The sequence below is a fragment of the Eretmochelys imbricata genome, chromosome 5, assembly GCF_965152235.1.
Source record: "Eretmochelys imbricata isolate rEreImb1 chromosome 5, rEreImb1.hap1, whole genome shotgun sequence".
Classification (NCBI taxonomy): domain Eukaryota; kingdom Metazoa; phylum Chordata; order Testudines; family Cheloniidae; genus Eretmochelys; species Eretmochelys imbricata.
In genome coordinates this window covers 134341666-134915601 of record NC_135576.1, presented here as the reverse complement: position 1 = coordinate 134915601, position 573936 = coordinate 134341666, and the positions used below count along the sequence as shown (strand labels likewise).

General features: G+C 49.8%; 9 protein-coding genes, 1 long non-coding RNA gene and 1 pseudogene across 18 annotated transcripts; 6 read left to right on the top strand and 5 right to left on the bottom strand.

The window, feature by feature from the left end:
• The first annotated feature begins 18223 nt into the window (after nucleotides 1–18223).
• Nucleotides 18224–19186, top strand: FOXE1 (forkhead box E1). The gene has a single exon (XM_077816538.1). The coding sequence runs from the start codon at nucleotides 18224–18226 to the stop codon at nucleotides 19184–19186; it is 963 nt and encodes a 320-aa protein (XP_077672664.1).
• Nucleotides 19187–60982: 41796 nt separating this feature from the next.
• HEMGN (hemogen) lies at nucleotides 60983–70681 on the bottom strand. 2 transcript variants are annotated; one of them, XM_077817964.1, is made up of 4 exons: nucleotides 70386–70681; nucleotides 66190–66280; nucleotides 63329–63582; nucleotides 60983–61190 (listed from the first exon to the last, which is right to left on the bottom strand). In XM_077817964.1, the coding sequence occupies exons 1-4, from the start codon at nucleotides 70465–70467 to the stop codon at nucleotides 61081–61083; spliced, it is 537 nt and encodes a 178-aa protein (XP_077674090.1). In that variant the 5' UTR covers nucleotides 70468–70681; the 3' UTR covers nucleotides 60983–61080. The 2 variants fall into 2 exon arrangements, with proteins under 2 accessions (XP_077674090.1, XP_077674091.1); XM_077817965.1 differs by having other exon boundaries at nucleotides 66202–66280; nucleotides 70386–70675.
• Nucleotides 70682–85964: 15283 nt separating this feature from the next.
• LOC144265351 (uncharacterized) lies at nucleotides 85965–93213 on the bottom strand. Of its 2 annotated transcripts, none has more exons than XR_013346258.1 (3): nucleotides 92626–93213; nucleotides 87185–87295; nucleotides 85965–86142 (listed from the first exon to the last, which is right to left on the bottom strand). It is a non-coding gene; the product is annotated as an uncharacterized LOC144265351 (long non-coding RNA). The 2 variants fall into 2 exon arrangements; XR_013346259.1 differs by lacking the exon at nucleotides 92626–93213 and adding an exon at nucleotides 90007–90135.
• Nucleotides 93214–137754: 44541 nt separating this feature from the next.
• B4GALT1 (beta-1,4-galactosyltransferase 1) lies at nucleotides 137755–194000 on the top strand. The gene is made up of 6 exons (XM_077817960.1): nucleotides 137755–138111; nucleotides 170895–171130; nucleotides 183743–183930; nucleotides 185464–185586; nucleotides 189638–189742; nucleotides 190485–194000. The coding sequence occupies exons 1-6, from the start codon at nucleotides 137826–137828 to the stop codon at nucleotides 190618–190620; spliced, it is 1074 nt and encodes a 357-aa protein (XP_077674086.1). The 5' UTR covers nucleotides 137755–137825; the 3' UTR covers nucleotides 190621–194000.
• A 75009-nt stretch (nucleotides 194001–269009) lies between these two features.
• SMU1 (SMU1 DNA replication regulator and spliceosomal factor) lies at nucleotides 269010–298117 on the top strand. 2 transcript variants are annotated; one of them, XM_077817959.1, is made up of 12 exons: nucleotides 269010–269129; nucleotides 269953–270163; nucleotides 270884–271036; nucleotides 271772–271882; nucleotides 274764–274892; nucleotides 276609–276728; nucleotides 279928–280044; nucleotides 289092–289219; nucleotides 291119–291245; nucleotides 294225–294392; nucleotides 294671–294823; nucleotides 297712–298117. In XM_077817959.1, the coding sequence occupies exons 1-12, from the start codon at nucleotides 269104–269106 to the stop codon at nucleotides 297808–297810; spliced, it is 1542 nt and encodes a 513-aa protein (XP_077674085.1). In that variant the 5' UTR covers nucleotides 269010–269103; the 3' UTR covers nucleotides 297811–298117. The 2 variants fall into 2 exon arrangements, with proteins under 2 accessions (XP_077674085.1, XP_077674083.1); XM_077817957.1 differs by having other exon boundaries at nucleotides 269019–269200.
• Nucleotides 298118–305999: 7882 nt separating this feature from the next.
• On the bottom strand, nucleotides 306000–327574 carry DNAJA1 (DnaJ heat shock protein family (Hsp40) member A1). The gene is made up of 9 exons (XM_077817951.1): nucleotides 327443–327574; nucleotides 327000–327141; nucleotides 326609–326786; nucleotides 326267–326371; nucleotides 325824–326051; nucleotides 322135–322249; nucleotides 309971–310086; nucleotides 307929–308029; nucleotides 306000–307334 (listed from the first exon to the last, which is right to left on the bottom strand). The coding sequence occupies exons 2-9, from the start codon at nucleotides 327129–327131 to the stop codon at nucleotides 307116–307118; spliced, it is 1194 nt and encodes a 397-aa protein (XP_077674077.1). The 5' UTR covers nucleotides 327132–327141; nucleotides 327443–327574; the 3' UTR covers nucleotides 306000–307115.
• A 61-nt stretch (nucleotides 327575–327635) lies between these two features.
• APTX (aprataxin) lies at nucleotides 327636–365078 on the top strand. 5 transcript variants are annotated; one of them, XM_077817954.1, is made up of 10 exons: nucleotides 327697–327761; nucleotides 329638–329770; nucleotides 332079–332177; nucleotides 333759–333895; nucleotides 336187–336233; nucleotides 339427–339762; nucleotides 341703–341762; nucleotides 355879–356105; nucleotides 364279–364382; nucleotides 364738–365078. In XM_077817954.1, exons 4-10 carry the CDS (start codon nucleotides 333766–333768, stop codon nucleotides 364890–364892), a joined length of 1059 nt encoding a protein of 352 aa, XP_077674080.1. In that variant the 5' UTR covers nucleotides 327697–327761; nucleotides 329638–329770; nucleotides 332079–332177; nucleotides 333759–333765; the 3' UTR covers nucleotides 364893–365078. The 5 variants fall into 5 exon arrangements, with proteins under 5 accessions (XP_077674082.1, XP_077674080.1, XP_077674079.1 ...); XM_077817953.1 differs by lacking the exon at nucleotides 332079–332177 and adding an exon at nucleotides 330338–330465; XM_077817952.1 differs by lacking the exon at nucleotides 332079–332177.
• An 8375-nt stretch (nucleotides 365079–373453) lies between these two features.
• On the bottom strand, nucleotides 373454–375368 carry LOC144265424 (actin-like protein 7B; annotated as a pseudogene).
• A 1264-nt stretch (nucleotides 375369–376632) lies between these two features.
• Nucleotides 376633–377901, top strand: ACTL7A (actin like 7A). The gene has a single exon (XM_077816537.1). It carries the CDS (start codon nucleotides 376633–376635, stop codon nucleotides 377899–377901), a length of 1269 nt encoding a protein of 422 aa, XP_077672663.1.
• A 1579-nt stretch (nucleotides 377902–379480) lies between these two features.
• On the bottom strand, nucleotides 379481–491656 carry ELP1 (elongator acetyltransferase complex subunit 1). Of its 2 annotated transcripts, none has more exons than XM_077817961.1 (37): nucleotides 491582–491656; nucleotides 490532–490726; nucleotides 481487–481639; nucleotides 480099–480180; nucleotides 474131–474211; nucleotides 473667–473752; nucleotides 470202–470301; nucleotides 468730–468820; nucleotides 468069–468192; nucleotides 466864–466957; nucleotides 465837–466067; nucleotides 465289–465459; nucleotides 460620–460710; nucleotides 447200–447370; nucleotides 442709–442815; nucleotides 438367–438470; nucleotides 434015–434068; nucleotides 433804–433909; nucleotides 432641–432753; nucleotides 421461–421534; nucleotides 420167–420245; nucleotides 419198–419277; nucleotides 410527–410664; nucleotides 409367–409452; nucleotides 408532–408680; nucleotides 406985–407108; nucleotides 403584–403681; nucleotides 402578–402779; nucleotides 399927–399988; nucleotides 399142–399204; nucleotides 398974–399034; nucleotides 394690–394803; nucleotides 386237–386348; nucleotides 385450–385577; nucleotides 384827–384981; nucleotides 383236–383314; nucleotides 379481–380251 (listed from the first exon to the last, which is right to left on the bottom strand). In XM_077817961.1, exons 1-37 carry the CDS (start codon nucleotides 491654–491656, stop codon nucleotides 380184–380186), a joined length of 4101 nt encoding a protein of 1366 aa, XP_077674087.1. In that variant the 3' UTR covers nucleotides 379481–380183. The 2 variants fall into 2 exon arrangements, with proteins under 2 accessions (XP_077674087.1, XP_077674089.1); XM_077817963.1 differs by having other exon boundaries at nucleotides 490532–490700; nucleotides 491582–491619.
• An 11107-nt stretch (nucleotides 491657–502763) lies between these two features.
• Nucleotides 502764–531688, top strand: TBC1D2 (TBC1 domain family member 2). Its single transcript, XM_077818064.1, has 15 exons — nucleotides 502764–502825; nucleotides 502962–502995; nucleotides 506747–507182; nucleotides 508258–508402; nucleotides 510059–510200; nucleotides 512728–512864; nucleotides 513592–513779; nucleotides 515511–515897; nucleotides 516713–516823; nucleotides 518814–519001; nucleotides 521008–521484; nucleotides 524448–524568; nucleotides 528995–529180; nucleotides 530493–530614; nucleotides 531484–531688. Coding segments are annotated over exons 2-15 (2847 nt in total). The 5' UTR covers nucleotides 502764–502825; nucleotides 502962–502993.
• The last annotated feature ends 42248 nt before the right edge of the window (nucleotides 531689–573936 follow it).

The window sequence follows — 573936 nt, the reverse complement described above, 5'->3', positions numbered from 1 at the left end:
TTTAACAAGTTACTGATCCATGAGAGGACCTTCCCTCTTGTCCCATGACTGCTTACTTTGCTTAAGAGCCTTTTGTGAGGGACCTTGTCAAAGGCTTTCTGAAAGTCTAAGATGACTATATCCACTGGATCCCCCTTGTCCACATGTTTGTTGACAACCTCAAAGTATTCTAATAGATTAGTGGGGCATGATTTCCCTTCACAAAAGCCATATTGACTCTTCCCCCAACAAATTGTGTTCATCTATGTGTCTGATAATTCTGTTCTTTACTATAGTTTCAACAAATTTGCCTGGTCCTGAACTTAGGTTTACTGGCCGGTAATTGCCAGAATGACCTCTGGAGCCTTTTTAAAATATTAGCGTCACATTAACTATCCTCCAGTCACCTGGTAGAGAAGCTGATTTAAGTGATATGTTACATACCACAGTTAGTAGTTCTGCAATTTCACATTTGAGTTCCTTCAGAACTCTTGGGTGAATCCCACCTGGTCCTGTGATTTATTACTATTTAATTTATCAATTTGTTCCAAAACTTCCTCTACTCACACCACCGCCTGGGACAGTTCCTCAGATTTGTCACCTAATGAGAATGGCTCAGGTGTGGAAATCTCCCTCACATCCACTACAGTGAAGACTGATGCAAAGAATTCATTTAGCATCTCCACAATGGCCTTGAGTGCTCCTTTAGCCCCTCGACCATACAACGGCCCCACTGCTTGTTTAACCGGCTTCCTGCTTCTGATGTACTTACAAAAAATTGCTGTTAGTTTTTGTGACTTTTGCACGTTGTTCTTCACATTTTTTTCAGGCCTTCCTAATTATACTTTTGCATTTGACTTTCCGGAGTTTATTCTCCTTTATATTTTCCTCAATAGAATTTGACTTCCAATTTTTAAAGGATGCCTTTTTGCCTCTCACTGCCTTTCACTCCGTTGTTCAGCCATGGTGGCATTTTTTTGGTCTTCTTATTGTGTTTCTAAATGTTGGGTATACATTGAATTTGAACCTCTATTATGATGGTTTTTAAAAAGTCTCCATGCAGCTTGCAGGTATTTCCATTTAACTAGCTTCATTTTTGTGTAGTTCTCCTTTTCGAAATTAAATCCTACCATAGTGGGCTTCTTTGGTATTCCTCCCCCTCCCACTCCCCAAGGAAGTTAAATTGAATTACATTAGGGTCACTATTACCAAGCGGTTCATTTATATTCACCTCTTGGACCACACCCTGTGCTCCACCTAGGACTAAATCAAGAATTGCCTCCCCTTTTGGGTTCCAGGACTAGCTGCTCCAACAAGCAGTCATTAATGGTGTCTAGAAATCTCTGCATCCCGTTGATTCATTTAACATTTTTACTGTATTTGACGCTATGCTTTCTTTCACATATAGTGAAATACTATGAGGTGGGTGCAAAACTAGTTGGAAAACTATTCCCAGAGAGTAGTTATCAGTGATTCACAGTCATGCTGGAAGGGCATAATGAGTGGGGTCCCACAGAGATCAGTTCTGGGTCTCGTTCTGTTCAATATCTTCATCAATGATTTAGATAATGGCATAGAGAGTACACTTACAAAGTTTGTGGACTATGCCAAGCTGGGAGGCGTTAGGATTAAAATTCAAAATCATAGAATCATAGAATCATAGAATATCAGGGTTGGAAGGGACCCCTGAAGGTCATCTAGTCCAACCCCCTGCTCGAAGCAGGACCAATTCCCAGTTAAATCATCCCAGCCAGGGCTTTGTCAAGCCTGACCTTAAAAACCTCTAAGGAAGGAGATTCTACCACCTCCCTAGGTAACGCATTCTAGTGTTTCACCACCCTCTTAGTGAAAAAGTTTTTCCTAATATCCAGTCTAAACCTCCCCCACTGCAACTTGAGACCATTACTCCTCGTTCTGTCATCTGCTACCACTGAGAACAGTCTAGAGCCATCCTCTTTGGAACCCCCTTTCAGGTAGTTGAAAGCAGCTATCAAATCCCCCCTCATTCTTCTCTTCTGCAGGCTAAACGATCCCAGCTCCCTCAGCCTCTCCTCATAAGTCATGTGTTCTAGACCCCTAATCATTTTTGTTGCCCTTCGCTGGACTCTCTCCAATTTCTCCACATCCTTCTTGTAGTGTGGGGCCCAAAACTGGACACAGTACTCCAGATGAGGCCTCACCAATGTCGAATAGATCTGGACAAACTGGAGAAATGATGTGAAGTAAACAGGATTAAATGCAATAAGGACAAATGCAAAGTACTCCACTTAGGAAGGAACAATCAGTTGCACACATACAAAATAGGAAATGACTGCCTAGGAAGGAGTACTGCAGAAAGGGAGCTGGGGGTCATAGTGGATCACAAAAGCTAAATATGAGTCAACAATGTAACACTGTTGCAAAAAAAAGCGAACATCATTCTGGGATGTATTATCAGGAGGAGTGTTGTAAGCAAGACACAAAAAGTAATTCTTCCGCTCTACTCCATGTTGATTAGGCCTCAACTGGAGTATTGTGTCCAGTTCTGAGTGCCACATTTCAGGAAAGATGTGGACAAATTGGAGAAAGTCCAGAGAAGAGCAACAAAAATGATTAAAGGTCTAGAAAACATGACCTCTGAGGGAAGATTGAAAAAACTGGGTTTGTTTAGTCTGGAAAAGAGAAGACTGAAAGGGGACATGATAACAATTTTCAAGTACATAAAAGGATGTTACAAGGAGGAGGGAGCAGAATTGTTCTTCTTAACCTCTGAGGATAGGACAGGAAGCAATGGGCTTAAATTGCAGCAAGGGAGGTTTAGGTTGGACATTAGGAAAAAATTCCTAACAGTCAGGGCGGTTAAGCACTAGAGTAAATTGCCTGGGGAGGTTGTGGAATCTCCATCATTGGAGATTTTTAAGAGCAGGTTGGACAAACACCTGTCGGGAATGTTCTAGATAATACTTAGTCCTGCCATGAGGCAGGGGACTGGACTAGAGACCTCTCGAGGTCCCTTCCAGTTCTATGGTTCTATAAAGTATCATGCCCCCACCTACTCTGTCATTCCCATATATTTTGTACCCTGACATTACAAGGTCCCATTTTTGTAGATGACAATTGCACTACAAGTAACAGTTATGAGTTCCTAAATAAATTATTGCTGGAAGAAATAATTGTGAATAATGGTCTATCATCTGGCAAATCTATGATTTGCACTGAAAGAAACATAACCTGAATAAGCAAAACCACTGAAGCCAGGTGAGAAGAATGAGATCTGACCAGCTGGTATTTTTAGAAATAATTTTGCCTGCGTTCTTGGGTCATTTCCCTATTTCTTTGCTATGACAGATGTGAAATGACCAGACTGGAACTCATATGTGAACCATATGGTGAAGCTCACGGCAACAGATCCCTACTATAGCAATAAACCTGCTTAACAATGCATTTTCTTGCTCTACACCAAAAAATATGATGCAGTCTTTGAGAGACAAATATCAAAAATGAAAAGATGTTTAAATCCTAATGAAATGAAGGAGTGACAATAGAACTGATAAAATGGGGACGTTCAAAATTAAGGCAGACAGTCAGTCTCTTAAAACTCTCCTTGCTATTTAAAAATGCACCCAACACACAGAAGAACTCTTTCTAAAACATGTACTAATTGGATTATACACATATAGAGCATGTGCATACTAAAAGTAAAGAGGCAGATTCTCTGCTGGCATAAATTGTTACAGATCCATTGGCTTCAATAGAAGTCCTCAAAAACAATAAGGAGACCGGTGGCACCTTAAAGACTAACAGATTTATTGGGGCATAAGCTTTCGTGGGTAAAAACCCCCCTTCATCAATTGCATGGAGTGAAAATTACAGATACAGGCATAAATATATATTGGCACATGAAGAGAAGGGAGTTACCTTACAAGTGGAGAACCAGTGTTGAAGGCCGATATCAAGAGAGGAATGCCAGATGAAGATCTGGCCAAGAAGCTGTACAGTTGGTCAAAAGAAGAATAGTTACTGAGCATGTGCAATAACCCCTTTTCCTCGTTTAGGACCAAATGATGTGGTCCTTACTTAAGCAAACTGACTTCCATGGGAGCTCTGCTCCAGTAAGGATGGTGGGATTTGTCCATCATATCCCAGTATTTATAGAGCTGGCCAGAAAATGGTGACAAAACCACAATTTTTACACAAAAATTGAAATGAACTGTTTGTGAAAGTTTTCACGGTTTTTATTCCCCATTTTCCAACAAGCTCTAACCATTTCTGTTTTAAATTTTGTTTTCAAAATACCTAAAGGGGCTATTTAGCATATTCTGTCTTTGTAATTCCAGCTATTTTTAGTTCAATGGGCTTGAAGTCCCTAACCAATATCTTTCAGCCTGCCTCCCTGGTAATGCTTTTCCATCATGAGCAGCGTGACATTTGCTAGTGCGCTCTGCGTCGTGCTGCCCACACCATCACACACCGTCCCTCCCCCAAGCAGTTTCCTTTACCCCCAAGGGGAGAAGAGCCAGAGGCTCCATGAAGCCCATTTAGAACAGCACTGCCAATCGAGAGGGTGCTCAGAGACCGCGGTGGTGGGCACTAGCATTAAACCCTAACACATTACTGGAGGAGCACCGTCATGCTGCTGAGAAGTGCTTGGAGAGCGAAAACCTTTAGTCGCTCCCCAGCGTTTGCTAAAGTGGGATTAAGATTGTGGCGTCTCTAGTCTGTAAATTAAGGCAGGACAAGGCAGGTTTACAGTGAACTGATGTGGAACAGAAAGAGTGACAGGGAGGGTATTGTATGCATGTGTTGCAATCTCTTGGCAGAAGAAGGGATACGGCCTGGTTTTTGGCCTGCCTGTGGAGCATGGAAAGAAAGCAAGATGCTGTATCTGGTTCAGAAACAGGAGGGTGAAGTGCAGGAGATGCTTCGGTTCCGTAGCTGGCGAATGTGGAAAGCGTGGTTGGTTTGCACATAGGTAGCCAGAGTGTGAGATAGCTAAGTGGCGACACCTTGGTCACAGCAGAAGTGTAGCAGAGTTGCGCTGTGCGGGTGATGTGTCCCAGGACTTTGCTGGGAGGTGTCAGGTGGTCATGGGTGTGGGCCGAGTGAAGTTTGTTTCCTGACGTTCAAAGATTTTGGTGATTTTTTAATTGCAATATTCTAATGAACTTTTAAATATAAAATTGCATGTTGTACGCACAACAAACTGTGTTAAAAGAACATTATTTAGGTGGCAAAGTCAAGCACCCAAAAGTCAGGAAATGCCAGAATTAAGGTTGCCCATACCAAAATTATAATTTATTTTTTCTGTGAAAATTAAATTAAATTCTCATTATAAAACCAATTATTTTAATAATTCAAATTATTATTATTTGTAAAACTGGTATTAGTAATAAATTGTTCTTATCTTTGCTGATCAGTGTGTGTACCATCCAACCTGTGAAAGGAACATTTTGGTGTAATTTCAGACCGTGGATTTACATGGGTGCAGGGCTTGCCTTACGGGTGGGCGACCTCCCAGGGCTCTGTGATCAGGGGGCACCGTGGTCAACAGGGCGTTAACTCACCGTGGCAGTCACAGCAATGGTGGTCGCGGCTCCTTTGGCTCCCCGGAGTGTGGCGCAAGCTGCCGGGGTCTCATGCAGGGAGCAAGGAAGGGGGCTGCTATGCCCAGCCCAGCCCAGCTCCAGGGGTTTCAGGAGACGCAGGATTGCAGAGTTGCTGTGAGGCTCCCCACTGTGGCTTCTCCCGCTGCTGTGCACTCAGGCTGCCTGCCAGGGGCTGCATGTGCCCGCACATCCCTGCTCCCTCCCCGAGACATGCGGCAAGCGGGAGCCAGCAGGTAGTCCCGTGCCCTGCCCTGCCCTGTCCACTCACATCTCTCACCTGCTCCAGCCCAGATGGCAGCAAGGCAGAAGCAGCTTCCCAAGCCGAGAGCTGGGGTAATGCCTCCCTGCCTCCTCCCAGGAGATCTTCCCCCTCCATCCTCCCGCACAGAATCTGTCCCAAGGTGTGTCCCTGTGCCCACTCACCTAGGGCAGGGGTTCTCAAAGTGGGGGTCGGGACCCCTCAGGGGGTCGCGAGGTTATTACATGGGGGGTTGCGAGCTGTCAGCCTCCACCCCAACCCCCCCTTTGCCTCCAGCATTTATAATGGTGTTAAATGTATAATTTTTAATTTATAAGGGGGGGGGGGTCACCCTCAGAGGCTTGCTGTGTGAAAGGGGCCATCAGTATAAAAGTTTGAGAACCACTGACCTAGGGGATGGGTGACGGTGGGTGGGTGGGGGGCAGCTACATACCACGGCAGAGCAGGAGCTTGGGAGGGGAGGAGGAAGGAGAGAGCCCAGTTCGAGATCCAGAATCCCCTGGCTGTGACCCAGTCCTTGGGGGAGGATTCCTCTCTGTGGAACGGCACTGCACACCACTATGGGTAGGTGCAGCCAGCGGAAGGGTGCCAAAATACAGGTTCACACAGGGTGCCATTTGCCCTACACAGTTGTAATTGCAAACAGAATTTGGCCCAGAATGAGCCAGGGATCCCTGCCCCATTCATTACATACTCTTAGCTTCATTTATTATAACCCATTCACCCTGTGCAGTAAATGAGGCAAGGAACTGGCAGAAATAATTGTGTATGTTAATTAATGGCTGTATCTCAATGCATATGCACAAGGGAGCAGAATGTAGGGGTGAAGTGTCTAATTTCTATTACTTTGAGTCGACGTTATGAGAAAAAACAATTGGTGTGGGGCACAAAGTTTCCATCCTGATATCTACTTAGCCTTCCAGCTGGTGTGATATGTAGATGACCGGGGTTTCGACATTGTCAGCTGATTGTATATGAGGACCCATGGTTTAAGTTGCCTCAGAATCAGTCTCCAAATAAGACTATCAGAATCAGGGACAGATTTACACCTTACGGGCCCCTAGGGACAGGATCTTCAGCACCCGCCCTGCCTACAGCTGACCTTCTGTTGCACACAGTTTTGGAGAGGTAAGGAGCCCCTAGAACATCAGCGCCCCTAGACATGCCGATTTGGAAATCCAGCCCTGAACAGAATCTGGGAGGTCCCCAAGGTGTCTTGAAGGAAGAGGGGGAACTAAGGACGTTTCCTCGGAGACTGTCTCATATCATAGCTATTGACGTGACCCAAGATTATTCTGAACACAGAACTTCCAACTCAGCCCCTCCTGCAGGGCTCTCTCCACCCCATGGGAAAGCTTCAGCCTACCGGCAATTTTCAGAATTTCCAAGAACTCCCCTCTGATTGGCTTTTCTTTCCCTGGAGGTGGGAAAGTGGGGGAAGGCAGCCAATCAGAGCTACAGCAGGAGGCAAACAGAGAGATCTCCTCTACCCTCAGGACTGAAATGTTTTTAGGTAGGGCAGGGAGCAGCGGATGCCATTTTCAAAGGAGGGGAGGAGGGAGCAGAAAGAGCTCAGCAGCTCAGGGTGGCTCCCTTCCTCCTTCCCCTCCTGTGAGCAATGGGTCAGTCTGCTCCCTCCTCCCCTCTCCCTCCCTGCAACTTCAGGCCTGGTGGGACTGCAGCTGCAGGGGGCAGCAGATGTGGGGCTGGTGCCACGCAAGACTAACATGGGGCGACATGGGCAAGGTTGATGCAGGGCTGGAGGAAAGGGCAAATATGGAACTCTGTGGCACAATGTTAATTGAGGTAGGGCTAACAAAGCCTGGAACTTGGTTTAGTACATTTAAATGTCCAGAAAGCAGTCTTAATCTCAAATAAGATTAGTGCCAATGAGGGACTGGATCCCTCAGGGTGTTGCTAATGAGAGAGCTCCTGAGGCCAGAGCCAAAGTCTCCTTCCTGGGTACAAATCTGCCAGAGCCGGCTGCTCTGGAATGGTCTCACACAAGCAGGGGGTGGGAGGGTTTTTTCTTTTTTTTTCAAAAATCGAAAGACAACGAACATGATTTCATTGTTTTAAAATAAAATCTTATAATTGTTGGGCCACTCTCATGGTTTTGTGAAGGGCCTAACTCAAACTTTTGAGGTTGGCCATACTGATTATCTTACTTCTGTTCACCTCTCATTCCAATCAGTTTCTGCCTTCATTGTGTCACTGAGAAACCTATCCAACTTTGGCTTCCACCGTGTTTTCTTCCATCTGGCCTCCAGTCAATACTTGCTGTTAGGATCCGGCTTCTCTGCATGTATATGATGGAGCCAACCCTGAGACGGGTTTAGAACTTGTCTTCCCATTCCCAAGTCTCTCATCTCTGCTATCTAAAGGCCTTAGGTAAGTCTCCTGAGATATTTACTATCAAATCCATCAACTAACAGCATCTTAGCCTCTGTCAGTTCAATACACTTAGATAAATTGAAGTTTGTAAAGTGCTTTGAAAATATAAAGTGTTATGTAAGTGTTCAAGTGGGGGGCTCTTCTCTGAAAAGTTGCTCTGAAAATGGCCTGGGGGTGTTCCTTGTTTGTGAGGTGGAGGAAGCCCTATAAAGACTTCTCTATTCTCTTGTTCGTAGGAGATTTAGCCTCCATCATTGCCTGGGTCATTGCCTTTTCTTTCTGATCCATGAAAATACCCGAGAGATTTTATTTCTCTGTACCCTTAGCAATGTCTGTTTGGGTCCATACTCACACCTGTCATTAGCACCTCTTGAAACGCTGCTCATAAGTGCTCCAGAGGTTCCTTCCAAGCCTTCCTGAAAACCATCATGGTTTGCAGCACAGATTCCTAGATGCTCTTTCAGCAGACAGTCCATCAGTCTCTGGAAAGTGGCTGACGGATCTTGTAATCCAAAGGGTGTTGTTCTGGTCTAACAACCCCCCAGGAGCATAAGGAGATGGATTATGAATGCTGTCTCACTGTGTAAAGTTGGGTCCAAGGGTATCTATCAATAGCCTTTGTTAAGCTCTGTTATTGCAATGTTCTTTGCCCCGCTAAGCGGGACTGAAATGGCGTATAGGCTGGTACAGGCTCTCTGCGAAGTAGTGAATTTCAGCTACGGTGCTCAAGCCAGGCAGAACTTCCAAGTAAAGCTGGACTGGATCACTGATTTGTTAGTATTATTATGGAATTACACTTTACTAACCTGTAAACAGACAGAGCAAATTGGTGATTTGATAGGCAAAATATAAAGAGCCTGTTCTCATGCTGGCAGCCTAGGAGCTATTCAAAGATGCCGGCCTGGGGATTTTCATGAGGCGCTGACATATAGTGATGTGGGTGGAACAGCAGTGATGCAAAACTCACCAGGCCTGCAATCAAGCATAGCAAGCAACTTTCAGCTTCCAAAGAGAGCATTAAAATGCTTTGCCTATTCCCTGCCAGAGTCAGGTCTTCCTTTTTAATGGGCATGGTGGATTTGCATAGCTGCTGTTCGCAAAATAGCAACACTTGGCAAGACCCTGCCCTTGTCACTGTTCAGTGGTAAAAACTATATTAACAGAAGACAAAACCTAGTGTTAAATCTACACTCAGTGGGTTCCTCTCAATAAAGGGACATCACTCTAGGGCTGAGAGATGTGTTGATTCCTTAGCTCCTATTTATGCTGCCCATCCTGTTGTCTGTTGTGTTGTTTTGTTATTCAGCGTCTTTCGTAGTCATAGATAAAGCAATCACTGGTTGTGAGTTTCCATAGGTATTTAATACATTTAATCTGCTGCTTAAACGTGGTGATTTGAGTTACCAGGATAATGGATGAATGGTGTGTTGTCTAGGACTAATGAAGGATTAGTATGCACTATTACTAATCATGATGCCAACCTCTCTCAGTGTATTGCCTCAGAGTGAAGGCCATTTCACCCACACAGAGACCAAGCAATCAGGTTCTGGGCAGAGAGGAAGGGGGGAGGCGGTTGTTGAGGTGAAATCCACCTGACCTACCCAGAGCCAGGCTCTGGGCCTTCCACACAGCCAAACACCCCCGAATACAGGCACACACGCACACCGGGCAGACTCGGCATCATTGGTACGAGGCGCTAAAGCCACCGGATGCAGATAAATGGGCATCCTGTGAACCAGCTTCCAGCCTGTTCCCATCACAGTCCTTTGTGCTGGCCTACATGTAGCCATCTTACACAGCAAACAAGGCTTTCCATGCTCAGGGCTGCTAACGCTATGGCTCTCTCCTCCCACAGCCCTGAGGCAGGCCTTAGGTTGTGCACTAGGATGGATTTTCTTCCTCACTGAGCCTGCTTGAGAGGGTGAGAGGAGCAGGATTTGCCCTCTGTGGGTCCATATTTGTAGCCACTATTGGTAGACAGCAAAGGGACAGGAGAGTCTGCGACATTTTAGATTCTAAGCAATTTTTTTTAAAACCCTCAATAGCAAATATGGAGCCTGACTCCCCACCAGGTCACCACAGATTCACACCCACGTAACTCCGTGGATCTCAATGTCCTCGCTTGTAAAACTGGAATAGTGTAAGGGATATCGGACCCAAAGAGGTTAGAACCTTTCCATGTGTGGAAATTATGTCTAGGAGTTCCAAAAGTGTGTCGTTCTGGCTAGAATTATTCATTTACATGTAGTAGAACTAACGAGCACCCCGCTGCAGAGGCTGGGGAATGACAGCCAGTGGGGCAGACGCATATGGCTAAATTCTGCGGGGCCTGATCCTGAAAGTCAGTTCCAGCTTTGCTCAGTTGAGGACTGCAGATCTTAGCACACACAAAATTTAAACTGAGAAATTTGGATGTTGACCCAGAATTAATTTTTCAAAACTTTATTTGTCAAAGAGGCAGAATTAAATATGCTAGTGTGTTTATTGTGGCCAACACTGATCCAAATTTAGCACACTTTCTGTCACATTAAAAAAATGACCTCCAATTCTTTAATCAACAACAGATTGTTCATCCTGTTTGTTAAGTCAATAGACCTAGTGCAGATGAGGGATAGCTAAAAGCATCTGTCTTTTTGTTCTCTTTTTAAACAATTAATCTCTTCCCCCAAGACAATTACCGAGAGACAAGATTTTTTTTTAAATAAGGGCCCAATCCTCGGGTTGCAACCAATTGCACCCCCTTTATTGTTTGACAGATTTTAAGGCCTAAGACCCTCACCCACTGATTCCTGCATCAGCCTCAGAACTTACTGCTGAGCTAGAGCAGAGCCTTTAGAAAGAGGTCGCATCTTGATGCCCCGGCCTTTTCTCTCCTATCTCTGGCTATGTCCAACTGCAACAGCCCGCCAAGTAACTATGGAGGGGTGGAGGGGTGGATGGCTGGTGCATGCATATGTGTGTTTACCACTGAGTCATGTGGTGGTATTTTTGCTCCCTGACTGGACAATGAGAGTAGTGAACTGAGCACGTATTCCTGAACGCCCAGGAACACCCTTCTCCACACGTGACTGTTCATGCAAAGACCAGCCAGACATTTGTGCCAATCCAATTCTGTTCCCATGGGCAGTGAATAAGGAGGGGTAGGAACACAGCTTAGCTTTCCTAATGTGAATGGCAGTCGGCGAATGCCATTTTTGCAGTGTCCAGCCTGCTCTGTTTATGGCCCAAATCCTGCCCATAATGACCATAGGGAGCAGGAGCAGAGTGTCCTGCAGCTCAGGACAAGATCCTACAGGATAGCTCAGGGCAACATGCCGGGGCTTTGCTATCTCTCTGACCAGTGGCAGAGAGCTGGCATTTGCCAGTGATGACAGCGTGCAATTCTCACTAGAAGCTGAGGGCAACCAATTACCATGCTTCAAAAACCACATCCCCCTTGGGGAGAGGGATCCATTATGCAGGGCACAGCAGCCAGCCAGCTCTCCTAGAACTTTCTTGAGTGCTCATTGCGGCCTGTGCCCTGGCAGCCAAACCCCAGTGTAGTGCGGCCAATGCCCTTTTTCTACCTGCATGCCGGCAGGATTCAGCTAAAAATCTGGTCGAGGAGAAGGGGACACAGTGTGAAATGAAAATGCAATGGGGCTTAGAACAAAGGGAAGTTCTGCTCTACACAGGGCTGGATCCTTAGACTTAGCCAGCCAAGAAGAGACATGTGATAGACACAGCAAAAGACACTGCTGGGCCTGGGTATGAATGAAACATTGACCACATTTCCCAGAAGCAGTGACAGAGAACCCCTGCCCAAAGCCACGTTTATCTATGCACCCAGCTATGCAAAAGGCAGAAGGCAGATCCTTACTGATGCGCCCTCAGAACACAAAGATCAACTCCTATTTGTCTCTGGGTGTTTTATATTCCAAAGGAAAGGAAGCTGCCCTATATACAAAGTTATAATGTTACGGTTAAATGAGCCACCTAAGGACTTGATCTTGCTCCCATGGAAGGCAATGGCATGTTGCCCTTGACTTTCGTGTGCTCAGCATTGGGCCCTACAGGATCATGGTGGGCAGCAGGGCACATCAGTGTCAGGTGTTTCAAAGGTACCGGAGAGCTTCCTGCGTGCATTTGGGCTGACAATTGACGTCAATGGTAGTTTTGTCCTTAAATTTCAGCAGAACAAGGAGGGAGATGTTGGATACTCTAGGATAATATCTGAGCGCTTTCTGGAATCAGAAAGTTCGGATGGACTTTTCAGACCCAGATTTTCAGTAGAGAGAGGCCCAGAAGCATGTGTAAGAATTCATGCAAAACAGCACCACTTTTCCATGTGCAATTACTGTAATTGCATGCAGAGTTCTTGAAACTGTGTGTACTTGATTATTATTTATCATTGTTTGTGTTGTGGTTTGTGTTGTTGTTTCTAAGAGCTCTAGCCATGGACCATCCTCATTGTGCTAGGAGCTGTACAGAGACAGAACGAAAAGACTGTCAATGCCTCAAAGATCTACAATCTGAGTAGCAATTGGTTTATACCAAATGAGTATTTGGGTGTCTAGCCATTTGGGTATACAGCTGTGGTGAATGCATGAATGAATGTAGGTGTGCAATTGCATACACAACTTTGGGAATACACAAGGCTCACTGAAATATTAACCTTTCATATGCCATTATATTCTTACCAGTGACTTTGTCAAATCACCTGGCAGGGTCCCATATTTAATCTTGCTCAACGATTCCCGTATCAGATTTGCTCCACTTAAAAGTTATGAATTGCTGGGTTTTTTCCCTAACTGCCAACCTTGCAAAGACGGGCTCTGAGAGCCGGCAGAGCTCTTCCTCCTTTGTCTAATGGTGCCTTTCCTCAAGTCTCAGTGGTCAGCAGTTCTGGCTGCAGGCTGCGGCATTGGCCCCAGCACAGGTCCCCCAGGTGTCTTGTCCCCGCGCTGCTAGAGTCAATTCTAGCTTGTGGCAAAGCGAGTGACCGCCACAGCAGCAAATCGCTGGTGGCATGAGGAAGGTGCGTTATTCCAGTCCTTCCCCGGGACCTAACTGCCTTTTAAAACAGGAGCCAGGGTCTCCGAGGCTACAGGTCAGCAGCAGACTGTGTTACTGTGATTGTCCTCATGTTACAGGGCTACACATAACCCATTTCCTCCTGGAATTTCTGCCATTCCTGCTGTGATCCCAGAGGACACAGCATCTCCAAGTGATGTCCAGGCTACCCACTGAGAGAAGCGCATTCGTCCTTCCCAGGGGGACACGAGCGAAGCTAACTCCCTCCTCTCTCGGGTTTTAGGTTCTCTTCTCCCTGCTTGCTCTAGAACTGTTATTTACTCGCCTTGGAAGACTGGAAACGCTGTTACTGTAGCTGTGAAGAAACACTCACGTGTAACTTACTGAGCCACCAAATGTAAACAGGCAAAATAACCTGCCTGTGCCCCACCCCAGCGCCAGGGGAGAGCGCGCCCCGCTCCAGGCCTCCCAGCCCGGCCGCGGGATTACACCGCTAGCCCTCACGCAGGGCCAGACCACTTTCATTCCAGGCTTTGGCGGCGCTTCTCTCCTGCCTGCTGTCAGTCCCCATGATGGCGGGGCTTGGACAGTGCCGGAAACCTGGCTTCCTCAGCTCCGAAGTGCCGGGCTGCTGTTCCCTACCTCCTGCGCGCACCGAGCGCCGGGCTTAGCGCCTGGCTCCCCGCGGGGAGCAGGTGCCCGGGTGCTTTAGGAGCGGGGTTTGGTTTGCAGGCGCGCAGGCTGGCTGGGGCAATTCCCTAGGGTGCGGGCGAGGCAGTGCAAGCGGGGCACAGGGAGAGCCGGACAGTCAGCCTGCGGTTTAACAGTCTCTAAGGTGCCACAAGTACTCCCTTTCTTTCAGCTGACTGAGAAAATCCAAAAGCTGAACCCGAGGGAGCCGAGCCATTCTGCCCACTGAGCTAAACTGCAGCCGTGTCTGGCGTGGGAGCCATGGGCCTGGGCTGAGGGCAGCTGACAACTGACTCTCTCTGCCTGTGAATGGCAAAGACACTAACGGAATCATTGGAATCGGCCAGGCTCTGCGAGGACCCTTTCTACAGCTCCCCAGTCGAACCGGAGCATTGGGCGCTGTCCGTGCGAACGCGGCGCGCTCTTGCGCACAGAGGCACCGGGACGCAGAACGCTGCTCCGGACACGCGGCGCTGCGGGGAAGGGGCAATCGAACGGGAGCAGGTCTTGAAGAACTGGAATTAAACTAGTTCCTTGGGCAGTGTCCCTCCTTTCTCAGTACATGCGAACACTCAGGGTTGGAAATCGGAACCGCACCTGGGTTTTAGCCTGCAACCCTTTCCCTTTGCTGGCAAAACACAAACCTCCCCTGCCTACCTTCAGGCCGAGCCTGGGGACTGTGAATGGATCAGGAGCTGTTTCCACTACAGCCTCACCCTGGAATCACAGAATATCCAGTTGGAAGGGACCTCAGGAGGTCATCTAGTCCAATCCCCTGCTCAAAGCAGGACCAAGCCCCAACTGAATCATCCCAGCCAGGGCTTTGTCAAGCCTGACCTTAAAAACCTCCAAGGAAGGAGATTCCACCACCTCCCTAGGTAACGCAGTCCAGTGCTTCACCACCCTCCTAGTGAAATAGTGTTTCCTAATATCCAACCCAGACCTCCCCCACTGCAACTTGAGACCATTACTCCTGGTTCTGTCATTTGCCACTGCTGAGGCCAGCTGAGCTCCATCCTCTTTGCAACCCCCCTTCAGGTAGTTGAAGGCAGCTATCAAATCCCCCCTCACTCTTCTCTTCTACAGACTCCATCCCTCATACAGGCCGGTGGGCAGGAACCAACAAGGGAGGGATAGCTCAGTGGTTTGAGCATTGGCCTGTTAAACCCAGGGTTGTGAGTTCAATCCTTGAGGGGGCCATTTAGGGATCTGGGGCAAAAATTGGGGCTTGGTCCTGCTTTGAGCAGGGGGTTGGACTAGATGACCTCCTGAGGTCCCTTCCAACCCTGATATTCTACGATTCTAAGGATCCTTAGAGGGAAGGTTCTAATGTTGTCAGCTCTAAACGTGCTGGATCCAGGGCACTGTTTACAGGTTTGGGCGAGATCTAGATTATAGTGTATGTGAAACAGTGACTGTCCTGGGTCTGTAGGATCAGGCCCTTCATATCTGCGTTGTCCCTGTGAGTGGAAGGCGGCGGTTTGCCGCCCAGAATCACACCCCGCTTTCCCACCCGCTCAGGGTCTGCCCCCGGCTTTGCCCTGGGGCTTGGTGGCTCGTTTGGATACCCCAAGCGTTTATGGCAGGTGGCACCAACAGGGACTGATTTTGCTGGGCGGGGGGGGGGGGCAAGGGGGGAAGCAGGCTGCCTGCCTTTCTCCTGCTCTCCACTTGAAAAAATGTGTTTGCAATGCTGGAAGGAAAACCAACCCCCCACCAACAAACGGATGTCACCTCGCAGGGCAGTATTTATTCTTGTCCCTAACTCATAATGATCAGAATCCATCCGCAGCCCAGCACGCTCTGCGGAAGGAACCTGACACACGGTGCGTTTGTGTGCGAAGATACAGAGCCTCCCCGTTGGCATGCCCAAAGCCACGTTGCTTCAGTTTCGTTGGGAATAGCTTCCTCCTCCGGTACTGTACAGCACCGTGCCCCGGGGGTGTGTTAATGTCACCGTCTTGTTAACAAGGAAGAGACACAGACGCAGCGCTGGGAAATCGGAGGAGCAGAGGTAGGGCTGGGGTCGGGTTTTGCATGTGTTCACACCGCAGAGTTGGACCGGACTGTCTGTCTTTTGAAAGCATAAAAGGAAGGGGCGTGTTCGGTCGGGGTTGTTCTCTGGTTCATTACCTGGGGTTTTAAAATACACCGCAGGGGATGGCGCCTGTGCCTTATTTTTCATATTCAATTTACTAGCGAGAAGTCACTAAAAGCCACAGGTTGGCAAATCTCTGAGAAAGTGCAAAACCCGATAAAATGGTGCGAAAACCGGGATCCAAACCCAGATGTCCTGGCCGCAAGTCTAAAATGTAAGGTAAGAGAATGGAGCTGGAGACAGGAGCGGTGGCAGATGACAGAACAAGGAGTAATGGTCTCAAGTTGCAGTGGGGGAGGTCTAGGTTGGATATTAAGAAACACTATTTCACTAGGAGGGTGGTGAAGCACTGGAAGGGGTTACCTAGGGAGGTGGTGGAATCTCCTTCCTTGGCTGGGATGATTTAGTTGGGGTTGGTCCTGCTTTGAGCAGAGGGTTGGACTAGATGACCTCCTGAGGTCTCTTCCAACCCTGATATTCTATGACTCTGTGACATCAGAGAGATAGGGTGGGTGAGGTAATATCCGGGATTGGAGCAATATCTGCTAATTAACAAGACTAGAACAGAACAAAAGTTCGGAGGAGTAGGCTGGTTCAATAAAAGATCATTCCTCACCCAGCTCCTCTCTCTGGTGCCTACATCCGCTGTGCGCAGGAGTGAGAGATAGCCCTGTACACTCCCCCCCCCCCCCACGGCATATATATAGGGGGCATTTCAGCACTGCATGAAATAGGTTATGGCCTGCAGACAGAAAAGTTTAGGCTCTGGTCACTTTAACTCATTGCAATCGAAATGCACTGAGCTCAGGGAATCCGTTTGAACACGACCAGCCTGCTCCTCGTGTCGATCTTAAACCGTTCTCCCTGCTTGGACACGGGTTCGGCCCCGCTTTTCCGCAGTTCCGCGCTCCTCCTACTCCGCACAGGTCCCAGCCCAGCACCGAACGAATCAGATCGGGGGGGCCTGGCGCGGACGCGGATTTCGTTGCTGTGTGATTCGCTCGCCGCGGTTCTTATGGCGCCGGCAGAGTTTTACCGCTACCGGCCGGTGGGGCCCTGAGCCGAGTGAGGGGCGCTTCAGAAACGCGCATCCAGGCGATTATCATTCATACTCTGTTCACGCAGCTGTTGTGATTGGCCGCGGGGCCCCCGCCGTGCCAGGCGCTGCGCAAACCCAGGAGAACGCTCGGGCCCCTCTCTCCAAGGAGGCGCCGACCGCAGGGGATCCGAGGCCGATTGTAGGGGTCCGATCCCCGGCGGTGCAAACCCCGGACGGTTCGGGGACTGCGCTCCAGGACACAAGGCGCTATTTCAGAGTTACAGCCCCGGGGCCCCACTCTCGGGAGGCGCTGCCAGAGCAGTGGGGGAGCCCTGGGCACGATGTCCTGGCGCCGGGCGGGCTCCAGGTGCCTCTCCCCAGCCCAGGGGGCCCCTCTCCTGGCGCTTTGCGCTGACCCAGGGGAGAGCTAGGCGCCAACCCCGCCTGGCCACGCTCCAGCGCTTCTCCAGAGCGCAGCTGTCCACGGGGCTCCCGAGCCTGAGCGCGGGCATGGGCCCAGCTCCGGCCTTGGCAGGAGCCGGCGTGGCAGGTGATCTGCTTTGCGGGCTGCCGGCTCCTGTCCTGCGCCGCGCCCATTCCGGAGTCAGGCGTTACCTGGGAAGGTGCGGGAAGGGCTCGGGCATCCCCCCGGCTGCCAGGGCGCTGGGCAGGGCAGCGCCTTCCTGCAGGTGCGTCAGGGAGGCTGGGCCCGGGACCAGCCTGTCTCTTTAAGGCGCTGGGGGCGGAGGCCCGGGCAGGTGGGAGTGCCGGCTGCCAGGTACTGCAGGCGCAGAAGGAGCCGGAGGTCGCGGCTCAGCAGGAGACATAAAAGGAGGGAGTTCCGCCCCCACGCCTCCTTTGCCGGGCCGGCGGCGGTACCTGCGCGCCGGGGGCTGCGGCCATGGCATACCCCTAGTGCGGCGGCGCCCCTCCGCCCCGGGCTCCCTGCCCAGCGGCCAGCCGGGCACAAGTTCATGGTGATGGGGGCAGCGGCTCCCGCAGCCCTGGGTCTGGAGTCACCGTCCTCCCTGCCCCGGGCGGCGCGGGCACCGAGCCTCCGCCGCGCCCATCAGCAGTGAGTGCCCGCGCCCCTCCTGGACTGAGCGCGCCGGCTTCGGGAGCCCCGCGGGCGCAGCTGGGGCGCCAGGGGCAGGCGCCGGCCGGGGATGACGGCGGAGAGCCAGCAGCCCCTGTGCGGGGCCAGCCCAGCCGAGCCCGGTCTCCTGATCATGCCCCCGGCGAAGGCGCAGCCGGGGCCCCCCGAGGCGGGGCCGCGGGGCGCCGGCCGGCGGCGGAAGCGGCCGGCACAGCGGGGCAAGCCCCCGTACAGCTACATCGCGCTCATCGCCATGGCCATCGCGCACGCCCCGGAGCAGCGGCTCACGCTGGGCGGCATCTACCGCTTCATCACCGAGCGCTTCCCCTTCTACCGCGACGGGCCGCGCAAGTGGCAGAACAGCATCCGCCACAACCTGACGCTCAACGACTGCTTCGTCAAGGTGCCGCGGGAGCCGGGCCGCCCGGGCAAGGGCAACTACTGGGCGCTGGACCCGGCGGCCCGCCGCATGTTCGAGAGCGGCAGCTTCCTGCGCCGGAGGAAGCGCTTCAAGCGCAGCGACCTCTCCACCTACCCGGGCGCCGCGCCCGACGGGGCCTTCGGCGCCCCCGCCGCCTGCTACCCCGCCGCGCCGCCCGCCCCGCGCCGCCTCTTCGGCCTCGGGGGCCCGCCCGGCGCCCAGCTCGCCCCGCAGCCGGCCCGCCCGCTCAGCCCCGAGCTGGCCCCGGCCCCCGCCAGCTCCTGCGCCTTCGCTGGAGCCGCCTACGCCAGCCCGGGCTGCGCCGGGGGCCCCGGCCCCTACCCGTACCCGGGCCCCGGCGCGCCGCTGCCGCTCACCCAGGGGCCCTACGCGCAGGGCAGCGGCCAGCTGTACCCGCCCGGCCGCCTGGCCCTGTCCGCCTCGCCCCAGCTCGGCGGCGACAGCCGGGACTTCTACGGCCGCATGTCCCCCGGACCCTGCCCGGCGCTGGCCCACGGCTACAGCCCCGGCGCGCAGCTGGGCGGCCCCGGCGCCTACCTGCGCCATGCGCCCTACCCCGGCGCCGTGGAGAGGTTCGTCCCGGCCATGTGAGGGGGCCCGGGCTGGCGCTGGAGCGGCCGCGGAGGGACAGAGCCGCGCCCGCGGGAGTGAGGAGCAGCGTCCCCTGCGGCAGGGAGCCGGCCCCATGGGCTCCACGGGGTCCCCTCGGGGCCATGGCTAGCCCGGGCCGCGGGGCGGGGCGGGACACTGAGACCGAAGCCCCCGGCCGCGGCCCAGGACAAGGCGAGTAGTCAGCGCCCAGAACTGTGCTCCTGGACTCGCCCGGAGTGGGAAGCCATGGGGCGCGGGGCTGTTCCCCACATCGCCTGCCTCTCCCTGTCCTCGCTTCCCGCCGGGGCCCTGCGGGGTGCAGGGCAGCACCGAAAAGGGAGAGGGATCCGAGCTGTGCCTGCAGAAGACCCAATTCCGCATGAACCATAAAGTCATTCTGGCCCGGACTCATCGGTCCCTTGACTCCCGTTTCCTTCGGATCCCAAAGAGGGGGCGGGAGGGTCAGCGGTTCTGTTCCTAATGGCCTTGGACATGTCACTGCAATAAATGGCTCTGCCGGCAGCATCGCGTGGGGTTTTCATCTTTAAAGCCAAGTTGTCCACTTGTCTTCACTGGTTTTAGGCAAGTAGCTTAACCTCCCCATCCCCTGAGCTAATTTGTGACCTCTCCCTCATTAGTCAGGCGTGCCCCAGGTCAGCTTTCCGCTCCGCTCCTTCCAGGGCAGGGGCCGTGCGAGTTTCCAGAGCCGCTGCGCGATCAGATCACTCTGGGTTTGATTAATCTCCCGGATTAAGTTCGTGAGATCCTGTACCCTGACCGCAGACAGAGCCTTCTGCCCTCCAGTCCGGTTAGTGAATGGGAAATCAGGCCGGAGACAAAGCCCACTGAAATCAGCCTTTTGGAAACAGGGTTTTACTCACTCAGCGCTGTTTGGAGAGGCAGCCCAGACGGACTGGGTGTTTGCCTCAGTCAGTGGCGCACCTTTGTGCTAGGCGCTGCACAGACCGGTTGGGCTACACTACACAGAGACACCCCCCTCCCCCCCCCCCCCCCAGAACTCGCTGCCGTGTCTACATGGGGAAGGCCTACTGGTGCAAACGAAGGGAGGTGAATTAAAACGATGCCGCTATACCGGTGTCACCCCCAGATGGGTGCGCTTAGTAAGGTGTAAAAGTGCGGTTTCCGTTTACTTTGTTGTGTGGGAAGGGGCCTAAGTTAAATTGAAAAAAGCCACCCAGCCGGAATGGGTCCGAGTGTCCAGTCGGGGGGAGATGCCAGGAGTACTTTCCCTTCACAGATAGGGGAAGGAAAGCGAGGCCCAGAGTGGGAAAGAGACTTCCCGGGGTCACCGTCAGGATTAGACTGTCGGGCGCTGCCCGCCTGGCCAGGCTGCGGCTCTGTTTTTGTATTGCCCTCGTTCATTTTGCCGCAAGCCCACACCGGTCAATTGGTCTTGGGGGGCTTCCCCCGAATTGTCCCCAGCATCTAGCACTAGCCTGCTGGTTTGCAATGTCTGGGGCAGCAACGCGCTGTTTGGAAATGCCAATGAGTATTTGTGATGACTATGTACAGCCCCGAGTCTTTAGGAGCTGGCAGCAAATTGCTCTCCGCCCCACACAGCTGGATGTCTAAGGGCCTGATCCTGGTCCTAGGTGCGCAGCGGAGTTACTCTGTTCAGCTGAGCAGTCCCGCTGACGCCAGGCTCTTGCTCTAAGAGGGACGTGTACTGTGTCCTGCACCCAACGCGCCCCTTGAGTTCAGTGGGTGATCATTTGAGTGCACAAGGGATGCGGGCAGATTATGGACCCCACCCCACAAAACTCTTACTCACTGGAGTAGGCCCATTGATATGAATACCATAACTCCCTGAGCAAGGATTACTCACCTGAGCAACGAGTGCTGGATCCAGCCCTTTTCTGGTTTGGGAAATTTTTATCTGAAAATGATGTTTTCTGCCTGCCCAGCCGGAGACGCTGAAGTTCAGAGAGCAAGCGCTCCGCGGTGCTCTGAAAATCAGCCCCCTTTACCGCGCATCACAGTGGGCCCCCGCCACGCTTGAAAATCGTACCCATATTTGAAATGCTTCACTGCTAGAAACGTAACAATATAGTATAATCTGTCGGAGAAAACCCAGCCCTCCGAAAGAGAGAAGAAGGTTCCTTACCTGGATTTACCCAATATTTATACAAGCAAAATCCTGACCGTCTGTAGTATAGTCAGACAACTACAGGCCACTCAGCCATCGCGGATTAAGTGTGTTGAATTTGCATGGGAGTTGTGGGATACCGTTCGGGACGCTGAAGGGGAAGGGGTTTGAAATCCCGGTACAGTTGATCCCAAGGAGCGAGAGCTGCTGAAATTCCGGCTCAGGACATGAGCCACGCCCGACCGCTGTCACTGCATCCCTGCTAGGGCTGATGCCAGCACCGGCGGGAAGTGCGCCCCCCGCTGGAACTCCCGTGGGCTAGGGCAGCCGGACGGGTTTCAAACCCGGCGGAACGCAAAGCCGCAGGAGGAGACGGGAAGCAAACAGGGTGGCTACGTACCATGCTTTTTCACTTACAATAGGGAAACGCGGCCACTCAGTGGCATCTGAATTGTATGGTCCTGACTCAGGAAAAACTCTCGCTAGAAGCCGAGTACGCTACTAGCTAGAGAGCGGGGCAAACTTTTTGTACAAAACTGTTTGTTTCTCAAAAAAACAACCAAACAAAACAAAACAAAACAAAGAAACAACCAACCAAACAAAACCAAACCCCACCGCCCCAGCTGGGGCAGCCTGGCAGTATTCCCGGAAGTTCTCAGTTTTGCCAAATCATTTTGGTCAAAAATAATTTAAAAAATGTTTACAAAATAAATCAAAACGTTTGGTGTTTGACATTTTGGGACGCTATTTCGGGTTTCTGGTTCAGAAAGGCTCCAGTTAAATGTTTCTTTTAATTCTATTTTAAAAAGTCAACAACCTTTTCAAATGCTCAAAATTGAAGCAAAACGTTTTGGGTTGGGTTGAACAAAACGTTTCGTTTGGCCCGAAATGATTGGTTGAAATGATTATGTACTTTCCAGTCAACGGAAATTGGCAGTGAAATGAAAGTCTGTCTCTGTGCCGGCCGGGCATTCCCATGACCCCCCTCACCGGCGTGTCAGGGCTGCAGCCCCTGGCGATCCTCCCATTGACATGCGGGGCAGTAGGCCGGGCTGCAGGTGAATCCTGTGGCTTCCGGGGGCGCAAATCTGAATGAAACCGAGGGAGGTCTGAATCCTAGGGCCAGTTACACTGTGGGCTGCAGGGGTGGAAGGCAGGGGAAGAATTCGGCCAAGAGGGTTTAATGAAGTCAGGAAGGCCGGGCTCAGAAGGAGTGAACCCCTTGGCACTGCTTAGCATCACAGCAGCATCCTTCCAGGGGCCTGCTGCTTCAGCCACTCTGCTGAGTTTGTGATTGGTTGGTCATTAAACCCAGGCTGAAAGAGAATCGCCATTTCGGACAGACCCGGCATGCCAGGCCAGGCCATGGACTGTTCATTGGGTACATATGATGATGAGAGCCTTCACTTTGGGTACTTTGGATTGTTGGAAACATTGGAAAGGTTTTTCAGCTCCCGTGAGCCCCACTTGCACCTGTCTGTAAATTGCCTTAGTTTTGCATTAAAAGGCCCCAGGCTCCACGAGTGTGACTCCAGTAAAGTCAACTGCACTGTGCCCATTTACACCAGCTAAGGATCTGGCCCAAGGGCTTTAGAAAGCTGGGTTTGGTTGGATCAGACTTATAACCAAAGTCTTGCGGTTATAAAACAAAGGGTCCAACCTGCCAAGGGGACCCCTGGTGGCGCTGGAGGCTGAAGGTTGTGGCCCTTGGGTATGTGCCCATGAACTGGTGCCACGCCCACTGGCATCCGCCCTGTCACTACGGAGTGCCAGGAGGGGCCTCCCGCGCTGCCCTGCAGCCCTGGGTGGGGAGCTCTGGGGAGAGCCCCGCACCACTGAGCAAAGGTGGGCCCTGGCCTGCGGCAACTGCTCACTGGCGCCCTCACTGGCTGCCTGTTGCCCTGCCCTAGAGGAGCAGAAAGAAGCTGGCTGCCCCATGGTCTGCTCCCACTGGGCTTCAGAAACCTCTGGGAGAGCAGGACACAGGAGCTCCACGGGCTCTGCTTGAGCCTACCCCGAGTGCAGGCTGGCTCCCCTTCCCCACACAACTGCTCTGGGCAGCCCAGAGCAGTGGGAAAGAGAAGCTGAGAGCAAACAGACAGCTACACTCCCCAGTTCTCTGCCCAGACCGGGCTTGAGCTAGGGGCTGCTCTAACTTACTCCAGCTGGCCAGGGGCCACCTACCATCTGGAGACAGCTGAGCACAGCGCGCTCCAGGCCTCCTCCTCCTGCCCTGTCAGGGTTCCCTCCCCACTCTGAACTCTAGGGTACAGATGTGAGCACTCGCATGAAAGACCCCCCTAAACTTATTTCTAGCAGCTTAGGGTAAAAACATCCCCAAGGCACAAATCCTTTGTCCTTGGATGGTATGCTGCCACCAGAAAGTGATTTAGACAAAGAATTAGGGAAAGGACCACTTGGAATTCCTATTCCCCCAAAATATCCCCCCAAGCCCTACACCCCCTTCCTCGGAAGGCTTGAGAATAATATACCAACCAAATAGGTTAACCAGATTCTTAAAAAACAGAACTTTATTATAAAGGGGAAAAAAGTAAAAGAAGCACCTCTGTAAAATCAGGATGGAAGGTAACTTTACAGGGTAATCACATTCAAAACACAGAGGATTCCCCTCTAGGCAAAAATTTAAAGTTACAAAAAACAGGGATAAACCTCCCACTTAGCACAGGGAAAATTCACAAGCTAAAACCAAAAGATAATCTAAGGCATCTTGCCTTATTTACTTACTCTTTTTTGCACTATTGAGACTCATTTTAGTATGATTTTAGGAGAAGTTTTCTGACCTGATGCTTCTCTGCTTCCCCAGAGAACACACAACCAAAGAGCACAAACAATGTCTTCCCCCTCCCCCCCAGATTTGAAAGTATCTTTTTTCCCCTTTGGTCCTTTTAGTCAGGTGCCAACCAGGTTATCTGAGCTTCTTAATCCCTTATGAGCAAGGAGGAATTCTAGGCTACCCTTAGCTGTATGGTTATGACAGACCCCCCAAATCACAGATGGTGCTGCACAGCCTGTGCCACACTGGCTGTGATTTCTTCCTGGAGCTCTAGGAGAAAACAGAGTTAATAAGATGCATGCACCTCTGGATAGACTACTGATTACATAAAAACTAACAATAATTTCCACGTTTCAAGGACAATTTTAACCAGTGGATTCTGGGAAACTTTCATGGGAGAGTGCATCAGCCACCTTGTTAGAAGCTCCTGAGATGTGTTGTATGTCAAAATCAAAATCTTGGCGAGCTAAACTCCACCAAAGAAGTTTTTTGTTATTGTCCTTGACGGTGTGAAGCCACTTCAGCGCAGCATGGTCTGTTTGCAGGTTGAAATGCCGTCCTCAAACGTATGGGCGTAGTTTTTCCAGCGCGTAGACGATGGTGTAGCATTCCTTTTCGCTGATTGACAGGTGGCTTTCCTTCTCAGACAGCGTTTTGCTGAGAAACACGGCAGGATGGAACTCTTGATCCGGTCCTTCCTGCATTAAAACTGCTCCCACACCACGCTCGGATGCCTCTGTGGTTACTAGGAACGGTTTGTCAAAGTCTGGGGGCCTGAGCACAGGGTCAGACATAAGTGTCGCTTTAAGCTGGTTAAAGGCCTTCTGACATTCTTCAGTCCACTGAACTGCATTTGGCTGTTTCTTTCTGGTTAGGTTGGTCAGTGGGGCAGCGATCTGACTGTATTGCAGTACAAATCGCCTGTAATATCTGGCCAAGCCTAAGAAGGATTGGACCTGTTTCTTTGACTTTGGGATGGGCCACTTTTGGATAGCATTCACTCTGGCCTGTAGGGGGTTGATAGTTTCTTAACCCACCTGGTGTCCAAGGTAAGTCACTCTGTTTAGGCTGATTTGACACGTTTTTAGCCTTAACAATTAATCCTGCCTCTCGTATACACTCGAAGACCTTCCAGAGATGCTCCAGGTATTCTGCCCATGAGTCAGAAAATATGGCCACGTCGTCAAGATAGTCTCCTAGCAGGATTGGAAGAATCTGCAGTTGCCTATCTATAAGTTTCTAGAAGGTGGTGTGTGCATTTCACAGCCCGAAAGGGAATCCATTAAATTCATACAGCCCTACATGTGTGGTGAAGGCTGACCTTTCCTTAGCAGATTCATCTAGCGGTACCTGCCAGTACCCCTTGGTTAAGTCCAAGGTAGAGATGAACTGGGCCCGTCCCAGTTTCTCTAATAGTTCATCTGTGCGTGGCATTGGATAGTTGTCTGGGCGAGTTACAGCATTTAGCTTACGGTAGTCCACGCAAAAACGTATTTCCCCATCTGGTTTGGGAACTAGAACCACTGGAGATGCCCATGCACTTTCAGAGGGGCGGATTACACCCATCTGTAGCATGTCCTGGATCTCCCGTTCTAGAGCAGTTTTAGCTTGAGGAAACACCCGGTAAGGTTGGGCTCTAATTGGGTGAGCATTACCTGTGTCAATGGAATGGTACGCCCGTTCAGCCAGTCCTGGGGTGGCTGAGAACGTCGGCGCGTAGCTAGTGCACAGCTCCTGGATCTGCTGTCGCTGTATACACCCAAGGGTCATGGAGAGGTTCACCTCTTCCACATCACCAGCACTTTTCCCTTCGTAGTAGACACCTTCAGGCCACTCAGCGTCGTCTCCTCCCTGGGCTGTAAACTGACAAACCTTTAATTCTCTGGAATAAAAGGCTTTAGAGAATTAACATGGTACACTTTCGGCTTTAGGTTTGAGGTAGGGAATGCTATGAGATAATTAACAGCTCCCAGGCGCTCCTGAACCGTGAATGGCCCTTCCCACGTCGCTTCCATTTTATGGGCCTGGAGCACCTTCAAGACCATGATCTGGTCCCCTACTTTGAAGGAACGCTCTCTGGCATGTTTATCATACCAGGCTTTTTGCTCTTTTTGAGCATCTTTTAGATTTTCTTTAGCAAGGGCTAAAGAGGTTCAGAGGGTGTTTTGTAGGTTGTTTACAAAGTCCAGAATGTTAGTTCCTGGAGAAGGTGTAAAGCCCTCCCATTGCTGCTTCACCAACTGCAATGGCCCCTTAACGTCGCGGCCATATGCAAGTTCAAATGGTGAAAACCCTAAACTGGGATGTGGTACAGCTCTGTAGGCAAAGAGCAACTGCTGCAACACTAGATCCCAATCATTGGAGTGCGCATTTATAAATTTATGTATCATGGCCCCCAAAGTTCCATTAAACTTCTCCACCAAGCCATTTGTTTGATGGTGGTAAGGGGTGGCAACCAAGGGGTTCACCCCATGAGCTTCTCACAGGCTTTTCATGGTCCCTGCCAGGAAATTAGTTTCCAAATCCGTAAGGATGTCGGAGAGCCAACCTACCCTGGCAAAAATATCTGTTAGTGCCTAGCACACACTTTTAGCCCTGGTGTTGCTTAGAGCTACTGCTTCCGGCCATCGGGTGGCAAAATCCATGAAAGTCAGTATGTACTGCTTTCCTCTGGGTGTCTTTTTTGGAAAAGGACCCAGAATATCCACAGCTACTCGCTGAAATGGAACATCAATGATGGGGAGTGGCTGGAGAGGGGCTTTGACCTGGTCTTGGGGCTTTCCCACTCTTTGGCACACCTCACAAGACCGGACATAAGTAGAAATGTCCTTGCCCATTCCCTCCCAGTGGAATAACCTCCCCAAATGGTCTTTGGTCCTGTTCACCCCAGCATGGCCTCTAGGATGATCGTGGGCTAAGCTCAAGAGCTTTTCCCCGTACTTGGTTAGAACTACCAACTGTCTCTGAGGATGCCAGTCTTCCTGGTGCCCACCAGAAAGAGTTTCCTTGTATAAAAGTCCTCTTTCGATTAGAAGAGCTGAGAGGTGGTGGGTTGCTCCATGCTGCCATCCAAGCTCTCTGGAAGCTTTCATCTGCTTCCTGTTCAGCCTGGAACTGTTCCCTTGATGCTGGAGACATCAGTTCCTCACTGGATTGTGGACTTGGGCTTGGTCCCTCTGGAAGCGATGCAGGTGATGGGGCTGTTTCCATTGACTCTGAACCGCTCGCCGCTGGGACACTATGTTGGGGTTCAGGCTCCGGCTGAGTCTCCTGTGTAGGGTTATCGGCTGCTGTTGCCAGGGCAGGCTCGGTGGTACCCTCTGGTGTTGGAGCTGTAGACGGGGTTGCAAGCGCTGGACTCAGTGCTGGCAATGGTTCTGGTGCTGATTGCTTCGCCAGTTCCGGTTTTGGGACTGGCTCTGGCTGGGTCTCTGGGACTGGATCTACTACGGCTGTTGCAGCCGTTGGCAGGGGATCCGGTTCCACCACCTCCATCTGGGTCTCTAGTAACACAGATGGGGCCCTGGTGGAAGGATTAGGAACAGGGATAGGTGTGGAAGCTTGTTTAGCCTGGCTGCGGGTGACCATTCCCACCCTCTTGGCCAGCTTTACCTGGTTGGCCAAGTCTTCCCCCAGCAGTATGGGGATGGGATAATCATCATAGACTGCAAAAGTCCACGTTCCTGACCAGCCCTTGTACCGGACAGGCAACTCGACTGTAGGCAAGTTTAAAGATTTTGACATAAAGGGTTGAATCATCACTTGGGCCTCTGTGTTGATGAAATCGGGGTCCACTAAGGACTGGTGGATAGCTGACACTTGTGCTCCAGTGTCCCTCGACGCGGTGACCTTCTTCCCGCCCACACTCACAGTTTCCCTTTTCTCTGAGGGTACCTGGGAGGCATCTGGGCCTGAGGACCTTTGGTGGGACCCCGGTGCAATGAACTGTAATCTGTTGGGGTTCTTGGGGCAGTTGGGCTTCAAATGCCCCAGCTCATTACATTTAAAACATCGCCCAGCTGACGGGTCACTGGGGCGAGGTGGGTTGCTGGAGAACGGTGTGGTGGGACGATAAGGTGTCTGGGGTTTTCCTTGGGATGTAGGTGGGGCCTTGGGTGGCCCCCGGTGATAGGGTTTTGTTTCGGGTTGCCCCTTCTGATATCTGGTTCAACTGTGACCAGTTTTTTTTCTTTTCTGCCACCTCCACCCATTTGGCTCCAATCTTCCCCACCTCAGTTACAGTTTTGGGCTTCCATCTAGGATGTACCTTTCTATTTCCTCAGGAACACCCTCTGAGAACTGCTCCATTTGCATTAGGAAAGAAAGATCTTCCAGAGATTTAATGCTTGCTCCTGATATCCAGGCATCCCAATGTTTCACAGTGTAGTAGGCGTGTCGGCAAGATGCACATCTGGTTTCCACTTTAGGGCTCTGAACCGCTGACAGGCAAGCTTGGGTGTTCGTCCCATTCTGATTCTGGCCTGTTTTTTAAAAAGTTCATAACCATTCATGTGTTCCTTTGGCATTTCAGCCACCACCTCGGCTAAGGGTCCACTGAGCTGAGGCCTCAGCTCTACCATGTACTGGTCTGTATAGATGCTGGACCCAAGGCAGGCCCTTTTGAAGTTTTCTAAGAAGGCCTCGGTATCATCGCCTGCCTTGTAGGTGGGGAACTTTCTGGGATGGGAAGCGGTACCTGGAGAAGGATTGCTAGGGTTGTCTGGTATATTTTGCTTAGGCCTTGCCATCTCTAACTCCAGTTCATGCTTCCTCTCTCTTCCTTGTGACTCCAGGGCTCTCTTGTGGGCAGCTTCTTCTGCCTCCATAGTTCTCTTGTGGGCAGCCTCCTGTGCATTTATTTCTAGTTCTCTTAATTCCATCCGTCTCTTATGTTCGTTTTTTTTCTCTTGTGCTTCCAGTCTAGCCAGCTCTAGTTTATTCGCTGCTTCACTGGTAGTCATTTTTCTGCTTTCTTGTGATTAACTCTAGCTATACCTGAGAGTTAGAAAGAAAAAAAAAAAACACTTGTGAATTCCCCTGCAGGAAGTGAACTCAGGCAGAGAAAAAAACCTCCAGGTGCTCACAGCTTAAAAAAAAATCACCTCCCTGCTTTCCAAGCAGCCAAAAGGGGGAAAAAAATTGTCCTTTTAAAATCCTACTGTGCTTTTCGTTCAAAATGATCCTACCACTCTGCCACCAGAAAGTGATTTAGACAAAGAATCAGGGAAAGGACCACTTGGAATTCCTATTCCCCCAAAATATCCCCCCAAGCCCTACACCCCCTTCCTGGGAAGGCTTGAGAATAATATACCAACCAAACAGGTAAACCAGATTCTTAAAAAACAGAACTTTATTATAAAGAAAAAAAAGGAAAAGAAGCACCTCTGTAAAATCAGGATGGAAGGTAATCCTATACAGGGTAATCAGATTCAAAACACAGAGGATTCCCCTCTAGGCAAAACTTTTAAAGTTACAAAAAACAGGGATAAACCTCCCTCTAGCAAAGGGAAAATTCACAAATTGAAAACAAAAGGTAATCTAACGCACCTTGTCTTATTTACTTACTCTTTTTGCACTATTGAGACTCATTTTAGTATGATTTTAGGAGAAGGAGTTTTCTGACTTGATGCTTCTCTGCTTCCCCAGAGAACACACAACCAAAGAGCACAAACAAAGCGCCCCCCCGGATTTGAAAGTATCTTCTTTCCCCATTGGTCCTTTTGGTCAGGTGCCAACCAGGTTATTTGACTTCTGAAACCCTTACAGGTAAGGAGGAAGTCTAGGCTGCCCTTAGCTGTACGGTTATGACATGCCCAGTATGCCTCTGGCGCCAGGAGCTGCAGGGAAGGACATGTAGGGCCCAGCTACGTCGGTGGGGACTTCCCTACGCAGGCAGAATCCCACGCAGGGGCCTGTGCAGGGGGTTTCTGCAGCACCTGGGCAGCGCAAAGGGGGCAGGTCAGCCAGGGAATCTGCCCCAGAGCACTGACTGCGGCAACTCGGCTTTTGGAAACAACGGGCCTGGCCTCGCTCTGAACAGGTGGGACAGCACAAGTCTGAAGGGACAGTTCACGGCAGTGGTGACACTTGGAACCAAGAGGAAGTTTAGCAAAGGTAAAATGTTTGTGTGTGTGTGTGCGTGCATGTGGATTGTGTATACACATGCATGTATAGGTGAGCGTGTATGTGTGCACGTGAGAGCACATGTATGTACACACGCGTGAGAGAGCATGTGTGTGTGCTAATGTATGTGAGAGAACATGCATACATGTATGTACACACGCGTGAGAGAGCATGTGTGTGTACGTGTGTGTGCTAATGTATGTGAGAGAACATGCATACATGTGTGTATGAGCGTGTGTGCACGTGTGAGTGTGCATGTGTGTACGTGTGCATTGGTGTGTGTGCTTGTGTGAGAGTGCGCGTGTGTGCATACATGTGCACGGGCGTGAGAGAGAGCACGTGTGTGCACATGCATGTAGCGGTGCGTGTTTGTGTGCACGTCGAGGTGTGTGTATGTGAGAGAACGTGTGTGGGTCTGTGTGAGTGTGTGTGTGCATCAACTCAGCGCTCAGTGTCTCTGCACTGTGCCACGTCGAGACAGAGTGAGGTGGGGTTTATGCCAGTTGAACTAATCAAGCTTTCCCCCGGGTTACACATCTGCAGTCAGACAGCATTTCTTATTATTCTGTTCACTTGGAGCACATAGGGGATATACCCTGAATTTCCATTTGCCAACATGTCATGCAGCCTCGGACCTGCTTAACTAAGTTGTTAAATAAGGGTAAAATTCTGCTCCGTGCTAGCTAAGTGCATCCTTATTAGGCAACTTCTGAGTTGCTCCCCAGGTCCTTTTTCCTTGTCTGGCAGAGAGGTGCGGCACAGGAATTGTGGCAGCCTCCCCTGAGAATCGTGTTGTGTCTCTACCCTGCAGAAGGAAATTCCTAATTCCATGAGCTGAGCTGAACAGAAAATCATAGAATCATAGAATCATAGAATATCAGGGTTGGAAGGGACCCCTGAAGGTCATCTAGTCCAACCCCCTGCTCGAAGCAGGACCAATTCCCAGTTAAATCATCCCAGCCAGGGCTTTGTCAAGCCCGACCTTAAAAACTTCTAAGGAAGGAGATTCCACCACCTCCCTAGGTAACCCATTCCAGTGTTTCACCACCCTCCGAGTGAAAAAGTTTTTCCTAATATCCAACCTAAACCTCCCCCACTGCAACTTGAGACCATTACTCCTTGTCCTGTCCTCTTCCACCACTGAGAATAGTCTAGAACCATCCTCTCTGGAACCACCTCTCGGGTAGTTGAAAGCAGCTATCAAATCCCCCCTCATTCTTCTCTTCTGCAGACTAAACAATCCCAGTTCCCTCAGCCTCTCCTCATAAGTCATGTGTTCCAGACCCCTAATCATTTTTGTTGCCCTTCGCTGGACTCTCTCCAATTTATCCACATCCTTCTTGTAGTGTGGGGCCCAAAATTGGACACAGTACTCCAGATGAGGCCTCACCAATGTCGAATAGAGGGGGATGATCACATCCCTCGATCTGCTGGCAATGCCCCTACTTATACATCCCAAAATGCCATTGGCCTTCTTGGCAACAAGGGCACACTGCTGACTCATATCCAGCTTCTTGTCCACTGTCACCTCTAGGTCCTTTTCCGCAGAACTGCTGCCTAGCCATTCGGTCCCTAGTCTGTAGCTGTGCATTGGGTTCTTCCGTCCTAACTGCAGGATCCTGCACTTATCCTTATTGAACCTCATCAGATTTCTTTTGGCCCAATCCTCCAATTTGTATAGGTCCCTCTGTATCCTATCCCTGCCCTCCAGCGTATCTACCACTCCTCCCAGTTTAGTGTCATCTGCAAATTTGCTGAGAGTGCAATCCACACCATCCTCCAGATCATTTATGAAGATATTGAACAAAACCGGCCCCAGGACCAACCCTTGGGGCACTCCACTTGACACCGGCTGCCAACTAGACATGGAGCCATTGATCACTACCCGTTGAGCCCGACAATCTAGCCAACTTTCTACCCACCTTATAGTGCATTCATCCAGCCCATACTTCTTTAATACGCCAAGATTACCTGGAAACCCAAACTAACTAAAAGGAAAGTGACCAATTGCTTACCATTTGGGACAAATGTTCATCTCCCCTCTTAGGGTTTGCTTGTTTCTGTGTGATTGAGAGATCCAAGCCACATCACTCATTTGCCTGCGTAAGCTACCCTTAGGTTCAACATCCTGAGGTGAGCAGACACAATTAGCATCATGTAATGTAGATGAAAAGCACAGTGAGTGGCAGCAGCATATGCTCAGTCCCCTCCAAATACCCTGTCAGTAGAAGAATATCACTCTGGGGATGTCTACACTGTGATAAACACCCAGCAGCCCTGGGTCTCAAAGCCCCGGTCAGCTGACTCGGCCTTGTGGGGCTCCAGCAGGGCTATACAATTCCGATGCGGATGTTTGGGCTCTGGCTGGAGCCCAGCCTCCGAAGCCCTCCCCCCTTGCAGGGTCTCAGAGCCCCACTTGCAGCTGGAGCCAAACACCCATACGGCAATTTCATAGCCCTGCGAGCCCCCGTCAGGTGACCTGGATCAGCTGCAGCTGTGCCGTGGGCCTTTTATTGCACTGTAGACAGAGCCTAAGGCCCCGAGCCTGCACACATGTGGCTATTCGTGTGAGTGCCTTAGTGACTTCGAACACGGTAGGTGAAGGTGAAGCATTTGTGTAAGTGTTTGCAGGAGCAGGGCCTCCGTTTTCATAAAACTATTCTTATCTTCCTCAAGACTGATGGGAATACAAACTGGAAGAAACAAGGATCTCCCAGAAAGTCTCCATTCCATGTCAGGACCACCAAATAATCCCTAATTTGCATAACAGCAAATCCGTGCAAATTAGTAGCCTAGTGCTTCATCCTCAGGGGCCTGCGGTGACATTGCTAGTAAGGCAGGCAGCAACTTTGTAGGTGGCTGATAAAAAATAGCTCTGTTCTGTCACGGATGATTCAGCCCCACACTTGCCTGCCTTGTGTATTCCGCCTTGCACTTGCATGCCTTGTGTACTCAGCCCCGCACTTGCCTGCCTTGTGTACTCAGCCCCGCACTTGCCTGCCTTGTGTATTCCACCTTGCACTTGCATGGCTTGTGTATTCAGCCCCGCACTTGCCTGCCTTGTGTATTCAGCCCCGCACTTGCATGGCTTTTTAGTCTTTCATGCAGAAATGCAGCAGATCAACTCACCTGAAGAACTCAACAATGTTTCCATACAGCTATAGTCTAATTGATCTTATCTGCACATGTGGAGTTTTAGTAAATGCATGGTATCCAAATGCAAACCTCAAAGAACTAGGTTAAACATCTGTAGTGCGTTTAATCTAATCAACTGCCAGAATGTACAGCAGCATAATGTCTCAATAATAATTATTGAATTGTTGAGTCGTGCAGAAAGAGATGCTCCCTTCTGTACTTACATAATGGCAAGGCCCCATTAAAACCTGAGGTATTCAGTTCAACGCTTGCATGCCTGTTCAGTGACGTTCCACGAAATGGCATCCTGCATATGCCTTCGGGGGCCAGAGGGAATCATCCAAGGGGTTCAATCTGGCCTGCAGGCTGCCAGGTGAGCCATGTTTTAATTCTGGGCCATGCAATGCATGTGTTGCATACATCGATGGCATGCCCCTGCCCAGTTTATATGCATTAGCATTAAAGAATTATGTCAGAGTAGCAGCTAGAGGCCTGAATCAGGATCCATCACCTGCTGTGCTAGGTGCTGTACAAACACATATGGTACCATGGCCCCCGCCCCAAGAATCTTACAGTCAACATACCTGTGGTTTTTATGGGTTAACCTAGGTCCAACGCAGGATCTGATTCTAAGGGCCACATTAAAAAATAATAATTGTTGCCTAAATTGCCGTTGCAACCTCTAGAGGCAGAGGCAAGTCCTGCATCTGTGCCTTTACTTCTGCTTTTTGCCTGCAAGAGAAAATGCAGGTGTTGTGTCCCGCATGCGCCACACGTGTGGACGCGCAACAGGAGCGTATGCACATTTTACAAGGACACACTGCTAAGGCACCGGGGGGCCGGAGCCTGCGCCCTTTGAGCTCTCTGGCAAAGCTCCCGCTGACGACAGTAAGTGCGGGATCAGGCCCAGGAAAATGAGGCAGCCCCCTGAACTCCAGCATTAATTACATTTTTGCTTGGTGACAAATTGCCTCTGAGTGCAAATTAATAAAACTAGAAGCTAAAAAGCAAGCACCCTTCCCCCCTGCTGTCACAGTACTAGCCTGCTCGCTCCTCTGAACACAGAGCCGGGTAGAATTGCTAGAGAATCTTGCCTCAGCCCAGCAGGGACACATGACCTCGTGCAAGGGAGAGGAGCTTTGCCTTTCCCAGGGGAGGCCTGCCTGGGCCTGCAATTGTGCAGATATACTGACAAGAAACAGAAGGTCTAAACTTTTTTTCCCACTTAATAACAAACTGGCTTCAATTAATATAAACAACCTTCCTTAACCCCTCCACAAGGCAGGAGGACGGATGAGTCATGCACTTGAACAGAAATGCTTTTTAGCAAATGTGTTTTAGAGGAATTGAAGTAATTATCCTGCGAGTGAGAAAACACAACTCCAGGAATGTCACTGGATGTGCGCCAGCAGGTACCACCCAGCAAAGGTGCTGGCAGCTGTCCATCCATACGCTGATGGTTTTGAGCACTGCACTGGGATTCAGGAGATTGGATTCAGTTCCTGGTTCTACCACAGGCTCCTTGTGTGACCTTGGATAGACCTGTGACACCAGCAGGCTAGGTGCCAGCTCATGCCAAGGTCCCCCTGTCTCAGCTGGACACTGACAGATGCAGAGCAGGAATCTGCCTGGCTCACTCGTGGGTTCATATTGATAAAACAGGTATTATCGAGCGTTTCGTGATAGGCTCTATTGAGAGTTGGGAGTTGCTGCATGAATTAATCTCACTTGTAATACCTGTGTTCCATGTGGTCATGTAATATTGGAGTGAGTGTCATGTGAGCGTCTGTGACTATCTGAATTGCCATGCAGGAGAGGGACATTAATGAGCGTGAAGAGTGCTCTTCTGCAGAAATTGTTACGCCCCTTCCGAAAGCGGAGAGCCATCGATACCAGACAGGCTAGGGGTGCGGCTTACAACCGGAAACTCCCTCCATCTGGAGTGAGAAACCATCAGCAAAAGGACTAAAGACTCTTATTGTTGTTCCGCTCACCTCCCCGAACATGAGTCATGCAAGAGGACCCCTCTCATCCACTGAGTATGAGCACATGGCAGGAAGGGGATAAAAACCGCAGACCAAAGGAATTAAGGATCTCTGTGCTGCTGGAATTCTGGGGTGGGATGCAAGGTATTTCTAGGCATAAGCAGGAGATCCCCAGCCACTTAGCCTGGGTTAGCCCTAACGGTCAAATAGAGCTTGCAGGTGTGCCAGAAGCCTCTCTTACCTTTTGCAACCAAGCCAGAAGGAGGCACAGGAAGTTTATCTGAGCAACACGGTGGTTTCCTGTGGTGGCTGCATCAGACCCTGCTTGCGCCTGCCTCCCGCACCCAACCCTGTTCCTGCTTCACTCCTGGTTTCTGCCTCACCCCCTCCTTTGCTCCTGTTCCCACCATGCTCCTGCTCTGTGCTTGATCCTTGCCTCTCCTCCAGTTCCTGCCCTTACCCCTCGCCTCCAGTCATGTGTTGCGAGTCCCAGTTCTGACTCTGTCTCTGGCTTGACGCCTGGCTCCGGTAACTGGCAGGAGACTCCGGTGCTGACCCTTGGTTTCATTCCCCACCCTGGATGCCTGCTCTGCCCACTAGGTCAGACCCCCTACACTCCAGTCCATAACAGGTATGATCACAATTCCCGTGCTGCCTGATCTATTGATTAAGGTATTAATTTGGTTTCCCCAATTAACAGTCTGTAATTTGGTAGCCTCGTGTCCTAAGATCAAGGCCAGTGTTATCAGAATTACTGCTGAGGGAGCCCGGGGGGACACAGCCACAACAACAGTCACGCTCGGGGAAGTAACTAAAAGTTTATTTTTACAGTGATCAGGCCAATAAATCAAACAATCCAAACAAGTAAAGTGAGGTAACACAACTCTGTGAGAGCAACCCACACCATTACACATCTGTCCTCGCACTATCCGTGGGGAGCTCTAGAGATTGAGTCAGATCCTAGGCTGGCTACAGCATTGCCAGTGAAGAACTCCGAAGGCTGTACTAGAGACCAGATGGTTTATAGGCCTCGATGTCCCTCATGCAGATGTATGCATTGCTCTTCCCTCCTCACCATATCTTAACTTCCTCACCCTCATACTGTTGGGGTGTCCTTATCTTCTAGATTAGTGTATTCATTAGGTTAAGATCGTTAACATATACATCAATTGGATTACCATAGTTACTTGCAATTAAACATCTGCTAATATTCCCCTCCAAAAATACCCTGAACTGGTACAAACTGTCTTCTTGTGGTTACCTGTCAGCCATTTGCAACACTTCTAATGCCATCTTGTGACTTATAGTCACTTTAGTTTACTCACTTATCCTAACTTACTAAGTAACTACAGCTACTTAGGCTGTAAACCTTATATGTAGGCCTCTTGATTAATCGCAGTTAATTCACGCGATTAACTAAACAAACATTAATCGTGCTTAATAGCACTGTTAAACAATAGAATACAAACTGAAATTTATTAAATATTTTTGGATGTTTTTCTACATTTTCAAATATATTGGTTTCTATGACAACACAGAATACAAAGTGTACAGTGCTCACTTTATATTATTATTTTTATTACAAATACAGAAACTCCTCACTTAACGCTGTAGTTATGTTCCTGAAAAATGTGACTTTAAGCGAAACTATGTTAAGCGAATCCAATTTCCCCATAAGAATTAATGTAAATGGGGGGAGGGGGGGTCAGGTTCCAGGGAAATTTTTTTTGCCAGACAAAAGGCATTATACACATTTTAAACAAATTTAAACAAGCAATTTAATACAGGTATTAAACAGGCTGGCAGCTCCCCATCAGCTCCCCTACGCCCCCCTGCCAGTTCCTTTCGCCCACCAGCGGACCCCGTGGATCAGCGCCTTCCCCCTGATCCCCCCGCTCCTGCCCGCGGCAATCAACTGTCTTGTGGCATTCATGAGGCTGGGGGGAGGAGTGAGGACAGGGTGCGCAGCCTCCCCCCTCCCTCCCCTGCCTCCTTGCAGCATTCAGGAGGCTGGGGGAGAGCAAGAGGGGGCACGTAGGGGGCTGCCAGCCGTGGACAAAGCAAGCACGTAGGGGGCTGCCAGCCATGGACAAAGCAGTGGATGTTATAGGGGAGCATTGCACAACTTTAAAGAGCATATTCTGTAATGGAGCAGGGACGTAAGATCGAAACAACGTTAAGCGAGAGGACGTTAAGTGGGGAGTTACTGTATTTGCATTATAAAATGATAAAAGAAATAGTATTATTCAATTCACCTCATACAGGTACTGTGGCGCAATCTCTTTATTGTAAAAGCTTAATTTACAAATGTAGATTTTTTTGTTACATAACTGCACTCAAAAACAAAACAGTGTAAAACTTTACAGCCTACAAGTCCACTCAGTCCTACATCTTGTTCAGCCAATTGCTCAGACAAACAAGTTTGTTTACATTTATGGGAAATACTGCTGCCTGCTTCTTAATTACAATGTCACCTGAAAGTGAGAACAGGTGTTCGCCTGGCACTTTTGTAGCCGGCGTTGCGAGGTATTTACATGCCAGATGTGCTAAACATTCATATGCCCCTTCATGCTTTGGCCACCATTCCAGAGGACATGCTTCCATGCTAATGATGCTTGTTAAAAAAATAATGCGTTAATTAAATTTGTGACTGAACTCCTTGGGGGAGAATTGTCTGTCTCCTGTTCTGTTTTACCTGCATTCTGCCATACACTTCATGTTACAGCAGTCTCAGATGATGACCCAGCACATGTTCATTTTAAGAACAATTTCACAGCCGGTTTGACAAAATGCAAAGAAAATATCCCCCCCAAGCCTTTACACCCCCTTTCCTGGGGAGGCTTGAGAATAAACAAGATGAGCACAGACCAGCCTTGGATTTTTAACACCCAAAAAACCCAATCAGATTCTTAAAAAACGGAACTTTATTACAAGAACAAAAAAGATAAGAGAACAACTCTGTAAGATCAGAAAGGAAGATAATCTTACCGGTAGTCAGATTCAAAACATAGAGAATCCCTCTAGGCAAATCCTTAAGTTACAAAAAGACACAAAACCAGGAATACACATGTTATAAATATAAAGGGAAGGGTGAACACCTTTAAAATCCCTCCTGGCCAGAGGAAAAGCCCTTTCACCTGTAAAAGGTTAAGAAGCTAGGATAACCTCGCTGGTACCTGACCAAAATGACCAATGAGGAGACAAGATATTTTCAAAACTGGAGGGGGGAGAAACAAAGGCTCTCTCTGTCTGTGTGATGCTTTTGCTGGGAACAGAAAAGAAATGGAGTCTTAGAACTTAGTAAGTAATCTAGCTAGATATGTGTTAGATTCTGTTTTGTTTAAATGGCTGAGAAAATAAGCTGTGCTGAATGGAATGTATATTCCTGTTTTTGTGTCTTTTTGTAACTTAAGGTTTTGCCTAGAGGGATTCTCTAGGTTTTGAATCTGATTACCCTGTAAGGTATTTACCATCCTGATTTTACAGAGGTGATTCTTTTACTTTTTCTTCAATTAAAATTCTTCTTTTAAGAACCTGATTGCTTTTTCATTGTTCTTAAGATCCAAGGGTTTGGTTCTGTGTTCACCTATACAAATTGGTGAGGATTTTTATCAAGCCGGCCCCAGGAAAGGGCGTGTAGGGTTTGGGGAGGATTTTGGGGGGAAAGACGTTTCCAAGCTGGCACTTTCCCGGTTATATGTCTGTTAGATGCTTGGTGGTGGCAGTAACAAAGTCCAAGGGCAAAAGGAAAAATAGTTTGTACCTTGGGGAAGTTTTAACCTAAGCTGGTAAAAATAAGCTTGGGGGTTTTCATGCAGGTCCCCACATCTGTACCCTAGAGTTCAGAGTGGGGAAGGAACCTTGACAAATGCATATCTAGCTAGATTACTTACTAAGTTCTAAGACTCCATTCCTTTTCTGTTCCCAGCAAAAGCATCACACAGACAGAGAGAGCCTTTGTTTCTCCCCCCCTCCAGCTTTGAAAGTATCTTGTCTTCTCATTGGTCATTTTGGTCAGGTGCCAGCGAGTTTATCCTAGCTTCTTAACCCTTTACAGGTGAAAGGGTTTTTCCTCTGGCCAGGAGGGATTTTAAAGGTGTTTACCCTTCCCTTTATATTTATGACAGGTGTATTCCTGGTTTTGTGTCTTTTTGTAACTTAAGGTTTTGCAGAGAGGGATTCTCTATGTTTTGAATCTGATTACCCTGTAAGGTATTTATCATCCTGATTTTACAGAGGTGATTCTTTTACTTTTTTTTTTTCTTCAATAAAAATTCTTCTTTTAAGAACCTGATTGATTTTTCATTGTTCTTAAGATCCAAGGGTTTGGGTCTGTGTTCACCTATGGAAATTGGTGAGGATTTTTATCAAGCCTTCCCCAGGAAAGGGGGTGTAGGGTTTGGGGAGGATTTTGGGGGGAAAGACATTTCCAAGTGGGCTCTTTCCCGGTTATATATTTGTTAGACGCTTGGTGGTGGCAGCGATAAAGTCCAAGGGCAAAAGGTAAAATAGTTTGTACCTTGGGGAAGTTTAAACCTAAGCTGGTAAAAAAAGCTTAGGGGGTTTTCATGCAGGTCCCCACATCTGTACCCTAGAGTTCAGAGTGGGGAAGGAACCTTGACAGTACATTTCCTCCAGCACAGCGAATTTCACAAGCCAAAACAAAGAAAACCTAACGCATTTTCTAGCTAGATTACTTACTAACTTTACCGGAGTTCGAGGCTTGCATCCTTGATCTGTTCCTGGCAAAGGTATCACACAGATAGACAAAAGCCTCCCTCCCCTCCAGATTTTAAAGTATCTGGTCCCCTCATTGGTCATTTTGGGTCAGGTGCCAGCCAGGTTACCCGAGCTTCTTAACCCTTTACAGGTAAAAGGACTTTGCCTCTGGCCAAGAGGGATTTTATAGCACTGTATACAGAAAGGTGGATACCCTTCCCTTTATATTTATGACACCCCCCCCATATCACAGATAGTGTTGAACAGCCGGTTCCACACTGGCTGTGATTTCTTCCTGGAGCTCTAGGAGAAAACAGAGTTAATAAGATACATACACCTTTACTTATACCACTGACTATATAAAAACTAACAATATTTCCCACATCTCAAGGATGATTTTAACCAGTTGATTCTGGGAAACTTTCACGGGAGAGTGCATCAGCCACTTTGTTAGACATTCCTGAAATGTGTTGTATTTCAAAATCAAAATCTTGGAGAGCTAAACTCCATTGAAGGAGTTTTTTGTTATTGTCCTTGACGGTGTGAAGCCACTTCAGCGCACCATGGTCTGTTTGCAGGTGGAAATGCCGTCCCCAAACGTATGGGCATAGTTTTTCCAGCGCGTAGACGATGGTGTAGCATTCCTTTTCACTGATTGACCAGTGGCTTTCCCTCTCTGATAGTTTCTTGCTGAGAAACACGACAGAATGGAACTCTTGATCCGGTCCTTCCTGCATTAAAACTGCTCCCACACCACGCTCGGACACATCTGTGGTTACTAGGAACAGATTGTCAAAGTCTGGGGCCCTTAGGACAGGGTGAGACATGAGTGTCGCTTTAAGCTGGTTAAAGGCCTTTTGACACTCTTCAGTCCACTGAACTTGTCAAGGTTCCTTCCCCACTCTGAACTCTAGGGTACAGATGTGGGGACCTGCATGAAAGACCCCCAAAGCATATTCTTACCATCTTAGATTAAAAACTTCCCCAAGGTACAAACTTTGCCTTGAACCCTATGCTGCCACCACCAAGTGTTTTGAACAAAGAACAGGGAAAGAGCCCACTTGGAGACGTCTTCCCGCAAAATATCCCCCCAAGCCCTACACCTTCTTTCCTGGGGAAGGCTTGATAAGAATCCTTACCAATTTGTACAGGTGAACACAGAACACAGAGACAGGTTTCAGAGTAGCAGCCATGTTAGTCTGTATTCGCAAAAAGAAAAGGAGTACTCCTTTTCTTTTTACAGAACATAGAGAATCCCTCTCAGCAAAACCTCAAGTTACAAAAAGACGCAAAAACAGGAATATACATTCCCTCCAGCACAGCGAATTTCACAAGCCAAAACAAAGAAAACCTAATGCATTTTCTGGCTAGATTACTTACTAACTTTACTGGAGTTGGAGGGCTTGCATCCTTGATTTGTTCCTGGCAAAGGTATCACACAGACAGACGAACCCTTTGATTCCCACCCCTCCAGATTTGAAAGTCTCTTGTCCCTTCATTGGTCATTTTGGCTCAGGTGCCAGCCAGATTAGCTGAGCTTCTTAACCCTGTACACAGAAAGGTGGTTACCCTTCCCTTTAAATTTATGACACACGTCAATGGGCTGAAAGCCTCTCCCGACAGAGAAGCCATTGTAAATACGATGTGTTGTGTGCAGGAGGGTTCTGAGAGCGCACCCGCCTCGAGCCGTTGGCTGACTGCCATAAGGGCTCCCCGGGAGAGAGCAGTGTGATCGTGCAGAGTTCGCACAGACGGAAAGGGCAGGCATGTCGGCTGTGCCGCAAAGAAACAAGCAGGACTTCTCGAGCCAGTACCGGGTTTACAGTGGTTCCGGTGGTGCCGGGGCGCCAGGCCCACACTGGGAAGGGGCCCACAAAGGGTTAATCTAGCCTGGGCCACAGCCCAGCAACTCCCCAGCGCCTGCCGAACCCCTCAGGTTCAGTGCAAAGGTGCAGCAGGGACTGGGTGTTGCAGGGTGTGCTGGCCGCTGTGTTCCGCTCGGGCCCTGGGACCTGCGCGGTCAGCTGCACTACGAGTCCCAGCATGCCCCGCACCACGCTACCAGCCGCCCCAGCTGAAGTGGGTAGAGCGGGCCAAAAAGAAACCCCCTGCAAGGCGATGGCCTGGTGCAGGGAGAGGTTCCTGGCGCTCATCCCGCTGCACCCCCTCCCCCTCGGAGCTCCTGGCTCCCCCCCCCGAGTCTCCCCTCCTCTCCTGGGGTGGGGGGAGCTGGGGGCAGCCCCTGGGCACTGTCTCGACCCTGTGGGGGGGTGTTGTCTGGGGTCCCTGGGAGCAGGGGGGTGGGGACAACGGGGCCTGTCAGTGCTGGTTGCTGTGCCCCCTGCCCATGGCAATGCCCAGAAACGGCCCCCTGCCCTCCGGGGAGGGGAGGGGGCGCAGCCCAGTGTTGGGGGAAAGGGGCAGTTGTGGGGCAAGTCGGGGTGCGATGGGGGAGCTGGGGTGACTCCGTGTGGAGGGTGTAGGAGAAGCAGGGTGTTAAGGTGGGGCACGGGGCAGAGGGAGGGAGAGGAGAGTGGCTTGAAGGTGGGGGTTGGCTCAGTGTGTTTGTGTGGGGGGGGTAGTAGAAGAGAGGGAGGTGACTGCCCTGGGGTGAAGTGGGCGGGGGGGCAGTAGCAGGGAGATTGAGGAGAGCCTTTGTTAGGGAGTTAGTTGTGTGGGATGGGGACAGTAGGAGGGACGGGAGGGAGTGGCCAGGTGTGAAGTTTGGGGTAAGAGCTTGAGCCTGGATTGTGGTGACGTTCGTGGTAAAGCGTGTGTCTCTCAGTGGCCCTTTCTCCCTGCAAAAGATGGGCACCAGCAATTTTCCTCCCCACACTCCGCCCCAAAGTTTTGTAAACATTATTGTACCAAAGTAGAAAATGCAGCTTTCAAAAAATGTATTTATGAAACATAACTTTGGAATGAGGAGGTGGTGGTGGGGAGATGCAGGTGTAACACCACTTACTGCTTCGTCCAGGCTTAATATAGCTCATAAGTGTCCTAATTAAGCACTTGTGTTCAGGGCCCCAAGCAGGCCCTGAGTGTTTAAAGAAAAAAGACAAAACTAACAAACAACCCCCCTCCCACACAAACCAAATTCAGTGGTGTTCTGGGTACATTGATGTTAGTCCAGTTTGTTCTCTATGGGCTGAGTGGAGGTCTCAGTGTGGCTTCAAATATCTTATTTTGTTTTTGAATAAATGTTTTCATTCCCATCCTGGCAACACCACATTTACTATGCCATCAATGGTGCTGTCACGCTGGGCTCACACTTGGAAGGGGCTCATCACAACCACATGGGGGCCCACAAATATGTTTGGTGCCGGGCCCACAAAAAGTTAATCCGGCCCTGTCTCTAGCATGCCACGTTTGACTCAGAAGGTGGTCTCTCATTGGTACTGGGACCTCAGCCTGCCCCGAGTAGAGCCTCCCAAACCACTGAAGAAATGAGGGAGCAGGTTTGTAAAGAAATACACAGTATGTTGGAAATGGAGATATATTAGAGTTGGACAGTTCCTGTCCCTCACAAGTTATTATGGTTCCTACGGGAGCTGGGACTATAAGGTTTTGTGTTGATTATAGAAAGCTTAATGCTGTCGCAGTACCTGACAACTATCCTATGCCCAGAATCGCTATGTTAGATACTTTAGGCAAGGCAAAATACCTAGGTTGGTTAAAGGCTATTGAAAGTAGATTTTCTCCATGCTTTGCTGTCTAAAGGTATTTTCCATAACTGATATGGGACTTTGTGAGTACAAAGTGTTACCTTTTGGGTTCATTAATGCAGGAATCACTTTGCAGAGGCTCATTAATCAAGTGTTAAACAGATTACAAGACTTTGCATGGACTTAATATTGTTGATATTGCAATATGTAGCAATTTGTGGTGATATCATAAAAACCATTTGGGAATTGTGGGAAACTTTTGGGAAAGGGGCAGCCTATACAGGAAGGATGGGCTCCACCAAAATGGAACCAGAATTCTGGCACTTTAAAAACTGCTCTATGACCTTTTTAATTTTAACTAAGGGCTGGAGGAAAGCCGTCAAGGGCAGAGGAGCATGAGGTTCGGACAGAGACATCCCTTAGGGGAGGTTCTCTATGTCCTTGTAAGGAGGAGAGGATGGAAGATGATAAAATATGGGTAGGCTCTGATGAGAAACAGTCAAATGAAAAAGAGTCCCATTCAATTACATCATGTTATGGCAGACAGCTAAAAAGTGACAAATTTTTAAAGTGCTTTTATACAAATGCTAGAAGTCTAAATAATAAGATTGAGTGAACTAGAGTGCCTCGTATTAAATGAGGATATTGATATAATAGGTACCACAGAAACTTGGTGGAATGAGGATAATCAATGAGACACAGTGATACCAGGATACAAAATATATCGGAAGGACAGAACAGGTCGTGGGGGAGTGGCACTATATGTGAAAGAAAGCGTAGAATCAAGTGAAGTAAAAATCTTAAATGAAGCAAACTATACTGTCAAATCTCTGGATAGTAATTCTATGCTTAACAAAACTCAAAGACATCCGTCTCACTGTAAAGGTGTCAAAGTGCAAAATGGAAGCTGCCAAAGTTCCTTACGTAGGATACTGGGTGTGGGGGTGGCCAAATTTCTCCTTGAAAGTAGAAGCTTTGTTAACTGGCCCATACTCCAGAACAAAAATCAAGTCCAGTCTTTCATAGGTTTGGTTAACTATTACCAGAGATTGGCATGTAGGTTTAGTAATATTGTGTCTGCAATCACAGACTTGTGCAAAAAGCCAGACTCAAACAAAATAGTTTGGGCAAAGGCTTGTCAGGAAGGTTTTGATAAAGTAAAGAAAACCTTGTATGCAGTGGTGTTGTAGCCGTGTCGGTCCCAGGATATTAGAGAGACAGGGTGGATGAGGGAATATCTTTTATTGGACCAACTTTTGTTGGGGAGAGAGAGAAGCTTTTGAGTAACACAGAGCTCCTCTTCAGGTCAGGGAAAGTTACTCCAAGTGTCACAGCTAAAGGCCAAGTGGAACACATTGTTTAGCGTGAGAACTTAGCGTATAGTCGAAGGGACCAGTCAAGGTAGAGTGGCCCCATTAACGCCTGTGCAGCCATAGGACAAAAAGGGGGGTTAATAGGTTAGAGATTGTTGTAATAAGCTGTAAATCTAGTGGAGAGGAGAAGCAAAAAGCCTCCTGTAGGGCATGGGGATATTAATGAAAACTTGGATCCTAATTTTGACTGAGAACCAGCTGCTCTGTCAAAACCTGAATCCTTGGGAGAAAATCTACTTTATAAAATAGGAATGATGCCATTAGTAATAGATGTAGGTCTGCATTTTCTGTTTTGTGTTATATGTGGAACTACTTCTCTTTCCACTCATTATCCTTTCTCAGTAGTTCTTAAGCCTTAATCTTTGTTAATAAACTCATAGTTGTTTTCACGATAAGCAGATTCCAGTGCTGTGCTGTTATAAAGAGTCTGACCCTAAGTTGTTCCAGTCAAGCTGTGTGTACTTGGGCACAGCTTACCTGGTAATTACTGTGAGTGTCTGCTGACAGGCTGGGCCCTGAAGGGAGTGCTCTGAGGACCCGGCTTGGTGTGTACCTAGTGTTAGCTTGCATGCAGAGAGTGCGGCCTGCAGAGCACTGGAAGCCAGGTTTGTGGGGACAGAGGCTGGTGGTTTCGGGGAGCTGAACCACAGTAGACACAGACAAGACTGCTTCCCGCTAAGGGCAGGGGATGGCGTGGTGCCTGGGGACCCTGGGAAGTGTCACAGAGATATTCTGCAGCCCTCTTCCAAAGCGTTCCAGGGATACGCTGCTGGTCGTGTGGACCCCTACTACAGCGACGGCGGGCGGGGGGTTTGCATCACTGTAGTGAATCCACCCCTCAAGAGGCAATAGCAAAGTCGATGTAAGAATTCCTCCATTGACTTAATTGTGTCTACACTGGGGCTTAGGTTGGCTTGACTACATTTCTCAAGGGGGTGCTCAAGGGGGTGAAGGACATAGCTAGGTTGACCTACGTTTTAGGTGTAGACCAGGCCCTATAGTAAGACAGGGTTAGTGATCGTTGGAGAGTTCTACTACTGCCATCTGATGGCTGCGGGCTAAAATAGCAAGCCAGAGAATACATGATTAGCTAGTGGCTTCATCTTGGCTTGGTTTGTGGTTTGTATTAAGAAGAGAAAACCAATTAACAAATGCCTGGAGCAGCAAGGCAGTGAGGGTGGTGACTATGATGCAAACGTGCATAAAGAGAAGACTGGATTAGCTAGCAAAGCACAACAGACCCCCTCACTGATCTCCACTTCCTATTGTTTGTACAAATACACAGAATCCTTGTGCATTTGTCTGCAAAGATTTCATAGTTACATCACATGACACAGACCTGACCTAAACAGACAGCTGGGGCTGAGGGTTCCCCTGGCGTGGGTAAATCCCCAGATGGCATAAAGCTGCTGTAGCAAATCCTATACTCTCTCCCCAGGCCCAGCATACTGCAGGCCACTGGCAAGTACTATAATACAGAGCAGCCCCGAGGCCGCTCTACTTATGCAGCACAAAATGGCCTCATGACTGGGAAGCTCCCAAAGTGGCTTGGAGCCAGCTTTGCACCTCTCCCCACCTGTGCTGACTGGTAGGGCTGAGACCCCACCCGCTGAGTCAAAGAGTTTAGAAAACTTCAGACACTTATGGCCAGACTGTCCCTGCCCCTGGCCCACACGTGCAGGACAGGAGGGCACAAGGAGCCTTTCTACTCTCAGCACATCCTGTGCAAGGGCCGAGGACACGTACAGCCTCTCCCTGTCCCTCAGCATGCACGTCACCCCGAAGGAGTTTTTGTACCACCCCTTGCCTGAGTTTCTGCTGGGGCAGTGCCATGAGGAGATGGGATGTGGTTGCCCTGAGGGTCCCTAGAGATCTCTTTGTGAGGACAGGGAAACGGAGCCCACCCAGCATCCATGGGATGTCGAGAGCCTTGTTCAGACAGCTTCCTAAAACGGCAATGGGGTGTCGGGGGTGGAGCCTCAAACTGGGGCTGGGCTTCATGGATCCTGGGTCAGCAGGTGGAGGGCTGCAGCACGGCTGCTCCTGTGGACCCGGGTTCGAGGCCTGTGGGTCATGGCATCCCTGCAGGCCTGTTACATTCAACCCCAAGAAGCGGCACGTGGAGAGGAAAAGAGCAGTGAAGGTGGGTCCTCCAAGCGTGCCTAGAGAGGACTCTCCTGAGCAGCCATTTTGGAAACCACGGGGATCTGGTCTTCCAAGGGCTAGAGGGGCTAGCAACAGCCAATCCGGGCCCCGCTGGCGGGGGCAGGCCGGTGCCGGCTGGCGGAAGGGGCCTGTGCTCTCGGAGGCGGGCGGCGGGCGCCCTTGTGGCTGGCGGGCAGAGGGCAGGAGCCGGGGGGCTGGTGCGGAGGCCGGTCTGGAGAGCAGAGGGCTGGCAGGAAGAGGCCCGGGGAGATCGTCGCCAAGGGACGGAGATCGCCGAGCGCGGCGGCTGTGCCCAGGGTCCCCGGGCTGGAGCCCGGAGGCGCGAGCGGGCCCAGGTTCCCCTACCAGCCGCAGGCAGGGTGCTGCCAACCCCAAGAACGGGACAGGGCTTATTTGGGAGCCCGAACAAAGAGCTGAATTTAAAGGGCCTGGGTCTGGGTGATGCGAGTGATGGCAAATAGACTGTTTCTCTATCGGGCTCTTTAGTACCCGAGAAGGGTTCACTCGGCCAGGGGCCTAAGCTGCTGAATACCAGCCGAGGTCGGCCAGAGCCTTCGTGGGGCACCCGGGTGAGAACGGCGTGTGGAACTGCGCCCTGCCGCTCAGAGGCACTCGAGGTGCGTGCCCCGCTTCCTTGACACAGCCATGGGCGCCAAGTTTGTATAATTTTTGGTGGTGCCCAGAACGGGTCCAAGTCCTGCCCCCCCTCCACTGCCTTGTAAGCGGATATATATATTTTAAAATAATGTAAAAATGGACTGGAAACAGATTCCCTATATTGTACAATGTGGGGGGGGGGTGAGGAGTTTGGGGTGCAGGCAGGCTGCCTCAGGGCTGGGGCCAGAGGAGGACTCCCCCAGCCTTCTCCCCGCCGGCAGCAGTGAACTCTGGGGGAGGGGTCCCCTTCTTCCCGCCAGCCAGGCCCGCCAATTGGGTGTGGGAGGTAAAGGGGGCAATTGCCCAGGGGCCTGGGCGATTTAAAAGAGTCCAGGGGCCCTGGCCGCTGCCAAGGTAGCTCTTCCTGTTCTGGGGAAAAGCGTCTCTTGATTCAAAGATGCTTTGATATGCCCCGTGCAGGTTCTGGAGCAGCGGAGTTGGAAATACCACTGCCTCAGCCACCCCGAAACCTGCATGGGAAATAGAATCATCGAAGATCAGGGTTGGAGGAAACCTCAGGAGGTATCTAGTCCAATCCCCTGCTCAAAGCAGGGCCAATCCCCAACTAAATCATCCCACCCAAGACTTTGTCAAGCCAGGCCTTAAAAACCGCTAAGGATGGAGATTCCACCACCTCCCTAGGTAACGCATTCCAGTGCTTCACCACCCTCCTAGCAAAATAGTGTTTCCCAATATCCAGCCTAGACCTCCCCCACTGCAACTTGAGACCATTGCTCCTTGTTCTGTCATCTGCCACGGCTGAGAACAGCTGACCTCCATCCTCCTTGGCACCTCCCTTCAAGTAGTTGAAGGCTGCTATCAAATCCCCCCTCACTCTTCTCTTCTGTAGACTAAATAAGCCCAGTTCCCTCAGCCTCTCCTCATACGTCATGTGCCCCAGCCCCCTAATAATTTTTCTTGCTCTCCGCTGGACTCTCTCCAATTTGTCCACATCCCTTTTGTAGTGAGGGGACGCAATACTCCAGGTATGGCCTCACCAGTGTAGAGTAGAGGGGAATAATCACTTCCCTCCATCTGCTGGCAGTGCTCCTACTAATACAGCCCAATATGCCGTTGGACTTCTTGGCAACAAGGGCACTCTGCTGACTCATATCCAGCTTCTCGTCCACTGTAATCCCCAGGTCCGTTTTTGCTGAACTGCCTCTTAGCCAGTCAGTCCCCAGCCTCTAGCAGTGCATGGGATTCTTCCATCCTAAGTGCAGGACTCTGCACTTGTCCATGTTGAACCTCATCAGATTTCTTTTGGTCCATTCCTTTAATTTGTCTAGGTCACTTTGGACCCTATCCCTACCCTCCAGCATATCTACCTCTCCCCCCAGTTTAGTGTCATCTGCCAACTTGCTGAGGGTGCAATTAATCCCATCATCCAGATCATTGATGAAGATGTTGAACAAAACCAGCCCCAGGACCGACCCCTGGGGCACTCCACTTGATACCGGCTGCCAACTAGACATTGAGCCGTTGATCACTACCCGTTGAGCCCGACGATCTAGCCAGCTTTCTATCCACCTTATAGTCCATTCATTCAATCTATACTTTTTTAACTTGCTGGCAAGAATACTGTGGGAGACTGTATCAAAACCTTTTCCAAAATCAAGGTATATCGTGGCCACCCCTTTCCCATATCCACAGAGCCAGTTATCTCATCATAGAAGGCAATCAGGTTGGTTGGGCATGACTTGCCCTTGGTGAATCAAAAGGGTCTTTGAATCAAGAGATGCTGCAGCTTTTCCCCAGAGCAGGTTGACACAGCTTACGGTGACCAAATGCCCCGATTTTATAGGAACAGTCCCAATTTTGGCGGCTTTTCCTTATGTAAGCACCTATTACTCCCCACCCCGTCCTGATTTTTCACACTTTCTATCTGGTCACCTAGTCCAGCTGTCGCTGCCCTGGGGCTCCTCCAGGCACGTGGGGGATGGGACTGTGGCAGGCCCAGGGCTCCTCTGGCGGGGGGGAGAGGAGGGCAGCACTCGGGGCTTCTCTGGGCAGGGGGGCTTGTGGCCCTGACGGAGGGAGGCGGGCAGGGGGTCCCTTGATTGATCTGTCCTGGAGCCCAGAATAGCTGTCGGTGGGCTGCTGCTGACAACACGCTCACCCCGCACCTCACTGCATGTGCTCCTAGGGCCTCTCTCCACCGGCCCTGGTGGAGGAAGAGGATGCTCCCTGTCAGCGAGTGGCCTGACTGGTGAAGGGTCAGGGCGCAGGGGAGGGCTGCCATCACGTCTCATGTGCCTCCTTCCTCCACTGACTGCATCAGCAGCCGCCTCAGCCCACCCCACTCCCTTGTAGCCGGAGCGGTGGAGTGGCGCTGGTGGGCGCAGCGTGGAAGGAGCCAGCCAGCAGCCGGTGAGGGACGCTCTGCAGGAAGCACACAGGGGCGGGGCCAGGGGAGAGGCCCGGCCTGAACATTGGTGGAGCCAGGCCCTCGTGCTCTGAATATTGGTGGAGCACGGGCACCATGGGTCCATATGTACACAGCCACTCAGGCCAGTTAGTGTAGCTGAGTTCACTAGAGTTTCCTGCCAAGATTCAATGTGCCATACCAGGAGCAGAACCAAGCTGGCATAAAAAGCAGCACATGGACCAAGTATATCAGTGAGACCACCCTTAACTATGAGCAAACGCCCCATAGCCTCTTCCCCCACCCCCCCTCAAAATAGGGGCACAGCTAGCTAAAAGCGCAGAATACTAGGAACATTCACATTGCCCAGAATCTCTCACATTGTCAAATCATAGAATCATAGAATCATAGAATATCAGGGTTGGAAGGGACCTCAGGAGGTCATCTAGTCCAACCCCCTGCTCAAAGCAGGACCAATCCCCAACTAAATTATCCCAGCCAGGGCTTTGTCAAGCCTGACCTTAAAAATATCTAAGGAAGGAGATTCCACCACCTCCCTAGGTAACGCATTCCAGTGTTTCACCACCCTCCGAGTGAAAAAGTTTTTCCTAATATCCAACCTAAACCTCCCCCACTGCAACTTGAGACCATTACTCCTTGTTCTGTCATCAGCTACCACTGAGAACAGTCTAGATCCATCCTCTTTGGAACCCCCCTTCAGGTAGTTGAAAGCAGCTATCAAACCTCCCTCATTCTTCTCTTCTGCAGACTAAACAATCCCAGTTCCCTCAGCCTCTCCACATAACTCATGTGTTCCAGTCCCCTAATCATTTTTGTTGCCCTCCGCTGGACATTTTCAAATTTTTCCACATCCTTCTTGTAGCGTGGGGCCCAAAACTGGACACAGTACTCCAGATGAGGCCTCACCAATGTCAAATAGAGGGAAACGATCACGTCCCTCGATCTGCTCGCTATGCCCCTACTTATACATCCCAAAATGCCATTGGCCTTCTTGGCAACAAGGGCACACTGTTGACTCATATACAGCTTCTCATCCACTGTCACCCCTAGGTCCTTTTCTGCAGAACTGCCGACGAGCCATTCGGTCCCTAGTCTGTAGCAGTGCATGGGGTTCTTCCGTCCTAAGTGCAGGACTCTGCACCTGTCCTTGTTGAACCTCATCAGATTTCTTTTGGACCAATCCTCTAATTTGTCTAGGTTCCTGTGTATCCTATCTCTAACCTCCAGTGTATCTACCTCTCCTCCCAGTTTAGTGTCATCTGCAAACTTGCTGAGGGTGCAATCCACACCATCCTCCAGATCATTTATGAAGATATTGAACAAAATCAGCCCGAGGACCGACCCTTGGGGCACTCCACTTGATACCGGCTGCCAACTAGACATGGAGCCATTTATCACTACCCGTTGAGCCTGACAATCTAGCCAACTTTCTGTCCACCTTATAGTCCATTCATCCAGCCCATACTTCTTTAACTTACTGACAAGAATACTGTGGGAGACAGTGTCAAAAGCTTTGCTAAAGTCAAGGAACAACACGTCCACCACTTTCCCCTCATCCACAGAGTCAGTTATTTCGTCATAGAAGGCAATTAGATTAGTCAGGCATGACTTGCCCTTGGTGAATCCATGCTGACTGTTCCTGATCACTTTCCTCTAAGTGCTTCAAAATTGATTCCTTGAGGACCTGCTCCATGATTTTTCCAGGGACTTAGGTGAGGGTGACTGGCCTGTAGTTCCCAGGATCCTCCTTCCCTTTTTTAAAGATGGGCACTACATTAGCCTTTTTCCAGTCATCCGGGACTTCCCCGGGTCGCCATGAGTTTTCAAAGATAATGGCCAATGGCTCTGCAATCACATCCGCCAACTCCTTTAGCACTCTTGGATGCAGCACATCCGGCCCCATGGACTTGTGCTCGTCCAGCTTTTCTAAATAGTCCCGAACCACTTCTTTCTCCACAGAGGGCTGGTCACCTCCTCTCCATGCTGTGCTGCCCAGTGCAGCAGTCTGGGAGCTGACCTTGTTCGTGAAGACAGAGGCAAAAAAAGCATTGAGTACATTAGCTTTTTCCACATCCTCTGTCCCTAGGTTGTCTCCCCTCATTCATTAAGGGGCCCACACTTTCCTTGACTGTCTTCTTGTTGCTAACATACCTGAAGAAACCCTTCTTGTTACTCTTAACATCTCTTTTCAGAGTAACAGCCATGTTAGTCTGTATTCGCAAAAAGAAAAGGAGTACTTGTGGCACCTTAGAGACTAACCAATTTATTTGAGCATAAGCTTTCGTGAGCTACAGCTCACTTCATCGGATGCATAAAAGTTGAAAATGCAGTGAGGATGTTTTTATACCCACAGACCATGAAAAAATGGGTGTTTATCACTACAAAAGGTTTTCTCTCCCCCCACCCCACAATTGTAAGGAGAGTGATCACTTTACATAAGCTATTACCAGCAGGAGAGTGGGGTGGGGGGAGAGAAAACCTTTTGTAGTGATAAACACCTATTTTTTCATGGTTTGTGTGTATAAAAAGATCTACACTTTCCACAGTATGCATCTGATGAAATGAGCTGTAGCTCACGAAAGCTTATGCTCAAATAAATTGGTTAGTCTCTAAGGTGCCACAAGTACTCCTTTTCTTAACGTCTCTTGCTAGCTGCAACTCCAGGTGTGATTTGGCCTTCCTGATTTCACTCCTGCATCCCCGAGCAATATTTTTATTACTATGGCAAGCTGTGGTCTGAGTAGGTCTTTAAGGGATGGCTGTGTCGTACCAATAGCTACTGCAAGGTTGTTGCAAACACGGTGTTTTAGTTGTATGAACTCAAACATGGGGACTTACTATCACAATTATTGATGTTACCACGAGGTGTCGCTGCTGGCGTGGGTGCCAAATGCATTCACTAATTCAGAGCAAGAGGCTGGAGTGGATGTCACCCATAGCGCTGACCAGCATTATGCAATACTGCAAGAGACAGACATTTTGAAGGGCACTTCCTTCCTTTCAGAGTAGCAGCCGTGTTAGTCTGTATTCGCAAAAAGAAAAGGAGGACTTGTGGCACCTTAGAGACTAACCAATTTATTTGAGCATAAGCTTTCGTGAGCTACAGCTTGCATCCGATGAAGTGAGCTGTAGCTCACAACAGCTCATGCTCAAATAAATTGGTTAGTCTAAGGAGGCACAAGTCCTCCTTTTCTTTTTACTTCCTTCCTTGCGTGCCATGTGACATGAGTAGTACCAAAGCACCCCCAGACTGCACACAGGCTGCAGACACCCCCCCCCCCCACAGCAGTTAATTCAGAAGGGAGCCGGGCTGTTCTGGAGCAGCCAGTGTGTCCAGCCGGATGTATGGAAAGTGTTCTGTCAGGAAGTATTTCTGCTGTGGGATTTTACTGTGGCAAAGGCTGTCTGCATGTCCTCAAACAAGCCTCTCTCAGCCCAGTCCTTCCGCTGCCCTTGTTTGCCCCAGGAAGGGTCAAGCCCTTGTGTGGGAGGGAACTGGGCAGCAAGACTTGAGTGGACCGTTCCAGCCGTTAGGATTATGGGAGCTGTGTTCTCAGCAGGTCTGTACCATGAAAGGTGCTAGGAATGGAGGGGGCATGGTAAATCCCTGTCCATATGTACCCACCTTAGTGAGCAGGCAGCAGTAGCCTGGTTCCAAACCCCAGCCTCCTTCCACGGGGAAGAGCAAGAGTTCGTTTCAGACCTGGGGAGGCCAAAGCCTCTCAGGGAGCGGCACCCCAAACCACCAGTCACTTTTGAGAATCTTGGCCGGGGGGTGTGCACGTGTATGTGTGTGCCCATGTGCATTCCACCTCCCATTTCCAGCAGCTGCTGCTGAGCTTCACTGTGCCCCTAAGCTGCCTGTCCCACCCTTCGGCTGTCACCAAGCTGGACACCAGCCTAGTGCCTTTATCAGCCCCACTGTCTTGGGCAGGGCAGCAGAGTAAGAGTCCATCCCTGTGCAGTGTCCTCCTTCGCTGCACCCCGCGGGCTGAAGTCTCAGGAGATGGGGCTTCTCTGCTGCCCTCCTGCAGTGGTTCCAGCCCGCGGGCTCTCAGCGGGGAGGTGCTGGGCTGGGCGGTGGAGCCTATGCTGGTCACTGCTTGTGCTGGAGCTCCCTAGCTTGAGTGGCATGACCCCTGAGAGCACAGAGACACGGCGGGGGGGGGCGGGAGGAGGCGCCTGTGGGTTAAGCAGGGGTGTCAGGGGGTTGCATGCTCAGTGGGATGGGAGGCAGGGGATCAGGTTTTGGGGGGCTGCCTGCAGTTTGGATTCTGGCCAGGGCTGTCGTGTGGGGGTGGGTGGGTGGGCTGCAGGGCACCTCTCCCGCTCACTGTCCTCTAGAGAGAGCTACATGCAGGAGCCTGCATGTGCCACCACCGTCTCCTGCCCTGGGCTCATCCTGGGGCTTTGGAGATCTGGGGCTGGGAGGCCCCCAGGGACCTGGTGCAGATCTGCTCCTCCCACTGTCTCCTTGCTCCACCCATCGGTCTCTGGGGGCTCCACGTGTGCACACACTTAGCCCTGCTCCAGGAGCAGGCTGGTGAAGGCACCAGGCAATGGCGTGTGCACCAGTCTATCCCCCCTGCCACCCACATCTACCAGAGCCCCCAGATACAGTGCATCATGGCCCTGAGCACTCTGCCCCATCTGTGCCCACCCCACACTCCCCTCCTGCCACCAGCATAACGCCAGGGCTAGGAATCGTTCCCGAGTCCAAGATTTCCTGCCATTTAGTGCCTGCAGGCAGAGCAGTGTGTGGCTGCAGTTCCCCCAGTGGCCACTAGAGGCAGGTGCTCCCAGCGCACTGACCTGCCCCAGTCAGAGGCTGGCGCTCACCCGTGCCGAGGTGCCCATATAGAGCGATGATGTGCCGTGTCAGTCTCCTTGATGCCATGGTAGGGCCTGTGCACTGCTCCGGCTCCAAGCTGCTGCGCGTGGTGTGGAGCCTGTGCTGTGGTGAACGTGCCCCGCAGCCCTGGGCACTGCTAGCGGAAGCCGTGCCAAACTCAGGTGCTGAGAATCAGGGGACCAGATGAAAATCAAGAGATTTAAAAAAAAAAGAAATCTGGGTTCTTGCTATTTGCCGTCTGGTTTTGGAAGCTGCAGTGTACATTGGGGCCCTGGGTTCAAGCTTTTCTCTACAACCATAAGGCGAGAAACTTACTTTAAAAAAACAAGAATGTGATTTTCAGAAAATAAAATGACTTAAGGAGCTGGTGCTTGATGAAGAACATCCAGTCTCACTGTTCTCGTAATGAAATCACAACTGGCAACATTGCCGTTGTTAGTTATTAACAAAAATATATTTTTTCTACAAAATAACATACACCTTTACAAACAACGTCTTGGGAAAGGCGTTTGAACTAACTGCTACAGATATTTTTCTTGCAGTTCCTAAAACAATTGCATATAAAGTTTTAAATTACAGTGAAGGAACATCTTGACTAATGACATGAACACGTTGTGGTATTTTATCAGCATAAAAATTGGCAGCAGGTATTGTGTGTTTATTCAGAGCTCTCAGAGATCTCAGATTCTGTGGGACATGCCTCCTATGAATAGAATCAGTCTGTTCCACCAAGTCCATTAGCACTCAGCGGACATCCCATCCAAATACCCTCAGGCCTGGAGACCATTTCTGGTCTCACCTCTGCTGACTGCTGTGTGTTTCAAAGTCCTTATTAGTGAGCAAGGCTTCACACCATAACTCAGCACGCAGTTAAGTATCTTCCACTCCCCCATAGGTGCCGACTCCATGGGTGCTCCGGGGCTGGAGCACCCATAGGGAAAAATTAGTGGGTGCTCTGCCAGCCAAGCTCTCCGCCCCGCCCCACCTCACCTCCTCCTCCACCGCCTCCACCTCCTCCCCCCCACAGTGCGCCGCGTCCCCGCTCCTCCGCCTACCTCCCAGCCCTTGCCGCTGCTAAACAGCTGTAGCCAGCTCCAGGAGGGAGGGGGAGGAGCGGGAACGTGGTGCACTCAGGGGCAGAGGCGGGGCCGGGGCGGGGATTTGGGGAAGGGGTTAGAATGAGGGCTGGAGGGGGCGGAGTTGGGGCAGGGACTTTGGGGAAGGGGTTGGAATGGGGGTGGGGCAGGAGGTACAGGGGCGTTGAGCACCCTCCGGCACCACTAGAAGTCGGCGCCTGTGCCCTCCCCGCCCCCTTTAACAAATGAGGTACAAGGCTCCTTGCTAGTAGAACAAAGGTCTCCACTGGGAAGCATGCAAGACTCACTCACTCAACCTTGCAGAAAGGTTGTGCCAAATCTATGTGCTGGGCTACCCTTCCTCTAACCCACCACTGTTCTAACCACTAGGTCACACTCCTCTCCCAGGCAGCCAGGACTAGAGCTCGGGATTCCTGAGCTCCTACATCCTCCTTCTGTCCAGCAGTCGGGTATGCACGTCACTGGCAAAGTGTACGCACTCCCCCGATAGGGAGTGACCCAGACGAGAAACAAGTTGTTCCTTCGGCTCCAGTCACAGCGGTCTGTGCTAGGATGTGAAGGTCTAAACCCTTCTGCTGCCTGGGGAGGGGCTAATAGTTGCACGCGATGGCGTTTTCCCCTGTGCGCTGTCTTTTAAAATGGCTTATTTAATTCACACAGTGAGCGAACATCCTGCAAGACAGGCTTGATCATTCAAAATACTGCTGGATCAAAGGAAGGTATTCCGCTCTTGGTCACTTGTCCCCAGTTTTGATGGCTTGTGTCACTCACTGACCGCTGTGGAGCATGAGAGGTGTAAAATAACGGAGAAGATGAATTCCTGATGTCTGATCCTGGACATGCTGCTGGCTTTCACAAGGGACTTTTAAGGAGGGGGAAATTTTTGAAATTGAAATTTGAAATATATCAAATGACTAACTCCAGTCTCTTTGCCTTTGCCATTGTTTTCTTTGTGTTTGCTTATAGCCCAATCACTCTTCTCTGACCCAGCATTTACAGCTAGATTAATGAGGATTCTCTGAACAGACAATCACCAAACATTTTATAGTGACATGTCAGAACAAGCCAAAGCAAGATAATCCTGTTTACTGACTAGGTGAAAGCAGTTGTCTACACAACCTACATAGGAGGTGAACATTTTAGAGCCAGACTGTAAATCATTGTTAATAATTAATGTAACAGTTAAGAGAAAAGGCTTCCTCATGACAGACAATTAAAGGACAATATGTGTTCTGTCACTTCCTAAAACTGTCTGGTATGGAACTAGTAAATAATTTAGTTACAGCCATGAAGTCCTCTCTCCTGCTGCTCTTGTGGGAGGCTGGTTTGCACTGCAGCCTCCTGCACCAAGCCCAGTGGTGGAGGATTTCAGTGCTAAGGGGTGAGCCCAGCCTGGCTGGGATGCTCTGTAGTATAGTCCGACCCAGCCGGACTCCAGCCCCATTGCACGGGGTACTGTCTGTCTGCACAGGGCTATGGGCCAGAGTCCAAAGGGATGTAGACACTGAAGATGCAGAGAGGGGCTTCTGAAGACCCCACTAGGCGGCTAAGCAGACGGGGCACGTAACTCCCATTGAGGTCAAGCACCATCATCCCTCTGGCACAGCTGGGACGCTGAGGCAGAGAGAATGTCAGCGGTAGAGCAAGGGCCTGACTGCTGCTCTCCAGGGTCCCAGCCCAGTGCTCCCTGGCGACATGGACTTTCCTCCCCTAGTAACCTTAGCTCCTGCCTGGGAACGCACTGCTCACAGCAACGCACTAGAGCACCTGTTCAAAGCAAGATTTTGCTGATAGCGGGTTCAGTGTCGCTACTTCTCCAGGTCTCTCCAGCTCTGCACAGGTACAGTACGGCCAGCGCATTGCCCCCACCCCCGTGTGCTTGGCCCCCAGTCTGAGCTGAAGGGAGCCCCTCTCTCAGGAAGCTCAGCAGCCTTGCCAATCCTGCCTTGGGCTCTGCTCCGCGGAGCCATCTGTTCACAAACAACATGGCACCACACCACTAACACGTCACACAAGTCGCCAAACAGCCATCAGCTAGAGCGTCTTTCTGTCACCACATAGCTGGGCTGGAGAGAACCAACGATTCAGGGTAACAGGTCCATATCCTATACTAGTGCCAGCCTGGTACAACCCCCTGAGCCATGCAGCCCAGGCCAGCTAAACTCTCACATGGCACTGTGGGACCTAAATGGCCCGGTAGGACTGGGACTGTGGTTTTTAGTGATGTCTCTCTCTCTGTAGCACTCTCATTTTAATCACTCTAGAGGAGAAGCATGTTCTCCTGCAATCTGCAGGGACGTCAGAAAGCTCTCAGGGGGTGTCTGACATCAGGGCTGTGCTAGGTAATGGCTTCTTGGCATTTCCAACAGGAGTTTTGTGAAACAAGATCCCTTATATGGCGAATGCAAGAGACTGTGTCCTGCATTGCACATCCTAGCTCCCGTCAGCTTTGGGCACACATGTCAAAGCAAAAATATTACCGTCGGCTAGGTGGAAAGAAACCTGACGCATCTGACTCTTACAGATAAGCAAGGATTGTACCAGAGTTATCTCACCAGGTGACTCCATTAATAAGGCAGTGTGCCAAGGGGAAAGTGTGCTCCTTTCTAACCGCAGTCTGTGGCTAGCCATCGACCGCACTCAGTGATGTGATGGCAAAGTGGGAGCTTTCAGTTGGAAATGATCAGGAACAGCCACTTGGCTTCTGCTTTCGAACTTCTCGTCGGCTCCACCCTAGCACCGTGGCGATATTGTCACACTGGGGTTCAGGAGCCAGGGGATTGTAAAGCGGTTGCTGGCAGTGCAAGAGGACAGAGAGGGGAATACAAGGAAACACATTTCCACAACTAGGTCTCTTTGCACAGCAAATGTTTTGATTAATTTAGTAAAAGATCCATGCCCAGTGGAAACAGGCCACAGTTCTGCTAAGCTGAATGCAAGGGCCTGATCCGTGCTAATCACTCGGCTGCTAGGTGTATGGAGTCAATCCTCTGGGCCCACTAAGCTCTCTTTGTCCTGCCAGGGTAGAGGGATCTCAGACCAACCCTGCATGGCTCCACCTGCCATGGGGAACCAGGGACTGGCACACAGGAGTGGCAGGGGGTCCTGGGCATCCACAGAGCCCTGGCAGGGACCAGAAGGGAGGATTGTCCTTAACACAGAGACAGACTCAGGAGAGGGGCAGGAGAGATTGGTGTAATGTAATGTTAACTGGCCACTCACTCCTGCTCGCTCACACCAGAGTCTGTTTGCAAATGAGCTGGTAACAGTATCCAGAGCTGACTAGAAACCATGTATTTTAGCCAAAATCTCCTTGACCTTCTGAACACATCATTTGGCTACTAAGTTGCAGTCTCACTAAGGCACTGACAGGCTAACATTTTTAAACAAGGATACAGGTAGGTGCCCCTATAAACCCAGCCTGGTTCCAGACATGCTGAGACCCCACAGTTCCTGAGTAGATCAATGTGGCTGTAGAGGCTCCCATCTCTGAAAATTAGGCCAGTATCCAGTGAGCTCAGAAGAAGACTTTCCCCTGAGTTCAGTGGGAGCTGGAGGAGGCCCTCAAACTGGCTATCTCTGGGCACCCAAGTATGAAGATTTTGGCCACAGTGCCTGATTTCAGAGGTGCTGAGAACCTACAACTCCTGTTTAAGCCAACGTGCACCCTGGAGCTCAGCACCCCTGAGAACAGGGCCATTGTGCTAGGATATTCTGCAGCATCCACTTAGTTGAAGCCATTCTGGGCTCAGTCCTGCAAGGCACTGACCACCCTGCCTGGACAACCCCTTATCCCCATTATAACATGTAGGCATGGAATAAGAAATTGCCAGCCTCTAGCCTTCTTCCGCATAGCAATAAGCATGGAATCTATGGCTGTCTTTAGCCATGGGATGTGGTGATATGTGCCCAGCTTAATGCTTAGGGGGGTAAGCCACATCCTCCCTGTGATCCAGACACTGATTAAAGGGCACTGTTATGGTTTTGGTTGGCTAGAAACCCAGCATTGTCTCTCTGAAAGCCTTTGGGACACCTTCAGTGCATTCCTTGTCCTTTTCCTGGCCCTATCTGTGTGCTCCCAGCGCTGTCGACACAGGAAGCCATGTCCAGGGTCCACGGTTTGTGCAAAGCAGCTAAAGAGGGAGTGTCTGAGTGAGTTTGACAAGTGAAAGGTGAAAGTGCAACACAGCTTCCCACCCTCATAGTCCGTGAAGGGGCTGTGGGGAGCAGATGAGGGGCCACGAAGGAAAAGTACAAAATATAGATCAAAGTGACGAGACTTCGGAAAGGCCTAAGATTCGTTACCGCTAGAGAGGAATACCACAGCTGCCGGGGGCATTCGATGAAACTCAGGCAGCTCCCATCTCCTGGATCTGTCTGGGAGAGTCATGTGAAGCTAAGCTGTAGTTACCCATTCAGCAGCGGCTGGAAAGCTGGATAAAGAACGGGCTCCTCAGTGCTGCCTGAGATCTAAGTCTACATTGCAAGGCCCAATCCAGAAATGGGCTCTGCCATGGAAACCTCTGGCCTTCCGCGGGAGTAGGGGCTGCTGGGGAAGAGCAGCACAGGGAATCGGGTCAGGGCAGGGGGCTGGAAGAGAATCCCCAAGGTTTGCGGTATAGTCCTGAGCAAGCAGCTGCTGAGTTTTAGAGGTATAATATCTGGGGGGGGGAGGGGAATGAACAGATTTCCCCAGTATTCCTAGGTAGGCAAAATACCAGTGATGGTAGACGATGGTGTAAGTGTTTAGTTTTTATTTCTCACACAGGAATAGCAGATCTAAATCATTCTACAGTGCTTGGACTTTGACCAAAGCAATGGGAAGGAAAAAAAGATCAAAATAAAACTGAGGGGTAGTATCCATTATCTGTGTGGTCATTTTCCAGGGGGATATTCAAAGCCTCTGATATTCCCGCTTCTTCTGACTTTGGCACTTCCCCATGCTCTGTAAAAGAGAAAGAGCAAAGCCATTTCCATGTTGAGTGTCACAGTATTTTCCTTAACTCCCCAGCTGCTGGAATCATGTGATCACTTGAGAATCTCAGCTTTTATTAAGAAAGAAAGAAAGAAAGAAAGAAAGAAAGAAAGAAAGAAAGAAAGAAAGGTTCCTATCTCTTTGTGAGGAGGTGTCCTCCACACACAAAGCCTGAAGGGGTAAATTAGGCCAATTAAGTTGCTTCTGGAGGAAAGTCAGGGACTGCTAAAGCCTAATTGCTGATGAAGTCCTGCTGGGGGAGGAGCTGGGCCGGGTTAATAAAGCCAGGAAGTTGGCAGCAGAAAGGGGGCTGTGGGGAAAGTAGTCTGTAGTCCTGTTCTGGGAGAGGGGATGTGTGTTTGGGGCTATGGTGTTTAGTCTACAGTTACTGCCTGGGAGGAGGGGGTTTGGACTGGCAAACCCAGAAATTGGGGGAACCAGAAGGTCAAGATCAGAAGTAGGAAGGTGTCCAGGAAAAGAGCAACAGGGTCTGAGGGAAGGCAGACCACAGTTGCAGGTATAGTGTCCCTGGGCGGGAACCTGGAGAAGTGGATGGACCCAGGTTCTCCTGCCAGCTACTAGGGAAGTGGCATGGACCAGGCAGTGGAGCTCAGACTCCCTAGGACTGCTGTTGGGAGATCTTTTGTTACCCTGGAAGGGGGGGACTATAGTGACCTGACCAGAGGACTGAGTCCTGAAGAAGCAGCATCCTGTGTGCCAGAGAAAGAGGGAGACCATGGGCCAAGGAACCAACAGGAGGGAGTATCAGATCTGGAATTAGCTAATTCCCAGAGTAACCTGGTGGAGGTGCTCCAAGGGTGGGTGAATCCCATGACACCTTTTTGTTTCTATGTGCACTGATTTGGGGGGCCTGACTCAAGATTTTTAAATGTGTGGGTGGGTGACCCTGCATAGCAGTGGCAGATAAGATGCTGGCCTCTGGGTACATAGACATCTCCTTTGTATAGAAGGGTTACGTGCATGGGCCCAGCCTGCAATGAGCTCTGCATGGGGGGACTCCTGCCCCCGCACAGAGACCTGGGAGGTCAGTGGGGGCCTGTGAAGGCACATGGGATCTTGATGCAGGATTGGGCACTCAGGGCTTCTGGGCTCCAATGGAAGTTGATGGGCGTAGCAGGCACCCAGCACCTCTGACACGCTGGCCCTAAGGGGATGGTTTCAAAGCCCCAAGGGGAGGTGGATGTTCCATTTCTATCAATGTCAATGGGAAATGGGCACCCAAATCCCATAGCCAGTTCTAGGAATTTCAGCTCAAATCTCCAGGTAGCCCCCTGTGGAATAAATATGAAGGGCCTGATATCAACAGCCCGAAGTCCCAGTGAGTTCCTTGTGAGCCAGGAAGGGGCCCAGGTAATACAGGGACACTGTCATCTCTGTAGCTGTCCCACAGGGCACCTATGGGGAGAAGCCCTGGGCCCCAGAGTCTCCACACCTGCCATTTCCAGACTGCACTGGTGATGAATGGGTTCCTCTTGGGACTGGACTCGGCGGGATCCCCTTCTTGTTGCCCAGTCCCCGGCTCGGCTCAGCTCTGCACTGACTGTCTGGGACATCCCTGTTGGGGAGACCTGAAGGGTGGGGAAATTCCCCAAAGGCCTAGACAGAGCCATCAGCTCCACTCCCGCCTTGTGGCCAGGGAAGCAGGGCCTTCCCAGGGGCTGTCATTTGGAACAGACTGGCTCAGCAAGCGGGATGCCAGGAGCTTGCTGCAGCTTTGTCACTGTTGTGTACAAATGCAGGCTTGAGCAGGGAAGAGGCTCTGCAGCTAGCCAGAGGCAAAGACCCCATGCTGCTGAGTCACTGCTCCATTGCCTGGCTGGACAGTTCCTCTGCTCCCAAAGGATGCACCTAGGGGCGAGTTCTCTGGAAACGTGCTGTGATCTGAAGGGGGAGGGAGAGCTCAGTCGTTTGAGCATTGGCCTGCTAGCCCCAGGGTTGTGAGTTCAATCCTTGAGGGGGCCATTTAGGGATCTGGGGCAAAAATTAGGGATTGGACCTGCTTTGAGCAGGGGGTTGGACTAAATGACCTCCTCAGGTCCCTTCCAACCCTGATAATCTATGATCCCAGAGGGTCTCTAACCACTTACCTACTGGATGCAGAGTATCCTCGACTGGGGGGCCCTCCACGGCCTCCTGCTGAGTCCCACCAGACAGCTCTTGAGCCACAGATAAGGCGGGCTCCTCCTCATGGTGCCCTGGAGATCCCTGTGCTTTCTCTGGGGGTTCCTTCTCCACCTCCTCTTGCACTTCAGGCTGAGGCTCCGGCTCTGTATCCTGCTGTCGGCCTCTTCTTCTTCCAGCTCCTCGGCCCCTCTTTGGCCCTTTGCTCTTTCCCCGCTCTCTGTTGGAACAGTACAGCGTCTCGCACAGCACCGTGAACCGGGGACAGCCCTCGCGGGCACAAAGGAGAGGGAAGCCCCCAGCTGCCAAGCACTGTCAGTGGGAGCTGGGCGGTGGGTTCCCCTGTGCAGAGCGCTTTGTCGGTGTAGCTGTACTGCTGTGCTCTGCGAGCAAAGAGCTCCTGTTGTGGACACAGCTAGGCCAGTAGCCCTCAGCGCTGGTGCAGCTTATTCCAGCCACTCCTCTTCTCCCCCGGCCCACGCACCCCGAACTCTACTGCCAGAAGTGCACTTCTGCTGCTATAGCTGGCAGCACTAGGGGCTTTGGCTGGCACAGCTGCATCCCTCGCAGGCCACACAGAGCCGCGCTGGCCAAAGTCTGTCGCTAGACCTGGCCTGGGCCTTAGTGCCTCTCCCCTTTGTCTCTGTAACCTAGAAGTGGGCAAACTGGTGAATTCTGAGCTTGCCTGGGTAATAGGGGCTCACGCCTAAAGCCAAGTGTCTTGCCAGCAGTCTGACACAGGGGCTTGCCTGAAGCCTCTGCCTAGGTGGGTCCAGGGCTTAGCCCCTTCTGAGCGGGGCCTGAAGCCATGATGGAATGTTGGGAACAGCTGTTCAGATCTTAGAAGTGAACTGAGAGAGAGTGTGTGAGACAGGGCAATATCCTGGACAAATCTTATTGAATTACATTTATGTATCCATGTGGGCCAGGGATTGTCTGTAATTCCATGGGGGAGGGGGAATCGCAGCCCTCCAGGAACTAACCATGGGAGGTGAGTAGGCAAAATCACACCTCCAGAGCAGTACCACCAACTGGAGAGAGGCTTACACATACTGGTTCAAGCTGGATTCTCCAGGGACCAGCAGCCAAAGAAAGGACTTCAGGTTAAATATCCTGAGTTTAAACTGACTCGGGGCCTTCTTCCTGAACCAGTAAACGGACCAGATCTCTGGTCCCAAGGGGCCCCCAGTCCTTAGGGAAAAGTTGGAAGGAATTTAGCCTACTGAGACAGCATAAGACTGAGAGGGCTTGTTCTGAGCTGAAGCTGGGGTGAAGTTCTGACAGCAGGAAAATCCTTCAGTGGGGTTTGAAGGACTTGCTGGAGTCAAGGTGATCTCTGGTGAGCTCACTGGCATGTGTGTAGGTTCTTTTCCTGTTTTCCTGTTTTCTCTGGCATGCTTTCACCTTAAGAATAAATGTGCTTGCTTAGGCAGAGCCGTGTAGTAACTTAACTATGGCAACTACCCTGTTTGCCATCTCTGAGGAGAAAAGTCAAGCAGGCTGCATAGGCTGCCAGACGGCTGGGGATCTCCCAGTGTAGGCAGGGAGCTGTGCAGTCTGGTCAGGAGGGAGAAAGATGGCTGGGAAGCTGGGAGCCTACAGTGGGTGCCCTTGCTGGGCCACAGCAAGGGAAAACAGGGGCAGGTGCCATGAGCTGTGATGGTGTGGTCACCGGAGATAGGGCTAGATGGCCCAGTCCAGAGCAAAGGAGCAGGAGCAGCCCTGAGAGGCAGCATGACTCTCACCCACCCCGAATCACAATTCCTCCTTCCTGCCCAAGGTCTCCCACAGCTGCCAAGTTTTGTGTGGTGCCATGTCTGACCATTTATGCAAATTATTTAATGAGCTACTTTGCATATGCACAATCTGCATATCACAATAAGTGCCAGCTTACGGTCAACACACTCTGCCTGGAGCAGTGGTGGGAGATAGGACATGGAGCTGCACACCACTTGGAAGCTCTGAGGCTGGGGCAGGTGGAGGGGTGGATAGGCTGGAGGGTGTCTGGGGCACCAGAGGAGGTGGGGATGGTGCTGGGGTGTCTGGGTCAGTGGGGGCTAGAAGGTAGATGAGGAGGCTGATGTGTATCAAGTCCTACCTAGGGGCTGGCAGGGGACTAGGGCTGTCTCTGGGGGTTGGTGGGGGGATGTCTGCATGAGGGAGCCTGGGGCTAGTATTGAGACCCTTTACTTTCTGTCCACCAGCCTGGCCACCTGCTGCAGAATAGCCCCATTGCTCGTATGGCATGATCTGGAGCCCTACTATGCAGCACCCTAGGTAAAACCCCATGGCTGCGTTGGCCAGCGGGTTGGCTTTCCCCCATGTGCTCTGTCAGTGATCCCTGAGCTCACCAGGACGTGTGAATGTTTGACCAGCAGAAGATTTGGATCTGTGGGTCCTTTCTTTACTTGTGCTCCTCCCCTGGGCAGTAGTGCGTAGCGGCGTTCATTGCACTTACCACTGCACATGTTCAAAGGGACAGGGCTAGACGACTTGGCCTTCGGGGCCCCACCCTGAGCCGGGGTGGTGTGTAGGTGGCATCCCACGAGTAGCCCTTGGAGGAGAGTTACAGCCCTGCAGCTCTCAGTGGGGGCTCATCTCTCTCACCCAGCACCAGCTCAGCTGTGCTGGATCAGACCCAGGCTCTGCCCACTTCCCGCTCTGCCAGAGGGGACTCCCCATAACAGTGCAAAGGGGTTCTTCTGCCGCCCACCCCTATGTGAGCACATAGTCCAAGTCACAGTGTGGCAGGTGGCCATTCCCTGCATACAAGGGGTGCTTCCCTGTCGCTAAGATAAAATTTCCCCAGGGTGTAAGTATAATTTACCCCAGAACCCACTGGACAGTATCTTTCTCCTGTGCCTCCGCTTTCCTTTTCCTCAGCAGCTCTCGGTCTCTCAGGCGGCGTGTGATGGCCCCTACAAGAACAGACCAAGTGTAAATGTGGTGCCATGACTGAAGACTAACCTGTGATAAGTCTTCCTGGCGATGACAGGGACACAGCAAGGTGAGTCGAGTGGGAGCACCCTGGGGTGGGGCCTGCTAGTGGAAGGGAGTCACCTCAGCCAGACAGCGAGCTATCATGTAAATAACACCCGGGACAGAAGTGCACTAGAGGCCGGAGATAAGGGGCAAGTGATCACATCCTTCATGCTGCAAATAACACCTTAATGAAAGCAGATGGGCTTTGGGGATGGACTGGACATGCCCAGCTTCTTGGACAATAGCTCCCACCTGGCAGCAGTGGGTCCTGCATCCAGAACATTGTCTCCCATTAAATCATTGCATAGCAGCTAGTTGGAAAGCCTGCAGGCTGTTAACCCAAAGCCCATTGGATTGGCAGGGTGACATTCGGTCTCTCCCTTCCCTTGTCTGTTAGTTAGTCTCACCCTTGGCTCCCTTGGCTCTGAGTGGGCCTGGACATGTGGCGTTACCTCCCTCTGAGTTCAATTTGCTGCTATTTGAAGGCTCATGTATGTATTGCTCATCTGTACTTGGAGAACTGCCAGGTATTCATGAATCCCAAGGTTTACCCTGTTTTACCTACACGGAGTATTCATTGTGGCCTAGTGGATACACACTGGTGGCCTGGGACTCATCAGACCTGCATTCTAATCCCAGCTCTGCAACTGGCTGCTGGATGACCCTGGGGAAGTCTCTTTGAACTGCATTCAAAAAAGAATGAGAAGTTCGTGGAGGGTAGGTCCATCGGTGGCTATTAGCCAGGTGGTCAGGGATGTAATCCCATGCTCTGGGTGTCCCTAGCCTCTGGCTGCCAAAGCTGGGAGTAGACGACAGAGGATGGATCACTAGCTGATTGCCTGTTCTGTTCATTCCCTTTGGGGCACCTGGCACTGGCCACTGTCGGAAAACAGGATCCTAGGCTAGATGGACCTTTGGTCTGACCCAGTGTGGCCATTCTTTCTTCCTGTCAGTAATGACGCTGACCTCCTCTACAAAGTTCTTTGAGATCTACTAGTGAGAGGAGTCAGGGATCCCTATCTGACAATCTGCAGTAGGTGCTCACACGTGGCTCTTCTCACAGCTCCTCTCCTGTGGAAGGGCCAGATCCTGCGAGAGGCGATGCACCCTGGCCCGGATCTGGCAGTACGGGAACGCACTCAGAATGCTCAGTGGGCGAGCAGTCCTGATGGGGGCAGGGAGAGGCTCAGTCAGGAGTGAGTTCCTGGGCTTTGTTGGCACGGGGCCGGAGTGCTTGGCACCTGGCAGGACTGAGGCCTAATGAGTTTCAGCCAGTCAGGGAACAGGAACATTTCTGTCCGACAGGGCTGAGCACTCACTGCAGGGAATAATGACAGTCACAGGGTATGTCTGCACTGCGATTAGACACCTGCACTGGCTGGCCCATGCCAGCTGGCTCGAGCAAAGGGGCTATGTCATTGTGATGTTTAGGTTTGGTCTGGAGTCTGGGTTCTAGGACCCTGCAAGATGGGACCGTCTCAGAGCTCCGGCTGCAGCCTGAACCTGAATGTCTACACCACGATGAAACAGCCCACAGCCCAAGCCAGCCTGAGTCAGCTGGCACGGGCCAGCTGCAGGGTCTGATTGCACTGTAGATGCACCCAGAGTGACTCCATGGGCTGAAGGCTGTTTGCAGAAAGGACACAATTCCCCACTGTGCAGGGCCCAGCACAAGACCCCAGTTAAACCCTGTGTGAAAGGCTCCAGTGGGCACAGGGCCGGGCACATCACCCATTCATGAGTTACTCCTCACTGCCCCTGTGGTCTAGTGGTTTTGGGCTCAGTGACTTGCCCAGTGTCACATGGCTGGCCAGTGGTAGATCTGGGGACAGAATTCAGGGCTGAAACCCTAACGCCTGCTGTCCATGGCAAAACTCCTATTGACTTCACTGGGGCCAGGATTTCCACCCCAATCTCCTAACCCCCAGCCCCAAAGTTATCCTTGTGGTACGGACACCTGCCCACTAGGAACACCGAGTCACCGAGTTGTGGTAACTTGGTCCGTATGTACGTGCCTTGTTTCTCCCTTCCTATGCCTCATCTGCGAGTGCAACACAAACAAGGCTCATGGCAGAGCTGCTAGCATACTCCTTTGCTGAGACTCAGAGCAGCAGATGTGCCATGCAGGCAGGAAAAAATGCATCTCTAGCAAGGGACAGTGTGAAGTCAGGAGTAAGGAATGAGGCATGCAATATACATTTAAAAGAATAAATGAGTTGTGACTTTCATAATTTCAAACAGACCTGCACAACAGCATTCCTGAATACACACTAAACTAAAGACAGACAACTGTTCTAAATAATTACACCTTCCAGCCAACAGCCTCAAAGCTTTAATGCATTAAGCTTCCCAAACAAGCCCTGGGAGAACCAAGAAGGGCTGTTATCACCAAATGGAGAAACTGAGGCAAAGTGACTTGGTCACAAGGAATCTGACTATTCTGGGAATAGAGCCAGCATCTCTTGACTGCCCAGCTGGTGTGCTAAGCCAAGAATAGCCTTCTCTGGATCAGTATCTCTGAATAGGAGGGAATAACGGGAAATTAACTCTGGGAATGCTGCTTTCACGTGCTTTGGATCCCACCCTGAGCTGAGCACCAGGGTCCAGAATTACCATTACTACAGTAATGCCTGAATGCCTCCTCATGCTGGGCCCCAGAGAGACCCAGTAAGAGACAGTCCCCATCCATGAGAAGCTCACAATCCAAACAGACGATACGGAAGGGGTGGGAGATCACAATGTGATTCAAAATGTGTAATAGAAAGAGGACAATATGTAGTAAGGGGTGTGTGCCGTAGCCTGATCGTCGTATACAAGGGCAGAGGCTGCCGTTAATTCTCAGCACATGAACGTTGTGAAATATCCCCTTCTAAATGTATAAAATGCCATATTGACAATCCCTAATAACAATGCCCCTCCAAAGGAATTACTTTAGGGACATGCCATGGCTTTCAGTGATCAGTGGATAACCTGTTGTCTGCCAAATAGTAAAGCAGCAGGAGATTTGCTGAGAAGACTGGTTATGTCGAATGGTAGAAGGATGCTCGCAGGGCTGACGGGATGAATTCACTGATGGTTATTAAACCAGGATGCATTTAGCTGGTGATGCATGTTATACTTTGCATGTGTAACCGAGATCAATTCCTTATTTCTTTTTGCGAGCTAAGAGACTGTCAAAACTTGCTGAGAAACAAACTAAGAAAAATATTCTAGGCTAAGTGTAATAAAACCTGTGCCACCTTTACACACCAGCCTAAGCAAGTTGTTTTTGACTGATCAGTCCAAGACCTCCAGCCCATCTTTTGTTGCTCTAAGAGAGGACTGAACGGCTGATAAGCAGACTGACGAGGGTTTGCATGCATTCTATTATCCACAGTCCCCAGATGTTGGCATTTGAAGTCTGGTGTATGAAGTCCCCCTATTGCTTGTGAGAGGCCTGTTTAAACTGGAATGGCAAACTGTCTTGTTGCTTAAAATACCCTGGTATCTCTGATTTCAGCTGCATGCTTGCAAACCCTCCCCCTGCAGAGGTTTCACTACACACCTGATTCCAAGACCTGTGTGCAGGTAAAAGCAATAACTTAGATGGGTTTCACAGCACATGGCAGTGCTTTGCATTGACCACCTCACTCACAGGACAGAAACCTGATGCAAAATGCCCATATTCTTTAACAAAAGAACACTGATACACACAGTAAAGTTCAGATCAAAGAGGCATAAAATTCTATATAGCCCTACTGGGTATTTGTAATGGCACAGGATTCTGACCGCTCTGAGAAGCATTTCCAAATGCTTGTCCCCTTTGCAACAATGAGAAAAATAACCTGACTGTTGTTTTGTGCAGAGCAATCATCTGTTTCTTCCATACTCTGTATACCAAGCATCTACTGTAGCTTACATACATAGTTTTGATCATTTAAATCTTTTTTGGTATGCTATTAGTATGCAATTTTATCTCCTTTCTGCTAAGAAATCTAGTGACGCATTAGACTATAACAAGCTCCCGTTCCACCACTCATGACATTAACTTGGTAATGTTACCTGGCTCAGTGTGTTCCTCTCTGGCTGGTGGAGGCTGCTGGGAAGATTCCGAGTAAGGATGGTCCTTTTCTAAGCCCTCCATTTTTCTTTGCTGTTTGTTGCTGGGGTTCTGGGTTTTAACTAAAAAGCAGCTTAGCTGTGCAGTAAGGGCCTCGGGAGTTAGGCTACATACTGCAAAAGGAGTAGTTAGAGAAAAACACAGCCCGCCCACGCAACATGGCTTATCTGGCCTGGCCACTGGTCTGGTACTGCTGTTCTTCTTATCATGTCACAGAGCTGGGGGAGCCTGGGCTCATGTCCTGTCGTCTTGCTGCAAAGGAACATTAGTGTGCTTCTTCACGACTGGTGCTCCTCAAACAGGAAGTTAAGAGCGGCTGATGATGTTGTGTGTAGAGACCCTCTTGTTTAATAAGGAGTGGGGAGGGAACTAAGCAGTCCCTTCTACTTGCCCTTCTGCCTCTCACATCAAATGGCAGCAAGCCCAACACAAAGGAGGCATTGCCCCAGGCAGAGGGCTCTCGTTGAGGTCTTAAGTGGGACATAAGTGGCCATAGGCCTTCAGCACAGGGGTGAACTTCACTTTCAGAGGACACTGGTGCATCTCCAATCTCCGGGGTAGAGCATGTAAAGACAACCAGCTTTGCCCCCAGGGAAAGACTTTTGTGGCTGGGCATGGCCTCCCAGGCAGTTCCTGCTTTCTGAGCTGTCAGTTCTCCACAAGCCTGTGCATGGAGTGTCTCTCCCAGTCGGCGGCCCGCTTTGTGAGAATGTTGGTGACACCCGCTCAGCAGGCACCGTGCACACCCTTCTGTGCCCTCGGTGCTGCATTTTAAGCAGTCCTTCCCAGTCTTGCCCTTAATCAGATCATGTTAGTCCTCTTACTTGCAATACCAAGGCCCCAACCCAGCAAAACGCTTAGGCATGTGCAGAGGACGGGAGGAATGGTATCCCAGTGCAGACCTGACCTGGGTCCATCTGCCATTGGAGAGAGGAGAGACCCTGTGGGGTGGGGGGAACTGTCAGTAGGAAGTCCACGGTATGGTGCATGGGAGAACAGGCCCTCCGGAGCCACAGTTGTAGGCAACGAAAGTGAAGATGAACAAAGGCGGTAACATATGTGCAGGCCACTGTGAGGCCAAGAAGGGGAAGGTAAGCCCTGGCTGGAACAGAAGAACTGGCGGTGGAGACCATCCGTTCTTGTACAGTCTCTGGAACCTGTGCTCTGTAGATAGGCCCGTGCGAAGACTACATTGATGTGGGCCCCAATGAATTCTAGGGACTGTTTGGGATCCAAAGTCAATTTTCTGATGTTTATGCTCATCCTTAGGGAGGCGAAGAGTGTGAGCAGCTTGACTGGAGATTGAGGATTGAGCCTCCTCTTTGAATCATGCTGCTATCAGCCAGTTGCTGCGATAAGGGAATATAAAGACCCCTTGGTGCTGAAGGTAGGCCACCACTACCGAGGGAACTTTGGTGAAGACCCGTGGAGCAGCGGTGAAGCCAAAAGGTAGAACCATGTATTGGAAGTGTTGAGTTTCTGCCATGAAGCTCAAATGCCTGTGGATAGTCTGGATATCCATGTGAAAGTATGCATCCTGCACATCAAGAGCTGTAAACCGCTTTCATGTTCTCTCCACAGGTACCGTTGCGGAGAGTGGACCAGATGATATGTCTGGGGCGAGAAAGCAGAAGGAGACTCCGCTGGTTGGAAGGCATGAGATGGGATGTCCTGAAGTTGGGGGTTCCACAACCACCACTCCCAAGAGGAGAAGGCGGGTGGTGGTGGTCGGGGACTCTCTCCTCCGGGGGACTGAGTCATCTATCTGCCGCCCTGACCGGGAAAACCGAGAAGTCTGCTGCTTGCCGGGGGCTAAGATTCGCGATGTGACGGAGAGACTGCCGAGACTCATCAAGCCCTTGGATCGCTACCCCTTCCTGCTTCTCCACGTGGGCACCAATGATACTGCCAAGAATGACCTTGAGCGGATCACTGCGGACTACGTGGCTCTGGGAAGAAGGATAAAGGAGTTGGAGGCGCAAGTGGTGGTCTCGTCCATCCTTCCCGTGGAAGGAAAAGGCCTGGGTAGGGACCGTCGAATCGTCGAAGTCAACGAATGGCTACGCAGGTGGTGTCGGAGAGAAGGCTTTGGATTCTTTGACCATGGGATGGTGTTCCATGAAGGAGGAGTGCTGGGCAGAGACGGGCTCCATTTTACGAAGAGAGGGAAGAGCATCTTTGCCAGCAGGCTGGCTAACCTAGTGAGGAGGGCTTTAAACTAGGTTCACCGGGGGAAGGAGACCAAAGCCCTGAGGTAAGTGGGAAAGCGGGATACCGGGAGGAAGCACAGGCAGGAATGTCTGTGAGGGGAGGGCTCCTGCCTCATACTGGGAATGAGGGGCGATCAACAGGTTATCTCAAGTGCTTATATACGAATGCACAAAGCCTTGGAAACAAGCAGGGAGAACTGGAGGTCCTGGTGATGTCAAGGAACTATGACGTGATTGGAATAACAGACTTGGTGGGATAACTCACATGACTGGAGTACTGTCATGGATGGTTATAAACTGTTCAGGAAGGACAGGCAGGGCAGAAAAGGTGGGGGAGTAGCACTGTATGTAAGGGAGCAATATGACTGCTCAGAGCTCCGGTACAAAACTGTAGAAAAACCTGAGTGTCTCTGGATTAAGTTTAGAAGTGTGTGCAACAGGAGTGATGTAGTGGTGGGAGTCTGCTATAGACCACCGGACCAGGGGGATGAGGTAGATGAGGCTTTCTTCTGGCAGCTCACGGAAGCTACTAGATCGCATGCCCTGATTCTCATGGGTGACTTTAATTTTCCTGATATCTGCTGGGAGAGTAATACAGCGGTGCATAGACAATCCAGGAAGTTTTTGGAAAGCGTAGGGGACAATTTCCTGGTGCAAGTGCTAGAGGAGCCAACTAGGGGGAGAGCTTTTCTTGACCTGCTGCTCACAAACCGGGTAGAATTAGTGGGGGAAGCAAAAGTGGATGGGAATCTGGGAGGCAGTGACCATGAGTTGGTTGAGTTCAGAATCCTGACGCAGGGAAGAAAGGTAAGCAGCAGGATACGGACCCTGGACTTCAGGAAAGCAGACTTCGACTCCCTCAGGGAACGGATGGCCAGGATCCCCTGGGGGACTAACATGAAGGGGAAAGGAGTCCAGGAGAGCTGGCTGTATTTCAAGGAATCCCTGGTGAGGTTACAGGGACAAACCACCCCGATGAGTCGAAAGAATAGTAAATATGGCAGGCGACCAGCTTGGCTTAATGGTGAAATCCTAGCAGATCTTAAACATAAAAAAGAAGCTTACAAGAAGTGGAAGGTTGGACATATGACCAGGGAAGAGTATAAAAATATTGCTCGGGCATGTAGGAATGATATCAGGAGGGCCAAATCGCACCTGGAGCTGCAGCTAGCAAGAGATGTCAAGAGTAACAAGAAGGGTTTCTTCAGGTATGTTGGCAACAAGAAGAAAGCCAAAGAAAGTGTGGGCCCCTTACTGAATGAGGGAGGCAACCTAGTGACAGAGGATGTGGAAAAAGCTAATGTACTCAATGCTTTTTTTGCCTCTGTCTTCATTAACAAGGTCAGCTCCCAGGCTGCTGCGCTGGGCATCACAAAATGGGGAAGAGATGGCCAGCCCTCTGTGGAGATAGAGATGGTTAGGGACTATTTAGAAAAGCTGGACATGCACAAGTCCATGGGGCCGGACGAGTTGCATCCGAGAGTGCTGAAGGAATTGGCGGCTGTGATTGCAGAGCCATTGGCCATTATCTTTGAAAACTCGTGGCGAACGGGGGAAGTCCCGGATGACTGGAAAAAGGCTAATGTAGTGCCAATCTTTAAAAAAGGGAAGAAGGAGGATCCTGGGAACTACAGGCCAGTCAGCCTCACCTCAGTCCCTGGAAAAATCATGAAGCAGGTCCTCAAGGAATCAATCCTGAAGCACTTGCATGAGAGGAAAGTGATCAGGAACAGCCAGCATGGATTCACCAAGGGAAGGTCATGCCTGACTAATCTAATCGCCTTTTATCATGAGATTACTAGTTCTGTGGATGAAGGGAAAGCAGTGGATGTATTGTTTCTTGACTTTAGCAAAGCTTTTGACACGGTCTCCCACAGAATTCTTGTCAGCAAGATAGGGAAGTATGGGCTGGATGAATGCACTATAAGGTGGGTAGAAAGCTGGCTAGATTGTCGGGCTCAACGGGTAGTGATCATTGGCTCCATGTCTAGTTGGCAGCCGGTGTCAAGTGGAGTGCCCAAGGGGTCGGTCCTGGGGCCGGTTTTGTTCAATATCTTCATAAATGATCTGGAGGATGGTGTAGATTGCACTCTCAGCAAATTTGCGGATGATACTAAACTGGGAGGAGTGGTAGATACGCTGGAGGGGAGGGATAGGATACAGAAGGACCTAGACAAATTGGAGGATTGGGCCAAAAGAAATCTGATGAGGTTCAATAAGGATAAGTGCATGGTTCTGCACTTAGGACGGAAGAATCCAATGCACAGCTACAGACTAGGGACCGAATGGCTAGGCAGCAGTTCTGCGGAAAAGGACCTAGGGGTGACAGTGGATGAGAAGCTGGATATGAGTCAGCAGTGTGCCCTTGTTGCCAAGAAGGCCAATGGCATTTTGGGATGTATAAGTAGGGGCATAGCGAGCAGATCGAGGGACGTGATCGTTCCCCTCTATTCGACATTGGTGAGGCCTCATCTGGAGTACTGTGTCCAGTTTTGGGCCCCACACTACAAGAAGGATGTGGATAAATTGGAGAGAGTCCAGCGAAGGGCAACAAAAATGATTAGGGGTCTAGAACACATTACTTATGAGGAGAGGCTGAGGGAGCTGGGATTGTTTAGTCTGCAGAAGAGAAGAATGAGGGGGGATTTGATAGCTGCTTTCAACTACCTGAAAGGGGGTTCCAAAGAGGATGGCTCTAGAGTGTTCTCAATGGTAGCAGATGACAGAACGAGGAGTAATGGTCTCAAGTTGTAGTGGGGGAGGTTTAGATTGGATATTAGGAAAAACTTTTTCACTAGGAGGGTGGTGAAACACTGGAATGCGTTACCTAGGGAGGTGGTAGAATCTCCTTCCTTAGAGGTTTTTAAGGTCAGGCTTGACAAAGCCCTGGCTAGGATGATTTAACTGGGAATTGGTCCTGCTTCGAGCAGGGGGTTGGACTAGATGACCTTCTGGGATCCCTTCCAACCCTGATATTCTATGATTCTAAACCACATGCCTTTTTTCAAGCAAAGTTATGACAGTTGCTAGGGCGACCGTATTAAACTTTGGCTTGCATATGAAGTGGTTGAGATGACTGAGGTCTAAGATCGGTCTCCACCCACCCTTCTTCTTGGGAACTAGCTGGAATAGAACCCTTCACCCTGATAGGTTGTAGGAACAGGTTCTATCACTCAGCTTTGCAGCAGGGAGTCCACTTCTAAGGTGAGGACTGTGATGGGTTGGGTCACAGAAACCCCCTTGGGACTGCCACCTGATGTTCTGGGACTACCTCTGAGCCCTTTTTTTATGCCAGCTTGGGACTCCGGAACCCTGCCTTGTTGAGCCAGACACCCTAGCCTGCTGCAAACACAGACCCAGGTCTGAACCATGTCCCCCAAAGCTGCAGACTTAACTGAAAACAGCTTAAGAAGTGCTCCTGTCTCTAGCACCCAGATACCCAGCTCCCAATGGGATCAAACCCTAAATAAATCCATTTTACTCTGTATAAAGCTTATACAGGGTAAACTCATAAATTGTCGGCCCTCTATAACACTGGTAGAGAGATATGCATAGCTGTTTGCTCCCCCACATATTAATTACTTACTGTGGATTAATTAATAAGCAAAAAGTGTTTTTATTAAATATAAAAGGTAGGATTTAAGTGGCTCCAAGTAATAACGGACAGAACAAAGTAAGTTACCAAGCAAAATAAAACAAAAACCCGCAAGTCCAAGCCTAATACAGTAGAAAACTGAAAACAGATAAAATCTCACCCTCAGAGATGTTCCAATAAGCTTCTTTCGCAGCCTGGACTCCTTCCTAGTCTGGGCCCAATCATTTCCCCTGGTACAGTTCTTGTTAGCTCAGGTGGTAGTTAAGGGATTTCTCATGACTGCAGCCTCATTTGTTCTGTTCCACCCCCTTTTAGAGCTTTGGCACAAGGCGGGAATCTTTTGTCTCTCTAGGTCCCCACCCCTCCTTCTAAATGGAAAAGCACCAGGTTTAAGATGGATTCCAGTACCAGGTGACATGGTCACATGTCCTATGAGACCCCAAGCCTTCATTCTTCCCAGCCTGACTCACAGGAAGACTTGCAACTAAACAGAGCCATTTAACAGTCAATTGTCCTGGTTAATGGGAGCCATCAAGATTCCAAATCACCATTAATGGCCCACACTTTGCATAATTACAATAGGACCTCAGAGTTATATTTCATATTTCTATTTTCAGATACAAGAACAATACATTCATACAAATTGGATGACCACACTCAATAGATTATAAGCTTTGTAATGATACCTTACAAGAGATCTTTTGCATGAAGCATATTCCAGTTACATTATATTCACACTCATTAGATCATCGAGCTCAACGGGTAGTGATCAATGGTTCCATGTCTAGTTGGGAGTCGGTATCAAGTGAAGTGCCCCAAGGGTCGGTCCTGGGGCTGGTTTTGTTCAATATCTTATTAATGATCTGGAGAATGGTGTGGATTGCATCCTCAGCAAGTTTGCAGATGACACTAAACTGGGAGGAGAGAGAGGTTCGTTGGAGGGTAGGGATAGATACAGAGGGACCTGGGCAAATTAGAGGAATGGGCCAAAAGAAATCTGATGAGGTTCAACAAGGACAAGTGCAGAGTCCTGCATTTAGGAAGGAAGAATCCCATGCACCGCTACAGACTTGGGACCGAATGGCTCGTCAGCAGTTCTGCTGAAAAAGGACCTAAGGGTTACAGTGGATGAGAAGCTGGATATGAGTCAACAGTGTGCCCTTGTTGCCAAGAAGTCTAACGGCATTTTGGGCTGTATAAGTAGGGGCATTGCCAGCAGATCGAGGGACATGATCATTCCCTTCTATTCGGCATCGGTGAGGCCTCATCTGGAGTACTGTGTCCAGTTTTGGGCCCCACACTACAAGAAGGATGTGGAAAAACTGGAAAGCATCAGTGGAGGACAACAAAAATGATTAAGGGACTGGAACACATGACTTATGAGGAGAGGCTGAGAGAATTGGGATTGTTTAGTCTGCGGAAGAGAAGAATGAAGGGGGATTTGATAGCTGCTTTCAACTACCTGAAGGGGGGTTCCAAAGAGGATGGATCTAGACTGTTCTGAGTGGTAGCAGATGACAGAACGAGGAGTAATGGTCTCAAGTTGCAGTGGGGGAGGTTTAGGTTGGATATTGGGGAAAACTTTTCCACTAAGAGGGTGGTGAAGCATTGGAACGGGTTACCTAGGGAGGTGGTGGAATCTCCTTCCTTAGAGGTTTTTAAGGTCAGGCTTGACAAAGCCCTGGCTGGGATGATTTATTTGGGGCTTGGTCCTGCTTTGAGCAGGGGGTTGGACTAGATGACCTCCTGAGGTCCAACCCTGATATTCTATGTTTCTATGATTAGCATATTTTCATAAAATCATATGGAGTACAACATCACAAGGACGCTGCCCTGAGAGTGGTCCCTGAGGTGTGGCCAGGGGACATGAGTGAGGTAGCATTGTGAACTCGATCATAGGGCCATGTTGAATGACATCCAGGACCCACTTGCCCGTTACTGCACTCCAAACTGGTAAGAAGAGTGCTAGGTGCCCCCTGAAGGGGGTGAGATGGGCGTGTGGCATGAGGCAAGGTGGTTGGTGGCTCTCTAGATGCACTCAGAGATATCACTTCTGCGAAGACTGAGTATGAGATGCTAAAGGCTGCGGAGATGAACCTAGAGAAGGGGGCTGTTGGGTTTTCTGTTATTTGTGAGAGGCTCATAGGGCTGCTGATGGAAGAACTGAGGAGTTCTGAATCATTGTGTCAGTGGTGGGCGATAAAACTCCAGTTGCTTGCCTTCTTTGTCCACCGGGGTGGAGCATGAATGGTGTTATCAGGCTCACTCCATGGCTGCCTGTGAGATGAGGAAATTGAAAGGGGGGGTGAGGGGACAGAAGCTCAGACCCCTTTGCAGGGACAGCGTACCTCTTCTCCGCCCCCTCCAGGGTGGGTGCCCAAGTGCAGTGGCAATGGAACATTTTTAGCCTTGGGTGTGCTCAAAGGCGGCACCTTTACCCTGTCCGCGCCCCCCTGCCCCCAAGCGGAGGCTGGGAGTAGGGCCGTGTCTCTGGGATGGGGGGACCCAGACAGAGGTCAGGGGGCTGGGACTGTGGCCACAGCCGGGGGCGGGTGTGGAGCCAGGAGTGGAACCCTGGGCAGGGGCTGGCAGCCAGGACCCCACATGCAGGGCCGGGCGTGGGGCCCCAGGAGCAGGCCTGGGAGCAGCGGCCGGGACCCAAGCCCTAGGTACAGGGTTGGGGAGCGGAGGGCCGGGAGCAGGGCGCAGGGTCAGCTGGAGGGATGTGGGGATGAGGGCTGGGTCTTGTTTCACAGGGTCTGTGTCTGGTTTTAGGGTGATATGAAATCTGGAAAAGAGGGCAGGAATCCCCAGGTGTTTCAAGAGGATGTCTGTGCACCAGGGATTCCCCAGTGCCTCGCATCTAGCCCCTTTGTGTTGCTTCGGGGGGGGTGCACGGAAGAAAAGGGGCACCCTGTTGGCTAGAGGTGAGAACCAATGCCCGAGGAGCCCCGGGCACTGTGAGTGCCCTGATGAGGCCTGCCACAGGCCTGCCTAGGAACTAGCTGGCACAGTAGGAACAGAAGGGCAGGTGTGTGCAGCGTGCACCCAAGGAGACCCATCCCAAATGGCACCAGCAAGGGAAGATGAATGGCACGTGGGCCTGATGGGGGTCCCAAGTGAAAGACAAGGAGATCACACGACACACACGAGGGATTTCTCTGTTCCCCTAACCCTGAGACAAGCATTATGCTTCCTGGCCATTGCCCTAGTCACAGGGGCCTGGTCCAAAGCCCCCGACATTAGTCAACATTGGCTGCAATGGGTGCAGGCTCAGGCCTCTTCCTTGCAGTGGGGTCGTGCAAGCCCTCGGCCCCAATCCTGACAGGCACTGAGGTGCCCAACTCCTATTTATTTCGATGGGAGTTAGGTGGCCCAATACCTTCTGAGGGCCGACACAGCAGGGGTGGTGGTATTCTAGTCTAAAGCAGCCCTGCTGAAAACATAGCAGTAGGGAAGCTCTGCCTCGGGGCCCCACATACAGGACGGTACACGGAGAAGCGGTATCTGTGGGTTCCTGTCAGAATAATCGCGTTCAACAGTTTGCGGGGCTGGCTGTGCTGGCCGGCAGCTGAGGTGTGACTGAAGGCTCTGGAATAGTCTGTGTTGGAAAACTGCTGAGTAACCGAGAGGCTCGTATTCGGGCCTGCCTGGGCTTCCTTTTCGTGCATGGGGGGATGTGCTCGTTCTCCTGCAGCCTGCGGAAGCATGATAAACGAGCCTTGGCTCCACAAAATGTTACCGGATGACATTGCAAACCCAGGCGATAAAAACCTTTCTACCCCTGAGCCTTTGACTAGCTGCAAGAGTCCAATAGCATGCCCCTCCACCGACTTGGGGGCCCAGCCACCCAACAAGAGTCGCTGGAAGGCAGGAGAGGATGATGGAGGGACGAAGGAGGATCCGGGGAACCACAGGCCAGTCAGCCTCACCTCAGACCCTGGAAAAATCATGGAGCAGGTCCTCAAGGAATCAATTTTGAAGCACTTAGAGGAGAGGAAGGTGATCAGGAACAGTCAACATGGATTCACCAAGGGCAAGTCATGCCTGACTAATCTAATTGCTTTCTATGACGAGATAACTGGCTCTGTGGATGAGGGGAAAGCAGTGGATGTGTTATTCCTTGACTTTAGCAAAGCTTTTGATACGGTCTCCCACAGCATTCTTGCCAGCAAGTTAAAGAAGTACGGGCTGGATGAATGGACTACAGGGTGGATAGAAAGCTGGCTAGATTGTCGGGCTCAACGGGTAGTGATCAATGGCTCCATGTCTAGTTGGCAGCCGGTATCAAGCGGAGTAACCCAAGGGTCGGTCCTGGGGCCGGTTTTGTTCAATATCTTCATAAATGATCTGGAGGACGGCGTGGATTGCACCCTCAGCAAGTTTGCAGATGACACTAAACTGGGAGGAGAGGTAGATATGCTGGAGGCTAGGGGTAGGATACAGAGGGACCTAGACAAATTAGAGGATTGGGCCAAAAGAAATCTGATGAGGTTCAACAAGGACAGGTGCAGAGTCCTGCACTTAGGATGGAAGAACCCCATGCACCGCTACAGACTAGGGACCGAATGGCTCGGCAGCAGTTCTGCAGAAAAGGACCTAGGGGTGACAGTGGACGAGAAGCTGGATATGAGTCAACAGTGTGCCCTTGTTGCCAGGAAGGCTAATGGCGTTTTGGGCTTTATAAATAGGAGCATTGTTCGCAGATCGAGGGACGTGATCATTCCCCTCTATTCGGCATTGGTTAGGCCTCATCTGGAGTACCGTGTCCAGTTTTGGGCCCCACACTACAAGAAGGATGTGGAAAAATTGGAAAGCATCCAGCAGAGGGCAACAAAAATGATTAGGGGACTGGAACACATGACTTATGAGGAGAGGCTGAGGGAACTGGGATTGTTTAGTCTATGGAAGAGAAGAATGAGGGGGGATTTGATAGCTGCTTTTGACTACCTGAAAGGGGATTCCAAAGAGGATGGATCTAGACTGTTCTGAGTGGTAGCAGATGACAGAACGAGGAGTAATGGTCTCAAGTTGCAGTGGGGGAGGTTTAGGTTGGATATTGGGAAAAACTTTTCCACGAGGAGGGTGGTGAAGCATTGGAACGGGTTACCTAGGGAGGTGGTGAAATCTCCTTCCTTAGAGGTTTTTAAGGCCCAGCTTGACAAAGCCCTGGCTGGGATGATTTAGTTGGGGTTGGTCCGGCTTTGAGCAGGGGGTGGGACTAGATGACCTCCAGAGGTCCCTTCCAACCCCGATATTCTATGATTTTGTGACTGCAGCAACATCTCCTGCCGCCCCCCCCCCCACACACACACACTTAAGCAGCTGCATCCTGATTGGTAGCGTAACTACTGGGGTGGCCCTCCTGCCACATTGGGGTGAGAAGGAGGCCCCATGCCACTGCCTCTGTCTCTCTGGGCGGGAATGAGACCCTCACACCAAGGAGGATATGGTGTGGTGGTAGGACATAAGAACAGCCCTATTGGGTCAGACCAAAGGTCCATCTAGCCCAGTCTCCTGTCTGCCGACATGGCCAATGCCAGGTCCCCTAGAGGGAATGAACAGATCAGGTAATCATCGAGTGATCCATCCCCTGTCGCCCATTCCCAACTTCTGGCAAACAGAGGCTAGGAACACCATCCCTGTCCATCCTGGCTAATCGCCATCGATAGACCGATCTTCCATGAATTTATCTAGTTCTTTTTTGAACCCTGTTATGGTCTTAGCCTTCACAACATCCTCTGGCAAGGAGTTCCACAGGGTGACTGTGCGTTGTGTGAAGAAATACTTCCTTTTATTTGTTTTAAACCTGCTGCCTATTAATTTCATTGGGTGACCAACCCCTAGTTCTTGTGTTATGAGAAGTAGTAAACAACACTTCCTTATCTACTTTCTCTTCACCAGGACTAGGCATGGAGTAGGGCTAAAGAGGTAGAGCCTGGGTGTGTGGGTGGGGGGGCAGGGAAGACACTGGCATGGTGTTTAGGGCCCAGATTGCCTTAATCTAGCCCTGCTTTGCCAGCTCAGGGTGTGAATTGTCACAGTTCAGGGCAATTGCACCTGTATTCCCCCCTGCAGTCTGGCAAGGGCACCTACACTAGGCATCAGGCTTCTCAGCTGTTCTCTCTTGGGTGGAGATCTGTCTCTCTCTTCCTCCTGACCCAGGTAATTCCAGGCTGCACAGCTCCCTGCCTGCACTGTGAGTGACCAGCAAGCCAGATAGCCTAAGCCGGCCTGCTTTGCCTCCTCCCCCGCGTAACTGCCACAGTGCTAAGGCACCACACGGCTCTGCCTAAGCAAGCACATTTAGTCATAGGGTGAAAGTATTCTAGAGAAAATATGTTACGCACAATAAAAGAACCTACACAATGATCACCCCAATGCCAGCAAGGGCTCTGGCCCGAGAAAGGCCTTCAAACCCCACCCAGGGGTCTCCTGTGGTTACAGGTTCATAACCGTCTTGGCTCAGAACACATGCTCCATGAATCTGTGAGTCACTTCTTTATACCACCAGGGCCACTGCTCTGTCCTCATGGAACAGGTGATCAGTAGACAAAAGGGCCCGTCCTCAGGGCGAAGTGGCAGAAGGCAGCATTCTTGGATATCTGGAGGAGTTACATTTGCACACACTTCCCCCTAGCCACATCCTGGGACACTCACTGAACTTTAAACCTTCACAGTGGTTCAGCTGTTCCTTGCAGCTCATAGCACTTCCCAAGGGTTACGTTGGCCATGTCTCCCCCCACAGATGTTCCATACGATCCCACACCAGCACACAACCATTCACATTTTGATTACACTGAACGCCTAAGCTACTTAAACTTAATTCAATCAGTTTTACCTGAATTCAGTAAGGTTTGTCCTGGCTAGTGCAGCAAAGTGCCATGTCTGGCACACAGAAATCAGTGTAACTAGGTGCTGGGCAGGCATCCTTAGGGACCCCACGGTCCTATTGCCTGGATAGGGTTAGTCCCTGAATGGCGTGTCTGCCATTAGCTCACATTTCACCTGTGTGTATAACAAGCACTCTGCTAGCGAGCCAGCAGGCAGTCTTCAGCCGTACAGCATCACCTGACAACCATCGTGTGTCATTGCTCTCTTTAGAGCTAAGGGGCTGGTGCTCACACAACACACCTCCAGGGTGTGGGGTTCTGTCCCATCTAGTGGCACCGAGACCAGTTACGGAGCAATTGATGAGTCAGCTACAGCCTTAGCTAACAGTTAGCTCAGCTCATGGTGTAGAGGGTCATGCACTAAGCTCCAGAGACCCCAGGTTCAGTCCCACCTGCCGATGACTGGGGTGTGTCAGTGTTACACTCTCACATGCCCCTTGGGATCCCAGAACTTTTGGGTGTAAACTTGAGACCTGATCCTCCCACTCCCATCTAGTTCTAGGGTGTGTGTGGTGTCCCTCTCCCCTCCTCACCCCCAGAGTTGGCTGCCCCACACCCTGGATGTATGACCAGCAGCCAGCCTTCGGCCCAAAGGGAGAACTAAGGCTGGGCTGCCTCCCTGTGAAGCAGTGCTCAGCCATGCACGGCTTTCAACAGCAAAAGTGTCAGGCCAGGGCACTTCTTCAAACCTCCCCCATAGCCCAATTCTTTTCTCCACCCCACCACTCCAGAGATCAGGGCTTGGGGACGCTGGTGGCCTAACCCTCAGCTTCTCTAGGGCCAGGGTCTTGATCCTCCACCCCACTGGGGCACTGGTTGTTCCACACACACGGAGTCAAGGTGAGCAGAAGTCCCTCTCCGCCCCTGCCCAGCAGACCACCAGAGCCTGTGGGAAGAAGTTCCCCCTTCTCCCTGACTGTAGGCCCCACTCCCCCAGGCTGAGGGGTTTGTCAGCAGATGCAACATGGAGTCTTCCTGGCAGTCTCCAAGAGGACTCATCACCCCTCCCCCTCCCTCTCTGCTGCCCCATTTGCTTTTGGCTGGCACAGTCCCTTGCAGTTCAGGAGCTAACTGATGGGTTGCAGTCACCCCTTGTGCTTTCAAAGCTGTAATAGGATCCCCTGAAAGAAAAGACTCGAGCCTGTCCGACAACACCCCTACAGCCAGCACGCCGGCCCTTCCTGGGTCTGCCTAGGGAGCTCTGCCATAGGTAGCGTGAAGGCTTTTACGCCAGGAACCTGAACCCACAGTTCACACCAGGGAGCCTTTGATGGGGCAGCACCGCATTGGGGCCTAACTATAGCCTTAGCCGTCCTAGGCTGCTTGCAGCTGTGCTGAGACCACGGCCCATCATACTGGCCACTACTGTCTCCTTGTGCTCCCCACTGGGCTGGCTGTAGGCATCCATTGGCTTGTCTTATTCTTACACTGTCAGCTCTTTGAGGCAGAGCCTCTCTTTGTACGGCACACGGCACGTTGCTCTGCGCTGCTCCAGGAGTGGGGCTCCTAGGCGCTCAGGTAATATAGACAATAAATAACATACCACTGCCCTACGGCTGTCCTCTGACCTTTCCCATGGTGCAAACCCCATGGAGGGCAACGCAAGCCTTTCCATTGGTTGCAGGGAGCTCTTGGCCAGGCCTCTGGTGCAGTGACAGCCACATAGCAGTTTAGAATGACATCGCAGCCTTGTGACATGGGTTTATTTTGCTCTGTGTACAGATTGAGGTCCGAGCACCCGCAATTGGGAGGGAGAGGGGAAAGTGATGCAGAAAGTGTAGTGAGACCAGTAGGTACAGGAGGGAGAGAGTGTGTGTGTTTTCATTCTGAGTGGTGTTCAATTAAAGACAGGCCACAGCCAAAGCCCCAAATTCAAACCCCCTACACCCAGGAGCATTCAAATCTCAACACTGACTCAAGGTGAAATTTGATGCTTGGGCCCATCGCTATTGTAAATGGATCATTTTATTCTGCAACCTCTCAGCAGCAAGCGAGAGTGATTGCAGGAACACTTCAATGCACAAGCTGCTGTGGGAGAGTTGTTTCACTTTGGGAATGCTGTGTTGCCTCATGCTTTGAGCAGAGGACAGGGAATCAGGGGGTTATGGCCTTTGTTCCTGGCTCTCCTGCTGACTTGATGTGCTACTTGGTGCTTGTCAATCGCCCTCTCCTTGTCACCAGCTGTCGAATGGTGATACCTACCTCCTGGGGTGTCATAAGGGTCGACTGAAGTTTGTAAAGCAGTTTGAGATCCTTGGCTGAAAGGTGCTTTAATTATTACCTACAAAGCATTGTTACTATATATAATTTCCACCAATGGGGGGTGGCCCCTAGCAAAAGGAAAAAAGCCCACTTAAGGCCAAATTCTCCTTTCACACCCTTACTAGCATTCCTCTGTCTTCGACACACTGCAGAACTGTACTGCATTCCACGGAACAAGAATTGGTATTTCTGTAGTGCCTCCCATGCTTGGATCTCAGCGCCCTCTGTATTCTGGGCTAGTCCCTCCTGTGGCCCTCTTAGCAACAGAACATGGGAAGAAAACAATTCATATGATGGCTAAGAGATCCACACCGTGAATCTGAGACAAGAACTTACTTTAATTGGTCTTCTCGGGTAGGGTGACCAGATGTCCCAATTTTATAGGGACAGTCCCGATATTTGGGACTTTTTTTTATATGGTCTCCTATTACCCCCCCCCCACCCCCGTCCCAATTTTTCACACTTGCTATCTGGTCACCCTATTCTTGAGGAGATCATGTGTGTCTTTCCAGTACATAAAATTAAATGTTTCAAATAAGAATGCTTCTTGTGAATGCTTCCTATGCTAATTTTATTATTCAGAATAACAAGCTGAAATTATCGTTATTTGTACTTTTGAATCAACTTAGAGAGTAGAGCATCAATTATGGAGCTTTCTTGTGGTTCATAAGGTGTCCTGGAGGGCTCCAAATATTAACATATTTCATCCTTCACAATCTGGATATCTTGCCTGGTTAATCTAGAATACCAGAAGATAAGAAAATAAGAGTTTTAGAAAATATTCCTTAGGTGACATTTAGGATTTTTGTCTAGCAAATAGAAAAAGGGTTGATTTTCTAAAAACTGTTCAATTTTCCATTCAAAATGTGTGCATTATTACACATCTAAACTGCATACCAAATTAGCATAGTAGCCAGTTATACACATAATTGGTTATTTGTATGCACAATTATCCAATTTGAAGAGTTAATGCTGCTAATTTAATGTACAAATTAAGCATACAATGGCGCTTTTTGTGTGTCTGATTACATAGAAATCAGTCAAATTGCTGACATCCTGTTCAAAACTGGCGAAGCCAAGTCTGTTTGCTGTTGGCTTCCATGGGATGTAAACCAGGGCAGAATCTGGCCCAGTGAGACCGTAGAAAAATATTGGAGTGGGAAATACAAGGAAACTGCAGTGGGATTCACTCCGCTCTGAAAACATTCTGGCAAGCTGACCATTTCAGAAAGCGCAATTTCCCTCCTGGTGAAGGCCACTATCAGGCGGATGAGGTACGATGTCTACCCGTGTGCCAATGTCTAACTGACAAGGCATCCGATTGTGGTAACTGCAAAGGGCAATCCAAGCACAAGGCAGTATGTGGATTTTGCTAACTCAGCAAAAGACTCCCTGCTGATGCTCCCGTTACCTGCAGAGACTGGTCCAGCTCAGCTACTTGGGCAAGTGAGAGAGGGCTGGAGCCCACCTAGCCCAGGGGGAGAGAGCGGGAGGGAGCAGCCCCACTGGCTCCTATGTGGCTGGACCCGGCAGCCTGGATAGGGTACAAAGGGGGGTTCTTACCTGAGTCACAATCTACCATCAAGAGATGAAACTGCCCGTGTGCTAGAGAGGCCCCCTGACTCTGGAGCCACTCGGGAACATCACCGTTTGCCTTTACGTTGGGTTGGGACAGCCCGTGAACCCTGCCTCCTTCTCAGCCCTGACATCCTAAGGCAAAGCACTCTCCGCACCACCATGTAATCAGCTGTGCGTGAGCAATAGCCTGGGCGTGACCTTACCTTCGCCTGTTGCAGAGAAGGCACTCGCTGCTGTAGGGTTTCCATCAGTCCCGCAGACAGGCCTGTAATTCAAGGGGCACGCTGATCCAGGGCAGCGTGCTCACATGCCGGCTGGAAAGACAGAAGCCAAAGAGCAGTGATCTAATTCCTGCCGTGTTAGTGTTGCAGCAATCAGGGAGCCCCTGTGCTGGTGACAGCTTCCACTGTGCCAGGGATGTGGCTCAGAATTATTCCCGATCCCCGTGGGGATTCCCTGGGATGGCTGAGTGCCTGAGCTCTGGCAGGGGGTCCTGCATCAGCAGGGTAGCTGGAACTAATTGGGGGATGGGCAGCATGAACGGTGTCTGCAGTGGGAAAAGTGAATGGTGGTGGCAGGGTGGGGGCTGTATGAACTGAACTGATGGGGCAGCCTGGACAGGGAGCCCTCCTCCCTTCCTGAACCCCCTCGCTTGTGTCTTCTTGTGCTTTCAGCTCTGCCCGGGTCCTCTCTCTGCACGTAGGGCTGGCAGTGCTAGCCGCCCTTGTTCTCCCCACAGCCCCGTGGCAGAGGGCCCCTGTGCACGCTCTCTCCCCACTGCCCTGCCCAGCGCGTTGGCTAGCGCTTGGCCGTACACGAGCAAGGCAGACGAGAACAGCAGGATCCTACTTACCACTCTCGGAACCCCTCCTTCCTCCTGAGGCCCTGCCCCTGAAAGGGAAAGGAGCCCCATGGAAGCAAGAGCAGGACGCGGAGGAGCCAAGGGCCACCAGTGTAATGGACAGACTGGTCTCGCTCACAGAGAGCGGGGACCGGGCCAGGCACCGGGGAGAGAGCCACGCTAGCGAGCGCCCAAGGGGAAAGCTCGCCACCCCTCGGAGCAGAGCGCGAGCTCAGACCCAGCGAGTCCGCTCGCCTCCGTCGCATTCCATGCCTTCGGGTTCAGTCCTGCTCCAAGCCACTCACAAAAATTAACCCTTCAGTTACTGTCCCCAACTGGGTCCAATCAACTTTCAACCTTCGGAAAAGTAAATTCATTCCTGCTCTCCTCGCCCCCACCCCCTTCTCTCTCTCTGCTGCTCTGCTCACCGAGGCCACAGGGCAGGGCCAGCAGCGCCCCGGAGAGCTGTCACTGCAGCAGAAGTATACCCCGCTGCCTCCCAGACAGAATCGTAGAAGATCAGGGTTGGAAGGGACCTCAGGAGGTCATCTAGTCCAACCCCCTGCTCAAAGCAGGACCAACCCCAGCTAAATCATCCCAGCCAAGGGATGCTTAAAAACCCCTAAGGAAGGACATTCCACCACCTCCCTAGGTAACCCCTTCCAGTGCTTCACCACCCTCCTAGTGAAATAGTGTTTCCTGATATCCAACCTAGACCTCCCCCACTGGAACTTGAGACCATTACTCCTTGTTCTCTCATCTGCCACCACTGAGAACAGCCAAGCTCCATCCTCATAGAATCATAGACTATCAGGGTTGGAAGGAACCTCAGGAGGTCATCTAGTCCAACCCCCTGCTCAAAGCAGGACCAATCCCCAATTTTTGCCCCAGATCCCTAAATGGCCCCCTCAAAGATTGAACTCACAACCCTGGGTTTAGCAGGCCAATGCTCAAACCACTGAGCTATCCCTCCCCCCAACTGCCAAGGGTGCCTCCTTGGCACCCCCTTCAGGTAGTTGAAGGCTGCTATCAAATCCCCCCTCACTCTTCTCTTCTGTAAACTAAATAACCCCAGTTCCCTCAGCCTCTCCTCATAAGTCATGTGCCCCAGCCCCTTAATCATTTTTGTTTCCCTCCAATTTGTCCTTCTGTAGTGGGGGAGGCCAAAACTGGACGCAATACTCCAGATGAGGCCTCACCAGTGCCGAACAGAGGGGAATGATCACGTCCCTCGATCTGCTGGCAATGCCCCTACTTATACATCCCAAAATGCCATTGGCCTTCTTGGCAACAAGGGCACACTGTTGACTCATATCCAGCTTCTCGTCCACTGTAACCACTAGGTCCTTTTCTGCAGAACTGCTGCCGAGCCATTCGGTCCCTAGTCTGTAGCGGTGCCTGGGATTCTTCCGTCCTAAGGGCAGGACTCTGCCCTTGTCCTTGTTGAATCTCATCAGATTTCTTTTGGCCCAATCCTCCAATTTGTCTAAGTCACTCTGGACCCTATCCCTACCCTCCAGCGTATCTACCTCTCCCCTCATTTTAGTATCATCTGCAAACTTGCTGAGGGTGTAATTAATCCCATCATCCAGATCATTAATAAAGATGTTGAACAAAATCGGCCCCAGGACCAACCCCTGGGGCGCTTTGCTTGATACCAGCTGCCAACTAGACATGGAGCCATTGATCACAACCCGCTGAGCTTTGCTCTAATCTGAGCCTGCCACTGAGAGCCGGGTGGGGGAAGAGAAAAAACAGCTCCGGGTGGGGTGGGGATCAGGCAGTGCACCGGGCGGGTGGGAGGGGGTTGGGACTGAGACCTGCAGCTCACTTCAGTGGGGAGTGGGTTTGGAGCATGGCCCTGCCACATGTGGGCCAGATGGAGGGAGGAGCTTCCTAGGGGCTAGGGGCAGGGGGCTAAGGGGAGAAGGGCTGGGCAGCCTTTATCTCTGCCCTTGGGCTTGAAGGGGCCAGGGAGCAGCCCACCGAGGAGAGTCTCCGAGATGGTCCCTCTGTCTCTGGGGCCCCTGCTGGGTCCCAAACTTCCCCTCTCTCCTTCCTCTTGTAGGCTGGCCTCCCCCTGTCCTCATGCTCCTCTCACTAGACCAGGCTGGGCCTGTCTGGTAGCAATCCCAGGCCCATTTGTTACTCTGTTGGCTGGTTTTATAAGGTGAATATCAGAACCTTTGTTTGAACCCGTAGCCCTAATGTGTTTCAGTTCCAGTCCGGTTCAGGAGGCAGGACAAAAGTATGGGTCAGGTTCGGGTCCAGATCACGTAAAAACACCAGTTTGGACTGCTTCTCTGGTTCCAGTTCGGTTCTGGTTCGGCTCACGGCTCAGACTCCATCCCGCAGCCTTCCTGCCGGCGCTCCCACACTGCCACTTTCGGTTCCCTGTCCCACAAACTCAGCCTCCCTGCCTGCCTGCCTATAGACTGTGAGCTCCTCAGAGCCAGTGGGTTTGGAAAGTGCTAAGCACGTCATGGTCACCATTGCAACTAAGACACAAATCACCCCCTAGACTAACACAATAACGGCCACCCCAGGGCCAGTAATAGCTGCGCGGCTACAGGGCCACGGGCAGACATAGCCACTTGCATTTTTTAACCTTTGTTTTAACTAGCCAGTAAACAAAGCCAAGGACTTCCCATTCCTGGGCCCACTCTCCCTTCGCCCTTAGAGCTCTCCTTTAAACCCGCTCTCGGCAGAATCCTCCCCACCAGCAAGTGCTCCTCAGCTGCTGTGCTCGGCTGCAAGCCCAGTGACTTGAGGCTGGTGCTGTGTCTCCCGCCCTGGTCTCAAAGGTGCTGGGCACCTTCACAGCACCACACGGATGCTAAATGCTCTAAAAACGTCTGCTCAGTGCGCAGCGGCCGTCAGAACAGCGAACAGACTGTTGGGAACCGCTAGGAAAGGAAGAGAGAATGAGACAGGAAATATCACCACTGTATAAATCCCTGGTACGCCCACACCTTGAATACTGCGTGCAGCTCTGGTCACCCCATCTCAAAAAAGATGTATTAGAATTGGAAAAAGGATAGAGAAGGGCAACAAAAATGATTAAAGGTCTGGAGCAGCTTCCCTAGGAGAAGAGGTTAAACAGACTGGGGCTGCTCAGCTTAGAAAAGAGACAACTTTGGGGGGATCTGATAAAAGTCAATAAAATCATGACAGGTGCAGAGAAAGTAACCAGGGCAGTGTTATTTACCCCTTCACCTAACACAAGAACTAGAGGTCACCCAATAAAATGAATAGGCAGCAGGTTTAAAACAAACAGAAGGAAGTATTTCTTCACACAACGCACAGTCAACCTGTGGAACTGGTTGCCAGGGGATGTTGTGAAAGCCAAAAGTATAACTGGGTTAAAAAAAGAACAACATAGAAAATAGGTCCATCAATGGCTATTAGCCAAGATGGCCAGGGACACAAACTCATGCTCTGGGTGTCCCTAGTCTCTGACTGCCACAAGCTGGGACTGGACGACAGGGGATAGATCACTCTTCTATTAATTCCCTCTGAAGCATCTGGCATTGGCCACTGTCAGAGTACAGGACCTAGATGGACCCAGTATCTTATGTTCTTAAGCAACAGGAACAGCCCAACTAGGAGCTGACAAACAGATCATTCCAGGCCTGATCCCCCACATTACCCCAGTTCTACACTGAGTTACTGCTGAGTTCAGTGGCATGACATCCGCCTCAGACTGGCCCCAGGGCACAGTGCGCCAGGCCCTGCAATCATAGAATCATAGAATCATAGAATATCAGGGTTGGAAGGGACCCCTGAAGGTCATCTAGTCCAACCCCCTGCTCGAAGCAGGACCAATTCCCAGTTAAATCATCCCAGCTAGGGCTTTGTCAAGCCTGACCTTAAAAACCTCTAAGGAAGGAGATTCTACCACCTCCCTAGGTAACGCATTCCAGTGTTTCACCACCCTCTTAGTGAAAAAGTTTTTCCTAATATCCAACCTAGACCTCCCCCACTGCAACTTGAGACCATTACTCCTCGTTCTGTCATCTGCTACCATTGAGAACAGTCTAGAGCCATCCTCTTTGGAACCCCCTTTCAGGTAGTTGAAAGCAGCTACCAAATCCCCCCTCATTCTTCTCTTCTGCAGGCTAAACAATCCCAGCTCCCTCAGCCTCTCCTCGTAAGTCATGTGTTCTAGACCCCTAATCATTTTTGTCGCCCTTCGCTGGACTCTCTCCAATTTATCCACATCCTTCTTGTAGTGTGGGGCCCAAAACTGGACACAGTACTCCAGATGAGGCCTCACCAATGTTGAATAGAGGGGAACGATCACGTCCCTCGATCTGCTCGCTATGTCCCTACTTATACATCCCAAAAGTGGCCTTCTTGGCAACAAGGGCACACTGCTGACTCATATCCAGCTTCTCGTCCACTGTCACCCCTAGGTCCTTTTCCGCAGAACTGCTGCCTAGCCATTCGGTCCCTAGTCTGTAGCGGTGCATTGGATTCTTCCATCCTAAGTGCAGGACCCTGCACTTATCCTTATTGAACCTCATCAGATTTCTTTTGGCCCAATCCTCCAATTTGTCTAGGTCCTTCTGTATCCTATCCCTCCCCTCCAGCGTATCTACCACTCCTCCCAGTTTAGTATCATCCGCAAATTTGCTGAGAGTGCAATCCACACCATCCTCCAGATCATTTATGAAGATATTGAACAAAACCGGCCCCAGGACCGACCCTTGGGGCACTCCACTTGATACCGGCTGCCAACTAGACATGGAGCCATTGATCACTACCCGTTGAGCCCGACAATCTAGCCAACTTTCTACCCACCTTATAGTGCATTCATCCAGCCCATACTTCCTTAACTTGCTGACAAGAATACTGTGGGAGACCATGTCAAAAGCTTTGCTAAAGTCAAGAAACAATACATCCACTGCTTTCCCTTCATCCACAGAACCAGTAATCTCATCATAAAAGGCGATTAGATTAGTCAGGCATGACCTTCCCTTGGTGAATCCATGCTGGCTGTTCCTGATCCTCTCATGCAAGTGCTTCAGGATTGATTCTTTGAGGACCTGCTCCATGATTTTTCCAGGGACTGAGGTGAGGCTGACTGGCCTGTAGTTCCCAGGATCCTCCTTCTTCCCTTTTTTAAAGATGGGCACTACATTAGCCTTTTTCCAGTCATCTGGGACTTCCCCCGTTCGCCACGAGTTTTCAAAGATAATGGCCAATGGCTCTGCAATCACAGCCGCCAATTCCTTCAGCACTCTCGGAAGCAACTCGTCCGGCCCCATGGACTTGTGCACATCCAGCTTTTCTAAATAGTCCCTAACCACCTCTATCTCCAATCCTATTGTGCCACACATGGCAAGTGGCATAGAGGGCTCAACCTCCCTTGGCATATGGGGCTAGAGACCTAGCATACTTCCTACAGCAGGCCCTGAAAATCACAAATTTCAGCCGACAATTTTTTTAAAGTGGTGCCCATACCCCACTCCCTGGATCTTCCCCTCCCTCTCTGCTAATAGGAGTTCTACAAACTTTAGCTCCAGGAGAAATCCAAATGCCTCCACAGTGCCCTCTGCTGCCACACTGGTGTGATGCTCGTCCTTGTCCCACTCCCTGCCTGTTCCTCTGTGTCAAGTGCCAAGTTGCCCTGATCCCTCTGCTCCTCTGACATTCTCACCTCAACCACCATGAGCCAGCCACTCACCACCTGCTTCTAAGCGTATTCAGGGTACATCCCCATGAGCCCGTCCTCCTGGCCCCCGTGCACGGTACGTCCCTGTCATCCCATCTGCTTGGTCCCCGTGCATGGTATGGCTCCCATAGCCCATCTGCCTGGCCCCCGTGCACGGTATGGCTCCCATAGCCCGTCCGCCTGGCCCCCGTGCACGGTACGTCCCCCTGAGCCCGTCCGCCTGGCCCTTGTGCACGGTACGTCCCCATCAGCCTGGCCCCTGTGCACGGTATGTCCCCCTGAGCCCGTCCACCTGGCCTCTGTGCACGGTACGTCCCCATCAGCCTGGCCCCTGTGCACGGTACGTCCCCCTGAGCCCGTCTGCCTGGCCCTTGTGCACGGTACGTCCCCATCAGCCTGGCCCCTGTGCACGATACGTCCCCCTGAGCCCGTCCGCCTGGCCCTTGTGCACAGTACGTCCCCATCAGCCTGGCCCCTGTGCACGATACGTCCCCCTGAGCCCGTCCGCCTGGCCCCTGTGCACGGTATGTCCCCATCAGCCTGGCCCCTGTGCACGGTATGTCCCCCTGAGCCCGTCCACCTGGCCCTTGTGCACGGTACGTCCCCATCAGCCTGGCCCCTGTGCACGATACGTCCCCCTGAGCCCGTCCGCCTGGCCCCTGTGCACGGTATGTCCCCATCAGCCTGGCCCCTGTGCACGGTATGTCCCCCTGAGTCCGTCCACCTGGCCCTTGTGCACGGTACGTCCCCATCAGCCTGGCCCCTGTGCACGATACGTCCCCCTGAGCCCGTCCGCCTGGCCCCTGTGCACGGTATGTCCCTGTCATCCCATCTGCCTGGCCCCTGTGCACGGTATGGCTGCCATAGCCCGTCCGCATGACCCCTGTGCACGGTATGGCTGCCATAGCCTGTCCGCCTGGCCCCTGTGCACGGTATGGCTGCCATAGCCCGTCCGCCTGGCCCCCGTGCACGGTATGGCTGCCATAGCCCGTCCGCCTGGCCCCTGTGCACAGTACGTCCCCATCAGCCTGTCTGCCTGGCCCCGTTCCTGGTATGTCCCCCTGAGCCCGTCCGCCTGGCCCCTGTACGTCCCCCTGAGCCCATCCGCCTGGCCTCCAAGTTGTTATGCATTCGGATTATGTAATTAAAAAACCAGTATGATCCAGAGACACTTAACAGACTGCTACCTACTGATCTACAAAGGTAACGGAGATAGTGTAAATACTGAAATTGGCAGAAACGTAGAACCTAAAGGGGGAGAAGTAACGGAACGCTAATCTGTACGGTACTCTTTCACCACGAGGTGGCGCTGTGTGCACAAGACCTGATTTAAGCCCCCCTCCGTCCATTGAAGGATCTTCCAGTGCAGGCGTGGGGGGTGTCTCCCTCGGAGAAGTGCCCCCCGCAGGCATCCTCCATCTGACACAGAAGCCTGACCTGCTAGGAGCAACCCCGCAACCTACAGTGCACAAGAAGTCAAGACAGGCCCTGAGCAGGGTTTGGCCCACTGAACCTGTCCACATGGCACCTGTGCATAGTGTGCCCCCCCCCCGAGCCTCTCTCATTGCCGTGGGGCACAGTACACCCCCCGGAGCCCATCCGCATGGCCCCTGTGCGTGATAGCATAAGAACGGCCAGCCTGAGTCAGAACAATGGTCCATCCAGCCCAGTCTCCTGTCTGCCAACAGTGGCCAGTGCCAGGTGCCCCAGAGGGAATGAACAGAACAGATAGCATCAAGTCATCCATCCCCTGTCGCCCATTCCCAGCTTCTGGCAAACAGAGGCAAGGGACACCCTCCCTGCCCAGCCTGGCTAGTAGCCATTGATGAACCCATTCTCCATGAATGTATCTAGTTCTTTTTTGTACCCTGTTATAGTGTTGACCTTCACAACATCCTCTGGCAAGGACTTCCACAGGCTGACTGTGCGTTGTGTGAAGAAACACTTCTTTTTGTTTGTTTTAAACCTGCTGCCTATTAATTTCACTGGGTGTCCCCTAGTTCTTATGTTATGAGAAGGAGTAAATAACACTTCCTTATTTACTTTCTCCACACCTCGATCCTATCCCCCCTTAGTCGTCTCTTTCCCAAGCTGGTACTTCCCCCTCAGCAGGGCCCTGGGCACAGTGTGACCCCCTGAGACTGTGCACCTGGCCCTTGTGCATGGTCCGCCTCACTCAGCCCATTCATGATGACCAGCCTCGTCCACATGCAAATCTTTCAGGACCGGTCCCCGTAGGCATGTGACTTCCGCATTTGTGGAGGCTGGGCATGAGTGCCAGAAGCTCCTGGGGGAGCACCAGTGCCTGGACTGGGACCCTGCCCCCTGCTCCACCTCAAGGCTCACCCCCACTCGGCCTCCTCCCCCTGAGGCCCCGTCCTCACTTCACCCCCACTCTGCCCCAAGCCCTGCTCCCGCTGGGCCCCCTCCTCCAAGGCCCCCCCCGCCTGCCTCTCACTCCTCTGTGCCCCCGAGACCCCCAGCCTGCTCCTCTCCTCCCTGAGACCCCCCCCACCCTACTCTGCCCATGACTCTCTGCCACTCCCCCAAGGCCCCTCCCACCAGCTGCTCACACCTCTCCACCCCAAGGCCCCCCACATCCCCCTCCACCCATGACTCTTCACCCCTCTCTCGAGACCCCCTGCCAGCCGCACACGCCTCTAGTGCCTCCTTCTCCAGGCCCCCGCACCCCTGCTCATGCCTCTCCACCCCCAAGACCCCCTGGCCTGCTCCTCTCTCGGGGGAGGAGGCGGAGAGGAGGGAGCAGTGGGGGTCCCGGGGGAGGAGGCGGAGAGGCGGGAGCAGTGGGGCCCCCGGGGGAGGAGGCGGAGAGGCGGGAGCAGTGGGGGTTCCCGGGGGGGAGGCAGAGAGGCGGGAGCAGTGAGGGTTCCTGGGGGGGGAGCCGGAGAGGTGGGAGCAGTGGGGGTCCCGGGGGAGGAGGCGGAGAGGCGGGAGCAGTGGGGGTTCCTGGGTGGGGAGGCGGAGAGGAGGGAGCAATGGGGGTCCCGGGGGAGGGAGGCGGAGAGGCGGGAGCAGTGGGGGTCCCGGGGGAGGAGGCGGAGAGGCGGGAGCAGTGGGGGTTCCCGGGGGAGGAGGCGGAGAGGCGGGAGCAGTGGGGGTTCCTGGGGGGGAGGCGGAGAGGAGGGAGCAGTGGGGGTCCCGGGGGAGGGAGGCGGAGAGGCGGGAGCAGTGGGGGTTCCCGGGGGAGGAGGCGGAGAGGCGGGAGCAGTGGGGGTTCCCGGGGGAGGAGGCGGAGAGGCGGGAGCAGTGGGGGTTCCTGGGGGGGAGGCGGAGAGGAGGGAGCAGTGGGGGTCCCGGGGGAGGGAGGCGGAGAGGCGGGAGCAGTGGGGGTCCCGGGGGAGGGAGGCAGAGAGGCGGGAGCAGTGGGGGTTCCCGGGGGGGAGGCGGAGAGGCGGGAGCAGTGAGGGTTCCTGGGGGGGGAGCCGGAGAGGTGGGAGCAGTGGGGGTCCTGGGGGAGGAGGCGGAGAGGCGGGAGCAGTGGGGGTTCCTGGGGGGGAGGCGGAGAGGCGGGAGCAGTGGGGGTCCCGGGGGAGGAGGCGGAGAGGCGGGAGCAGAGGGGGTCCCGGGTGGGGAGGCGGAGAGGCGGGAGCAGTGGGGCCATCGGGGGAGGAGGCGGAGAGGCGGGAGCAGAGGGGGTCCCGGGGGGGGGGAGGCAGAGAGGCGGGAGCAGTGGGGTTGCTGGAGGGGAGGCGGAGAGGTGGGAGCACCGGGGGTCCCGGGGGGGGGGAGGCGGAGAGGCGGGAGCAGAGGGGCCCTCGGGGAGGAGGCGGAGAGGCGGGAGCAACGGGTTCCCCCGTGGGGGGGAGGCGGAGAGGCGGGAGCAGTGGGGGTCCCGGGGGAGTAGGCAGAGAGGCGGGAGCAGTGGGTTCCCCCGGGGGGGGAGGCGGAGAGGCGGGAGCAGTGGAGGTCCCGGGGGAGGAGGCGGAGAGGCAGGAGCAGCGGGGGTCCCGGGGGGAGAGGCGGAGAGGCGGGAGCAGCGGGGGTCCCAGGAGGGGAGGCGGAGAGGCGGGAGCACCGGGGGTCCGGGGGGGGAGGCGGAGAGGCGGGAGCAGTGGGGGTCCCGGGGGACGAGGCGGAGAGGCGGGAGCAGTGGGGCCCCTGGGGGGGAGGCGGAGAGGTGGGAGCAGTGAGGGTTCCTGGGGGGGGAGGCGGAGAGGAGGGAGCAGTGAGGGTTCCTGGGGGAGGAGGCGGAGAGGCGGGAGCAGTGGGGCCCCTGGGGGGGAGGCGGAGAGGTGGGAGCAGTGAGGGTTCCTGGGGGAGGAGGCGGAGAGGCGGGAGCAGTGGGGCCCCTGGGGGGGAGGCGGAGAGGCGGGAGCAGTGGGTTCCCCCGGGGGAGGGAGGCGGAGAGGCGGGAGCAGTGGGGGTCCCGGGGGAGTAGGCAGAGAGGCGGGAGCAGCGGGTTCCCCCGTGGGGGGGAGGCGGAGAGGCGGGAGCAGTGGGGGTTCCCGGGGGAGGAGGCGGAGAGGCGGGAGCAGTGGGGGTTCCCGGGGGGGGAGGCGCAGAGGCGGGAAGAGTGGGTTCCCCCGGGGGGGAGGCGGAGAGGCGGGAGCAGTGGGGCCCTCACGGGAGGAGGCGGAATGAGGGCAGGATCTCAGGGGGACGAGGCGGGAAGAGGAGGAGAACAGGCGGGGCCACGGGGGAAGAGAACGGGTGGGAGGAGGGCCTTGGGGTGCAGCGTGGGCGGGGCTGCAGCCCTGGTCCCCTTTCGGTGGCAACGTTCCAAAGGAGGTGGGCTGCATCCTGTTTGCAAAGGCCTCGCCTCTCCTTGCTTCTTAAACCCACCACCCATGGAGATCCACTTCTGCCAGACAACTACAGTGAATTTCCTTGACCTGTATAAAAAAATCCCTAATTGTTCCCCTTCCCCTAACATCTGTCTGCCAGTCTGCCTGTTTGTCTGTCTCAGACTGTGAGCTCCTCAGGTGAGGGAACATCCCTTGTTGAATGTCTGGAAAGCCCCCAACCCAGAAATCCAGCTATACCTAAAATTGTACACATGCTGAAAGTGTGTCTGAAAGTACCCAAAGTTCCCAGCAGATTTTCTCTTGTGTCCACTGGTGGATAGAGCACAGGCCAACGCGATGGTCCAGCGGTAAGACAGTATGTTTGCTGCTCAGTCTGCTGGGGGAAGTTGAGTTAGCCTCTGCTGGGTTTCTCCATTGCAGTCTTCCAGTCCACGTTAATTTAAAAGCATTGCTTTCAAGCATAGCTACAGACATCACACTAAACATGGGCTGGGCACCAGGAGCAGACTTACCGCCCTGAGCAAGGAGAAGGAACAAAGCTGTAAGGGCCCCCAGCATTCTGACAGACACGGCGATTCCAGCACAGCTGTGCATACTCTGATCTACTTACAGCTCCCTTTATAGGGAAGGCCTTGTGCTTATCTCTTGGGAGCTGGGAAAAGCAATGTGTCTCGTATATACTTAAACTTGGGGCTGATTCCTCAGCTGTGCCCAGGAAGTGTAAATATTTAACAGTGAATAATCAACCACTGGAATGATTTACGAAGAGTTCGTAGACTCATAGAATCTCAGGGTTGGAAGGGACCTCAGGAGGTCATCTAGTCCAACCCCCTGCTCAAAGCAGGACCAATCCCCAACAAAATCACCCCAGCCAGGGCTTTGTCAAGCCACGTCAGAGTTTTTTCTGTCCCTTTGCCTGGAGGCAGAGGCGTTCGTGGTTTTAACAAAAGGATTTCTCTGTAGGCTGGGAACAGCTATCAGAGACAAAGGTACCAGGTTTTGGCGGCTGGGGTTGATGTTCTGGGAGGCAGTGCAGGCATTCGCTGGGTGCTTCTGCTGACGGAGTCACTGACATTTAAATTGCCACCTTGAGGTTTCAGGCTGAAAACCGTAGTGAGGCGGCTTGGCCATTTCATCCCCCTCAGGGCTACTGCTTCAGTCAGGGTCACAGCCCCTGACTCCAGTTTGTGACCCCCAGGATCAATAATAGGGCTTGGTCCAAAGCCCATTGAAATCAATGGAAAGACTCCCAGTGCCTTAAGTGGGCTTTGGATTAGGGCCTTGGGGGCAGCCAAGCACTGCGAGGAGATGCACAGGGCACAGCGGTAGGAAGCTGTGCGACCTTGGGCAGTGCCCTGAGCCTCTGTGTGCCTCAGCTTCCTCACGTGTAAACAGAGGGGGCGACACCCATCGCCTCAGATGCTCAACTCTGGGGGAGGGAAGCTCCATCACTGCAAGTTATTGTTTATTAGTTATTAAATCTCTGTTCAAAACCCCCACCAATCAGCCAGGCATGTGTTCTGAGCTGGCAGCAGGAAGTGAGGGGTGAGTCAGGGACTTAGCATTATATGGGCCAGTGAATCCACCACTGTATCACTCTGGGCGGGCAGGGGCTGGGACTATCCCTGTTCACAGAGGAGCACAGAGGAAACCACAAGGGTTATGTTAAAGGAACCAGTGATAGATCCATTAACTGGTCAAACCTGCTGCCTACAGAACTAAAGCACAGATTCAGGACACAGCAATGGGCAGAACAAGCCATTCTGGCACTGCTGGGGAAACATTCTGAACCCACCCTGACTCCTCCACCAAAGTAAACCCCTAGCAACTCCGAGCAACATAAACTCTTTGAATAGTCTGTGAATCATGGAAACCAGAAGGAACCATTACAAACCTGCAGAGAATGTCGCCCAGTCGTGCCTGTATCCAGCCCATCATTTCTGGTTGAGCTAGAGCAGATTTTTTTTAAAAAATGACAATCCAATCTCCATAAAAAGACACCCAGTGAGGGAGAATCCGCCACATAGCTAGGTTCCAGTGGTTAGTGACCCTGTGTTAAAAATGGGCACCCTATTTCTAGTCTGGATTTTCCCAGCTTTGACTTCCAGCTGTTGGATCTTGTTATGCCTGTTACTGCTAGATTGAGTCCTGGTCTACACGTAAAATTTAGCTCTACCTAACTACATTACTCAGGGGCATGAAAATTTCAACCCCCTGAATGTCACAGTCACACTGACCTAAGGGCCCCATAGATGTGGCTAGGCTGACGGAAGAATGCTTCCATCCCCCTAACTACTGCAGTGCAAAGAGGTGGGTTATCTACATCAGCGTTCAGGTTCGGGTCAGGCTGCAAGGCTCTACCCCCCCGGAGGGGTTTGGTTTCTATTGATAGCCATTCTAGAAATGCCCGTCACCTGTGTATCTAAATTCTGTACTTGGATTACCAAAAACAGTTAGGGCTTAGCAAACACTAAGCCAAAGAACAAGATGAGGCGTGACCACCTTTGTGCCCGTTGTATTAATTAGGGTGAATTTGTAGGCCCAATTATCACGACACATCCCCTGCTGATGCGTCTCCAGGTCCTGTGCGTCTGGACTGCCCGAATAGCAAGTGGGTGAGAGTTCTTCTCTTCCTGGCCTGTCTGGGCTGAGAGGAGACAGAGAACTTTGCCTGCCGGGGTGTGGCTAGTGGAAGCAGGTGGGCCTCGTTACCCTGCCAGCCAGTTAAAGGATGTTTACATAGGTCTTGCCCTTCTCAGGAGGCTGTACTGCCTAGAAGCTCCAGAGGGGGAAGCATTGCTCTGGGGTGCTCTTTCTGACTTTGGGTCTAAGTGGCTATTAAGCTATATGAAGGGAACTCTGGCCAGAGACTTAGCTGCCTTGTTTTCTTTTTGTTGCAACAGGAACTAAAACCATAAATAACCACAAAACCCACATGAAAATTTTGGTTGATTGGTTTTGTTCAGCTGGGGCTCCCAGGGTCAGGTTCAGCCCCGGGGGAAGCAAGTGGAATGCTACAGAAAATAGTGGGGCTGTAATAGTGGGGGGGAAATAGTTTACACCAGGGCGAAATCTGTACCATAGTGTCCCCAGGATGCTCAGCAAAGGCCTCCCACACAGACCAGAAATGTGTGTTAAGCTTGTTGTGTGATTCTCCGACAATGTATGTGAACACCTCTGGCCAGCCCCACACTTCCTCCTTTGTTCACAGAGATTCAGCTGACCCCTCAAATCCTGAGCTCATGCTTCTCCACTGTGGCTCTAACATGCAACATTGTTCTTTGGGAGTACAGTGAGCTCAGCACTGTGAGTACCTGACCATCCCCACAAACCTACCATCAGCTGGTACAGCAGATGATGTTAAAACCCCTTCAATAACTCCCCCCCACAACATTGCAGGAGACAAGGAAATAGACACAGCCAAGAGGAGGTACATTTCCATATGGGTCCCCGTGTGCACAGAACAAGGGAATGTTCCACGCTGCAGGGAAGTCAGTGGAAACAGTCCCATTCATTTCAATTGACTTTGCACAGGCCCAAGACCTGCTCACCTTCCTCGCCGGAGTGCTTTCCCGGCTTGGTGGAACAGTTCAAGTGGGGAAAGCAAGCAGGATTTGGCTCTTTATACCAGAGCCTTCTGCCAAGAGCTACCACTGCTGGTCCTTTGATTCCACGCTGTGGCCTTCAACACAAAGTGTGGAGAAACAATTTCACAGAGTTCATGCTCAACAAAGCCCATCTTGAAAATGTCAAGCCCACTGGTCCCTTCAAGGGGCAGGAATCCCTCATGCTGTTGAGAACCCCCAGCCTTCTCCAGTCACCAGAGCACCTGTTTTCTCGCTGCACTGATGCGAATAGTGGTTTACCTGTCTACACCAGGAGTTTGAATTAGAGCAGCGAACCTGCAGCTGGCTGCTGATGAGTGAAATTGGGGAAATTTCCAGTGCTGACAAGGCCTAGGAATTCTATATTCACACAGGTTGAATACCCATCATCACCATGCCAAAAAAGTGCTTTGTCTAACCTTTCCCAGAGAGACAAAGGCCTCGCCTTTGTGCAGATCGAGATGAAACAAGCCAACTGTGCTGTCCCTGATGATGTCTTCCAAAACTCAGAGGTGTTTCTTTCCCTCCCACACTAATAATTACCTAAAAAACATCTTAGCTATTAAACCTGCAGCTGTAGGAGAGGTTGTTCAAGGTGCTTGCCTACTTTTACAACCTGCTAGGTAATTTTTTCTATCAGCTACCCCCAAGGCTGATGAGTCACATGGACAGACCAGATTTCAGAGTGGTAGCCGTGTTAGTCTGTATCAGCAAAAAAGAACGAGGAGTCCTTGTGGCACCTCAGAGACTAAGAAATTTATTTGGGCGTAAGCCTTCATGGCCTATAACCCACTTCATCGGATGCATGCAGTGGAAAATACAGTAGGAAGATATATATATATTTTTTCATGTTCTCTGTGTATATATATATCTTCCCACCGGGGGGAGGGAGAGCTCAGTGGTTTGAGCATTGGCCTGCTAACCCCAGGGTTGTGAGTTCAATCCTTGAGGGGGCCATTTAGGGATCTGGGGTGAAAATTGGGGATTGGCCCTGCTTTGAACAGGGGGTTGGACTAGATGACCTCCTCAGGTCCCTTCCCACCCTGATATTCTATGATTCTACTGTATTTTCCACTACATGCATCCGATGAAGTGGGTTTTAGCCCACGAAAGCTTAAGCCCAAATAAATTTCTTAGTCTCTAAGGTGCCACAAGGACTCCTGTTCTTTTTATGGACTGACCACTAGCTCTGGCATGGGTGAGACAGGCCAGAGATACAAGTTGGGAAAGTCAGAGTAGCACTCTGTTTGCAGTTACCCAGGCTGAGATTGTGGATTTGACTTGAATAAACAGTGGGTTCAGATCATCCTGAAATACCAGCACTTCCAGACAGCCAGAGGGATCCAGGAAACAGCCCATGCCTCATTAGTTGCTTCAGGCTTTCATTATGGACCAGGAGACCGCTCTGTCTCTGGAGTTTGGTTTCATAGCAGACAACATATTTTCCTCTAAAAAACATATTTTCATAGTTTTATAGAATTGAAGGCTTGAAGAGAACAGCGAATTTTACCAGTGATTCCTGCATGAAGGCCCTACCCTGTAGCTCAGCCAGACATTATCTGTTACACAGATGTCCAGCCTTGGCGATAGAGAATCCACCCTGCCCCTTGTACCAATAGTTAATCATCCTAGCTGTAAAATGTGCACCTTATTTCTAATCTGGTTGCGTGGGAGACTGCACAGCTCCTGCTTATGTCAGCCTTCACTGTTCCTGGGCTTGGGGTATTCTCCTTGCCCATTTACAGTCTCTAGCCGTCATCAGAGCAGCGCCAAGAAGTCAGAACGGGGGTCAGAGTGGGCCCCAGGCTCCATGAACACAGAGCTGGGACAGTCACCAAAGGGACAGAGAACTGGGGAATGGTTCCGACTTTATCAGTTTTAATCAATAAAAAAAATAATTCTTATTCCTCTTCAGTCTCCTTTCCGACTTTAATTCCTATTTCTATTAATGACTACTGAGTTTTTATGGAGAGATGTACAGAGAAGCAGTCCCACATAAAAGCACATTTCATTACTCAGGAAGTGCCTATTTCCCTTCAACACAGGTGGGCAGGTGTCTGACTGGGAGTTCAAGCTGTCAACTATGTCTGGTACTGTCATCTACTTCTTGTTTCCTTCTTCACACTCACACTGTCACACTCTCACCTCAGGGCTGAAAACCAACACCATAGAGAAAAAATGAAGAGACCCAGTTAGCCCAAGTAACCCAGCCAAACAAAGGACATGGGATAGTTTTATCTGGAGAAGGTTTGAGCCCCAAGCGATGTTTCTTTATGGAACCATATTGCCATAATCCTCCATTCTGAGCTGAATGCTTTCTGCTCGTCCTACAGATAACCCTGTCCTGAGAAATAGTAGCTAGGTGCAGGCATTTCCCGGGCATGTTTTATATGCTCCTGGTGCTAAATCTGGTCTCAGGGGATGGACTGCTGCTCTCAGCGATCAGCAGCAGGAGAGGCAGGCTGGGATACGAGGGTTGAGAGGGAAGGAGAAGGGCTGGTGTGTAAGCTCCTTGGGACAGGGAACACACTTGCTGGAAAGCCTGGAAACCACTTAATACATTATCCCATAAACAAACAGGGTTGATACATGTGTGGGGCAGTGTCAGATACCACTGATATTGTGGATGTCATATCACTGGCTGGAAACACCTTACACACCAAATATTTGGCAGGTCTATGCACAACAGGAAGTCTGTAGCCTGCAGCTGCAAACTTCCGTACCAGCTTCCCCCTTGGCATCTGTAGCACTGCAGATCCAAACCACAAGGCTATTCTGGGTTGAACATGCCTGCCACCACAGGGAAGCTGCCTGTTGTCTCAGCAGAACATTCTCTGTTGCTATTTCAGCTCCTTGAGGCAGCATGAAGGACAATGAGGCTCCAGCTGGTACAAGAGCAGACCCTTATGGTCAGGTTAATTCCTATACAAGATGAACATTCCCCCCCAAATTCTCCATCATCAAAGCAGTCTGGAAAGTCAGACCTGCCCGAAGGAACCACTGGCAAGGCAGGTACGTAGTTTGGTGGTGTGAAGGTTACCCTGAGGGAATTTTGCACCACGGTGCATGTGCAGAATTCATGTTCCTTGCAGATATTTTTTCTCTGCAGAAAATACATTCTGCTGGAGAGGCGCTGCAGTTATGCCTTTCATCCACCAGGTGCTGCTGTGTCACCAGAACAGAGAGGAGCTGGCTCACCGCTCACCAGCAGTAGCAGCCATCTGCGTTCCTCACAGTGGCCTGCCTGCAGGGCCAGGTTAGGAGGCATGGGGTATGGGAGGGGACAGAGTGGAGCACACAAGATTGCTGGCGGGGGGGGGTGTCACATAGCCTGGGGTTCAGAAGGGCTAATGGAGGGGACAGACTGGGGCAGGGGATGAATGGGAATGGGGGTGCAGTAACACCTAGGGACAAGGGATGCAGGGACACATGGGATTGGGAATTGGGGTTGGCTGAGTGGGGGTGCAAGGACACACAGGGACAGGGGCAGATGTGCCTGACTGAATGGGAGAGGCTAGAGGTCAGCCAGGGTCTGTATGGGGGAGGCTCCCCAACTCCCTAACAATCCCTCCCCCCAAAAAAACCTGTTCCATTCTTCTCCCACCCACACCCAACAACCTTCCAGGTTCACTCCCAGGGTCCTTCCCAGCAACTACTTCCCTCTCCCTCAGCTCCTCCATTACCCCCCGACTCCCGTAAGTCTTTGTACTGTTTCTAAGGGGTGCAGGAAATACGGTTCCATATTGTTTAAATGAACTATGTCTCAGATTTCTGTATTAACATGCCTGGTAAGGAATTTATTTGTCAAAATCATTTACTGAATCTTTTTCGTTGTCTGTATTGTTACAGACATACTTGCTGACAGGTATTTTGAAATAAACTACCAAAATAATTGAAACTGGTATGATTATATTGTGTGATTTTGACAAATAAAATATTCAAAATTTTGCAGAATTTTAAAATATTGTGCACGGAACTTTTAATTTTGTGGTGCAGAATTCCCCCAGGAGTAGATGGTTATATAGGGTTAATGTATTATTTATAGCTAACCTGTTAGAACGTCTGCCACTCAGGGGACTAGAACGTAGGCTCTGCTGGATCCCTAGGCATAACTAACAGCATGAACCAAAGGCTGTGAATCAGCCTAGGCCTGGCCTTGGCAGAGAAGTGTCACCAATGGCACTGGCTAACCAAGTAAGACATTTCTGACTGGAGAGGATGATACAAGAACAGCCAGATCTCTCAAGTAACTGCATAAACACATTCCCAAGAGACGGTACAGGAACACGCCTACCTCCTGTAAGACACGAATGGGATGGTAACAGGGCCGTCCTTAAGCATAAGCAGCATACACAGCTGCATAGGGCACCAGAAAATTTGGGGCACCCCTGGGTCTTAGTGTCCACATCCACACCCCCCTTCCCCCCCCACCCATCCCGGCCTCTTCCTATCCCTGTTCTGACCCTTCCTGCAGGCTCCCACAGCTGGCTGCTGCAGCCTGGTGACTCTTACTCCAGAGAGGATCTAGTAACTTAAAAGAGAAAAAGCCTCCAGCCTGCCAGCCCTATTAGCACAACATTGAAACTGTTAAAGAGCCACTCAGGTGGTAATGGCAATAAATTGGTTAGTCTCTAAGGTGCCAAAAGTACTCCTTTTCTTTTTGCGAATACAGACTGACACGGCTGTTACTCTGAAACCTATCAAGTGGTAATGAAGACCTTTAACAGGCATTTGCCAACCCCCAGGTATATACTGTCAGTTTCTGAATTTACTGCAAAACAGCTGTGCGTTATTGTAGTGCTTGGATCTTCAGACATATAGTTTTTTAAATAAATCCTTCAAAAGACCACCTGCATCTAAAATACACATTTTAATTTTAATTATTATAGTAGAAAAAACTTGCTTCCAAAGTCTTTGTATCCTTTCTGTCCATCCCTTTCTCCCTTCACCCCCTCCTGCCCTGTTAAAGAGAGCCCTTAAAGGGACAACACCCCTTTCCTTCCAGACAGCTGGACAAAGAGTTTCCCTTTCTTTACTTCTGACTATCTGATGAACTAGTTTTAAGAGAACCCTCCAGCAAAATCAGTTTCTAGTAAGATATAAAATCCTTTGTTATGCCTCAAATCTTTGGAAACATATTTTTTAAAATTGATGAAATTTCATAAACATGTCTATTGTTATGGAGATCACACAAAGTAAATTAGTGTCCCCTTTTTTTAAAAGCAGTAAACATTGTTATGAACACACTAAACCTCTGTGACTGATTAATTTAAAATGATGTCTTTGTTTCAGTGAGTTCAAGATGTAGTAATCTGGAATGATTACTTTATGAAGGCTTAAGAGTACATTTAAAATATCAAATCAGCTCAGAGATACTGATTCAGAAAATGTAAAACAGAGAAGAGCTGCCTCTTGTATTCCACAATATTTCATGTTGTGTTCAGCAGGACAGCTGACTATGCAACCCCCCCTGCTAACCTCCCCGTCCCCTGACTGCCCCCCCAGAACCCCCACCCCATCCAACCTCCCCTGCTCCTTATTTCCCCTTCCTGGACCCCACCCCCTATGCAACCCCCCTGCTCCCTGTCCCTGACCCCTATCCACACCCCCGGGACTCCACTCCCAACCCTCCCTGTTCCCCGTCCCCTGACTGCCCCCCCAGAACCCCCACCCCATCCAATCCCCCCCGCTCCTTATCCCCCCTGACCACCCCTTCCTGGACCCCACCCCCTATGCAACCCCCCTGCTCCCTGTCCCCGACCCCTATCCACACCCCCGGGACTCCACTCCCAACCCTCCCTGTTCCCCATCCCCTGACTGCCCTCCCCAGAACCCCCAACCCATCCAATCCCCCCCGCTCCTTATCCCCCCTGACCACCCCTTCCTGGACCCCACCCCCTATGCAACCCCCCTGCTCCCTGTCCCCGACCCCTATCCACACCCCCGGGACTCCACTCCCAACCCTCCCTGTTCCCCGTCCCCTGACTGCCCCCCCCAGAACCCCCACCCCATCCAACCCCCTCCGCTCCTTATCCCCCCTGACCACCCCTTCCTGGACCCCACCCCCTATGCAACCCCCCTGCTCCCTGTCCCTGACCCCTATCCACACCCCCGGGACTCCACTCCCAACCCTCCCTGTTCCCTGTCCCCTGACTGCCCCCACCCAGAACCCCCAACCCATCCAACCCCCCCTGCTCCTTATCTCCCCTGACCACCCCTTCCTGGACCCCACCCCCTATGCAACCCCCCTGCTCCCTGTCCACGACCCCTATCCACACCCCCGGGACTCCACTCCCAACCCTCCCTGTTCCCCGTCCCCTGACTGCCCCCCCCAGAACCCCCACCCCATCCAACCCCCCCCACTCCTTATCTCCCCTGACCACCCCTTCCTGGACCCCACCCCCTATGCAACCCCCCTGCTCCCTGTCCACGACCCCTATCCACACCCCCGGGACTCCACTCCCAACCCTCCCTGTTCCCCGTCCCCTGACTGCCCCCCCCCAGAACCCCCACCCCATCCAACCCCCCCCACTCCTTATCTCCCCTGACCACCCCTTCCTGGACCCCACCCCCTATGCAACCCCCCTGCTCCCTGTCCCTGACCCCTATCCACACCCCCGGGACTCCACTCCCAACCCTCCCTGTTCCCCGTCCCCTGACTGCCCCCCCCAGAACCCCCACCCCATCCAACCCCCCCCACTCCTTATCTCCCCTGACCACCCCTTCCTGGACCCCACCCCCTATGCAACCCCCCTGCTCCCTGTCCACGACCCCTATCCAAACCCCCGGGACTCCACTCCCAACCCTCCCTGTTCCCCGTCCCCTGACTGCCCCCCCCAGAACCCCCACCCCATCCAACCCCCCCCACTCCTTATCTCCCCTGACCACCCCTTCCTGGACCCCACCCCCTATGCAACACCCCTGCTCCCTGTCCCTGACCCCTATCCACACCCCCAGGACTCCACTCCCAACCCTCCCTGTTCCCCGTCCCCTGACTGCCCTCCCCAGAACCCCCAACCCATCCAACCCCCCCTGCTCCTTATCTCCCCTGACCACCCCTTCCTGGACCCCACCCCCTATGCAACACCCCTGCTCCCTGTCCCTGACCCCTATCCACACCCCCAGGACTCCACTCCCAACCCTCCCTGTTCCCCGTCCCCTGACTGCCCTCCCCAGAACCCCCAACCCATCCAACCCCCCCCCGCTCCTTATCTCCCCTGACCACCCCTTCCTGGACCCCACCCCCTATGCAACCCCCCTGCTCCCTGTCCCCGACCCCTATCCACACCCCCGGGACTCCACTCCCAACCCTCCCTGTTCCCCGTCCCCTGACTGCCCTCCCCAGAACCCCCAACCCATCCAACCCCCCCCACTCCTTATCTCCCCTGACCACCCCTTCCTGGACCCCACCCCCTATGCAACCCCCCTGCTCCCTGTCCCCGACCCCTATCCACACCCCCGGGACTCCACTCCCAACCCTCCCTGTTCCCCGTCCCCTGACTGCCCCCCCCAGAACCCCCACCCCATCCAACCCCCCCCACTCCTTATCTCCCCTGACCACCCCTTCCTGGACCCCACCCCCTATGCAACCCCCCTGCTCCCTGTCCCTGACCCCTATCCACACCCCCGGGACTCCACTCCCAACCCTCCCTGTTCCCCGTCCCCTGACTGCCCCCCCAGAACCCCCAACCCATCCAACCCCCCCTGCTCCTTATCCCCCCTGACCACCCCTTCCTGGACCCCACCCCCTATGCAACACCCCTGCTCCCTGTCCCTGACCCCTATCCACACCCCCGGGACTCCACTCCCAACCCTCCCTGTTCCCCGTCCCCTGACTGCCCCCCCCAGAACCCCCACCCCATCCAACCCCCCCCACTCCTTATCTCCCCTGACCACCCCTTCCTGGACCCCACCCCCTATGCAACCCCCCTGCTCCCTGTCCCCGACCCCTATCCACACCCCCAGGACTCCACTCCCAACCCTCCCTGTTCCCCGTCCCCTGACTGCCCCCCCCAGAACCCCCACCCCATCCAACCCCCCCTGCTCCTTATCCCCCCTGACCACCCCTTCCTGGACCCCACCCCCTATGCAACCCCCCTGCTCCCTGTCCCTGACCCCTGTCCACACCCCCAGGACTCCACTCCCAACCCTCCCTGTTCCCCGTCCCCTGACTGCCCCCCCCAGAACCCCCACCCCATCCAACCCCCCCTGCTCCTTATCTCCCCTGACCACCCCTTCCTGGACCCCACCCCCTATGCAACCCCCCTGCTCCCTGTCCCTGACCCCTATCCACACCCCCGGGACTCCACTCCCAACCCTCCCTGTTCCCCGTCCCCTGACTGCCCCCACCCAGAACCCCCACCCCATCCAACCCCCCCTGCTCCTTATCTCCCCTGACCACCCCTTCCTGGACCCCACCCCCTATGCAACCCCCCTGCTCCCTGTCCCCGACCCCTATCCACACCCCCAGGACTCCACTCCCAACCCTCCCTGTTCCCCGTCCCCTGACTGCCCCCCCCAGAACCCCCACCCCATCCAACCCCCCCCACTCCTTATCTCCCCTGACCACCCCTTCCTGGACCCCACCCCCTATGCAACCCCCCTGCTCCCTGTCCACGACCCCTATCCACACCCCCGGGACTCCACTCCCAACCCTCCCTGTTCCCCGTCCCCTGACTGCCCCCCCCAGAACCCCCACCCCATCCAACCCCCCCTGCTCCTTATTTCCCCTTCCTGGACCCCACCCCCTATGCAACCCCCCTGCTCCCTGTCCCCAACCCCTATCCACACCCCCGGGACTCCACTCCCAACCCTCCCTGTTCCCCGTCCCCTGACTGCCCCCCCCAGAACCCCCAACCCATCCAACCCCCCCTGCTCCTTATTTCCCCTTCCTGGACCCCACCCCCTATGCAACCCCCCTGCTCCCTGTCCCCAACCCCTATCCACACCCCCGGGACTCCACTCCCAACCCTCCCTGTTCCCCGTCCCCTGACTGCCCCCCCAGAACCCCCAACCCATCCAACCCCCCCCTGCTCCTTATCCCCCCTGACCACCCCTTCCTGGACCCCACCCCCTATGCAACACCCCTGCTCCCTGTCCCTGACCCCTATCCACACCCCCGGGACTCCACTCCCAACCCTCCCTGTTCCCCGTCCCCTGACTGCCCCCCCCAGAACCCCCACCCCATCCAACCCCCCCTGCTCCTTATCCCCCCTGACCACCCCTTCCTGGACCCCACCCCCTATGCAACCCCCCTGCTCCCTGTCCCCGACCCCTATCCACACCCCCAGGACTCCACTCCCAACCCTCCCTGTTCCCCGTCCCCTGACTGCCCCCCCCAGAACCCCCACCCCATCCAACCCCCCCCACTCCTTATCTCCCCTGACCACCCCTTCCTGGACCCCACCCCCTATGCAACCCCCCTGCTCCCTGTCCCCGACCCCTATCCACACCCCCGGGACTCCACTCCCAACCCTCCCTGTTCCCCGTCCCCTGACTGCCCCCCCCAGAACCCCCACCCCATCCAACCCCCCCTGCTCCTTATCTCCCCTGACCACCCCTTCCTGGACCCCACCCCCTATGCAACCCCCCTGCTCCCTGTCCCCGACCCCTATCCACACCCCCGGGACTCCACTCCCAACCCTCCCTGTTCCCCGTCCCCTGACTGCCCCCCCCAGAACCCCCACCCCATCCAACCCCCCCCCGCTCCTTATCCCCCCTGACCACCCCTTCCTGGACCCCACCCCCTATGCAACCCCCCTGCTCCCTGTCCCTGACCCCTGTCCACACCCCCGGGACTCCACTCCCAACCCTCCCTGTTCCCCATCCCCTGACTGCCCCCCCCAGAACCCCCACCCCATCCAACCCCCCCTGCTCCTTATCCCCCCTGACCACCCCTTCCTGGACCCCACCCCCTATGCAACCCCCCTGCTCCCTGTCCCTGACCCCTGTCCACACCCCCGGGACTCCACTCCCAACCCTCCCTGTTCCCTGTCCCCTGACTGCCCCCCCAGAACCCCCAACCCATCCAACCCCCCCCACTCCTTATCTCCCCTGACCACCCCTTCCTGGACCCCACCCCCTATGCAACCCCCCTGCTCCCTGTCCCTGACCCCTGTCCACACCCCCAGGACTCCACTCCCAACCCTCCCTGTTCCCCGTCCCCTGACTGCCCCCCCCAGAACCCCCAACCCATCCAACCCCCCCTGCTCCTTATCCCCCCTGACCACCCCTTCCTGGACCCCACCCCCTATGCAACCCCCCTGCTCCCTGTCCCTGACCCCTGTCCACACCCCCAGGACTCCACTCCCAACCCTCCCTGTTCCCCGTCCCCTGACTGCCCCCCCAGAACCCCCACCCCATCCAACCCCCCCCGCTCCCTGACTGCCCCCCGGGACCCCCCACTCCCTGATCATGCCGTTAAGGGCAGCAGGAGTTCGCAGCCCCGCAGGAGCCAGCTGCGCTCCCCCCACTGCCCGACAGGAGCTGCGGGCCAGAGCCCTGCCTGCCTGGTGGCGTCACTGCGGGGGAGGGGGGACAGCAGGGGGGGGCCAGGGACGAGCCTCCCCAGCCGGGAGCTCAGGGGCCGGGCAGGATGGTCCCGTGGGCCGGACGTGGCCCGTAGTTTGCCCACCTCTGCTCTAAACATACAAAGATTTTACACTTCACATATTTTTCATGTGTTTTTCTGTGTCTTTCTTTGGAACAGATGTAACATCTTGCTCATTTCTTAGGCTCTGGATTAGTACCCAGCACACTAGATGCTGCCTCCCTCGAAGCCTGAGGCAAGACGGCAATGTTCCTTTCCTGCACCAGTGGTTTCACCATTTCTCTACCCAGGCCCCTGAGAAACATCCATTTCTTACTCAGAGATTTATAATAATAGACTCACGGAATCATAGAGCTGGAAGGGACCTCGAGAGGTATCTAGTCCAGCCCTCCGCACTCACGGCAGGACTAAGTATTATCTAGACCGTCCCTGACAGGTGTTTGTCTAACCTGCTCTTAAACATCTCCAATGACAGAGACTCCACCACCTCCCTAGGCAATTTATTCCAGTGCTTAACTACTATTATGCCATGTGTGGTTCAACAAAATCCAAACAATCTATGCACTGAGACATGCAGTGAGCAACAGAGTCTGTCAAGTGTGAGCTTGTCAGAAAATGTATCTGACAATTATGGCTTATCCAGAAACTGTTCCTAGCAACCATGAGCTTCCCTGAAAATCAATTTCACAGTGTTATTGTCAAAGATACCCTGTTTGCTGGACAGTTGTGCTGATACATGACGCAAATGTCATCTGGGGTCTTACAGACCCCGCAACACTTTTGGTGCTTCAAAAAAAAAACCCCCACTGAAACTATGATGCTAAAGACCATACTGAAAGATTCATGTGATCCTATCATAACTGCAGCCTCAAAGTAAAAACAATCTAATGCTGGAATACTGCATAATTAATCTGGGGTCTAATTTACCCCATGACCTTTTCAGGGATTTTTTTTTTCTTACACAAAACCCACAACAGGTAGGATGATAAAACTAATGGGGAAAGATTGACTTCATCCTACCTGAGAAGAGGCACGGGTGTTGGCGTAAAACATTTTCTTTACATTGTTGTGAGCATTAGGGTCAGATAGACCAAAAACATTAGAAGGGTTAAATCTGATCCCACAGACAGCTTCCAAGTGTACATTATGTGTTGTGGGTGTGACATTATCTTTACTGCATCTGAGTAACACAGCTCTCTGTTCCACAGAATTAGCTGAAAACAGCCACAGTCCAATTTCAGAAGTCAGCTGTCTGTGTTTCTATTTCATTAGTTTCCAGACTCAGTGAAATGAACAGGCAGGACTATGCCATCGGGAAGCATTGTCACTGACTGCAATGGGTACAGGCCCGGGCCCTGAATGCACCATGAACAGCCTCCTTTGCTTTGAGGGAGATAAAGGAAACAGTGCAGAAACGCTGGCTCACCAAAGCACGGCTGCCAGGAGTAAGTGAATGCCCTTTGGACAGAAAACACAGGAGTTGTCAGACCTGCCCATGCCACAGCTCCCCTTGCCTTTGACCATGCCCGATAGAGGTGCCAGGTTTCAGGGTGGTAGCCATGTTAGTCTCCAAGGTGCCACAAGGACTCCTCGTTTTTCCTGTGTGATCCTTAGACAAGTCAAAAGTGAAGCAAGAGGCACCGATGCTGTCTAAAACTTGTAGAGGATTCCATAAAGTGGAGCTTTGCTACAAAATGACCCCATTTGACTCAGAAAGCCTACATCAATATTGTTTTTGTCACATAAAGCAACTTCCTCCTAAAACAGATACAGAGGGGTAATTTATCATAAGTCATAGGGTCTTGCGAAAGAAGATCAGGCTGAGTAATCTGTTCATATAACTTGTGATGAAAATCTAAGTGTGTAAACATGAAATGCATCAATATCAAGGAGAGAAAATATTGAGAACCTACATGAAGTGAGAATTGTTGAGGCATTTTACAATCACTGGGGCATTTCATGCCATCCATTTTTACCTAAAAATGGAAGGCATAAAATGACTTACTGTTCTGAGCACTGGGTTTTGAATAAAGAACGACCACCGAATCTTAAATCCGCTTTCCCGTGGTGGAGCAGGTACTTGAATGTGAATGACTATGAATTGCCACGACGAATGACAGTGAATAGTCATTTGGCTACAGAAGGCATGAGAATCACTCTAGTGCCAGGTAGGTTGGGCACTCCCTTTTTTTTTTCGGCTAAAACTATTCAGCGGATTCATATCAAATTAACCAATAATTTTCAGCTTGACTGAAACTGCAAGTAAACTGTTCATCCAAAAAAAAAAAAATCACCCAGCTCTAGCTGGGCTGGCGTGCTCCACACAGCTGGTGAAATATTTCAAACAATTATTGTTCTCATTTTTAAGTGATCTTTTTTCTAAAACTGAAATTTTCATGTAAAAAAATATTTTTCCAAGAATTTGTTCTTTTAACAAATCCCCAATATTAAAAATGTGCAGTTTGTTATTCTGGTTTTCTTTTTCCCCTTTTCCTTCTGTTTCCCCTTTTCAATGGCAAAATGGAAAGAAGAAAGGGGGGACAAAGAGAGAACTGGGGAGAGAGAATTGACACTGGAAAAGTTCTACTTTAAAAAAAAATTCATTTTTGAAATCTGTAGACAAAAATAAGTTTCAGAATTGTCAAGCTTTATTGCAAACGCCCATTTTCCAGCCAGGTGAGTGCCCTGGTTGCAGAGCTACTCCAAGTGATGAAGAAGGGCTTGGCTTGTTCCAGTAGGAGCTGCATCTGCTCTTCTCACCTGGAAGGAGTCTTTGAGGGTGGGGTGCAAAGACAGAAATATGGGGACTTGGGAGGGGGACCCCACAGAAAATGAAATGTCCTGAAGCAGCCATTCGGGAACAAACACCTACAAATTACAGAGCTTAAACAAGTCTACATGAGCTCCGATCTGATCAGACTTGGGGCAAGGACTGTCATTCTGTTCTGGATTTGTGCAGTGCCCAGCACAGTGGGGTCCTGGGCCATGACTAGGGCTCCTATGTGCTACAATAATCAACAGTACAGATCACAGTGGTTCCCTTCTGGCTTTGGGGTCTATTACTCTGAATCAGTGGCTCTCAAACTGTGGGTCAGGACCCCAAAGTGAGTCGCAACCCCATTTTAATGGGATCACCAGGGCAGACTTAAACTTGCTGGGGCCCGGGGCCAAAGCCAAAGCCCGAGTCCCACCACCTGGGGCCAAAGCCCAAGGGCTTCAGCCCTGGGTAGCGGGACGCCAGTTACAGGCCTCCTGCCTGATCAGCTTTGCCCCCCACCCCCGAGCAGGGTGGAGGGCTTGGGCAGGCTCAGGCTTCAGTCCCCCCTTCTGGAGTCTGGTCGTGATATTTGTTGTCTTGGTGCAGTGAAGTCTGAGAACCCCTGCTCTATCTGACCACCTCTCTTCCCCAAAGCACTGCAACCCGCCTCCCACGCTGGCCCCCTTCCTACCACTTCCTGACCTTACTCAGTGCTTTAAGGAAGACACTGCCTCTCCTGACCTCTTCTTTGCCCTATTGCTTGAGCCCATCCCCACGCCCTTGCACCCTTGGTTATCTGATTTCCCTGCGCTTTCCCAACTCTCTTTCACCTGCCACGATGTATCCCTGTTCACCTGAAACAACCTTCCCTCCGCGCCCCCGTTTCCTCGACTGTCCAACGGGGACGGGGACGCTGCTCCCCTCCACGCCCCCGTTTCCTCGACTGCCCAACGGAGACGGCGACTCCGCTCTCCTCCGCGCCCCCGTTTCCTCGACTGCCCAACGGGGACGGGGACGCCGCTCTCCTCCGCGCCCCCGTTTCCTCGACTGTCCAACGGGGACGGGGACGCCGCTCTCCCCCGCGCCCCCGTTTCCTCGACTGCCCAACGGGGACTGGGACGCCGCTCTCCTCCGCGCCCCCGTTTCCTCGACTGCCCAACGGAGACGGCGACTCCGCTCTCCTCCGCGCCCCCGTTTCCTCGACTGCCCAACGGGGACGGGGACGCCGCTCTCCTCCGCGCCCCCGTTTCCTCGACTGTCCAACGGGGACGGGGACGCCGCTCTCCCCCATTCCCCCGTTTCCTCGACTGCCCAACGGGGACGGCGACTCCGCTCTCCTCCGCGCCCCCGTTTCCTCGACGGCCCAACGGGGACGGGGACGCCGCTCTCCCCCGCGCCCCCGTTTCCTCGACTACCCAACGGGGACGGGGACGCCGCTCTCCCCCGCGCCCCCGTTTCCTCGACTGCCCAACGGGGACGGGGACGCCGCTCTCCTCCGCTCCCCCGTTTCCTCGACTGCCCAACGGGGACGGGGACGCCGCTCTCCCCCGCGCCCGTTTCCTCGACTGCCCAACAGGGACGGGGACGCCGCTCTCCCCCGCGCCCCCCTTTCCTCGACTGCGCAACGGGGACAGGGACGCCGCTCTCCTCCGCGCCCCCGTTTCCTCGACTGCCCAACGGGGACGGGGACGCCGCTCTCCTCCGCGCCCCCGTTTCCTCGACTGCCCAACGGGGACGGGGACGCCGCTCTCCCTGCGCCCCCGTTTCCTCGACTGCCCAACGGGGACGGGGACGCCGCTCTCCTCCACGCCTCCGTTTCCCCGACTGCCCAACGGGGACGGGGACGCCGCTCTCCTCCACGCCTCCGTTTCCCCGACTGCCCAACGGGGACGGGGACGCCGCACTCCCTGCGCCCCCGTTTCCTCGACTGCCCAACGGGGACGGGGACGCCGCTCTCCTCCACGCCTCCGTTTCCCCGACTGCCCAACGGGGACGGGGACGCCGCTCTCCACCACGCCTCCGTTTCCCCGACTGCCCAACGGGGACGGGGACGCCGCTCTCCCCCGCGCCCCCGTTTCCTCGACTGCCCAACGGGGACGGGGACACCGCTCTCCCCCGCGCTCCCGTTTCCTCGACTGTCCAACGGGGACGGGGACGCCGCTCTCCCCCGCGCCCCCCTATCCTCGACTGCGCAACGGGGACGGGGACGCTGCTCTCCCCCGCGCTCCCGTTTCCTCGACTGCCCAACGGGGACGGGGACGCCGCTCGCCTCCGCTCCCCCGTTTCCTCGACTGCCCAACGGGGACGGGGACGCCGCTCTCCCCCGCGCCCCCGTTTCCTCGACTGCCCAACGGGGACGGGTACGCCGCTCTCCCCCGCGCCCCCCTTTCCTCGACTGCGCAACGGGGACAGGGACGCCGCTCTCCTCCGCGCCCCCGTTTCCTCGACTGCCCAACGGGGACGGGGACGCCGCTCTCCTCCGCGCCCCCGTTTCCTCGACTGCCCAACGGGGACGGGGACGCCGCTCTCCTCCGCGCCCCCGTTTCCTCGACTGCCCAACGGGGACGGGGACGCCGCTCTCCCCCGCTCCCCCGTTTCCTCGACTGCCCAACGGGGACGGGGAACTCGCTCTCCCCCGCGCCCCCGTTTCCTCGACTGTCCAACGGGGACGGGGACGCCGCTCTCCTCCGCCCCCCCTGTTTCCGCGACAGCCCAACGGGGACGGGGACGCCGCTCTCCCCCGCGCCCCCGTTTCCTCGACTGCCCAACGGGGACGGGGACGTCCCTCTCCTCCGTGCCCCCGTTTCCTCGACTGCCCAACGGGGACGGGGACGCCGCTCTCCTCCACGCCCCCGTTTCCTCGACTGCCCAACGGGGACGGGGACGTCGCTCTCCTCCGCGCCCCCGTTTCCTCGACTGCCCAACGGGGACGGGGACACCGCTCTCCCCCGTGCCCCCGTTTCCTCGACTGCCCAACGGGGACGGGGACGTCCCTCTCCTCCGTGCCCCCGTTTCCTCGACTGCCCAACGGGGACGGGGACGCCGCTCTCCTCCGCGCCCCTGTTTACTCGACTGCCCAACGGGGACGGGGACGCCGCTCTCCTCCGCGACCCCGTTTCCTCGACTGCCCAACGGGGACGGGGACGCCGCTCTCCCCCGCGCCCCCGTTTCCTCGACTGCCCAATGGGGACGGGGACAACGCTCTCCCCCGCGCCCCCGTTTCCTCGACTGCCCAACGGGGATGGGGACACCGCTCTCCCTGCGCCCCCGTTTCCTCGACTGCCCAACGGGGACGGGGACGCCGCTCTCCTCCGCGCCCCCGTTTACTCGACAGCCCAACGGGGACGGGGACGCCGCTCTCCTCCGCGACCCCGTTTCCTCGACTGCCCAACGGGGACGGGGACGTCGCTCTCCTCCGCGCTCCCGTTTCCTCGACTGCCCAATGGGGACGGGGACGTCCCTCTCCTCCGCGCCCCCGTTTCCTCGACTGCCCAACGGGGACGGGGACGCCGCTCTCCCTGCGCCCCCGTTTCCTCGACTGCCCAACGGGGACGGGGACGCCGCTCTCCTCCGCACCCCCGTTTCCTCGACTGCCCAACGGGGACGGGGACGCCGCTCTCCCTGCGCCCCCGTTTCCTCGACTGCCCAACGGGGACGGGGACGCCGCTCTCCCCCGCGCTCCCGTTTCCTCGACTGTCCAACGGGGACGGGGACGCCGCTCTCCCCCATTCCCCCGTTTCCTCGACTGCCCAACGGGGACGGGGACGCCGCTCTCCTCCACGCCTCCGTTTCCCCGACTGCCCAACGGGGACGGGGACGCCGCTCTCCCCCGCGCCCCCGTTTCCTCGACTGCCCAACGGGGACGGGGACGCCGCTCTCCCCCGCGCCCCCGTTTCCTCGACTGCCCAACGGGGACGGGGACGCCGCTCTCCTCCGCGCCCCCGTTTCCTCGACTGTCCAACGGGGACGGGGACGCCGCTCTCCCTGCGCCCCCGTTTCCTCGACTGCCCAACGGGGACGGGGACGCCGCTCTCCTCCACGCCTCCGTTTCCCCGACTGCCCAACGGGGACGGGGACGCCGCTCTCCTCCACGCCTCCGTTTCCCCGACTGCCCAACGGGGACGGGGACGCCGCTCTCCCTGCGCCCCCGTTTCCTCGACTGCCCAACGGGGACGGGGACGCCGCTCTCCTCCACGCCTCCGTTTCCTCGACTGCCCAACGGGGACGGGGACGCCGCTCTCCTCCGCGCCTCCGTTTCCCCGACTGCCCAACGGGGACGGGGACACCGCTCTCCCCCGCGCTCCCGTTTCCTCGACTGTCCAACGGGGACGGGGACGCCGCTCTCCCCCGCGCCCCCCTCTCCTCGACTGCGCAACGGGGACGGGGACGCTGCTCTCCCCCGCGCTCCCGTTTCCTCGACTGCCCAACGGGGACGGGGACGCCGCTCGCCTCCGCTCCCCCGTTTCCTCGACTGCCCAACGGGGACGGGGACGCCGCTCTCCCCCGCGCCCCCGTTTCCTCGACTGCCCAACGGGGACGGGTACGCCGCTCTCCCCCGCGCCCCCCTTTCCTCGACTGCGCAACGGGGACAGGGACGCCGCTCTCCTCCGCGCCCCCGTTTCCTCGACTGCCCAACGGGGACGGGGACGCCGCTCTCCTCCGCGCCCCCGTTTCCTCGACTGCCCAACGGGGACGGGGACGCCGCTCTCCTCCGCGCCCCCGTTTCCTCGACTGCCCAACGGGGAACCTCGCTCTCCCCCGCTCCCCCGTTTCCTCGACTGCCCAACGGGGACGGGGAACTCGCTCTCCCCCGCGCCCCCGTTTCCTCGACTGTCCAACGGGGACGGGGACGCCGCTCTCCTCCGCCCCCCCTGTTTCCGCGACAGCCCAACGGGGACGGGGACGCCGATCTCCCCCGCGCCCCCGTTTCCTCGACTGCCCAACGGGGACGGGGACGTCCCTCTCCTCCGTGCCCCCGTTTCCTCGACTGCCCAACGGGGACGGGGACGCCGCTCTCCTCCACGCCCCCGTTTCCTCGACTGCCCAACGGGGACGGGGACGTCGCTCTCCTCCGCGCCCCCGTTTCCTCGACTGCCCAACGGGGACGGGGACACCGCTCTCCCCCGCGCCCCCGTTTCCTCGACTGCCCAACGGGGACGGGGACGTCCCTCTCCTCCGTGCCCCCGTTTCCTCGACTGCCCAACGGGGACGGGGACGCCGCTCTCCTCCGCGCCCCTGTTTACTCGACTGCCCAACGGGGACGGGGACGCCGCTCTCCTCCGCGACCCCGTTTCCTCGACTGCCCAACGGGGATGGGGACGCCGCTCTCCCCCGCGCCCCCGTTTCCTCGACTGCCCAATGGGGACGGGGACAACGCTCTCCCCCGCGCCCCCGTTTCCTCGACTGCCCAACGGGGATGGGGACACCGCTCTCCCTGCGCCCCCGTTTCCTCGACTGCCCAACGGGGACGGGGACGCCGCTCTCCTCCGCGCCCCCGTTTACTCGACTGCCCAACGGGGACGGGGACGCCGCTCTCCTCCGCGACCCCGTTTCCTCGACTGCCCAACGGGGACGGGGACGTCGCTCTCCCCCGCGCCCCCGTTTCCTCGACTACCCAACGGGGACGGGGACGTCGCTCTCCCCCGCGCCCCCGTTTCCTCGACTGCCCAACGGGGACGGGGACGTCGCTCTCCTCCGCGCTCCCGTTTCCTCGACTGCCCAATGGGGACGGGGACGTCCCTCTCCTCCGCGCCCCCGTTTCCTCGACTGCCCAACGGGGATGGGGACGCCGCTCTCCCTGCGCCCCCGTTTCCTCGACTGTGCAACGCGGACGGAGACGCCGCTCTCCCCTGCGCCCCCGTTTCCTCGACTGCGCAACGGGGACGGGGACGCCGCTCTCCTCCGCGCCCCCGTTTCCTCGACTGCCCAACGGGGACGGGGACGCCGCTCTCCTCCGCGCCCCCGTTTCCCCGACTGCCCAACGGGGACGGGGACGCCGCTCTCCTCCGCGCCCCCTTTTCCTCCACTGCCCAACGGGGACGGGGACGTCCCTCTCCTCCGCGCCCCCGTTTCCTCGACTGCCCAACGGGGACGGGAACGCCGCTCTCCTCCAAGCCCCCGTTTCCTCGACTGCCCAACGGGGACGGGGACGTCGCTCTCCTCCGCGACCCCGTTTCCTCGACTGCCCAACGGGGATGGGGACGCCGCTCTCCCTGCGCCCCCGTTTCCTCGACTGTGCAACGGGGACGGGGACGCCGCTCTCCCCCGCGCCCCCGTTTCCTCAACTGCACCACGGGGACGGGGACGCCGCTCTGCCCCGCGCCCCCGTTTCCTCGACCGCCCAACGGGGACGGGGACGCCGCTATCCCCCGCGCCCCCTTTTCCTCGACTGCCCAACGGGGACGGGGACGCCGCTCTCCTCCGCGCCCCCGTTTCCTCGACTGTCCAACGGGGACGGGGACGCCGCTGTTCCCCGCGCCCCCGTTTCCTCGACTGCCCAACGGGGACGGGGACGCCGCTCTCCTCCGCGCCCCCGTTTCCTCGACTGCCCAACGGGGACGGGGACACCGCTCTCCCCCGCGCCCCCGTTTCCTCGACTGCCCAACGGGGACGGGGACACCGCTCTCCCCCGCGCCCCCGTTTCCTCGACTGCCCAACGGGGACGGAGACGTCCCTCTCCTCCGTGCCCCCGTTTCCTCGACTGCCCAACGGGGACGGGGACGCCGCTCTCCCCCGCGACCCCGTTTTCCCGACTGCCCAACGGGGACGGAGACGCCGCTCTCCCCCGCGACCCCGTTTCCCCGACTGCCCAACGGGGACGGGGACGCCGCTCTCCCCCGCGGCCCCGTTTCCCCGACTGCCCAACGGGGACGGGGACGCCGCTCTCCTCCGTGCCCCCGTTTCCTCGACTGCCCAACGGGGACGGGGACGCCGCTCTCCCCCACGCCCCCGTTTCCTCGACTGTCCAACAGGGACGGGGACGCCGCTCCCCTCCGCGCCCCCGTTTCCTCGACTGTCCAACGGGGACGGGGACGACGCTCTCCCCCGCGCCCCCTTTTCCTCGACTGCGCAACGGGGACGGGGACGCCGCTCTCCCCCGCGCCCCCTTTTCCTCGACTGCCCAACGGGGACGGGGACGCCGCTATCCCCCGCGCCCCCGTTTCCTCGACTGCCCAACGGGGACGGGGACGCCGCTCTCCCCCGCGCCCCCTTTTCCTCGACTGCGCAACGGGGACGGGGACGCCGCTCTCCCCCGCGCCCCCTTTTCCTCGACTGCCCAACGGGGACGGGGACGCCGCTCTCCCCCGCGCCCCCGTTTCCTCGACTGCCCAACGGGGACGGGGACGCCGCTCTCCCCCGCGCCCCCGTTTCCTCGACTGCCCGATGGGGACGGGGACGCCGCTCTCCCCCGCTCCCCCATTTCCTCGACTGTCCAACGGGGACGGGGACGACGCTCTCCCCCGCGCCCCCGTTTCCTCGACTGCCCAACGGGGACGGGGACGCCGCTCTCCCCCGCGCCCCCCTTTCCTCGACTGCGCAACGGGAACGGGGACGCCGCTCTCCCCCGCGCCCCCGTTTCCTCGACTGCCCAACGGGGACGGGGACGCCGCTCTCCCCCGCGACCCCGTTTCCTCGACTGCCCAACGGGGACGGGGACGCCGCTCTCCCCCGCGGCCCCGTTTCCTCGACTGTCCAACGGGGACGGGGACGCCGCTCTCCCCCGCGACCCCGTTTCCTCGACTGCCCAACGGGGACGGGGACGCCGCTCTCCCCCGCGACCCCGTTTCCTCGACTGCCCGACGGGGACGGGGACGCCGCTCTCCCCCGCGCCCCCCTTTCATCGACTGCGCAACGGGAACGGGGACGCCGCTCTCCCCCGCGCCCCCGTTTCCTCGACGGCCCAACGGGGACGACGCTCTCCCCCGCGCCCCCGTTTCCTCGACTGCCCAACGGGGACGGGGACGCCGCTCTCCCCCGCGCCCCCCTTTCCTCGACTGCGCAACGGGAATGGGGACGCCGCTCTCCCCCGCGCCCCCGTTTCCTCGACGGCCCAACGGGGACGGGGACGCCGCTCTCCCCCGCGCCCCCGTTTCCTCGACTGCGCAACGGGGACGGGGACGCCGCTCTCCCCCGCGCCCCCGTTTTCTCGACTGCGCAACGGGGACGGGGACGCCGCTCTCCCCCGCGCCCCCTTTTCCTCGACTGCCCAACGGGGACGGGGACGCCGCTGTCCCCCGCGCCCCCGTTTCCTCGACTGCCCAACGGGGACGGGGACGCCGCTCTGCTCCGCGCCCCCGTTTCCTCGAATGCCCAACGGGGACGCCGCTCTCCCCCGCGCCCCCGTTTCCTCGACTGTCCAACGGGGACGGGGACGCCGCTCTCCCCCGCGCCCCCGTTTCCTCGATTGCCCAACGGGGACGGGGACGTCGCTCTCCTCCGCGCCCCCGTTTCCTCGACTGTCCAACGGGGACGGGGAGGTCGCTCTCCTCCGCGCCCCCGTTTCCTCGACTGTCCAACGGGGACGGGGACGCCGCTCTCCTCCGCGCCCCAGTTTCCTCGACTGCCCAAGGGGGAGGGGGACGCCGCTCTCCTCCGCGCCCCCGTTTCCTCGACTGCCCAACGGGGACGGGGACGCCGCTCTCCCCCGCGCCTCCGTTTCCTCGACTGCCCAACGGGGACGGGGACGCCGCTCTCCCCCGCGCCCCCGTTTCCTCGACTGCCCAACGGGGACGGGGACAACACTCTCCCCCGCGCCCCCGTTTCCTCGACTGCCCAACGGGGACGGGGACGTCCCTCTCCTCCGTGCCCCCGTTTCCTCGACTGCCCAACGGGGACGGGGACGCCGCTCTCCTCCGCGCCCCCGTTTCCTCGACTGCCCAACGGGGACGGGGACGTCGCTCTCCTCCGCGCTCCCGTTTCCTCGACTGCCCAAAGGGGACGGGGACGTCCCTCTCCTCCGCGCCCCCGTTTCCTCGACTGCCCAACGGGGACGGGGACGCCGCTCTCCCTGCGCCCCCGTTTCCTCGACTGCGCAACGGGGACGGGGACGCCGCTCTCCCCCGCGGCCCCGTTTCCCCGACTGCCCAACGGGGACGGGGACGCCGCTCTCCTCCGCGCCCCCGTTTCCTCGACTGCCCAACGGGGACGGGGACGCCGCTCTCCTCCGCGCCCCCGTTTCCTCGACTGCCCAACGGGGACGGGGACGCCGCTCTCCCCCCGCGCTCCCGTTTCCTCGACTGTCCAACGGGGACGGGGACGCCGCTCTCCCCCGCTCCCCCCTTTCCTCGACTGCCCAACGGGGACGGGGACGCCGCTCTCCTCCGCGCCCCCGTTTCCTCGACTGTCCAACGGGGACGGGGACGCCGCTCTCCTCCGCGCCCCCGTTTCCTCGACTGCCCAACGGGCACGGGGACGCCGCTCTCCCCCGCGCCCCCGTTTCTTCGACTGCCCAACGGGGACGGGGACGCCGCTCTCCTCCGCGCCCCCGTTTCCTCGACTGCCCAACGGGGACGGGGACGCCGTTCTCCCCCGCGCCCCCGTTTCCTCGACTGTCCAACGGGGACGGAGACGCCGCTCTCCCCCGCGCCCCCGTTTCCTCGACTGCCCGACGGGGACGGGGACGCCGCTCTCCCCCGCGCCCCCTTTTCCTCGACTGCCCAACGGGGACGGGGACGCCGCTCTCCCCCGCGCCCCCGTTTCCTCGACTGCCCAACGGGGACGGGGACGCCGCTCTCCTCCGCGCCCCCGTTTCCTCGACTGTCCAACGGGGACGGGGACGCCGCTCTCCTCCGCGCCCCCTTTTCCTCGACTGCCCAACGGGGACGGGGACGCCGCTCTCCCCCGCGCCCCCGTTTCCTCGACTGCCCGACGGGGACGGGGACGCCGCTCTCCTCCGCGCCCCCGTTTCCTCGACTGCCCGACGGGGACGGGGACGCCGCTCTCCCCCGCTCCCCCGTTTCCTCGACTGTCCAACGGGGACGGGGACGACGCTCTCCCCCGCGCCCCCGTTTCCTCGACTGCCCAACGGGGACGGGGACGCCGCTCTCCCCCGCGCCCCCGTTTCCTCGACTGTCCAACGGGGACGGGGACGCCGCTCTCCCCCGCGCCCCCGTTTCCTCGACTGCCCAACGGGGACGGGGACGCCGCTCTCCCCCGCGCCCCCGTTTCCTCGACTGCCCAACGGGGACGGGGACAACGCTCTCCTCCACGCCCCCGTTTCCTCGACTGCCCAACGGGGACGGGGACGCCGCTCTCCTCCGCGCCCCCGTTTCCTCGACTGCGCAACGGGGACGGGGACGCCGCTCTCCCCCGCGCCCCCGTTTCCTCGACTGCCCAACGGGGACGGGGACAACACTCTCCCCCGCGCCCCCGTTTCCTCGACTGCCCAACGGGGACGGGGACGTCCCTCTCCTCCGCGCCCCCGTTTCCTCGACTGCCCAACGGGGACGGGGACGCCGCTCTCCTCCGCGCCCCCGTTTCCTCGACTGCCCAACGGGGACGGGGACGTCGCTCTCCTCCGCGCTCCCGTTTCCTCGACTGCCCAAAGGGGACGGGGACGTCCCTCTCCTCCGCGCCCCCGTTTCCTCGACTGCCCAACGGGGACGGGGACGCCGCTCTCCCTGCGCCCCCGTTTCCTCGACTGCGCAACGGGGACGGGGACGCCGCTCTCCCCCGCGGCCCCGTTTCCCCGACTGCCCAACGGGGACGGGGACGCCGCTCTCCTCCGCGCCCCGGTTTCCTCGACTGCCCAACGGGGACGGGGACGTCGCTCTCCTCCGCGCTCCCGTTTCCTCGACTGCCCAAAGGGGACGGGGACGTCCCTCTCCTCCGCGCCCCCGTTTCCTCGACTGCCCAACGGGGACGGGGACGCCGCTCTCCCCCGCGGCCCCGTTTCCCCGACTGCCCAACGGGGACGGGGACGCCGCTCTCCCCCGCGGCCCCGTTTCCCCGACTGCCCAACGGGGACGGGGACGCCGCTCTCCTCCGCGCCCCCGTTTCCTCGACTGCCCAACGGGGACGGGGACGCCGCTCTCCTCCGCGCCCCCGTTTCCTCGACTGCCCAACGGGGACGGGGACGCCGCTCTCCCCCGCGCTCCCGTTTCCTCGACTGTCCAACGGGGACGGGGACGCCGCTCTCCCCCGCGCTCCCGTTTCCTCGACTGTCCAACGGGGACGGGGACGCCGCTCTCCCCCGCGCTCCCGTTTCCTCGACTGCGCAACGGGGACGGGGACGCCGCTCTCCTCCGCGCCCCCGTTTCCTCGACTGCCCAACGGGGACGGGGACGCCGCTCTCCTCCGCGCCCCCGTTTCCTCGACTGCCCAACGGGGACAGGGACGCCGCTCTCCTCCGCGCCCCCGTTTCCTCGACTGCCCAACGGGGACGGGGACGCCGCTCTCCTCCGCGCCCCCATTTCCTCGACTGCCCAACGGGGACGGGGACGCCGCTCTCCTCCACGCCCCCGTTTCCTCGACTGCCCAACGGGGACGGGGACGCCGCTCTCCTCCGCGCCCCCGTTTCCTCGACTGCGCAACGGGGACGGGGACGCCGCTCTCCCCCGCGCCCCCGTTTCCTCGACTGCCCAACGGGGACGGGGACAACACTCTCCCCCGCGCCCCCGTTTCCTCGACTGCCCAACGGGGACGGGGACGTCCCTCTCCTCCGCGCCCCCGTTTCCTCGACTGCCCAACGGGGACGGGGACGCCGCTCTCCTCCGCGCCCCCGTTTCCTCGACTGCCCAACGGGGACGGGGACGTCGCTCTCCTCCGCGCTCCCGTTTCCTCGACTGCCCAAAGGGGACGGGGACGTCCCTCTCCTCCGCGCCCCCGTTTCCTCGACTGCCCAACGGGGACGGGGACGCCGCTCTCCCTGCGCCCCCGTTTCCTCGACTGCGCAACGGGGACGGGGACGCCGCTCTCCCCCGCGGCCCCGTTTCCCCGACTGCCCAACGGGGACGGGGACGCCGCTCTCCTCCGCGCCCCGGTTTCCTCGACTGCCCAACGGGGACGGGGACGTCGCTCTCCTCCGCGCTCCCGTTTCCTCGACTGCCCAAAGGGGACGGGGACGTCCCTCTCCTCCGCGCCCCCGTTTCCTCGACTGCCCAACGGGGACGGGGACGCCGCTCTCCCCCGCGGCCCCGTTTCCCCGACTGCCCAACGGGGACGGGGACGCCGCTCTCCCCCGCGGCCCCGTTTCCCCGACTGCCCAACGGGGACGGGGACGCCGCTCTCCTCCGCGCCCCCGTTTCCTCGACTGCCCAACGGGGACGGGGACGCCGCTCTCCTCCGCGCCCCCGTTTCCTCGACTGCCCAACGGGGACGGGGACGCCGCTCTCCCCCGCGCTCCCGTTTCCTCGACTGTCCAACGGGGACGGGGACGCCGCTCTCCCCCGCGCTCCCGTTTCCTCGACTGTCCAACGGGGACGGGGACGCCGCTCTCCCCCGCGCTCCCGTTTCCTCGACTGCGCAACGGGGACGGGGACGCCGCTCTCCTCCGCGCCCCCATTTCCTCGACTGCCCAACGGGGACGGGGACGCCGCTCTCCTCCGCGCCCCCGTTTCCTCGACTGCCCAACGGGGACAGGGACGCCGCTCTCCTCCGCGCCCCCGTTTCCTCGACTGCCCAACGGGGACGGGGACGCCGCTCTCCTCCGCGCCCCCATTTCCTCGACTGCCCAACGGGGACGGGGACGCCGCTCTCCTCCACGCCCCCGTTTCCTCGACTGCCCAACGGGGACGGGGACGCCGCTCTCCTCCGCGCCCCCGTTTCCTCGACTGTCCAACGGGGACGGGGACGCCGCTCTCCCCCGCGCCCCCATTTCCCCGACTGGCCAACGGGGACGGGGACGCCGCTCTCCTCCGCGCCCCCGTTTCCTCGACTGCCCAACGGGGACGGGGACGCCGCTCTCCTCCGCGCCCCCGTTTCCTCGACTGTCCGACGGGGACGGGGACGCCGCTCTCCTCCGCGCCCCCGTTTCCTCGACTGTCCGACGGGGACGCCGCTCTCCCCCGCGCCCCCGTTTCCTCGACTTCCCAACGGGGACGGGGACGCCGCTCTCCCCCGCGCCCCCTTTTCCTCGACTGCCCAACGGGGACGGGGACGCCGCTCTCCTCCACGCCCCCGTTTCCTCGACTGCCCAACGGGGACGGGGACGCCGCTCTCCTCCGCGCCCCCGTTTCCTCGACTGTCCAACGGGGACGGGGACGCCGCTCTCCCCCGCGCCCCCATTTCCCCGACTGGCCAACGGGGACGGGGACGCCGCTCTCCTCCGCGCCCCCGTTTCCTCGACTGCCCAACGGGGACGGGGACGCCGCTCTCCTCCGCGCCCCCGTTTCCTCGACTGTCCGACGGGGACGGGGACGCCGCTCTCCTCCGCGCCCCCGTTTCCTCGACTGTCCGACGGGGACGCCGCTCTCCCCCGCGCCCCCGTTTCCTCGACTTCCCAACGGGGACGGGGACGCCGCTCTCCCCCGCGCCCCCTTTTCCTCGACTGCCCAACGGGGACGGGGACGCCGCTCTCCTCCGTGCCCCCGTTTCCTCGACTGTCCAACGGCGACGGGGACGCCGCTCTCCCCCGCGCCCCCGTTTCCTCGAGTGCCCAACGGGGACGGGGACGCCGCTCTCCCCCGCGCCCCCGTTTCCTCGACTGCCCAACGGGGACGGCGCCCCCGTTTCCTCGACTGCCCAACGGGGATGGGGACGTCCCTCTCCTCCGTGCCCCCGTTTCCTCGACTGCCCAACGGGGACGGGGACGTCGCTCTCCTCCGCGCCCCCGTTTCCTCGACTGCCCAACGGGGACGGGGACGTCGCTCTCCTCCGCGCTCCCGTTTCCTCGACTGCCCAACGGGGACGGGGACGTCGCTCTCCTCCGCGCTCCCGTTTCCTCGACTGCCCAATGGGGACGGGGACGTCCCTCTCCTCCGCGCCCCCGTTTCCTCGACTGCCCAACGGGGATGGGGACGCCGCTCTCCTCCGCGCCGTTTCCTCGACTGTGCAACGGGGACGGGGACGCCGCTCTCCTCCGCGCCTCCGTTTCCTCGACTGCCCAACGGGGACGGGGAAGCCGCTCTCCCCCGCGCCCCCGTTTCCTCGACTGCCCAACGGGGACGGGGACGCCGCTCTCCCCCGCGCCCCCGTTTCCTCGACTGCCCAACGGGGACGGGGACGCCGCTCTCCCCCGCGCCCCCGTTTCCTCGACTGCCCAACGGGGACGGGGACGCCGCTCTCCCCCGCGCCCCCGTTTCCTCGACTGCCCAACGGGGACGGGGACGCCGCTCTCCTCCGCGCCCCCGTTTCCTCGACTGTCCAACGGGGACGGGGACGCCGCTCTCCCCCGCGCCCCCGTTTCCTCGACTGCCCAACGGGGACGGGGACGCCGCTCTCCCCCGCGCCCCCTTTTCCTCGACTGCCCAACGGGGACGGGGACGCCGCTCTCCCCCGCGCCCCCGTTTCCTCGACTGTCCAACGGGGACGGGGACGCCGCTCTCCTCCGCGCCCCCGTTTCCTCGACTGTCCAACGGGGACGGGGACGCCGCTCTCCCCCGCGCCCCCGTTTCCTCGACTGTCCAACGGGGACGGGGACGCCGCTCTCCCCCGCGCCCCCTTTTCCTCGACTGCCCAACGGGGACGGGGACGCCGCTCTCCCCCGCGCCCCCGTTTCCTCGACTGCCCAACGGGGACGGGGACGCCGCTCTCCCCCGCGCCCCCGTTTCCTCGACTGCCCAACGGGGACGGGGACGCCGCTCTCCCCCGCGCCCCCGTTTCTTCGACTGCCCAACGGGGACGGGGACGCCGCTCTCCCCCGCGCCCCCGTTTCCTCGACTGCCCAACGGGGACGGGGACGCCGCTCTCCCCCGCGCCCCCGTTTCCTCGACTGCCCAACGGGGACGGGGACGCCGCTCTCCCCCGCGCCCCCGTTTCCTCGACTGCCCAACGGGGACGGGGACGCCGCTCTCCCCCGCGCCCCCGTTTCCTCGACTGCCCAACGGGGACGGGGACGCCGCTCTCCCCCGCGCCCCCGTTTCCTCGACTGCCCAACGGGGACGGGGACGCCGCTCTCCCCCGCGCCCCCGTTTCCTCGACTGCCCAACGGGGACGGGGACGCCGCTCTCCCCCGCGCCCCCTTTTCCTCGACTGCCCAACGGGGACGGGGACGCCGCTCTCCCCCGCGCCCCCTTTTCCTCGACTGCCCAACGGGGACGGGGACGCCGCTCTCCCCCGCGCCCCCTTTTCCTCGACTGCCCAACGGGGACGGGGACGCCGCTCTCCCCCGCGCCCCCTTTTCCTCGACTGCCCAACGGGGACGGGGACGCCGCTCTCCCCCGCGCCCCCTTTTCCTCGACTGCCCAACGGGGACGGGGACGCCGCTCTCCCCCGCGCCCCCGTTTCCTCGACTGTCCAACGGGGACGGGGACGCCGCTCTCCCCCGCGCCCCCGTTTCCTCGACTGTCCAACGGGGACGGGGACGCCGCTCTCCCCCGCGCCCCCGTTTCCTCGACTGCCCAACGGGGACGGGGACGCCGTTCTCCCCCGCGCCCCCGTTTCCTCGACTGTCCAACGGGGACGGGGACGCCGCTCTCCCCCGCGCCCCCGTTTCCTCGACTGCCCAACGGGGACGGGGACGCCGCTCTCCCCCGCGCCCCCGTTTCCTCGACTGCCCAACGGGGACGGGGACGCCGCTCTCCCCCGCGCCCCCGTTTCCTCGACTGCCCAACGGGGACGGGGACGCCGCTCTCCCCCGCGCCCCCTTTTCCTCGACTGCCCAACGGGGACGGGGACGCCGCTCTCCCCCGCGCCCCCTTTTCCTCGACTGCCCAACGGGGACGGGGACGCCGCTCTCCCCCGCGCCCCCGTTTCCTCGACTGCCCAACGGGGACGGGGACGCCGCTCTCCCCCGCGCCCCCGTTTCCTCGACTGCCCAACGGGGACGGGGACGCCGCTCTCCCCCGCGCCCCCGTTTCCTCGACTGTCCAACGGGGACGGGGACGCCGCTCTCCCCCGCGCCCCCGTTTCCTCGACTGTCCAACGGGGACGGGGACGCCGCTCTCCCCCGCGCCCCCGTTTCCGTCCCCGCTCTCCCCCGCGCCCCCGTTTCCTCGACTGTCCAACGGGGACGGGGACGCCGCTCTCCCCCGCGCCCCCGTTTCCTCGACTGCCCAACGGGGACGGGGACGCCGCTCTCCTCCGCGCCCCCGTTTCCTCGACTGCCCAACGGGGACGGGGACGCCGCTCTCCCCCGCGCCCCCGTTTCCTCGACTGCCCAACGGGGACGGGGACGCCGCTCTCCCCCGCGCCCCCCTTTTCCTCGACTGCCCAACGGGGACGGGGACGCCGCTCTCCCCCGCGCCCCCGTTTCCTCGACTGTCCAACGGGGACGGGGACGCCGCTCTCCCCCGCGCCCCCTTTTCCTCGACTGCCCAACGGGGACGGGGACGCCGCTCTCCCCCGCGCCCCCGTTTCCTCGACTGCCCAACGGGGACGGGGACGCCGCTCTCCCCCGCGCCCCCGTTTCCTCGACTGCCCAACGGGGACGGGGACGCCGCTCTCCTCCGCGCCCCCGTTTCCTCGACTGCCCAACGGGGACGGGGACGCCGCTCTCCCCCGCGCCCCCTTTTCCTCGACTGCCCAACGGGGACGGGGACGCCGCTCTCCCCCGCGCCCCCTTTTCCTCGACTGCCCAACGGGGACGGGGACGCCGCTCTCCCCCGCGCCCCCTTTTCCTCGACTGCCCAACGGGGACGGGGACGCCGCTCTCCTCCGCGCCCCCGTTTCCTCGACTGTCCAACGGGGACGGGGACGCCGCTCTCCCCCGCGCCCCCGTTTCCTCGACTGTCCAACGGGGACGGGGACGCCGCTCTCCCCCGCGCCCCCGTTTCCTCGACTGCCCAACGGGGACGGGGACGCCGCTCTCCTCCGCGCCCCCGTTTCCTCGACTGCCCAACGGGGACGGGGACGCCGTTCTCCCCCGCGCCCCCGTTTCCTCGACTGTCCAACGGGGACGGAGACGCCGCTCTCCCCCGCGCCCCCTTTTCCTCGACTGTCCAACGGGGACGGAGACGCCGCTCTCCCCCGCGCCCCCTTTTCCTCGACTGCCCAACGGGGACGGGGACGCCGCTCTCCCCCGCGCCCCCGTTTCCTCGACTGCCCAACGGGGACGGGGACGCCGCTCTCCCCCGCGCCCCCGTTTCCTCGACTGCCCAACGGGGACGGGGACGCCGCTCTCCCCCGCGCCCCCGTTTCCTCGACTGTCCAACGGGGACGGGGACGCCGCTCTCCCCCGCGCCCCCGTTTCCTCGACTGCCCAACGGGGACGGGGACGCCGCTCTCCTCCGCGCCCCCGTTTCCTCGACTGCCCAACGGGGACGGGGACGCCGCTCTCCCCCGCGCCCCCTTTTCCTCGACTGCCCAACGGGGACGGGGACGCCGCTCTCCCCCGCGCCCCCGTTTCCTCGACTGTCCAACGGGGACGGGGACGCCGCTCTCCCCCGCGCCCCCTTTTCCTCGACTGCCCAACGGGGACGGGGACGCCGCTCTCCCCCGCGCCCCCTTTTCCTCGACTGCCCAACGGGGACGGGGACGCCGCTCTCCCCCGCGCCCCCGTTTCCTCGACTGCCCAACGGGGACGGGGACGCCGCTCTCCCCCGCGCCCCCGTTTCCTCGACTGTCCAACGGGGACGGGGACGCCGCTCTCCCCCGCGCCCCCGTTTCCTCGACTGCCCAACGGGGACGGGGACGCCGCTCTCCCCCGCGCCCCCTTTTCCTCGACTGCCCAACGGGGACGGGGACGCCGCTCTCCCCCGCGCCCCCGTTTCCTCGACTGCCCAACGGGGACGGGGACGCCGCTCTCCTCCGCGCCCCCGTTTCCTCGACTGCCCAACGGGGACGGGGACGCCGCTCTCCCCCGCGCCCCCGTTTCCTCGACTGCCCAACGGGGACGGGGACGCCGCTCTCCCCCGCGCCCCCGTTTCCTCGACTGCCCAACGGGGACGGGGACGCCGCTCTCCTCCGCGCCCCCGTTTCCTCGACTGTCCAACGGGGACGGGGACGCCGCTCTCCTCCGCGCCCCCGTTTCCTCGACTGTCCAACGGGGACGGGGACGCCGCTCTCCCCCGCGCCCCCGTTTCCCTCGACTGCCCAACGGGGACGGGGACGCCGCTCTCCCCCGCGCCCCCGTTTCCTCGACTGCCCAACGGGGACGGGGACGCCGCTCTCCCCCGCGCCCCCGTTTCCTCGACTGCCCAACGGGGACGGGGACGCCGCTCTCCCCCGCGCCCCCTTTTCCTCGACTGCCCAACGGGGACGGGACGCCGCTCTCCTCCGCGCCCCCGTTTCCTCGACTGTCCAACGGGGACGGGGACGCCGCTCTCCCCCGCGCCCCCGTTTCCTCGACTGCCCAACGGGGACGGGGACGCCGCTCTCCTCCGCGCCCCCTTTTCCTCGACTGCCCAACGGGGACGGGGACGCCGCTCTCCTCCGCGCCCCCGTTTCCTCGACTGTCCAACGGGGACGGGGACGCCGCTCTCCCCCCGCGCCCCCGTTTCCTCGACTGCCCATCGGGGACGGGGACGCCGCTCTCCCCCGCGCCCCCGTTTCTTCGACTGCCCAACGGGGACGGGGACGCCGCTCTCCTCCGCGCCCCCGTTTCCTCGACTGCCCAACGGGGACGGGGACGCCGTTCTCCCCCGCGCCCCCGTTTCCTCGACTGTCCAACGGGGACGGGGACGCCGCTCTCCCCCCGCGCCCCCGTTTCCTCGACTGCCCAACGGGGACGGGGACGCCGCTCTCCTCCGCGCCCCCTTTTCCTCGACTGCCCAACGGGGACGGGGACGCCGCTCTCCCCCGCGCCCCCGTTTCCTCGACTGCCCAAACGGGGACGGGGACGCCGCTCTCCCCCGCGCCCCCGTTTCTTCGACTGCCCAACGGGGACGGGGACGCCGCTCTCCTCCGCGCCCCCGTTTCCTCGACTGCCCAACGGGGACGGGGACGCCGTTCTCCCCCGCGCCCCCGTTTCCTCGACTGTCCAACGGGGACGGAGACGCCGCTCTCCCCCGCGCCCCCGTTTCCCTCGACTGCCCAACGGGGACGGGGACGCCGCTCTCCTCCGCGCCCCCGTTTCCTCGACTGCCCAATGGGGACGGGGACGCCGCTCTCCTCCGCGCCCCCGTTTCCTCGACTGTCCAACGGGGACGGGGACGCCGCTCTCCCCCGCGCCCCCGTTTCCTCGACTGCCCAACGGGGACGGGGACGCCGCTCTCCCCCGCGCCCCCTTTCCCTCGACTGCCCAACGGGGACGGGGACGCCGCTCTCCCCCGCGCCCCCCGTTTCCTCGACTGCCCAACGGGGACGGGGACGCCGCTCTCCTCCGCGCCCCCGTTTCCTCGACTGTCCAACGGGGACGGGGACGCCGCTCTCCTCCGCGCCCCCGTTTCCTCGACTGTCCAACGGGGACGGGGACGCCGCTCTCCCCCGCGCCCCCGTTTCCTCGACTGCCCAACGGGGACGGGGACGCCGCTCTCCTCCGCGCCCCCGTTTCCTCGACTGCCCAACGGGGACGGGGACGCCGCTCTCCTCCGCGCCCCCGTTTCCTCGACTGCCCAACGGGGACGGGGACGCCGCTCTCCTCCGCGCCCCCGTTTCCTCGACTGTCCAACGGGGACGGGGACGCCGCTCTCCCCCGCGCCCCCGTTTCCTCGACTGCCCAACGGGGACGGGGACGCCGCTCTCCTCCGCGCCCCCGTTTCCTCGACTGTCCAACGGGGACGGGGACGCCGCTCTCCCCCGCGCCCCCGTTTCCTCGACTGCCCAACGGGGACGGGGACGCCGCTCTCCCCCCGCGCCCCCGTTTCCTCGACTGCCCAACGGGGACGGGGACGCCGCTCTCCTCCGCGCCCCCGTTTCCTCGACTGCCCAACGGGGACGGGGACGCCGCTCTCCTCCGCGCCCCCGTTTCCTCGACTGCCCAACGGGGACGGGGACGCCGCTCTCCTCCGCGCCCCCGTTTCCTCGACTGCCCAACGGGGACGGGGACGCCGCTCTCCTCCGCGTCCCCGTTTCCCCGACTGCCCAACGGGGACGGGGACGCCGCTCTCCTCCGCGCCCCCGTTTCCTCGACTGTCCAACGGGGACGGGGACGCCGCTCTCCCCCGCGCCCCCGTTTCCTCGACTGCCCAACGGGGACGGGGACGCCGCTCTCCCCCGCGCCCCCTTTTTCCTCGACTGCCCAACGGGGACGGGGACGCCGCTCTCCCCCACGCCCCCGTTTCCTCGACTGCCCAACGGGACGGGGACGCCGCTCTCCTCCGCGCCCCCGTTTCCTCGACTGCCCAACGGGGACGGGGACGCCGCTCTCCTCCGCGCCCCCGTTTCCTCGACTGCCCAACGGGACGGGGACGCCGCTCTCCTCCGCGTCCCCGTTTCCCCGACTGCCCAACGGGGACGGGGACGCCGCTCTCCTCCGCGCCCCCGTTTCCTCGACTGTCCAACGGGGACGGGGACGCCGCTCTCCCCCGCGCCCCCGTTTCCCTCGACTGCCCAACGGGGACGGGGACGCCGCTCTCCCCCGCGCCCCCTTTTCCTCGACTGCCCAACGGGACGGGGACGCCGCTCTCCCCCACGCCCCCGTTTCCTCGACTGCCCAACGGGGACGGGGACGCCGCTCTCCTCCGCGCCCCCGTTTCCTCGACTGTCCAACGGGGACGGGGACGCCGCTCTCCCCCCGCGCCCCCGTTTCCTCGACTGCCCAACGGGGACGGGGACGCCGCTCTCCCCCGCGCCCCCTTTTCCTCGACTGCCCAACGGGGACGGGGACGCCGCTCTCCTCCGCGCCCCCGTTTCCTCGACTGCCCAACGGGGACGGGGACGCCGCTCTCCTCCGCGCCCCCGTTTCCTCGACTGCCCAACGGGGACGGGGGACGCCGCTCTCCTCCGCGCCCCCGTTTCCTCGACTGCCCAACGGGGACGGGGACGCCGCTCTCCTCCGCGTCCCCGTTTCCCCGACTGCCCAACGGGGACGGGGACGCCGCTCTCCCCCGCGCCCCCGTTTCCTCGACTGCCCGACGGGGATGGGGACGCCGCTCTCCCCCATTCCCCTGTTTCCTCGACTGCGCGACGGGGACGCCGCTCTCCCCCCATTCCCCCGTTTCCTTGACTGCGCGACGGGGACGCCGCTCTCCCCCATTCCCCCGTTTCCTCGACTGCGCGACAGGGACGCCGCTCTCCCCCGCGCCCCCGTTTCCTCGGCTGTCCAACGGGGAAGGCGACGCCGCTCTCCTCTGTGAAGTGATTTGAGCTGCTCTGATGACACGCAGTGCGTCGGGGGCAGGCATTATTAATGCAATAAAGACCCTAGGCAAAGCAACTTGGCTCTCTCACCCACCAATACATTTCCAGAAGGGTTTCACTTGCACCCTACTCGTCTGTGTGCAGTGAACCAACTCCTTCCCACCACGGTTGGGGACACTGGCCCATTCCCTCACCTTGGCTGCCTTCATCCCCAAGCAGGTATCCGGCTCGCTGCTGTCCTGGGGTCTCTTACTGCCTCTGCACTGACCATTCGCCTGCCCACAAGGGTTAGCACTCTGCTCTCTCCACTTCTACTTCCCGCCTTCCCCCGCCCAGCCCCCAGCTCTCTGCTTTTAACTGTAACTACCAAATGCCCCTGTTACTGGCATCCCGCCGTACCTGTATCTGGATGCCCTAATTGGTGGCTCCACCTCCGTGTCTCAGGACTGGGCTGCCCTGCAGATGCTGCAGGACCATAGTGCTTCAGGGCGGGCACCACCGGCGTGGGGGGGAGGGGGCCCCGCTGGCCTGGGGAACCCTCCTCCCCAGGGAGCGGCAGCCGGGTTGATGGAAGAATCCGTCCGTCACCCCAGTGCTGCCTACATGGGGACTTGGGTCAGTTTAACTGTGCTGCTCGGGGGTGGGTTTTTCACACCCCGGGGACGAGCTGAGCCAAACTAGTTTTCCAGCGCGGAGCAGGCCTCAGAGGGAACAGTGCACCGCTGGGGCCAGGGGCAAACACAGCTCCACCTCCGACCCTCTCCTCTGCCACTGGCCACATCCTCGGTGCGCTCCTGACCCCCAGCCTCTCGCCTGGAGGCCAGGGGTGGCACAGGCCCCCAGAAGCCCTGGAGGTCATGCCCTGCCTGTCACCATCTCCTCAAGCCTGCTCAGGTTAGGTCCCCCCTTCACCTCTGCCACTGCCTAGCCCCTGCCCCCCCGGACACGGCAGCAGCCCCCCCGGAGATGTCACACCCGGTTCCAGCCCCCCATCGCCGCCAGCACCATTGCAACCCTCCCCCCGGGCGGGCTGGGCGGTGTGGACAGTAGGGACCGAGCAAGCGGGGAAGGCTCCTCCCGAGACCGGGGCACGGGCCCCCCACCCAGCCCCTCCGCATCGGGGCGCGCTGGGTCCCAGGGCCGAGCTCCCACTGGGGGCTGCGGCCGCCCCCGGGCCAGGCGCCCAGGGCGAGCCCGGCCCCGCCGCTCGGCTCGCTCCGCCCCAGCCCAGCCCAGCCCAGCCCCTTCCTGCGCCGCAGGGGCGGAGCCCGGCCCGGCAGGCCCCAGCCGCGGGACTCGCGGGAGGCGGGCCGGAGCGCAGCGCAGCGCAGCGCAGAGCCGGGGATGCGCCCGCGCGGCTGAGCGCGCCGGGATGAAGGAGGCGCAGGGCGGCGCGGCCCTGCCCGGCACCTCGCTGCAGCGGGCCTGCCGCCTGCTCGTCATCTTCTGCGCCCTGCACCTCTCGGCCACGCTGCTCTACTACCTGGCGGGCAGCAGCGCCCTGCGCCCGCCGCGCAGCCGCGGGCCGCCGGCGCGCAGCCCCGAGCCGCCGCCGCGCAGCCCCGAGCCGCCGCCGCCGCGCAGCCCCGAGCCGGCCAACCGCTCCCGCGCCCAGCCCGGGCCGCCGCCGGACTGCCCCGACCCGTCCCCGCTGCTGGGTAAGCGCCCCCCACCCCGGGGCCCTGCGTGCGCCGCTCGCTGGCCTCGCCCGTCTCCGCCGCCGGTCCCAGGGGAGCTGCTGCCCCCCCCCCCGCCCGCACCCTCTGCCGCGCCCCGGGATCTGTAACGCCGGCAGCCCGGCCCGCCTGGGTAACGCTAAAGCGCTGGCCGGGGGCAGCATGTGCGCGGCGACCCTGGCCGCCAGCTGCCGTGCCCGTTGCAGGGAGCGCGAGGGTCATGAGTCCTTTTGTCTTCGGAAGCGGGGAAAATCTGCTTTGGAATTAGTCTGGTCACCCAGCGCGCCCGCTTCCCCCCCCATTCCGGTCTCCGCTCCAGACCCCGTCTTGCCGGAGTTCCCCTTTTATACATACAGGCAGAGCCGGGCGAAGTTCAGCAAACTCCCAAAGCCACCTTGTCTCGCCCGCCTGCCTCCAGGCGCCCAGCGGGAGAGACGGCCCATGGTCTGTTCCAGGAGGTCTACACACGTGTTTCACCCGCTGAGAGCCACATTTATTGCCTCTGTTCTCTGAAATTGCCCATGGTACAGCTTGTCCTGTTTATCTCCCGTAATACCCCATCCACCACTCCAGGGCGGCCACGCAAAAACCTAATGGGGGAGCATCAGATCTCCTTCTCCAGTCCTCGGTCTGTGTTTAAAATGTAACATCCAGAGGCTAAAGTGAGCCTAGCTTGCGTTAAATATTTACTAGTGTCAGTAGAGCACAGTAAGACAAATATATGAATCCATATCAAGCTTATGTTGGAAAAACTCCTTAAAATAGGGTTCATGAACATGTATGTAAAGGAATAAATAACCGTGTTAGGCCTTTCCCTGTTCCACCCAAACCAAAGTTGACTGCTCCAAACAAAGCCCTGGGTCCTGGGAGCCACCCCTGAGCCCAGCTTGTCTGAGTGGCTGCAGCCTATTCCCAAATGTTCCTTCCAGTGCCTCTTCCTACTGTGTCTTCCCTGAAGTTTAGCTGTAACCATTTTAGCTCACTTCAATTACCTAACCTCATTGAAAGCTGTTTGCCCACAGTGGAGATCGCGTTTCTTTCGTCTCACTGGAGAAAGGCAGCATATCATAATATAGATTACTAGGGCTAGTCTAATTTCATATTAAATGCTACCTTGCTTATTTAATTTTCAAATAATAGGAAGTTATGGGTGGTGCTGAGGAGAACTAAAAATTGTTTCCCTGCTTTGCGTGACCCATTTCTTGGTTCTTTGCCTTCTGATTAAGAGCTGTCTATGCTACTGATACAACTGTCGGGCGACCTGGCTCTGACAGGGTTATACCCCTGACCTGCTTACACCATTCTAACCTGTAGTGTAGACAGGGTCTTACCCACTGTCCTGGAAGTTGGGCCCTTTGTAGTCAGAACAGGACCCCTGATATGGCTGTGTTTATAGGATAAACAGATCCTTAATAGTAACATTTAGAAGGCTGCTGAAAAGCATGTGTGTTTTTCAAGATGGCATTTTATTGAAAACTACAAAAATAGAATAATTTTGGAAAAAGTAATATTTACACATTAGAGAAGTCCTTGGCTCCAAATACTCTTTCAGTAACAATTGTGTGCTGCTGAGAAGAGAGCAATTTAAAAAAATTATGAATGACTTATATTTATACATACATTACCAGGATTCTTCATGGTAGTCTTAATGAGATGCTGGTGAGAGAGAGAGAGACTTTAAAAATAGAGTATTTTTTCCTCTGAGACTTATAAATATTTTACTTAGTCTTGTACTTAGTGTTTCACCATCACACTGCTAGGGTTGCTATTCAGTTTCCTATTACAGAGCCACAATTCTTAGGACTGTTGTGGTTTTTTGTTTGGGGACTTCGGTGGGGTGGGGGGGAACTTGGTGGCTTGTTTGTTTGTTTTCCAAAAGAGTGTTATTTCTTGATTGTTCCCTTTCACCAGTTTCAGTAGATTCTAGCTAATTCTCTATCTACTCTTCCAGCGGTTCCCAAACTTGTTCCGCCGCTTGTGCAGGGAAAAGCCCCTGGCAGGCCGGGCCGGGCCGGTTTGTTTACCTGCCGCATCCGCAGTTTCGGCCGATCGCGGCTCCCAGGGGCCGTAGTTCGCTGCTCCAGGCCAGTGGGAGCTGCGGGAAGCGGCGTGGGCCGAGGGACATACTGGCCGCCGCTTCCAGCAGCTCCCACTGGCCTGGAGCAGCGAATTGCGGCCCCTGGGAGCCGCGATCGGCTGAACCTGCGGACTGGGCAGGTAAACAAACCGGCCCGGCCTGCCAGGGCTTTCCCCGCACAAGCGGTGGAATAAGTTTGGGAACCACTGTACTAATCCATTAAAAACCTGATAGTTCTCACCAAAAAACAGTGTTCTTACCCAGCTTCTCAGCAAAGATTAAATAGTTCTTGTATGACTATGACTTTGGAACTTCTATAATTGCTGTATTTGTTTGGACAGCATTTACCGCATTGTGGGCAGCATGGAATTCTACAAATACATGTTATGATGTGCTATCATAAATAAATACATTCAGGCAACAATGATCAGAATGAACATAGTCACACTTGTGAGGCAGTATTAGTGTGCCTCTGACTTAGGGTGACCAGATAGCAAGTGTGAAAAACCGGGACGGAAGGATGGGGGAAGAATAGGTGCCTGTATAAGCACCTAAGATCTTGACGTCTGATCACCCTACTCTGACTTCTGATACTGGTTAATCTGCCATAAAGTTGTTTGTGTAGCTATAGGTTTGCAGGATTGTGGCCCAGTGATGTTCTAATACATCCCGTTGTTCGGGGACAGCTGTACGTCTCCGTTACTTTGCATATTAGTGTAAGATAAGAAAAATTTGAATTCTCTCTGCTATCCTTGGGTTTCTGGCAACTTGTTATTTGTTAACAGCTGCTGCTAGAGGCCAGATACTATTTGAAACTTAAATAATGAAGCTTGATACATTGACCTTGTAGTGCCTTTTAGATGATTATATATTACTACTGGGTAACCATAGGCATTTGGGATGAGAAGATTAGAAAGAGAACCTGGCCTGTTACTAGTGTGTTATGTTTACATAAGGGCTCTTTTTAACCAGAAATTTTTTAAAATGCTTTTGAGAAGCTTCATGCGGTTTTCAACATATGCAACTCTCAGAGAAGTTCTGAGCTGACCACTTACTGCTAAGTGAGAGGCAAACGTTTATGGATCAACACATCTGCATAACAAATGACTGGTTTGGAGGTGGTTTTGAGGTCACTAAAAGGAACTGTGTTCAGTGCTTTGTTTTGTTTTTTGTTGCAGGTCTTTCACTTTCTCTTCATCATTATAGAAACCAGTTGTGTGGCCAGTACTGTGCTAAAGTCCTGTCACCACAAAAAGCACAAATCAGAATCCTTCTGGAAAATGGCTTAACTTTACACTATTTGAACTACGTAGCTAAGCATTTTAACCTAGCATGACTATCAGAGCTTTCCATTGCCCCTCGAAGGAGCAGGTCAGATGCTTTCAAATGCCTCGAATCCTGAGACAGGAAAGAGAGTACCTCATGATTCATTGCACTCTTTTCCCTGCCTGAACCAGGAAGCTGAATTGTCAGCCATTTTAGTCCACTTTTTAAAAATACTAGTTTGTACTCCATATTCACTGCAACTTACTAAATCTGCTTGCTTCCCTCTTAGGAAGTAGCCACTTTGTATATATACAATGTGGCACAGGCGGTAGGAGGTGTGATGTGAATTGTGGGATTACCTGGAAAGACTTGCCTGGTTGTGATGTACGGGTTATCCGTGCTACAGCTTCACAGTTTTAAGCTGAAGTGTGTGCAGTACTGATGTACAATGGCCTGTGGCTGCATGTTTTTAAACCGTTATTTACTACAGGGGTTCTCAGACTGGGGGTTGGGACCCCTTGGGGGTCACGAGGTTATTACATGGGGGGGGTCGCAAGTTGTCAGCCTCCACCCCAAACCCCGCTTTGCCTCCAGCATTTATAATGGTGTTTAATGTATAAAAAAGTGTTTTTAATTTATAAGGGGGGGGGGGGTCGCACTCAGAGGCGTGCCATGTGAAAGAGGTCACCAGTACAAAAGTTTGAGAACCACTGCTCTAAAGGCTGTAGTGTAGCCAGGGACAGAGACCAAAGATCCTGGTGGCTCATGGGTGGCTGGAATTCTTCCTACCTGTTTAAATATTAAGAACATAAGAAAGGCCAGACTGGGTCAGACCAAAGGTCCAGCCAGCCCCGTATCCTGTCTACCAACAGTGGCCAATGCCAGGTGCCCCAGAGGGAGTGAACCTAACAGGTAATGATCAAGTGATCTCTCTCCTGCCATCCATCTCCACCCTCTGACAAACAGAGGCTAGGGACACCATTCCTTACCCATCCTGGCTAATAGCCGTTAATGGACTTAACCTCCATGAATTTATCCAGTTCTCTTTTAAACCCTGTTATAGTCCTAGCCTTCACAACCTCCTCAGGCAAGGAGTTCCGCAGGTGGACTGTGCGCTGAGTGACAAAGAACTTCCTTTTATTTCTTTTAAACCTGCTACCCATTAATTTCATTTGGTGGCCCCTAGTTCTTATATTATGGGAACAAGTAAATAACTTTTTCTTGTTCACTTTCTCCACACGACTCATGATTTTATAGACCTCTATCATATCCCCCCGAGTCTCTTCTTTTCCAAGCTAAAAGTCCTGGCCTCTTTAATCTCTCCTCATAGGGGACCCGTTCCAAACCCCTCATCATTTTAGTTGCTCTTTTCTGAACCTTTTCTAATGCCAGTATATCTTTTTTGAGATGAGGGAACCACATCTGTACGCAGTATTCAAGATGCGTGCGTACCATGGATTTATATAAGGGCAATAAGATATTCTCCGTCTTATTCTCTGTCCCTTTTTAAATGATTCCTAACATCCCGTTTGCTTTTTTGACTGCCACTGCACACTGCATGGACGTCTTCAGAGAACTATCCACGATGGCTCCAAGATCTTTCTCCTGATTAGTTGTAGCTAAATTAGCCCTCATCATATTGTATGTATAGTTAGGGTTATTTTTTCCAATGTGCATTACTTTACATTTATCCACATTAAATTTCATTTGCCACAGACTAACATGGCTGCTACTCAGAAATTTGCCATTTTGTTGCCCAATCACTTAGTTTTGTGAGATCTTTTTGAAGTTCTTCACAGTCTGCTTTGGTCTTAACTATCTTGAGCAGTTTAGTATCATCTGCAAACTTTGCCACCTCACTGTTTACCCCCTTCTCCAGATCATTTATGAATAAGTTGAATAGAATTGGTCCTAGGACTGACCTTTGGGCATGGTGGATATGAGTCAGCAGTGTGCCCTTGTTGCCAAGAAAGCCAATGGCATTTTGGGATGTATAAGTAGGGGCATAGCAAGCAGATCGAGGGAAGTGATCGTTCCCCTCTATTCGACATTGGTGAGGCCTCATCTGGAGTACTGTGTCCAGCTTTGGGCCCCACACTACAAGCAGGACGTGGATAAATTGGAGAGAGTCCAGCGAAGGGCAACAAAAATGATTAGGGGTCTTGAACACATGAGTTATGAGGAGAGGCTGAGGGAACTGGGATTGTTTAGTCTGCAGAAGAGAAGAATGAGGGGGGATTTGATAGCTGCTTTCAACTACCTGAGAGGTGGTTCCAGAGAGGATGGTTCTAGACTATTCTCAGTGGTAGAAGAGGACAGGACAAGGAGTAATGGTCTCAAGTTGCAGTGGGGGAGGTTTAGGTTGGATATTAGGAAAAACTTTTTCACTAGGAGGGTGGTGAAACACTGGAATGCGTTACCTAGGGAGGTGGTAGAATCTCCTTCCTTAGAAGTTTTTAAGGTCAGGCTTGACAAAGCCCTGGCTGGGATGATTTAATTGGGGATTGGTCCTGCTTTGAGCAGGGGGTTGGACTAGATGACCTCCTGAGGTCCCTTCCAACCCTGATATTCTATGATTCTATGATTGGGCAACACCACTAGTTACCCCTCTCCATTCTGAAAATTTACCCTTTGTTCCTTGTCTTTTAACCGGTTCTCAATCCATAAAAGGATCTTCCCTGTTATCCCATGACAACTTAATTTATGTAAGAGCCTTTGGTGAGGGACCTTGTGAAAGGTTTTCTGGAAATCTAAGTACACTATGTCCACTGGATCCTCCTTGTCCACATGTTTGTTGACCCCCTCAAAGAACTCTAATAGATTAGTAAGACATGATCTCCCTTTACAGAAACCATGTTGACTTTTGTGCAACAATTTATGTTCTTCTATGTGTCTGACAATTTTATTCTTTACTATTGTTTCAACTAATATTGGTCACTTGGTAGCAATTAGCCATTGTTCTGTGGTATTTGGAGGAGGGAGGCCAGGGTGAAAAGCTTTCCCTACTTCTTGCTTGTCAAACTTAGGCCATGTTTACACTTTGCTGCAGCATGGACTACCATGTGTGAATTGCAGGGGGGCGGGATCCTTGTGTGAACATACCCTTAGGCTTGGTCTATACAGTTGTACTGACCTAATCCCCAGTGTAGACGGCTCTATGTCGAGGGAGGGCATCTCCCGTGGTAACGTGCCTCTCGTGGAGGTGGAGTACCTGGATGGGAGATGTCCTCCCATCAGTGTAGACGTATCTTCACTGAAGCGGTGCAGCTGTGCCAATGCAGCATGGTCTCCCCTAAGAGAGCCACTCTTGGGTACGCTGTGCAATTCAAACCCCCTGTAGCCCCTGCTGGGGCACTGTCTAAACATAGCTGAAGTCAGGGTTTCTAAACAAATGTTTTGGTGGCCTCCAAGCACGACCACCTGCTCTTGCAATGACAGTTTTTCCTGAAATACTTAATTAACTTTAGGAAAAACAAATAAATATGCAGGTCCAAATCATTCTGATTTATTTATGTAGGGTTTTTTGGTTTTTTTGCAGACTCAATAATAAAAAATTCTTTACTGGACTGAAACAGAATAGGAACACAAATAAGGTGCTTTGGATGTTCTTGTCTTTTTTGTTTTTTCTTCTGCCTTTTTTTTTTTTTTAGACTTGCTAACTAGTATGTCTGTTGTTGTGAAAAGTGATATTTGTTAATATTACTTTTCACAGCAGACTTACACAAGCCTAGGGACAAATTAAGACCTGATGGGGAGGTGGGAAGGGAGGCAATGGGAGTCAGGGGCGATGGGTGGGTGGGTGGTGAGTGGCCAAGGGAGTTGGGGGGGGAGGGGCAAGGGCGATATTGGGGAGAGAGGTGTTAACCTGGGGCAGAGCCCACCGCCATGCAGCTGGGGACCAGGTCCAGAGCCCGAAGCCCTGCAGCTGGTGACTGGAGCCCACCACCACCACATGACCAAAGCTGGGGGCCGGAAGAGGCAGTGGGGGTCGGGGGTGATGCTTTGTGTGTGTGAGTCTGGGGCCAGAGCCGGAAGCCACGCAGCCAGGGACCAGGGTCAGAGCCTGAAGCCCTGTGGCCAGAGCCTCCCTTCCTCCCACATGTCATGGCTGAAGCCTAAAGCCTGAGCCCCACCGTCCCCAGGAAAGTGGGGAACTTCACCAGCTGCCTGCTCCTCCAGCTTTTGGGTTGGCGGGGAGCAGGGTACAACCCCCCCCAGCAACCTGGGGGAGGGCCCACTGCTTTGCCCCTCCCCCCCCCCCCCCCCCCCCCCGCATCACTTCCCAGGAGGCTGTGGCCACAAAAAAAGACCCTGGTGGCTGCATGCGAGAATCACTGACCTAAATTTGGCAAGCAAGGATTAGGGAAAGCTTTTACTGTGCAGCTGAGTATCACTACAAATTTGCAAAGTTTTGTCACTATAACTGAGAGATAAGCACATCAGCATAAGCGCGACCAGACCTCGATCCAATATAGCCATTTGCAATAATCAGGAAAAACAAATTGCTCTCTGCCAGGGTGGATTTGATTTAAATCATGATTTAAATCACTAGTCAGGAAGACTCGATTTAATCATGGATTTCTACATTAAAGTGTTTTCTTGTTGGTGGTTACAACCTTAATGCATATTCTTCACAACTCAGAGATGTTAGGTTTTATTTTTAGAAGGTACACACTATACATTTTTAAAGTGATTTATTTTGAAACTTTTCAGCTTAGTTTTACAGCTATATCAGAAAACGAATGATTGTTTGGTTATTTCATTTACCAAAGGTAATTGAAGCAGATATTTGTGAAGTCATTGGGAGGTGAGTGATCTCCAATTCAACAGGTTAATCATTCATATTTGGAGGATTTTCTTGCCATGCTGTATTAGGAGGAGAACATCACCAGACAGACATTTAAATTGTTTTATTTAACTAAAACAACAATGTTATATATTCTGGATTTTTTTCTTCAACGGCAAACATATAATATTTTAACAAAACAAGCATATGAATTTTTGAATTTAGTTAAACATTCAAGTTTTTTAAAATCAGGTTTGTTTTTGTTAAAATTGCTTTGAACTAAAATAGTTACATGAAATATTTAAAAAAAAAAAAATGAAATAGACTGTCAGCCAGATCTACACGAGAAACTTAAAATGTTGGCTTCTGCAGCTAACTCAGTCATCTTCACCTTCATTTTCCTGTTTGTTCATAATCTGGAAAAGGAAAACAAGCTTTCCTGCTTTGTCAGGTCCCAAATGATTTCTCAATTTGGAATGAATTAGTACAAAGGAAGAAAATATTTTTTCTACACCAGGAGCAGAAGCTATTGCTGTTAAAAGTGAGATCATCACTTCAACAGTCTCTGAATCCAAGTGCTTAAGTGACTTCCACCAGTTCACATATATTTCTTGAATGGTTCACCCTTAGCTCTGATGTTTATGACAGTTGGCATTATGGAGGGATGGTTGCTGGGTGTCCATGTCATAGCCAACTCCCTTCTTCAGCAGTTAAGGTTTGACCCTGGTACTGAGTATTGAGTAATGATGTTCATTTGCAAGAAAATGAACTGGAGATAGTGCATGTCCCATTCGTTTTTTAATGCTTGTAATTTAACTCTGTCATTGCAGATTTCTCTTTTTAAGATCTCACTCGGTTCCTTCCAGATTTCAACAGCATCAGCAATAAACCAGCGATTTCCCTGCATTTTGTTCGAGGCTACAGAAATAGGCTTCAGGGTACTTAGTGTGTGTTCAACATTTCTCTTAAGCCCAATGTTGAGCACTTTGGCTGTGACAGGGCCATCTGTTTTTTCACGCTTTTGTTCACAAACTGTCATACGATTAGGCCAGTTCTTGATATAATGTTCAGAACAGTCCACTACTGAGTTCCATCGCACGTCTTGTGGGAGAGTTAGCTTGGTTCCTTCCACTTTTTTCAGAGCAGCTGCTGCTGCAAAGTGATTGTTACGGACGTATTTTGCAATTTCAACAACATTAGCCTTTATTTCTGGAACACTGAAGTCTTTGGCTAGGAGGTGCATCAAATGAGCAATGCAACCGTATGTTGTTAGCTTGGGACTCTCTTCACTCTCTTCTAAATAATTTCCTCTCATCTTGGATACATGTGCAGCATTGTTTGTGACCAAGCTGCGTACTAGACATTTGAATTTTTTTTTCACAGTTTGTTATAGCTTTTACTGCTACTTCTTGTCCGTATTCTGCTGTGTGTGCATTTCCTGTTATAGCAATTGTTTCTGTAAGGAAGACATTCCCTTCTTCTGTTGTCACACAACCACATACAACAGGATCATTGTGGACATTGCTCAACCCATCAAGACTCAGGTTAACAATTTTACCCTCAAGACCTTTTGCACACTGCTCAATTTCTCTTTCATACACTTTATCCAGCGATTTGCCTGCGACATCTGCTCCATTGGGTGGACTGTATCCTGGTGTTAATGACTGAACCATGTTAATGAAGTGTGGGTTCTCAATCATATGGAAAGGAGAGTTTGTTGCATAAACAAACCGGGCAATTTTTTCATCAATTACCTCTTTTTGTAATCTGCTGGTTCTTATCACAAACTTATCTATGGTTGTTTCTGGATGATGGAGATTTTGTTTTCTTTCTGCTACCGGTGATACACTGTGGCTACGTGACATACATGATGTGACTGAAACACTGTCATTGGCAGATAACTCTGAAACTATAGAAAATGATGGTGATCTTGAAGGTGGATAGTCTTCAGAATCCTGTATGTTGAGGATGGATTCTCCTAAACAAAATAAGTTAATGCAGTTAATTATTATTACCATACTGCTCATTTAGTATTACTCATTGCATTCACTGACACTCAGCAGTGCTTTAAAGGTGAAATTGTAAAAGGAAGATCTGACGATTTCACCTATTTATTTTTTATCACAGCTGCATCTGAAATGACAGTACCATAGAGTAACAACTATATTTTTTGGTCAAACATGAGAATTCAAGAATAGTCCAGAAGGAAGACAGGCAGTCCTTAAGAAAGAAGTATGAAATAAAAAAGTTTACCGACTTGAAGATCCTGCATGTTCAGACATGTTCCTTTCATCATCTTCAATGCAGCTTCCTCCTGAGAAGGAACACTTCTCATGATGTTGTTTCATTCGGGCAACGAGGCCTTTTGCGTTTCTTTGTTGCACTGTGTGCATTTTGCACGCATGCCTGTGTTACCCACCGGTAGGGGAACTTCATTAAAATATTCCCAAACTGGGTCTCGTTTACGGCCTGCTGCCATTATAGGTTTTCCTTTCTAGTGAGAGAATGGTATGGTAGATCTCAAATCAATGAAGGCTACACTCACAAAGACCTCAAGACTTCTGGAATATGCTGCTCAAACAGTTTCACTTTTGTTTCTACTGCCTGTCCCTCCCTTCTCACATTTATCTCCAGACTTCTTCTCCTTGTCCAGATCTATTCCGCCCACTACAATCTTCTATTCATTGAACTTTTTGAAACTACACTTTCAGAGAGAGGTAAGGGATTGACTCTGTGTACACAAATTTGCAGAGGGACAATAGGGTTGAGGTCTGTTGTTTCTCACCTCTATATATTATTAATTGATTTATTTAAAAACATTTTTGCTGTTAAAAAGCATGTTATCTCTGGAGACACAAATCCACAGTTTGAGAACTGTGAAATTAAGCATCTCTGATGGTATCTTCTGGACTGAGCGCTGAGTCCTATTGGGTAGATAGATTAACCTAAATAATCTATACAGAAGCCCCTGGAACCCCATCAGATTGGGTCCCTAGTCCATGAACTATTGGAACTCATTTACAAAACTTTTCTTAAACATTACATGAATATATTGTCTCATACTATAGAATTAGAATTTATAATCCCTATTCCGTGATGAGATATCTTTGAGCTCTAATGTATCTTAATTAAAACTATCTTTAGAGAAGTTTTTTCCTCCAAAAGCATTTTATCAAAAAAATCCGATTTAAATTAAAAAATCCAACATTTTTTTTTTTTAAATCTTTGATTTTTATCCACCCTGCTCTCTCCTCTCCTCTCCTCTCCTTCTAGGACTCTTGTGTTTGGATGGTTTGGTGAGATTATTATGAGTTTGTCCTTCCCCACTCCCCTCAAAAGAAAGGGGGCAGAGGGGGTGATAAGATCCTTGGGGAGAATAGTCTGTGTTAGGATAACTCATCATAAAATAGACACTTTGTCTTTTGGGGCCAGAAGTCCCTAACGTAGGTTATTCTTTTATATGCTACCGATCTATCCATGACATAAGCCGTTGATTAAAATAAATAAATGAAAAGCCCTTTAATACAATTACGCACATTAGAAGATCTCTGCCTACTTTGCTTTGGGCATTCTGGTGATTTATGGCTGGCACAATGGAAGTCCTCATTTGCCAAAGTTACTTGTTTTTTTTACGTTGACAGGGAGGTGAAAATTCCTTGTGTCCAAAAATGTGACTTTACTGTGTTTATAATGTAGTGAGGAAGTTGTGTTGGCACCATGGCCCCTTGCTCTAAAATGTTCCTATCTCTGGCTACACCTGCCTTCCAAACTGGGTTTAGAAATGGCGATTGTTCTAGGTTAGTGCTGATAAGTTGTGCTTAGGAGCTGTTTGTTCCACATGGTAAATCAGCTGATAGGAATTCAGTCATTTTTACACCATCAGAAACTGTTACTTTCAGTACATTTCTGTTATAAAGTTATCAGGATGAAAAGAGATTATTTCATTACAAGTCCTAACCCTGCCATGTGCGTGGGAGGAATCCAGGCTGAGATCCAGGAGGAGAGCCATGTTGTGACATAGTTTCTGCTTTGTGTCATGCGTGTGTGGGATTTGTGGTGGCTGCACAAGAGACAATCAGTGACTCATCTTTAGGCTTTGCAATTAAAATAAATAAAAACAACATCAAGGCCCTTGAGTTTGTTTGTGCTGCAGCCGTGGTGGAACTGAAGGCATGCGTGTGTACAATGAACTAGTCAGCCAGACTGGATACTGTTATGTAGTGGTGTTCATCATGCTTTTTACTGCACTAGTGCCGAGAGGGGCCAGCTGGGGAGCAGGGCCCGCTAGTGCTAGGCGCTATGCGAATACCTGCTGAAAACCCAGGCCATGGTCTGAAGAGCCTACAGCGGAAGGCCCCGATACTGTAGTGGGTTGTTTCTGTACGCACTGGTGTGCCAGGCAGAGCCGCGCTGACCTCAGTGGGCCTGCAAGTGGGTGTGCTCCGTTACAGAACTGGGGACTGAGAAATGCCAGATGACTCATTCTCTGAGGGCAGCTCTGGCCGCAGTCGTTCAGACCAGGCCTAATTGGGTTCCAGTTTAGAGGGCAGCTGGGATGTTGTCGGTGCTCTGGTGTCTGGCTAACCTGCCAGCGGGTCCTGGCTGAGCTTCCGTTGTTGGAGCCCCGGTGGAACGGCGATGAAAGCCAGTGGCCGGCAGTAGCCATGCTGGTGCTGAGCAGTACGTCTAGGGCAAACCAGCTCTCCAGCCTGTGAAAACAGAAACCATGGTTTTAAGGGTTTAAGAAGGCACTTTTGTTGGGTAAAATACCGACTAAATGGCACCTCTAGCTCGCTAGCACGCTGCTTTTTCTTTCAAACAGGACATTGCCTCCATTCCCCCCTGTCTCTTCCCCCTGTGCACAAGGAGAGCGACAAAGCGAAGCTTGCAAATTGCAGCGTGTTCCCTTTATGGCAGGGTCAGAGTGGGCCTGCTGGCTGAATATGGGGCTGAGTGAGACTACAAGGAGGAAGTTAGAAAGGCAGAGGCAACCCAGAGCTGCCATGACTCCTGACACACCCTGTGTGTTAGCTGTTAGAAAAGAGTAAAAGGTAGTCATTGCAAAAGTAGGAATGGCAGAGAAAACCAGCAGTGGGTGTAACAATAAGCGCAAAGAGGCTTGGGACCAGTTTCTGCTCTGATTTGTGCCTCTTCGTGGAATTACACAGGTGTAAATCAAGACAGAATTTTGTCCTCAGGGTATATTTCACATTACGCCTTACTCATATGTCTCCCTCCCCCACTCACCATCACCATCGCTAATAGCCCACAACTCTGAAGAGTTAGTCATTTAAGTGGGAGAAAAGGCGTGAGTTCAGCTGGCACCTGCTGTTCGGTGTGTAGCTTTGTTAATGGGACGTGTTTTAATTTTAAATCACAGGCTTTAGGAGCAGGCAGTCAGCAAGCCCAGTCAGTGATAAAACATGCAGCCTGGTATAAGTCATTATATCCCTGTAATCTGGTTAAAATAGGAGTCTTGAACAATACAGGTTTCAGAGTAGCAGCCGTGTTAGTCTGTATTCGCAAAAAGAAAAGGAGGACTTGTGGCACCTTAGAGACTAACCAATTTGTTTGAGCATAAGCTTTCGTGAGCTATAATATGCATCCGATGAAGTGAGCTGTAGCTCACGAAAGCTTATGCTCAAATAAATTGGTTAGTCTCTAAGGTGCCACAAGTCCTCCTGTTCTTTGAACAATACAAACTATATTTAGACTTGCAAGCTAAAGTGAAAATGTTAGTGTAGGTTCCTAGGGTCCAGCTGTTCCTCACACAATACTGCAGACTGACACACAGCAGAGGAAGGAAGGGAAAGTTTTCCATCTCCTATATCTAGTGCTTTGCAATATACTTGTTCTTCTTGCCAGTTTTTATGAGGGAATGGCTGGTTTCTCTGGGCTGCACGCCCAGTTTATGGTTAAAGACAGATGGAGGTTGTGCAGTGTCCCAAATACTGTATTCAGAGACAGGAGACTCTTGATTGATTAAATCCTTGGCTTTTCCTGTTTTCAGACTTCTTTTTCATCCCAGAATGTCCTAATTTGATGATGATTGGCAAGTTACAGGCTTTGTTATTTTCATAATAACCGCCAGTGGGCTGGTTCTGGGGGCATGACTGGGGGTTATTGTCACAATTGGACAAATTTACTCTAATTGTAACTCGGCGGGGCGGGGGTGGGGGCGGACGGACAAAGTGAAAGTTCATAAACTCAGGTTTCAGAGTAACAGCCGTGTTAGGCTGTATTTGCAAAAAGAAAAGGAGTCCTTGTGGCACCTTAGAGACTAACCAATTTATTTGAGCATAAGCTTTCGTGAGCTAGAGCTCACTTCATCGGGGTGACCTGTAGCTCACGAAAGCTTATGCTCAAATAAATTGGTTAGTCTCTAAGGTGCCACAAGTCCTCCTTTTCTTAGTTCATAAACTGTCACCGTAACCTAGAACAAATGGTATTGGGGAAAGGTGCGAAAGGGAGACAGACTGAATGAGTGCAAACAAAAAAAGCCACCTGATCATGCCCAGCAAACAAACAAACAAACAAACCAAGTGTGGGACCGGAAATCAGTGACCCAAAATTGATGTGTTGGTCTCACTGGTCGACAAAATAATGAGGGGATGCGCTGTTCCATCCATCACTCCCATTCTACAGGCCTTTTTAAAAAGAAGCAAAAGAAAAATAAATGTTAGGGGGAAATGAGTGGAGGAGGATGAAGGCCACTATTTCTGTATTCTCCTGTGACCTTGGGTTCTACCGTAACACATCTGAGTCTTCATCAAGCTGATCTTGAGAGATCTCCTGACCTGAGCGGGCCAGAGAGAGGGACCTAGATAACATCCCCATCTCCACTAGCTCTGGCTAAACCCCAGTTACCACCTGGGACGTGAGACTTTGTCAAAACCTCCTCTTCTTCCACTTCCCCCAGGCGCCCTCCTCCTTTCCCACTTCATTTCTTCTTTTTTATCCCTCTTCTTTTTCCTTCTGTCTAATAAAAGTCTGGCTTAGCCAGCCAAGCCTGTTTGCAACAGTGCTGTGAGCCTGTGACCACAAAGAGGCAGCTAAAAGCAACCCCCTAAACAGCCTGATGCTGGTACAAGTTTGCCAGGACTTGGAGGATATGTCTACACGGCAATTAAACACCTGCAACTGGCCCGTGCCAGCTGATTTGGACTGTGGGGCCGTTTCCTAGCACTGTAGACTTCCGGGCTCAGGTTGGAGCCTGGACTCTAGGACCCTGCAAGCTGGAAGGGTCCCAGAGCAGGGGCTGTGCTCTGAGGCCAGAAATCTACGCTGCAGGGAAACAGCCCCATAGCCGGAGCCCTGCAAGCCTCAGTCATCGGGCATGGGCCAGCCACGGAGTTTTAACTGCAGTGTTGCCAGACCTTGATAAGACTGAGTGCTATGCCTGTAAAAAGAAAAGGAGGACTTGTGGCACCTTAGAGACTAACCAATTTATTTGAGCATAAGCTTTCGTGAGCTACAGCTCACTTCATCGGATGCATACCATGGAAACTGCAGCAGACTTTATATATACACAGAGAATATGAAACAATACCTCCTCCCACCCCACTGTCCTGCTGGTAATAACTTATCTAAAGTGATCATCAGGTTAGGCCATTTCCAGCACAAATCCAGGTGTTTTCCCAGCAATGAGGTTGCATGTGTGAGTCAGCACCAGAGACACAAGCTGCATCTTCTCTCTTTGGAGTTCTTTTCTCTCCCCTTTCGTGTGTTTATCTTTTGTCTTGTAAAAAAATAGAATCAGATTTCAACAGCAGCAGTTCCGGCCCTCCTCAACTAACTTCTTCTCTTTTCCTTCCAAAGTATACGTATTACCATCCATCATACCATCTCAGAGACTGCCACGTGGGGCTGTGGGGGAGTTCCTTTTAAAACCCTCTTTCCAGTTGCTCAAATGGAAGCTTTATTTAATACTTTACATTCCAAAGGCTTTAACGCTTTCCTTCTTTTCTGTATCGTTCAAAAAGAGCTAAGGGTTGTTTATGGTGTGTGTGCCATGCTGCTAAGCAAGCTGAGGTCTCTGTACACCAAACCCAGAACCTTGTTTAACGCTGGGTCATTTCAGTGTCATGTGAACTCTAGGCCCCTTTAGTCCATCTAAATTAATACAACCGGGTGCTGCAGAGGTAGCATCTGTGGCAGAGTGGGATGTGCCTGTGTCAAAATGCAAATTCCGTCTGGTATTATACGTGGCAATGCTGGGCATGCTGACTGCACAAGCCTCTACACATTGTACTGCTGCATTCCAGACAACAGCCCTGTCCAGAAAGGTGTTTGGGACAATCACTGAGAAGCCATCAAGACCCCAATCTGGGGCCATGAACTTCAGTTGTCTCTTAACTACTAGTCCAGCCTTGTGGAACAATGGGTTTTCTACACAGGAGCTCACAGGGGGATAGGAAGGGGCCAGCATGACTGGTGCATGTGGCTCAAAGACGGGGGCCCTGTTCAAGAGCAGAGTTCTGCTATATGTGTAGGGGACGAGCCATCGCCACATGCAGAAGGGATCCTGCCCAGTCTGAAACGCTGGTGAGCCATGAATACACAGGAGAGGTTAGATCGGACTAGGGGAGGGGGCATCTCAGGACGTGGGCTGTTTTCAAAGATTTGTAACTCTAGAAAGCTTTAAGGGTAAAGTGAATGTGGCTGAGAAATTCTCTACGAAGCCTGTGTGTCTTGCTTTCCTGCCAGAAGGGGTTAAATGAGAAGCCCAGAGTGCCCACAGCCTAGGCGGAGCTCTGGGGAAATGTGTGGAGGGCCTTCAGAGGTCTCACAGTGGCACCCCATGTCCCAGGGAAGAGCATCAGACAAGGTCTGAGGCTGGGAGCGCTTCCTAGAGACCCAGAGCTGGAAAGAGTGACTAGACTCTACCCAGACCCATTGACTTGTAAGCACATGGGACCCAGCCACAGAGTCGATTAGTAACACACTGGTGATCCTACGAAGGGGTACAAAGCCAGCTGGGAACAGCATTCCTGGCCCCTTGGTGAGCAGGGCTGTCTGCCAGTCAGCAGAGGCCCCTCCACCCACTTACGGAGTGCAGCATTGACCAGCTCTGAAGCCAGGCTCAATCCAGTCCTTATGGCTGCAAGTTGGGAGGTCAGGGAAAGGCAGTGTAAAGTCAGGAAATGCAGTGCATCCTCAGGCCTCCGCAGGGAGAGAATAACTCGTGTTGTGTGCTTCTTATTCCCCTTTTCGGTGTCCTGCACAGCTTCCTGAAGTAGTGCAGAAAAGTATCAAACATGCTTGTTGCAGCATTAGGCCAGAATCATTTACCCAGGTTTTGTAGAGTACATCTAATCTGCAAAACAAGATCCATGGTAGCGAATCCGGGCTTGTGCTCTGCATCTAAAACAGCAGTATAGATAGATGTTCATGCTTGGGCTCTGACACCCACCCCCTCATCGGACAGGAGCATCTACACTGCTTGCTGGTTTTAAACCCGTAGCATAAGCCCCATGAGCCCAGGTCTGCAGACACGGGGACTTGCTCTTGTTTGTTTGTTTGTTTGATTTGGGGGTTTGTTTTTTTTTTGCAGTGTGACCAGACCTGCAGTTTGAGGGGGGTGAAATCCCCTTGGGCCTTTCTGATTCTTATGTCTTTGTAGAGAAAATGGGAATGCCAGAACTGGCCTTCACGAGCTGACAGCCACAAGCTTACTTTGAGACCTTGTCTTCATTACAAAAAAAAGCCATGCTCTGATCTGGAGTCCGCTACCTGGAGATGCAATCCGAGTAGAGACAAGGTAGTTAGTAGTTTTCAGAGTTATCAGGTCTGTACAGCTGGCTGTCACCGATGCACAGCAGCGGCTGCGAGCTCCCTACCGGCTGCCTCTGGCCTGTTTCAATCCCACGGCTGCTCGTGGGACCTGAGAGCCGCAGCAGAAGCCCTGGAGCTGCAGTATGTCTACACTGCAGGGGCTATAGCCGCACCCCTACCACGGTAGTGCCGTGGTGTAGCAGACACTCGCTACGGTGGGGAAAGGGGTCTTGGTAAGGGCTGTAGTAAACCCAGCCCCTCAAGAGGCAGAAGCTAGGCTGACACAAGAACTCTTCGGATGACCTACCTGCATCTCCTAGCTGCAGGTCGAAGAGGAAACCCTTTTCTTCTCCTGCCAAAAGTGCCTTCTTATAGAAATAACACCGCGGTCAGTATTTCAAGCCCAACTGAACGACATGCCAGTTGCGGGCTTCTTGTTTGAATGGGGGCTTTTTGTTTGAATGGGTGTTTTGTTATTTTTCCATCAACTAGTTTTGTGAAACAGTGAAACAGAATATTGACAATTACCCACAATTCATTTTGCTTCTGCCATTTCTGTTTTCCCCACACATTAAATGACTTCCCTCTGTGACGTCTCCTGAATTCAGCCTGCCTGCTGTGAGTCTGCCTTTCAGCACTTGAGTTTCTCTGCATCTGGTAACAGCCACGCTCCTGTGCAGTAAGGGGGGTTCCCCCCTCTGATTTCCCCCCATGCTCTAGTCCCTGTTACCTGTAAGCCAGCAGTTGTTGCGTTCTAAATTCAGACGCTTCTGAGAACCTCCTATGAACGCTTAACCTAACCTGAAATGATCTAGTCCAAATAAGGCATTCAAATGTACCTGCTGTCTCTGTTTTCTGAAAATGGTTTGACAGGTTTGTCTGCAAGGCTGGTTTACTGACTAATCTGTCAATTCATGGAACAGTTCAGGGTGGACGGGGAGTTATGTGCAAAGATACGTTAGCCACGACTCAGATATACCCTTTTGTTGTTTTTCCACATAGTATGGATTTTCACATTTCCCTGGCGTATTCAGCATTTTTTCCTCTCATTCCCTTATAAGCCACTCCACCTCCCCTAGCCCCTTCGCCAGCAGAGAGCAAACAGCACGCATTCCCACAGGACAACAGCTACGTCTACACTGCGCACCTTCCGACGGCCCGGCTGTGCCATTACGGTGTGCCGTTGTAAGGGGTGCAGGATAGTCGCTCTTTGTCGCCGGGAGAGAGCTCTCCTGGAGACAAAATAAAACCACCCCCAGTGTGGGGCGGTGGCCTCGTCGAGGGAGAGCATCTTCCGCCAACGAAGCGCTGTCCGCACCATTTTCGTCATTAAAACTTTTGTCCTTTCGGGGGGGGGGGGCTGTTTTTCACACCTCTGAGCGACAGAAGTTTTAATGATGGAAGGTGCAGTGTAGACGTGGCCTAACACATCATGTGCATTCTCAGCGGAGCGGAGATGTGTGTGTATCTATACGCATTTTATTGAAGTAGTTACGTAGCTGGCTTAGCATAGGTTAAACATCAGCAGTCTCACTGCAGCACAAAAAGGGACTCTTGTGTTAGGCCCTGATCCTGCAACCAGATCTGCAGTGCCCCTGTGGGGGCGGGGATCTAGCTGCAGTATTGGGGCATTACAGCGGGAAGGGTTATCTGTCCAAGCGTGCGCAGTGGGCCTACGCCTGCCAGGCAGGTCAGGTCCCTCCAGCAGGACTTGCCGTACGTGCTGCTTCCTTAGAGGTGAACAGCAAACCAAAGAGGAATCTGATACTTCAGATCTATAAATGAAACCTTCCTTGCATCATCAAGGGCAAGAGCAAGAATTGTGCATCTGCTTCACTGTTTTTGCATTTTACGTCGGCATGAGCCGTTTCTCCCTGAGCCTGGCGAGGGCATAGGTTAGGGGGCCACTGGCAGGGAGCCGTGGATGCAGCCCCAGGCGGGAGTCAGTAAGACAGCGAGCCACGGGGATTTCGGTGTCTTGTTGGTGTAACAGGGTTGCTGCTTGCTACTAGTGCACCTCCTTGTGGATGGGTCTGGAAATTAGTTCTGGCTTCGTCTGGAGCCCCCTTGCTGCTCGCTCTGTGATGATCTTTGTCCAGCCTGGTCTCCCCTTCCGGGGTGAGCAGGTCTGACAGAATCCTTTGGCAGATGCCTTTTCCAGACAGTGTTCAGCCCCAGCTTTGGGCTCTATGCCACTATATCAGTGGGTGGCAGGGAAAGAGAAGTGGGAAGCAGAGGGTAGTGAAGGGGGCATTAGATTCCCAGTCTCCTGCTGAATTTCAAGTCATGACAGATTATTGGCCACTTAAATAATGAAACAAAACTACCCTAGTTTTCTAAAGAGCTCCTGCAAGTAGCAAACATCTGGGTATCTGAGCAATAAGGGTGGATTGATTTAAATCACCAATTTGAATCAGGATTTAAATTAGGAAATTGTTAATCTTGTATTGCATTTGTACTTTTTAGTTCTTTTTCCTGAAGCAAGGTTGATTCTCATTGGTTGGGAACGATTAAAACAAGTCCCTTTGCGGCTAAGCATAGCTTTGACACTAAATGTTGTACTTTCTTGTGCTAACCAAGAGGATATATTATATCTATACACATTTTATTGAAGTAGTTATGTAGCTTAACATGCCTTTATTCAGATACTCATGTTAGAAAATGATGACCTACACTTTTTTTTATTTACTAGATGATAATCTTTTACTTGCGATTTGTGTCAAGTTACATTTGGATAGACACTAGAATTCAATCAAAATACACAAAAACAGCATTTTAAGTTTCTTTTTTATTAAATACAACTACCTTAAATGTGCTGGATAATATAAATAAGTAAAATAAGTAAGTATGAAAACATGTCTTGTATTTAAACTAACTGATTTATTAAACACAGGAAGTATTAACTGTAGTGAATGAATTGAACTGTTTGTTTGGTTCCCATGTCCTCCAAGGTTTTAGAACTAGTTGATCTCATACTCTCACACCATGTTTTATTTCAGAGATTGGAAGTGGAAAACCAGCTTTCCTGCTTTTTCAACTCCCAGTTGGTTTCTCAACTTTGAATGAGAGAGTTGTGGAACTGAACTAGCTGAATAAATAGAAATGAAAATAGCCTCTTCTGCAAGTGCAGAGAGAATACTGCTGTCAAAAGCTGGTTTAGCACTTAAGCATTTGGAACCAGATTGTGCTGAGCCAGTGATGTCCATCAGTCCAGTGTTTTCACTTTCTTTAAAACTTGCTCAGCAAATATATGCTGCTTGAGTATTATTTTTATTTAATAATAAAATAAAATAATGAGCTCACGAAAGCTCATGCTCAAATAAATTGGTTAGTCTCTAAGGTGCCACAAGTACTCTTTTTCTTTTTGCGAATACAGACTAACACGGCTGTTACTCTGAAACCTATTTTTATTTAAATTATTTTAATAGTTTATAGTAAACCTAGGCCTTAACTTAGGTTGTCATCATTTTAATTTTAAATAGGTTTATTTTTAAAAAGAAAAATGTATTTAATGTAACTTCTAAAATCAGTTTTTTTTAAAGAAGATTGATGGATTTTTATCCATCTTTTGAGCACTAGGGTACAACTAATATACTTAACTTCCTAGACACAAACTATCTTGGGTACTGGAATAAAATATGTGGCTGAAGGTCGCACAACTCCTGACCCTCCTAAACAGGCATTGCCAGTTTTCCTAAATATCGTGGATTTATTTTCCTTGAGGATGGTGGGGGTGGGTAAATTTTTTAAACAACAAAAATAGTTCCAAGTTATTCTTCAGAAATAGTATACCAGACTCTTTGCTTTTTCTTATTAGGGTTACAGGTTGTTTTAGTTTGTCCTATAACAATTGTGCTTTTCTTTTTCTGGTTTCCTTGTCTGTAACTTTTGACCATCTTTGCTACATTGGGGCTGATACTTGTACAGTTTACTGTCTAGAAACTACTGCCTTTGAAATGCAACTGAATGGAAAATGACCAAGTGTAAGGTGCAGCAAACAAAAAATGCATTGGGAAGCAATGGAGCATGACTGATTCCCCCAGAGGTCCTGATGACACACGCAAGTGAGTAAAGCACCAGGGCAGGGCTTTGCTGTGTGGCCACTCGCACCAAGGCTAGGGTGTAACTTAGACCTGGCACTAATCACCTGGGTTAATGTACCTTAAATCTCTAGTGCTTGCTATCAACAAATGTTAAGAATGTCATAAAGATAATACAAATGGCATGGGTTCTGGGGGAAGGCGTTTCCCAGTCTGCTTTAGAACAAGGTCTACACACTATGTAGAGTCCAAACTCCTCTACCTGGGGTTTGGCTTTACAGTACAGACCTGAACAGTAAGAGAACAGAGTTAGCTCAAGCCTCTGCCACCTGCTCTAGGGTTCCTGGCCCAGACCTGCTCAGCCCACATCCTCAACCTCTCATTGCAGACCCATTCCCAGCTCCCTTACACAGGTGAGCAGTTCATGCCACCTGCTTTGGGTCAGCACAGCACGCTTAGGGCTTCTCTACACTGCTCCACAGTGAGGAACTACCAGGATGAGAATTGCACACTGACTGCCCATGTGGTCACTGCTGGCATGAACTAAAAGGTTGGAAAGAGGACTACATTAATGCATGCTAGGTATCCCTTAGTTCACACCAGCACCATCCACGCTGGGCAGGCAGAACACAGTTCTTTGGTGTGTGCTGCAATTCACAACCCCCCCTGCACACTCTCCCTGTAGACACCAGCTGTATTTTGCAAAGTGCATCTCAGCCACTATGTCTCTGTTCTTTTGCACAAGCCTCACCTTTCACCCATTTGAAAAGTCACTTCCTGTTGCTCAGCAACTAGTACAACCAAACCAGCTCTTCAGACCACATCTGCTCCTGTACGGCTTCCTCACGGCGTTTTAATGTGATTCGTTCATGTCAAGCGGTATCCTTTTCTGCAGCTCTTGTAAATGCCGTGTTTGTTGCATTTTACAGAGTATAATTCTCAGTATATTGACAAGTTAACATGAAGCTCGTATAATGTTGAGAGTCCCAGCACGTGAGTACTGTTGAACCGGAAGAGATGCCTGCACAGAGTCTCTGGGTAATACAGGAATATAGAGCCCAGGCATCACTGACCTTGGGGGCTGTCTGCTCCCCTGCATGGTCTGGAGGAGGGAGCCTCGCGGAAGAGGGGTGTGGCTTCTCTGCCTTGCTGGGTGATGCGAAGGGAGAAGCTGGCTCATTCTTAGCAGCCTAAGAGATCGAAGTCTTTAGCTAAATATCTGAATATCTGAAAAATGGAACTGGGAATCACTGAAAATTCCCTAGTCGGAAAGATGCCCAGGAGAAGTCTCTGGGGGGATTTAGGTCTCAGCATGGCAGTTGTAAGACTTCCTAGACCAGGGGTCTCAAACTCAAATGATCACAAGGGCCGCATGAGAACGAGTACATTGGCCCGAGGGCTGCATCACTGACATCCCCCCGCGCTGCCCCCAGCCCCGTGCCCACTCCACCCCTTCCATGAGGCCCTGCCCCGCCTCTTCCAACCCCTTCCCCGAACGCGTGGAGGGGATGTGCCTCCACTCCTGATGGGGCCTCTCTTCTCAAGTTTGTTTCCTGCATTGCCTTGCGGCTTGGCCAGACTGTGAGACGAGCACAGATGTCTATGGGGATGGCTGTGCTGCCTTTGAACGCCCACGGCTGGCCCAGGCTGCAGGGCTATGTAACTGCAGTGCAGAAGTTCGGGCCCAGGCTCAATCCTGAGCATCTGCACCGCACTTCAACAGCCTGGTAGCCCAAGCCCCACAAGCCCAAGTCAGCTGGCCCAGGCCAGCCACGAGTGTTTGATCACATACCCTAAAAGCCTTGGACTGTTCAGAAGGGTTTGGAGGGTTTTGAAATGGCACTTATCCAGTGTTTCCTCTAATTTTTTATGTCCATGTGCAGAATGAATTTTGTTCTGTGCACCAATATGGAGGTGAGGTGTGATACGTGACCTTCATATCCGTGCACAGAACAAAATTCATGTGGTGGGGGTGGGGCCAAGGGGTTCAGAGTGTGGGGCAGAGGGTTGGGGAGTGAGGGCTCTGGCTGAGGGTGCAGGCTCTGGGGTGGGGTGATGAGGGTTCGGGGTGTGGGAGGGGGCTCAGGGCTGGGGCAGAGGGTTGGGGTGCAGGGTCTGGGGTGGGGCCAGGAATGAGGGGTTTGGGGGGCAGGCTGCGGTGGGGAGAGAGGACTCCCCCCAGCCCTCTCACCCACGGTGGGGCTGGGCTGGGCCAAAGGAGGGGCTTCTCTCCCCTGTGCACGGCAAGTCCGGGGCATGTCCGCACTGGGGCTGGCGTCCGGTGGAGAGGGGTGCGTCTCCCCACCGCGGCAGGTCTGGGCTGGGGGAGGGGCGTCTGTGGCCTGTGATGAGACCTAGCAGCAGGCCTTATGCTGCGGGGATTCGCAATGCCAGGGGATCCCAGTTACAACTCCTGGAGCGTCACAGCATTAGGGCCACCCAAACACCGAGGAAAGACGCAGTGCAGCACTGATTCTTGGGGTGGAGTGGGTGGGTTAAGTGGCTTTGTTTTATCTCCCCTCCCCACCTTCTTCCAAATGTCTGGATGAACTGTAGCCTGCTATACCATCTAGTTTTAAGTGAAAATAGCTGGGTATTTCCTTAGTATTGACCTTGTGATTGCTTTATTTCTCCGCATTTCATCCGAGTGGAGTAGGTGAATCCATGAGAGCAACCCTGAAAACGCCCACAAAGAGTAGTGTGTGAGAAAGGGAAGTGGTTGGGCCCTGGCTGAAGTGGATTCTGCATCTATGCTAGTCAGATGGGGAGGGAGGGTGAGAGAGAGAGAATGAATCATGTATGAAATAGTTTCTATGTAACACTGAATGAAAGAGTTCAAATAAACTATGCAGAAGAGATTGGAGGCAGAAGCTATTCTGAGAATGCGGTCAGTATGAGAAGATTGTACTAGAATTCCCCTTTTCCCCTACCCATAGGCTTAGCTGCGCATTGTGGCTGATGTCACAAAAGGAAATGTAGCTGCCAATTAAGCAATACAGCCACTTCTGGGTAAGTGTTATCTGGGTATTTTGCATGCATCGAGTATGTGAGGGTACACGTTGTTTAGAGACTGGGCGTGAATGACTATGAACATATGGAGAGACAGTTTACCCAGGAGAGGTGCAGTAGAATACAAGGTGACTCCTGTCCAAGATGTCACTGAGTCACCCATGGGTATTGTCATGTATTGACACAAACTTGCCATGTAGCCACCTGCTCTCCTCCTTCCTGCTTCTCCTGTTGGGGGTGGACTCTTTAACTCTTGTTACAAGCTGCTTTTCATTCTAGAAGCTTAACTATAAACCAGCCCAAGTCTGCAGGCTCCACTCATGCTCAAGGAGTTTGCTTCAGCAGTATGTACTGGAGAAACTGGGTGGTAGAGAGGCAAACTGAACAGAGGTGAGAAAAGAATGGGAGAAATTCATAAGAAAATCCTCAAATAGCCAAAGTAAGATGAGTCTTAAAATATTGAAAGCTTAATCATTAATTGCTTTGTCTCGGAGTTCACGGTGCAGTCCAGACCAGTGGGATGTTGTCACCTCTTGCCCTGCAGCCCTGAGTGGCTCACAATGCAATGCTCATGTAGCAGACGGCCTGGGACACTCCCCGCCAGCTGACCAGCGTGCAGGTCATGAGTGTCTATGTGCTCGTCAGCCCTGGTTCAGCAGCTCTGACCCCAGCAGTCTGTCTACAGCCTCACTCTGGCTTCCACCAGCAGGGTGATCCCAACACACTCCCAGTCCCGAATTTCCTCAGAACTGTGTGACCTGGAGTGTCCAGCCCTGGACAGCTAGAGAAAAATAAAGTTTGTTACTCCTTTAAAGAGACAAAGGTACATTACAGATTATTAACTTAGCGGAGGTAAATACACCCGTCCCTGCAAACACTGCACGGAGCTCGTATATAGTAAAAATAAAACAAATGGATTAGCAGTAAGACACAGGTTAAGTGGTGCCAAGTAAAAACAAAGTTAGAAAGGGTCACAAGGAAACAGAAGTGAACGCATGCATCTAACCCTTAGGGCAGGTCTACACTTAAAACGCTGCACCCGTGCAGCCGCCGCGCTTTCATGACGATGCTCTAAGCTCTCTCCCGTTGGCAAAGTTAATCCACCTGCCTGTGAGGCAGTAGTTATGTTGGAGGGAGAAGCTCTCCCGTTGACGTAGGGCTGTCTACACCGAGGGTTAGGTCAGTATAACTATGTCATTCGGGGGGGTAGATTTTCCTCACCCCTGAATGACATAGTAATACTGATGTAAGTCTGTAGTGTAGACCAGATCTCAGTCTAGCAAGGTACAGTAGACTTTGTTCAAGATGATTTCTCTCACCAATCTTCCTTCTTCCCAGCCATGGCTGACTTTCCCTCAGTCGGGACCACCCACAGAAGTACAAGGTGCTGGTTTCCCTTTTCTTCCAAGGTGAAAGATCTTTGCCTAAGCTGGTTTCTCACCTATATTCAGTTTTCAGAGATTGACTCCACCCGACCCCTTCCATCCCTTGGTTGAAAGACCCATCTTTCTCAGCTTGCAAGAGCTCTGTACCCTTGTTTCTATCTAGTGAGGGATGCCGAAGATGGCTTCTGTCCTTGTGTATATCTTCCAAAGTTCAGTGACCTTGTTACAAGAGACAGGATGATGTCATGCTATTCTTCCCCTCCTGTGGACTTCCCATCCCCCTGCTGATTCATATGTAAATAGGGCTTCCCTTGTTTTTGGTCACTCTTTGCTTAATTTCATTGGAGGTAGTTGCCTTCTCCCTGTCTGGGGGAAAGCCTGTTTCTCCCTGTGTTTGGTCATAGACTGCAACGCCTAATACCAGTGAGTATCCGTAATTCCTCAGGCAGTGTTTAAATAAAGACATTTCACGCTGCTATCCCAGTGTGTGATGGGCTTTCACAAATCGCCTCGCTCAATACACTTGGTGTACAATATTAGTGCCTGACAAATCAACTGACTCAATTGCTTAGTACTTGAGGTTCAGCTGCCCTGTCTTGATAGATCAGGAAACCTTTGCAATGGATTCTTTGAAAAGTAAAACTCAGACCAAGCTTCTCTCTACTGCTGAGTGTAGACGCCATGGTCCCCCATTTGTTAACTCGATAGCTTTTGGTTTACCTAAGTGGACCTTTATTGTCTTTGCCTGGTGACTAGGCTAGTCAGAGAAGCAAACATGTTCCTTTGTCTAGGGCAGACCTGTTGACCAACTCCCTGACGTGCCTGGCTTAAACACGCTTTAGTCGTCATTCCAGCGTATGTCCATAACTCTTAACACACACACCATGTACGTATATCACACAAGAATATTGAAGATCAGTGCGTTATTAGTTTTTCTAGTTACATACTACATGACAGCTTTTTAAATTCAGATTATAGTCCTAGTGAGTTGGGGTACTCTGAATTGGTCAGGCCAGCTGAGACGCACTACCTGATACCAGTGAGCCCTTTGGTACTGACATGCTCTTAGAATCACACACTTAAACCTGGAAAACTAACTGTCCCTCTCCTCCCAGACATTTTAGGGAAACGCAAGGAAAAACATCAAGCCGTGCCTGTGTGTCATGTTCTATTAAACACAACGATACAGAATGGGGTTTGGGTAGAGGACCGTTTTTGATTCTTGCAGACGAACAGGTGAGGGCAGGTAAAGCCTGCTGGTGTTTTCTGTGTGGGAAGCACTGGTGATATAACAATTAGCCTCACTTGGAATTCGGAGACCCATTGTAAATGACTGGACTTGGTGAACTAGAGCGTAAGAGAACAGGCACAAAAAGCAAAGTTAGACCATCACAACAGAGGCAATATGGGGGGTCCTCCCAGATTTCTGCCAGTGTTTGCTGGCCCCCCTCAGTCATATGGTGGGGCCGGGCCCTCTCTCTGTGCTGCAGCTGTTGGAGCCCCCGAGCTGCACCCTGTGGATAGAGGCAGGAGCAACAGCTGGGAGCTGCAGGGAGGGGCCGCTGCTTTCTGGGAGGGGAAGCTGAGGGGAAGGGGGGAGGATCTAACTGGGGGGTGTGTGTGTGTGTGAGACTTGTTCTGGGGCTGGCTGAACCTTTAAATTGTGCCCCCCGCCCTCCCATTGTCAGCAGGTCATCTCTAGTCACAACATGCTCTTCACTAAACGGTTTAGTTTAGTTATAGACCGTGCTTCACAGTGTTCTGGTCGTTGGTCGGTAGTATCTTTTGTAAAGGTAAGTGACATCTTGCTAACAGGAGACTGTAGAGGGGCCAGCTGCCTCCGGGGTGGAGGTCACTCTGTGGTGCCCTGTTCCAATTTCTCACCTCTTCTGGGTCCCTTAACTTTCAGTCCACAGTAATTACAACTTTGCCCTCCTGGGCTCCCAGGGATTGAGTATTTGCACACTGGCCCTCCAGGCCCCAACCCAGTTCAGTCACTCTTTCCCTTTACTTGGGGGCACCCCAGACCTAGGTCCCAGTTCAAAATCTCTCAGGCTTTATCTGGCTAAAGCTCTGCCTTCTTCGGCCCTCTGGTCCACAGCCCTTGCAGGCCCAGCCCCTTCTCTCAGGGCAGGTCTGCACGATTAATGCTGCATCAGCACAGCGCTTTGATGAAGACACTGGAAGCTGATGGGGGAGCTCCATGAGAGGCTTAGCTACTGTCTTTCGTGGAGGTGGAGTAACTATATCAGCGGGAAAAGCCCTCCTGCCAACATAGCACTGTCCGCATGACGCGTTAGGTCGATGTAAGTACGTTGCTGGGGGGGGTGGATTTTTCACAGCACTGAGCGAGGAGGTAGGTACACCGAGGTAGATGCGTAGCATAGGCCTGACTTCAGTCAGGGTCTCTAACAGGAACCTCCTATTGACTGCAGCCCCTCTCTCAGAGCTCCCTTGGTCTCAGGGTCTTCCTGCAGGAACCTTTCACACTCCATAGTCTCTCTACCATTTCCTGAGCTTCCCCACTGCATTGCAGCCTCCTGCTGCAGGGGCGAGCAGTGGTCCCCAAACTTTTTACCTCCGTCCCCCTTGCCCCTGTTTGTGCCCCCCCTCCCTCCAGAACTGGGGCCGGGAGCAGGGCTGTGGCTCCAGGATGGGATGTGTGATGGGTTGGACCCCCCTTCCAGGGTGTCACCTGATGTACTTGGAATTCACTGAGCCTGCCTGCTCCACCAGCCTGGACTCCCTCGCTCTGTTTTGCTGAATCAGGCTCTCCAGCCTCTGGCAACACACCCACAGGTAGGGACACACCAGCCCTAGAATCACACAGTCTGCAAACAGCCCTCTATGCGAAGACTCAGCTAGGAAATTGCCCAGCACTCAAATGCAGCTCCCCCTCTGGGAAGTACACCCAAAACAATATTGTCTTGCACTGTAGAGAAATCTATGCAACTTAAGCTCATAAATTCACCCCCACCCTCAATGTGGAGGAAGATATGCAGAACTTCTTCCCCCCCCCCCCCCTTTATAAATTGCACAAACTGGATTTTATAATAAACAAAAACAAGTTTTTATTAACTATAAAAGGCAGATTTTAAGTGATTATAAGGGATAGCAAACAGAACAAAACAACATACTAAGCTTACGATGTTAAACAGACTAGTTTCAAAAAGTAATTTCTCACCCTAAATGTTGTTTTTGGGCAGGTTGCAGAAATTTTTGAAGGTTAGCTACCTTGCTTGCAGCTTAAATCTTCAGACACCATATTCACAGACCAGATCCCTTTTCCAGCCTGCCCCCCCCCCCCCCCCGTGTCTTTGTTTCTCAGATCTTTCCATCTTGGATGGGGATTCAGTGAAGAGTGAACCAAGATCAACTCCCCAGCCTTAAATAGAATTTACATAAGTTTACATAAGGTGGGAACCTTTTATTTCCCAGTCTTGACCTCCCCCTCCTTATGGTGGAAAATCACTAGAAGTCCAAGATGGTGTTTAGTACCAGGTGACATGACTACATGACCACCTAGTATCAAAGCAACATCCCAGGATGCTTTTCAGGAAGGAGAGAGATTAGTATCTTCAAAGTCTTATTGTTTCTCTCTAATGGCCCATCGAGGCTGATGGCCTGCCATCTGGTGGGTGTTCCCCAAGTACACACACAGTAGTTGTTGTTGTTGTTGTTACATAGCCAATATTCCCAATTTTAGATACAGAAAGGATACATGCGTACAAATTAGATAAACACATTCAGTAAATCATAACCTTTCCAATGATATCTCACATGACCCATATTACCTAAAACATATCTTAGTTATGCCATATTCATATCATAACAATATTTCTATGAAGAATATGGAGTGTAACGTCACACAGGGGCAGGGGTAAGGAGCCCAAGGCTGTGGCCACAGCTGGGGGTGGGGGCAAGTGCGGGCCTGGCAGCCAGGGCCAAGAGCAGATCTAGGTGGTGCTCCCTCCCTGCCCCCCATGGGGGCTGGCCTGGGCCCCAGATACGCCCCCCTGAACATTCATGCCCTCCTATGGGTGCACAGCCCACAGTTTGGGGACCTCTGTTATAGGGCAGTGCCCTGCTCTCTCCCAGGTGTGGCTCACTGTATAATGACAGTTGGCTACCCCAGCCCTGAAGGGGTGAGATGCCCTATTACAGAGACCTTGCTGGCTAATGGAGAGTATTGACAATCCCCACCCTGACCCCATCACCCCTTCCAGGGCACTGGATGTAGGAGTATAGCCTGAAGCAGAAGTAACTCCTTCTAGTTCAATAAGCAAGAAAAAGGTCACAGGCCAGAAGTAAAGTCATATTGTGATGATATCACTATACATGAATGGTGCATTAATGTAAAGATAGACAAAACTCTCTCTAACAGCTACTTATCTGTATTTATCTCTTAAAACCACGCCCTTCCTCCTTACCAGTCATGCTCTATACATCTAATGAAGATGCTTTGTGAGGATGAGCTTTGGTCTGTAGTAATTTCCCCAGCTGTGCACACGCTGAGGGCTTTCCCCTGTGGCAGCACGTGCTGGTGAGCGTGGGCATGGAGCTCTCACTTATTAAATTAAATCTTGGGATGAAAAAGGGGTGGGTGTGTGTGTACATAGGTCTGGTATTATGCTCATCCAAATGTGAATTGAAACTAACATCTCTCCAAAAAAACCTATGTGCTTTGGATGAAGTGCAGATGGCCTTTAAATGATTAAATTGAAGGACATGCCAGTAGTGTTTAGCTAAAGCTGAGCCCCATTCCGCGGTGTGTTTACACTGTCCGACGGAAGAGCTGACATTTTCCGAATTCTTCCTTTAACTCAAACACCCCACTGACACTCAGAGCACAGTGCTCTGCGCCTTAGTTTAGGACTGCCAGGTGCTCCTGTCAAAGAACACCGCTCTGAGGGTTCCAGGGCAGCCCCCAAGAGACTTTGGCCTCTGTTCCCAGGGGCTCCCACGCCCTGGGCTGCTCTCACGCTTTTGAGAGGTTCCCGGATTTCCCCTGCATCTGTTTTTGACTGGGCAGGACTGTCTCAGAGCAGAGAGCTGCTACTGAGAAACCGCCTGATGAAAAATAATCCATGCTTCTCCAGTATGCGGCTGCAGACTTGGCTGGTGCCCCCACCCCATCGTTTTGATGACACTATTGCTGTGTTGCGTGTCTGAGGCCTTGTCTGGGCTCAGGTGTAGCCCAGACTTGGCCGCACGGTAGGGTGTAACTGGCATAACACTGAACATGATGGGTCCTTTTCTGCGCTGGCTGCAATGTCTTGGTGAGCAGCATTCTGGCAAACCCAATGGTTCAAAATCCTGCTGGACTATGGTAACGTCACAGTGCAGAAAAGGACAGGCCAGGGTCTGCAGCAGTTGAGCTGACGGAGTTTTCCCCAGGGCACCCACTACAGCACTGAGGGGTCAGCCCCAGCCTCAGTCCCAGGATGGGCCTCTGTGCTGAGGAGGGCACAACACCCTGGCAAGGGGTGACTGGCAGAGCCTGCAGCCTGGCTTTTGTTGTCGGGATACTTTTCTTCATTAGCGATTACCCAGTCTCAGTCATGTGTCTCTCTCTCTTCCCCCCCCCGCACACACTCACTTTCATTCAAAGCCCTTGACCAACCCCTGCCGTGGGCGTCATGCCCTCTGTGACTGGCTTGTTCCCATGGGGTTCAGCTTGCGCCATAGTGGGGTTCAGCTTGCGCCATAGTGGGGTTCAGCTGCCATTCTGAGCCATGTGTGGCCTTATTTGAAGTAATGCTAATACGATAGCCATGTTTGCCTATGAGCCTCTCGGTCTGAAAGCCCTGCTTCAGGGCAGACTACCATGGCACTTTCCAAACCTATTCCACTGAAACCATGCGCTGGAGTTGCCAGCCTGAATGCAAATATGGCTTTGTTTAATGTTTCTAGAACAGGAACTTTAAAGGTGGGTGTACTTTCAGTTGCTCTGTGGGCATTCTAAGCTAAAAGGGGGTTTTGTTAGTTTTGCATATGGTTAGTCCTTGGAGTAAGGAGATTATTTTTAAATCATGTAAGACCCGCACTGGGGTAGCGATTAAGTGGAGTGTTGCAGAGTGCATGCTGGGTTGTTACTCCGTGCAGGAGCCAGTGACCTATGGTAGGTCTGAGGACTTTCAGACCCAGTAAATATTAGATACAAATTTGAGGCCTGATCCAAAGCACATTGAAGTGTGAGTCTTCCCTAAGTGGGGCTGGGTCTCACACTGCTCCTGTATTGTGCAGCTGGTTTTGATGTGCTTGGTTAAGGGGGCAGTTTTTCATGTCCATAGGATTTTATTCAGATCCAAACCCAACCATGTCCCCATCCTTGGTTATAAAAGAACTGTGTTTCTTCAAACCTTTACAGGGAATTGTGTGGGCCTTTTGGAATCTGCAAACTCACTGTCTGTCCTGGTCCTTTCCAGGTGGTGCACTGCGTGTGGAATTTTCCCAGCCTATGAATCTTGAGGAAGTTGAGAAGATAAACCCTGAAGTGAGAGAAGGAGGCCGGTATGTTCCAAAAGACTGTAAAGCACTTCAGAAAGTAGCAATTATCATACCATTCAGGAACCGTGATGAGCATCTGAAGTACTGGCTGTATTATCTCCACCCAATCCTTCAAAGGCAACAGCTTGACTATGGCGTGTATGTCATCAATCAGGTAAGGACTTGGGACATGCATACGTTTGCAGAATAATGGCTACAGTACTCCCGTGCAAAGGTGCAGTTGGCTTATACCCAGTAACCAGCTTGCTGGTTGAGAAGATTAATGCGCAAAATGAAAGAGTGAAGAGTCAGGAACCTTCACTGCATAATCTGCGAACAAATCCAAACACTTGTGCTAGTTACTTTTATAGCTTTAGTAAAATTCTTCTCCATGGTGAACTGAGATCCACTTCTCAAGTTAGGCAAATGCCTTGTGAGTAACTTCTGCTTAAGTAGACTCTTTGAGGAGAACTTTCAGTAATACAGCCTCATCTTATTTCCACCAGGACACACTTATCGCCAGCTTGTGCAGGACTTTCAGTCTTAGATTCCAAGGCCAGAAGGGATCATTAGATCCCTAGTCTGACTGCCTGTATGATGCAAGCCAGATACCCAGATAACCTCCAGTAACAGTAATAGGAACAGTGAACTAACTGTCCTGCGTGTGGCTAGAACATAGATCTCTTATAGATGTAGACAAATAATTGTCCATTTCAAGTAAATGGAATAGAAAAAAATTACTGGTGTTACTTCCAATATATTTGCCTTTTAGCCCTGCCTATGTCCCTCTCCAAACAACACGACTGGCTTGAGCATATGCCATGATTCCAAAATAGATTGGCTATCGTGCACACATTGAGAAGCTTAAAGAAGTTGAGAAAAATGCATTAGTTGTGATGAAAGGGCACCTCTCTCGCGCCGAAGGGTGCCAGTGAAGTGTGTCTGAGATCTGGCACATAGATATTAACACGGCGTCTCTGTCTAGTTTTTGATCCCAGCCCTGTGCGATGCTGAAAGGCAGCACACTCCCTGGAGCATAACTGTTTCTAGAGTCAAGAGAGAGACAAGGTGGGTGAAGCATCAGAGGGCGTCGCTGTGTTAGTTTGGATCTGTAAAGCGGCGAAGAGTCCTGGGGTACCATATAGACTAACAGACGTATTGGAGCATAAGCTTTCATCTTTTGCTGGATCAGCTTTACCTCACTCACCTTGTCTCTCTAATACTCTGGGACCAACCTGGCTACAACAACACTGCAAGAAACAATGGATGATATCTAAAGTCAACATCAGTTGGTGTGTGCAGGTGCAGCAGAAAGGTTTGAACTTTTCTCCATGCCTCAAGAAATGGATTGCTGTGCATTTGAAATAAGGATAGATACTGACCTAAGGAGTGTTAATACTTACCTGCTGGGCTTGCTATGATTTTGTTCATGTTTCTGTGATGGCAGAGCGTTCTATTTACAGCTGCTATGCAACTGCAAATAACAGATTATGATCCAAGCTAAAATAGTGAACTGTCATTAATTCCCCTCAAATCATTTTTGTATATATATGTAACATGCTTGAAAATCAGACCATACTGGTGACTGAGTCAGCTTTTCTACAACCGGTAATAACATGCTCAACTAACTATACTAAATGTTATCCCTAAAGTTGCTCCGCAGATCCCCTTTGCAGTATAGCATAAATGGCAGTTTAGAGTGCAGCTCTCCAGACTGAGCCGTGCAAGACCACACGCCTCTCACAAATGGTGGCGTAAATACCCAGCCATCCCTAGCTCGTGAAGTTGGTATTTTATTGCACTAAGGATGCACTGCGTACATGCATATATTTTGTTTGCCCATATAGTGATACTAGTGTTCTGGTTAAATCCGCATTGAAAACACACGTGTTGGGGTGGGGATGAAGCTGGTTGCCTCTGCATTATGTACTTTCATCAGCCAGAATGCTCCTTTCATCCAACCTGTTAGTTTCACAAGTTGGGTGCATTTGCATAACTTGGAAAGTCATAAGTTAGTGGTGTGTGGTCGTTTCTAATAAATGGTCACGGGTTGCTCTAAGCTTCATATGTTAATTTATTTTTTTGTATTAGCGTGTTCAGTATCTTGTTTAAAATATGGGATTTCAGTCCTACGCACATAGCAGTGGTTACTGCTCATTGTAATTATCTTATATCACATGATAGCTTTTCAGAGGCCTTTAAAAAATGACTTGTGGTCTTGGGCTAGTTGCTAGTGAGCAGATATCCACATCACAGTGATGATAGCACCACTGGAGCTAATCTCCAATGGTTAGTGTCCCTGGCAACGAAGGCGAGCACTGCCCGGTCATGGGGACTGAACTATACCATAGGGCATTTCACATATGCTCTAAAATTAACCTGCACATAAATTAGCTAGTCAGTCTTTTAAAATATGCCCCCTTCGCGAAGAGTTAAACAGACATCGTGCCAATATACTGAGTATACAAACCCGAGAGAGGTGCAGTTCGTGCTCTGCAAGTCTCTCCTTTACAGCAGGGCAGTGATTAGCGGTAGTAACTGACGTGACCTAATTTGCAGCTAAAATGTTTGCCTTCTCCTGTGCTGAAGTCTAAACGTGAACAAGTCTCAACACGATCTGCACGTCTCTGAACCATTATGCCCAAACACAGAGAACTGTCCGTGGCGCTACGCCACGGGGGGGCGAGGGGAAAGCGGTGTCGGGGGCGGTTACAGAAATGTGGGTGCTTTGACAGAAGTAGAGGAGGAAAAAACGTTCTTATTTCTCTGCTGTCTTGACAATTGCTTTTCTCTCTTTCTTGTCTGTCCTTCCCTTTGCATCCATCCTTCCTTTTTTTTTTTCTTCTTTTTTTTTTCCTTCTAGTGAGGAAATTTTATCTTTACTTGTTAATCGTGTCTATAGCAAAGCAGTCACTGAAGCAAGGAAAATTACTGTGTGATCTGCTTCTTGCACTCCAGCTACGTGCTCTTCTGTACTCTGCATCTCATAGAAAGAGAGAGGAGCGCTGACCCTTACTGCTGCTGCACTGGTAATGTCAAACTTCTTCCTTTCAGTGCAATGCAATTCAGGCATGAATCCATTGCATCTTCACCATTCAATTCTTGGCTGTCTGAAATGCACCAGATTAATGTTGGACTGAAGTCAGAAAAACGGTATTTGTAAAGTGTCTGGGGTATAACCAGAGCCAGTGGAAAACTGGAGCGGGGATGGAAAATGCAGAGCAGCAGTTTTATGGTCTATTGTTTTTTTTAAATCTCGTCTTTTTTTAAACTGCTCCCAATGTAAATGGATACATTTTTGCCAATCCCAGTTAATGAGGCAATTACCTGTCTTCAGTGGAACATATACCGTCAACACACTTGTGACCCTGACCTTTGGCCTGTTCACCTCAGTGAAGTGTGAACTTAATTTGGGCCATCCACATGCCAACATCTATTAAAATGGATAAATAAACGTGCAGCTGTGCCTTGCCTGTGGGAGATAAAAAAGATCTTACAATGAACAATTGATTAGGAGACCTTGGAGCTTGCAAGGTCCGTCTGATGTTTTGCATCTACACACAACAGTCATGCCATGTAATCTACAAGCACTGGTCATAGTGTGTTGCAACACCTGGGGTGAGGTCTTCAGGTCAGGTCTACCTGACCTAGCCCAATCAACAATGGAAGCCACATGTGTCATTACCCCACCAGCTTATCTGGTTCTCCAAACTACATCCCACAATGCCATACCTCATGTTTAGAAAGCCCCGGGGCATTATGGGGTAGGCACTCCAGAAGTTGTAGAATGCACCAGTAGGCCTGTGAGTGAGATGACCATCCATTTCATGTAACCCCCTGAAAGCACTTTCCTCCTTTGGTGCCCACATTCCTGGGATTAGGCAGTCTTTAAAAACACTGGGGCAAATTCTTTGCAGGTAAAACTCAAGTGACCAGTTTGGGTGTCACCTCAGTCACTCTCTCCAGGATGGGAACTCTGCATACTTGTTCCATATGTAATTCTCCTGCCTCACTACTTGGCTCCTCCCAGTCAGTATACTCAGTTTATCCCCCCTCCGGGAGGAAGGGCAGTACTGTTATCCCCATTGCTATAGATGAGGAACTTCCCTGTGGTCACACCAGGAGTGTGTGGCAGAGCAGGGGATTGAAGCTGGGTCTCCTGAGTCCCAGGTTAGCATCTCAGCCACTGAACCAGCCTTCGCCTCCTAGAGCCCTCACTTGACTTGGCTGCTGAGTGTAACTACAGCCACCGTTACCCCTTGTTGCTGCTTTACTGAGCTAACACATTCACCCTAAAGTGGGTAGAGGGATTGGGGAGGATTAGAAAATTCCCTGCAAATTTAAGTTGTTTTTCCAGCAATTTCCCACTGGCTCTGGCTATGTCCTGTGACTGCATGTGTGGTACATTGTGTGATATCTGACTCTGCTCGTGTGTGGGTGTTGTGTTTTTACATGTTATCTCATAGGGCAGGATGGAGCTGCTGGGCTATTTTAGAAAGAATCAATAGAAATGCTGCCTAGCTCCTGTTTGCCAGTTTGCTGGGTCACTCTGCTTGTGGGTTAGTGTACAGCAGAGGCAGATGCTGTTGTGAAAAGGAGCTTTCTGTTCTCTCCTATGGGTACCGAGAAGAAAAATAATGAAGAGACTCTCCTGTGAGGAGGCTGCTCAGAACAGCCCTCACCTGTTGTTGGGAGCAACAGCAATTTCTCTCCTTTGAATGTGTGCTGGAAGGCAGTTGTGCAAGGCACCCACGGCAGTTGTGCAAGGCACCCACGGCAGTTGGTTATTCCAGTTTAACTGAGTTTATCTTCTGACCTTCGATCTGGAAAGCAGCTGACAACTGTGTGGCCTGTACGTGTCCACGGCACTCCGTTCCCTGCATCCTGCCGATGGTGCGCTCAGCTGCTAGTCAAATAATGGACATTTCTGTGCCACGCTCTGTTCCTGGTGTTTTTCTGTTAAGGAATCTATTTTACTCACTGCAGCAATGTTGTGGCTGCTGCTGGCTGCATGGCACCAAGGGCTGAGGAGATGATATTCCTAGTGAGTAACATATGGTGTGGACTAGAAACACGCTGGATGCTGCAGTACTCCTAGAGAAATAATCAAATACATGTAGATTTAGACTGGGGCTTCCAAAGAAGTGTCTGGGAATCACTGTGGATAGTTCTCTGAAAACATCAGCTCAGTGTGCAGCGGTAGTCAACAAAGTGAACAGAATGATGGGAATCATTAAGAAAGGGATAGATAATAAGACAGAAAATATCATATTCCCTCTATATAGATCCATGGTACGCCCACACCTTGAATACTGCATGCAGATGTGGTCGCCCCATCTCAACAAAGGTATACTGGAACTGGAAAAGGTTCAGGAATGGGAATCAACAGAAATGATTAAGGATATGGAACAGCTTCCGTATGAGGAGAGATTAAATAGACTGGGACCGTTCAGTTTAGAAAACAGACAGCTAAGTGGGGGATATGACAGAAGTCTGTAAAATCATGACTGGTGTGGAGAAAGTGAATAGAAAATGTTATTTACCCCTTCACTTAACACAAGAACTAGGGGTCACCCAATGAAATTAATTAGCAGCAGATTTAAAACAAACAGAAGGAAGTATTTCTTCACACAACGCACAGTCAACCTCCGGAACTCGTTGCCAGAGGATGTTATGAAAGCCAAGACTATAAGAGAGTTCAGAAAAGAACTAGATCAGTTCATGGAGGATAGGTCCATCAATGGCTATTAGCCAGGATTGGCAGGGACACAACTCCATGCTGTGGGTGTCCCTAGCCTCTGACTGCCAGAAGCTGGGAATAGGCAACGGGATGGATCACTTAATGATTCCCTGTCTGTTCATTCCCTCTGGGGCACCTGGCACCAGCCACTGTTGGTAGACAGGAGACTGGGCTGGATGGGCTATTGGTCTGACCCAGTGTGGCCGTTCTTATGTCTCTTTGGGAGTTAGGCTACCTGAGCATTAACGCCTTGATCCCACAGACGCTTACACGCAAGCAGGCCTGTCACAGTCCGGTCCAGAATGTCTCTCCCTGTGCGGCTGGTGAAGAAGCACCCTTGGTAACGTGGCGATCATGCTGCTTCGGTGTTCAGGGACGAGAGTATCCTGCACTCCCCAGGCTGACACCTCAGGCTTGGAGCGATGAGAAGAGAGCAGTAGGCGTAGTGTATGTTAGCCTTCCCCCTCTGAAACTTGCCTCCAAACCCAAAGGAGGTGGGTTTCAGATGTGTTTGGAGGCTTCCACTGGTCCCTTCGTGTGAGGAGTAAGCTGCTGCGTGGGGGGGGTCTGTGGAATCCTGCCGGGTGCTCCTGGGGAGTCAGCAGAGATGGTAGGCTGGATTTCCAGAGGTGCCAAAGGGGCTAGGCGTCCAAACGCCACAGATGGCCAGTGGGATTGGATGTCCAAATCCCCAAGACTTCTCTAAACCCCCCAACGTTAATGTTTAACACAGGCAAGCCCCCCGCAACACTGAGGGGGTCTCTCACCCCTGCAGTAAGCCCGGTGCCCAGAGCCTTACCCTCTCCCACAGGCGCTGCCATCTCGGAGCTCTAGAGCACGTCTACACTGCACAGCTCTTGTGTTTCCAAGCCTGCACTTGAGCCACCGCACTGCATTGCAAAGCTGCATTTACAGTTGCTAGACCCAGGTCTCTCAGTTGTGCAGCCCTTCTGACTCAGGTCTGCAGCTTGAGCTGTGTCCAAGCTGCAAAAGCACAGGGCTTGGACCCAAATCACAGCAGTCCTCGGGCACTGACACCCCTGCCCCTCCCCAGCAGGGTTCTAGGACTTGGGTCTTGAGTGCTTGCTGACCCGAGTCAGACTGATTGGTGTGTGGACGGAAGTCGGGGCTTGGGCTCAAACCTGAGTCAGAACCTGGGCGTAGTGTCTAGTGTAGACGTACCCCAGAAGGGGGTTCTGTGCAGAAACTTGAACCTGGATGTATATATGCTTCCTACTTTCAGTAGACATCAGAAGACATCAGACATCAGAATTATGCCTCAGTTCGCTTCCCACAGGGGGTTGCTGGTTCCTTCCCAGGGTCTGATGGCTCTGCATACTTTCAGTGCCGCTGCTGGCCGGTGTCACGGGCAGTCGGCATCTCCTGGCTTAGAAGAGGTTTTTCTAAACAAAATGAAGCCTCCTGTTGCTTTCCTCCCAAGGCTCCCGCCAGGCTGGCAGTTGGCAACAGCCTTCGGAGCCTGTGGGACAGAGGCTGGCCTCCCTGCCCTTGGGCCCCTCCAGGAGCTTCAGATCACAGCTTGCCTCTAAGACGTTCAGAGCAGGTCACTCCAGTTTCTCCAGCAGAGCTGCTCCCTTGGAACGCTACCAGGCTGAGTCTAGTCTGACTACGCTCTCCTCTCCGAGCTAGATAGGCTTCCAACCTGCCGCCGAGCAGGGAAGAGGAGTTTTCTGGGGGCTCCTTTCCTTCCCTCTGCTGTGACAGGGATGGCAGAGTTGCCCACGTTAATTACAGGGTGCTCTTCTTCCTGAAGTGACAAAGAAGCGAAGGTGTTCTCTGGACATCTACAGGGCCCTTAGGGTCTATCTACACTTGCCCCTTCCTCAGCGAGAGCTTACTGCTGCTCCTTTGTTAGTGGTCTCCATGTAGAAGGTAGAGCCTCAACGGTTGTGATAGACTAATGCACATGGTCCAGTTGGGCCATATTTCCTTCCCAGTAAAAGCGCCAGGTTCTCTTCTGGCATGGTGTCTCCATCCTAGTGCCTGCACAGGAGGCATGTGTGGTGCTGTGGAAGTTAGCTATTTGGCAGGCCCCACAGGATTAGCATTCCAGCCTCCACGGGTGAGACAAATGGCTACAGATCCTTCAGTGCAGTCTGTATAAGCCACAGCTAGATCAAGTGTCAAGCGGTTTGTCTGGGGGTAGCTGAGTCACAGAAGCAAAAGGGATTTCTTCTCTAACTCTTCTGTTTGTGGCCTCAGTCCCCACCATGTGAATGACCACTCTACCGTCTGAGGGATTCTCTTGGTACAGATTTGCCTCTCTCGTGTTAATTGACAGGCCATTAACACGGACAGCACTTCTTATTCAATTTGGCTGGGCAAGTTCTAAGTCCTAGGGTGATGAAGAAGGGGAAGTCTTTATTTGCATAAGGCTGCCAGCTTTCTGCCCTGTATAGGAAGGGTTACCACCTGCCTGGCTGTGAATCTGCCTTGTGTGCCGCTGAGACCCGCTGGGATGGTCCGTTCACTCATGCAGGGAAAAGGGGAAAGACAATCCCCTTGAGGTTTGCATGGTGACACATTCTGCACGGGTGTTCACTGCCTGTCGTCCTTCGGACCTGAAGGGGTTTGCATACCCAGAGGACAGGCAAATAAATAAGCAAAAATGGTAACGTTAGCAAGAGTGCCATCTGTTTGCCACCTGCTGAAACGTCAGAAGTAATGGACCGTGCTACGGCTGGAAGCGAGATCTCAGTGGGGCTAACGGAGCCCCACACAGACACGTTGCAAACACACCGTGCGTGGAAGCTAGCTACACAGCAGCACCTGGCTGAGCCCAGGGCACAGTAGCATTCCCCTGGGGGGGAGGTTTCTTTTGCCAGGAGGAAGAGGATATTATTTATTCATTTAGTACAGATTCAGGGCCCAGCTTTGGTAGCCTTTGTTACACTGAATGGTACCATTGAAGCCAACAAGAGCACTCCTAGAGCAAGGGGATACTAAACCAGAGAAAGGGTATTAGAATCTGGCCCTGTTTTTTTTATTATTATTCTGCTTTTACCAAGCCTCGTCCCACCACCATCACCAAAAATAAATCAGGAGAGAGAGTACAAAACTCAGTGAATTTCCTACTTCTGTATTTTTCCTTTTGAAAGCGTTGGGATTAGTTTGAGGCTAAACCCTTCAGCAGCTCATGGGATACTGGGAAATTTAAATCTCAGTTACTCCAGCCCTGACGGTGCTTCTAAATTGTCACCAGTTAAGAAACGCACAGCCCTTTTTAACAACAAATAAACAAAAAATCTCTGTGTACTCCTTCCTGTTCTGATCACAGCTGTATCGCCCTGGCTGTGTCCTTGCTGGGGCAGGGGTTCAGAAGCTTTTCCATAGCAGGGATCGTGTCTTGGGAACAGCTTCCCCTCCCATTGATGCTCACACAGCCCCCCTTCCATTCGCAGTCATACAACGTCCTTGTGGCAAGTACAGCAGTTGCCTATGGGAGGGACCCATCCCACCAGGAAAGGGCTGGGTAGATTTTAGCCACTGGAAACGAGAACCCAGCACCATGTGCCTAGAGAACTCTCCATGGACCATGTACAAGTGCATTTTAGCCTTCTAGGGCTCTGTGGATCACAGCCTGCGCGTGCTGCTGCAAGGACCCCTGCAGTCCTCCAAGCTGCAGCAAAGCCAAGGGCTGTGTCTGAGTCAGAGGAGTCTGGCTGTAATAACAGTCTCATCAGAGAAACCGCCACTGCCTCTAGGGTCCACAGACCCGTCTGAATCGACATCAAGAGGGTCTAGGCATAAAGCATAGAGGGAAAACACCAAATGGATTAAATGCTTGTTGTCTGTGTCCTGGGCATGGATGTGCTTGTCCAGCTGAGCAGATGGCAGTTCAAGCTTGCAGTGGTGAGGGTGGTCTGACCCGGTTGAGAACTTCTGTGTCCCAGCCAGGCAGCAATCTCTGTTTTCAGTTCAATCAACAGCTTGTTTCCTAAACCCTTACTCTGGAGAGTGACTTAAAAACACCCTGAGTTGATAAGGGTCCTAAATCTAACTCAAAAGGCCTCGAACTGGACTGCCATGTAAGAATTGCAGGAAGTTGGAGGTTAGTGGTTGAAGTTGCTCCTAAAAATAAAGGCTTAGGGAGCATAAATCTGAGTGAGAGGCCTTCTTCACCTAGTTCATTACTGGAACAGTGAAGAAAGTGTAGGAAAAATGGAGTTCTCCATCTATGACATAACCATCAGAAACAGCTTGAGCAATGATAAGCTGGCCCCCGAGATGGGAGTGGTTTTTAGGCATTTTATCCTGCAGCAATCCTAAGCAACTCCTTGCACAGCACTGGAGTGACAGCCTCCTGGCAAACACACAGCCCTCTGAACTGGTGTCTGACTCACCTGGCCAGGCAGTCCCTCTTTAAAAAGATGTCTGCGTCTGTGGCTAGAGCTCAGCCCTTCCATTTATTTGGATTCCATTTCCTATTTGTATCTGATTTGTTTTTAATCTCTAAATTAGATTACAGAAGTACCTCACTGCTGCTTAATGCACTTCTCTACCCTTCCCCTACCCCATCCCACCCTGCACGCTCAGTTCACTTTCTGTTGCTCAAGGATCGGCAGAACCACTTTTGCATGGTTGGGGTCTCCCTGTTAGGCCTTGTCTTCGTGAGAAAATTGCATTTAACTAACCTGGCTTAGAAACGAATTTTGTGAAATCAGTGAAACCGGCAGCTGGTATTTCAGGTTCAGGAAGCCTCCCGTTGACTTAGCTTGAGTTGGCTCCTCAGCAAAGTCGATGGTAACGGCTCCCACGGCAGTCACACAGGCCAGTGCTCACCGTTGACTTTAGGGGGAGCTCAGAGAGGCCAATGCTTGTGAAAAACCCAGGCCTGTACCTGTGTAACTGTCCTTCAGTTTTGCACGACTAAAGTAGCTGCAGGATTTAGTGAATGAAACATGGTTCCTAAGAGCCAGATCCATTATCCCGTTTGGATTAATGATTTACCGGACAGATTATTTATTAGCCAAGCAGAGGGGCCAATCGGAGAGTAAACTGGGAACCTTTAAGCTTCCGTTCCTTGTTCCTCAGCACAGGCTCAACCTGCGTTCCAGACGTGCTGCTCTGTGGTTGATGCTTGCTGCCCTGTAGATGGAGGTAAATGACTTTCAGCAAAGCTGCAGATGCCTTTAGCTTTGCGGTAATAGCCAAGTGCACGGGGGAATTCACTGGAACCCAGGAGAGAAGGGGTTGGGGTGTGGCCACTGTCTGGACCTCCTTGACTGATAGTATTCTAAGGGTCCAAGGCTCTTTCCAGAATGGCAAAACTTTCAGTCGTCTTCAGGGGTGGGTCACTTCTGCCGCCCATTGCTCCTTTTGCCTGTTCCCCTTACAGGTTTTGGGCTCCAAGCCAGTGGTGCAGGATCAGGCCCTTTATGAGGAACAACAAACCTTAGCCTCAAACAGGGGATATGTAAGAATAGTGCATAATAGTTTCAAAAGTGTCTAAGTGACTTAGGAACCAAGTCCCAGTTTCTGAGTCACTTTTGTTCTTGTGGAAGTGATGCTTGTGTGTGTAGCCAAGCAGTCGTCTCCCCAGACTCTGAGATGGATGGAGGTAACGTGTGGGGCAGCACCAGAGGCTCCCACCCCAGCTGGTGTCCAGGTTTAGACCCCAGCTGAAGGAGCTGTCTGCTGTATTGTACAGGCTTTTGCCAGGTGCGAATTGCCATGGTGCCAAGCGCAGGTGGTATTCTCCTGACGGTGCCCCTGAGCGGCACTGTCAGGAGATACTTTGCTGGTCCCCTCGATAGGGTGTGCTTGCTAAGGCCAGCTCTACGCTACTGACTCCTGCCAGCACACATCCATTGGTCAGGGATGTGAAGGGGAGTGATCCCTGGCCAGCAGAAGCCCCATGTGCAGACACAGTTATACCGGCAAACCAGCGTAGCTTGTTTGGCTTTTGCCATAACCAGTACAAAAGTAGCTTTGCCAGTATAGCTGTCTCCACGCTAGGGGCACTTGGCCAGCACAGCATACCGGTATTCCTAGGCTGGCAGCACGCTCCTTGTGTAGACACGGCCTGTCAGCCCCACGTCACACAGCACTTACGAATGTGCTGACCCCTCTCCAGCAGAGCACTTCGCTTTACGCGCATGGCTCACTCTCATCAAGCCCATGTGTGTGCTCAGAGGTAGCACGTGAATAAGTGCTTGGCTGAGTTGGCTTTGGGGATGTGCCCAGGGTCCCATAGGGCAGAGCCAGGAGAGAACCCAGTGTCTTCACCACAAAGCCATCCTTCCTCTCACCCCCTTTGGTCACCCAGTCTTCACCAGAGGGCAGAAGCACCTCCAAGGCCTGGGGAGAGGTTTCACACCCTAGTAGCTATCTAGGTAGGTTGTTCTTTCATGTGCTTCTAGAACCACTAGTCTTTTCCCAAGACACCTTCTCCCACTCAAACCAAGGGGAGTTTTTCTGAGATTCTGCCCAAACTTCTCCCCTGAGGAGGGTTTTTAGCACAAGCTGAACCTCAGAAAGGAAGGTCACTTGTTTAATTTGAGATACCACAAGATACCTCTGCTGGGTGACATTCTGTACATGAAGGCAGTGTCCGGTGTAGAGCTAGGGAGATTTCATAGATCACCTTCCCTCTAATACCCACACAAGGTTGATGGGGTTCACCTATGCAATGGGATGGTGTAGAGAGTGAAGTGGGGATGACCTGTGCTTCTAGGAGCTCATGTATCAGTAACTGGTAGGACGAATGGAGTGTTGTCCAACTCTGGTTATTCTGTTGTCTACCATTTCAGCTTTCCCTCATGTCTGTGAACTGCTACACTTAGATTCAGCTGCCCAGAAAATACAGTATTTGGGCAAAGAAGTTTTGGGGCATCAGTGTCCAGCTCCATAGATGGGTTGTAGCACTAGTCATATTCCATCAACCACGCTGTGAGGGCTCAGGGGGACTTTGACTCTGTTGGTGGCAGTGGAGGTCCAGTGTGACGCTTTGGTAACAGGTAAGAAATGGACAGTGTATACTAACCGCCTTAAGGTGCTTAATTGTTTTTATTTGTTTTAAATTAGGATGGAGAAGAAACCTTTAATCGTGCTAAACTTCTGAACGTAGGCTTTGAAGAAGCTTTGAAAGAATATGACTATGATTGCTTTGTATTTAGTGATGTAGACCTAATTCCAATGGACGACAGGAACATCTACAAGTGTTACAGCCAGCCACGGCACCTTTCTGTATCGATGGATAAGTTTGGATTTCGGTGAGAGCTCTTTTCAATGGACCGTTTGTTACTCATCTGTATTTTAGCCTTCCATGCCTATGGCAGAGTGGCACCATCTCCAGCATAAACCTCATATTGAAGGCCTGGAAAAATCACTCCTGGCTGCAGTTTGTCACAATGTAGGTGGAACAAAAGGTTTGTCTGCAGGAGAGATTAGGTAACTGTTCTTAAAAGTTTTCAAATATCAGTCACAGGAGTAGAAAAAATAGAAGGTGATCTTTTTCAGATGTTTTTGTACTCATCCGGTAGCTGCTGATCTTATCCCGTATCAATTAAAGCAACCAGTAAACACCATTCTGCCTCCATTTAAGGCAGTGGGATTGCTCCTGCCTAAGTCCCGGGTGAATTTGGCCCTCTGTATTTAGCATTGTGGTAGCAAAGTTTGTCAGGATTTCTGGGCCAGGAGGTTTTCCAGAATGGCTACCCCTGGGATATTGGAAAATCTCAGTAACACTCTGCTGTGAGGAGAGTGTGTTCGTCGCAGGCCAACAGTCACCGTGCCTGCTCTTGGGGACAAGGATCTGATCATCTTGGCCATATCAGCTTATTCATCATGACCTGTGTGGCAGGGAAGCCCTGTGGATATTTGCACCTAGAAATGGCTGCATGGTAGAATTTTCAGGCGTTAACGTATGGGCTGAGGCGTTGTGGTTATGGTGGGTGAGATCAGGGAAGACGGCACCAAAAAAGAAACGCTAAATTTGTCTGTGCTCCACCTAATGCATGAACACACACACACCCAGCCCTGCTAGTCATTCCAGTGACAGCCCCCATCCCCTCCCCTCCCCAGTCCAGTCCTGCTAGTCATTCCAGTGACAGCCCCCATCCCCTCCCCTCCCCAGTCCAGTCCTGCTAGTCATTCCAGTGACAGCCCCCATCCCCTCCCCTCCCCAGTCCAGCCCTGCTAGTCATTCCAGGGATATGCCTCTTCCTAGCCACCATCACCCCAGCCGTCTGCTTATTCACCCTGCAGGGAGAATGTGCCTTTTAGCAGACCTTGTTAGGAAACAGGCAAAGGCTCGTTTTTAAATACTGCCCTTGGAAGCTTGTTCTAAACTTGGTTATAACAAGCCCATTTGGAGCCCTGCCCCTGGGCCCTAGAGGACATTGCTTTTGACTGGGCTACGCTGTACAAACACTGCCAATATACCCTTCATGGGCTCTTGCACCTTTTCTCCAGATCCATAGGAGTGAGCCAGGCTACTCAGCCACTGACTGCTCCCTGGAGCAGGGGGGATGGGGCCGTGACCCCCACAGCCTGACTCACTGGCCAGGGTGGTCGAGTGAGGGCTAGGCACGGGGTAGTAACTTACTGCTGATCCAGGCCAGCATCATCACTAGCCCTACCCTGGGAGACCAAGCAGAAGCTGGGAGTCACAGTGTCTGTGGGTGTAGGTCGAGCGGTGCCATGTATGCACCCCTTTGCTCAGGGCTGTGTCTGATGGCACCGTCTGGCCCTGGCTTCTCAGTAACAAGCCTGGTGCACTAACAAAGCTCTTTTCCCCCTTGCAGTTTACCCTACAATCAGTATTTCGGAGGTGTGTCTGCTTTAAGCAAGGAGCAATTCATAAAAATCAATGGATTTCCTAATAATTACTGGGGCTGGGGTGGCGAAGATGACGACATTTATAACAGGTAAGACCCAAGCTGGAACGTGCTTGGCCAGATTTCCTGCCACTGTTGCTGTGCAGCTAGAAGCCTCTGCTAGCCTTGGCCCTCAGCGCTGTTCTCCCTGTCTGTGTGGGACTTATGACCCCCTCGAGCAATGCTTAAAGCTGTGTCTGCAGCCCGGCGTGCTAGAGCTTTCCCTCTTCTCTCACTCTGTGGGCAGGGCCTCGCCAGAGGTGCATTGGAGTGGCCAGAGAGGAGTGAGGGGTGTGTCTGCTGTAAATAGCACTTCCAGCGGAAGAGCTCTTCAGGAATCCTCCTGGGGAGACGCTAGCTGGGAGCATCCGTCCATTCCAGCTCCCGTGTCCTATGGTTGGGGTGGGTTGAGGGGCTGCACGGAGCTCCTTGCTGGCTAGGGCTGTGTTTGCTGCCCACCACAGCCATCAGGGCTCTTCGCCATCTCTGCCCCTGCAGCACAGCCTCGTAGGGAAGCGGAGGTGGTGATGGAGTCTCCCCTCTGCCGCAGGGTTCTGATTTCTCAGCAAGTCGGAGAAGCTGAGCTGGGAGCCGGAGCTGCCCTTCATGCACACACCCAGATAGCCGCGCTGACAGTGCCCGTGTTCATTTCCCCTCCTCATCCAGAGGAACTGTCACGGTGCAGGCTGATACAAATGCAGAGCTCCAACCTGGTGCTGTGTGGGTTTGCAGCCAAGGGAGGCCCTGGAGCACGGGGCGCCCTGCTCGCTGTTTGTGCTGGCTCCCAGCCAAAGCAAGCTGGGGCAGGGAGGAGCAGCCAGCACCCAGTGGCAGAGGGGTGCTGTGAGCTCTCTGAGCAGTTTGCTGGTGGTGCTGATCTCGGTGTGAGGCCTGAGAGAGGCCAGGGCCATGGGTTCAGCAGCAGCAAGATTCCTTCTGTCTTCCAGAATCTGTTTTCTCCTCACTTGCTATGTTCGGTGATTCCTACGCAGCGCTGGGGACAGGGGAGCTGGGAAGGCCAGGCTTCCTGCAGAGAGGCACCTCAATCCAACCCCCAAGTCACTCGGTCAGGAAACTCTCTACAGCTCAAGGTGGGGTGGGGAGAAGAGCTGCAGGGCACTGGCTTGGGGGGTCTGTTCAGCATGCCATGGCAAGTTCTCTGCATGTGGGAGAAGTGAGGAACCTCACCTGCATGATAGGAACACAGTCGATCTGAAACCCGGCCCAGTGTGGAATCTTGCAGTTCCAGTTCACAGGGAACGGTGTCTGTCAGCAAAATGTAAGCAGCTGCAAAATAGTAAAGTGTAAAATAGAACCCTAAAAATTCCAGGAATGAGCATAAAATACCCTGGAAACCAGCCCAGGGAGCTATTTGCACAGTGCAGCTTGTGCTTATTTTTTACAATTTTTTTCCACGCTGAGAGCAGACCAGTAGGGTTTGGAAATCTCCAGTGTTTTGATTTTTCAGTTCATACATGAAAGGTTTTGCTAATCTCTGTTTAATCTGAAATGTTTCTCTACCCCTTGGCCTTGTAATAGGCTTTTATACTTCCCCTGAGTTTATGAAACAACTTCACACACGTGTTGGCTGAGACATCTGTAAATGTTAGGGTTTACCTGTTTAAAAAAAGCAAAACCAACTTTGCATGATGTCACCTGCTTAAAGGAAAATTATATTCCCTTTGTAAAATGCTCCGACATCTGTTGCTGGAACCCGTTACAGAAGAGCTAGAGAGCATTAGAAAAGGGAGAGGGAGGCAGTGGTATAAAATCTGAAATCATAGAATCATGGAAACATTGGGCCGGAAGGGACCTCAGGAGGTCACCAAATCCAGTCCCTGCACTGAGGCAGGACCAACCCTGAGAGGTGTTTGTCCAGCCTGTTCTTAAACACTTCCAGTGCTGGGGATTCCACCACCTCCCTCTGAAGCCTGTTCCAGAGCTGAACTACCCTGAGAGTTAAAATTTTCTGTAGCTTTTGACTCTATGTAGGAACAGCAAAGAGAACACAGGAAAGGGCCAGCTGACCAGTGTTAGAAAAGCTTGCTCTAGGGTCACATTTCCTGAGTGGCAAGAGCCCTGTCTGGTTTCAGAGTAACAGCCGTGTTAGTCTGTATTCACAAAAAGAAAAGGAGGACTTGTGGCACTTAGAGACTAACCAATTTATCTGAGCATAAATAAATTCATTTGAGCCCTGTCTGTCACATTCAATGGTATCCGAGTAAAGGTGAGCTGCATTTAGGCTACACTGGTAATACTTAGGTTGCCAGAACACTTTACAGCTTGAAAGCACTTTCCCACCATTTTGGTAGGAGCACAGAATATCTTCCACCAGAAGGTGTAAAACTATATCTACGTATTGCTCATAGTGTCTAACCACAAAACTTCCCCCAGCCCCCAAGGATGGGCAGAAACAGACCCAGCTTTAGTCCCACGCTCCGATTTCATAAGATGCAGAGTTAAAGGCTGGAGCACTAGTTCTGGTAGTTTCAAACAATCACAGCACACTCCCGATTATTCGAGCAGCACGGGGGACTCCAATTTTATTCAGGTTATTGGGAGTTTGGATAATGGAAAGGGCATGAGCAGCAGGGAGCCCCTCTGCAGTCACGGCCCCGCTCACTCCTTCCCATGAGAGCGGGGCTGAGTGGCCGCAAGAATCATTCTTCAGCAGCATGGCCTCCCCCACAGCCAGGGTCTCTGCTCCGTTCTCCGGATGTGCATTGTTCCCCGCTGGGGACCGAAGATGGGATTCAGATAACGCAATGGCGTTCTGTTCAGCTGGTAATTGGGTTTTGGCAAATCAGGAGCATCCTGGAGGTGTGTGTGTGTACGGAATAGTACGGGTGGAACAGACAAGTGAGAGACTGCTGTGGGAAGGTAATGGAGAGCCAGTTAAGGTGGGAAGAAATGGAGACGGGTGGATCCTATGGGGTGCTGAGCATCCCCAACTTCCTCTGGAGTCTGTGGGAGCTGACAGCACTTGGCACCCTACAGGATTGAACCCGTAGGCGTTAGCCGGGTGTAGGAGTTCAGAATAGGAGGCCAGAGGGTAAGAGCAGAGTTCGAGTACTGACCGCCTGGGGCAGTTCTGCAGAGATGCTGTTGGGCCATCTGGACGGGGAGTAGTTTTGACAGCTAAGAAGGCAGTTGTCAGTGGGTGGCCCAAACTAAAGAATAGTGTGGCTGCCGACCCTGCTAAATGGCATTTAAGGACCCACACACACACACATACACACACCACAATTTAACTTTCTTCTGCAAGGAGAGAGACGGTATCATTAACCCCCTACTGCAAATTCGTCTTCTGCGCGAATCTAGCAGGCAGTACTGCAGCTTGGTTCAAACCTTTCCGCTTTCTCACGGCGTTGCCTGATCAGCGGGATTGCAAATGGCAGAGTTGGAAGTGACCTGGGCCGTTGCTTTGGCTCAGGAAGCTTTACCATTGGATCAGCAGAGCTGTGCGGACGATGGAGTTTTTCAGTTCACTGCCAGTTCCAAAAAACTGGGGGGAAAAATTGTTTTGGGTCAACCCAAAACCAACATTTTTTGGAATTTTAAGTGAATCAGTCAGAAGACCTTGTACTGGGTCACACAAAGTGTTTAATTTCAAACAAGGAGAGGGAGGGAATATCTTTTATTGGATCAGTTTCTGTTGGGGGGAGACAAGCCTTCGAGTCACACAGCGCTCCTCTTCAGATCTGGGAAAGGTACTCAGAGGGCACATCTACACAGCAACTAGACACCCGTGGCTGGCCCGTGTCAGCCGACTCAGGCTCGTGGGGCTCAGGCTGCGGGGCTCTTTCACTGCTGGGTAGATTCTGGCCTTGGGCTGGAGCCTGGGCTCAAGGACACTGTGGGACTTTAGGGTCTCTCTCTCTCTCACCCAGTGACCATTTATGACATTCATTTTGACATTTCCAGAACTGTTTTTCTTTTTCTCTGACTGAAACAATTGGCACAAATTTGTGAAATGTTTTGGTTGCCCTGAATCTGCATTTTTGGGCCAGAAAAAGAAAGCTTTAGGTAGAAGTGGCTTTAACTGGGTACTCAGGTAGTTATTAGGAATAATAGCAGCCTCTTGATTTGTTTACTTTCACAGGCTGGTTTTTAAAGGTATGAGAATATCTCGCCCAGATGCTGTAATTGGGAAGTGCCGAATGATTCGCCATTCAAGAGACCATAAAAATGAACCCAACCCTCAGAGGTGTGTCCATCTCACTTCACCTTCTTGACACGTTAGACATGCTCTCAAGACTGATAGTTCCGGATTATCCCGCTTTCCCCTTGCTATGTAGAGGTCTGATCACATAAGTTACTTTACTCAGTGGGCCGAGTGTTCACACAGTTATTGTACCTAACCTGATGGAACTTGCTGGGCTATCCAGATGCAGGATTAACTTTGAACACTTTGATTATTTCAATCCAGGGGTGGCCAAACTTACTGACCCTCCAAGCCGCATATGACCATCTTCAGAAATTCGAGTGCCGGGATGCACCTGCCAGCTCGGGGCTTCACCCCTGTGGGAAGGAGAGGGTCTGGGGCTTCAGTCCTACAGAAAGGTCCTGCCAGGGCTCAGGGTTTCAGCCCTGCTCCTGCTGAAGCCCTGAGCCATGGCAGGCGTGCCCAGCGGGGCTGAAGCCCTGAGACCCCTCTCCCCACTGGGCAGAAGCCTCTAGCCCCACCACAGCAGGGCAGAAGCCCCAAGCTTTCCCTCCCGCAGTCTGGTAGGTGGAGAATGGGGTGGGGGAGCATAGGGGACGCTGTGAGCTGCACTTTAATTCTAAAAGAGCTGCATGTGGCTCGCAAGCCATAAAGTTTGGTCACCCCTGTTTTAATCCTTTCTTGTGGCCATTGAGCTGTGATGCGGGTGGGTGCAATGTACTGCTTGCAATTCAAAGTCATTACAACATTAATATTACAATATTGCATCCTTTTATTTTCACAGGTTTGACAGAATTGCTCACACAAGGGAGACCATGAATTCTGATGGCTTAAATACGCTGTCATACAAGGTAGTGAAAACGGATAAATACCCACTGTATACAAAAATCACAGTGGATGTTGGCTCACCAAAGAAATAGTGTTGAAGAGGCAGACGTGAAGACTTAGAAGCTACCAGGGATATCTGATCCATAGGATTTTTATATGTACTGTTTTTTACTACAGTCAGAATGAACAAGAAGGCCGCATTCAGCTATGCAAAGTTTTTCGCGGTCTGCTGGACAAGTGAGACTTCTTAATCCCAAACTTGGCTTTACACAACTTTCTAGCTCTACGGTATTTTTGTAAGTTTGGAAACTGTAAATAAGATTTGTAAATATTTACATTGCCAGAAAACGCTGGATATTATGTATTCGCTGCAGTGCTCCCCACACAAATATTTTATTCAAATGTTATTGTTCACAAACAAATGATGAATCAGCAATTACTACCCGTATTATTTCTTCCATATGTTAAATTAGGTAGACGAGAACACCACGTTAAATTCTTCGCTGTTGTTACTTTATGAAGGACTGGAAAATGCTGCTAAAATTGTACACGTTTATACTTCGTCGTCGACTTTTTGTTAGTGGAGGCCAGTATCGTTTAGTCTTGTCTCATGTCAACCAAAACAAACACTTTTTTCTTTAATTTTATGCAGAGCAAGTTTTGGAAAAATTGATCTTACAAAATCTGTAACAGCAACAGCTTTTATTATTTCAGAGGAGATTTTAATAAGGCCCCAGCCCTCCAGCGAGCACTGTATAGACAGGACATTTAGGCTTGGTGGGAGCTGCCCAGGATGGTGTAAATATGATGATTGGTGCAAGAAGTGCTGTCTCCAGGTGACCTGCACGGAAAGATGTCTCTTGCTCGATAGAGCAGTGCCAGATGCATTCTATTTTTAATAAAGGTAAATTGGTTGTAATTATGGGCTGAAACTATAGTCTTTTTAATTAAAATTTACTGACATTTGTTTACTTTCGTAAGAGCTTTTCGCACCATTTAAATATCATATAAATTTCACAAAAACAAAATGCATTTTTCTTACTGTTGTACATAAAACTTGAATTCACTGTTCCTTTTGTTTTGTGATATTTTAAGATGCAGTGAGAGAAATTTGGTTTTTAAAAGAGACGTATGTTAATACCTTGATTAAACTAGGATGTAGCATAATTGTTAAATGAGGCTTAAAAATAGTCTGTTATCACAATGACAGGTTCTTATGGTGCTTCATGATGTGTGAGCCATGGATTAAGTTTGCGCTACGTATTTGTCCATGAAATCTCTTGCGTTCTTTAATGCTTTAATACTGACAGGACAGTAAAGATCAGGCTTACTTTGCTGATCTGAAGCCTACGCTAAAAGTGTGTCTTAGATGTGAGAAAGTGTTCCAGGTCCCTACTCGTTTGTAACTTCCGCAGCCACTGAGGAGTGTACACTTTCTTGTTCACGGCATTTTTAAACTGCAGATGGGCAACAGTGCCATCCTATATACCTTGCCTTTCCGCTTTATGACATGATGAAAACCCCTTCAGCATTATGGCATTTAGAGCAGGTCAGAATTTCACCTCAAAGCATGGACATCTCAGCAGTGTTTGTGAACTTTTTGCCACCTTTCCGCCAGCTCAATCTAAAATGACTTATGCTAATTGGGCCTGATCCAAAACTCTCAGGAGTCAGTGCGAGGGTTAGTAGGAGCTCTGGATCAGGCCTGCGGGGTTACTCCTGCATCTAGGTGTGTTTACCTGGAGAGTAGAAGTGGAGCTTAAGTCCCATTTGTTTTACACAAGGAAGGAAGGGGCTGATCTAAAGATGGGGGGGAGGGCTGTTTTATTTAAATGTGCTTTTTGGCCACTGGCTATGGCTGAAGTCATGGACGGAAGCCCCAGTAACCCCATGGGGTGCCTGGGGGGGCGCCTGCCCTTCAGTCTGATTTGTAAGGGCTTGTCTACCAACACAAGTTAAAGTGAAGCCAGTGTGGACACTCTCTTACCTGTTTGGAACTGGCTCTGTTGGTTTAGTTTACACCTGTACACCTACCAACACAAGCCAAACCTATGTGAGAGTGTCCACACACCAAGGTGCACCAAATCTGTATACAATCACACCTTTAGTTAACCAGGACAGCTCTGGCTTCTGATCAGTTCAAGGGAGAACCACTTCTTGGCAGCATTGTTTGGAACTAAGACCTGATCTGCCATTGCAAGATCCTCACCTAAGAGCCAGCCTGCAAACACCTGCTCTTGGGTGTAATTGTACTCATGCTAGGAATTGCATTACAAAGTTACTGATGTCTTGGCAGAGATGCAGTAGCATGTAGCTTAGATCCCTTCCGGAATCTGGGTTAATTTTCTCTCTGCAAAACCCACACACATGCAGCAGCATTGATTAGTAGCCAAACGTGGCCTGGGATTTTCAGAGGAGTCTGAGTGTGGCCCCCAGCTCCCACTGAATGCCAGGGTAGTATGGGAACCAAACTCAGCTGAGGCTCTTCGGAAAATCCCAGAATCTTTGTGCGTCTCTCCCCCCCCACACACACACAACCCCCATCTGCCCCCTTCTCCTGTCAACTGAAACATCTGAATCTTCAGAGATTTGTTTAATCCTCTAGCTGCCCAACCTTTGCAAAGACACAATATATTGCATTTGATTGTTTTGCCTTACTAATATATGAAGATCAGGAAAATTTCTATAGAAAGCTTTCATATTTTAAATCTCAAAGAATGGAATTAATGTAAGTAGTAACGTTCTGGCTGTTAGCATTAGAGATTTCTACAAATGTGCCTTAAAAGGAAAAGGGGAAGGAAACCTTGAACAAACAGAACAGCATGTATCATATCAGACACTTAAGAGTTCCCATGGGCTGCTGATTTACTTTTCCTTTACTAATATTTAAAACGGTAAACTATTTAAGAAAAGTTTTTAAAAGACAGAATCTTCCCCCCCTTTCTTAATATGTGTAACCCTGTGGTGCTGGGCCAGGATTTCACCAGGGTGAGTTCTCATGCGAAGTACATCTATCAAACTGTGAAATTTCTTCTCAATTTGACCAGTCCATGAAATCCAGTCATTATTCTCTCTAGGATTTTCAGGGACCTTAGCAGTAAACAAATATGTAACTCGGAAATGAATTTTGATTGAATCTTAGTTTGTGGTGGGTCCTATTCAGACGTCGATGGTAACGCTCACTGAAGTGATCATCTGTAAAATGGGCAAAATTTAAAACACATAACCGGATGTAAAACAAATGCAGATACCTAATTTCATCATAACAATTGTTTTTTAGAATACTAAGCATTCTGGTATGTGGCCTTTTATCATGTGGCCTTTGCTCATTTGCTGGACTGTGTAGAGGTTTTCAGCATGTTTTCCATAAATGATTTTGCTTTGCACTTTTATCACTCGTATTATTTCCACATGTAAAAGGTCCCTATGTTCATGTTCACGTCAAATAAAGTATTTTCAGTCTTTACAGGTAGTGATATTACTTGAAGAAATGTATTTTGTCTGTCTCTTCCATAGCTACTCTGTCCAGTTGCAGGCCACCCCGGGTTTCCAGTTTAAACTCCTCTGCACAGGTTCTACCCCCTTCCTCCTGCCAACAGTAATGGGCTGAGTGAGGGATGGGCCTTGCAGCCTTCAGCACCCTATTGTGGGCTCTGTTGGGCCCATAAGCAGGGTCTTCCACTGAGGAGGTTTGGGAGTCAGAATTAGGGTTGTCAAGCGATTAAAAAAAATTAATCGTGCAATTAAACAATAATAGATACCATTTATTTAAATATTTTGGATATTTTCTACCTTTTCAAATATATTGATTTCAATGACAACACAGAATACAAAGTGTACAGTGCTCACTTTATATTTTTATTACAAATATTTGCACTGTAAAAAACAAAAGAAATAATATTTTTCAATTCACCTCAAACAAGTACTGTAGGGCAATCTCTTTTTCATGAAAGCTGAACTTACAAATGTAGAATTATGTACAAAAAACCCTGCATTCAAAAATAAAACAATATAAAACTTTAGAGCCTGCAAGTCCACTCAGTCCTACTTCGTGGTCAGCCAATCGCTCAGATAAACAAGTTTCTTTACATTTGCAGAAGATAATGCTGCCTGCTTCTTGATTACTTCACCTGAAAGTGAGAACAGGTGTTTGCATGGCACTGTTGTAGCCAGTGTTGCAAGATATTTGCATGCCAGATGCGCTAAAGATTCATACGTCCCTTCATGCTTCAACCACCATTCCAGAGGACATGCTTCTATGCTGATGACAGGTTCTGCTTGGTAATGATCCAAAGCAGTGCGGACCAACGCAGGTTCATTTTCATCATCTGAGTCAGATGCCACCAGCAGAAGCTTGATTTTTCTTTTTCAGCGGTTTGGGTTCTGTAGTTTCCGCATTAGAGTCTTGCTCTTTTAAGATTTCTGAAAGCATGCTTCACACCTCGTCCCTCTCGGATTTTGGAAGGCACTTCAGATTCTTAAACCTTGGGCCAGTGCAGTAGCTATCTTACAAATTTCACATTGGTATCTTCTTTGAATTTTGTCAAATTTGCAGTGAAAGTGTTCTTAAAACAAACAACATGTGCTGGGTCATCATCCGAGACTGCTATAACATGAAATACATGGCAGAATGCGGGTAAAACAGCCGGGGACAGATAATTTCCCCCCCCCCCCACAAGGAGTTCAGTCACAAATTTAATGAATGTGTTACTTCCATACTTACGTTGCTTGTTAAAAAAATATGTCCTCTGGAACAATGGACGAAGTATGAAGAGGCATATGAATCTTTAGCATATTTAGCATGTAAATATCTTGTGACTCTAGCTACAACAGTGCCATGTGAACGCCTGTTCTCGCTTTCAGGTGCATTGTAATTCAGAAGCAGGCAGGATTATCTTCTGCAAATGTAAACAAACTTGTTTATCTGAGCGACTGGCTGAACAAGATGTAGGACTGAGCGGACTTGTGGGCTCGAAAGTTTTACATTGGTTTGTTTTTGAGTGCAGTTATGTAACAAAAATACCTACATTTGTAATCTGCACTTTCATGATAGAGATTGCACTCCAGTACTTGTATGAGGTGAATTGAAAAATACTATTTCTTTTGTTTATCACTTTTACAGTGAAAATATTTGTAATCATAAATTCTATAAAGTGAGCAGCATACACTTTGTATTCTGTGTTATAACTGAAATCGATATATTTGAAAAGGTAGAAAAAAATCCAAAAATATTTAATAAATGTTAATTGGTATTCTATTAGTTAACAGTATGATTAATTGCAATTAAATTTTTTAAATCGTGATATTTTTAAGTTAATCATGAGAGTTGACTGCGATTAATTGACAGCCCTAAACAGAATGCTGGGCCTGGTAGTTCAAGTATCCTACATGCCCTAGGGGAGAGGTACGTTCTCCTGCAGCCAGGATCCTAGCTGTGTAGGGTTTCACAGATCAGTTAAAACATCTGATTGCACCAAGGAGAGAACCATAGGACTCGAAGGGAACTCGAGAGGTCATCTAGTCCAGTCCCCTGCACTCTTGGCGGGACTAAGTATTATCTAGACCATCCCTGGTGTTTGTCCAACCTGCTCTTAAAAACCTCCAGTGATGGAGATTTCACAAACTCCCTAGGCAATTTATTCCAGTGCTTAACCACCCTGACAGGAAGTTTTTTTCTAATGTCCAATCTAAACCTCCCTTGCTGCAATTTAAGCCCATTGCTTCTTGTCCTATCCTCAGAGTTGAGAACAATTTTTCTCCCTCCTCCTTGTAACAACTTTTTATGTACTTGAAAACGGTTATCCTGTCCCCCCTCAGTGTTCTCTTCTCCAGATTAAACAAATCCAATTTTTTCAATCTTCCCTCATCGGTCATGATTTCTGGACCTTTAATCATTTTTGTTGCTCTTCTTTGGACTTTCTCTGATTTGTTCACATCTTTCCTGAAATGTGGCACCCAGAAGTGGACACAGTACTCCAGCTGAGGCCTAATCAGCACTGAGTAGAGCGGAATAATTACTTCTCATGTCTTGCTTACAATGCGTCTGCTAATACATCCCAGAATAATGTTTGCTTTTTCTCGCAATAGTGTTCCACTATTCAGTTTGTGATCCACTATGACCCCCAGATCCCTTTCCACTGTACTCCTTCCTAGGCAGTCATTTCTGATCCAGGCAAATAGCACTTCCAGTTAATGAAGCTGTTCTGGAACCTGCTAGAGCAGTCTGGCATACACCCGTCACATACGTCCCCTACCCCAAGAGAGCAGAGAAATGCTATTTTGTTCCAGCCAAGGGAGCAGAATTTCTTTTTACTGATCCCACACCTCTCTCTTTCTGATTGTCCAGACTGCCACGGAGAGATCTAGACAACAACCATCAAAATCCACCCTTTCTGACAAGACTTGTTTGGAAGAAAGGTCTTCACATCCATGAGCTTTCAGTTACGTATAACGACCAATCAAGCGCTGTTGGCTAAGTACAATTATCTGAACTATTCCAAGTTCACCAATTTTTGTAGACGTGCTGCCACAGCAAGACAGAGCCCAATTCCAAGCTCTCATTGAAGGTAACCTGCTAGCCAGAACAGCAGTTCAATCAGCTGTTGATGCAGCGGACGCATAATCAAGATCAATGGCAATGGCCATTGTAATGCACCGTAAGTCATGGCTACATGCTTCAGGGTTTCCCATGGCGATCCAAAACACCATAGAGGACTTATGAAGCTCATCTTTTCAGTGAGTGGACAGATGAGTTCTTACACATTCTGAAGGACTCCAGCTACCCTCCACTCCTTGGGAATATATACACTGCTACCAGCTGTCACATGTTCCTCCCCTTCCTGGGGTGAGGGCTCATTCTCCAAGAGCACAAGCGACACCAGGGGCATTGCTTCAGGAAGTACCTCTACTTGACATTTCCAAGGCAGCTAAGTGGAGTTCCAACCGGACATGCATAGAGTCATAGAAGATTAGGGTTGAAAGAGACCTCAATCATAGAATCATAGAATCATAGAATATCAGGGTTGGAAGGGACCCCTGAAGGTCATCTAGTCCAACCCCCTGCTCGAAGCAGGACCAATTCCCAGTTAAATCATCCCAGCCAGGGCTTTGTCAAGCCTGACCTTAAAAACTTCCAAGGAAGGAGATTCCACCACCTCCCTAGGCAACGCATTCCAGTGTTTCACCACCCTCTTAGTGAAAAAGTTTTTCCTAATATCCAATCTAAACCTCCCCCACTGCAACTTGAAGCCATTACTCCTCGTTCTGTCATCTGCTACCATTGAGAACAGTCTAGAGCCATCCTCTTTGGAACCCCCTTTCAGGTAGTTGAAAGCAGCTATCAAATCCCCCCTCATTCTTCTCTTCTGCAGGCTAAACAATCCCAGCTCCCTCAGCCTCTCCTCATAAGTCATGTGTTCTAGACCCCTAATCATTTTTGTTGCCCTTCGCTGGACTCTCTCCAATTTATCCACATCCTTCTTGTAGTGTGGGGCCCAAAACTGGACACAGTACTCCAGATGAGGCCTCACCAATGTCGAATAGAGGGGGACGATCACGTCCCTCGATCTGCTCGCTATGCCCCTACGTATACATCCCAAAATGCCATTGGCCTTCTTGGCAACAAGGGCACACTGCTGACTCATATCCAGCTTCTCGTCCACTGTCACCCCTAGGTCCTTTTCCGCAGAACTGCTGCCTAGCCATTCGGTCCCTAGTCTGTAGCGGTGCATTGGATTCTTCCGTTCTAAGTGCAGGACCCTGCACTTATCCTTATTGAACCTCATCAGATTTCTTTTGGCCCAATCCTCCAATTTGTCTAGGTCCTTCTGTATCCTATCCCTCCCCTCCAGCGTATCTACCACTCCTCCCAGTTTAGTATCGTCCGCAAATTTGCTGAGAGTGCAATCCACACCATCCTCCAGATCATTTATGAAGATATTGAACAAAACCGGCCCCAGGACCGACCCCTGGGGCACTCCACTTGACACCGGCTGCCAACTAGACATGGAGCCATTGATCACTACCCGTTGAGCCCGACAATCTAGCCAGCTTTCTACCCACCCTATAGTGCATTCATCCAGCCCATACTTCATTAACTTGCTGACAAGAATACTGTGGGAGACCGTGTCAAAAGCTTTGCTAAAGTCAAGAAACAATACATCCACTGCTTTCCCTTCATCCACAGAACCAGTAATCTCATGATAAAAGGCGATTAGATTAGTCAGGCATGACCTTCCCTTGGTGAATCCATGCTGGCTGTTCCTGATCACTTTCCTTTCATGCAAGTACTTCAAGATTGATTCTTTGAGGACCTGCTCCATGATTTTTCCAGGGACTGAGGTGAGGCTGACTGGCCTGTAGTTCCCAGGATCCTCCTTCTTCCCTTTTTTAAAGATTGGCACTACATTAGCCTTTTTCCAGTCATCCGGGACTTCCCCGGTTCGCCACGAGTTTTCAAGAGGTCATCTAGTCCAACCCCCTGCTCAAAGCAGGACCAACCCCAACTAAATCATCCCAGTCAGGGCTTTGTCAAGCCAGGGCTTAAAAACCTCTCAGGATGGAGTTCCACCACCTCCCTAGGTAACTCCTTCCAGTGCTTCACCACCATCCTAGTGAAATAATGTTTCCTAATATCCAACCTAGACCTCCCCACTGCAACTTGAGACCATTGCTCCTTGTTCTGTCATCTCCCACCACTGAGAACAGCCAAGCTCCATCCTCTTTGGAACCCCCTTTCAGGTAGTTGAAAGCAGCTATCAAATCTCTCCTCACTCTTCTCTTCTGCAGACTAAATAAGCCCAGTTCCCTCAGCCTCTCCACATAAGTCATGTGTCCCAGCCCCCTGATCATTTTTGTTGCCCTCCGCTGGACACTCTACATTTTGTCCATATCCTTTCCGTAGTGGCGGGACCAAAACTGGATGCAGTACTCCAGATGTGGGCTTACCAGTGCCTAATAGAGGGGAATAATCACTTCCCTTGATCTGCTGGCAGTGCTCCTCCTAATGCAGCCCAATATGCCATTAGTCTTCTTGGCAAAAAGGGCACACTGTTGACTCATATCCAGCTTCTCATCCACTGTAATCCCCAGGTCCTTTTCTGCAGAACTGCCTCTTAACCAGTCAGGCCCCAGCTTATAGCAGTGCCTGGGATTCTTCTGTCTTAAGTGCAGGACCTTGCACTTGTCCTTGTTGAACCTCATCAGATTTCTTTTGGCCCAATCCTCCAATTTGTCTAGGTCACTCTGGAACCTATCCCTACCCTCCAGCATATCTACCTCTCCCCCCATCTTAGTGTCATGCACAAACTTGCTGAGGGTGCAATCCAGCTCATCATCCAGATCATTAATGAAGATGTTGAACAAAAACAGCCCCAGAACCGACCTCTGGGGGACTCCACTTGATACCGGCTGCCAACTAGACATTGAGCCATTGACACTACCTGTTGAGCCCAACGATCTAGCGAGCTTTCTATCCACTGTGATGGGGCAAGCCCAGATGGCTATAGAAAAGTAGTGGGAGACAGATATATTAGCCCCAGGTTAAAAAAATCCCTGTTACCAGGATAAGTAAATGGTAGCTACTCCAGGTCAATTAAGACACCTGGGGCCAATTAAGATCTTTACCGAAGGCAGGGAAAATAGCTAGGTTCATTGGGACACCTGAAGCCAATTAGGGGCTGGCTGAAACTAGTTAAAAGCCTCCCAGTTAGTCAGTTGGGTGCGTGTGTCAGGAGCTGTAGGAGGAAGCTGCGCTGTTGGAGGAACTAAGCAGTTTAAACCATATCAGGCGCAAGAAAGGAGGCCCTGAGGTAACGGTGAAGGAGATATGGAGTGGGGGCTGCTGTGGGGAAGTGGCCCAGGTAATTGTACACGTTCTATTTCCAAAAAGTCAACTACCATAGCTGCTACTATTAGGGTTCCTGGGCTGGAGCCCGGAGTAGAGGGCGGGCCCAGGCTCCCCTCTCCTCTCCCCAATTAATACTGAGACTCAGAGAGAACAGAGACTGTGTGAGGGAGGGTGGCTTCTCCTCACCTCCCTTGCTGGCTTATGATGAAAATGGCTCAGTAGGCTGTGACCCTTGCCTCTCGAGAGAGAAGGGTTACGTGGAGAGTCACAGTGAGCCTCTGAGGCTAGTGAAATCTGCCAGGAAGCATGGGACACACTGAGACAAGGACAGAGCTTTGTCACAACTGGTGTCAGCAGTGGGATCATCATTCACAGCATGGTGGAAGAAAGAGGTTTGAAAAATAAAAGTGCACTGGGGTTTGGGATTTTTTGTTTGTTTTGTACCACAATGAAGGAGGTGGTCAGAGCTCTGGTACAAGCCACGGCCGCCCAGCAGGAGGCCACCCGGGTTCAGGCAATGGCGCAACAGGAGTCTATGCGGCTACACCAGGAAACCAATCAATTATTAATGGGCCAGGTGACCCAAGACTGTGCCCTCTTGCAAGAAGCAGTGGATCAGCTGAAGATCCTCACCACCCAGGCCCAGGGGTCTGACGGGACGCGAACTCTGAGGGCCACTGGTTGTCTGCCAAAGATGACGTCAGAAGATGACGTAGAGGCATATCTCCTCTAATTCAAAAGGACTGCTCAGCATGAGGCGTGGCCCCAGGAGCAGTAGGCCAGCATTCTTGCCCCTTTTTTGTGCAGAGAGGCCCAGAAGGCCTACTTTGACTTGCCTGCCACAGATGCCATTGACTATACCCGGCTGAAGGCAGAGATTCTAGCACGATTGGGGTGACGGCAGTGTTACGGGCCCAGAGGTTCCATGAGTGGAAATACCAGGAGAACAAACCCCCAAGGTCCCAGCTATTCGACCTCATACACCTTGCACAAAAGTGGTTACAGTCCAAGGCATGCTGTCCAGAGGAGATTTTGGAGATGCTGGTCATAGACCGTTACATGCAGGGACTGCCACCAGATCTCCATAAATGGGTAGGCCAGAACGATCCATCCACCTACGATGAGATGATCATGCTGGTAGAAAGACAGATGACAGCCAGGGAACTGACCCGACTACCCAAGGAAGGCCCCTTTCAAAGCAAGCACCTGATCCCAACCCTGGAAGGTTGGGCAGCCAAACCCCCAGGGAGTCCTAGGTGGAAGGGGGGGTGAAAACCAGCAGGGACCCCAGAAGGAAGGGATTGGCCTGAGTAGGGGGAACCCTGGGACTAAACCCCCTAACCCTCGGGATTGGGGAGTGATTAGAAGCAATTATAGATGTTATGCATGTGGGCAGTGGGGACACATAGCAGCACAGTGTCCCAGCACCGAGGAGCCTATGCAATGTAACTTGGGGGATTGGGAGGTCCCGTGCTCCCTTATCCACCTCGCAGGGGTCGCATGAGCCCCGCATAATTACTCCAGGCCAGTGAGGATAAACGGAGCAGAGACTACAGGGCTTGTGGACTCGGGGCGTGCGATCACCCTCATATCGGGTAAGCTGGTAAAAAGTAGTCAGCTGCTACAAGCCAAACGCGTGGCAGTGACGTGCGTGCATGGGGCCGTGAGCCATTACCCCACCATCCCAGTGGACCCCCACTGAGGTGACCGTGGGCGTAGTTCCTAAACTCCCATATCCTGTAGCCATTGGGAGGGACTATCCAGGGTTTGATCATTTACTCCCCTCGGAGAGGCTAAAGGGAGGTGGGGACTCTGAGGACAGCGAATCATCACCGGGGGAATGTCAACCCCCAATGTTCGCTGAGATTTCTCAGGATCTGTTCTCAGCCCCCCGAAAGACCCAGAAGACAAAAAAAGAGAGGAAGGCCGTGAAGGCCTTGGGAACCCGGATCCTGACCCAGGGCCAGAAGACCTCCCTAGTAGGCAGATAGACGCAAGCAGCCAACAGAGAAACTTCCACCCCAGAAGGTGAGCCGGAGGCCATCCCCAGCTGTGACGGCAGCGAGCCATTGGAAGAAGCAGAAGCCAGCTTCTGGGAGCTCGGGCAGGTTAGTCCCAGGAGAGAGACTTTCGGGTGGGACCTTTTGAATGCATAGCCATGGACCTGGTAGGGCCCCTAGAGAAGACGCTCAGGGCCACCAACATGTGCTTGTTGTACTGGACTATGCAACCCAGTACCCGGAAGACGTTCCCCTACGCAACACAGCTTCCAAGACAATAGCTAAGGAGCTAGTACAGATCTTTGCCGGGTTGGGTTACTCAAGGAGATATTGACTGATCAAGGGACACCTTTAGTGTCCAAGTTGATGAAAGATCTCTGTTCATGGCTCCATGTACAAGCCCTACCTCAGTATACCACCCGCAAACAGATGGCCTTGTGGAAAGGTTCAATAGGACCCTCAAGGGCATGATCAGGAAAGTGGTGAGCTGGGATGGGAAATATTGGGATACCCTATTGCCTTACCCCATGTTCACCATCCAGGAGGTTCCGCAAGCCTCCACAAGTTTCTCTCCATTCGAACTCCTATACAGGTGCCACCCCCGGGGCATATTGGATATAGCTGGAGAAGCATAGGAAGAGGAGCCAAATCCCAGAAGGAACATAGTCAAGCATGTACTGCAGATGAGGGATTGGATAGCCCGAGTTACGGCCACTGTATGGGAACACTTGGAGAAGGCACAGGAGACCCAACAAACCCATTATAACCACCAAGCAAAGCTTCGACAGGTCAAACCAGGGGATCGGGTGATGGTCCTGGTGCCCACAGCAGAAAGTAAACTGTTGGCCCAGTGACAAGGACCCTACGAAGTGATCGAAGCCGTGGGAGAGGTGAACTATAAGGTGCAGCAGCGAGGCTGCCGGAAACCGGAGCAAATTTACCACATCAATCTTCTACAACCTTGGCACAATGGAGAGGCATGCTTAGTCATGCAGGAGACCCTTCCCCAGGAGGATAACTTACACGAGCAAGTGAGGAGATCATCCGACTTGACGCCGATCCAAAGATCGAGGCAGACGACATGATTAATCACAACCGAGATGTGTTCTCTACAAAACCGGGGCGGATGACTGAGACCTATCACCATATCCACACGATCCCCGGAGCCAAGGTAACATTGAGACCCTACCGAATCCCAGCAGCCAAAAGAGAAGAAATCAAGGCCGAAGTAAAGAAAACGTTAGAATTAGGGGTTACTGAAGAATCTTATAGTCCATGGTCCAGTCCAATAGTTCTAGTGCCTAAACCTGACGGTGCCACGAGATTCTGTAATGACTTTCGCCGACTGAATGAAGTATCCCCATTCAATGCGTACCCCATACCGCACATCGACGAACAGAGCGGTATAGGTGGCTGAGGGATTGGTTAGGTGGCTACCGTGCAGGGCAGGGCCTGTGCAGACATGAGCGTTTCATGTGTGAGGTGATGCAGGGAGTGTACGGCTCCTGGTACATGAACCCAGGATTCACGTCCAGACTGCTCTTTGGGCAGGGGCCTGCACAAGACCTGTGTGCCATGTGATTCCTTTTAGCCTTGGTAGCCCCCAGACAGACCCAACACCCCCCAGCTGCTTTGGTACCCCCGCCCCAGATCCAACATTCTCCTAGCTGCCTTGGTACCTCCCATAGATCCAAACCCCCTGCAGCAGCTATGACTTAGTGATGCTGATACCCCCCCCCACCCAGGCTTAGGCCCCTAGGTACACCTTACTTAATGACAGGTTTCAGAGTAGCAGCCATGTTAGTCTGTATCCACAAAAAGAAAAAGGACTTTTGGCACCTCAGAGACTAACAAATGTATTTGAGCATAAGCTTTCGTGAGCTACAGCTCAATTCATCTGATGCATAAAAGTGGAAAATACAGTAGGGGGATTTTATATACACTGAGAATATGAAACAATGGGTGTTACCATACACACTGTAATGAGAGTGATCAGGTAAGGTGAGCTATTACCACCAGGAGAGGAGAAAAAAAAAACTTTGGTAGTGATAATCAAGGTGGGCCATTTCCAGCCGTTGACAAGAACGTGTGAGGAACAGTGCGAGGGGAGAGGGGGGAGGAATAAACACAGGTAAATAGTTTTACTTTGTGTAATGACACATCCACTCCCAGACCACACCACACGATCCATTGTCTACAGCCAAGCTCTACGATACAACCGCATTTGCTCCAACCCCTCAGACAGAGACAAACACCTACAAGATCTCTATCAAGCGTTCTTACAACTACAATACCCCCTGCGGAAGTGAAGAAACAGATTGACAGAGCCAGAGCCAGAAGAGTACCCAGAAGTCACCTACTACAGGACAGGCCCAACAAAGAAAGTAACAGAACACCACTAGCCATCACCTTCAGCCCCCAACTAAAACCTCTCCAACGCATCATCAAGGATCTACAACCTATCCTGAAGGATGAACCATCACTCTCACAGATCTTGGGAGACAGGCCAGTCCTTGCTTACAGACAGCCCCCAAACTTAAGCAAATACTCACCAGCAACCACATACCACACACCAGAACCACTAACCCAGGAACCTATCCTTGCAACAAAGCCTGTTGCCAACTGTGTCCACATATCTATTCAGGGGCCACCATCATAGGGCCTAATCACATCAGCCACACTATCAGAGGCTCATTCACCTGCACATCTACCAATGTGATATATGCCATCATGTGCCAGCAATGCCCCTCTGCCATGTACATTGGTCAAACCGGACAGTCTCTATGTAAAAGAATAAATGGACACAAATCAGATGTCAAGAATTATAACATTCAAAAACCAGTCAGAGAACACTTCAATCTCTCTGGTCACTCAATTACAGACCTAAAAGTCGCAATATTACAACAAAAAACCTTCAAAAACAGGCTCCAACAAGAGACTGCTGAATTGGAGTTAATTTGCAAACTGGATACAATTAACTTAGGCTTGAATAAAGACTGGGAGTGGATGAGTTATTACAAAAAGTAAAACTATTTCCCCATGTTTATTTTCCCCCCTACTGTTCTGCACATGTTCTTGTCAACTGCTGGAAATGGCCCATCTTGATTATCACTACAAAATGTTTTTTTTGTTTCCTGCTGGCAATAGCTCACCTTACCTGATCACTCTCATTACAGTGTTCTCTGTGTGTGTGTGTGTATATATATATATATATATATATCTTCCTACTGTATTTTCCACTACATGCATCTGATGAAGTGAGCTGTAGCTCACGAAAGCTCATGCTCAAATAAATTTGTTAGTCTCTAAGGTGCCACAAGTCCTCCTTTTCTTTTTGTAGCCTGGTACCTCCATAATAATAATAACCCCTAATAACCCCTATTCAGCTACCCCACAGAAGTCCTGTTAGCTCCCAGAGAGCCCCACACCAGCTGTCCAGCTACCCTCTCCCCCGGCAACCCTGATAGCCGCCGACACAGGACAGCAAGGGAGGGCAAGCCAAGGTCAGGCATGGGCCTGTGGGGAGGGCTGCACTCAATGAAAGGAGAGACTGGTCACGTGCACAGGTTGGCCTCTGCTGTGGGCGGGTTGGTAGTGCAGATAACGATGTTTGTTTTGGCAGTGGCACGGCTGGAGGGGAGCAGTGCTGGGTTGGAGCTGGGTGTCAAAAGGGGAAGGGAGGCTGCAAAAACAAAAAAAAAAACCCACCCTGAAAAATGTCTGAGGGTCTGGGGAAGGTGTTCAAAGATCAAAACTCTGTAAATTTCCAGCCCACTGTAAAGTTGGTTTGGGGAGATTGTGACAATTTTGCCCCCAAAAAATCCCATTTCTTTTTGAATTTCTAAATGTTAAAATTCTGAAATTTTAAAAATTGTGGCCAGTTCTGATTCTAACCAGAGAAGGGGTTCAAACCAGTCCCCCAGTTCAGGGCAGCCCTGGCCTCCAGCATTCAAATACTGCAGCCTGGGCGGATCTCCCCTCGTAAGAATTATTGGTAATTAAGTGCTGTTAGCAATTGTTGTCACGACAAACCCACAGCCAGCCAATGCCTAGTACCGGGCCAGCAGGCTGGGTAGCTGGCGCCCTCCCCACGCAGCTGTTCTGTCAGTGGATTGGCACCGGCATGGAACTGGAGCAGCACAGTGTTGATCTCCCCCTACCCCTCTTGGCATCTATTTGTCCGTGTCCACTCTGGGGAAGGAGCTGGCTGTCACTGGGGGCAGCTCGGTTAGGCTGGGCTGGAGAATACTCCCGCGAATGTTCTAATGTCTTCACATCAATCAACAATCTGGCCTTGGCTGGGGACTGTGTGCAGCACTGCTTGGGCACCCCTTCTCCACAGTGCAGAGTTAGAGGGGGTCAGAGAGGGGTGACGGATCAAGGGCCTGGACACGCTCCCCTATGAAGAGAGATTGAACAAACCGCACTCCTGCTCCTTTATTTAACCCCCAAGTGTTCGTTCAGTGTCCATAAGAGGATACATTTTGTGAGAAATCTACCAGGCAAACCACTGGGCCACTCTATGCAGCACTAGCCATTGTTTTGCAGTTTACTGTAGATGAGTATCTAGGGGTATGTCTACGAAATTAGGTTGATTTTATAGAAATCGATTTTTAGAATTCAATTTTATACAGACAATTGTGTGTGTCCCTACTAAGCGAATTAAGTCGGCAGAGTGTGTCCTCACTACTGTGGCTAGCATTGACTTAAGGAGTGGTGCACTGTGGGTAGCTATCCCACAGTTCCCGCAGTCTCTGCTGCCCATTGGAATTCTGGGTTAAGCTCCCAATGCCTGATAGGGCAAAAACATTGTCGCAGGTGGTTTTGGGTACATGTTGTCAGGCCCCCCTCCCTCCTTCCTTCCGTGAAAGCACCGGCAGACAGTCATTTCGTGCCTTTTTTCTTGGGTTACCTGTGCAAATGACATATCACGGCAAGCATGGAGCCCGCTCAGCTCACCGTACACCTCCTGGGTGGTGCTGGCAGACGCGGTACTGCATTGCTAAACAGCAGCAGCTCCTTGCCTTCACGGCAGACAGTGCAGTAGGACTGATAGCTGTCGTACGTCTCCTGGGTGCTCCTGGCAGACCTCGGTGAGGTCGATCAGGGGCACCTGGACAGACATGGCTGTCCTCCTCTTAGAGCACCGAATGGGAGCTAGAGACTCCAGGTCATTCTCTTCTTTAAGTTTCGTCTCATGGAGATTCAGGCCCGCCTGGAATATCTTGTGAGCTGGAGGCTTCTGCCTCAGGATGCTCTCCCAGCCGGCAGCACCACGTGGTCGCACCTACCCCAGCCTACCCCTTGCTCCCACGGCTCATGAAGCCTGGACAGTAGTGAGGAGCAGTTCAACTATAGGCTGACAGCCTTGTGATGCGTGGGCCATCCTCTGAAGTGGAGTGGCTGGGTGCTGGGAGCCTTCCCCGTGACACTTTCTTGGACTATGGAACATGGGGAGGAGGGTAGGCAGTTATACAGTGGATAGAGCAGGGGTCTGTGCTCTTGTTGGCTTTCCTGCATCTCCAACACACACTTCGTCATGTCCCTTTGCTCCCCCATTAGCCTCAGCATCGTGTCCTGCCTCCGCTTTTTGCACTCACTTAATTCTTTCCTTGGCCTCTGCCACTGAATGCCTCCATGCTTTAAGCTGTGCCCTATCAGTGCGGGAGGACTGCATGAGCTCGGAAAACGTCATCGCGAGTGCATTTTTTCCGCCTTGTAATCTGCGATAACCTCAGAGACAGAGATGATAGGGGGTGCCTAGAAACATTCTACGTGCTACGATTCTGGGGGGACGGCATGGTCACCTGTGCTGCTGAGCTCACCATGCTGACCAAACAGGAGATGAAATTCAAAAGTTCCTGGGGCTTTTCCTGTGTACCTGGCTAGTGCATTGGATTCAAAGTGCTGTCCAGAGCGGTCACAAGGGAGCACTCTGGGATAGCTCCCAGAGGCCAATACCATCAATTTGGGTCCGCACTACCTCAAATTTGACCCGGCAAGATCGATTTAGCGCTACTCCCCTCGTACTCGGGGAGGAGTTCAGAAGTCAATTTTAAGAGCCCTTTAGGTCAATGGAACGGAGTTGGTTGTGTGGACGCAGTCATTTTTAAATCGACCTAAGATGGCTAAATTCGACCTAACCCCATAGTGTAGACCAGGCCTAGGTCAGATCCCCCTGGACTGCAACTGTGGGATCCTTAACAACTATTTCATACGTTCAGAGTTGCTACCAGCACTGCTTCCCTCCCACAGTTAAGAACAAAACTTTTCCTGTCTCCCATGCCTAACCCAGAGGGCTGAACTCTTCCAGACCCCAGGAGTGGTAATGCAGATCTCAGTTAGCTCCTGTCCACATGCTGGGTTCCTGGCCCCGCATACATTTTTTATGACCTGTTAATCCATCAGTGTTTACAGCTCTCTTAAGATCTTGGTTGGCCTTTTCCACAGGGATGAGAGGTGCCCGCCCCCAATGATGCAATATCCTCATCCCTAGCGCCAATCACCTGCTCCCACTGACCCAAACAAGAGCTTTGCCTGGGCCCAGTGTGTTCTGGTTCTTACTCTGTGCCCATCACCTTAGTAGCTGAATGCCTTCCAGGGTCCATTGCAAATCCCATTGCAACAGGACTTGCCCTCCTCCCCTGCACCAAGCTCCCCCTGCTCCAATGCACCCAACGAGATTGCTGGTGCTGCTGCTTCTGGCTCCAGGCGTGTTGCCATTGATGCTCCCTGTAGCCTCTCGTTGCTCTCGGTGCAGGGCTCTGGCCCTTTCCCCCTGGGCCCTTGCACTGCTCACTGGCAGGCCCAAGAGGCAGGCTCCCCTCTGCTGTGATGCATGTCTCTGGGGCTGGCAGTGCTGGTCAGGACTAAGATTCCAAACTCAGCATTCGGTGTTACACAAGTGGTGTGGGAATCTTTCCTCTTGCTTTCATAAGTTCTGTATGGCAGCATGTCCTGGGAGGAGAGGGGGGGTGTGCACACGCAGGTGGGATATGTTCTACCTTCAGACAGAACGAATGATTCGAGTAGCAGCGCTCTAGGCTTGTCATGGCACACAGCGGGAACCTTATTTGCCCAGTTGCACACGATCAGCGTTTGCAAAAGTCGCAGAGCACTCGCCAGCAAATCCACAAATGGAAATGTAGGTGCAAGGTCTCACTAATCACATTTTCCACCACACAAGTTGGCAGGGACTCAGTAGGCTTTGGTGCCAGCTGCCTATATATCTTACCTAGCACGAACTAAGCCCATGAGCCTTTTGGCAAAGTCATGGGGATCTTTGGCCAAGGAGTAAATGAAAGCACATTTCAGGCAGATCAAAGTACATTTCTAATTTCCTGTTCAGAAGTGACTGGGCCAGCATGTTTCCCATGTTTATGCCAACTTCTCAGTGTGTGGGTGTCACACTTGCCAACTTTCTAATTGCACAAAACCAAACACGCTAGCCCTGCCCCTTCCCCAAGGCCCGCCCCCCCCCCACATTCCCCCTCCCTCAGTGGCTTGCTCTCCCCTACCCTCACTCACTTTCTCTGGGCTGGGGCAGGGTGTGGGAGGGAGGGAGGGAGGGAGGGCTCTAAGTGGGGGTACGGACTCCGGGATAGGGCCAGAAATGAGGGTTTCAGGGCTGGCCAGAGGTGAAAGTAAGCCAGTACACCTCAGTACGGTGTACCGGCAAGAGCCGGTGCGCCGTACCGGGGTGGATCAGCTTCCCCCGGTGCAATTTAAAGGGCCTGTGGCTCCCAGCAGCAGCTGGAACCCCCGGCCCTTTAAATTGCTGCCAGAGCCCTGGGGTAGCGGTGGCGGGGCTGGGGAGGCGATTTAAAGGGCCCAGGGTGGAAGTGGTGGCTGAGCCCTGGGCCCTTTAAATCGTCCCCGGAGCCCCGCCCCCGCTTCCCCAGGGCTCCAGGAGGCTCCAGGGACGATTTAAAGGGCCCGTGGCAGCCGGAGCCCTGGAGAAGCGGCGGTGGGGCTCCGAGGACGATTTAAAGGGCCCAGGGTTCCGGCCGCCGCGACAGCCCCAGGCCCTTTAAACTGCTGCCAGAGCCCGCGGCTGCCACTGTTATCTCAGTGGGGGGAGGAGGGGAGGGAGAAGGAGGCACTTACCGGTACAGGGTGGGTCGGGGAGGGCTCTGACCCCCCCAGCCCCGCCCCTTCTGCCTGAGGCCCCACCCCTTTCTGGGGCCAGAGCCAGCCCCAGCCCAGCCCTGTACCGGTAAATCCCTAGACTTACGTTCACCCCTGGGGCTGGCGGTGCGGGCTCTGGGGTGGGGCTGGGGCTGAGGGGTTTGGGGTGCAGGAGGGAATGAGGGCTGTGGGCTGGGAGTCGCACTCGGCTCTCGCCCGCAGGCACCACCTCCCCCGCCGCACCCCCTCCACCCCCCAGCTCCCATTGGCCGGGAACCGGTGCAGAGCCAGTGCTTGGGGCAGGGCAACGCGCAGAGCCCTGTGGGCTCCACCCACCACCCCACCCCCCTGCCTAGGGGCCGGACCTGCTGGCCATTTCCGGGGCGCAGGGCGGTCTCAGAATAGGTAGGGATTAGCCAGTCTTAGCTGGGCAGCACCACCAGGGTCCCTTTTCGACCAGGTGTGCCGGTCGAAAACCGGACACCTGGTCATCCTGTCACTCCATCTGTCTTGTATGTTGCTTTGTCTGCATGACCACTCTTCTCCGCGTTTCTTAGACATTCATGCAAGATCAAAGAAAATACAAACACCAGCCAATACAACCTGAGTCACTAATCTGTGTTTGTAAAAGAGCTTGGATTGTGTAATACGCTGTGGCAGAACTGTCCAGCTATGTAAACAGGCCAATGTAGGGTGTGACAAAGCTCTGTCCTTGCCTCCGTGGGTCCCGCGTTTCCTGGCAGATTTCGCTAGCCTCAGAGGCTCACTGTGAGCCTCCACAAAAAGAAAAGGAGTACTTGTGGCACCTTAGAGACTAACCAATTTATTTGAGCATGAGCTTTCGTGAGCTACAGCTCACTTCATCTGGGTGAGCTGTAGCTCACGAAAGCTTATGCTCAAATAAATTGGTTAGTCTCTAAGGTGCCACAAGTACTCCTTTTCTTTTTGCGAATACAGACTAACACGGCTGTTACTCTGAAACCTGTGACCCTCCACGTAACCCTCCTTTCTCTAGAGACAAGGGTCACAGTTTACTGAGCCATTTTCATCATAAGCCAGCAAGGGAGATGAGGAGAAGTTATCCTTCCTTGCACAGTCTCTGTTGTCTCCCAGTCTCAGTGATTAATCAGGGGGCAAAGGTCAGGGGGGGAGCCCAGGCCCACCCTCTACTCCTGGCTCCAGCCCAGGGATCCTAATAGTATCAGCTATGGTAGCTGACCTTTTAGAACCATGACATGTACAATTCCCTGGGCTACTTCCCCCACGGCAGCCCTCACTTCCTCAAGCTCCACTTCACACTTACCTCAGGGCCTCCTTCCTTGAGCCTGATATGGTGTGTGCTACTCAGCCTCTCCAACAGCGCAACTTCCTCCCACAGCTCCTGACATGCACCCTCACCTGACTGACTGGCAGGCTTTTAACTAGTTTCAGCCAGCCCCTGATTGGCTTCAGGTGTCCCAATCAACCTAGCATTCTCCCTGCCTTCTGGAAAGTTCTTAATTGGCCCCAGGTGTCTTAATTGACCTGGAGCAGCTGCCATTTCACTTTGTTTTTGTTCAGCCTGGGATTTGTTCAGCCTGGACCTAATATATCTATCTCCCACTATTCTTCCATAGCCATCTGGCCTTGCCCCGGCACAAGGGTTATATCAATATCAGCCATTTATTTATTTTGCTAATTTATTTTAGATTTATTTTAGTGACTAGTGCCTGCTTAGGCAATTTACACAGTTTGAAAACAGACATATCACCTTGGATTGGGATTTCATCAGTTTATATAAGAGAAGCAGGCATTGGTCTGATCGTGGCCAGAGTAAAGCACACGGACTATAGGCCCATGGCTTGGACCCCAAATCTTGGAGTCATGGGGTTATGTCAGAATCCTAGTGTTCAACTAAAAAAAGTCCATTCCTTGCCCTCATGACTGTGAAGAAAGGCTGGAAAATGTGAGTCTGCAGAGAGCCTTAGCTTGTTACGCTTGTGGCAGTCCCCCCTCTCAGAGTAACTGTCTCAGGGTCTCTGCAGACTCAGGCAGGCATTGCTATACTGATTACACTTGGGGCGGTTCCCCCCCTCTCTGAGCAACTGACTCAGCTCTCTGCAGTCTCAGGCAGCATCCTCGCATTGGTTACACCTGGAGCAGCACTTCCTTATCTTCCCGGGGTGTGTGAGGAGAAGAACTTTAAAGATTGTGAGATGCTCAGACAGTCCAGTGATGGGGCTAGGTAAGGTTTCAGAGTAGCAGCCGTGTTAGTCTGTATTCGCAAAAAGAAAAGGAGTACTTGTTGCACCTTAGAGACTAACCAATTTATTTGAGCATAAGATTTCGTGAGCTAAAGCTCACTTCATCAGATGCATAAAACTGGAAAATGCAGTGAGGATGTTTTTATACACACAGATCATGAAAAAATTGGCGTTTATCACTTCAAAAGGTTTTCTCTTCCCCCACCCCACTCTCCTGCTGGTAATAGCTTATCTAAAGTGATCACTCTCCTTAGCATGTGTACGATAATCAAGGTGGGCCATTTCCAGCACAAATCCAGGGTTTAACAAGAACGTCTGAGGAACGGAGGTTGGGGGGCGGGGGGTAGGAAAAAACAAGGGGAAATAGGTTACCTTGCATAATGACTTAGCCACTCCCAGTCTCTATTCAAGCCTAAGTTAATTGTATCCAATTTGCAAATGAATTCCAATTCAGCAGTCTCTCGCTGGAGTCTGGTTTTGAAGTTTTTCTGTTGTAATATCGCAACTTTCATGTCTGTAATCGCATGACCAGAGAGATTGAAGTGTTCTCCGACTGGTTTATGAATGTTATAATTCTTGACATCTGATTTGTGTCCATTTATTCTTTTACGTAGAGACTGTCCAGTTTGACCAATGTACATGGCAGAGGGGCATTGCTGGCACATGATGGCATATATCACATTGGTGGATGTGCCCATGAACGAGCCTCTGATAGTGTGGCTGATGTGATTAGGCCCTGTGATGGTGTCCCCTGAATAGATATGTGGACACAGTTGGCAACGGGCTTTTTTGCAAGGATTGGTTCCTGGGTTAGTGGTTCTGTTGTGTGGTTGCTGGTGAGTATTTGCTTCAGGTTGGGGGACTGTCTGTAAGCAAGGACTGGCCTGTCTCCCAAGATCTGTGAGAGTGATGGGTCGTCCTTCAGGATAGGTTGTAGATCCTTGATGATGCACTGGAGACGTTTTAGTTGGGGCTGAAGGTGACGGCTACTGGCGTTCTGTTATTTTCTTTCTTGGGCCTGTCCTGTAGTAGGTGACTTCTGGGTACTCTTCTGGCTCTGTCAATCTGTTTCTTCACTTCAGCAGGTGGGTATTGTAGTTGTAAGAATGCTTGAGAGAGATCTTGTAGGTGTTTGTCTCTGTCTGAGGGATTGGAGCAAATGAGATTGTATCGCAGAGCTTGGCTGTAGACAATGGATCATGTGGTGTGGTCTGGGTGAAAGCTGGAGGCATGTAGGTAGGAATAGCGGTCAGTAGGTTTCCGGTATAGGGTGGTGTTTATCTGACCATCGCTTATTAGCATGGTAGTGTCCAGGAAGGAGATCTCTTGTGTGGACTGGTCCAGGCTGAGGTTGATGGTGGGATGGATATTGTTGAAATCATGGTGGAATTCCTCAAGGGCTTCTTTTCCATAGAATCATAGAATATCAGAGTTGGAAGGGACCTCTGGAGGTCATCTAGTTCAACCCCCTGCCCAGAGCAGGACCAATCCCAACTAAATCATCCCAGCCAGGGCTTTGTCAAGCCTGACCTTAAAAACCTCAAAGGAAGGAGATTCCACCACCTCCCTAGGTAACGCATTCCAGTGTTTCACTACCCTCCTAGTGAAAAAGTTTTTCCTAATATCCAACCTAAATCTCCCCCACTGCAACTTGAGACCATTACTCCTTGTCCTGTCATCTGCTATCACTGAGAATAGTCTAGCTCCATCCTCTTTGGATCCACCTTTCAGGTAGTAAAAAGCATCTATCAAATCCCCCCTCATTCTTCTCTTCCGTAGACTAAACAATCCCAGTTCCCTCAGCCTCTCCTCGTAAGTCATGTGTTCCAGACCCCTAATAATTTTTGTTGCCCTTCGCTGGACTCTCTCCAATTTATCCACATATCTTCTTCTTCTTATCTTCTTGTATTGTGGAGCCCAAAACTGGACACAGTACTCCAGATGAGGCCTCACCAATGTCGAATAGAGGGGAACGATCACATCCCTCGATCTGCTGGCAATGCCCCTACTTATACACCCCAAAATGCCATTGGCCTTCTTGGCAACAAGGGCACACTGCTGACTCATATCCAGCTTCTCGTCCACTGTCACCCCTAGGTCCTTTTCCACAGAACTGCTGCTGAGCCATTCGGTCCCTAGTCTGTAGCGGTGCATGGGATTCTTCCGTCCTAAGTGCAGCACTCTGCACTTGTCTTTATTGAACCTCATCAGATTTCTTTTGGCCCAGTCCTCCAATTTGTCTAGGTCCCTCTGTATCCTATCCATACCCTCCAGCGTATCTACCACTCCTCCCAGTTTAGTGTCATCCGCAAACTTGCTGAGGGTGCAATCCACACCATCCTCCGGATCATTAATGAAGATATTGAACGAAACTGGCCCCAGGATCGACCCTTGGGGCACTCCGCTAGATACCGGCTGCCAACTAGACATGGAGCCATTGATCACTACCCATTGAGCCCGACAATCTAGCCAACTTTCTACCCACCTTACAGTGCATCCATCCAGCCCATACTTCTTTAACTTGCTGACAAGAATACCGTGGGTCCAGATGATGAAGATGTCATCAATATAGCGCAAGTAGAGTAGGGCTATTAGGGGACAAGAGCTGAGGAAATGTTGTTCTAAGTCAGCCATAAAAATGTTGGCATACCGTGGGCCCATGAGGGTACCCATAGCAGTGCCGCTGATTTGAAGGTATACATTGTCTCCAAATGTGAAATAGTTAAGGGTGAGGAGAAAGTCACAAAGTTCAGCCACCAGGTTTGCCGTGGCTTTATCAGGGATACTGTTCCTGACAGCTTTTAGTCCATCTTTGTGTGGAATGTTGGTGTAGAGAGCTTCTACATCCATAGTGGCCAGGATGGTAAGTATATAGAGTGGAGGGACAGTCCCTTTAGGAGATGATGATGGCTGCACAAGCTGCAGGGAATCAAGCTCAAGCAGGTCACCTAACTACAGCAAGAAGAAGAGCAAGCTGGAAATGGCTGGATGCTATCAAAAGGGAAGAATTTGCAGAGGCAAAACGATTGATGGTGTTTTATTAACCCTCTCTTCCACTTTTCAAAGGAGCCAAGGCACTACTTACCTCTAGCCACAGAGACAGACTGCCTGCTCCCAAGTGTCAAATGCAGGAGGAGTGACAAATCTTTCCACAGACAGAACAAAATTATTCACATTTGGTGAAAAAACAAAACAAAATAAACAAACAAAATACTCCCACCCAAGCCCTCTCTAAGAGCAGTTTTTTGGAGAGTGTGAAGAAGCTGAAGTAGCCACTGCCATGGGGGTGCTGCTGGGGATCTGCTCGCTGCTGCCAAACAGACACCACCACCACCACCCCCGACCACTGGAACCACTTGACATTTGTCAACCAAAATTTTCATGCTGAAAAACGACATTTCAGCAAAAACAAAATTTCTCATGGGCGAGTGATGTTTCTGTGTCAGGTCGGGGGAGGGTGTTGAAAGGAAGTTTCGACACTGATTTTTCCCCTTCTTCTCCCTTTACTTACTATTGGTGACCTGGTCTGCTAGAAGAAAAAGTGGCAGGGGAGACCAAAATAGCTGATTTTTCTCCCTTTTCTCCTTTCCCCCATTTTACAATAGCAATAAGCAGGGGAGGGGGGAGGGTACAAGATAGAACCAGGAGGGAAAATAACCCAGAAATCCCTGCCCCCAAGTATTAAACAAAAATTCAAAACTAAATGAAAAGAAAAAATAGTTTAATTTTGTTTCACATTTTTCATGAATTTATTTAAATCTTTCTTGAGAAAATCTGTGGGGGTTTTTGACCAGCTCTCACGCCAGGTGTTTGCCTTGAGCAGCATGAGGAGCAATGTGCCTTGGAAGCCAGGACTAGTGAGCTCAGGTACCAGAGAGCCCCAGTCACGAGATGTGGACTGAGTCCCAGCTGGTTTCAGTGCATGCCAGGATGCAATTCTAGCTCTAACAAGGCTGCCGTCCCTTAGGTAACAAAAACAGGGCATCTGGGATGATCCTGCACCCATTAAACTAGACAACTGGCGGTGTGCACTGAGCACCCTTACGGCGTTCCCAGGGCAGCTCCTTCAAAAAAGAGACGCTCCTGGGAAAACCTGGACAGGCAGCAACCCCAAGCTCTACCCTTACCTGGTTGGGCTGTGTAGTCTCTGTCAGTTGGGGATATTTATTTCATTTGTTTAGGTTCCCCTTTCAATTTAGCATGAGAACTTTTCAGGGAGTATACCAGTCTGGCTAGTGCCTGTGTGCAGCAATGGTCCCTCCACAGACGGCACAGTGGCGCGGACAAGTTAGCCTGACTGGGACAAGGACCACAGTGGCTCTCCCGAGAAACCTGCGCAAGTGCATTGCCCACGTTCTGGATGAGACCTTTGAAGAGATCACTGAGGCCGATTACCGCGATGTGAGAGAGCACGTCAACGCCCTATTCCACATCTAGGCATGCATGCAGCCCTAACCGTCCTTCCCCAAGAGCCCGCACTGAATAACTTCCTTCCCAAAATAAAAGCCACTTACTGGGAACCTCCTCTGGTGTTTGTCCTTCCCCAAGCACTGGCCACCGCAACTGGCTACCTTCCCCCTGGCTTGAGAACAGCTCCTGGCTGCATGCATCTAGGGATGCCGGGGTGTCTTCCTGTGCTGGATTACCCTCGCTCCCGCTTTGCTGTTCCTCCTCCTCCTCCCGCCTTGTTGAACTGGGCTCTGAAGTGTCCCTGGTGATACTCGGAGTGGAGGTGGGGTCGCCCCCAAGTATCGCGTCCAGCTCTTCGTAGAAACGGCAGGTGGCGGGGGCAGCACCGGAGCGGCTGTTTGCCTCGTGGGCTTTGCGGTAGGCATTCCGCAGCTCCTTCACTTTAACCCTGCACTGCAGTGCGTCCCGGTCATGGCCCCTTTCCATCATGTCCATCGATATCTGCCTAAAGGTATCGTAATTCCTACGGCTGGAGCGCAGCTGGGACTGGACAGCTTCCTCCCCCCAAACACTGATGAGGTCCAGCACCTCGCCATTGCTCCATACTGGGGATTGCTTGGTGCGTGGTGGCATGGTCACCTGGAAAGATTCGCTGAGAGCACTCCACGCCTGGCTGAGCAAACAGGAAGGGGATTTTCAGAATTCCCAGAGAATTTAAAGGGCGGGTCTGATGGTTGGTCACCTGAGGGCAGGGCAGAGGAGTTCAAAGTTATGACCAGACTGGCTAGACCAGGCATTGTGGGACACGTCTGGAGGCCGATCAGAGCGTGTTAACCGACCAGGGCGTCCTCACTGGCACCATGGCGCTCCAGCGGGGGTGCACCAAACGTTATTCCACCCGGCGAGGGGGAATACCAGGAGCGCTCCAGCCGCGGAGTCAGAGCTCTCTACATGCCTTGCCAGTGGGAACAGGTCGTGAGCTAGAGCACGCTGGGCTGCTTTAATGTGCTCTAACTCACAGGTGTACCCATGCCCTAAAAGTCCAGCGGATGGCAACGAAAACGATTATGGGACTGGGGCACATGATTTAGGAGAAGATACTGAGGGAACTGGGGTTATTTAGTCTGCAGAAGAGAAGAGTGAGGAGGGATTTGATAGCAGCCTTCAATTACCTGAAGCGGGGGTCCAAAGAGGATGGAGCTCGGCTGTTCTCAGAGATAGCTGATGACAGAACAAGGAGCAATGGTCTCAAGTTGCAGTGGGGGAGGTTTAGGTTGGATATTAGGAAACACTATTTCACTAGGAGGGTGGTGAAGCACTGGAATGCGTTACCTCGAGAAGTGGTAAAATCTCCATCCTTAAAAACCTCTAAGGTCAGGCTTGACAAAGCCCTGGCTGGGATGATTTAGTGGGTGTTGGTCCTGCTTTGAGCAGGGGGTTGGACTGGATGACCTCCTGAGGTCTCTTTCAACCCTAATCTTCTATGATTCTAAGGGGTGCACAGTCTGCTCTGGCGGACTCCCGTGGACGCACCGGAGGCAATTCCGATAGGGTTCGTCTCAGTGTTAGATGCCACAGGGCCATGGTTCCAAGGTACTCAGGCACCTAACGATACACATAGACACCCAGTGGGCTTTTCAAAAGCACCTAAGGAAATTAGGGGCCTGAATTCCATTGGCATTGGCATTCAATGGGAGTTAAGCACCTAGCCTGCTTAGGCACTTGTGTAAATCCCAGTAGGTGCCTATCTGCATCTTTAGGTATCTAAATATCTTGGTAGATCTGGGCCCTATCCAAGGTCAAGTGCAACGTTGTACAGTAACAGAGAGTCCTTGCCCACCTGCGCTGGGCTCTTCTGTCAGCAGGGCAGGTCTCACCGCATGCTGTGTGTTTGTGCCGCATGCCTGAGGAAGTGCTGAGTGCCAGCACACCGTACACAGGGGAACTGCAGGGTTTGGGGGAGACTGGGAGAGAGCAGAGAGCTGATCCCCGATTCCAGTGGAGACTGGAGAAGCGCCCACCTGGTGACTTTCTGCCCAGAATCCAGCTTCGCAGCCAGCACCTCTTCCACTCTGGGCCCAGCAGAGTAGAACGATACCAGCCCAGACCCAACCTCAGTGCCATTGCCACACTTTGCTCCCCGCTGTGACCATGCCCAGGGTGTCCGGGATTCCTGCTAAGCTCCTTATGGCCCTCAGACTCCTCATTGCCCCTTCCAGGCCGGCCACAGCATAGAAGATCCTTCCCAATCTGTGCTTGGCTCTTTACCCCCCTGCACCTTCTTCTCTGTCCTGGCAGACATGTTTGTGTGGACACACACCAGCACCCCATGGGATAAGGAGAGTTTTACACTGCAAGATTAGTGTGTGGAGCAGGCCCCACATGCTCTTGAAGCTGCCTCCGGTGTGTCCTGTTCTCCTCCTCCCCCACTATCTGCCCTATGCCCACAATCCCTTTGCAGGGCTGTGCGGGCCTCCTGGGCGCTCTCCAGCTGGGGTGTGAAAGACCATGTACCCAGTGGTGCTGCATAATGAAAGAGAATCACTTCCAATGACAAACTGCCTGTGGAAGATCATTAATCTCCTCCAGGGAAGAAAGGTGCTGTTCTAACAACACCCAGGAGACCAGCAGCCCAGGCCTTAAAGAACAGAACTTGGAGTCTTTGGGCTGAAAACTGTCCCAACAAGTGAAGACGGGGGATTTTGAGATTGCATTAGAGTGCCCTACCCTCATGGGGCAAAGTGGGCAGTTCTGAGCAGAACAAGGCTCATCATTGTCATCTCAGCACAGAATGAATTACAATCAAACCCTCAGGGGCCATTCTGGCCCTGGACAGTAGGCAGAGAATGGGCACAGACGTCTGCCTGGAGGGGAGGTCACTGTCAGCATTGAACAGAGAGGCTGGACCAGCCCGGACAAACTGCTCTTGCCCTGCGACATGGCAGGCTGCTCAACAGACCTCAGAGCAGGCTTTGTTTAGGCTCACTGGGAGCCACAGAGCAACCTGATTATTGTGGCCGGGGCGGCGAGTTCTATCTCCACGTGATGCCTTAGCACCAGCAATATTCAGAGCCCAGGGGCCCGGCCCCACCCATATTTGGGGCCGTGTGTCCCCCCCCGGCCCCACCTGCCACTCCCCCGCGCCTCCCCCGAGTGTCCCCTGGCCCCCTCTTGCTGCTTCTGCTCCTGCCTCATGCTGGGCAAGGGGCAGCCCCATCCCTCGCCCCCAGTGAGGCTACAGGCAGGGGCAACAGCAGGGGAGGAGGCAAATGCAGCTCCCCTCGGCACCCACCACAGGGGAGGGGAGGGAGATTCCTGGGCCTGAGAGGGGCCCTAGGAGCACATGCAGTGACAGTGGTGGGGGGGAGTGTGCTGCTTGGGGGGGGCGGGAAAGGGGGCTCCTCCCCCAGAGCTCACTGCTGCCGGCAGGGAAAGGGCTGGGGGGAGTCCTCCTCTCTGGTCCCTGTCAAGGAGCAGCCTGCCTGCACCCCAAACTCATCCCCAGCCCTGCTCCACCCCAGACCCCACATGACCAGCCAGAGCTTTCAACCCCCCACATATCCTTAACCCTCTACCCTAGCCCTGAGCCCCTCCAACATCACAAACACCGTATCTCCAGTCCCAGCCAGAGCCCTCACCCCCTACACCCCTACTCTCACCCTGAGCCCCCTCCAACATCACAAACCCCTCATCTCCAGCCCCAGCCAGAGCCCTCATCCCCCTGCACTCCACCCCTCTGCCCCAGCCCTGAGCCTCTCTAAGCACCAAACCCTCCAGCTCCAGACAGAGCCCTCACTCCCCACACTCCTACTCTCACCCTGAGCCCCTCCCACACCCAAACCCCTCATCTGCAGCCACACCCACAGCAGTCACCCCTGTACCCCCTCCCATCCTCAAACTCCCTCCCAGAACCTGCACCCCAATTCCCTGCCGCAGCCTAGGGCCTGCACCCCAGACCTCCTCCCCCACCCAAACTCCCTCCCAGAGCCTTGGGCGGGGTGGGGGCGGAGTTTGGGTGGGGGTGGGTTCTGGGCACCACCAAAATTTCTACAAACCTGCCACCCCTGATTGTGGCCATCTATTCTGGGTGCCCCACATGCAAGCAAATACCACACAGCTCCTCACACAGCCCAGGGACTTTTTAACTCCACTTTGGCTCCTTGAAATCTGTCTGACTCATGATAGCTATCAGCCTTCACTGCTTTGCCAAAACGCGGTGGATTTTTCAGCCACGTCTGCACTGCAGCTGCCAACATCTGTAACGCAACGCGGGGCAGGGGGGTGTCTCCAAACTGCAAAAATCGTAGGATAGCTGGATCAGCTGCTGGGCCCTTTCTCTCTATTCCAGCCCCTTTCCCCCGCCCCCCAACACACAGCTCAGAGCTACCAGTTCATGGAGAGGAGGAGGGGACGAGGGACCAAAGGGTCCTTTTGAAAGCAACAAGGGCTTGAGTACTGGAGAAGAGAGCCCTGTGTGCGGGCTCTGGTGCCAGGAGGTACCCATGACTGCAATTCATCATAAATGCTCGCTCACCCATAAGCGTGTGTAACCCTTCTGCCTGTCAGAGTTGGCAGCAACAAGGGCCGGGTTCAATATCTAGGGGTTCCATTCCAATAACACAATGCAAAAACGGCTCGAGCTCCCACCCAGTGACCTGGGACAAATATATATCACCCCCGCTGGGTGCCTCCAAGAGGCAATACTTCCCCTCTCGCAAGCACAGGGTCTGAGTGTAGCAAAAAGCCTTTTAATAACAGAGAGAAACAATGTGGCATTATGTTGGGGAAACACCACCAACAGGATTCATAACACAACCCATGAGCAAAAACCCACCCAAGCAAATTGGGGCGTGTCCTTTCCCTTTGGTTCTTGAGTCCAGCAACCCGAAATCACCCAAAGTCCCAAAAGTCCAATGACCTAAAAGTCTCTGTCCCTGGTCAGGGCAGCCCCAGAGTTCGAAAGTTTATCTGCAGAGTTTTACCTCTCACCCAGGGTGGAGATGGGGGCGGGGGGAGAGAGAGGTAAGGGGCATCTTACATGATCTGAAGCTGACCACCCCGCAGCTCCATAGGCCTTCGCTCCGCTCTGCTGCGCTCCGCCAGCCGCCCCACGAACTGCTTCATTTGGCTCCGCTCTGCAGCCCACAAGCAGCTCCCACCATCCCACGAACTGCTCCGCTCCACATCCCGCAAGCAGCTCCCGCCATCCTATGAACTGCTCCACCAGCCTCTCCAGCCATCTCACAAACTGCTCTACCATATATCTTCAGGCTCCCCCACTACTTAACACAACACTCAGTGATTTCAGCTCTTAGTAGGGGAGCCTCAGTGCTGGTACACCACTAGCCCAAAGTGAGCTCAGCAGCCTGTAACTAGACTCCTAATAGAGTCAAAATTAGCTCTGATATTCCACAGTGGAGAGAAAAGAAAGTGCAATTAACATATAAGGCCCTCACTAAGAGGCCCAAACCACCAAGTATTAATACTTGTCCCCAGCCTCTCTCAATTCACAGAGTTTTGGAACCCATGTCCCTTGCCTAGCGAGTGCTACTTAGTTGATGGTGAGTCCCTCCATCATAACAAAAGGCCAAGTACCTTGATTCCCATAATCAGGGTAATAACAATTTATTCTTCCTGCCCCAATAACAGAGACACTGGGGATCCCACAGCAGCCAAAGTGACCATTTGGGCAGCTATGGCCTCATTCTAGGCGGGGTGGGTGTGTCTATGCAAATGAGATCAGCCCCTGAAGTTCTTTTCCACAACTTGCCACACCTCACCACCAGATGTCAGGGTGGAGCTCATCCTGACTCTGCTTACACGTGCCTACGGGGTGTGCTGCTTGTGGCCAGGCACACCGTAATGCAGGGGTGGGCAAGCTCGTCCTGCCCAGCCCACCTGAGCTCCCCACGGCCCCGCCCCCGCCTTCCCCCATCCCCCGGCGCCTCAGCGCACTGGGCCCAGGAGCAGCCGTGGGCAGCGCCCTGTATGTTACCCCCTTTTAATTTTAAAATATGGATCGGTTCGTTGTTAAGAAAAGGAGCAGACAAGCTGTTCATGTGAAAGAGCCTTTTCGAAACTAGCACATGTAAAAAACAAACTAAGAAGTAGAAAGTCCCAACAGCGCCTCGACTCACTCATGATTTTGTACATTGAACATGAATTGGCTTCGTCGGTTAATTACAATGATGTGATTGAGGAATTTCAATCCATAACACCTGGTGAGCAACGTCTCATTAGCTAGGACAGAAAGATGAAGAAACCTTAATCTGTTTTCGTCAATCTGGGTTAGCTCATTATCTGCTTAAAGATAAAGATCATGAAAATTGACTGTATCTTTGTATATGCCTGGTTATCACTACAGCAAAAATTTGGTATTTTGTGTCTCATTTTTTAAATAAAATTTAGTTGTTAACTTAAAAAAAATTAAGTTTAGTTAAGTTTTAGTTTCTTTAGTTAGTTTTATGAATAAAAACAATGGCCTTTATGACTGAGTATTCAATAAATGTTCGCCTTTAGAAAAGAAAAATGCCCTGGGTGCACCCCTAATGAAATGTGCCGAGCACGCCTATGCTCTCACCCGTTGTGTTTACATGCCCTGTGGTATTGTATTTTTATTAATCATGTTTATTTCGGTAGTGGCTACGGACCAGCCAAGAATGGGGTCCCAATGTGCAAGGGCCTGTACAAACACCAACTAGCAAACAGGGCCTGGCCCAAAAAGCTTATTGTGGAACTGGCAGTGCTTGGCTTTTACTCGTTCTGTGGTGCCAGCTGCTACATCGTCCTGCAGCATGGATCCCTGGTGACATTCTATAAGCCTTCAAATTATGGTGTTATAGCATCATTCTGAAAATACCATAGCTAGACTGCGTAACCCATGAAAAAATATTGGAGATGATTGGAACGCAGCAAAGGTTAGTCAGAGATCTTATGAACAAAGAGAGTGGATTTGCAGGGCACATTTTAAGAGGTTCAGAGGGCCCGTCTTTTCAGGCACTGGAATTGAACACTGAGAGCAGAAGAACACGAAGTAGAAGAACAAGATCCTGGGTGGAGCGAAAGGACTGTTTATCCACAAGAAGATAAGCAGAGGACCATGCAGAAGTGGCTACCGTGGCCACAGACCTCCAGTACTGGAGATTCCACATACTAAGAAGAAAGCAAGGGAGGGGTTGTTCAATACATGAATGTTCATGAACTGACTGATGCCCCAGGTGGGGCCATTCAGGCAGGGTGCACTTGCCATGCTTCGCCTGGCTACAAGTGGGTGTGTGGGGCTGGCACATGCCTTTTACTCCATGGCTGCATGTTGCTGGGTATGTGTGCGAAAGGCACATAGCCCAAGGGCTGTGTCCTGGTGGGTGTGTGTGGGTGTGTGTGTGTTTGTGCAGCATGCGCATGTATGTGTGTGTGTGTGCAAGTGTGTATTTGTGCACATGAAGATGTGACACAAAAGCCCATTGGGACCAGCTGGCAAAGGATTCACTGCTGTATAACACCAATCCTCTGAGGCCTGACAACCTCACTACCCTTAGCCCTCTCCTTTCATAGTGTTTAGCCACAGAGCGTCAAGGGAGGTATCTAATCCAAGCTTAAGGCATCCTGAGTCTCCCAAGCGGTGTGAGAGGAACATGCATACGATGTGTAAGGAGATGTGCATATGCACAGAAAACAGGATTTACATTCTGTGTTCCAGGCAGAGTGGACAAACAGGTTTGGCCAGAGAAAGGGCTGAAGCTTCACCTGTCTGCCTTGGGTCACGACTATGCATTCTAAGTCAACCCAAAGGAAGCCCTGTTTTGCATAGGGAGTCAATCAATGGCAACTTGGAGCCAGCACACCAGGAAGGGAACCATGGCAGTCATCCTGACTCTGGGTACAAAACAGTGAATTTTGGAAAATAGAAGGTGTCAGGGTTCCCTTCCCACTCTGAACTCTAGGGTACAGATGTGGGGACCCGCATGAAAGACCCCCTAAGCTTATTTCTACCAGCTTAGGTTAAAACTTCCCCAAGACACAAATTCTTTGCCCTTGAACAGTATGCTGCCACCACCAAGTGATTTAGACAAAGAATCAAGGAAAGGATCACTTGGAGTTCCTCTTCCCCCAAAATATCCCCCCAAGCCCTACACCCCCTTTCCCGGGGAGGCCTGAGAATAACATCCAAACCAGTTGGTTACAAAAAGTGATCACAGACCCAAACCCCTGGGTCTTAGGACAACAGAGAAATCAGTCAGGTTCTTAAAAGAAGGGTTTTATTTTAAAAAAAGGTAAAAAATCACCTCTGTAAAATCCGGATGGAAAATAACTTTACAGGGTATCAAAAACACAGCAGAACTTCCTCTAGGCTTAGTTTCAAAGTTACAAAAAACAGGAATAAACCTCCCTCCAGCAAAGGAAAAATTCACAAGCAGAACAAAAGGTAATCTAACATGCCTTGCCTGGCTTTTACTTACAATTTTTGTAATATGAGAGACTTTTAAGATGGTTTATAGGAGAAGGAGTTTTCTGACCTGTTGCTTCTCTGCTTCCCAAAAGAACACACAAAACAAAATCTTCTCCCCTCTGCAAGATTTGAAAGTATCTTCTTTCCCCCATTGGTCCTTTTGGTCAGGTGCCAATCAGGTTTTTTGAGCTTCTTAACCCTTTACAGGTAAGGAGGAATTCTAGGCTACCCTTAGCTGTATGGTTATGACAGAAGGAGAAGAAGAAGACGTTATAATTTAATCACTGAGGGCAGGTCTACGCTACCACTAAGTCAATATAACTTACATCGCTTGGGGGGAGGGGTGTGTGAAAAAGCCACCCCCTTGAGCGACGCAAGTTACAGCAACCTAAGTGCTGTCCACACTGGTGCTATGTCTCCCACCAACATAGCTTCTTCCTCTCATGGAGGTGGAGTAATTACGCCAACAGGAGAGAGCTCTTCCGTCAGCATAGAGCATCTTCATCAGACATGCTAATAGTTTAGACCAGCCCTGAGGCAGCCCCATGAGGAGCACCGCAGGGGGGTTCATGAATGCTTAGAGGCTGGTCTTACTGAAAACCAGTGTAAGCAGTGTCAGGATGAGCTCCACCCTGACATCTGGTGGTGAGGTGTGGCAAGTTGTGGAAAAGAACTTCAGGGGCCGATGTCATTTGCATAGGCACACCCACCCCGCCTAGAATGAGACCATAGCTGCTCAAATGGTCACTTTGGCTGCTGTGGGATCCCCAGCGTCTCTGTTATTGGGGCAGGAAGAATAAATTGTTATTACCCTGATTATGGGAACTGTGCTTGGAACTGTACGTGGCCTTTTGTTATGATGGAGGGATTCACCATCAACTAAGTAGCACTCGCTAGGCAAGGGTCATGGGTTCCAAAACTGTGTGAATAGAGAGAGGCTGGGGACAAGTATTAATACTTGGTGGCATGGGCCCCTTGGTGAGGGCCTTCCATGCTAATTGCACTTCCTCCTCTCTCCACTGTGGAATATCAGAGCTAATTTTGATTTCATTAGAAGTCTAGTTATAGGCTGCTGAGCTCACTTTGGGCTGACAGTGCACCAGCACTGGGGCTCCCCTACTACAAGCTGAATTCACCTAAGAGCTGAAATCACTGAGTGTTGTGTTAAGTAGTGGGGGAGCCTGAAGATATATTGTGGAGCAGTTTGCGGCACGGCTGGTGAAGCAGTTCAACGCGGAGCAGTGTGTGGATGGCAGGAGCTGCTTGTGGGTCGTGGAGCTGAGCGAAGGAGTTCGTGGGGCAGCTGGCGGAGCGGAACGCAGCTGAGCGAAGGAGTTCGTGGGGCAGCTGGCGGAGCGGGGGGCAGCTGGCGGAGCGCAGCGGAGCGAAGGAGTTCGTGGGGCGGCTGGCGGAGCGGAGCGCCGCTATGGAGCTATGGGGCGGTCAGCTTCAGATCATGTAAGGTGCCTCTTACCCCCGTCCCATTTCCACCCAGGTTGGGAGGTAAAGCTCCGCAGATAAACTTTCGAACTCTGGGGCTGCCCTGACCAGGGACAGAGACTTTTGGGGCATTGGACTTTTGGGACTTTGGGTGATTTGGGGTTGCTGGACTCAAGAACCAAAGGGAAAAGGGCATGCCCCAATTTGCCTGGGGTGGGTTTTTTTTTTTGCTCATGGGTTGTGTTAGGAATCCTGTTGGTGGTGTTTCCCCAACATAATGTCACATTGTTTCTCTCTGTTATTAAAAGGCTTTTTGCTACACTCAGACTATGTGCTTGCGAGAGGGGAAGTATTGCCTCTTGGAGGGGCCCAGCGGGGGTGGTATATATTTGTCCCAGGTCACTGGGTGGGGGCTCGAGCCGGTTTGCATTGTGTTATTGGAATGGTTCCCCTAGATATTGAACCCGGCCCTTGTTGCTGCCAACTCTGACGGGCAGAAGGGTTACACCAGCTAGCTCTGCAAAACACTGAATCCTTAGGGGGGAAATTACTTTGTTATATAGGAGAAGTAATTGTTGATAAGTGTAGACCCACTTTGCGTTTTATGATTTTGTTTTATAAATATCCATTTCTGTTTCCATTAGCCTTATTCACTGTCTCTTAAATCGTAGCCTTTGACAATAAATATAATTATTTTCACTTTAGATCTATCTCAGTGCAGGGATGTTTTGTTGCAATGAACCTCAGCTGAAGCAAACAGGCTGGTGTGTGTGCACTGTTCCTTTCCTTTCCTTTCCTTTCCTTTCCTTTCCTTTCCTTTCCTTTCCTTTTCGTAGTGATGATCAAGGTGGGCCATTTCCAGCAGTTGACAAGAACATCTGAGGAACCATGGGGGGGGGGGGAGGGGGAATAAACACGGGGAAATAGTTTTACTTTGTGTAATGACCCATCCACTCCCAGTCTCTATTCAAGCCTCAGTTAATTGTATCCAGTTTGCAAATTAATTCCAATTCAGCAGTCTCTCCTTGGAATCTGTTTTTGAAGGCTGTTTGTTGAAGAATTGCCACTTTTAGCTCTGCAATCGAGTGACCAGAGAGACTGAAGTGTTCTCCGACTGGTTTATGAATGTTATAATACTTGACGTCTGATTTGTGTCCATTTATTCTTTTACGTAGAGACTGTCCAGTTTGCCCAATGTACATGGCAGAGGGGCATTGCTGGCACATGATGGCATAGATCGCATTGGTAGACGTGCTCCAGCGCTCGCTCACACACGCACACGCACACACATGCGCACACGCACACACACGCACACACATGCGCACACGCACACACACGCACACACATGCGCACACGCGCACACACACACGCACATGCGCACATGCGCACACACACGCACACGCACGCACGCAGGCACACACACACGCACACGCACACGCACGCACACAAACATGCGCGCAAACACGCACACGCGCACGCACGCACACATGCACTCACGCTCACACGCACACATGCACACGCATGTGCGCACATGCGCACATGCGCACACATAAACACACACGCACGCACAAGCGCGCACGCGCACACGCACACACACGCTCACGCACACCCACGCGCACACGTGCACACACGCACACCCACGCGCACGCACGCACACACGCACACATGCACACACGCACACCCACGCACACACACGCACGCACACGCACACACGCACGCACGCACACGCACACACGCACGCACACACACGCACATGCACATCCGCACACACACGCGCACACACGCACACGCACGCACATGCACATGCACACACACACGCACGCACACGCACACAAATGCACACACGCATGCACACACGCGCACGCACACACTCACACACACACGCACACACACCCACGCACACGCACATGCATGCACGCACACGCACATGCACACACGCACACACACGCACACACACGCACGCGCACACACGCACGCACACACATGCACATGCACTCCCATGTGCACGCACACACACGCGCACGCACACACACGCAGGCACGCACACACACGCACGCACACACACGCACACACACGCAAACACGAACGCACGCACACGCACGCACACAAATGCACACGCACACGCACACACACGCACACGCACACACACACAGGCAAGCACACGCGCACGCGCGTGCATGCACACACACGCAATCACACACACGAACACACTCATGCACGCACACACGCGCACGCACACACGCACATGCACACCCACGCGCACACACGCACATGCGCACACACGCACACATGCACACACGCACATGCACATGCGCACACCCACGCACACACACGCATGCACACGCACTCACACACACTCACACACACACGCACACACATGCACTCATGCACACGCACATACACGCACACACACGCACACACGAACACACACACGCACACACGCACATGCACACCCACGCGCACACACGCACACGTGCACACACGCACACATGCACACACGCACATGCACACGCACATGCGCACACCCACGCACACACACGCATGCACACGCACTCACACACGCACTCACACACACACACACGCACACACATGCACTCATGCACACGCACACACACACACATACACGCACACGCACACGCACACGCCCACCCCTCTGTGTTCAACAGCAGAGCGTTCCGCATGGATGTTTGCTTTGGGCCCCGGAGCAGATCAGCGCAGCACGCAGAGGCTGTCAGAAACAAGCTTTGACAGGGGAGGGGCAGCCACGCTGGAACCAAGGAGCAGGGCGGTCGCTCGGGGCGTTATGGGGCAGCGCTGGAGGCCAGTCACAGCGCAGGAAGTCGACACTGGCAGGGGAGCGCTGGAGCCTCTGCACGGGCAGCCTCCCGACGCTCCGTGAGGTGGCTTTTTTGCAGCGTTGCCGCTGAGGAGTTTCTGCGCACCCAGTGGCTTGGCGGCGTGTACACGTCCGCAGCTTGGGTGCAAAAAGCTGCTTTCCTGCGCAGAAACTTGCCAGTGTCGACAAGCCCTAGGTTTGTCTGTTACGGAGATGGAGGGCTAAGGCCCCAGTTCTGCCTTTGGGTCCACCCAGCACCGGGCCTCCCTGATTCCTGAGGGATTCACATCACCTACATTTTCAGCCAGGCCTCTGCCTAGCCTCCCGCGCTGCCAGAACAAGCTTCCACGCACACACCTGTGGGCTGCGCTTCAGAAATGCACACGCCCGCCCACGCGGTCAGGGTCGTAACACTGCGCGTGCAAGGGGAGAATTTGCATCCGCAAATCTCAGTGGCCCTAATATATATGGCAGCTGCAAACTCTAACACAGGGCTGCCAACTTTCTGATCAAACCGAACACCCTTGCCCTGCCCCCTGCCCAGCCCCTTCCCCGAGTCCCCACCCCTGCCCTGCCCGTTCTCCGAGGCCCCACCCCTGCCCTGCCCGTTCTCCGAGGCCCTGCCCCCTGCCCAGCCCCTTCCCCGAGTCCCCACCCCTGCCCTGCCTGTTCTCCGAGGCCCCACCCCTGCCCTGCCCGTTCTCCGAGGCCCCGCCCTCTGCCCTGCCCGTTCTCCGAGGCCCCACCCTCTGCCCTGCCCGTTCTCCGAGGCCCCACCCTCTGCCCTGCCCCTTCCCCGAGTCCCCACCCCTGCCCTGCCCGTTCTCCGAGGCCCCACCCTCTGCCCTGCCCCTTCCCCGAGTCCCCACCCCTGCCCTGCCCGTTCTCCGAGTCCCCACCCTCTGCCCTGCCCGTTCTCCGAGGCCCCACCCTCTGCCCTGCCCCTTCCCCGAGTCCCCACCCCTGCCCTGCCCGTTCTCCGAGGCCCCGCCCTCTGCCCTGCCCGTTCTCCGAGGCCCCGCCCTCTGCCCTGCCCGTTCTCCGAGGCCCTGCCCCCTGCCCAGCCCCTTCCCCGAGTCCCCGCCCTCTGCCCTGCCCGTTCTCCGAGGCCCTGCCCCCTGCCCAGCCCCTTCCCCGAGTCCCCACCCCTGCCCTGCCCGTTCTCCGAGGCCCCGCCCTCTGCCCTGCCCGTTCTCCGAGGCCCCGCCCTCTGCCCTGCCCGTTCTCCGAGGCCCCACCCTCTGCCCTGCCCGTTCTCCGAGGCCCCGCCCTCTGCCCTGCCCGTTCTCCGAGGCCCCGCCCTCTGCCCTGCCCGTTCTCCGAGGCCCCGCCCTCTGCCCTGCCCGTTCTCCGAGGCCCCGCCCTCTGCCCTGCCCGTTCTCCGAGGCCCCGCCCTCTGCCCTGCCCGTTCTCCGAGTCCCCACCCCTGCCCTGCCCATTCTCCGAGTCCCCACCCCTGCCCTGCCCGTTCTCCGAGGCCCCGCCCTCTGCCCTGCCCGTTCTCCGAGGCCCCGCCCTCTGCCCTGCCCGTTCTCCGAGGCCCCGCCCTCTGCCCTGCCCGTTCTCCGAGGCCCCGCCCTCTGCCCTGCCCGTTCTCCGAGGCCCCGCCCTCTGCCCTGCCCGTTCTCCGAGGCCCCACCCTCTGCCCTGCCCATTCTCCGAGGCCCCGCCCTCTGCCCTGCCCGTTCTCCGAGGCCCCGCCCTCTGCCCTGCCCGTTCTCCGAGTCCCCACCCCTGCCCTGCCCGTTCTCCGAGGCCCCACCCTCTGCCCTGCCCGTTCTCCGAGGCCCCGCCCTCTGCCCTGCCCGTTCTCCGAGGCCCCGCCCTCTGCCCTGCCCGTTCTCCGAGTCCCCACCCCTGCCCTGCCCGTTCTCCGAGGCCCCACCCTCTGCCCTGCCCGTTCTCCGAGGCCCCGCCCTCTGCCCTGCCCGTTCTCCGAGGCCCCGCCCTCTGCCCTGCCCGTTCTCCGAGTCCCCACCCTCTGCCCTGCCCGTTCTCCGAGGCCCCACCCTCTGCCCTGCCCCTTCCCCGAGTCCCCACCCCTGCCCTGCCCGTTCTCCGAGGCCCCACCCTCTGCCCTGCCCGTTCTCCGAGGCCCCGCCCTCTGCCCTGCCCGTTCTCCGAGGCCCCGCCCTCTGCCCTGCCCGTTCTCCGAGGCCCCGCCCTCTGCCCTGCCCGTTCTCCGAGTCCCCACCCCTGCCCTGCCCATTCTCCGAGGCCCCACCCTCTGCCCTGCCCGTTCTCCGAGGCCCCGCCCTCTGCCCTGCCCGTTCTCCGAGGCCCCGCCCTCTGCCCTGCCCGTTCTCCGAGTCCCCACCCCTGCCCTGCCCATTCTCCGAGGCCCCACCCTCTGCCCTGCCCGTTCTCCGAGGCCCCACCCTCTGCCCTGCCCGTTCTCCGAGGCCCCGCCCTCTGCCCTGCCCGTTCTCCGAGGCCCCGCCCTCTGCCCTGCCCGTTCTCCGAGTCCCCACCCTCTGCCCTGCCCGTTCTCCGAGGCCCCACCCTCTGCCCTGCCCCTTCCCCGAGTCCCCACCCCTGCCCTGCCCGTTCTCCGAGGCCCCGCCCTCTGCCCTGCCCGTTCTCCGAGGCCCCGCCCTCTGCCCTGCCCGTTCTCCGAGGCCCCGCCCTCTGCCCTGCCCGTTCTCCGAGGCCCCGCCCTCTGCCCTGCCCGTTCTCCGAGGCCCCGCCCTCTGCCCTGCCCGTTCTCCGAGGCCCCGCCCTCTGCCCTGCCCGTTCTCCGAGGCCCCGCCCTTGCTCACTCCATCCCCCTCGCTCTGTCACTCGCTCTCCCCCACCCTCACTCATTTTCACCAGGCTGGAGAAGGGGGTTGGGGTACAGGAGGGGGTGAGGGCTCCAGCTGTGGGTGCAGGCTCTGGGGTGGGGCTGAGGAGGAGGGGTTTGGGTGCTGGAGGGGGCTCAGGGCTGGGGGTTGGGTTTGAGGGGTATGGAGTATGGGAGGGGGCTCCTGGCAGGGGCAGGGGATTGGGGTGCAAGAGGGTTGAGGGCTCTGACTGGGGGTACAGAATCTGGTGTGGGACTGGGGTGAAGGGTTTGGGGTGCAGGACAGGTCTCTGGGCTGGGGCAGGGGGTTGGGGTGCAGGAGGGGATGAGGGGTGCAGGCTCCAGGCAGCGCTTACCTCGGGAGGCTCCCAGAAGCGGCTGGCACATCCCCTCTCCAGCTTCTAGGCAGAGGTGTGGCCAGGCTCCTTGCCTGCCCTGGCTCTACATGGCTCCGTGCACTGTCCACGTCCGCAGGTGCCATCCCTGCAGCTCCCATTGGCCGCAGTTCCCGGCCAGTGGGAGCTGCGAAGCCAGCACTTGGGGTGATGGCAACATGCGAAGCCCCCATGGCCGCCCCTGCACTTAGGAGCCGGACATCCCGGCTGCTTCTGGGAGCCATGCGGAGCCAGGGCAGGCAGGGAGCTGCCAGCCCCGCTGCACTGCGACCAGTCTTTTAACGGCCCAGTCAGCGGTGCTGACTGGAGCCACCAGGGTCCTTTTTCGACCCGGCGTTCTGGTCAAAAAACGGATGACTGGTTCCCATCGATCACAGTCTGATTGTGCGTCTCGCCATGGTTGGTGTTTCTCTTAAAGGCCCAGCTGCTAGACCCGGGTGCTTGGAGAAGAATTTCAGCTTCCATTTGACAAGGCCAGTTCCCAGTCCTCGTGGCTGCAGAGCAAAGTTTGAGAATGTGAAGTGCGTGTGACCAAACAGGTCAGAAACCAGCAGGCAAAGACAAAGAACTGGAAATGTATTCATCTTGGCAAATCTTGTCATTCTTTAGCCAGTCTTATGATGTTCTGAGGCCAGATTCCTGAGTGTTGATTACTCGGGGTTGGTAATGCCGCAGCTGTCGCTCTGGTTCCAGTGTCAGCCACTCATGGGTGTCTACTGCTGGCGGGGCCTGGCCTCAATCTCTGGCGATGACGCGAGAATGACTGTGACTCTGGCACCTGCAAAGTACAGCCACCAATGTGCGTGTGCGCCTAAGGGAGGCTGGCTCTGGAACGCAGGCCCGGATATCTAGTCTAGTCCTCCTCTTAGGATTGTGTGGCTGGATTTCCCCTTGTTTGCCATGTTACTGCACCCATGTGATGTCCTTCTTTCCTCCAACAGAATAATACACAGCTCATGCTCTAACAAATTGGTTAGTCTCTAAGGTGCCACAGGTCCTCCTTTTCTTTTTACCGATACAGACTAACACAGCTGCTACTCTGAAACCAAAGAATAATACACGTGTAAGGTCCAAAATATATATTTGTCCCTCTCTTCAGGATTTCCACGGATTACCCCTTATGGTCCAGGTTTGGCTATTGAATTTTAGGGTGATCTCAAAAGAGAAAGGCTAGACAGGCACTACGGCCTATGGCCTGTCCTTTGCTGCCGGGTCTAAGCAGACAGGATGGTGCTCTCCCTGCTATCTGTAACAGACACAAGGGGATAAGGATGATATCACTGGAGCAGCAGTTCTGGTGAAGGGGAAGGAGCACTTCCTGGTTTAGCTGCTCCCTCTGCTTGTTGGGAACGGGGTCGGTGATTCCTCCTATACCAGCTAACGAGCGGCTTCAGCCTTGACAGGAGCTGTTCCACTTTAAGCCATTTTTTTCAGCCCCTCTGACTTTCCCAGCACAGTGCAGATTAGGTTGAAATTGTTCCAGGCAGGGCTTGTCCACACTGGCAATTTACAGCACTGCAACTTTCTCACTCACGGGGGTGAAAAAACACCCCCTGAGCACAGCAAGGGCCAGCGCGTAACATGCCAGTGTAGACAGTGCCCCAGGGCTGGGAGCTGCGCCCCTCATGGAGGTGGGCTTTTTAGCAGGCCGGGAGAGGGCTAGCTCAGTGGTTTGAGCATTGGCCTGCTAAACCCAGGGTTGTGAGTTCAATCCTTGAGGGGGCCATTTGGGATCTGGGGCAAAAATTGGGGATCGGTCCTGCTTTGAGCGGGGGGTTGGACTAGATGACCTCCTGAGGTCCCTTCCAACCCTGAGATTCTCTGATTCTCTGAGAGCTCTCCCCAGCTCTGTGCCGCGACCACACAAGGCACATTAAAGCACTGCCGTGGCAGCCCTTAGTCTCAGCCCAGAGCTACAAGATGGGTGAGGGAATATCTTTTATTGGACCAGCTTCTGTGGGTGAGAGAGAGAAGCTTCCACGCAACACAGAGCTCTTCTGCAGGTCTGGGACAGGAACTTCCAGGGTCACAGCTAAATGCCAGGTGGAACAGACTGTTTGGAATGAAAAGAAAAGGAGTACTTGTGGCACCTTAGAGACTAACCAATTTATTTGAGCATGAGCTTTCGTGAGCCACAGCTCACTTCATCAGATGCATACCGTGGAAACTGCAGCAGACTTTATATATACACAGAGAATATGAAACAATACCTCCTCCCACCCCACTGTCCTGCTGGTAATAGCTTATCTAAAGTAATCATCAGGTTAGGCCATTTCCAGCACAAATCCAGGTTTTCTCACCCTCCACCCCCCCCACACAAATTCACTCTCCTGCTGGTGATAGCCCATCCAAAGTGACAACTCTTTACACAATGTGCATGATAATCAAGTTAGGCCATTTCCTGCACAAATCCAGGTTCTCTCACTCCCTCACCCCCCTCCAAAAACCCACCCCTATACACACACAAACTCACTCTCCTGCTGGTAATAGCTCATCCAAACTGACCACTCTCCAAGTTTAAATCCAAGTTAAACCAGAACATCTGGGGGGGGGGGTAGGAAAAAACAAGAGGAAATAGGCTACCTTGCATAATGACTTAGCCACTCCCAGTCTCTATTTAAGCCTAAATTAATAGTATCCAATTTGCAAATGAATTCCAATTCAGCAGTTTCTCGCTGGAGTCTGGATTTGAAGTTTTTTTGTTTTAAGATAGCGACCTTCATGTCTGTGATTGCGTGACCAGAGAGATTGAAGTGTTCTCCGACTGGTTTATGAATGTTATAATTCTTGACATCTGATTTGTGTCCATTTATTCTTTTACGTAGAGACTGTCCAGTTTGACCAATGTACATGGCAGAGGGGCATTGCTGGCACATGATGGCATAAATCACATTGGTGGATGTGCAGGTGAACGAGCCTCTGATAGTGTGGCTGATGTGATTAGGCCCTGTGATGCTGTCCCCTGAATAGATATGTGGGCACAATTGGCAACGGGCTTTGTTGCAAGGATAAGTTCCTGGGTTAGTGGTTCTGTTGTGTGGTATGTGGTTGTTGGTGAGTATTTGCTTCAGGTTGCGGGGCTGTCTGTAGGCAAGGACTGGCCTGTCTCCCAAGATTTGTGAGAGTGTTGGGTCATCCTTTAGGATAGGTTGTAGATCCTTAATAATGCGTTGGAGGGGTTTTAGTTGGGGGCTGAAGGTGACGGCTAGTGGCGTTCTGTTATTTTCTTTGTTAGGCCTGTCCTGTAGTACGTAACTTCTGGGAACTCTTCTGGCTCTATCAATCTGTTTCTTTACTTCCGCAGGTGGGTATTGTAGTTGTAAGAAAGCTTGACAGAGATCTTGTAGGTGTTTGTCTCTGTCTGAGGGGTTGGAGCAAATGCGGTTGTATCACAGAGCTTGGCTGTAGACGATGGATCGTGTGGTGTGGTCAGGGTGAATGCTGGAAGCATGCAGGTAGGAATAGCGGTCAGTAGGTTTCCGGTATAGGGTGGTGTTTATGTGACCATTGTTTATTAGCACTGTAGTGTCCAGGAAGTGGATCTCTTGTGTGGAGTGGACCAGGCTGAGGTTGGTGGTGGGATGGAAATTGTTGAAATCATGGTGGAATTCCTCAAGGGCTTCTTTTCCATGGGTCCAGATGATGAAGATGTCATCAATGTAGCGCAAGTAGAGTAGGGGCTTTAGGGGACGAGAGCTGAGGAAGCGTTGTTCTAAATCAGCCATAAAAATGTTGGTATACTGTGGGGCCATGCGGGTACCCATAGCAGTGCCGCTGATCTGAAGGTATACATTGTCCCCATATGTGAAATAGTTATGGGTAAGGACAAAGTCACAAAGTTCAGCCACCAGGTTAGCCGTGACATTATCGGGGATAGTGTTCCTGACGGCTTGTAGTCCATCTTTGTGTGGAATGTTGTTGTAGAGGGCTTCTACATCCATAGTGGCCAGGATGGTGTTGTCAGGAAGATCACCGATGGATTGAAGTTTCCTCAGGAAGTCAGTGGTGTCTCGAAGGTAGCTGGGAGTGCTGGTAGCGTAGGGCCTGAGGAGGGAGTCTACATAGCCAGACAATCCTGCTGTCAGGGTGCCAATGCCTGAGATGATGGGGCGCCCAGGAGTTCCAGGTTTATGGATCTTGGGTAGTAGATAGAATATCCCAGGTCGGGGTTCCAGGGGTGTGTCTGTGCGGATTTGATCTTGTGCTTTTTCAGGAAGTTTCTTGAGCAAATGCTGTAGTTGCTTTTGGTAACTCTCAGTGGGATCATAGGGTAATGGCTTGTAGAAACTCGTGTTGGAGAGCTGCCGAGCAGCCTCTTGTTCATATTCCGACCTATTCATGATGACAACAGCACCTCCTTTGTCAGCCTTTTTGATTATGATGTCAGAGTTGTTTCTGAGGCTGTGGATGGCATTGTGTTCTGCATGGCTGAGGTTATGGGGCAAGTGATGCTGCTTTTCCACAATTTCAGCCCGTGCACGTCGGCGGAAGCACTCTATGTAGAAGTCCAGTCTGCTGTTTCGACCTTCAGGAGGAGTCCACCCAGAATCCTTCTTTCTGTAGTGTTGGTAGGGAGACCTCTGTGGATTAGTATGTTGTTCAGAGGTATTTTGGAAATATTCCTTGAGTCGGAGATGTCGAAAATAGGATTCTAGGTCACCACAGAACTGTATCATGTTCGTGGGGGTGGAGGGGCAGAAGGAGAGGCCCCGAGATAGAACAGCTGCTTCTGCTGGGCTGAGAGTATAGTTGGATAGGTTAACAATATTGCTAGGTGGGTTGAGGGAACCATTGCTGTGGCCCCTTGTAGCATGTAGTAGTTTAGAAAGTTTAGTGTCCTTTTTCTTTTGTAGAGAAGCAAAGTGTGTGTTGTAAATGGCTTGTCTAGTTTTAGTAAAATCCAGCCACGAGGAAGTTTGTGTGGAAGGTTGGTTTTTTATGAGAGTATCCATTTCTGAGAGCTCATTCTTAATCTTTCCCTGTTTGGTGTAGAGGATGTTGATCAGGTGGTTCCGCAGTTTCTTTGAGAGCGTGTGGCACAAGCTGTCAGCATAGTCTGTGTGGTATAAGGGGCGGGTTACGGGGTTACAGGTTGTTGTCTGTTCCGTAGGGTTGCCCTGTGTATGGTTTTCAACCGGAAAGTCCAGTCAAAAAGGGGACCCAGTAGTGTCTGCTCAGATGCACTGACTGGACACCAACAGCCGGGCAGGCAGGCAGGCAGCAGGCTCAGCACTGTCCCAGCCCGGAGCAGAGGGAGCCCAGCTTCGGGGGAGAGGAAGGGAGGGAGATCCAGAGGATCCAGAGACAAGGGGGGTGGAGAGGAGCAAGTGGGGGATGGGGTCTCGAGGGAAGAGGCAGAGCAGGGTCAGGATCTAGGGCAGGGGTGGCCAACCTGGGGCTCTGGAGCCCGTGCGGCTCTTCGTAAGTTAACAGGCGGCTCCTTGTCGGGCACCGACTCCGGGGCCAGGGCTACGGGCGCCAACTTTCCCATGTGCCGGGGGCGCTCGCTGCTCCCCCCGGCTCTGCCCCAGGCCCTGCCCCCTCCCCCCTCCCCTCCTGCACGCCACGAAACAGCTGATTGAGAGGTGCAGGGAGGGAGGGGGAGGCGCTGATCAGAGGGGCTGCCAGTGGGTGGGAGGTGCTGGGAGCAGGGGGGAGGGGGTGCTGATGGGGGGCTGCTGACGTATTACGGTGGCTCTTTGGCAATGTACGTGGGTAAACTCTGGCTCCTTCTCAGGCTCAGGTTGGCCACCCCTGATCTAGGGGAAGAGGTGGGGCAGGGGGCAGGGCCTTGGGGAAAGAGGTGGGGCAGAGGGGTCCGGTTGTCAGAAATTAGAAAGTTGGCAACTTCAGTCCCTGATTTTTAGTGTCTAGCAGAGTTATGAGTTTAAGTTCTCAGGCTCGTCTGTTGAAAATGTCATGCAGGATGAGGTCTGACGGGTCAAAGAGGCACACCTGACTATAAAGGCCTCTGTGTGTAAAACTGGAGCAGCCAGCGTTCCTTATTTGGGACACTGGGTTGTGGGAGGAGTCAAATATCACCACAGGTGGGGTACCTCATCCAGTGCACTAAATGCCCCAATGACGACTACGTGGGTGAAACCAGACACTCACTGTGCTCTCACACGAACTCACACAGGAAAATGATAAAAGACAAAATCACCCTCTCACCTGTGGGTGAATGATGAAATGAGCTGTAGCTCACGAAAGCTTATGCCCAAATAAATTGGTTAGTCTCTAAGGTGCCACAAGTCCTCCTTTTCTTTCCACAAAGCGATTACTCTATCTCTGACCTCTCAGTCCTCATCCTCAAAGGAAACCGGCACACCACTTTCAACAGACGAGCCTGTTCATAACTTTGCTAGACACTAAAAATCATGGACTGAACAGAGACACTGGATTTACAGCTTATTACAACAAGCTATAACCCACTAACAACCCCCACTCCCAGATGCCTTTCCTGCCCCCCCCCCTTTTCACCCCTATTACTGGAGAGGCGTTTACAGGCCACTTCACATTGAATGGTCCTCTGAAATATGTGTTGCCTACTTATGCAAAACAGCCTTACATTGCATTTTGCTGTGATGCTGGGAGTACCTGTCCCAGACCTGAAGAAGAGCTCTGTGTGGCTCGAAAGCTTGTCTCTCTCACCAACAGACGTTGGTCCAATAACAGCTATTCCCTCACCCACCTTGTCCCTGGAAATGTGGAACTAAAATGTGTTTAAACCAGGCATGTCAGGGGAAGTTGATACACAGGTTTTTCCCAGACAAAGGCAAGCAGATGACACCCCAAGCATGGTGCGGCCAAAGACGGGGGCTATTTGTTTTGGACCTGAGAGACTGCAGGAAGATTATCTGCACTGTAAAAACCACAGGCAGGGGAGAAGCCAGCAAGGTGACTACACCAGCCAGTGTACACCGGCCAGCATGGCGTCTGCACTGGCCAGATTACAGTGTCTACATCAGCCAGCACAGGAAAGAAGCTCGTCAGAGGAATACATTTCAAAGGGCTACTGGACTATCAAGAGAGAGAACCCCTAAATTACCCTTCCCCTTCGGAGACAAAGAAACCCAGTGCTTTTGAGCTCCGTGATTGGATCCTGGCTCCGGTCTAGCCAGTCATGCTGGAGATTGACTGTGGTGAGAAACTTACTTTGAACAAAAGACTCGTTTGTTAAGGGAGGTTTTAGTCTTAGAAGCGTATTTTACATTCGTTTGTTTGTAACCATTTTGATCCCAATTCTTCTCCTTGGTATCATGTCAATCTCTGTTCTTTGTTAATGGCCCTAATCTTGTTTTATTACAGAGCCGTCTTAGTGCAGTGTAGCAAACTGAGGAGTCAAATCCTCAGCTGCACGAGCAGGCTGGCGCTGCACACTGGCTCTTTAAAGGAGCAGCGACTCAGTAAGGTTTGGTGCGTGCTACAGTGAGAGACTGAGCACTGCAGGGGAGGCAGTTAAGGGAGACTCGGGGTGCAAGGAGCAGCCAGGCTGGTGGAAGCCTGGGTGAGGTCACTGTGCTACGAGCAGCCTCTGAGCCAAAGCTCCACGACACCGGAGCACCCAGGGTTGCAGGGCAGCTGATGCCCCAATCTCTTACTGGGCTGGATTGTCAACTAACTATATACAAAGGTCCCACTCATCCACTGCGCCTCCTTGGAGGGAGCATCCAGTCTGCAGCTCCCCATCACCCAGAGCAAGATGCAGCCCTAATGCAGCCACACAACAAGCTGGAGCAGTGCCTACTTCCGGCTCCTCTCCCACACCACCGTGGCACTCCCCACGTCCCCCTGCAGTGCAGCCCCTCTGCACCCCAACAGGAGCCAGGGCTTACAGCCACACTCTATCCCAGGGGTTCTCAAACTGCAGGTCAGGACCCCTAACGAGGTTGCAAGGTTATTACATGGGGGGGTCGTGAGCTGTCAGCCTCCATCCCAAACCCCGCTTTGCCTCCAGAATTTATAATGGTGTTAAGTATATAAAAAAGTGTTTTTAATGTATGGGGGGGGGTCACACTCAGAGGCGTGCTATGTTAAAGGGGTCACCAGTACAAAAGTCTGAGAACCACCCTACATTGTGACAGAAGGGAGGACCCCTTTGCGAGCCTGGAGGAATGTAATTCATTCATTGCCTAAGGGCAGAGTCACTCACAGGCCTCCTCAGTGCTCCAGTTGGCATTTGGGCCAGGCATATAGTTGGCAGATGTAAGTCAGGTCGTTCCCAGCTGAGTTCACCTCTCACAGGATTCAGATAAGCTCAGGGTGCGGCTATTGGGGAATTTTACATTAGTCAAAATATCATCTGGCCTCTGGCCTGCAGCCCCGTCCGCCACAGCCAAAAGCTGTGCCAGAAACCAGAGCCGCAGCCAATGGGCCTGGTGACATCCGTGAGTAAACACATGCCAAGATAGGATTGTGCAGCCTCTCTTCTGGGCGAGTTCGGCCTCCCGCAGGCATTGCACTGGGATGGCTGGCCAGGAAATGAACAGGTTGTGCCAGCTTTAGAGACGAGCTGGAAAACTGCCCCAGCCTGGCTGCAACTTACAGGGAAGAAAAGTTGTTCAGGAACCTCTATGGAAACGAGCACAAGGGACTGCTAGGTGTAGGGTGACCAGATGTCCCAATATTATCGGGACAGTCCTAGATTTTAGGGGACTTGTCCCTCATCCTGACCTTACATCGCTCGGGACGCCCTTTGTCCCGATATCGGGACCGTCCAGAGCACAGCTGCTGCCCCACCACTCACCGCTTCCTGGGGCAGCTCCCAGCGCCCGCCCGCTGGCAGAAGCACCATGTGCTGCAGGGGCAGGACTTGCAGGTGCCGGGAGCGGGCAGGGAGCCCTCTGCCCCCCCCACCCAACCCGACCCGACCCACGGCCCTCGGAGCCAGAGGGACCTGCTGGATGCTTCCCGGGAGCCGCCCCAGATAAGCACCACCAGGACTCCCCACCTCGCCCCCCGGCAGGTCCCTCTGGCTCCTAGGGTCAGGTCGGGGGGGCGAAGGGCTCTCTGCACCCTGCTGGCGCCTGCAAGCCCCGCTCCGTGGCTCTGGCAGCTCCCATTGGCGCTTTTCCCGGCCAGTGGGAGCCACGGAGCTCGCGCTTGTGGCGGGCGCAGCACGTGGAGACCCCTCAGCTGCCCCGGTCCTAGGAGCTGAGGGACCTGTGGCAGGAGGAGTGAGTAGGCGAGTGGGGGGGGTGACGAGGCGAGTAGCGAGGGAGCCAGTGGCGGGTGGGCGGGCGAGGAGGCAAGTGGCGGGCGGGGAGGGTGAAGAGGCGAGTGGCGAGGGAGCCAGTTGCGGGCGGGAGGGAGGGTGGGGAGGGTGAGGAGCCGGGTGGCGAGCGCGCGAGGGAGCCAACAGCGGGTTGCAGGGCGGGGGTGAGGAGGCAAGCAGCGAGCCAGCAGCAGGCGGGGTTCTCGGGACGGGCATGGGGGTTTCTGGCAGGGGAGTGAGGAGGTTTGTGGCAGGTGGGAGGAGGCGAGCGGTGGTTGGGGGACTGAGGAGGGACGCAGCAAGCCAGCGGCAGGCTAGGGGGTGAGGAGGGGTGCAGTGGCAGGCCGAGTGGGGAGGGGGCGGGACCTGGGGCAGAGTGGGGGCAGAGCGTGGGAGGACTGTGGGCAGGGCTGACAGCACCCCAATGTGGAGTGTCCTCTCTTTTGAATGTTCAAACATGGTAACCCTAGGTCACTCCCAAGGGACTGGTTCCATGCTGGCTCACAGAGCAGGCTCTGACGCTGTGACTCTGCCATCCTGGGACTCATCCCTGGGATTCTTGCACCTTCCTCTGAACAGCTGGTGCTGGCCCCTCTCCGAGACGGGAGACCGGGCTGGGTGAAGCACAGCTGAGCCTCAGAAGGGCTGTTTTCCTTTCTGCTTCCCACGCAGCTCCTTTCCCGTGGAGCCCTGCACAGGCAGGCCCAGTGGAAGGGACCTGTGCTACAGCTCACACCTGCCTTTCCCTGCGCGCGGCGCAAGGCATGAGAGACAATTTCAAGTGGCAGATCTCTGGCAAAGGGAGCCTGGACTTCCAGCCAGGCACAGGAACGCAATACAGGCACCCTCCTCGGGGCAGCAGGAAGTGGTGCTCACCAGAGAAATACAGGTCTCAGAGCAGCAGCCGCGTTAGTCTGTATCCGCAAAAAGAACAGGAGGACTCGTGCCCCCTTAGAGACGAACCCATTTATTTGAGCATGAGCTTTCGTTGGCTACAGCCCACACAAAACATCACACACACACAACACGTCACACACACACAAACACAGCACATCGCATGTCACATATCACACACAAGTTGCACGTCACACGTTGCACGCCACACAGAGCATGTTGCATGTCGCACGTCGCACGCACACACAACACGTTGCACGTCACACACAACATGCAACACCAACCTTCTAGGAATGCTTTGGTCCTAGCCAACTAGCTCTGTAACAAAGGAGGGCACCCAGTTATACCAGGCTCAGCCTCAACCATGTTACACCAGGGATTGGATCAAACTGTCCCTGGACTGCCCCGGATGCTGATCTCTTTATTGGGGTGGGGGCTAGATCCCAAAGTTACAGATCTGGTCCTAGTTGCGGTGCAGATGGTGACCTGGCACTGGGCGTACATTGGACACCAAGCACGAACCACTCTAGGGTGTCTCAGTTACTGGGAGGGAATCTCTCCTGCAAGGCTCACCTCCCCCAGAGCAGCAGCAATGTAGCTGAGTCAGCTATTTCCCCTGGGCATGGCAGAGCTCCCACATCTTCCCTTGTCATTATTCTTTCACTCCTCTGTGCAGCACTCACTCCTGCAGAAGCCTTGTGCTGCTCCTCTTTTGGCTTTTGCCCCCAGTTCTGTGCTCGGCTCAGGCTCCAGGGCCTATTGGCGGCTCCTCCAGAAGAATGAAACACAGTACATGGTTTTAATCACTGCTTATTTTAATGAAGAATTATTGTTTCCAAACCCTGGCCCGCCACATCACAGGCATCTGTCCGTGCACTTACAAATGGGAAATGCTTCCAGCCCTGACATTATTGAAGGTTACTGTATCCATGTGGTGGAAAATACATGGTAAAACTACAAGATGAATTCTTAAACTAGCAAATCTTCTCCCCAAGAGAAATATCTGGATAGCACTTCAGTCCCCAATGAACCCTCCCATGTCTATTAGTGCTAAGAGGAGACAGATGCTCTTTATTTTAACAGCTCCTGGCCCACAGTTTGTAACTGGTCCTGCTTAAACTGTGCAACCCTCCTTTTGAATTTTCTCCAAAACACTCAGTCTCCGACATTGTGAATGAACTGAAAAACAAGGATGAAGAGAGTCTCTCACCATCCTGAACTTCTGGGGCTAAGAGATAAATTACCTACAGGATTAAATTAATTTGTCTTTGGGATTTGGTTGGAAAATATAATACCACTATTTCTTCGTTTGCAAAGGCCGGGGCTTCATTTGTGAGCAGTTTGCCTGTGGGCTTTGGATGCACATGAGTAAGGAATTATCCTGTTTCAAGTAGTGCCCAGGAAACTCTGGAAAAACTATTAAGCATAACCACATTACAATGTGCTACCCAATCAGGAGTCTATTCCTAGGCCATGGAGTTTCTGGGAGACTGGCACTGATATGTTTATACATGGAGAGCTATAAACCCAACGTTTTAATCTGCAAAAATCGGACCCTCCCCTGGGGGAAATATATACAGTTCTAGTACGTCACTCCACTGGGGGTAGCAGCAGGAGAGCACAAGAGTAGAGCAGCCTGTGGCCTTTCAACCATTGTGCTCGATAACCCTGCTCAATAGGACTAGACAATGCCACGGTTAAAATACTATCAGCTGTCAGTGGCCTGGCTCCTTGGGGCTGAGCTGTACCCGCAGTTGCATGAGGGCTTGTCTACATCGATGCTGTGGCAATCAATGCTGCAGCGGCCGATTTAATGGGTCTAGTGAAGCCTTGCTAAATTGACCCAAGATCACTCTGCCATCAACTCCTATACTCCACCATGTGGAGAAAAAATTCAGTGGATCCAAGTAGGTCTAAACTTCCCAAGTAGGCCTAAAACTTTGGTCAGACTAATTGTATATATGAAGCATAAGAAAAGAGTGTGGAAAATTCCATTAAGGGGCGATTGCAAACAGCACAGCTTAAGAAATGTAACCATAACTGCTAGAAGTTAGAAAAAAACCCATTAACCGCAAAGAAAACCCCTGTCAATAACAGGAAAAGCTTGTTTTAGCTAAACTCCCAAATAAGGCAAAAGCTACTGTTGAAACTTGCACTATATGCCAAATAAGGAAAATGCTGTTAAAAAAGTGGGTTTAACAAATTGTGGTTTTCAGCAATATAAATTCCTGTATTTTCTGTTTATGCCAGAGCAGCTCAGCTGACTCTCCCTGTATGCGCATGCTTGAATAAACGGACCTCAGGCTTTGTTCTGATCCAAACACAACACATGCTTAATTTTTTCCACGACAATCTTGGTGCCATGACTTGGATAGACGGTGACCCCCAAGAGCCAGAGGACTGCGAGCTGTTCCCCACTAGACCCTGGGCCCATCCAAAAAAGTAAGAGACCTTGTGAAATCTCTATATTGGGTTTCTGGTGGAGGACCACCCATAGGCTCTGGGTTCAGGTGAGTTGCACGCTCTGTTCAGACATGCCTGATGCCCTTTGGGTGGGTCAGAGTCCCATCCAAGTTTGGTTTCCCCAGGAAGAGCTACTGAGGGTGGCTGGGCAGGTCGTGGATAGACCTGGGCAGGTCGTGGATAGACCTGGTTCCAAGTGCCTGTGTGAACGTGAAGGTCGGTAAACCGGTGTGAGTGTGACAAGTAAATTGAGTCGGGAACTGGGGGCTGGAGGGTCCAAGAGGATCCCCTCCTTCAAAGGTCCCTGTGTGAGTATGACGCGTGAATTGAGTTAAGTACTGGGGTCTGGGGGAATCCAAGGGGATTCCCCACTCGCCAGGTGCAGTACTGGGGGCCGGGGGATCCAAGAGGATTCACCTCTCACCAGGTAAAAAATGGGGGTTGGTGAGTCAAGAAGGATCACCGTCCTGCCAAAAGGCACACACTAGTTCACTTGCAAGTTTCTGGAAAAATTGAAATTGGTATACCAGGGATAGGGATAATTTAAAGTTATGGTTTCCCTTAGAGGTAAAGCTTCAACCTTGACAAGATTGTGCACCTCAAAAGTGCGCTTCTGGCCAATGTCAGAATAAAAATGCCAATGTGAGGCATATTTCTACTGGCATAAAAAAAAACAGAAGAAAAAAAAAACAGCGTCGTGAATCTCAAATGAGGAGTCTCAAGGACTCCCAGGAGAAGTTACAACACAATTAAAAAAGATAAAAAGAAAAATTGGCAAAGAATTTAAATCCAAGTAAGCTGGCAAGTCATTCAAAGTCAAGCTTACTTTTTGGGGGAAACAGCTGACTGCTGGCAATTTGGTCCATTTCTCGACTCTGAATTCCTTAGGAAAAGTTGAACCCAAATCCTTGAAAGAATATGCAGATATCATTTCTAACTTACACAAACAGTTTGATGTGTGGTTTAAAGATTTCAAGGCACTTGAACCACATTTTCAACTTTTTTCCACACCATTTGCTGTGGAAATTGACAATGTTGCAGAGGAAATGCAGATGGACTTAGTGGAGCTTCAGTGTGATACCATTTTGAAGCAGAAGTATACAGATGTTGGAATTCCAGAATTCTGCAGGTTTCTTTCACAAGAAAGATTTCCCACGTTATTCTCTGCTTCCGCAAGGATAATGGCAATGTTTGGAAGTACATAGATATGTGAACAGTTTTTCTCTTCCATGAAGATTAACAAATCTGTGTTATGGTCAAGGCTCACTGATGAACATTTGAAAGCAACGCTGAGATTGGTTTGTCTCAGGACATCAAATCTAATATTGATGCTCTGGTTGATGCAAAATGCTGCCAGCTAAGTGGCCAAAAATGAAATGACTGTCAAAATTAGCACTGACTTTTCACATTACATTACATAAATTGACTTTTAATAGCATACTATATTACTCTTCATTTTTTTCATTTTTGACTATACTTTTGCATCATTATATGAAAAGGTTTCAGTGATGTGGCTCTCGGGCCAATGTACTAGTCCTCATGTGGCCCTCGTGCTGATTTGAGTTTGAGATCCCTTATCTAAAGGACTGCAGATGTCAAACATATGACAATGCTAGTAACATGTCTGACACTTATTCTGGTGTGCAAGCTCGGGTAATTGCAGTCAGTGAGAAAGCTGTGTACATCCCATGCATGATCCACTCACGTAACCTATGTGGGGTTGCTGCAGAGTCATGCACTGATGTGATTATGTTTTTTGGATTTGTCCAAAATCTGTATGTGTTTTTCTCAGGATCAACTTATTGCTGGGGCCTCTTGTGAGATTTTTTTGAATGAGGAGACATCTGAGGCCAGTAAGAGAAAACTTTTCGCCAAGCACCTCAGTGACACAAGGTGGTCAGCTTGAGTGGATGCAATTTGCAGTTTATCATGCATCTACAAAAGCTGCAAATCTGTGTTTTAGGCTCTTGGTGCAGATAGACTCTTCTGAAGAGCGACACACGAGCAGAGGCAAACTCATTAGCTGAAACCATGGATTGGTTGGAAACTGCATTTATGACAACATTTTGGTCACAGCACAGCTGGTGGCTGAGCTTTGTGATTTTGTTCTTACCCACAACAATTTCAGATTTGGGGACAACTTATACCTTCAAGTCAGCGGCACTGCTATGGGTACCCGCATGGCCCCACAGTATGCCAACATTTTTATGGCTGACTTAGAACAACGCTTCCTCAGCTCTCGTCCCCTAGCGCCCCTCCTCTACTTGCACTACATTGATGGCATCTTCATCATATGCACCCATGGGAAGGAGGCCCTTGAAGAATTCCACATGGATTTCAACAATTTCCACCCCACCATCAACCTCAGCCTGGACCAGTCCACACAAGAGATCCACTTCCTGGAGACTACAGTGCTAATAAGTGATGGTCATGTAAACACCACCCTATACCGGAAAACTACTGACCACTATACTTACCTCCATGCCTCCAGCTTCCATCCAGGACACATCACACGATCCAAACCCTAAGATACAACCAAGCCCTAAGATACAACCGCATTTGCTCCAGTCCCTCAGACAGAGACAAACACCTGTAAGATCTTTATCAAGCATTCTTAAAACTACAGTACCTGCCTGAGGAAGTGAGGAAACATATTGACAGAGTGAGATGGGTACCCAGAAATCACCTACTACAGGAGACGCCCAACAAGGAAAATAACAGAACACCACTGGCCATCAGATACAGCCCCCAGCTAAAACCTCTCTAGTGCATCATCAAGGATCTACAACCTATCCTGGAAAACGATCCCTCGCTCTCGCAGGCCTTGGGAGGCAGGCCAATCCTAGCCAGTAAGTTATGAGACAAACTTCCCCTCTTCTCCTATTTGCAGATTGTATACAAGCAGATTGCAAAATCCTCATTATTCTGATTTAGTCACACATTTCTTCAGCAAACAATTCTTCATCCCCAGATCCTCTGTGAACTGCAAACATTTGCAAACTGCACATTACCCAGTGTTCTTTAGTTGCATGAGCTCCAAGGTATGGTCTGTTACCTCTGAATCTAACCAAGAGGTGAAAATTGCACAGTTTGGAATTGACTATGGATTCCAAACTAGAGCCTCAGCAGGACAAGGCATTGTAAGCCTGAGATGGGGAGAGGTGCTGGTATGGTTGCCAGGAAATGTGAATTCCATTCTTGGCTATACCAATAATCCACTGCATAACCAAGCAAGTCACTTTGCCTCTTGGGCTTCCGTTTTCTCCTCTGTAGAAAGGGGATGATTAGAATCATAGAATCTCAGGAATGGAAAGGACCTCAGGAGGCCATCTAGTCCAACCCCCTTCTCAAAGCAGGACCAATCCCCAACTAAATCATCCCAGCCAGGGCTTTGTCAAGCCTGACCTTAAAAACCTCTAAGGAAGGAGATTCCACCACCTCCCTAGGTAACGCATTCCAGTGCTTCACCACCCTCCTAGTGAAAAAGTTTTTCCTAATATCCAACCTAAACCTCCCCCATTGCAACTTGAGACCATTACTCCTTGTTCTGTCATCTGCTACCACTGAGAACAGTCTAGATCCATCCTCTTTGGAAGCCCCTTTCAGGTAGTTGAAAGCAGCTATCAAATCCCCCCTCATTCTTCTCTTCTGCAGACTAAACAATCCCAGTTCCCTCAGCCTCTCCTTAGAAGTCATGTGTTCCAGTCCCATCATCATTTTTGTTGCCCTCCGCTGGACGCTTTCCAATTTTTTCACATCCTTCTTGTAGTGTGGGGCCCAAAACTGGACACACTACTCCAGATGAGGCCTCACCAATGTCGAATAGAGGGGAACGATCACGTCCCTCCATCTGCTGGAAATGCTCCTACTTCTACAGCCCTATATGCTGTTAGCCTTCTTGGCAACAAGGGCACACTGTTGACTCATATCCAGCTTCTTGTCCTCTGTAACCCCTTGGTCCTTTTCTGCAGAACTGCTGCCGAGCCATTCGGTCCCTAGTCTGCAGCGGTACATGGGAGTCTTCCGTCCTAAGTGCAGGACTCTGCACTTGTCCTTGTTGAACCTCATCAGATTTCTTTTGGCACAGTCCTCTAATTTGTCTAGCTCCCTCTGTATCCTATCCCTACCCTCCGGCGTATCTACCTCTCCTCCCAGTTTAGTGTCATCTGCAAACTAGCTGAGGGTTGCCTGACTTTATCAAATGCTTTGAAGGTGAGAAGCATTATCAAAAACCAAAGGCCATGTCTACACTGCAGCTGATATTGGGCAGCACAACTTAAATGTTCATCCCCTGAAACAGCTTGAGTCACGACCCTCCCTGGCATGCCCCAAGCTCTTACCCTCAGTGGCCCCTCCCTGTAGGTCCCAGCTGTTTGCTGCTGTCTCTCTCTTCGGCCGCAGCTTGCATGTCCCCAGCTCCAGGAGCTGCAGCACAGGGAGGGGACCTGGCCAGAAAACGCTGGCAGAAATCTGGGGGGCACGTGACCCCATGTGCCCCCCCCACCTGTCATCACAAGTTACACTGGCACAGAGCTGCCAGTGTTTGTACATCACTTGGGTATATATCACTTGGCTGCTTGGATCAATGCTGTTCATACTCACCAGGAGTGCTTGTGTTGATGCAAAGTGCAGTGTACCATTCGTATCCCAGTGTGCCATGCACTGTCATCTGGTGTAATGCCGTCTGGGGAATTTTTGCAATGTGTTGTGGGATAGAAATGGCTCACGCAGGGATATCTGAGAGCGAGGGGTCAAGTTCCCAGTATGCAACATTCTTCATCTCATAAAGCCATAATTTTCACACTTTTTATACAAAATCTCACAAACTTGCACAGCACTTTTTGGTGACCCCCATCTCTGACAGAAGCATGGAACCCTCAGAGATCTGCACTATGCTCATGAGCATTGCAAATGCAGGACGTACAATCCTCCTGTATGTGCAGACTCACAGGGAGTACTGTGGCAATGGGGAATTTCTTCAAGAACAGTTTGCTGAAGGATATAGCAAAAAACAAGTTGGGATTGTTGTAGGTGTTCATGGAGCAGCTGCAAATGGTGGAGTGTCACTTCTGGGCTGGAGAAAAGAGAACTGCCTGGCAGGATCACATTGTAATGCAGGTTTGGGATGATGAGCAGTGGCTGCAGAACTTTCAGATGCTAACAGCCACATAGCTGGATCAGTGTGTCGAGATCCCCACAGCCCTCCAGCTCAGGGACACCAGAATGAGAGCTGAATTGACAGCAGAGAAATGAATGTTGATTGCAACCTAGAAGCTTGCAATGCTGGATTGCTATTGGTCAGTAGGAAATCCACTATGTGATGCAAGTATGCAAGGCCATTAATAATCTCTTGCTACTCAGGACTATGATTCTTGGCAATGTGCAGGACATAGTGGATGGAGTTGCAGCATTGGGGTTCCTGATCTGTGGTGGAGCAATAGCATGCATATCCCTATTTTGGCCCCATCCCACCTTGCCACAGAGTACATCAACAGAGAAGGGCTAGTTTTCTATGGTTATGCAAGTGCTAGTGGGTCACTGGGGACACTTCACTGGTATCTATGTGGGCTGGTCAGAGGCAATGCATGACACTCACTTTGTTAAGAACACAGGACTGTTCAGGAAGCTGAAAGCAGGGATATTCTGTCTCAACTGGTGGATTATCACTGACAATATTGAAATGCCTATAGTGATTCTGGGGGATCCAGTCTACGCCTGGTTCATGAAGCCCTACACTGGCCACCTCAACAGTACCAAGGAGACCTTCAACTGCAAGCTCAGTAGGTGCAGAATGACAACTGAATGTGGTTCTGGTATATTGAAGGGACGCTGGTGGCGTTCACTCACAAAATTGGACCTCAATGAGAAAAATATCCCAATAGTTACAGCTGCCTGCTGTGTCCTGCATAATATTTGTGAGGCAAAGGGGGAAAAGCTGCCAGTGATGGGGCTTAACTTCCATCACCTGCAAGGCAAGGGAAAGAACCACAGTTAGTCATGCTCCACACCTAGGGGGTGGTAATCAATTCATTGCCGCCTGGCTAGAGGATGGGGAACTCTGCCTCATAAGTAAACGGAGAGAGCTCAGTTCGGGAGAGACTACAGAGGCGATGATTGTCTCTGATGGAGGGAAGCCCTGAGATAGGGTTTAACCAGACAGGTGACAGCGGAGGAAGAACACCATTGCACCAGGTTAGGTTAGAACCACAAGGAAACTTCACTGAAGCCTGAGGCAGCAGAAGGGCTATTAGTCTGAAGATTTGTTTGTACATTTATCTGGACTTGTTTGTGCTATCCTGGAAGGGGTTAGACTTTTATGTGACCTGGTTGGAGAACCAAGTAGGGACACCACTGATGAAGACACCCTGAAACACCACATCCATGCACGAGGGGGCACCCTGGAAGAGAGGGTAAATGCTTTCTGGTGGTAACAGAAGTGGTATTTGGAGACATACACCCCCCCCCCCACCGAGGAAGGAGGGAGAGATCAACTCCTTTAAGGGTGAGGGGCAGAGGGACAGATCAACTTCTTTTTGGGTGCGGTGGGGGGAAGATGGACGACTTAGTCCACATGCTGGTAGCCCAACAAGAACAGATGTTTGCTCTTTTGTTGCATCTTCTACAAAGGCAACAACAACAGCAAGAGACTCAACAATTCCTTTCCTGCAATACCTAGAAAAGTGGAGCCCAGGGACCTGGGCAGTTTTAGGAGAAGAGCATTCTGCCAAACCAGTGCCAGTTCTGGCAACATTTGGCCCAGGTGTTTTTGCACACCTTTTCAACAGCTCGTGTAGCCCCATTCCTCTTGGGAGAAGCTCAGGAAGCTACCAAGCTTTGTCCGACCAGCAGGCAAGGTCATACACAATTGTAAAAGAGGCCATTCTGGAGAGACTGGGCCTGACCACAGAAGCATACCAACACCAGTTTAGGATAGAGCCTTTCCCCTAGAGTGGCAGCACAATGTTTGCGAGACCTGGCAACATGAACATTGCACCTTGACACAAACTCATTAGAGCAGGGTGCTGGATCTTGTAGGCTGGGAACAATTCCTAAGGGTCTTGCCTGCTGGAGCCCAAAGCTGGGTCTGAAGATTTCAGACAATTTCTACTGATGAGGCCATGGTGAAGGCAGAGGCTTGTATGGAAGCTGATGAATCTGAACCACCCTAATGAGGAATTAGGTCAAGGGGACTATTCCAAGGGAAACAAAGTGACAGAGAACCCCGGCTCTGGGACGGCAAGAGAGAACTTCTTAGACAAATTCTGTATCTAAGATACTGGAGGAGGTAACGGCACCTTACTTGTTACTGGGTATCTGAGAAAGGCACCTGGGAATTGGTCAGAAGAATCCAGTTGTATGTTTCTGGTATGGTCAACCGCTCATGGCGTGCAGCTATTTGGACGGCTTTGACAGTCAAGTCTGTGGCTTGGGGAGTTGCCTTGGTAGGGGGCATGCTCCAGACTCCTAGGTAGCTGCTAAAGTGGCTGGACAGGAAATGAGAAGACTGAGTGACTGTGGGTGCAGGCAGAGGCTAGTTCAGGGGAGTAGCCGTCTGATGGTGAGAATAGACCAGCATTTGCCAGTGCATGTTTCAGGTGTACATGGAGAGACATGGGTCTATCCAACAGCAGAGATAGAGGTTGGATGAGCAAGCGGAAGGCCAGCATGGTAAGAGACCTCCCCTAGATCGTAATTGTAAGCAGAGACTCGCCTAACGTCCCAGCACTGTAATGAGAAAGGGTATTGCTTGGCTCCATTAATTGAGAGGACGCTCACTGGCCACGGGGTGTTGGGCCGGGTGGCCTAGTGGTGAGGAAGAGGAGCAAGAAGTCAACAGGCTGGATGGAGCTGGATGGGAGAGTCAAACAGCAGATACCAACTCTGCCTCGGTTAAGCATTGAAAAGTCGATATCTGTTCTTGTTAATTTTGGGGTGGGCAGGGTGCCATCTTTACAGTTAAAAATTGAATCATTTGTATGGAAAAATGCATGTCCCTGTTTACTCAAGGTCCCTTCTCCTTCCTCAGGCTTGTCCATGGTTGGTGACAGGACTGGCTAGACTGCAGTGGAGTCTCAAACAGATCTTAGCTCATGACCTGGCTGGACTCCCCCTCCTCCCCAGCCATGTTTCCCCCTCTTCCTCTTCCTCCACTTTCTCACTGTTCATGGCAGGGGTCTTTGTCTTGGACTTCTCCAAGGGATGCACAGTGGTTGCAGGGTGCTGCTGGAGTCTCCCCCAAGTACGGCATGCAGATCATTGTGAAAGTGGCAGGTCTCTGGCTCAGCACCAGATCAGTTGTTGGCCTCCCTGGCAGGCCTACCCCAGCTCCTTCGCTTCCAAGCAGCACTGCTGCTGGTCCCTGTCATATCCCTTTGCCTGCACCCCGTGCAATCTTTTTGTAGATGTCTACGTTTCTGTGGCTGATCTTTAGCTGTTTCCACAGCCTCTTCACCCCACAGGTGCAGGAGATCCAATATGTCCTGTCTATTTCACACAGGAACACATCTAGTGCTTGGAGCTGGCAGGGTCACTTTTGCAGCTGCACACAACAAGGGCAAGCTACTAGGTGTGCTTGCCTAGGAAAGCAATCAGGAAAAGGTATTTCAAAAGTACATGGGAGATTTTAATAAAAGGAGGAAAGTTTCTGGTCTCCATGAACCCTGGGCAGTGGCGTTTACAGTTGTGACCACAGTGGTCACTGTCACAGATAATAGGGCATAGTAGGACAGCTGCTAGAGGACTGGAGGGTGACACAGATCACATAAAAAGAAAAGGAGTACTTGTGGCACCTTAGAGACTAACGAATTTATTTGAGCATAAGCTTTCGTGAGCTACAGCTCACTTCATTGGCTGCATGAAGTGAGCTATAGCTCACGAAAGCTTATGCTCAAATACATTTGTTAGTCTCTAAGGTGCCACAAGTCCTCCTTTTCTGTTTGCGGATACAGACTAATACGGCTGCTACTCTGAAACAGATCACGAAGTGTTTACACTTGCACTGGATCAACATCAGTAGGTTGACCCTGGCTCTGGAAGGTGATTTTACTGTGTTACTGCAATGGATGCTTATGTAGGCTGCAGACAAATTTGGGCAAAGATACATGCACAAATAGGTTGATGCAAGGTGACTTATGTTGACTTAACTTTGTCATATAGACCAGGCCTAAGTATTTAGTATATTTTGTGGCATGCCAAGTATACAGCCTTCTCTCTCTCAATGGTCCATCCAGCCCAGTATCCTGTCTTCCAACTGTGACCGGTGCCAGATGCTTCAGAGGGAATGAAGAGAACAGTAATTTATCAAATGATCCATCACCTGTCATCCAGTCCCAGCTCCTGGCAGTCAGAGGTTGCATCCCTACCCATCCTGGCTAATAGCCATTGACAGACCTGTCCTCCATGAACGTATCCAGTTCTTTTTTGAACCCAGCTATGCTGGTTGGTTTAAGCCTATAAAGTCAGAAACAATTTGGCACCTAGACAGACTATCTTTGTGCACTGAATGAGGTAGCGTCCTGTGTGAAATAGCATGTGATCATGTAAGTACAGAGTAGACTAACATAATGCCAATGCACATGGGAGGTGGGGTGGGTGGGGAGAATTAACAGTGCATAGGCAACTATAAAACTGGCATTTCCTAACTTTTGAGGGTTTGATTTTGCAATCTTGTTAACATTCTTTTCATGTAGCTTTAAAAAAACTGTAAATCTTATAAAAATTACATAAAGGTTTGAAGTTTAATGTGTAATTATAAATTAGGTGTTGAAATATCGCTATGCTTCACAGACCAGAGAATATAATCATTTAAGGCACTTTGTCACTGTCTGCCCATTTATAAGAATAGGGCCCATTTATAAGAATAATCACTTATCTTTAACTAGGGATTATTGTGTGTAATGTAATTTTATAGCCTACGTCATATCTGCAGCTTTATAACCGTAAACTGTGCTATTGTTTTGCTTTATCAAGCTATGCAAAGCTGGGTGTGGCAAGTTCTTAGATGTGAGACTGCCAAGAAAAAAATATTGTGTTGCTGGAAGTGATGTTAGTGATTCAGTGGTGGCAGTTTTCCCTCTGACCTGGCACGGGGCCAGAGCCGCAGCACGTTGCACTGCTGTGGGGGGAGGGAGAGGGCTGGTTTGTAAGAGTAGATGTGTTCTCTGGACAGATTCTGATTTGGGACATTCCCAACCAGATTTATTTCGATACAATATTATTTTTCATTTAATTTCCTAAGCTGTTGTGTAGTACTGCTGTGAGCTGTTAAATAGTCACTGTATTCCACCAACCCGAGAAGTGGCTGCATTTCTGTACAAGTGATTCCTTCATAGAGTCTATAAACCAAGGGCTTGCTACACTTTGATATAATAGATTCTAGAATATAAATATAAAATAAAGCAATGTAACTGCTACAGGACTGAAGAGTAAAGTATTTTCAATCAGACCACACCAGCTTTATCCAGTGCTTTCTGAAGTATGTTAGCAAAAGAGCGAGGGGAGGCTCTTGGCACGCTGGATTGCATGCTTTCTCAGCTAGAACTGTGCTGTCTGATGCCCTTGGAGAAGAGATTTCCCAGGAATAATGCAGTCATTGCCCAGAAGTGATCTTACCATTCAGCCATAAAAGTGCAATACAGTAACATGTTAACGGGACTGATGACGTTTCAGCAAAATAAATTGTTTGACAGAACAGCCCTGCTAGGTTGTATAATGATTTGATAAGTTTATAGTTTGGTTTTACATACTGGAGCCTGTATTTTTATGGGCAGCTTGGCAAGAAAAGCACCCATGTGGCTGGGTTGTCAAACGCTGATAGTATGTGCATTAACTTCAGAGTGCTGGGGCATCAGTGAGACAGCAGGATTTCTCTATTCATACAGCTCCTGCCCTGCGGACCAGCAATAGGCTGCTGTGTTCTTTAAGGAATATTTCATTTTCTTGCTACCCATTTGGCTTGTCTCTCACTCTGGATCTGTCTGTCTGTCTGTCTAGCAGGAGAGACAAAGGCTGTGACATGAACAGGGCTCTCTATTAAATTGCTAGCCCTTTAAGCAGAATGCTCCCTGCTGGAGTGCATACGGAATACGAGGGTGTGAAGGGAATCCACCCTGGGCCAAGAGCCTGGTTTTCCCCTTCCTTGCATCTTGTGTGTTATTTACTCTTCAAAATGAGAGCGGTAGCCTTTCACCCTCCTGTGCACGGGTGTGAATGTCTGCACACGGTGCCAGGCAATGGAGAATCAGGGTCAAGATTTACGCACTGTAGCGAGGCGAGACTCCCCAGCACTGCACCTCCTGCTGGTCATCCTGGGAATTAGCTCTTCCAGCCTCCAGAACGCCCTCTGTAGGCCAGTGTCCCGCTTGCTTCTGGCTCCCGTATCCCTCCTGGACCCCGGTGCCCCTGTACCTTGGGGTGCTGCCCCCTGGCAGTGCCCCCACAGTCTGGGTCTCCCCTTCCCAGGGAACCCCCAACCCTCTATCCCCACCTAACCTTAGTCTATGGCTACTGCCAGTCACCATCTAGCCCCTGCTCACTGGGGCAGACTGCAGTGTACGAGCCATTCATCATTGGCAAAGGGCGGGGTTTGGACCTGCTGCGTTTGCCTAACCCCTGGGCTGCAGCCTCTGCAATCCCAGTACCTGGTTTAGCCTTGCACAGGGCCTGCAGCCTGGGGAGTTGCCAGGCAGGAGCTCCCCAGCTTCTCTCGTCTTTCCCCAGCCCTGCTCTGTTGCCTGCACCCTCAGCTCCCAAGCAGCTGGGTCCTTCTCTCTCTGAAGCTCGAGGGAGAGTCTGCCTGAGCTCCTAGCTTGCAGCCCTTTTATAGGGCCAGCTGCGGCCAGATTGGGGTGTGGCCCCAGCTGTGTCTGCCTCCCCAATCAGCCTCCTGTATTGGCTCCCTAGGGCTGTTTTAACCCCTTCAGGGCCGGAGCGGGTGACCACCCTGCTACACGCACCTTTTAAGTCCCATGTGAACCCTGAAATTACAGCATAAGTGGAATTTATGAAGTGCCAAAGCCTTGTGCTGCCCCTGCACAGAGGTGTGGTACAAACACATAGCATGAGCCAGAGCAGCACTCCTTAGATCAGGGATCTCAAACTCAAATCACCACAAGGGCCACATGAGGACTAGTACATTAGCCTGAGGGCTGCACCACTGAAACCTTTTCATACAATGATGCAAAGTATAGTCAAAAATGAAAAAAATGAAGAGTAATATAGTATGCTATTAAAAGTCAATTTATTAGCTTTTTAAAAACTGTAATGCGAAAAGTCAGTGCTAATTTTGACAGTCATTTCATTTTTGGCCACTTAGCTGGCAGCGTTTTGCATCAATATTAGATTTGATGTCCTGAGACAAACCAATCTCAGTGTTGCTTTCAAATGTTCATCAGTGAGCCTTGACCATAACACAGATTTGTTAATCTTCATGGAAGAGAAAAACTGTTCACATATCTATGTACTTCCAAACATTGCCATTATCCTTGCAGAAGCAGAGAATAACATGGGAAATCTTTCTTGTGAAAGAAACCTGTAGAATTCTGGAATTCCAACATCTGTATACTTCTGCTTCAAAATGGTATCACACTGAAGCTCCACTAAGTCCATCTGCATTTCCTCTGCAACATTGTCAATTTCCACAGCAAATGGTGTGGAAAAAAGTTGAAAATGTGGTTCAAGTGCCTTGAAATCTTTAAACCACACATCAAACTGTTTGTGTAAGTTAGAAATGATATCTGCATATTCTTTCAAGGATTTGGGTTCAACTTTTCCTAAGGAATTCAGAGTCGAGAAATGGACCAAACTGCCAGCAGTCAGCTGTTTCCCCCAAAAAGTAAGCTTGACTTTGAATGACTTAACACTGTCATACATCTGTGTTATCACCTGTTTTCTACTCTGAAGCTTCAAGTTCAATGCATTCAGGTGATCAGTTACATCTGTTAGAAAAGCAAGGTTGCAGATAAAAATGGAATCAGCAAGCTGTGGAACCTCCTTGTTTTTCATTTTCAGGAAGGAATCAATCTCCTCTCTAAGTGCAAAAAAACGCTTCAAAATATTTCCACGACTCAGCCATCTAACTTGAGTGTGATACAGAAGTTCCCCATATTCGCTGTCCATACTTGCTAGACAAGAAGTGACCTGTCTGTGATTCAGCCATCGTGCATGTATACAAATAACGGTTTTAACAACTACATCCATAATTTCCTTCATTTGTAGACTTTTATTACACAGGGCTTTTTGGTGCAAAATGCAATGTGTGCTGGTGAAGCTAATCCCTGGTCTATTGAGGCTGTTTCATTTGGTCTTCAATCATCCAATCACGCCAACATTTTCAGAGCACGCTGATGGCCACCGTCCGTAGCCCAAGATACGAGTTTGTTCCATGGCAGCGCAGCTTTTTCAATGCACTCTTCCAGTCCTTGAAATATGTCACGTCCCGCTGTGGTACCCTTCAGTGGCATTAAGTCTAGCAATTCTTAAGTTATATTCAAATTGCAGTCCACACCCCTAATGAACACTGCACACTGCAGTATCTGCTACATCTGTACTCTCATCAAGAGCAACTGAAAATGCTTCGAAGTCTTTTGCCATTTGAATCGTTTTTGCACATTATCTGCTAAATCCGTTATCCTGCTGGCAACTGTATTGGCAGACAAGCTTATGCCTTCAAAAACTTTCTTCCTACCAGGACATAAAATTTTGCTGGCCTTCACAAGACATTCTTTTACGAATAGGCCTTCTATAAAAGGTCGCGATGATTTAGCTATCATTTCGCTTATCACAAAACTTGCTCTTACTGAATCTTCGCTAGACTTGTTAATCTCCGAAAAGAAATTTCTTTGCTTGGCAAATGCTGCTTTAAGTTGCCGAACTTTTTCCTCTCAGATTTTCCGGTGAATGCATCACGTGTCATAGTGCCGACGTGCGTTATATTCCTTGGGAACAGCAATCATTTACTGATATATAAGGCATTAAGTTTTATCTTTTACCTCTGTGAAAAAATATACATTCTCCCATTTGTCTTAGAAAACTCTCTTTTCTTCCATGAGTGTTTTTTTTTCCGATGAAGTCATTTCCGAGCGGTTTTAATAAAATATATACACTCAGCAATGAACCTCACTCAAAGGACAAAACACGCACTTAGTTTTAGAATTACTTCTGTTAAAGTCCCCCCTCCACCCCTTCCCTGCCTCTTCCCACCCCTTCCCTGCCCCTATTCCAACCCCTTCCCCAAATCCTTGCCCCTGCCCTGCCCCTTCTCCCCCTCCTCCCGAGTATGTGGTTTCCCACTCCTCCCCCTCCTTCCTAGAAAGCGCTAAGTGCCGCCAAACAGCTGTTTGGTGGTGGGAAGTGCCTGGAGGTAGGCAAAGGAGTGGGGAGTGGCGCTGTGGGGAGCAGGGGATGAGGGGAGGGTAGCGGCCACAGGAAGTAACTCGGAGGGGGGGGTCAGGGAGCTTGGCGGGCCGCAGCAAAAAACTCTGTGGGCTGCATGTTTGAGACCCCTGCTTTGGATGGATATTTAGTTCGTCACTTAAGGTTTCAATGATAACATTAAATCAATGAAGTCCTGTATGCCATGTAACTGGAACAAAATTCAAGAAGCGTTCCATAGGTGTGCAGTTATTCAGCATGTAGCACAAAGTAAATGTCAGCTGATCAGTATGGCTAATATCCGGTGTGGAATCAATGCTGAAGGAAAAATAATTAGCCAATTTTACCTCATCCACAATGTCCTGCTTTACATTGTCAGCCATGAGTTTGATGAACTCTTCACAGATTTTTGATGATAGATATGATGTTGTGCCATGACCAGCATTCCCATATTTGTTGTGGAGGGCCAGGTAAGGGTCATATTCTGCTACCAACTCTAAGCAGCCAATGAAGTTGCCATTATTAAGACTGCCAAAGCTTTCATTAGCCCGTCTCAGTGCCAGAGCTCGTGTTCTCAGAAATGTTATTGCTGATAAGACTCGCTTCAATGCTTCTGTCCAGTAATTTCTTTAATATGTCTATCTCTTGTATGTTTATCAAGGGTTTGAGTCTTCAATAAACGTATTATATAAGCTGTGAGAGCTTGTCAGTGCTCAGAAGAACTTTCTGCCACCAAGTCTGCCAATGTGATCCCATGAATCAAATCCTCTCTTGGCTAGTGCAGATGTGCTGTTTGGAGAAAACAATTTGCACACAAAACAGAATACACAGTCAGTCGATGGTGAGTATGAGAGCCAGAGCCTTTCAGTAGTTTCACCATTGAAGGACACGTAATTGAAGGCTGTATCACAGAGTTTCCTAAAACAAAAAACATTTTAATATTAAGGTATAATCTCCAACATTTGTGATGAATACAGCTGACCCTCAGCTTGACTACTGGTTCCTGATTCCAGCTCTGACCCTTGACTCTGACTCCTGGCAGCTGACTCCTGCTCCAACCACTAGGCCTGACCATCCACACCCCAGCCATGACACAGGCTTTTGTGAATCCCACTCTTAGGCACTAACATTTCCCATGCATTGTGTAGGAAGCCTGGGCAACTAATTCAGGGCTCTGGATTCCACTGGCTGGCGGGGAACCTAAATGTTACATCCTGCAACACTGAGCCTAAGCCCTGGTCTACACTAGGACTTTAGGTCGAATTTAGCAGCGTTAAATCGATGTAAACCTGCACCCGTCCACACGATGAAGCCCTTTATTTCGACTTAAAGGGCTCTTAAAATAGATTTCCGTACTCCACCCGTGACAAGTGGATTAGCGCTTAAATCGGCCTTGCTGGGTCGAATTTGGGGTACTGTGGACATAATTCGACGGTATTGGCTCCATTGTGACTGCTCTGGACAGCACTCTCAACTCAGATGCACTGGCCAGGTAGACAGGAAAAGAACCGCGAACTTTTGAATCTCATTTCCTGTTTGGCCAGCGTGGCAAGCTGCAGGTGACCATGCAGAGCTCATCAGCAGAGGTGACCATGATGGAGTCCCAGAATCGCAAAAGAGCTCCAGCATGGACCGAACGGGAGGTACGGGATCTGATCGCTGTTTGGGGAGAGGAATCCGTGCTATCAGAACTCTGTTCCACTTTTCGAAATGCCAAAACCTTTGTCAAAATCTCCCAGGGCATGAAGGACAGAGGCCATAACAGGGACCCGAAGCAGTGCCGCGTGAAACTGAAGGAGCTGAGGCAAGCCTACCAGAAAACCAGAGAGGCGAACGGCCGCTCTGGGTCAGAGCCCCAAACATGCCGCTTCTATGATGAGCTGCATGCCATTTTAGGGGGTTCAGCCACCACTACCCCAGCCGTGTTGTTTGACGCCTTCAATGGAGATGGAGGCAATACGGAAGCAGGTTTTGGGGACAAAGATGATGATGATGATGATGAGGTTGTAGATAGCTCACAGCAAGGAAGCAGAGAAACCGGTTTTCCCGACAGCCAGGAACTGTTTCTCACTCTGGACCTGGAGCCAGTACCCCCCGAACCCACCCAAGGCTGCCTCCTGGACCCAGCAGGCGGAGAAGGGACCTCCGGTGAGTGTACCTTTTAAAATACTATACATGGTTTAAAAGCAAGCATGTGAAAGGATTACTTTGCCCTGGCATTCGCAGTTCTCCTGGATGTACTCCCAAAGCCTTTGCAAAAGGTTTCTGGGGAGGGCAGCCTTATTGCGTCCTTCATGGTAGGACACTTTACCACTCCAGGCCAGTAACACGTACTCGGGAACCATTGTACAACAAAGCATTGCAGTGTATGTTTGCTGGCTTTCAAACAACATCCGTTCTCTATCTCTCTGTGTTATCCTCAGGAGAGTGAGATATAATTCATGGTCACCTGGTTGAAATAGAGTGCTTTTCTTCAGGGGACACTCAGAGGAGCTCATTCCTGCTGGGCTGTTTGCCTGTGGCTAAACAGAAATGTTCCCCGCTGTTAGCCCCAGGGAGGGGGGAAGGTTGAGGGGGTAGCCACGTGGTGGGGGGAGGCAAAATGAGACCTTGTAACGAAAGCACATGTGCTATGTATGTAATGTTAACAGCAAGGTTTACCCTGAAAGAGCGTAGCCACTGTTTTATAAAATGTGTCTTTTTAAATACCGCTGTCCCTTTTTTTCTCTCCACCAGCTGCATGTGTTTCAATGATCACAGGATCTTCTCCTTCCCAGAGGCTAGTGAAGCTTAGAAAGAAAAAAAACCGCACTCGCGATGAAATGTTCTCCGAGCTCATGCTGTCCTCCCACACTGACAGAGCACAGATGAATGTGTGGAGGCAAATAATGTCAGAGTGCAGGAAAGCACAAAATGACCGGGAGGAGAGGTGGCGGGCTGAAGACAGGGCTGAAGCTCAAATGTGGTGGCAGCGTGATGAGAGGAGGCAGGATTCAATGCTGAGGCTGCTGGAGGACCAAACCAGTATGCTCCAGTGTATGGTTGAGCTGCAGCAAAGGCAGCTGGAGCACAGACTGCCACTATAGCCCCTGTGTAACCAACTGCCCTCCTCCCCAAGTTCCATAGCCTCCACACCCAGACGACCAAGAACGCGGTGGGGGGGCCTCCGGCCAACCAGCCACTCCGCCACAGAGGATTGCCCAAAAAAAAGAAGGCTGGCATTCAATAAATTTTAAAGTTGTAAACTTTTAAAGTGCTGTGTGGCATTTTCCTTCCCTCCTCCACCACCCCTCCTGGGCTACCTTGGTAGTCATCCCCCTATTTGTGTGATGAATGAATAACGAATGCATGAATGTGAAGCAACAATGACTTTATTGCCTCTGCAAGCGGTGATCGAAGGGAGGAGGGGAGGGTGGTTAGCTTACAGGGAAGTAGAGTGAACCAAGGGGTGGGGGATTTCATCAAGGAAAAACAAAGAGAACTTTCACACCGTAGCCTGGCCAGTCATGAAACTGGTTTTCAAAGCTTCTCTGATGCGTACCACGCCCTCCTGTGCTCTTCTAACCGCCCTGGTGTCTGGCTGCGCATAACCAGCAGCCAGGCGATTTGCCTCAACCTCCAACCCTACCATAAACGTCTCCCTCTTACTCTCACAGATATTGTGGAGCACACAGCAAGCAGTAATAACAGTGGGAATATTGGTTTCGCTGAGGTCTAAGCGAGTCAATAAACTGCACCAGCGCGCCTTTAAACGTCCAAATGCACATTCTACCACCATTCTGCACTTGCTCAGCCTGTAGTTGAACAGCTCCTGACTACTGTCCAGGCTGCCTGTGTACGGCTTCATGAGCCATGACATTAAGGGGTAGGCTGGGTCCCCAAGGATACATATAGGCATTTCAATATCCCCAACAGTTATTTTCTGATCTGGGAATAAAGTCCCTTCCTGCAGCTTTTGAAACAGACCAGAGTTCCTGAAGATGCGAGCGTCATGTACCTTTCCCGGCCATCCCACGTTGATGTTGGTGAAATGTCCCTTGTGATCCAACAGAGCTTGCAGCACTATTGAAAAGTACCCCTTGTGGTTTATGTACTCGGCGGCTTGGTGCTCCGGTGCCAAAATAGGGATATGGGTTCCGTCTATGGCCCCACCACAGTTAGGGAATCTCATTGCAGCGAAGCCATCCACTATGACCTGCACATTTCCCAGGGTCACTACCCTTGATATCAGCAGATCTTTGATTGCGTGGGCTACTTGCATCACAGCAGCCCCAACAGTAGATGTGCCCACTCCAAATTGATTCCCAACTGACCGGTAGCTGTCTGGCGTTGCAAGCTTCCACAGGGCTATCGCCACTTGCTTCTCAACTGTGAGGGCTGCTCTCATCTTGGTATTCATGCGCCTCAGGGCAGGGGAAAGAAAGTCACAAATTCCATGAAAGTGCCCTTACGCATGCGAAAGTTTCGCAGCCACTGGGAATCGTCCCAGACCTGCAACACTATGCGGTCCCACCAGTCTGTGCTTGTTTCCCGAGCCCAGAATCGGCGTTCCACAGCATGAACCTGCCCCATTAGCACCATGATGCATGCATTGGCAGGGCCCATGCTTTCAGAGAAATCTGTGTCCATGTCCTGATCACTCACGTGACTGCGCTGACGTCGCCTCCTCGCCCGGTATTGCTCTGCCAGGTTCTGGTGCTGCATATATTGCTGGATAATGCGTGTGGTGTTTAATGTGCTCCTAATTGCCAAAGTGAGCTGAGCGGCCTCCATGCTTGCCGTGGTATGGCGTCCGCACAGAAAAAAGGCGCAGAATGATTGTCTGCCGTTGCTCTGACGGAGCGAGGGGCGACTGACGACATGGCTTAGAGGGTTGGCTTCAGGGAGCTAAAATCAACAAAGCGGGTGGCTTTACATCAATGAGTATTTCAGGCAGGACTTCACGGAGGGTTCCAATAAGAAATGGTGCACCTAAGTTATGTTCTTATTGGAACAAGCAGGTTGGTCTGGCCTCTGATTGATACATGGCTAGATTTACCTCGCTGCACCTTCTCTGTGAGTGACTGCAGCGTGACCTAGAGGAATAAGTCCCCTAGATGGTGGTGGGGGGAAGCAAATGAGTACAAAACAAATCTGGTCTATTTCTTGTTTTGATCCACTCCATCTATCTTTTACATCTTTGGCTGGCAGCAGACGGTGCAGAAAGACTGCATACCATCCACATCTCATGGCTGCTTGGCAGAAGATGGTGCAATACAACTGCTATCCATCCTCATCTCTTGCCTGCCTGGCAGAAGATGGTACAGTACGACTGCTAGCAATCCGTATCGCCTGCCTGCTCACCATAAGACGATTCAATAGGACTGACTGCAGGACTAAAGAGAATGACCTGGTCAAGTCACTCCAAATTTAGTCCCCGCGCCCATGTCTGCCCAGGCGCTCCTGGCCGACGCGGCCAGGAGCACCTCGGACATTACGATGACGGCTACCAGTCATATTGCACCGTCTGCTGCCACAAGGCAATGGGTTGCTGCTACTGTGTAGCAATGCAGTAGCACGTCTGCCAGCACCCAGGAGACATAGGGTGACAGTTACCTGAGCGGGCTCCATGCTTGCCGTGGTATGGCGTCTGCACAGGTAACTCAGGAAAAAAGGCGCGAAATGATTGTGTGCCCTTGCTTTCACGGAGGCAGGGAGGGAACAGGGGCCTGATGATATGTACCCAGAACCACCCGGGACAATGTTTTAGCCCCATCAGGCATTGCGATCTCAACCCAGAATTCTAATGGGCAGTGGAGACTGCGGGAACTGTGGGATAGCTACCCGCAGAGCAACACTCCGGAAGTCGACGGATGCCTCGGTACTGTGGAAGCACTCCGCCGAGTTAATGCACTTAGAGCATTTTCTGTGGGGACACACACACTCGAATATATAAAATTGATTTCTAAAAAAACGACTTCTATAAATTCGACCTAACTCCGTAGTGTAGACATACCCTAAGTCCCTTTGGCAGATCTAATCCTTAGTGCAATTTTCAAAATTGCAGTAAGTGCCTAACTCCCCTGGATTTCAAAAGTCCAGTAGGCGCAGTCTATGATTTATTCTGTCAGTGAGGGATACCTGGCTTTTTGATCAGGTTTATCAGCTGGTCAAATACAGTAATGAACCCACCAGGAGGTAGCTCTCCTTGGATCAGGATCACAGCATTTCACAGGGCCAAAGGGAAGTGAATGGCTTATACGAATTCTGCAAAACCAGAATGATACTGATGAAAGCTGCTGTTTATCAGTGACATCTGGTGGCCAGTACAGCTAATACAAGTAAATACTGCAGACAATAGACTGCTCTTCCAGAAACTTGTTCTACACTTGGATGGGATGAAGAGAAAGAGCAATGGTCCTGTTTTATAATTACCTGAAAAGAAAAACCCTGTCCAGTGATCCTTGGAGCTGCTGTCTAGCATGGTCATCGTTCAAAACCAGGCACTTCACATTCTGGGGTAGGGCTGAAGGCAGCACAGTTTTGAAGACATCTTGGTCTTTGGGGCTTACTGTATGTTCTCTATTGTCTATCTCTATGTTCCAGCAAACACAGTGAGGTCAGAACAAAATATGCCATTTGCTCCAATTGGTCTCAGGTCATTTTTCCCTCAAATCCCCACTTTGCTTTGTCTATGGCCTGGTCTACACTACAGAGTTAGGTCAACGTAAGCTGCCTTACATCGAGCTAACTCTGTAGTAAGAACAAGGAGTACTTGTGGCACCTTAGAGACTAACAAATTTATTTGATCAAAAGCTTTCGTGGGCTAAAGCCCACTTCATCAGATGCATGTAGTGGAAAATACAGTAGGAAGATATATATATATATATACACATAGAGAATGTGAATAAAATGGGGGTTGCCATACCAGCTCTAACAAGACAAATCGATTAAGGTGGGTTATTATCAGCAGGAGAAAATTGTAATGGATTTTTTACCTTCAGTCCTTTTGGTATGATGTTTTGCATTTGGAAAGGAAGATGATGTCTGTCTGTATCTGTACGAGTTTTTTCATGAAGTTGATAGATTTCCATTCCATACGGCTAAATGCAGTAGTGTCTACGGTGCCACAAGTACTCCTCATTCTTTCTGCTGATACAGACTAACACGGCTACCACTCTGAAACCTGTCACCATACAAGGCACTGCATTTAGCCCTATGAAGTGGAAATCCATCAACTTCCATCAGTGGCAGCCACAGCAGTCTGTATCAGCAAAGACAACGAGGAGTCCTTATGGCACCTTAGAGATTAACAAATTTATTTGGGCATAAGCTTTTGTGGCTTAAAACCCACTTCATCAGATGCATGGAGTGGAAAATGCAGAGGCAGGTATAAATACACAGCACATGAAAAGATGGGAGTTGCCTTACCACGGGGGGGGGGGGGTCAGTGCTAAGGAGCCAATTCAATTAAGGTGGAAGTGTGCTTTTTTCAACAGTTTACAAGGAGGACAAATCATTTTTGTAGTGCTAATGAGGCCAATGTAATCATGGTAGCCCATTTCAAACAGTTGACAAGAAGGTGTGAGTATTAGCAGGGAGAAATTAGTTTTTGTAGTGACCCATCCATTCCCAGTCTCTATTCAAGCCTAAGTTAATTGTATCCAGTTTGCAAATTAATTCCAGTTCTGCAGTTTCTCATTGGAGTCTGTTTTTTGAAGTTTTTTTGTTGAAGAGTTGCCACTTAAGTCTGTTATTGAGTATCCAGGGAGATTGAAATGTTCTACTTGTTTTTGAATGTTATAATTCTTGATATCAGATTTCTGTCCACTTATTCTTTTGCTTAGAGACTGTCTGGTTTGGCCAATGTACATGGCAGAGGGCGTTGCTGGCACATGATGGCATAGATCACATCGGTAGATGTGTGTGGCTGATGTGGTTAGGTCCTATGATGGTGTCCCCTGAATAGATATGCAGACAGAGTTGGCAACGGGGTCTGTTGCAGGGGTTGACTTCAACGAGAAACTGCAGAACTGGAATTAATTTGCAAACTGGACACCATCAAATTAGGCCTGAATAAAGACTGGGAGTGGCTGGGTCACTACAAAAAGTAATTTTCCCTCTGTTGATATTCACCCCTTCTTGTCAACTGTTGGGAAAAGAGGACGTTCACCTTGATTGAATTGGCCTCCTTAGCATTGACCCCCCCCCCACACCTGGTAAGGCAACTCCCATCTTTTCATGTACTGTCCTATTTATACCCGCTTACTGCATTTTCCACTCCAGGCATCTGATGAAGTGGGTTTTAGCCCTGGACAGCTTATGCCCCAATAAATCTGTCAGCCTCCAAGGGCTTGGCCACACTTGCCCGTTGGAACCCACTGGCCCAGCCCCGGGCGCCCTAACGGCGGAGGCGTCCCCGCTGGCGAGGCCCGCGAGCGCCCGGGCTCCGCGGCTCCCCCGCTCGCCCCCCGCCGCCAGAGGCGCAAGGCTTGCGGGGCCCCGGCCCGGGCGCCCTGGTCTCTCCTCTGCGGCGGCCTCCGCGGGCGGGTTCCCCTCCGGGCGCTCTCCCTCGGCCGGCCTAGCCAGGCCCCGGGCCTGCTCGCTGCCGCTGGGCCCGGGAGTCACCGCCAGCGCCCGCGGCAGGGAGGGGCCCGCCCCGGCGGAGCGCAATGGAGCTGGCGGCGAAGCCCCGCCCCTCGCTTGCCACGCCCCTTCGCCTGGCGGCTCACGGCGCGCTCCGCCGGTCACGTGAGGGAGTCCGTTGGTCACCTTTTCCTCGTTTAACAGTTGCGGGTGGCGGGTTTGGGTGGGGGAGGGGTTGAATTTCCCGTCGCCGGCCGTGATTGGGTGACTCCCTCACTCTGCGCATGCACAATGAGGAGACCTCCGGCCGGGCACACATTTCACGGTGCTGACTGCGTCTGTCTTTTGCGCATGCGCGCTGCTCACAGAGCGCGGGGGAGCGCGCTCCGCCGCTCTGCCCCCAGCCTTTGTTTTGCGCATGCGTGCTGAGCAGTGAGTGAGTCGCTCCTGGCCCACCCACGGAAGTGGGTATGCGCGTGGCCGGAAGTGGCGCTTGTTGTTCTGTCTGGTGGGAGCTGAGGGGATCGTGGGCGGTCCAAGATGTCGATAGAAATCGAGTCCTCGGAGTGAGCGCGGGGAGGGGCGTGAGCCCGGGGGCATTGGGGTGGCCCCGGCCCCGTTCCCGGGGATTCCTGAGGTGGGGGGTGGTCCCGGCCCCGGCCCCGGCCTCGTTCCCGTGGGTTCCCGGGTTCGGGGGTGGCCACGGCCCCGTTCCCGGAGGTTCCCAAGGTGGGGGGTGGCCCCGGCCCCGGCCTCGTTCGTTCCTGGGGTGGCCCCGGCCCCGGCCTCGTTCCCGTGGGTTCCCGGGTTGGGGGGTGGCCCCGGCCCCGTTCCCGGAGGTTCCCAAGGTGGGGGGTGGCCCCGGCCCCGTTCCCGGGGATTCCTGAAGTGGGGGGTGGCCCCGGCCCCGTTCGTTCCTGGGGTGGCCCCGGCCTCGGCCTCGTTCCCGTGGGTTCCCGGGTTGGGGGGTGGCCACGGCCCCGTTCCCGGAGGTTCCCAAGGTGGGGGTGGCCCCGGCCCCGTTCCCGGGGGTTCCTGAGGTGGGGGGTGGCCCCGGCCCCGTTCGTTCCTGGGTTGGGGGGAGGGGTGGCCCCGGCCCCGTTCGTTCCTGGGTTGGGGGGAGGGGTGGCCCCGGCCCCGTTCGTTCCTGGGTTGGGGGGAGGGGTGGCCCCGGCCCCGTTCGTTCCTGGGTTGGGGGGAGGGGTGGCCCCGGCCCCGTTCCCGGGGGTTCCCGGGTTGGGGGGGTGAGCTCAGCCCCTTTCCCGGTAGGGGGTGTGGTTCTGGTCCCGTTCCTGGAAGGTATCGGGTTGGGGGTGACCCTGGGGCTGCTCCTTGAGGGAGGCTTGATCCTGACCCTTGAGTGTCTCTGTGCCTCCGTCCCCCTCGCAGCGTGATCCGGCTCATTATGCAGTACCTGAAGGAGAACAGCCTTCACCGTGCACTGGCCACCCTCCAGGAGGAGACCACTGTGTCCCTCAACACCGTGGACAGCATTGAGAGCTTCGTGGCTGATATCAACAGTGGGCACTGGGACACAGTGTTGCAGGCCATACAGTCTCTCAAGCTGCCGGACAAGACCCTGATCGACCTATATGAACAGGTGGACGTGTCAGCAATACAGTACCAGCCACGCACCCCACTGTGCATTTATGAACACCAATCTGCTGCCATTAACCACAAAATCAAAGCTATCAGAATGTCACAAGGGAAAATCATGAGTTGGTTTTGGGTTTCCTGGGTCAGAATGCGTGCTCTGCACCATTGGATGAGTGCCACTAAGGGAAAAACTAGCGTTGTGGGGAAGAAACAAATTGCACATCTAATTGTCAAGATCTTTCTTCCCCCTGTGATGCACTGCTCAAATCTTAAAAACTTCGGTTTGTAGAATTACTTTATAGATAGGAAATTCAGCTTTGGATGCATGTCAAATACATACCTTCAGCATCAATAGTGAACAAATGATCCTTGAAGGTTGAGGTGGAAAATATTTCTTGCATCTATGTATAAAATCATATCTCCATTTTTAACCACAAATTTCTTCAAAGCAAGGATAAATAGTGTGTGAAGAGTTTATTCTTTAGATCATATTCACACTTTGCATTTGTAAATACTATCCCATTGTTTAACTGTTAACGTAAGAGTTGTATTTTATCTTGTGGATGCTAACATGCATCCGATGAAGTGAGCTATAGCTCACGAAAGCTTATGCTCAAATAAATTGGTTAGTCTCTAAGGTGCCACAAGTCCTCCTTTTCTTTTTGTGGATACAGACTAACACGGCTGCTACTCTGAAACCTGTCATGTTTCTATGTTACTCTAGGTTGTTCTTGAATTAATAGAACTCCGTGAGCTGGGTGCTGCTAGATCCCTCCTGAGGCAAACTGACCCTATGATCATGTTAAAACAGACTCAGCCAGAGAGATACATTCACCTTGAGAATCTCCTGGCCAGGTCCTACTTTGACCCTCGTGAGGTAAGTTGTATTTGTGGAATTTTTAAAAAAGAGTTGTAGTTATATGACTTGGAGAATTTGTAATTAGCGTAACTCTTTTTTGCACGGCACACTTATTAATGAAAAGCTTACTCTGTTTAGTATTTTTTTCCCTTCTTGGTTTTTCTGTGTAAGTCATCCCCATCTCTCAAATTCTGTGTTTGTACTTTCAGTATGTCATTTTTATTTTGTTACGATACTGCAGTTTTTAATGTTTTTTGTGATTTTTATTAAGCACTTCATGAATACATCCTTTTTAAGATTCACAAGTGGTTAAAACACTGGACTGAGACTCAGACAATCATATTCCAGTTTTCATTTCTGCCACAGACTTCAGGTGTGATCTTGGGCAAGTCACCTAAGTCGTCTGTGTCTCATTTTCCCATCTCTAAAATGTTGGAAACAATAATTGTCCACTCCTGTAGATCTGAAAATGCTTTGTACATTAAAAAAAATTATAAAATTGCCAGGTATTGTCTTTTATATATTAGATTTAGACTGGGTTTGTTTAAATCTAAATTTAATCCCTTTATTCAGGTGTGTTTCGCATCTAGAATTTTTTTTGGACACACAAAATGCTTTTGTCTTCTTTTTGATTCACTTTGCTCCTTGGTCCCTCAAACACTTGTAGTTGTATCTTATTTTTAATCAAAGTGACAGAGATCTGTGACAAAATTCTTGCAGGAAATGATAATTACACATGTATCTTCTTCCTAGGCATACCCAGATGGCAGCAGCAAAGAGAAACGGAGAGCTGCTATTGCACAAGCTTTAGCTGGAGAAGTCAGTGTAGTACCTCCATCGCGTCTTATGGCATTGTTGGGGCAGGTAATTTTTGAAGAAAATATATTTACTAACTATACCAATTTGTTTCTAGACTTTTAATGTATGAGACTGAAATTTGGGTGGCCTGGTCCTAAGCTTTGCCACAATAGAACCACATTAATCTCACACTTTATAAATAGCACATGCAAATAAGTCTCTTCCTTCCTGGCATCAAGGATTTAATAGCTATAGTAAGAGGTCATGTTCCTAAAATTGCTGTTTGTGGTTTATGGGGTTTTTTTTGTTGTTAGTTTTGTTTTTTTATAGAATAGGTTATGGGTATTAATAGATGATAATAAAGAAAGCTAAAATAAACTATTTAAATAAGTTATATTTCATGAGATTTTGTCCCTGCTTTTTAAATTGATTACTCCTTTCAAAACTCAGTCACTTGCAGTGGACTTCCTGGTGAGTGTGAACTAATAAAGTTCTACTTTAACTTTTTTCATTGCTTAAACTTTATTTAAAGTAAATTAAAGAAAGTAAAGTAAAGAAAGAGATCTTGGAGTCATTGTAAATAGGTCTCTGAAAATACCCACTCAATGTGCAGCAGCAGTCAATAAAGCTAACAGAATGTTAGGCATCATTAGGAAAGGGATAGATAATAAGACAGAAAATATCACAATGGCTCTATATAAATCCATAGTACGCCCACATCTTGAATACTGTGTGCAGATCTGGTCACCCCATCTCAAAAAAGGTATATTGGAAATGGAAAAGGTACAGAGAAGGGCAAAAAAGTGATGAGGGGTATGGAACAGTTTCTGTAAGAAGAGAGATTAATAAGACTGGGACTTTTCAGCTTGGAAAAGAGACAATTAAGGGGATATGATAGAAGCCTATAAAATCTTAACTGTTGTGGAGAAAGCGAATAAGGAAATGTTGTTTACTTCTTCACATAACACAAGAACTAGGGGTCACCCAATGAAATTAATAGGCAGCAGGTTTAAAACAAACAAAAGGAAGTACAGTAACTCTTCACTCAACGTCGTCCTGGTTAACATTTTTTCATTGTTATGTTGCTGATCAGTTAGAGAATGTGCTCATTTAAAGTTGTGCCAGTGCTCCCTTATACTGTTTGGCAGCTGCCCGCTTTGTTCAGTGCGTGAAGAAAGAGCAGCCTTTTGGAGCTAGCTGGTGGGCGCTTGGAACCAGGGTGGATCGGCAGTCCCCCCCATCAGCTCCCCTAAGTTCCCTGTGTGGTAGCTGCCCAGCAGGCTGTCCCTGGGCACTTCAGATATCCTTCCTCCCACTGCTGTGTGCTGCTCCCAGGAGCCTCCTGCTTGCTGTGCAGGGGGTAGGAGGGAAGAGGGGTGCTGATGTCAGTGTCCCCCTTCCCCCGCTCCTGTACCCCATCTCCATAGAGCAGGGCGGGACAGGACAGGGGTCAGGACAGAGGGAGCTTGCTGGCAGCAGCTGCTGTCTCAACTTGCTGATCTACTTAAAAAGGCAGTGTACGCAGTGGAGTCAGCGCACTTAAAGGGGCAATGCACGTCTCTTTCTCTCACACATGGTGTGTGTGTCTGTCTCACTCTCTCACACACCCTGGCACTTTGGAAAGTGGAGGCAGTGGTGCGCTTCAGTGGCATAGCAGGGTTTCATCATCATGTTCAGTTTCCACAAAGAATGTTTACAGCCACTGCCATGCTGTTTCCTCCCTCCATTCCTGCTGCCTTGTAGAGCATGAGGCTACATTAGCAACAATGTGTTAACCCTTGAGGGCTCAGCCGAGTGCTAGTTCATCATTTAGCAGTAAGGCATTCCCTGGGAAATATCCCACCCTCTGACTTCACAGCCTCAACCAAACTTCACAAGCATCATTGCTTTAAATTGTTTGTTTAAAACTTATAGTTAGTGTGTGTGTGTGTAGTCTTTTGTCTGGAGAGAAAAATTTCCCTGGAGTTAATTCTTAAAGGGGAAATTGGATTCGCTTAACTTCATTTTGCTTAAAGTAGCATTTTTCAGGAACATAACTACAACGTTAAGTGAGGAGTTCTAGTACTACTTCACACAATACACAGTCAACCTGTGAAACTCCTTGCCAGAGGATGTTGTGAAACCCAAAACTATAACAGGGTTCAAAAAAGAACTAGATAAGTTCATGGAGGATTGGTCCACCAATGGCGACGAGCCAGGGTGGTCATGGATGCAACACCCTGCTCTGAGTGTCCCTAGCCTTTGTTTGCCAGAAGCTGGGAGTGGATTACAGGGGATGGATCACCCTCAATGATTGCCTGTTCTGTTCATTCCCTTTGAAGCACCTGGCATTCGCCACTATTGGAAGACAGGATACTGGGGACCATTAATCAGACCCATGTGGGTATTTTTATGTTCTCATGTATATTGATTTGAAATAAGTATTATGTCCTGTGTTGAGAAAATTATTATTCTACTGTAGTGGCTGTGTATGTCAAAATAAAGTAAATTTTATTTTTCTATCTGTTCATAAAAGGACTATCAAAGCTCCTTTACTTTTATATGTAAATAGATCTCTGCCAGCTCTTTCAGAACTAACTACTAACTGTGTACAACTTCATATTTATCTCATCCTTTGTAATTAAATTACTGAAAGGAAAACAATTAGGGAGGGCCTGCAGCTCTTTTCTCTTGCTAGGAACACTTGGAAATAACAAAGATATGCTCAAACCTTTGCATTGGTTTCCAGAGTTCTGGCAACAGCATTGCTTTGAGTAACTGATCTGAAAAATCTTAGAGTGGCCACTCAGTTCAAAAGTTAGAAGTGCAAAGTTTATTGAAGGTTTCTAGGAAATGCTTGCTATGCTAAGGAATTTGGTGTAACACAGCCCCTCCTGAGAGGATTACACTGACTGAGCTTACTTCATGAAAAGGATCTCTAAATATAATCATTTTGGCTTCTCATAAGGCACTGAAATGGCAACAGCACCAGGGACTGCTTCCTCCAGGGATGACAATTGATTTGTTCAGAGGTAAAGCAGCCGTGAAAGATGTAGAAGAAGAAAAGTTCCCCACGCAGCTGAGCAGACATATTAAGGTAGAATTCTACTAACTTTTTTCTGTATAATGCTTGGTAGTACTTGCTGTAGTTACCTTAAGCCAAGACTTTCATTTTAACTCCCGATCTTCATGTGCTCATAGCTTTTTGAAAATTTAGCCTTTTTAATTAAATTTTTCCATGCCTGGTCTTGGCCCAGAAGTACATCTTTGGAAGGTTTGAATGAAAACTCCGGTTAAGGGTGGAGGAATGCTAATTACATTTCAGGTGGTTTTGAGTTGTGAATTTTAAATGCTGTTGTGTTCTGGTTGATTAAGGCTCTCATTATCTACAGGAAAAAACGGATTTTTAAAAATTTGGTTTTGTGCATGCATGTTAGTAACTTCCATTAGTCATGGGAACTTTGATTCTAAGTGTAGCACTAAGTTGTTATTATAACTAATATTTTTTGTATTTTGTGCTTTCAGCCACAACAACAAAAAGCTTTTCATATAGTTTTCAATATAGAAACAGATTCTGCTCTGAAATTTCTGTGCTCCTGCAAAGCTTGACTTACAGCAGACAGCTGTTCTGTTGTGGAGTTTCCAGGGTTTATAGGTGAACTCCATAAGCCCAGTAGTTCCAGTTCATGCTCAGTAGCTCTGCCAGTTTTCTCTGCAAGCTGCCTGTTCTGATAATAAATAGAAAATATGGTTTACAGGGGTTTCTGTGTCAATGACCTGGACATGAGCAGTCAGGTCTAGTGGTTGGAGCAGGAATCGATACCCAGAAATTGCAACCGAGGGTCAGAGCCAAGGGTCAGAAGTCAGGAATCTTGAGCTGAGGATCAGAGCCTGGTTACCTGGAGTGAGGCAGGAGCAGGATTAGGAATAAGCAGGTGCAGGAGCTATTGCAGCCCTGGGCAAATGCTTGGAGCAGCTGGTGAACTGCTGCTGTGCTTAAGAGCCATTCTGCTGGCTTTGGCTACACCACCTGGTTGGTAGGAAATCAGGCAGCCTAGTATAGGCAAGCTGCACTCGTTAGGTTACCTGGAAACTGGCTCTGCTGCTTGCTTGTGTTGGTCTATTTCCACCAGCACTAAATTCACTTCTTTGTAATTGCTAGGGTGAATCAAAATTTTCATCAAACTTTTTTGACAAAAACTGCATTTCCAATCATGGTTATTGTTGTGGAAAAAAATAATTTTGGTTCATATTTTGCATTAAGACAAATTTTGAAATGAAAAATGTTGTTACACTTCAGTGGAGGAGGAAAAACTTTCTTGATTTTGTACTTCCCTACCCCCTGTTTTCTAGTATGGGGGTTGGAGGGGAAGTGAAAAGTGGCTTTTTCTCTCTGAATTTTTTTCATGTAGCAAATAGCATTTCAAACAAAACAATTTTTATTTCTTTTGATTTTTTTCAGCTGTATTAATTATGTTTGCTAAATAGACATTGTAAAGGTGTCAATTGACATCACGATCGCAAAAATTAATGAAAACTAACCTGACTACTTTTGAAAGCAGAGACTGGCTGGCATAGAAGTAAAGCAGCTGCACAAATAATTCTTGATCAAAAAGGAGTTGGTTTGTTTGGTTTGTTTTTTTATTTAAAAGTAGGTAGCCCAGTAGAGCTGGCAGATGTTCTCCACCACTAAGTTAAAATAAATTAACCTTAAGCCCTGGAATATATCATGTACTGGCACCAAAGAGTTAACTTGATTTAAAATGAAACTGATCTCATATTAAAATCCTATTTTTATTTCATTTGAAAACAGTTTGGCCAGAAGTCACATGTGGAATGTGCTAGGTTTTCTCCAGATGGTCAGTATTTGGTAACAGGCTCTGTGGATGGATTCATTGAAGTGTGGAATTTCACTACTGGAAAGATCAGGAAGGTAAAGTAGTTCTGGATTCATTTGACTGGGAAGTGGATTGATTGGTGGTTAGAGAGTGCATTTTTCAACTCTGAAACCAGGTTTCAAATCCAGCTGAATCTAACTAAAATGAGTTTGGAGGGGAAGGCTAGTCCCGGGTGCTGGCCTGGGAGGTACCAGATACAGGATCAGTTCTGTGCTCTGCCATAGACACCCTGTGTGACCTTGGACAAGTCACTTAATCTCTCTGTGCCTTAGTTCCCCATCTGCAAAATGAGAATAAAAGCACTGCCGTAATTCACAGAGGTATTTGAGGATGAGAATATTAAATTGTGAAGTGCTCAGATACTGTGGTAAAGGGGGCCATATAACGTACCTTTAATAGACATATAGAAATAATTACACCTCTACCCCGATATAACGCGAACTGATATAACGCAGGTTTGCATACAACGCGGTAAAGCTCCGACACGCTGCTCTGAGCAGCGTGTTAAGGGTGCTGTGCTGTGCCGGGGCTGAGGAGTTGGATAAAGGGCAGAGGGTCTCGAGGGCTGTCAGGGGCTTCCCCCCCCCCCCCCAGGTCTGGGAGGCAGGAGCTGTGGGGAGGTGGGGGCACTTTTGGGGACCCTGCAGTCCCAGAGTGGCCTAGGGGATTAGTGGGGGGCCGGGAGAAGCCCGCTCTGTTTCCTTCGCCCCGGCCCCAGTCATGTCGCTCAGGGGAGAGGGCTTGGGGGAAGGGATTCCCCCCTCACTCACTGGCAGCAGCGGAAGCGGAGCAGCCCGGCCCCAGCCCGTTCCACTCTGCCAGCTCCCAGCCGCGGCGCTCCGCTTCCTGCTGCAGGTCAGTGCGGGACCTTTCCCCAACTCCACCCCCAAGAGACACACCTGGGGCCAGGGCAAGGAAAGTAGAGCACACTGGGGGACATCCTTTCCCCAACTTCCCTGTGCTCACCGGCGGCAGGAAGCAGAGCGCCGTGACTGGGATGTGGTGGAGTGGAGCGGGCTGGGGCTGCGTTCCTCCGTTTCCTGCTGCTGCTGGTGAGAGCCTGTCAGGGGGCGAGGGGTGATTAGGGACGGGGGTCTCTGGAGGGGGCTGTCAAGGCGGGGGGGGGAGGCAAAGCAAGTTTGATATAACGCAGTGAGATTTTTTTTGTCTCCCAAGGACCGTGTCCTATCGGGGTAGAGGTGTATTGCAAAACCATTACATGGTTTCTTGTAGTTAGCAGACTCATCTGGAGAAATACTTGGGGTTGAGCTGGTAAGGAGACTAACCAGTTGCCAGAATGATCAGTCCTGTAGGCTGGTGCCATTGATTGAACAGAGCTGAGCATGTAAGGTGGGAAACTGAGGCATGAGTCCACCCAATTCTTGCTTTTATTTATGAATTTTAAAAAAGAATTATTGTCGCTTAGTTTCTGGTCATATACATATGACATAATAAAACAGATAAGATGGAACAGATAGGGGTCCAAGTTATCAAGTTCTGGGGTACCAGGAAGCTTTTCTTCCCTTCTGAGTTTCTGGACTTGGGCCCTTGTTCATTTGGCTTTTGGTACCTTCCCATAATACATATTCATTAGCTTTCATCCAATCAACATTAAGATAATGTTTATATAACCTATACAATACACATGCGCAGGCTTCAATTTATCTAATGTTTGCTGTCCCCTTTTTTTCGTGTCTTCATGTCACCTTACCCCTGTTTTTCCCAAAATAGGGACTTTTCAGCATTACGTTTTGTATATTGTACCGATTAACTTTCTCTTATGTACGTCCTCCAATGTGATACATTCCATAAACAGAACATCACCTTTGTCTTGTCAGCTGTAAGCCTCATTTAAGTAAATCTACATAAGAGAGAAATTGGAAGACAACACTCTTGTCAAGTAAAGACTAGGTGAAAGCCTTAGTATAAGTATTACCCTGGCCTATCCAAACTCATTCACTTTTCATAGTTTAATGTTAATAATTTATTATTAATACAGTATAGCCCTTTTTTTTGCCATTTAGCTATTTTTCATCTTTGGATATCATAGTTTACAACATGTATCATCCTAAATTATTCATTAACATAACCTTTATTTTTGTTATTTGAGTAGGATAGCTATGGAGAGCAACATGCCCTACTATCAGAATATTCTTATCTTTTTCGAACTTGGATTACCAGGGGATTTTGAGCAAAAAGTTTAGCACCACACTTGTAAATCATTAAAAAGTCTTGTCAGTAATTTTGCCTGTTTCATTTTGAGGTGCTTTATTCAGTGTAGGGCCTAAGTTTGTGTTTGGTCCTCAATATTCCTCCCTCCGACATTCTTGGAAATACAGTATTTTCAAGGGTGTCACTTATTTTACATGATGGGCTAGAGTGCACATTGCAATGCATGGGTTTTTTGTCTTTTTTTGCCAATCTTTAATATATGCTGTATTTTATAACAAATTATAAGCAATGAGATACCTATTAACACTTGCATCTGAAGAAGTGGGTTTTTGACCCACGAAAGCTTATGTCCAGATAAATCTGTTAGTCTTTAAGGTGCCACCAGACTGCTCATTGTTTTTGTGGCTACAGACTAACACGGCTACCCCCTGATACTTATTAACACTTCTGTACATAACAATATTTTAAAACTAAATGCTACAGCTGGGTGGTACCCACATGTTAGTTTGATCCCATCATCTGATTGGTTTTAATGTTTGTTTTATGTGATTATTTGCTGTATTTAATTTTTTTGTATATGAACTAAATGCTTTGTATTTTGCGGTGATGAAGAATTTAGATATATATTTAATTTAGCAATGGGTACTGTAAAGCTAGGAAGCAGCCTCAGGACCAAAGCTTGGTTGACTTGTTATTACTACTGGTTCAACAAATTTGGGTATAGGTATTATTTTGACTGATTCAATCATAGTTTTGAATTTAGAAGTAAAACATCTGTTGGACTGATTCATTGGGGATTCTTTCCCTCCATAACTGTATTTTAGCTATTATGTGACAACACAGTATTCTCCATTCCCCACATATGTGGCACAGGTTTGTTGTTCAAATTGCAGGTGCCAGATGGAATGTGGCTGGTTCAATGTTCATGAACATAATATGCCACTTACTGTTGTGAGTTGAATTCTTCCATGAATCGATGGCAATTAGCTATTGCTGTTTAGTTTTAGTTCTCTTTTATCCTCCATTGCTGTGGCTGACAGATGTTCTTGCTGTTTCATTTAGGATCTGAAATACCAAGCACAAGATAACTTTATGATGATGGATGATGCAGTTCTGTGCATGTGTTTCAGTAGAGACACAGAAATGTTAGCAACTGGAGCACAAGATGGGAAGATCAAGGTATGAATTTTAGGACATAGAAACTGTTAGGAAGTACAGAAAGATTAGGCTAAATCAAATGTACGCATTGTACCCTTTAAATTTGAGGAGTGTGAGGTGGAAGAGAGTCTGATGCTCAGTTCCTATTGTTAATTTCCCCATGCACTGGAAACGGATTTCTTGCTATAATTTCATACTCTCCAGTCTTAAAGTTGGCCTACGAAGACACTTTTTAATACACTTTTTTGGATTATAGTATTGTGCCTGTCTTGAGAAAGGAATTGATTTTAGACTCGGGATTGTGGGTTTCATGCCCTTTGATCTTGTTACACAAGGCTGCTAAATATATAATTATACAAGCTAATGGTCTGTAAAGATCCACTTGTCTTGCTAGTTTGGGAAATTTTTCAAATGATATCCTCTAGAAAAGGAGATGAGTATGCATGTTCAATAACTACTGTCCTTTAGACTTGTATAAGGCATTTAGTATGTGCAGTGCATTCTATATGGTAGCCTCAGATATGAACAAGTGCAATGTCTCTATTTGTGTATCTAACACTCTGGTTTTGAGATGCTCCCACTGTGACCCTCTAGAACAGTGGTTCTCAATCTGACACCTCTGGGGAGTTGCCATCTGGAGGGGTGCAAGCTCACTCCTGGAAGACTTATCGTGTTTCAGGGCAGCTGCACCTCTGTTCGCTCTCTAAGGGCACCCACTATCAGGGTTCTGGCTCCCCAGCTGTCACTCTTTTGGGTGGAGCTCTGTCTCTCACTCCTTCCTGAGCGGGGTATTTCCAGGCTGCACAGCTCCCTGTCTACACTGAATTTTCCAGCAAGTCATACTGACTAAGCAGGCCTACTTTTCTTTCTCCTCATAGGCTGTAACGGTGTGATTGCCCACAATTATAAAGTACCACACAGTTCTTCCTAAGCAAGCACACTTATTCCGAAGGTGAAAGTATTACAGGGAAAACCTACTAAAACAGTAAAAGTCACCACAACTCCAACAAGGTCTCTGGTAGGAGTAGTCCTTCACTACCCACCAAGGGGTTTTACTGTGGTTACCAGTTCATAACTGTCTTGGCTCAGAACAAGCACCCCCATGAATAAATCAGCCCATACTTTTATGGCTAGGGTGTTGGATCGAGAGATTCTGGGAGCAGGTAATCAGTAGCCAATGGAAAAGGCTGAGGTTTTGCATAACTGGGTTGGAGGGGTACATCTGCATTCACCTCCTCTTAGAGATTTCCTAGGAAACCCACTTAACCAAAAGTTCATTCGTATCTGGCACATTCTTTAAACAAGTCCTTTGAAGCTAATACCACTTCCCAGTGTTTACATTAGTCATGTCTGCCCACAGAGAGTTTCCATACAATCCCACAATAATACATGAACATCTGCAAAAGGCTAATGTAGTGCCCATCTTTAAAAAAGGGAAGGAGGAGGATCCGGGGAACTACAGGCCAGTCAGCCTCACCTCAGTCCTTGGAAAAATCATGGAGCAGGTCCTCAAGGAATCAATTTTGAAGCACTTAGAGGAGAGGAAAGTGACCAGGAAGAGTCAGCATGGATTCACCAAGGGCAAGTCATGCTTGACTAACCTAATTGCCTTCTATGACGAGATAAGTGGCTCTGTGGAATGAGGGGAAAACAGTGGACGTGTTATTCCTTGACTTTAGCAAAACTTTTGATACAGTCTCCCACAGTATTCTTGCCAGCGAGTTAAAGAAGTATGGGCTGGATGAATGGACTATAAGGCGGATAGAAAGCTGGCTAGATCGTCGGGCTCAACGGGTAGTGATCAATGACTCCATGTCTAGTTGGCAGCCGGTATCAAGCGGTGTGCCCCAAGGTCGGTCCTGGGGCCGGTTTGTTCAATATCTTCATTAATGATCTGGAGGATGGCGTGGTTTGCACCCTCAGCAAGTTTGAAGACGACACTAAACTGGGAGGAGTGGTAGATACGCTGGATGGTAGGGATAGGATACAGAGGGACCTAGACAAATTAGAGGATTGGGCCAAAAGAAATCTGATGAGGTTCAACAAGGACAAGTGCAGAGTCCTGCACATAGGATGGAAGAATCCCATGCATTACTAGGGACTGAGTGGCTAGGCAGCAGTTCTGCAGAAAAGGACCTAGGGGTTACAGTGGACGAGAAGCTGGATATGAGTCAACAGTGTGCCCTTGTTGCCAAGAAGGCTAACGGCATTTTGGGCTGTATAAGTAGGAGCATTGCCAGCAGATCAAGGGACGTGATCGTTCCCCTCTATTTGACATTGGTGAGGCCTCATCTGGAGTACTGTGTCCAGTTTTGGGCCTCACGCTACAAGGAGGATGTGGAAAAATTGGAAAGCATCCAGCAGAGGGCAACAAAAATGATCAGGGGGCTGGAGCACATGACTTATGAGGAAAGGCTGAGGGAACTGGGATTATTCAGTCCGCAGAAGAAGAATGACGGGAGATTTGGTAGCTGCTTTCAACTACCTGAAAGGGGGTTCCAAAGAGGATGGATCTAGACTGTTCTCAGTGGTAGCTGATGACAGAACAAGGAGTAATGGTCTCAAGTTGCAGTGGGGGAGGTTTAGGTTGGATATTAGGAAAAACTTTTTCACTAGGAGGGTGGTGAAGCACTGGAATGGGTTACCTAGGGAGGTGGTGGAATCTCCTTCTTTAGAGATTTTTAAGGTCAGGCTTGACAAAGCCCTGTCTGGGATGATTTGCTTTGAGCAGGGGGTTGGACTACATGACCTCCTGAGGTCCCTTCCAACCCTGATATTCTGTGATTCTGAATACAGTGAACTCCTGTGACACTTAAACTTAATTCAAAAGGGTTTACCTTAATTCAGCGAGGGTTGTGCAGGGCATTGAAGTGTCTTTCAGAACTTGTACTCTAGTCTTTCTTTAGTTTATTTACCTTCCCACCCCAGGTCTCTGCCTCTCAATGTGCTAATTAGCAAAACAGCGTAGCGCGTCATAAGTAGTCGGGATCCAACATTTAGGTTGTGTGTTAACTTAGCCCTGGTCTATACTAGGGGAGGGTTGACCTAAGATACACAACTTGATCTACGCGAATAGCGTAGCTGAAGTCGGCATATCTTAGGTTGACTTATCTGGCCATGAGGACGGCGGCGAGTCGGCCGCTGCCGCTCCCCCGTCAACTCCGCTTCCACCTCTCGCCAGCTGGAGTTCCGGAGTCGATGGGGAGCGCGTTTGGGGATCGACTTATTGCGTCTAGACGTGCCCTTAGAAAAATAACAAAACCTAATGGGAATGTTTTCATGTTTGTTAAATGGCAGGGAAAGTAGATGATTGGTCGTATGCCCTGCAGCATTTGAAACCCTGCCATGGCAGAGCATACTGTTAATGCATGAGTACCCGAAAGTGACTAGAAACACAAATTAAATTAGCCTGTCTTCATTGTCTTAATATGAATAGTCTAAAATGTAAACAGCAGAAATAATGGAAAACAGAACTCATCTGTTAATCGGTGTTTAACGCAAATGAGGGGGTTTGAGTAACATTTAACTTCTAAAGGGAAAAGAAAGGGTAGCTCCAAGGTGAAGTTTTATTTTTTGTTCCAAATCAGTGGCCTGTTGTTCCTTTCTGGAGGAGTAGCGGGTGGAAAGTCTCTTTCAGCTTTAGGCCAGGCAACCCTCTGCCCAGCAGCATCCCCATTACTGACAGGTGCAATCCTTTTTGTATGGCTAATGTCTGTGTGCAGCCTGATAGGAGTGCTACGGCCATCAGTGTCCTGCACCAGGAAGAGCTGCCAGGACAGATGAGTTCAGGCATCCGTAAAACCAAACCCAGATAACCTAGAGTTCTGCAGTCTCGATTAGAAAACAGCTCTTAAATTGGAGATTAGCTTGAGGGCATGTCACGTTTACAAGGAAAGGGGGAAACTGATGTGGAATAGATAAGAACATAAGAACAGCCATACTGGGTCAGACCAAAGGCCCATCTAGCCCAGTATCCTGTCTTCTGACAGTGGCCAATGCCAGGTGCTTCAGAGAGAATGAACAGAACAGGCAATTATCAAGTGATCCATCCCCTGTTGCCCATTTCCAGCTTTGGGCAAACAGAGGCTAGGGACACCTTCCCTGCCCATCCTGGCTACTAGCCATTGATGGACCGATCCTTCATTAATTTATCTAGTTCTTTTTTGAAACTTGCTGTAGTCTTGGCCTTCACAACATCCTCAGGCAAAGAGTTCCACAGGTTGACTCTGTGTTGTGTGAAGAAATACTTCCTTTTATTTGTTTTTAATCTGCCTATTAATTTCATTTGGTGACCCCTAGTTCTTGTGTTATGAGAAGGAGTAAATAACACTTCCTTATTTACTTTCTCCACACCATTCATGATTTTTATAGATCTCTATCATATCCCCCCTTAGTCGTCTCTTTTCCAAGCTAAAAAGTCCCAATCTTATTAATCTCTCATCACATGGAAGCTGTTCCATATCCTTAATCATTTTTGTTGCCCTTTCCTGAACGTTTTCCAATTCCAATATATCTTTGTTGAGATGTGGCGACCACATCTGCACACGGTATTCAAGACGTGGGTGTACCATAGATTTATATAGAGGTAATATGATATTTTCTGTCTCCTTATCTATCCTTTTCTTAATGATTCCCAACATTCTGTTAGCTTTTTTGATTGCTGATTTACATTGAGTGGATGTTTTCAGAGAACTATCCACAAAGACTCCAAGATCTTTCTTGATTGGTAACAGCTAATTTAGACCCCATCATTTTATATGCATAGTTGGGATTATGTTTTCCAATGTGCATTACACTGCATTTATCAACATTGAATTTCATCTGCCATTTTCTTGTCCAGTCACCCAGTTTTGTGAGATCCCTTTAACTCTTCACCATCTACTTTGGACTTAACTGTCTTGAATAGTCTTGTGTCATCTGCAAATTTTGCCATGTCATCGTTTACCCCCTTTTCCAGATCATTTATGAGTATGTTGAATAGTACTGGCCCTAGTACAGACCCCTGGGGGACACCGCTATTTACCTCTCTCCATTCTGAAAACTGACCATTTATTCCTACCTTTGTTTCCTATCTTTTAACCAGTTATTGATCCATGAGAGGACCTTTCCTCTTATCCCATGATGGCTTACTTTGCTTAAGAGCCTTGTCAAAGGCTTTCTGAAAATCTAAGTATACTCTATCCACCCTCTTGTCCACATGGTTGTTGACCACCTCTACCAATTCTAGTAGATTGGTGAGGCATAATTTCCCTTTACAAAAACCATGTTGTCTCTTCCCCAACAAATCATGTTCATCCATGTGTCTGACAATTCTGTTCTTTACTACAGTTTCAACCAATTTGCCTGGTACTGAAGTCAGGCTTACTGTCCTGTAATTGCTGGGATCACCTGTGGAGCCTTTTTAAAAAATTGGCATCACATTAGCTATCATCCAGTCGTCTGGTACAGAAGTTTATTGCAATGATAGATTATGTACCACAGTTAGAAGTTTGTAGGGGAAAGTCGTAGTTGCTGGGTTGATTGGAATCTTTCAGGTCAGCCAATCACTTTCAAAGGAGAGTTGTGGTGAAGATATTGGTAGTCTGGGTTGATGGTATGAATCACTGCAATGGACAGTAGCTACCTGTGTGATGAGCCTGCATACTAACATCCCCATTTCTGTTGTCAGTGACACCCCCCCCCCCATAGTTCTGTTTTAACATGGCTTTAAATTAAAATAAAGTTGGGGTATTGGAAGGATTTGATTTAAACACAGAAAGCCAAAGACATTGAAACATAAGGCTTGACACTGGAAGGGGGGGGGGCGGAAGTGGGTGGCTAAACTGTCTCCTGAACCACATGTAGGTCACCTGCTGTCCTTAAGTCTGGCCGGTCTCTATACAAGGTTCTCTGTCCAGCAAATACTGCCATAGGTAGGAGCAGCAGAACTGAAGATGGTAGTTCGGGGCTAACTGAACCCCCTGTGTGGGTTCAAGTGAGAATCTGTTACTTACGTAATCTGCCAAATTAAAAACAAACTACAGCCTTGAGGCTAAATACTCCCCAATTTGAAATCCTTTGCTTTGTCTAGCACAGCCGATACAACTCCGCCCTCCCTTCTGTTACTGAGCAGGACTGGAACAAGCAGATTGCATGTAGGCTGTCTTTCCCCATTAGGATGCATGTTGAATAATACACACCCTGTTTTACAAAGCAATTAGGGCTGCTGTTGGTATACGTGGTACAAAACCACAAGAACAAGGCGGTGAAAAGTTAAGCCACCTCAGTCAAGACCCTCTATTCCTCCACTCTCAGGCACCAGGGTGGATTTGACTTAAATCGCTAGTCAGGAAGACTCGATTTAATCATGGTTTCCTACATAAAAGTGCATTCTTGTTGGTTATTATAACCTTAATACATATTCTTCACAACTCAGAGGTAGATATGTTTCATTTTTAGAAGGTACACACTATACTTTTTTAAATAGTGATTTATTTTAAAAACTTTTCAGATTAGTTTTACAGCTATATCAGAAAATGAATGATTGTTTGGTTATTTCATTTACCAAAGGTAATTGAAACAGTTCACCTCTCAATGACTTCATAACTATCTCCAATTCAACAGGTTTATCATTAATATTTGGAGGATTTTCTTGCCATGCTGTATTAGGAGGAGACAGACAGACAGATATTTAAATTGTTGTATTTAACTAAAACAACAACGTTAAGTATTCTGGATTGTTTTCTTTAACGGCAAACATGTAATATTTTAACAAAACAAGCATATGTCCCTTGCTTCTCACATTTATCTCCAGACTTCTTCTCCTTGTCCAGATCTATTCTGCCCCCAATTCTATTCACTGAACTTTTTGAAACTTTGCACTTTTAGAGCGAGGTAAGGGATTGACTCTGTGTACACAAATTTGCAGAGGGACAATAGAGTTGCGGTCTGTTATTTCTCACCTCTATATATTTATTTATTTATTTAAAAATATTTTTGCTGTTAACAGGCATAGTACCTCTGGAGACACAAATCCACAGTTTGAGAACTGCATCTCTGACTTTATCTTCTAGACTGAGCATTGAGTCCCATCGGGTAGATAGAAAGATTAACCTAAATAATCTATACAGAAGCCCCTGGAACCCCATAAGATTGGGTCCCTAATCGATGAACTGTTGAACTCATTTACAAAACTTTTCTTAAACGTTACATGAATATATTGTCTCTTACTATAGAATTAGAATTTATAATGCCTATTCCCTGATGAGATATCTTTGAGCTATAATGTATCTTAATTAAAACTGTTTTAGATAATTTTTTCCTGAAAAAGCATTTTATCAAAAAAATCATTGATTTTTATCCACCTTCACAGGCATACACCTTACCATACCACAACAAGCACCTACTGCAACCGTAGCTCTGCCCCCTTTGCTCTTGTGCAAGCACCCCTTTACCTGATTTGTTTTAACCCCCCCTCCACCCCCACACACACTAGTACTTGGAAGTTTGGTGGAATAGTGTGGAGAGAGGGTAGTTTACTAAAGGGCTGTGTGCAGAAGAATGGTTGAAGGGGGTGCTGGAAGGCTGGCATTACTAGGAAATAGAGCTACGGTTGGGGTGCATGGTGTACAGTAGCTGTGGTATGGTAAGGTGTGGGTGTGTGGTAGGAAGAGCAGAGGGTACGTACTGCTAGGTGGCTTAACTTTTCATTGTGTTGCTTTTGTAGGTTTGTGTCTGGCATGGGGTTGGTGCGTGTGTATGTAGCAAGCATGGCTGCTACACAGCAAAGTTTTTTGTATGTTTCCTCAGTTTTTTAATAGTTAATTAGGGAGGAGGGTTGGACTAGAGGTAAGATCAGCGGGGTGAGGCAAGTGAAACTACAGACAGACTGTTTATCTGTCATCTGTTGTGTCTCATGCCAGCAGCTGGGCACCAACCCTGCTATAGGATCACATCTGACAGATGTGTAACTCCTGACAGAGAAAGCCTTGTGTGCCTGTGCTGGCTGCCTTGAGTCGGGCGCGTGTCTGCAGTGCATAAACTTCTAATTAGAACAAGAATAAAAGCTAAACATTTTTTAGGAAAAAACCCTCCACCACCCTACCTGTTGCACAAGTTCTAGTCAGAATCTACGCCTTTGCCAAGTATGGAGTAGATGCAGTGTGTAAGAGAGAGTGGTCAGCAGCTAAATATAGGACAGGAAAGGAAAACCTCACCCAGAGCCCAAATTTAAGAGCTCCTATTGAAATCCCATGAAGAGAATTTCAGAAAGCAGATTAATTCAGTGACACTGCACACTACCAGGCCATCTGCTTGCGGAAAATGAGAAATTTATGCTCCATTTTAAACCCATCCCTAACTGTGGGGTGCTCTCAAGTGCCTCCAGAATTTGTGTATTTTAGGGTATGAAATAATATTGAAAATTTGACAGAATTGGCCAGCCCTGGAATGGGGAGGGAAATGCAGCCAGTTTCGTGGTAGATCTGTCACAGCAGGGTGCAAGGAGAAAAAGTTCTGAGGGCAGCTACTGCGCTGGGACGATTCTGAACCTGAAGTTGTAATAGTTATTCACAAATATGAAATTAATCTGAAACTTCAACAGAAACGTCATCCTCCTGACTCGGACTGGAACAGTGGTGTAATGCCCCACTGACAGGCTCACTATATGGGGTTTGTTCTGTTTTTATATTAACCTTTGGATGTAGCCAAACTTTAAGCTGTTTTTTGTGTACAGTAGCAGAGAAGGGAAAGAGCAGGCATACCATACAACGTAACTGTTCTTGTGTGTAGCTTCCATACAGTGGACCCTTCAAATCAAGCCCATACCCTCTCCCACATCAGCTAGAAACTTCAGCACTCCATTTGCCAAAGTCTTGTTTGAATGCAAACTGGGTAGAGTCATGCAGGTGCCTCTTAGATACATGTCCCACAGCGTTAAATATTTCATGGGGGTAAAAACACCACCTCCCGTGCTATTCTAGCTTAGCTTTTGATCCTGGATACTCTTCATCTTAGTCCTGGATACCCTCTGAATTTCACTTGATTTAAGGGATGGTCTTTTTCTGACTAGTATTTTGGATGTCCCTCAGGTGTGGAAGATTCAGAGTGGGCAGTGTCTGAGGAGATTTGAACGAGCACACAGTAAAGGTGTCACCTGCCTCAGTTTCTCTAAAGACAGCAGTCAGATTCTTAGTGCTTCTTTTGATCAGACAATCAGGTAAGTTATAAATTTGAGGGCTGTAATCTACAAGAAGCTCTAATAGAAGTTGTAAGTATCATTTCTTCAGTCCCCTTGCCTTAAACTCTTGGATATTTTTAGCTTACATGAAAGCTAGTCCTTAATGTTTTTAACATTAAAAAAATTATTTTGCTCTTTCCTCTTGAACAAGTAGTTCAAATTTTTGCCCTTTCAATTTTTGTAACCTATTTTTGTGGTAACCTATTTTCAATCTAGTGTTCGCAGGAGGTACTGGCCCTGATGTATTGTTTTATGTTTATTTAAAAGTATTTCTGTCCTCAGATTCAGCAGCAGCCATTTCAGTACTTTTACACCTGTCACTACATCCCAGCAAGAGAGGCCGGCTGAGCAGTGCTCATTGGCTTACATTCAAACTTTAAAACAACTGTTTCTGAAACTGGCTATAAGGCTAGTACTACGACCTGATGGTCCCCACAGATAATGGGATATGGGGCCGTTCTTGAGCACCAGTACTGATTGAACCCAGCCACTACCATTTGACAGTTGTCAGTGTGTTATGTGTAATAGTGGTCATCTCCGTTCATTTTCCTTCTCCACAAAGAGGGCTCCAGGCAGCTGGAAAACATCTACTGCAGCCTGAGGAGAGTTTACAAGGTTCTGCAAGGTCACTTGTGTCTGTCCTCCCAGCAGTAACTGCACAGGAGAAAGGCCGTGGCCATCGCAAACACGTGACATCACACCTGCCACAACTTTCTGTATCGGTGAGAAGCGTCTTGCCAGCAGAGTTCCATTGTCTCTCCTTCCAGCAGGAAGCATTGTGAGACACCCCTGCAGACACACACGCCTCCAGGAGGCAGCTCAGCTGTTGAACTTCCTGGGCCAGGGGACTTTAACACCCTGACCCAAGAAGCAGCTCCTCTCTCACACCTTCTAGGAATAAGTGGAGTGGAGGCCTTCCCCTACTGCAGGACAGGGCTGCACCTCTCTTATCCAGTCCCAGACAGCCCAATGCCCCCATGACTGCCCGGTTCTTGGAGCAGTGAAACTGTCCTCTTCTGGAGAAGGCTTGTGCATGCAGGAGCTGGGCCTACTAGACTATGGGAACTCCCCCTCGTAAGAAAAAAGTGACCACAAAACCAATCTTTTTCAAAAGTAAATGGCAAATTCCCTCCTTCAGCTTAGCTTTCTCTCAAAGCTTCTACCACATGTGCATGCTTTCACACCTCATAACTGCTCTGTAAACTAGTCAAGCTAGTTTTTCTAGAGCCTGGGAATGAAAAGAATTTTTTGATTTTTTCAAGTTGGTGGTGGTTGCTCAGATGCTAATGTGACTGGGGCCATGTAAGTATCTCGGTTAGGGGCTGGTGTCATTGTTACCAAAAACATTAAGCATCAGTGGAATTCTCTTGGCAGTGTTAGCCCAGAGGTCAGGCATGACCTGTCCTTCCCATGCTCAGATTACTCCCTTCCGAACAGAGTTCTAGTTGATCCTGCCGCCGCCGCCGAGGGTGAACAAGATTGACATCTCCAGGGTTCTCAGGCTGGTGCTTTTCATGACCACTAAATTCACCTTAAAACTACAACAAAAATCTGTGTCCCCTGCCCCTTCTTGGGGTTTTATGTTTTGTGTATACCTGAAACTGCCTTTAACTAACTTTTCTAAAATTGATTAGATTTCAAGTTGATGATGTCCCTTTACATTTTTCATGGTCAGATATTATATCTGGGGAAAGGGGTTTGTGATGACAAACCCATTATTCTAGATGCAGATGTGTTAGCCTATTTTATTACTTGCTGTGTACATCAGACAGCAAACTAAATTCTTCCTTTATTTTACATCGCTGACTTGTACCTCTCTACAGACAACCTGGATGGATTAATTGTTTTTTTACCATGTTTTTTTAAATTTTGTAACAGGATTCATGGGTTAAAATCGGGAAAAACTCTAAAGGAATTCCGTGGTCATTCTTCATTTGTTAATGAAGCTACTTTTACCCAGGATGGTCACTATATTATCAGTGCGTCCTCTGACGGCACAGTGAAGGTAAAATGGCCACTTGCTTCTACGGGCCATGTATGGGAGTTGTTCTGTGTGTTGTAGCAAACTGTGGCATTTAATCTTAGAGATCATTTACATTAAAGGTACTTTTATCATAGCCAGGGCTTAGGCTTTGTCATTGGGCCTATTATATGTAGATTCCTGGATTCTACAAGGTGGTGTAGGGTCTAATGTATGCATTTCCCCTCATTCAGAGAGTGATAAACACAATAAGACAAGGCTGGGTGATTTTAATAGCACCAGCATGGCTCAGACAACTGATTTGGTTACTTGTCACAAGGATTAGTGGAACCTCTGCTGCTGAGACCGAACTTGTTGACACAGCAAAGAGGGAAGGTCTGTCATCCAGACCTTAAGGCCCTTCTCTGGGCTGCATGACTTTTGGTAGAAGAAAGACATTCAAAGTACAGAATGTACTGTTGTATTGTAGAAAAGAATTCACATGGGTGTGATGTATTCTTAAATGGAAAAGGTTTTTATCGTGGATTTCCTTGTATAATGTGGATTCTTATACGGCTCCAATTATATATTAGAGTATTTATTGTATCTTAAGAAGACACCTCTTTCATTATCTTCAATTAAGTTTAATCTCTCAGCCTTACCAGAATATCATATACCTGTAGAGGTAAAATCCATTTTCCTAATGATATGGTTAAGAAGTTTTTAAAAGACCCTAATAATTTATATCCTCAAATAAGAACTCCTGTGCCCACCTCAGATTTGAATGTAGCACTAGCAAAATTAATGAGACCTCCCTTTGGGGAGCTGTTCTTCATCTCATCTATCTGTAAAAACGGTGTTTTCAATACAGTCACTGCAGTGAAATGCATAAGTGACTTGCATACATTCAGTGTTTCATAAGGATAAAGTGATTTTTCTCATTCATCCTAAGTTTTTACCAAAAATAGTCTGATTCCACATAAATCAATCATAATTTTACCAGCAATGCCCCTCTGCCATGTACATTGGCCAAACTGGACAGTCTCTATGCAAAAGAATAAATGGACACAAATCTGAAATCAGGAATCCTAACATTCAAAAACATTTAGTAGGAGAACACTTCAACCTCTCTGGTCACTCAGTAACAGACTTAAAGGTGGCAATTTTGCAATAGAAAAGCTTCAAAAACAGACTCCAATGAGAAACTGCTGAACTGGAATTAATTTTCAAACTAGATACCATTAACTTGGGCTTGAATAGAGACTGGGAGTGGCTGGGTCAATTACGCAAATTGAATCTAGTTCCCCATGTTAAGTATCCTCACACCTTCTTGTCAGCTGTCTGAAATGGGCCAGCTTGATTATCACTACAAAAGTTGTTTTTTCTCCTGCTGATAATAGCTCATCTTAATTAATTAGCCTCTTACAGTTGGTGTGGCAACTTCCACCTTTTCATGTTCTCTGTATGTGTATATATATCTTCCTACTATAGGAACTATATGTTCCATTCTATGCATCTGAGGAAGTGGGCTGTAGCCCACGAAAGCTTATGCTCAAATAAATTTGTTAGTCTTTAAGGTGCCACAAGTACTCCTATAATTTTACCCAAAACCCCATACTCATAATGGGGAAACTAAATTACATGTTAGATGCAAGGAGAGTGTTATGATTTTATTTCGACAAGACTAAATAGTTTAGACAGTCTTAAAGGCTGTTTCTAACTTATGGACCAAAAAACAAGGGAAAAGCTATTTCTGAACAGACTTTCTAGATGAGTTAGGTATTTATGAAATTTATAAATTGAAAAGATTATCCATTCCTCAGGGCATCAGAACTTTCAAATAGGGCATCAGAACTTTCAAATAGGGCATCAGAACTTTCAAATAGGGCATCAGAACTTTCAAATAGATCAAAGGCAGCTTATATGGCTTTCTTTGGATGTATTCCTCTGGTAGAGATATGTAGAGCTGCAGCCTGGAGTTCTGTCCACACCTTTACTAAATATTATACTTCAGATTTGAAATCAAGATCAGATGGAAAGTTTGGTAGGGCAGTCCTGCACTTCTTATTTGACAAGAACTCCCAAGTCCCACCGTCCTCGGTCAGAGTACTGCTTATTAATCTATCTCGTGAGTGGGAATATGCAGAGGATGCTTAAAGGAAGAAATGAAGGTTCCTCTCCTGCTGGTAATAGCTCACCTTTCCTGATCACTCTCGTTACAGTGTGTATGGTAACACCCATTGTTTCATGTTCTCTGTGTATATAAAATCTCCCCATTATATTTTCCACTGTATGCATCCGATGAAGTGAGCTGTAGCTCACGAAAGCTTATGCTCAAATAAATTTGTTAGTCTCTAAGGTGCCACAAGTCCTCCTTTTCTTTTTACCTTATAACTGATATTCTTCAAGATAGACTCTGTATATTGACACTCCCCCCCCTCCCTTGGAGTCAGCCCTGCTTACCAGAGGGCTTGGGGTTGGAACTGAGGCAATAGAGTGCCACTCTCTCCTTTCGAACCCTGGCCCTAGAATGTCCGGAGTTCAGGGAAGGGGGCAAGGGAGGTATGTGGATGTGCCAGCTACTGCCATTAGTAGGATTTTACCATTCAGGCTGCACTGGTCAGAGCACCCCATGAGTGGGGCTATTCAGAGTCCATCTCAAAGAACCTCGGCTACAGGTAAGTAACCTTCATATTTGGATATCTTTCTAAATAAACCTGTTCTTGCTCACCCAGTAGTTATTAGGCTTGATTCAGGAATTGCTGGGTAAAATTTTCAGGCCACTGCTATACAGGCAGTTGGCCTAGATGATCATAATGGTCTTTTCTGGCCTTAAAATCTGTGAACCTACTAAATTACCATTTTTGGTGTTCGTTACTCTTTTTCCTCTCGTTTCAATAGATATTTTTTAAATGGTGAAAGCTACGTCCATAGCATCTCCTCCAAAAATGTGGTGTCTTTTTAATTAAAATGCAGAAATGTGCCTGATCATAAAGTGCTTCCACTTTGTATTCTGCTCAATAGATTTGGAATATGAAGACAACCGAGTGCTCCAACACCTTCAAATCTCTTGGCAGCACTGCAGGAACAGACATCACCGTGAATAGCGTGGTTCTGCTGCCTAAAAATCCAGAACACTTTGTCGTTTGCAACAGATCAAACACAGTGGTCATCATGAACATGCAAGGACAAGTATGTATGTGATTCCAGGCGTGTCCCTTTGAAGCAGCTAGGAAAGAGCTTAACAAGTATTGAAATCAGGATGAGATTGTGACCCTTCCAAGCAGTGTAGTGGGTGAAATCCTGATCTCTTTTCAGTAGTAACTGCTGGGTACCCTGCCCTTCTGAAAATCAGGCTGATTAGTTAGGCAACTAAATTCATGACCCCAGTATCTAATAGAAGCTAACCTTGTTAGTCGCGTTGTAGCTGCCACATGTGAATCCAGTGAACCTTTCTTTGGGTTTTATAGATTGTAAGAAGCTTCAGCTCTGGTAAGAGAGAAGGAGGTGACTTTGTTTGCTGTGCCCTTTCACCACGTGGCGAGTGGATCTACTGCGTGGGTGAAGACTTTGTGCTGTACTGTTTCAGCACAGTGACTGGCAAGCTGGAGAGAACTCTGACCGTGAGTACTTAACACAAGCTATTTGAGAGTAAACATGAATAGAATCTGTGTTCTTATCAGTTCTAGAATATTCATGCAAACATAAATTCCATAGTGACCTTACAGTAACACCTCACTTAACGTCGTCCCGATTAACTTTGTTTCGTTGTTACGTTGCTGATCAGTCAGAGAACAGGCTCGTTGGAAGTTGAGCCAATGCTCCCTGATAATGTGGTTTGGCAGCCGCCTGCTTTGTCCGCTGCTTGCAGGAAGAGCAGCCCACTGGAGCTGGTGGGGGCTTGGAGCCAGGGTGGGCTGGCAGCCCCCACATCAGCTCCCCATGTGCCAGCTGCCGAGCAGGCTATCAATTGCTTAGCAATTCAGCTGTCCCTCCCCCCCCACTGCCATGTGCTGCTCCTGCCCTCTGCCTTGGAGCTGCTCCCCAGAGCCTGCTGCTTGCTGTGCAGAGGGCAGGGAAGAGGGGTGCTAATGTCAGGGTGTCTCCCTCCCCCCGCTTCTGTACCCCATCTCCACAGAGCAGGGGCGGGAAACGACAGGGCTCAGGATGGAGGGAGCTTGCTGGCAGCAGCTGCTGTCTCAACTTGTTGATCTACTTAAAAAGGCAGTGTACTCAGAGTGGGGTCAGCATACTTAAAGAGGCAGTGTGTGTCTGTGTCTGCCATGCTGTGTCTCCTCCCTCCATTTGTGCTGCCTTGTAGAGTGTGTGGCTACCTTAACAACGTGTTAACCCTTGAGGGCTCAGCCGAGTGCTAGTTCATCATTTAGCAGCAAGGCATTCCCTGGGAAATATCCCACCCTCTTCCACCCTCTGACTCTACCACCTCAACCAAGCTTCAAAAAATTTTCCCTGGAACCTAACCCTGTGCCCCCCTCTCCCCTTTACATTAATTCTTATGGGGGAACTGGATTCACTTAACATTGCTTAAAGTAGCATTTTTCAGGAACATAACTACAGCGTTAAGCGAGGAGTTACTGTGCTCCTCTGACAAGCACCCTCAGGTGGTTGTTATAGGGTTGGTCCTGAGTACTTAGCTAAAGGTACGGGTTATTTTGAGAAAAATGCGTTTTAAAAATAACAATAGATAACGTTAGCTAGAACGTGGCCATGTACTCCGTAAAGGATTTGTGAAGTAGTTGTGATTGTATACTGTGATTTAACCCTGCACTTTCCCCAGGTTAGTGGGAGTGCACACACTTGTGTTACCCTTTGTGGGGCACACTTTCCCTTCAGGTTAAAACATTAGGGATGTGACTCTTCCACTTTGCATTCTGAGTGGCTGACTTCCATAGAACGGCTCTTGCGGGTGGGTGCTCAGATGTAAACCAGAGAGCACTAGCTGCTCTAGAGCCACACATGGAGTGGAGAGGGGGAATCAGGCCAAACAAGAGAAAGGGGTCTCGGGTCCTTGAGACTAGGCACAGGGCACAAGCTGTGGCAGAACAGAGCAGGACCATTCCTCAGCATGGCCTTCACCATATCACATTACAGGATCACGTTTATACAGCTCTGGAAAAAGAGCCACAGTCATAGAGTCTAAAGTCAGAAGGAACCATTAAGATCCTCCAGTTTGATCACCTGCGTAACACAGGCCAGAGAATTGTACCAAGTGATTCCTGCACCAAGCCTTTCATTTCTGGTTGATCTAGAGTAACTGTCTTAAAAAGATCCAGTCTTGATTCGGAGAGGCTCTCACACCCAGCTAAACTGCTCCACTGGTTAGTTACCGTCACGGTTACCTCCAACACAAATTGTGCTTCAGTTCCTGTTTGAATGTGTCCTGCTTCAGCTTCCCGTCTGCTGTTACTCCTCTACTGTCAGATCTCCTCATAGAGATGCTTCTAAACCATGATCAAGTCATCTCATAACCTTCTCTTGGATGAGCTAAAGAAATTGAGCTACTTCAGCATCAGACCATTTTTGCCCAGAATGATCTTGATCTTTAATAATAAAATGATTTGGATTCCTCAGACTTTCCAGACACACTGAAATATTGTGCATTTTAAGAAACTATTTTTGGATGCATAGTAACTTTTTTAAAAATTTCCAGCAAATACAGTAAGATGGACTTAAAGTTGAGAGTACATGTAATGTAGCGTAAAATACATTCTAGGAATGGTGTAATGGTCCCCCAGACAAGCCTTATAAACCCAGAGGTTACAATTTATATTAAGGTTCAATTTATAAATAGTTTACAAAGGATTAATAAATGATAGTTGCTATAAGCACCTTGCCGCCATGAATAGTTATAAGCGCACCAACAGAAGAATAGATTTAAAAATTATTATTAAAGCTAATGTTAAAATCCGATAATACACAGGTTAAGGAAAGAGTGTTTGTACATCTGGGTATAGTGCATAAATTATCCAAAAGTACAAAGTTTGGTTTAAAACTCATAAAATACATGTAGTACATAATCTGCAATAACCCAAATTTAAGCTAATAAATTCAATGATGCAGTTTAGATATTAACATCCAAATGTTCAGGTACATCATTCATAAATGTTTATACTAAGAGTTGGTTGTGGAAAGCAAATATAGCAATGAGTGTAGATTGTCCCTCAGTAATTGAGTTGGCTGTCCGTTCCAGGGATGGTGGAGTTCACGTCCACCTTCCCCGGAGGTGGTGGGGTGGATCTGACTAGGCAGTCTTGGATGGTGTTGTGTCGCAGCTGCCTGTCACGGGTCTGGAATGGAGCTTGCAGCTACACAAGATGTGGGGTAGGGTCTCATTGGCATAGCCACACTTCCTGCATTGCTTGGCCCTAAATTACTGACATGTGCTCTGAACCTTACTCATCTTACTGTTGCTTTTGCCTGAGAATATTATTTGGTTTGAGGTGATGTGCAGAGAAGACTTGCATCAATTTTTTTCCCTTTCATCCTGTAGGTTCATGAAAAGGATGTAATTGGCATCGCTCACCATCCCCATCAGAACTTGATCGCTACCTACAGTGAAGATGGCCTCTTGAAACTCTGGAAACCATAACTGTTTTTAACTAGCTTTGGAGAATGCTTCTTAAATGAAGGGCTGTTGTGTTCATGGTTTTATAAGTCCAAATATGCTTAGTATAATTTTCAGTTCAGGAGCCCAGAACTGTTTTTCAGTACTTGTTCTAAATTAGCTGTACAGTGTCAGTGAATAGAACACTTTCATTAACCCTGTATCTGGGTAGCTAAAGCAGTTTAATTGCTGTAGAAGCCATTATTCTGTCTTGTGAAGTCTGTGCTTTTCCTTTGTGCTGTTTATAGATGGAAAAACCACCATCAATTTATAAATGATTGACTTTCTAAAATGTGTAGCAGATGGCTCCTTTCTTTCTTTCAGGGACTGAGATTGGAATAAACAAGAAGAGAGAGTCTCCACCTTAGCAAAGATGGATTTTGTTGATCCTAAGCTGCCTTGCTTTTTCAGGACAGAAGTATTCTAATACAGTGGGGTTTTCTGTTGCATTTATATTAACTGTCTCATTTAACAAAGTATCCTTCTGGCTTCTATGCAGCAGAACCACCCACAGATGGCTTACATGACAAGAAATTGCACATGTGGGCTTTGCAGCCAGCAGAGAGGTGCATAACTGCATTTTGACTACCTTAGAAAACAGCTTGAAGCTATCAGTACAGGCTTCTGTGTGCATCTTTAATAAATTACTTCCAGCTGTCCCCCTACTGTATTACTAGGTCTAGCTGCAATCCAGCTTTACACACCCCTGCCCTTCTCCTCCTCTCCCCTGCCAGTCTGAGCTTAAAGCACTGCTTAATTCAAGCTAGAGATTTGTGTATGGGTTAGGATTCAGGCTCAAGTTCTACTTCAAGCTAACCCTGCAATGAAGACCAGCCTTTAGACCTGACAATCTAACACACTGTGTACTGTTTTCATTTGAGATTATGGCTTACACAGTTTCCTGCAAATAATCACCACTGTCTTTGAAAGTTGTCTACAGTTTTGTTTTCACAGGACAGTCTTATTTCTATGCATTTGATTCCAAAATATACAGGATTTAAAAGGGTAACCTTTCATTTTCACACACCCAAACATCTGCTTGAATCTCTAGTGCACTATTTCCTGTCTTCATCTTTGTATTGAATGCTTTATTCCTAAAGCAGTCTTGAACCAGGATAACTTCCCTTTAACTAATGGACAGTAGGTCCAGTTCAGACTGTTTCATCTGCTGGGTGGTATTATTAAGAAGGCAACTCAGTCATCAACTGGTGATGGCCTCCTTTGATTTGTTACATCCACTGTGGCTTTGTTTTTTGATTCATATTGAGCTATGAGAAGGTGGACTAGAAGTACTGCATTGTAAAGAAACTATCCCAGGAGGAATAGGCCCTGTTCATTAAAACTGTAGTGGTCAGGTCCTTTCATTTGTATGGTTCTGGGTTAAAAGGAGTTTTTACTTCATCAGATATAGCAATATTTTAGACAGCAGGAGTGGTTACTTTCCTACCTCTATACTTGGTCATTTCAAAGTTTCTGGGGATGATAATATTTATGCTCTTTTATATTAACCAGTCATGGAGCTGAAAATGAAGATATTTAAGTAGGATCATCTGTACCTCAATGTGTCCTTACTGTGCTTCAACACAGGGACCTGCAAGCCCTTGGGAGGCCTACAGCTGGCTTTTTGGAGAAAGGGCACTTTATGTGTTTGGGGTGTCTCTTCACCCCTCCCCTGGTTCTTGTCACACAGACAGCAGAAGTCCAAAGTGCATCTGGTCACCCCCCTGCCAAAAGAGGTATTGCAGAATTAGAGGATTCAGAGTAACAGCCGTGTTAGTCTGTATTCACAAAAAGAAAAGGAGTACTTGTGGCACCTTAGAGACTAACCAATTTATTTGAGCGTGAGCTACAGCTCACTTCATCAGATGCATACTGTGGAAACTGCAGCAGACTTTATATACACACACAGAATATGAAACAATACCTCCTCCCACCCCACTGTCCTGCTGGTAATAGCTTATCTAAAGTGATTATCAAGTGGTCAGTTTGGATGAGCTATTACCAGCAGGAGAGTGAGTTTGTGTGTGTATGGGGGTTGGGGGGTGAGAAAACCTGGATTTGTGCTGGAAATGGCCCACCTTGATTACCATGCACATTGTAGGGAGAGTGGTCACTTTGGATGAGCTATTACCAGCAGGAGAGAGAGTTTGTGTGTGTGGTTTCTGGGAGGGGGGTGAGAGAACCTGGATTTGTGCTGGAAATGGCCCAACTTGATTATCATGCACATTGTGTAAAGAGTTGTCACTTTGGATGGGCTATCACCAGCAGGAGAGTGAATTTGTGTGGGGGGGTGGAGGGTGAGAAAACCTGGATTTGTGCTGGAAATGGCCTAACCTGATGATTACTTTAGATAAGCTATTACCAGCAGGACAGTGGGGTGGGAGGAGGTTTTGTTTCATATTCTCTGTGTGTATATAAAGTCTGCTGCAGTTTCCACGGTATGCATCTGATGAAGTGAGCTGTAGCCCACGAAAGCTCATGCTCAAATAAATTGGTTAGTCTAAGGGGGCACAAGTCCTCCTTTTCTTTTTGAGAATTAGAGGAGTGATTAGGACAGTGGTTCTCCCCAGAGCTTGTCTTGATTGCTATGTAATAAAAAAATCTCCTGGGTTTGTAAAACCATCAGCTTTTCCTTGAAGAATTCATTGAGTTCTTTGGTAAAGATGGATGCTTGAGATCCAAGTGGCTCAGTGGTCCCTCCTTTTCCTGGCTGTGCCTGTAGCTGGATCTTGGGCCAGTTACTGCCACAGCCCCTCTGGATTACTGTAGTCGCTGACAAGGAATTGGAGGGGGTGCTTTGCAGTGAGTGCTGGAAAGGAAATTCAGGCTGCAGGTGAAAGTTCTCTTCTGGTGTTAGCCAGACCAGTGATCTGCTAGGTCACTCCAATCCTTGACTCTGGGAGCCAGCCTGACCCTGCTCTGCTGTGAGAGCCCTCACTCCTGGGCTGTTCACGCACAGCCTCTGGCATGTAAGCCACTCCTTGGATTGTGCAACCTAATGCCAGCAGCCAATATCTCTGGTCCCAGACACAACCCTAGGAACCTCCATCTTCCAGTGTCCAGTTATGCCCGCTGGATACTGCAAGCTTATTTGAGTTTGTCAATTTAACAAAGAAATTGCAGGTTTCAGAGTAGAAGCTGTGTTAGTCTGTATCCGCCAAAAGAAAAGGAGTAATTGTGGCACCTTAGAGACTAACAAATTTAGAACATGGGCTGTAGCTCCCAAAAGCTCCAAAAAGTGAGTCTGCTGCAGTTTCCACGGTATGCATCTGATGAAGTGAGCTGTAGCTCACGAAAGCTCATGCTCAAATAAATTCGTTAGTCTCTAAGGTGCCACAAGTACTCCTTTTCTTCTTACAACAAAAACACTAACCCAGGAACCTATCCTTGCAACAAAGCCTGATGCCAACTCTGTCCACATATTTGTTTAAGTGACACCATCATGGGGCCTAATCACACCAGCCACGCCATCAGGGGCTCGTTCACCTGCACATCTACCAGTGTGATAGATGCCATCATGAGCCAGCAATGCCCCTCTGCCATGTACATTGGCCAGACCGGACAGTCTAAGCAAAAGAATAAATGGACACAAATCTGACACCAGGAATCATAACATTCAAAAACCGGTAGGAGAACACTTCAGCCTCTCTGGCCATTCAGTAAAAGATTTAAGGGTAGCAATTTTGCAACAGAAAAAGCTTCAAAAAGACTCCAAGGAGAAACTGCTGAGCTTGAATTAATAGGCAAACTAGATACCATTAACTTGGATTTGAACAGAGACTGGGAGTGGCTGGGTCATTACACATATTGAATCTATTTCCCCATGTTAAGTATCCTCACACCTTCTTGTCAACTGTGTAAATGGGTCATCTTGATTATCACTACTGTTCTTTTTCTGAAGAAATTGCGATGTACCAGGCACAAGGCGAGTCTCTGACACACTTCAAAAACCAAATACACTGCTTCAGTAGAACAAACAAACAGATTTATTCACTACAAAGATTGACTTATAATCACTTAAAATCTAAGCACAAGAAGTTGGATTTGTCAAATGAAATAAAAACAAAAATGCATTCAAAGCTGATCTTAACACTTTTGGTGCCCTTACAAACAAATGCTTCTCACCACTGGCTGGTTGCCCTTCAGCCAGGCTCTCCCCTTCGATCAGCTGCTTCAGTCACTCGGTGGGGATGGTGGCTGTAGATGTACAGTAGGTGGAAGAGAAAGGAAGAGCATGGCAAATGTCTCTCTATCATGTTCTTTCTTCCCTCTTGGCTTTGTACCTCCCACCCCCTCATTGCAGTCCCAAACTGACCAAAGGAAGGGGGTGACTCACTCAAGAGTCCAACAGATCCTTTGTTGCTGCCTAGGCCAGCGTCCTTTGTTCCTGGGAAGCTGGGCTGGGTTTGTCCCGTACCTGCCCTGATGAGGTGTGAACTGCCTCCCTGCTTTTGGAGAGTTTTTGCCTGGGCTTATTTTAAGCCGTGAAGACACATTTTCAGCCTCATAACTATACAATGAAATTACAACCTATAACATTGCTGTAACAATTACTATAACAACAATCTCAGGGCATCATGGGCCTTCTGAAGACACCGGATACCACACAATCATTTTACAAGGATGAACATGGGGATGCTGGGCGTTCCCCTGAGGTACAAAGTGTTACAGAAGTGCTTTGCAATGAGTGCTAGAAAGCAAATTCAGGCTGCAGCTGAAAGATCCATAGAAGGGATGGCTGTGACTGCCCTGCTGCCTGGTTCTATGGACCAGGGCAGGGAGCATGTGCGGTGATCCAGTTAACTCCCCGTGCAGGGGAAACCTATAAATGAAGAGGCAGATGCAGGCTGGGCCCAGCAGGGAGACAAAAACAAAACACCAAGTTTGTATCAAAGTGGCACATTCCATGGTGAATTGCTGATTGCTGTGGCATCATGGGGAAAAAAATGCCAATTTCTATGGCTGTTGAATGGCAGAGGCTCCAGGCCCTTGACTGTGATGAAGGGGTGGGTCACATCCTTCAGTGCTGTTTTCAGGCGCTCTGTAATGGTAGACAGGCACCACTTCAATTGTTCATATTTTCCAAAGTTCTCTGCAACTATAAGGGCTAGAAAATTATTTTTAAATGACAAGAGAAAAAGTGATGGGATCTCTGACCCTTTGGAGCACAAAGAGCAGGCTCCTCAGATTGAGAACATTTGTACTGGAGAAAAATCTCTCCTCTGAAAAGCAATTGGAAAAACTGGGATTATTTCAGCTCATAAAGGGACATGCTAAAAGCAGGGCCGGCTCTACCATTTTTGCCGCCCGAGTTGCCGTGGAAAGGCGAGTGCCGCCCCTTTCACAGGGCCGGCCCAAGCACCTGCTTGGAACGCTGGTGCCTGGAGCCGGCCCTGGCTAAAAGTATCTAAAATAGTGAACGAGTCTAGCGAAGGGTGACCAGGACCTTCCATTCATCTTTGTAATTCAAGCAGCAAGACAACCAGCTTTGGGTGTCAAAAAACAGATGTTCGAACAGACAGGGGAAAGCCGTCTATGCTGATGCAAGTAGACCAGGAAGAGAAGGGCCCAGAACCCTGAGAAAGAACAGAAGCACAAGACACTGAATGAGTGATTGAGGGTAGGAGAACACCGAGTGCACGTGGAATTGCAAAAGCCTACACGAGTGATCAACGAGGCAGTGTGCAGAAAGGAGAGCAGGCCCTTACATTTGGCCAAAAGGAAATCATTGGTGACATTATTTAGAGCAGTTACGGCAGCTAAGAATGGGGCTGTCCATACTACTAGGTGCAGTACAAAAACATGCAGTCTCTGCTCCAAAGAGCTTATGATCTAAATAGAAGCAACAGGAACAAGCTGGAAGGGGAAGCAAGTAGGAACTGACTTACCCAAGGTCCCACAGGTGATCAGTGGTAGAGCTGGGACTAGAACTCTCCTGAAGTCCAGTCCCATGATTTAGCCAGCAGACCTCATCAGCTCCAGTTGCCAGGGAACAGAGTTAATAGGAAGTCGTAGCAATAGGAATAGCTTGCACAGTAAGGGAGCTTGATAGTCAAGTAGAGAGAAAGTTGAGGAGGCTCCGAAGGGCTTGAGTTTACTGTAATGATTGAAAAAGAGGCTGTAACGTGTAAAGGCTGGAGACTTGGACCCATTATCTTCTCTCATAAAAGACAGCAAATTTGATGGGTGGGGAAGGAATTCACTCATCACAAAGCAGAGATGGACAGCTGCTGCAGTTCTAGGCTCTCAAATGTAGGGGATTAAAACACTGAAGGAAACTGCAAATGTGGGCACAACTGGAGATTAGCATGGATTATGGAGAGGATAGCTGGATATTTTCAGGCAGTTTGGGGAAAACAGAACACTAGCTTAGGGTCACACGGTGACTCATTACTCTCCCAAAGAGGTTTCAAGTACCCACCCCTCTCTTAACACTGCTTCACTAGGTGGGGTTACGAAGCAGAAGTGACTAAACTTGTAACTTCTAAGTGTCCTGTGTGTAGTCGGAACACTATATCCTAGCTTCTATGATAAATTTTTATTCCTTGAAATGCTGCAGCCATGAGGAAGGAAATTGATTCCGTTCTGTCTCCTGCATCAACAGATTTGTTCATCACATTCCCAGAGCTGAGTCAGAAGGCTGCCCTCACTTGTGTGTATGAACAAGTAGTTTGGCAGGTTTGACTGTGGCTGGAATTGGAGCTGCAGAATATTGTATTGCTGGTGATGCAAAAGAAAGGAAGGAATGCACAGAATATGCAAAGTGAACAGTTTAAGTGGAAAAAATTTTCCCTGGGAAACACTCAGCTAGAGATCAGCAAAAAATACACCTGCCATTTTTCATCAGACAGGCAATGCATGGAGCTTTAATTTTAAATATTTACCTTTCTACAGAGTCCCTCTGAGAAGCTCAAGGAACATTACAAAAAAAATCAAGCCTCTTATTCTGTACACTTAGGCTGAGTTACCCATGGTCACAAAGGAAATCCTAGGAGAAAAGTTGTGTAGAAAAATTTAAGTCTCTGGCTTCCCAAACTTTGTCCTAGACTGAAAAAGTGGGGTTTAGTTTTTAAACTAAGCTACTAAACAGCAAATGTATCATTGCACTGAACTTTTCCCCTTACCAGAGGGCATTAAAGAGGAATATGTTCCTGTGAAATATGTAGTTAAGCCAACGAGTGATTAATACACCATCTCTTACAGGAGAAAGAGCTGTGGAGCAAAACCACCACCTTTAGATTCACCTATGGAGGAGACAAGTATGTTTTCTCCGGGTTATTGCATGGTGGCTTGTTTACCGTCTTACCCCACAGCAAGCCTCTTGCCACTGCATTTATTATGCGCCGAGAGCTACTGCAGCAATGGCTGAAACGTTTTTCCGCTTTGTGCTGAAAACCATCCGAAGTGTAAGTATCTGCCCGCAGCCAGCTTGTGTGATGAGGCTGCAGTGCCCCTGCTCACACCTGTGAGGTACACTGCTCGCTTCACTAGCATGGAATGTCTTTCCAGTGCTGTGGGGCAAGGAAATTTTCCCGAAGCGTATGGTATGGTTGTCAGACAACCATACAACACCCTTCTCCATTAACTGTAACGGAATTCCTCTATAACAGACAACTGAGTGGGCCTACAATTACTGGACCTCTACAAGGAGATAACAGCTCATCTTAAGTGATCACTCTCGTTACAGCATGTATGGTAACACCCATTGTTTCATGTTCTGTGTGTATATAAATCTCCCCACTGTATTTTCCACTGAATGCATCCGATGAAGTGAGCTGTAGCTCATGAAAGCTTATGTTCAAATAAATTGGTTAGTCTGAGGTGCCACAAGTCCTCCTTTTCTTTTTGCGAATACAGACTAACACAGCTGCTGCTCTGAAACCAGCCACCATTAGTAAATCTGCTAGATTTGTGAAAAATAAACAAATCTGAAGACAACAGGGGGCAAGAACACCAAAAGAAGTTAGTCTAACAAAATATATTACCTCACCCACCTTGTGTCTAGTGTATTTTAAGTAGGTAGTTTGACTAAAATGTGCAACTTCATATTTCAATACACGTGACTTGAGTTGAATGCAGCCCTTTTCAGAAACTTTGTGCATTTCCTCCCTTCAGCCCCCAAAAGCAGCCTGAAAGTAGACTAACATCATAACACAAAATAGTCTTAGGAGCCATTGAACAGTTTTGTAATTATATTGGAAAAGTTTTGCCTACAATAACTGGAACAATACAGAGTCTTTCAAGAATTAGATTAAGATTATGCACACAGAAAGATGAGAACTTTGATACAAATACTGGACTCTCAATTGGTCATCCACTCTTCTGGTTAATATTGAATTCCTTATACAGGGTCATATACCTTTCACCTTCACTCCCCAGTACTGAGTCTGTGGTACTTCCTCTAACTTAATGCATCAAGTTGGAGGTCAAACTTCACATCAGTAGGCAGAGACTACTTTAGGGATTTAGAATAGCAAGCTCAGCTGTTCTGCTTGCCTCACTCACAAATAAGGACTATGGGGTTAAAATTCTAGCTCTCCTTAATTAGGCATGTCAGTGCCGTCCCACTGTTCACTAGTGCCCGACAAGTTGCCTGTGCTTATAACAGCAGGAAGCTTCACTTGTAATCCACTAGTGGGTCACAAAAGAATGAAGCGGGCAGGCAAAAGGATCTGTAAAAATCTCAAATCCAGCAGGCTGAGGGAGCTGGTGCATCTGCCGGAGTTTAAGTGGGCATGTGAAGATGGACCACATCCTTGTCAGAGTGAGGTAATCAGTACAGCACTGTGCAGCTGCATTAGAGCAAGTCCTGATTTGATGAATAGCAGTACAAGTCCAAAACAGTCACAGGTTATGTTCTACAGTCTGATTAGAACAGAAACTTTCACTGATCTTAACATGAACTATAAATAAATACTTGGGTATACTTCATTAACAGGGCATAGAATCTAAAAGACCACCACTCAATCTTAATCTAAGCCAGTGCATTTGCACACAATTAAAATACAAGAATTACAAGGCCTGAAATAAAGACAAGCTGCCAGGGGTAGCTGACTTCATTGGTCAACTTCAGCTGAGCTTGCACCCTGAACTTTACATAAATTGCAAAGTCAGTGTGTGGTTTTCTAATATTATTGATTTTATTCATTAACTTGCTTTAAAAAAAAACACAACTATGGTTGAATATTAAAACAAAAACAATAGCAAGGAGCGAGTGAGCTGCTTGTAGGTCTTCACTCACCCACTAATGCATACAAAACAAGCATCACAATGGGTATTCACTGGCCATTTTAAGATGTCTGACACTGAACACCACCTCTAGGATGATGCTCATCGTCTTCATAGGCTTCTCCATTGTAGTGCTGTCTTCTTTCTTGAGAAGGGTCAAAGTCCACCAGCTCTACCTGATCCATTTCTTCAGTTTCTTCCACTTCCTTCCTTGCAGGTAGAAGTTTTTCCAATAGACAGAGCTTATCAGAAGAGAGGAAGCCACACTCTGGGAAGTTTACCTGAAAAAAATCAGTAAGGATGGCCATTCATGAACAGTCTTTAACAGTTTTTTCTCCACCACACAGTATTACTGCTTTGAGAGGCGTGTGCTACCTTGCTCCTACAAGCATGAGCTTGTAGCAGAATCCTAGGGCTCTTTCGGTAGCTCTAGGCTCCCAAGTTTCCCAAGGGATAAAACAAAAAAACAAGCTAGCAAGTAGAATGCATTTTTACTTTTGTCAAACCTCTCATACAATCTGGCTGCCTTCCATTATCAGGTTTTCCAGATCTCTCTATGCACTATGTTTTGCCTACAAGATGACCGTTCCAATAAAGTAGTTTCCAAAGAAAAGTGTCCACATCTAAGATCCTGTCCAAGCTATTTGAGGCAGTTATTTTTAAAATGTCAGTATTTCAGCTTATTCTAAGCAGCATAACCCTGTATATTGGATCAGTTTACACAGCCTTTGGCAGAACTGAAGGCAGAAACAAGCAAAGATTGAGTGCCTGTCTTCTTGTCCCCATTAGAAATAGAAGTCAACTTTAACCTGACAGGTTTCCACCATGTTCAGGCTGAGCCATGTTTAACTATACACAGCTGCCTGAACTCTCACCTTGAACTCCATGATCAGGCGCCCTTTTTCATACGGTCTGCGATAAATTGGCATACCCTCGTTCAGCACACATTTGATATCTCCATGCTTGACGATCTGACCTAAAGCAAAAACCCAGACACAGAAGACAAGCTGTTATAGTTGCTACATTTATGTGATCTCCCCTCAACTCCCTTTCACACCATGTTTTCTGGGCTAACATTCATGAAACTATACTGATCCAGACCCCCCTTCATAAAGGCTGCTACAAACCTGGTTGCCTGTAAATGGTAATGCCAACTCTCCTCTACCCAGAAGTGGTCTTAAAAGGCTATATAATGTGATTGGAGACACAAGGTGGGTGAAGTAACCTTCTATTGGACCAACTTCTGTTGGTGAGAGACAAGCTTTCAAGCCACACAGATCTCTTCTTCAGGTCAGGGAAAGGTACTCTGAGTGTCACAGCTAAATAGAAGATCAAACAGATAGCACATATTCTAAGGGATCATTCAAGGTGAAGTGGCCTGTTAACACCCCTGTAGTCATAGGGGTAAAAAGAGTTAGTGAGTTACAGATTGTTGTAATAAGCTACAAATATAGTGTCTAACCAATCTGATTTTCAGTGTCTAGCAGAGTTATGAATTTAAGCTCCCAAGCTCATCTTTTGAGGGTGTTGTGCAGGTGTCCTTTGTGGATGACTAATGGTCAGATAAAGTGATCGCTTTGTGAGAAGTGTTCACCCACAGATGACAGGGTGTTTGTGTCTATCCTTTTACTGTGAGAGTTCATTTGAATGTAGTGATTGTTTGGTTTCATCTACACAGGTGTCCTCGGGGCAGTCGGTGCACTGAATGAGGTACTCCACATGTGATAGGCATGTGTAGGACCCCTCTATCTCGAAAGGGGTGCTGTGGGGGCTGTTATACATCTATTCTGGTTGTGTCTGGTGTTGCTTTAAGTTGGTGTCTTGGTCTGTCGGGTGCTTGCTTCTGATGAGATTCTGTGACTTCCATGACCTCTGTGACACTTAGCCTTAGTCATGGGTGTTTTTAGTAAAAGTCATGGCTCATGACCTGTACGATATATCCCTGACTGAATCTTGGTGCTGGGGGGCAGAAGAGCGGAGAGGCAGGGCCAGAGCACTGCAGTGCTCTGGGACAGCGGCATGCAGCCCGGGACCACCACTGGTGCTGTGGTGATGGTAGGAGACCACCTCAGTGGTCCTGGGGTCAGGGACACTGGCTGCTGCAAAAGTCCCAGGAAATTACAGAATCCATGACAGACTCGCAGCCTTACCTACGACTACATGGGTAGTAACAGGCCACATCATCTTCCTTTAGGACATATTTAACTTACTTTTAGCGTAACCACTTATGTTAAAACTATCTGTTCAATTTTGTATTTAGCTGTGACACTGAGTACGTTTCCCAGACCTGAAGAGTTCTGTGGAGCTCAAAAGCTTGTCTTACCAAGAGAAGTTGATCCAATATAGTAATAGCTCACGCACCTTGTCTCTAATATCCTGGGGCCGACACAGCTACACCACCACTGCATACATATGCAATTGTGTGTTCATGCATCCTGAAAGAAGCCCTCTTATGCAGTGTGTTCTGACTGAACAGACACTATTCCATGAATTCTGAGCTCAAGAACTCCAGTTTTCACAGGAGTTGGGGCCTTCTTAAATTCCCCCCACATATCTAGTCAAGTTAAGTTACAAACAGCCGTGCATGAGAGAGAGTCTTATCTGTTGCTGAGTGGAGTGCAGTTAGTTATGAAAGTTACACCCTGATGTACAAGTTGCATCTTTCATTAGTTTGAGTTATTAATCCAATAACTCATCCACCAGGACATACTAGTTAAAACTTAATCTTTTCAAGGAGAGTGTTTTTACAGTATAAAAGACTGACTGAGAGATTTACACTTTCTGGCCCAAGTTAATACTTTAAACCAATACTATTACTTGAAATGCTCTTTTAGTCCCTTTACTATGCAACTGGAGAACTCAAGGATAATGTTGCTAGCCGCACAAGTTTAACAGCAATACTTTTAAACACACTTACCAGGATGAGAAGTAATAATTATAGTTCTGTTATCCAGCGTTGCAATAGGTTTCTGAAAGCCACACAGTGCCTCAACCAGCTGTATGTCCATGGACATGAACAAGTCTTCACCTCGCCTACAGAACAGTTTACATTTGAATAAATACATCGCATGCAAGAGAGCTCTGAAGATTTTGGAAAAAATCTTTAACACTAGAACTGCCTAGTAGGTCTTTGCAGAAATTGGATTTTATTCTAGAAATTAGTCCACCCTTCCCTCCCCACACAGATTAATTATAGGAAGATTATAAAGAAGCTGTATACCCCCAAGAGACTAACCTGGCTTTGGCCAGGACAAAAGACCCAATTAGCCTTACTCCCACATGAGTGACTAGATTGCATACACTCCTATTGTCTGCCCTATGCCAAATTTGGGGAAAGACAAGTATGCTACAACTGGCTAAACTGTTAAAGAGCCATGGAGGATTTCAACATGCTTACAGCAGTTGAAATATAAAGATGGTTCTCTTTAAACTAACGGACCGCCACTGCTGCTCATTTTGTTCTACTTGCACCGATGGCTGGTGCTCGGGGGAAAAACCGCTACCTTACAGAAGCGGCTTTTTTAGCTGTTTTGTCTGTAGATCCCACTTGGCGTGCACGCACCTCAGGCATGTGAGATGAGAATCTTTTGGCTAGCAGCGTCTGCTGGAGCCACACCTACACACCCTTTGTGCTTGAGCTCCCCCACCCAAGGGCGTAACAGGCACAGCAGCCCCAGCCACCTCAGCTCTCTGGCTAATCCAGAATCTCAAACCAGAGATGGACTCTGAAGGAGCTGCGATGCAGGGTGGACATAAAATCCATATGGAGAATTCCTGAATCAGTTATTGTAAGATCAGTAAGTTCCAAGTCTGTCAGGGTGGATTCCGCTCAATCCCCAAATAGATAGAAAGCCACTGGCCCCCTCCACCCTCAGTTCCTTCGCGCTGGAAACTCCGACAGTGGGGAAGGAGGGCAGATTGTGGAATGGACATGAGCAACATCTCAAAGAACATCAGTTACAGAAAAAGGTATCTGTCGTCTTCTTCCAGTGATTGCTCACGTTCATTCAACTTAGGGGACTCCAAACAGTACCCATGGAGGTGGGTAAGGAGTTCAAGGACATGTAGATTGCAACACAGCTGTGCCAAACCCCGTGTCGTCCCTGGCCTGCTGCGTGATGACATGGGGGCCACGAAAGCGTGTACCGAGGACCACGCCGCGGCTTTACGGCGTCCTGGATCGGAACATGTGCCGGAGGCCAGCGAGGATGCCTGCGCTCTAGTCGAGTGGGCTCCGACAATTGGCGGCAGTGGGGCCCCCGCCAGCTTGTAACAAGCTTTTATGCACGAGATAATCTAGTTAAGATGAAGAGCCTCCCGGTGTCCACTCAGAGGATTTCTATCAGCTGTAGAGATGAAAAGCTAAGTCGACCTACAGAAAGGTTTTGTTCGATCTAGGTAGAAAGCCAGGGCCCTTATGTTCAAAGCGCAGAGGCGCCTCTCTTCACTAGTCTCATAGGGCTTAGGGCAGAAGACCAGAAAGAAGATGTCCGGGCACATGTGGAAAGTGGACTCCTTCTTGGGAAGGAAAGCCGGATGGGGCTGGAGCTGGACCCTGTTCTTATAGAAGGCCGCTGGAAGGCAGTTGCGAGGTCAGGGCTTGCAGCTTGGAGACTTGCCTCGCCAATGTCACTGCCACCAGAAAAGCTACCTTCCACGATAGGTGAGACAGGAAGCAGGAGGCCAAAGGCTAGGCCTGTGAGCCTGGACAGAACCAAGTTGAGATCCCATTGTGGGACTGGACTTGAGGAAAAAGGTCTCGATACCTCTCAGGAACCTGGCTGTCATGTCATGGGAAAACACAGTCTGCCCCGGACGGGTGGATGAAAGGCAGAGATCGACTGCACTGAAGAATGCGAAGGGGAGATGCCCCATTTGGCCACCCAGTGGAAAAGTCTTGTCAACTTTGCCAGAAAGGTCTGTCTAGTCCAGGGTTTTTTACTCCCCAGGAGGACCTGCTGGACCTCCTCTGAACAGGTCCATTCTTCAGGGGGTCATCAATGCAATATCCATGCCATGAGATGGAGAGACGTAAGGTTGGGGTGCAAGAGGCGACCGCGGTCCTGTGACAATAGGTCTGGTCAGTCCAGCAGGGGCCACAGGGGACTGCTGCCAAGCTCAACAGCACGCTAAACCAATGCTGGGGCATCCACGCTGGGGTGATCATGATAACTTTGGCCCTGTCTCTCTTGACTTCTGCCAGGACCCTACTGACAAGTGGGATTGGGGGAACACGTACATCAGGCTTCCCACCCAGGACAGAAGAAAGGCATTGGAGAGGGAGCCCTTGCCCAGACTCCATCTGAAGCAGAAGTGGTAGCACTTCCTGTTTTGCTGGTGACGAACAGATCCATTTGGGGATATTCCCACCTCTGGAAGACCAAGCAGGCTACTTCATGGTGGAGCACCCACTCATGGTGAGAGGAGAAGTCCCAGCTTAGGTGATCCACTAATGTGTTCTTGATCCCCAGGAGGTGACATGCTTCTAGACTGATACTGTGGTTGATGCACAAGTCCCAAAGACTGAGTGCCTCTTGGCATAGGGCAGAGGATCAAGCTCCTCCCTGTCTGTTGATAGACAATCGAGGCTGTGTTGTCCATCAAGACTCAGACAGGTGAGGAAGGAAGACTGTGCATGCCCTGCAGACTGCCCTGAACTCTTTGATGTTTATGTGTAACGTCACCTCTACTGGGAGCCACGTACCCTGGGTCTGGAGATTGTTGAGGTGCGCCCTGCAACCAAGATCTGAGGCATCCAAGAACTTGACTGAGTGGGGAGTGCTGTCAAAGGGGACTCCTTCCAGGACATTCCTGGGGTGAGGTGAGGTGAGTATTGTTGCGGGAACGGTGACCACCTTTTCCAGGTGGCCTGGACTGGGAGTAGACAGTCAGCCATTGCTGCAGGGGTCACATCCAGAGCCTGGCATAGCACGTGCAACATATGTACATGCCACCATGTGACCTAGGAGGTACAGGCAAACCTGGACATGGAAACTTCCATGATGAGGTCTGCTAATGCCCTGAATCTCTCCAGCGACAGGAACGTCCCGGCACAGGTTGAGTTGAGCACCACTCCGATTAACTCTATCCTCTATACCCGAACGAACGTGGATTGTGTCGTTCACCAACAGGCCGAGCCGACAGCACATGGCCAGCAGCACTGCGACGTCCCTTGGACCTGGGGTTGCCCTTGATGAGCAGTCATCAAGGTACAGGTAGATCTGGATTCCCCAATGTCTGAGGTAAGCCGCCACCACTGATGTGCACTTGGTAAATACCCGTGATGCTGTCGCTAGGCCAAAACAGAACGACTGCGAACGGATAGTGGTCAGGACCTACTGTGAACCGGAAGCGTCTGTGTCCCTCAAAGATGGCGATATGGAAGTACGCATCATTCAGATCGAGGGCAGAGAACCAGTCTCCCAGATCCAGGGAGGGGATGATGGAGGGCAGGAAGACCATGTGGAACTTCAGTTTCGCTAAATAGCAGTTCAAGCCCCGCAGGTCTAGTATGGGCTGCAGACCACCCTTGGCCTTGAGGATTAAAAGGTATCAGAATTAACCCCTTGTTTCTGTACTCCACAGGAACTACCTCCACCGCATCCAACTGCAGTAGTCCCTCTACCTCCTGCACGAGAAGAGTCCCTGAAGAGGGACAGGGTGCGAAGGGGCAGAAAGTAACTGAAGGGTGTAACCCTGCACTACCATATTGAGGACCCATTGGTCTGATGTTATAGACGCCCAGACAGGGAAGGAAGAAAGGCAGTTGGTAAACAGGGGAGGAAGGATCTGGGGAACAGCCTGGCAGGTTGCCCTTGGGTATACCCTCAAAATGGGCGCTTGCCAGTCTGCTTACTGCAGGTTGAGCCCACCTAGGATGTAGACAGGGGTTGGTAGCCAGGCTGCCTCTTTATGGATATTTTATGAGGAGGATCCTGGCTCGGGTGGCTCCCCTGGCTCTGAGGCTGCTGCGGCTTAAACCGCTTGCAGGAAGGGCCGGGGACATACAGGCCCAGTGTTTTCATGGTCCTGTGGGAATCTCTCAGGCCAGAGTTTATTGTGGGTCTGTTCTGCGAACAGGGTGTGCCTGTGGAAAAGGTGGTCTTGCACTGACTGCTGAGCCTCTGAGGAAAGACCAGAGGAGAAGCCATGAAGCCCTGAACAATGAGATGACTGATGCCATGGTATGGGTGGCAGTGTCCGCCATGTCCAACGCTGCCTGGAGTGTTGCTCTGGCCCCAGTTGAGCCCTCATATTAGAATCATAGCAGTCTAGGAGGGCCTGATGGTTGGCCATCCGCAACTGTAGACTGGAGGCAGAATAAACTTGACGCCCAAACAAATCTAGTCTCCTTGAGTCTTTATTCTTAGGGGTAATCGCCGGTTGACCCTGCCTCTACCACTAGGGAATTGGAGCAGGGTGGGTATAAAAAGGTACTTGTACTTGGATGGCACAAAGTTCTTGCGCTCTGCCCTCTTGGAGATCTGAGATAAGGAGGAGGAGGTTTGCCAGAGGGCATTTGTAATTTTCACAACCCCCTCATGTAGGGGCAAAGCTACAGAGCAGAGATCAAAGGAGTCTGCAGGCTCCTCTAACTCCTCAGCCTGGAGACCCACGTTCGCGGTGACCCTCTAACAGCTGCTGATGCGCCTTAGCATCATCCTGGGGGAATTGGTGGAGGGAGCCCTTGCTATAGCCTTATCTAATGACTAGAGGAGAAAACCAGGACCAAGGGGTCCTCCGCAACCAGAAGTGGTCCGGGGGCTTGCTCACCCACTTCCTCCTGTGCCTGCAGTCGAGGCCTCTTGAACTGGAGGGGGGGGCAGCAGCACAGAAGAGGGAGGTAGCCAGTCTCTCTGGATACTGAGCGGGTGGCCTGGGAGGGTTGAGTGAACCCCCATGGGTACCACTGTACCGGCTGCAGTGCTGTTGACTTAGTCTGCACCATAGGTATCTGAGCTTGTCCTGCAGCTATGGAACCTTACTCTGAACCCGAGCTAGAGCCCAAGTGATCACTCTCCTGTGACCAAGATGGGGGTGAGTGGTGGCTCTGTCCCGATCAGTACTGGTCGCTCCTCCCAGAGTTGGATCTGGCAGATTTCAACAAGCGCCTGGATCGGAGCCTAGGCGACTGGTGGATCTGCGACAGCTCCGGGGCCGGTAATCTATGCCTCACACTTGACAAGCAGTACTGGGATGGGGAGCAGGATTGGGTAACCAGAGTGAGCTAGGCATTGTGAAGATGCAGCTGCATGTGGTGATGCTGCCCTGGGGGACTGGCGATGGTCCGTTGGTCCCCTGACTTGTTCCCGAAGCATTAACAGTCCCGCGAAGACTCCGGGCGCAGACTCTGAAACTCCTGCCAGGGGAGCGCAAGCCTCCAAAGGTCTGTGCCTGGTCACCAGTCAGCCATGCCTTGAGCCTCTCTGCCCTTGTCTGAGGTCCAGAAACCAGAAGCTTTGTGGCCCCAATCACTGTCAGAAGCATATCAGCTGCAAAAGGGCGACTGTTGGAAGGACGTCCTGTGTGACAGGGAGTGTTGCCATAAAGGTGTAGGCTGTGGTGGTCCAAATGCAGGTTTACCCAGTGACAGTACCCTGCAGGGACTGGAGTGGGTAGCACCAGGAGGGACAATCTCTTGCGCCGCTTGCAGGGCCTCCAGTATGGACGGTACCTGGAGCTCACGAGGACCTGTTGCTATCTGGGGTAGCTGGCGGGGAGCAGGCTGGGCTACACTGCTTGACCTGAACTGGGGTCCAAGATCCTGAGGGGGTGAAGAGGTGCCCGAGACCAGGCTTGGTACACCTCAGACTTTTCCTTTCCCTTCCAGGAAGCTGGAGGCCTTCCTTGCCCCATATTCCTAGGCTTCTTGGCTGGAGCCACAGAAGGGGATCGGTGGGGTGCTATGCACCGAGGTCACTGTGCTCAGCGCTGAACTGGAGTGCTGCTCTGGCATCACGGTAAGGGCAAACTCTAAGAAGTGCTTTCAAGCGAATGTCATGCTCCTTCATTCTGGGCTTGAAGGACTTACAGATTCTGCACTTAATATGACCGTCACCCAATCATCGTAAACCACTGTGGATTGCTAATGGGCATGGGCCTTTTATAGCCGTCACAGGGCTTAAAGTCTCTAATGAATACGGAAACTAACACTAGAGGGAAACCACCCCCCATATAAATGAGGTAAATGTGTTCGAACGAACGAGAAGCAACAGCGCTAGCTGTAGCGGAACCAGTTCCATGCACGGTCACTTGCGGCAAGAAGGAACTGAGGGCGGATGGGGCTGGTGGGGCTCTATATGCTGCAGCATGTGTGCGCCACTCCAGGGGGCACCAGAGCTAGACCCCTAGGGATACTGCGGAGGGAAAAAACTGGCGGCACCGGTGTGAGGATGCACAACTAAGTTGAGTGGGCTTGAGCAATCACTTGAAGAAAGGAGGGCTCTGGAAACTTCTACGTGTTCAGCCTCTTCCTCATTTGAGGACAGCAAGGAGTCTGACAGTTTGATTTAAGTGAAAAATCTGACAGCATGCTGGTGAGGAACTTCAGGGATCTCAGCATCACCATACCCCTTCGGAAAACAGCATGAGAGAGTCTGCCAACAGTGCTTGAATACAATTAACTCCTCTGTTAGGCAGGACAGCCAAGAAAAAGGCTGGTTTGAATGCAAGATGGAGGAGAGAGCAGTTCAATGAAAGTTCAAAGGAGGTTCCATAAGAACTACATACAGGTCCCAGCAAGAGACACAAATGAGTGGATGGGCCAGAACCAGTCACCATAAAAGCTTGTACTGGGGATGGCATGCTGAAATTGCAGCAAAACAAATTCTGATAGAATCAGTAATGAAGCCAGATGACCATGTCCTTCAATTCAAGCTAAAAAAATCTCAGGAATAGGGGCTTCTAAAGCATCAGTGCTGTGAAGTCCAGACAAACTTTTCTCCTTTGATCTGTAGAGGGCTTCCTGCTCTATGCAAGTATTTATTGGATCACTGTAAAGCAGTCCCTGTCTGTAGGGAGCCAATTTCCAAGCAGTCAGATGGGCCTAGATGGAGAATGTCCCCTAGTTTCCCAGAATAAGTCTGGCAGACTGGGGAGAGAAGTTGGTGGCTGTGTGGATGGATGCAGTCGGCCCACGGGTTGCTGTTTGGTCCAGCAAAAAGCTAGGATAATTACTCTGCTGGCAAGTCTGATAGATCTTCCTTCTGAGCCATGGCAATGGAGGAAAAAAAAGGAAAGGTAGAGAAGACCTTGAGACCAAGGAATGAGGAAGGCATCCTTATCACCAGCCCTGGAGCAGAACTTGTGGGCACTGTTGTACCTGTTTACAACAAACAGGTCTAGATCAGTGTTTCTCAACTTTGAGACCAAGGACTGGCTTGCCACCTTCCTAACCTTACTCTGTCACAAGGAGTTATCTGCTAGGCTTGAGAACAAGTCTCCAGTAACCATTAATGGCTGGCTGAGTCGTGTCTGGTGAAGAAATCTGTTCCACTGTTTGTTCCTGGTAGGTGACATGCCATGGAGCTAAGATGTGTGACTGTCGAACCACCCTCACAGAACGATTGCTTCCTGACAAGTTAGCACCCCCACCTGTGGATATACATTGTAGAGGTGCCGTCTGTCAGATCTGTACAGTAGTTCCTTCCAGTAGCAGTACAAAAGCTCTGCAGGGTAGTCCACTTGTATGGAATTACAGCACACTGAAACGGATTGAGGGTTTTTTCCCAAAATTACATGTATTGAACTTGCAGGTGGTTTAGATGGGCCTCTCCAACCTGCCATGGATGCATCTGTAATCAGTGTTCCAGTCTGAGGTAAGGTACAGATTACAGAATGGTACCCCTTGCACACCATCAAGGTCATCATCCAGTTTAGGGAAACTGGTACTCCTACTTGGACCATGAAGTGAGTGTCCATACTCTGTTTGATGGGTTTGTAAACAGACCTCAACCAGCCTTGGGGAGAGTGGAGGGGAGGTCTGTCAAAAGTCATCATGTAAGTGCACTGTATGTTTGTGTAGTCATCTCAGGTCCAGCACAAGATGCATCCCTTGTTCTTTTGGGGATATAAGTACCAGGAATAGAAATCTTTCCCTCTGAACTCCTGAGCACTTATGTTGTAAGGATTCCACATCAACAATCCCTCAGTTTGTCATGCAAGGTGGGTCCCTTAAGAAGATCAGGGAACTAGGGAGGTGAGTGGCCAGGAGTGGAACTGGAGATTAAAGGAGATGTATGTTATCCACTGGTCTGTAGCAATCCCAGACCATGGGTGAGAAAAATGGGAAATGCAGGAACCAAAAATGGGGTAGACATAGGATGCTCTAGTTGGACTGATACATAGCTCTGAACCCAACTGAGAAACCAGCTGCTGGGAAGGGAGGGGGCTATCTGAGGGAAAAGTGAGACTTTGAATAATCAGCACCATCTGGTGCCAACGGGAGAAAGTTCTGTCTGAACTAGCCTGGATACATGACATGTTTTCTCCTGACAGCAGGCCCTGTGCTCCTTTAGGGTACATAAGTCATCCTTGCAGGAGCTAATAGCTTGTCATTCAATGAAAACATTGTTGATAGTTGTTTGGACTTCTCTAGAATCCCTGTGGATTGTAAACAGGATGCCCATATTGTGGTGATGGCTGTAGTCATGGAATGGGCTGTTTTAATCTGAGAGATACATGGCTAAAGCCAGGCCCAAAAAAACCCAGAAAACAACTGTTTGCCTCTCCGGCAACTCCATAAAAAAAAAGGTTTTGTTCAGATCAAACCAAATTCAAAAGTTACAGGTTTTTTGGTGAGGTCAGAGGTCTTATGGGTAAACAGAACATGCTATTTGACCCCAAATCATTTGTTTCCGGGCACTTTTAGAGGATTTGATTGACAAAAAGGCTAGAAGAGGTAATGGTTGTGGTGCCCACCTTATAATTTAGCCCAGTGGTTGGGGCCCTGGAGTAGGGATTTAAACCCAGGTCTTTCCCCTACCCATTCAAAGAATCTCAGGGTTGGAAGGGACTCATGAGGTCATCTAGTCCAACCCCCTGCTCAAAGCAGGAGCTATCCCCAACTAAATCATCCCAGCCAGGGCTTTGTCAAGTCTGACCTTAAAAACCTCTAAGGAAGGAGACTTCACCACACCACCTCCCTAGGTAACGCATTCCAGTGCTTCACCACCCTCCTAGTGAAAAAGTTTTTCCTAATATCCAACCTAAACCTCCCCCACTGCAACTTGAGACCATTACTCCTTGTTTTGTCTTCTAGTACCATTGAGAACAGTCTAGGTTCATCCTCTTTGGAACCCCCTTTCAGGCAGTTGAAAGCAGCTACCAAATACTCCCTCATTCTTCTCTTCTGCAGACTAAACAATCCCAGTTCCCTTCAAGGTGAGTGACCCAACCACCAAGCTATAGGGCATTCTATGGGGCTCTCACCATCTCCTATTGAATCTATTCTACCTTATAGAAAATGGAACAGTAACAGGACGAGAGAAAGTGACTATAGCCTGGTGGTTAGGGCACTCACCTGGGATAGTGAGGCCCAACTTCAAGTCCCTGCTCCAGAGAGAGGATTCAAACCAAGCTGAGTGCCCTGACCATTGGGACAAAGGGAATCAATATCTACGTGACTCTAACCTCAGAGTTTTGGTGAAGCTACCTGGCAAATCTGATGCAAATTTGCCAATACTGTCAAGTTGACTGGAACTACATATTTGCAGCAAATAAACTCTTCATCTAAAAAGTTTCACCCAGCTCTACCCAGAGGTGCTTGGAACAGGGTTCAGCTACTAATAGTTTCCTAAATGATGGATCTCAGATTTCTGTGGGAGCTTGTCAAGGATGACACTTCTCTGCCAGGTTGAACAGTCATTTATGGCTTGACTAGTGGCCATCTGCAGTTGAAGCGATACTGAGTAGGTCTTTTTGATTAAAAGATCTCTTGGAGGGGTGTTATTAGGGATGGCTTTAGGCGGTCCTAGCCTGGGATTTCTCTTGTGCTGCAGATACCACCAGCAAGCCAGAAGCTGGATGCAGACAAAATATTCAAGTTGCTCGAGGGACTTGGTCTCTTGTCTGTTTCAGCACTGAAGGTATAGCAGCAGGAGTCTGCCACAGGTTTAGCAGGGTCTAGATCACCTTCATTTGACACTGCCAATGTGCCTGGAAGGTATAACATCCTCCATTCTAATTATGTGCTTCTTCTTGCACTACAGATAATTGTGTCCAGAGTGTCTGCAATCCTTCCCAGCAACTCCTGGAAGGGTTTGAAGTGGTCAGATGGCATTGGAGCAAGTAACTCTGTAAAACTAACATGTAATTCAGTGAAAAGGAAGATGGATTCTTAGGAGTAGTCAGCTGAGAGGGATTGAAAGGATTCTCCTTTCTATCCTTCCTCCTGAGCCTTGGCCTCCACTTTTTCTTGCAGTACCTTGAGAGATCTACTTGGTGATCAAACACAGCACCTAGCGGGAAAGGGATCATTTGCAAGAGGAGCAAAAGCAGCTCCAACAATGTCCAGATGGGCCCCCAGAATGTCCAATGAGGCAAGGGTGGGAAGCTGAAGGGATTAAATTGAGGAGACCCTGATGTCCAAGGTGATGTCTGCTAAGGGATGTCAACATGCTCTGGGGGATTTAGGAGCCTGAGTTAACCCCTGAAGTTGGCTGGCATGATTGAGGGTGAGCTGTAAATTGCCCTACATCATGAAAACCTGGATGGAGGGGGATGTCTGGTGAAAGGTCTGATTCTGCAGAGAGTGTGTAGGAGAATATGAACAGCAAATCTGTTCTAGGGGTTAGTGCTGACCTCAGTGGTAGGACAGGTGAATACTGGTACCAAAAAAGATTAATTTTTGGTGGCATTCTTACTGGGGTTGGTGCCAGGGGTGAAATGTCAATAGTAAGAAGTCTGCCAGTAGCATAAGAACCCTGGAAACAGTACCAGACCAAACATGAGGGAGTCTGACCCACTGAGAATTCTGCAAGTGCCAGAGTGGACTTTGCAACACCCTGTGGAACTGAGTAAGGTAAAGAACCCTGGACAGGCTAGGAAGCTGATCATCAGGCTCTGTGCTCAGTTTAAAATAATACAGCACTGAGTTGCCCTTACAGCACTGCTCAACTCTGCCCTGCCTGGATGCATTGGAGGCAGTAGAAAAGCCCTGAACTAATATAGTGTTAGTATTTACAAAACTGATTTAAAGAGATATTACAGGGTACCAGACAGACACCACTGAGTTTTATCTCCCTGCCACTGGTAAGAGCAACCAAAAGGCGGTTGGGGCTGCTCTGCCTAATATGCCCTCAGGAGGGGGGCAGAGAGACAGGCAGTACATCAGCATTGTCTGAGGTAGTGCCTGTCAGAAGATTCTAATCTTGGAAGTTTGATGAGCATGGGCACCATAAGCAGGATCCACATGGAGAAAGACAGACGTGAAGTTTAGTTTCATCTTTCTTGAAACCAGGCTTGGTTGTCTAACAGCTATGGCTGAGCAAAGTAGCAGCTTGAAAATACAGGTAATGGAGTAGATTTGATAACATCTTGCAATAAACACTGCAGATATTCACAGCAAGTCAGCATGAAGGCACGTGCTGAACATTCAGGAAAACTCATGATTCTGACCTCGATTTTTGTAATAGCCTACTCCGAACTACCCACTCTTTGGTTTGTCTAGAAGCCATTTGGAGAGATCTTACATCTGCAAAGCAACAAGTGCAATGCCAGCTATAAGACTAATTGAACAGGTATCTCTGCAAATATTCAGAGACTCGGTAGTGGTGCTGAAACTTTTCCTGTCATGTGCCCCACCCCCTGTAATAGAATCTGTCTGTGTCCCCCTTTACTGCACAGTTGGCTCAGCAGCAGCCAGGGCCACACTGCATGCTCCCCCACCCCAAAGTGTTCCTCCACACTTTGGGGACCACTGCTCTAAAAGAATAAGCCAAGCGTTCATCCAACTCTATAAACCAGCTTAGAGCAATTGAAATCTAGCTGGATAGCACTGGTTGAGTTTAGATGTATGAAGTTTCTGGACAACACAGAAACATCTCAAGCTTGTGAGTGTAGGTCTTTCAGCTAGATCTTTACCTTGTAAATGTAGAATGGTCTTTTTGATCCAAGACAATAATGATGTCTCCTGGCTCTAGTCCTGGTTCTTGGTCCCCTTCCCCATGGAATGTTATCTTCTGACCATCCTTCATTCCTATTGCAAAGGCACATGTAATTAGAATTGAAATAGCTACAGTACAAAAATAGTATCACTTTAGCAGGCTGTAACTTGTGCTACAAAACAGCTGGAATTGGTAGGTTCTGATATTGCATCTACTTCCCCGTCCCCCTCAAAGCACTACACATGACTAACCAGCTACATTTCCAGAGCCCTGCATGAAGGCAATCTAGGCTATGGCAGCATATTGAACTGCTGGGCTCTCTCAGCTAGTTGTCAAGCAGCCCAATTCTAGTCAGGATTGCCACCTATAAAGGTCATTCCTTGATGAAAGCAGAAGAATAGCTGAGATGACTACTTACCACCATCACAGTCCCAAGTGGTTTGCTTAAAGCCTCCTTGTATTTCCACCTACTGGCTGTTTTGTACATAGCTGCTGCAGAGCTACTGGGTTAAGCATGATTTTGAAGCTGCAAGTATGTAAATAGGAAATCCTCTTCATAAGACCTCCAGTTCTCTCACATCAAAGAGCTACTACTACACAACCAGGCAGGTCTTTCCTTTTGGGGCTAACACCCGGCTTCTCTGATTTAGTTATCTAAGTCTCCTCATTTCAAGACTGGTGGAATAGTCTCTTGATCACAGAGCACCCACGCGGGAGGGGGTGAAAATATATATATAGTAGAAAGAAAAGGAGTACTTGTGGCACCTTAGAGACTAACCAATTTATTTGGTGCCACAAGTACTCCTTTTCTTTTTGCGAATACAGACCAACACGGCTGCTACTCTGAAACCTATATATAGTAGGTGCTCAGCACTCACCAGCTGCCAGATCACCTCCCTCCCACCCACCATGCTTCAGCTTTTGACAAGGAGCACTGGAGGAAGGAGGAGGAGCGAGCAGAACAGGGTGGGAATAGGTGGGGGAATAGGAGTGGTGGGGGCAGGGCCTGAGCACCTCCACCAAACCCCCAGGGAAACCATGCTTTTGGTATCTGCTTGTCCAGCTGCTAGGTCAATGGGAAGGAGCAGGATGTAAGTAAACAAGTAGTCTTTGAAGTGTCTACAAAACAATGCATGGAGATGTATATGCCTGAAAAAAGCTCTGTGTAAACGTGAAAGCCTGTCTCACCCTCTCAGAAGTTGGTCCATTAAGATATTACCTCACCTACCTTGTCTCAGTGCATGGACCATCAGTCTAGAAACAATAGTCAAGCACAGAAAAGAATTGTAATCAAGTGCAAGGAAGTGGAATCCTACAGTAATTTAACCTTGTGTTTTAGGACTTCATACTAGTTTACTAACACCCAGCTGAGTTGACAGCAAACAGCCAAATTGTAAAGCTATGGCAACAGTGTAGAGATTAAGGATAGTATTGTCAAAAGGCATGCAACTCCCTTAGGCACTAAGGAAAAGCACCCTGCACCCTGGAGGCCTGCATACTTCAACCATGTTAATCAGGACATATTTAGGTCTGAATCATTCAAGATGAAGATACTAGATCCTGGAAGTGTTGCATGTACCTTACTGCCAACTTCTGCTCTCCTCCTCCCCACCCGTAACTGTGGCTTCAATATTCTCCCTCCTTTAAAATTCTAGGCATATTACAGAGACTTCAAGTGTAGATGTAGAATGAAATTACTAGGAGGGTCAGGCACTTCAGCCAGTTAGGGTGTGCTGCATGCTTGTCAAGCTGTTAACATCTGACTGCCCAAATTCTTCCACAGCCAGTACTGATCAGCTTTTGACAAGGCCTATTCAGCAATAGAAGCTTCTTGCATCTGCTGCACAATATGGCCTTTCCCCATCCCCTACCTCTGAAGAGAGTTGTTTGTTGTGAACTCTGCTGGTTGGCTTGAACAATATCTGGCAAAGTTAATGTAGGTCAGTAGCACCTGGAGCAAGACTGTTAGGATGGCTTAATAGATTGAGTTCTAAGCATTACAGACTTAGAATTGTTTTTACACCACAACTTTAGCAGATCTGTTCTTACCGAGATACAGCAGAATGACCAGGATTTGTGCAAAACCTCAAGACTAGTGGAAACATTATACTCCTGGGGGAATTCTGCACCACCCCCACAAATTTATTTGCTTCCCCACAGAAGTGACAGGGAAGCAAACAGAAGCTGCAAAAATGAACACATGCCAGTGGGGCTTCTGGTGTCTGGAGCAGCCAGTAGAGAGGTAAGGCATGGGGGGCATAGGGCTGGGGATGCTCATGGCGCACTTTGGGGAGGCATACAGGGTCATGTGCCACTGTCCTCCCCCCCCATTTCTGCATGCACACAGAGCTGCCCAGGTGAAAAAGAGGGTTCCACAAAGGCTAGCTGACTCTGCAGCTGGACACTGCCTCTGGGTCCTAGCGCCAGTCAAGCCCCCCTTCTCTGTGCTGGGAGCCATCCTGTTTCTGTACAATGGTGAATGCCTGCAGCAGGGCACAGGTGGGAGAAAAAGGTAACGAGGGGAGGGGAAACGGAAGAAGCAGCCTTACATGCAGTATCCCCCTGGCAGCAGCAGCCCCCTTCCCCACTTTCACCTGGACCCCCTTGCAGAGCCCCATTGCCTGTGTAGCGCCAACAAGCCTATGTGAATCCAGATCCCCCACTGAGTCGCCAGCACTAAAACTGCTCCATGCTAAACCCTCCAAATATTGATCCTGCTGGGCTGAGCCTGCCTGCCTAGACCCAGCACAGAGAGGCAGGGCCCCAGGGTGTTCCTGGGGCAGGCCCAGCTCTTGCACTGTGTCAGGGTCAAGTGCAGCCTCACTGCTGAGTCCCTGTCTGGGAGGGGGAAGGAAAAGAGAGAAAATGGGGACTGCAGGACGATCTCCCACCTCCATGCAGCCAGGCGGCTGTGTTCCCCACTGCCATGCTGGAGCCTCCGTATTTATTTATTTATTGAGGATTTTAAAATATTGTCCACAGAATTCCTGAAGGGGTAATACTAAAGCAATTTAACTCATCACCAAGCGTTCCACTTGCTTGATTTTAACCAGTGTCAGTAATTAGTCAGCATTCTGGCATATTAGTCTGCTTGTCAGTTTCTCTTCACCATGAATCAATCCAGTTTGCATATCCAGTAATCAATATGCAACTAACATGGCACTAGGTGTAGTCAAGTTAATGCTTACTAAAGAAGTGAGCAGTAATTTCCACCATTAGCCATCAAGCTGTGTGTATCTGAAGCCAAGTCTACCCTTTAGAGCTCTGCGCAGGTCTTATTTAACAGTAAGCTATATACGCTACTATTGCTACACATTTTAACATGGATGTAACACTGCCACTGGGTAAAAGCTCTTTTTCAATTACTGAAATTTGTATCATGCAAATCCAAGGTTAATACAAATCTATTTAGAGCAGGGGTTCCCAGACTTTTGTACTGGTAACCCCTTTCACATACCAAGCCTCTGAGTACAACCCCTCCCCATACATTAAAAACACTTGATATAGTTAACACCATTAAAATGCTGGAGGCAAAGCGGGGGGGCTGACAGCTCGCAAACCCCCATGTAATAACCTTGTGACCCCCTGCAGGGCCCCAACCCCCAGTTTGAGTACCCGTGATCAAGATATTACAAAAATCAGCCAAGTTCTCCTTGAAGGCATTACCTTTATCAATATGAACTTCTAGAATCTTCTTCTCTCGAACAATCTTCCTTCCAATGCAGCTTTTACACCTGTCCTTAGGACTGATACGCTCCCCATGTCCCTGGCATTCCATGCACACAGACTGGATTTGCTGAACCATTCCTGGTCCTATCTGGTGAATTCGTATTTGCATGCCTGTACCTCTGCAATTGGGACAGCATTCTACTGCACCTTTCTTACCACCTCGGCCTGATGACAAGACAGCAAAGTCTAATTAGAATTGATTGTGTTTTCTCTCTAAAAAGGAACTTAAAACTAGAAGTACGTTTACAATTTACCTAGAAATAGAGTTAAGTTCATCTAAATCCAGGGTTTCTTTTAACCTGAATGAACTTTTAATTCCAATATGCAGTTATCTGAAAAACATTTAGATTATAAAAATCCAACAGTGAACATTAACATACCTTCACATTTGTCACAGATCACATTCTTCTGCAGAGCCAGTTTTCTTGTTGCACCATTATATAAGTCTTCCAAAGTTACTGACAACTGATGAACAACATTTTTACCTGTAAAGAGTAGAAAGGTTTTACCTGACATGTCATTCGCTTGGAACCAGATACTGTTTCTAATAACCTTAGACACTGTTGCACAGCATTAACAACGCTGTTTAGTTTGTAAAAAGTGTTTTACAGAAGTCAGTGTCCATAATCTTACACCACACTCTGAACAGTTACATATTCTACAGGAAACACTTCCACAGTAAATGGCCACTTTAGGTAGTATCACAGAAACAGTCAAATTACCTCTCCTCTCTCTCTGCATTCTTCCGCCTCCTCCAAAGAACATATCAAAAATATCCATGGGTGACCCGAAACCACTGCCAGTACCACCCTCTTTAATAGCCTGTTCGCCACCTTTGTCGTACAAGTCTCTCTTCTTGGGATCAGAGAGTACTTCATAGGCTTGGGAAATCTGCTTGAACTGGAAGAGACAGGTCAGAACGCGCGTTAACACGGCGACTCGCCAGCAGCCCCCAGCGGCCCGACACGAGCCCTGGACCCCCCCGCCCCCGGAAAGTTACGGGCCGGCCCGGGAAGCGAGTCCCGCGGGCAGGGGCCGCGGCCCCCACCCCCCCGCCGCCGCGCCCCCACGCCCCCCGCCGCCGCCCCCACCCCCCCCGCCGCGGCCACTTGCCTTCTCGCCCTCGTTGGGGTTCTTGTCGGGGTGGTATTTCAGCGCCAGCTTGCGGTAGGCCTTCTTCAGCTCCTCCTGCGACGCGCCGGGCTTCACCCCCAGCACGTCGTAGTACGTGGTCTCCTTCACCATGGCGGGCGGCCTGCGGGAACCGAGCGTGAGCCCCCGGCACGCGGGCCCGGCCGCCGGGGGGCGCGGGGCCGGGGGGAGGGGAGCGGCGGGGGCCGGGGAGCGGCCCGGGAGGTGCGGGGGGAGGGGAGCGGCCCGGGAGGTGCAGGGCGCGGGCCGGGGGGAGGGGAGCGGCGGGGGCGCGGGGGGAGGGGAGCGGCCCGGGAGGTGCGGGGCGCGGGGCCGGGGGGAGGGGAGCGGCGGGGCCCGGGAGGTAGGAGCCGGGATGGGAGCGGCGGGGAGGGGGAGGGGGGTGCGGTGCAGCTGCCACTCACCGGCGGCGGGGGCTGGGCGGGCTCCGGTCTCGGCTGCGCTCGCCGCGCCTGGCTGTTCTAGAAAGTTCTTTCCAAGCCGGTCTCTGCCGCAACGCATCCGGGGAGTTTTGTCGCTGGCGAAGCCTCGCCCCGGAAGTCCCGCCCCCTCGGTTGCCAGGACGAATCACCGACGGGAAAGGAACGCGGGGGCGGAGAGAGGAGACGCGAGCCAATCGCAGCCCGTGACCTCTCCTCGTCCCTCCGGGGCCGGCCCGCGAGACTACAGCTCCCAGCATGCCGTGCGAGGCACGCGCCGGCGCCTGACGATGGCAACGAGAGGGTGACTGGCTGGCTCTGCCCTGGCGGGCGTTGAGGGGAGGGTGGGGGGAGGTTTGTAACCGGGGTGGGGGCTGGAGGGTGAGAAGGAGGAGGATCGGGGCCGTGTGAAGAGGGGGCTGGGGCCAGGCCTAGGCCTAGGTCTAGGTCTAGTGGAGGGGGGGTGAGGAGAGGGGTGACGGGGTGGGGGGGGCGGGAGGGGTGAAGTGGGGGAGGTGAGGAGGGAGAGCTGGGGGGGGGATGGGAAGGGTGAAGTGGGGGAGGAGAGGGGGGGCTGGGGAGGTGAGGAGGGGGGGTGGGAAGGGTGAAGTGGGGGAGGAGAGGGGGGGCTGGGGAGGTGAGGAGGGAGGGGAGGGTGGGGGGAGGTGAGGAGAGGGGGGGATGGGGGAGGGGTGAAGTGGGGGATGAGGAGGGAGGAGAGGGGAGGCTGGGGGGGATGGGAGGGGTGAAGAGGGTGAGGAGAGGGACGGCTCGCGAGAGGGGTGGGGTATGTGAGGAGGGACTGGTTCTGTTTTAGTCCAAGGTGGATGTGTAATGTGCTGTGATTGAGGCCTGGCCTGTACACAGCTGCCTGATTCTGAGGCCTTGACCATATGGGACAGTTCTACCAATTTCTTCTGTGTGGTTCTGTCGTTTAGGTTAAGCTGAATAGGAACAGGTTTAATCTAAACCGAGTTTCAAGTGTCCAAGCAGAGGTTTGCACTAGTTTAACTGCGTCACTAAGGGCACGTCTTCACTAGCAAGGTTAAAGTGCTGCTGCGGAAGTGCTTTAAGTGGCTGTGTAGTTGCAGCACAAAACCACCTCCATGAGGGGAATAGCTACCAGCACTGGGAGCCCGGTGTACACTGGCACTTACTTACAGTGCTCAGGGGGGTGTCTTTACAGCAGTGCTGTAAAGTTCCAGTGTGGACAAGCCCGAGGTCTGTTTTAAAAAGAAATGCTCTAAATTGCTTACATTGGCAAGCTATAGCAGTGTAAGTTGAGGTGTGAATTTAAACTGATATAAACAAAAAGAAAAGGAGGACTTGTGGCACCTTAGAGACTAACCAGATTATTTGAGCATAAGCTTTCGTGAGCTACAGCTCACTTCATCGGAGCTCACGAAAGCTTATGCTCAAATAAATTGGTTAGTCTCTGAGGTGCCACAAGTACTCCTTTTCTTTTTGCGAATACAGACTAACATGGCTGTTACTCTGAAACCTGATATAAACAGTTATCCTGTTATAACCTTTCCCACTGTTTGGACAGTATCATTCTGGTTTTTTTGAGTTTAGCTTAAATTTAATAAGTTAAACCAAAAAAGTTGTTCCTGTAAGTGTGTCCCCCGGTGGGTTTTACCAGTATAACTACAACAGTATAACTTGGAAGGAGCCCTGATGCTGCTGCCCTGTTCTGTGTGAGAGAAAATACCATTAACATTACAAGTGACCCATTGCACTCATGTTAGTTACATCTTCACTGCTAAAAGAAGTGGGGTTCTTAGGGATCAATGCTAGGCCCAATGCCATTCAATACTTTCAGTATTAATCTGGAAATAAATATAAAATCAATACTGATAAAATATGCAGATGACACAAAAATTGGCAAAGTAGTAAATAATTATAAGGGCAGGCCTGTCATACAGAGCCATCTGGCTCACTGGGTAAGCTGGGCCCATTCAAACAAAACACGTTTTAATGCAGCCAGATGCAAAGGTATACATCTAGGATCAAAGAATACCTGTCATCCCTATAGAATGGGGACCTATATTCCTGGAAAGCAATTTTTTGGAAAAGGAAGTAGGGGCTATATAGTAGACAAGCAACTGAATGTGAGATCTCCGTGTGATGTTGGGAATAGTGAATAGGAGTAAGGAAGTCATTTTTACTTCTGTATACAGCACTGGTGAGACCAATACTGGAATACTGCATCCAGGTCTGGTGTCCACATTTTAAAAAGGATGCTGAAAAACTGGAGAGGGTGCAGAAAAAAGCCAGAAAAAAAGCTTTGAGGTCTGGAGAAAATGTCTTATGGTGAGAGACATAAAGAGCTCAGGCTCTTTAATTTAATTATAAGAAGATAGAAAGGTGACTTTATTAGTGTATAAGTACCTTAATGGGGAGAAAATACCAGGTAATAAAGGACTCTAATCTAGCAGAGAGAGGCAGGAAGCTGACACCTGACTAATTAAAATTAGTTTTAAGACACACATTTCAGTGAATGAGGGTGTTTAACTATTGGAACAAACCACCAATGGAAATGGTGAATTCTCCCTCTCTCGATGTCTGCAGATCAAGATTGTGGATGTCTTTCTGGAAGATATGCGTTAGCCAAACACAAGTTAATGGTCTCAAGACTGCAGCAACAGGGTGAAATTTAATAGCCTATGCTATACAGGAGGTCAGACTAAATGTCATTTATGGCCTTAGATGCTATGAGTCTATGAAAGTGTTTTCACATTGAGATAGTTTTCTCACTGTACAATCCTAGTAGAGACAAAGCACAGGTAGCTTTTTCTCAACGTAGCTAGTGTTGAGGGCAACCTTATTAACACCCCTCTTTTCTCTCCTCCCCACCCCACCCCGGTTTACTTCAATTAGCTACATCGAGATGAAAACTACAGTGCCTTGTTTCCCCTCGGATTTTACATGGAGATAGCCACTGACTCTGAATCAGGCAGACTGGGTGTTGTCCACATACCCCACTTGAAGTGATACCCAGTGAGGAGGTACTGATCCCTTAACTTTTGCAGCCCCCCCTCCATCCCTGTCAGTATGATAAATAGGTAATAGAGAGAGTAGAAATATCACCTACTGCTGTAAAATATAAACTAACATAACTTCTCTCTGCCCCAACTCTTTGGTCTAGTCAGCATATCATGGGGCTGAACAGAGCCCTTCTTTCATGCTTGTTACCCGAATGAAATTCCAATTGATGTTAATCAAAGTTCTGCATGAGTAGAGCACGCTGAATTAAGACCTTTACTCTATTTTGTAAAATGCAATAGTAAATGATTAAAACTAACAGTGATCTGCTTTGTATGTCACCAGATGAGCTGTACAAACAAAGTATTACTCAGCACTGTGCTGATCTCTCTTCCAGTTTTATATCTCTGACAGCAGTGCTGCATGTTATGTACCTTCCTTATAGGTTGAAAGCTATTGGAATAGACATTCTTCTAGCGCAGCGGTTCTCAAACTTTAGCAACCCGGGGACCCCCATTTTGATTTAAAAATTTTCAGGGACTCCCAAGCCCCTCAGCTTAGCCCCTGTCCTGCCCCCTTCCTGAGGCCATGCCCCCTGCTCGCTCCATCACCCTTTCTCTGTCACTCGCTCTCCCCCACCCTCACTCACTTTCACCAGGTTGGGGCAGGGGGTTGAGGTGCAGGAGGGGGTACGGGATCTGGGAGGGAATTTGGGTGCGGGATGAGGTTCGGCCTCTGGGCTGGGAGTTTGGTGTGGGAGGGGGTGCGGGCTCTGGGCTGGCAGTTTGGGTGCTGGAGGGTGTTCAGGGCTGGGGCAGGAGGGTGGGGTGTGGGAGGGGGTCAGAGGTGCGGGCTCTGGGTAGGGGTGTGGGACAGGGTGAGAGGGGCAGTGGTTACCTCCTGGGGCTCCCAAAAGCAACAGGCACATCTCTGGCAGCAACTCCTAGGCAGGAGGCCACCCTGCTCTACCTGCAGCTCCCATTGGCTGCAGTTCCTGGCCAGTAGGGGCTGTGGAGTCGGCAGTCGGGCCAGGGGCAGCATACGGAGACCCTCTGCCCCTGGCCACAGGGATGTGCTAGCTGCTTCCGGGAGCGGTGTGGACAGTATCTGCTCCTCCCCCTCCTTCCCAGCGTCTCCTTCCTGCCGGGGTCCCCCGGCATGAAGGAGGCACTAGGAGGGAGAGGGAGGAGTTGATCAGCGGGGCCACAGACCCCTGGGGGTCTGCGGACCGCAGTTTGAGAAATGCTGTTCTAGTGCACCATCAGCTAGCAAGGTCTTCCTTGTCTCAGTCATTTTAAAACTGAAGCTGATGAAGATTTTTGAGCTATTACCTTCCTACACATGAGAAATGTTTTGCCTTAATAAACTATTCGGTCATCTAATCTGACCTCCTATATATCACAGGTCCTTAAATTTTACCCGGTTTCCTCTGTATTAAATGCAATAACTTGTGTTTGGCTAAAACGTATTTTCCAGATATAATATAGAATAGAGATTTGATCACAAGTCTGCAGTTAGTCAGTCTATGCTGACTGCTAATTTGGGGAGTCTGTTGCAGTTATGCAAGAGAGAACAATTTTCTATAATACTTGAGTTCATTTTTATTCATGAAAATTTTTGTCTTTACTCAGTATAGACCCTGAAGTATCATGAAGTACATCATGATGTCTGGATAATTAGAAAAAGGTTTCTAACTATCTGGGACATGCTCCCAATAGTAGTGGGGGCAAATAATGTAAGTAATTTTAAGAGGGAGCTTGATAACTTTGTAAATAGGATTATATTACAGGGTTGCTTGCGATTGCAGAGGACTGGATCCAGGGACTCAGAAGGTCACTTGCAGTCCTATGTTCTCAGAAATGAAAAGGTTGAGAACCCCTGATTTAGTGGGAATAGAACCCAGGAATTCCCAGTCTCCTGTCGTGGTCCCTAGTGGAGATGCAGCTTACGTTGGCATAGGGAGATCTTTTGTTAGTATAGTAAACTGCTTCTAAGAATGACACAGGTTATATCAGCAAAAGGGCTGTTTTGCCAGTATAGCTGCTGCTTCATGTGTATTGTGTGTTTTTTGTTTTGTTTTTTCTTGGTCGGTTTAGCTATGTCGAAACGGGGGTGCCAACAAAACTCCGTAGTGTAGACCTGGCCCCAGAGTGGCTTTGTTCCCCAGTTGTTATAAGCTAAACCTGAAAAATTCTCTTTTATTCTGGAATAAGTGTGTCCACGCTGTAGGTTGCAGCAATATGTCTGTTTAATTTAAATTTAATTTACATTTTTTAATTTTAATTTTAATTCACACTTTTTTATACTGAGAAAACTTTCCCTTGTAGACAGGGCCAAAGCCAATCTTTAGCTATTGTGGGGTTAGAAGAGCACTTTGGTGGGGTAGGTTATCCCTTAACTTCTTAATGTGGGGCTTCTTGTGCCTTCCTATGAAACACCTGTACTGATGGTCATTGCTGGAGATGGAATTCCTGAGTTAGATGGGCTGCTGGTGTGATTAATGTGTGGAACAAACTACCAGTGCAGCAGCAGATACGTATGGACACATTCTGGAATTAGACAAGTCGTTAAGTATTGTGGATTGGAGAAACTTGCAACCAAAATACTAAATAGGTGGATGGACCTGCTTACGCAGCTTATCCTGGGGGGAAGAATCCTCTTTTCACTTAAATGTGATGAGCTAAATCCCATCCAGTTGGTAGGTTAACTATTAAAGAATACAAAGTAGATGATAACTCAGTTATTTAAAGTGGGGGAAATTGCCTAGAAGGGAAGATATATACACAGTGTAGTAAAATCCTAATGAATAAAACTTGATATTGGAGTTTACAGGAATGGCCACAGTGGTAAATCTAAAAATGAATGAGATGTTCTATAAAAGCAATAGTAGGAGATATATGTATAGGCAGCCTAGTGCTGTATCAACTGATTGGGGAAATCCTGGTTTTAAATATGTGCAGCCCTCAACATGATAAACAAATGTATATTGAATAATATAAACTTGTGTGTGTATAATAATGAATACTTTGCATTTCAGCAGCTTTCGGGGGAGATATTATCAAAGCATTACACAGACATTAAGTAAACCCTTGAAACGTCTCTGTGCTACAGGTTGTTGTTATTCCCATTTTGTAGAGGAAGATAATGAGTCACAGCAATGTTAAGCAAATTAGCCAAGTTCATACTTCCAATTAGTGGACTGGCAGTAGAACCAAGAACTTCTGATTCCCAGTCCTGTACTCCAGGTACTGGATCATAATCCCTATCTGAATGTGATCCTGTCTGTCAGACAATCTCCTTTTGTTTTTTTCCACAGTGCAATAATGCAGGTGTGCTGGCTAGTGAGGAAAGATAAATGCTGTCAGCGAATCAAACTGCCACACTTAAAAACAGTAGTGATAGGGCGTGGCCCAGAGACGGAGATCACAGACAAGAAGTGTTCACGGCAACAGGGTAAGTTATAACTTCAGTTTACATGCAACTGCTGGATTGATGACAACCCAGTGATTCCAAAAAAAGTGTAAGAAACCTGTGAGGTACAGGTATAGAAATTCTGTGATGGTGTCATGTCAGATTGTGAGATTCATTTCTGTTTCATTGTTCTTCTGTTTGATTACATTGCTCTGATAGGCTGTAAACTCTAAAGCCCAGCTGGCAGTGATTGGGTATTTAAGGGATGGGCAGTTCAGGTGGGAACTACAGTTTTGCTCTGAAAATCAAAGCAGGAGTCTCTCCGGCAAGCTGTGTAATCATCAGTCATGGGGCTCCAATCCAGTGGGTCTTTTAGCCACAGAAGATCTCTGCTCTCTAGGTAGAGCTGAAAGACAAGGAGGACTTGTGGCACCTTAGAGACTAACAAATTTATTTGAGCATAAGCTTTCGTGAGCTACAGCTCACTTCATCGGATGCATGCAGTGGAAAATACAGTGGGGAGATTTATATACATAGAGAACATGAAACAATGGGTGTTACCATACGCACTGTAATGAGAGTGATCACTTTAAGGTGAGCTATTACCAGCAGGAGAGCGGGGGAGTGGGATGGGGGGGAAGCCTTTTGTAGTGATAATCAAGGTGGGCCATTTCCAGCAGTTGACAAGAACATCTGAGGAACAGTGGGGGTGGGGGAATAAATATGGGGAAATAGTTTTACTTTGTGTAATGACCCATCCACTGCCAGTCTCTATTCAAGCCTAAGTTAATTCCAATTCAGCAGTCTCTCGTTGGAGTCTGTTTCTGAAGTTTTTTTCTTGAAGAATTGTAACTTTTAGGTCTGCAATCGAGTGACCAAAGAGATTGAAGTGTTCTCTGACTGGTTTTTGAATGTTATAATTCTTGACGTCTGATGTGTCCATTTATTCTTTTAGAGACTGTCCGGTTTGACCAATGTACATGGCAGAGGGGCATTGCTGGCACATGATGGCATATATCACATTGGTAGATGTGCAGGTGAACGAGCCTCTGATAGTGTGGCTGATGTGATTAGGCCCTATGATGCTGTCCCCTGAATAGATATGTGGACACAGTTGGCAATGGGCTTTGTTGCAAGGATAGGTTCCTGGGTTAGTGGTTCTGTTGTGTGGTGTGTGGTTGCTGGTGAGTATTTGCTTCAGGTTGTGGGGCTGTCTGTAAGTGAGGACTGGCCTGTCTCCCAAGATCTGTGAGAGTGATGAGTCGTCCTTCAGGATAGGTTGTAGATCATTGATGATGCATTGGAGAGGTTTTATTTGGGGGCTGAAGGTGATGGCTAGTGGCGTTCTGTTATTTTCTTTCTTGGGCCTGTCCTATAGTAGGCGACTTCGAGGTACTCTTCTGGCTCTGTCAGTCTGTTTCTTCACTTCAGCAGGTGGGTATTGTAGTTGTAAGAATGCTTGATAGAGATCTTGTAGGTGTTTGTCTCTGTCTGAGGGATTGGAGCAAATGGGGTTGTATCGTAGAGCTTGGCTGTAGACAATGGATCGTGTGGTGTGGTCTGGATGAAAGTTGGAGGCATGTAGGTAGGAATAGTGTAGAGCTGATTATCGATTCTAGCTATTCTGTTCTCATTATAGGAGCTTGCAAAGGGCTCTGTAATCTGACAGGCATGAGGGAACGTGGCCTTTCTGTCACCAGGAGAAGTAGAAATTGACCTTTTATAAAACAGTCTTATACCTAGTCTGTTGAAAACCTGTAAATTCATATAGAACTGATAAATGGTGGAGAGTGTTTTGAGTCTGACATTCTCTCCAGTTTCCAGTTAATTTGATTTTTATATATTGTTCATGTTCCTAGAAGTGCCAGTAGGTGTATTTCATAAATTGAAAAGTAACTGGATGCATTTTGTAGCAAGGGTAGCAGTCTCTGTTAAATTCTATAGAACTCTGTAAAAGGTTCTGTAGCAAGGATATGATTTGGTCCTAGTTTCCTTTGTATCATATCCCCTGGTACAACTATAAAATACCAAGTGGTGCTAGCTGCAGATTTTTTAAAGAAGGTTTCAGAGTAACAGCCGTGTTAGTCTGTATTCGCAAAAAGAAAAGGAGTACTTGTGGCACCTTAGCTGCAGCTCACATCATCGGATGCATACTGTGGAAAGTACAGAAGATCTTTTTATACACACAAACCATGAAAAGAATGGGTATTTACTACTACAAAAGGAACATACATTGTGGGCCAGATCCCCAGCTGAATTTGGCTTCAGTAGAGCTGTGCCAGTTTACTCCTATGTTTAAGTAATTCTCTGATGCTTTTGTTTTTTCTTTTCAGTGCAGCTAAAAGCAGACTGTAATAAAGGGTATGTCAAGATCAAACAGGTATGTTCGTTTATGGATGTCCAGTATTACTTTTATTTACTGAGGGTTGTCATTGTGCTTTTTGCTTTACAAAACATGGCAGATGACACAATCCCATCACAGAGCTTGCAATCTAAAATGTCCAGACACTGGAGAAGGGGTCAATCAGGGAGTTTAGTGGATGAGCTAATGATGTAATACATCTTCTGTATGCTGCAGTGGGAGGACTGTTTCACTCCTCTTCCCTGCACCGGGTAACATCCTGGAAGATGGCTAAGATTTATGGCTGGTCCAGACTTAACATTTAGGTGGTTGTGCCTACCTCGCTTGGGGTGTGAAGAATTCACACCCCTGAGCGCTGTAGCTATGCCAGCCTAACTGCTGGTATAGATGCAGCGGGGTCAACAGAAGACTGCTTCCATCAACCTAGCTACCGTTTCTCAGGGAGATGGTGTTAATACAGTGATGGAAAAACCCCATCTGTCACTGGAGGCTGTGTCTACATTATGACATTGCTATGGTGCTATAGTCCTGTGGTGCAGATATGGCCTAAGATTTCTGCTGCTGCTCCTCATGTTGCTTCTCCCCCACCTGTTGCTGGGGCCTGGGGGGGTGGCCTCTGTCTAGGCTGTCTAGACTTGGAGAATAGGTAGTGTTTTAATTAACACAATTTTAAACGCTACTTAGCATCCAGCGTAGACAGGGTTTAACACCTTTACTAGGTTCCTTGCCCAGGGTTAGCAGCCTGTTTTCCTAGCCTAGACAAGGCCTCTCTGTTTGTTTGTCTGGGTTTCTGGGTGTGTTAATCGTCACAGTACCTGATCATCTTGGGAGTTATCCTTGCAATCCCTTCTAACACTTGACTGTTAGGGGTAGAGTTGAAATAAAAAAACTTATTTCACTCAGGCCATCTAATGGTAATTAACTTTGTCACAACTAATTTGTGTCCCAATTAGACTGGTGACCTACCAGTGAGAGAGAGAGACTGGCTTTTCACAGAAATCGTTACACTACTGTACTACAAATACTGTACTCTGGATGCAGTGCCCTACAGGTCCAAAAAGCACCTCGGCAGCTTACTGGGCTTGGTTAGAAACAAATCTTTCTTCCAAAGACCTCAACTGCTTGATAAACGTTTTACACTTGGCTGCAAACTATATTCAGTGAAACCACTAAGGGATCAGCAACCACTGGTTGCCTAGTGAGTAAGCTTTAATTACAGTCTGAATACAACTGTACAAGAAACATTGGGAACACTGTGACTGTATTCAGATAGGCAGTTGCCTCTGAAGATGGTGCTTAGTGCAAGTTTCACTGTATAAGAGGATTGCTCCTGGCCTGAAGGAAGTGCAGTGCTAGGGTGTCAGGAAGTAGCCTTCAAACAGCACATGGTTCAGGATGGAAAGTGAAGAAAATTTTATTCCTCTGAAAATATAGGGCATTATAATTCAGCAGAATATCTTGGGATTCCAGCTGAAACTTGAAGGGCTAAAACTCATGCAGAGTACCCCGGGCTCCAAGTCATAGTGCCATTGTGTGGACCTTGCAGGTATCCATCTGGGCAAGAGTAGAGCAAAAGGAAATTAATTCCTCTCTCCTGGGATAGATTGCATTCTTCCTGAGACATCCCAGGAGAGAGGAATTAATTTCCTTTTGCTCTACTCTTGCCCAGATGGAAGTGAGCCTCCCGGAGGTGGGGTTGGCAATGGGCCATGCCCTGTGAGCCAAAGCTGCTGAAAGCCTTGGGCCCCCTGTATGAAGAAGAGCCAGAGTAGAGTTGCTCTGTGCTGCCCGCATGGATGGCTCTTTCTTCTTCCTTGGCTGTTTTCTCTGTTTCCTGGTGCCTGACACTACAGTCTACCAGCCTTTCATGCTGTGATTGATTTCTTACAAAGGCACACAGAGAACATAAGTAACATTTAAAATAATATTTTAATGGATGTAAAACGGGATATTGCAACAGTCTGGTGTTGTAACCGCTCTTTTATGTGGTGTGAAGCTAGCTACACTTACACGAACCTTTCATCGTTAATACGGTCATGGAGAGGCTCAGTTTGTATAGAAACACATGTCAACATAGAACTAAAGTGTATAAATGCCTCTTTAATATGACTAAGTGCCACAGGAGAAACGCTTTTTGGTACTTTCATAAAATATGAGACTTAATTTTTCCATAATTGAGATGATCTATATTTTTTCAATGTTTTTTTAATTTGAAATATTTGTAACATGGGGCTCAGTTCTGCCCATGGCATTACTCCTGTGTAACTGAGGGCAGCATTAGGCCTGTCATAGGTATTCACACACACATTTGGAATGGCAAAATCTTCTCACAGAGCTAGTCACCAATGAAATAAACCAACTTATGCTAAGAATCTTCCAAAGATGCCGTGCATTTGGAGCACAGTAAGAAGACACATATCGCTATAAAGGAGACTGATCAGAAAGTACAACTGTTTGGAACCTAGGTGCTGGTTTCTGATGCTGAGTATTGGAGTCAGACTTGATGTAGCTGCTATTTATTTATTTTTCCAAGCACCTAAAGATATGCCAAAGGCCTTAAAACCCAGATGAAGACACATCTTATCCTGCAACCGATATCACTAACACGGACCCTGTACCCATGTGGAACTGACCTCATTTGGGTCATGGGCTCCGTGGCAGGGCGAGATCACAGCCAGTACAATTAATGTGGACTCTGTACCAATGTGGGACCAGCTCCATTGAGGTCACAGGGGCTTCATGGCAAGGCAGGGTCAGAACCAGCTCCACCAACCTGTACCCATGTAGGATCCCAGTATGGCTGCATGCTTTGGTGGGGTCACAACCAATGCCACCAACACAGACCCTAGTGGGGTGCAGGGCTTTGTGGTGGTATGGAGTCCCAGTCAGCTCTGCTAACACAGACCCTGTTCCCATGTGGGATCCCATTAGGCTCATTAGGGCTTCATGCTGGTGCAGGGTTTGCTCTAGCAGTTCTGATTGCAGGATGAGGCTCTAAATCTACACCTCAAACTCCAGTTTTTGATTTGCATTAAAATGGGCCAGTATGTGGAGTGGGGTGGAGGAAGTGCCATGTATTCTTCCCTCTCTGCGTTACAGGGCAGGGATGCCCTAGAACAGTTTGGGGTAGTTGGGTTTTGGTATGTCTGAATTTGGGATCTGTACTTGTATGCCAATTCCTACATTGTGCTTTTTTTCTGATTACCCAAAGATGGGCGTGAACCCAGCCAGTGTTGATTTGGTGGATATTGGCAAGGATGAAGAAGTGAAGCTGAAACCAGGACAGGTTCTACATCTTGTGAATAAACTTTACCCCTACACTGTACAATTCTTGGAAGTCACAGCGGTGTCTGGTGCACTAGCAAAAGGGAAGACAAAAGCAAACAAGAGGCCATTCGTAGATTCAGGGAATAGTAACATGGAAAACGTGTCTGAAAAAAATATGAAAATGGAGCAACGAGACTTGCAAGATGGTAGTTCAAGCTGCAAGCCAAACAATACCAGTAATTCTTCCTCCTCTCCCCATGACAGCTCTTCCAGCCACAAGGTGAGCAGTAGAATGCCCTGCCCGATCACGCCCATCATTGCCAGCGCTGGTGGAGCTGCACTGGTGTTACAGCAATTGTGGGAGAACGTCAAAACCTCTTCCGTGCACACTGAGCCTCAGTGTAGTCAGTCAAATCCGCTGACTGTAGGGCAGAAACCAGTTCTACTCAAGTGACTCCTGTTCGCATGGAAAACCCAACATAGATTTGGGGGAGCAAGCTGAATTTCCTTCTGGCTTGTACATCAGCCACAGAATTGCTAACTAAGCCCTCGATCCTGCATCCACATGGGCAGACCCCTACTGAAATCAGTGGGGCTTCACATGGGTGCACTCAGCTGCCTGCAGCAGACTGCAGGATGATGGCTTTGCTTCCAACTGTAGAATCTTGGTGGTGGGTGATGGTGTGAGTCAGAAGAGCTCAGCTTGACTCTGATTTTAGGTGGGTTTGTGGGGTTGGCAGCTAGGAAATCCATTGTTTTACTTGAAAATGGAGGAGATTTGGCCTGGAAATAGCGAGTGCGAACTGATGAAACCCCTTGATCTTTTCCCAGTCACTTTTCAGAGTAGAAGCACACTCAAATTAAGTGTCCATCACATACCAAAAAGAATGAGTTTGTCCCTGCCTCTGCCCACTCATTGAAACCAAACTTGCCAGAGGTTGCCACTAACTCTGTGTTCCTCATTTTCTGGGTGCCATACTTGGGGCCTGTTTCTCCCCCCACCCCATACACACACACACAAGACCTGCGCACGCCTACAGGCAGGAGCACAGGGCTGGGAGACAGAGAGTTCTGTGTTCTTCTAATCCTGGCTTTGATACTCATTCACTATGTGGCCTTGGGCTAATCACTTTGCCTTTGTTTCAGTTTCTCTTTCTATAAGATAGACACATTGCTTCTCAAACTGTGAGTTGGGACCCCAAAGTGGGTCGTGAACCAATTTTAATGGGGTCACCAGACTTGCTAAAGACTTGCTAAAGCCCGAGCCCTATCGCCTGGGGTGGCTAGGCTCGGGCTTTGGCTTTGGTCCCCCTGCCCGGGCTTCTGTCCCCCATCCTGGGGTCATGTAGTAATTTTTGTTGTCAGAAGGGGGTTGCAGTGCAATGAAGTTTGAGAACCTCTGAAAAAGTAGTAATGCTTACACACTTGCCTCATGAGAGGGTTATGAGGGTTAACGTGTTAATATCCGTGACATGTTTTGAATATATAGGGTGCCATAAAATGCTACATATTCTGAAAACAATCTGTCTCCAAGTGTCTCAAGCTGGGCACCCAATCACTGAGAAACCCAAAGTTAGTAGAGGTTTTTGCTAATGTTGGCATAATCTCCCAGTGCCTGAGCACTGTCTATTTGAAAAAACACCACTCACCCACCCTAGCCCATATTGTTGTTGAAGATAAATGTATTAATGTGTGTAAGGTTAAGATGTTATGGCGGTGGGTGCAATAGAAATGAAAGTAAAGTGTTGCATTCAGTAGAGGGTTTGAATGGTGGCAGAGAGCAAGGCCTGGGACCACCCACTGAATGACACAGATGAAAAGAAATATTAATGGCTGCCTTGTTCACAAAGCACTGTCTGTCCTGTGCATTGAGTGATGCAGGGTCCTGTAGAAGAAGAGTCTGTGATCATGTCATTAAGGGCTGTGTCATCATGCAGATGAATAAGAGGGCCAAACTAAAGGTGCCTGCACAACTCTAATTCTGGAATTTCCCGACTGAAAGTGTTTTACTTTAACAGTTTTTTTGAAGTAAAGTTTGCAAAGTTATTTCATAAGTTTTCTAAAAAGAAAATACCTTTTTAACACAGGTATGTATTTGTATCAGCAAAGTAATATTGGAGGTATAAAAATTATTTAATTGAAGATTTTGGATTCTGCTTAAATATCATTAGATTTTTTTTTTTAACTTTCTTCTGAACGCCTATTCTATTTATACTCCAGGAACATTTAGGACATTGGAGTCAAGGTCTGAAGATCTCCATGCAAGACCCAAAAATGCAGGTGGGAATGATCCACACTATACTTTGAACGTGGATTGGTAAATTATTCCATGAGCATCCCATTCAGAATGCTGTTGAGCCAGCTGCATGTTAAAATTAGCAACTGTGCATGTATGTATGTCAACCTGTTTTCTAGATGCATTAGTCCTTTTCCATCAGGCCAGCAGGAGACCTCTCTCACCTTGGAGAGCTGTTGTTAATATGATGCTCCCCAATTGCTTTTCTTAACACCTGTGGTTCAGGAGAGGTACATTTTGTGACCCAATTAACCAAAGAGAGTGTGGGTGGAATTTCATGGAATCCAAGAATCTTGTGACAGTTGTGTCCCCAGCACTAGATTTTCCTCTGTTATGGTCACTTGGTTTCATTTATAGCTTTGTGTATAAAGCATGTATCACTTGTTTCAACATCTGGATCCCAAAAAATACGTCTGAAATGCAGTCACAATACCATGCTTAGAGCAGGCACTTATGAGACCCAGGAACTAATTAGGAGAGGTCATCAGGCTGTTAGGTTGACCAGTTGTGTCCCCTGGGTCCTCCGAGGTTCTGGACCCACACTGGCTGGTGAAGAAATGAGACACTGTATTAGTACCCTAAATTTTATTAAAACACACAAACTAACAAAAATAAAATCAAGAAAGCTTAGCTTCGGTGATAGGTTACCAGTAATATTAAACTAAACTAGAAATAAAGCATTACCACTATCCACTCAAAATCAGATCAGGATTAAACCAAATTAGTCTAAATATTAGATTGGAGTTAACTAATCAAATTAGCACCAAAAAGCATCAGACTTTATAGTCTAAGAAGGTGCATCTCATTTTAGTTATAAATCAAAATTAATCAAATTGATAACTGGAATGTTTAAGTATCATAATACTGAACCTGTTGCCTAATGTCTGAACCGGTGTCTCTTCAAACTTCAGTTCTTATGTGGTGGTGGCTACCCCCTCCTCCCCCCCCCCCCCGAGATATTATCAGACTATAGCAGAGTGCTTTTGATAAGCAGAAGTTTGAGTATTCTTATTAGCTGAAACAGATGATGATCTTGAGTCTCAAGACTTTGTCACAGAACACTCTTTGAGTAATTAGACAATAAGTAATTTTATGAAATGGAGACTGGAATCTCTATCTTGATGGAGAAAAATTACTCTATCAAGATGAAACCTAGGTAGCCCTCTGGCCTCTAGGTGTGCTAGAGGGTGGAGATCCAGTATTTCTGAGCCCATTCTTAGACAAGAATCACTCACATCCCAGCCAACCATAAACAAATGCCTGAATGGATGAATAGTTGAACTTTGCACTGGGTCCTGAAGTTCAACCAACTTGGGAACGTCTGCCAGGTGGGTGAGATCAGGTGAAAGACAATCTTGGTGGAAGGTCCTTGGAAGATAGTGGCTTCCTGCTCCTTCTGATACCTTTCCAGCTGAATTACCTGGAGTTGCCCCTACCACTAGACCAGGGAAGGAAAGGGCTGTCTGGCACTGACTGGTGCCGTTCTGCTAAAAGGAGTTGGAGGTGGCTGTTTCCCAAATTATTATGGAATACAGCATCGGAGAGCACTGCTAGCATCATAGCAGCTTTAGTTTGGGCTCACTTATTCTAGTATTTGGCCCTCTTGACATCACATAAGTTTCCCCACACTTTGCTGTTCTCAGCCAGAGGAAGATTTGCCAAACAGACTAGGATCTTGACCCCCTTTGGTTATATGATTCTACTGCATCAAGAGATTGAGTTCTAGCAGAAGCCTGGATGCTTTGTTCTTGGATCGCTTACCTCACAAATGCAAGTCTTTCTCCATATGGAAGAAAACAGCTATTTCAGTGCTGATTCATACCCTAAGCAAGTGGCTGAGAATATTGTTTTGATAATCAGGATACCTTACCCAGCAAAGGATAAAGTGTTGTTAAAACTGTTGTTTAACTGCTACATAATTATTGTGTGAGGTTTTACATCCGATTATTGCTGGTTCACTTGCTTTGTAACCACAATTAAAACCACTTAACTTTTTATTAAATTCAGCCCGTGTCTATACTACTAACTAATGTTAACTCAAGTTACGTTGGCATACAGCTGCTGCAGTCAGTACATCATTTGTGCATGCTTGGCTCCTTGTGTTCATAGGAGCCAACTTCCCCTCTGCCCTGTGGGTGCTTGACCCCCACCTCTAGCCCCGTCCCTGCCCCACCCTCACCCAGCCCCAATTCCACCCCCTTCCCCCAAGTCCACACCTCTTTACCGCCTCCTCCTTGGAGCGCGCCGTGTCCCCACTCCTCCCCTGCCTTCCCGGAAAGTCCTGTTAGGCGGCGGGCGGGAAGCACTGGGAGGGGGAGGAGTGGGGACGTGGCACGCTCAGCGGAGGGGGGAGCTTGGCTGCCGGTGGGCGTGGAGCACACCCTGACTTTTCCCCGTGGGTGCTCCAGCCCCGCAACACCCACGGAGTCAGCACTTGTGCTTGTGTTAGTGGTGCGCATACTCCCTCGGAGTGCTTGTATCGATGCACGATGAGATGCACTATGGGTAAGTATCCTACTGTGCAACTTGCCACCCTCCAGTGCACTGTCTTTTGGCCATCCCATAATGTCATCTATATCACATGATTTTTGCACCTTTTTTTCCCAAAATCCCACAAACCCATGGAGCTTGCATAGTTCTGCACTACTGTCATGACCGTTGCAAGAACAGGGTGCAAGATCCTGCAGTATTTGCAGAGCTGCAAGAAGAGATGCGGGGAACACGATGATTCCTTGGAGGACAGATTGCTGTGGGAAGTAGCAAGGCCTGATTCAAGGTTGTTGGTGGTGGTCACAGAGCAGCTGCAAGATGATGGAGTGCTGGTTCTGGACCTCAGAAACAAGCACTAACTGGTGGGATCACTTTATTATGCAGTTTTGGGATGATGAGCAGTGGCTGCAGAATTTTAGGATGTACAAGGCCACATTCCCTGATGTGTGTGCCAGACTTGTCCCAGCCCTCCAGTGTAAGGACACCAAAATGAGAGCTGTACCAACAGTGAAGAAATGAGTGACGATCGCACTGTGGAAACTTGCAAGGCTGGATTGCTACCAATCAACTGGGAATCAATTTGAAGTAAGGAAATCTACAGCAGGGGCTGTTTTCATACAAGTGTGCAGGGCCATTAATCACCTTTTACTATGTAGGACTGTGACTCTCTGCAACATGCAGGACATAGTGGATGGATTTGCAGCTGTGGAGTTCCCGAACTGCAGTAGAGCAATAGAAAAGGAGGACTTGTGGCACCTTAGAGACTAACCAATTTATCTGAGCATAAGCTTTCGTGAGCTACAGCTCACTTCATCAGATGCATACTGTGGAAAGTGTAGAAGATCTTTTTATACACATAAAGCATGAAAAAATACCTCCTCCCACCCCACTCTCCTGCTGGTAATAGCTGGTAACAGCAGGAGAGTGGGGTGGGAGGAGGTATTTTTTCATGCTTTGTGTGTATATAATAAGATCTTCTAAACTTTCCACAGTATGCATCCGATGAAGTGAGCTGTAGCTCACGAAAGCTTATGCTCAAATAAATTGGTTAGTCTCTAAGGTGCCACAAGTACTCCTTTTCTTTTTGCGAATACAGACTAACACGGTTGTTACTCTGAAACCTGTCATAGAGCAATAGACTGCATCCATATCCCTATTTTGGCACTAGCCCACCTTGCCACAGAGTACATCAACAGAAAAGGCCTACTTTTCTGTGGTTATGTGAGCACTGATGGATCACTGGGAATGCTTCATCTACATCAACATGGTTGACTGGTCAGGGAACGTGCATGACGCTCACACCTTTAAGAACCCAGGACTGTTCCGAAAGCTGCAAGCAAGGATTTTCTTTCCCAACTGACAGATTACAATTGGTGATGTTCAAATGCCAATAGTGATCCTGGGCAACCCAGCCTACCCCTTCTTCCCATGGCTCATGAAGCTGTACAATGGGCACCTTGACAGCACCAAGGAACACTTCAACTACTGGCTCAGGAGGTGCAGAATGACCATCAAATGTGCTTTTGGTCATTTGAAGGGTTGCTGGCGTTGTTTACTCACGAGATTGGATCTAAGTGAGAAAAATATCCCAATGGTCATAACTGCTTGCTGTGTCTTGCATAATATCTGTGAAGCAAAGAGGGAAAACTTTCCATGGCATGGAGGGCAGAGGTGGAGCATCTGTCTGCTGAATCTGAACAGCCAGATACAAGGCCATTAAAAGAGCTCAATGTGGAGCTATACAGTTCAGGGAAGCTATGAAAGAGCATTGTAACTGTGAGCCAGAGTAGCGTACGGTATAGTGGTGTGCTCCACCTGGCTCTGCTCTTTTGCAGTCCACTATGGATCATGAGGTAAATTCTGTGTGTGTGTGTGTGTGTGTGTGTGTGTGTGTGTGTATGTATATACAGGAATATAACATTAATACACACATTGATTTTGTTTGTGAATGATCTTAGGAATTGTTTCAGAGTAGCAGTCGTGTTAGTCTGTATTCGCAAAAAGAAAGAGTACTTGTGGCACCTTAGAGACTAACCAATTTATTTGAGCATAAGCTTTCATGAGCTACTTCATCGGATGCATTCAGTGAGTTGTGTGACACTACATGGTAACAAGTAATTGGATGCTTTCAGAACTGCTGAGTGCCAGACAGTATATGTTGAGAACTAATAAAGAAGAATTTTGTTCTGAGTAATAGAATTTTATTCTGTAACAGAATCTGTGCAAAAAAATCACCTGTCAATTTAAAAACAAATACATTTAAGACTTAATTTATTAAGAGAACAGAAATTATGAACAGGAGAGAACATTCATGTCCATTTCAGCTACACGTACAGCCGCGGTGGCTTTCACAGGTTAGTGTATGTGTAGCTGTGATTGTTTCTAATATCCCCTGGGATGGAGTGGTAGGGGTAGTGAGGTGACCCCTCTTGCCATGTGGAATATCGAGGGCAGTTATAGGGAGGTTCCAGTACTGAGTTCTCAACAGGCTGCGGAGGGAGGCGAGCCCAGGATTGTTGCACCTGCAGGTCCACAGAGTCTGCAGCATCTGGGTTTGCTGCCTGAGAAGCCCCATTATGTCCTGGTGCATCTCTATCTACATTTCCTCCACTTATCTTCTCTCCACTCTATCCTTCTCCAGGCTGTCTGCAGTGTTCATCCTCCAGGCCCTGTGCTCACTGTTGGATGCACTGGCTTGCAGGATCTCCTGGAACATGTCGTCACAAGTCCTCTCCTTTCTCCTCCTTATCTGGCTCAGGTGTGCTGCGGGTGTGGAGGGGAGACCCTGAAGAATGCAGTGGCAGCAGCTGTAGATAAAACATACAGCGGTACCATTGTCGGTGTATTCACTATAGAAAGTGAAACTTAAGATACTGAACTCACTTCCTTTGCTCCCATAAAGTTCTAAGCACTACATTCTCATTTCTGCTTGGGATTGCTTGTGCACGGTGCCAGTCCCGGCACCAGCCACAATGAGTATGGCCTGTGGTGGTTGGGGAAATGAGGAGGGAATTGCTTGGTTGCGTGATTCTAGTAGTATAGGGCAGTGGCACTGAATGCTGGCATCATTTTCCACAGGTGGTGGTGGTGATTTTAGCTGATCTCTCACTCCTGAGGGTAACAGGCAGAGAGCATAGCTGCTGCTGGTGGCCCGATGCCACCTAGGCCCATATGCTGCTAGCCAGTGTACTGCAATGGTGCCTGCTGAAATTATTTTAAGATACTTCACCGTGCCACTCTATCCCAGAGGAAGAAATAAGACAGTCTTCCCTAGAAACCTTTGGCAGAGGTTTGCAGAGTACCTCCATGAAAGTTTCATGATGTGGAGAAAGTGAATAAGGAAGTGTTATTTACTCCTTCACCTAACACAAGAACCAGGGGTCACCCAATGAGATTAATAGGCAGCAGGTTTAAAACAAACAAAAGGAAGTACTACTTCACACAACCCACAGTCAACTTGTGGAACTCGTTGCCAGGGGATGTTGTGAAGGCCAGAACTATGATGGTTCAAGAAAGAGCTAGATTAATTCATGGAGGATAGGTCCATCAATGGCTGTTAGCCAAGATACTTAGGGATGCAACCCCATGCTCTGGGTTTCCCTAAAGCTCTGATTGCCATAAACTGGGAGTGGATGACAGGGATAGATCACTCAGTGCTTGCCTGTTCTGTTTATTCCCTCTGAAGCACCTGGCATTGGCCACCGTCAGAAGACAGAATACTGGGCTGGATGGACCATTGGTCTGACCCAATATGGCCCTTCTTGTGCTCTAGCGAGATATCAGGAGAATTCATGGGACATCCCTGTGCACGTAAACAAACTGTTCACCGTGGCCCCCCGCCGAAGATAGATGGGATTGAAAAGCAGTAACTCTACCTCTATGTTGTACCACTATCTCTTCTAGCATGAGTAAATTAATAAGTCAAAAAATGTGTCCTGCTACTTTCAGGGAGGCCATCCCTGAAATTTAAAATTAAACTGCACACTTACCTGAGGTTTCTTCCCCTGCACTGGGCTCGCCAATGCTTAACTTGTGGGACTGATTGGACTGCACTGGAGTTAAAAACAGGTTCTGCCTTGCTGCATAGCTGGATCCCCTGGTTGTCTGTCCCCATCCTCCTCTTCCTCACAGTTCACGGCAGGGGTCTGTGACTTTGGATTCTCGGATGAACCCGTGGTGCTGTTGGGGGAGGCGGAGTCTCCACTGAGTAGGGCATTCAGCTCTTTGTAAAAGCGGCAGGCCTATGGCTCGGCACCAACTTGATTGTTGAAGGCCTTCTGATGTGCCTGCCGCAGCAACTTGGCTTTCACACAACAGTACTGCTGGTCCCTGTCTTAGCCCTTCTGCATCCCCTGAGAAATCTGCTTGTAGATAGCCACATTTCTAGGGCAGATTCTAAGCTGTACCTGCACAGTCTCTTCTCCCCACAGGCACAGGAGATCCAATATTTCCTGTCTACTCCAGGCAGGAGTGTGTCTGAAGCATGTAGCCGGCATGGTCAGCTGGGCAGTTGCACTCAACAATGGAGAGATGCTAGGTGTGCTTGCAAAGGCAGGCAACCAGGAAAAGGAATTTCAAAAATTTGTAGGGCTTTAAAGGGGAAAGGGTTCTTCTGGTCTCTATGAGCCCTCGCCAATGGAGTTCACAATGATGACCAGAGTGTTCAGTGTGGGGCATTGTGGGACAGCTGTTGGAGGACAGTTACAGTCGACCTAAGAAAGGCAGTGTTTACACTCACACTGTTGACCTAAGAACATCAACCTTGGCTCTATGCTGCTCTTGGAGGTGGTGTTCATAGAATCATAGAATATCAGGGTGGGAAGGGACCTCAGGAGGTCATCTAGTCCCACCCCCTGCTCAAAGCAGGACCAATCCCCAATTTTTGTCCCCGATCCCTAAATGGCCCCCTCAAGGATTGAACTCACAATCCTGGGTTTAGCAGGCCAGTGCTCAAACCACTGAGCTATCCCTCTCCTCCTGAGATGTTAAGTTGGGGTGAAAGGGCAGGAGCCCTTACATCCGCAGGAGCCATATTTAAATGTAGACACATGCCCAACAAGGCTGATGCAAGGCAGGTTTTGTTGACCTTGTTAACTTTGTAGTGTAGACCAGGCCTCCTGGATAAAGAAGGGAAACAGTTAAAGTACTTGAAACTTAAAAAGTTGAGTAAAAGCTTTATTTTAACAATTTCTCTGATTCCTTTTTTCATTTGTTGTATGGAATTTTTATTGGGAGAAATCTCTGCTAGACCGCTTTGGGTGGTGTTAAAGATGGCATTATCTGTCCTGGTTGCAGGAAGAAGAGCCAGTTTTGTACAGCCTTGAGTTGTTGAACTTTGATTCTGTTTCCTTTAAAGCAAAGCCAGGAAGATGTACACACAAGAATAAGAAGGGGATAGCAGGGATGGAAAAACAAGCCTGTCTCTCTGGAGGCCTCACTGCAGGGAGGGCAAAGGCACAGCATACAATCTTACTAGCCACTTCAAGACCTGGCAAGCTCTTACCAGGGTCAAGCTGGCTGGCCTCTGTTCACAGCAGTGTTGTAAAAGGTGGTTTTGTCTTCGTTGGCCAAGCCAAACTCTGCTTGGGCAGAAGGCAAAGATAGGCAAGAGGAGAAATTAGATGTGGGAGGAAAATGCTATAATAGGGGAGGGGCAACAGTAGGAACTTGAATTTTACATCTTCCCCAGGAATTGTGGAGGATTTAGCTGAAGCTGGTGGAGGTGGTGAGTTCATTTGTTTTCCCCTTTCTAGTTGGTATGGCTTTAAAGATCAGGCCAACAAAGAACCGGTGGTATGATGGTAGTTCCCAGGATCGCATTTTGGGGAGGAGTCAGTCATGATGGTGAAACTCCCTCCCTCAAGCTGTTCAGTGCACAAGTCTTAGTTATTCAATCCAGCAGCTGCCAGTAAGTGATTTCTCCTTCCCTGATTAGAAAAGCAATGCCCAGAAAGGGGTTGGAACCTCCTCCTACTGGAATTGCTTAGTGAAGACATGAATATAATTGGAATTGCAGTAGATGTCTCCTTTTGTTTCTAGAATCCCTTGGCTCGTTGTCAGACCAATCTGTGACCTCAACAGGAGCCCTGCATGCCCTAGTCACAGGTCTCCTAGCCTGAATGTGTTTCCTTCTCTTTGTACTAGTCCGTCTACAGCTTCTGCCTGTTTTATTTAATAGGCTGATTGTTCTTTTTAAATCTCACCTGCTTTGGACAACTAAAAATACAAGCCTTTGCACAATGTTGCGGTGCTTGCTTTCTGTTTGACAAGCAATAAACGGCAACTTTCTGTTTGAGCATCCTCTGCTGAAATGTTTGATGAAAAGATTCCTTCACCCTCCAGAACTGTGTCCCACGCAGCCAAGCGATCTCAGTCTGACCTCAGTAAATACAGAGACTTCAGGGAGTTAGGGATATGTTTTCTACAGCCTCTCCTTGCAAAAAGAAAAGGAGGACTTGTGGCACCTTAGAAACTAACAAATTTGAGCATAAGCTTTCGTGAGCTACAGCTCACTTCATCGGATGCATTCAGTGGAAAATACAGTGGGGAGATTTATATACACAGAGAACATGAAACAAAGGGTGTTACCATACAGACTATAAGGAGAGTGATCAGGAAAGGTGAGCTAATACCAGCAGGAGAGCGGGGGTGGAGGGGGAGGGAGAGAAAGTTTTACTTTGTGTAAATTATCACTACAAAAGGTTATTTCCCCAAGTTTATTCCCCCCCCCCCACCCCCTTGTTCCTCAGACATTCTTGTCAATTGCTGGTAATGGCCCACCTTGATCATCACTACAAAAGGTTTTCTTCCCCCCACCCCCACTCTCCTGCTGGTATTAGCTCATTTTGAGTGATCACTCTCCTTACAGTGTGTATGAGAACACCCATTGTTTCATGTTCTGTGTGTATATAAATCTCCCCACTGTATTTTCCACTGAATGCATCCGATGAAGTGAGCTGTAGCTCACAAAAGCTTATGCTCAAATAAATGTGTTAGTCTCTAAGGTGCCACAAATACTCTTTTTTTCTTTTTGTGAATACAGACTAACACGGCTGCTACTCTGAAACCTATCATTGTGCAAGGCACTGCATTTAGCCGTATGGAGTGGAAATCTATCAACTTCATGAAAAAACTCATACAGATACAGACAGACATCATGTTCCTTTCCAAATGCAAACAGACGGACATCATACCAAAAGGACTGAAGGTAAAAAATCCATTACAATCTACATACCACACAGACTATGCTGACAGCTTGTGCCACACGCTCTCAAAGAAACTGCGGAACCACCTGATCAACATCCTCTACACCAAACAGGGAAAGATTAAGAATGAGCTCTCAAAACTGGATACTCTCATAAAAAAACAACCTTCCACACAAACTTCCTCGTGGCTGGACTTTACAAAAACTAGACAAGCCATTTACAACACACACTTTGCTTCTCTACAAAAGAAAAAGGACACTAAACTATCTAAACTACTACATGCCACAAGAGGCCAAAGCAATGGTTCCCTTAACCCACCCAGCAATATTGTCAATCTATCCAACTATACTCTTAGCCCAGCAGAAGAATCTGTCTTATCTCGGGGCCTCTCCTTCTGCCCCTCCACCCCCACGAACATGATACAGTTCTGTGGTGACCTAGAATCCTATTTTCGATGTCTCCGACTCAAGGAATATTTCCAACACACCTCTGAACAACTTACTAATCCACAGAGACCTTCCTACCAACACTACAAAAAGAAGGATTCTAGGTGGACTCCTCCTGAAGGTTGAAACAGCAGACTGGACTTCTACATAGAGTGCTTCTGCAGACGTGCACGGGCTGAAATTGTGATGCTGTTTTTCCACTTGCCCCATAACCTCAGCCGCGCAGAACACAATGCCATCTACAGCCTCAGAAACAACTCTGACATCATAATCAAAAAGGCTGACAAAGGAGGTGCTGTCATCATCGTGAATAGGTCGGAATATGAACAAGAGGCTGCTCGGCAGCTCTCCAACACCACTTTCTACAAGCCATTATCCTCTGATCCCACTGAGGGTTACCAAAAGAAACTACAGCATTTGCTCAAGAAACTCCCTGAAAAAGCACAAGATCAAATCCACATAGACACACCCCTGGAACCCGGACCTGGGGTATTCTATTTGCTACCCAAGATCCATAAACTTATAAATCCTGGACGCCCCATCATCTCAGGCATTGGCACCCTGACAGCAGGATTGTCTGGCTATGTAGACTCCCTCCTCAGGCCCTACGCTACCAGCACTCCCAGCTATCTTTGAGACACCACTGACTTCCTGAGGAAACTACAATCCATCGGCGATCTTCCTGAAAACACCATCCTGGCCACTATGGATATAGAAGCCCTCTACACCAACATTCCACACAAAGATGGACTACAAGCCATCAGGAACAGTATCCCTGATAATGTCACGGCAAACCTGGTGGCTGAACTTTGTTGACTTTTTCCTCACCCATAACTGTTTCACATTTGGGGACAATGTATACCTTCAAACCAGCGGCACTGCTATGGGTACCCGCATGGCCCCACAGTACGCCAACATTTGTATGGCTGACTTAGAACAACGCTTCCTCAGCTCTCGTCCCCTAATGCCCCTACTCTATTTGCGCTACATTGATGACATCTTCATCATCTGGACCCATGGAAAAGAAGCCCTTGAGGAATTCCACCATGATTTCAACAATTTCCATCCCACCATCAACCTCAGCCTGGACCAGTCCACACAAGAGATCCACTTCCTGGACACTACGGTGCTAATAAGCGATGGTCACATAAACACCACCCTATACCAGAAACCTACTGACCGCTATTCCTACCTACATGCCTCCAGCTTTCACCCAGATCACACCACATGATCCATTGTCTACAGCCAAGCTCTACGATACAACCGCATTTGCTCCAACCCCTCAGACAGAGACAAACACCTACAAGATCTCTCTCAAGCATTTTTACAACTACAATACCCACCTGCTGAAGTGAAGAAACAGATTGACAGAGCCAGAAGAGTACCCAGAAGTCACCTACTACAGGACAGGCCCAAGAAAGAAAATAACAGAACGCCACTAGCCATCACCTTCAGCCCCCAACTAAAACCTCTCCAACGCATCATCAAGGATCTACAACCTATCCTGAAGGATGACTCATCACTCTCACAGATCTTGGGAGACAGGCCAGTCCTTGCCTACAGACAGCCCCCCATCCTTAAGCAAATACTCACCAGCAACCACATACCACACACCAGAACCACTAACCCAGGAACCTATCCTTGCAACAAAGCCCGTTGCCAACTGTGTCCACATATCTATTCAGGGGACAGCATCATAGGGCCTAATCACATCAGCCACACTATCAGAGGCTCGTTCACCTGCACATCTACCAATGTGATATATGCCATCATGTGCCAGCAATGCCCCTCTGCCATGTACATTGGGCAAACTGGACAGTCTCTATGTAAAAGAATAAATGGACACAAATCAGATGTCAAGAATTATAACATTCATAAACCAGTCGGAGAACACTTCAGTCTCTCTGGTCATTCGATTACAGACCTAAAAGTCGCAATATTACAACAAAAAGACTTTGAAAACAGACTCCAAGGAGAGACTGTTGAATTGGAATTAATTTGCAAACTGGATACAATTAACTTAGGCTTGAATAGAGACTGGGAGTGGATGGGTCATAAAACAAAGTAAAACTATTTCCCCGTGTTTATTCCCCCTCCTCCCCCCCCTTCACGTTTCCTCAGACGTTCTTGTCAACTGCTGTCACGGCTGCTATTCTGAAACCTCTCCTTGCAAGTGGTTTTCTGGGTGAAATCACTTTAGCTGGGTAAGTGACCACCAAAGGCTTTGACAGCTTTTTGCCTCTTCATTATTTCTGTTAAAGCGACGTGGTCATTAGTCTCGTCCTAGAATGTTTTTTTGCTGAATGCAGTCTCTGAGTGCGTCTGCTGCAGCCGAGTGACTCCTTACCCTAGGCAGCCAGTCTACATAAATCAAGATTGGATGTTTCTCTAAAAGACCAGTTCTAGTTCAAAGGAATTATTGTGGGTCAATTCTCTGGCCCGTGTTACACAGGAGGTCAGACTAGATGCTCATAGTGCTCCCTTCAGGTCTAGGCATTTATAGATCTATAAACCAGATGTGGAAAGGCCGGTTTGTTACCTCATTGCAAATGCAAGTTTTTGTAAATTATCTTGGTTATGCTATCTGCAGAGAAGTGCCCAGAGCGTGGGATATATTGATCCAAATACTTCACAGGTGGTAGTAAAATGTGTTGAGTATGGCTTATAGGAGACTTTATATAGTCAAATAGAAAATCTCAAGACTCTTTCCACCACTGTCTCTCAGATAAGTGTTTATTGTTTGGTAATTAGTCAACGTGGATCTCTGGAGGTATATTTATGTTGGGTAAAATAGTGTACTTAACAGTCACTGGAGAGCTCCAAATGTATTTTCTCCACAGATCCATACTCTCCTTTCCTCCATCCTGTTAGAGAGCTTATTCCTTCACTCTCCCACTTCCCTGGTCCTTCTTGCATGAACAGAGAGCAACGCTACCCAAAGTCCGGAGGTGCAAACAATTTGATGTTTGTTGGGGTGAACTTCCAGCAAGCTTAAATCCAAGTTCCTTTTTCCTTATTTTCGAATCCCAACTTACTTCCTGTTTGCCCCTAATTTGTATAGTAATATTCTTAGCTATACCTTAACCAATCATTCTACTGAAATTTACCTAACCAATTCTAACATATTGTAACATGATTAGCTAACCAATTATATCCCACCACCTTAATTAGTTTACACCCAGCAAAATTAATTACACAGCAGACAAAAACAATCACAGAACCAGACAGAGACCATGCAAATAAACAATAGCAAAGTGGGAACTATAATGACAAAACAATACAGAAGTGAGGATTTCACAACTACATCTATAAAGACATAAGGGTTTTCCAGCTGTGTCTATTGATAAGTGAGTTCTAACCAGACAGAAAACTATCAGCCTAAATTTCCTTTTACATCTTCTAGGCTCTTCCCTTTCTCTGGAGGTGATAGATCGGATCACCTTTCTAACAGCCCCAGATTGACTAGTTTGGAACGTGAGGATGTGACCGGTTGCTTCCCAGCTTATGGCTGCAGCTGCTGCTTAGCCAAAGGCATTGGCCTAAGAACAGGGCCTCAGACTGTCACAGTGAGAGAAGGCCCTTACACAGATTCTTTCTTGTATACCTCTATTACTAGCTAAATGATAAACATATACCTACATTCTTAGAGTATAGGCCTTTACAGGCAGGCCTGAATATCTATATCCTAACACATCCTTGCTTTGGAAATAAGGAGTAAGTTTAGCCCTACCTTGTTTCAGAGGTGCACTCTGTACATCTGTATGTACGTGTGTGTGTGCACATTGGCCCCATACCAAACTAACTGCTTTTGAATGGTTCTGTGACATGGGCATGGAGCATACAAGTGTGGATCAGTGAAGCCAAATATTTGGATAATTCAAGTTGATTATTTTTATTATGACATTCCAGGGAACCCCAGTCAATGGTAAATAACCTTGATTTCTCTCTCTCTCTACTAGGTTTACAAAGATGATAGGGTTGTAATCATTAAGGATAAATATCCCAAAGCTCGTTACCACTGGCTAATCTTACCCTGGGACTCCATCTCCAGTCTAAAATCCGTAACAAAAGAGCATCTTGAATTACTACAACATATGCATGCTGTTGGGGAAAAGCTGATCCAAGAATGCCTGGATAAAGATAGCTTGGAGTTCAGATTGGGTTATCATGCAATTCCCAGCATGAGGTAAGGCTAGATTGTTCAGCCAGTTTTATTTCTGTTATCTGGAACACATTCAACCAATGGTATCGATTTCATGCCTACATAGCCAGGTTGTGTACCTGTTTTTGGACTTGAGCCTTTTTGATTTACTGAGATAAGGCCTTATTTTGAAAATTTGCAAAATGAAATTCTCTTGATTTATGATGAATGTTTGTGTCTTGAGAAACAGGAATGTTGGATGTCATTAAGAGGTGTAGAGTGTGCAACATAACAATCCAGAGCATTTAAACTATATAAAAGTAAAAACAGGGAGTATTAGCTACACTTTATTTTTCTCAAGATTATTTTTTTGCTTACTCAGAAATATATAATTATCATATCGTTAAAAGTAAGTAGAAAAATTTTATAAGAAAATGGCAACTTTTTATTAATCTGGAAGTCAAGTAGATTTTTCTCTGAAGCCCACATGAAGGCGTGCTCTCCTAACAGTGGTGAATGTTCCAGTTTATGGTGCAGACTGGTTCTTCGAGTAGATGTAGCCGTGTATTCCACTTAACTGTGTATGCACCTAGCACGTTAGAGCTGGAGAATTTTTCCTAGCGGTACCAATAGGGGGCAACACTTGCACCTTGTGGCCACAACCCTTCCCCGTGCTACATGATGCAGCACTATCTCGACCCCCCCCTTAGTTCCTTCTTACCATCCGTCCCTGGCTGGAATGGGAGCACTGTGTCGTTCTTAACCTCACAGTTCCTCATTCTTTGACTTAATTGCATATAGTTAGTTGGTACCTTTTAGTATTAGTGTTAGCATTAGCTGGCTTAGTAAAGTGTTTTGCCTGGTGTTACCCTCACCAGGGTTGGTTGTCTGTTGTAGAATTGTAGACTATCAGGGTTGGAAGAGACCTCAGGAGGTCATCTAGTCCAACCCCCTGCTCAAAGCAGGACCAAACCCAACTAAATCATCCCAGCCAGGACTTTGTCAAGCCTGACCTTAAAAACCTCTAAGGAAGGAGATTCCACCACCTCCCTAGGTAACCCATTCCAGTGCTTTACCACCCTCCTAGTGAAAATGTCTCCTAATATCCAACCTAAACCTCTCCCACTGCAACTTGAGACCATTACTCCTCATTCTGTCATCTGGTACCACTGAGAACAGTTTAAATCCATCCTCTTTGGAACCCCCTTTCAGGTAGTTGAAAGCAGCTCTCAAATCCCCCCTCATTCTTCTCTTTTCAGCCTCTCCTCATAAATCATGTGCTCCAGCCCCCTAATCATTTTTGTTGCCCTCCGCTGGACGTTTTCCAATTTTTCCACATCCTTCTTGTAGTGTGGGGCCTAAAACTGGACACAATACTCCAGATGAGGCCTCACCAATGCTGAATAGAAGGGAATGATCATGTCCTTCAGTCTGCTGGCAATGCTCCTACTTATACAGCCCAAAATGCCGTTAGCCTTCTTGGCAACAAGGGCACGCTGTTGACTCATATCTAGCTTCCTGTCCACTGTAACCCCTAGGTCCTTTTCTGCAGAACTGCTGCCTAGCCATTTGGTCCCTAGTCTGTAGCGGTGCATGGGATTCTTCCTTCCTAAGTGCAGGACTCTGCACTTGTTCTTGTTGAACCTCATCAGATTTCTTTTGGCCTATCATAAATATAAAGGGAAGGGTAACCACCTTTCTGTAAACAGTACTGTAAAATCCCTCCTGGCCAGAGGCAACATCCTGTTACCTATAAAGGGTTAAGAAGCTCAGCTAACCTGGCTGGCACCTGACCCAAAGGACCAATAAGGAAACAAGATATTTTCAAATCTTTTGGGGTTTGGGGGGGAGGCTTTTGTTTGTGCTCTTTGTTTACGAGTTTGTTCTCTCTTGGGTCTGAGAGAGGCCAGACAGAAATCCATCTTCTCCAACCCATCCTAATCCAAGTCTCCAATATTGCAACCAATAGAGGTAAGCCAGGCAAGGCGGATTAGTTTATCTTTTGTTTTATGTGAATTTTCCCTGTGTTAAGAGTGAGGTTTATTCCTGTTTTCTGTAACTTTTAAGGTTTTGCCCAGATGGGGATCCTCTGTGTTTTGAATCTGATTACCTTGTAAAGTATTTTCCATCCTGATTTTACAGAGGTGATTCTTTTTCCTTTTTTTTTTCTTTTTTATGAAATCCTTCTTTTAAGAACCGACTGATTTTTTTCCATTGTTCCAAGATCCAGGGGTTTGGCTTTTTGATGATTTTGTAACAGATTGGTTAGGATATTATTCTCCAGCCTCTCCAGGAAAGGGGGTGTAGGGCTTGGGGGGATATTTTGGGGGAAGATGTCCCCAAGTGGTCTCTTTCCCTGTTCTTTGTTTTAAATGCTGGGTGGTGGCAGCATACTGTTCAAGGACAAGGCAAAGTTTGTACCTTGGGGAAGTTTTTAACCTAAGCTGGTAGAAATAAGCTTAAGGGGTCTTTCATGCAGCTCCCCACATCTGTACCCTAGAGTTCAGAGTGGGGAAGGAACCCTGACATAGCCCAATCCTCTAATTTGTCTAGGTCCCTCTGTATCATATTCCTACCCTACAGTGTATCTACCACTCCTCCCAGTTTAGTGTCGTCTGCAAACTTGCTGAGAGTGCAATCCACACCATCCTCCAGATCATCAATGAAGATATTGAACAAAACCGGCCCCAGGACTGACCCTTGGGGCACTCCGCTAGATACCGGCTGCCAACTAGACATGGAGTCATTGATCACTACCCGTTGAGCCCGACAATCTAGCCAGCTTTCTATCCGCCTTATAGTCCATTCATCCAGCCCATACTTCTTTAACTTGCTGGCAAGAATACTGTGGGAGACCGTACCAAAAGCTTTACTAAAGTCAAGGAATAACACGTTCACTGCTTTCCCCTCATCCACAGAGCCAGTTATCTCATCATAGAAGGCAATTAGGTTAGTCAGGCATGACTTGCCCTTGGTGAATCCATGCTGACTGTTCCTGATCACTTTCCTCTCCTCTAAGAGCTTCAGAATGGATTCCTTGAGGACCTGCTCCATGATTTTTCCAGGGACTGAGGTGAGGCTGACTGGCCTGTAGTTCCCTGGGTCGTCCCCTTCTTTTTTAAAGATGGGCACTACATTAGCCTTTTTCCAGTCATCCTGTCGTGCGTGTGTGTGTGTGTGTGGAATCCCTAACAACGACCCTCACACAAGGTGCTTGCTCTGCTTAGGTGAGGCTCATATCAAAGAGTGGTTTTCAATTTGTAAATTGTTCACAAAATGGACTCAAGCGGCTAGAGACCTTTGCCTGAAGCAGAACCTTCTCAAGCAGGCCACGAGGCCTGTTTCAGTACCAAGGCCTACGTCAGATTGGAGGTTGCCCTCCTCCACAGTGAGTGGTACCGGCTCATGCTCTGGAGCCACTGCCTCTCCAAAGAGGCATAGAAACCACTCTCCTTTGAACGCCCCAAAGAAAAGATTGCAAGACCAAGTGTGACCACTCCAGATCTCGAGGAGACTCTTCTCACTCCTCTAGGAAAAGTATGGCTACTGCTGACATGCAGGATGCAGCATCTGTTCAACCGCTCCCCAGTACCACACAGGGATGTGAGAGGCCCGGTATCGCTGAATCTGGTTCCAGCCCCAGGGCGTCCATTGAGTCTGGTACTGAGAAGGGTTATGCTGACATTGACAGTGTCCACATCAGCAGCATATCAGGTGGCAGAGGTGGTGGACCTCCTCTGCCTTTCCATCCTGAGCTCTACTTTGGTTCAGGACTTCTCCAAGGCTGTGTCATCCACAGCTTCGCTATCCGGACAGGCTGCTGAACCTTTGTTGTCTGTTGGCACCGCATCCTGATGTTGCCTTACCACCAGCTGTGGAAGCGAGTCTGGTGCCAGGCTCAGCACAATGGACTTTGTTGGCACGGAAAACTCCTCAGCACCGCTGCATTTCATGCTACCAATATTACTGTGGTGGCACTCCCTGCCCTCCACCTCTGCACCGTCTGCTGCTTTGGGACTGCTGCTGCTTTGGGACTGGTGCCACTCTCAGCACTGGAGACAATGGAGGCATACTGGGTCCCGGCTGTGCTATTTTCATTGTTGGCACCGGTCCCTCCCTTGCTTTGGATGATGGATGATTGGACCAGTTGCTTGCACTTTGGGGCTGGCTCCAATCACCTGGCCTATACCAGGGACTGTTCATAGAATCATAGAAAGTTAAGGTTGGAAGGGACCTCAGGAGGTCATCTAGTCCAACCCCCTGCTTGAAGCAGATCCCTAAATGGCCCCTTCAAGGATTGAACTCGCAACCCTGGGTTTAGCAGGCCAGTGCTCAAACCACTGAGCTATCTCTCCCCCTCATGTAGCAGCTCTTCCCACAGTTGGGACAGGGGCCCCTGGCCTGGTGCCCTAACCTTACCCTTATGCCTAGTGACCCCCCCACCCCCCATGGAACCTGTGAGACACTCCTCGTTCAGAGGTTGCGCTCCTATTCTCACTCCTAGGCAAGATCACCAGGCATGTTGTTGGCTGAGACTGTTGGCCCACTGCAAGTTCAGGTACCAGTTGTCCTCCCCCTTGTGGAGCCTCTGGAATTGTCCCATCCTGGTCCGCCAGTTCGTGAACGGGACCTGTCATTCGCTCAGTTAACTGCCTTTTCATCATCCCTGAATGATTCAGCCATGCCTGGCTCTTCCTTCCCTTCAGTGCCTGAGGACTTCAAAGATGGCCAGGACGCTCTGCAGCATGTGGCTGCTTCTCTGGGCATCCAGGTGGAGCTCCTGTAGGAGAACACCCATTAGTTGCTGGACATCCTGCAACCATCTGTCCCAGGGCGAGTGGCCCTCCCAATTTAATGATGCGCTCTTAGAGCCTGCAAAGGTTCTTTGGAGGAAACTGGCTTCATTGCTGCCTACAGCAAAGTATTTGGAGAAATGCTACTTTGTCCTGATGCAGGGGTTTTACTCCCACCCAGATCCTAATTCCTTGTTGTAATTGCAGTGAACGACAGAGCTCGGCAGGGCAGATTTAAGTCTGCTCCTAAGAATAAGGACTCTAATAGGATGGCCTTAATGGGTAGAATGAACTACACCACCTCTTCTTCCCTAGAAATGCAGATTGTGAACAACAGGTATTGCTGTTCAGATACCATTTTGTAAATTGGATGACTGTCTAAATTTACAGACCAGCTGCCTGAAACCTCCAGTGAGGAATTTTGGGCATTTATTGCTGAGGGCTTCTTGGTGCCTAGAATGTTGCTACACTCTGTGCTAGACGTAGTGAATACTTCAGCCAGAGTGATGGCCTCGGTGGTAACCATGAGGAGGGCGTCCTGGCTGCAAAATTTGGGTATTGCTTCAGTGTGCAGCCCACTATAGAGGACTTGCCCTTCGATGGTCAGGTCCTCTTTTCAAACAAAACTGAAATCCTTCGAGGGTTCTAGGGCTACCGTATTTTCCTTGGGGGCGTATACGCAGGCAGTGCAAAATCGCCAGCATGGTGGTCAGCAGCAACAACACTGCCTGCAATGCCTCTTTCGGCAATCTTTTCCTCCCCTGAGAAAGTGGACCTACCCCAGAAAAGGACCTAGGTCCCAGGGGAAGAGACATTCAGGTTCTGGGTTCAGCCAGTTGACGTGCTGTCCCCAAGCACCCGTTTTGGCTTGTTTGTCCAGAGCAGCGGTCCAGTCATGACTTTCACTACCCGGGTCCCTGCCATTTGGGGACAGGCTAGCTCGCTTTCACAATGTTTGGTGCTCAGTTACCACCAAGAGCTGGGCCCTAAACACCATCAGACTGGGCTATGCTATCCAATTCTCCTGCACCCTACCCCTCCCCACTCTCTCTCTCTTTTTCTTCAGAGACCCCTCTCATGAGATACTGCTCCTCGAGCAGGTCTGGTTGCTACTGGCTTTGGGAGTTGTGCACAAGGTCCGTCCGGAGTGCCAGTGTCAAGGTTTTTGTTCATGGTGCTTTCTGGTTCCCTATCCTCAATCCCTGCAACCTCAACAAATGTATCAGATACCTGAGGTTCCGAATGGTCCCCCTCTCCGTATCCTCCCCATGTTGACTCCAAACAACTGGTTTGCTGCTCTGGACCTTCAGGACACTTACTTCTATGTGGCCACTGAAGAGTTTTCCACCTTGTCATGGTGAACCACCATTTTCAGTGCATGTCCTTCCTTTCCGTCTGTCTTCTGCCCCCCCTCCCCCTCCCCCTCCGGTTCTTACCCAATGTATGGTCATGGTGACAGTGTACCTCAGGAAAAAGGGAATCCTTGTCATCCCGTATCTGGACAACTGGCTACTAGGGGGCAGGTCCAGAGAAGAAGTTCTTTCTCACATACATGTTATGCTGTGCTTATTCTGGATCTCATCCTAAACACTGAAAAGTTAACATTGCTCTCCACTCAGAAAATCACGTTCATTGGGGCCCTAATAGACTCTGAGTTTGAGAGCATTTTTGCTGACTGACCATTTTCAGATGATTTGGTGCCTTTTGTCTCAGTCTGCAGTCTCAACCTTCCATGACCGTTCAGAAGTGCCCGAGATGCTTGGGCCACAGGTCTACATGCACTGAGGTGGTTCAGTTTGCCAGGCTGCATCTTCACCTCCTTCAAATGTAGCTCAAGAGCACCCTACCATCCAACCCTTCACACTTGGGACAGTTTGCTCTGTCTCCATCCGTTGATCCTAGACTCCATCCTGGCGGATGGGTCAGGGCGTTCCCTTCATCTGGCCCTTACCCAGGGGTGAAAGTAACATAGAAGACTTACCGGTACGGGGGCCCAGGTCTAGCCACTTTTAAATCACTGGGCCCGGAGGGGGGCCAAAAGGCAGCGCTTTAACGTCGGCTGCGTAAGCGCCGGTACTGGTGGCCGCTTCTTAGCGGTACGCCGTTCTGGCCCTCTTTCACTCCTGCCCTTACCAACTAGGATTGTTGTCGCTGATGCCTCCCTGATGGGTTGGGGAGCACATCTGGGGTTGCTGAGAGTCCATGGTTGGAGCAGGAAGCTTCACTCCTGCATATCAGTGTGCTGGAGCTTTGGGCCATCTACGATATCTGTCTCACTTCGCTAGACTGCATCAGGGGCTCAGTGGTTCATGTATTTACTGACTATAGAACTGCGATGTATTATTATATAGGCAAGGAAGAGAACATTGGATGTGCTCTGTCATCCAAGAGGCAATCAGGCTGTGGCTGTTCTGCATCGCAAAGAGTACCACTCTGACAGTCCATCACTTACCCCACTTCCTGTGAGCGTTGCTTGTGAGTCACTAAGTGGAATGCATGGCTCCATCTACTTGAAGAAGAAATGTTTACTTGCTGTAACTGTTGTTGTTTGAGATATGATGCAGACGTGTATTCTACGACCCACCCTCCATCCCCTCTGCATCGGAGTCTATGGGCATTCAGTGTGAAGGAAACGCCACTTCATATAGCCAGAGGAGGGGGTATAGTCTTGAGGCGCGAGCGCCACCCCCTACGGGTACTGCTAGGCAAAACTTGCTGGCTTGATGCACTGGGCATGCACGCACCTAACTGGAATACACCTGTCTCACATCTCGAAGAACTACATTTTGTCTTGAGCCTTGACCAAGTCTTTAACCTGGTTACAAAGCACAGTTAAGGTCCAGGCTGTACTACAAATAGCAGCTGGTTTATGGGATGACCACGTTGCAACCAGATTGTCAGAGGTGGCTGAATTTGTAGTACACATAGAGCCAAAGGCCCTGACTCAAATATAAACTTGGGCTAAAGTGCTTTCCTAAGTCCCACTGACTTAATGTTTCCAGCCAAGACACACATGTGCACACACACCAAGCTCCTCCCCTCCCCCCAAAAAACAACCTGTTGAGAGCATGGCATTCATTGGAGTTGCACCAGAAGTAATTCTGGGCTGCACTCCTTCCTGCCTCCTATCACCTTGTCTTATTCTACACCACCTTGTGAGTTGCCTTCCTTGCTAACGCCATCTTCATCAGTGTCTAAGTTAACTCCCTGTGAGTTACACCATGTCACCATTTACAGCTGTTTGAACCCCCCATGTAACTTACATCTCTGATGAATATGTCCCAGAGACATCCACAGGAGCTGGATCTGTTTAGGGCAGGTGTGAACTTGTGCCCAGTGCTTAGCAGAATCCTTTAACATTCGTATCAAGCTAATTTTGGTATAATTCTTTTGTAAATGTAAAATCACGATTACTTGTGTTTCAGTCAAATACATCTCCATGTAATCAGCCAGGATTTTGATTCTCCTTGCCTTAAAAACAAAAAGCACTGGAATTCTTTTACTACAGAATACTTCTTAAACTCTCAAGGTAAAGACTTTATAAAATTTGCTCCATGATGTATAATGTTATCATTTTCATGTATTTTCAAAGCTAATGTAAAGCTTAAACAGTGTGTTAGAAAAAGTGGAAGGTCCTGCTTAGTTTTGGATATTGGGTAACATTGGTTTTCTGACAAAACTAGCACAGCATTTGATTGGCTTATGTTTAACAACGGGACAGACTCTTCTATTTCCAGGAGGAATAGTTGAAGAAAGAATGTGGCATGTTGAAACCCTATTCTGCAACGATAAAATGCTTTACCTGTTTAGGTAAAGCAGCGTGCAGACTCTTCATAGTGCTGAGAGTGCAGTGTTCTGATACCAAACGTCTTTGTTTCCTTCAGACGTGATAGAGATGGTGAAGACCAAAGGAAAAGTTCTGGTTAAAGATGGGACCTCTGCGCTCCTCAAGTTGCCTCTCAGATGTCACGTGTGCAAGCAACACCAGTCTACCATCCCACAGTTAAAGGAACATCTCCAGAAACATTGGCCAAAATAACTGTACAGATCACTGTGTGAAATCTGATCAATCTAAGGCTAAACACTTTTTGTCGAGTTGCATAGATTTTTGTTTTAGCTGAATTACAGGTTTAACACTGCGAAGGTTCCTCGCTAGTTCAAACAGCATACGACTGACACTTTTGTAACTTCTTTTTAGAATACAAATAAAGCAGCCTCAAGTTCAGTATTTTGTAGATTCATTGTGGACTATCACTCCCGCAGTGTGTCTGACTGGGAAGTCTCTCAAGGGCTTTCTGGGGGAAAATGTGACTTATGCTTATTCAAAAGTCTGCTAAGTACCTGGTACAGATTGAATAGATTCCAATGCTAGAAGGGACCATAGGGATCATCTAGGCCAGGGGTGGCCAACCTGTGGCTCCGGAGGCTCTTCAGAGGTTAATATGCGCTCCTTGCATAGGCGCTGACTCCGGGGCTGGAGCTTACAGACCTTAACTTTCCAATGTGCCAGGGGGTGCTCACTGCTCTGCCCCTTCCCCTGAGCCTGCCATGCGCTCACTGCTCTCCCTCCACCCCGAGCCTCCTGCGCATGCGAAAGAGCTGATTGCGGCAGGCGGGAGGCACTGGGGGCTGGAGCAGGGGTGGGGGAGCTGATAGGGGGCTACAGACTTATTACTGTGGCTCTTTGGCAATGTACATTGGTAAATTTTGGCTCCTTCTCAGGCTCAGGTTGGCCACCCCTAATCTAGGCTGACTTCCTATATAGCATGGGCCAGAGACCTGCCCCACAATAATGCCTAGAGTAAAGCTTTTAGAAAAAAACATCCCCCCCCTTGATTTAGAAATTTTCAATGATGAAGAACCACCACAACCCTTGGTAGGTTGTTCCAATGGTTAATTATGCTCACCGTTAAAAATGTAGTCCTTATTTCCCATCTGAATTTGTCTAGTTTCAACTTCCAGCCTTTGGATTATGTTACAACTAGGGCTGCCAAGCCATTAAAAGAAATAATTGTGATTAATCGCGCGATTAAACAACAATAGAATACCATTTATTTTAAATATTTTTGGATGTTTACTACATTTTCAAATATATTAATTTCAGCTACAACACAGAATACAGTGTACAGTGCTCATTTTATATTTTAATTACAAATATTTGCACTGTAAACAAAATTCTGTTTTTCAATTTAGCTCATACAAGTACTGTAGTGCAATCTCTTTATCATGAAAGTTGAACTTACAAATGTAGAATTATGTACAAAACCCCCTACATTCAAAAATAAAACAGTGTAAAACTTTAGAGCCTACAAGTCCACTCAGTCCTACTTCATGGTCAGCCAATCACTCAGACAAACAAGGTTGGTTACAATTTGCAGGAGATAATGCTGCCCACTTCTTGTTTACTATGTCACCTGGAAGCGAGAACAGGCGTTCTCATGGCATTGTTGTAGCTGGCGTTGCAAGATATTTACATGCCAGATGCGCTAAAGATTCATATGTCCCTTCATGCTTCAACCACCATTCCAGAGGACATGCGTCTGTGCTCATGATAGGTTCTGCTTAATAACGATCCAAAGCTGTGCGGACTGATGTGTGTTCATTTTCATCATCCGAGTCAGATGCCTCCAGCAGAAGGTTGATTTTCTTTTTTGGCGGCTTGGGTTCTGTAGTTTCCACGTCAGAGTGTTCCTCTTTTAAGACTTCTGAAAGCATGCTCCATACCTCCTCCCTCTCAGATTTTGGAAGGCACTTCAGATTCTTAAACCTTGAGTCGAGTGCTGTAGCTGTCTTTAGAAATCTCACATTGGTACCTTCTTTGCGTTTTGTCAAATCTTCTGTGAAAGTGTTCTTAAAACGAACATGGGCTGGGTCATCATCCGTGACTGCTATAACATGAAATACATGGCAGAATGCGGGTAAAACAGAACAGGAGACAGACAATTCCCCCAAAAGGAGTTCAGTCACAAATTTTAATTAACGCATTATCTTTTTTAACGAGCATCATCAGCATGGACGCACGTCCTCTGGAACAATGGCCGAAGCATGAAGAGGCATATGAATCTTTAGTGCATCTGGCATGTAAATATCTTGCGATGCTGGCTATAACAGTGCCATGCGAACGCCTGTTCTCACTTTCAGGTGACATTGTAATTAAGAAGCGGGCAGCATTACCTCCCGTAAATGTAAACAAACGTTTGTCTTAACGACTGGCAGAATAAGAAGTGCGACTGAATGGACTTGTAGCCGCTAAAGTTTTACACTGTTTTGTTTTTGAGAGCAGTTATGTAACCAAAAAGAATCTGCATTTGTAAGTTACGCTTTCATGATAGAGAGTTTGCACGACAGTACTTATATGAGGTGAATTGAAAAATACTATTTCTTTTATCATTTTTACAGTGCAAATATTTGTAATAAAAAAATATAAAGTGAGCCCTGTGCACTTTGTAGTCTGTGGTGTAACTGAAATCAGTATTGACAATGTAGAAAAACATCCAAAATCTTTAAATAAATTTGGGATTCTAGTGTTAAGTGCAATTAATTGCGATTAATTTTTGAGTTAATCGCGTCAGTTAACTGCAGTTGACAGCCCTACTTACAACCTTTCTCTGCTAGATGGAAGAGCCCATTACAGTAACTCTTTAACGCTGTAGTTATGTTCCTGAAAAATGCTACTTTAAGCAAATCCAATTTCCCCATAAGAATTAATGGGGGGGGGGGGTTTAGGTTCCAGGGACATTTTTTTTGCCTGACAAAAGACAATAGTTTGTGTATGTGTGTACACACACACACACACACACACACACACACACTAAAGTTTTAAACAATTTAATATTGTACACAGTAATGATGATTCTGAAGCTTGGCTGAGGTGGTGTAGTCAGAGGGTGGGATATTTCCCAGGGAATGCCTTGCTGCTAAATGATGAGCCAGCACTGGGCTGAGACCTCAAGGGTTAACACGTTGTTGTTAAGGTAGCCTCACGCTCTACAAGGGAGGGGAGACAACATGGCAGAGAGAGACACACATTGCCCCTTTAAGTGCGCTGACCCCACTCTGAGTACATTGCCTTTCTAAGTAGATCGGCAAGTTGAGACAGCAGCTGCTGCCAGCAACCTCCCTCTGTCCTGAGCCCTGTCCATGGAGATGTGGGCGAGGGGCACCCTGACATTAGCACCTCTCTTCCCTGCCCTCTGCACAGCAAGCAGCAGGCTCTGGGGAGCAGCTCCAAGGCAGAGGGCAGGAGCAGCACATGGCAGTGGGGGGAGGGACAGCTGAATTGCTCAGCAATTGATAGCCTGCTCGGCAGCTGGCGCACGGGGAGCTGATGGGGGGGGGGCTGCTGGCCCACCCTGGCTCCAAGCCCCCACCAGCTCCAGCGGGCTGCTCTTCCTGCAAGCAGTGGACAAAGCAGGCGGCTGCGAAATCACGTTCTCAGGGAGAATTGGCTCAACTTCCAACGAGCCTGTTCTCTGACTGATCAGCAACGTTAACACTAACCCGGCCAACTTTCAGTGAGGAGTCCCTGTATTAGGTATTTGGTCCTGGAAACGGACTCTCCTTTCCGCTCCGGGGAGACCCTGGGTGTTAGCCCGCTTGGTGAAGTAAGCAGCACGCAGAGCCACCAAGGTACCTTCACCATGTGTTTTTCTTCTTTTGTCTGCTCTTAAGTTCCTGGTACAAGACAACCCTAGAGCAGCGGTAATGAGGAGCCTCTTCCAGCTCACTGGTTAGCCTTTTATACTGCCAGTGTTCTTCAGGGGCTAAGCTAATTACTTGTGAACTTGTCAGGCTGGTAACAGCACTGTGTTACCTACCTCCTTCATTTTGTTTCCTCAGCTGGGTTAGGGCCCCAAAATTTTCCAGCTTCTTTGCCTGGTATTCTCCACCTAGGCCTTGTTTTCTTAGCTTGTTGGTGTTTTTCACTTTCCTGCATCTCCTTTGTCCCAGCCTTTCTGACCCACTTTCTTGGCTTTTTTTCTGTTTAGGGTTTTCTCATATCACCCCTTGTGGGCTCTGGCTCCATGCTTAATCCCAGCCCCTCTTTTCCTCACACCCCCCTGAGGTTCCTTTCCCCGGGCCTCCTTTCCTCTCCTTAAAGGGAATGCGTTCCACACAGTCCCCATGACCACAGGCTGGAGCAAGGTTTCCACTACCCTCACCCCTTTCTATTGGAACCTCCCACATATCTTCAATGGGACTACAGCCACTGGATAATATTTTTCCTCCCTGTGTATGCATTCTACATCTAGGGTTTCCCCCTCCTAAAACCACTGTGGTTCAATCTGCCTGTTCCGCAAGAGTGAACAACCAGCTGCTAGGTCAATATCCTCTGGCCTACAGCCCAATCTTACAGGGAGTGTTTTCGCACTCTTCCTAGAGGTCTCCATCACCCCAGACTAGCTGCAAAATTCCCCCAGACCACATTACATATACAGGCAGTCCCACTTAATGTACCATTTTCCCATTCGACTGGTAGCAAGTAATTTCCCAGCTTGTTGACATGGCCTTTTTCTCCTCCTGTCTCTCATGCCCAGACCTTCTTGCTCGAGGGATCTAATCTCTTTCCTCCCCTTACATTCCCTGCTTGGGGGGGATGAGACACTTTCCTGGGAAATTTTGCTTCAACACACTTGGCCAGGTTTACTGCTGCATCCATTGTCTCTGGTTGGTCTCCTCACCGAGACCTTAGTGGTATCTCACATAAATTGTTCTAATATTACGGTATCCATGGCCTCTTCCAAATCTTGCCCGTTGGGACTCAGGCATTGATTGGCCCAATCTCTTAACTTCTGTATGAAAGATTTGGGCCCAACCCTGTAAATCCATGTGGCTTCCCTAAATTTCTGTCTGTACCTTTTGGCCACAAGCCTACATAGTCCAGTACAGCAGCCTTTAACACTTCATGATTCGTGGCCTGCTTTTCACTCAATGCCACGTAAACAGATATTGTGTTTCTGCTGCCAGAGAAGGGGCTACACCCCGTAATACTTGATCCTAGCTTGCCCTAGCAGGAATTCCCTCGAACATCCCTAGGGCCACTGGATTATCTCCAGGGCTCATTTGAGAGGTCCAGGGCCGCTCCCCCTTGGCAAGAATTGTTATGTTTTGTAATAACTGCTGCTGTACCTGGGTCTGCTCCAGCATGAACTCCTGAAACACATGCTGTTGGTCTGCCTGCCACCCCAGAAGATTGTCACTAGGTCTGCTGCAATGCCCACTGCATCCCCTTCTGAGCATGAGCTCTTCCATCTTTTCCAGATTCCTCTCACAGGCCACCTCTCAAGCCTTCCTGGTTGTGGCTGACAGATGGATCCTGGACAAGCCCACATTTGTGAACTGGCTTCCCCCTTCCTCTCCAAGAGAACGCTGGCTGGTCAGCCCACTTTGTGAATGAAGCAGTGCACTGGTCCACCAAGGTTCACCCTGTGTGTGCGTTTGCCTCCTCTTATGCTCCAGGTACATTTCAACCACCTAGCAGCAGTTCTGAGAAGCCCTTTCCTACTCACTGGATTAGCCTTTTTTATACTGTCTGCTTTCCTTCCTGGGTTCTTCAGCTGGCGGGCTAATTACTCATTAACTTGTCAGGCTACCAGCAGCTGTGCGCACTCGTCTATTTCAACCGCAGCCCATGCCGTAGGTGGGGTTAGTGATCAGGGTGCTGGCTTCCACAGAGCTTGGATCAGCACCCTGTGACAGTTCCCCAGGTAGGTAGTTATAGATTTGTGTTTGACTTTGTGGGGAAATTACCTAAAGCTGGTGTGAGGGCACTTCCCCTTGGCTCTCAGTGACATGCAAGTTGAATTCTCTCATGGCTGCATCCCTCTTACTGGGTCTGGCATGGTGACTGAAACTAGTGTTAGAAAGTGACGTCCGTTCAATCAAATGAAATCTCTACTAAAATGCCTCGGTGCCCCCATACAAAATACCTAGTGTAGCTCACCAAGATTGTGGATGCTTAACTCTCACACTTAGCCGTGCAGCAGGCCTGAAAGTTGAACCTCTGCAGAGGTCTCTAGACACAAGACCTGATTCTGAGGTGTTGAGCACCTGCAGTGCTAGGCTTTAAAATCTGCCTGTTTTGCTTTTGATGTAGTTCGTAACCGCAACATTGTTTAACAAAGCATACCTTCTGACGTAAATTGAATTGTAATAAGAGCGTCTGGTCTCTTCCTTAGAAGGGCTCAATTCTGCAGTACTTTGTCAAAATCCAGGGCATTTCCCCTCGTAGGACTGCTGCAGGGAGACCCTGTATAGACCTTGTCTACATTTCATAGTCAGGTAAGGATTACTGAACACATTAGACTGAGCAGGATGAATTCTAACTAGGGCTGTCAAGCGATTTAAAAAAAAAATCGTGATTTTAAAAAAATGAATTGCACAATTAATCATGCAGTTAAATAATAGAATACCATTTATTTAAATATTTTTGGATGTTTTCTACAATGTCAAACTTTAGAGCCTACAAGTCCACTCAGTACTACTTCCTGTTCAGCCAATCGCTCAGACAAACAGGTTTGTTTAAATTTGCAGGAGATAATGCTGCCCACTTCTTGTTCAAAATGTCATCTGAAAGCGAGAACAGGCATTCACATGGCACTGTTGTAGCCGACACCACAAGATATTTACAGGGTAGATGCGCTAAAGTTTATGTCCCTTGATGCTTCAACCACCGTTCCAGAGGACATGCATCCATGCTGATGACGGGTTCTGCTCAATAATGATTCAAAGCAGTGCGGACCAACACATGTTCATTTTCATAATCTGAATCACATGCCACCTGCAGAAGATTGATTTTCTTTTTTGGTGATTCAGGTTCTGTAATTTCCGCATCAGTGTGTTCTTTTAAGACTTCTGAAAGCATGCTCCATACCTCCTCCTCCCTCAGATTTTGGAAGGCACTTCAGATTCTTAAACCTTGGGTCAAGTGCTGTAGCTATTTTTAGAAATCTCACACTGGTACCTTCTTGCGTTTTGTCAAATCTTCTGTGAAAGCGTTCTTAAAACGAACATGGGCTGGGTCATCATCCGTGACTGCTACAACATGAAATACATGGCAGAATGCGGGTAAAACAGAACAGGAGACAGACAATTCCCCCAAAAGGAGTTCAGTCACAAATTTAATTAACGCATTATTTTTTTAAACGAGCATCATCAGCATGGACGCACGTCCTCTGAAACAATGGCCGAAGCATGAAGAGGCACATGAATCTTTAGAGCATCTGGCATGTAAATATCTTGCGATGCTGGCTATAACAGTGCCATGCGAATGCCTGTTTTCACTTTCAGGTGACATTGTAATTAAGAAGCGGGCAGCATTACCTCCCATAAATGTAAACAAACTTGTTTGTCTTAGCGATTGGCTGAACAAGTAGGACTGAGTGGACTTGGAGCCTCTAAAGTTTTACATTGTTTTGTTTTTGAGTGCAGTTATGTAACCAAAAAAAAAAAAATCTACATCTGTAATTTGCACATTCCTGATAAAGAGATTGCACAACAGTGCTTGTATGAGGTGAACTGAAAAATACTATTTTTTTTTTGACAGGTTTCAGAGTAACAGCCGTGTTAGTCTGTATTCGCAAAAAGAAAAGGAGTACTTGTGGCACCTTAGAGACTAACCAATTTATTTGAGCATGAGCTTTCGTGAGCTACAGCTCACTTCATCGGATGCATACCGTGGAAACTGCAGCCACGGTATGCATCCGATGAAGTGAGCTGTAGCTCACGAAAGCTCATGCTCAAATAAATTGGTTAGTCTCTAAGGTGCCACAAGTACTCCTTTTATTTTTTTTTTATCATTTTTACAGTGCAAATATTTGTAATAAATATAAAGTGAGCGCTGTGCACTTTGGATTCTGTGATGTACCTGAAATAGATATTTGAAAAAGTAGAAAAACATCCAAACATTTAATAAATTTCAATTGATATAAGTGCAATTAATTGCTATTTAATTTTTTTGAGTTAATCGTGTGAGTTAACTCTGATTAATTGACAGCCCTAATTCTAACCAGCAAAAACACTGAAGTCCATGAAGAATTGCCAGACCATTTAATGTTAATACGTTAGATTACATTTAACGTTCACTTAAGCCATTTATTTAAATAGCCAATATTCATTTTAAACTTACTGGACAACTGAACTAGTAGACGAAAGGAAACAGCTGATTGTTTCTCAGCCTGCTGATGTTAGCTTGTAATATTATCCCAGTGAACATGCCTGCTGGATTGTCCACAGGCTCAAAAAGGTGATGAGTTAGAGCAGGGGTTCTCACACTTTTGTACTAGTGACCCCTTTCACATAGCAAGCCTCTGAGTGCAACCCCCCCCATAAATTAAAAGCACATTTTAATATATTTAACACCATTATAAATGCTAGAGCCGAAGCAGGGTTTGGGGTGAGGCTGACAGCTCAGGATCCCCCATGTAATAACCTCGTGACCCGCTGAGGGGTCCCAACCCCCAGTTTGAAAACCCCTGAGTTAGAACCATTAACATTATCTGTGGCCTATAAAAAACACTTGTTCATCATAATTCGTCTTTGCTAACACAGAGCTGCTGAAAGAACTGGAGTGAAGCCAAAGCAAAACTTCTGTCTGGACTGGAAGGTCTAATTTCAGGGGAGGCTAGAGTTACCATTAGGGAACCCCCTCTTAATTTCTCTCTGAAAGGGGGCAGGGATGCCACGCAGCATGGTCGTACCTCCACACAGCACAGTATTTAATTCTGCCTTTCCTCTCTCAGGGTGGCATCCCGTTTATTAATGCAGGTCATGGTCGGGGAGTGACGTGCTGGCTGAGCTGACTGTAGCAGGGAGGGTTTGAAGAAGGCTTCTGCAGCACCCAAAAACCTGTTTGCCAACAGAGATCAGGTGCATATCTGGAAGTTCTCAGTCAGCGTGGTATTGATCATGTGCCAAATCCCCAGGGAATCAAGATCAGAAGCAGCAAGGCATCACTTTTGCTTGATGCCTTCTAAGCTGTGGAGATGTGTGTCTGTAAACATGTTCTCAGATTCATTCGAACAGTTTCATTAGGTATTGTGTGAGGTCCTCTCCAGCACCGTTCATATTATTGGAAATGTTTTGCAGCGTGACACCTGAATGGACAGATAGTATGCAGGAAACCCACATGGCCACTTTCTACACCCAGACCTGAGGTCTTTCCAATAAGAATACGTGGACAGTGTAGACTGGCAGGCTATAAGCTTTGGTGGAACACACGAGATTTCAAAGAGCAGCTCTGCAGATCTTTCCTTATTGGTGACAAGACTCAGTGGAGGGTCTGCTATCAGGACAGTGTGGACCTCAGGATGGATACAGATATCCCTGTACAAGAAATATTCCCAAATACTGTGGACACAATTCCAGCACACCGTATGCCATGTCTCAATGGACTGACTAGGTTTAATGGTATTTTAGCATTCAGACGGTCTTATCCAAGCCTATTTTGTTTTTGTTTTTTTGGTCCCCAATTCTAAGTCTCCTGAAAACTCTTACTTCCTGTAGATGAAATCACATGGGCAAGCCTTGGTTCTGCAACAAATCCACAGTTACAATGCTGTGACTAAAGTCTACAACTAGTACTTGCATCTTCTTTGTGCCCTTGGGCTCAGCCTTTGGAGACGAGATGCATGGCCCCAACAACATGTTATCCTCTCCATGCCCTTCCTGCGCAGCTGTCATGGTTGTAGGCCTGGCATTAGCCCTGTTCCTTGCAGCCATTTGCATCCGCTGTTTAATTTTGACAGCCAGATCATTCGAGTAGATGGCATGAAGTCCAAATAATACTCTTGTAACATCAGTATTGTCATGAGAAGGTCATTGCTTTGATGTCATTAGTGCTGTGTGCTTGTGGAAAGGGCGGCTTCTTACGTGTTTACCAGTGGGACTGTTGAAGAAATTATCAAGTATAAAAAATGAACTACAGCTCCAGAATGTTTTATTCGACTTTGTGTCAAGGTGGGTGATGACCATGTGCTTCCCAGCCCAGGGCTGGTTGCTGGATTGCACGCTGCTGTGGAAAAAGGCTCTTCCTCACCTTCTCCTGGGGTCGCACGTCCTCATCCTTTGGGGCCTACGTATTAGGGCGATGGGTGTGCTGAACACGCTGAGGTGGCATTCTAGTACAGCCAGGGCTGGCTCCAGGAACCAGCGAAGGAAGCAGGTGCCTGGGACAGCCAACAGAAAGGGGCGGCACTCCGTCCGTCATCAGGGCGGCACGTCTGGGTCTTCGGCAGCAATCCCCTCTCTTCCTCTTCAGCAGCACCTCGGCGGCAGCTCAACCAGGCTTGTTTTTTTTTGTTTCCTTCTTCCTTCGCCGCTTGGGATGGCAAAAAAGCTGGAGCCGGTCCCGAGTACAGCCACTCTCACATTTAGAGAGAGACTTTTCCCTTCTTACAATTGCTTATGTAACATTAAGATGTGGTGGTACACTGGGGACGGCAACAGACTCAGGCGGGATCCATGGGCTCCAGGCTGTGTAGCGAGGAGGCCCACCGCAGCAGTGAGTCAGGGGCATAGCGGTTGCTCATGGTAAAGGACCCAGTAATTCTAATCTGAATACCGAGCATTTTTCATCGAGAGCAGCTGTAACCATGGAGCACGCCAGTTTTCAGCTACTCAGTGATGCTATTGGCTTTGCCCATGTTGTTTTGCCATTCACAGCAAAAGACTGCTTAAAATAACACTAGCTAAGAATAAGATACTGTTCTTCTGCTTCTTGTGAACACTTGCACTTCTCAACAAGGACTGCTCTAGCCAAGCAGTGGCACTAGGGGGCTCTGAAGAGAGCCCCATCCTCCTTAGCCAGCAGTCACATGTCTCCTTCCCCTCTTAGACTGGGTAGAAACCACTACTGGATCTTGCCGAAGGAAAGTTTCATATTGATGTTGTTGTGATGGACAATGGTGGTGTTCAGCAGGAGGCAGCCTCATTTTGGTGGTTTACAACAGTGTCCCTGTTGTACCCCACTGCACCCTAGACTTCTTCATTAACTCTGTTATGGCTCTGTATTTCTTCGTGGCAAACCCATAGATGACAGGAACGGGGTGATAAGGCTACAAAGGGCTATACAGCACAAGCCTGACTCTGTATTTCAGTGTGTTCTTAAGCAAATCAGCCATGTCCCATCGACACATGATGTTGTGACAGGGTTCCTGGGGGCTGTCTCTCACCAGTGTTGTTTTTAAAAATGACCACAATCACACAAAGTTTGAGAGATGGAAACTTGTTGAATATTAAACAAATCAGGCCCCAAAGGAATACTGGTTAGTGAAACACTTAAAAATGACTTCAGAAAAGATCTAGACCTTTTCAGGAGGAGGCTGGGGAGGAAGCAGTTTGTTTCCTTGAGAAAAGAATGTAGTCAAAGCTAGTATTAGACATGTTCTAGAACAACCCCTGTGTTACGTGCATTGCAGACATGCCTACTTGCGGTATCTGCACACATCATGGCTCCACAGCCAGTAGCAGCAGGTGGGAATGTTGGCATAGACCAGCCACCTTGTCACCTACTACTGCTCAGAGCCAGGCGAGGATATATGGTGGTAGAAACAGCGGCAGCCAGGCCCCACTAGCTCTCTGGTAGGCTAAACAAGCAGTGTATTTCCCCCAGAAGTCCTCACGTAGAGAAGACTTCTGAAATACTAAGCTGTAGCCCAAACGGCAGCAGACAGCTGATGTCATAATCAGTGATGTCAGTGGCATGAAAGTTCCAAAATTACCCCTGGTATTTCTTGGCTTGCCATGGCTTCTGCCAGTGCAGTCAAAGGGAATCAACATCTATGACAAAAGGAAAGGAAATGTCAGTCAAAGGAAGCGCCAACTCTGTGGCGGAAGCAACAATCCAGGAAGGTCCTGCAAAACGGGCGGTACTAGTTAGGGCCAGTAAAAAGCCTAAAGAGAATAGCGCTTCATCAACTCAGGGAAGCCCCAAGATTGTGAAGGAGACTAGAGCGGTGATCATAGACATTGGCACAGGTTACTGTAAGTGTGGATTTGCTGGAGAGCCTCGTCCCTCCCATGTTATTTCATCCACAGTGGGCAAGCATTTCCAGGAGACTGCTAAAACTGGGGACAATCGCAAAGAAACCTTTGTTGGAAAAGAACTTCAGGATGTGAAAATACCTCTAAAACTGGTCAACCCCTTGCGACATGGCATAGTGGTCGACTGGGATTGTGTCCAAGACATTTGGGAATACATTTTCCACAAAGAGATGAAGATTCAGCCAGAGGAGCATGCTGTCCTGGTATCCGACCCTCCACTGAGTCCTACCACCAACAGGGAGAAATATGCCGAGATGCTGTTTGAAACGTTCTGCACTCCTGCCATGCATATCGCCTACCAGTCCAGATTATCTATGTATTCATACGGAAAGACCTCCGCTCTCGTGGTAGAAAGTGGCCATGGCGTTTCATATGTGGTCCCTATCTATGAAGGTTATACTATGCCAAGCATTACTGGAAGAGTAGACTATGCTGGATCAGACCTCACCCATTACCTCATGAAGTTATTAAATGAGGCTGGGAAAACATTTACTGGGGAACAACTAAGTGTGGTAGAAGATATCAAGGAAAAGTGTTGCTATACGTCTCTGGACCTTCAGCATGACATGGGTTTGCCTCTCCAGAAACAGCAGGTTGATTATGAACTTCCAGATGGGCACCTAATTGCCATTGGCAAAGAGAGATTCCTGTGTGCTGAAATGCTCTTCAAACCATCCTTGATAGGATCACAGCAGCCAGCGCTTTCACTGCTGACAATGACCTGCCTCAATAAATGTGATGCTGATCTCAAGAAGACACTGATGGGCAACATCTTGCTGTGCGGAGGTTGTACCATGCTGAGGGGTTTCCCTGATCGCTTCCAGAGAGACCTGACCAAGATGTGCCCCAATGACGACCCCATCGCAGCAGCATCCCCTGACAGAAAGTCTTCTGTCTGGACGGGAGGGTCAATTTTGGCATCACTCAAGGCCTTTCAGCAGCTCTGGGTTTACAGAAGAGAATATGAAGAACAGGGTCCTTTCTTCATCTACAGGAAATGCTTCTGAATACAAAGTGGACAAGACCGAGCTTAGCATCAACACTGCTGCCCAGAGTGGACTGTAGATGTCTAAGAACCTCTGTTTCTTTCTCAGATACTGGTAGCAAACTAAGCTACTAAAATGAAGTTTGGATCTGTGTTCCACTGTGGCTGTATTAAATGCTCAGAGCATTCTGTGTTGCACATTAACAGCTTTTATCTCGTCTGTTTCATAAGGATTTTCACTGTAGCCTATTTGACAAAAGAGGATTTACCAGTGTAAAAGGGATATAGCAGTTGGTACAGACCCATTGTCTATTGCAGTGGGTTTCAGCCTGTGGTCCAGGGACCCTGGGGGCCACAGGCTGTCTAAGATTTCCAAAGGGCTCCCCAGCTCCATTTGAAATTTGTTATGGATCCTCAAATGAAAAAAGGTTGAAAATGCCTGATTAAGCGATGGAGAAAAACAGCACCATTTCCAGCATCTACAATGAGTCTGCTGCTGACCACCAGCTATGGTCATAATGAAATTTTTCTAACTAATGGGTTACCCCTTAGTGCCCAAAATGGATCCGGGCTGGTAGACTAGTTTCAGAGTAACTGCACATGCAGCTCCGTGGTCCACTCCAGGAGTACTAACCAGGTCTCCCGCAACAGCCTGGCTCGGGGCAGGGACCTTTGTCCCACGCCTTTCTGACTGGAGGGGTTTAAGGGCGCACAGCCCCTGCCTTACATTGTGATATCCTTAGCAAGCCAGTCTGCCTAAGGGCCTGTGCCTTGCTTTCTTTGAGGCCTATGAACAGTGTATAGCCAGCACTTACAAGTTACCACACAGCTCCTTCAAAGCAAGCACATTTATTCTTAAGGTGAAAGAATTACAGCTGAAACATCATAAAAAACAATAGCTGGATTTAAACATGCTCCATAGGGCCCTAGTACACTGAAGTCTTTCCAACCCTTCCACAAGGGTTGAGGCCCCCTTGGACAGAAGGTCTTGTCCATTTGCTGGATTAGAAAGAACACCTTGTGCCAGTTAAAGTGCAGCCCTTTTACACCAAAAGCCCTTTTTTTTGTCTGCTGGTCTCAGGAAAACCCAGTAGGTGCGAGCTGTTACCAGGGGTGGTATGTCTTGGGGAGGTGAGGGGGATGTTTACAGCTTGAGTGAGTCACCACGATCACCCTCCCATTTTTAGAGCCTTGCAGAGCTGTGGCCACCCTTCCCTGTGGAGTTGCACACAATCCCTGGCCCAACAATCCATAAAGCATTCATAACCTACATGCAACTGCAATATCTGTCACCCTCAGACTGTGGAGTCCCAGTGGAATTCTGCTAGCCAAGTGTATGAAGTGTACAGGAGATTTGCTAGCTGTAGATTTATTCTGTCAGCCTGATGGAAATGGTAAGTCCCTCCCTCTTTTAGCACATCACTTGTACCTGGAGATGGCTTGTGTGTGCCAGCCCTTTTCCCAGGATATCCGGGGAGAACATTCAGACCCCAGCCATATGAAAGCCCATTCCTGTATCCAGGAGTCTGTGGACAGTCTGATTTGAAGCGCTCATGCAAAATAACACTTGTCCAACAAACCGACTCAGGGCAGCTTGGAGAGACAGTTTAAGCAATATCATCTTTATTATGCCATGTTTTGGGAAGAGAAGAGGTTCTGTACAGTAATCACTCTGACAAAGCACAATGTGCCATAGTCTGCTCTCATGTACAGCAGTGTAAACCTAGGGCCGTACTTGCTGCTGGTGTAAACTGGCACAGATGCACCAGCTGAGGACCTAGTTGCCTAGTGTACAGTAGCTCTAGTGCAGTCAATGGTGGGACCGGGGATTGACTGGACAGGATTTGGCTAACGTCTTGTAACAGCCACCCAACGTCAAATGGGAAAACAAAGCTCAGTGCAGCAGGGAGGCAGTGGCTCTGTTGAACATTCTTAAAAAATGCATCACCTGGACTCCAGGGACACAGGATCCAAAAAGAGTGAACCTGGGCGATGTAAAACGACTGCAGTCTCTGCACAGCCATGGCAGCAGGGACGTACTGCAGCCAGGACAGCTGGCTCGGAAGTGGTCTTAGGTGCAATGCACCAGAGCTGCAAAAGGAGAGAGGAAGAGAGTTGGCAGATGTCCAACTCAGACAGCACCAGTAAGGGCTTCTCTATGGGGACTGCCTCTCGTTCTCCAGGGTTGGCGAGAACAGATCTACGGTTTGTGTGGCTGTGTAAGTGTAAGAACAAAATGAAGGGGAAGCAATGAGCTCACAATAAACTACAGTTGAGAGTCCAGCAAGATTTCTTGGCCTCAGGTTACTGTAAGAGATTCAGTTTCCACTGGATATTTTTATTGAGTTTTGGAGGAATAAGAAGTTCTGCATCTGAAAAGCAAGAGAAGAGAAGGTAAGGTTCCCTGAAGTTCTCTTAGGAGCTGAACACTAGAAAGTCTCCATGGCTCTTCTTTTGCAGGCCATAAATGGTTGCTGACAAGCTTTCAAACAAGACAAGAGTTTCTCTTTTAGGAGAGGTTTCAGAGTAGCAGCCGTGTTGGTCTGTAACCGCAAAAAGAAAAGGAGGACTTGAGGCACCTGGAGACTGGCTTAAGGGTGTTGAAGGGAAGTATGTCCAAGTGGGGCTCAACAGGACCACTCCAGTTAGAGGGCCTCGAAGGGCATGTGACACATGTATAGATTTACAACTTGGCCAATCTATTTTGGGACTGAGGTGGGTTTGCCAGATTTCACCCCAAGCAAAAATATTTCTACAGATACCATTGTGATGCTAGTAGACCAGGTGCCAGCTGAGCACTGAAATTCATAGCTGGAAACCAGACCAGCTCACCTGATAGTATAGCTCAAGACAGGTGTTAGACTTGTAAGGATGTGTTTACACTATAAAAGGCTTGTAAGTTGCGGTATACAACTTGTAATGCTTGTATCCCATGCTATAAGATAATATGTAAGTTTTGCTTTATAACTGTAAAAATGCCTGCTCTGAACTTGTGAACCAAGGTAGGAGGAGTGGCTCCCCCGCCCCTCAAGGAGGACTACCAAGACAATAGACCCCTGTGAAACAAAGACTGGGTTGATGGCCCTCTTACACCCACTGCAGGTGCTATGTGCAAGAAAACTCATCCCATCAGCTTGAATTCTGGAAGAAGGAAAAAAAGACAGCTGACATGAAAATTCTTCATCTCTTTGCTATTTGGACTGTCACAGGGCTGGAGCTAGGAAACAAAAGCAGAGATCCCCAGGCTCAACCTGGGTTAGCCCTAAAAGACAATCAGTGCTGACAGATTACTGCAACTTGTCACCTTTTGGAACCACAGACTAACTCATTTGTGTATATACGTTGCCTTCTTTAACCTGTAAATAATTCATTTCTTTTTCCTAGTCAATAAACCCTTAGTTTACTATAGGGTTCACTATGAGCGTTGTCCTTGGTGTGAGATCTGAGGTACAAACTGACCTGGGGATAAACGCCTGGAATCCTGGGACTGGGAGCAATCTGAATCTTTTGTGATTCTTGGTATAAGTGACCATTTATCACTTAGTCCAGCTTGCCTGAGCAGCAAGATAGACTGGAGTGCCCAAGAGGACCCTCTCTGACTCCATGGTAAGACTATTTTAGTGCTTCAAGAGTTCACATTTGTTACTGGGTTGGTGAAATCTAATTCTAGAACATACCAACAGTTTGGGGGCTTCTGCCTGTTTTTGACAGTCTGCCCTGAGGTAGGCACTAACAGTCATGAACAGTTCCAGACAGCATGACAACCATCATCACCAGTAAACCCTCTTTGTTGCAAGGCAAATAATGCTTTCGAACAAAGTCCCTAAAATATCCCTGCCCCTGACATTTCAGTTTTTCATTTTCCTCTTGAAAGTGGACTGCTGCTCTGAAGAGGAAATCCAAACATGGCATTGTGGAGTTCTAAGTTCACCAGCTCAATTATTCCACCTCAAAGGTGTACACTTGCACAAGGAAAACATTTCTGTTGACAGTAAGCCCGCAAACCCAACATGGGACCTAGTCAAGCTGGATTCTTTCCTTCTTGTAGATCTCGCTAGCAATACCTGCTCTTCAGGCTAAAGCAAGTTCTTCAGGACCCCAGTGCAAACCAACACTGCAACAGGTTAATACAGGTTACCAGGGGTGGTATGTCTTGGGGGGGTGTAAACCTAGCACTGATCCACACAGCACTGATGATCATTTGGACAACGTTCTGAAGGAGCGGAATGATGCGGTGGAAGTGGCTGGGTTCTTTTGAGCCAATGCTTACTCTAGCTGAGAGATCTCCCCTGGCAGCAAAAGGCTTAGGAATAAAGTTGAGCAAATAATCGATGTTTTGGTGTAGTGATCCAAATAAATAAATAAATAAATAAATAAATAAAATCCAGTTTAATATATGACACCAAACCAACTTTTTCCATCAAATCAAAGACTCAAATTTTGTTTTGAATCAACTGAAATGTTTTGGGTCAATTTGAAACTAAATGGGGTGCGTGTGTGTGGTTCAATTAGTTTGTTTCAGGTCAACCAAAACATTTTAGATGACTAAAAATAATTCCTCCTGCACAAGCTTTTTGTTTTGATTTGATCACGTAGGGGTGTTTTCCCACTCTTTTTTAAAACAGGCCACATTTGAATTTAACACAAAACATTTAGATTTTTTTTTTTAATTGTGTTTTTTCTTGGCCAAAACAATTATTCATCAGCCCAAATTTCTGGATAGCTTGGAGGCACCAAAAATGCATTTTTTGACTAAAAATCTTGTGTGTCAAAAAAACATCACCCAGCTGTCCCCAGGAAGCCTACAGCTCCAATTTCTCAAGGTCCTGACCCAGCAGCAACAGCCAACAGTGGTAAACATGCACCCAGGAGTGCATGGGCAGTCTTCCTTTTTCAGCATTTCACAAGCTACTTTTGGGTTCCTCTAACTTGGTTACATTTCATCTTAAAACAACATTAGACAGGTTGTGGAGCGAACTCTACCAGGTGAGTTTTTATTAGTGAAAAAGAGTAGATATAAATCATCTAAGTCAGACCACAGAAATCATCTCCCTTCTCCTTAGATTTCCAGCTCCTGAGAAGCAGGTACCTGGTTTGTCTAGTCAGGTGCAAGTGCCACGCACTCCTAGGGCAACAACATTGTCACAGGAATTCATGAAGGGAAAAGTGTAACCCTTACAAGAGACACAACTGTTTAATGCCAAGAGGGAACATCAAAAACACGACTGACCTACCACATCGACCTCCAAGCTGCGCCACTAGGCCATAGCTCTGTAACACAGCTAGCCCTAGTGACGCTACCATTGGAGATGTCCTGTGCCTCCGGTTAGGGTGCCGTATCCTTTCTTTAACTAACCTTGTACTGCGGGAGCTGCAATTCTTTGCTGTTGATAGGCGGCCATAACGCTATTTGCAGTTGAATTGGGGCCCAGGACCTGTAGGATAGGCAACACTGGCACATCAGCAATATTCAAGTCCTTATAACAATGAAGCAGAAGATTCCACAACCAAGCTCCCCAAGATCCACCCAACCGGCAGTTCTGCCTGTTGCCACTGAGGAAGTTAGTGCTCCCTTTGCAGGATGGGAGCTTGCTTGATATTGCCATTGAATTCAAAGGGAGATCTGCGCTCCTGCTCCTCCCCCCATGCCAACGCTTGGCATTTTCGGCAGATGATGCTAATGGCACGTATCCATCCATCTGCAACTCAACTTATGGCTGCCAAGGCAGCTGCTATGAGATTCAGAACCAGTGCAGGGGCTCTGTGACAAACGGTGTGATGTGACTGTTGCACAGAGGGGGGTGCAGGGAAGTAAAGCTGCACGACACTGTGCTGCTATCTGAGGGCCCCACCAGAGGAGACAGAGCACCCAGGGAGCACCACAGATCACAGACAGAAAGAGCCGGTGGTTAACATGGAAAGAGCCTACAGAAGCCCTGTGCAAAGACAGCAATAGGAGCTGGCAGGAATGGCATCTCTGGAGCACCTGGACTTTAGGACCATGCATGAGATCTTCTCCCCACCCCCGTGCCAGCCCCCTTTGCTGTGGCAGTGTTGCCAATTCTTGAGATAAGCCACAAGTCTTATGATGTGTGTGTCTGTCTTAAAGACCCAGCTCTTAGAGGCAGGTGACTGCAGGAGAACCTCAACTTGCATTAAAAATAAGTTTCTTGCCCTGGTGCTGAGGGAGAAAAGTTTCAAAATGTGACCCAAGTTAACCCTAAAGGCTGGGGAACCAGAAAGCATGGAAAAAGAAATCTCACATTTTCATATCTTTAAAGAGTTTTGTGATTTTTTAAGCTTGTCATGATATTGACCACTGGCAATACTGTAGAAAGTCTGAGTTAATTCTCCATCCCCTCCTCTTTCTGTCCCATTCATCATGGGGCATGTATACATTGTACAAGAGCAAGGGCATTAAAGTGACTGTATTGGTAACATTAATATTTGAAGTCCAATGGAGGTAAGATATGTTAGTGGTCAATTCAGGATGTTAACAGTTCAACCATTATAAAGATTTCTTTGCTCAATTATAAACATATAAAGGAAGAGTATATTGCACTGAACTCCACAAACTGCTTCACTTAACACAGTGCACTGAATATAGAAGGAACACACAAATCATCAAAGTCCCCTAGCGCTATTGAGCCAGTTGGATCACTCCCAACTAGCACCGGAGACAGCAGGCAGTGTCCACGCTGGCTGGCAGCCAAGGTCTGAGCCGTGGGAAGATGCAGCACGCCTCTAGAAATACACTGTCTAGGAGGTCTATCTGACATACTGCAACAAGGGGCAGATCTGGAGGCCGACACTGCCGCTGACTCCAGTCACAGTTTGTCTGAGTTAAAGACTTCAGGGTTTGCCTCTATAAACGATACCACAGCACCACAAATATGTAAGCTGCAAACAGCGACTCAGGTCACAGCCATCAGGGAGCAAGCACCTACTGGGTTAGCAGGATTCTGTTGCAGGTCTGTGGTCCAGATTTCCGGGAGTGACCTCTCTATCAACTGCAAAGCCTCTTCCAGGGCCTGCTGCAGCTCCCTGGCCAGCTCATCGTAGCCAAAGAGCACAAGCCCCTTTAATAAGCTGTGCACTTCACCTGTGAGGAAGAGATCAGGATAAGCTCCATCACAGCGATCAACAGTTCGCTGAGCAAGCCGCGGGGCTGTTCTAGCACTGGGGACAGGGTGAACGGAGCAATGGAACACAGCTGCTGTTACCCCGGGGCCAGGTGGGCTCAGCATGAGGGAAGCTCTCTTCACATTAGCGCAGCCCAGCTCTTCTCACTCTGATTCTTTACACCTGGGGGCTGGGACTATTTTTTACTCATCAGAGCAGTGACAGCTGCAGAGGTTTGGAGCAGCAAAGCCAATCAGTAGCCCTGATCCTGGCTCCTTGCCAAGGTGTCTCTGGGGAAGAGGCTGCTCTCTTCAGCGACCCTCCCCCACTCTCGAGACTTGGGCAGTAGCTACTCTTTGCAGCCCATCTGTCAAGATCCGAACGTGGCATCTGGCCTCAGACTGCCGCACAAGCCGGATGCTGGCTTGGCTCAGCCAGGGGGCCTTACCCTTCATGTTCTCAGTAGTGCGGATGTTTTCTCCCAAGGCCTCTAGAAGGGCCAGGTCCTCCAGAGGGCTTCCTTCTTTCAGACTGTGCCGCTTGCGCTCTGCCTTGCGACGGTTCTTGGAGGATCGGCTAGAAGAAAGGAATGTCCAGTATCACCATGGGCAACAGAACAGGACAGAGCAACCAGCATTTCTTTTCCCTCTGACAAGAGGAAGTCATAATCCCCAGCTGCCCCCCAGTTCCTCCCCCCGCCCACAATGAAGCCTGCAAACAAATGCATCTTACCGCGGTAACGTACACCTCTTACTAAAGCATGCAAGACGCAGGTGGGCTGCCAGCCAAGGCACAGAATGAGGGCTGGCTTCTCACCTGCACTCATTGCCTGCTGGGTGTGGCTGCCAAGGAGCTGGTCCTGAGGATGGGTCTGTGTTTCCTTTGGTGCTCCCTAGACTAGCCGAGCAGCTGCCGTACAGGGGCCACACCCGCTTCCATGGCAGCTGGACAGATCCAGCTGCTTGTGTCACGGGTATGGCACTAAGGGACTGGACTGCAGCAGAAACTCTGGCCCAGCCTGCGGGACCAGCTTGTCTGCAGCGCATTTCTTCTTCTTTTTAAACCCAATTATACAACTGCTGGTGCACTCTCCTGTCTGCATAGCCCCGCAGTAGTGAGAGTCCATCGCTGCGTGAGTAAGCATGCAGATGGAGTTAGTACAGCCACGCATTCCACCTCTCGTTCCCCCAGTACAGCATGAACAGCTGCAATCTGGTTTGAGGACAGGGACATACGCAGATATCCTCGAGTTACTATGCGAGTATTTGCCACTCATGTCACTGGCTGTCACGATGCTGCTGGTTTCGGAAATAAGGTCTGCCTCCAGACAGTTTGGTGTCTCATCATCTGCAAAACAAATTAGCAACAAATTAGACCTTCCCCTGGTCCCCAATGAAGGTGGAAGTTATTTTACAAGCACCAGAGGAAAAAAGAACAGCACATGGTTACACTGAGAGCAGGCGATGCCAATGGGCAGTCCAGGGGAGGGACACAGGACATCCTAGCTCCGAGCAGGGTCTGTCTGGAGAAGTCTAAGTACCATGGACATATGGAGAATAGGACCATTCCCCATTTATCTCCAACTTTCCCTCCACAAGAAACAGTCTTACACGGGACCTCTACTGATGGACCAGTACCTTGGTGGCACTGGGAGAGAGCCTCTGTCCCACAGTCAGGATCCCCCAGGACATGGCAGAGGAAGAGAACAGGCGCAGTAGAGGGGCAGGGGTAAGACACGGCCTTCATGCCCCTACCCTTGGTGGTGATCATGATCTTTCAACAGCCAAGTCAGAGGGAACAGAAACTTAGGTGGGCTACGTTTACCCCTGCAGCAGGACGAGGAGGTTACTTACCTGTACAGTACCTTGAATTCAAAATGTTTTGTGGGTATGAGTGTTCCCCAGAAGGATGTGTGTGCACCTACACGCTCTTGCCAGGAGACTGTAAAGCAATGTCTGCAGGCCTAGCAGAGCAGCTCCTCATGGTCCTATACCAGGACACATAGGGAGGTGCAGACCCACTGCCACTCAGTTCCTTCTCAACCACAAAGTCAGACACCACGGCAGAAGGGAAGGAGGGCAGGAGGCGGAGCACCCACTGGGATAAAACATCTCGGAGAACTCATCTCTGTGCATGTAAGTAACCTCTCCTTCGACTGTGTCCCCTTCTGGGTGCTCCATCGTAGCAGACTCCCAAACAGTAACTCAGCGTGGAGGGGGTGGTGAGGAGGCAAATCCAAGGCAGACTGGAGGACTCACCAAGTGAAATGTCAGCTCTGAAAGCTGCTAAAATAGTGCAATGCTTGGCAAATGTATGGATGAGGACCAACTTGCAATCCTGCAGATTTCCTCAATTGTGAGATCTTTCAGAGAAGCTATAAACGTGAACTGAGGTACAGGGGAGCGTGCTGTCGCTCTATGAGGGGGTTGTACTCTGGCAGTCTCATAGCATGTTAAAATGCAACCCGAGACCCACTTTGATAATCTTTGTGTTGAAACGGGCTTCCCTTTCATCCTTTCAGCAAAGAATACAGAGAATCTGGGAGAGGTACTGAAGGCAAGATTCCTGTCTGGAGGCATGAGGCTTTGGATAAACACTGGTAGACTAAATTTCCTGATTAACATGGTATTCCAAAGAAACCTTAGGGAGGAAATGAGGATGGGACATAGTGTGACAGTATCCTTGTAGAAAGTAGTCAACAGTGTGTCTGCCATGAGTGCACCAAGTTCTCCCATTCATCTAGCCAAAGTGATAGCTATAAGGAATGAGGTCTTGAGGGAGAGGTACAGGAAAGTACAGATAGTTACTGGTTTCCTTAAAAAGTATTGAGTACAAAATTAAGGTTCTATGGGGTAGCAGGCTCCATACAGGGGGAAACAAGTTGTATAAGCCCTTAAGGAACCTGGTCGTAATAGGATGAGCAAACACTGAAAAGCCCTCAATGGCCAAGTGGAAGGATGAATCTGACTGAGCTCACTGCCAAAACTGGTGTCTGAGGCCAACTGGTAGTCTAGGATCTTGGAGAGTAGAACTTCTGAGGTTTGACAAGAGTTAAGACAACACCAGGGATGGAAATGTTTCTGATTCTGCAGGTAAATTTTGCAAGTAGTAGGTTTACAGGACACACTTCTTGAGGGGAAGGCAGAGAGGTATTCCTACTGAAAGGTGAAGAAGGTTTCAGAACCACACCTGCCGCAGCCATGACGATGCCATGAGAATAAGCCTTGCTCTTTCCTGTCTTAGTTTGATCAAGGGCTTGGGAATTATAGGTGGAGGCAAGTAAATGTACAACAGGATATAGTTCCATGGTGTTATCAGGGCATCTCCCAATTAATTGCAGTCATGTCCTCCCTTGGAGAAAAGATGTCCGCTCTGGGGAGACCCCACTTTTGGTAGATGCTGTGGAAGACAGAAATTTTGAGTTCTCACTCATGGTGCTGATGCAAGTTCCCACTCAGGGAGTCTGCAATTGTATTCTGAGGCCTGGCAGAACTCTCAATGGCTGATCTATCTGACAGGAAAAGCACAAGTTCCAATTTTAGCAATTCTACACATAAGGAATGGGAACTTGCTCTTGCTTTGTTGGTTGATATGACACATTTCTGCCCTGTTGTCCAACATTATCCTAACAAAGTGGCCCTGTATGTCGTGAAGGAAGTGTTGATAAGCATAGCAGATGGCTCTCGGTTCAAAGGATGTTGATGTGAAACATAATCTCTTGTGAGGACCACCTGCCCTGAGCGGTGGCCCCCCAACCCAAGAGAGAGGAGCTCACGGTGAGGATTTTTGGGGGTGGAGAGTGTGAAATGGGGTTCCCTTGCAGCGGGCCCTTCCACCAGCTGAGCGCCCAGAATTCAGGGGTCCTGTTAAGCATTTGGAGAGACCGTGTCTGTGCCACATCTGAAGGCAGCTGAAGCACGGTCTTGCATGAGATGCGACAAACATGGAGGCCAACACATGGCCTAGGAGTTGTAAGGAGGTCCTTGCAGCTGCTCGCACACTGCCTTGTAGTATCCAGTTTAAACTGGACATGGGGGAGAATCTTTTTTTGGAGGTCTCCGGCAGCTAGGGATTCTGGCTCCAACGCAGTATATTCTCTAGACTGGAGTCGGCGTAGATTTCTTCAGATGGATACAAAGACCCAGGAAATGAAATGCGGGTAGTGCCTTTGAGGTTGCTGACTGGCCCCTAGAAGGGATGGACCCCGAGAAGCCAGACATCCAAGTATGGGACTTCTGCGATGATCCCCTGACGTAGATGGGCTGCTGCCACCAAGCGGACCTTTGTAAAGGCCCCAAAGGGGAGGACTCAGTACTGGTAATGATCTGAGTCTATCTGGAAATGTAGAAAATGCTTGTGGATCACTACAAGAAAGTAGGTGTCCTGGAGACTGAGGATGACGAACCAGTCCTCCAGATCTAGGGATAGAATTATGGTGGCTAGCGTCACCATCCTGAAGTACTATGAAAGGACACAGGTATTCAATTTTCTGAGACCAAGTATTAGTCTTCACCATCCGCCCCACTGGGAACTTGGACATAGTCGGAATAGAACTACTGGAATAGAACTGAAACTCAGGGGAACTGGCTTGATTGCCTCCAAGAACAGGAGAGATTGGACCTCCTGCTTTAAGAACCCCTTATGAGAAGGGTTCCTGAAGAGGAATGGGGCAGGGGATCGAATATTCCACATCAACCACCTCTAGATTCCATTTTTCTGATGTGATGTGCTTCCAGGCAGACAGGAAGTGGGATAATTAGTCTCCAAAAGGGGGATGGATGGTAGAATGTACAGCAGAGAATCTGGGGAAACAGGCTGCTCAATTCTCTTGACCACACTGTCTGTTAGAAGGAGATGCCAATTGGTAGTGGTAGAGGGGGTGGTCCCCTTTTGTGAGGTTTGGATCTCCCCCTCAAAGGCTCCGAAGGCCTAGGAAAGGCCTGTTGTGGGTGGTACTGGAACCGTCTGGAAGGTTGTGTGTTTGAGATCTGCTAAAATGTCTTTTTGTTGCAAGCACATAAATTCCCAGTGACTGCAGGGTTACACTTGAATCCTTAAGGGTATGCAGTGAAGAGTCTGTTATCCACGCTGAAGAGCTTGGGCTGTTCTAATGGAAAGTCTTCAACAGGACTGTGACCAGTAGGTCCGTATCGGGTCTGCTGGGAGCGTAAACTGATGCCAGCCACGTCTGCAGGGGTCTGAGGCGTAGATGTGTGTGCTGGACCACGTCAGTACATGCTGCAATGTGGCCTAGCAGCTTGAGGCATACTCAGGCACTTGTGAGTGGGTGTGCCCTGACGTGCACGAGGAGGTCCAACATGGCTCAGAATTGGGACTCTGGCAGGAAGGCCCTGGCCTGGGTGGAGTCGAGTACTGCTCCTCTAAACTCTATCCACTGAACAGGGGTCAGAGTTCATTTCTGCTTGTTTATAAGCAAGCCCAGACCCCGACAGGTGGACCGCACTAAATTGAGGCTGTGCTGAACCTGGGCTTGTGACCTGCCTCTAACAAGCCAGTTGTCGAGGTGTGGGTAGATCTACCTCAACGTCTCAGGAAAGCGGCCACTACTGCCATATGCTTCATGAAGCCCCTCAGAGCATACGAAAGGCAGAAGGGCAGCGCCATGAATGGTTAATGGCCCGCTATGAATCAAAGGAATCTCCTGTGCCCATGGGCCCCGGACAATAGAAATATGGAAGTAGGCATCCTTTAAGTCGAGGACAGCATACCAGTCTCCTGAATCCAGAGAGCAGATGGAGACCAAGTCGTCCATGTGGAACTTCAACTTCTTGAGATATTTGTTGAGGCCACACTAGTCTAGGATGGATCTGAGGCGCCCTTTGGCCTTTGGGATAGGAAATATCAGGAATAAAACCTCTTTCCCCTCATATTTTGAGGAACTTCCTCTATGGCCCCTACGCGTAGGAGGGTTTCCATCTCCTGGATGAGGAGATGCTCATGAGAAGGGTCCCTGAAGAGGGACGGGGAGTGGGAGGGAGGGATGGAGAAAAACTGCAGGGTGTAACCAGCTGTTACGGTGTTGAGCACTCAACGTCCAAGGTCACCTGGATCGATACAGTGAGGAAAGGAGACAAATAGTTCAGAAACAAATGGGGGGATGGATCCTGAGGCCAGACTGGAACACTGTCCTCGGCGTACTCTCCAAATACCTGCCATGGGCCAGCTGGGTGATGCGTGGGACCTAACAGGGCAGCCAAGGAGGATGGGGTGGGTCAGTAGGGTTTAAAGCCTGTCTCTTTTCTTGTAGGAGCTCTGCCATGGTGGACCCGAAAATCTAGGCGGTGGAGGTAGCCAGAAATGTTTCCTCGAGGCCTTCGGTGCGTACAGGCTCAAGGACCAAAGTGTGGCACTGTAATCTTTCAGGCCATGCGGCCTGGTATATGTCTGCTCTGAAAGTACAGCGTTGCCTGAAATGGGAGGTCCTGAATAGATTGCTGCACCTTCTGAGATGGCCCCAAGGATGGCAGCCACGAACTGCATCGCATGGACACATTGGAGGCCATAGATCTGGCCGCTGAATTGATCACATCCAACGCTACCTGGAGAGGGGCTTTGGCCACTGGCTTGCTCTTCTCCAAGATGGATGCAAACTCTTGTCTGAGCTCCTGTGGCAGGGAGTCCTTAAATTTAGCCGTGGAATCCCAGATATTTTAATTAAGGGTGTGAATCATTCACAGAGATCACAGAAAGTCACGGATCTCCATGAATTTTGCAGTGCTGGTGCAGGGAAGCCCAGGGCCCAGCAGCCCCAGGAACCAGTGGCAGCAGTGGGGGCCCCCGGCCATCACCTCCATATTGGTTCACATAACAAAATTTATGTGGCAGGGGTGGAGATGAGGGGTTCGGAGTGTGGGAGGGGGCTCAGGGCCAGGGATGAGGGGTTTGTGGTGCAGGCTGCCCCAGGGCTGCAGTGAAGAAAGAGGACTCCCCCCAGCCCCCTCTTGCTACAGCAGTTTGGGGCCGGGGGAGAGGCGCCTCTCCCCTGCCACTCCAGTGGGGCTAGGCTGGGATGAGGGAGGGGCTCCTCTCCCCGGCAGCTCTGGTGGGCCTGGGCTGGGCTAGCCAAGTGAGGGGCGCATCTCCTCTGGCCGAGGCAGGTCCGTGCTGGGGCTGGTGGGGAGGGGCGCCTCTCCTTGCTGCCACAGGTCTGCGCTGGAGCCGGCAGGGAGAGGCATCTCTCCCTGCCGCAGCCCTGAGCTCCAGTGCAGGGCTTAATAGGCAGCTGCGTGGCCACACAGCTTAGAGGGAATTTAAGTCGCAGCCTCCTACTATCAGCTCTGATGGGGGGCCGGGGAGCGGTGCCAAGATGGCAGAGAGTGACACGGAATCAGGGATCAAGGCATTGGAGACCCGTGCCAAGGGGTGGTGATTGGTGCTGCAGCGTCAGCGACCGGCGCTGAGAAGAGGATGACCAGTACCAGAGAGACGTCGCTGGGGCTGTGGTGTTGTCAGCCGGTGCCGGGACTCTGAGGACCGGCATCAGCCAAGCAACCACTGCAGTGGGCCCATGGGTGGCTTCCCTTTGGAAGGGGGTGCCTTCACTGACTATGCAGCTGAAGGCAAGACCTGCGGTGTGGGTGGCACTGGTAGAGCCAAGAGGTCCCTGGCCGCCTGAAACGCCTCCGACGTTGAAAGCACCACCAGGAACAAGGATCCCCTACCGCTCCTGGGAGTCAGAGGTGGTTCCCTTACTGGGCTTGGAGCCCTGGTGGAGAGGCTGCCTCTTGCCACTCTAAAGAGGGCAAATGGCCCGATATGGGTCCTGTGCCTGCCACCCCTTCTTTGTCTTTCTTCAACACAGGGAAACGTCCTCGATCTGTGCGCTGCTTCCTCTGCTGCTTGCTCGGCGACAGTGACGGTGAACAGTCCTGAGGTGAGCCCGGGGCCAGGAGAGCACTCTGTACCAACATCCATGTGCTCGGTGCCGAGTCAGAGTGGGATGAGTCTGAGGATGGTCTAAGTGCCGCCTTCATCAGCAAGGCTTTTGGATGGATCTCTCTGTCCTGTGTGTCCTCGGCCTGAAGCCCTTACAAATTTCTGCACTTGTCTTTGATGTGCGTCTGCCCCGGACACTTTAAACGGATTGTGTGGGGGTTGCTGACTGGCACAGACTTGTGCCAGGCAGAACAGTTTGAAGCCAGGGGAACAGAGCATGCCCCATCCCTCGGACAATGTCCTGAAGGGACTACTAACTAGCTGAACTTAACTAACTGTTAACACTAAGAAATAACTACGTACAAGAACTGCAGAAGAAAAACCACTAGGCGCACTTGCTATCGTAAGGGAGAAAGGCATTCCAGCAACCGTCATGGGCAGTAAGGAGGAACTGAGAGTGTGCACGGATAGTAATAAGGAACGGAGGGAGCCTCATATAACAGCACATGAGTGCAGGGCTCCAGGGGGCGCCAGAGCTGGCCCTATGGATTCTTCCAAGGCAAAAATCTCTGGTAGCCATGCATGTGGTGGGCACGCACACACCTAACATGAGCAAGCACTTGAAGAATAAATGGACATGCAGTCTCTCTGCCTCAATCTCCGAGAAGGTATTAAGAGGCAGCTGAGGCACACTTCCTTATCTGCCCTCATCTGGGAGCACCAGGAGTTGCACTGCACAGAGCGGACACTGCTTTACAGTCTCCAGTCGAGGGTTCATAGGGACACAGATTTTAAGAAAGAGGAGTAGGAGCTTTCTTTTAAAATAATCCCCCTGGGCTTTCCTGAACTGGCAAAAGGGGAGTGAGCCAGAAACCTCACCTCTAACAGGTACTCTACAATGCAGCATGTGTGCAGATTATGACTAAACCCCAGCGTGGAAAGGAAAACATGGTCCCTTTCTTGGGGGCTTTTCGATATATGTGGAAGTGTTTAACTCAAGAAAGTTACCACACTGACAGCTCTATAGAAGAAAAAATTTAAATTTTAAAGCAGGAAATGCAAAGATTTCACACAAAGTGAATGAAATCAACAGATCACATTCTAATTCTCTGCCTCTTGTAAAAAATTTTTGTAAGAAATATAAAACCAGAAGGCCCCTCTCACAAGCTACAGCAGACCCCAGCAACAGCCATTTACATTAAGGCACAAGGAGAGCACAGGAAGACTGTTCGGCTTAGAAAAGAGATAATTAAGGGGGGATATAATAGAGGTCTACAAAATCATGAATGATGCAGATAAAGCGAACAAGGAAGTGTTATTTACTCCTTCGTGTAACACAGGAGTCACCCAATGAAATTAATAGGCCGCAGGTTTAAAACAAAAGGAAGTATTTCTTCACACAACACACGGTCAACTTTTTAACTCGTTGCCAGGGGGTGCTGTGAAGGCCAAAAATATAACTAGGTTCAAAAAGAACTAGATAAGGTCACGGAGGATAAGTCCATCAATGGCTATTAGTCAAGGTGGGCAGGGACACAGCCCCTTGGCTCTGCGTATATAAGCCTCTGACTACCGGAAGCCGGGAGTCGATAATTGCCCTGTACTGTTCACTCCCTCTGAAGCACCTGGTACTGGCCACTGTCAGGAGACGGGATACTGGGCTAAAGGGACCATTGATCTGACCCACTACGGCCATTCTTATGTTCCTATAAGGAAACCACTTCTTTGGTGTTTTCAGGAATTTATTAAGATACCAGTAGTTATTGACACCTGCATTGGTTCAGAAACGTACCCAGTAGCCCTTGGCGGGCCTGCTCCTTCAGCTCTCGAACCACCAGGAGGCGCTTTCTGTGGCGAGTGAACGTTGTTTTCTGAGACTCCAGAAACACCAAATAATTTCTCTGGGCTGCATGAGAGAGCAGATGGTGCAGAAAGGCCAGGAAGGTGTTAGGTTCAGACCAAAGATAAATAAGCACATTCTAAAATTTAAAAAAAAGGAGTACTTGTGGCACCTTAGAGACTAACCAATTTATTTGAGCATGAGCTTTCGTGAGCTACAGCTCACTTCATCGGATGCATACCGTGGAAACTGCAGCAGACTTTATATATACACAGAGAATATGAAACAATACCTTCTCCCACCCCACTGTCCTGCTGGTAATAGCTTATCTAAAGTGATCATCAGGTTAGGCCATTTCCAGCACAAATCCAGGTTTTCTCACCCTCCACCCCCCCACACAAATTCACTCTCCTGCTGGTGATAGCCCATCCAAAGTGACAACTCTTTACACAATGTGCATGATAATCAAGTTGGGCCATTTCCTGCACAAATCCAGGTTCTCTCACTCCCTCACCCCCCTCCAAAAACCCACCCCCATACACACACAAACTCACTCTCCTGCTGGTAATAGCTCATCCAAACTGACCACTCTCCAAGTTTAAATCCAAGTTAAACCAGAACATCTGGGGGGGGGGGGGGGGGGAAGGTAGGAAAAAACAAGAGGAAAACAAAAGCAACTACAGCATTTGCTCAAGAAACTTCCTGAAAAAGCACAAGATCAAATCTGCACAGACACACCCCTGGAACCCCGACCTGGGATATTCTATCTACTACCCAAGATCCATAAACCTGGAAATCCTGGGCGCCCCATCATTTCAGGCATTGGCACCCTGACAGCAGGATTGTCTGGCTATGTAGACTCCCTCCTCAGGCCCTACGCTACCAGCACTCCCAGCTACCTTCGAGACACCACTGACTTCCTGAGGAAACTTCAATCCATCAGTGATCTTCCTGAAAACACCATCCTGGCCACTATGGATGTAGAAGCCCTCTACACCATCATTCCACACAAAGATGGACTACAAGCCGTCAAGAACACTATCCCCGATAATGTCACAGCTAACCTGGTGGCTGAACTTTGTGACTTTGTCCTTACCCATAACTATTTCACATTTGGGGACAATGTATACCTTCAGATCAGCGGCACTGCTATGGGTACCCGCATGGCCCCACAGTATGGCAACATTTTTATGGCTGATTTAGAACAACGCTTCCTCAGCTCTCGTCCCCTAAAGCCCCTACTCTACTTGCGCTATATTGATGACATCTTCATCATCTGGACCCATGGAAAAGAAGCCCTTGAGGAATTCCACCATGATTTCAACAATTTCCATCCCACCACCAACCTCAGCCTGGTCCAGTCCACACAAGAGATCCACTTCCTGGACACTACAGTGCTAATAAACAATGGTCACATAAACACCACCCTATACCGGAAACCTACTGACCGCTATTCCTACCTGCATGCCTCCAGCTTTCACCCTGACCACACCACACGATCCATCGTCTACAGCCAAGCTCTGCGATACAACCGCATTTGCTCCAACCCCTCAGACAGAGACAAACACCTACAAGATCTCTCTCAAGCTTTCTTACAACTACAATACCCACCTGCAGAAGTAAAGAAACAGATTGATAGAGCCAGAAGAGTTCCCAGAAGTTACCTACTACAGGACAGGCCTAACAAAGAAAATAACAGAACGCCACTAGCCGTCACCTTCAGCCCCCAACTAAAACCCCTCCAACGCATTATTAAGGATCTACAACCTATCCTAAAGGATGACCCAACACTCTCACAAATCTTGGGAGACAGGCCAGTCCTTGCCTACAGACAGCCCCCCAACCTGAAGCGAATACTCACCAACCACCACATACCACACAACAGAACCACTAACCCAGGAACTTATCCTTGCAACAAAGCCCGTTGCCAATTGTGCCCACATATCTATTCAGGGGACACCATCACAGGGCCTAATAACATCAGCCACACTATCAGAGGCTCGTTCACCTGCACATCCACCAATGTGATATATGCCATCATGTGCCAGCAATGCCCCTCTGCCATGTACATTGGTCAAACTGGACAGTCTCTACGTAAAAGAATAAATGGACACAAATCAGATGTCAAGAATTATAACATTCATAAACCAGTCGGAGAACACTTCAATCTCTCTGGTCACGCAATCACAGACATGAAGGTCGCTATCTTAAAACAAAAAAACTTCAAATCCAGACTCCAGCGAGAAACTGCTGAATTGGAATTCATTTGCAAATTGGATACTATTAATTTAGGCTTAAATAGAGACTGGGAGTGGCTAAGTCATTATGCAAGGTAGCCTATTTCCTCTTGTTTTTTCCTACCCCCCCCCCCCCCCGCCCCAGATGTTCTGGTTTAACTTGGATTTAAACTTGGAGAGTGGTCAGTTTGGATGAGCTATTACCAGCAGGAGAGTGAGTTTGTGTGTGTATGGGGGTGGGTTTTTGGAGGGGGGTGAGGGAGTGAGAGAACCTGGATTTGTGCAGGAAATGGCCCAACTTGATTATCATGCACATTGTGTAAAGAGTTGTCACTTTGGATGGGCTATCACCAGCAGGAGAGTGAATTTGTGTGGGGGGGTGGAGGGTGAGAAAACCTGGATTTGTGCTGGAAATGGCCTAACCTGATGATCACTTTAGATAAGCTATTACCAGCAGGACAGTGGGGTGGGAGAAGGTATTGTTTCATATTCTCTGTGTATATATAAAGTCTGCTGCAGTTTCCACGGTATGCATCCGATGAAGTGAGCTGTAGCTCACGAAAGCTCATGCTCAAATAAATTGGTTAGTCTCTAAGGTGCCACAAGTACTCCTTTTCTTTTTGCGAATACAGACTAACACGGCTGTTACTCTGAAACCTGTCTAAAATTTAAAACCCTTTTCCAAATTCCCTTTGGAAGCAGTGATAGGGCCAACATGTGTTTGTATTGTTAACATGTATTGTGTTAGTTTTATGAAGCCTAGGAGCCCAGCACAGTGGGGGCAGAACTGTTCAGGAATCACATAGGGTGGATGGAAATTCAAAGCTTAAAAAAAGCCAACAGGAGCTTAAAGGTAGGCTGCTAAATCCAGAGTGCCAAAGGCAGCCAAGTGCCTAGCCTGGGGTTTAGAAGCCTAACTTGAAGCTCTTGTTTGTAAGGCTTGTGGCCACAGTACTAGTGACCCTTCTTCTATTCCGCTTTCATTAAGATGGTTCAGGAGAACAGAGCACCCAACTCCCAGCCCCAACACCAAGAGAAGGAGAATTCTCCAGCTATATCAGCCCAGCCTTCCTTTAGCCCTCAAAGCAGGAGAAGGAAGGCTAAGCCACCCTGAAACTCCTCCACAGAGGAGCTCCATATACACACACTTTCCCTGCACACAGCTCTGTCTATGCACTTCCTTTACTAACCAACAATATTCCTATTTTCCAGCCTGACTCTCCCCCATTCACATAAATCCCATCACGCAACACTGATGTCTGAGCAAATTTTGCCACTGATCTCAAGGAGGGTAAGATTGAGTAAAAAATGCTTGTCACGATGCTGCATGCTAAGCTGTGCTGAGGAGAGTCAGATGTGAGTATGTAACCCACATACCTCCTGGGTGTGGTGCCCTGTCCCATCTAGTGGCACCAAGACCACTTGGAGAGAGCGATATTAAGGAGTCTGCTCTACAGCCTTAGCTAAGGGCCATGTGGCTTTTAGCTCTTGCAGTAGAGGCTCATGCACTTAGCTCCAGAGGTCCCAGGTTCAATCCTGTCTGCTGACAGCCATGGTTTGTTGGTGTGACAAGTGGGGGCTCGTCCGGGATTTCAACTGGGAAGTCTCTGAAGCTCAGGATGTGCTTCCTCAGCTAGGAGAAGTATGTAACCCACACACCTCCTGGGTGTGGTGCTCTGTCCCATCTAGTGGCATTGACACCACTTGGAGAGAGATATTAATGAGTCTGCTACAGCCTTAGCTAAGGCACACCTGGACTTTAGCTCATGCAGTAGAGGCTCATGTATTTAGCTCCAGAGGTCCCAGGTTCGATCCTGCCCACTGACGACCAGGGTCTGTCAGTGTTACAAACAGCCATCCACTTGTAACTAGGCAGAGCCAATGAACAACCTTCCAAACATCTTCTGATGCCAGGTCTCACCACATTCCCTAGGACTCCATTACAAACAAGCAGAGAGCCCCCCACGTGGAGGACTCCTCACAACAGTAAGAGACTCACCTTCTAGGATAGCAGGTTTGAAGTTGGTCTCCAGAATGTCTAGTCTGCCGTATTTGTGAATCTGGGGAGAGAGCAAGGTGAGGAAGTGGAGAGTTCTCTCAGGAGACAGACCACACACAGTCTCACACTAGGAACTCTCTAGGCGTTAGTACTTTGGAATGCCCTTACTAGTCTCAAGGCTTCTTCCCAGATGGTCCCTTCCAAGAGCAGGAGCACAGCCTCTTCATAGTCCTGGGGAAAGGAGACCAAGTATGCAATGGTTACTGTCCTACAATCAGGCGTTACCTCTGGCACGGGGCACTGGGCTCCTGGATTGCACCCTCTCAAGCACAGTCCCCATCACAACTGTACTGCAGTCAGTGCCAGGAAATCCTGCCTGAAGTCAATCTACATATTTTCAGCATAAGGACATCTTAACCCCAAGCTTTGTTGATTTTTTCCTCCACTATCCTCCCTGCCATCCCAAAACCTAGCCCGTCAATGCCAGGGCCAGCATCACTCCTGGGCAGCCACTCACTCCACAGGCATGTGAGAAGAAAGACTGGCTTCAAGTTCCTTACAGCAGAGGGCAAAAATCAAGTCTACTTAAGTGTTTGTACAAGCATGGTTTAAACTGCAACACATCCAGTGCCAGTATTCCTCAATAGCTATCGCTGCAGCAGGCACGGACATGCTCCTTTCAGGACTCTTGGCAGCCAACTGAAATTTATTAAACCCAGCTCGACCATACCACTGACAAGTCCCCTCCATAAACACTTGGGACCACACAACAGGCTTTGTTGTCCTGTCCTATAGCTTCTGCTTAGCTTCTATTCATCCCCAGACCGGTTAATCTTTTTGTCAGAGGTGCCAAACAGATGGAGTCTACATGACAGTGAGGGGACATAAGCCCTGGGTCGAGAGATCAGTATGAGGGCAGGCAGACGGGAGGGTGTCACCAGGGTGCACGGTACCTGTGCATACTGCTCCAGGAGTATGGCTGCCTCAGCATGTTTCTTCTGTTCAACTAGTTTTCCTAGAAGAGAAGGACAGAATTAAGCATTTCAGGAATAGCTGGAGTTTGGGTCCAGACAAGAGACCTGATCTAAAAGTGGAGGATGCCCACCACTGGGGCTAATGAAACCGCAGTGTCAGTCTGTAGCATCCATGAGCCCACTAATACTAATTCCTCTGGCTGGCTGAAGGAAGCCTGTTTGCATCCATCTTCCCTATGCCTAGGGGAGAGAGAGACAGGAGTGAGAGAGAGAGAGAGAGCATGCGGGCGTGTAAGTAATAGCAAATGGAGGTTTCCTTTATTTAAACTTGAGCCAGACCTTACAGATCTTGCTCATGCAGAACTTGCCCCAGCCTTCCCACTGCCAGCATGAGGTCTGCAGGAACAGTCATTCCTTCTCTGCTCAAGGAGCGCTCATCTCTCAGACCAGAAATGGGTGTAAAGGAGAGAAAGGAAAGGCAGCTGTGCCATGAAAATTCCCCAGCAGCTTCGCCATATATCTTCCTACTGTATTTTCCACTCCATGCATCTGATGAAGTGGGTTTTAGCCCACGAAAGCTTATGCCCAAATAAATTTGTTAGTCTCTAAGGTGCCACAAGTACTCCTTGTTCTTTTTGTACATGACAAGAGAATCCAGAGAGCCCAACTGAGACTGGGGCCCCATGATGTCTGGTGCTTCACAAACAGCCTGCAGTCTGCACAGACAAAGAGAGGGAAAAGAAATGGAAGAGACGAGAAACGACTTCCCCAGGCTCACCCAGCAGGGCAGGGCAGGGACCAGAACCCAGGTCTCCTGACTCCCAGCCCACTGCCCTGACCCCTGGGTCCCAGTGCTGCACTATCCAGTTAAGCTTTTTAGAAAGCTGTTTTAAAACCAACAGCTTCTAATAAGAGTCAGATTTTTAAAGCCCAAAGGGGCCACTGTGATCATCCTGCCTGCCCTTCCGTGTAACTCAGGCCATAGGACTTCCCTGAATTAATTCCTTAATTAATTCCTAACTGAACTAGAGCATCTCTTTTAGAAAAGCTCTTGGTTTAAAGCTGCCAGCAATGGAACACTCAGCACGACTTTTGGTAAGGAGGTCAGATTGGATGATGACAGTGGTCCTGTTTGGCATTGAATCTATGAAAAAAATTGTTCCAATGGTTAATTCCCCTCATTGCTCACAATTTATGCCTTACTTCCCATCTAGCTTTGTCCAGCTCCATCTTCCCACCACTGGATCTATCAGACCTCTGTTTGCTGGACTGAACAGCCCGCCCCCTCACAATCCTCTTCCCTATGCAGGGAGCTGCATTAAGTCACCATTTAAGTTACAGGAATAACAACCAATGAGAGAGCGGGCACACAGGAGCCAAGGGCTTCCGGCAAACCAGCAGGGAGGAGGGTGCACCAGAGCCATGCCGCCCTGCTGGGGCTAACCCCACTGTATCCCAACACACTGAGTTACATTTACCTGCCCTGGAGGAGGGTGGGGTCTGCAAGGGAGTCATTTTGGTCACATTGTGAGTGGGGACTGGGGGGAGCAGATTGTACAGGGACTATTAAACCCACTGATGTGTTATTGGGTCAAATTTTAGAACAGTGGTCCCAAAATTTTTGAGGGACCCTTACCCCGTCCATGCCCCCCTTTGGCCCCCCTGAGCCGGGAGCAGGGCCATGGCTGGGGGCAGAGACATGGACAGGGGTAAGGGGGCCGAGGGTGGGGCCGCAGCTGGGAGTGGGGCTGCGGCTGTGGTCGGAGCCGCGACCAGGTTGCGGTGGGAGCCGGCAGCTGGGCCCGTGGCCTGGTGAGGCTCCTCTCCCAACCTTGCCCCAACCTTCAGCTCCAGGCCAGGAACAGAGCCATGGGCAGTGGCCAAGGCTAGGGGTTGGTGTGGGGCCGGGACTGAGAATGGGGCCAGGAGCTGTGGAGGCAGCTGTGCACAGGACCAGAGCAGGGCTGGATGGGGCTCCGCCCCCGCCCATAAGGCTGGCTCAGGCCCCACTGCAACCCTCCCCCCAACTTTCTTCTACACCTCACTAGGGGGGCACGCCCCACACTGTGGGGACCTCTGTTCTAGAACAAGCAAATGCGCTTCCTTCCACAGCCTTTCCTCTCGCAAGCAGTCCTGTACGTGGGGATAGCGCTGAGCCACACAAGAGCTCTGCCCAGTGCCACTAGGCCTGGACGAGACACAGGGCTTCGCTGTTGCAGAACGGTGTGAAAACTAAGTGGTTTTGGCAAAGTGTGTCAGAAGAGAAGCTCAACACACCTCCACCAGAGGAGGATGCAGAAGACAGCTCGCTGGAACGGTTTGCTTCAGGCTAGTAGAGTATCTAAGGGTATTCCCCCTTGATGGTCCTGGCCCATGCAATGAATTACATGCCTCCTAGGCAGCTAAGCACACCAGGCCTGGGTAAGGATGCTGTGGCATGGCATGGTGCACCTCTTAGCAATATTTCAGCCCTATGCTCAGTCCTTTTTCCCTGAGGGTTTTGGCCGCTGAAAAACCTAGGCTTTTGCTGCAAAAAGAACCTGACATTCCCAGTGAAGGGTCAGAAAGTTCCACACTGAACCAATGACTACAGATGGCCACCTGTGTGATGTGCACCCAACAACTCTTACCTGCCAGGCTCCTTGCAAGGCCAGCCAGCTGATCTGCCGTGTAACCAAGCCGAGAGGCCATGCAAAGGGCCAGCTGCCAGCTGCCACTGCTTAGAAAGGCATCGAGGGCTCTCTCAAATGCACCGCAGCGGGCAAAGATCAGTCCAGCCTGCTCATACAGATGCTTCTGGTTCAAGTGCTCCCCAAAGGCACTGCCGACAGCCTGCGAGAGTCAGACCAAACAACAACAATGGAATCACCAGCAGGCCTGAAGAAAGAGGAGCCAAGGAAATTGGTCCTGGTTTAGCTAACCGTAGCCAGCTGGCTCCCGGTCAGAGCCTCAGGGCTTAGAGACTGCCCTGACCAACGTCCCAGGGCACAAGCACGCACAAGCGCTGTCTCTCTCTCTCACACGTGACGAGAGCACACAGGCATGCACACACGCATAGTGCTCTGCACCTCCTGGGTCTGGGTAGGTTCTCAGGGCAGCTGCCATGCAGGCAGTGTGAAGCCCACCATGGCAAGGTCCCATGAGGCCAAGGCCTGGGTTTGGTTGCAGGGCAGCAGTTCTCTCGCTGCTGAGGATTTCTGCCCATAATAGGTCAGTTATTGCACAAGCTGCAAGGTGACTTCAGAAGGGCAATGGGGAGATCTCTCAGGGAACACATGCGGGAGGGTGGGGTGGGGGGGGGGGTGAAGGAACAGCAGTGCTGCACAGGATTGGGACCTGAGCAGCAGCTCTTGCCCCTGCCCCAAAATGAGGGGGATGGGGAGCATTGCAGACACTTCTCATTAATAACATCCCCTCCCCTACCCACCGAGCAGCAGTAAGAGCAGCTACCATTCACCATTAAACAAACAAACAAAACCCCCAAAAAATCAAACAAAAAAAGAGTTTGGAAGTGCAGTGCAAAGAACAGGAGTTCCTGCTTTCAAGCATTCCGTATTAACCCCTTGCAGCCAACAGGGCCAGCCTTTCATGAGCACAGCAGACCCACTCCCTAGGTTCACAGCGCGTGTCACACACCTTGTGTTCTGGAGTATCAGGTGGATACAACTTCAGGGCTTCGTTATACAACTTCTGATCCTTCACTAAGTTCAGAAATTCAGAGAAGTGCTCTGGACCTGAGGGAAACAATTCACTGTCCTCCGGTGGTACAGACACAGCATGGCAGGGTTCACGACTCTCACCAGCTCACTTGCACTGCAGGAAAGGCTGGCTGGCTGAGCTGTGGGGCCTGGCACAACTTACCAACTACACCGGTGATACTCAGACTGGGGCTTGCGATGCACAAGGGGCTCTTTGCAACACACCCTACTAGAACACCGTGCAATTTAATTATTAACCCATCAGGATGCTTTTACCATGGTATTAACTAGGCCTGTCAAAAAAATTAATCACACAATTAAAAAAATTAATCACGATTAATCGCACTGTTAAACAATAATAGAATACCATGTATTTAAATATTTTTTGAGTTTTCTACATTTTCAAATATACTGATTTCAATGACAACACAGAATGCAAAGTGTAGTGTTCACTCTATATTTATTTTTGATTACAAGTATTAGCACTGTAAAAAAACCAAAAGAAAGAGTGATTCAATTCACCTCATACAAATACTGTAGTGCAATCCCTTGATCATGAAAGTTGAATTTACAAATGTAAAATTACGTACAAAAAATGCATTAAAAATGTAAAATTTTAGACCCTGCAAGTCCACTCAATTCTACTTTTTGTTCACCCAATCACTCAAACAAGTTTGCTTACATTTGCAGGAGATAATGCTGCCCGCTGCTTGTTTACAACATCACCTGAAAGTGAGAACAGGCATTCTCACGGCACTGTTGTAGACGGCGTCGCAAGATATTTACATGCCAGATGTGCTAAAGATTCGTATGTTCCTTCATGCTTCAACCACCATTCCAGACGACATGCTTCCATGCTGATGACGGGTTCTGCTCGATAACAATCCAAAGCAGTATGGACCGAGGCATGTTCAGTTTCATTATGAGAGTCAGCTGCCCCCAGCAGAAGACTGATTTTCTTTTTTGGTGGTTCAGGCTCTGTAGTTTCCGCATTGGAGTGCTGCTCTTTTAAGACTTCTGAAAGCATGCTCCACACCTCGTCCCTCTCAGATTTTGGAAGGCACTTCAGATTCTTAAACCTTGGGTCGAGTGCTGTAGCTATCTTTAGAAATCTCATATTGGTACTGTGGCAGAGTTCCGACCTTGTCCCCACGGGTCCCGCACTTCCAGGCAGTTTATGCTAGCCCCAGAGGCTCACTGCGACGCTCCATGTAGCCCTTCTCTGTCTAGGGCCAGGGTTACAGTCTACTGAGCCCTTTTCATCATAAGCCAGCAAGGAGGTTGGTGAGAGAACTCCCACAGTCTCTGTTGTCCCTGTGGGCTTATTCCTGAACAGTTTAGCCTCCTGTCCTGACAAGGGCCTGTCTTCCCCTCCCAGGAGGTGTTTCTGTAGTGGCGGGTTGGGGGAAACCTGGGCTTGTCCTCTACTCCAGGTTCTGGCCTAGGGACCCTAACGGCAGCAGCTGTTAGCAGCTGACCTTTCACTGCCAGAGTTGCTACATTTCCCTGGGCCACTTCCCCATAGCTCTCCCGCTTCTCTCTCTTAATGCCATCTTCACCCTTACCATATGGCTCCCTTTCCAGCGGCTTGAGGTTGTCTTCATTACCCAGCCCTTCAGCAGCACTTCCTCTCCTCTGGCTCCCCTCGGCCTGACAGGAGTGAGCCCTTTTAGAGTATCAGAGGGGCCTTAATTAGAGTCAGGTGTTCACATTAGCTTAATGGCCTCACCTGACTCTCTGCAGGTTAATTGGAGTCAGGTGTTCTCATTAGCCTGGAGCAGCCCCTGCTCTGGTCAGTCAGGGAACAGAAAATTACTTATCCAGTGGCCAGTATATCTGCCTTCTACTCTACTGTACCCAACGGGCCTAGGTCTATCACAGTACCTTCTTTGCATTTTGTGACATCTGCAGTGAAAATGTTCTTGAAATGAACAACATGTGCTGGGTCATCATCCAAGACTGCTGTAACATGAAATATATGGCATAATGTGGGTAAAACAGAGCTGGGGACATACAATTCTCCCTCAAGGAATTCAGTCACAAATTTAATTAACACATTTTTTTAATGAGCTTCATCAGCATGGAAGAATGTCCTCTGGAATGGTGGCCAAAGCATGAAGGGGAATATGAATGTTTAGCATATCTGGCACATAAATACCTTGCAGTGCCAGTTACAAAAGTGCCATGCAAATGCCTGTTCTCATTTTCTGGTGACATTGTAAATAAGAAGTGGGCAGCATTATCTCCTGTCAATGTAAACAAACTTGTTTGTCTTAGCGATTGGCTGAACAAGAAGTAGGACTGAGTGGACTTCTAGGCTCTGAAGTTGTACATTGTTTTGTTTTTGAGTGCAGTTATGTAACCAAAAAAAATCTACATTTGTAAGTTGCACTTTTACAACAAAGAGATTGCACTCCAATACTTTTATGAGGTGAACTGAAACATACTATTTCTTTTATCATTTTTGCAGTGGAAATATTTGTAATAAAAAAAACATACACTTTGATTTCAATTACAACACAGAATACAATGTATATATGAAAACGTAGAAAAAATCCAAAATATTAATAAGGTTCAATTAGTATTCTATTAACAGTGCAATTAATTTTTTTAATCACGATTAGTTTTTTTGAGTTAATTGCATGAGTTAACTGCGATTAATTGACATCCCTAGTATTAACCAATTGTAGTTCATAAAATAGTAATACTTGCTCAGTCATTTTGCTGTAAGAAATATATACAAGTTAAATATGTCCTCGGTACTACTGTTTAAATATGAATCTACAGAACTACAGTAAATGAACAAAGAGTTCACACTCCTGTGCTGATCACTGATTTGGCTCCTGAACCACTGAGATCCGAGTATCACCGAGCTACAGCTTAGCTTCTGTAGGACAGGGGATGCAGGCCTGGACCCACCACAGCCTTTTGTCGTAGGAGCCAGGATTGTTTCCTGGCCACAACCTGAACAACAATGAAGCGATCTGAGCCATTCAGGATGCAGGAACTAATGACCGTGCCATTATTTCAGCCACACAATGCCATCTCTGCGTGCCCACAACAAAACAGAGCCTAACGATCAACTTGCTTCCTTTACAAGCCACTTTTACGACAGAACTTGTACTTCAGCAAAGGAGCCCTTCATAAAAAGTGTCTTTCCAAAGCAAGGTATAAAATCAAGTAATGAAGTTAAACCGTGCAACAGCAACAAAGCGAAACAAGGATCCCACACTGACTTTCTGGGACACTCATTTTCTTTTTACCCTATTCTGCAGAAGGAAGTGAAATGCTAGAACAGAGAATCATGTCCCAGAGACACAATACGTGCAGGGCACTTACCACATTTGCTGAGGTGGCAGAGTGCCTTCTTGTACCTTTTCAGATATTTGTCTATAGTGTAGTGTTGATAGTTGGTTTCCATTTTCCGGAGGGTGTTTAAGAATGGCAGGTACTCCTTAGGGTCCTGAAAAGCACATCAGATAACTGCATTGCCCCTTATATGTCAAACTGCTCAGTCAAATAATATCCTGGCAACTGCATCTCTCCCAACATGCAGCCCATAATCAGCAAGGAAAGCTGGAACTACCAATCAAATCTGCTAACTGGAGAGTTACTAAATATCACTCCCTCTGGATGGTTTACAGCAGTGGCTCTCAACCTTTCCAGACTATTGAACCCCTTTCAAGAGTCTGATTTGTCTTGCGTTTCAGCTCAACTTAAAAACGACTTGCTTACAAGATCAGACATAAAAATACAAAAATGTCACAGCACACTAGTACTGAAAAATGGCTTACTTTCTCATTTTTACCATATAATTATAAAATAAATTGACTGGAATATAAATATTGTATTTACATTTCAGTATATAGAGCAGTATAAACAAGTCATTGTCTACATGAAATGTTAGTTTGCACTGACTTTGCTAATGCTTTTTATGTAGCCTGTTGTAAAACTAGGCAAATATCTAGATGAGTTGATGTATCCTCTGGAAGACCTCTGCGTACCCCCAAGGGTACACGTAACCCCAATTCAGAACCACTGGTTTATGATTTTAGGCCCTTCTAGCTAGTTCATTACTGGCTTTGAGATTTGAAAATCAACTCTCATTTGGATTTTAGCAGCATGTCATGGACAGACTAAGGACGGCTCTTTTTTCAGTTTATGATTGTTAATTTTTGATGTCCTGACAACATTCATCAAAACTGTTTCCTTCTCTGTTTCGTCTGACTTTTTGCCAACAAGTGGATATTCCAGAATCTCACATTTCATTTTAAAAAAGTGTTTCCCGCCTTAATGGTTGAGAAGAAACCCCTAACACTATAAACAGTGTTTTACTTGAGGGCCAGTGGCAGCTCCTTCCCTGCAGTTGGGGATCTCTGTGAAGTACCAGCCAGTTCAGAAACAGAGTCCTAAGCTGGATGGGTATCCCATGGAGAGCCTCTCCTAAACTAAACCCAACTGGAAAATTCACACGCATACATGCTGTCACTCAGCTAAGGTCACTGCACACCATGTACCTGATCACCTCAAAAGCACAGAAGTGGAAAGCCAAGATTTCTACACCTCCCTCCAGAGATGCACCCCTCACTAGTGGCACAAACTCAGCACCCCATTAACTCTGCACTCTAAGGACAGAGCACTCTTGCCCCAGGGAGGGTGTATTCCCCAAACTTGAGTGGGTGATTTCCCAAACAGTGCTGATGTGACAGTCAGGGGCTGGAAGGCTAGCCCGTGAGGGCACTTGTACTTTAGTGCGGGAAGATGGGTGTCTGGACTGGTACAGAGTTATGGTTTGGAAACGAAGTGTCAACTGATCCACCTTTGAAACTTTGGTAATTTTGTTTTGAAAATCAGAAAGCGGTAAGGACAAGTAGTGTCACAATGACCTTCTGAGACTTCTCTGCCACCATGACAACCAGATCAAAGTCGTATGTGCCCAAGGAGTGATCGTACAGTTCATTGACGTCAACCAGGAAGAGCAGATACTTCAGCGCTGCCTCTGCAGTCACGCCCTCAGCTGCTGGCGAAACAGTCTCTGTAATCGTAGGAAACAGAGCCATCAAAAATCACTTGTACCTTGCACCAATCGAAGGCTGTTCCCGTGAGTTCCAGGCACACCACAAGAATGCACGCTCACTTAGCTCACTAGAAACAGCATGGTCTGATTTCAGAGGCAGACTGGCAGTCCCCCTGCTCTAAGGATTCATTCAGTTTTGTGCTTGAAAGAGGGGATGCTGGGGATGCCTGCCTCAGTTATTCACGAAGTAACCTGAACAACAGCATGGCAGTCTTCAGGGCCTGGCCTGAAGCAAGGGACAACAAAACTTGCATCCTGCCTATATCACTGCAGAATGACAGTCAAGTGTGCCAGACTGAGTGACCAGCAAACAGGCACGGGGCTCACAGAACACCCGTGCGAAAAACAGGGCTCAAGGAGGCAGCTAAAACACCCAAGCTCATTCACGGACATGATTAACCAATCCCTGACTGCAGAATAATGATCACAACAGCAGGCAACAGTAACCATGTGTGACTCTGTCTCTTCTGTGCTATCCAGTGCTATTTCATTGTGACAGCTAACTTCACAGACTCTGAACTGAACTTTGTGAGGCCTGGACAAATTTCTGTTGTTCAGAGTAAAAATCAGGGTAAATAACGTTAAGTAGTTCTCTCCCCAGGTGTGCAGCCCTTTAGTTGCCATCTGAACTAGGAGCACTGTACCTCGCAGCTCGTGCACTTTTTGGAGGGCAATTTCCAGTTCTGGGGTGCTTTTCTTCACATGGGATGTCAGTATTGAAAGACAGTATCTGAGGGAAACAGACAACAAGAAACAAAGCAAGAAACCAGTCAGAAAGAGAAGATCAACAATCTACAATAGAACCGCAGAGTTATGAACACCAGAGTTACCAGTCAACCACACACCTCACTTGGAACCAAAAGTACACAGCCAGCCAGCAGAAAAGACCAAAAAAACCAACAACAACAACAAAAAACAAATACCATACAGTACTGTGTTAAAGGTAAGCTACTAAAAAAAAAAACAAAGGGAAAGTTTAAAAGAAGATTTGACACGGTTAAGGAAACGGTTTCTGTGCTTGTTTCATTTAAAGTAAGATGGTTAAAAGCACCATTTTTCTTCTGCATAGTAAAGTTTCAAAGCTGTATTAAGTCAATGTTCAGCTGTAAACTTCTGAAAAAACCACCATAACATTTTGTTCAGAGTTACGAACAACCTCAATCCCCAAGATGCTCTTAACTCTGAGGTTCTACTGTATTTTTTAAGTTCTATCATTGAGTATTTTAGGGTAGTCTTTGCTTTAATGGAAGGGCTGGGATTTGGGGATTTTGTTTTTTTATTTGGAAAGAAAAAAGGGTGAAGAACATATCAAGGAGGAACATTTTGCCTGGGATGATCCCTGGGATATAGTACATGTATAAACGCTGATGACTTGCCTTAATTAAAACAGAGAACTAGCTTCCTCACCCCACGAGCCTTTACCTTTGGGTGACAGAGCTGAGTGCAAGTCACTAAAGCTAGTCAACATTTTTTTTGGTAAAAAACGACGTTTATTGTGGAAAAACAGCCTTTTTTCCGAAGTAAAATCTTTCACCAAAACATTTTCCCCACTCTGTCAAAAATTTTGATTTTTTGTTAAAAGTTTTAAATAAAATTTCTGAAAAAATTCAGTTTTTCATTCATCAAAAGCTAGTTGTCAATAAGTGAAAAATGTCTTACATTTTCAGAATGTTTTTTTAAAGAAAAATAGGGCTTCACTTCCAATCCTCTGAAATTAAAAGTTTTTTTCTTACTTTTTAGCCAGCTCTAAAAAATGACTTTCTATTACTGTTCTGTTCTAAATTGCAGACGGCATTTCACTTACTTTTGAGGATTGATGTTTTCCATGGCAGCTCTCATTGCATCACAGATAAGGTCTACTTTTTTCTGATCAGGACACTGTTGTAGCTGGACGTTGCTGCTAACCGGAGATGGGTACATAGTCTTTGTGAAGTCTTCTTCTCTAAGAAGAAATATGCACTATAAACGCTAGTTGGATCCCAAGTCACAGCCCAGCACAAATACTCATGTCAGAAGACACGTACAGTAACTCCTCACTTAGCATTGTAATGTTCCTGAAAAATGAGACTTTAAGCGAAACGATGTTAAGCGATTCCAATTTCCCCATAAGAATTAATGTAAATAGGGGGGTTAGGTTCCAGGGAAATGGTTTTCACCAGACAAAAGACATTATATACATATACACTAAGCTTTAAGCAATTTGAAGCACAGTTTAATATTGTACACAGCAATGAATGATTGTGAAGCTTGGTTGAGGTGGTGGAGTAAAGGGGTGGGATATTTCCCAGGGAATGCCTTGCTGCTAAATGATGAACTAGCACTCGGCTGAGCTCTCAAGGGTTAATACGATGTTGTTAATGTAGCCTCACACTCTACAAGGCAGCATGGACTGAGGCAGGAGGGAGGAAACACAACAGATGCAGGACAGTAGCTGCAAACTCTTCCCTGAAAAAACTGAACGTGACGATGAGCTCACGCTATCCAGCTGGAGCGCACCACTCCCTCCTCCTGACAGCACATGCACGGCTGCATAGGTGCCGACTTTCCAAAGTGCTGGGGTGTTCGGGCATGAGTGAGAGAGAGAGACATGCATTGCCCCTTTAAGTATGCTGACGCCACTTCAAGTACATTGCCCTTTTAAGCAGATCAGCCAACTCGAACAGGAAGCAACAGCTTCCAGCAAGTTACCTCCTTTCTGTCCCAAGCCCAGTTCCCATCCTCTGCTTTGTGGAGAGGGGGTACGGGGGGGGGGGGGGCAGGAGCAGGGTGACATCCTGATATCAGCACCCCTCTCCCCCAGCAAGCAGGAAGCTCCTGGGAGCAGCTCCCAGGCAGAGGGCAGGGCAGGAGCAGCAGGGCGGTGGCGGGAGGGACAACTGAACTGCTGCTGGGCAGCTGCCCAGCCACAGACCTTAGAGGGAAATTAGGGGCGCTCATGCGGGGGGGGGGGGGGGGGGAGCTGCCAGCCCCCCTGGTTCTAATCCCCACAAGGCGGGGCTGCTCTTCCAGAGAATCCTGCAAGCAGTGGACAAAGCAGGCAGCTGCCAAAGACACTACAATGGAGCATGCACAACTTTAAATGACCTTGTTCCCTCATAGATCAGCAACGTAATGAGGAAACATTAACCCGGACAACGTTAAATGACGAGTTGCTGTACCATGCACAAAAATCCACACTTTACGATTACTGGTACTCTTTCTTCTATGTAGTTCCTTATCCTTTCATCATCTGGCACAACTGGAAAGGACTCATGAAGTGGATTAATATCCATCACACATGGTTTGTTCTCTTATCCTCTCCCCAGGGAAACATAAAACTTCTACTCTACAAGTGATACCAGGCAACAGGTAGACTCCATTTCAAGATGATTTTTAATTTTTCAGACAACTGGAGCGCCTCAGGCAGGAGGGCTCAGACACTTCTGAAAGACGACGATTGCTCAGGATATTACTGTAACAGTTTGCATGAAAATCACAGGCCAAGCTTTTTTTTTTTAAATGGGAGCCTAACGTTAATCTCCTAACTCCTTAGTCTGAACTGCTGAGTGCTTGGCACTTTTGAAAAGTAAGCCGTTTCTTTAGGTTCCCAAACAAAGATTTAAGGCTGAGATTTTCAAAATGAGACTCCACACTCCATGTTCAGGTATCTAAAGAAGTGGCCTGATTCTCAGAAGTGCTGAGCAAACCAGCAGTTCCTAGTGACTTTAAAGGGAGAAAATCATACTCAGCCTTCTGAAAAATTAGTCAGGAGCCTGAACAATAATCCTGGACACAGACCTTAGATAAAAACGGTTTCCTTATTCCCCTCTGCAATTCCTCACAGGAGACCACTAAATCAGAGGAGTCAACTACTGACGCAACTGGTGAGATTTTCTCAAACATTCACATTCGCACGGCAAACCAGAAAAAAATACAAACTAGGGCTGTCAAGCAATTAAAAACAGTGTGATTAATCATACTGTCTAACAATAACAGAATACCATTTATTTAAGTATTTTGGATGTTTTCTACATATTCAAATATATTGATTTCAATGACAACACAGACTACGAAAGTGTACAGTGCTCACTTTGTCGGGAGGTGATCACAGAGTCCGGCACGGTGAGGACCTTGTCCATCCTGTCTATGGCCTGAGAGAACTTCGAGGCCAACCAGAGCTGGAGGGGCCTCATCCTGAGTCTGGCGTGACAGACCATGTACAAGCACATTGACATGTGACCCACGAGTTGCAGGCAAACCCTGGCTGTTGTCACCAGGAACCTTGTGACCGAGTCAATGAGACTTTTCCGGGTCTCAAATCTGTCTGGCGGAAGAGATGCCCTGGCCGACACAGCGTGCAGGAGCGCCCCGATAAACTCTATGCATTGGACCGGGACTAACATGGATTTGGTGCTGTTTACCAACAGGCCCAAGGCGGTGCACGTGGACAGGAGGAGCGCCACATGATCCCTCACCTGCAACCGGGAGGTGCCCTTGACAAGCCAATTGTCCAGACAGGGAAATATCTGGACCCCGCCCCCCCCCTCGCCGTCTGAGGTAGGCCGCTGCCATCAACATGCATTTTGTAAACACCCTGGGGGCAGTGGACAGACCAAATGGGAGGACCGTGAATTGGTAATAATTCTGTCCCACTATGAAATGGAGGAAGCGCCTGTGCCCCTTGAATATGTGGATGTGGAAGTACGCGTCCTGTAGATCGAGGGCAGCGTACCAGACCCGGGGATCCAGGGAGGGGATGATGGAGGCCAGGGAGACCATGAGGAACTTGAGTTTCACCATGTACTGGTTCAGATCTCGCAGGTCCAGGATGGGCCTGAGCCCCCCTTTGGCCTTCGGGATAAGGAAACAACAGGAGTAATACCCCTTGCCCATGAACTCCTTGGGCACCGCCTCTATCGCTCCTAGTCCTAGGAGCCGCCCCACCTCCTGCTCGAGCAGAGCTTCGTGCGAGGGGTCCCCCAATAGGGACGGGGGCGGTTGGGCGTGGAGGAAGTAAACTGGATGGTGTAACGCCAGGAGATGGTGTTGAGGACCCATCGGTCTGAGGTTAGCCGCGACCATTCTGGAAGGAAAGCACACAACCGGTTGGAGAAGGGTAGCTTTATTGGAACACTGGTGAGGACTGGTGGGGTGTCCCTGAGCATCCCGTCAAAAACGCCTTTTCCCCGCCTGCTTCCCCTTGGAGGACCCGGGCTGGGGGGCAGGCCGAGACTGCCTCTGAGGGCATCTCTTATAGTCCCGCTGCTTCTTATGGGCAGCCTCATACTTCAGGAGGGCGGCCTGGGTGGGAGTCTGCTGCGGCTTGAACTTTGGTTTTGCCGGAACCATGACATAGGAAGGATGTGTGGAAAGGATAATAGCCTTGGTTTGTGTTATCTTTTCCAGAGAATCTTCATGAGGTTAGAAGGAGGACAATCTGCACGCACTCGGTCCTGCTTGCTCTTGTCCCAGTCTTCTTAGTCTCTCTCAGAGTCTGGAGGGTTGTGCGGGAGTCTTTCATGCCATGCAGCCTTGACTCTGTTTCCTCCGCAAACAGAGCTTTCCCGTCAGACGGGAGATCCTGTGTGGGAGACTGCGCCTCGCTGGACAGCCCAGAGAGCAGGAGCCATGACGCCCGTCTCATCTGAGGCTGCCTGCAGGGATGCCTTTGCGGAGGCTGCCCTTTTCTGCACTTGTGCCTTGAACTCCTTCCTATCGCGCTCCTGGAGGGAGTCCTCAAACTTGGGCAGGGAGCCCCACAGATTGAATTTGTACCGTCCAGGAGAGCCTGATGGTTTGCGCCTTGTAACTGGAAGCTGACCCTGCCATTCCCAGTGGAGGACTGTCTCGACCACCAGGGACTTGGATGCCAGGTGGGTATACAAGTACTCATGCCCTTTAGTGGGTACAAAGGACTTGCGTTCCACCTTTTTAGAGATGGGGGCCAATGAGGCCGGTGTTTGCCACAGTGAATTTGAAATCTTAGCCACCCCTTCATGGAGAGGCGAGGCCATCCTACTTGGTGACAACATGTTAAACAGGGAGTCTGAGGGCTCCTCCTTCTCCTCTGCCTGGAGGTGGAGGCTTGCTGCCACACTCTTTAAGAGTTCTTGATGGGCCCTGAAGTCCTCCTGCGGGCCGGGGGGGGCAGCGCGTGGGGCTGCAATTGCCTCTGTGGGCGGGGCGAGGAAGCCAGTGCTGTGCTCTGGGTATCGTCCGGCACCGGAGGGTCCACCACCTGGCAAAGTGCCAAGGATGTACGTTCCATTGACTCCTTTCTTGGGGGTCTGGAGAGGGAGGCCGACGGTGCCTCCGAAGCTCTGGCCACCGAGCGGGCTCCCACCGGGGGCTGTGCCGGAGGCCACGGTGCCCATTGGGCCGGCCACGGCACTCGGTGCCACTGCACCTGCTGCGGCACCGGCGGGGCCAGCTGTTCGGGTTGGCTGGCCTGGCCCATCGAGGGATGGCTACGATGAGACCGGGCTGGCGTAAGATCTGCTGTCGTCACAGGACCGGAAGGAGCGGTGGTGCTGGGATCTACCATGGCCACGGGACCGCGATCTCGACGTGGAGAACCGGTACCGACAATAACAGCTGCTCCGCGAACGGCCTCGATGGGCAGACCCGCGACGGCGACACGCTGGCGATCGACGCCTGGGGCTGCGATGTCTTGGCGGAGACTTAGAGCAAGAGTCCGAGCGGGAATAGCGTCGACAACCGTGCCATGATCGACTGTGGTGCCCTCTCCAAGACGAGGACCGTTGGCGACGCCCACCACGGTCCCATCGATATTCGCTCCTTGAGGATGAGCGGTGTCAAGAGTCCCGGCCAGACGGAACCCAGCCAGACAGTCTGGTCGGCATCCAGGGCGATCCACATGGACTCTGCCCCGAGCAGTCGCTGGGCGGTGTCGGGAATGTTCCCTCGACTGAGACTGGTACCGGGCAAAGGCGACTGCGGAGATCCCAGCGGCGGCTTGCCTCTGGAGCGTGGGGCCGACATTGGCGGAGCACCGGGCACCAGCATGGACATAATGTCCCGGGCTGCCTGGAGGGCTTTAGGCATGGATGGCATCTGGACATCTGGAGAGGCCTGCTCCGGAGGAGCCAGGCTATTCCATACAACATGAGTCGAAGGCCTGGGGCCCAGTGGGGATCAAGGATGGCCCGACATGGGCCTAGCCTCTGTCCCACACTTCCCTCAGTGCTGCTGCGAAGAGGGAGTCTTCCTGGCCCTCTTGGCATGCCCCGTGGACAGGGAGCGGTGCCGACTGGTCGATGGCACTGGAGGGTTGCCGCGCACCGACGCCACAGTGCTGGTTCCCAGTTTGGAGCGGCGTGCCGGGGTCAAGCACTGACTCCACCAGGACGGCCCGGAGCCTAATGATCCTTTCTCTTTTGGTCCGAGGCTTAAACGACTTGCAAATCTTGCACCTTTTGCTGATATGGGTTTCTCCCAAACAGCGCAAACAGTCTGTGTGCGGTCACTTCTTGGCACAGAACGCCTACAAGAGCCACACAACTTAAATCCCGGGGAGCGGGGCATGCCCCGGCCTGGGCTCACTGACTAAACTAAACAGACAGCTAACTAACTACAGGTACTAACATTGAACAAACGAACAGTTCTGGGGACGAGCTACAGCAAAGCTGGAGCAGAGCAGTTCCAACGCACCTTCACTGGAGGCAAGAAGGAACTGAGGGTGGGGGGAGCGTGCAGCTCACCTTATACCACGCCAGGCAGGCACCACTCCAGGGGTTGCGGGGACGCTCCCCGCCATGGGTACTGCTAGGGGAAAAACTTCCGGCACCAGTGCACATGGCAAGCACGCACACCTATTGTGGAATACACACGAGCAATCACTCGAAGAAGAATCATAGGTTTCTTCATGCTTCAACCACCATTCCAGGGGACATGCGTTCATGTTGACGATAAGTTCTGCTCAATAACAATCCAAAGTTGTTCGGACTGACATGTTAATTTTCATTATTTGAGTCAGATGCCTCCAGCAGAAGGTTGATTTTCTTTTTTGGTGGTTCAGGTTCTGTAGTTTCCGCATTGGAGTGTTGCTCTTTTAAGGCTTCTGAAAGCACGCTCCACACCTCGTCCATCTCAGATTTTGGAAGGCATTTCAAATTCTTAAATCTTGGGTCAAGTGCTGTATCTATCTTTAGAAATCTCATATTGGTACCTTCTTTGCATTTTGTCAAATCTACAGTGAAATTGTTCTTAAATGAACATGTGCTGGGTCATCATCTGAGACTGATATAACATGAAATATTATGTTAGGGCTAGGGATACAGGTCACACAGGAAGATCTGGATGACCTTGTAAACTGGAGTAATAGTAATAAGATGAAATTTAACAGTGAAAAGTGCAAGATCATGCATTTAGGGATTAATAACAAGAATTTTTGTTATAAACTGGAGACGCATCACTTGGAAGTAACAGAGGAGGAGAAGGACCTCAGAGCATTGGTTGATCACAGGATGACTATGAGTCGCCAATGTGATATGGCTGTGAAAAAAGCTAATGTGGTCTTGGGATGCATCAGGCGAGGTATTTCCAGTAGAGATAAGGAGGTGTTAGTACCGTTATACAAGGCACTGGTGAGACCTCATCTGGAATATTGTGCACAGTTCTGGTCTCCCATGTTTAAGAAGGATGAATTCAAACCAGAACAGGTACAGAGAAGGGCTACTAGGATGATCCTTGGAATGGAAAACCTGTCTTATGAAAGGAGACTCAAGGAGCTTGGCTTGCTTAGCCTAACCAAAAGAAGGCTGAGGGGAGATATGATTGCTCTCTATAATATATCAGAGGGATAAATACCAGGGAGGCAGAGGAATTATTTAAACTCAGTACCAATGTGGACACAAGAACAAATGGATATAAACTGGCCATCAGGAAGTTTAGACTTGAAATTAGACGAAGGTTTCTAACCATCAGAGGAGTGAAGTTCTGGAACAGCCTTTCAAAGGAAGCAGTGGGGGCAAAAGACCTATCTGGCTTCAAGACTAAGCTTGATAAGTTTATGGAAGGGATGGTACAATGGGATAGTCTAATTTTGGCAATTAATTGATCTTTGACTATTAGCGGTAAATATGCCTAATGGCCTGTGATGGGATGCTAGACAGGGTGGGATCTGAGTTACTACAGAGAATTCTTTCCTGGGTATGTGGCTGATGAGTCTTGCCCATATGCTCAGGGTTCAGCTGATTGCCATATTTGGGGTCGGGAAGGAATTTTCTTCCAGGGCAGATTGGCAGAGGCCCTGCGGGTTTTTCGCCTTCCTGTGCAACGTGGGGCACAGGTCATTTGCTGGAGGATTCTCTGCGCCTTGAAGTCTTTAAACCACGAGTTGAGGACTTCAATAGCTCAGACATAGTTTAGAGGTTTGTTACAGGAGTGGGTGGGTGAGATTCTGTGGCCTACGTTGTGCAGGAGGTCAGACTAGATGATCATAATGGTCCCTTCTGACCTTAAAGTCTATGAGTCTATATGGCATAACGTGGGTAAAACAGAGCAGGAGACATACAATTCTCCCCCAAGGAGATTAGTCGCAAATTTAATTAACACATTTTTTTTAACGAGAGTCATCAGCATGGAAACAGGACTTCTGGAACGGTGGCCAAAGCATGAAAGGGCATACGAATGTTTAGCATATCTGGCATGTAAATATACCTTGCAATGCCAACTATAAGCCATGCAAATGCCTGTTCACAGTTTCTGGTGACATTGTAAATAACCAGAGAGCAGCATTATCTTCTGTAAATGTAAACAAACTTGTTTGTCTTAGCAATTGGCTGAAGAAGAAGTAGGACTGAGTGGAACTGTAGGCTCTGAAATTTTACATTGTTTTGTTTTTAAGTGCAGTTATGTAACAAAAAAAAAAAATCTACGTTTGTAAGTTGCACTTTCATGACAAAGATTGCACAACAGCACTTGTATGAGGTGAACTGAAAAATACTATTTCTTTTGTTTATCATTTTTACAATGCAAATATTTGTAATAAAAATAATATACACTTTGATTTCAATTACAACACAGAACACAATGTAAATGAAAATGTAGAAAAACATCCAAAATATTTAATAAATTTCAATTGGTATTCTATTATTTAACAGTGTGATTAAAACTGCGCTTAATTTTTTTAATTACAATTAATTTTTTTTTTTTTTTTTTTTTTAGAGTTAATGGCGTGAGTTAACTGTGATTAATTGACAGCCCTATTACAAACTGCGACAGCCAAACAAAATGTAAGTCCCCAGTTGGCCAGATCAAACCAATAGCCACAAGTGAGTCCATCTTGCTGAATTCCTCTGCCTGGATGGACCAGGCCCACAGCCAGCTAGCCTGGCAGTTAGAAGAAGTCACCATCCACTTGGTCAGACTGAATCCTCTGGTTCTTTGAGATCCAGCCCCCATCTCCAGCTTCCAGAACAATGATACTACGGCTTTATTTACCAGTGTTCTTTTATCAGAAGACCAATACTTACTTCAACTCGGTGAAAAATAAGTTGATGTAATTCACGGAATCTATTTGTTTTATGAAGGTTTCCACATTTTCCAGAAAAACCTGAAGTGAACAAAACCCTTTCAGTGCTGATGCTGTTACTGACATGCATATTAACACAAAAACACACAGAGAGACTTCAAAGGGTCATTTAAATGTGCACATGGGCATATCCAACTCTAAACCCAAGTTACCATACTCTTACCATTTGGACACGCTGTAGTTCTTTGCATGCAAAGAGTATGAGCTCTACAGCACTGGGTACCATCCTTAAGAACCTGGGTACCCCATACCCCAAGCACTCATGGCAGCTGTTCAGTACAAGGCAAGGCCAGCTCAGGGGAGATAAACTTCCAAGTGTGACATGGAACAAAGTTATCGTCACAGCCCTAGGAGCTCTATCTTTCACTCAGATCTGTGCCCCTCTGCTGAGAATCCACCCACATGGATCCACTTGCAGGATCAAGGCCTTAGTAGATACAAGCAGCACAGGCTCCACTAACACTGCTGCCTTCGGCCTCCTCCATCGCCAGAAAAAGCTTCCTCCCCTAATTGGCCAGTGGGACTCTGAAGTGGTGCTGACAGAGCTTTATAAACACTGATTACATAAGAACGGCCATGCTGGGTCAGACCAGTGGTCTGTCTAGCCCAGTATCCTGTCTTCTGGCAGTGGCCAGTGCCAGGTGCCTCAGAGGGAATGAACAGAACAGGGAATCATCAAGTGATCCATCCCCTGTCGCCCATTCCCTGCTTCTGGCAAGCAGAGACTAGGGACACCATTCCTGCCCATCCTGGCTAATAGCCATTGATGGACCTATCCTCCATGAACTTATCTAGTTCCCTTGTGAACCCTGTTATAGTCTTAGCCTTCACAATATCCTCTGGCAAATACCACTCTCCCTGGGAGGCAGGAAAACATGCAAGGGGAGGTAAAAGCGCAACTCAAACTTGCCGTGGGATTGTGATCATAAAGAAGGTTGAGGTTGATTCTCAGCTTCCTCATACATTCAAATGCTTCTTTAAACATGAGCCTGTTGGAAAGGGTCAAATACAGCAGGTTTTTAGAGAGGAGTGTGCACTACAATCTAATATACACAGGGAGTGAGGAGAACAGTTGCCAGACTATAAATAAACCTATATGGTTTCATTTTCACTGCCTTCCCTCTGCAAAGCAGGCTGGCTGTGCCCATGTCTAGTTCCTGTCCTGGCCCAGCCAGATATCACACTGGGTTAGCATTTAACCAGGTGTAGGCCAGTTTTAAAGAGAGTTACATTTGGGTTTAAAGATAACCGTGTATTGGTCGCAGATAGAGCTGGGCAGAGTTTTTTCCCCGTGAATAGTTTATTTGCCCAAAAATTCCTTTTCAGATGAAAAAATATTTTCTCAAACTCAGCAGTTTCAGACACCTAAATGAAAAAAATTAGAAAAAGTCCCAACAGTTCATTGACATTCTTGAAGTGAAACTTCTCAAACCTATATTTCACTTTGAAACTTAGCCAGGAGTTTTTAAAAAAATTTTAACATGTAAAACACACCCAAAAGCATAACCAAAAAAAAAAAAAAACAAAAAAAAAACCACCCATTTCATTTTGGAGAGGAAAAAGTGAAGAATTTCATTTCCAGGTTTAACCCAAAATCATTTCCCCTCTGCCCAGATTTTTTGGTTCAATAGCTGAAAAGAAACAGAAAAAGAAAAAAAATCAACTATCTATTCAGCTGTAGTGTCAGGTGCTTTTCTGTTCCATTAGAACAATGACACTGAGCAAGGTTTTATTCCACGAGGCAGCCTTGTCGTCCAGGATAAGTTATAATTATGGGGAGGGGAAGAGATGGCATTTCTCCCATTCACTCACAGTGAATCAAGATGTGACCTACATGTAATTTGCCTATTGTTGTTCCCGTCCCCTAACCTCTACCTACTTGTCTGTCCTTTTGAACAACAAGCTCCTTGCAGCAGGGACTAAAGCACGTAGCACAAGCTATACATAAATAAGAGAAATGTTGAGATGGCTCTGCTTGTAGGTGGCAGTTACCTGGAGTGCCCAACTGCTAGAACTGGTTTGTCTCCACTTGCTAAGTCAGAACTCTTTGAGAACTCTCCCGAAGCAGTCCCCTTTCAGTCTAGCTTAATGCCGTCATTCTGCAGGTCCCGGTCAATATCCCACCAGGACAGTGCCACCCTCCTCCAGCTGCTCACACCACAGAGCCTGGGGGACGCAGGCTGATACACATTAGTGACACTCACCTGTCCAACCACTTCCGAATCTGGGCCAGAACGAGGGCTCGGTGGTGAACAGTCTCCAAGTTTCCTCTTGGCATCTAAAAAATAAATCCCAACAATAATTCCTCTTAAGTATGCTAAGAGCTCTGCACCTGAAATCCTGGTCAGGCCAGGCCAGCAATCCACAACTCCTCCTCACCCCCAATGAGGGAACGGGGGCTTCACTTTGACTGCAAGGTGAAGGGGAGGCAGGACCTTCACTTTGAAGAAACAGTTTTACCCAATCTAAGAGATGGTGTCAATGTCTTTACAGTTCAATAAGACATCCCCCTCTCCACAAAGGCTGCAGAACTAGAAGGAACGTGATGGAGCCAAACATCACAGTGCTGTGCTAGTGAAAGAGACCCCAGAAGAAAAGTAACCCCAAGAGGAGGTTGAATCTCAAGGGAGACTCAATGCAAGCAGAGAAATGCAGGAAGCAGACCGTGTCAATGCCCAGGAGAGAGTCCAATCTCTGAAGGGTTCAGTGTCAACGATGTAAAGTGCTATTGACACTAACAGGACTGCAACAGGCAAACAGTGTTTTCCTGGAACACCCCACACTACTACTGTTGGCAAAGGCTGGAGCAGGCTCTGCCGAGTCTCTGAGGCAGGCAGCTCCTTACTCTGCCCAGACAGATAGGAGCTGGGAGTAAGTCTGTAATGAGAGGATCTAGAGCATGGGCTGAGCAGGGTCTGAGACAGGAATCCTCCAGCAGCCCAGCCTGGGAAGAAGGCCTGGGCTAGCTTTGTTCTCCTACTGGCAAGGAAGTCAAGCCCTAGGAAGGGGCAAGCTGCACAGGCATTTGAGCAAGCAGGTTTCCTCGACTTTACAGAAAGGCTTTGTCATGTGTCCGACACATGACTCCACAGCTGCATGGCTTTTCCATAAAACTGAGAAGAGATTTAAGGGAGAAACGTGACACATGCTAATCAAGCCAGGAACTGCTTCAGGGAGCAACTTTCTCGGGCCCTGGGTTCCAGCAGCTCATTCTCATTGCTGCCAGTCTGGTCTTTAGTTTTCCTTTTACTGGACACTAACAAAAACCTTTGGGACAAAGCATCATAAGAACATAAGAATGGCCAGACTGGGTCAGACCAATGGTCCCTGTAGCCCAGTATCCTGTCTTCTGACAGTTGCCAGTGCCAGATGCTTCAGAGGGAATGAACAGAACAGCGCAATTTATTGAGTGATCCATCCCCAGTCATCCAGTCCCAGCTTCTGGCAGTCTGAAGTTTAGGGATACCCAGAGCATGAAGTTGTGTCCCTGATCATCTTGGCTAAGAGCCATTGATGGACCTATCCTCCATGAACTTATCTAGTTATTTTTTGAACCTAGTGATATTTTTGGCTTTCACAATGTCCCCTGGCAACTAGTTCCACAGGTTGACTGTGCGTTGTGTGAAAAAAGTATTTCCTTATGTTTATTTTAAGACTGATGCTTTATAATTTCATTGGGTGACTGTGAAGGGGTAAATAACACATCCTTACTCACTTCTCCACACCAGTCACGATTTTATAGAGTTGTCTTCCCTCCCCCACCCATTTAGTCGTCTCTTTTCGAAGCTGAGCAGCCCCAGTCTGTTTAACCTCTCCTCCTACGGAAGCTGTTCCAGACCCTTAATCATTTTTGTTTCCCTTCTCTGTACTTTTTTTTCCAATCCTAATACATCTTTTTTGAGATGGGGCAACCAGAACTGCACTTAGTATTCAAGGTTTTATGGATTTATATAGTTGCATTGTGATATTTTCTGTCTTATTATCTATCCTTTCCTAATGGTTCCTGACATGGTTTGCTTTTCTGACTGCCGCTGCACATTGAGCAGATGTCTCAGAGAGCTATCCACAATGACTCCAAAATCTTGCTTGAGTGGCAACAACTACTTTAGACCCCATCATTTTGTTTGTAGAGCTGGATTATGTTTTCCAATGTGCATTACTTTACACTTATCAACACTGAATTTCATCTGCCATTTTGTTGTCCAGTCCCTCCTATGTAGGAGCACTCTCTGAACCCACTCAGAGCATGCTAGTTTGTTTTGGGAGAACCATGTAGGAACCAAGCTTTGAGATGAAGCATGGACAGGTTGGGAGGAAGAAATCGGCTGTGTTGATGCGATAGGAGGTTTGGAGTGAGGGGCAATGAAACTGGTGGGCGAATTGACATTCTGTTGAGGAACGGAAACCACGGTTGTCTGGGCCACGACGGTGCAATCAGAACTACCGTGGCATGATCTGTTCGTATCTTTGTCAGAACTCTGTGGAGAACAGGTATTAGGGGAAATGCATATACATCTCTACCCCAATATAACGCAGTCCTCGGGAGCCAAAAAAAATCTTACCGTCTTACAGATGAGACCGCGTTATATCAGGGTAGGGAGAGGAACCACTCCCCGCCCCAGCTCACCTCCGCGCGGCCTCCCCCTCCTCCCCTGAGTGCGCCGCCGCTGCTCCGCTTCTCTGCCCCCGCCCCCCCCCCCGGCTTGCGGCACCAATCAGCTGTTTGGCACGGGAAGCCTGGAAGGAAGGGGTATGGGGGGGAGAAGTGGAGCGGCGGTGGCGTGCTCAGGGGAGGAGGCAGAGGTGAGCTGTGGCGGGGGGAGGGGGGCGCAGCAAGTAAGTGCGGGGGGGCGCAGAGGAACTGCTTGTGGTAACACGAATTCGGATATAACGAAGTAAAGCAGCCCCGCTCCCAGGAGTGCTGCTTTACCGCGTTATATCCGAATTCGCATTATATCGGACAGAATTATATTGGGGTATAAGTGTAGTAAGTCCTGGTCCCATGAGATCATGAACGCATCTCCCAGGGAATGTTTGCCCAGTCCCGCTCAGGAGCAAAATGTGGGACATTTCATGTTTTTTGCAATTGTGAAAAGGTCTATGGTTGGGTAGCCCCAAATGCGGAATATGTTGCAGATGATTGTCTTGTTTATCTCCCATTCATGATCCCAGGGAAAGCGTCTGCTTAATTCGTCCGGGAAGATAGGCGGCTGATATCGGATGTTGTTTGCAAGGCACCAATTCCAGAGCTTTACAGCTTCTGTGCAAAGTGAGTGACAGCGAGCTCCTCCCTGCCTGTTCACATAAAACATGCAAGTGATGTTGTCTGTCATTATCCGTACATGTTGGTTCCGGATCAATGGGAGAAAGTGATGGCAGGCGTTGTGTATGGCTCGAAGTTCTAGGACGTTTATGCGTAGGAAGGTTTCAGTTGAAGATCACAGCCCCTGGGCTGTGTGGTGGGAAATGTGTGCACCCCACCCTGTGAGGGATGCACTGGTAGTCATTATGAGGGATAGAGCATCCTGGAGAAAGGGACTCCAGAGCAGAGGCTGGAGAGAGTCTTTGACTTGGAAAGGTATGGATAGAAGCTTGTTTAGAGTGTGTACATTCGGTCTGTAAACCGTAGCCAACCAAGCTTGAAAGCACCTCATGTATAGTCGTGCTTTTTGACCATGAAAGTGCACGAGGCCATGTGACCTAATAGTTGTAGACAGTCTCGAGCAGTGACCTGAGGACTGTTGCGAAGTTTCGTGGCCAGTAGTTTTATGGTGCTGAAGCGGTCGAAAGGGAGAAATGCTAATCCTGTCCGGGAACTGAGGTGTGCTTATATGAACTCCAGGTGCTGGATAGGAGATAACATGGATTTGTTTTTGTTTATTTTTAGGCCGAGGGATAGGAAGCAAGTGACAGTGAGCTGCGTGAATCGAAGCGCTTCATCGAGCATTGTGGCTTGGAGGAGACAATCGTTGAGGTAAGGAAATATTATGACCCCTTGTCTCCTGTGGTAGGCAGTGACTATGGCTAGGAGCTTGGAAAAAACTTGGGGGCAGTGGATAGGCCAAAGGGTAGCACCCTGTATTGAAAATGTGTCAAGCCAAGGGTAAAATGAAGGAAACGTCTGTGGGCCAGATGTATAATCACATGAAAATAGGTGTCCTGTAGGTAGAGGGCTGAAAACCAATCGCCTTCCTCCAGCGCTGGGATTATGGTGGTGAGAGTCACCATTTTGAACTTTTGCTTTTTGATAAATTTGTTGAGCCTCCTGAGGTCGAGGATCGGTCACCATCCCCCGGTTTTCTTTTCTGTTAAGAAATAAAGGGAATAAAACCGTTTCCCTCTGTGTTGTTCGGGCACGAGTTCCACTGCTCCCAATAGAAGGAGGAGTTGTACTTCTTGGAGGAGCAGTTGCTCGTGAGAAGGGTCCCTTAGGAGGGATGGGGAGGGTGGGTGGATAGGAGGCAAGGATATGAAAGGGATGGAATAGCCAATTATGACGATCTTTATGATCCACTTGTTGGTGGTAATGCTTTGCCACTGGTGGGAGAATGGCCGTAGGCGGTGTCCAAAACTAGAGACATGGGGTGCAACCACTGAAGTGGGAACGTTGTTTTCTATACCCTCGACCAAGGCTTCATATCTGCTTATTAGTGGGAGGGGGTTGAGATGCTGCTGAGGAATTGGGGCGGCGACGCTGGTATCTGGGTCTTTGGCGTTGCTGCCGTTGTTGCTCATGTGACCTATGGAATTGCTGGGTGCAGGCGGGGTAGCATGGGCGCTGGTAAGGTTGATATCTATATTGTCTCCTTCTGGTCGTAGGGGTTTGAAGTCCTAGGGACCGGAGAGTTGCCCTGGAGTCCTCCATTGAGTGAAGTACGTCATTTGTCGTGGAGGCAAAGAGTTTGTTGCTGAAGAGACGATCTTCAATGGTACTCTGGACCTCTTGAGGAAAGGAAGAGGAAGAGAGCCGTGAAGCTCGGCCCACGACAACTGCTGTAGCAGTAGATCTTGCTGCAGTATTGGCTGCATCAAGGGCCGCTTGAAGAGCAGAACATGAGATGATTTGTCCCTCGAAAACTAGAGCCATAAATTGTTGTTTCTTTTCTTCTGGAATGTCATCAGTAAAGTTCATGAATTTATTGTAATTTTTGTGGTCATATTTTGCAAGAATGGCAGTATAATTAGAGTTGGAAGGGACCTCAGGAGGTCATCTAGTCCAACCCCCTGCTCAAAGCAGGACCGATCCCCAATTTTTGCCCAAATCCCTAAATGGCCTCCTCAAGGATTGAACTCACAACCCTGGATTTAGCAGGCCAATGCTCAAACCACTGAGCTATCCCTCCCCGCCAATGTGAAATTATAACATAGAAGATGCGTATACTTTACGTCCGAGCAGATCTAATCGCTTACTGTCCTTGCGGATGGGGTGGAGTGGGGAAACTGGTGCTTGGTCTTTTGGTAGACTGCGTCTACTATCAACGAGTTCGGCGCTGGGTGAGTGAAAAGGAATTCAGAGCCCTTGGAAGGGCTGAAGTACTTGCAGTCCGCTCACTTACAGGTAGGTAGGCTTGCAGCAGGAGTCTGCCAGATGGCCGTAGCAGTTTCCAAAGGGCTACGTAGAACGGTAATGCAATCCTAGAAGAAGAGGGTTGCAGGATGTCCGTTAACTCATGCTGCTGTTCAGGAACCTCCTCCAAGCTAATTCTTAACTCACTTGCAACTCTTTTCAAAAGATCTTAAAATTTTGAGAAGTCATCCGAAGATGACGGGGAGGAGGAAGTAGGGCTTCATCAGGCGTAACAACTGGGTCTACCGGGTTGGAGACAGGTTGTGACTGATCCTCCAGTTGTGATGGTGCTGCCTGGTCCCTTACGTCAGTGGCAGATTCATCAGCTGGCAGTGGCGAGCAGGTGTGGCACGTGGCTGTGGTGGTATAGCAAGTGTGGTCTCGAGAGTAAGATGCCCATAGAGTCCAATATTGCCACTGTGGTGGGAAGGGGATGGGTGGTGCCATCCAGGGGTTTACACACCATGGGGCAGGATCCCGAGAGTAGGACGAGGTGATTTTTCTGTGACCTCTATTGACTGGGGTCTGAGGATGGTGAAAACTCCCCCTGAAGACCAGCTTCCTCATCACTGGAGGAAGGCTGTCCGGACCCTGACTGAGCATTTGGAGAGAAGCAGGCATTAAGTTGGGGTGACTGCAGGATGGGTGACACCAGCAGGTCCCTTGACTGTGTAAATTGGGGTGCTGGAGCTCCTCCGTGAGGTGAGGGCTGTGCAAGAGGAATCTACTGTGAACAAAGGTTCCTCTGCACCAGTGTCCCGAGCATTGTTTCACTGCCAGTCAGCTCAGCGGGAGACGGTGCCAGCAGAGCAAGAACAGCCTGCGGGGCGGTCAGGCACGTCAGCATGTGTTGGCGCTGCCTCCGTCGCAACGCTGAATGGTGCCACGAGAGAGGCAGGCAACGGGAAGCCTGAAGCCTCAGCACCGGAGCTTAGTGCTACTGCCGCAGCCGAAGGCAAGTTTCGCCCGGCGCATCAGAAGTGCTCAGCTGGGGAAGCACCAGGAGGGAGGCTGTAGATCTGCCCGGAGAAGTCTTGTCCCGCGAAGAACTCTTTGCAGGTGAGAGGGTGCCGTTTTTTTGAAGACTTTTTGTCTTTCTTTGAGGCGGGGGGAGGGACAGGGGCTGCGGCATGTAGCAGAGTCGGCGCCCGGGTCTGAAGCTTACCCTAAAGATTTCCGAAGGCGGAGCAGTTTTAATCTCAGCTCCCTGTCCTTGCGTGCCCTGGATTTAAGTTTGCTGCAGTGGGCACATATTTGGAGGATGTGGGACTCCCCCAAACATTTTATACAATTTGAATGGCCATCCGAAAGAGGGATGACATCCTTGCAGTTATAGCAGCGCTTAAAGCCTGGGGAGCCAGGCATGTCGGAAGTAGCTGCCTCTGACAAAGGAAAAAAAAAAATTTTTTTTGGTAGTTTTAGAGAGAGAAAAAGACAGGAAAAGTGGTGTCTAAGTACTACTGGTAACAAACTAACAGGGAAGGTATATGCACGAAGGGAGAGAAAGTCTCTAACGAGTCTGCTGAGCTCAGTCTCAGGACGGAGATGGTAGAGAAGGAACTGAGGAGACTGGTCACACATGCGTACTATTAAGGTACGCTCAGAGCGCCGGGGGGGGGGGGGGGGGAGGCTCTGCACGTGCACAACCGGTACGAGTACTGCTGTAAAGATCTCTGAGCGAAGGCGCAGGGACGCACCAACACCTGGAGTGGAGCGCCCAATCTCGAGTCCTTTACTTAATACATGAACTTGTCTGTTCTTTCATTAAAGTGATTCAACTCCTCAGAGCAGAGGCCCTGGAGGTGTTCTGGACCTCCCTAGGAAATCCTGACAATTGTAGCCAAGAATCCCTTCTCATGAGATTCTGCAAGCTGTGTCTGCTGAATCCACTATGGCCTGGAGAGTGATTTTTGCCACTAGCTTGCCCTCCTCTTTGCAGATCTTAAATTGGGCTCTGACCTCCATGGGAAGCCTCCCCATAAAGTCTGCAAGCTTGGAATAGTTATTAAAATCATATTTTCCTAAAAAAGCCTAGTAGTTAGCAATACAAAATTGCAGGCCTGCAGAGACGATGACCTTTCTCCACAGGAGGTCCAATCTCTTTGAACCCTTGTCAGTCAGTGTGTCCATTTGATAGTGTGACCCGGCCCTTTCCTTAGCTGCCTGTACCACCAGTGAGTTGGGGCTGGGGTGGGAGAACAAATTCAGCTCCTTTGGTGGGGATGAAATACGTTCTGTTGGCTCTCTTCGGTGTAGGGGCATAAGATGCCATATCACTCCGGATGGCTCTAGGATGGCCTCATTAACTGGGAGGGCCACCTTACTCGGTCCCTCCGGTTGCAGGATATCCAAGAGCAAGTGTTGAGGGCCCTGGACCTCCTCCAGTGGGATCTGGATGTCATCGGCAACTCTTTGCAGTAGTTCCTGGTACTACGGTCGTCCACCAGAGATGGAGAGGACAGAGCGATGGCTTTGTCCAAGGATGAAGGAGAGACAACTATTAGAATCTGCAGGTCCTGATCAATGTCTTCCTCCACATACGCTGATGGATCCCTAAGGCGGCCCTGAATGCCTGCCCATAGACCCCAATGAAGCCAGAAGGAGGGGTCAGTCAGCTGTAAGGTACCCAAAGAAATCACTACCAGCAGTTCCTGGGGAAGCCGTATCCGTAGGGATACTGAGTGTGACTCCTTGAATGCCTGTCATGACTCAACGGTCTCCCTGCAGATACTGGAGAGGTTAGCACCTCCAACTCATCCGAGTCTGAAAACTGCTTCTCCAGCAGTGGTGAGGTCATCTGTACTGGAGCACTCCTGCCGAAGGGCTGTAAGTGGGATGGCTCCTGGGACACCAGAGTAGCATCCTTCTCTGGTGTAGTAATATCCCTCAAGAGGGCTAGGCTGGAGAAGCAAGGAGACTGAGGATGAGGTAAGACTATATCCTCCAGTGTTGTGTAAGTCTCCATATGCCCCAGTGCCAGCAGTCAAGTCTGATGGAACCAGTGCATCCCTGGAAGCCCGGTGGTCCTCGGACAAATTAGATGGTATCAATGATAAGTGTAGGCCTTGCTGAAGCCCTAAGCACAACTAATAGTACGGACCAAAGACTGTGAACCAGAGTAGGCCTGGCCTCAGCAGAATCACAACACACTAGATATTAGCTAAAATAAGCACATTCCTGAGAGGATGGTATAAGAACATCCAGATCTCTCAAGTAACTGTGTAAACACATTCCCAAGAGATGGTACAGGAACCCACCGACTCCTCCTATGATAAGGATGGGATGACAGGATAATGGAGGAGGATGTTTTGTTCAAACTAGCAGGTACAAGAACAAGGGTGGCAACTAACAACATCTGGAGTGTGACACATAACTTGTTTGTATCGATGTATAAAAGAAGAAGTCAGAGGAGGGGCATCTTTGTATCGGCAGAGGGGAAAGCATCCTGTTATGCTGACGGAGCCTTGTCACAGGCATACATTTGTTAGTGTCCGGTGACTTGGTGGTCAGGGTGCTAGTACTCTGTTTTGCTGACAATGAACCTGGATGAGCACCTTTGCCACCAAACCAAGCCTGTGGACTCGCTCTATGAAAACATCGAGGCCGGCTGAATCCACATGCTGCATGTCTCCTAACGCAGTAAACACCAGAGCCCCAAGAATAGCAGCATTAACAACTCTGCAGAGCCAGCAACGCTCCACAGCACTAATAGCTCACAGACAGAACCGGCGGATGCCATTCCTTACGCTTTGATACTGGGGTGATCATTAGAATCAGTGGATCATTTTTTATTTATTTTACAAAAAAAGCTAGGAAGAATAAACACTATTTATAATTGTCTTTACAGGTGCTACAAATAGTTGAGGGAGGACATCCAGGAGAGGACACAGGATTCCAACTCAGATCATGGAGCCATAAGGACCTGGAGAGGCATGGGTCTCTTGGCAGAAGCATGAAGAGATGTGTGTGGGGGCCAATGGACACTGCTTGAAAGAGTTCCTGGACTCGGTTGCATGCATACCCCCCTGTGGGACCAACACTCAAAGAACTTACCTCTTATCCCATGACTGCCTTCTTTGCTTAAGAACTCTTGGTGTGGGTCCTTGTCAAAGGCTTTCTGAAAGTCCAAATACACTATGTCCACTGCATCACTCTTGTCCACATTTGTTAACCTTCTCAAAGAATTCTAATACGTTGGTGAGGCATAATTTCCCTTCACAAACGCAGCTTTGACTCTTCCACAACACACTGTTCATCTATGGGTCTGGTGATTCCATTCTTTACACTCATTTGCCTAGTACCGAAGTTCAGCTTACCATCCTGTAATTGCTCGTATCGCCCCTGGAGCCTCTTTTAAAAGTCAGTGTCACATTAGCTGTCCTCCAGTCCAGAAGCTGATTCAAGCAATAGGTTATATATTACAGTTAGCAGTTCTGCAATTTTATATTTGAGTTCCTTCAGAACTCTTGGGTGAATATCACCTGATCTTGGTCACTTATTTTTTCTCAATTTGTTCCAAAACCTTCTCTACTGACACCTCAATCTGAAACAGTTTCTCAGCTTTGACACCTAAGAATGGCTCAGGTGTGAGACTCTTCCTTGCATCTTCTGCAGTGAAGATGGATGCAAAGAAATCATTTTGTTTTTTGGCTTCCTTGAGTGCTCCTTTAGCATCTCGATCATCCAGTGGCCCCAGCGGATTGTTTAACTGGCTTCCTGCTTCTGATGCACTTAAAAAAAAATTGCTGTTAGTTTGTGTGTCTTTTGCATGTTGTTCTTTGAATTCTTTTGCGGCTGCCTAATTACACTTTTACACTTGACTTGCCAGAGTTTAAGCTCCTTTCTAGTTTCCTCAGTAGGATCCGACTTCCAATTTTTGAAAGATGCCTTTTTGTCTCTAACCACCTCATTTACCTAGTTTAGCCATGGCAGCCTTTTTTGGTCCTTGACTCTTTTTTATTTGGGGTATACATGTAGTTTGAACCTCTATTATGGTGTTTTTAAAAAAAGTTTCCATGCAGTTTGCAGGCATCTCACTCGTGACTGTTCCTTTTAATTTCCCTTTAACTAGCCTCCTCATTTTTGTGTACTTCCCCTTTCTGAAGTATCAAAACAGGCGGGCAGGGGCAAGAGCGTACGAAGCACACGTGACGGAGGGTATAAAGGCAAATGGGTGGGGGCATGTGCGCTTGGAACACACAACAGATGGTGTCAAAGCAGGTGGGCAGGGCGAGAGCATGAAGCACAGGACAGATTCATTTTCATGCAAATGAAGTCAAGAGACCGTCTACCTCCCAGTCACATGGGGCTGGAGCTCAGGAGCGCTCACACCCAGCAGAATGGCAGAGGTTTGGAGGGGGGGGGGGAATTCACCATTGTCAATGGGTAAAAACCTGGCCCTCAGTGTGGGTGTTCACCTTCCTGAAGCAGGGCCTTTACTACAGACAATAGGCACCAAGAGATCACCCTCTGACCCGGTGATTTATTGAGGTGCTTCAGTGTCACCGAGACCAGCCACTGAAGCCTTATTTATTTGAAACTCCCTCATTTCTGTCTGGACCCTCTCCTGCCCGGGGCTCCGAGAGAGGCAGCATGAGCTGTAATGCTTAGGATACAGTGGGATCAGCATCTACAGTTCCGCATGTTTGTGAGTGGTGATCCCATAGCCTGGAAAGCAACAGCAGTTGTTACACGGAACTTGACAATGTATAGCTCAGCTAGCTACTATCCTCTCCGAACAGCTGGGTGCTGCGCTACAGTGGGGCTTCCCCAGCGTGGGCTAACACATGGTGCTGCAGCAGTACCATGATAGCTGACCTGCAGGATGAGCTTGGTGTCCTGGGGTACAACGGTGACTATGCGGGAGCCTCGCTCCACCTTGCGAAGTGTCTCGTTGGGAGTAGAGGAGCTGCTGAAGCCTGCCTGCAGAACTGAGAATGGCAGAGGTATCAGCAAGGGTATGGTAAGTCCCAACATACAGTGCAACTTCCCCAGTCCAGCCACAGGGTGTCTGCCAAGTTCCTGCTGGGAACCCACCCATTATTAGGGATGTTCTAGTAGTGCCTCCGGGCATCAGTCAGCTTCAGAGTCCCACTGTGCCAAGCACCATCACGCAGACTGGAGGAGACAGCCACTGCCTGAGTCCAGACACCAGGCAGAGACACACACACGAGCAGCTGCCAGAAGCACAGAACATGGACATTGCCATTCTTCCTCATCCTCCTGCTCCTCCACAACACCCCCAAGCTTCCCATGTCCAGGTGCCAGTCAGATGCTGCCCAGCATGGTTCACCCGGGGAACCCTTCCACCCTACGTGTCCCCCACCGGGAGCATCCAGCCTTGTTCTGGGAGGTGAAGGCAAAGCCTGTCAAAGAGGACAAGAGGTGGCTCCCACCAACTGACTGCTTCCCCTGCAGGTGGCCCACACAGCCAGTCCTGTCCCCAGCCGCTTCTGCTCCTGGGGGCACCCTGCACGGTCAGTCCTGCCTGCAGCCGCTTCTCCTCCTGGGGGCCAGGCAGGCGACCTGCACAGTCAGTCCTGCCCCCAACCGCTTCTCCTCCTAGGGGCCAGGCAGGCAGGCGGCCTGCATGCCCAGTCTTGCCCCCAGCTGCTTCCCCTCTTTCTGCAGGCCAAGGCACAGTGATTTCAAGTGTCCTTTGGTCACTCCTGTTATATCACAGATCAAAGACAATTTGTGGAGAGTAAGCTACTCCTCCCTGTGCTAGGGAGAGCTGGGAAGTGAGGGAGGGAGCTCCCAGAAGTGGATTAAGAGCCCCCACAGTCACAGCCCATGAGAGGATATAGGGAACTCACTGGCACCAATCAGGAGCAGCCACTCTGGACAATCAAGAAGTGGCACCATGGCCACGACAGGGAGCCTTGGAAGCAAGCTTGTCTAGGTTCCATCACAAGGGCAGAGGGCCCAGGAAGCAAACAGTAAGGCCAATTACATACCAAAGGCCATATCTGAACGTTTACCTTTCAGTGATGTGTCCCTCAAAGATACACACTGGCAGGTGTGGGAGTGGGTGGTCACCAGCAAAAACTCATCATATATGGCAAATGAGGTAATGTTGGAAGCCACCTGTGGAAAGTGAATCCAATGAAATCTCTGAGCACCAGCAGGAGCAGATGAAATCTAATAATCTCACACCGACAAGTGAAACCGCATCAAAACAAGCTTTGGTACCTCCACATCATTAATGAAAAAACGGCATCGCTCAGTCAGACCCAGGATGGCCTCCTATAATGAAAAGGATGGACAATTACAATATGTTATAGCATTGGCTTAGTGGCACCATTGTTATAACTGAGATGGGTCTTTGCTATATGCCCATTACTTTTAGACTGTCAGATTTCCAAGGGGACTGGAATGCCTCATGCTTATTTTCAACACACCAGTGCAGTACTGAAGGAAGTTGGGTAGGAATTTGTTTGATCACTGAGAACTCAATGTAAAATGTGTTTACTTGCTTTAAAAAAAAAAAAAAAAAAAAAAAAAAGGGGGGGGGGGTCTCCAGACCCTTGTGGTTGGAAACTCAACAACATCTTTCCACTGAAAGCTTCAAACTTGACCTAGGTGGCATCCTTGATAAGGAACAGCACACTTGCCATCTCTGAATAACTCTGGTTGGGCAACAACAGCTAATGTCTTGAAAGCCACCAGACCCAGCTGTGCAGTGCGCATTGTTTTACTTAGCTTGTAAGCACCCCAAGGCCCTCCATGCGGCAGCATGGAAACAGGACATTGGGAGCCCACTATAGTAGAGACCAGTGTGTGGACTTGGAGAGGAGATTAACATACAGTTTCTAAAAAGGAAGTGAACTGGAAAAATAAAACCAAACCATAATAATCATTGAATGCAACAATTAGTGACAGCCCTGACAGGAAGTATAAGAAAGACAAGATGGCTGAGGTAATGTCTTTTATTGGACCAACGTCTGTGGGTGAGAGAGAGAAGCTTCTGAGCCACACAGAGCTCTTCTTCAGGTCAGGGAAAGGTACTCTGAACATCACACCTAAATGTAAGGTGGAACAGATTGTTTAGCATCATCAGTTAGCACATATTCTAAGGGACCATTCAAGGTGAAATGACTAACACCTCTGCAGTCATATGACAAAAAGAGTGGTGTCAGAGTGTTACAGATTGTTGTAATAAACCATGAATCCAGTCTCTCTCTCTTCAGGCCATGAATTTTAGTGTCTAGCAGAGTAATGAATTTAAGCTCCCAGGCTTGTCTTTTGAAAGTGTCGTGCAGGTTTCCTTTGAGGATTAGGATGGGTAAATCAGATACAGAGTGATCGCTTTCTGTCCCAATATTCCTTCAGTAAGGACTTGGCTATACTTGCAAGTTAGAGTGCACTAAATCAGCCCCGGGCGCCCTAACTCCTGAGATGTCCACACTGGCAAGGCAGGTATAGCGCCTGGACTCTGCAGCTGGAACGCTCCTGGTAATCCACCTCCACGAGAAACATAACGCTTGCTGCACCCCGGCTGAAACGCCCGGGTGTCAGTGTGGACGACGTGTTGCATTACTGCGCTGTGACTGGCTTCCGGAAACGACTTTAGGGGATTATGGGACAAGCAGCCACTCTTGTCATTGTTTTGAACTCGGCTGCAGGCATGCGGATATCCCCTTTCAAAGCTCTGTGACAGCTGGCTGCTTATCTGCTCTGAGACAAAGCAAACCATTACTGTGGAATGCTGCTGCTGTGAGTGAGAGAGAGCAGGGAGGGGCAGGCGGAAGGGGGTCTGCTGCTGTCTGAACTTACAAGACAGCATGCTGACAAGCTCTCTGCCCCCCAAAACACACTGTCTCCCCCCCCCCACACACACCCCCTGTCACACTCCACCACCACCCCCATTTGAAAAGAACACTGCAGCCACTTGCACACTGGGATTGCAAGTGCTGCTAATGTGGCCATGACAGCGCACTTGCCGCTGACAGTGTAAACCCACGGCAGTGTTTTCCCTGCTGTGGTCTCCGAAGGCTGGTTTAACTCCCAGCGCTCTACATCTGCAAGTGTAGCCAAGCCCTAAGAGTGCTGTGGCCTGATATGAGGGGTCTGCCTGGGTGCTTTTGTTTGTGTATTTTGGGTTGGGTTGGGTTCAGGTCCAACTGTGATGACTACCTTAACGAGGCAAACCGACATCTCTCCAACACCACCTACAGTACTATAAAGAACTCAAAGGTCACCCCACATCACAAATTTACCCTGGAACTTAAGGATATAATCAAATCCTTCCCCAAACAACTCCAAGAGAAGTTTTACAAATCCATCCTCCATGAACCCACAGCAGGGACCTTCTACATGCTTCCCAAGATACACAAACAAAGGAACCCAGCCAGTCCCATCATATCTGACCACGACACTTACTTATTGGGACTCCTAGAAACCATTCTCAAACCACTCACCACACAAAGGGCCAGCTTCCTCCAGGACACAACTGACTTCCTCCACAAACTCTGCATTATTAACAACCTCCTTCAGAACACCACCCTCAACCTCCCAGATGTCACCTCCTTATATACCAATATCCCTTACAATGACAGCATAGCTGCCTGCCTCAAATATTTACAAGACAACGGACAACCCTCAGATCTCCACCCCAACCACATCCATTTCATCCTCATCCACAAGAGAAAACAGTTTGTCCAAACCATGGGAGCAGCTCTGGATACTAGGATGGCTCCTCAATATGCTAATATCTTTTGCATGGCCACATTGAAGATGATTTTCTGGAGAAATGCATCACAAAACCAATGCTATACCTGAGATACATCCATGATATTTTCATCCTCTGGACAGACGGCTTAAACTCCCTCATACATTTCCACCACAACTTCAACAACCACCCCTCATCCATTCAACTCTCTTTGGAACACTCCCACACCAGCATCAGCTTCCTGGACACCAAAATCAGCTTCAACAATGGAACCCTACAGGCAACAATATGCAAGAAACCCACGGATCAACACACATGCTGCATATATTCTGTAACAACACCAAGAAATCTGTTATCTACAGCCAGCCATTTAGATACTGCAAAATATGCTTCAGGGAGAAAGTTCAGGTTACACACCTTAATACCACCTTCACCAAACAAGGACACTCCACCAGAGAAGTAGATCGCATCATGGAATGAGCCACCCAAATACCCTGAGAGAACCTGCTTCAACACAGAAATAAAGCCCACTCTGACCACAAGCCCCGGGTTGTCACCTACCATCCTATGCTGGAACCCATATGGGTATCATCAAACTACAACCCATACTTAATTGGGACCCCATCTGGAGAGATATCTTTCCTGAATCCCCACTTCTGGCCTTCAAACAACCCCCCAGCCTCTCCAAGCTCACCATCAGAAGTATGCTCCCCACAGACCAGGGCACACCAACACCACACTCTACCAGAACAGATGAAAAACCTGCCAACATATCTCCACTGTTACTATGATCAACACCTCCCACAAAACACCTTTCAAGAGCCATAGACGTTACACATGCCTATCACAAGTCAATATGTGGTGTACCTCATCCAGAGCACTAAATGCCCCAGTAACAACTATGTGGGTGAACCAGACGGACTGGAATAAACTCACTACACTCTAGAATAAACTCACACAGTAAAGTGATAAAAGACAAAACCACCCTCTCACCTGTGGGTGAGCACTTTTCACAAAGTGATCACTCTATCTCTGACCTATCAGTCCTCATCCTAACAGGACACCTGCACACCACTTTCAACAGACGAGCCTGGGAGCTTAAATTCATAACTCTGCTAAACACTAAAAATCATGGCCTGAACAGAGACACTGGATTTACGGCTTATTACAACAAACTATAATCCACTACCCCCACCTTTTTGTCCTGTGGCTGCAGAGGTGTTAACGGGCCACTCTACCTTGACTGGTCCCTTAGAATTTGTGCTAACTACTTATGCTAAACTACCTGTTCCACCTGGCATTTAGCTGTGATGCTCGGCGCACCTTTCCCAAAACTGAAGAATAGCTCTTCGTGGCTTGAAAGTTTGTCTCTCTCACCAACAGAAGTTTGTCCAATAAAAGATATTACCCCCGCAACCTTGTCTCTCTAATATCCAGGGACTGACACAACTACACTGCATACAGGAAGTGTAACAAGTCAGATCCCACAACCCTGTTCAGATGTATTAAGCGTTTAATGTCATAAAAAATATTGACAAGTACTGCATGTTCACATAGTGCAGAGCTACAGTTGCCATGGGGACCTACCATCTGAACATCCCTTCATTTAAGTCTCCATATTAATGCAGGGTTTTCCATAATAATGCTGGATTTTGTGCATTATAAACCATCAGACATTCTCTGGGCAAGGCATGTGTAGGTGGCTATGCTGGTCACACACAGCTCGCTCTGCAGGCACTAAGGAGGAGAACGCAACGCTAAGGAACGTTTCTAGACCTTGTCCTCCCGATGCTCAGTCCTCCTGGCCCACATGGTAGGTGTTTGGGACTAATTTTCCAGAACTAGGTGCTGAACCCACTAGCAGTTCACTTACTTCTCCACCAATCACGGCCAGTGCAGTCTGTACACATGGAGAAGGGAATCGCACAGCAGAGCCACTGCGGCTCGTCCAAGGTTCGAGGGCTGGAGTGGGAGCCTCTGAAGATTAACACAGACGATTACGGCTATTTTCCAACTTGGCTGACAAAACAAGCATTACACCTACACAAACATGCCCCGTTGTCACACGTGCCTCATAAAAACAGCATAGGTGTGTTTACAGCAGAATGTACTTGTATAGAGTACAAGCGCAAGATATGAAACAGAACGGAGCTTGGAGACCATTTGAGCCCAGCATATAGCAAGTGTAACAAAGGGGGAATTTTCAATATGATATGTATATAAATCTTAAGTATGCCTCAGTTTCCCTCTGTACTTTGCATTGCTACCCACTAGGGGTAAAAGCGTTGTGTCTCCTCTTGGTGAAGAACAGCAGACATGAGGTGTGCAGGTCACCTTGCCATGTGGGGTGCACACATCAAGTAACTGCCTGGAACCTGCTGAAACTGACCCACATCAATGGAGAATCCAAAAGAGACAATGGGAAGCTCCAATTACCAGAATGTTCACACCTAGCAAATGACCAGAAAGGAGATTTTCCCACACTTCTCAGCAGGGAAGCCAAGCCAAGGCCCCAAAATGAGAACAAAGGGAAAGGTGCTCGATGGCAGAGTGAAGTGCTCCCTTTGAAGAGACACAGGGCTCTCACCTGGGACTGAGGAAGGGTCAGAGAGAGAGAGAGAGAGTGAACGCACACGAGCAAGCCTGGAATGGAGGCCATAGTGGCTTGGCTGGCTGATGGTACTGTGTTCGTCAGATGGACTAGGTCTTAACTACAGGTTTCAGAGTAACAGCCGTGTTAGTCTGTATTCGCAGAAAGAAAAGGAGTACTTGTGGCACCTTAGAGACTAACGAATTTATTTGAGCATGAGCTTTCGTGAGCTACAGCTCACTTCATCAGATGCATACCGTGGAAACTGCAGCAGACTCTATATATACACAGAGAATATGAAACAATACCTCCTCCCACCCCACTGTCCTGCTGGTAATAGCTTATCTAAAAGCCATTTCCAGCTCAAATCCAGGTTTTCTCACCCTCCACCCCCCCACACAAATTCACTCTCCTGCTGGTGATAGCCCATCCAAAGTGACAACTCTTTACACAATGTGCATGATAATGAAGTTAGGCCATTTCCTGCACAAATCCAGGTTCTCTCACTCCCTCACCCCCCTCCAAAAACCCACCCCCATACACACACAAACTCACTCTCCTGCTGGTAATAGCTCATCCAAACTGGCCACTCTCCAAGTTTAAATCCAAGTTAAACCAGAACATCGGGGGGGGGGGGGTAGGAAAAAACAAGAGGAAATAGGCTACCTTGCATAATGACTTAGCCACTCCCAGTCTCTATTTAAGCCTAAATTAATAGTATCCAATTTGCAAATGAATTCCAATTCAGCAGTTTCTCGCTGGAGTCTGGATTTGAAGTTTTTTTGTTTTAAGATAGCGACCTTCATGTCTGTGATTGCGTGACCAGAGAGATTGAAGTGTTCTCCGACTGGTTTATGAATGTTATAATTCTTGACATCTGATTTGTGTCCATTTATTCTTTTACGTAGAGACTGTCCATGTACATTGGTCAAACTGGACAGTCTCTACGTAAAAGAATAAATGGACACAAATCAGATGTCAAGAATTATAACATTCATAAACCAGTCGGAGAACACTTCAATCTCTCTGGTCACGCAATCACAGACATGAAGGTCGCTATCTTAAAACAAAAAAACTTCAAATCCAGACTCCAGCGAGAAACTGCTGAATTGGAATTCATTTGCAAATTGGATACTATTAATTTAGGCTTAAATAGAGACTGGGAGTGGCTAAGTCATTATGCAAGGTAGCCTATTTCCTCTTGTTTTTTCCTACCCCCCCCCCCCCGATGTTCTGGTTTAACTTGGATTTAAACTTGGAGAGTGGCCAGTTTGGATGAGCTATTACCAGCAGGAGAGTGAGTTTGTGTGTGTATGGGGGTGGGTTTTTGGAGGGGGGTGAGGGAGTGAGAGAACCTGGATTTGTGCAGGAAATGGCCTAACTTCATTATCATGCACATTGTGTAAAGAGTTGTCACTTTGGATGGGCTATCACCAGCAGGAGAGTGAATTTGTGTGGGGGGGTGGAGGGTGAGAAAACCTGGATTTGAGCTGGAAATGGCTTTTAGATAAGCTATTACCAGCAGGACAGTGGGGTGGGAGGAGGTATTGTTTCATATTCTCTGTGTATATATAGAGTCTGCTGCAGTTTCCACGGTATGCATCTGATGAAGTGAGCTGTAGCTCACGAAAGCTCATGCTCAAATAAATTCGTTAGTCTCTAAGGTGCCACAAGTACTCCTAGGTCTTAACTGTTATTGCTCTGTGCTAATCTAAGGACTTCCGATGCCATGTTTCAGTTGAATACCAAACACTACTCTTTGCAGGGCCAGCCTTAGTGAAAATGGTGCCCTGGGCAAACTTGTATTTTGGCGCCCCCCTTCCCCTCCCATCATCACCCCTGGCTCCTATGGCTCCCTGAGCTCCCACCACCACCTCCAGGCCATTATCTATACCTCATATGGAATGTCCACAGGAAAGCCCATTCAATGTATATCGACGTCTCCCATGGTCCATTGTGAGTTAAGTGTCCCTAGATGAGCCACTTACTTTGACTAGTCTCTTTAAGATGTGCTGGCTAACTACCTTGTGGGCGTTACCCCAGGAGCAAACATTTGAAATACAGGTATAGAGCCAATACTCATAACTTCAAATACAAAAATGATACATGCATACAAATAGCATAAACATATTCAGCAAATCATAGCCTTTTCATAGACATCTTACATGCCACGTTTTGTACAAGATTTGCTGCAAATATATAACAGTGGTTGCAACAATGATCAACATGGTCATGTTTTAATCAGATAACATCACAATGAGTAACTGCTACAACTAGCAAATTCCTAGGCCACTGTGAGCAGAAGGGCAGAAGTAAGGGTGGCATGGAATATGGTGTATTGTCACACTTACTTCTGTGCTGCTGCAGTGGCTTGTGGTGCCTGGCGGTTGGCCTGCACATCAAGGCAGGCTTCACACTGTCACGTGGGGGCTGCATCTTGCCATAGCCCTCAGCCCTCCTGGCTCACCATGAGCATTTTTACAGGAAGTACCAAGCAGTAATAACAACAATAATAATAATACACGAGAGAGACAGAGACAGAGAGAGTGAGAGTGTGTGTGTGAGTGTCAGTCAATCTGTGTTCGGGGACTGTGAGAGGCAGAGAGTATGTGGGTGTGAGAGCTTGTGTGTGTGTGTGTGTTAGGGAAGTCAGAGAGACCGTGAGAGCACTGTCACTTTAAGTCCCTGCTCCCTTCCTGCTTGGCCCCCAATTCCCTCACTCACGTGAAAGTTTTGCTCCTCCTGCCCCAAGCCTGAGACCAAACGGCTGGGCTGGGGCAGAGCCGGAGCCCTCAGCTGAGGAGTGAGTGAGGGGACAGGGAGAAGCCCGCCGACCCAGCGCAGGGGAGGGACTGGAGAAGAGAGGAGTCTGACCACAGCCAGCCAGGGGAAGCCCGAGCCCCTTGTGGCGCCCCCCTGGCTACGGTGCTCTGGGTGTGGGCCCCGTTTGCCTGGCCCTAAGGCTGGCCCTATCTGTATGGAAAAGGCTGCCTGGTGTCACTGCAAATACTTGAGGAGGTTCATTGATCCCTGAAGAGTGTACAGGTCTCTACCAGGAGTCTCTCTCAGTTGGACTTTCTGGGCAGAGCTCATAACGTGAACAGGAGTGCTGGAGCCCAGGGGCTCAGTCTCGGAGGTGGTGATGCTCCGGGGCCTACCCTGAAGGGAGAGTGGGACCCCTTAGGGGTCTGGCACACTGAAGGAAGGGGTTCCTCCAAGGGACTATTTAACATCTGGGGCACAGCATAATCCCTGCAGATCCATGACAGCAGCTGGGAGAGGGTGGTGGGGTCTATGGGCTCAGTCGAACATTTGTTACATTAGGGATAAAGAGGCAAAAGTCACTGAGTCCCCAATACCACATCGGTCTTTCGAAAGCCACTGAGCTTGGCCTTTCATTTCAAAACACAGCTATGGCTATTCTTTTCTTCAAAAATTAGATACATTCAGATACAAATCAGTACTTTAACGAAGTCCAAAGAGCCAAGTAATGCGAAAAGCATCATCATGGACATGCAAGTCCATGCACGTTCTTATACTCTAACTGGCTAGTTAAACCTCAGGACAGTTCCACGACAGTAATCAGTTCGCAAATCAGCCATCTTGACGGGGATCTTACACTCACCAGAGAGGTACTTCAGTATCCGCCCATCAGCTAGCTGCAGAGCCACTGCGCTGGTCTTCGGATTATAGCACAGGCTGATCACATCCCCATCCACAGGCACAGACAAACTAGAAAAAGTTACACCAGAGAGAATGTTACAACGCTACAGTGGATATGCATCCGGTGCACCACACACGCCTCTACGTTGAATGGGGAGGGAAGGGAGAGGCGAGCAGACGCTGTTTCTGGTAGTGCTAGTTGGAGGTGAATGGATAGATAACACGTTAGTCTCCATAACTGCTCTCTGCAGAGGGATGTTAAACGTGCACCAATTCAATTAATACTGTGAAGAAGAGTAAAAGTCCTGGCCCCAGTCCCCCACTGGCTTGGGACACGTGCCTGCCAGCAACACTTCACTGATCATGGTGCACTAAAGGACTCACTCTCATCATGGGCATGTGTAACCCCCCTTCCCAGATGGCCAGAGAGCCTGCAAAGCCCACAGCTCTTGCACAGTCAGGCACAACTCAAACATGGTTCAGACCTGTCTACGTCACAGGACTGCAACATGTTGGGCACTGCCAGGTTTTAGTGGGCCCCCAAAGAAATGGATATCTACAACACACGTGGGTGTGTCTGCCCATGCTTCAACCCAATACCCTTTGAATCTAGGAGCTTTACTAGGAAGAGAACTCAGGCTAACCCCATCAGCAGGCAATGGGCACCACTACAAAACATGGAGCTTTCCCAGCAAGGTACCTGGGGCTCACTGAGAGGCGCCTGGAGCATGCTGGGGAGGCAGAGGGGGTTGCAGCTATAATCCTCTCATTGGTCAAAAGGAGTCATTACTAACTTTTATAGTAGCTTGAGTTTTCTGAGATGTTTCGTCCCTACAGGTGCTTAACAATGCACCTGGGCGCTCTCAAATGGAGAATGCAAAGCAGTGGCCAAGGTCCCGCGCTTGTGCAAAGCAGCACCTTGTGTCCCCACACGAGGGCATGTAAGGAGGCACAGACCTATTACCAACTGGTTCCTTCTTGACTGTGAAGCAGAGCCTCCACAGCTGAGGGGGAGGAAGACAGGAGGTGGAGCACCCGCAGGGACAAAACACCTTGAAAAACTCAACTTACTGTAAGTTAAGTAAGCTCTCTGGGTATATGTCCCTATGAGTGCTCCCCCATCAGAGACTCCCAAGAAGTAATTCAATGAGAGGTGGGTGCTCAGGAGGCAAGTCTAAGATGGTTTGGAGGACTGAGACACCAAAGGCAGTATCATCCCTGGAAGGAGGAATAGCAGCATAATGCTTGGCAAAGGTATGGATGGAAGACCAAGTCGCAGCACTACAAATTTCTTATACAGGAATATCCCTCAGTAGAGCTACAGAAGTAGACAGAGCTCTGGTGGAGTGTGCTGTCACGCTGCAGGGGGGTTGCATCCCAGTCTCTCTGTTCAGGCCATGATTTTTAGCAGATGTAACAGGAGGAAGCAGACCCCACTGGGGCTAGAGATTGCTGCATTAGAAGGACCTTGAATCTAGCTCCCCTATCCTTCCATGATCTGCCCGTATGTACCTTACCTGTAGACAGGATGTGGGCATGTCCAAGGCAGCATGTCACTATGGGGAAAAGACCTGTGGCAGGTCTGGCGGGGCTTAAACCCCAAGGTCTTTGGCATAACCCAGGAGGTGGCAAGCCAAAGTAAAAGAGGAGAGAAGGGATTAGCTCCCGTCTAATCACTACTATAAAATAAACTAATTAGAACAAAATAACTAAGAAATAGAGAAATTGAAAGACTAATGGAATACTGAGAAAAGGCTGGAAGCTGTAGAATCAGCTGGATGCGCAATCGCGCTGTCTTAAGCTGCAGGCAGTTGAGAAGGAACTGCATGGCGGCTGGTCCTTATATGCCCTTGTTAGGAGGCATGAGGTGCTGCTTTGTGCAAGCATAGGCCCCAGACACTGCTTTGCATTCTCGGGTTGAGCGTGCACAGGTACTCCTATGGTGGAGCACCCATAGGTACAGATACTCAGAAAAGCAGCAGATATTCGGATCAAGCAGCCACTGCATTTTACTGCTCCCAAGTGGTAAAGTTAATTCGGGTGGCTCAGCTGCCTCCCTGGCATGAGCAGTGGGGACTCTCAAGTCCAGTGGTCCCCATCCTTTCTGTGGGAATAGCACATTCCTATTCCCAGAAGACTGTGGCAGGCGCCAGACACCCCGCTGCTGACATGCCGCCAAGAAGCGGCAGCGGAAAGAAGTGTCCCCGCAGAAATGCCGCCAAGAAATGGCAACTCTTCTCGGCGGCATTTCGGCAGGTGGTTCTCCGCCGGCCTCGCTCGGCGGTGGCATGGTGTCTTGCGGGTGCACACAACTGCTCCGGCAGGCACCACTGCACCCACGGGCACCACGTTGGGGACCCCTGCTCAAGTCACTTGGACAGGCCACAGAATCCATTACAAACTACCAGCTGGGTTTCAGAGTAGCAGCCGTGTTAGTCTGAATCTGCAAAAAGAAAAGGAGGACTTGTGGCACCTTAGAGACTAACCAATTTATTTGAGCATGAGCTTTCGTGAGCTACAGCTCACTTCATCGGACGCATTCAGTGGAAAATACAGTGGGGAGATTTATATACACAGAGAACATGAAAAGATGAAGTGAGCTGTAGCTCACGAAAGCTTATGCTCAAATAAATTTGTTAGTCTCTAAGGTGCCAAAAGTCCTCCTTTTCTTTTTACCAGCTGGGTGTGGCAGCAATGGAAGATCTCTTGGCTATTCCCAGAGTGGGGTAAAGCTCAGGGCTGAGGGGAGATGCTGAACTGGCATCCCTGAAGAGCCAAGTCCCCTATTTAGCTTCTTGTATCTGTGCCCCAAACGGGTCTGGCCCTGACCCAGTGGGAACTCCCCTGGGAGATGCATGACACCACCTTGTGCCCCATGCTCATTCAACAGCATCTCTGTCGAGACCCCAGTAATGTGCTGGCCTATGGGCAGAAGCCCCACATGGACTCTTGTATTACAGAGCCATTTCCAGCACTCCTGTCGCTGCAGCACACAAGTATCCAATCTGATGTGACACCTTTTGCTAAGAAATCCCCATGATTCAGAAATTCAGCCACAAGACAACTGCAGGGAGGAGCCTAATAGCACCCAGAGTTTACAGGATGCACTGGCTCACCAGCAGGAGCCAGCAAGCACGTGTACCACAAGCCCATCCCTGGCCCCTAGAACATAAGGACATAAAGAAGGGCCAGACTGGGTCAGACTAAAGGTCCATCTAGCCCAGTACCCTGTCTTCCAACGGTGGCCAATGCCAGGTGCCCCAGAGGGAATGAACAGAACAGGCAATCATCAAGTGATCTATCCCATTGCCCATTCCCAGCTTCTGGCAAACAGAAGCTAGGGGCACCATCCCTGCCCATCTTGGCTAATAGCCATTGATGGACCTATCCTCCATGAATTGATCTAGTTCTTTTTTGAACCCTATTATAGTCTTGGCCTTCACAACATCCTCTGGCAAGGACTTCCACAGGTTGACTATGCATTGTGTGAAAAAACATTTCCTTTCGTTTGTTTTAAACCTGTTGCCTATTAATTTCATTGGGTTTCCCCTAGTTCTTGTGTTATGAGGACTAAATAACACTTCCTTATTTACTTTCTCCACACCAGTCATGATTTTGTAGACCTCGATCATATCCCCCCTTAGTCGTCTCTTTTCCAAACTGAAAAGTCCCAGTCTTATTAATCTCTCCTCATATGGCAGCCATTTCATACCCCTATTTTTGTTGCCCTTTGCTGAACCTTTTCCAATTCCAATATATCTTTTTCGAGATGGGTCGAACACATCTGCACACAGTATTCAAGATGTGGGCGTACCATGGGTTTATTTCAATGCAATATGATATTTTATATCTTATTATCTATCCCTTTCTTGATGATTCCCAACATTCTGTGAGCTGTTTTGACTGCTGCTGCACATTGAGTGGATGTTTTCAGAGAACTATCCACGACTCCAAGATCTCTTTCTTGAGTGGTAACAGCTAATTTGGACCCCATCATTTTATATGTATAGTTGGGATTATGTTTTCCAATGTGCATTACTTTGCATTTATCAACACTGAATTTCATCTGCCATTTTGTTGCCTAGTCACACAGTTTTGTGAAATCCTTTTGTAGCTCTTCGCAGTCTCCTTGGGATTTAACTATCTTGAGCAGTTTTGTATCATCTGCGAATTTTGCTGCTTCACTGTTACCCCTTTTTCAAGATCATTTATGAATATGTTGAACAGGACTGGTGCCAACAGAGACCACTGGGGGACACCACTATTTACCTCTCTCCATTCTGAAAACTGACCATTTATTCCTACCCTTCGTTTCCTATCTTTTAACCAGTTACCAATCCATGAGAGCACCTTCCCTCTTATCCCGTGACAGCTTAGAGGCCTTTATTCATTTCTAGAATCGCGTGAAAGTTTTCATAAGCAGCACAAGGAGCGTAAAGCTCCTTTCCAGTACCGGAGATGTAGGCACCCTCCCTCTGCCTCAGGACCTCCTGTCAGATGGTGGATGACGGAGTGCGTGGCAAGCTGCCCCTGGCTGACTGCCAAGAAGGTGTCGTCCTGCAGCCAAGTGAAAAGCCGGAACGCTAGTGGGTTCACCTGCTTGCTGCCGCCGCACACCTCAACTCTGCACGATTGAAAGAGAGAGAAATTGAGAGTCAGTGTGCCAGTCACACCCACCATCGCTTCCTGGAGAAGAGGGCGACCCTGGCACTCCGGTCAGCAAGGGGATAGAAAAGGTTACTAAACTGTTCTGTAACTGTTGTTTTTCCAAACGTGTTGCACATGTTCATTCCGCTTCAGGGTTTGGTGCGCCCAGCATGCGGCATTGGAGATTTTTCCCTTAGCAGTACCTGTTGGAACAATGCATGTGCCCTCTGCCACCTTGTGCTGCTGAGCGATAGCATAAAGGGCAGAGCCACCCCTGACTCCCCATAGCTCCTTCTTACTTGGCAGACAGTGCTATACAGGGTAGGGGGATGGGACATGGAATGGACATGTGCAGCGCATCTTGAACAAGAGTTACAGAACAGGTTATTGCCATTTTTCTTCTCTGAGTGATTGTGCATATCCATTCCACTTCAAGTGATGCACATTTGGTGAATTCAAGTGATGAATTCAGAGGTGGGGTTGGAGTCTGTCTGACCAGGGATTGTACAACTACACCTCCAAACCTGGCATTGTATCTAGAACATTGAGATATGGCATAATGAGATGCTAATATATGTACGGATGACCAAGTTGCAGCTATATAAATGTCCTGTATAGGCACCTGAGTTAGATAAACTTCAGAAGCTGTGTGCTCTCTCATTAAGTGTGCTACCATGCTACTTGGCAGAGTCACACTGGCAATGTGATAGCACAAACAGGAAATCCATGACAAGATTCTCTGAGTTGAGGCTGGAGTACCCTTCAACCTGTCCACGACTGCCATAAACAGCTATGAAAATGATCTAGTTCTGTCCAAGTGAAAAGCTAATGCTCTCCTGACATCCAATATATGGGCACAAGGCTTAGGAAAGAAGGCTGGTAAGTATATTGCCTGATTAGTTTCTCACTTGATGTCACTTTGATCAGAAACTTAAGATATGGACATAAATATACTCTTAAAAGTATCCTTTTAAAAAATATATACGGTGGGTCAGATACCAGGGCTTGAAATTTTCCTACTCGCCTTGCGGCGGTAATTGCCACCAAAAAAGGTACTTTTGTTGAAAGATGAAGCGACAAACAGGTAGCCAGCGGTTCAAAGGGCAGACCTTGTTAACATCAGATTTAAATCTAAAGGAGCGATACAATCCTCTACTTGGGAATGATAACCAGGCCAGACTCTTCAAGAATCGGAGGGACTTCAGACTAGAAAAAAAGGAGCAATTAGCAATTGGAGGGTAGAAAGCAGAGATAGCTGCTAGGTGAGCCCTGATGGAACTAACAGAAAGACTTTGCTGTTTCAGGAAGAACAGTCCAGAATATGCTGTATAGCAGTGGTCCCCAACCTTTCTGTGGGAAGAGCACATTCCTATTCCCAGAGGACTGTGGCGGGTGCCAGACACCCCACCGCTGCCATGCCGCCGAGAATCGGCAGCGGAAAGAAGCGCCGCTGCCGTAATGCCGCCGAGAAACGTTGACGCTTCTCGGCGGCATTTCGGCAGGCGGTTCTCTGCCGGCCGCGCTCAGCGTCGGCATTTTGGCAGCACAGTATCCTGCGGGCACACACAAATGCTCCAGCGGATGCCACTGCGCCTGCGGGCACCACATTGGGGACCCCTGCTGTATAGGAACCCGGAGAACCTGGAGAAACCCCTTTTGTTGAGACCACAGGGAGAATCATTTCCACTTTAACAGGTAAATATACCAAGAAGATCGTTTGAAGAGACTTCCTCCTGGGGCGTTACAGCCTGCATGCTCCATGGTTACGATGAAAAGTAATTGGCACGGGACAAAGAAGGTGACCATGGTCCTGTGAAACAGGTCTGCTGCCTCTGGAGGCAATGTCAATGGAGTCCTGACTGAGAGACTGAGCAGAGCGGAAAACCAATGCTGGCAAGGCCACGCCAGTGCTGGGAGGATCATGCGAGTATAATCCTGCTCGACTTTTAATACCCAGGGGAGGAGTGGAACCGGAGGGTAAGCATACATGAATTTGGTCTTTCCAGGGCAACAGGAATGCGTCTGTCAGAGACACTGGACTGTGACCTGCTCTTGAACAAAACTGCTAAAGCTTTATTGTGATGAGCTGAGTTACAAAGAGATCTATGTGAGGAAACCTCGGGCTTAAAATAGGAGTCTGACCATATCAGGCTGGAGAGACCACTTATGATGACTAGCAAAGACCTGCTCAAGTGGTCTGCTGGAATGTTCTGGACAACCGGATGGCAGGAGGCTTTGAGGTGAATCTCTGTGTTCCAAACGCCCAAAGGTGTATCTACTCTTGGCATAAAAGACATGATAGGGCCCCTCCCCATCTGTTCATGTAGAACATCTCTACTAGTTCTTACAGACAACACAGCAAATTCCTTCCCTTGATATGGAGGAGGAAAGCGTGATAAGCAAGATCAGGAATAGGCAAACTATGGCCCAGGGGCTGCATCCAGCCCTTCAGATGTTTTAATCCAGCTCTCAAGCTCCCGCCGGGGAGTGGGGTCCAGGGCTTACCCAGCTCCAGCACTCCAGCCAAGGAGCAGTGTCAAGGGCTTGCCCCACTCTGCATGGTTCCCGCAAGCAGCAGCATGTCCCCCCTCCAGCTCCTATGAGTAGAGGGCAGCCAGAGGGCTCCGCACGCTACCCCTGCCCCAAGCACCACCCCCACAGCTCCCATTGGCCAGGAAGCACAGCCAATGGGAGCTGCAGGGGCAGTGCTTGCAGATGGGGCAGTGCGCAGAGCCACCTGGTCACGTCTCCCTGCTTCTGGGAGCTGCTTGAGGTAAGTGCCGCTCAGAGCCTGCACCCCTGATCCCCACTATGCCCCAACCACCTGCCCCAGCCCTCATCCCCCTCCTGCCCTCTGAACCCCTCAGTCCCAGCCAGGAGCACCCTCCTGCATCCCCACCCCCCATGCCCAGTCCTACCCCAGAGCCCACCCCCGCAGCTAGAGCCCTCACCCCCTTCCACACTCCAACCCCCAATTTCGTGAGCATTCATGGCCCACCATACAATTTCCATACCCAGATGTGGCCCGCAGGCCAAAAAGTTTGCCCACCCCTGAGCTAGATGAATGGTTCTCAACTCCCTCATGTTTATGTGGAGAGCTAAATCTTGGCCATACCAGGGACCGTTAGTCTATAGATTCCCCAGGTGCGCTCCCCAACCTAGGGCAGAAGCGTCTGTAACCAGAGTCAGTATGGGTTGTGGGAGAACGAAGGGAACTCCCACGCATACGTTAGCTGGGTCCAGCCACGAGTCCAAAGAGGCTAAGGCTGTTGTGGGCACTCGGACCAACGTGTCCAGTCACATATTGGGGAGTACACTGAGCTCAGTCAGCTCTGCAACTTCCTTAGATGAAGACTGGCATGCTGAACCCCATACGTACATGAGGCCATGTGCCACAGAAGTCGAAGGCAGTTGCTTACAGCCATGGTTGGATGGGCCTTTACGTTTAATGTGATGGCTGACAGTCTGGACTCTGGTTTATAGGAAGAAAGCCCCAGCTACCATAGGATCCAAGACCACACCTATAAACTCTATTCTTTGAGTGGGGGGAGAAGACTGACTTTTCCTCACTGATCAACATTCCCCCCCGAATTCTACCTGGTTCTTGGACTGATCTCTCACCAACCCGTGGTACAGGTATGGAAAAAAGCAGAACTCCTGTTTTCCTTAGGAATGCAGACCACCATGCATTTTGTGAACACTCCCAGGGCCGTGGATCGGCCAACAGTCAGGAATGTAAACTGACCATAAATCTGAGCAATCTCCTGTGGCTTTGATGGATGGACACACGGAAATATGAATCCCTCAAGTCAAGGGCAGCATACTAGTCACTGGGATCCAAGGAGAGGATAATGGATGCTAGGGTGACCATGCAAAATTCCTTTTGTATTCGTTCAGCTCTCTCAGATGGGTCTGAGCGCTCCTTTTGCCTTTGAAATTAGGAAGGGGAGAGGGATAGCTCAGTGGTTTGAGCATTAGGCTTGCTAAACCCAGGGTTGTGAGTTCAATCCTTGAGGGGGCCATTTACGGATCTGGGGCAAAAATTGGGAATTAGTCCTGCTCTGAGCAGGAGGTTGGACTAGATGACCTCCTGAGGTCTCTTCCAACCCTGATATTCTGTGATTCTATGAAACAGCATGAATAAAATCCTTTCCCTCTGTGGAGATGAGGGATCTTCTCTATGGTTCCTAACAGGAGGAGAAACTGAACTTCCCAAAGGAGGACCTCCTGTGAGAGTGGCCTCTGTAAAGGGATGGATGAAGGGGATTAGGGGCAGGGAACAGAAATACATTGAAGGGTATTCCACAGTGTTTAGGACCCTCCAATCTGTGTTAGTATGGGTCCAGGCGCTTAAAAGTTCAAATAACCTATTGGAAAAAACAGGAACAGGAGAAACTGGTGTAAGGCAAACTGATAAGCTGTCTTCAACAAAAGAACCAGACTGCTTTGCATTTCCAGGCTGTCTGGACAAGCTCACTGCAGATGAGAAATGAGGAGGTGGTAGTCTCCTCCTATGACTCTTCCTTTTCCTCCTAGTCTGGACAGGTTGTGACGGTGTAAAGGGCTGGTAACAGTGGAATGACTGATGGCAGAACTGCTTTTTAGAGAGTGGAGTATAAACCCCAAAACTTCAGCGTAGCCTTGGAGTCCTTGCAACTGTGAAGCTTATCAGTCTGATGGGAAAATAGGGTCAGTCCCTCAATGGGGAGATACCCAATAGTCTGTTGGACCTCCAGAGGAAGACCTGATGACTGAAGCCATGAACACTTACACATTGTGACAGCAGAGGCCCATGGCCCCGGCCACAGTCTGTCCCATGCAAAGCAGCCTGGAAAAAGATCCAAGCAAACCATTTTCGCTTGTCCACTACTGCCAGAAACTCTTGTCTGGCATCTCAAGTAACTTGTCTACAAACTTGAGAACATTGCCCCAGTGGAAGAAATCTTATCTCCCCAGCAAGGCTTGCTGGTTTGAAATATGAAGCTGCAGTCTAGCAACAGAATAAATTTTTCTAGTGAAAAGAGCGTGTTTCTTTGCCTCTCTCTACTTTGGGGTACAAACAGGTTGCCCGATGCGCTCTCGATCACAGCTGAGACCAGCAAAAACCCTAAGGGGGCGTGGGAGTTGTACAAACGCTCAAATCCCTATGAAGGGACATCATACATGATATCTCTCCTTAGTCCTTTGGGCCATCAGTCTTAAAAAAGGCGGTGTTTGCCACAAGACCTCTGTGGACTCCAGAATAGCCTCATTAATGAGGAGAGCTCCTCAAAAGGGTGCTATTGAACCCAAAATATCCACCAATCAATGTGAGCTCTCCTAAACTACCTCCACTTATATGTCCAGAGAGGAAGCCACCTTCTTCAGCAGGTCCTAACATGCCCTATAACCATCCTGAAGAGGTGAGGACACACTGGACACCACCAGGGAGGAGGAGGAACACAGAGTAAGTTGAGATGGAACCTTCCTTAATTCCTCTGACAGAGATCCTGCTGGGACAGTTTGCTCCTGCTCGGCACCCAACCCCGTACCGAGGGTGACCTCTCATGCCATCTCACACAGACTATTCTGGTGGTCTACTTGGGGATCTCGAGGGAGAATCTGGTGGTGGGAGGAAACCCTCAGAGGCTCCAGTATGGCAACTAGTAGGGCATTAGACTCCAACCTCTTCCAGACCAAGGATCCACATCCCTCAACCAACATGGAATCTCTGCTGTATACCAAGGGCGGAAAAGCCTGGATGGAAAGTGATGTCACCTCTCTCTAGATCGAGACACATATGAGCCAATCTCTGGTTCTGAAAGTGAGCCCAAGTCACCTGACCAGGAGGACACAGTACTTCTTGGTGCCAAGGACCGCCATCAAGACTCAGGAGATGACGATACCAAGGAAAGCATCCTAGGCTTGCCTCTTGATGCACCAGATAAGGAGGTGCAAGACTGTCCGTTACCAGCACAGAGAGATTCCCTGTTGCTTCTGTCCTTGTGTCGAAGGGTTCAGTACCGCAGAGTTGGATGGTATTCCAGCAGCAGTTGGTTTCAGAGGCACAGGGCTTGATGCTGGAGTTGAAAACCCCGCCTGAGGTGCTATTGGCACCAACAAGTACTTCCTCTCCAAGGACACCCTCCCCTGTTTCCTGGTTGAAGGAGCTGGGAACCTCAATCTCTTGCAAGATGAGTCCTTCAAAGCACCATGCCAGTGTTTTTTTCCCTCGGTACTGGGAGAGTATTATCAAGACCCTACAATGTCTGGAGGAGTGCTCCTAACTGAAGTAGCCCTGAGCAGGCTCCGAACACAGACGCAGACCTGCCACCACAAACTGGGGGGGGGGGGGGGAAGGAGGTATTGTTTCATGGTCTCTGTGTGTATATAATGTCTTCTGCAGTTTCCACGGTATGCATCCGATGAAGTGAGCTGTAGCTCACGAAAGCTCATGCTCAAATAAATTGGTTAGTCTCTAAGGTGCCAAAAGTCCTCCTTTTCTTTTTGCTATGTGAAAGTACGTGTCCTTCAAGGCGAGTGCAGCATACCAGTCTCCTGGATCCAAGAAAGGGATGATGGAGGCCAAAGAGACCATGCGGAACTTGAGCTTCTTCACAAATTTGTTGAGTTCTCGCAAGTCTAGTATGGGCCTGAGCCCACCCTTGGCTTTTGGTATTAGGAAATACCGAGAATAGAAACCCCTGACCTTCTGCTCCTGAGGAACCTCTTCCACTACTCCTAGCGAAAGGAGTGAGTGCACCTCCTATGAAAGGAGTTGCTCGTGAAAGGGGTGTGACGTTGCATCCCATATGATTTTATGAAAAAATGCTAATGAGCATGAATATAACGTAACTCATATGCCTCATACAAAAGGTCTCTTGTAAGGTATCATTACAAAGCTTATAATCTACTGAGTGTGGTCATCCTATTTGTATAAATGTATCATTCTTACAGGTTTCAGAGTAACAGCCGTGTTAGTCTGTATTCGCAAAAAGAAAAGGAGTACTTGTGGCACTCTTGTATCTGAAACTAGAAATATGAAATATAACTCTGAGGTCCTATTGTAATTATGCAAAGTGTGGGCCATTAAAGGCGTTTTAGAATGTTGATGGCTCCCATCAACTAGGACAATTGGTTGTAAATGGCTCTGTTTACTTGCAAAAAGAAAAGGAGTATTTGTGGCACCTTAGAGACTAACCAATTTATTTGAGCATAAGCTTTCGTGAGCTACAGCTCACTTCATCGGATGCATACTGTGGAAAGTGTAGAAGATCTTTTTATACACACAAAGCATGAAAAAATACCTCCCCCCACCCCACTCTCCTGCTGGTAATAGCTCATCTAAAGTGATCACTCTCCTTACAATGTGTATGACAATCAAGGTGGGCCATTTCCACCACAAATCCAGGGTTTAACAAGAGCGTCGGGGGGGAGGGGTGGGGGGGTGGAAGGAAAAAACAAGGGGAAATAGGTACATTTCCCCTAGTTTTTTCCTACCCCCCCCCAGAGGACCGTGAACTGGTAGTGGGTGTTGTCATACACATTGTAAGGAGAGTGATCACTTTAGATAAGCTATTACCAGCAGGAGAGTGGGGTGGGGGGGGGGGAGAGAAAACCTGGATTTGTGCTGGAAATGGCCCAACTTGATTATCATACACATTGTAAGGAGAGTGATCACTTTAGATAAGCTATTACCAGCAGGAGAGTGGGGTGGGGGGAGGTATTTTTTCATGCTTTGTGTGTATAAAAAGATCTTCTACACTTTCCACAGTATGCATCCGATGAAGTGAGCTGTAGCTCACGAAAGCTTATGCTCAAATAAATTGGTTAGTCTCTAAGGTGCCACAAGTACTCCTTTTCTTTTTGTGAATACAGACTAACACAGCTGTTACTCTGAAACCTGTTTACTTGCAAGCCTTCTTGTGAGTCAGGCCAGGAAGTAAGAATGTTTGTGATCCCTCAGGACATGTGATAATGTCACCTTGTACTGGAATCCATCTTAAACCTGGTGCTTTTCCATTTAGAAAGAATTGTGGGGACCCAGAGGGACAAAAGATTCCTGACTTATGCCAAAGCTGTATAAGGGGGTGGAAAAGAACAAAGGAGGTTCCATTGATGAGAAATCCCCTAGTTACCACCTGAGCTGGAATTAACAAGAACTGTATCATGGAAAGAATTGGGCCCAGACTAGGAAGGAGTCCAGTCTGTGAAAGCTTATTAGAACATCTCTGCGGGTGAGATTTTATCTGTAATCACTTTCTTAATGTATTAGGCTTAGACTTGCATGTTTGGTTTTATTTTGCATGGTAATTTACATTGTTCTGTCTGTTATTACTTGAAACCATTTAAATCCTACTTTTTATACTTAATAAAATCACTTTTGTTATTAATTAACCCAGAGTAAGTAATTAATACCTGGGGGAGCAAACAGCTGTATATATCTCTCTATCAGTGTTATAGAGAGCAGACAATTTATGAGTTTATCCTGTATAAGCTTTATACAGAGTAAAACGGATTTATTTGGGGTTTGGATCCCACTGGGAGCTGGGTGTCAGGATGCTAGAGACAGGAGCACTTCTTAAGCTGATTTCAGTTAAGTCTGCAGCTTTGGGGGCATGGTTCAGACCCTGGATCTGTGTTGGAGCAGACTGGCAAGTCTGGCTCGACAAGGCAGGGTTCTGGAGGCCCAAGCTGGCAGAGAAAACGGGCTCAGAGGTAGTCTCAGCACATCAGGTGACAGTGCCAAGGGGGTCTCTGTGACTGAACCCGTCACAAGGGGTCCTGAAGAGGGACAAGGAAGTGGGGTAGAAGGGCACAGAATTGGATGGGTTATCCCCTCTCTACCGTGAAGAGCACCCATCGGTCCAAAGTGCTACGGGACCATGCATGGTAGAAAGGGGACAGTTGGGAGGAAAAGGTAAGGTGGGGTAGATCCAGTTTTTGATCTGGTGTGCAGTCCTTGACCGCACCTTCAAAAGGCCGGTATGGGGCCGGAAGGTGGTTTGGGTTGGCCAGAGTCCTGGCCTGAGGATGGGTGTGGCCTTTTCCTGCCACTCCTATTCCTCCTCCAGGAGCTGTCCTGTTGGTAGAAACGCGGAGGCGGCTGAGGCCTGAAAGGCTTCCGCTGCGTGGCGGGAGTGTGTAGGCCCAAGGGTTTGAGGGTGGCTCTAGAGTCTTTTAGGCTATGTAGCCTTTTATCTGTCTTCTCTGAAAACAGAGTCAGACCCTCGAAGGGGAGGTCCTGTATGGTCTGCTGGACCTTGTACGGGTGACCAGAGACTTGGAGCCAGGAACCCATTCTCATGGTCACCCCTGTAGCCATGACTCTTGTGGTGGCATCAGCAGCATCCAGCACCGCCTGGAGGGAAGCTCGGGAAATTAGCTTGCCTGCCTCAACCAAGGCCAAAAACTCAGCACAGGAGTCTAGGAGGAATAGCTCACAAAGTTTGCCATTGCAGTAGTGGTATTAAAAGAGTACCGTATGACAACGACCTGTTGGCTGGAAATATGGAGTTGCAATCCACCTGTAGAATAGACCTTCCTCCTGAAAAGGTTAAGTGTTTTAGCCTGCCTGTTTTGAGGGGAGGGCCCTTGAAAACCTTGCCGCTCAGGATGGTTAGCAGAATGCACAACTAGCTAATCAGGTTGCGGGTGGGAATAAAGATGTTCATAATCTTTAGAAGGCACAAAGGATCACCTTTCATTGCGCTTGGCAGCGGGTGGCAATGGGGCTGGGGTCTGCCACAGGGTTTTGTTGATGTCCGTGATAATTTTTATGAGCAGTAAGGCAATACGGGAAGGTCCAGAGTCCTTGACTACCTCCTCTGCCTTGATGCCCAGACCCCGGGCAACCCGGCACAGCAACTGCTGCAACACCCGACTGTCCTCGAGTGCCGGGGTGACGGCGGTACCAGCCAGCGCCTCGTTCAGCGACGAAGAGGAGGAAGCTCCAAGTAACGGCAGCTGCTCCCTGCCATCAGCGCCCAAGGGATCCTGTGACTCTCGGGGGTCCTGTGCAGGAACAGACATGGACGGTGCCGTGTTTGGTACTGGGGCGGTGGGCACCAGCCTCCGTGGCGGCGCGGTCAGTGCCAGAGCCGCTGTTGGAGCCACTGGGGCCGCTATCAACGCCGGCGCAGATGTCGGAGCTGGAGCCGAAGCCAGCGCGAGCGACGGTGCCGCAGCCAAGGGTGTCGATGTCGGTGGTTCAGTGGCTGGTTGCTCAGCCGGTGGGATACAGGTGGCCAAAGCCAACAAAGTCACTGCCGAGCAGGACTCTCGGCTCCTTCCCTGGCTCTCGTGAAAAGCCCATGGAGTCCAGAAGGGCCACTGCGCGGGGTTCTGCCACTGCGCTGGGCAAGCACGTCTCTCCTGCCGTGACCTGGACCTCCTGCCCTTATCAGAGAGGTAGGAGTCTGACTCCAACTCTGAGGTCTCCGAACACGAAGACCACGGAGGAGCCGTGCTTTGGGGCACCAAGCATCGGGAGCGCAGGGACCAACTGAGTTCTCTCTCCAGAGGTGTTGGTGCCAGGGGGTGCCATGGAGAAGGGGCGTGCCGGGACATCACCGCCGGCTTCCCTCTTGATTCTACCTGGGGTCACAGTGCTGCAGGCGGGGCCGGAGCCAGCTCTGTACTAAGGGGCCAGAACTGCACAGTGAGACACAGCAAGTCTTGAGCCGCCTCAAAAGCCTCCAGTGTCGAGGGGAGTGGCAGTTGCTGGCCAGTAGGGTCCAGCAATTGTGGCGGGCCCAGACTTAACTGCCTCACCTGGGCAGGAGTTGACGTGGCTCTGCCCAGGGACCTGGTTCTGTGGCCCGAATGGAGTCTCACAGCCGTTGGCTCCTTAGACTTAGTTGGGGGAGAACACCCCCTTTCCGGCTCTTCCTCTTCTGAGGCACCGGCAACTGAGACTGGTGCCTAGCTGATTGGCCGTGGGAGGAGCCATGCCAGTGCCGAGGGTCTCGGGAGGAGTCCTTTTTCGGCACCGGCTCCTGGGATGATGGAGCCAGGGAATTCTGCACCGATAAGGGTGTGCTGAGTGCGGGACCCCGGGGGGGAATAAAGGCACTTGCTAAGCAAAGGCTATGGGACGTTCCTGTGACAGGTTTGGTCACAGAGACCCCCTTGGGACTGTCACCTGACATGCTGAAATTACCTCTGAGCCCGTTTTCCCTGCCAGCTTGGGACTCCGGAACCCTGCCTTGTTGAGCCAGACATGCTAGCCTGCTGCAACACAAACCCAGGTCTGGTCCACACCCCCAAAGCTCCAGACTTTAATTAAAAACTGCTCAGCAGGTCACCTATCTCCAGCATCCAGACACTCAGCTCCCAATGGGATCCAAACCCCAAATAAATCTGTTTTACTCTGTATAAAGCATATACAGGGTAAACTCAAACTGTCCACCCTCTATAACACTGATAGAGACATATGCACAGCTATTTGCTCCCCCAGGTATTAATCACTTACTCACTTTGGGTTAATTAATAACCAAAAGTGATTTTATTAAGTATAAAAAGTAGGATTTAAGTGGTTCCAAGTAATAACAGACAGAACAAAGTAAGTTACTAAGCAAAATAAAACAAAACACGCAAGTCTAAGCCTAATACATTAAGAAACTGATTACAGGTAAATCTCACCCTCACAGATGTTCCAATAAGCTTGTTTCACAGATTAGACTCCTTCCTAGTCTGGGCCCAATCCTTTCCCCGGTACAATCCTTGTTAGTTCCAGCTCAGGTGGTAACGAGGGGATTTCTCATGACTGCAGCCCACTTTGTTCTGCTCCACCCCTTTTTATAGCTTTGGCCCAAGGCGGGAATCTTATGTCTCTCTGGGTTCCCATCCCTCCTTCTAAATGGAAAAGCACCAGATTTAAGATGGATTCCAGTAGCAGGTGACATGGTCACATGTCCTGTGAGACCTCAGCCTCCATTCTCCCAGGGCTGGCCGGCACCTACCCGGAAGGCTTGCAAGTAAACAGAGCCGCGTACAGGTGACTGATTCTGGAGCACCCTTAATGGCTTACACTTAAAATGTTTACCTCAGTGATACAAGTTTCTCTCTTATTCTCCTGCCTCCAGTCCTAGAAATGATACATGCAAACAGATGGGATGAACACACTCAGTAGATCCTAAGCTTTGCAATGACACCTTACTTCTCAATAAAGTATATCCCAGTCACCTCATATTCACACTTATGAACAGATTTCCATAAAACATACGGAGTGCAACGTCACAGTTCCAGCTAACCGTCACGGGCAGCAAGAAGGAACTGAGGGGGGTGGTGGGTCGGCAGGGCTCTATATTGAGCGCCACGAAGGCGCGACTCCTGGGGGTGCCCAGGCTGACCCGACGGAGACTGCTCTGGGAAAAATCTTCCGGCTATCCTGCACATGCGCGCGCATACACCTGATTGTAATGGACACGAACAAGCACTGGAAGAAGCAGCTAACATGTGCAGACTACCTACCATGGACAGTAAGAAGGAACCGAGAGGGATCAGGTCCACCTTTTATATCACTGCACAGCAGCACGAGGCAGCAGAGGACACATGCATCACCTCAGTGGGTACTGCTAGAGGACAAATCTCTTGACGCTGGTGTCCTGAGTGCACGCACACCTGAAGCGGAATGGACACACGCAGGCGATCAGAGTAAAGGGTGTAGTCACACTCCAGGACGACTGATCTGTAGCACACACTTTTAGCCCAAGGTGGTGCATCTGGCACCCCATGCCATGTGCCTAGGGAGCCATCTGTCTCCCCAAAGTGGGACTCACCTGCCTGGTCAGCTGGGCTTGGTGTGCGAGAACGCAGAGAGGGGAGGGGCTGAAGCACTCACTGGCCCTTCCAGTACAAGCAGCCTTGCACTGGTGCACCTCATTCCTCCGGTGCCCACATCCCTGGGGAGGGAAGCATGCCCTGTGGCATGACAAAATCTGTTGCTAGGGGTGCCAGAACGTGGTGTTTCTTCCCATGCTAAAAGCGAAGACCCTGGAGACGGTCACAACCGCCGCTAGCCGGCAGAGCTAGACCCAAACCAGCCACCCTGGGGGAGAGGGTGCCACGCTGCCCAGCCAGGGCTTCGTTTGTGCTTCCTTAGTGTCAGTTGAGGCCTGAGTCCCTGCACAGCAGGAATAAGGGCCCTTAAGCTAAGCAGGAGGCACCTCTCACCCAGCAGTCAGCCACTGCCTATATACAGCCCCGGGCCCTGTTTCCCAGAACTCACAATAGGCCTGCAGTACCTGTAGGTTTTTTCCAGATGAGGTGTTTCAACAGAAGCTTTAAATCCACTTCCTCCCAATGTAACAGTGGGGTCTTTCACAGTGCCGTCACCTGGCAAATGGAGCATACAGGCATGTTAGAGCGCCCTTCAAGCACAACCACCAGAGATTTGCAAAGTACATTGCTCCCAATCTAACCATTACTGAGGGCAATTCAACATGCAGTGGCCTGTTCATTAGGCTCTCTCTTCTACATCAACTGCCTCTGCAATTCTCACTTGTGCACAGCAAGAGTCATACTCTTAAATGTGTATCATGAAACCAAAAACAGGTGACAGTCTTCCTGGAGGGGTGGAGGGAGCCCTCCTATCACTCAGCACACTGACAGCTGAGCTCTTCAATGGGTTGTCCATGAGGGACTGATCCTGCATTGAACTAGGGCTGAGGGGCCTTTGCCATCACTACGCTTTAGGATCACAGCCATCTTCAGAAGAAGGATGCCAAACCAATCCTGGCAGTCCATGCAGGATGCCTCACAGCATTCTGCAGGCATAAAAGGGAACATGCCACACAACAAACTCACAAACTCAGATGCTATTGCTTCAGCAATGAGTCACCTGAGATGGCATCCAGCTGGACCGGGGTTAAACACTGCGTTTGCTTGTCATGCAAGCCTCCCATCAACTACAAGGCCATTGGTACAAGGCTGGGGCCACATCAAAGACCTGGGCATTTGAAAGCGAAAGTTGTGTGTGCCAGGCTGATCTGCAAGCACCAGCATCACTCAGCATAGCTCACACAGAGGGAGGAGCATGCCCAGGGGCAGGCATGCAGTACAATGTGCAGAGGGTGGCAGATACGAGACCCTGGAAGTATAGAAACTTCAAAAGACAATTATTGTGAGATGTGCTAGACACTATGGGCACAGGAGATATTCATTAACGTGTGTATCTAGAAATGTGATCTGTTTCCTTGTGAGCTGGGGATTGTATTCTAGCTACACGAGGCAGCGTTACCAAGATTCCTCCAGGAGCTAAAAATCAGAGGGGAATAATTATTGGGAGCATGTGTAATTCTGTGGGTGAGTTAGTGATAGAAAGATAAGGGAGGTGTCATTTGATTAAAAAAAAAACACTACAGAATCATAATTCCAATGGTGCCGTCCTCCGCAGTATGGAACCAGGGATTTGGTGCCACCCGGCTCCCAGCTCCAGGTCCTTGGATTGGTGGAAATTTTGATAATACAGTGAAATCAGTAATGGGTTGACTTGGTACCATTCAAAAGCCATTTCTTGCTTAAACACTATGGTACCAAACATGACAAACCTAAAACAATTATGCAGATATATATTCATGAAAACTTTAAAGAATAATTAAAAACTGGATTTTTAAACACAGGCATGTTTAACACAGCACTCTCAGCTAAATTGTGACAGTACTCTGTTATCAGCTAAACGCTCAGAACATGATATCTGATTTAATTTTTTTAATATTACAGATTACCATAAATGAAAGGAGTGCTTCAGGTTGATTTGCCATCATCGCCAAAAATGAAGCAGGTCAGTGGTACTGATTGTTATGAGTGGCAATGAGGCACTGGTTAAGATGTCAGTATCCAGGCAATAAATTACTGGACTGCATCCACAAACAGCACCCACACAGTTACATCACATAATTAATTACAATCCCAAAGCAATTTATTACAAAATACTGGTTTTTATTTCGGTCTTGATCATTTTTAGGCATCAATGGGGAGAGTACCAACTAGTAGCTGAATCTTTGGAGAATACCTAAACACAATGCTTGCAGGGACCATACATGCTATCAGAAGTGCACATAAACTGAATTTGGCAAGACTGGGGAGGAAGTACATCAAGGATCAGAAAAAAGTTGAAGATCCCATAACAAGGCGAACCGTAGGTGAGACTTGCCTTATACTAGCCATGGAATGTGTTTTGAGAAGAACACTTGCTTTTTCTGCCCTAAGCCCGAAAGCATCCATTAAGCACAGTTACTATATGTGAGACAGGTGAGAAACTGTATGAAGCAATCAGCAAGAAAGTTCCATGGAAAGTAAAGTTAAATGAGTGCAATGACCCAAAACACACCCACACATGACATTTCATATCACATCGAGTGATGCACCAAGAATGTATATAATGTGTTGCATCAAAAGGTAAAAGCAATAGAAACAAATACTGATTTTACTCCTGCAAACTGTGCAACTGAAATTGTTCATCAATTGCCTTGCAGAAGCTGTAATGGGTAGGAAAGTGGTGGCGATGGCCAATCTAGAGGCTAAGTACAGAGAAACAGTTGCTCTGAATGGGACTGAAGAGGAACAAAGCCGAAAGGCTCTGGAAGCACTTACTGAAGATGAACTATGGGACATGGACTTAGCCTGTGATAATCATACCCACAGACATGAATCACAGCGCATATCCTTAAAAGTTGTGGTGCTATCAAAAGCAGAAAAAAGGCCGATGTCAACAGTAATATGAAGACTGTTTGCAACTGCTAAATTTTTACAGAGAAGCATTTTGTCCTGCAGTACATGGCAGTTTCACGGATACAAAATGGATGACCTACAGGAGCTCATTAATATCATGACGAACAACAGTCTTCAGTGATGAGACTGTTAAAGAGGTCAGCTGAATGGATACTCCGGGACATGACTAAGACTATGATTACGTCACAGAGGTCACAGAATCCGTGACGTCCATTGACCTCAGTGACATTTTCTGCCCCGGGGCTGGAGCTCCAAGCTGGCCCCTCACCTCCACCCTGGTGCGGGGACCCCACAGCTTTCCAGCCACGGCGGGGGGACTCCTGGAGCTCCCAGACGCTATGGGGGGGTGAGGAGACCCTGCAGTAGCCCAGGTTCCGCAGGCGGCAGGGGACCCTGGAGCTCCCAGTTGCTGCAGGTGGCAGGGGACCCCCAGAGCTTCCTGCTGCCACGAGTGGTGGGCGCCCCGCCAAGAGCTGCTCAGCTGATGCATGGGAGGAACCCTGGAGCTCCCACTGCAGCGGCAGGAGACACCGGAGCCCCAACAACAGTGGCTGCTGAGCTGAACCCACCTCCCCATTTTGTCAGGGCTATTTTTAGTGAAAGTCAGAGAGACAGGTTATGGGCTTCTGTGAAATTTTTGTTTATTGCCTGTGACTTGTCCATGACTTTTACTAAAAAAAAAGTCCGTTACAAAATCTTAGCCTTAGCCATGACTTGTAGGAAGCCCTCAAAACCCAAAGAATTATCCCAGGCTCCACCAAATCTATGGATTCCTATTAAGAAGAACAGATGAAAGCTGTGCTCTAATGCAAAAAAAAGTCAGAATGAAGGTGGCAGAGATCAGTACAGAGCTAATCGTAGACAGATCATTGTTTGTTCATCACCTGGTTGTGTCCAGATCTCAGTACGATGCTGATCTATGTTAGACTTTGGGAAAGTCTGAGTTCTCCGTGGTAGCACTATCGATGTTCGAATGCGACGGAACAATGCATATGTGCCAGGCAAAAAGCAAACTAATGGTCATTTTGCATGGTCTTCCTAATCCAGCACCTACTTACAAGGGGACCAGAAACTTACACCAACAGAGACCTTACAACATAGCAAACATAGATAGTGTGGCTGAGGTAAAAACTCGCAAACTAGAAACTTAACACCTGCCAAGATGTTAAGGGTTGCTTTTTTTCTTTTTTAAACATAAGCAATGCATCCTTGTGTTAAAGTATAATTAAAATAAATGTATTTGTAAACATTTCTTAAATATATATATATGTACATAATTGTTCTAGGTTTGTCATGCTTGGTAGCACTGCATCTGTGGGAGAAAGCTTTCGAAAGATACCCAACTTGACCCATATCCAATGATGCTATTATCAAAATTTCCAACTGAAAGACATGAAGCTGGGAGCGGGGGTGGCTGGGATGTCAGCGAGTCCCCTCTGCCACACCACGGAGGTGGACACCACTGAAATTATGATTCTGTAGGTTTTTACAAATCAAATGACACCTTCCTGACCCTTCTGTTACTGACTCACCCATGGCCTGAGATTTTGCCACACAATATTCCAGGACTAAAATCCTTGGGACAAGCAAACAACTCCAGAGTAGTACCATCCCCTGGGAGGAACTGCATAGGCTGGATCAGACCCGGATCAAGAAGCCCAGATGACAAAGAAAGAGCTTGTGGTGTAAAAGGTCAGCCTGAACTAACTGAGTGTCCCTCATTTGACCTTTGAGCTGACCTGAGACTGTTACCAAGCGGGCAAAGCCTGCTGGAAGGGCATGAAGCCCTGGAACTTGTCAGGGTCTCCATGATGGGGGGGAAGACAGGGGACACTTGGTAAGCCCAGCATGCGGGAAGACTGATTGTTGCTTTAGGATTGTTTTCCTGTAATTCTTCTGTTCTAAATACAATAAATGCTCTGTGAAAACTGGCTGCTCACTGTGCCGAGAGAGAGCGAACCACAGGTGCTGCACTCACTGCAGACTTGCTGGGATAGTAAGAGTTAACTGCAGGGGGACAGCAAGCCTAGATCCCTTATCTGGAGGAAGAGGGACATGGGTCCCTGTTCATACAGACATGACACTTGGAGGTCTGAGACCTGAAAGGGCACGCTTGAGAAGACCATGGAGGGAGCAGAGGTGCAGCAAACCCAGGAACTGAGAGGAAGAGAAACCACACACCAACTCTGTAAATGGAGATCCTGTTGCTGGCGTCGAGGACAGCAAGGTCTGCGCTCTTTGCGGGGTCTGTGTGGAATGCGACCTGGTTCACCGCCTGCTGGAGCTGGAGCTGGAAGGTGCACATGGGCGGAGGCAGCACAGAATGCTGGAAGGCCGTTACTAGCACCTTATCTGAGAAAACAGGAAACTCAGGCTGTGAACCATCCCACGACTGCAGCTCCAGCTCTGACCCGGACTGCAACAGGCACAGCAATACTGCCAGTGGAAGAGGCGGCTTGGAGCGTGGGGAGGGGTACAACGAAGGGCTGCTCTGCTCACGGAGGCCCTGATTGAAAGCCCATTAATTCAACTCCCATGGACTCTGAGGGGCTTTGGATTTAGCCCTGAAGGAGGGAGCTCTCCCTCACACTAGGGTCTTTTATCATGTCCCTCAGTGAGAGGAGCAGCACTCCAGCACTGCAATGCCCCAGACAGACAGACCTGCTAAACAGCGGACACACCAACGTTTAACACATCCCCCCGTCACTGACTTGGTCTCCAGCAGTCACCTCCATCAATAACGGCCACGCTGGCCACAAGGCGGCTCTCCTCCCCGATGCTGCGGTCGGTGCTCCAGTGCCAGTCGTAGCAGAGGGCGTGCCACCCCCTGCAGAGAGCATGCAGTCGGCGTGGGATCTCAGGGTCCCACCGCAGTGACACGAGCTGGCTTTTCTCAGCGCTGCCAAAACGCAGGCTCTGCTTCAGGTACCAGTGATAGTTCCCCACTGTCCAGAGCTGAACTGCACAGAGAAATGTCGTCATCACGCATTGCATGGGGGCTGGGGCAGTAAGGTCACAGCTGGCACCCTGCCGGACCTTTCCCACTCGCAGCTCGGGGGGATCCAGCGGTTTTAGCTGAATGTTCGGGCCCTATCTCTGTCATGGCCGCCACCAAAGATTATTTCAGCAGCCCTTCAGCCTGTCTAACCTTCAGTCACCCTCTGCTCCAGGGAGGAAGACTAGCTTTGGGGTTAACACACTACACTGGACACAAAAGATCCCGGTTCAATCCCTGTCCTGCCAGACTCCCTATGTGACTAGTGCCCAGTCACTTTGCTCTCAGTACAGGGGGATAACCACCATTCCTGTCTCCCATCCTCTATCTTGCCTATTAAGATAGTGAGCTCTTTGGGGCAGGGGCAGTCTCTTGCTGTGTCTGTGCAGCACCCAGCACAAAGCAACCCTGAGCTCAAAAATTTGCTAAAAAGAACCTAAAAATTCTGTGCTCCTCCTCTTCCCTGCAAAAGACCTTTCCCCAAAGGGGACATCAGCATTAAGGGCTGGGATCTTCAGTCACTGGTGTAGATGTTTCAGAAGCCCACTAATGGGCAGTGAGGTTTGGCATTGCTTCCAGAGCAGCTGGCCCAGACAATGCCCGTGAGCAAAATCTAGTGAACCAGGGCAGTTTCTCCTGACCTTGCACAGGCATCTCAAAACACTGAGCAGAATCTCCCCATGTCTTCTGGCATATTGCCTCCCCACACCTCCTAATTAACGTGCACTTGGGGGCAGTCAGGGCACTGCAAGTATTCTTACCATAGGTGTTTGTCCCGGAGTTCTTTTCTTTCTTAAGATCTTCCAGCCAAACTGCCAGGATGGTAGAGTCTAAGTTCCAAAGCAGCTCGTTAACCTGATGGGACAGAGTCTCTCATTGGTGTTTCTGCCCCTATACGAGGCAGACCACTCAAGGTTAAAAATGTTAGTTGGCTCCCTCCTTGCCCAGACAGCACTCAAGTGAGCACATCATTGCAGTGACTAGAAAGCAGTAAAATATTACAAAGCTTATGCCAGGAAATCCCCCAGGCATGATGTGAAGATGGTAGACCCCAGCCCTGCCTTAGGAAACTAAGGGGGGAATTAAGTAGAACCTCTTATACACTCTGCACAGTGCCTGCGGGAGGGAACAGCTTAAACAAGCCCACTGAGGAGTCACACACTCTCCATTCACACAACAGTCGTGCTCTGCCGTATTTTAGATCCTACTCTTTCCCATGCATCACCTGCAACCCCACCCCAGCTACAAGGCACAGTGGTGTCACTGAAATAGAGCCTTCTCCCCAGCTGGGGCGAGACCGTCCAGAGGCTGGAAGTGTTGTCTCCAGGAGATCCTGGTGATCAAATGCTAGAGCCTCTTGAGGGGCTGCTGTCTCCTCAGTAGGGAACGCACTTAAAAAAAAATACACTGCCTTCAGTGGGAGATTGGTTGAGCCCATGGTTCTGCTCTTGCTCCTAGGTACTTTGTGACCAAGAGATAGATAAGAGCCTGATTTTAAAGAAATCTGAATTTCCCAGGGTGCTGAGTGCCCAGCTGGTGTCAACAGGGCCACCTGTAGCCCAGCACTCCTGAGCTGGGCCCGTGCATACTACAAGGGACTCTTTCACCCAACCTCTCTCGTAAAGAGTCACAATTTGGTGCTTCCTACCTCCCGTCTCTTTCTGTAGAGACTAAAGTCTGTCAGTGACTAAAGGCAACGATGGGCCCAGTCTGCAGAGATCAGAGCTAGACACAAATCTGGATCTGCAGTTTAGATTCAGATCACTATCAAGATGAGAACTAGCAACTAATTTGAAATCTGGATCCAGGTTACTCTAGATTTGGGGTTACTCAGATCTGGGCCCGTCACTACTGACCACTGACCACAACCCTTCATGTTCAGCAGACCCCAGCAGACAGGTCTCCACACCAAATAGCAGCAAGCACTGCATACACAGGAGGGCGACAGCCTGGACCCCTCACCTACCTTGGCTTGGCCTTTCTGAAATGGGAGGGTGAATTCCCCGTGAAGGAGACCATTTTTCTCAAAGAAGACAACATCATGTTTGTTGGGTTTCTCCTGTGTGGATGCTATCAGGCTTCCAGAGGGCCTTAAAACAAATGCAAGGGTAATGCATGAGTGACCACAACTGATTGCAAATTTAAGGCAAAGAACACATCTAGCTGCTTGCCCTTGCCCAGTAGCACACAAACCAAAGGAGGATCAGAGCATGTGCTGTTATCAGGCCTCCAGCCAAAGCTCTTGCACCGCCATGCAGACCTTACTCCGGGTTCACAACACCCCTGTAGAAATAATATTAATACAGGAGAGGATAAGTGCTGCTGTCCCTCCCAAAGCTGAGCCAGCCTGGTGAGGTGTTGCTATAAGACCATACATAGAGCCTAACCTCTCCTACCAGCTCTGGCCTCACCTCCTGAGTGGAAGGGGGAGCTGCCCTGGGAAACAGGAATGATTGGCTCTAAACGGCTCTTCCTCTTTACATGTTTGACTAGAAGGAGGGAAGCTCAAAGCACGAAAACAAAGGAGGGAAAGGATCCTTCAGGCTCTGACAGATGTTGATGAAACACCTCAGCCAGTGAACAAACCCAACCCCATCCACCAGAAACACACACTGCTCATTACTCACTTCCACGCCAGTGCTTGTTCTAGTCCTGGGATAGGCTCACTTGTCGACTGTAAGACCAGCTCCCTGCTCCACACTCTGACCTTCCGGGCTCCTACACGAGACAAGGGGTGGGGTGGGGAGAGAGAGACAGGAAACTCAGGAAAAGCGTACTCTGCTTTTGGTGGGGTGAGGTGCGGGTGGAAAGGGACAACTTCTTCATGAAGACCCAGAGCACAAATGCAAAGTATGGGCACCCCTCACAGATAATGGCAGCTGCGGACAGGCTCACTGGAATTGCTGTGCAACTCACAATTATGACACAGCTGTGCATGATTTTGCACAAAGTTGGACAATTTGATTGTGACCATTCTCCTGCTTAAAGCGTCAGAAAATAACTCTTTTCTGCTTGGAGTTTCTCATGTGCATTCTATATTCAAACTTCCCAAACAACTCTGAGTTTCACATGTCCTTGCATTTCTGAGAGTTCAGATTCCAAAAACAACTTCTTTTGCATTCTGAGATGCGCTGAACAGTTTTGGCCCAGCCACAATTAAAAGACCGCTTGATGCGCGACATTAACTCCTTCCGTGCATGGTCCTGAATGAGAACAGGGGCCCAGCTGACACTTGAAATAAATGAGGGTCAAAATCCAAACTGTTTGGAAGACCAGCTTCTCTGGTAGCAGTTTCATGTTCTGACAGAAAGCCCCAGATAACAAATGGGAGAGGCTCGGGTCTGGCCCTGCAGAGGACAGCCTAACTTGCACCCTTTGGTTCTATAAGCTAGGACGTTCTGTTGGCACCCCAACTGGGTAGGGACATAACACTGAGTTACAATCACAGCTATCTGCCAGAACCCAGCACCCGAAGTTTCGATCAGAACAAGTGAAGTATCAGTTAGTGATAGCAAGTTACTTACTCCCCAATACGTTTGGAAACCAAGGCAAAAGCCACATAAGCTGGGTGTTTCTAATGGGCAGGAGGAGCAGTTTGGAAAGGTTTGCTTTCAGAACAGCACGGTTTCAAAAGTTTGCTCCTAGCCTGAGACAGGGAGGAGTGAGAGGGAGAAATAAAACACACCAGCAATTCTAGCCACTGCTTTGCTTTCCAGGATGCGGCAGAAACTACCACCCTCCTCGTGCAATAGCCATCACACCAATTCTTACCTTGGCTAATCTCTGAATCCAGGCCTGAGAGACAGACAATTAGGTCAATGGAAAGTGAGAAAGAGCAGAGCTGTGAAGTTAGAATCTAGGCCCGTTTCCCTGCACAGGGGCATTTCAGGTCCAGAGTTTTACTCAGACCCATCTATACTGAAAACCAGGCCCAAAATGGAAGGAAAAACCTTCCACTTTTTTCTTTAACTGCCAATTACTAAATATGACAAAGTAAGGCAGCTTTGCCAGCTTGATAACCTGATAGCCTCCCACACCAGCACAGGTAAATACTTCAATTTGGGGCTGGGCAGATTTTCTACATCAGTTAATCCCATACCTGTCTGTGGACAAATAGCGCTCACTGCTACAAACTGCCCATCTCCTCTCCAGGTGACTCGGGGTCGGCCGTCATCAGAGGATGAAGCAGGTGGCACCTCCTGAAGTTTTACAGGAAAAACCAAAGGATCAGGTGTAAGTCTGAAATGGCTGCTGCTGGAATGGCCTTTGACTACAGAAAGCTATTGGCTGCCCCTACCCTTTGCAAGAGTCCATTATGTAGTTTATTACAACAACAAAAACAGTGTTAAAAGAATGTTAAGGTGGCAAAGTTAAACACTCAACAGTTAGGAAATGCCAGTAATAAGACTGTCCATGCAACCTTAATTTGGCCCCCTTGTGCGCCTGCATTATGATACAGCCTTTAATGACAATCACATCCATTTTAGTCACAGGTCTTCTCACTTTTTCAGTGCACAGGACAGACTTTGCTCTAGGGATGAACCAGGGCTGTGTAGTAAAGGGGGCTGTTGTCTGTGGGACCCTGTCTGATGGGTTGCAGAAGTTTGAAGGTGTGCGGTGAATTAGACAGGGAACTGCAGAAAGAGAAAGGCTGGTCTTCTGGTTAGAACAGCTGAATGCCAGACTGGAGAACAGGATTCTATCCCTCCCTCTGCCATGGGGTTCTTGTGCGATGCCGGGCAAGGCACTAACACCAACACATTCAGAGGTGATGGATCACTAACTGTGTGCTCCTTGTTTCCTGGGACCCTGAACTTGAGACCCTGGGGTCTGATCTGCAGAAGTGCTGAGCGCTCACAGCTGCTACTCAGGTCAACGGGAGCTGTGCTGTGAACATATGAGGCACTATACAATAGCACATACGCTGAAAAATCATGCCCCAGGTGTCTCAAATTGGGCATCCAAAATTAGTGGAATCTTTTGAAAATTTTGGCTTTAATCTGTGCCTCAATTCCCAATAACACTGCACATCTCACAGGGGTGCTGTGAAGACACATTTGTTAATGTTTGGGAAGCGCTCACACTTCGCTGATGAAGTGCCAGAGAAGAGCCCATGAGGAAATTCAGAATTCTATCTTCATAGCAGAGTTCAAACAGTGTGAAAAATAATAAGGCATGGGGGACACACTGAATTATGTGGCTAAAACAAAATATTGACTAACTCTCATTAAGTCACCAGTGTCCACCCTGTACGCTGAACAAGGCAGGGGTCCTATGGAAAAATACTGTCCGTGATCATAATGTAAAAAGAAAAGGAGTACTTGTGGCACCTTAGAGACTAACCACAAGCTTTCGTGAGCTACAGCTCACTTCATCGGATGTATCCGATGAAGTGAGCTGTAGCTCACGAAAGCTTGTGGTTAGTCTCTAAGATGCCACAAGTACTCCTTTTCTTTTTGCGAATACAGACTAACACGGCTGCTACTCTGAAACCTATCATAATGTAGACACTCAAGGGAGCAGAGTTAAGGCTGTACAAGTATCCTTCATTCTGGCTTTTCATAACTATTGAGTGCTTGACTTTGCCATCGTAGCGTTTCTTTAACTTAATTTTGTTTGTGTTATTTCCTAGGATTTAAAAAAGTAAACGGCAAAAAAAGATTCCACCATGTGACATCTCTCTGAATTTGACACCCATCCAGGCCATCAGCAGGGCTGGAACCATAGACCCAAAGCATAGACCTCTGCCACGTAAGCTGAGTAACTGTTAGCAGTAGAGTAGAATCTCAGAGTTATGAACACCAGAGTTACCAACTGATCAGCCAACCACACACCTCATTTGGAACCAGAATTAAGCAGTCAGACAGCAGCAGAGACACACATACACAGAGCAAATACAGTACAGTACCGTGTTAAATAAACTATTAAAAAAAATAAAGGGAAAGCAGCATTTTTCTTCTGCATAGTAAACTTTCAAAGCTGTATTAAGTTAATGTTCAGTGGTAAACTGTTGAAAGAACCACCATAACCTTCTGTTCAGAGTTACGAACATTTCAGAGTTACAAACAACCTCCACTCCTGAGATGTTCGTAACTCTGAGCTTCTACTGTAGTAGGTTGTCATCTGCCACTGGGACCAGCCACTAGAGGGGGATGAGACACTTTGCCAATGGGTTTCACAGATATTTTCTGACAGCTGAGGAATGATGAGTCTCAGAGACCCTGGGCTTCATTCCGGGCTCAGGAGGGGAGCATGCTCTAGTGGGCAAAGACCTTTCTGCCCATTTCCCCCAAAGCCTGACCCCCTTCCTGCCCTGTACTCTCCAATCTGTCTCCTAGTCCCAATGCCAGTCTCCACTGCTCCCCACGTTCCACATTCCAAGCCCAGTCTCCTTGCCCAACCAGTCCTCAATTCCCCCTGGGGGCACCCCAAACCAGTCACAGACTTCCCTTCATGCTAGCTCCAGTCTATTCACCCAGGCACCTTGTCTCAGTCTCCTTGCCCAACCAGTTTAAGGCACTCCCAACTCCTTGTCCTATGTCAGACTTCCCCACCTCCCCATCCTTGCATTGGCTTCTTGTCCCAACCTACTCCCTCCCGACCCAGCTCTTGATCCTGTGCTCAAGTCAGGTTGCTTCCTCCTCCACACGCCCTGGGCCCCAGCAAAGGGTCACTGTGTGCACAGGACACAATATCCCTGCTCTCAGCTCTGGTGCCCGGTGCCACAAAAGCCCTATGCTGCCAGGGACAGCAATTGTAGGGAAAGTCCTGCTCAGCCCCTGAAGCCTGGGATGGTGTATGTGCAGTCCAGTTGCCATGTAGGAGCTATGAGGGGACAAAGAATGCTCAGTGCAGACAGGATCTTCAGAGAATTTAGCTGCTGCACTTTAACAAGTATGAAATAAGACTTCCTGAAGGCTTATAACTTGACCAATTTTGGTGAATTTTTATGGAAACAGCAAAAGGCACATCCCTGACACAAAGGCCTTGCCATATTTTCAAAGTCTATGCCCCAAAGTTTGGGGATGCTATCGTTTGCCAATGAAACAGCAGTAAGTACTTTTTAAAAACTTGGGCAAAACAAAATATTCCTCTCCAATCTCATTCTCAGAAAAAGAGTTGAACCATTTTAGGTGAAACTTTAAAAAAAAAAATCCTGTGACAGACATCTGGTGTGAAAGTTTCAATGCGAACAGTTAAAGTTTGGCAAAGATGCAAGCAACTGAAAACAGGGTCTTATAACAGGAAGCACTGGGCAAACTGCACTCCAGGCAGCACCACCTGCGCTGCCTGTTGTGTTTGAAAACCACTCTGAACCCGTCAGTGCTGAGTGAGCAGCACAGCCATTCAACCCCGCATTACTGAAGTAGAGAGGGGGGAAGTATTTGACTTAAATCAAGTGAACAGTGAACAAATTAGGTGATAAATAGGGACATAATGTCAGGGAAGAAGCAGGAGAGTGTGAGCGTCATTTCTCTGCATAGCATGGAGGGAAAGACAATAGCTCTCTCTGTATAGCTGTCCCATCTGGGCAGCATGGAGACCTCATATATCAGTGCAGTACCGTTTGCTTGCGATGAGCTGCCTGTTTGCCCTCTGATCCATGGAACTGTGTCTCCTTTTTACCCCAACCAACAGTGATGAACTTTCCTACAGGAGAGAGAATTGCAATATCTGAAGACTTACAAAATGGTACCATGCAGTTTGACAGACAAATAGAACCTCAACGCAGCATCACCTTCCTAGCCTATTGTGCAGGAGAAGCTGTTAGAGCTATTCTATGGGATGCATTTCCTAGAGATACATGTGGCTAACAGCACTGCAGCAGCTGGGTAACTTTCCAGCAGGTTTGACACATTTAGCGCCTTTGCTGCCAAGAAAATATTGACACTCAGCTGCAATTTACTAACCTGACAGTAGTATCCTGCTGCCTCCTGGGCAGAGTTTATGCTGTTCGTTCATTTCATTCATTATTATGAGAGAACAATGAAATACTTTTGAGTGTCTGTATTCACTGCAACAACTCACCTTCCCCAAAGTCATCCTGGTGGATCTCCCTTTCAGTAATTGGTTCAAAGTCCTTTGTCATCATAATAAGAGTTTGCTGACCTGCATTGTAAACAGACGAGCCAGAATTAAAAATTACATGTGTGGTATTCTCCAGTGCAAGAGAGAAGGTTGAATTCAGTTTCCCTGTTTGTCACATAGCAAAAGCAGAGGAAAAAAAATCACTCCCAACAACAGGAAAATATGATTGTAAAGCCACAAAAATTGGCAGGGAGACTCAGAGGCAAGCAGCTCTTGAACACTACCTTGAATTCAGCTTTGAAACTGAGTAGGTTTTAAGTTGACAGTGATTCCTATAAGTAGAAAAGGTCTTAAAGCAAAACCACAAATTCAATGCAGTAACATCCAAAAATCTAGTGAAAAACACAGCATATGTATTGAATTTCTTACCTCTACAATTACAATTGTAAAATCTCAGTGTTATTTCACCTCCGCACGAAGTCATGGTTATCTTTTTAATGAGTCCTATTGCGACACTCTGTACTTCGGGGGAACACCATACACCCCCGCATGTTCATCTTTATAAAATGACTGCGTGGTATCCAATGCAAAGTTTGTCACGTTGGGTGTCTTCAGAAGGCTGATCATGCACTGAGCATGGTTGTAACAGTAATGTTATAATAAGGTTACAGGTTATAATTTCATGTATATAGTTACGAGGCTGAATATGTATCCTCATGGCTTAAAGCAAGCCCATGAAAAAACTCTGCCTCTCTGTTCTTGGAGTTCACACCTCGTCATGGCATGGATGGGATAAACCCAGCCCAGCCTCACAGGAACAATGGATACTGGCTTAGGCAGCAACAAAACAATCTATTAAACCCTAGAGAAAGTCATCCCCTTCCTTTGGGCAGTTTGGGACTGTGATGGGGTAATGCCCACCTGACTCTGAGGAGGGCGGGGGGTGGGGGAGAAGAGAGGGAGAAGAGCCAAGAGGAAAGAAAGGACATGATAAAAGGGAGAGACTCTCTCTCTTCCATCTACAGCAAGTTAAAGAAGTATGGGCTGGATGAATGGACTATAAAGGTGGATAGAAAGTTGGCTAGATTGTCAGGCTCAACGGGTAGTGATCAATGGCTCCACCTCTAGTTGGCAGCCGGTATCAAGTGGAGTGCCCCAAGGGTCGGTCCTCGGGCCGGTTTTGTTCAGTATCTTCATAAATGATCTGGAGGATGGCGTGGATTGCACCCTCAGCAAGTTTGCAGATGACACTAAACTGGGAGGAGAGGTAGATATGCTGGAGGGTAGGGATAAGATACAGAGGGCCCTAGACAAATTAGAGGATTGGGCCAAAAGAAATCTGATGGGGTTCAACAAGGACAAGTGCAGGGTCCTGCACTTAGGAAGGAAGAATCCCATGCACCGCTACAGACTAGGGACCGAATGGCTAGGCAGCAGTTCTGCAGAAAAGGACCTAGGGGTTACAGTGGACGAGAAGCTGGATATGAGTCAACAGAGTGCCCTTGTTGCCAAGAAGGCCAATGGCACTTTGGGATGTATAAGTAGGGGCATTGCCAGCAGATCGAGGGATGTGATCTTTCCCCTCTATTTGACATTGGTGAGGCCTCATCTGGAGTACTGTGTCCAGTTTTGGGCCCCACACTACAAGAAGGATGTGGAAAAATTGGAAAGCGTACAGTGGAGGGCAACAAAAATGATTAGGGGACTGGAACACATGACTTATGAGGAGAGGCTGAGGGAACTGGGATTGTTTAGTTTGCAGAAGAGAAGAATGAGGGGGGATTTGATAGCTGCTTTCAGCTGCCTGAAAGGGGGTTCCGAAGAGGATGGATCTAGACTGTTCTCAGTGGTAGCTGATGACAGAACAAGGAGTAATGGTCTCAAGTTGCAGTGAAGGAGGTTTACGTTGGATATTAGGAAAAACTTTTTCACTAGGAGGGTGGTGAAGCACTGGAATGCGTTACCTACGGAGGTGGTGGAATCTCCTTCCTTCGAGGTTTTTAAGGTCAGGCTTGACAAAGCCCTGGCTGGGATGATTTAGTTGGGGTTGGTCCTGCTTTGAGCAGGGGGTTGGACTAAATGACCTCCTGAGGTCCCTTCTAACACTGATATTCTATGATTCTAAGTGACAGAAAAGGAAAGAGACCTGGGTGTATTGGTCGATAACAGGATGACAATGTAATGCAGTTATGAAAGAGGCAAATATGATGCTATGATGCATCAGGCAGGACATATTCGAGAGAGAGAGAGAGAGAGAGAGAAGTAGTAATGCCATTTTACAAGGCACTGGTAAGACCTCATCTGGAGCCCGTACAATTCTGATCACCCACGGTCAAGAGAGATGAATTCAAACCGGAACTGGTGCAGATAAGTGACCGGGGGAATGGAGGGCCTATCATATGAGGGGAGACTGGAAGAGTTAGGCTTGCTAAGCCCAGCAAAACAAAGGTCGAGAGGGGATGTGACTGCTCTCTATAAATACATCGGGGGGGGGGGGGGGGCAACAGGGAGGGAGAAGAGCTATCGAACATAAAGGACAATATTGGCATAAGACCAAAAAGATATTAACTGGCCATGAACAAATTCAGACTGGAAATTTGAAGGTTTCTAACCATTAGGGGGGTGAGGTTCTGGAAGTCTCCCAGTAGGAGCTGTGCAGGCAAACAACTTAATTTTGAGAGAAAGCTGGACATGTACAAGAGGAATTGCATAGCAGGGCCTGGTAGCTCTTAGAGTCCCTCCTGATCCATGTCAGATAATCATAAAAATCTCATGCTTCAGGTCTTCAGCTGGTCACCCACAGGGTCAGAAAATGGTATTCTCTCTCCCCTCCCCCCCCACAAAGTATTCTGGGTTTTTCGTCTCCTTCCTCTGAAGCACAGAGGTGGCCACGGCTGGAGACAGGACATTGGCTGGTATGGGCTGATGCTCTGGGGTGGCACTAAGTCTCCTTCTCAGGCGGCTGGTTCTTGCTCACATGCTCGGGTCTAACAGGCCATATGTGGGGTCAAGAAAAATTTTTCCCTCAGGTCAGATAGGCGGCAACCTTGGGATTTTTTGCCTTCGTCTGCAGCCTGGGATGAGGGTCACTTGCCAGGGTTATCTTGGTGTATGTCACTTGATCAATTCCCTGCCATTCCAGGGACCTTGGGCACCTCAGGCCCTCCTGTTCTGTCTTTGGAACACAATAGTTTAGACTAGGGCTTTGATTAATCGCAGTTACCTCATGCAATTAACTCAAAAAAAATTAATCACAGTTTTAATTGCACTGTTAAACAATAGAACACCAACTGAAATTTTTTAAATATTTTGGATGTTTTTCTACATTTTCATATATATTGTATTCTGTGTTGTAATTGAAATCAAAGTGTATATTTTTTATTACAAATATTTGCACTGTAAAAATAAGCAAATAGTATTTTTCAATTCACCTCATACAAGCACTGTAGTGCAAACTCTTTATTGTGAAAGTGCAACTTACAAATGTAGAATTTTTTGTTACATAACTGCACCCAAAACCAAAACAATGTAAAACTTCAGTGCCTACAAGTCCACTCAGTCCTACTTCTTGTTCAGCCAATCGCTAAGACAAACAAGTTTGTTTACATTTACAGGAGATAATGCTGCCCTCTTGTTAAGGCTTGGCTACACTTGCGAGTTACAGCGCATTAAAGGAGCCCCAGGCGCACTAGCTCACTACCCGTCCACACTGGCAAGGTATGCAGAGCACTCTGACTCTGCAGCCACAGCACTGTTGGTACTCCACCTCGGCGAGTGGAATAACATTTCCTGCGCCCCCGCTGGAGCGCTGCAGCGCCAGTGTGAACGAGGTGTTGCTTTACTGAGCTCTGATCAGCCTCCGGAAATGTCCCATAATCCCCTTAAGTCAAGCGGCCACTCTTCTCATTGTTGCGTGAAATCGGATGCAGGAATGAGGAAATGCCCTTTTAAAGCTCCCTTTCGGAGAAGCTGGCTGCTTATCAGCTCCGAGAAAACGCAAACGTTTACTGATTGCTTTGAGTGAGTGAGAGAGAGGTGGGGGGAGGGGAGTCTGAACTTACAAGACAGCACGCTGACACTCAGCACCCCAAAAACCCACTCTCCCCCCCACATACACACAACACACTCCCGTCACACTCCACTCCACCCCACCCCCATTTGAAAAGCACGTCGCAGTCACTTGCATGCTGGGATAGCTGCCCATAATGCACTGCTCCCAATGCTGCAAATGTGGCCACGCCAGTGTGCTGTCAGCATGGACAGACTGCAGCGCTTTCCCTACTGCGCTCGCTGAAGGCGGGTTTAACTCCCAGTGCTCTACATCTGCAGGTGTAGCCATGCCCTTATTTACAATGTCACCAGAAAGTGAGAACAGGCATTTGCATGGCACTTGTGTAGCCAGCACTGCAAGGTATTTACATGCCAGATATGCTAAACATTCGTATGCCCCTTCATGCTTTGGTCATCATTCCAGAGGACAAGCTTCCATGCTCATGACGCTCATTAAAAAAATAATATGTTAATTAAATTTCTGACTCAACTCCTTGGGGAAGAACTGTATGTTCCTGGCTGTTTAACCCACCTTATGCCATATATTTCATGATATAGCAGTCTTGGATGATGACCCAGCACATGTTGTTCATTTTAAGAATACTCTCACTGCAGATTTCACAAAACACAAAGAAGGTACCAATGTGATATTTCTAAAGAAAGCTACAGCACTCGATCCAAGGTTTAAGAATCAGAAGTGCTTGAGAGATGAGGTGTGGAGTGTGCTTTCAGAATTCTTAAAAGAGCAACACTCACATGCGGAAACTACAGAACCCGAACCACCAAAAGAGAAAATTAATCTTCTTCTAGTGGCATCTGACTCAGATAATGAAAATGAACATGCATCGGACCACACTGCTTGGGACTGTTATCGAGTACAGCCCATCATCAGTATGGAATGGCGGTTGAAGCATTAAGGGGTATATGAATCTTTAGCGCAGCTAACACATAAATATCTTGCGACACCAGCTACAACAGTGCCATGAGAACGCCTGTTCTCACTTTCAGGTGACATTGTAAACAAGAAGAGGGCAGCATTATCTCCTGCAAATGTAAACAAACTTGTTTGTCTCAGCGACTGGGTGAACAAGAAGAAGGACTGAGTAGACTTGCAGGCTCTAAAATTTTACCTTTTTTTGTTTTTGAATGCAGGTTTTTTTTGTACATAATTCTACATTTGTAAGTTCAACTTTCATAATAAAGAGATTACACTACAGTACTTAGGTGAATTGAAAAATACAATTTGTTTTTTTACAGTACAAGTACTTGCAATAAAAATAAATATGAAGTGAGCACTGTGCACCTTGTATTCTGTATTGTAACTGAAATTAATATATTTGAAAATGTAGAAAACATCCAAAACTATTTAAATATTATTCTATTATTGTTTAACAATGCACTGCTGGATGTTTTTTAATCGCATGATTAATTGCGATTAATGTTTTTAATCGCTTGACAGCCCTAGTTTAGACCAATATACTAAAACCCTCAGGAGACTAATTTCATTTGTCGGGTTTTGCTGGGTGATGTTAATGGCTTGTGCTATATAGAAGGTCAGACTAGATCACCGGGTGATCCCTTCTGGGCTTCAGCTTTATGACTATCTTTTGCTGTTGCCTCTAATAGAAAGGATGAGAAGCCATTTCTCCTATGAAGGCTGTCGCAAGGAATTTAACACACCTATCCCAGCTTTTCTGGATCCAACACCAGATTTTACTTCCTTGAGAGAGATCTGTAAAACTGCTGAAATCAGAACGTGTGTGTGTCATAATTGTTCAGGGCCAGGTAACTGGATTACGCAAGCATAGTTCAGCGTGAGCAAAGGGGCAGAATTTGGCCCTATGAAAAATTATGAAAGGCTATACTAAACTATCTTGTATTTGCTCAACAGAGTTTACAAACAGACGATCATCTGTACCTGTAACCAGCAGGACAAGCTCCTGGTCAGGACTCCAGCTCATGGTGGTCAGACCAGTGTCCACACTCCCAACACATTCGAGCTGTAAGAGAGCAATGAGCAGCGTGAGGTATTCGTGTATGTATGGGTGATACATATGCAACAGCAAGAAAGGAATGTCTCTCCAATGTATTGTTCTGATTTACAAGGAGCTCGGGGAGATGACAACTGCACTAGCTGTGGCTGCTCATGATTGCCAGAGCTGTGCTCTGGTAACAGGCCCAATCCGTTTTGGTGAAGAGAAGGGAAACTCCAGATACCTGCAAAATGACTCAGTCTTACACACAAGGAGTCTCAGTACACACACAGTGAATTTCAAGACACCAAAATATATTCCAAGCAAAAACAGTAAGCATTAAAACAACGTTAAGGCTGAGACATCAATCTGTAAAGCCAAGACATACAAGATCAGAAGCTAAACCTTAACTCTGACCCTAGTGCTCATGCCAGAAAATATCATCTCTAGCGCATTAGATAAGTTGTTAATACATATTATAGGACATGATCTTGCATACACTAAAATGACAATACTTTACACAGTCTTCAGAATACGTTTTTTTTTTATTAAAGTCTGAGTGACATTTGCAAAATATGCCACATGTGAACAAAGTTGGCTGAAATGGAAATAGCAGCTATCCAAGTTTCAGCACAGACTGGCTGTCAGGGTGTCACCTAACCCTGGAGCTTGCCCTGACTATTCTAGCCCTCCCCTTGCTGCTACTTCCTTTGCAGCTGCACCAGTTGGAGTACAATAGCAGATCTTCAGGAAGCGTCATTATAGATAGGACGCTAGTGAGTTTAAGCAACTTGCCCAAGATCGCACACAAATCCATAGCAGAGCATGGACTAGAACCCCACCCCAAACAAAGTCTGACGTCCCAGTCCACTGCGCTATTCCCTGGGCTAAACGGTTCTGGTTTCTCATTAACGTTGCCTGGCAGTTACGTTTTATGACCTTTAATCATGGAACGTAAACCTTTTAGTCTTTAAATGAGATCTATACATAAGAAACATGATTCTAATATACATTAGTTTTCTCTGAAGATGTTCTGCACTAACTGATAAATATGTTAGGTTTATAATTCAGCTTTGTTTTTAAATAACATTTTGCTCTGAGGTTAACAAATTAACTTATTTCAGTAGGACTCCCGGTGCAGGCATTGGGGTAGAGGCATAGTTCCCAATGCTTCATTACTTTTCATTGTCAAGGAATTAACTGGATGACCAACACTTCCAAGTTATATAAATTCTGCCCTCAGTTACACCCAAGAAACCCCAGAGAAGTCAGTAAGGCTACCTGGGTAAGAATGGAGGCAGCCTATGACTTCTCCTTTTACCTTCCAGCTTACCTGCTTTGTACTGAGGTTGCACAGTATAACATCTCCAGCTGCCGTAGCAACACACACACACTCCTGATCTGGCAGATCTTCAATGCCCACAATGTGGCCACTTCCATCTTCTGGCAGAAAACCATCCACAGTCAAGGAAATTTCATTCGTCACCTAGACGGAGAGAACAGACAATCAGAAAATTACATGTTACTTTGTTTAGATTTATACAAATCCGGGGGGGGGGGGGGGGGGAGGGGTAACTATCTATACACTCTAGGCACCCAACATCTCCAAGAAATACAGCAAAAATATTACCTCACATGCAGCAGTAAGATTTAATAGAACTCACCACCACTGAGCCAGGCAACTCAGACATCAGACAGGGAAATACCTGACTTTATTCTCAGCTACACTGGAATATTTCATTGCTTTTCAAACTGATTATTTAGGTGAAAGATCAATCAACAAATGGCAATGTTCCTTCACAGAACGTGTCCCATTAAGTATCATTTTATGGCCCTTATGCCCCCCATATCAAATGGACTATAAGAAGGTGCAAGTTCCTGCTGAATTTGCTCCAATGTTTCGGAAGGATCATATAGACAGCAGAGGGATAGCATCACCTTAAATACACATGACTGAAATGTTTTCACATGCTGGTTTTACAGACTACACATCAGAATACTATAGCTAGAAGATTAGAGAAAAGCCTCCTCTCCTCTCCCTTAGCATCTTTACTAGGTACACTGGAGAGCACATTTTTAGCGCCAGTTGCACTTGTACAGCGGAAATAGTCAATCAGCTTCCCTGACCTGTGCGGGCCTTTCACACAGCAAATGAGGAGAGAAAAGCAATGATAAATCCTAAAACGGTGACTGTAAAACCATGCATACTGGCAGGTGATGTGTGTGCGCGCATGTCAGAGCAGGGCGAGCATATTTAATGACTTAACTTGGTTTTTGTCACTCACTAGATTTCAGGTTGACGGTGTCACTAGAATCAGCATGGAGATTCTATAGAAGTGTCCTTCCTCATCACCTGACACCAGGGAAGTATGAGAACTCTTCCATCAACAGAGTTACAGAATAGAGTACGGGGGAAGCAACCTAGCTGCAGGGCAGTAGCAAAGCATACTCTTAAGCAAAATGGGAGGGGTCGAGCTTTCAGAGTATTCAGTCACTTGGTCAAAAGCTGCAGCCTGGGACTGCAGCAGACAGAGTGCACTCAGCAAGGGAGAGAAGTGCCTCATGCTGCTCTGCAGCATGCCTCCCAGAGAAATCTGTGCAGTACTAACAGATTCCAGGGACAACAGGGCCCAGACCCTCCCGGAGGAAGCACTGCCACAAAGCAAGGGCTCGTAAGGAAGACAGAAAAACTTCTCTTCCCTTGTGTTCTGAGTGGAACTGAAATTTACACCATATTCGGGTTACATCTTCATCTGCAAGACAACTTCTGTACCTTTTCAAGTCCTACCTACGAGTTCACGGCTGCTGTAGCTAGCGGGACAAGCACGCAACACTGCTTGTACAAGTTTTGCAAAACATTGGCCAAATGCATCTTGGGGTAACACCACCCACGACGATGCAGTTACAATTTCCTTCCTGCTGTAGCACTGATCTTAAAAGCAGGGTGGATAAAAATCTATGATTTTTTTAAAAAACAAAATTAAAAAAATCTGATTTTTTTGATAAAATGCTTTTGGAGGAAAAAACCTACCCAAAGATAGTTTTAATTAAGATACATTATAGCTCAAAGATATCTCATCATGAAATAGGGATTATAAATTCTTATTCTATAGTAAGAGACCATATATTCATGTAATGTTTAAGAAAAGTTTTGTAAATAAATTCCAACAGTTCATGGATTAGGGACCCAATCTTATGGGGTTCAAGGGGCTTCTGTATAGATTTAGGTTAATCTTTCTATCTACCCAATGGGACCCAGTGCTCAGTCTAGAAGATACCATCAGAGATGCTTAGTTTTGCAGTTCTCAAACTGTGGATTTGTGTCTCCAGAGATAACAAGCTTGTTAAACAGCAAAAATGTTTTTAAATAAAATCAATAATATATAGAGGTTAGAAATAACAGACCTCAACCCTATTGTCCCTCTGCAAATTTGTGTACACAGAGTCAATCCCTTACCTCTCTCTGAAAGTGCAGTTTCAAAAAGTTCAATGAATAGAAGATCGTTGTGGGCAGAATAGATCTGGACAAGGAGAAGAAGTCTGGAGATAAATGTGAGAAGGGAGGGACGGGCAGTAGAAACAAAAGTGAAACTGTTTGAGCAGCATATTCCAGAAGCCTTGAGGTCTTTGTGAGTGTAGCCTTCATTGATTTGAGATCTACCATACCATTCTCTCACTAGAAGGGAAAACCTATAATGTCAGCTGGCCGTAAAAGAGACCCAGTTTCGGAATATTTTAATGAAGTTCCTCTACCTGTCCGTAAGACAGGTATGTGTGCATAATGCAAACAGTGCAACAAAGAAATGCAAGGCCTGGTTGCCCGAATGAAACAACATCATGAGACGTGTTCCTTCCGTTCTGGTATGAAACTGCAGAAAAACCTGGATTAAGAAAAACTCTGGATTAAGTTTAGAAGTATGAGCAACAAGGGCGATGTCGTGGTGGGAGTCTGCTACAGACCACCAGACCAGGGGGATGAGGTAGCCAAGGTTTTCTTCCAGCAACTAACAGAAGTTACTAGATTGCAGGCCCTGGTTCTCATGCGAGACTTCAATCACCCTGGTATCTGCTGGGAGAGCAATACAGCAGTACACAGACAATCCAGGAAGTTTTTGGAAAGTATAGGGGACAATTTCCTGGTGCAAGTGCTGAAGAAACCAACCAGGGGCAGAGCTCTTCTTGACCTGCTGCTCACAAACCGGGAAGAATTAGTAGGGGAAACAAAACTGGATGGGAACCTGGGAGGCAGTGACCATGAGATGGTTGAGTTCAGGATCCTAACATAAGGAAGGAAGGAGAGCAGCAGACTATGGACCCTGGACTTCAGAAAAGCAGATTTTGACTCCCTCAGGTAACTGATGGGCAGGATCCCCTGGGAGAACAACATGAGGGGGAAAGGAATCCAGGAGAGATGGCTGTATTTTAAAGAATCCTTTTTGAGAGTGCAGGAACAAACCATCCCGATGTGTAGAAAGAATAGTAAATGTGGCAGGCGACCAGCTTGGCTTAACAGTGAAATCCTTGCTGATCTTAAACACAAAAAAGAAACTTACAAGAAGGGGAAGATTGGACAGATGACCAGGGAGGAGTATAAAAATATTTCTCAGGCATGCAGGAGCAAAATCAGGAAGGCCAAATCACACTTGGAGTTGCAGCTAGCAAGGGATATGAAAGGTAACAAGAAGGGTTTCTTCAGGTACGTTAGCAACAAGGTGGTGGTCAAGGAAAGCGTGGGCCCCTTACTGAATGAGGGAGGCAACCTAGTGTCAGAGAACGTGGAAAAAGCTAATGTACTCCATGCTTTTTTTTGCCTGTCTTCACAAACAAGGTCAGCTCCCAGACTGCTGCACTGGACAGCACAGCATGGGGAGGAAGTGACCAGCCCTCTGTGGAGAAAGAAGTGGTTCAGGACTATTTAGAAAAGCTGGACGAGCACAAGTCCATGGGGCCAGATGCGCTGCATCCGACAGTGCTAAAGGAGTTGGCGGATGTGATTGCAGAGCCATTGGCCATTATCTTGGAAAACTCATAACCATCAGGGGAGGTCCCAGATGACTGGAAAAAAGGCTAATGTAGTGCCCATCTTTAAAAAAGGGAAGAAGGAGAATCTGGGAAACTACAGGCCAGTCAGCCTCACCTCAGTCCCTGGAAAAATCATGGAGAAGGTCCTCAAGGAATCAATTCTGAAGCACTTAGAGGAGAGGAAAGTGATCAGGTACAGTCAGCATAGATTCACCAAGGGCAAGTCATGCCTGATCAACCTGATTGCCTTCTATGACGAGATAACTGCCTCTGTGGATGAGGGGAAAGCAGTGGACGTGTTATTCCTTGACTTTAGCAAAGCTTTTGACACCGTCTCCCACAGTATTCTTGCCAGCAAGTTAAAGAAGTATGGGCTGGATGAATGGACAATAAAGTAGATAGAAAGCTGGCTAGATTGTCGGGCTCAACGGGTAATGATCAATGGCTCCATGTCTAGTTGGCAGCCGGTATCAAGCGGAATGCCCCAGGGGGTCGGTCCTGGGGCTGGTTTTGTCCAATATCTTCATTAATGATCTGGAGGATGGTGTGGATTGCTCCCTCAGCAAGTTTGCAGATGACACTAAACTGGGAGGAGTGGTAGATATGCTGGAGGGTAGGAATAGGATACAGAGGGACCTAGACAAATTAGAGGATTGGGCCAAAAGAAATCTGATGAGGTTCAACAAGAACAAGTGCAGAGTTCTGAACTTAGGAAGGAAGAATCCCATGCACCGCTACAGACTAGGGACAGAATGGCTAGGCAGCAGTTCTGCAGAAAAGGACTTAGGGGTTACAGTGGATGAGAAGCTGGATATGAGTCAACAGTGTGCCCTTGTTGCCAAGAAGGTTAATGGCATTTGGGGCTGTATAAGTAGGGGCACTGCCAGCAGATCGAGGGATGTGATCTTTCCCCTCTATTTGACATTTAGAGTACTGTGTCCAGTTTTGGACCCCATACTACAAGAAGGATGTGGAAAAACTGGAAAGCATCCAGCGGAGGGCAACAAAAATGATTAGGTTTCAGAGTAACAGCCGTGTTAGTCTGTATTCGCAAAAAGAAAAGGAGTACTTGTGGCACCTTAGAGACTAACCAATTTATTTGAGCATGAGCTTTCGTGAGCTACAGCTCACTTCATCAGATGCATACCGTGGAAACTGCAGCAGACTTTATATATACACAGAGAATATGAAACAATACCTCCTCCCACCCCACTGTCCTGCTGGTAATAGCTTATCTAAAGTAATCATCAGGTTAGGCCATTTCCAGCACAAATCCAGGTTTTCTCACCCTCCACCCCCCCACACAAATTCACTCTCCTGCTGGTGACAGCCCATCCAAAGTGACAACTCTTTACACAATGTATGGATGGGCTGTCACCAGCAGGAGAGTGAATTTGTGTGGGGGGGTGGAGGGTGAGAAAACCTGGATTTGTGCTGGAAATGGCCTAACCTGATGATTACTTTAGATAAGCTATTACCAGCAGGACAGTGGGGTGGGAGGAGGTATTGTTTCATATTCTCTGTGTATATATAAAGTCTGCTGCAGTTTCCACGGTATGCATCTGATGAAGTGAGCTGTAGCTCACGAAAGCTCATGCTCAAATAAATTGGTTAGTCTCTAAGGTGCCACAAGTACTCCTTTTCTTTTTTTAAAAATGATTAGGGGACTGGAACACATGACTTATGAGGAAAGGCTGAGAGAACTGGGATTGTTTAGTTTGCAGAAGAGAAGAATGAGGGGAGATTTGATAGCTGCTTTCAACTACCTGAAAGGGGGTTCCAAAGAGGATGGATCTAGACTGTTCTCAGTGGTAGCAGATGACAGAACAAGGAGTAATGGTCTCAAGTTGCAGTGGGGGAGGTTTAGGTTGGATACTAGAAAAAACTTTTTCACTAGGAGGGTGGTGAAGCACTGGAATGGGTTACCTACGGAAGTGGTAGAATCTCCTTCCTTAGAGGTTTTCAAGGTCAGGCTTGACAAAGCCCTGGCTGGGATGATTTAGTTGGGGCTTGGTCCTGCTTTAAGCAGGGAGTTGGACTAGATGACCTCCTGAGGTCCCTTCCAACCCTGATATTCTATGATTCTATGTTTCTCAGGAGGAAACTGCATTGAAGATCCTGCATGTTCAGACATGTTCATCAGGTTGGTAAACTTTTTAATTTCATACTTCTTTCTTAAGAACTGCCTGTCTTCCTTCTGGACTATTCTTGAATTCTCATGTTTGAGCAAAAAATATAGTTGTTACTCTATGGTACTATAATCTTAGATGCAGTTGTGATAAAAAAATAAATAGCTGAAATAGGCAGATCTTTCTTTTACAATTTCACCTTTAAAGTAGTACTGAGTATCAGTGAATGCAATGAGTAATACTAAATGAGCAGAATGGTAATAATAATTAAATAACTGTATTGACTTATTTTGTTTAGGAGAATCCATCCTCAACATACAGGATTCTGAAGACTATCCACCTTCAAGATCACCATCATTTTCCATAGTTTCAGTGTTATTTGCCAATGATAGCGTTTCAGTCACATCATGTATGTTAGATAGCCACAGTGTATGACATGTAGCAAAAAGAAAAAAACCCTCCATCATCCAGAAACCACCATAGATAAGTTTGTGATAAGAATCAGAAGATTACAAAAAGAGGTAATTGATGAAAAAAATTTTTACAAAAACAAACCTGATTTTAAAAAACTTGAACGTTTAACTAAATTCAAAAATTCATATGCTTGTTTTGTTAAAATATTATGTTTGCTGTTGAAGAAAAAAATCCAGAATACGTAAAGTTGCTGTTTTAGTTAAATAAAACAATTTAAATGTCTGTCTGGTGATGTTCTCCTCCTAATACAGCATGGCAAGAAAATCCTCCAAATATTAACGATTAACCTGTTGAACTGGAGATAGTTCACCTCCCAATGACTTCAAAAATATCTGGTTCAATTACCTTTGGTAAATGAAATAACCAAACAATCATTAGTTTTACAGCTATATCAGAAAACGAATCTGAAAAGTTTTCAAAATAAATTGCTTTAAAAATGTACAGTGTGTACCTTCTAAAAATTAAACTTACATCTATCTCTGAGTTGTGAAGAATATGTATTAAGGTTATAGCCACCACCAAGAATGCACTTTTATGTAGAAATCCATGATTAAATTGAGTCTTCCTGACTAGTGTCAAATCCACCCTGCTTAAAGGGAAGTTTGAGGGTTGAAATGACAACATTAAATACCCGAGATCATCTACCCCCCTGTCGTGGGGCAAGTACATCCTGTCCCCCTTTGAGGCAGGGGGAAGGGCATTATAGCCCCGTAGTTGAGTTCACCTGCCCACCCTTAGCCTCAGGGCAGCCATGGCTAATGACCAGAATCAATATGGTGCCCCTCCCTCGAAGGCTGTGTGGCCTAGTGGCCAGAGTCAATACGGCTGCCCTTCCACACAGGGCTGCATGGGCCAGAGGCCAGAGTCAATATGACTATCCTCCTTAGCCAGGCTGTGTGGCCTAGTGGCCAGCGGTAATATGGCTGTCCTCCTTAGCCAGGCTATGTGGCCTGATGGCCGGAGATGGTGGCCAGTGGTAGGGGGACCCAGGCCCTCCCTAGTCCACCAGGTCCCAGCTCAGGGCCCTTTCAGCGGAGAGCGTATTCATCACTGGGTGAGCGGGGATCTGACCAAAACACACTGACTTATTGCTTGGTTCTACAACCGGATCAATAGCTAGTCTCCCTGGGCTGCTTCTTACTCAGTCTTCCAGTGACTTGGTCCATGAGTGTCTGGGGTCTTTGGCCTGTGAGGCACCTGACGGTTCCAACGTCTCTCGGGCGTCTGCAGGTAGCCAGATATCCGCCCGTGTCTCGGCGTCCCTAGCCTCCACAATCTGGGGTTCCCGGGCACGAGCCTCTCTCCTCCGTGGTCCACCCTGTCTGAGCTGGGCTGCTCCCTTTTGTACTGATGCTCCAGTTGGAGCATGCACAGCAGGGGTGAAGGGGGCATGGCTTCCTCTGCCCAGAGTCACGGACAACGCCTCCTTGTCCAGTGCAGGGCAAGTACACTCCATCACACCTCCATAATGGAATGGCTCCAAACTAGATTCAATGTCAGAATTTAAGTACTCAGCTGTGTCCCTTTATATAATTAAGGCTCCTTCTGCCCTTGAGAACTATGAAAAAATGGGAGGGGGAGGCATATCGACTCTGCCTGTAGCAGAGCCAAGAAGCTGAGCAGGAGTGGCAGAAGCAAGGGGCGAGAATGAAGCAGCATCTACACAAAGCCTGACTGAACCTGATAATGCACCTCAGATGCTTTAGCCCTTAGGCATCAGAGTGCTTTAAAAGCCAAGAGAACTTGATGCACTGGTTACAAGACAACGTGTCTAATGGTTACAGTCAGAGTTCTGGGTCTGACCTCGGCTCTTGTGTCTCACTGTGTCTGTGGGCAAGGTACTTGGTCTCTCTGGGCCTCCGTTGACAGACTCTTAGTATAGCCCCGTTTTTAATGAAGATGTAGTCTTCTGAGGAGCAACTGAGCTGTGCAGGCTTAGAGCGGAGCTCCTGCACGCTGCAGGAACAGGGCTACAGAGGAGTTCACTCACGGATAAGCTCATGTCTATGGCAGTTCTTTGCTTATGAGCCTCAACTGAGCAGTCAAAAATAATGGCTCATAACATGCTTTGTACTTATGTCTATTCAGCTTGGTTGACTCCTATCATTCCCGTACAGTAGAAGGGGAACTTCATCAGGCACCAATCTAAACGCCTCTTTTATGAATTCAGTGAGAATTCTCCAACTTTCCTGTTTTAGCACCCTCAGACTGCAGTGGCAGAAAGAACTGAATTGGACAGGACATGTAACTTTACCAGGACATAAATCCACATTTTCATTATTATGCACGTCTGCCTTCTAGACTGCAAGCTTTCTTCAGAGCTGAGACTTTTGCTGGTGTACCCTGCAGTACTGCAGACATAATGTCGGCACTAAACAAAGTCTATGTGTGCTCAGTGCTGCAGATATAGTGTGCTCACTGCTGCATAAAACCTGGCGGGGACAAGGACTGAAACGAAGGCGTTTACAATCCAAAGAGATGATTCGATCTATATAGGTGGATGGAACACAAGACACTGCAGCGGAACGCATTTCCAACCAGGCAAAGCCAACCTACTGCTCTTTGTGATCACAAGAAAAAAGAAAAAAAAAAAAGTATGGTCACCAGGTCCAGTCCTGTAACACTCAGAGTGCTCTGAATGCCCAGTAAGTCAATGAGCATGAAAACATTTACCATTCTGCAAGTATGAACCCACAATTAGCATCAGGAAAACAGCCCTAAACAAAGCTTTAGAACTTCCACCAGTAACTCACCCCTCGAATGGCTGGGTCCAGCTCCAGGATCCCATATTCTGAGCCAATGAGCAGCGTCCCTTGGTCTGCACGGAGGCAGAAACACTGAGGACTCCCCAAAGCCGGGACAGGCCCATGCTCTCGAGCGTACAGTAACTTCAAATTTCTCATTGTATCAGCAACACAGGAACTGGAGAAATGCAATCCCCCAAAGAGCTATTAAAACAAACACACAGAGAGGGAGCTGGTTTCAGAGTAACAGCCGTGTTAGTCTGTATTCGCAAAAAGAAAAGGAGGACTTGTGGCACCTTAGAGACTCACCAATTTATTTGAGCATAAGCTTTCGTGAGCTACAGCTTATGCTCAAATAAATTGGTGAGTCTCTAAGGTGCCACAAGTCCTCCTTTTCTTTTAGGGAGGGAGCTGTAAACTGAGCCTGAGAAAGGACTTATGTGACTGCCTCCAGAGGAAAGAGCGAGTCCAAGGAAGGAGGGGGGCTACGTACTTTAGGGAGAAGGTGAGCAGGGCAGGAACTGCTGAAAGCGAGCGGGCGAAAGGGGAAGAGGCAGTCACCGCTCTCCAGCCTTACCCGGACACAAGAGCAAGGGGCACCCCAGCAACCTGAACAGGGGCAAGATCACAACCACCAGCAGGATTTTTATTTATTTTCTTTTTGTCTCCCGTGGGTAACGCCTTCTCACGACAACAGCGCTGAGGCCAGCCGGGCTCCTCCGGGAAGCGCCCGGGCCGGCGACCCCAGAGCCGCGGGGGCTGCGGGTCACTAGAGCGGCCCCCCAGCCCGCACGGGGAGGCCCCCGGCCAGGCCCACCGGGGGTGGGGGGGGGGGGCAGGCAGCAGCGGGGGCTCTCCGGGGAGGTTTTGTCAGCCCCCCCCCGCGGGGTGTGCGGGCTCCGCCGCCCCCGAGCGTTAAGGCTCGGCCCGGGAGCACGCGAGAGACCCCGGGCGGGCACAGGGCACCGGCTCGGCGGCAGGGGGCGCCCCAGGCAGGGCCGAGGGCCGCCGCCGCCGAGCGAAGGCCAGCCACGGGGACGGGCCCGGGGTGCTCCTCACCGCGCGCCCGCGCCGCCGCTCAGGAGACGGGCGCTGCCATCTTGAAGCCGCGACCGGCGCTTCCGGGAGGCGCATGCGCAGGAGCGGGGCTGCCGCCCAGGCAGGCCAGCGGCGGGGCTCATGCGCAGGCGCGTTTCGGGTGGTCGCGGGGTCGAGGCTGGGCTCGCGCCCGCGGCCGAACCCCGGTGCCGAGCCCCGGCTCCGCTGCCCCCCGAGAACCACAGACTCCCAGGAGGGCGTCTAGTCCCCCCCGCCCCGCTCAAAGCAGGGCCGAGCCCCCATGTTTGCCCCATCCCCACACGGCCCCCTCAAGGATTGAACTCACAGCCCTGCGTTGAGCAGGCCAGAGCCCAAACCCCTGAGCTGCCCCGCCGAGCTCCCTCCGGCCGGGGGCCGCGTCCTCAAGCAGCTGCAGCCTTGGCCTGAGGGCGCTGGCCGGGGGGCAGGCGATTCAGTGGGTGCAAGGGCCCAGCCTCTCCCAGGCCCTCGTCAGGCCCAAGTTAATGGCATCTAGTTTGCATATTAATTCAAAGGGGGGAGGGAGAGCTCAGCGGTTTGGGCACTGGCCTGCAAAACCCAGGGTTGTGAGCTCCAGCCTTGAGGGGGCCCTGTAGGGATCTGGGGCAAGGATTGGGGCTTGGCCCTGCTTTGAGCGGGGGGCAGGACTAGATGCCCTCCTGAGAGTCTAGGACTGAACACGCAGATTGAATCTGCCCAGGCTAAGTGTCCTCACACCCTCTTGTCAAGTTTCAGAGCAGCAGCCCTGTGAGTCTGTATTCGCAAAGAGAACAGGAGGACTCCTGGCATCTTAGAGACGAACCCATTTATCTGAGCATGAGCTTTCCTGAGCTACAGCCCACTTCATCGGATGCATACCGTGGAAAGAGTAGAAGATCTTTTTATACACACAAAGCATGAAAAAATACCTCCCCCCACCCCACTCTCCTGCTGGCAATAGCTTATCTAAAGTGAAAAGAACAGGAGGACTTGTGCCCCCTTAGAGACTAACCCATTTATTGAGCATGCTCAATAAATGGGTTAGTCTCTAAGGGGGCACAAGTCCTCCTGTTCTTTGCGAATACAGACTAACGCGGCTGCTGCTCTGAAACTTATCTAAAGTGACCACTCTCCTTACAATGTGTGTGACAATCAAGGTGGCCATTTCCAGCACAAATCCAGGGTTTAACAAGAACGTCTGAGGGGGGATGTAGGAAAAAACAAGGGGAAATAACTGGCTCAAAGACCCATCTTGACGATCATTATTTCTCCTGCTGATAATAGCTCAGCTTAACTAATTAGCTCCTTCCTTTGCATGCTTTCCGTGTGTGTACCGACCTATCCCGCTTCTCACCCTATGTTCCAGTCTCTGCAGCCAGTGAAGTGGGCTGTAGCCCACGACAGCTTATGCCCGAATAACTGTGTTTCTCTCCGAGGTGCCCCCCGTCCTGCTGCCCCGCTCCCACAGAGCCTTTCCTGGAAACCCCCTCCCGCTTCGGGGCCCCGGAGTTCAGCTCCCGGGCAGCGGGTTCTGGGGCTGCAGGAGGCGCCGGGGCTCAGACCTGCAGCCCCACGGGGCGCGCCGGGGCTCAGACCTGCAGCCCCACGGGGCTTGCCAGGGCTCCTGCCCAGTGGGGCGCACCGGGGCTCGGGCCTTCAGCGCTGGGGCTGGGCCAGGGTTCGGGGCTTTGGCCGGCCGGGTTTGAAAACGTTTCCCGGCGCGCCCCTCCGGCCAGCCCCGCTGGAAGGCGAGTCCTGCTGCTGCGGGCCACGACGTGCTCCCGCCGGTCCCGCTGTCCCCGCCCGGGGGGACGCTCTGCCCCGGCGAGCCAGGGCGGGCGGCTGCGGGGATCCCGGCAAAGCCTCCGGGAGGCAGAATCCCCTGCCCCGGGGCCGGCTCTGGGCGGACCGGGGCCGCCCGCACCCCGCCTCTCTCCGCCCGGCGCCGCCCCAGGCCCGCCGCTCCCGGCCAGTCCCCGAGCGGGCGGGCGGCGGCCGGGAGCGGAGCGGAGCGGGCGCTGCGAGTCGGGTAAGGGCGGCGCGGGCCCGGGCGGGCCGCGGGCCAGGGCCCCACCCAGGGCGTGCGGATCCCGGCGGCAGCGGCTCCGCCCCGGGCTCCCCGCGACCCTCCGGCTCGGCGCCGCGGGGGGGGGCGCGGTGTCCCGGGGCTACCCCCACCCCGGCAGCGCGGCGCCTCCGGCAGCGGGGGCAGGGAGCGTCCTGGGGTCACCCCCCCCCACGGGGCACAGGGGGCAGGGAGCGTCCTGGGGTCACCCCCCCCGCCCCACGGGGTATAGGGGGCAGGGAGCGTCCTGGGGTCACCTCCCCCGCCCCACGGGGTACAGGGGGCAGGGAGCGTCCTGGGGTCACCCCCCCACACACACACCCCGCCCCACGGGGCACAGGGGGCAGGGAGCGTCCTGGGGTCACCCCCCCCGGCCCACGGAGCACAGGGGGCAGGGAGCGTCCTGGGGTCACCCCCCCCACACACACACCCCCCGCCCCACGGGGCACAGGGGGCAGGGAGCGTCCTGGGGTCACCCCCCCCGCCCCACGGAGCACAGGGGGCAGGGAGCGTCCTGGGGTCACCCCCCCCCACACACACACCCCGCCCCAGGGGGCAGGGAGCGTCCTAGGGTCACCCCCACACACACACACACACCGCCCCACGGGGTACAGGGGGCAGGGAGCGTCCTGGGGTCACCACCCCCACACACACACACCCCGCCCCAGGGGGCAGGGAGCGTCCTAGGGTCACCCCCCCACACACACACACACCGCCCCACGGGGTACAGGGGGCAGGGAGCGTCCTGGGGTCACCCCCCCCCCCCCGGGGTACAGGGGGCAGGGAGCGTCCTGGGGTCACCCCCCCACACACACACACACACCGCCCCATGGGGCAGAGGGGGCAGAGAGCGTCCTGGGGTCACCCCCTCCACACACACACACACACCGCCCCACGGGGCACAGGGGGCAGGGAGCGTCCTGGGGTCACCCCCCCCACACACACACACACCACCCCACGGGGCACAGGGGGCAGGGAGCGTCCTGGGGTCACCCCCCCTGCCCCACGGGGCACAGGGGGCAGGGAACGTCCTGGGGCCACCCCCCCCCCACACACACACCACCCCACGGAGCACAGGGGGCAGGGAGCGTCCTGGGGTCACCCCCCCGCCCCACAGGGCACAGGGGGCAGGGAGCATCCTGGGGTCACCCCCCCACACACACACTGCCCCCACACACACACACACCACCCCACAGGGCAGGGAGCGTCCAGTGGTTACCCCTCCGCACTCACCGCCCCACGGGGAGAAGGGGCAGGGAGCGTCCTGGGGTTACCGCACACACACACACCGCCCCACAGGGCAGAGGGGCAGGGAGTGTCCAGGTGTTACCCCCCACACACACCACCCCACGGGGCAGAGGGGGCAGCAGCGGTGTCCTGGGGCTACCCCCCATCCCAGCAGTGCAGTGCCTCCGGCAGAGGGGGCAGATGCCAGCTGCCTCAAGGAAGGTGCCAGAGACCCCACAGTGGACAGTTGTGGAATAACCGGTCCCAGGGGGAGGTAAATTCCCTCCGGCCCCTCGGTGGGAGGCAGAATTGTCCCCTGCAGCCAGGAGGATTTCTAGTTCTCTCAGTCCCCAGTTGTTTATACCTGGTAATGGGTGGGCTGAATGGTGCCCCCACATGATTGTGGGCTGGGTATGATTTTTTCAGTCACTATTCAGCAGGCCTTGCAGTGGGGTCACTGCTTCAAGTCCACATGTTAAATACCTGCGTATGGTGGGTGTTTGGCCGAGGCAGGAGGAGCTCCCTCTCTGAGACAGGCAGGGTTAAGGTAGTGGGTACAGCCGTGTTGGTCCCTGCTCTAATCCAGCATTCTCCACTTCTCACATCTACCTTTTCCTGCATTTGACATGGAAATATAGAGTTAGGCTCTAAGTCCCATGGCTCTCCTGCAGCTTTTGAGGTAACTTCCAATGTGAGGGTTACCCTGGTGTCAATGTCACAGGAACTTCCTCCTGTAAAAGCAAGTTTGGTATAAAATACAGTCAGGGCAAGGTGTGTGTCTGCCCTGCCCAAACAATCGGGGTGAGGTGTATGTCTTCCTGGCCTTTCTTCAGTTTTTCTTACTGAATCAGACTTAAAACTTACATTGGCAACCCCCAGGTTACAGATCCATAGCAAAACCGTGGTCTTTGGGCAGTGTGCTCATGATTGCTCAGAGCTAGAGAAGCTCCATGGCTAGCAGCCATTCAACAAGTTGTCCCAAAGCCGTTTCTTCTCTGTCTCTGAGGATTTGTTGCCAATTGTCTTGTTACTGGGGCTGGTTCTCCTCCCCTTGACATCAAACATAAATTTGCAGAACAGAAACAGACTTCAGTGGATGCAGGAACAGGCCTGGCCCAGGTCCTTGGGCAATAAAGCCTTTCTGCAGTTGACTAATGAATAATTTAAGAATATAATATAAACAAAGTAAATAAAACAATACAAACCAGTAACAGTCCTTTGTCATGCTGTCTAGAATGGGGCTCACAACTGAGTCCCCACCTTTTCCTTCCCCAGCCGAGGCATCATTCTGAGCTGTAACCCTCTCTTGTTCAGAGAAGGGTCCACTTGTTGAGAAGTCACAAACTCCTTTTGAGTTTCACTTAAGCCCAGAGCAAACTCTGGCACAACAGAAAAAATTTCAAATCCTCTTCAGAAGGCAACTGAGGGCATTTCCCTCCCCTTTGCAGCCTTCCCTGCTGACCACAGACATAGCAGGTGAATCAGATCCATACTTTCTTTGAGGCTGGGGTATAAGACTAGACATGGCTAAAATGTTATTACCTATTAAAATATCAGTGGGCAGTAAATTTCTAATGCCTACAATATCACCCTTGAATCCTTCCACTCCAACTGGACTTTAGCCAGGGGCACAGGCGCAGAAAATTCAGCCAACGCAAAAATATTAATAAATTCTTTACTACCTTTCCAAGACTCAGTCCTAATATAGTTTATGAGGCCAGTCTCCTCTTTTGCAACTTTTTCTGGGATCAAGTTCGTAGTATTGGCACTCACGGTTAGGATGGTGGGTGCCAATTGTGGGGTGACCTTACATTTTGGGCAATTTCGTTTTATATGGCCAGGAGCCCCACAGTGATGACAGACTGTCTGCTTTCCCTTAGGGTAAGAGGTTTTAAACTCTGGGCTCCCTTGAGGTTTTTTAACCAAGTTGGGGTTAGGTTTATTCCTAGATCCCTCCCCTCTTTTAACTTGGGGAACAGAAGGATTTCCCTTTCTTTGGTGTTTGCACCCCCCATGAGCACTTGACTTAATATATTTATCAGCAATTTCTGCTGCCGCCAAACTGTGGAAGGCTTTTTGTCACAGATGGCTGCTTTTACCTCATCAGTGACTGTCCACAAAATGACAGGTTTCAGAGTAACGGCCGCGTTAGTCTGTATTCGCAAAAAGAAAAGGAGGACTTGTGGCACCTTAGAGACTAACCAATTTATTTGAGCATAAGCTTTCGTGAGCTACAGCTCACTTCATCGGATGCATAGTGTGGAAAATACAGAAGATGTTTTTATACATACAAACCGTGAAAAAATGTGTGTTTATCACTACAAAAGGTTTTCTCTCCCCCCCACCCCACTCTCCTGCTGGTAATAGATTATCTAAGGTGATCACTCTCCTTACAATGTGTATGATAATCAAGGTGGGCCATTTCCAGCACAAATCCAGGTTTTCTCCCCACCCCACCCCCCATGATTGCTCTTTTGCCACCAAATTAAACCGTTTGTTAGAGCTACCTTCAGCCCTGCCTCTACTACCCCATTTTTGCATATAATTACACACCTTACACACACACATTCCGCGTGGATGATATTGTCAAACATTTTAAGATTTCTTTGCTTCAATCAATAGGACTTAGGAGTGATCTTAAAACTTTTCAATACATTTTCTTTAAGTCTCTTATACACCTTAGCATCACCCTCCTTCATTTAATTAAAAACTTGTCTTGCTTTCCCAGTTAATCTGGTTAAGAGCATAGGCTTCCACTTATCCTCTGGATTCTTATGGATCCCACACAGTCTCTCAAAGGTCGGCAGGAACTCCTCAGTGCAGTCAGTCTCTGGGTAAATTGGGCAGGCTTCCTCCCACTCCCTGTTCTTGAGAGGGGATGTACTAAGAGTTTGAGGCTACTGCTTTTTCTGCTGCAGGACTTTGAGGTGCAGTGCGTGAGCTTCCATCTGTTTTTGATATGCTCTTTCCTCACCTTCTAGTTGTTCAAGGAGGAAGCTCACCAAAGACACCTGGATTTCAGTGGGGGGCTTTGCATCTTTGGTAGGCTCTCTCCTTGGCCTCCTAAATTTCTTTCTTCTCCTTGACTCCGAGTTCCACCATCTGGTGCCCACATTCTCTCTGGGCTTCCAGGAACTTCAGCTGAACAGTTCTGCTTGCAGCGGTCTCTGCGGCATCTGGGGTGTAAGGGAATCCTCAAACCCTGCTCCTTGGTCAAAGTCTATGAGCACAGGTTTCAGTTCCTGATCTGAAGCTCTCTTTTTATGGGCTGTTCCCCTATTTCTATGTAATTTGTCAAGGTCTTTGTGTGAAGATCCTCCTGTGACTGTGATTCACTCATTGTGGCTAATCTTTAATCTGTAAAAACTCTCAGTACTACAATAAACTTTTAACGGCACTGGGGTTATGATCTATAAACCCAGTTGACCTGTGGCATGTGAAATCCTGCCAAGACTACACCCATTGTCACGCTGTCTGGAGTGGCTCACGACCATGAGTGCCTGCCTGAGGGCAGACTGTCAAAAACCATGCAGACATCCCAAACTGGTGATGTGTTTTACCATTAGATTTCTCCAAGCCAGTAGTAACAGATGTGAACTCCCGGATCACTATAACAGTCTTACTGTGGAATCAAAGACAGTCCCCTTAGTCTACCTGACCACTCAGACAAACTGTACTTAGTGATAAATGGTCACTTACACCAAAAATCACTCCAAATTCAGGTTGCTTCCAATCCCAAGAGACCAGTCGCTTACCCCAGATCAAGTGGTAGCCTAGATCTGACGACAAAGACAACCCTTGTAGCCAATCCTGTAATAAACTATCTAAAGGTTTATTAACTAGGAAAAAGAAATGAGAGCTGTTTACAGGTTAAAGCAAACAAACGCATACACACAAACAAGTTACCATCTAAATCCTAAGAGTGATAGAGTTGTGGTAATCTGTCAATTCAAACTGTCTGTGCAGGCAGACCCAGAAGGCAGTCCCTGGGGATCTCTGGCTTCCGTTTAGAGTCTCTGGCACTTCAGAGTTCAAACAGTCAAAAAGATGGAAAAATGTGTCTGATAGGTTCCCCCTGGCATGCCACCTGGAACTGGGGTACCACTGAGCCTCCCTGACCCGCCAGCCTGGGCTCCCTTTACACTGTACCGCTGTGTCCAGCCTGCACTTTCACCAGCACACATACACGTAAGGACACACCCAGCTGCAGTTACATGCAGACACTGTGATCAGCTCTGCATGGGAAGGCTCCAGCTGAGGAACTTCCCAGCTACGCAGGCACACCTCCCCTCTGGAGTGTAAACCCAAAATTATACCGTCTTACACTGCACAGGGAACTTTACAGCGTAAGCTCATGAAATTCACCCCCTCAGTGTGCAGAGGAATATACAACGGCTTTCTGCCCCGGGTTAGGACTCTCCCACACTGGTTTTAGACAAAGCAAAAACAAGGTTATTAATTACAAAAAATAGATTTTAAGTGATTATAAGGGATAGCAAACAGATCAAAGCAGATTACCTAGCAAATAAACAAAACCGCCAACTAAGCTTAATATACTACATAGATCGGATATGAATAGCAAATTCTCACCCTAAATGATGATGCAAGCAAGCTGCAGATTCTTAAGGAACAAGCTGCACTAGCAGCTTGAAATCCCCAGATGTTCCACTCACAGGCTAAAAATTGCTCTAGTCTGGGTGTAGTACTTCCTCCAGTTCAGCCTTTGTTCCTCAAGTGTTTTCAGGAGTCTCTTTGAGTGGGGAGTGAGAGAAGAGCTACGATGATGTCACTCTCCTGCCTTAATGACAGGTTTCAGAGTAGCAGCCGTGTGAGTCTGTATTCACAAAAAGAAAAGGAGGACTTGTGGCACCTTAGAGACTAACCAATTTATTTGAGCATAAGCTTTAGTGAGCTACAGCTCACTTCATCTGATGCATAAAAGTGGAAAATGCAGTGAGGATGTTTTTATACACACAGACCATGAAAAAATGGGTGTTTATCACTTCAAAAGGTTTTCACCCCCCACCCCACTCTCCTGCTGGTAATAGCTTATCTAAAGTGATCACTCTTCTTACAATGTGTATGATAATTAAGGTGGGCCATTTCCAGCACAAATCCAGGTTTTCTCTCCCCCCACCCCACTCTCCTGCTGGTAAGGAGAGTGGGGTGGGGGGAGAAAACCTTTTGAAGTGATAAACACCCATTTTTTCATGGTCTGTGTGTATAAAAACATCCTCACTGCATTTTCCACTTTTATGCATCAGATGAAGTGAGCTGTAGCTCACAAAAGCTTATGCTCAAATAAATTGGTTAGTCTCTAAGGTGCCACAAGTACTCCTTTTCTTTCTCCTGCCTTAAATAGCTTTTGCAATGGCTGGAACCCTTTGTTTCAAAGCTTGGTTCCCACCCAAGCAGTGGAAAAACACTGGTATCTCAAGATGGAGTCCAGCACCAGGTGACCTAGTCACATGTCCCTGAAGTGTCACAGCAGCCATGAGTTGGAGGCTGTCTGCAGTGTCCTCAGGAAGGACCCCAGGTGGGAAATAAGCTTCTTCTAAGGCCTATTGTTTTCCCCTAATGACTGTTAAACCTGAATGGGCCCTTCCCAGCCAACCATCTAGACTGAGAGCCTTTTGCCTAGTGGGTGTTTCCTAGGTGTAAACACATTTGTAATACAGATATATAGTCTATATTCCTAACTTCAGATACAAAAATGATACATGCATACAGATAGGATAATCATATTCAGTAAATCATAACCTTTCCAATGACACCTTGCATGACTTATCTTGCATAAAATATGTTATGATTATGTCTTAACCATATCATAATACCACTGTGAAGAATATGGGGTACAGTGTCACACTGTCCTATAGCTTTGTTTTGTTTCCTTCATTCAGCCTCCATGCCCACAGGATGAGCTTCCTTGCATGTAGCATTGCCCAGATAGGATACGGTCATTAGCCAGTCCTTTGCATTTGTGATGTTCCTTGATGGCACATCTGATTTTGATAATCCTTCTGAATGGGCAGGGAGGATGATTCCCATGCCTGAGTTTACAAGTTCAGAGCAAACATTTTCAAAGTTATAAAGTAAAACTTAGATATTTCCCTGTAGCCTGGAATACAGACATTATAAATGAGATTAATGCATGCAGCAGTTTACAAGCATTTCATAAAATCTGAACGCTAAATATATTCTTATGAGACGAATACCTTTTCTGAGCAAAACAAACATACCGGTGAACTGGTCTGGGATTTCCAGCTATAAGTGTGTCAATGCCTTAGTTCAGTGTTCCCTGAACTTGGGAGGCCGCTTGTGCAGGGAAAGCCCCTGGCAGGCCGGACCGGTTTGTTTACCTGTTGTGTCCGCAGGTTCGGCTGATCACAGCTCCCACTGGCCACGGTTCGCCACTGCAGGCCAATGGGCGCTGCAGGAAGCGGCGGCCGGTATCTGCCGAACCTGCGGACGCGGCAGGTAAACAAACCGGCCCGGCGCGCCAGGGGCTTTCCCTGCACAAGCGGTGTCCGAAGTTTGGGAACCACTGCCTTAGCTAATACCTGAAGCCTGGGCAACAGCTGGCATCTGGCCTGCCAGTGTCAACCCCTAATGAGGGAAATGGAGTGAAAGCATAAAGGTGAGAACTGAATGAATGGAGCCTTCTGATGGACCCAGTGACTGTATATACTTGAAGCTCCATGGACACTGGGCAAAGAGAGAAATTTGCCTATAACGTTGTGAGAGCAGATTCCAATCCACTTGCACATATTGAGTAGCACCTTGCTCCACAAGTGGTTCTATCAAAGTCACCACTTGTGGAATGAGATGCCACTTGGTGTCAGGGGATTTGAATGTGGCTCCCCACTCACTGGAATGTGCTAGACCTACACAGGAAAAAGTAGTCCAGGAACTAAAGTTTACTGATGGTGTGAAATTCCATGTGGCACCATGCCTTCGTGAAATATGCCTGTTCATGTCGGCAAATGGAATATTCAACCATAGGTGGTGTTCATGGCAACTGCACCCAGGTTTTCTCCTCTGGTCCAGCCAGGGCATCCACTCCCAGGCTTCTGGCTCCCCAGCCAGTGTTTCTTAGGTGGAGAGACACCTGTTTCTCTCCCTCCTGACCAGGGTATTTCCAGGCTGCACAGTTCCTTGCCCACACTTTGTCATTGCCAGCAAAAGACAGCTTGCCCAAGCAGGCCTGCTTGCTTTCTCTTCAGAGTGTAACTGCCCACAGTTATAAGAACCAGAGGACCAGTCCATTTGCTGGATCAGACAGAAGGCCCTGAGTCAGCTTAAACTCAGGCTATTTATTCACAAGTCCTTTCTCTGTCTGTTTGGTCCCTGGAGAATCCAGTCTGCGTCTTGGAGCTGTCCTCAGGTAACAAGTGATCAGCAGACAAAAGATTCCCTCCTCAGGGCAAACCTTGAAAAGCTGAGTCCTTAGGTGGGCATTTGCAATTCCCTTTTCTCCAGTGTTGCCTTAATCCTGTCTTCCCCCTAAAGAAGTTCTAGAAAAATCCTACAATATTACATAGGCACTTGCATTTTTAATACAATGGGCGCTCCTAAAATATGCCCAGGATATTGCCATCTGCCATCCCCCTCACCGTTAGAAATGTATGCCCTTATTTCTCTCTGAATTTGTCTAACTTCAGGTACCATCCATTGTCATCATATACCTTTCTCTGCTAGATTGAAGAGCCCTTTATTAAATATTTGTTCCCCATGTAGATTCTTATAGACTGTAATCAAGTCACTCTTAACCTCTTTGTTAGGCTAAATAGATGGAGCTCTTTGTGTCTCTCACTAGATTGCATGTCTGCTAATCCTTTAATCATTCTAATGGCTCTTCTCTGAACCTTCCAATTTACCAACATCCTTCTTGAACTGTGAGCACCAGAACTGGACACAGGATTTGAGCAGTGGTTGCACCAGAGCCAAATACAGAGGTAAAATAACCTCTCTGCTCCTATTTGAGATTCCCCTGTTCATGCATCCCAGGATCACATTACCCCTTTTAGCCAAGGTCCCACTAGGAACTCGTGTTCAGCTGATTATCCACCATGGCCTCCAAATCTTTTGCAGAGTCACTGCTTCCCAGGATAGAGTCCCCCATCATGTAAGTATGGCCTGCATTCTTTGTTCCTAGATGTATACATTGACATTTAGCCATATTAAAATGCATATTGTTTGCCTGCACCCAGTTTACCAAGAAATCTAGATAATTGCGAATCAGTAACCTGTCGTCGTCTTTACTTACCATTCCCTCAACTTTTGTGACATCTGCTAACTTTAACAGTGATGATTGTACGCTTTCTTCCATCCAGGTCACTGATAAAAATGTAAAACAGTGTAGGGCCAACAAGCAATCCCTGCGGGACCCCATTTGAAACACACCCACTTGGTAATGATTCCCCATTTACATTTAGAGATCTATCTATTAATAAATTATTAATCCATTTAATGTGTGGCATATAAATTTTATATTCTAGTTTTTAATCATATAGAAGTCTAAGTATATTACTTCAATCTTTGTCTGGAGTACTGTGTCCAGTTTTGGGCCCCACACTACAAGAAGATTGTGGAAAAACTGGAAAGCATCCAGCGGAGGACAACAAAAATGATTAGGGGACTGGAACACATGATTTATGAGGAGAGGCTGAGGGAACTGGGATTGTTTAGTCTGCAGAAGAGAAGAATGAGGGGGAATTTGAGAGCTGCTTTCAACTACCTGAAAGGGGGTTCCAAAGAGGATGGATCTAGACTGTTCTCAGCGGTACCTCATGACCGAACAAGGAGTAATGGTCTCAAGTTGCAGTGGGGGAGGTTTAGGTTGGATATTAGGAAAAACTTTTTCACTAGGAGGGTGGTGAAGCACTGGAATGCGTTACCTAGGGAGGTGGTGGGATCTCCTTCCTTGGAGGTTTTTAAGGTCAGGCTTGACAAAGCCCTGGCTGGGATGATTTAGTTGGGGCTTGGTCCTGCTTTGAGCAGGGGGTTGGACTAGATGACCTCCTGAGGTCCCTTCCAACCCTGATCTTCTACTACCTTTATCAACACAACTTGTAATCTCATAAAAATAAGATATCAAGTTAGTTTTGACACAATCTATTTTCCATAAATCCATGTTGATTTTTCATTAACTATATTACCTCCTGTAATTCTTTATTAATCAAGTTTCATATCAGCCACACCATTATCTTGCCCAGGATCGATGTCAGGCTGACAGGCCTCTTAATTATCCAGAACATCCCATTTAGTCTTTTTAAAAATTTGACACAACATTCGCTTTCGATCTTCTGGAACTTCCCCAATGCTCCAGAAGATCACTGAAAATTAACTTTAATAGTCCAGCAATCTTCTCAGCCAGCTCTTTTAAAATTTTTCAGATTTAAAAATGCCTAAATTTAATGACTTCTGTTTAACATCCTCCCAAGATACTGGTGGAATGGAAAGAGTGTTGTCACCATTTGCTGAGACTATATCATCTGCTTTTCCCCAAATACAGAACAGAAATATTTATTGAATGCTTCTGCGTTTTCAGCATGATTATTGTTAATTCTATGATTTCCATATACTAATGGGCCAATACCATTGTCAGGATTCTTTTTGTTCCTAATATATTTAAAAAAACTTATGCTCAAATAAATTTGTTAGTCTCCAAGGTACCACAAGTACTCCTGTTCTTATTGCTGTTAACTTTGCTGGCCATAGATTTCTCCTTGTGTCTCTTTGCTTCTCTTATGAATTTTCTACAGTTCCGAGCATATATATAGCTGCCTTGTGCCTTAACTGCCCCTCTAAAGCAGGTTGGTTTTATGGTCTCTTTCCTCAGTTTTGGCTTTTTGGACATCTAGGAAGGTGTTCTTAAGTGATTACCAATTGTCATTCACATTTTTCTGTTTAAATTCTTCCTTCCAACTGATTTGGTTCATAATTGTTTTTAGCTTTGTGAAATAGGTCCTATTAAAGCACCAAGTATATATATTAGTGGTCTGGATTTTATTCTGCTTGCACATTATAAATGTAATCAAGTCATGATCGCTTGTACCCAAGCTACTCCTATAGCTAATTCTCTGTTATGCTTTTTTCTCGTTGACTCACTATGTAAATCAGGCTTCCATTGGGTTGGCTTGCAATGCTTAGTTTACATTTGGAGAGATACATATCTTACCTCCTGTCTGGAAGAAACCTGTTTTTCTCTTTGGTTGGAGACAGATTTTAAAACACATTTTCAGTACATATACAAAGGCCTTAAATGTAATTCATACATGCATCTCGCAATGATTTGAGGATCAGTATGATATAAGCTTTTATTAGAGACCTCTGCATGACATAATTTATGGATAAATACCACGAAAGTGGTGTGCTAGATGTATTGAGTTGGTCAGGCCTGTTAGGAGTTGCTGTTATACAACAGTGAACCCTTTGATGGTTGGCATTGAGGGATTTTTAGGGTCACAGTCCACCTGTTAACCTGTCGACAGTCCCACCTGCAGTGATGCAGTTGGGCTGGATGGAACATGATTGCTGCTTTTGTCAGCCTCTTCCCTGCTTCCTTCCAGGGAGTTGGCTCTATGCTTTCCCCTGCCTGCTGGACTCTCTTCCAGTGGGCTGGATGTTCCCCGCAAACCTGAACCATCATTCCTTTTCCATTCCTGAGAATACAGCAAGTCTGCTTGCTAGCTATGTCTTTGACCAGTTCTTCGTGTTGAGCTGCCTTACTCTGCATAGCTCAACTAGCTGAGCTTTCTTGAGCTGTTCATAATTCATTTTCCCTGTCTCTCTTTTCACAGTTGCTTTCCCAAAAAGAGATGAGATTTACTCAGTGCTTTTCCCTTTTATGGTACTTGCTTTCACTGCTGTTGACCTTTAGGCAATTCACACCATCAGAGATACTTAAACTGAATTCAGTAAGGTTTGTCAAGGATATGACAGGAAATTGCCACGTCTGCCACATCCCTGTTTTGACTTGCCAAGATACTATGTCTAGTATGTTCTCTTCTAAAGCTCACGGTGTCATGATGTCACTTCTCTCCTGTCAGCCCACTCTGACTTCAAAGTGGAAAAGGGAATGGCAAGATGAATGGATGCTAGAGGAAAGGCGGCGGGGAAGATGAGAGCTATGTAAGGGAAGTTAAAGGTTAAAGTCAGCACCTTTGGAAGTCAGACAAACAAATGATTAGGAGTATGGAACAGCTTCCATGTGAGGCGAGATTAATAAGACTGGGATTTTTTAGCTTGGGAAAGAGACGACTAAGGTGGGGAGGTGATTGAGGTCTATAAAATGATGTCTGGTGTGGAGAAAGCAAATAAGGAAGTGTTATTTACTCCTTCTCATAACACAAGAACTAGGGGTCACCTAATGAAATTAATAGGCAGCAGGTTTCAAACAAACAAAAGGAAGTATTTCTTCAAACAGTCCACAGTCAACCTGTGGAACTCTTTGCCAGAGGATGTTGTGAAGGCCAAGACTATAACAAGGTTCAAAGAAGAACTAGATAAATTCATGGAGAATAGGTTCATCAATGGCTATTAGCCAGGATGGGCAGGAGTGGTGTCCTTAGCCTCTGTTTGCCAGAAGCTGGGAATGGGCAACGGGATGGATCACTTGATGATTACCTGTTCTGTTCATTCCCTCTGAAGCACCGGGCATTGGTCATGTTGGAAGAGAGGATACTGGGCTAGATGGACCTTGGATATAACTCAGTATACCTGTTCTTATGCTACTTTAGGTATATGGACGTAGGAGCCAAACTTTGACACACTGTTTTGAAAATATTGGACCATTACAAATCAATTTGCAACAGTATTTGTCCGTTGCCGTTACACTTTACCTAGTAAATTTCCTGTTGCAATTCTAATTCCAGGTTTAGGAGATCTTTCCTGGAAGAGATGGAAAGGAGACCTGAAAGTGGAGAGTGTCTCCTGGCTGGAATTCCAGGCAAGCCTCTTGAGTCAAATTCAGATGATGATAACGGTAATGCAGGCTCAGAGAAAGAGAGAGCTGTATCATTGCCTCACAGGGACTTGGGAAATGCACAGCTCAATCCTAGCAGAGAAGAACCCAGAAAGAAACTCTGTGGCTATTTAAATAAACTTGGGGTCAAGGGGCCAATCAAGGCCTGGAAGTCTCGTTGGTTCTTTTATGATGAAAATAAATGTCACTTACTGTACTGCAGGACAGCTCAAGATGTTAACCCTTTGGGGAGCATTGATCTCTCCAGTGCCAGTTTTGATTGCCAGGTGGAAGCAGATGAAGGGGTTTTTGAAATCCGAACTCCAAGCAGAGTGTTTATTCTTAAGGTGAGCACAGTGTCTTCTAGGCAACTACTGCAGCTGGCTATTGTGAAATGCAGGCACTAATATCGCAGCTGTCAGTGTGAATGGGCCAGCACTGAAATGGTCCTGGTAAAAGTTCAATAGCAAGGTTTAAGCACTACCCTGAGAGTGTGCGGGCCTTTAGCTTTTGGGCCTGATTCTCTCACTGACGCTGTTGTAAAACCAGGGTAACTCCACTGGCTTCAGTGGGAGCAGAATCAGACATGGAGTTCAAAAGGAAAGTTAAGTCAGGAGCAATTGAACTCCAGGATATAACCTTTCTAATATAACGCTGAGCTTTCCTGGCTTGGGGACGGGTGCTGGGTCAACTTGGAAGCTCACTGTGACGATTTGGGTGGGAGAGAGGCTTGTGGTTACTAATTAAATGCCCTATTCAGTCCCATTAAAGTCAGTAGCACTGCCTGGGGTTTAAGTCCGCCTGAATTTTGCCCCAAGTGCCTAGAACTTCCCCTGTGAAACATATACATTTACCTCCAGTTACAGTCAGATGCAGGGGTTGCAAGCCTCTTTCCCCACCTAGATTTAGTAAAGGATTCCTTGGTTCTTGGGGGCTTGAGGACACCAGGCCGGAGCTGACTCCCCTGCAGAGCCCCAGGGTCAAATCCCAAGCTCTGTGGGACTCCTCTGGCAAAGAGCAATGGTTCACCAGCAACAAGAGCTGATTGAGGATGGAGCCTTTGCAAACCGACTCCTTCAGCTTTCGACTCCCTCTATATCACTCTCTGCTCAATGCAGCTGGGCCAGAAATCTTCAGCTGTGACAGGCTTTTCCTTTAAAACAAGAGTTAATTTGAGACCAGCCATCTAATGTAGCAGACAGTCTGCAGTATGCCTGGGAGACCAGAGTTCAGGATTTACCCCATGCCTCTCGAATCAGGGTTACAACTGGGGGCCTAGTGCTCAGGGATCAGGTGTCTCCTGCCTGGCCAACATCAGCTGGACTAGAGCAGGGAGGTGGTGATCAACTTTTCAAGGGCATCACAGCAGGCTGCAAGTGGCACTTCAGAGAGCCATGTCAAACCTGTTTTATATAATGTTAGGCAGTCAGCAGACAGGCCATGATGTACTGGCTGCAGCAGCTGCAGATGAAGCGTTGGGCGTTTTGCAATACCCTGACTGGGCTTCCTGTGGACAGCATCACTGTGGCAGCCCTGCCTGCGAATGACTCTCTGCTCAATGAAATCAGTAGGTATTAAATAGTTAACTATTTCCCCCTTATCTGATCAGTGTACAGAGATTTTGGGTCAGCGTTTTCAAACAAGGCGCCTAAACAAGTGCCAGATCTCAGAGGTGCTGAGCTCCTGGAGCTCCCATTGACTTCAAGGTGGTATTGAAGTTCCAACGTGGAGGGCCCCAAACTTGAAACCTTCGGCCTTTGTAATGAGAGCAGTGCTAGTTCTCATTGGACAGCTCGTCTTCTGAAATAAAGGGACTGACTTTCATACACAGCCAGGGCTCTGATTGTCTAGCTGGGGCTGTCTGAGGGGCAGCCAGGTTGGTGGGGTCAAAGGCATTCAGATTTATGTCTACAGTTGCTCTTGGCTTTTCCCTGGAGCAAACCCCTTAGGGTTCTTAGGAACTCTTGAGGGGCCTACAGGGCCTGCAGCGAAAGGCCTACCTTTTGTTCCATTTGCAATCTGTGTCAGGACGTGATCACACAGTTATACCTATGTGACTGGTGCAGGGTGCCGCTGGGGGCTAGTCTGTTGCTTAGCTGTCACCAGGAACACTCTTTCCTGCTTAAAAATAAAATTAAAAAAAAAAGTAACATTTGGCAGCAAATGCTGTCCCTCTGTTTAAAAGAGGCATAGACGTGTGTCGGTCTCTCTTTTACTAAGCAGTTGTCACTGTCTTTTCTGGTAATCCAGGCTCTGTAACATCAGTTTTATAATGAGTATAAATACATACAAATGATACCATCTGCGGGGGGAAATGATGCCAGCACAGTTCTGTTTTTCCTTGTTTGGCTTCCGTATGGACCTTACTCAGTGTTACCTCATTGTACACCTTAAAATGTAAACAGTTAAAGTCAACTTAAGTTACCTTGGCAGTGGATGAATGTAAAGATTTTTGCATCTGCAGGCCTTTGGGCTCTTATCTGTGTAGCAAACAACAATTGTCGTATGCCGTGTTGTCGCCGTGTCAGTCCCAGGATATTAGAGAGACGAGGTGGGTGAGGCAATGTCTTCTACTAGGCCAACGTCTGTGGATGAGAGAGACGAGCTTTTGAGCCCACAGAGTCGCTCTTCAGGTCTGGGAAAGGTGCTACGAGTGTCACAGCTAATATGAGATAGACTATGTGCTACTTACTTATGCTAAACCAATGGTGGATTAGCCCCTGGGCCAACGGGGCCTGTGCCTGGGAGCCCTAGGGAAAATGGGCACCCCCATACCCTGACCCACTCTTCCCACTCACCCAGCGCTTCTGCCGGGGAGCGGGGTCAGGGCACGGGGGCCTCATGTAGGGGGGACTGCAGGCAGAAGGGGTGGGCAAAGGGCCCCTACTTGCTCTGGCCCAGGGCCCCACAAATCCCTAATCCACCTCTGTGCTAAACTATCTGTTCAATCTCATATTTAGCTGTGACACTGGTAGTATCTTGCCCAGACCTGAAGAAGAGCTCTGTGTAGCTCCAAAGCTGGTCTCTCTCACCAGTAAAAGACATTCACCTACCTTGTCTCTCTAGAAAACCACAGGGAAGGTTGGATGGCTTCCTCTGGCCTGTCTTGAACAGATATATAGACTGAGCTGAAAGGATAGGACAAGGCTTAATGCCTAATGTAAAGCGGCAGAGTTTGATCAAAGGTTTAGGAGCTCATCTAATTTCTCTCCTGTTTTTCTAGTTCACACTGAAGGTGAGGGGTTCTTTCCCCCTGTGAAAACCCCTACAGACGTGGTAGGTTTAAAAGCAGCCTCTCTGCCCGCTCCCCAGCTGCCTGCTGCCCTCCAAAACATCTCCCTCAAGCACCCTTGGACTGAAATCCAGTAAGTGGCGGCGGAGGTGTGGCTGGCGTGTTGGGCTGCTGCCTTGTGGTGCTCTTGAGCATTACTATAGCCCAAGACAAGAAGTGTGTCGTGTGGGTAATGCCTTCATGCAGGCATGCGGGAACTCAAAGGCAGTAGAGCGGATACCGCACAGCAGGAAATGCAAGCTCTCTGCAGAGTTTCCTTGTCCCCTCTCTGGCTCTCTGACCAGCAAATCTCAGCAGCAGGTCTACAGCCTGGATTTTTTTTAAATGCCAGTGTCCGTACACCTTTTGCACGAGCACTTGCAATGACATGCACAATCTAGTAAGTGCGCACCCAAGCGGGTCTGAGTGCATGCAGTAGAGCTTGATCCACAGCCCACTGAGTCACTGGGACTCTCGCCGCTGATCCCAGTGGGCGTCGCATCAGGTGCATTGGGCATGCGCAGAAGCAGTCATGTAGCGTTGGCCCAAAGCGGCTGACCTTGCAAGGGGTTGAGCGCTCTCGAAGCGATTCAGCAAGAGCTTACCTCCCAGCCTGTGAGCAGCTCCATTGCCAAGAGTGGCACTGCTCACTGCTTAAAGTTAAGCTCATGCTGAAGTGCATCAGTGCCAGAGTGCTCAACCCCTTGCAGGATCAAGCCCCAAATGCACATGGACTTCCAGCCGCTCGAAGGGCCTGATGCAGCTCCCATCAAAGTCCATGGAAAGGCTCTCACTGACTAAGGTGAGAGCCGGATCAGGCCCTGACCTTCCGAGTTCTGATCCAGCAGAGTGCATAAGCCCGTGTATGACCAAAGTTTGGCTGTATGTAAGTGCTTTGGGGATTGGAGCCCGAGCATTCACCATTGGCACTGATAGTCACAAGCACTAGCCTCTAATGCTAGTCAGGGGAAAAGATACTAATGTCTACAGCTAACACTGTTGGCCGTTCTGGTGGCTAACACTGCCAGCCAGCCCACTGGGACCACACACTGTGTTTTCCTAGGAGGAGAACGCCACAAATTCAGGCTCCGTGGGGACTGGAGAACATCTCGGGTGGGGTAGGATTGGCTGATTTGTTTTCCACAGCATGGTAGTTTAGCTAGGGCTCTTATCTGTGGGTCAGGTGGGCAGCAGAAACAGAGACTCTGTTAGGAGCCTGAGGATGTAAGTGTGTCTTTGCATCCCCTATTTTCAAATCCAGCCTCTGCTGCATGGTTTGTTTCTCTCTCTCTCTGAGTATTTCCAAAGCATCTGTCGCTGTCATAGCCAGGTACCAGTTTTGTTAGGAGTCTAGTTTGGCTGTGGCCAGCAGACCCCATATATTGTACTTACTGTAACCAAGACAAATTGGCACAAATAAGGGAACGCGCAAGTGCGATGCAAGAGAGAGCGAAAGAAAGAGCCGGCTTTGCCTGCTGTCTGTGCTGTTTCAGTCTTTTCTGCCACCGTCACTAACACAACGTTCACTTACCGGAAAGACTTGGGGCCAGATCCCCAGCTGGGGCGAATTGTCAGAGCTTGTGGGGTGCTCTGCTTAATGCCACCAGCTGGGATCTGCCCCACTGACGCCAGCTGGGATCTGGCCTGTTTTTTATCTATTTTTTAATGATCACTGACGGGTACGGTCCTACCAAATTCAGGGCCATGAAAAACGCATCACGGACCGTGAAGTTTGATCTCCTACCATGAAATCTGGTCTTTTGTGTGCTTTTACCCTATGCTGTACAGATTTCACGGGGGAGACCAGCGTTTCTCAAATTGGGGTCCTGACCCAAAAGAGAGTTGCCGGGGGGTCACAAGGTTATTTTAGGGTGGTGATGGTATTGCCACCCTTACTTAGGCGCTGCCTTCAAAGCTGGGCGTCCGGAGAGCGGCAGCCCTTGGCCAGGCGCCCAGCTCTGAAGGTTGCAGTGCAGAAGTAAGGGTGGCCAGACCATGCCAAGCCCTCCTTACTTCTGCACTGCAGCTGGCAGCGGCTCTGCTTTCAGAACTGGGCTCCTGGCCAGCAGCTGCTGCTCTCCAGCTGCTCAGCGTAGAAGTCAGGGTAGCAGTCCCACAATCCCCCCTACAATAACCTTGCAAACCCCCCACAACTCCTTTCTGGGTCAGGATCCTACAATTACAACACTGTGAAATTTCACATTTAAATAGCTCAAATCATGAAATTTATGATTTTTAAAATCCCATGACCATGAAATTGAGCAAAATGGACCAATGATCACTGACAAGGGATGGCTCACTCAATGATTACCATTCCCTCTGGGGCACCTGGCATTGGCCACTGTTGGAAGACAGAATACTGAGCTAGATGGACCTTTGGTCTGACCCAGTGTGGCTGTTCTTATGATGGATGCTTTTCTGGATTTTCTTATGCCAAGCAATGGTACATCCCAATGACCCTTCTCGCAACTTCTCCCCTCCCCCTTACTTTTTCCTTCCTGCATAACAAAGTGAGGAGCAGCACCCCTGAGTGGCGATCTAGGGGAGCCAGCGATCCGGCTGGCCTCAGTGACCACAGCTCTCCTGGCCCTTGGGCTCCCTGGGTTTCTTTGTCTTTTCAGAAATACAGTCTACAATATCTGTGGCAGCAGGCAGCTCCCGGGGAATGGCAGGAGCATCTCTGGTGTTGAGGGATTCCCAGAGCACCCTGGGACTCTGGCAGCAGAACAAGAGGTGGAAGGGGAGGCAGAATGTCCAGGTACTTTCTCCTCACTGCGATTTGTGGCCTGTATCCCAGCCTGGCATCGTGAAATCATTGTGCAGCAGCCCTACCAGCTGTTGAAGGAGACGGGGGTTTCTTTGGAAGGGTTGCGATGTCCTCCGGGGGCACTGAGCCCTAGTGCTCCGCTCTCCAGGGCTCCGGAGCAGCTCCCTCTCCTTGCTATGGAGCATCGCAGGGCATGGTGTCTACGGGCTGCTTCCCCAGCTGGCACGGATTGGCGTAGCTCCCTTGAAACCACTTTGCAGGAGCTGGGGACCTGGCCCTGTTTTCTTTTTGGTGCCTGCAGCAGTGGGGTACCTTGGCAACAGGCATCGGCTTTGTCAGCACTTTCCCAAGGGCTTCAGTTTAGAGCAGCCACTCCTGCCTCTCTGCTCTCTGTTCTGAGCAGCAAATCCTCCCACCGGAGCTGTCAGGCTTCGCTTGGGAGCCGGTCTTCCCTCCAAATGGCCATTACTGGCTCCCCTCAACTGGAGTAAATCAGCATAGCCCTACTGACTCCAGTGGAACTGCGCCCATTGACGCTGGCTGGGATCAGCCCCGCGGAGTCCAGCTGAGCTGCGGCCGGGGCTTGGCCCTGTGTATCGACATTAGATACGGCACTTGGGTTGCCACCCTGTGTCTGTCGCTCTCCGGCTGGTCATTCAGTTTGGTGCCGGTTTCCCGCAAGTGAAGCGACTCCCCTCCTCTCACTTGTCTCCCTCAGTCAGGGAGAAGGCCCGAGAGGACACACAGGCTGGGCCCAGGTCGCACTGGCCTAGGAAAGGCAAATGGCTGAACAGCGGTTTCCCTGCCTTCGCTGAAGGGTTGGCCCGTGAGAGAAGCTCCCCTGACAAGGTGGCTGTTCTGCAGCAGCAGGTCCTGGCGCTCACAGAGGAAATCAAGTCTCAGAAGGTAAATCTGGGGACCGTTGCTCCAGAGCCCAGCAAAGCCACTGGGATGGCTCTATAGACCCCAGGGAGCTTTGGATCAAGCCCCTACGTGCTAGCATGAGCACTTCTTGGCGTGCCATTTGCTAGGGGGTTATGCTTGGTTCTCCAGTGATGTTCCCGTGGAGCTCTTCTCAGTTGGGGCAGGGGAGGGGTCACGCAGGTGTGATCCTGCTTGAGTCGGTGGGTGGGGGTGTCACTGGGCTCTCACTGGTGTGACTCTGATTGGGGGTGGCAGGGGGTCACTGGGCTCACACTGGTGTGACTCTGATTGGGGGTGGCAGGGGGTCACTGGGCTCACACTGGTGTGACTCTGATTGGGGGTGGCAGGGGATCACTGGGCTCACACTGGTGTGACTCTGGGGGTGGCAGGGGGTCACTGGGCTCACACTGGTGTGACTCTGATTGGGGGTGGCAGGGGGTCACTGGGCTCACACTGGTGGGACTCTGATTGGGGGTGGCAGGGGGTCACTGGGCTCACACTGGTGTGACTCTGATTGGGGGTGGCAGGGGGTCACTGGGCTCACACTGGTGTGACTCTGATTGGGGGTGGCAGGGGGTCACTGGGCTCACACTGGTGTGACTCTTACTGGGGGTGGCAGGGGGTCACTGGGCTCACACTGGTGTGACTCTGACTGGGGGTGGCAGGGGGTCACTGGGCTCACACTGGTGTGACTCTGGGGGTGGCAGGGGGTCACTGGGCTCACACTGGTGTGACCCTACTCGGGTTGGGGGGTCACTGGGCTCACACTGGTGTGACTCTGATTGGGGGTGGCAGGGGGTCACTGGGCTCACACTGGTGTGACTCTGACTGGGGGTGGCAGGGGGTCACTGGGCTCACACTGGTGTGACTCTGATTGGGGGTGGCAGGGGGTCACTGGGCTCACACTGGTGTGACTGATTGGGGGTGGCAGGGGGTCACTGGGCTCACACTGGTGTGACTCTGATTGGGGGTGGCAGGGGGTCACTGGGCTCACACTGGTGTGACTCTGGGGGTGGCAGGGGGTCACTGGGCTCACACTGGTGTGACCTCGCTCGGGTCAGGGGGGTCACTGGGCTCACACCCATGTTAGTAGAAGAGGAAGCAGGCTCATGATGAGCAGTTGGCTCCGTCCTTAGTTTACTTCCTGGAGGCGATGGCCTTCTCCCAGGGCGAGCAAGCTTCCTCTGTGGCCAGGTGCCGGAGCCTGCTCCGAGCGGGGAGGTGGCCGTGAAAGTGTTACCATGACAAGGGGATTGTTGGCAGCACTGGTGCGAGTGTGCGCCTCCCTGCAGCGACCATGAGCCCAGGGTCTCTGCATCCAGTCAGCCCTCAGGAAGGTGCCTGGGGAGAGCCCAGGGCCAGGTGGGATGCAGAGCACCCCCTTGCAAGCAGTACAGCACCTCCGGGGCGGTACAGGCCATGGAGCATGGAGCCCCCTCTGGGCTGGGTGCTCCCCGGGCAGGCTGGCAGCACAGCTCCGCTATTATAGACACGTAGGAATTGCCAGTCGTTCTCCAACACTGGCTAGTGCCCACATCTCAGCGAAAGGCTGCTATGGGGTGTCCTGCCCAGGGGGTGTCTCCCCCAAATCCCCTTAGATAGTGCCCTGTCCCTTAACGAGAACCCCCAGGCCTGCTGCGACCTCAGACAGAGCCAGTGCTGTGCTGCGTGTGGGGGTCCGTGTGTTGTGACGATCACGCCATGTCCCCGCAGGAGCTGGTTACACTTCTCCACAAGGCTCTGGAGGCTGCGCAGCGGGAGAAGAGAGCATCCAGCAGGTACCTGGCTGCTGCAGAAGACAAAGACCGGCTAGAGCTGGTGCGGCACAAAGTGAGGCAAATCGTTGAGCTCAGCAATCGGGTGGAAGCCCTGGAGACCGACAAGAAGGAGCTGGAGCAGAGCCTGGCCCTGAGGGACAACCGTGTGGAGGAGCTGCAGAAGCACGTGCAGCTCCTGATGGACAAGAACTGTGCCAAGCAGCAAGTCATCCTGAAGCTCACAGAGCAGGTTGTCCTGGATCTCTCTGAGCCAGTGCAAGAGGCTGATGCTGTTGCTGTCGACACCTTGCACAAGCAGCAGGAGGAGATTGAGCATCTGAAGGTCCGTGAGGCAGGCACAGCCAAATCAGCAGCTGGAGGGCTCTGTAGTGTCTGGTACAGCAGGCGCCTGGGGCTGGTTTGTGCCGCTCCTTTGCTGTCCAGAGTGCAGGCAGTTTGCAGGGGCTGGGCTGATATCAGTCCTGTGCTTTGAAGGGTTTGTCTGGTTCAAGAGATGGGGAAGTGGTAGCCTAGAGCTTGTTTTGCCTGACTCAGCTTGAGTCATCCTCCATCCAACCCTTAGCTCCTCCTCTGTTGCTGCCTTCAGTCAGTCTGTCCAGATGTGCCCTCTGTGTAAACAGCATTTCCCCTCAGACAGCCTGGCCCACCGTGCAGTTCCCAGCCCCATCTGTGCAGTTATAATGGACGCTTGTGTCTCTCAACAGAGAAACACTGCAGCCAACAGGGGGGGTTTGTTGCCTGCAGTGATGTGGTGTTCGCTGGTGCCTGGAATGCCTCAGGCCTGGACTTTTAAAAATGAACCAAACCCAGATCTCTCGGCCTGTCTCCTTGCGGCATCTTCCAAGCATTATGCACTATTACAGGGCAGACTTAAGATGTTTTGAGTGCCCTAACTGTACATTCCAGACCTGAATGTATCTGAATTTCTTTTAAGTTTAGCCTTACGTCTAAATGTCCTGGGTCTCTGATGTTATTTGGGAGAATTATGCCCTCCCTGTAATGTATTTTACCTTAAATTATGGAGCCGTCCTCTCGTTCTTTAGTTTTTATGTGGGGATTTAAAACAGAGAGGAGAATAGCAAAAGCCTGCCTGCTGTCCGCCAGCCCGGTGTGAGCACCTGCTCTGCTTTCTGGCAGGATGACCTAGATGCCTACAGAACTCAGAACCAGTTCCTCAACTCAGAGATCCACCAGGTCACAAAGCTCTGGAGAAGCGTTGCCGAGAAGGAGAAAGTCTTGCTGATGAAGGTGAGATGAGCTGTGGAGAGAGGTGGCAGCTATTCATTTAATTATTGTGAAGCAAGCACTAATGCAGGGGTTTCCCTTCCTATCCAGCCCTGGTCCCAGATGCACAGTAAGCCAACAAGGGTCTTGTTCCCAATGGACTCCCATCCACCCCTTCACTCTGCATTTTGGTGGCCCCGACATGGGATCTCTGATCAGCTTCCCTCAGGAGTTTCCCAAATAACATACAGGCAAACCCTAATTTTTGTTCGGGTCTCAAGGGATGATGAAGCGTTGTTAGAGTTGGGGTCTTGCAAAATCAAATTTCTGCTTCTCTACGAATTTCAGCTCCAGGCCAGACACAAACTTAAAGTCATGTGAAGCTCTGGGGTTTATGTAGGAACAGGCTCATCCCAGGCTCCATCCAGTCCAGTAGCCTGTTGCCAACAAGGGCCAGTGCCACCAGGATGCAGGGCTGAAGCTAAGATGCTCACAGGGAAAGTTCCCTTCAGCCCCCAGGAGTTAAAGGTCTGCTGACACTCAACGCTTGGAGTTTTTGTCCCTTCTGAAGCACTTGTTTACGTTTTAATCTCTGCTATCATAACTCTGGATACTCAACCACAGAAATGGTCAGTCCTTTTTTGAATCCTGCTGAGCTCTTGGTCTCAACACCTCATGTGGCAGTGAGTTTCACAGGCTAATGATGTGCTGTATGAAAAAGTATTTCCTTCTCTGTTTTGTCAGAATTTGGCACCATTTGATTTCACTGAGTTTCTCCATGTTATTATGCTGTGGGATGGAGCGGGCACTGCCCTTCCCCCTTGTATTGTGGAATGGAGCGGGCACTGCCCTTGGTCCTATCTTTGCTGTTCCATTCATGATTGTACTCTTGTCATGCTCCCTCCTATTCATCTCCTCTCTACAGTAAACAGTCCCAGTAAATCTGTTCATCTGTCTTTAGCACCCTTAGTTCTCCTCCTCCCTGCCATGGTCCCCTCTAGTTCTGCCGTGACTCTGTCGAAGTGGGGTGCAGTCCTTCCCACACGAATCAGACACGGCAAGGCAGTGCTGTGTATCATGGCACTGTACCAGTTCCGTGTTGTTCTCCATGCCATCCCTATGCAACCTAGCACCTCGTTTGCTTTTCTAACTGCTGCGGCCGAGGTGCAGATGTCTCCAGTGAGCTCCCAGGGTGGCGTGCCCTTGGGCGGGTCCCTCAGCCTCTCAGGACCTCAGTTCTCCACCTGTACACGTGGGAGAACGACCCTTCCTTTCTCCCACCCCTTTTCTGGCCTGGGTCTGAGCACTCTGGGGCAGGCTTGTCTCTCACTATGTGTCTGGGTAGTGACCAGCACACCAGAGTCTCAAACTCAGCTGAGCCTTCTGCTAGTCCCTGTCCCTGGCTAGTAGAGGAGTAGCACTGGCTAGCTGGGGAGCTGCAGAGGAGCAGGTGGACGAGATGAGACAGGTCAGGCTTTAGATGCCTCTTCAAAACGAGGAAGGTATGAACCCAGGTGTCCTGGCCAAATTTCACTCTGGGCAATTCTGACACCCCCGCACACCACAATAAAATCCCCTAGGCAGTTTCAGGGGTAGTTTCCTCCACACACGCACACACACTCCAGTGAACTCCCGCTTTACCCTCTGACACCCCCCAGCTCAGCAGCCCCTGCTTGCCCTTGCTGCACCGCAGTGACCTACTGCCAGCCCCCGGGCTGCGCTCCTTGCTCCTGCAGGGCTCTGGCTCTCTCCTGCTGCAGCGGCCTCGCTGTGGCGGCTCCTTCCATCCTCCACTGCGCTCTGTGGCATGTGGTTGACTCAGGAACTGCCTGCCCGCGAACACGAGAGATGCAGGCAGCTGCTGGGGCAGAGACCTGGCGCTGGGTGCCTCTGGGTGGCGGGTTTCCAGGGGCAAGGGCAGGCGATGTGGGCTCTGCTCTCCGGCCACGCCGATGGCTGACACACGTGGCGGGGCTGCAACCACTCTGACAGCACCCCCAACGCTCTCTTCCAGGGTGCCCGCCTGCAAGCCCGCAGCTGCCAGGTGGAGAGCAAATACCTGATGCTGTTGCGGAGGCTGCAGGAGGCCTCCCCTGGCCTGGCCAGCGGTGATGCCGAGCTGGTGAAGAGCCTGATCCAGGAGGCACTGCAGTGGGATGCGAAGGAGGAGGCCGCGGAGGCTCTTCAGCTGAACCCTGTCAGGTAGGGGGCACGTGAGCCAGGAGGGCACATCGCGGCTTTGGGGCAGGGATGCAGCAAGGGCTCTCTGTCATGGGATGGGCCCTCCGCTCAGAACAGTCCTGGAGCGGCTCCTTCTGCCAGGTTCCCAGCTGTCCCCTGCTGAGGCGGACAGGCTGGCTGTCCTGCACAGAGTGGGCATAGCCCAACTCCCAGATCTCCGGCAGCAACCTGGTGGACGGATCTGCATGTCGCCCCCAGCCCAGTTCAAAGCTGCTGACAGTCACCTGAGGATTACAGACTCTGGAATGGGAAGATGCATCCCCAAAACAAAGCACTCCCAGGCCCCTGCGATGGAGCCTGTTCTGTGCATTTAGCCAGACAAGGTGCCATCAGCAGTAACGTTTTCAGTACACACCTCACTGCTGAGTTTGCTATTCCTTGCCCTCCCTGAGCTGGGGCGCTCTGCTTAGCCAGGTGGTGCAGTTAGCCTGGGCTGAGCACAGAACTCATCCCCGCTGTGGAGGGGAAGTGAGTGAGTAGCTGTCACATGCAGGCAGTTTGGGGTTTCTGTGCACACATCTTCCATTAGCTGGAGCTAAGTGTTTTCCACGGTGGAGGGGATATTGGAGATGAGCAGAGGTCGGCAGGAAGAGTGAGGCTGGTCTGTCTTCTCTGCAGGGTCACCTGTGTGTGAGCAGTGGGTTAGCCTAACCTGAGTGTGAGCAGCTGCATTGCAAACCCACACTCGAGTTCTTGGGCCTCATTGGGGCCATGTGTGTCACTCGGACTTCCGGGGCACAGCCCATGCGTCTTGGTGCTGCAATGAGCCGAGCTGCTCTGGGAGGCTTTCAGTGAACTGGGGCAGAACTTGTCTGTCCTGAGAACGTGGGGGAATTGTGGGAAGGCACTGGAAAACCATCAGCTCTGAGTGGGTTAGTCGGCATCCTCACTGCAAAGTGGGCAGGTTACCAGCCTGAGTGAAAGTGACTCCTGCACTCTAGCCCACCCCCTCTGCTGGGCAGCTAACCTGGGTGTCAAGCACCACTGCAGAGGGGTGAGAGGGTTATGGGTGTGGATGGGAGGGGTTAGGGCAAACGTGGGGTGGGAGGTTGTAGTCGTGTCCCTGCAGGGCCCTCCTTGGCTCCTGCCCCTGCTGGGCTGAGAGGGTCACACAGAGACCTGTAGGTGCAGTGCCCACCTGGTGCTTTTATTTACAGACTGTGTTCCCACCACCTTTCCAGCATACACGTAGTCCCCTTCTTGCAGTCCACCAGCAGGAGAGAGGGGGCAAGCTACCTCTCTCCGCTTCCCCTCGCTGCCTTTCCTGTAGTGCAGCTTCCCTCTTTCCAGCTTCCCCCCGGCTTCTTTCCCCTGGGGCTCTTATCCAGCCCCAGCCTGACGAGCCAGCAGCTGTTCCAGCTTCCCCAGTCAGGGCCAGGTGATCCACCCAGCTCCAGTTCACCTCCCTGAGCTGGAGCTGGAGTGACAGAGGGTTGGCTAACCAGCGTTCTGCTTAGCGCCCTGTCACAGTGGGTAATTGCAGTGAAGACCAACCCTGGAGTCAGGAGAGGGGTTGTTATGTGATGGGGAAATCTGTACTGGACCTCTGGCAAATGTCTGTCTGGTTGTTCAGCTTGTCAGCGTTAGGACCCTGCGTGTGCAGCACCCGGCAGGGCCCCACTCCTGGCTGAGGTGCCCCGGGCCCAGGCTGGAACTGTTTGAACACAGTTACAAAGGGGCACTGGAAGGATGCATGGAGGTGTTGGTGCTCGAGTGATAGGAGGCCCAGCAGTCTGGTAGCTCCTTCCATCTCTAGCAGCTGGGGTTCCAGGAGGAGGGGCCAAAGCTGGCTCTCACAGGGTGCTGCCCAGGGAGACAACCACTGTGCCTAGGGCAGCAGAAGTGGGGACTGGGCACCGTAGCTGCCTCTGACTCAATTTGCCCTGCGTGCCAGTATCCTGCTGAGCAAAGTCTGTCCAGCACCTAGCACGTGGGTTTCAGCCCCTGTTCTGCTCTGCCTTTTCCAGAGAGTATGATGACTACGGGTTTATGACCATTCCCAAATACGAGGTTGAGGACTGGAAGCTTCTGGCTAAAATCCAAGCCCTAGAGATCAAATCCAACAACCTGCTGAGCCACATGGTGGTGGAGAAGCCTCTTCGTGAGAGATGGGCCGGTATGGCTGAGTTGAGCCCCTCTGCAGAGCTGAAAGGCTTGATCCGCTGCGGCATCCCCATGGAGCACCGCCAAAGGGTCTGGAAATGGATAGTGAGCCAGCACGTGTCCCACCGCCACCCCGCCAACCACTACGAGAGCCTGCTGCGGCAGGGCAAGCGCACGGAGCATCCCGCCTTCCGGCAGATCGAGCTGGACCTGCCCCGCACCCTGACCAACAACAGGCATTTCACATCTCCCACCTCCCAGCTCGTCCCCAAGCTCCGAAGGGTGCTGCTGGCCTTCTCCTGGCAGAATCCCGCCATCGGCTACTGCCAGGGGCTAAACAGGTGAGATGCTGGGAGCCACTGCCGGAGCAGCAGGGAAGGCTGCTCACTGCTGGGCTGTCTCTGTACGAGGGGATAACAGCCGCCCCTGAGGCCTGGGGGGCTCCTGGAGGATCAGTCCATCACAGAATGGGGTGCTCGGATACCCCAGCGAGGGGGCCAGAGGAGTACCACAATGAGAGGGACCTGCAGGGAAGGGAAGCAGGTGGACATTTCCTATTAGAGTGATGGTTTCGGTTCTTCAGGGATTCCCCCTGTCTGGGGGAGCTGGGATGGCTACTTTTGTATGAATTTAGATGGAACGTGTGGGCTAAAGGTGTTCACATCACCCAATCACATTCCAACATTAAACAGTGTTAAACAAGGACCAGGGCTTAACATACAGAGACCTCAGCTTGCTTTAGTGCAAACACACCATTAAAGAGCCTTTAACTTTTTATTGAAGATACAGAAAAGAAGGAAAAACAGGTAAAGCCTTTGAAATGTAAAGTATTAACAAAGGCTTCCATTTGTACAACATCACTTCTTCCCTTTGCCGTTAGCTGGAGAGCATTTTAGAAGTAAAATCTGCCTTGTTTGACAGGCTTTAGATGGTACCAAAGGTGGTCATAATTGTCGTCCCAGGTGGGGGTTGGCATTCAGTTGGAGCCAGCAGGGGTGGCGATGTCATCTGGGTCCCTCTCTGGCCCGTTCTGGTCACACAACACCTCTCAGGATCAGGGTGATGAAGGCTGGAGCTGCCAGGAAATGGTGGGCTTGGCAGCTGTGATGGTGAAGCTCACTCCAGTACCCTCTGCTTGTTCTATCCATCTGTTCTTTTCGTTCTTTTTGTTTGTTCTTTCATTCTTTCCCCACAAAATCTCTCTCTTTAAGGACCCCAAGAGGGAGTGGTGGGTGGAATAGACCATCCCCTCATTATTATGTCCACCAAAAAGGTCTAATATCTGACATACCAATTTTGGCTCATGAACTTCCAACTCCACATCTCCTCTTTTTAACAAGCATAATTTCACCACAGTCCTTGAGTCATAGTGACTTGGCCTTTTTCTCTCAGAGTAATTCAGTTATTCTGTCTCCCTTCTGTACCTGTTCCCATCAACGTTTGTTGTTATCAGTTAACTGGAACAGCTTGTAACTTTTACTTACTTTTTGCAGCTGCGCTCCCAAGTTGGGTGGGTTTGTAGGCCTATTTGTCACAACACTGCTCGTAGCAGAGTTGTCAAGGAGGCAAATGCCCTGTGGCCCGCACACACTGGCGATCAATGTCCTGCTTAAAAATGAAGGCTTGTTTATGTTTTGTGAGCTTGATACCTCTTCCTCCACCAGCCCCATCCTTTCCCTGTCCCCTGTTCAGAGCTAAGAGAGGCAGACCAGTTCCTGTGCCCAGCATTCATCATGCCCTTTGTTCATGGGCCGCAAACCCATACCTACTAACCTCCAGCCAGGAACAAACTTCCACAGCCAGGTTATCAACCCCGTGACAACAGAAATGCTGTTACTCCTCCTCTGAAGGAAAGGTACACAGCCATCTCCCAGAGACGCACTTTCCTCTGAGCTCATCAGTGCCTGCTGAGCATCTAAAGAACAATGGGATCAGATTCAGGGACTAGAAGTGAGGCAGAATAAAGTGACTTTTTCAAAAGACTTCTTGTATCCTCACTCAGTATTCTGAGCCCTCATGCGGCGATTTAGGAGGCCTGGAGCATTGCTGTGATGGATATTAACATGACATGAAATGTACATCAGTCATTTGTATCACGTTGGCCAAATCCTGGGAGCTGCTCAGCACCTGCAGTCGCTCCAGAAGCGCGTGTGAGTGCAGCAGCCTCTGGAATTGGCTCACGGGCAGGAACACGCCCTCAGCTTTTCCGTGAGCTGCCCAAGCAGCATGCTGGGAAGCTGGCTGCTGCCTCTCAGCCTCTGCTTCCTCAGCAATAGGAAAAAGCAAGGCCTGAACTGGTGTGTAAGAATTGAGGCTTGTCGCGCGTGGCACTCAACTGTCCTGGTGACACTCCCCTTAGTGGAGAAGACTTGACATAGATACTGGGAAGCCTCCTTTACTCTTCAGAGCCTGCTCTCCGCACAGTGTCACCCAACAGCTATGTGGTCCCCCTCCCTGCCCAGCTTTCTGCAGGGCGTTGTCCAGCAGCCAGATGGGCCCCCACGGCCCCCCAGTGCCTTTTGCTCTATGCAGAGTCACCTGGCTGCCACATGGGCCCTCTCTCTCCCCAGCTGTTTGTGTGGTGTTGCCCAACACGTGCCCAAGACCGTCCCTCCCATCCGGCTCCACGAGCAGGCTGGGATGGTGTATCTATTACCTGGCACCTAGGACATGCATGGGGCTCTGCAGACTGCCGCAGGAAGGCAAGTTCCCTGCCCCAGAGAGCTCATCCTGTCCAGCACAGAGCACCCTCTGCTCCTCTGAGGCTGATTGCAGCCAAGGGGGCCCAGGGCTCTGATGATGAATGGATGACCGGGGGCGGGAGGGAGGGAAGTGATCTGTGTCACATGGATCTATCAGGGTAGAGCCCCTGCCATCTCAGAGTGCCCTGAGGCCAGCTCCCAGATGGTGTAAATCAGCACACCCCCACTGGCTTCAGTAGAGCCCCACCCATGTACCCAAACTGGGGCGCTGGTACCATGAGTCTAGCTGCACTGCTTAGCCCTGCCTCGTCTCCAGTCCCTGCTCTAGTTCCCTGGCAGTGCTGCTGGACTTGGCAATGAGCTCCAGCCAGCCTTGCTACTCCGGGAGATACAGGGAGATCTTTGAGGCCCTGGTGAAGCACACTTGTTGGCTGGCCTGTCACTGCTGAGCAGCCTGTGCTCCCTGCACCGGAGATTTAATGTGAAACCTAAAGCTAGAAGAGCAATGCCGACCAGACTCTCTAATTTCTCACCAGTGCTGTTGCAAGTCAGTAGGTAACAGAGAGAGTTTGCTTTGTTTCCTGGTGTCCTGTCCATTGCAGGTTGGCAGCCATTGCCCTCCTGGTCCTAGAAGAGGAGGAAAGCGCATTCTGGTGCCTGGTTCACATTGTGGAAAACCTGATGCCGGCGGATTACTACAGCGACACGTTAATAGCATCACAGGTGAGCATGAGAATCCGGCTATGTCATGGGGGTGAAAGACAGCAAGGTACTTGCACAGAGATGTTAAAGGGACATGGTCCATTCCTGCATCCCAGCCCCTGGGAAAGCCCTGTGCTCTCTGCAGCCCTCCTACATAAGCCAATCTTAGGGTTACTTTGCACCACTGGAGCAGGGTGCATGAGAATCAGGCCTATGCTATCCCGCGAGTCCTCGGGAATCAGGCACTTTTATTAACTGAACAAGCACTCAGCATTGTCTGAACCCATGGGGTTTCCTCACGTCATAGGTGATCTCATTAACTCTTTCCACTACTTCAGAGTGTCCATTCTAAATGTCTTGCATTTTATTCTTTCTCACAGGATCCAGCACAAGCACCATATCTCCTATTTCAAATGCTCTTTCCTCGGCATGTCTATCATGCCAGGCCTTCCCAACTTTCTGGCTTTCCTTTAGATTTTGCTGAACCAAATCCATCATATCTTGCAATTTTTCATTAAAAATGAGACACATACTCCATCACTGGCTACTCTGTCTCCTCAACATTACCTTCCCAAGAATCATGAGTCAGATCTAGGGGTCCGCTAACCTGCCTTACATAGAGCAGTTCAGAGGGAGCAAACCTAGTAGATTCTTGGGGTACACTCCTGTACACATACAACAGATATGGCAGCCGAACATCCCCATCATTCTGGCACCTGTCCACATCCATTTTCATCATAGATTTCAAGGTCCCATTGAACCTTTCCACCAGACCATTAATTTGTGGGTGGTAGGGAGCAGCTTTTAGGTGCTTTACTCCACACATTTTCCATAAAATGGAAACAATAGACATAAAATTGGACCCATGGTCTGACAATATTTCTCTGGGGAAACCCAACTCTGCTAAAAATAGCAAACAACGCTGTTGCCACCGTCTCTGCCTCAATATTAGACAATGCTGCAGCCTCGGAGTACCTGGTAGCAAAATCTACCAACACAGGAATATACTTCTTCCCATTCCTGGAAGGTTTAGGGAGTGGTCCTACAGTATCCACAGATGCTCTGGCAAATGCCTTCCCAATAATGGGTTAAAGGCTAGAAGGGTGCCTCACTAGGTCCCTTTAACACTTTGCACTTCTGGCACAAATCACAGCACCTGGAATAATCTCTCACTGTTTCAAAAAGATAAGGCCAGTAGAAATTTTGCCAAATGTTTTGCCTACACCCAGATGTCCTGCATTGTGGGGTCTCAGTTACACGGCGTAAGCTGGAGTAACTTCACAGAAGTCACCCTCGTCCAATGCTTCTGCTAGCATGGGGCAGCCCCACAGAGCACCTTGCACAGGACTGGGCCACAGTGGCACAGCCGAGCCTGAATGCCCAAATCACACACGAAGGGCCTGACCTTGCTGTGATATGGGTAGGTGTGGGAGAGTCGGGCCCATCATACATGTCTCCCCTGCTCCAAAAAGAGAGACCCCCCCCAACCCAGTTGGGACTCAGTAAGAGTACGTAGACTCTTGTAATCTCCCCCATGGACACAGGGTTCCTCTGTCTGACTGGTACGTCAGAGTCTAGGGCAGGTCTGCTAGGCTTTCTGATCCTTCAGCGTGCTTGCCGCAGAAATCGCTGCAGTCACAGCTTCTGGTGCCATCCCATTGCATTTGCTGTTCGTGCTCAGCCAGCAGGAGGAGGAAGAGCTGTTGTGTGTGTCACAGTCAGGGCAGCAGAAGATGTTACAGACTGTGCTCTCTTGGCCCAGTGGCGCTAACTTCCTAATCACCCCCCCAGCTCTGTCCCAGGCCCACCTCTGCCCCGCCTCTAACACAGTACTGACTTTCCGGACACATGCTGCTGCAGAACCAGCCTTCCCACTGCAGCACTCTTCTTGTGTTCGCCCTACTTAACTGGAAGAATGGCCACACTGGGTCAGACCAAAGGTCCATCTAGCCCAGTATCCTGTCTACCGACAGTGGCTAATGCCAGGTGCCCCAGAGGGAATGAACAGAACAGGGAATCAGCAAGTGATCCATCCCCTGTCAACCATTCCCAGCTTCTGGCAAATAGAGGCTAGGGTCACCATCCCTGCCCATCCTGGCTAATAGCCATTGATGGACCTGTCCTCCATTAACTTATCTAGTTCTTTTTTTAACCTTGTCATAGTCTTGGCCTTCACAACATCCTCTGGCAAAGAGTTCCACAGGTTGACTGTGGACTGTTTGAAGAAATACTTCCTTTTGTTTGTTTGAAACCTGCTGCCTATTAATTTCATTAGGTGACCCCTAGTTCTTGTGTTATGAGAAGGAGTAAATAACACTTCCTTATTTGCTTTCTTCACACCGGTCATGATTTTATAGACCTTGATCATATCCCCCTTTAATCATCTCTTTTCCAAGCTGAAAAGTCCCATTCTTATTAATCTCTCCTCATACGGCATCCGTTCCATACTCCTGCGCTGACTGCTGTGCTGGGCATCACAAAATGGGGAAGAGATGGCCAGCCCTCTGTGGAGATAGAGGTGGTTAGGGACTATTTAGAAAAGCTGGACGTGCACAAGTCCATGGGGCCGGACGAGTTGCATCCGAGAGTGCTGAAGGAATTGGCGGCTGTGATTGCAGAGCCATTGGCCATTATCTTTGAAAACTCGTGGCGAACCGGGGAAGTCCCGGATGACTGGAAAAAGGCTAATGTAGTGCCAATCTTTAAAAAAGGGAAGAAGGAGGATCCTGGGAACTACAGGCCAGTCAGCCTAACCTCAGTCCCTGGAAAAATCATGGAGCAGGTCCTCAAAGAATCAATCCTGATGCACTTGCATGAGAGGAAAGTGATCAGGAACAGCCAGCATGGATTCACCAAGGGAAGGTCATGCCTGACTAATCTAATCGCCTTTTATGATGAGATTACTGGTTCTGTGGATGAAGGGAAAGCAGTGGATGTATTGTTTCTTGACTTTAGCAAAGCTTTTGACACGGTCTCCCACAGTATTCTTGTCAGCAAGTTAAGGAAGTATGGGCTGGATGAATGCACTATAAGGTGGGTAGAAAGCTGGCTAGATTGTCGGGCTCAACGGGTAGTGATCAATGGCTCCGTGTCTAGTTGGCAGCCGGTATCAAGTGGAGTGCCCCAAGGGTCGGTCCTGGGGCCGGTTTTGTTCAATATCTTCATAAATGATCTGGAGGATGGTGTGGATTGCACTCTCAGCAAATTTGCGGATGATACTAAACTGGGAGGAGTGGTAGATACGCTGGAGGGGAGGGATAGGATACAGAAGGACCTAGACAAATTGGAGGATTGGGCCAAAAGAAATCTGATGAGGTTCAATAAGGATAAGTGCAGAGTCCTGCACTTAGGATGGAAGAATCCAATGCACCGCTACAGACTAGGGACCGAATGGCTAGGCAGCAGTTCTGCGGAAAAGGACCTAGGGGTGACAGTGGACGAGAAGCTGGATATGAGTCAGCAGTGTACCCTTGTTGCCAAGAAGGCCAATGGCATTTTGGGACGTATAAGTAGGGGCATAGCGAGCAGATCGAGGGACGTGATCGTTCCCCTCTATTCGACATTGGTGAGGCCTCATCTGGAGTACTGTGTCCAGTTTTGGGCCCCACACTACAAGAAGGATGTGGATAAATTGGAGAGAGTCCAGCGAAGGGCAACAAAAATGATTAGGGGTCTAGAACACATGACTTCTGAGGAGAGGCTGAGGGAGCTGGGATTGTTTAGCCTGCAGAAGAGAAGAATGAGGGGGGATTTGATAGCTGCTTTCAACTACCTGAAAGGGGGTTCCAAAGAGGATGGATCTAGACTGTTCTCAATGGTAGCAGATGACAGAACGAGGAGTAATGGTCTCAAGTTGCAGTGGGGGAGGTTTAGATTGGATATTAGGAAAAACTTTTTCACTAAGAGGGTGGTGAAACACTGGAATGCGTTACCTAGGGAGGTGGTAGAATCTCCTTCCTTAGAGGTTTTTAAGGTCAGGCTTGACAAAGCCCTGGCTGGGATGATTTAACTGGGAATTGGTCCTGCTTCGAGCAGGGGGTTGGACTAGATGACCTTCAGGGGTCCCTTCCAACCCTGATATTCTATGATTCTATGATTCTATGATTCCTAATAATTTCTGTTGCCCTTTTCTGAACCTTTTCCAATTCCAGTGTATCTTTTTTGAGATGGGGCGACCACATCTGCACGCAGTGTTCAAGGTGTGGGCATACCATGGATTTGTATAGAGACAATATATTTTCTGTCTTATTATCTATCCCTTTCTTAATGATTCCCAGCATTCTGTTCGCTTTTTTAAACTGCTGCTGAACATGGAGTGGATGTTTTCAGAGAACTATCCACAATGACTCCAAGATCTCTTTCTTGAGTGGTAACAGCTAATTTAGACCCCATTATTTTATGTGCACCTGCCTCTGTATCTCATGGATTCTCGTTTTGTCAAACCCAGGTGGATCAAAGAGTCTTTAAAGACTTCTTGTCAGAAAAGCTCCCCAGGCTTACAGCTCACTTTGAGCAGCACAGGATTGATGTCTCACTGATCACCTTCAACTGGTTCCTGGTGGCCTTCGTAGACAGCCTGGTCAGTGACATCCTCTTCCGGGTCTGGGACGCCTTTCTGTACGAAGGAACAAAGGTAGGGAACCACCCCTGGCTCTAGCTATGCCAGGCTCTCAGAGCTGCGCGTTCTTAGACATTCAGATCCAAGTGGGACGCACCCCACCCTGAGCTGAGCAGTTGACCGGCGTTCATAATCATTTTGGTCCCACAACTCCCTGTCTGAGCTCCCCAGCCTCTCTGCATGTCTCTGGCAACGATGGTGGGCCTGTAGCTTCCAGCTCTGTCTGTACTGGGGCTGGAATGGAAGGATTAAGCCCAGCTTGGGGAGACAGACCCGCACTAACCCTCACAGAGCTAGTGTGCTACTCAGAGTGGGAGTGAGGCTAGCCACACAAGCACGTATCTAGGCTCTTGAACGGGCAAACACTTGCGGTGGCTAGTTCTCCCGCTGTTCACGTTGCCACGGCTATGTCCTATTCCTAGCACGGTAGCTCAGTGAGCGCTCCTGCGAACGTCTCTTTGAGCTGGGAATCCCACCCCAGGTATACCCTGGCATCACCTTGTTGGTGCTGGGGCAGCTGGGCCCACACCTCCCCCAGCTGGGCCTCACGCCCTCTCCTGGCCTTCCCAGCTTCTCCCCCTGCAGTCCTACGTCACTGCCCTGAGGAAGGTCTGGGGACCTGCTCTGTCCCCTCTCCTGCTTCTAGAGGGGGCACTGGAGCTGCAGGGGGTCTTGGGACCTTCTCAGGTTGAGGAAAGGGGCTGGGAGGGGATCTTCTCTTCTCCTTCGTCGCCCTGGAGAGAAGGCTGGAGGGCAGCAGACCAGGTATGTTCTGGGCCTGGCTTCAGCCAGCCAGAGTTGAGGAAGGTACAGTCTTCGCTCTCGGTAGGGGGAGCTCAGAGACGTTAGAGCTGGGCAAAGTCAGTGGATGCCAGTGCAGCTCCTGCTGGACCATGAAGTGGCCAGGAGAGGGCATGAGGATTCATGCAGCCACCAGTGCCTGTTCCCTTGGTGCCAGGTACCACTGCCTGGGGAGCGGGCCTGTCCTGAATTCTGTTCTCCGTTCCCCACCACCTCGGAAAGGGAGAGCCTCCTGTTCCTTACAGTGTTTTCATTGGCACTGTGCCTTTAACACATTGGCTCTTGTTAAGCATTTGCTCTTGTCGTGTGTTCACTCTCCAAAGGAAGCATAGAGAATCAACAGTGCAAACTGACAAAGAGTGAGAGGAGATGTGTGTTGGCTTCTGAAGGCCCCCTCCTCTGGTGTGCAGCCCAGACACCTGCTGTCCCACCTCATCCCAAAGTGCTCCACACCCTGAGCTTTCAGTCCCTCCGTGGGTATATGCTGGGCCCTCTGCCAACTAAAACACATTTTAACTTGTCGTAGGTGATTTTCCGCTATGCTCTTGCCATCTTTAAGTATAACGAAGAGGAGATTCTGCGGATCCATGACAGCCTGGAGGTTTACCAGTACCTTCGCTTTTTCACCCACATGATTGGAGATGGCAGGTGAGAGACGAGCTGCTCTCAAGCTTCCCCTTTGGCCAGTCACATGTGCGCAGACCTGTAAAGTTGACAAAATAATGACAAGGCCTAGGACTGTTGCCCTTGTGCTTGCAGGGTGGGGAAGGAACAAGAGTTGGCCATGTGCCTTTGTTCAGTGATGTTCACTGATGTCTAGTTAAGCCTAGAAATTGTTGCCTGTACAATTGAGTTTGTGCACAAAACAGAAAGAGCAGTGAGGCTGACACATCCAGGATTCGCAGCCACGAAGGCCATTGACGGGACAGCTGGGCTTGGGCCTGGGGTTTGCTTTTGTTCTGCTGGAGAAGAAGGATCCTGTTTTTCTCAAAGTCGAGTGCGCACCATGGGCATGGGATGAAAGGCAGGATTTGGCCGGTGAACCTCTTCCCTGGGAAACATGGCCCCTCAGACTAATCCCACCGTGAGGGAGTCCTGGGACATACTACTGAGCCTGCTAAGGGGACAAGGGCACAGCCTCTCACAGGAGCAGGATCCATCCTAGCAGTAGATGAGGAGCATATGTCCGCCTGGAGAAAGGTCCCCCTGCGTGTTCATGGCTTGCCCTGCCAAGCTCAGAGACTTCTTTTTCTGGCTGGGGCAGAGGAAGGTTGGCTGCTGGAGCTGAAATGCTTTACACTGGGATATGGGGGGACTGACGCTATCAGCTGATTAGTCCTTGGGTGCGGGCCTTATAGCCCGTGGCTGCCAGCTGTAGTCCAGCCCGGGCTACGAGTTGGTCACTTTCTTGCAATGCAAGAGCCGTGCTGCCCCGGCAGGAGGGGACAGCACTCACGCACTAGGACCAGGGTGTTCAGCTGATTAGCTCACCCGTGCTCCCTGTCTTCTCCCGGTAGGAAGCTGATGAGCATCGCCTTCAGTGACATGAATCCCTTCCCTATGAAGGTGCTGCGGAACCGGCGAGCGACACACCGGGCGGAGCTGGAGGCAGAGCTGAGCGAGCTGGAGCGGATCAAGGCGCAGTACGTGAAAGAGCAAGCAGAGCAGGTGACCTGGCACCTGGATGGAGCCATTAGCGAAGAGGAGGAGGAGGAGATGTAGCCAGAGACGTGGCTGCTGTCCTGCGCCTGAATCCCTGGCCCTGCAGCTCTGCACCACCATCACTCTCCTTTCTAAGAGAGATGGAAAATCCTGAGGTGAGCAGGGCCAACGCAGAGGGTAGGCACAGTGTTTCTGAGGAGCTCAGCTGGGAGGACTGTGTCCTGCCCAGACCTCCTGGCTCACCGTCCACCCAGCACACAGCTGTGGAGATGCAAGAAAGTTTCTTGGAAAGATCCTGTCTCGCTCTCTCTGAACCATCCCGTCCATTCCTCCCCACCGTCTTGCTGCAGCTGCGCTAGACAGGGTGCCCAACTCATAGCCTGTGGGCTGCACACAGCCCACCAGAGCGTTCGTACGGCCCACAGCCTGCTTCCACACAAAATACCAACAGCCGATTCATTAGCATTTGGTCACGTTTGTATCATTTTAGTTTAGTTATGAGTTCTGTACGGTTTTTTTCTGTTTTCTATAATTCTGATACACGTTTTATGCACTGATTTCTTTATTTGTTTTTAAATAGACAATACTGTACATACCAACCTATCTAAACACATACGAAACAGAACCTGGTTGGACCACTCCAGGTTGTGCTTAGGGTTATGTGGCCCTCCTGTGTAATAAGGTTGGGAAACCGAGCGTCGCAGGATGCTTGTTGATTGATCACAGCTGACTTTAAGTGTGTGCACCATATTGGAGGCTGATGAGGCGCAGGTGATCCAGAAAGCCTTCCAATGTCTTTGAGTACACTCTGCTGGCAATTTAAAGGGGGTGTGTATATAATCATAGTAAGTATTAAGACAAAAGCACTCGCTTGAGAGTTAGTGTGTGAAGCCCCTGAATTAGTGAAGGAGAGAGACCTGATGGAACTCTTGAAGCTACCATAGCATCTTTCTGCAGCTAGTTTGCCAGGAGGTCACATGATTGATGTTCAAGCATGCTCGGGGTTAACCCAATGAAACTATGTTCCCTGGGGCTGTGCACTGATGCCCCTGAGGCCATGGCTGATCTCCTACTTAGTGAGATGGTCAGTGGGCACTTCCTTGCAAACAGATTGTTACCCTCTGCATAGTGTGTTCACCTTCTGCTGTAGATAATAATAGAGCTGATATGATAACAACAGCAGAGGGTTATGAGTAGAGTCCGTACTGGGACTGGTATTGACTACATCCATTCATGGGCAGGAGGTGGCAAAATGGACAGATGGCACAAAAGGACAGAGGTGAGGCAAGACCAGAGAAGACTGTACCGTACTTAACCAAGCTGGGGCAGTGCACAACATTACAAGACAAACAAATGAAAGGTGATGCAACCAGAAAGGAATAGTTAGAACTACTTGTGCATGCTGCTGTCTTCTTAGTAAAATCTAACTGCTGGGGAAAGGAGCTGTGTGTTGATTGGAAAGCTGGGTGTCCCTTCTGCCCAGTGGCCATGCACCCCTAAACAGCATCAACAAGTGCAAAGGCTGGAATTCAGAGCAATATGGGGACTGGGACAGTCCTCCAGCGCTGGACTCAGCAGCTGACTCCAGTGACACTATCTGTAGCAATCAGGCCTGCTTGGACAAGAACATAAGAATGGCCATACTGAGTCAAACCAATGGTTCATCCAGCCCAGTCTCTTGTCTTCTGACCATGGTCAGTGCCAGGTGCTTCAGAGGGAATGAACAAAACAGGGCAATTATCGAGTGATCCATCCCCTGCTGTCCAGTCCCAGCTTCTGGCTGTCAGAAACTAGGGACACCCAGAGCATGGGGTTGCATCCCTGTCCATATTGGCTAATAGCCATTGATGGACCTATCCTCCATGAACTTATCTCGTTCTTCTTTGAACCCTGTTATAGTCTTGGCCTTCACAACATCCCCTGGCAAGGAGTTCCACAGGTTGACTGTGTGTTGTGTGAAGAAATACTTCCTTTTGTTTGTTTTAAATGTGCTGCCTATTAATCTCATTGGGTGACTTCTCCCCCGCCCACACAAGTTCTTGTGCTATGTGAAGGATTAAATAACATTTCCTTATTCACTTTCTCCACACCATTCATGATTTTATAGACCTCAATCATATACTTGATGACAGGTTTCAGAGTAGCAATTGTGTTAGTCTGTATCCACAAAAAGAAAAGGAGGACTTGTGGCACCTTAGAAACTAACCAATTTATTTGAGCATAAGCTTTCATGAGCTACAGTTCACTTCATCGGATGCATGCAGTGGAAAATATCTCCCCACTGTATTTTCCACTGAATGCATCGGATGAAGTGAGCTGTAGCTCAGGAAAGCTTATGTTCAGATAAATGGATTAGTCTCTAAGGTGCCACAAGTCCTCCTTTTCTTTTACCATATGCTTGCTGAGTCGTCTCTCTTCCAAGCTGAAAAGTCCCAGTCTTTTTAATCTCTCCTCATACGGAAGCTGTTTCATCATCTGTTCATCATCTGCATTGCCCTTCTCTGCACCTTTTCCAATTCTAATATGTCTGTTTTGAGATGGGATGACCAGAACTGAAGTTACTATTCAAGGTGTAGCCATACCATGGATTTATAGGGTGGCATTAGAATTATTTTCTATCTTATTATCTCCCTTGCCTAGTGGTTCTTAACATTCTGTTCGCTTTTTTGACTGTCGCTGCACATTGAGTGGATGTTTTCAGAGAACTCTCCACAATGACTCCAAGATCTCTTTCTTGAGGGGTAACAGCTAATTTAGACCCCATCATTTTGCATGGGAGTAAGGACTGCAGGATCAGGTCCTTAAATAGCTCGGACCTTTCTCTCACTCTCCCTCCTCCACATCTGATCCCTGTTGCTGTATACCCAGAGAGCTGCTGGCACCTAGTAGGGCAGGGAAGGTATAGTGAGCCGAGGGGCAGACGCTGGCTGAGGAGAAGTGGAGATGCAAGGTCTACCCTTTACAAGCCCCCTTGGGGCACACACAGCTCCAAAGGGGCTGGGGTGGTGACTGGACCATGGTGCTGCTCCCTCCACCCCAGCCCATAAGGGGAAGCAGACTCCACCGTCCCCACAGCAAAATCCCTCCGAAGATCCCCTCTGGCTGTGGGGCTCCACACTGGCCCCTATCCAGGGCTGAGCTAGCCCAGTCCAGAGAGGGGCTTGCCCAGGTTAGGGGCCAACACAGATTTTCAATAAAGCCATTTCTCCCCAGGGATTGGCAAAAGCCCTGCTCCAAAGAGGTGAATCTGATGTTGGGTAACAGCAAAACCCCTCCAACCCAGCATCTGGCCAGCCTGAGCTTAGACATCCCCCAGAGTGGGGTTCCCAGCTCCACCCCCTGTGGTATCCTAGCAGGTGCTGCCCCTGAGACTGGCGTTCCTAGAATGGTGGCTGTGGTATCAGCCTCAGGCTCTGGAACCATGGCCTCAGCAGGTCATACAGAGAGACCGGCAGAGATCCACGAGTCGGCCTTCGCCACTGAGGTACAGCTCAGTGACTTGCCCAAGGTCACCCAGCAAGACAGTGGCAGAACTGGAACCCAGGTCTCCTGCGTTCCCAGCCAGTGCTCCAGCCAATAGGCTACACTAGAGTGTGGAGAGAGGGGATGGCTCCTTTACACCTCAGACTTATCAACGGATGTGGTGTTTGAAAAAGGAAAATAATATGTCAGTAACCAAAAGGAAGGGTTCTGCCTGGTGGCAACAGGGCCTGGCTAATGGACATTCCCCCAGACAGCTGTAATGGCAGCTTGCCAGAGAGAATTCAAATAACATCAAAGCCATGTCAGAGTGACTTGGGTGTTTTTATTAACTAATTCCCCCTGCACCACCGCTGCCCGGCAATAGCCTTGCACCTGCTTCTGAAATCCTGGCAGGTTGGTCAGTATTTTATTTGCTTTTTACCTGAATTTTCCATTTCAAAACTAATTCTTCACCAAGTTCATTATGTATCTGCATGAGCCAGGATGGCAGTTTTCCCTTTGAGTTTTTGGCATGCTTTCCAAACAGTGTGAGGCAACCTATTCAGACACTTGGCTCTATATACTCAAAAGAACTGGTCAAAATGTTTTCACCAGAAACATTTTCTGTGGAAAAAAATGGGATTTTGTTAAAAATGAAATTTCTCATGGGAGACTGTTCTTTGGCACCATTTTTTAATGAGAAAATTCAAAATGAACGAAAAACAAAAATTTTCATTTTGAATTAAAATTTTTGTTTTTGTTTTCAAACTGGCAAATTTTCAACATTTTAAATCTTCATTATCCCCCTTTCCCTCTCTTTTCTCCTCTTTTGCCACTAAATACAATAAAATGAATGATGTACAAGGTTTCCCCCACACATACACTTTTTCTTTTTTCCCCTCTAACTTTTCCAACTTTGAAAAAGTGACAGTACAGTAAAAGGCAGATTGGAGCACTGTAATGGCAGCTTCTCAAAGTGGGAGAAATTGCGGAGAAATTCTGAAAAGTTAGTCAAAAAAAGAGAGAGGAAAAGGTGGCAGAATAAAGGTAGATTTTCATCTATTGCACTCAGGCAAAAAAGGAAAAATTGGGAGAAATAGGAAAAAGCCAATCCCACAAATTTTGAAATATTGAAAATTTTTCAGTTTTCAGCAGTTGAATCAAAATGAAAAATTTGATTCGATCTCAAGATTTTGGGGGAATCGGACTCTTGAATTTTGAACTTCTGGATTTGGCAGTTGTGACCCTAAGAGCATCCTTATGCCAGAACACAAGGGGGTCCCTGGTACTTAGCAGTGAGTTTCAGCTGGCCGGACAGCTCCATGTAGCCCAACTCACCAGGGATAAAATCTGTATCTAAAAGGTGTCGTGTCATATGTCATTGGAAAACCAAAAACTGATAATTGATCTTCTGGCATGATGTTTGTATGCATAGGTGCTGACTTCGTGGGTGCTCCAGGGCTGGAGCACGCACAGAAATAATATGGTGGGTGCTCACCAACCGGCAGCCCTCCTCCCCCTACCAGTCAGCTCCTCCTTCTCCCCCCAGCATCTCCCGTCCACCAGTGGCCCCGCTGATCAGCACCTCTCCCTCCCCTCAGCACCTCCTCCACACCAGTGATCAGTGGTTCAGTGGCGTGCAGGAAGCGCTGGGGGGAAGGGGAAGGAGTGAGGACAGAGCAGGGTGGGGGCAGGGCAAGGTGGGGCTTTGCGGGGGGGGGGGAAGGGGTGGAGTGGGGGCAGGGCCTGGGGCAGAGCAACGGTCAAGCACCCCTCAGCACATTAGAAAGTCGGCACCTCTCTTTGTATGGTCAACCCACAAAGGATTATACTATAGTGCTTGAATCATGACTAAAATGTGTTTAAACCAGACATGTTGGGAGAATTGATAAACAGGATTTTTCCAGGCAAAGGAATGAGGTTCTGCTTGCTTGAATGCATCTCCCAAGTAAATGGAGCAAGTTGTTACCAACACCAAGAAAAGCATATTTGCATGCCAGGGAAACAAAGCCATCAGAAGAGCAAGTGGGGGAAAAGTGATCACTTAACATTCTCAACAGGGGATGGAGCCAGCACCCCAAGGAAGTCTTCCTGCCTTGGGAAGCAGGGTCAAATAACTGTGAGAGAGACGCTTTTCAAAGCTTTCCTGGACTATCAAGAGAGATGCAGCAACCCCCTGCCACAGAGTCACCAGGGCAATGCTCTTGAACTACTCCCTACGAAGCCAGCCAGGACTCTGGGGGAGCCTCCTCTCTCTGAGCATGCTGTCACCAGGGCAAGAAGCTTACACAGCTTCAACCTTCCTGGGTCTGACCTCGGGGCATTCACCATCCCCTTCCACACCGGGTGCTTCCCACAGCGATTCCACCCGTGCGGGGCTCCTGGGGAAGCCAGAGGGCCCTGCACCCCAACTCCGCAGTCAGGCGTGACTCTCAGCAAGCATAAAATGGAAGGTTTATTAGTTGACAGGAACACAGCATAGAACAGAAGTTGTTAGCACAGAAATCAGTGACTTTCAGCCAAATCCATCTTGGGGGAACCCCGGGCCAGATGCCCTGGACTCTCCCACTTCCAGTCCCCTACCGCAGACTGCCCAGCTTCCAGCGACCCGACCTCTGACACTCCTCCTGGTCTTTGTCTCACTTTCCAGGCAAAGTGTCACCTTGTCGCATTCCCCTCCTGGGCACCGGCCATAACATATGTGCAGGCAGTTGGAGCCGCCTCGCCTGCCTCGAGAGTCTCAGCCAAAGTCACACGCCCCTGTTCCCACAGCCTAGGCACTGGTGCAGCACAAAGGGAAACGGAGGCACATGCAGTATTCATACAAAACAGTAAAACTCACATAGGCTCAACAGTAAGACTGACATAGACTCACATACAACATAAGAAGGGAAAATACCCACTTCATCACACCCTCTAAGTTACCCTTCCCCTGAGGGGAAGAGGAAAACCAGTGCCTTGGACTCTGTGGGGATCCTGACTAAGAGCTAATCAGCCACTGCTGGAAAAGGAAGATGGGGAGGAAATTACCTTGAACAAGAACAGTAACTTGTCACTAGGTCCCAGCCATTAGAAAGTATATTTTTACTTTGATTTGTAACTCTTTCTATTTGTATCCCTTATACTTGAACTCACTTAAAATCCCTCCCTTGTTAATTGAATAAACTTTTTACTTTGCATCTAATCCAGGCCAGTGCTTTGATTGAATTGAGATGATTGTTGGCTCCAGTCAAGAGAACAAGCTGCTGTTTCTGTCTCTTTAAAGGCACAGCAAACGTAACTTCTGGGAGTGCTCCAGGAGAGGGCTGGACACTGCAGGGAGATGGTTTGGGGAAAATTTGGGACTGGGGGGCGTTGGAGTCACTCTGCAAATAGTCACTGGGCAGTGGAAGCCAGGGTGTGCCCTGCATGCAGGTCTGCTGGCTGTGGATCCCGGGCTGTTAGCTACCGCAGCACAGCATTGAAGGCACCCAGAGTGACAGGACAAGGGGTGACACAACCCCTCACTGGTCTGGGTTGCCCCCCAAAACATTACAGCAATACTGATGCAATTAAAGATAATTTTGGATGTTCAATCTGCCCTTCTGCCATTATTACATTAGCCCTGGGCTCAGATAGGTGGCCTTTCCTTGGCCTCTGTAAAATGCATTCCAACTGGACAGAGTTATACATGTTGAAAACAACCAGTCCCGATTGTACTGTACAGCTTGTTTCTGGCAACCCGTCGAAAGCGTTCCCTGTTCTCTAGCACTGCCTATGCACCCCCAGGGTCTTGTTGCAGCATTGCACACCAGGCTCTCCTGGACGGTACACCGTGAAATGGATGATAATTATGGTGGTTTTGGCCTAGGACTGGGAACAAGAGGATGTGTAGCATAGCGGGGAGGGAGCGAGCAGACTTGGCTTGTCTCCTGCAGCATGGTGCCTCTGGCTCTCCACAAAGGCCCTGCTTCTCCTCCCCCTTGTGCCAGCTTTACATCAGAGTCACTTCCGTGATTTGTGTGGCTTTTCTCCTGACCTGTGAGAGGAGGATCACGCCCAGACCCCAGCGCTCCTGGATCCAAGGCTGTGAAGCTGATAGCGTCTCAACTGGGAGCACACCAGTCCTGGAACCATGCATTAATCATTCCCTTCTCCATCTGGACTTTGCTACTCACAGATAATGTTGCCAAAACAACCAAGAGCTCGTGGGAGGGGCCTTATTAAATGAGACCTGGGTGCAGCTAATTAGATGCTTCTGTCCACTTGCCATGGGTCACGGAGCATTGCTATTTGTCCTGTCAGTCATAGGGCTAGAGAATGCACTGGGGTATGGTGGAAAGGGTGTGTGCAGGGAGTGGGATCTGGCCTGTTCCTGCACTGAGAGATTAACTAAAGACACAAGCTCAGTAATGCAGGAAGATAGCCAGGAAGGCAGGGCATTCCCCTCACTCAATGGCTGCTGCAACCGCTCTCTTCAGAGCATGCACATGAGGGAGTTAAATGCTGCACATTTATTAGTAATTATTAATTAATTATAGCTCTCTCAGCCTGCTGACGGAGACACACTAGAGGAAACTATGCCCTGCCCAGGCAATACTCAGAGGAAGGTTTTGTTTGGAATCAGCTGTATGTTTGGGGCAGGGTACGCTTCTGTGCGTATCCAAAGGCAGCTGCATGGACATGGATGGCACATGCCAATCCCCTGCTGCTTGCTGCCTAATTGAGACATCTTCAGGGAGGGAACAGAACAAAGAAATACAAAAGATGAGAACTCAGAAAAAGACAACCTGCCTGTCCTCACTACAGTATCTGCTGCTGTATGTATTTTAGGGCCAGATTGTGTCCCACGGACACAGCCGTCCTAAGGGGTACAGAGCTGCCCTGCCCCACCTGCATCTCAGGGAGTCACAATTCCCTGATTGCTCCAATTTGCGCCAGAGGGAAGTACTTACCCCAGCAGAAAATGACACTCTGTCTGCAATGAATAAGGAGCAGGGAGTGAGTTGTGGCTCTTTGAGCTGTTTCCTTTCTGGGATGAGTGAGTTCTGTTTTGTATTTTTAAATAAAGATTCTAAGGGCCTTGATCTTGCAGTGGGAACATCGAGCACAGACCAACCCCATTGGCAATAATGGGCTCCACACGGCTGCAGGGGGCTGTGCTCGTGGATGCAATCACAGGATCAGGGCTTAAATCAGAACCATAATCTCTGCTAGTTCTTGGGGGCCTAGTTAAATGGTGGCCCCCAGCTGGCGCACATGCTTTGTGCTGAATGTCCTGTGCTGTTGATGTTCGCTGGAGACACAGAAGAACACTGCAGACAACATCATTTTTAAAAAGTGCCAGGAAAGGCACTTTGGCTAATGAGTATAGACTCAGACATGCCAATGAGGGAATCCAGACCCATGCATTTTCCAAAGGGTGATGATAAGGGGGCTATTTGGAAAGCTGTCCATCTGCCCTGACCTATAAATAGGCATGACCAATTATCCTTGTAACAAGGCATTGCTGGTAGATGTAGTGTTTCTCAGAATCCTTGAAGTTTGGCAGCAGGTAGTTTGGGCCTTGCAGGCATCCTTCAGCTCTTTGTCATGCTTCTTAGCTGGATGCCATTAGAATATACATGAATTCTCTGCAGTGATTTACAGACTGCACTAAATAAAGTGAGTTATGTTCCTGCTAACTAACCCCCAAAATGACTTCATTGCCCCACCCCCCGTAACACGGCAGTGACCCCTATATTTAGGTCTGCCTAATGCTTTCTGTCATAAAAGATCCTGGCAGTCTTTTCTTTCAGAAGCTCTCTCAGCTTCACAGTTTGCAGCAGCCCTTTGATATTCACGGGGGGCAGAGAACGGCCTTTTCTTTGTCCCCTGGCAGGCTGTTCAGGTGTTCCAGTGATATGACCTTTTAAACCCTGTCATTTCTCTTGCCTGGGTTGCAATTCTTAAGAAAATGTGGTGGCAGCCACAATACTAACTGTACATGGTGCTTGGCCCTGCTCTGAGCAGGGGCTGGGACGGGATGCCCTCCTAAGGTCCCTTCCAACCCTGAGATTCTATGATTCTAAGGCAGACTCATGCCACTGCCAAACCAGCAGCAGCAACCAGTACTGGGAACTCCAAGGAGCTGTGGGAACAGCTGTGCATGTGTGCGGGCTTGTCATAAATATAAAGAGAAGGGTAAACCCCTTTGAAATCCCTCCTGGCCAGGGGAAAGCTCCTCTCACCTGTAAAGGGTTAAGAAGCTAAAGGTAACCTCGCTGGCACCTGACCAAAATGACCAATGAGGAGACAAGATACTTTCAAAAGCTGGGAGGAGGGAGAGAAACAAAGGGTCTGTGTCTGTCTGTATGCTGTGCTTGGCCAGGGATAGACCAGGAATGGAGTCTTAGAACTTTTAGTAAGTAATCTAGCTAGGTATGTGTTAGATTATGATTTCTTTAAATGGCTGAGAAAAGAATTGTGCTGAATAGAATAACTATTTCTGTCTGTGTATCTTTTTTGTAACTTAAGGTTTTGCCTAGAGGGGTTCTCTATGTTTTCTAATCTAATTACCCTGTAAGATATCTACCATCCTGATTTTACAGGGGGGATTTCTTCATTTCTATTTACTTCTATTTTCTATTAAAAGTCTTCTTGTAAAAAACTGAATGTTTTTTCATTGTTCTCAGATCCAAGGGTTTGGGTCTGTGGTCACCTATGCAAATTGGTGAGGCTTTTTATCCAACATTTCCCAGGAAAGGGGGGGTGCAAGTGTTGGGAGGATTGTTCATTGTTCTTAAGATCCAAGGGTCTGGGTCTGTAGTCACCTAGGCAAATTGGTGAGGCTTTTTACCAAACCTTGTCCAGGAAGTGGGGTGCAGGGTTTTGGGAAGTATTTTGGGGGGAAAGACACGTCCAAACAGCTCTTCCCCAGTAACCAGTATTAGTTTGGTGGTGGTAGCGGCCATTCCAAGGACAACGGGTGGAATACTTTGTACCTTGGGGAAGTTTTGACCTAAGCTGGTAAAGATAAGCTTAGGAGGTTTTTCATGCAGGTCCCCACATCTGTACCCTAGAGTTCAGAGTGGGAGAGGAACCTTGACATGGTGGCATAGCGGTGGGATTAACCTGAAATCATTTTGAGATCCAGTTGAGATTTTTTGAACTAGAAATACAGATTTTAAAAAGAAATTATTTTTTCCTTTGGAAAGGAAGTCCAGAAAGCAGTTGAAACTGAAAGCAGATTGTTTTTCTCTGCTTTGTGGCCAAGCAGAGACAAAAGGGGATTATCTTGTGAATTGCAGGTTTTCTTTGCCTGGAGGCAGGGTACTTAACTCCTGCAGGGAAATTCACAGTCTTCCAACCCAGAGGTTTTTTTTTCTTTTCTTCCTAAAAGTAAATAGGGGGGGTGTGTTCTACCCATTTGCTTTTTCTTGGGGCTGGATAAGCAGGTTTCCAAGTAGTTGGAATTTTTTTGCTTTAATTTGGGCCCAGAGCAGAGACAAGGGAATTGTCTCTTTCTGTAGGCTGACAATCACTATCAGAGAATAGGTATTCTATTCCAGCACAGCAAAATTTTACAGCCAAGTTTTTTTTGTTTATTTCTAAACCTCGGGTGTAAAGTTAGTTAAAAACAGAGAGGTTAGAATGACCAAATCCTCAGCTCGACTACAGCTGGAATTAGCCAAATTTCAGGCTGAGGAAAAACAAAGGGAACATGAAAGACAGATAGAACTCATGCGGCTGGAGAAGGAGGTACAGGAGGCTGCCCACAAGAGGGAAATGGAGGCAAGGAAGCATGTGGAGGAGGAGAAGGAAAAAGAGAGGAAGCATGTGGAGGAGGAGAAGGAAAAAGAGAGGAAGCATGTGGAGGAGGTGGAGAGGATAAAGGCCCAGCAGAATATACCAACAAACCCTAGCAATCCTTCTCCAGGTACCACTTCCCATCCCAGAAAGTTCCCCACCTACAAGGCAGGTGATGATACTGAGGCCTTCTTAGAAAACTTCGAAAGGGCTTGCCTTGGGTACAACATCTCTACTGACCAATACATGGTAGAGCTGAGGCCGCAGCTCAGTGGACCCTTAGCTGAGGTGGCAGCTGAAATGCCTAAAGAACACATGAACAAGTATGAACTGTTTAAATCCAAGGCGAGAGTCAGAATGGGGATAACACCCGAGCAGTCTCGTCGGAGGTTCAGAGCCTAAGGTGGAAACCAGACATGTCATTTACCCGACATGCCTACCACATTGTGAAACATTGGGATGCCTGGATATCAGGAGCAAGTGTTGAATCTCCAGTAAATTTGCCCTTCCTAATGCAAATGGAACAATTCTTAGAGGGTGTTCCTGAGGAAATAGAAAGATACATCCTAGATGGGAAACCCAAAACTGTAATTGAGGCAGGAGAGATTGGAGCCAGATGGGTGGAGGTGGCAGAGAAGAAGAAAACTGGTCGCAGTTGGAGCGGAGACCAGAAGGGACCACCCCAGACCACACCCTATTACCGGGGGCCGCCCAAAGCCCCACCTACCTCCCAAAGAACCCTCCAGACCCCTTATCGTCCCACCACCCCGTTCTCCAGCAACCCTCCTCGCCCCAGTGACCCGTCAGCTGGACGATGTTTTAAATGTAACGAGCTGGGGCATGTAAAGGCCAACTGCCCCAAGAACCCCAACAGATTACAGTTCATTGCACCGGAATCACACCAGAGGTCCACAGGCCCAGATACCTCCCAGATACCCTTGGAGCGGAGGGAAACTGTGAGTGTGGGCGGGAAGAAGGTCACCGCGTGGAGGGACACCGGAGCACAAGTGTCAGCTATCCATGCTTCCTTAGTGGACCCCAATTTAATCAACCCAGAGATCCAAGTGACGATTCAACCCTTCAAGTCCAACTCTTTCAATTTGCCTACAGCCAAGTTGCCTGTCCAGTACAAGGGCTGGTCAGGAATGTGGACTTTTGCAGTCTATGATGATTATCCCATCCCCATGCTGTTGGGGGAAGACTTGGCCAATCATGTGAAGCAGGCCAAGAGGGTGGGAACGGTCACCCGCAGCCAGGCTAAACAAGCCGTGAGGCCTAGCTCTGTTCCGGAAACTTCTATCAGGACCCGGTCAGAGGTGATGGACCCGGACCTCAGGCCAATGTCTGCAACAGCAGTAGTGGATCCAGTCCCAGAGACCCAGACGGAACCAGTCCCAGAACCGGAACCAGCCAAACAACCAACACCAGACCCCATGCCAGCACTGAATCCAGTACTTGCAACCTCAACACCAGAGGGCCCCACTGAACCTGAACTGGCAGCAGCCGATAACCCTACACAAGAGGCTCAGCCGGAGCCTGAATCCCAACATAGTGCACCAGCGGAGAGCGGTTCACAGTCAACAGAAACAGCTCCATCCCCTATATCGCTTCCAGAGGGACCAAGCCTAGGTCCACAGCCTCTGGAGCTGAAGTGGTTGGTGAGTGTGTTATGGTGCCAGGGTCTCGGGGGTCATACCCTGCTGGTGGCAGTGGAGGCTGGCGGTACCAGCTGCATGTAACAAATCTTGTTTTTACCCGTTTCCTTACTCAAGGCGAAGAAATTTCACACAAACCCTACTTTAAAAGAATGTGATTTAGACTGCAAGGGCAAGCACCTGAGCGTCAGGACATGGCAGCGTTACGATTCCTTGGCCCTTAATTCAGCCTCTGTGTACGTCTGCATTGGATACAGGCTGTGGTCACAGAGGGCAGCAGTCCCTTGGTAAGCAGGCTATCTTGCCATGGGCGGGTGGGACGCTGGCTCAGGATCTGCACCAGCTGGGACTGGGTTTCTGGGTGGAGTTTAAGGAGTTCATTCTAACCTAGAAAGCCCAGACTGGCTTAGGCTCCGCCGACCTGAGTGACGATGTTCTTCTCATGTTTACGGCTGCAGCCACGGAGATCAGCAGGGGTAATACAGCTTGAGCTGGAGCCCCATCAGTACACCTGAGAGAGCCTGCTGGCCAGCACTCCTTGCTAGGGCTTTGGGATTCGCTCTCCTACAGGGCCAGAGCCTTACAGACCAGCTTTCCCCATGCTGTGGGGGAATCGCAGGGGAGGAGTAAAAAGAAAAGGAGTACTTGTGGCACCTTAGAGACTAACCAATTTATTTGAGCATGAGCTTTCGTGAGCTACAGCTCACTTCATCGGATGCATCGGAGCGGACCTGCGCTACAGTCATGCTGGGGAGCTGCTTGCTGTGCTTTTGTAAGTGATGGCCAGGGCGTGTGGCTGCCCGTCTCACATTTATATCACTAAATCAGCGGTTCTCAGACTGTGGGTTGGGAGCCCAAATTGGGTCTCGACTCCCTTTGAATGGGTCGCCAGGGCTGTCTTACATTTGCTGGGGCTCAGGGCTCTAGCCTTGAGGACCACTGCCCAGGGGCAAAGCCAAAGCCCGAGGGCAGTGGGGCTCAGGTTGCAGGCCCCCTGCCTGGGGCTGAAGCCCTTGAGCTTCAGCTTTGGCCCCCCTGCCAAAAGCGGTGAGGCTCAGGCTTTGGTTCCCCCACCCGGGGTAGTGGGGCTTGGATAGGCTCAAGCTTTGATCTCCCCTCCTGGGGTCATGAAGTAATTTTTGTTGTCAGAGGTGGTCACAGTGCAATGAAGTTTGAGAAGCCCTGCACTAAATCAATCCCTTCGGCCAGGACTTTGGTGTAGGGAAGCCTTCCCGGGCAATCCAGGGAGCGAGAGCTGCCATTCTAACAATTGCCTGGGAAGAACAAACATTTCTAGGTGCTCATTCCAAATGGGAACCTCGGGACTGAGGCTGATGTTCAGAGGCGTGTGTTACACATGACTGTCCCCATCACTCCCAGGTGATCCAGAGAAATGCAAACAATCCATTTTGCATGATGGATCATGTCAGTATTGCTTATGAACCCACAACACAGGGTTTTCGATGAGGGGGCCACTTCCATTGGAAGGGAAGAAATTTCATTTCGACGTTGGCGTGTTTATCATTTGGAAGCTGCCAGCTACTAATCTAGGCTTATTAGAAGGTGTACCTGGCCTTGATGCAATCATATCATGTGCCATGAATTGCATGCTGGTTCTCATTTTGAAATGATCTCTCTGTGAGGTTATTGTCCCTAAACCTGGGTCCTGAGAAGTTCCACATGCTGTTTTTATATTAAAATGAGAGTGATGCCTTTATGTTTCTCTTGCAAAATCCTTCCCCCCACATCTTGAATGTTTTCTATCCGTCCATCAGTCTGTTCTCTGGCTTTCTCTGCCATGCTCATCCCCCATGGTATCTGAGCACCAGGAATGTCTCTGCATCCCAAAGCCCTGTCCTGCATGGGAGCTGAAATGGCCTCACAACCTAGCCCCGTGGCTCAGTTTGGCCCCTGGGCTCTGGGGCCTGTACCAGATGGTCTTCTTTTACTCCAGTGCCTTGTTGGCATCACGCAGGAATGGTTAGAGGCGAGGCCACTGTTTTGTAGTCAGGTATAAGAATTCTAGGGCTAGAGCTTCAGCTGGGGTATATCAGCATCACTCAGTTGACTTCAACGGAGCGATGTTGATTAACACCAACTGAGGATCTGGCCTAGAATTTCTTCCAGTTGAGTGGATGGGTCATTACACAAAGTAAAACTATTTCCCCATGTTTATTTCCCCATGTTTTTATTGGAAAAAATTTTGAAGGAGAAGGTAGTTAAGGACATTGAAGTCAATGGTAATTGGGACAAAATACAACATGGTTTTACAAAAGGTAGATCGTGCCAAACCAACCTGATCTCCTTCTTTGAGAAAGTAACAGATTTTTTAGATAAAGGAAACGCAGTGGATCTAATTTACTTAGATTTTAGTAAGGCGTTTGATACGGTGCCACATGGGGAATTATTAGTTAAATTGGATAAGATGGGCATCAATAGGAATATTGAAAGGTGGATAGGGAATTGGTTAAAGGGGAGACTACAACGGGTCCTACTGAAAGGTGAACTGTCAAGTTGGAGGGAGGTTACCAGTGGAGTTCCTCAGGGATCGGTTTTGGGACCAATCTTATTTAATCTTTTTATTACTGACCTGGGCACAAAAAGTGGGAGTGTGCTAATAAAGTTTGCAGATGATACAAAGCTGGGAGGTATTGCTAATTTAGAGAAGGACAGGGATACCCTACAGGAGGATCTGGATGACCTTGTAAACTGGAGTAATAGGAATAGGATGAAATTTAATAGTGAGAAGTGTAAGGTCATGCATTTAGGGATTAATAACAAGAATTTTAGTTATAAGCTAGGGACGCATCAACTAGAAGTAACGGAGGAGGAAAAGGACCTTGGAGTATTGGTTGATCATAGGATGACTATGAGCTGCCAATGTGATATGGCTGTGAAAAAAGCTAATGTCGTCTTGGGATGCATCAGGAGAGGTATTTCCAGTAGGGATAAGGAGGTTTTAGTACCGTTATATAAGGCACTGGTGAGACCTCACCTGGAGTACTGTGTGCAGTTCTGGTCTCCCATGTTTAAGAAGGATGAATTCAAACTGGAACAGGTACAGAGAAGGGCTACTAGGATGATCCGAGGAATGGAAAACTTGTCTTATGAAAGGAGACTCAGGGAGCTTGGCTTGTTTAGCCTAACTAAAAGAAGGCTGAGGGGAGATATGATTGCTCTCTATAAATATACCAGAGGGATAAATACCAGAGAGGGAGAGGAATTATTTAAACTCAGTACCAATGTGGACACAAGAACAAATGGATATAAACTGGCCACTAGGAAATTTAGATTAGAAATTAGACGAAGGTTTCTAACCATCAGAGGAGTGAAGTTTTGGAATAGCCTTCCGAGGGAAGTAGTGGGGGCAAAAGATCTATCTTGCTTTAAGATTAAACTCGATAAGTTTATGGAGGAGATGGTATAATGGGATAACATGGTTTTGGTAATTAAATATTCATGGTAAATAGGCCCAATGGCCTGTGATGGGTTTTAGATGGGGTAAGATCCAAGTTACCTGGGAAAGAATTTTCTGTAGTATCTGGCTGATGAATCTTGCCCATATGCTCAGGGTTTAGCTGATCGCCATATTTGGGGTCGGGAAGGAATTTTCCTCCAGGGCAGATTGGAAGAGGCCCTGGAGGTTTTTCGCCTTCCTCTGTAGCATGGGGCACGGGTCACTTGCTGGAGAATTCTCTGCTCCTTGAGGTCTTTAAACTACAATTTGAGGACTTCAATAGCACAGATATAGGTGTGAGGTTTTTTTTGTAGGAGTGGTGGGTGAAATTCTGTGGCTTGCGTTGTGCAGGAGGTCAGACTAGATGATCATAATGGTCCCTTCTGACCTAAATATCTATGAATCTATTTCCTCCCCTCTGCCCCCACCCCCGTTCCTCAGACATTCTTGTCAACTGCTGGAAATGGCCCACCTTGATTATCACTACAAAAGGTCCCCCCCCCCTCCCCACGCGCTCTCCTGCTGGTAATAGCTCACCTTACCTGATCACTCTCATTACAGTTTTCAGAGTAACAGCCGTGTTAGTCTGTATTCGCAAAAAGAAAAGGAGTACTTGTGGCACCTTAGAGACTAACCAATTTATTTGAGCATGAGCTTTCGTGAGCTACAGCTCACTTCATCAGATACATTACATTACACTCATTACAGTGTGTATGGTAACACCCATTGTTTCATGTTCTCTGTGTATATAAATCTCCCCACTGTATTTTCCACTGCATGCATCCAATGAAGTGAGCTGTAGCTCATGAAAGCTTATGCTCAAATAAATTCGTTAGTCTCTAAGGTGCCACAAGTCCTCCTTTTCTTTTTGCGGATACAGACTAACACGGTTGCTATTCTGAAACCTTCCAGTTGTGGGTTTCAAGCCACTAAAGTAATCAGGCCAGAATGGAAGCTGTCCCTGTAAAGAGCTGTGCAAATTTCATTTGTGTGCCTGCTTAGCAGCTCTGTTCTTTCTCTAGACATTCCTGGGAGAATGGAGACATGCCATTGTGCATTTTGATAGCACCGTTCACCTAAGGGTCTTCGAATGCTCTACAAACCCAAGTTAAACTTCGCAATACCAGTGTAAGATAGGGATGCAGAGAACTCCCCACTCAGAACCTCAAACATTTTGTATTCTCTTGGATGGTTCCTTGTCTATACAAATCTAATCTGTCCTGCCTGGGAAAAAACTTGCATGGCATCAGTGCTGAATAGTCAGCACACAACCGATGCACACAACAGTTAATATCAAATTCTCTGTGTTTACTTACAGGCCCACAGAGGAGTCACTGGGCTATCGAATGCGCTATGAAATACTGCTAGCTTTGTACTCGTACAGGGCGCATATTGCGTTCCGTGGTGACGCTCCCCAGCTTTGGCTGAGCTGGCTAGGCCATTCTATATTAAACCTGATATTCTGAGGGTTGACAAGACTGTGAGGGACTAAAAGACATGTCCCTTTGTACCCATTCATCCCTCTCATGTGCAGCCAGATACTCCAATCACACCCTAGTGTCACAGCCATCTGGCCCCATTGAGCTGGACTCTGCATGCTGCCATGCCAGCTGAGCACTGCAGGGACCTAACCTGACTCACCAGACCAGAGTGGAAAGACAGGACCATTGGCGTGGCACAGACACCCCGGGCAAGTGAGAGCGGGATCAGGCCCAACGCCAGGGTAGCACGGGCAAATGAGAGCAGGATCGGGCCCAGCAGGGCCCCAAGGATGCCCCGAGTGAGCAAGAGCGGGATCAGACCCAGCGGGGTCCCATATTCCTCCCAGATGAGCAAGAGCAGGATAAGGCCTAATGGGGCTGCCCCCCCCCCCCCCCCCAGGTGAGTGCAGACATCTCTCATTGGGTGTGCGACTCACACCTTAGCACACTGTCTCACCCACACACATTCCTCAGCTTACCGCACTCATTTGGAGGAAATAGATAAAGATTTTAAATAGTTCTACTCAGGCCCTACTAGAGACAATACTCCCGGGCCTCAGGCCCAGGGCTCAGAGCTGGGAGAGCTGCTTTCCAAGCTTGTGTCGGGTAGTAAACATGGAGATGACAGGCCCCTGCCTCCTAGGGTTCCCACCTGGCCCAGATTTGACTGGCCTGGCTGGTTTTTTATGGCTTTGCCACTTGCCAGAAAAATAATTTAATCTGCTGGGTTTTTTAGGTGGGTGTAAAGATTTGCATTATTCTCCCAATACACGGAGACGGGGAAGGATTGTGTGTCCAGCGAAGGCCGCTGCAGCGTTCGCGGTACCGCGGGTTGAGTGACGACAGCTCAGAACTGTTGAGAACAGGGCAGCTGCCCGCCCCGCCGCGCAGCCCGGGCCTGGGGGAGAGGGCTTGAGCCACGGGAGAGTGAGGAGCCGACGATGTTCTCAACCCCCTCTGTCTGGGGGCTTTCGCCACGTCCTGTCTGGGCAGGGGTGGGTTGCGGCCAGTGCACCCAGGGAGCGAGCCCGGACCCGGGCAGGACACAGGGGAGCGAGCCCAGGCGGGGCCAGGGGCAGGACCCCCGGGGGAGCGGGCCGGGGCGGGGGGAGCCGGGGCGGGGCGGGACCCCCGGGGGAGCGGGCCGGGGCGGGGGGAGCCGGGGCGGGGCGGGACCCCCGGGGGAGCGGGCCGGGGCGCGGGGAGCCGGGGCGGGGCGGGGCGGGGCGGGGGGAGCCGGGGGAGCGGGCCGGGGGGCAGGGCCCCGCTCTGGGCAGGTGCCGCGCCCCCCGTGAGCGGAGCTTGTCTTGGCTCTGGCGGGAGCCCACCTGACAGACCACTCAACCCCCCCCGAGCCCCAACCCTCGCCGGCCGCACGGACTCCGCGGCCCGAGGCTGCCCCGACTCTGGCCAGGTCTCCGCCGCCTTGCCCCGCCGCGCGCTCCCCCGCAGGGCCCCCCGGCTCTGCCCCCCCCCGCCGCGCGCTCCCCCGCAGGGCCCCCCGGCTCTGCCCCCCCCCACCCGCAGGGCTCCCCGGCTTTGCTCCCCGGCTCTGCCCGCCCCCCCCGCAGGGCTCCCCAGGCTCGGCTCTGCCCCCCCCCCCACAGGGCTCCCCGGCTCTGCTCCCCCCCCCCGCCCGCCGGCCCTCCCGGCTCTGCCCCCCCCCCCGCCCGCAGGGCTCCCCGGCTCGGCTCTGCCCCCCCTCCCGCAGGGCTCCCCGGCTTTGCTCCCCGGCTCGGCTCCCCGGCTTTGCTCCCCGGCGCGCGGCCGGCCCGCCCCCTGCGTGGGGCGTTCCCCCGGCTCCCCGCCGCCGGCAGCCCTGGGAGCCCGCCTGGTTCGCGGCGGCGGCGGCTGGCGGGACGCGGGGCTCGCCCGGCACTGGCGGACGGCGCCCGGAGGGGCCGGAGCCTGGGATCCCTGCGGCCGAGAGAGGCGCGCTCTGCCGGGCCAAGCCACAGCCAGGGGCGCGGGCTTGGCGGGGTCCGCGGCGCGCTGCGAAGGTAGGAGCCCGTCGGCGGGGAGGCGGGCCGCGCACCTGCCGGGGCGGCCGGGCGTCGTGCGAGCCCCACGCCGCTGCCGGGCGGTCGATCCGCTGCAGCCAGCCACGCCTGGGAACCCCAGATCTTCCCGTGGCATCCGCCCTTCCCGTGCTGCCGTCCTGCTGGGCTGCTGGGCTCTCCGGCGGCCAGCCGGCATTCCCTGCAAATGGACCCGGCGGTTCCTTTCTCGGCCGTGCGGATGGATTTGGCTCTGGAGGCTTCCAGAGCTCGGAGGCTGCTCCGGAGAGGCGGCGAGCCCTTGGCAGCAGCCAGCCCCGCCGGGTGCAGTTATAGAGAAGGGGTAACGCAGGCGGCTTTGCTGAGGGTTGGGGCCCGGGGGGGTTGAGTGGTCTGTCAGGTGGGCTCCCGCCGGAGCAGGGGGAAGCTGCAAGCGCCGGCTATGGCAATGGTGCGCTTTAAGGGGGAAGCGCAATAACAGGCTCGTGTTCTGCACTGCGGGGGGAATAGCCCTGCCCTGTGTCTTTGTGCTCTGCCTGAAGCTGGGCAGCGCAAGGAGCCTGTCTGTCAGCCCTCGCGAAATGGGAACGGGCCTGTGCTGAGTCCCTGCCCTGGGACACGGGTCTGTGCTGCCCCTCAGGAGAGGGGACTGACGGGGGGATCTTGCCTAACGGCTCTTGTCCTGCCTACCACGCGCTAATTGTTGCGGGGGGCCAGAGCCCTGGTCCTTTGTTGACAATGCGGCAAGTAAAGGGCCTAGGAAAAGCTCAGTGACCAGTGCACGGCTAGAGACTGATTCCAAAAGACCTTGGAAGCCAGCAGCCCTGGGGGGCTTGGTGGATCCTTTTCTGAGAAGTGCCATTCCCTTGCCACATTTGTCGTACCAAATGCAGGGCTCGATGGGGCTGCACACATTTACGCAGCTGAAGGCCTGGGCCAGTGTTTTAGTGGAGAACGGTGTTTGGGGAACACGCGTGAGTGTACAGGCATAGGGTACGCGCGCACACAAACTGTACACAGACACGCACATTTGCTCTCTCACTCACACACGCTACGTGTGCACACACAAGCAGGAACAGAAGATAGTATCTGGTGTATATGGGGGTGGGGGGCGTGGCCTGTATTCTCTGTGGTGCAGTGGCCTGATGTGAGCAATGGGCTCTCCACATGCTAAATTCAGTTCCAGCATTTCACCTTTTTCTAGACGTTGGGCTTTCTCTTTTCTGAATTAATCTCCCAGAGACAAACGCTGTCTGCTCTCTGCTCCTCCAGGGAGGTGACTGGTGCACCTGAGTGAGGCGGTAGACAGCCACTCTTCACTTCTCTGCTGTGACTGCAGAAGCAGGCCCTTTCCATGTAGGGGCCGGGCACAATATTTCTGCACAGAAGAGTCCCTGTCCCAGTAGTGTCGCTGCCCTTTGCCCCTGGAGGCGGCTGCTTCTGGATCCTACCCAGCTTTTAGTTGGTCATCTGGGTTGGACTCCAATATCCGGTTCTCTGGGATCGTTAGGTGGGTTTCTCAGGAAGCAGAGCCATGAGCTGCAGTCACCAGTTCAAGCTGGTGGGTCGGCCGTTATTTGTCCATGGTGACAGGTCAGCTGTTACTACTGTCAATTCGGATTCCTGGCACAGGCTTATGATAATGTCCTTTGCACTCTTCTGCTCACTTTCCCAAGGGTCTTTACAGACATGGGAACGTTGCCTTCCAGAAGCCCTGGAGGAAGGGGGGGCACAGCGAGTGAGCTGCAGGCAGAGAAACTGGCTGGCCCAAGGTTGTGCAGAGAGTCCCCCACAATTAGGAGCATGCAAAGCTGGCTGTGAACAGCTTCACCAGCCCAGGTCCCGTACTATGTGTAGCTTGGTCCCAGACCCCCCAGATGCTGCCTGTTGGGCTCTGCTTGCTGCTGTTTCTCAGAGGCAGGACACAACTTAATGCTTATTTTAAATCCAGCTCAGAAGCTGCCCAGTGACAGGCATGGAATCCTAATGTCTAATCAACAGTCAGCTCTCTGGGTGAGGGCAGTCATGCCACCCATCCACCTGTTCCAAGGGGTCCAGTGCAGTGGCAGCTAGTGCTGCCTTGTTACCATCAGTGCCAGGCACCAGGGAGATGACTAGCAGAGCTGGGTGAGTGCAGAACACAGGTGTTTCACTAGTGCCCCTTCCTGCTTTCTGTAGTCAGTGCCAGGGCATTCCTGCCTCCAGTACAGCTTGGTGGTATGAGGAGGATGGAGGATTTACTGAACCCCCTGATCCCGATGCAGCAGGCCACATGCAGCTCAATGTACTGCCCTGAGAAGGATAAAGGAATGAGTTGACCCTGCCAGGATTTGAACCTTTGGCTCCAGGGAATCTCTGTATATGATCCCCAAGGCTAAGCCATCCCCTCTGGCATAACAGCAGAGACATCGGCGTGCTTGCTGAAGGACCCTGGGCTGTAAGGAGCTCACTCCGAGCATGACCTTGCAAAGTGCTGCTGAGCAGCTTTTAGAGGGTGCTCATCACTGTGCAGGATCAGGCTCCTGAGGCTGTGTGGAATTGGGGGTGCATCGTGTGGATGGGGTCTGCAAAATGTTCAGTTCCCCAGGTGATGTTTGCTCCTGGAAGACTCGAGACGTCTGTGGGACGCTCTCCGCACTGGAGTCAGTGGAGATGTGCACAGGGGAAGCGGGATTGTGTAGTAAGAATGAAGCAGCTTCTTCTGCGTTTCCTGTGCCTGCAAACCGCTGAGGCAGGTGTGTGGCTCGGTCCATTTTACCATGTGATACTCTTTTGGGATTCTTCCTCCAGTTAATTCCAAGTACCTTTTTATTGTAGCCATTACAGGCCCAAATCCAGTTACATCAGTGTGACCCCATTGACTTCGCTAAAGCTGCAGGAGCATAGCTGTGGGCAGAATATGGCCCATGGACTTCATAGCAGACATACAAAGGGCTCCCTGCTGCAGATGCATTTGTAACATAAGGCAGAGCCCCTGCTCTGTCAGCCAAAAGCAATAACTACTGTGAAAACCCTCAGGAAAAGTGCAAATGGCCGCCCAAAGTAGTTCTGACCAGCACTGTGCAGCCTGTGTCTTGTTCCATTCTCCCCCTCCATCGTACGTGGTGCTGGAGACCCTCCTCGCCCCCGCGTGCCTTTCTGTGGATGGGCAGCCGTGGCACTCCCAGCTTTGGGCCGTTGTATCTTTGTGTTGTCTCCAATGCACTGAAGCTAATGGGAGTTTTGCGACTGACTTCAGTGGAGCCAGGCTTTCATCCATAATTTTTAAAAAATCCCCAAGGAAGTCAGACCTGCTGCTCTGCTCACATGACAGTCACAAGGGCCTAATCTCCCTCCTCCTCACCCAACCCTCCAGGAAAGACAGACTCTACCAGCTGACTCGAAGGCTCTTTCAAATGCACTGGGATGTTCTGAATTCAGAGCATTGCAGCTTTTTGTGGGCCTGAGCTCGGTCCATCCCAGTCTATGCACCAGCACTCCTGTATCGTGGAGCACACGTGTGCCACTGACTTGTGAATCCTGTGGAGCAGTGGTTCTCAACCAGGGGCACACATATCCCTGGGGGTACGCAGAGGTCTTCCAGGGGGTACATCAACTCATCCAGATAGTTACCTAGTTTTACAACAGGCTACGTAAAAAGCACTAGCAAAATCAGTACAAACTAAAATTTCATGCAGACAAGTGACGTGCTTTTACTGCTCTATGTACTATACTGAAATGTAAGTACAGTATTTTATGTTCAGATCCATTTATTTTATAATTATATGGTCAAAATGAGGAAGCGAGCCATGTTTCAGTACTAGTGGGCTGTGACACTTTTGTATTTTATGTCTGATTTCGTAAGCAAGTCATTTTTAAGTGAGGTGAAACTTGGGGGTACGCAAGGCAAATCAGACTCCTGAAAGGGGTACAGTAGTCTGGAAAGATTGAGAGCCACTGCTCTGGAGTATAATGATGATTGCTGTTCTCCAGGGCACTCTGTGTAACAGTCCATCAGTGAAGGTTTCTGCAGAGCTCTATCCGCTGCACACTCTGCCAGCACGATGCCCTCCCCTCCCCTAGGCCAGGATCACGGTCCAGTCCATGGAACACAGGCACATGGCCATTCTACATCAGACCAGCACGCCGTCCCGCCCTGAATCCTGTCTCTTAACGCCAGCACCAGCTGCTTCGGAGGAAGGTGCGGGTATCCCCATAATGGACCATTAGGCAATAACCCGGCAATTGGTGACGTTTCAGCCTGAGCCTAGGCAGTTTGTGTTTGGCTTCTGCCCTGAAGCACAAGGGCTTATATCTGTTCTATTTTAACCCGCTTAACTCTTGGACATGGTTGAGAGATTGTGGCAATGAGTTCCACAGACTGATTAGGCATTTCTGTGTATCGGTTTGACACACAAGTTCCCTTTTAGTTTCATTGAATGTCTCTTCTTTTCTGTGCTGGAAAAAGGGTCCGTAGGAATGGCCCAATTACCTCTGCTGTCCCATTTGTTATTCTGTCGACCTCAGCACGTCCTCGCTCATTTGTCTCCGCAGCACTATTCAGCCCTCCTCTTTTTAGTCTCCGTTGAGAGGGAAAACGCTCTAAGGGCCTCTGATCATTTTTGTTGAATGTCTTTGGACCCCTTTGATTGTCTCTTGAGCTGGGGTGACCATCTCTTGCTACAGGAAGGGGTGAAGGAATCATTGTTTTATCCTTAGCCACCTGGAAGGCCCTATAGCGATGCTTTGGATTTGGAGACAAAGGGAAGGGGACATTTTAACCCAAGTCAAGGTTATTTGCAGCAGGTTCGTTCAGCAAATTAAAATGATTGCAAAACAAGCTCCAGCTCCATCAATCAAAGTCATTTCAAATTCCTTCAGTCCACTAGGATGTGCCAGCAAATCAATCCATATCATCCTGCCTATCTAAAGAGTTGCCATGGAACCTGGACAGAAATATCTTGGAAAGACCCAAGCCCCTATCCATCTGTATGCACAAGGCCTCTGCTCCATCTAGCTTGTCTGTCTACACTGTGATTCCAGCCTGGATCCCACTCCCCAGTTTCGAGGCAGAAGCATAGCAATCAGGTCCATTTCATCTCAATAACTGGGCTTGCAAGTGCTGTGTTTGTGGGAGCTGGAGGGTGAGCACTGGGAGAACTGCACCCTGGAGCTGCAATGAGCTGCTCCCTAGTCACTGTCGACTCTGAGATATTGCCTCACCCCCCTTAGATGATGTGCATTTGAAGAACCCCAAGGAACTTCACAGCAGTAAATCTGTCACTGTGCAGAGGGAGGCACTAATGGAGACAGGCCAAGCCTGGTACTGAGCACAGCTGGTCAGAAAAGGGGATATGCTTTTCACAGCATGTTCATGTCCAACATCTAGGCAAAATCTTGATATTTTTTGGCTCACTGTAGTGCTGAGCAGTCAGCTTGGGCTTTCAGTTGGCCTGAGCTGCGGGGCTAGCATGGGGTGAGGCTCAGGAGAAAGCCACCATGGCACCGTGATCATCTTCATTCAAAAGCAAAGTCCTTGCACTGCCAGAGCCTCCAGGTGTCGGCGGCACAAGGGAAAGGGTGTTAAGGGCCCTACTTGGGTTTGCTAGACTGAGCGGGAGGAGGAAGATTGTGAATCCTGACCAGTGTTTGATGGCAAACTGTACAACTGGAGGGCTTAGAGGGAAGGTGAGTCTGGAGAGATCTGCTCCCATGTACCAGGAGGAGTGGCTGGGTGGCTAAGGGACCTTGGTGCTATGGGGTACCCTTCTTATGTCTGTGCTGCCTTCTTACATGATGAACTCTCTGGAACCTGGATTTTCTCTCATTGTGGTAGGTTCAGTGCCTGGCACAATATGGCGTTGAGCTTGGGTGGGGCCTGTAGGTGCTATTGTGATACAAATGAATAATTATTGTTGTAACCAACTCAGCAGCTGTTGGGCTGGGGCGTGCATGTGGGTGGATGCTGATGGGGGCTGCTAATAGCGGGGACAGCTGTGAAACATGCCTCCAGCAAAGGCTGGTTGTGACATACAGTCATCAATGAGTCACGGCTGGTCAGTGGCCTTTGTGCAATGAACTCCTGGGCCTAGCCCTCCTCCTAGCAGACAAGCATCCATATTAGGCTGGTGTCTAGCTGGTACAGTGATAGGTGCAATAGAACTGCCTACCCAGAGCTCTCAGTCACAGAGATCATGGTCACAAGTGGCAGGAAATTGGCAGTCTTAGCAGAGGCCAGGCAGATTTCTATATCCTCCTGCCAGTAGAGGTGGTGAATGGGTTGATGCTCAGCCATGGAGTGAGGTGGAGAGGGCAGGAACTGTATTACTGTCCCTAATGGTGTATGAAGAATTCGTAACACATGGAGACACCTCCTGCACCTTGGTGCTTTTGTGATGAGTTCTGGCATATCTTCGAACACAGTCTGGCTTGTTTTCAAGCAATGTAATCCAGTTGCCTTTGTGCTAAATAGACACAAGAATCACTGGCTTTGCAGAGTGCGACACAACCTCCTTCTCAAGCAAACAGTGCAAGGTGGGGCTGCGAAGCCCTGGGATGCAGAGAAAAAACAGGATCTGCTCAAAGCTGTGTGAAAGGTGTAGTGGAACTCACTCCTACACAGCAGATTTCAGTCACCAAAGCTGTGTAAATCCAACGTCTTTCAGGGCCACTATAATCAGACCAAAATAAAGTGTGGGTTGGTGGGGAGGAGTTTCCTTGTGTTCTCTTTGCACCAGGCATCCTCCAACCAGCTAAGGTGCAGTGCTGCACTCTGGACACTGTGCGTTCTTGGGCGTAGTAAACTGTGGTGACCGTCTCAAGGACAGGAGGGTCAGCTGGCACTCAGTGAAGTTAAACGGCAGTTAGTTCCAAGCCAACCCATGGAAACTTTCCTCACCTAAGGCCAGGTTCTCAATAAAACTCAGGGCCAGATTCCCAAGGGCACAGCATCCACAATTGGGGCCAGGTTCTCAAGATAGCTTATCTTCCATTTGGACCCCCTAAAAGTGGGCACATTGCATGCTGGGAGATGTAGTCTTGGCCATCTTTCCAAAAGAGTCAAGCAGCACCCGTTGCGACCTGCATGGGCAGCCCCGACTTGCTGAACTCTTGTGAGACTCTGTCCCCGACAGTGGTTGCTGAGCCCCTTGGGAAGCGCAGGCCAAAGTGGCACTTGCCAGTCACTGGAGCAGGAAGTCAGGGTGGTAAATACTTGGCTGGATGGTCTTTCAAGATTGACCCATTGAATGCAGGATCAAACCCTTGATGAACATCTGTAATGTGTAATTCTGCAAGCTGAGATGCTAAGATTAGTCAAATTTCATGCTTCAGGGTGTAAACTGCTCACTATAGCTGGGGTCAGGAAGGAATTTCACACATCTACCTACATAACATTTCATAGGCAAATAGGCGTACTGCTGGGGCTGGTCAACAATTCCTCTTTAAAACATCTGCTCTCGGGTGCTGCGTCAGGCAGGATAGCACAGGAAATGGTTTGACCCAGAATGGCAGCTCCTTTTGCTCCCACGACAAGAAGAAAATGGAGTGGTATTAATGAGATGACAGGACCCTCTAATTACAGTGGTTCTGTGCATCCTGCCTTGCTCAAGCTAGTGATTGCAGCACCCACCTGCTGCAGGGCCTTGGGCTTCACAGGGGCAGGTCAGGCGAGCAACACGGCCAGTCATATGTATCTTGAGCGTCTGCCGAACATGCTAGAGATGCCGGAGAGGCTGCATTGGCTTGGGCTGAACAGCACGGGAAAGGTTTTCACTTTTGCCAATAGAAGCAAAGCAGCCTGGTCTGCACAGGGAATTCCCATGACAACTGCAGAAAAGGCCTAGCTGATTCTCTGCACTGGACATACCCCTGCAGGGCCACACGATGTACAACAATCACATGTACCATCTCCACAGCCCTTAACAGCCTTAACGAATCGCCCCTGCCAGCCACCTTGTGTGGCAGTGTTCACTTGCAAACCCAGAGCTGCAGTGAGCTGCCTGTTGTCACGCAGCAAGCTAGTGGCACCCAGCTGCTCCGGGCTTGTTTCCTGTGTGACACTATCTCCCCTCACATGGAAACCCTTCCCCCCGGGCAGCGGCGGTGGCGGTTGGGTCTGCAGGACAGAAATGGCTGCGTGTCGATTTTATTGTGCCTGGGGACCTTTGCGTTACAAGGAATGAGCTCGGATCTGGGCTTACGTTTCACCCGACCCTGAAAGACCAGGAGAGGCTTGCCAAGGACAGGGATTTTCAGAGAGCTCATCTGAAAGCTTCTTGTGTACCTGCCTGGGACAAAGTGACAGAGAAAATAAGGAAGAAAAATGAACCGAAAATTCCAATCTTTATTACATTGTATTAGTGAACTCACATGCAAAGTCCATGGAAACTGATTAGATAACTGCCAGGGAGGCCCTAGGGGCTGCATGCTGCCCTCATCTGTGCCCACACAGCCCCACTGAACTCTGAGGGATCAATCAGGGCAGGATTTAACTATGGGGGAGTGTCTCACTAGGTTTTATGACAGGCAAAGCAAGGCGGGCCAGATAACATTAATATCACTGGAACTCAAACACCGAGCCAGCCCTGCCACCCCCACTCATGTGGAATCAGTGGGGTGGATTGCAGAGCCAGGGTACTGGGACTGGGCTGGAAGCAGAGATTACCATGCTCCTGCCACAGTTATCATTTACACAGCACCGTTGCTGTGCCTGGCTGGGCACAGATTCAAAAACCGGCTGCTGCATTGAGGCCCATGTTAGACATAGCGCAGCCAGAGACTAGAACAGATGCAGAGCCGGCAGGGGGTTGGGAAAAGACTGCGTAGCTCAACCCCAGTAACGCACTGAGAAGGTTGAATCTCTGGGTCCAATGCTGCTGTTAATAGTCACAGGGTGGAGCTCTCTGAAAGCCAGGGGGAGCGTGGATGGAAGAATCCAGCCCATCGCTTTTAGACAGACTGGGTTGCTGAAGAGCCTAGTCAGGTTATGGAGCCTCTTAGCACCCTGGCCTGGGCTCCAGTCTAGCCTCGCAACGAGCATGTGGCTGCGAGTCGGGAGCATCAGCCTTTAGTTCCTGGCCGACAAGCGTCCATTTCACACGCACACCCAGCCTCCCTGCATCACCACGGGGGCTGTCTTGGTGGCAGGCAAAGCAAAGAGACCAAGGACTGAATGGGTACGGAAACTGGAGTAACCACTTGTCGAAACAAATGGCCTCCTTCCCTTCCCTCTTCTCCTTCAGCTCACTGATGCCCCTTACTGGCATTACCTGGGAAAGACCTACTAGTGTCGGCCTCTCTGCTAAGACATGAACTGCAGCCTGCATGATCAATTCCCAAGTGCCCTCCCAGTCCTCTCTGGAATGGACCCAGTGCTGGGCTTTCTCCTACTATCCTGGGCAGGGTATTTCCTGGTCTGACAGATCTCACAGCTGGGAAACTGGTCCTGTCCTTCATGTCACATGATGTCCCATCTCTGCAGGCAGTGTTGAGCTTCTAGACCAGCGGCCCCACACGCGGGCTCGTGCTGAATTATTTGCTGGGCCATACATGGTGCATATATTATTGGAAGGAAGATGATCACTTATTATTCAAACCAGCATTTCATAGAGCGTACCCTGAGCCAGGCTACAGATCGTTTTCTAAAGCACAGATTTCTTCGCTATTTGAAACTTTGGCCCAGCTTGCTTAGGACCTGAAGTCAGAATAGCAGTCAGGAACTCTGAAACACACCCACTGAGTGCTAACCGAGAGCTCCCCTAGGTAACTGTCAGTGACATCGCAGGCCTGGCCAAAGCAGATTTTATAGATTTCATTAATGATACAAATACCGAAAAAAAGGTTCCCATTGGAAACAAGAATGCAAGGCTGCCTAACCAAAGGCCAGCCACCTCTGTAACTACATTAGCCAAATATAACGAATCAGTGTTTATCTTACTGCTTTCTCTTGAAACTTAACCAGCCCATGTCATTATTTCACTGAGGTTTCATCTAATTTGACTTTAATACAGACTAGACACGTAATCAAAGAAGAACACAAGTAACCAAACACCTTGCTCTGGGGTCCTGATCCTGCACACCCTTACCTAAGGGCTTTGATTTACGCCCTGGCTTCACCTGTGCAAGGGTTTGCAGGGCAGGGTGACAGCCTTCGCTCTGAAGTGCAGTGCTCATGATCACCACCATACACTGTCTAGGGTGATTACCTCTGTTGGATGGAAGTAAGGGAAAACCACATGAAAAATAAACACTTTATTTTAAGGGACGTTTTTGGGAAACACCATTTCTCTTAGCATATCATGTATTTTTCTCTTAAGTGTACATTTCTACTGGTCTGAAGTATACAGTGCAATTATCAGAAGCTTCAATTTAATGTTTAAAATGGTACTTAATAGTTTCAATACATTTCACAACATCTTTGTTGTTTGAAATCAGTTCATAAAACTCTTTACATGTACAACTGAAAATAACTTTAATTGAAGCTCATCCTTAAAAGACTAAATATGTTGCAGGTTTCTGCAATCTGTCCCAGACTGTTCACTCATGGAAAACATACCTTCTATGGCTGCATTTGAAATAAGAAAGGACATAAGTTCCACAAGTTTTAAGGAATTGGGAGAACTAGGATTTGAAGATAGAGCATTAGACCATTCCCTAGTACAACCAGACTCCTGCAGCATGCACACGCATTCTTCATAATCTCTCAGTGCACGCTATTCCTTAAACAAACAATCCAACCCTTCAGTGATGCTTACCATTTCCTGAAAAGTCAGCATTTTTTTCAGCGAAAGTGGCTGAATCAGATTAAAGTTGTTTTGTTCATTGAAATAAAAACGTGAAGTCAGGTATGTGAGAGCTATTGCACACCACTGAATGAAAACCCTTCTCATTTTTTCTGCTTTGTGATGATGTGTTTTTAGATAAAAGTTACAGTTATGACCAAAGAATCTGTCACCACTTTGTTGTTGTTACTTTCTCTTTAATGAATCCATTGTGTCATAAACTTCAGCACATACGAGATCATATTTTTAATTTTAAAACTGTATCATAAAAAAACTTTTAGCACACTGTGGAAGAAATATAAGTAGTTTTCAATACTGGAAGTTTTTCTCCATTATCCCCATCTTTGTCATCCTTAAAAAAGTAACAATTGCAGCTGTGCAGTCCTCACTTAATGTACACAAATAACTTGAATAGCTGGAAAATATTTTAAGATCCTTTCAACTGCAGGGCGTAGAGAGACTCATCCTTGGGGAGGTGCCTCAACATTTCCATGTATTCAAGGTTAACCAAATGAAGTATCTCCTGTAATTCTGAAACTCGTTTGGCAGATGAGGAAACTGATTGAAAACTTTTATTACAAGACCTTCAAGATCAAATGTTGACTTATCTATAGCGTAGTTTGCTGTATTATTGCAGTTTATGAGCTGGGCAATTAGCTGGAAGCAAATAGTCATTCTTATGTTTCATTCATTTGTAGCCTGAGTGGTATCTCCCAAAGTTAATGTTATCATTATCCGCTGCAAAGGATGATCCGTTGTCAAAGGTCAAACCATTTCTGTATGCTTTTCACATTCTCAAATAGTCCTAATGCAGTTTCATTGCTGCCTTGAAAATAATCAGGTAGACAAAGGACTGCTCCCCTTGCAACTGTGCGGTGAAGGACAACTGTCAGAAACATTTCTGATATTCCCATGGTTTGAGGCACAAGCACGGACTTTCAGCTTTCCCTGGGGGTGCTCCAACCTCACTTGGCCCTGAGGCTCCGCCCTTGCTCCGCCTCTTCCCGCCCCTGATCTGCCCCATCCCCCGAGTGCGCTCCGCCTCTTCCCACCCCTGCTCTGCCCCATCCCCCGAGTGCGCTCCGCCTCTTCCCACCCCTGCTCTGCCCCATCCCCCGAGTGCGCTCCGCCTCTTCCTGCCCCTGCTCCCCACCTTCCCCCTAGCGCCTCCCGCCTGCTACCAAACAGCTGATCAGCTCTTCCCCCTCCCCCCTAGTGCCTCCCGCCCACCGCCGATCAGTTGGACCCGCCAAACAGCTAATTGGTGGGTGAGTGGGGAGTTCTGAGTACCCTCTGTTTTTTCCGTGGGTGCTCTAGCCCTGGAGCACCCACGGAGTCAGCATCTATGGTTTGAGGCATCAATGGCCACAGAGAAAATATGCCCTTTTCAGCCAAGTCTTTAATTGTTTTCTCAGTTGAAAGAGGAGCTAATATATTGTTGGCATTACACAAAGTTTCTGTCCTAGCAAGATGTATCAATATTCACTATGGGTGATTCTTGGAAAAAACCACTATTCAGTTTGCTGTCCCAGTCAAGTGATCCATGTGAGTAACTCTGGATAATACTATGGTATGCTTCTGTTGCTTCTGCACCAGCAACGTAGTAATTTGCTGTATTTTCACGATTAATTAACAGCTAATAATGAGGTAAGCCTAACTGCAGTACGAAGCCAATTAGTTGAAACTGTAGTAAAGAACAGAATTATCAGACACAGATGAACACGATTTGTTGGGGGAAGAGTCAACATGGTGTTTGTAAAGGGAAATCGTGCCTCACCAATCTACTAGAATTCTTTGAGGGGGTCAGTGTGCATGTGGACAAGGGGGATCCAGCGGATGTAGTGTGCTTAAATTTTCAGAAAGCCTTTGACAAGGTCCCTCACCAAAGGCTCTTAAGCAAAGTAAGCTCTCATGGGCTAAGAAGGAAGGTCCTCTCATGGATCAGTAACTGGTTTAAAAGATAGGAAACAAAGGGTAGATATAAATGGTCAGTTTTCAGAATGGAGAGAGGTAAATAGTGGTGGCCCCCAGGGATCTGTTCTGGAACCAGTCCTATTCAACATATTCATAAATGATCTGGAAAAAGGGGTAAACAGTGAGGTGGCAACATTTGCAGATGATACAAAACCACTCAGGATTGTTAAGTCCAAAGCTGACTGCGAAGAGCTACAAAGGGCTCTCACAAAACTGGTGACTGGGCACTAAAATGGCACATGAAATTCAATGCTGATAAATATAAAGTAATGCACAATTGGAAAACATAATCCAAACTATCCATATAAAATGATGGGGTCTAAATTAGCTGTTACCACACAAGAAAGAGATCTTGGAGTCATTGTGGATAGTTCTCTGAAAACATCCACTCAATGTGCAGCAGCGGTCAAAAAGTCAAAAAACCCAGCAATGTTGGGAATCATGAAGAAAGGGATAGATAAGACAGAAAATATCATATTGCCTCTATATAAATCCATGGTACTACCACATCTTGAATACTGCATGCAGATCTGGTTGCTCCATTTCAAAAAAGATGTATTGGAATTGGAAAAGGTTCAGAGAAAGGCAACAAAAATGATAAGGCATATGGAACAGATTCTGTATCAGGAGAGATTGATAAGACAGGGACTTTTCAGCTTGGAAAAGAGATGACTAAAGGGGGATATGATAGAGGTCTATAAAATCATGACTGGTGTGGAGAAAGTAAATAAGGAAGTGTTGTATACTCATCGTAACATAAGAACTAGGGATCACCCAATGAAATTAATAAGCAGCAGGTTTAAAGCAAACGAAAGGAAGTACCTCTTCACACAACCAGGGCCGTACCTACCCATATGCAAAGTATGCAGCTGTGTAGGGCACCAGGAAATTTGGGGCACCAAATTTTCTGGTGCCCTATGCAGTTGCATGCTGCTCCAACCCCTGCTCCGCCTCTTCCCCATGGCCCCCGCCCCTGCTCTGCCCCAGCCCCGCCTCTTCCCATCCCTGCTCTGCCCCAGCTCTGCCCCCACTCCACCCCTTCCCCAAAGCCCCCGCCCCACTCCACCCCTTCCCCTGAGCGCACTCACCGGGCGGTGGTAAGCGGAGTGACCCAGCCCGCCCCGCACCGCTGGCTCCCAACCATGCTGCCGGTGTGTGCTGGGGGTCAGTTCCCCCTGTCTCCCGAGCCCCAAGGTTGGGAGCCAGAGGAGCAGAGTGGAGCGGGCTGGGTTTGGGTCACTTCACTTACCATTGCCCTGTGAGTGCGGGGTTGGGTCGGGCCTGCCCTGCACTCACCAGGTGGCAGGAGGTGAAGCGACCCGGCCCCAACCCTCTCCGGTCGCTCATGCTGGGGGGGCGGTTCCCTCCTGCCCCCCAAGCCAGCTTCTGCCCCCTCTGTGGGGACCTGGGGCCAGCCCCCCCTGCAGGGGCCTGGAGCCACCTTCCCCACTCCCAGCGGGGGGGCTGCGTAGGGCACCAAAATGGCTAGGGATGGCCCTGCACACAACACACAGTCAACTTATGGACCTTGTTGCCAGACGATGTTGTGAAGGCCAATACTATAACAGGGTTAAAAAAAGAACTAGGTAAGTTCATGGAGGATAGGTCCATTAATGGCTATTAGCGAGGATGGGCAGGGAGGGTGTTCCTTGCCCCTGTTTGCCAGAAGCTGGGAATGGTTGACAGGGGATGGATCACTGGATGATTCCTGTCTGTTCATTCCCTCTGGGGCACCTGGCGCCAGCCACTGTTGGATGACAAGATTCCGGGGTAGACGGACCTTTGATCTGACTCAGTCCGGCCGGTTTTATGTCCTTAGGAACTGTGTATAATAGCAAAGCATATTCAGAAACACTGTTGACTTCAGTGAGAGCAGGATCAGATCCACAGTGATGGTCTGTACTTGTAACAGGGTGGTGGCCAGGAGGCCCTGAGCCAAGTCCCTGTTAGCCCAGCTCCAATTAAGAAGGATTAATTGGGGCTGGCTGAGTATGACACGCCTAATTGGTGAAAGGGGAGCACCTGCAGGCCTTATTTGCTGGGGGCTATGTAAAGCTGGCAGGAAGGACGTGAAAGGGAGGAGTCACAGGCTGTGCATCTCTGCTGGCTGGAGAAGCGGGCTGTTTACACCTGTCTGGAAATGGAAGGTGGTGGGAGCTGACACTGCTAATAGAAGAAGCACTGGTGATTGCATGTGGAGGAGGTCTCTGACTGATTGGCGCGGAGGCCTCGTTACAGTACTGAAGCAGGAGAAGGAGTCGTGCACTGCTTTAGTACAGTGTAATGTGCAAAGTGCAATGCCAGGGACAGCAACGTTCACTCAGGAAGCTGTTCTGAGAAAAGCCTGACTTTGGTCTAGGATGGTGTCACTGCAAAGAACGCACAGGGCCAAAGTCTGGGCTGCTTCCCTTCTGGGGCAGACTTAGGGTCACATGAGGGGGAGGGGGGGCGCGCCTCAGCCCAGAACCTGGGTCACAGAGTTAAGCAAAGCTTTAGAGCCCACCAAAGAGGGGGTTTGGTAGGAAGTGGAGGTGGGTGGAATGTAAACTAATATAAGGAAGTGAAAACACAGTCCAGTAATGTGTGTCTGGGCACGTCCCCCTGTGCAGAGAGACAGGATGTTTCTGTGATGTTAAGAGCACTGATGCCATTCTAGAGACCTGCATCCTAGTCACAGTCTCTGTGGAGCTTTTGTTGATGTCCCTAAGGATTATGATGGTAATTTACAGCATAAAGATGTGTGCGGTTACCTGGGCTGTTTCTGACTAGATCCTTTAGGAATGCTCTCAGATATGTTCAAACTAAGTGAAGGCTCATTCATGAGGTTGTGTTTTAGCCGTGAGATCACCATACAGACAATCAGCAATTCCAAACTATTGGCCACTCGAACTCCAGATAGTTTAGCTGTTTTCAGTCCACGTTTTGCTATCAATATTCTCCCTAAAAAAGAAAAGGAGGACTTGTGGCACCTTAGAGACTAACCAATTTATTTGAGCATGAGCTTTCGTGAGCTACATCTTCATCCGATGAAGTGAGCTGTAGCTCACGAAAGCTCATGCTCAAATAAATTGGTTAGTCTCTAAGGTGCCACAAGTACTCCTTTTCTTTTTGCGAATACAGACTAACACGGCTGTTACTCTGAAACCTGTCAATATTCTCCCTGCTATTCTGTTCTATCAAAAGCAGAGACAATTCAACTGGAATAACAAAAGGCCTCGTGATCTATGTTGTGAGCATAAAGATTGCTATGAACACTGAAATTGTCACTGACCCTAACCACAGACATGTGTGAACAGGACAGCACAGCTGATCAAGTACAGGCTTCACGGAAAGCAGGTGGAACGGTGGGCCAGTTTCACACCGGCTGTAACTGCGTTGGGCTAGATGCTAATCTGTTACACAGAATAAAGCCAGAGTAATTGTTGATTTCAGTGGAGTGCCTCTTGATTCACATTGTTGTGAATGGATGATTGTGCCCAACAGAAGAATGAATTTTTTCCTCTTGTAAGGGAAAACCTTTGGGGTTGATTCTCCCCTCACTGAGATTGGTGTAAAAAGAGTAGCTCCACGGGAGTCAGTGGCATTACACCAGTGGAAAAATGAGTAAGGGAGAGGAGATCAGGCCTCCTGTCTCCATGTTAAATACCAAATTGATTTTTAGACTGGTGAGATGGCTGGTGAAAAAATTGCCCCGTATGTGCGTAGCACCTGCCTGAGCCGTGGTCATGTTCTGAGCCGCTCCAGCACTGACTGGAAGAGGCACTGGAGAGCAACACTGCGTTGGGCTGGGCCTTTCTACAGAACCAGTTTGGAAGATCAACATCTACAAGAAGATGCAGTGGTATATGTGGGTTGTCAGAGGGCTGATCGTCAGTTGCGCAACATGGCATTTAAAAAATAGACTGGAAAGGCATGAAGGAAAACCTTTGGAATAGATCAGACCGCAAAACCCCCTGCTTTTAAAGTGCTATTAAGCTCCGTTATCAGCATCTGCACCTGGGATGGATTGGATTTTTCCAGAGACTAGACCAATGCTGATTTTTTATTTTATCGGCAAATCTGAGTGCAAAGCACCCAGTGGAATTTTAAAACAATCCCACGGGCAGTGCAGATCCACAGGAGAGAGGGCAAGCACGCTGGCAGCACCCCTGCAGTTCGTGTAGGCCCATAAATACCTCGGTGTTCGGATTCTGCTCCGAAGCAATACTACCGGCTTCAAAGAGCAGGCCTGAGGCAGAGCTGAGAGAATGCAGGAGCTTATGAAGGCTTGGATTTTGCATCTGTTGGAGCTGGTTTGCAGGCTCTCTCTCACAGCTCATGGCTCGCTGTAGGGAAGCTCTGAGCAGATTCGTGGCTCGGCCGTACCAGCAGGTGCCAGGGGCCCTAGCTTTGTCTGCTGTTGCCACATTTAAATATTGCCTCTGGTTGCTTGTCATTTCAGCGCCCAGAAGGCAAAGTGCCCCCAACAGTCCCTGCTGCTCCTTCACAATGTGCATTTTTCCTTCTTAAAGTTCAGTGATTCCTGCCGGGGTCCAGGCTCCTGGCCTCAGTCACACCAGTACCTCCACTGATGCAAAGGATAGCCAGATTTGGTCCTAGGATTTCCCTACATTATCCCCTACAGCAGCTGCACCTGCCCTGGGCCTGGGCACTGAAACATGATGGGCCACATCCCCAGCTTGTGTAAATCTGGAGTACTCCGCTGGAGTCAATGGGGCCAGACTCTCAGCTGGTGGGAATGGGCTGTAGCTCCGCTGGAGTCAATGGGGCCAGACTCTCAGCTGGTGGGAATGGGCTGTAGCTCCGCTGGAGTCAATGGGGCCGGACCCTCCGCTGGTGGGAATGGGCTGTAGCTCCGCTGGAGTCAATGGGGCCGGACCCTCAGCTGGTGGGAATGGGCTGTAGCTCCGCTGGAGTCAATGGGGCCGGACCCTCCGCTGGTGGGAATGGGCTGTAGCTCCGCTGGAGTCAATGGGGCCGGACCCTCCGCTGGTGGGAATGGGCCGTAGCTCCGCTGGAGTCAATGGGGCCGGACCCTCAGCTGGTGTGAATGGGCCGTAGCTCCGCTGGAGTCAATGGGGCCGGACCCTCCACTGGTGTGAATGGGCCGTAGCTCCGCTGGAGTCAATGGGGCCGGACCCTCCGCTGGTGGGAATGGGCTGTAGCTCCGCTGGAGTCAATGGGGCCGGACCCTCCGCTGGTGGGAATGGGCCGTAGCTCCGCTGGAGTCAATGGGGCCGGACCCTCCACTGGTGTGAATGGGCCGTAGCTCCGCTGGAGTCAATGGGGCCGGACCCTCCGCTGGTGGGAATGGGCTGTAGCTCCGCTGGAGTCAATGGGGCCAGACCCTCAGCTGGTGTGAATGGGCCGTAGCGCCGCTGGAGTCAATGGGGCCAGACAGAGAGAGGATGAACAGATAGTTGGAAGTGGCAGGTCCATGTGATTGCCATGCTAACAGGGATGTATCACAGGGACATTGGCTCATGTTCTGGAGAAGCCAGAGCCACCAGAAGCAGGTTGGTGTAGTTAGCACTTCATTCAGTTTCTTTGTTGTGTTACAAAGCACACAGCATGGAAAGTGACACATTTTGCCACCTTGCATACCACAGAGCATTTGGCATCTGGCCCAATTAAAGGCTTCCCCGTTGCTAACTGAACAGATGGGAACGGGGGAACCCGACGTCCATTCTTCCTATTGCACCAGTGTCCCCAACTGGTATTGGTCCATTACGAGATGGAAATGGTAGCACTGTCAATCAGAACAGGCAGAAGTGTTCAATACATTATTTCTGTTATGTATTTGGGGGGAAAAACAGATGTAGTCATATCACATTCTTTCCATTAAAATGGGTAGGTCTGGATAACTTGTATCCAAGAGCTTAAAAAGAGCTGTCTGAGAAGCTCACTGGACCATTAATATTGATTTTTTTTTAAAATTCTTGGAACACTGGAGAAATTTCAGAAGACTGGTAGAAAGCTAATGTCGTACACGTGTTTAAAAAGGGTAAACAGTATGACCTGGGTAATTGTAAGCTAGTCAGTCTGACATTAATCCCAGGTAGGATATTGGAGTGGCTGATAAAGAATGAATAAAGAATTAAAGGAGAGTAATTGAAATTAAGATAGTCCATGACGAGTGACCCAAACAGAAGGGTGTTGTACTAATTCCTGGGACTCGGGTAGAAGCTCAGGGAATGAGTTCCACACGTGAGGGCCTTCTCGGTTCTGGGAACTACCCATGATCTGGTCCATTTGAAACTTCAGTGACCATACTGGACAGACCAACAGTCACGTAAGTACCTGAGGCATGGATAACTGATCAATTGACATCTATTAAAGGGACAGGATTTGGCAAATAACTATAGCTGTCTAAAGGTCTATTATTAAGGGTCAAAGTCTGACCATGGGTGTATTCTTGTTGCACCTATTGAACTCAAAGGGGCAGCACATCAGTAGTCAAGGACAGAAATTGATACTAAGATACTGTTTTAAAAAGTAATTACTCCTGTGTTCACATAGTGGTCAAATGACATGACCGCATTTAGGGACTGAGTCTCACTTCCACTCAGGGCCTTTGGCACTGCTCGGACTGTGTAACATGAGCCCTTACAGCGGGCATAGACATAATTTCCTTCCAAGTCAAGGCTCCTATATGCTGACTGAGTTGTGTAACGAGGACTTAGAGGAAATGAGAATCAGGCTCTGTAGTTTAAAAAAAAAATGTTGCTTTTTACATAAGAATACATAAATTAATTTCTTTTCTTTTTGCATTTACAAAACTGTAAAACCAGATAAAGCCTTTTGGGGCCGGGGGGGAGGGGGGGTTTAAAAACTACAAAAAATATCATCTGGGCTAAAATTCTTTAATCCAAAAACTCAGCCTGGAGCAAATATCTATGCCTAAAAGATAAGATGCTAATGGCTGAGAGAGATAAAATACAACTGTTACAGAGCCTTTAACCATAGCATCACTGTTCTGCAATGAAGCTGAAATAATCCATAGTTCCATGAATTCCCTCTTTCAAAATATGAGAAGTGAGAGATAGAATCATAGAATCTCAGGGTTGGAAGGGACCTCAGGAGGGCATCTAGTCCAGCCCCCTGCTCAAAGCAGGACCAATCCCCAACTAAATCATCCCAGCCAGGGCTTTGTCAAAATGTAAAAATAGCTATTGCATTAGTTGTAATTATAAATTAAATGGTTACAGATGTTGGAACTCTTACAGCCTATCATGTTAACAAGCTGACTATTTAAAGTTCTTAAACATTTACCTAAAACATACTTTAAAAAATGTGTCAACGAGTTTACATAATTCAGTGTAATGGTTCAGCATATAACATTCTATTCTATCAATTCTTTATGAGGATTTATTCCCTAAAAAAATTAAAGTGAAAATAACAAATGTTTTAGACATCTTAAAACTCACAACAGTCGTTAACTCTTGGTTTTGCAGAGATCTCAGGTCAGCGAGCGACAGTATATATCATATGTGCTGCAATAGTCAAAGATAATAGGGCAAGTTTAAGAAAAGTGAATGTTGATTTTAAATTGCGCATTTCGATTGAAATAGCAAGGTAATACTGAAAAAGAATAACACACATTTCTAGTTCATTAAAGTACCCTCTTCCATTAAAGTTAGCTATATGTGATTATCAGACTTAAAAGCAAGTATAAATTTAAGCGGAAACAAAGGAGAAGGTATGGGGGGATACTGACTGGAGTCTTTGTGATTTGGAGTGCCTGGCTCTCGCTGGCAACTGGTAAAACATTATTTTTGCCAAGGGACTGATTTAAAGCCCGCTGAAGTTAATGGGAGGCTTTATGTTGAAGTCAATTGGCATTGGATCAGACCATTAACGTATATACGTATTTGAACAAACTATGGCTAGTGGGTCCATTAGACACTGTTGTCGTCTGAAAATCTACTTGAGTTAAACAGTATTTTCCACGATAATCTTGGTCAGCTTTATTGCAATAGTCAGTTACAATGCCATGGGGAGAGAAGGATAATGTCTGTCACACAAGTTATTTACTAATACCCTTTAAGTAAAAGGAATATTTGGCTATTCCTCATAAATAGTCACCAGTTTAGGACAATGCACAGAGCTAAAATCATTTGGGGGAATTAACTTTGGTGCTTCTGGCTGGATTGAGTCATAGGAAGGTGCAGATAAAGGTACACTCCGCTAAATATACTAACTGTTAATGTCACCAAAGCCCAAGTGTGACACCACTCTCTGCAGCCACTGCAGTGGAGAAGGAGAAGCGTCCTCTCCCATCAGACACCAGCCCACCCGGCTCTAGCAGAGCTGTTCATCCCCCAGCATTGGAGACCTAACACGTCCTCCCCAACAAAGAACAGGAGCAAGTACTTGCCACTCCGGAACCTGCTGAACAAGGTAGAAGCTGGTTGTTCCTGGCAAAACCTGGCTTTCAGAGAATTGGCAGGAGTCATCGGGGGAGGGGAGAAGTTTAAAAATGGTGGACAAAGTATTAAGTAAAGGGAGGGGGAAACAGCTAGTGGTGCAAGAAGGGACCTGAGGGAACTGGGGAAGCAGAGGGGGTGGAGGGTTCTCACCTGAGTGGCGTGAGACTGGGGGGCTTCAGCGTGGGTTTGGTCCCCCTTTTTTAGCTGGTCCCAGTCTGTCCATGCCTTTGGGGTCTCTGCTTCAGGGTTTGTTCCAAGGCTGCTCCAATGGGCCCCACCCCCAGGAGGAACCCAGTGACACCTCCCCTAGCCAACTCTTACCTTGCTGGCAGGGCGCTGCTGCCAAAGAGGCCATGTTTGCAGCGCTGGGAGTTGCACTGCCCAGAGGGAAGCTGCCCTCGGAGGGGGGAGCGCGAGCTGGGGGCTGCTTCCCGTCGGTCACCTCGACTCCCCCGTGGCCTCCTGCCGCGCTGGTCGGTGTCTGTGAGCAGCCTGGCCCCACTTTAACCCTGTGCTGGCATCTTGCAGGGTTGGAGCTGCTGGGGCCAAGGTGCCCCCACAAGGCAAAGGCTCCTAGTTGCGGGTCGTGGGGTGGCAGACTTGGGAGGGGAGCTGCAGCAGGGGCTCTAGGGCACGCTCTTCCACCCTCCCTCGCTGCCCGGCCTCCAGCTACAGGGGGCTAGGGCAAATTCTGGGGTGGCTGTAGCCCCCACAGGGCTCCCTTCTGGCCTTGGTGTCTATGAAACGGAGGTTACAGGCCACTGAGGCAGCAGTGCTGGTGCTGAGAGTGGGGTGACAAAGGGTAGCGCCGGCTAACGGAGCTCGCAGCATCTTGTGCTGAACTCGGTTCCTTACCTTGCTGCTCACAGTCACAGCACTGTGACGATGATCCCATTTGTACAGCTCCTGTCACACAGCCACCATTGCTGGCATGTCCCCAATCCACTGGCCATAGAACCAGGCCCCTTTCATGCCATTTCCCTGCTTCTGGACCGTATGCACCCATTCTTATTCTGCTAAGGGCCTGAGTATCCTTCACGGATGCCAAATGCAATCCCAGAGCCTCCCAGCTGTAATTTAGGGTATATCTACTCCGGAGCCAGCAGGCGTCCTTTCCAGTGTAAGGAGACCGGCCGTGCTACCTCTGATCAAGCTAGCATGCTAAAAATACAAGCGTAGTCCTGGCAGCACGAGAAGCGGGAGGGGCTCTCTGCCCTGAGTACTTGTCTCTGGTCTTGGCCGGGATCATACTCCGGGTGGCTAGCCCCCCTCGTGGCAAATACACGTCTCTTTTTAACACCTTGGCTCGCGTGAGCTAGTGCGGGT

Bases quoted from the DNA above. Each gene is read 5' to 3' on its own strand.
- APTX (XM_077817956.1), top strand. The intron at 339,763-341,702 runs GTGAGCAGTAGA...TTTATACTCCAG, and splicing joins ACAGCTCTTCCAGCCACAAG to GAACATTTAGGACATTGGAG. The intron at 364,383-364,737 runs GTAAAGACTTTA...TGTTTCCTTCAG, and splicing joins ATACTTCTTAAACTCTCAAG to ACGTGATAGAGATGGTGAAG.
- FOXE1 (XM_077816538.1), top strand. From the start codon at position 18,224: ATGACGGCGGAGAGCCAGCAGCCCCTGTGCGGGGCCAGCCCAGCCGAG.
- ELP1 (XM_077817961.1), bottom strand. From the start codon at position 491,656: ATGCGCCTCCCGGAAGCGCCGGTCGCGGCTTCAAGATGGCAGCGCCCG. The intron at 421,535-432,640 runs GTCAGCTATCAT...TTTATTTTTTAG, and splicing joins ACACCAAGCTCATCCTGCAG to ATGCCAAGAGGAAACTTGGA. The intron at 407,109-408,531 runs GTCATTGTGACA...TGTGCTTTTCAG, and splicing joins TGGCAGAGAAGTCTCAGAAG to GACCCTAAGGAGTACCTGCC.
- DNAJA1 (XM_077817951.1), bottom strand. From the start codon at position 327,131: ATGGTGAAGGAGACCACGTACTACGACGTGCTGGGGGTGAAGCCCGGC. The intron at 322,250-325,823 runs GTAATGCCTTCA...CCTTTGCAATAG, and splicing joins AGAAGTTCATATTGATAAAG to GAATGAAGGATGGTCAGAAG. The intron at 307,335-307,928 runs GTGAGAGTTCAG...GATTTTTTTCAG, and splicing joins GCCTGATCATGGAGTTCAAG to GTAAACTTCCCAGAGTGTGG.
- TBC1D2 (XM_077818064.1), top strand. The intron at 508,403-510,058 runs GTAGGTATTAAA...CTGTTTTTCTAG, and splicing joins CTCTCTGCTCAATGAAATCA to TTCACACTGAAGGTGAGGGG. The intron at 516,824-518,813 runs GTGAGATGAGCT...GCTCTCTTCCAG, and splicing joins AGAAAGTCTTGCTGATGAAG to GGTGCCCGCCTGCAAGCCCG.
- SMU1 (XM_077817957.1), top strand. From the start codon at position 269,034: ATGCGCGTGGCCGGAAGTGGCGCTTGTTGTTCTGTCTGGTGGGAGCTG. The intron at 271,883-274,763 runs GTAATTTTTGAA...GCTTCTCATAAG, and splicing joins TTATGGCATTGTTGGGGCAG to GCACTGAAATGGCAACAGCA. The intron at 291,246-294,224 runs GTAAAATGGCCA...TCTGCTCAATAG, and splicing joins CCTCTGACGGCACAGTGAAG to ATTTGGAATATGAAGACAAC.
- B4GALT1 (XM_077817960.1), top strand. From the start codon at position 137,826: ATGAAGGAGGCGCAGGGCGGCGCGGCCCTGCCCGGCACCTCGCTGCAG. The intron at 138,112-170,894 runs GTAAGCGCCCCC...GGTCCTTTCCAG, and splicing joins CGACCCGTCCCCGCTGCTGG to GTGGTGCACTGCGTGTGGAA. The intron at 189,743-190,484 runs GTGTGTCCATCT...TTATTTTCACAG, and splicing joins AATGAACCCAACCCTCAGAG to GTTTGACAGAATTGCTCACA.
- ACTL7A (XM_077816537.1), top strand. From the start codon at position 376,633: ATGACAAAAGGAAAGGAAATGTCAGTCAAAGGAAGCGCCAACTCTGTG.
- HEMGN (XM_077817964.1), bottom strand. From the start codon at position 70,467: ATGGAGGGCTTAGAAAAGGACCATCCTTACTCGGAATCTTCCCAGCAG. The intron at 66,281-70,385 runs GTAACATTACCA...CTGTTCTTGTAG, and splicing joins AGAGGAACACACTGAGCCAG to GGGCCATCACACGCCGCCTG. The intron at 61,191-63,328 runs GTAAGTGGTTAG...TCTCTTTTACAG, and splicing joins GGATACTCTGCATCCAGTAG to AGCATGGGGAAGTGCCAAAG.